The sequence below is a fragment of the Pristiophorus japonicus genome, chromosome 1 (assembly GCF_044704955.1).
Source record: "Pristiophorus japonicus isolate sPriJap1 chromosome 1, sPriJap1.hap1, whole genome shotgun sequence".
Lineage (NCBI taxonomy): Eukaryota > Metazoa > Chordata > Chondrichthyes > Pristiophoridae > Pristiophorus > Pristiophorus japonicus.
In genome coordinates this window covers 93,944,127-94,520,842 of record NC_091977.1, presented here as the reverse complement: position 1 = coordinate 94,520,842, position 576,716 = coordinate 93,944,127, and the positions used below count along the sequence as shown (strand labels likewise).

General features: G+C 45.0%; 2 protein-coding genes and 1 pseudogene across 5 annotated transcripts; all 3 read right to left on the bottom strand.

Annotated features, from left to right (window-relative positions):
- Positions 1–107,159: 107,159 nt before the first annotated feature.
- Positions 107,160–521,364, bottom strand: auh (AU RNA binding protein/enoyl-CoA hydratase). 4 transcript variants are annotated; one of them, XM_070881721.1, is made up of 10 exons: positions 521,052–521,351; positions 497,393–497,460; positions 495,868–495,955; positions 388,307–388,393; positions 261,879–261,971; positions 239,786–239,842; positions 140,335–140,522; positions 133,599–133,649; positions 112,381–112,428; positions 107,160–108,752 (listed from the first exon to the last, which is right to left on the bottom strand). In XM_070881721.1, exons 1-10 carry the CDS (start codon positions 521,293–521,295, stop codon positions 108,675–108,677), a joined length of 1,002 nt encoding a protein of 333 aa, XP_070737822.1. In that variant the 5' UTR covers positions 521,296–521,351; the 3' UTR covers positions 107,160–108,674. The 4 variants fall into 4 exon arrangements, with proteins under 4 accessions (XP_070737822.1, XP_070737841.1, XP_070737831.1 ...); XM_070881740.1 differs by lacking the exon at positions 388,307–388,393 and having other exon boundaries at positions 521,052–521,359; XM_070881730.1 differs by lacking the exon at positions 133,599–133,649 and having other exon boundaries at positions 521,052–521,354.
- Positions 297,331–297,569, bottom strand: LOC139279854 (U2 spliceosomal RNA; annotated as a pseudogene).
- Positions 521,365–549,660: 28,296 nt separating the features above from the next.
- Positions 549,661–559,295, bottom strand: nfil3 (nuclear factor, interleukin 3 regulated). The gene is given in 3 exon segments (XM_070881706.1): positions 549,661–551,522; positions 551,524–551,739; positions 559,133–559,295. Coding segments are annotated over 2 exon segments (1,593 nt in total). The 5' UTR covers positions 551,566–551,739; positions 559,133–559,295; the 3' UTR covers positions 549,661–549,971.
- Positions 559,296–576,716: the final 17,421 nt, after the last annotated feature.

Genomic DNA, 576,716 nt, shown 5'->3' with positions numbered 1-576,716 from the left:
TGGTTGCATGTACATAATTCAGATCATCAATTACACATTTTACATGATCACGTGACTTTTTCTTGCTTATTGCATGTACACAACTCTGATCATCAGTTACACATTTTGTCTCTAACTTACAGTTGCTATTACATTGCTTAAGTGTGTGGAACTGTCCCTTTAATTGTAGTGGGTTGCAGGCCTCCTTTCAGAGAGCCTTGCTATCTTTACCCCAATCCTCTTCTCCATTTGGTGCCACATGTTGCTCCATCAGCGCTGCACCTCGTGGTCTGGCCACGGCCATCTTTTTCTTCAGCGCCTCATCTTGTGGTTTGGGCGCCATCTTTCCTCCATCCACGATGTTGACTGCGGTGATCCTCTTCTCCCTGGGTTCTGCCACCGAAGCTGGGAAGTCGCCTTTGGATCCGATTTTCTTCCTCCGGAGTCCTGCCACTGGAGCCTGGAAGGTGCGTTCAGGTCATCTCAGCTGGATCATCTCCATGCAATCGTGCTGAGCAGTCTGTGCCTCGGGTACTGTGCTGGTCTGCTCTCTGGTGCTGGATCCACCCTCAAGTGAGGGCTTGCTGTGCCTCCGAATGCGGAGGACATCGATCGCTGGAGGGTTGAAGTCTTCTCACTTGCAATGGATCTTCTTCATCCACCTTCTGCCGAGCAGCGTTGGTCCATCACCTGCAACAATCCACAGAGGTAACTTGTGCACCGCGCCATCATGGAGTACCCTTATGTTCGCACTACCAACGACTGGGCTAATTTCATTGGTGTAGGTGCGCAGCTTTGCCTGAACCGGGACCAGCTTGGGTCGTTCAGCTTGATTGTCCGTTAGCCTCTCAAAGACTTCTTGATTCATTAGTGACTGGCTCGCTACCGTGTCCACTGCCATGAAGACTGGAACACCATCTATCTCGACTTCCATCTTCAGTGGGGAACACTCGGTGGTGCAGGTAAACATGCTATATACCTCATCGTGGGGCTGAGCTGCCTCTCTGCCTATCATTTCATAATCTGCGCTGGATTCCTGGCCATCTGCAGACTCTTCATCGACACAGTGAGTCATATTTCTCTTACACATTCGTTGGAGGTGGCCCTTTGTGCTGCAGCCTTTGCATACATAGTCTTTAAAGCGGCACTGGTGAGCCCTGTGATTCTCTCCACAACGTCAGCATGGAACTACTCGATTAGCCCCCCTTGGCAGATTCTGAGTTAAGGGACTCGGGGGGCCTGTTCTCTCTTCCCTGAGAGGGTTCGCGCTCTACAGTTCAGCCTCCAAACGGCACCACTCTTTGCACAGTACTTGCCGGGTTTGAGTCCTGAGGATGAGTCATCTGCCTAGAACCGCAGGTCGTGGTCATGAATGCCTGGCTCACGGAGATGGCCTCCTGCAGTGTGACTGTGGTATCCGCCAACAGTAGTTTATGAAGAAGGCCCTCATGGCCAATTCCAATGACAAAAATGTCCCGCAGCGCTTCGTTGAGGTGGTTGCCGAACTCGGATGGTGCCGCCAGTCTCCTGAAGTCTGCGCCGTATTTCGTGATTTCCTGGCCTTGGGTCGTCGGTGGGTGTAGAACCGGTGTATGGCTGTGAGGATGCTCTCCTTGGGCTTAAGTTGCTAATAGATCAGGATGACGATCTCCTCATACGTCTTGGTCGTTGTCTTCGCTGGTGCCAGCAAGTCCCTGACGAGGCCATAGACGGTGGGCCCACAACTGGTTAGCAGGATAGCTCTGCGCTTATCAGCCAGTGTGGCCGGGTCGTCTCCTGCCAGGTCGTTTGTTGTGAAGAAATGTTTGAGCCTCTCCACAAAGGCGTCCCAATCATCACCATCGGCGAACTGCTGCAACGTACCAAGAGTAGCTATTTTTGCATGAAAGGTCGTAATTTCGTTCCCAATTGTTGTGTCCTTGGATGCTCTGATAATGACTCCACGAGGCAATGTGTTGTACTTGAACTGTAGTGACCTTAGTCCTTTATTTGCTAACTCCAGAGTGAGGATCACACCTGGTGGCCTGCCTTTCATATTAGGCCAGTTACACCTGTACAGGTAACCTACAAGTCTCCCACTGCTGTGCCCTCTGGTGGCACATCTTGTGATAGTACCAACAGTAGCCATGTAGGATACATGACACTGTGGACCTGCACTCTAAGGTCCCTTTCTTGCTCTACACTTTTCAGTGTCATACCATTTAATGTGTATTCTCTTGCCTTGTTAGACGTCCCCAAATGTATTACCTCACACTTTTCCGGATTGAATTGCATTTGCCAGTGTTCCGCCCACCTGACCGGTACATTGATATTTTCCTGCAATCCGCAGCTTTCTTCTTCATTGTCAACCACACAGCCTATTTTAGTGTCATCTGCAAACTTCTTAATCATACTCCCAACATTCAAGTCCAAGTCATTGATATATACCACAAAAAGCAAGGGACCCAGCACTCAGCACTGAGTCACAAAAACACCCATCAACCATTACCCTTTGCTTACTGCCTCTGAGCCAAATTTGGATCCAACTTGCCAATTTGCCCTGGATCCCATGGGTTTTTACTTTCGTGACCAGTCTTCCATGTGGGACCTTATGAAAAGCTTTGCTAAAATCCTTATACACTACATCATATGCACTGCCCTCATCGACCTTCCAGGTTACCTCCTCAAAAAAATTCAATCAACTTAGTCAGACACGACCTTCCCTGAACAAAACCATGCTGATTGTTCTTGATTAATCCATGTCTTTTCAAATGAAGATTTATCCTGTCCCTCAGGATTTTTTGTAATAATTTTCCCACCACTGAGGTTAGGCTGGCTGGCCTGTAATTACTCGGTCTATCCCTTTCTCCCTTTTTAAACAAAGTTACAACATTAGCAGTCCTCCAATCCTCTGGCACCACACCTATAGCCAGAGAGGACTGGAAAATGATGGTTGGAGCCTCTGCTATTCCCTCTTTTGCTTCTCTTAATAGCCTGGGATACATTTCATCCGAGCATGAGGATTTATCCACTTTCATAGCTGCTAAGCCCCTTAATACTTCCTCTCTCACAATGTGTATCTCATCTAATATTTCACACTCCTCTCTCATTGCAACGTCTGCATCGCCCCTCTCTTTTGTGAAAACAGATGCAAAGTATTCATTAAGAATCATGCCCACATCTTCTGCCTCCACACATAGATTTCCTTTATGGTCTCTAATAGACCCCACTCTTTCTCTAGTTATCCTCTTGCTCTTAATGTATTTATAAAACGTCTTTGGAGTTTCCATGATTTTACTTGCCAACATTCTTTCATGCTCTCTCTTTGATTTCCTGATATCTTTTTAATTGCAATTTTTATACTCCTCTCGAGTCTCTGTAGTATTGAGTTTTCGGTATCGGTCATAAGCTTCTCTTTCTTTCTTTATCTTACCCTGTATGTCCCTTGACATCCAGGGGGCTCTAGATTTGTTAGCCCCACCCGTTTTTTTAAGGAATATACTTGCTCTGTACTCTCAGGATCTCCTCTTTGAATGGCTCCCACTGCTCTAACACTGATTGACCATCATGTAGCTGTTTCTAATTCACTTTGGCCAATTCCCAATCTCAGCTTAGCAAAATTGGTTTTACCCCAATTGAGAACTTTTTTCCTGGTCCACCTTTGTCCTTTTCCAAAGCTACCCTAAATCTTACTGAATTATGATCACTAGCACCAAATGTTCTCCCATAGGGCCCAGATTTGGCCAGGAGTTGCTCCGTTTTTTTTGGAGCAACTTGATTTGTTTGAAGTATCTTAAAAATCGCAATTCTGCAAATTTAATTTGCGCCAGTGTAAGTGAGTTAGTTAGGTTTTTTTTGTTTCTTTTTTTTCAAAAGGGGGCGTTACCAGCCACCTACGCTTGTTTTGGCCAGTTAAGCTAGTTTGGACAGCTAATAGTTATTCCAAACTAACTTAGGCCAGTGCATGTGACCACTTGTGGCCGCACAGAAAAATCTTGCGGAGAGTTAAGAAATCAGCGCAGGTAAGTACATTTCAAGCACCAAGCACTAAACAAAGCACAAAAATAAGCATTCAATAACAAATAAAAAATACAAGGAAGCTGAGAGGACCTGCATCCAGCACCATGACTTACAAAGCACTAAACAAAGCACAAAAAAGTAATAAGCAATTAATTAACAATAAAAAATAGAAGGAACCCTGCACCTAAAGCACCAAGACCAAAGTAATAAGCAATCAACCAATGACAAATAAAAAGGTCGACGAATCGGCAAGGCCCCAAGGTCAGCAAGTCGGCGGGGCCCTGATGTCGGTAAGCTACACGTGTGCAGCTTTCACTCGCTGCTCCGCCGGCTCCGAATAGCCTCTATCCCGGGGGATGCCACACCGCTCCCCGCCGGCCGACACACCGAGCCCTGTATTATTGGTGAGGAGTAATCACCTGGAGAAGTCCTTGTGGATTTAGCTGTCAACAGTTCTTTCTTACTGTGTAGATCTGCTCCCGGTGATATATCTTCAATCTCCTACCGACTGCAACTCAACTTGCATGCATGTGCAGTTGAAATTCAGACAAAGCTCAGAATCTCTTTAGTGAACTTAAACTGGGGTCTCAAGAGATCTCGTGCAACCCAGAATTCAAAATGAAAAATGGACCTCATAATCAATAAATAAATAAATAAATAAATAAATAAACAAATAAAAAATAGGAGTCCCACCTTCAGCAGGCCACCAATAAGGGAGCCCATTTGGCCAGGGATAGGGACGGCGTGCTTCGGGCCCCTCCCACATAGCCTGCAGAGCACATGCAGAGATTCTGGAGGCGAGTAGCTACTGCACATGCACGCAGACTCTAGTGCGCATGTGCAGAGGTCCCGGCATTGTTTTCAGCGCCGGGACTTGGTTCCGTCCCCGAATCCAGTGGCCATGCTACGCCACCATCGAGGAGAGGCTGGGGAGCGGCCAAACTTGGCCTGAAGATTTTTGGCGCCCTAATCGGTGTACAAAAGCGGCGCATCTCTGGTGAATGCACCAGGAATCTCTACTGGCCAAATTTGGGCCCATTGATACCCCTTCCACCTGCCCCTCTTCATTCCCCAAAACCAAGTCCACAACCACCACCTCCCTTTTTGGGCTTGTTACATACTGGCTAGAGAAGTTCTCCTGAATGCATTTTAAGAATTCCTTACCCTCTGAACCATTCATACTGCTTTTTTCCCAGTTAATATTAGCGTAGTTGAAATCCTCCACTTTTACTAATTAGTAATCAGGAAGGCAAATAGAATTTAGGCCTTTATTGCAAGGGGGATAGAGTATAAAAGCAGCGAAGTCCTGTTACAACTGTACAGAGTATTGGTGAGGCCACACCTAGAGTACTGCATACAGTTTTGGTCTCTGTATTTAAGGAAGGATATATTTGCATTGGAGACTGTTCAGAGAAGGTGCACTAGGTTGATTCCGGAGATGAGAGGGTTGATTTATGAAGGTTGAGTAGGTTGGGCCTATACACATAGGAGTTCAGAAGAATGAAAGGTGATCTTATCGAAACATATAAGATAATGAAGGAGCTCGACAAGGTGGATGCAGAGAGGATATTTCCACTCATAGGGGAAACTAAAACTAGGGAGCATAGTCTCAGAATAAGGGGCCCCGACCATTTAAAACTGAGATGAGGAGGAATTTCTTCTCTCAGAGGGTTGTAACTCTATAGAATTCTCTGCCCCAGAGAGCTGTGGAGGCTGGGTCATTGAATATATTTAAGGTAGAGATAAACCAATTTTTGAGTGATAGGGGAATAAAGGGTTATGGGGAGCAGACAGGGAAGTCGAGCTGAGTCCATGATCAGATCAGCCATGATCTTGCTAAATGGCAGAGCAGGCTCGAGGGGCTAGGTGGCCTACTCCTGCTCCTATTTCTTATGTTCTTATGCCCTTACTGCTCTATAGTTTTTGCACTTCGCTGCAATTTGCCCACATATCTGTTCTTCTATCTTCCTCTGATGGTATTGAGGGTATATGGTACACTCCCAGTAGTGTGATCGCCCCTTTTTTGTTCTTCAATTCAACCCATATGGCCTCATTTGATGACCCCTCTAACATATCAGCCCTTCTCACAGCTGTAATTGTTTCTTTAATTAATACTGCGACTCCCCTCCTTTTTTACCCCTTCCCCATCTATCCTGTCTGAAAACCCTGTAACCAGGAATGTTGAGCTGCCATACCTGTTTTTCTTTCAGTCGTGTCTCAGTAATGGCTAAAATGTCATACTCCCAAGTGTCTATCTGTGCTCTCAGCTCATCTGCCTGATTCCCTGTACTCCTTTCATTGAAATATATATCATATAGTGGTGCCAAACTCCCTTGTTGTCTATTTTCCTGCCCTTGTTTCTTCTGTCTTCCAAATTCACTTTCCACTTCTCTGCTGCCCAATTCCAGTTTTGCTTTTCTCCCCACTGAATCTATTCTCCAGTTCCCAACCCCCTGCCAAGCTAGTTTAAACCCTCCCCTACAGCACTAGCAAACCCTCCGGCGAGGATACTGGTCCCAGTTCTGTTGAGGTGCAACCCGTCCAGCTTGTACAGGTCTTACCTCCCCCAGAAACGGTCCCAATGTCTCAGGAATTTAAAGCCCCCCCGCCTGCACCATCTCTCCAGCCACATATTCATCTTCTCTATCCTCCTATTTCTGTACTCACTAGAACGTGGCACCGACAGTAACCCGGAGATTACTACCTTTGAGATCCTGCTTTTTAATCTCTCTCCCAGCTCCCTAAACTCTGCCTGTAGGACCTCGTTCCTCTTTCTACCTATGTCATTGGTCCCGATATGGACCACGACCTCTGGCTGTTCAGCCTCCCCCCACAGAAAGTCTTGCAGCCGCTCGGTGACATCCATGACCCTGGCACCAGGGAGGCAACATACCATCCTGGAGTAACATCTGCGGCCGCAGAAATGCCTGTCTGCTACCCTGACTATCGAATCCCCTACCACTATTGCTCTTCCATTCTTCTTCCTCTCTCCCTGCACAACTGAGCCACCCGTGGTGCCATGAACTTGTCTCTGGCTGCACTCCTCAGAGACACCATCACCCTCACCAACACTCAGAATAAAATACTGGTTGGAGAGTGAGATGCACTCTCTGCCCTACCTGCCTAGTCCTTCTCTTCAGTCTGGTGGTCGACCACTTCCTCTCTGCCTGCACACACTTTAGCTGCGGGATGACCACCTCTAGAAACGTGCTATCCACGTAGCTCTCAGTCTCGCGGATGCAACGCAGTGACTCCAGTCACCGCTCAAGCTCCAAAACGCGGAGCTGAAATTGCTGCACATGTAGATACCACCTGCACATGTAGTCATCCAGGCTATGCCACATGCCACAGGATGTGCATTCCATGGGACTGAGCTACCCTGCCATGCCTCTAATTAATAGACTATAAACTAAACTATGAAATAAACATAACACTCAAAAACAAACAAAAAAACACTCAGCGGCTACTCACCAATCAACTCCTTCCCTTATGCCGACGTCACTTTTGGTTTCTGACGTCACTCCTGTGTTGAGTTGCTATCGGCTCTCCGCCAACTCACTGCTGCTGCTGCTCCAGTCTGCACTATCTCTGGGCTTCCCGCTCAATTTATACTCTGTCCGCCCACCGCTGCCGCTGCTTCGGTCTTCCGCCACTGTCGACCACAATAACATTTACGAATGTACCTGCTGGTCCCGGAGCATATGCGCATCCTGGCATCATGTGGGCTGGACTAACCAATGAAAATGGCTTACCCCCATTCATAGTAATGGTGAGCTCAGTTTGTACGAAGATTACCATTTCTACGAATGGGGATACCCCCAACAACACATAAACATTTTAAATAAATAAGAAAAACACTTCACATATGTAAAATTCATTGAAATTGAATTTAATTAAATGTTTTAAATAAAAATGTCTTTTTTTTAATATGTTTTAATATGGGTAAAAATAAACTTACCTTAATGGACAGGGTTTTAATATAAAAATTTATGACAACATTTTATTTTCCAATTTTTAAAACTCTTATGCTGGTAAAAGCAGGCCTTATGCGCTATTAATTCATCTATTTTGTTGCGAATGCTTTGTGCATTCAGATATAGTGCCTTTAGCTTTGACTTTTTTCTACTTTTTCCTGATGTCACCTTAGTCAGTGGTGCCCTATTACCTTTGTTACTCTCTGTGTCCCTTCCTGACCTACTCTGCTTAATTTTACCCAAAACTCTGCTCTGCTCTGGAGCCTTGACATTTCTCTTGCTGCTTTTAAATTTGCTCTTTCCTGAATCCTCCCCCCCCCTCACCCTTCATTAGTTTAAAGCCCTGCCTACTGCCCTAGTTATTCGATTCGCCAGGACACTGGTTCCAGCCTGGTTCAAGTGGAGCCTGTCCCAACAGAACAGCTCGCTCTTTCCCCAGTACTGTTGCCAGTGCCCCATGAAGCAAAACAACTGCCTCCTACACCACTCTCCTCATAAGACAATCCCCTCATCCCAGGAATCAGTCTGGTGAAGCTTCATTGCACTCCCTCTATGGCAAGCATATCCATCCTTAGGTAAAGAGACCAAAACTGTACACAATACTCCAGGTGTGGTCTCACCAGGGCACTGGGTAAAGAATTATTCTGAACACCTGATTAATCAGCTTTCAATTAGATTTTACTCAGTTTTTTCTGAACATTGACTGACTGGTCAAGTTGTGCAATTTCCCAAAGATCTTGTGACTTGCAATTTTGTTCTGTGCCTTTTTTTCATCTACACATGGAGGGATTAAGTGGCATGGGCTGGAACATTTGCTTTCATGTTTTCTCTCGAACATCAGCAAAAATTAAGTCAGGCAAGTGAAAATTATATTGCTGTTTACATTTCTTTGCTCTCTGTGTGATGGTTAGCTTCAATGGTATCAAAACCCTGCTGTAACTCAGAATTTGTTTGCAATTTCATATCTCTCCTCAATTTCCGTTCCTCCTTTGTCTCTCAGTCTCTTCAGGACGAAGTTCTATTTGTTGGAAACTTTTCTGACAGTAGGTGCTAGAAACGGCCATGGTGCATGAGTCAACATTTTCATATGATGGGATCAAAGGTTACAAGTTGCAACATCAAAAACAAGTTGGCAAGGCTGTCACCAGTTACAGTGACTGAAATAAACTGGGGTTATTGATCTAAATTAGAGGGCTATGGTGCAGTTTCCCCATATTTATGAGGACTGTGGATCTGTTCCCCACAAGTCCGATGAACAGCTGATAGTAATGGGCTGAAGTCTTCATAAAAACTAGCAACAAAGTATATGTAGTCATCCAGGCAGTATGTTCATGTGGCAAAATCACTTGCTCCTCCTCACTTGGGCACTGTGACTCATCTAATGTTAGATCCTCAAAATCTTTATGATCTAAGGTGTGTGTGGCTGTTCTTGCAAACGTTGGTGAGAGGAACGCAGGGTGTTTCAAGATTATGGATTTTTCTGGGCTCCTGGAAGTGCTGGCAGGCTGCAATTCCAGGTCAATAATGACAGAAAAAGAACATCTGTTAGAATACTTGCTCCAAGAGATACCTTCAAGCAGAGCTTGCATTGCAAATTACTATATGTAATGGTTTTGTAGTTCTTGGGTATGACACATGAAATAAGATCAAGCCACAGATAGATAAGTCAAGACATAATAAATGTAAGATGGTACTAACCCTAAGTTTGAGTAGATCTATGACTTTACTTTTCCTAATCCTTCAATGCTCATAGGTAACGATATCCAGGGTGATCGGTTCCAATAGAATCAAGGGCTTCTAGCTTCTGTATCCACCTCCAGTTCAAGATGTACATATAGTGGTAGTTAATACCCCATTGTGTTGCACACAGGTGTGGAGGAAGGGACACAGATAAGAGTGCGAAGGTGGGAAGGGGTAGACAGTGAGGCAGGAGGGCAAGGGGTAAGGAGGAGAGGAGAAATATGCAAATTGTCAGCCTGTCTCAGCAATCAATAAATATTCATACCAACTGATTTAGGAAGTCTCTGATCCCTTATGGCTGTGATGAGAGTGAAATAAAAAAAACAAAGATACAGCATTTAAACAAAACAAGACAGTCAGGCCCAGCAAAGGCTGCAAGAAGGTTAGAAAGCAGAAGAATAGTTAGAAGTTACTTTGTTTAAGTCAAGCTAAATGACCCACTGATATGAGGAAGCATAGCATGTTCATTATTTTGAATTATTACACAAAGTTTAATTGAATTAAGTGAATCTAGCCATAACTTTTGCTCTGTATGTTCACTTGCTGTGAAATTAAGCACCTTAATGATTCATACCTGGGGTTAGACGTTCCCTAAAGGCCCTCAACGCCCAATTGCCCGCTAAGAAGAACCGCTAATATTCAGCGAGAAAAGCTGGAGAGAATTTCCATTTTTATGTTGAAAGTAAGTAAAACTAATCGCCCGGTGAGAAAATGGGTGTTGCGCACTCATTGTCGGTGGTTTTCTCGGCGGGTAAGTGGAAAGTTATCAAAATGGGCGGTCGTTACCGGAATGGATGGTAAGTACTAAAATTTAGTCCGAGGCTGTGGTTGGGCCTAGGGAGCGGGGGGAGAATCTTTAAAAAAAAATGTCATTAAAACAAATAAAAACGTACAAAGCATTCCCATTTCAGTTTTAAACCTAATCACCGTTTTAAATTTTTTTTAAAATAAATAAAGAACCTTTAACTTACCACCTTACCGCCCTATTTAAGCAGCTTTTACAGGGCGGTTCTCTCGGTGATCTGGCGGTTGAGGCCAAACTTACGCCCTGGCGGTTGTTCTCAGCGTTGCACATGGGCAGTTTGGTTCCGGTGGGCGTCTTCAGATGAAGCAACTTAAGTGAAAACTTTCGCCGGGAGGAAAACCAGCTGTACCGCCGAGAAAATCGGCGACAATGAAGCCGAAAGTCTAACCCATGGTCTGTCTCACCAAGTAGTAGCTTGGTTGATCTTTGAAGAGATTAAAGAAGCACACGTGCGAATGATACAGTTATCCAGTGCAGACACATTGGGGTTACATTATCATACAGTTAGATATTGGGCAGTACTGGCACATCCCTAAATACAAGACACTCACTACTTATGGGAATTACGAGCTCTGCTGTTTCTGAGAGAATATTTAAGCCAGAAATGCAACATTTAACAATTGGTGAGAGCTACTTGAGATGTTGATTTATACTGGGGATTAAGGCAATCAAAAACTTTAAAAAGTTAAAACTGACTGAGCACAAACAGAGAGAATTTTTTAAAAATTAAGAGCGGATGATATAGTAATTTTATTTGGGTATTTGAAGTGGGAGAAAAATCAATGGCCGTCGACTTGTTACGAAGCTGAAAAGAGTTTGCAGTGTTTCTCATGTCAGTTCTGCTGACACTATGAAATATGATATGATTAATGCCTTAAGCATAAAGGCAGAAACTTAAGAAACAAAGTAAGAATCTGGACAGTATTTATAGTGAAATGGTTATTTCCAGGTCTTGAGCAGTCTGACAAACATTCCTTAAAGGGACTACTCGAAGCCACTCACAAAAGTCAAAAAATTAAATAGATTTATTTCAAAAAATAATATTTTGAGATACAGCTTATGATGATATGAGACATGCCATATGGTTGATGCAGCATGCTTGGAAGGAACAAGTGACTTTGGATCTATGGTTCCCAAAGCATTCCATCACTGGGGTTTTCGTTGCTTGATGTCTGGGCCTGCTGTACACTAATTGATAAAGATTGATTGCCATGATTATTCAACAACTCTATTATTGTTGTATCATGCAACTACCAGGATGGTAGAAGGAGAATTTGATGGACTTTGGGTTTTTCTCAACTACCAATTCCTATGTTCCATGCCTGAATTGATACTAAACTTCGTATATTTTATTCCTTCCTTCCTTAGATGCCTGACTTCTGTAATGTAAGATGTTATATATGCAGACCATAGATATACGCTCTGTGTAGTCACTGTATAGTTGCATAAGATGGAGACTTGTTTACCTGATGTACTCTCAATAAGATTTACACTTTGTATATACTATGCTGGCACCACTAGAGGGAGCAACAGGTGGGACCAGGGCTTCCTGCCGTGGTGGCAGAGGCTGTATAAAAGGGTAGCCACCATACGACTGCCTCACTCTGGAGTTACGAATAAAGGACCAAAGTCACCACAGTTTGAATACAACACATTGCCTCGTGGAGTCATTCATAAGTACATTATAGGCATAACAACTGGCGACAAGTATACAGATTTTCAAGCGATTATGGCTACCTTTGGCATACTAAAAGACTTCGCAGAGGATGATGATTGGGATGCCTTCACGGAAAGGCTCAAGCAATATTTCGTGGCAAACGACCTGGCAGGAGAGACGGATGCATTGGAGGAGAAGCGCAAGGCTATACTGCTGACCAGTTGTGGGCCCGAGGTCTCATCAGGGGCTTGCTGGCACCCACAAAGGCCATGGATAAGACATACAATGAGCTGACTGAACTAATTCGCGACCAACTAAAAAAGAGCATCCTCACAGCCAGGCAGAGATTCTACACTCACCGCAGACCTGAGGACCAGGAGATTGCAAAATATGCTGCCGGCCTCAGGAGACCTGCGGCATCATGTGATTTTGACACGCACCTCAACGAAGCATTGCGAGACATCTTCGTTATGAGAATTGGCCACGAGGGCCTCCTTCACAAGCTATTATCTGCCGACACCACAGTCAACCTGCAAAAGGCCATCAGCATCAGTCAGGTGTTCATGACCTTGACCTGCAGTTCCAAGCAAATTAGTCATCCTGTGAACTCAAATCTGGCAAGTACTGTACACAGAATGGTGCCTTTCACAGGCAAGACTAGAACATGACTCTGCCCAGGGCAGAGAGCACAGACCTCAGGGTTCCAGAACTCAGAGTCCACTGAGGGGTGCTAATTGAGTAGCACCATGCTGGCGTTGCGGAGTAAACCATAGGGCTCATCAGTGTCGGTTTGCTGAGTACGTATGCAAAGCCTGTAACACGAAGGGCCACCTCCAGCATATGTGTAAAAGAAATACGACTCACCGTCTAGCAGAGGAGTAGGTAAATGACTTTAAATCCAGTGGGGAGTATGATGATTTGGCCAGAGAGGCAGTTCAGCCCCAAGAAGAAGTGTATGGAGTGTATACCTGCACCAACGATTGTCCTACAGTGAAGATGGAAGTCAAAATAAACGGCATTCCAGTCTTCATGGAAGTGGACACGGTAGTGAGCCAGTCAGTGATGAGCCAGGATGCCTTTGAGAGGCTATGGAACGAAAAACAACGCGAGCTGGTTTCAGTACAGGAAAAGTTGCACACCTACACCAAAGAGCTGATCCCAGTCCTTGGTAGTGCAGATGTAAGTGTAATCCATAATGGCGTGGTGCACAAGTTACCTCTGTGGATTGTTGCAGGTGATGGTCCAACGCTACTCTGAAGAAGGTGGATGGGGAAGATCCAGTGGAAATGGGAATACCTCTTCACTCCAGCAATCGATGTCCCCCGTGCTCAGAGGTAGAGCAAAACCTCACCTTCGCTTGTGCCAGGCACCAGAGAACAGACCAGCGCAGCACCTGAGGCACAGACCCTCCACCATGACTGCATGACAATGATCCCACTGGAACGACCTAAAAGTACATTCCAGGCTCCAGTGGCAGGACTCCTGGGGAGGAAGATCGAATTCACAGGTGCTCTTCCAGCTTTTGTGGCAGAATCGTGGGAGAGAAGGATCAAGACAGTTGACATCGAGGACAGAGGCAAGATGTCGTCCCTGCTGCAGCAAGGTGCAGCGTGGCTGAAAAAAATGATGGCCGTGGCAATATCACGAGGTGCAACGCTGAGGGACCAACACGTGGTGTCTAACAAAGGATTTGGTTGAGGTAAAGCCAGCAGGGTTCTCTTAAAGGAGACCTGCAACCAACTGAACTTAATGAGACATTGTATGCATGGCAATCAATGTAATGAAACGATTAAGATTGTGAACAAAATGTTGTTGCGAATTGTCGGTACTATTCCTCATGTTAAGAACAAAATGTTGTTGCGAGATGTCGGGAATAGAGTGTCTCCAAAAGTAGCAAGTGACCGAATTCGGGAGGGTAAAGGCGCTGATCTTGATGCCCTGCCCAAGGTGTCCCCACAAGTTATAGGCCAGCGACCTCAGGAGGGCGAAGGCACTGATCCTGATGCCCTGCCCCAGGTCTATCCCACGCTGCAGGCACCCGGTGGCACTATTTGCCACAGACGTGGAAACCAAAACGACGCCAATACACGCAGTCGGCCGCCGTTGCCCATCACCCGGGTGGAGACAGCGCAGCCCCCAGACCCAGTCGCTACCTCGGCCATGTCCGGGAGCGAAAGATCAGAACCAACGAGTTCCCCAAATGGGACCTGGAACAGCCAGGTTCCCAACACCATTAGAGAGCAGGCAGAAGATTCTGCAGCCCTCAAAGCAGGACAGGAAGGCCATACACATCTGTGGCTCTGCCCACCACTAGGCAACGGCAAAGGCCCAGAATCCTGGCAAGGTGAGCGAAGCAAGCCCACCCCGCTAGCAGGGGGTGCAGCGCCGCCATCAGACGACTAGGACCCCGTCCGGTTGCTCTAGAGTCAGTGTCCTCGCCTACCTGTACTGCTACCTCAGTACTGACCATGACTGAACCATGAATGCAATCTGCCCAATCCTGGCGCACGACCGTAAAACGTAACGAATGTAAGTCACTGAACCAAGGTGTCATGATACAAAATGTGTCTGATCCTGTATGTTAATGTAATGGGCCAGCTGCATGATCGCGCTGTGGGGGAGGGGAAATGGATGTATGTAGCCATGGAAACACACATGGATCACACCCAGAACTCTCTGGAACCTCCACTGCATCATCGAACCTTCCAAACTAGTAACCACTACCCAACGTTTTGGCAAAAGGACTTGGGGATTAACAGGGAGAGAGCCAAGCCAAAGCACAGCCAAGGTGCAAGGGCTATTGGCACTTAATATAAGAACATAAGAACATAAGAATTAGGAACAGGAGTAGGCCATCTAGCCCCTCGAGCCTGCTCCGCCATTCAACAAGATCATGGCTGATCTGGCCGTGGACTCAGTTCCACTTACCCGCCCGCTCCCCGTAACCCTTAATTCCCTTATTGATTAAAAATCTATCTATCTGTGACTTGAATACATTCAATGAGCTAGCCTCAACTGCTTCCTTGGGCAGAGAATTCCACAGATTCACAACCCTCTGGGAGAAGAAATTCCTTCTCAACTCGGTTTTAAATTGGCTCCCCCATATTTTGAGGTTGTGCCCCCTAGTTCTAGTCTCCCCGACCAGTAGAAACAACCTCTCTGCCTCTATCTTGTCTGTCCCTTTCATTATTTTAAATGTTTCTATAAGATCCCCCCTCATCCTTCTGAACTCCAACGAGTAAAGACCCAGTCTATTCAACCTATCATCATAAGGTAACCCCCTCATCTCCGGAATCAGCCTAGTGAATCATCTCTGTACCCCCTCCAAAGCTAGTATATCCTTCCTTAAGTAAGGTGACCAAAACTGCACGCAGTACTCCAGGTGCGGCCTCACCAATACCCTATACAGTTGCAGAAGGACCTCCCTGCTTTTGTACTCCATCCCTCTCGCAATGAAGGCCAACATTCCATTCGCCTTCCTGATTACCTGCTGCACCTGCAAACTAACTTTTTGGGATTCATGCACAAGGACCCCCAGGTCCCTCTGCACCACAGCATGTCGTAATTTCTCCCCATTCAAATAATATTCCCTTTCACTGTTTTTTTTCCCAAGGTGGATGACCTCACATTTTCCGACATTGTATTCCATCTGCCAAACATTAGCCCATTCGCTTAACCTGTCTAAATCTCTTTCCAGCCTTTCTGTGTCCTCTACACAACCCGCTTTCCCACTAATCTTTGTGTCATCTGCAAATTTTGTTACACTACACTCTGTCCCCTCTTCCAGGTCATCTATGTATATTGTAAACAGTTGTGGTCCCAGCACCGATCCCTGTGGCACACCACTAACCACCAATTTCCAACCCGAAAAGGACCCATTTATCCCGACTCTCTGCCTTCTGTTCGCCAGCCAATTCTCTATCCATGCTAATACATTTCCTCTGACTCCGCGTACCTTTATCTTCTGCAGTAACCTTTTGTGTGGCACCTTATCGAATGCCTTTTGGAAATCTAAATACACCACATCCATCGGTACACCCCCATCCACCATGTTCGTTATATCCTCAAAGAATTCCAGGAAATTAGTTAAACATGATTTCCCCTTCATGAATCCATGCTGCGTCTGCTTGATTGCACTATTCCTATCTAGATGTCCCGCTATTTCTTCCTTAATGATAGCTTCAAGCATTTTCCCCACTACAGATGTTAAACTAACCGGCCTATAGTTACCTGCCTTTTGTCTGCCCTCTTTTTTAAACAGAGGCGTTACATTAGCTGTTTTCCAATCCGTTGGTACCTTCCCAGAGTCCAGAGACTTTTGGTAGATTATAACGAATGCATGTGCTATAACTTCCGCCATCTCTTTTAATACCCTGGGATGCATTTCATCAGGACCAGGGGACTTGTCTACCTCAAGTCCCATTAGCACTACCCCCCTAGTGATAGTGATTGTCTCAAGGTCCTCCCTTCCCACATTCCTGTGACCAGCAATTTTTGACATGGTTTTTGTGTCTTCCACTGTGAAGACCGAAGCAAAATAATTGTTTAAGGTCTGAGCCATTTCCACATTTCCCATTATTAAATCCCCCTTCTCATCTTCTAAGGGACCAACATTTACTTCAGTCACTCTTTTCCGTTTTATATATCTGTAAAAGCTTTTACTATCCGTTAAGTCTGGGGAGAGCCAAGCCAGAGCATATAGTGCAAATGTAATTGGCACAAAGGACTTGGGGGAGAGTGCTATTATATATGCAGACCATCGATATACTCTCTGTGTAGTCACTGTATAGTTGCATAAGATGGAGAATTGTTTACCTGATGTACTATCAATAAGGTTTACACTGTGTATATACTATGCTGGCAGCACTAGAGGATGCAACTGGTGGAGACTGGGGTTTCTTGCCCTGGTGGCAGAGGCTGTATAAAAGGGTAGCCACCATGCGGCTGCCTCACTCTGGAGTTACAAATAAAGGACCAAGGTCACTACAGTTTGAGTACAACACATTGCCTCGTGGAGTCATTCATAAGTACATTACAGACATAACATAAATAACATCAAATTCACAATTTTAATTCATTGCTTTCCTCTTCCAAGTCAAATGGATGCAGGAATATCTTTTTATCTCTCTTGGTTATGACCTGTGGTGGGTCTTACCCAGTGCTGACTCCAATTCCATGCTATGCGTGGAATTAATCAGATCGCCAGCATAGTGGAGCCAGGAATATCTTTTTATCTCTCTTGGTTAAGATCTGTGGTGGGTCTTACCAGTGCTGACTCCAATTCCATGCTATGCTATTAGGGATATTAATTCTATTTAAGTGAGTGATATTCTCTCAGCCAAGTGGAATAATAATTCACATCAGTAAAAAATAAAAATAGTAACTCATAGTCATAACAACCACTTTTCAGTTGAAAAGCAGCACACAATAATTTCCAATCACAGCACAGACTGCTCTTAGAGTTGAGCAATCATTTAGTCCCATGCAATTAACAAATCAGTTTGTTGACAGCGAACTTCTTGCAAATCACTGATGAATGTGATCTCCTTATAACTTACAAGCACTCATAAATTGAAGTGAGCAGCTTGTCTTTCTTACAAGAATAGCTAGTTATCAATGAAATCTGATTGTTTTATTTGTTTTTGCATAGCGATAATTTTCTATCAGCAGTGGATCTCGCATCAAGTTGCTCGTCATAGGCTGCAGGATTAGCCTGGCCATTCCGACAACCTTGCTCTGCTGGCCTAAGTGTGGTGTAGCGGAACCCCGCTCACCTCCTCCAAGGCTAGAAACAAAGGGAGACCTATCAGACCACTCATTACTGCAATAAAAGTGAACTAAAGGCAGTCAAAAGCAGTCCAACATTAGCAAAAATATTTTTAGCAGGCCAGCATTCAGTTGCAAAAGGTAGAAAATAGGCAAAGAAATGCCCAGAAGTTAACCAGTAGCACAAAAGGACAAACCAGCAACTAAACCGTATGGAATGGATGAACACGTTCAATAGCATGACAGCAGGATCCTTTCTCCCCATTAGTGCTATGATTTGTAGAGTGATGATGCAGGGGCTGGGGCAGACCAATTTCACAAATGAGTCCTACGTAAGCGTAGAAATCTTATTTAAGTATAATAAAAATGTTTAAAACTTCTGCCACTTGATCTTGACACCTGGTTGTAATTTACCAGAATTCCCTGGATTCTGGGAAGGTCCCAGCAGATTTGAAAACTGCAAAGGTAATGCCCCTATTTAAAAAAGGATGCAGACAAAAAGCAGGAAACTATAGACCAGTTATCCTAACATCTGTGATTGGGAAAATGTTGCAGTCCATTATTAAAGAAGTAGTAGCAGGACATTTGGAAAAGCAAAATTCGGTCAGGCAGAGTCAACATGGATTTATGAAGGGGAAGTCATGTTTGACAAATTTGCTGGAATTCTTTGAGGATGTAACGAACAGGGTGGATAAAGGGGAACCAGTGGATGTGGTGTATTTGGACTTCCAGAAGTCATTTGACAAGGTGCCACATAAAAGGTTACTGCAAAAGATAAAAGTTCACGGGGTTGGGGGTAATATATTAGCATGGATAGAGGATTCGCTAACTAACAGAAAACAGAGAGTCAGGATAAATGGTTCATTCTCGGGTTGACAATCAGTAACTAGTGGGGTGCCGCAGGGATCAGTGCGGGGACCTCAACTATTTACAATCTATATTAACGACTTGGAAGAAGGGACCGAGTGTAACATAGCCAAGTTTGCTGACGATACAACGATGGGAGGAAAAGCAATGTGTGAGGAGGACACAAAAAATCTGCAAAAGGACATAAACAGGCTAAGTGAGTGGGCAAAACTTTGGCAGATGGAGTATAATGTTGGAAAGTATGAGGTCATGCACTTTGACAGAAAAAAAATCAAAGAGCAAGTTATTATTTAAATGGAGAAAGATTGCAAAGTGCTGCAGTACAGCGGGACCTGGAGGTACTTGTGCATGAAACACAAAAGATTAGTATGCAGGTAGAGCAAGTGATCAGGAAAGCCATTGGAATCTTGGCTGTTATTACAAAGCAGATGGAGTATAATAGCAGAGAAACCTTGCTACAGTTATACAGGGTATTGGTGAGGCCACACCTGGAATACTGCGTGCAGTTTTGGTTTCCATATTTATGAAAGGATATACTTGTTTTGGAGGTAGTTCAGAGGAGGTTCACTAGGTTGAATGGAGATGAGGGGGTTGACCTATGAGGAAAGGTTGAGTAGGTTGGGCCTCTACTCATTGAAATTCAGAAGATTGAGAGGTGATCTTATCGAAACGTATAAGATTATGAGGGGGCTTGACAAGGTGGATGCAGAGAGGATGTTTCCGCTGATAGGGGAGACTAGAACTAGGGGGCATAATCTTAGAATAAGGGGCCGCCTATTTAAAACTGAGATGAGGAGGAATTTCTTCTCTCAGAGGGTTGTAAATCTGTGGTATTCACTGCCTCAGAGAGCTGTGGAAGCTGGGACATTGAATAAATTTAAGACAGAGATAGACAGTTTCTTAACCGATAAGGGAATAAGGGGTTATGGAGAACAGGCAGGGAAGTGGACCTGAGTCCATGATCAGATCAGCCATGTTCGTATTGAATGGCGGAGTAGGTTCGGGGAGCCATATGGCCTGCTCCTGCTCCTTTTTCTTATGTTCTTATGTAAAAGAGCCTGATCCACTATGGTGGATGATGCACGTCCAGTGTAGAATGAGTGTGCGCATTGCAGCAGTCATATTTGAACATAGAATTAGGAACAGGAGTAGGCCATCTAGCCCCTCGAGCCTGCTCCGCCATTCAACAAGATCATGGCTGATCTGGCCGTGGACTCAGCTCCACTTATCCGCCCGCACCTTCAGGTGCCCATTTTGTGCCTGTAAAATGAATGCAGTACGATGGAATTTCTTGTATGTTCAAAATTCCCAATATGCTGTCCAATTGGGCAAACATACAAATTTATAAAATGACCCTTCATGACTAACTGTCTGCAGGACCAGATTGTCACACCTGGTACGAATAGAACAGCAATGGATAAATAGATTGCCACTCCTAAAGTGTTTAAAATAGCAGCAGATAACTTGAGGGTCTTGTCTGAGACCAGAGTTGCTCTGTCTATCACTAAGGAGGTCACAGCTGCCAAGAATTTTTTTGAACTTGATTCACTCTAATCACTTGCTATTGATTTAGCTGGCATCACATATAATACAAAGTAAGGCTGCATTCATTACACACTGTTTCACAGGAGTTACAGGCTCACTGAATTCCACAACGGTGAAGAGCAACAGTTGCAAAGACAGTAGGAATTCTATGCCATTTTTGCCTTCCTCAAAGTCCTAGCTGTTCTCAACTCCAGAGTTAAGGGTGTCCACAATCTCGGTCCACTTGGTCAATAAGCAATTGCTTTGCAATGTACAATGAAGGATCATGCATGTGAATGAATGATACCTGGGATCAATGTAAGACTTATTTTTCCCCAGACAGTCATCTCTGGTTATTGCATATGCACCAAAACATAGGACCAGAGGTCATAAATAGATATTAATAAATAGTAAATGTACCTTAGATATCAGGAAAATCACTTCCACAAAGAGCAATAGCGGTTTGGAATAATTTACCAACCGTGGTAATAGAGGCAAAAACATTGACATTGAAGTTATTATAATTGCAATAGGTTGTCATAGGTGACTAGTGGGGTACCGCAAGGTTCAGTGCTGGGACCCCAGCTATTTACATTATACATTAATGATTTAACAAAGGAATTGAATGTAATATCTCCAAGTTTGCAGATGACACTAAGCTGGGTGGCAGTGTGAGCTGTGAGGAGGATGCTAAGAGGCTGCAGGGGGACTTGGACAGGTTAGGTGTATGGGCAAGTACATGGCAGATGCGGTATTATGTAGATAAATGTGAGGTTATCCACTTTGGTGGTAAAAACAGTAAGGCAGATTATTATCTGATTGGTGACAGATTAGTAAAAGGGGAGGTGCAACGAGACCTGGGTGTCATGGTACATCAGTCATTGAAAGTTGGCATATAGGTACAGCAGGTGGTGAAGAAGGCAAATGGCATGTTGGCCTTCATAGCAAGAGGATTTGAGTATATGAGCAGGGAGGTCTTACTACAGTTGTACAGGGCCTTGGTGAGGCCACACCTTGAATATTGTGTACAGTTTTGGTCTCCTAATCTGAGGAAGGACATTCTTGCTTTTGAGGGAATGCAGCGAAGGTTCACCAGACTGATTCTCAGGATGACAGGACTGACATATGTAGAAAGATTGGATCGACTAGGCTTATATTCAATGGAATTTAGAAGAATGAGAGGGGATCTCATAGAAACATGTAAAATTCTGACGGGATTGGACAGGTTAGATGCAGGAAGAATGTCCCCGATGTTGGAGAAGTCCAGAACCAGGGGTCACAGTGTAAGGATAAGGGGTAAGCCATTTAGGACCGAGATGAGGAGAAACGTCTTCACTCAGAGAGTTGTGAGCATGTGGAATTCTCTACCACGGAAAGTTGTTGAGGCCAGTTCGTCAGATATATTCAAAAGGGAGTTAGATGTGGCCCTTACGGCTAAAGGGCTCAAGGGGTATGGAGAGAAAGCAGGAATGGGGGACTGAAGTGCATGATCAGCCATGATCATATTGAATGGTGGTGCAGGCTCGAAGGGCCGAATAGCCTACTCCTGCACCTATTTTCTATGTTTCTATGTCATGATGGGAGACTTAATCCACTAGAGTGATAGGCTTCAATGGGCAGAGTTACCTTTTCTCATACCCAACATTTCTTCTGTAGAGAACCTGAGATGGAAACAGCAAATTAAAGAGATTCCAAACATGAAAGAAAAAGTAACTGATAAATAAAAAGACCATTTGGCCCCACTGAGACCATTACTGACAAAGGATTATGTCGAATTTGTACTATCATGGAATCTTCCATGTTTATTTAACCTCATGAGCGGGGGAAATAAAGATGCAAAATTTCTTTCTGACCCACAAAGGTAATCAAGTGGAATTTGCAGAAAATCAATCTGACATTACAACCTAAATTATTCAATTCTGACATGCTGCTTTCCACAGATGGTATTTTTCATGAGGCTAAGAGGACAGGAACCATAGAGTTTTCATAAAGTATTTCTTTATTCACAGTATGCTTATTCTTGTAACCTTCAATCCCATTGTTAAAACATCCTAGTTCATAGAAACATAGAAACATAGAAAATAGGTGCAGGAGTAGGCCATTCGGCCCTTCTAGCCTGCACCACCATTCAATGAGTTCATGGCTGAACATGCAACTTCAGTACCCCATTCCTGCTTTCTCACCATACCCCTTGATTCCCCTAGTAGTAAGGACTCCATCTAACTCCTTTTTGAATATATTTAGTGAATTGGCCTCAACAACTTTCTGTGGTAGAGAATTCCACAGATTCACCACTCTCTGGGTGAAGAAATTCCTCCTCATCTCGGTCCTAAATGGCTTACACCTTATCCTTAGACTGTGTCCCCTGGTTCTGGACTTCCCCAACATTGGGAACATTCTTCCTGCATCTAACCTGTCTAACCCCGTCAGAATTTTAAACGTTTCTATGAGGTCCCCTCTCATTCTTCTGAACTCCAGTGAATACAAGCCCAGTTGATCCAGTCTTTCTTGATAGGTCAGTCCCGCCATCCCGGGAATCAGTCTGGTGAACCTTCGCTGCACTCCCTCAATAGCAAGAATGTCCTTCCTCAGATTAGGAGACCAAAACTGTACACAATACTCCAGTTTTGGTCTTTTTAAGATTTTTGTTTCTTTTTGCCAGTTTTTCTCTTGCCAATTTCCTCCCCTTCCCCACACACCTGAAGGAACTAACGGCCGGAATTTCCTGTACCTGGGCGGGTCGGGTGTGGGTGGTCACGCCGTGGTGGATCGCGACCCCGTTCTTCTTTCCATCCCACTCCTGAGATAGACTTTCCTTTAATTGTGCCTATTAAGGCCACCCTGCATGTTACCCGGCCCAATTAAATGGTGCGGGTCTGATGACCTCATTGATGACATGTTTTCAGCTGGGATAGTTAAAGGTGCCATAGCCACATTGCATTTGAAGGTTCATCTGGAATAGTGCAGGCAGCACACTGGACTATTGAAGTGTTGGAAAGACTAGCAAACATGAGTACACAGAGACAGAGGGCTGCACCCACGTTCTCAGATGACACCCTCCATATGCTCGTGGAGAGAGTGAGAACATGCAGGGAGGTCCTCTTCTCTTCGAATGGGTGGAAGAGACCTTACCAGCAGACCAAAGGAGCCTGACTCCAAACAGCAGAGCACGTCAACAGCAGGGATGTTGTGAGGAGAACCTGGGTGCAGTGCCAGAAATGTTTCAATGCTCTCATTAGATCTGGAAAGGTGAGTACAAAGCCACACTCAACTTCATCCTGCTGTGCCTCTCATCACATCCACATCACTCTGCCTTCCCAACCCTATTCTTGCACATCATTATTTACACCAACATACCTTGCATTTCCACCCAACCCTCTCTCTCTATCTACATTATCACTTCTCCATCTGACTAACCACCCTCATCCTAATGCAATCATACCAACTAACAACACACCAGGCCATTTGGCATTGGCACCCCACTCCATCGTAGTCACCCTCTAAAGATGTAACTCATCCATTGCTTACACTCATTCCATCACTCTCACTCAACCTTCTCTTCATCCCTCCTTGCAAGAGAAGGGACCCCATAATAAGAGGGAGAGGGAGAGAACTGGAGGTGGGCCTCCATCATTAGCCACCTTAGCAGCAGCAGAGGAGGTCACCCTGGAAGTGTCAGGAGCTGCAGAGCAGGTGGAGGTGGGCTATGGAGAGAGGGGGACATATCAGCAACCTGGTGGCAGAATTATATCTCATACAGCCACATGGCATACAGCAGTCACTCATATGGGGACTAATATCAGCAGCCAGTGAATGTTCATCATGTGCATAATGGTATCTGTACCCTATCTTTATATGACAAATCTATCTAATCTCTTTACTCTCTCACAAGTCCATCAAGAGTCTGTTCAAGAGGAAAAGGAAGATGACTCCTCAGAGGAGCCTCCAGCATCTGCGGGTGCATGGTCACCATACAAAAGCGCACCCAGCACCACACGAGATAGAGTAGTGTTGTTACCTGCTGTGTCACAAGTCACAAGTGAGCAAGAGCAGATGGTGGAGACAGGGACAGCAGAGGAGACTCCTTGCCAGAGGGCACAGGACACTCTTAGCTCTGCTCAAGTGCGTGCAGACGCTGAGCCTCAGGGGCCATCCGGAAATAGGACAATACTGGGACAAGAAGTGCAGGAGGCTTTGACAGGTTTTGCGATGCTGCTCAGTCATGAGGAAACCCATCTTCTGCCTGTAAGCCCTGTGCTGATGCCCTCTGTCCTGTGTAGCATCAGGTGGTTCAGGAGAAGATTAGTGGTATTGTTGTTGTTGCTGCTGGTGTGCCTGGTGCTTGCTGGTGTTGGGGCTCATCGTGGTCCGAATCTGAGGACCAAGTTGAGTCAGCATAAATGGCACCCATGCTGACATAATAGATGGCAGGTCAAGTTGACAGAAGCAGTCCATGTGATAGGTTCTACCAATGAGTTGATAGTGGATCCCGACTTTGCTGAAAAGACTTGCAACCTCTAGAAAGCTAAATCTGTGTTGACAATACACTCAGCAACAGCATCTGCCTGAGAAAAGTTACCAGGTACCAGATGACAGTTTTTATTGTACTTTTCATGCTATGCACTAATGAGTTATATCAATGGCCAGTTAAATTCCGCCTCAGATTCACAGACGTTGTTCCCGAGCTGCATGATTGTCGTGGTCATTCAGGGAAATTTGAGAGGTAGGGTTAAAAAGAGGTTTAAGGATCTGCCATTCCACCCCCCACACATCCGAGGAAAAGGCGCGTGGGGGTGGAATGGCAGCAGGTTACCAACCCGCTTCAAATTATTTCAAATTTCCCTCCAATCGTGCCCACACGGACGCCAGAAAATTATGGCAATTTATTTCACTTGGTTCCACAGGTACTAGTTGCCCTCAGGTACCTTGCCCATGTGGCCATGATTCTGATGTGTGCAGTCATTAGTAACTGTGTAAATATGGGAAACCACCGTTAATTAAAGGGGTGTATTCCTCTGAAAGGGAGGATAATAACCAAAGGATGTAGGAACAAAAATCATCCATTCAATTCAGTCAAAATACTTCATTAACCAGGTAATGTTTCAGGTACTGACTGGTGGTAGGGAGGGTAGAGCACAGGCTGGCAGCAGCTCACAGTATTTATTTGGAGCCAAGAGCAACACTCTTGCTCCTCCAGGACTCACAAAAATTCTCCCAAAGGAATTTTTGGGCCTTTTCTTGAGCCACCACCAGCAGTTCCTTTAAGTTGTACCTAAGTTTATAGATCAGCGTTGGACCTCATTTTCTACATCTAAGCTGCTTCCCGCCAGAAATGGGTGTGCTACTTGCCCATTTACAAGCCCATCTGTAAATTGAATCAAGTGGGCTTGGGTGTCAATGAGTCACCCAAAGTGCCAACCCAGATTTTCAACTGCCAACCATCCATTTTTCAGTTGCAAATCACCCCCGATGACTTTTAAGAATGAAGAAATTATCAAAGTTAAATTTAATTTTTGCATTCTTTAATTTATAATGATATCCTAAGGTTTTTGAATCACGGCTATGCACAAAAGTAGCTCTCAATGCCCACATTACTGATTACATTACTCTCCACTGCAAAAAAAAACTTGGATCACACTTACCCCCATCTTTGTTTTTTTTTTCCATTTAAGAATAGCTCTCACTCCTCAGGTTCTGTTCATAGCTACTCATTGAGGAGAGGCGGGAGTTCGAGGTGCGTGGAGTGGCCTATATAGGCCCAGCGGCAGCGGGAGGTGGCGGCAGAGGAGAGGCGGGAGGTTGAGGTGCGTGAAGCGGCCTATAAAACGTGTGCTTGTGCAACTGTAGCGGGGAGAGAAGGCAAAAAAGAAGTAGAAAGAAATCGAAAGGTGACGTCACAGCCAAGGGGGTAAGTAATTGGCTGGTGATTGGTAAGTAGTTTTTCTTTTTCTTTTCTATATCAGTAAGTAACATTTAGCATTGTTGTTGCCAAATTAAGTTTATCTAAGGTTAAGTCATGGCAGGACAGCTCGGACACGTGTTATGCTCCTCCTGTATGTAATGTCTGTAAGCTTGAAATGTTTGTAGCTCCACACTGTGGATGTGGACGTATTGTGTACTGCAATTGCAGAGTTAATCATTAAACAGAACCAAGCAGATTTCCGGAGGCTTCCGAGAGAGCTGCCTGCCATGTTAGGAGCTGTGTGTGCTGTGCTATGTGAATATATCACATTTGGTGATTGAGATGGGATTTTTCGGATGATTTAAAGCTTAAATTTTGTTGGTGAAGGATTCAGCCAGCTGACAGAGAGACTTTGGAAGTTTCTGTCTTTGGAAAAAAGCTACAAAATCCGAGGTAAAATACAATACACGGTGTGAATAGCTAAAGATTAAATTGGCAGGTGTAATCGGACATTTGGGGGAATATAGACACGACCGGGAATGTTTTAAAGTGTATGTGGATCGGCTAGAAATGTATTTCACTGCAAATAACATAATCGAAGTTCCAGACAATGCAGTCCAGAACTGGGCGATCTTCTTATCGGAGGCGGGTCCGACATTATACGAAACCCTTGTAAATCTGCTTGTGCCTGATGAGCCAAAGGACACAACGCTTAAAGAGATTTTAACGAAGCTGGAGCAGCACTATAACCCCAAACCGTTAGAAATTGCTGAAAGCTATCGTTTCGGGATTCGGAATCAAAAGGCTGGTGAAAGTATCAGTGATTACATCATAGCATTAAAAAAGATATCGATGCACTGTAATTTTGGTAACTTTCAAAACCGAGCATTAGGGGATCGTTTTGTTTGTGAGGTGAAAAATGATGCGATCAGAAGGAAGTTATTGACGACGGATGACTTGACATTTTGAGATTGCTTGTCAGACAGCGAGGTCGATGGACATGGCTGAACAATATTCCCGAGAATTAAATAATAATTACGGTCGTCAGTCAACTGAGGTAAATCACCTGCAGGTTCAAGGTAAAAGACGGTGGGGGCCCAAAGTCTCAGAAACTGGAAATTCTAACAGAGCATCGAAGTCGTGCTATAGGTGCCTGGGACAACACATTGCTCAAAGTTGTCCATACGTGAAGACAGAGTGTTTCTTCTGCAGGAAGACTAGGCATCTTGCGAAGGCATGCCGACTGAAGGGTAAACCAGCTTCCAAAGCTATGAGTCCAGCGTTCAAAGCTATGAGTAGAAATCCCAAGAGACTACATAGCATGGAAGAACAACAACAGGACGAGGAGATGTTAGAGTTACATGTCATCAAGAGCACGAGGTTAACGGACAGCGATTCGGAAAGCATCAAAGTTTTGTAACTTTATGTTCCAATCAGTTCTCTTCCTAAGGACAGTTCCCATTAAATACGTCAATGTTGTGGGATTGTCTATCATCTTTACTACACGACAGCATTCTCAAATCAGAATGTTTGCATTGTGACCCTGCGTGAAGTGCCAGGATGTGCCATAATAACAAAAATGAATGGTATAATATTAACATATTTACCGATGACATTTGGCACAGGGGAATTAGGAGGCAGATGATACCAATACAACTACCACTACTAAATTCTAGCCAGTCAGCTAGCAGTGATGAAGGGGCCGAATGAATTCACTATCATTGTCAGGTCAGGACTAGCCTCGCTGCTTCAGTCATCTCTACTCTTTACTGCGTCAAGCCTATCCAGTGCTTCCTTGGTCTTCCTCAACTCCTTGTTCCACGTACCTGTGTGTGCAGTGTCTCAAAAGGTATTCTAGCTGTTTCCTTTCTTGAAACACGTCCAAACCATCATGGGCGTCTTTCTTGAATCTTCTCTGCAAGCGTTGTTTCTTGTCTAAGCAGTGTTCTTGTATCATTCTTGATTCTTTCAATCTAGGATATGCTCTGTACTCCTCTCAACTAACTCACTTCTGCTGTTAGTATCTTTGCTTGTCAACTTTTCTCATGTTTCAACATTCAGGTCTACATAATATGGGAATACGATTGCTTCGTAAACTTATACCATAGTTTTTAGCAAAATTTCATAATTCATCTGGATTCATTTGCCAAGTAATCAACCATTACCCCTTGGCTATTCACACTCGGTTTAGCATGACAATCGAGGCAAGTTCCGAGAGTGTGGCACTTGGAGCCATTATAGAGAGATCGATGAGTCATCAGGACTGCTAAGAAAATGATTCTTCTGAATGTGGTTGTCTGTCATGCAGAGGTACCATTGGAACTCACCCCAAACACCCCTGAACACGATTCCAATATAATACCTTGAAAGTGTTTAGTATTCCTCTTGCTTTCCCAATGAGAGCATTCATTTTCTGACCAACTACCCCTCAAAAAAAAGAAGAAAACTCAGACTATTTAGCAGCTTTAAAAACTTAAGTAGTTATCAGTAATCTGAAGTCTCATTTTCACACAATGCAAAATTTTGGAATGGCTCAGATCCAGTATCAATGGTGTTCTCAGTGTGAAAAGTTTGAAATTTGATTGGCAAGAAGTACTCAAAACTAAAACTATTAAGGCAAAGCTACTGCAGCTTACAGTTATAAATAATGTTTCAGTTTTAGGGTTTCACTTGGAAATCCCAAATCTATGCACATAGGAACACAGAAAAAGAAAGCCGAGAAAAAGAAAAATCATGCCAATCCATGCTCACCCATGTTTCTATAGGTATATAAAAAGAAAAAGAGTGGCTAAAGTAAATGTTGGTCCCTTAGAGGACGAGACCGGGGAATTAGTAAATGGTGAACATGGAGATGGCAGAAACTCTAAACAAGTATTTTGTATCAGTTTTTACGGTAGAGGACACTAACAATATTCCAACAGTGGATAGTCAAGGGGCTATAGGCGGGGAGGAATTTAACACAATCACTAAGGAGGTGATACTCAGTAAGGTAATGGGATGAAATGCAGATGAATCCCCTGGACCTGATGGCTTGCATCCTAGGGTCTTAAGAGAAGTAGCGGCAGGGATTGTGGATGCATTGGTTGTAATTTACCAAAATTCCCTGGATTCTGGAGAGGTCCCAGTAGATTGGAAAACTGCAAATGTAACGTCCCTATTCAAAAAAGGAGGCAGACAAAAAGGAGGAAACTATAGACCAGTTAGCCTAACATCTGTGGTTGGGAAAATGTTGGAGTCCATTATTTAAGAATCAGTAACAGGACATTTGGAATAGAAAAATTTGGTCAGGCAGAGTCAGCATGGATTTATGAAGGAGAAGCCATGTTTGAAAAACTTGCTGGAATTCTTTGAGGTTGCAACAAACAGGGTGGATGTGGTGTAGCCCAATTACATCGATCTATCTTACAAATAATGTTCTCAGTCTCTAGTCTTTTGAGTTCTTGCTCAACTTTCTCCTTGAGTGCATATGGTACAGAACGTGGCTTGTAGTAAACCGATCTAGCATCCTTCTGTACCCTAACACTCGCCTTGAAGCCTTGGATCGGACTGCCCGTTTCGCAGAACACCTTCGGATACCGCTTGTTAACCTCATCCGTTGATGAAAATCTCGCTTCCACACAGAAAATCTTACTCCAATCCAGCTTCAGTGAGCTCAACCAATTTCTTCCTCGTAAGGCAGACTTGTCTCCTTTCACTACTATTAGAGGCAAGTTCTGAAATTGATCTTTATATTTCACCGGTACAGTGATACGACCTACCACAGGAATTTTCTCTCCCAAGTAGCCTCGCAGCTCTATCTTGGATTTCTCCAGTTGGAAATCAAGCAATTTGTCGAGGTACAGCGACTCCGGTACCGCACTCACGGATGCACCCGTGTCAATTTCCATTGGTATCTTGAATCCCGCAACATCTATGTGGATTATTGTTGTACCTAAGTCCGATGGTAAGGTAAGATTGTGTGGTGATTATAAAGTAACCGTAAATTAGGTTCCAGAGGGTAATGTCCCCAATACATTGCCGAATATAGAAGATTTGTTCACAACACTGACAGGTGGTCAGATCTTCGCAAAACTGGATCTTACGAATGCCTACTGACAGCTTGAACTAGATGAGGAGTCCAAGTCATGTTTGACTATAAATACTCATCTAGGCCTCTATCAATTTAATAGGCTACCGTTTGGAGTGTCTTCCGCTCCTGCCATATTCCAAGGGGTGATGAACCAGATTTTGCAAGGTATTGAAAGGGTAGTATGTTATTTGGATGATATACTAATTTCAGCACCAAATAGGCAAATTCATAATAACATATTGAATGAAGTCCTCAAACAGCTAGAGAAGCACGAGTGTCTGCTCGTAAGTGTGAGTTATTCAAAAACTCAGTGGAGTACTTAGGGTAGAGAGTAGACAAAGATGGTTTACATCCAACCATGGAAAAATTGGATGCAATTAGAAATGCACCCACTCCCAGGAATGTCACTGAACTTCATTCATTCTTGGGTCTTTTGAACTATTATGGGAAGTTCCTATCAAATTTGGCTACAGTATTACATCCACTGAATGAACTTTTGAAAAAACAGGTCCATTGGAAGTGGTCAAAAGAATGCGATACAGCATTCAAGGAGTGTAAAAGCAAATTGGTAAAGAGCATCATGTTAGTTCACTATGACATATCTAAGGAGATTAAGCTAGCATGTGATGCCTCTCCTTATGAAGTTGGGGCAGTAATCTCTCATGTATTAAGTAGTGGGGAGGAGAGACCAATTGCTTTTGCTTCACACACTCTCAGTGCCAGTGAGAGTAATTGTGCGCAAATTGAAAGGGAAGCTTTGGCATTAATTTTTGGGGTCAAGAACTTTCACAAATACTTGTATGGTCGTAAGTTTACCATCGTTACAGACCATAAGCCCCTAACAGCAATCCTCCATCCAAAGTCTCCAGTTCCAACATTAGCTGCAGCCCGAATGCAAAGCTGGGCTTTGATTTTGTCAGCATATACATATGATATTGAATACAGATGATCAGCTGATCACAGTAATGCTGATGCAATGTCTAGATTGCCTTCCCCATCACAAGTTACACCCGATAGGGAAGAAGTGTTTTATTTTTCATATATTGATGAACTGCCAGTCACAGCTGAAGAGATTGGTAGAGCAACCAAACGTGACCCAGTGATGTCAAAGGTGTATGAGTATATTGCAAATGGATGACCAAACCAGGTAACAGACAAAGATACACATCCATTCTTCATTCGTAGGAATGAATTATCAGTCGATAAAGATTGTATCATGTGGGGTACAAGAGTGGTTATACCAAATAAATTCAGGTCCAAGTTATTCGGAGACCTCCATGACCAGCACCTGGGAATGTGCTTGACCAAGAGTTTTGCATGCAGTTATTTATGGTGGCCAGGTCTTGATAAAGATATAGAGTACATCGTGAGTCAGCGTACGACATGTCAATCGGTAAGCAAGCAACCACCACTAGTACCATTACAGCCATGGAAATGGCCTTCCAGGGTGTGGCAAAGGCTACATATTGATTTTGCTGAGTTAGAAGGACAACAATTGTTCATTGTGATTGATAGCCATTCGAAGTGGGTTGAGGTGTTCCCAATGTGGAAAATAACAACAAGTAAAACATTGGACATTTTACCAAAATGATTTTCTTCATTTGGCCTCCCTGAAGAAATTGTTTCGGATAATGGACCACAATTTCGCGCAGAAGAATTTGCACAATTCACAAGCAAAAATGGTGTGAAACATACCAAGGTTCCACCATACCATCCTGCTTCGAATGGCGCAGCAGAGCGCACTGTACAAATTGTAAAACGTGCTCTCATAAAACAAATGTTCGATCTAAATCCAAGGAAACGACAGTTGTCATTGGATCACAAATTGGCTAATTTTTTGATTACATATCAAAATACTCCTCATACAACTACTGGTAGAACACCAGCAGAGTTGTTTCTCAAACGACAGCCACAAACCAGATTCTCGTTGTTAAAACCAAATTTGGTACAGTCCGTAGAAGAGACACAATTAAGACAGAAAAAGAATCATGATAGAAGTAGAGTAAAAGAGAGAAGTGTGAAATTAAGCCAGAAGGTGAGAGTGAAGAACCATCACCATAAATGGTTAAAGTAGTTATCAGGAAGAGTGGTGAAGATATGTGGTCCTCGCACATATTTGGTAAAGATATTTGATTATGGACAGATTGGTTTGTTCATATTGATCATATTTTACCAACAGACATGGAAGGGGTTGAAGGTGGGAATGATTCAATTGTTTCTGACTCATCAGATAGTTTTGATACACCAGTAGCAAATCCTAAATCCAATGTACTGGAAACAAATTCAGGAGAGAATCAGAATGAAAGTCTGAGTCTGAGTCAGGAAAACAAAGAGCCTGAAGTTAGAGTGAGTTCAAATGAAAATCAAGGAAATTCCGTGGAGGAAAACGTACCTCAGGATGAGCCTCGAATGAGTTTAGATTCGACGCCATGTTTGGAAGGTTCTGTTCGAGAGCGAACGCATCCTCTTCGAAACAGAAAACAAGTGGTAAACTAAAATTTGTAAATATGGAAAAAAAAAGCATGCACGATGCTGAGAATGACGTGAATAGCACGTTTCGCGAGTTGGTCTCACCGCAGGTAAAGGGTACACAGCCAGATAGTAAATGGGTGACCAACAGGAAGAGCAGTGCAAGGAAAGTAGTGCAGGGGTCCCCTGCAGTCATCCCCCTGCAAAACAGATACACTGCTTTGGGTACATTTGAGGGGGATGACTCATCAGGGGAGGGCAGCAGCAGCCAAGTTCATGGCACCGTGGGTGGCTCTGCTGCACAGGAGGGCAGGAAAAAGAGTGGGAGAGCTATAGTGATAGGGGATTCGATTGTAAGGGGAATAGATAGGCATTTCTGCGGCCGCAACCGAGACTCCAGGATGGTATGTTGCCTTCCTGGTGCAAGGGTCAAGGATGTCTCGGAGCGGGTGCAGGACATTCTGAAAATGGAGGGTGAACAGCCAGTTATCGTGGTGCACATAGGTACCAACGATATAGGTAAAAAACGGGATGAGGTCCTACAAGACAAATTTAGGGAGCTAGGAGCTAAATTAAAAAGTAGGACCTCAAAAGTAGTAATCTCAGGATTGCTACCAGTGCCACGTGCAAGTCAGAGTAGGAATCGCAGGATAGCCCAGATGAATACATGGCTTGAGGAGTGGTGCAAAAGGGAGGGATTCAAATTCCTGGAACATTGGAACCGGTTCTGGGGGAGATGGGACCAGTACAAACCGGACGGTCTGCACCTGGGCAGGACCGATGTTCTAGGGGGAATGTTTGCTAGTGCTGTTGGGGAGGAGTTAAACTAACATGGCAGGGGAATGGGAACCTATGCAGGGAGACAGAGAGAAATAAAATGGCAGCAGAAGCAAAAGATAGAAAAGAGAATAGTGAAAGTGGAGGACAGAGAAACCCAAGGCAAAAACCAAAAAGGGCCACATTACAGCAAAATTCTAAAGAGGCAAAGTGTGTTAAAAAGACAAGCCTGAAGGCTCTGTGCCTCAATGCGAGGAGTATTCGGAATAAGATGGACGAATTAACTACGCAGACAGCAGTTAACGGATATGATGTAATTGGTATCACGGAGACATGGCTCCAGGGTGACCAAGGCTGGGAACTCAACATCCAGGGGTATTCAACATTTAGGAAGGATAGGCAGAGAGGAAAAAGAGGCAGGGTAGCATTGCTGGTTAAAGAGGAAATTAATGCAATAGTAAGGAGGGACATTAGCCTGGATGATGTGGAATCAGTATGGATGTAGCTGCGGAATACCAAAGGGCAGAAAATGCTAGTGGGAGTTGTGTACAGACCACCAAACGGTAGTAGTGAGGTTGGGGACAGCATCAAACAAGAAATAAGAGATGTGTGCAATAAAGGTACAGCAGTTATCATGGGCAACTTTAATCTGCATATTGATTGGGCTAACCAAACTGGTAGCAATGCGGTGGAAGAGGATTTCCTGGAATGTATTAGGGATGGTTTTCTAGACCAATATGTCGAGGAACCAACTAGAGAGCTGGCCATCCAAGACTGGGTGATGTGTATTGAGAAGGGACTAATTAGCAATCTTTTTTGTGCGAGGCCCCTTGGGGAAGAGTGACCATAATATGGTAGAATTCTTTAATAAGGTGGAGAGTGACACAGTTAATTCGGAAACTAGGGTCCTGAACTTAAGGAAAGGTAACTTCAACGGTATGAGGCATGAATTGGTTAGAATAGACTGGCAAAAAGTACTTAAAGGGTTGACGGTGGATAAGCAATGGCAAACATTTAAAGATCACATGAATGAACTTCAGCAATTGTACATCCCCGTCTGGAGTAAAAATAAAACAGGGAAGATGGCTCAACCATGGCTAACAAAGGAAATTAAAACCAAGGAAGAGGCATATAAATTGGTTAGAAAAAGTAACAAACCTGAGGACTGGAAGAAATTGAGAATTCAACAGAGGAGGACTAAGGGTTTAATTAAGAGGGGGGAAATAGAGTACGAGAGGAAGCTTGCAGGGAACATAAAAACTGACTGCAAAAGCTTCTATAAATATGTGAAGACAAAAAGATTAGTAAAGACAAATGTAGGTCCCTTGCAGTCGGATTCAGATGAATTTATAATGGGGAACAAAGAAATGGCAGACCAATTGAACAAATACTTCGGTTCTGTCTTCACGAAGGAAGACACAAATAACCTTCCGAATATACTAGGGGACAGTAGGTCTAGTGAGAAGGAGGAACTGAAGGATATCCTTATTAGTCGGGAAATTGTGTTAGGGAAATTGATAGGATTGAAGGCCGATAAATCCCCAGGGCCTGATAGTCTGCATCCCAGAGTACTTCAGGAGGTGGCCCTAGAAATAGTGGATGCATTGGTGATCATTTTCCAACAGTCTATCGACTCTGGATCAGTTCCTATGGACTGGAGGGTAGCTAATCTAACACCACTTTTTAAAAAAGGAGGGAGAGAGAAAACGGGTAATTATAGATCGGTTAGCCTGACATCAGTAGTGGGGAAAATGTTGGAATCAATCATTAAGGATGAAATAGCAGTGCATTTGGAAAGCAGTGACAGGATCGGTCCAAGTCAGCATGGATTTATGAAAGGGAAATCATGCTTGACAAATCTTCTGGAATTTTTTGAGGATGTAACCAACAGAGTGGACAAGGGACAACCAGTGGATGTGGTGTATGTGGACTTTCAAAAGGCTTTTGACAAGGTCCCTTACAAGAGATTGGTGTGCAAAATCAAAGCGCATGGTATTGGGGTAATGTACTGACATGGATAGAGAACTGGTTGGCAGACAAGGAGCAGAGAGTCGGGATAAATGGGTCCTTTTCAGAAAGGCAGGCAGTGACGCAGGGCTCAGTGCTGGGACCCCAGCTCTTTACAATATACATTAACAATTTGGATGAAGAAATTGAGTGTAATATCTCCAAATTTGCAGATGACACTAAACTGGGTGGCGGTGTGAGCTGTGAGGGGGACGCTAAGATGCTGCAGGGTGACTTGGACAGGTTAGGTGAGTGGGTAAATGCATGGCTGAACTGTCATACGAGGAGAGACTGGATCAACTGGGCCTTTATTCACTGGAGTTTAGAAGGATGAGATGGGATCTCATAGAAACATATAAGATTCTGACGGGACTGGACAGGTTAGATGCAGGAAGAATGTTCCCTATGTTGGGGATGTCCAGAACCAGGGGACATAGTCTTAGGATAAGTGGTAGGCCATTTAGGACTGAGATGAGGAGAAGCTTCTTCACTCAGAGAGTTGTTAACCTGTGGGATTCCCTGCCGCAGAGAGTTGTTGATGCCAGTTAATTGGATATATTCAAGAGGGAGTTAGATATGGTCCTTACGGCTAAGGGGATCAAGGGGTATGGAGAGAAAGCAGGAATGATGAGCCATGATCTTACTGAATGGCGGTGCAGGCTCGAGGGCTGGCCCACTCGCTGAATTCCACTGGGGAGATGATGCCCTCGCGATGCAGCCTGTCCAGCTCGATTTCCACTCTCTCCCTATACATGTGAGGTACCACTCGCGCCTTGTGGTGAATGGGTCATGCCTCTGGGACCAAGTGGATCCGCACCTTCGCCCCAGAAAAGTTTCCAATGCCTGGCTCAAAAAGGGAAGGAAATTTGTTAAGAACCTTGGTACATGAGGCCTCATCGACATGTGATAGCGCTCGGATGTCATCCCAGTTCCAGCGGATTTTGCCCAGCCAGCTTCTTCCAAGCAGTGTGGGGCCATCGCCCGGGACAATCCAGAGTAGCAGTTCGTGCACTGTGCCCTTGTAGGTGACCTTGACCATGGTGCTGCCCAGGACAGTGATAAGCTCTTTGATGTATGTTCTCAGTTTCGTGTGGATGGGGCTCAGGGCTGGTCTGAATGCCTTGTTGCACCACAGTCTCTCAAACATCTTTTTACTCATGATGGATTGGCTAGCACCAGTGTCCAGTTCCATGGCTACGGGTAAGCCATTCAATTTTACATTTAGCATTATAGGTGGACATTTCATCGAAAGCGTGTGCACCCCGTGTACTTCAGCATCTGCCTCCTCTCTCCGAGGCTCGAAATTGCTTTGATCCACCATGGATCGATCTTCCTCTGCCACGTGGTGGTTAGCAGGTTTTGCAGAACTTGCAGCTCGTGTGCAAGCTCTTTGGAGGTGCCTCATTGTTCCACATCTCTTGCAAACATACCCTTTTAAGCGCATTGAATAGACTGAATGGAAGCCTCCACAATGCCAAAAAGGTGTGAATTGCCTTGCATTAATCCTTTGTTGGCGATTCTGAGTCATCTGGGTCACCTGAGGCCTGCTGGCAGTTGCAGACTCGTGGGTTCTGCCCTGTACATTTCTGCTTGCAAACACAGTTCCAGTTAATTTATGAACATTGCTAGCACTTTTGTGCTGAGAGATTTGTTTGGTTTTAGCACTGGTGGACATAACGCCTGTGCTATCGCAATGACCTTACTGAGGGTCGGTGTTTTCGTAGGATGGTCTCGTGGCCAATGCCCAGTATAAATAAGTCTCTGAGCATTTGCTCCAGGTAGTCATCAAACTCACATTGTCCTGCCAGTCGCCTTAGCTCGGCAACGTAGCTCACCACTTCCTGACCTTCAGATCGCTGCCACGTGTCGAACTGATACCTCGCCATCAGCACGCTCTCTCTCAGGTTAAGATGCTCCCGAACCAGTGTACACAGCTCCTCATATGACCGGAGCCAGAAGATTCTTCGTGAGGCTGTATTTCGGTGCCCCGCAGCCTGTGAGGAGGACCGCTCTACTTTTTGCAGCACTTCCTTCTCCGTCCAGCTCGTTAGCTACAATGTACTGGTCTAGCCGGTCGACCTAGGCTTCCCAGTCCTCACCCTCCGAGAACTTCTCCAGGATGCCCACAGTTTGCTGCATCTTTGCATTGGATTCGTGTACTCGTCGCCAGTTATTGTGTTCCTAACACAGAGGAGGCTGCACACAGGGAGGTTAAAGTAACAGTGAGCTCAGTCTTTATTAAGACACTCCAGAGTGAGGAACAGGCCTTAGGGGCCGGCTTATATACAGTGCTCCCAAGGGATGCTGAGATCCCTTGGGACTTCAGGGGATGAGCTCCCTGGTGGTGCATGCTTTACAGATACACAACAGGAAACACAGTAGCCAATTTGCATATAGCAAGCTCCCACAATTAGCAACATGATAATGACAAGATAAGCTGTTTTTGTTATATTGATTGAGGGATCAATATTGGCCAGGACACTGGGGATAATTCCCCTGCTCTTCAAAATAGTGCCATGGGATTTTTTACATCCACCTGAGAAAAACAGCATCTCTAACAGTGCAGCACGTCAATATAAGCATTCAAGTCCTTGGAGTAGGAATTGAACCCATAACCTTCTGACTCAGGAGGAGAGTGTGCTACCCACTGAGCCACAGCTGACAGACCAATTTGAATTTTTCAGTTTGAGCAGGTTTAGAAAGTGAGGTATAGTAGCAATTACGTGGGGGAGCAAGGCGGAGGAAATATGGAGTTCGAAGCATATTGGAGGGGTACGCAGATTGGGGGACGGGAGGGCAAGAAGAGCTGGGGGGGAAGTGAGAGGAAGAAGTGAGAATGGAGTGGAAAGGGGAGCAGAAGGGAAAGGGTAAATGGAGAGGTATGAGAGGAAGCAGACTTTGGATCAGCGGGGAATTGAGGCATGGAATCGCTACCCAGCGGGGGATAGAAATACAGACAGTGAATGGGGGGAAATGAATTGGGGTGGGAGTGGCGTGTGAGGGGCAGCTGTGAGGGGTTGAATAGAAAGGGATTGGCAGCCAGCGTGTGGGTTAGAATCGTAGAATCATAGGCTGAGAAATTACTTACTTTAGCACCGACTCTTAACGTTGTTTTTCTGGAAAAATCTGGATGCCAGCGCTCGCCTATCCAATGCAAATGCTCAGATCATGACTTCAATCGGCGTATAACGCCTGATTTGAAGCGCGATTGCGATCTTGGACATCGCAGCACACCATAATGCCCACACCTAACCGCCCACAGAAGAATGTGCATATAGCATTCCTGCAGAGACATTATCAGCGCTTATTAAAGGGACACACACAGTTTCAATTTCAACTTTTGAAGTGTATTTATATATTTTATTGAAGTAGTGGGTTGGTACAATAGATTTAAAAGCAGTGAGTGCTGCTGGATGCATGCAAGGCTTTGGATGTTAAAGGAAGGCAACTGAGAAGACCATTTGCTCACAATCCAGGGCAACACATAGAGATGAAGCAGAGGCAACAAAGAGGACAAGCTACTCACAGAGGGAGGAGAAAAAAAGTAGAAGAGAAAGAAGCAGAAGAGGAAGCCAGAGAAGTGAAGGAAGCAGAAGAGGAGGAAGTGAAAGGAAGGATGCAACACAGACTGCCCCTTTCTGGCCTGGATATTCAAGATTGAATCATCAGCCAGTGGTACCTCTGACCACAACCCCCTTTTCAACATTTGTCTCATACCTTACCTTCTCTCTGTTACTGATCATTGCGGCATCCTCTTGGCCACATTGCTGAAATAAAAGCCACCACAAAGCAAACTTTCTAATCCAACTTTATCCATATATGCATCCAATATTACATCAAAAAATCAACTAATCACCCTTGTGCATTCCCTTAGTGAGTATCTTACAGGTGCCTTTGGCTATCCTAGTGCTAGCCCAGTGGCTGCAGCATGGCTGGTGGAAGGCTGCTGACTTTCAATGAGGGACACTGAAGATGGCCTTGCAGGTTGACCTCGAGGAGCTGGTGGCTGGGAGTATGAAATCAATTGACGGTGTTTCTACTTCTTCTTCTTCTTCTTCTTCACTCTCCTCTCCATATTCTTGGCGAACCACTGGCTGGACAGGCAGATTTCTCGTCTGAAATGAGGAAGGCACAAGGGTAGAATTGTGGTGAAGGGAGGGGGGGTTAAGCAAGAGCTGCATGCTTACACCATGCACAGCTTGTACATCAGAAGATATTGTGGGATGAGGGGGAAGTGGGATGTGAGAAGGTGAATAATGTATGAGGATACCAGCACCTTGTAATCTTTAAGCCCCTCTGCTGGCCAAGGTCTCAGTCATGCTCCTGCCAAGACTGTCCAGCATCATATCCTCCAAGGGGATGAGGTGATGCTTGTAATCTGAGATGTGCCTCGTCTTTAGTAGAGATTGTTGGTAGTTGAGTGATGGGGGAGTGAGTGCCGCTCATGCATTGAGCATTATTTGAGGCTAGTGGTGAAGTTGATAGGAGACGAATTCACTGACATTGACTATTGGTCTGAGGTCATGAAATTTCTTTGGGCACTGGAGCCCGATCCTGATATGGGGGTGGTTGGGGTGGGGGGTAGTGGCGACACTGCTGGTAGTGACAGCCTTGGCAATCTGGTTCCACTTCCTTTTTACTGGATGTCCTCCTGGCCCCCTGTTAGTAGCAGACCTCTCTTCCATTTTTAACCACCTGCACAAAGCTGGAGTGCTGCATGCGAGAACCTGGGTACATTTTCCCTGGCCTGTTGAGCCATTTGTGTTAGTGCTGAATCACTTTTACCATTTTTTTCATGCAGAAGGCAGTTCAGCTTTAACAACACTGCCTAGGTTGGAATGATTTTATAATGTTTTTTTTTCGGAAGGCAGTTGAACTTTAAGGGCTAGAAACTGCCTATTTTTGAATGATTTTTAATCTTTTTTCAAATGGCAGTTCCTCTTTAAGGGCTTGAGACTGCTTTCTAATACGACAACCTTGTTTTAAGAAAAGACAGCCTCTCTCCAGAGATGCAAGAGGGACACAACATTGGGCCACCTGCAGACTGCACAGCCTGAAGCAGTGCATTTATTGTCAGCTGTGCGCTGAAATCATTCAATTCAGCAGGCAGCACCAAAATAATGTGTAACACAAATCTCACCCATTTTCAGGTTTTATCGAATTTCTAGGCCATAGAATGTTACAGCACAGAAGGAGGTCAAGCAGCCTGTTCTTTGAAAGAGCTGTCCAATTTAGTCCCACATCACAGCTTTTTCCCCATAGCCCTGCAAATTAGTCCTCCTCAAGTGCATGTCCAATTGCCTTTTGAAGGTTCCTTCGGAATCTGCTTCCACCACTCTTTCAGATAGTGTGTTCCAGATCTTAACAACTCTCTGTGTGAAAACAATTCTCCTCATTTTCCCTCTAGTTCTTGTGCTAATTATTTTCAATCTATGACCTCTGGTTACTGACCCACTTGTCAGAGTAAAGAAAAATAATAACTAATAGAAAGGAGAACTGTACTACTTTAAAATGCAAACTGAGTAACAGGAATATGGAAGAATAGTTTTAACAAGTATTACACAGACAAAAGGCAGTTGTAGCCAAGGACAAATCTGGAGTTGCCATGGGACCAGCAAAACCGACCAGCACTGTCTTGAGATAAGACCCTCATTAAACTGCAACACGTGACATGTAGGATGAAGTAATCCCACTGGACCAACCATGACCAACCATGCTTGAAGGAGCCAATTATTAAGATGTGCACACGAGAGCCACGAGAGGAGTCTGAACACAAAGAATATAAGAACTGACACAATATCTAATTATTTTTACTGCAGTCAGCCAGGACAAACCTGCTCTGGTCTAATGATGAGAAGACATCTAAAGATTTCAACAGACTTCAAATGATAGTTGGTTTGGCCACCGAGCACTTGGAGACTACAGGACAGGTTAAGTTAGGTTCTTATTTAATTTGTTTGTTGGTGGTTAAATAAGGGATCTCTGAGAGATAGTGTATCTGTGTGGTTTTCTGTTAAAGTGGACTCAGGTCTATGAACCCCATTCCGTAATGTGGGAGGTGTGAAAGTCATAAATAATTCTACGTGGTTTCTTCCTACTTGCTCTATCAAAACCCCTCATAATTTTGAAAACCTTTAGTAGGTCACCCCTTAACCAATGTTCCCTTTAATTATTTTTGGGTGCACAGCTCTTTGAATGGACTGCACGGCCCATTCAAAATATTGCACATGCAAGGTTTTTCCCATTTAAAAGCCAATGAGCGGTTGCACAGCTTATAGAAAACATTGCAGCTGAGGCTTAACCAGTGAGTTATAATGGTTTAGCATGATTTCCTTGTTTTAGTATTTAATGTCTCTATTTACAAAGCCAAGCTTTCTTAATTGCCTTATTAACATGTCCTGCCAAGTTCAAGGATTTGTGAATGTGCCCCACCAGGACTCTCTGCTGGCTCTGTCCTCCTGAAGTCTGTTACTATCCTGCTCACTATCCACTACATTGGAACAGGAAATGCAGCTGAGGTGGAGGATGGAGTAGGGAATAACAATAACTTGCTCATCAAGGGGAGGAGAGGATCATAACTTGTCATCGGTAGATAGATGGTTGAAATATTACACAATAGGCAGTGGCTGACAGGTCTGCTCAATGGCAGGGGTCCCCATGTTTTACCTTCTGTCTTTTTCCATTGGGCAACATGGACGTGAGATCTCAGCCCCAGAGTCATCCGCAGCAAGGATGAATTATTGTTCAAGAAGTTAGGGCTGAGGTGTGAAATTTTGTTCAGTTAATGGTGAGTTGCTAGTTTGGATAGATCATGATGGTCTGGTGCTGCCATTTTTACCTGAGAGACCAATGACTGAGATTCCTGTTCGGTAGGGGCTGTCACGTAACATTAGGTTCAACCCCATTGTAATCAGTTGGTCATTTAACAGGGCCGGCGTTTCTGCTAGGTTGCACAATTTGCCTGAAATCGACCAAACCGGCGCAAAATGTCGAGAAATTTCAACTGCAAATTACTTCCAGCGCAAATCGAGTTTCCGCAATCTTTTGTGCTAATTTAACATCGTGCTAGAATCTTGCCCTGCAACAAAATTGGCCCCGCTCCCAGATTGAATTAATCACCATTGTGAGTTTCCGTTAGTTGCACCTGTTTGTGGGCCTTCGACGAGGCTGTTAACAAAAAATCTTCATTTTATGTGCAAGGACACTAATAAGTACGTTTCAAAAGCTTTTAAATGTTTCTTTTATTTTCTAAAAAACTGACGACTGTACATCAATGTAACTAGTAAATGATTCTGTATAGTTTTTAAAGTCATTTTCAGTTATTTAAAATCAGGCTACTCTTGGGTGGTGGACCAGACACTGACTAAAAATGCTTATATTTTTGTGATAATCCTATTTTCAGCTGCATTAATAAAACTATTTAAGGTTACCACTCTTAAATAGATCAAGTAATATTTCTCAATGCAAATGTTTAAAAAAAAATAAGCTCAAAAATGCTACCCATTACGCTGGTTCATGGAAGATTTTACATTCAATGATATGTAAATAAGTTTGAGAAGAAACTTAAGCAAATTAGACACTTCTTAAAACCAGCACAATTTGCGCCCGGTTCACCGATTGCACTCAAAGCGGAAACTTTTGGCCATTATACTTACTGTTGCAATACCTTTAGAATCTTGAGCCAGATATTTTTAATAGAAAAATTGATCACAACTGGATGCAATAATACACTGTAATCTCACTAATGTGTTATAAAGCAAAAGTAACACTTTTTTCTGTAGATTTGCTGAAACACACCATCATTTTATCTGTCTTTGCAATTGCAGCCTTACCCTATGTTAATGATTTCTATATTTGATCAACTATAACACTAGGATATTTTTCTTATTTAACAATATCGTTCATTTTGTAATCACATTTGGTACCAATATGCATTACTTTTCATATTTCATCATTAAATTCCATTTCTAATTCATCTGCCAAGTTGCAGATTCTTTAAACCTATGAATTTTATTTCTTTCAACAACAACTACAAGTTGCATTTATATAGCGTCTTTAACGTAGCAAAACATCCCAAGGCGCTTCACAGGAGCGTTTCCAAACAAAATTTTACACTGAGCCACATAAGGTGATATTAGGGTAATTCCCAATAAAGGGTCAAGAAATCATAGAATCATAGAAATTTACAGCCATCATGTTGGTGCCATAAAGCAGCAGGAAGGACACTCCCAGCAGTGCTATTTAAAGGAATCATCAACTACTTATAGGTTAATTGCTGGTTGATTTCTTTCGGTGGTTGCTACAATTCTACAAACTTTTGGTGCTTTCCATAGTTATTTCAAGTTTTAAAAGTCTACAGGGAGTGATGTGCTAGGTGCTGAAGTACTTTTTGTTGACTTAAGGCTTCTGCACAAAGCAGTTGCTCTGACATTGGTGCACTAATAGGCCTTCCTCTTGAAAAAGAATATGACTGGGAGAATGAGCAGAGGCCATGCAGAGCAGAACAAGCTGCTAGAAGAGGGAGGGGGAGAAGGGCTCTCAGCAGGAGGCCAAATCCACTCAGGGTGTTCAGCGAGTAATTCTCCAACCTGAAATTCAGATGGACAGTGTGTAAGACAGTAAGCTATCGACAAACATCCACTATAAGCCCACTGACTCCCACAGCTACCTGGACTACATTTCCTCCCACCGCATTTCCTGTAAGGACTCTATTCCATTCTCCCACTTTCTCCGTCTCCGTCACATCTGTTCTGACGATGCCACCTTCCACTAGTGCTTCTGATATGTCTTCCCTTTTCCTCAACTGAGGATTCCCCTCTACCGTGATTGACATGGCCCTTCATTTCCCGCACTTCTGCTCTTAACTCTTCCCCCCCTCCCAGAACCACGATAGAGTTCCCCTTGTCCTCACCTTTCACCCCACCAGCTTCCATATTCAACGGAACATCCCCAGCTATTTACACCACTTCTAACATGATCCCATCACCAATCACATCTTCCCCTCCCCTTTCAGCATTCTGAAGCGACCACTCCCTCCATGACACCCTGGTCCATTCCTCAATCACCCCAACACCCCCTTCCCTTCCCATGGCACCTTTCCATGCAAGTGCTGGAGATGCAACACCTGCCGGTTTACCATATCCCTTCCCATTGTCCAAGGCCCCAAATACTCCTTCCAGGTGAAACAGTGATTTACTTGTACTTCTTGCAATTTAGTATACTGTATTCGCTGCTACAAGATGCAGTTAGGGTGACAGCTTTGCAGAACACCTCCGTTCAGTCCGTAAACGTGACCCTGAACTTCTCCTCACCTGTTATTTTAATTCTACGCTCCACTCCTACTCTGACTTTTTGTCTTCAGCCTCCTCCACTGTTCCAACAAAACTCAATGTAAGCTCGAGGAACCGCACCTCATCTTTCGATTAAGCACTTTACAGCCTTCTGGACTCTACGTCGTGTTCAACAATTTCCGACCATAACCTCTGCCTCTATTTTTTCAGATGGCAACTGTTGACGTTCCTGCCATTCCCATTTGCATCTCTTCTACACTCATCCTTTGTTTCTTTACCTGTCTCATTACCATCTCCTTTTGCTTTGTGCAATCATATCTTCTGCCATTTAATCACTCCTGCCTTCCACCCTGTCACAGACCTTCCCTTTTGTTCTTTCCTCACTTCTTCCTGTTCCTGCCCCTGCACTTGCCTAAAAACATGTTACATCTTAAAATTTTCTAGTTCTAACGAAAGGTCATTGACCTGAAGCATTAATTCTGTTTCTCTCTCCACAGATGCTTCCTGACCTGCTGAATATTTCAGCATTCTGAAGGGATCACTCTCTCCGCGGCACCCTAGTCCACTGTTCAATCACCCCAACAACCCTTCCCCTTCCCATGGCACCTTCCCACGCAAGCGCAGGAGATGCAACACCTGCCCGTTTTCTGTTTTAATTTCAGATTTCCAGCATCTGCAGTATTTTGCTTTTGTGTTGAGTGTGTGAGATGTCTCTGTTTCAATAAGGAAGTCCTCCCTGAAACCTGCTAACTTATGCAGCCACAACTCCAACCTTAGAGCATTGCCTGTGGCTATGAAGGTGAATTTTTATGCATTTGGCTCCTTCCAGGCTGGAGCTGGAGATATTTGCAACATCTCGCAGTTTGCTGTCCACTGTTGCATAAGGGAATTCACTGAGGCTCACTCTTCAAAGAAAGCTAATTACATTTCATTCTCCCTTGCCAGAGACAAGCAGGGGCAAGTATGAGTGTTTGCTAGGAGTACAGGCTTCCTCATGGTGAAGGGTGCCATTGACTGCATGTACATTGCGCTGCATGTCAACTCTGCCATGTGCCAGAACCAAAAGGGATTCCAGTTCCTCAACGTCCAGCTGGTGTGTGACCATAGGCAATGCATCATTCAGGTCAATGTCTGGTATCCTGGCAGCAGTCATGAAGCCTTCATTTTGCGGCAGTCCGCTGTGCCCACTGTATTTCAGCCACCACAGCATACCAAAGGATGGCTACTGGTCAACAAAAACTATCCGCTGATGACATGGCTCATGACTCCAGTTTGCAACCCATGCACATGTGCACAGCATGCATACAATGAGAGCCATGCTGCCACAAGAAATGTGATAGAGCAGACCATTGGCGTGCTGAAGCAACAATTCCCTGCCTGGACCGCTATAGAGGAGCCCTGTAGTACTCATAGGAACATAAGAAATAGGAGCAGGTGTAGGTCTTTTGGCCCCTCGAGCCTGCTCTGCCATTCAATAAGATCATGGCTGATCTGATCATGGATTCAGCTCCACTTCCCTGCCTGCTCCTCATAACCCTTTATTCCCTTATCGCTCAAATACCTGTCCATTACCGCCTTAAATATATTCAATGACTCAGCCTCCACAGCTCTTTGGGGCAGAAATTTCCATAAATTTACAATCCTCTGAGAAAATAAATTTCTCTTCATAGTCTTAAATGGGCGGTCCCTTATTTGAAGACTATGTCCCCTAGTTTTAGTTTTCCCTATGAGTGGAAATATCCTCTCTGCATCCACCTTGTCAAGTCTCCTCATTATCTTATAAGTTTCAATAAGACCACCTCTCATTCTTCTGAACTCCAATGTGTATAGGCCCAACCTACTCAACCTATCTTCATAAGTCAACCCCCTCATCGCCAGAATCAACCTAGTGAACCTTCTCTGAACAGCCTCCAATGCAAGTATATCCTCCCTTAAATACGGAGACCAAAACTGTATGCAGTACTCTAGGTGTGGCCTCACCAATACCCTGTACAGTTGTACCAGGACTACACTGCTTTTATACTCTATCCCCCTTGCAATAAAGGCCAATATTCCATTTGCCTTCCTGATTACTTGATCTACCTGAATACTAACTTTTTATGTTTCATGCACAAGGAGCCCCAGGTCTCTCTGTACTGCAGCACTTTGCAATTTTTCTCCATTTAAATTATAATTTGCTTTTCTATTATTTCTGCCAAAGTGGATAACCTCACACTTTCCCACATTATACTCCATCTGCCAAATTTTTGCCCACTCACTTAGCCTGTCTATATCCCTTTGCTGCTTTTTTGTGTCCTTACAATTTGCTTTCCCACCCATCTTTGTATCATCGGCAAACTTGGTTACATTACACTCGGTCCCTTCATCCAAGTCATTAATATAGATTGTAAATAGTTGAGGACCCAGCACCGATTCCTGCGATTCCCCACTAGTCACTGTTTGCCAACCGGAAAATGACCCATTTATCCCAACTCTCTGTTTTCTGTTAGTTAGCCAATCTTCTATTCAGCTGAGTGGGTCTCATGAATTGTGGTGGTATACTGCATGCTGCACAACCTCGCTATCATGAGGGGACAGCACTTGCCACCACTTATCAGGTGAGAACCTGAGGAGCAGGAGCACGAGGAGGAGGAGGAGAAGGAGAAGAAGGAGGAAGAGGAGGAGGTGGAAGAGGGGGAAGAGGAAGGGAGGCGGCAACCTAGACAGCCCCTTTCTGCCCGGATTGTATGTAAAGAGCACGTTCAAGTACGATACCAGTAATCGCAATTCCAAGTCCCCATTCACCAACAGTCCCACACTCCTCACCTTCCCTCTGTCACTGACTATCACATCGTCCTCTTGATCACTTTGCAAAGATAAGAGCCACCACAAATTAAACATTCCAAGCCAAATTTATAAATGAAACCATGCCATATTGCATACAGAGGTAAACTAATCACCCTTGTGTATTCTCTTAGTGTCTGTCATCTGTGTGCCTTTGCCTTTCCTAGTGCTCCTATACAGTGCTACCCCAGTGGCTGGTGGAAGGCTGCTGACTTTCAATTGAGGAGACCTTGGAGGACGACCCCAAGCAGCTCTGCGCCTAGAAGGCCCGGTTTCAGACTGCACCATCTCGGCATCGACGGCAACCTTCTGGGCTGGTTGGCTGACAGGCAACAGCAAGGAAACTGGCATACTGGCTGGGGTGGGATGATGAATTCTGAGAGAGGACAGCAGGCTTCTGCTCCATGGAGCCACTGCCGCTCCCCTGGGACAGCGCCTCAGCAATCCCAGTAATCTGTTGGAGGACAGATTGCTGGACTGCTGTGACATCCCGCAAGCCCCTTTGAATACTGGTAAGTGCAGCCCTGATGGTAGCAGTCTGAACATGCATGGCAGCAAGCAGGACAGAAGTCTGAGCTTCCACTGAAACACTTTTGGTTGAATGTAAGCTGAGACATCAGCCATCAAATGCTGCATCCAGGTTGGGTCCACAAGCGTGCTAATGGAGTTGGATATCACTTCTGTGCTGGAAAGGATGGACTCTAAGCTATGCACAGAGCCCAGTGGCATGTTGGTGCCACCTCCTCCATGCTCCTTGACAATGACTGTAAGCTTTCTAGTAGGCTTCCCAATGCACCAATCTTTTTGTTGTGCATATCCATCAGCCTTCTTCTGTAACCTGCCCATCAAAGTCCTCATCTGAGTTCCCTGCAGCATAACTCATGTGTGACCTCACCCTCTGGTGAACTGGCACCTGCGTCAGCCTTGCCCCCTGTCCTGGCTGCAGCGCACTTGTGCCTGGTGTCTTACCATGTGCAGATCCCGCCTCAACTCTAGCCTCTAAGATATATTCATTGTCAGTATCTGAGCTGATGGCTACGAGTATGAAATCAAGCGCTTGTGTGTCTTCGTCGTCACCACCTTCTAAGTGTTCGTTCACTGCCTGGCCAGATTGCACTTCTTGGGTATCTGAAAGGAAAAAGGCACAAGGGTAAGGTTGTTTTGCGAACAGAGACAGAAGTAAGAGGTTCATGCTTACACCATTTGCAATCTGTAAATCAGAAGAGATTGTGGGATGAGGAGAAAGTGGGACGTGAGACGGAGGATTCGGTATAAAGATACCTTCACCTTCATAGATTCAGCCCCGCCGCTGGCCATGACCTCAGCAATGGCCTTTCTGATAATGGCCAGCATCTTCTCCTCCATGAGATTAAAGCATGCAGGCATGCATCTCCCACTCTGGTTAGCTCCTGCTGTCTTCTGTTGTATGCCACATTCTCCTGCCAGAGAGAGGGAAGTGTGTCAGTGAGCGTCGTGCAATATGTTTGGGTGATGTGGCTGTCATGGATGCATAGTTAGCCATGGGTGCAAGATGTGAGATGTGTGTGTGAGGCTTGTAACAGTGCTAAGTATGTGAGGGTGAGGTGGAGCACATGCACGTTAGGTATGAGTCCTGATTGACAGAGATTGCTAGTAGGTGAGTGATGGGGGTAAGGGGATTTGAGCAGTGGCTGAGGCTTGTGGTGTAGTGTGTAGGATATGACATTTGAAGATGCATTCACTGACCTTGACCACTCGTGTGAGTCATTGAACTTCTTGTGTCACTGCATCCAGGTCCTCGGGGTGAGACTCCTGACATTCATCGCCACAAAGGCTCCTATTGCCTTTTCACAGTGTGTCTGGAGAATCTTCTGGTCCCTTGCAGTTTCAGGCTGTCTCTCCTTCTTTTCACTTCCTCCACCAAGACCTCCAGTGCAGCATCGGAAAATTCGGGTGCCCACTCTCTACCATGTTCAGCCAGCGTGGTGAGTCGGAGAGGCGGCAGTCGGCGAGAGGCGGGAGCAGAGTCGGGAGGCCTACAAGAGGCCAGCGTGGTGAGGCGGCAGTCGGCGAGAGTCGGGAGGCCTACAAGAGGCCAGCGTGGTGAGTCGGAGAGGCGGGAGCAGGGTCAGGAGGCCTACAAGAGGCCAGCGTGGTGAGTCGGAGAGGCGGGAGCAGGGTCAGGAGGCCTACAAGAGGCCAGCGTGGTGAGTCGGAGAGGCGGGAGCAGGGTCAGGAGGCCTACAAGAGGCCAGCGTGGTGAGTCGGAGAGGCGGGGCTTGTACAGCTCCAGCCGGGAGAAAAAGCAAAAAAGAAGTAGAAAGAAATCAAAAGGTGACATCACAGCCAAAGGGGTAAGTGATTGGCTGGTGATTGGTGAGTAGCTTTTCTTTATATTTTTTATATCAGTAAGAAACCTGTTAACAGTATTGTCGCCAAATTAAGTGTTTCTAAGGGTTAAGACATGGTAGGAGAGCTCGGTCACATGAAATGCTCCTCCTGTACCATGTGGGAACTCAGGGACCCTTCCGGTGTCCCTGACGACTACGTGTGCGGGAAGTGTATCCGCCTCCAGCTCCTGACGGACCACGTTACGGAATTGGAGCTGAGGGTGGATTTACTCTGGAGCATCCACGATACTGAGAATGACTTGAGTAGCACGTGTAGCGAGTTGGTCTTACCGCAGGTGAAGGTTCCACAGCCAGCTAGGGAATGGAAGACCAGCAGGAAGAGCAGTGCAAGGAAGGTAGTGCAGGGGCCCCCTGCGGTCAGCCCCCTGAAAAACAGATACACCGCTTTGAGTACTTTTGAGGGGGATGATTCATCAGGGGAGGGCAGCAGCAGCCACGTTTATGGCACCGTAGCTGGCTCTGTTGCACAGGAGGGCAGGAAAAAGAGTGGGAGAGCGATAGTGATAGGGGATTCAATTGTAAGGGGAATAGATAGGCGTTTCTGCGGCCGCAACTGAGACTCCAGGATGGTATATTGCCTCCCTGGTGCAAGGGTCAAGGATGTCTCGGAGCGGGTGCAGGACATTCTGAAAAGGGAGGGTGAACAGCCAGTTGTCATGGTGCACATTGGTACCAGCGATATAGGTAAAAAAAAAGGGATGAGATCCTCCGAGACGAATTTAAGGAGCTAGGAGCTAAATTAAAAAGTAGGACCTCAAAAGTAGTAATCTCGGGATTGCTACCAGTGCCACGAGCTAATCAGAGTAGGAATCGCAGGATAGCGCAGATGAATACGTGGCTTGAGCAGTGGTGCAGCAGGGAGGGATTCAAATTCCTGGGGCATTGGAACCGGTTCTGGGGGAGGTGGGACCAGTACAAACCGGACGGTCTGCACCTAGGCAGGACCGGAACCAATGTCATGGGGAAGTGTTTGCTAGTGCTGTTGGGGAGGAGTTAAACTAATATGGCAGGGGAATGGGAACTAATGCAGGGAGACAGAGGGAAACAAAATGGAGACAGAAGCAAAAGACAGAAAGGAGATGAGTAAAACTGGAGGGCAGAGAAACCCAAGGCAAAAAACAAAAAGGGCCACTGTACAGCAAAATTCTAAAGGGTCAAAGTGTAATAAAAAGGCAAGCCTGAAAGCTCGGTGCTTCAATCAGAGGAGTATTCGGAACCCAGAAGAGGGCTCTGAGCTAGTTAGAGTGGGTGAGAGCGCAGATGAACAGGACCCCAAGAAAGAATGCAAAAGGCAGGAGGCAACAGAGCAGAGTAGCACTGGGGTAAGTGTAAACCACAAGGTGATAGGAAGGGACAATATGTATGAGTATAAAGGGGCTGCAGGAGGGGTCAAAACTAAAAACCATGATTTAAAAACTAGTATTAAAACACTCTACCAAAACGCATGCAGCATTCGAAATAAATTAAATGAGTTGACAGCACAAATCATTACAAATGGGTATGATTTGGTGGTCATTACAGAAATGTGGTTGCAGGATGGCCAAGACTGGGAATTAAATATACAGGGGTATCTAACAATTTGGAAGGATAGACAAGAAGGGAAAGGAGGTGGGATAGCTCTGTTAATAAAGCATGATATCAGGGCAGTTGTGAAAGATGATATTTGCTCTAATGAACAAAATGTTGAATCATTGTGGGTGGAGATTAGAGATAGTAAGGGGAAAAAGTCACCGGTGGGTGTAGTTTATAGGCCCCCAAATAGTAACTTCACGGTGGGGCGGACAATAATCAAGGGAATAATGGAGGCATGTGAAAAAGGAACGGCAGTAATCATAGGGGATTTTAACCGACATATCGATTGGTCAAATCAAATCGCACGGGGTAGCCTGGAGGAGGAATTCATAGAATGCATACGGGATTGTTTCTTAGAACAGTATGTTACAGAACCTACAAGGGAGCAAGCTATCTTAGATCTGGTCCTGTGTAATGAGACAGGAATAATAAACGATCTCCTACTAAAAGATCCTCTCGGAATGAGTGATCACAGTATGATTGAATTTGTAATACAGATTGAGGGTGAGGAAGTAGTGTCTCAAATGCGCGTACTATGCTTAAACAAAGGAGACTACAGTGGGATGAGGGCAGAGTTGGCTAAAGTAGACTGGTAACACAGACTAAACAGTGGCACAATTGAGGAACAGTGGAGGACTTTTAAGGAGCTCTTTCATAGTGCTCAACAAAAATATATTCCAGTGAAAAAAAAGGGCGGTAAGAGAAGGGATAACCAGCCGTGGATAACCAAGGAAATAAAGGAGAGTATCAAATTAAAAACCAATGCGTATAAGATGGCCAAGGTTAGTGGGAAACTAGAAGATTGGGAAAATTTTAAACGACAGCAAAGAATGACTAAGAAAGCAATAAAGAAAGGAAAGATAGATTACAAAAGAAAACTTGCGCAAAACATAAAAACAGATCGTAAAAGCTTTTACCGATATATAAAATGGAAGAGAGTGGCTAAAGTAAATGTTGGTTCCTTAGAAGATGAGAAGGGGGATTTAATAATGGGAAATGTGGAAATGGCTGAGACCTTAAACAATTATTTTGCTTCGGTCTTCACAGTGGAAGACACAAAAACCATGCCAAAAATTGCTGGTCACGGGAATGTGGGAAGGGAGGACCTTGAGACAATCATTATCACTAGGGAGGTAGTGCTGGACAGGCTAATGGGACTCAAGGTAGACAAGTCTCCTGGTCCTGATGAAATGCATCCCAGGATATTAAAAGAGATGGCGGAAGTTATAGCACATGCATTCGTTATAATCTACCAAAATTCTCTGGACTGTGGGGAGGTACCAGCGGATTGGAAAGCAGCTAATGTAACGCCTCTGTTTAAAAAAGGGGGCAGACAAAAGGCAGGTAACTATAGGCCGGTTAGTTTAACATCTGTAGTGGGGAAAATGCTTGAAGCTATCATTAAGGAAGAAATAGCGGGACATCTAGATAAGAATAGTGCAATCAAGCAGACGCAACATGGATTCATGAAGGGGAAATCATGTTTAACTAATTTCCTGGAATTCTTTGAGGATATAACGAGCATGGTGGATAGAGGTGTACCGATGGATGTGGTGTATTTAGATTTCCAAAAGGCATTCGATAAGGTGCCACACAAAAGGTTACTGCAGAAGATAAAGGTACGCGGAGTCAGAGGAAATGTATTAGCATGGATCGAGAATTGGCTGGCTAACAGAAAGCAGAGAGTCGGGATAAATGGGTCCTTTTCGGGTTGGAAATCGGTGGTTAGTGGTGTGCCACAGGGATCGGTGCTGGGATCACAACTGTTTACAATATACATAGATGACGTGGAAGACGGGACAGAGTGTAGTGTAACAAAATTTGCAGATGACACAAAGATTAGTGGGAAAGCGGGTTGTGTAGAGGACACAGAGAGGCTGCAAAGAGATTTAGATAGGTTAAGCGAATGGGCTAATGTTTGGCAGATGGAATACAAGGTCGGAAAATGTGAGGTCATCCACCTTGGAAAAAAAACAGTAAAAGGGAATATTATTTGAATGGGGAGAAATTACAACCTGTTGCGGCGCAGAGGGACCTGGGGGTCCTTGTGCATGAAACTCTTTTTGGAGTTTATCTGCAAAACAAAAACATTAATCGGTGCCACCCGACCTGGATGACACACCAGACATTTACAAGGCCCTCTTTTTTTGTTTTTTTGGGGGGGGTTTTTGTGTTTTTCTTTTTTTTGGTTTTTTTTTTGGGCACTAAAATCACCTTTTTTCCCCAGTGCCCCCTATAAAAGGGAAGGGGACACTAAAAGCACCGGCAATTAAAACAAATTAAACTTTAAAACGTAAAATCAAATTAAAATTTGGTTGCCGGGCGTGATGATGCACTCCAGTCCCTCCGGTGCCCACCTCTCGCGGAAGGCCGCGAGCGTACCGGTCCTTGTGCATGAAACTCTTTTTGGAGTTTATCTGCAAAACAAAACACATTAAACCGTGCCACCCGACCTGGGTGACACACCAGACATTTACAAGGCCCTTTTTTTCCTTTTTTTGTTTTTTTGGGGGTTTTTTTTTTTTTTTTTGGCACTAAAATCACAATTTTTCCCCAGTGCCCCCTATAAAAGGGAAGGGGACACTAAAAGCACCGGCAATTAAAACAAATTAAACTTTAAAACGTAAAATCAAATTAAAATTTGGTTGCCAGGCGTGATGATGCACTCCAGTCCCTCCGGTGCCCACCTCTCGCGGAAGGCCGCGAGCGTACCGGTCCTTGTGCATGAAACTCTTTTGAGTTAACCTGCAGAAACATAAAACATTAAAACCATGCCACCCGACCTGGGTGACACAGCAGACATTTTCAAGGCCCCTTTTTTTTTTGGTTTTTGTTTTTTTTTGGGGCGCTAAAATCAAATTTTTCCAGTGCCCCCTATAAAAGGGGAGGGGGACACTAAAAGCACCGGCAATTAAAACAAATTAAACTTAAAAACGTAAAATCAAATTAAAATTTGGTTGCCGGGCGTGATGATGCACTCCAGTCCCTCCGGTGCCCACCTCTCGCGGAAGGCCGCGAGCGTACCGGTCCTTGTGCATGAATCCCAAAAAGTTAGTTTGCAGGTGCAGCAGTAATCATGAGGCAAATGGAATGTTGGCCTTCATTGCGAGAGGGATGGAGTACAAAAGCAGGAAGGTCCTGCTGCAGCTGTACAGGGTATTGGTGAGGCCGCACCTGGAGTACTGCGAGCAGTTTTGGTCACCTTACTTAAGGAAGGATATACTAGCTTTGGAGGGGGTACAGAGACGATTCACTAGGCTGATTCCAGAGATTGGGGGGTTACCTTATGATGATAGATTGAGTAGACTGGGTCTTTACTCGTTGGAGTTCAGAAGGATGAGGGGTGATCTTATAGAAACATTCAAAATAATGAAAGGGATAGACAGGATAGAGGCAGAGAGGTTGTTTCTACTGGTCGGGGAGACTAGAACAAGGGGGCACAGCCTCAAAATACGGGGGAGCCAATTTGAAACCGAGTTGAGAAGGAATTTCTTCTCCCAGAGGGTTGTGAATCTGTGGAATTCTCTGCCCAAGGAAGCAGTTGAGGCTAGCTCATTGAATGTATTCAAATCACAGATAGATAGATTTTTAACCAATAAGGGAATTTAGCGTTATGGGGAGCGGGCGGGTAAGTGGAGCTGAGTCTGTGGCCAGATCAGCCATGATCCTTTTGAATGGCGGGGCAGGCTCGAGGGGCTAGATGGCCTACTCCTGTTCCTAATTCTTATGTTCTTATGTTCTATTCTTCTGTCTTTCTCAGGTCAGATTCAGCTCCCATGTGACTCCCAGCTCCTGCTCCAGCCACAATGTACCTCTCTTTAAGAGTTGCAGGCAATCTTTAAGAGTTGCAGGCTAGCTTTAAGCAGTGCAGGCTAGCTTTAAGTAGCGCTTGCAGGTATCAATTTTGGTCCTTCTGCTGATATGTGCAGCCAATCAACAGTGTGTTTAGCGCTAGCTGCACACAGAAATCATGTAAATGAGCATTGCACCCAATAGACGCGGTTAATCACACATCGCAATTCCCATGCTTGTATCCAATTTGGTTGGTCTCCAGTCACGGCTTTTAGACTGGCACCAATAGGAGAGTCTTCTGACCCCTTGCGGATTCAGGCTATCTCTCCTTCTTTCCACTTCCTCCACCAAGACCTCCAGTAATATTAGTCTTTCTTGGAGGAGTACATTGGAAGTACATCCCTTTTCATAATAACATTTTTGCTCAATGATATTTGAATATGGTAACAAACAGAAGAATTTATAGTAGTGAGTAGAACTTGACTGTTCAGACTGTGGAATGATCGCATATTATAATAAGCGAGTAGGAAGCAACAGTCTCCAAAATCCAGCACTCGGGACTTTCTTAAAAAAAAGTCTATGAACAGACTAATCATAGGCATTGCACTTTTTGCTCATTTTAACTTCCAAATTTAGGTGTTAGCTTTGGCTCAATGGTTGTGCTATCACCTCTAAGTTAGAAGGTTTAAGTTCAAGCCCCACTCCAGAGGCTTGAGCACATAATCTAAGGTGATACTTCAGTGCAGCACTGAGGAAGTGCTGCATTGTCAGACATGTTGTCTTCTGAGACCCCATCTGGCCTCTAACTTGTGTAAAAAAAGTTCCACGGCACTATTCAAATAAGAGCAGGGACGTTCTCCCTGTGCCCTAGTCAACCAATATCACTAACACAGATTATCTGGTCATTTACCTCATTGCTATTTGTGGGGCCTTACTGTGTGAAAAATGGCTGCCAGGTTTCCTTACATTAAAACAAGGATTATATTTCAAAAGTACTTCATTGGCTGTGAAGCACTTTGGCACTATATTAAATGCAAATTCTTTCTTTCATTGCCGCAAAGCAAATTAAATCCTCAAGCAGATGGTGAGAGATTTTATTCGAAAACAAGTTTACAGCAGCAAACTTCCTGGTGATCACACTGTCACAGCTTGTTCAGTACAGCTGCTAATATGCTGCTATTCCACTGCATAACTGCATTAGTTGTTGCAATGCAAATAGGATACTAGAGTATGATTAGCAGCAGAAGACTGTTTATTAAAAGACTGAACTAAACAGACTGATTATAATTCTAAAGGAATAATTTTAAATCTAATTTTAGTTCAATAAGGTAGTTGGCAAAGAAACCAGAGGTGACATGAGGAAAAGAATGTACGCAGCGAGTTGTTGTGATCTGGAATGCACTGCCTGACAGTGTGATGGAAGCAAATTCAATAGTAACTTTCAAAGGGGAATTGGATAAATACTTGAAAAGGGCAATGGGGAACGAGCTGGGCAGTGGGATCACTTGGATAACTCTTTCAAAGAGCCGACACAGACATGATGGGCTGAATGGCCTCCTTATGCACTGTATCATTCTAAGAATCTATGATTCTATGTGGTGAAGGCACTTCCACCATGTTGTTAGGTCGGGTGTTCCAGGAATTTGATCCAGTGTCGATGAAGGAACGACAGTATATGTTCAAGTCAGAATGGTTTGTGATTTGGAGGTGATGGTGTTCCCATGCATCTGCTTCCCTTGTCCTTCTAGACGGTGGAGGTAACAGGCTTGGGAAGTGATGTTGAAGAAGCCTTAATGACTTGCTGCATTGTATTTTGTAGATAGTACACACTGTAGCAACGGTGCACCCGTGGTGGAGGGGGTGGATGTTTAGTCAAATGCATGAAGTGTGGAGTTTCTGGTTAATGGTGACCCCAGGATGTTGATGGTGGGGGACTTAGCGATGGTAATGCCATTGCATGTCAAGAAGGGGTAGTTAGGCTCTTTCTTGTTGGAGACGGTCATTGTCTGACATTTGTATGGCATGAATGTTACTTAACATTAATCAGCCCAAGCCTGGATGTTGTCCAGGTCTTGCTGCAAGAATGGACTGCTTCACTATCCAATGAAAAACAAATGGACCTGAACACTGTGCAATCATTAGCAAATGCCTCACTTCTGACCTTATGATGGAGGGAGGTCATTGATGAACCATTTGAATATAGTTGGACCTGGGATGCTGTCCTCAGGAACTCCTACATTGATATCCTAGGGCTGCGATGATTGGCCTTGATCAATCAGAACCATCTTCCTTTGTGCCAAGTATGATTCCAGTCTCTGGAGAGTTTTCCCCCTGATCTCCATGCACCAGTTTTACTAAGACTCCTTGGTGCTACACTTTCTTAGTTGAAACTCAGTAATATATCAAGAAGTCTGTCCCTGATAAGACTCAAAGTTATACTACATTATGATTGACAGATATATTTGTTCAATTCTTTTCTCCTAATGTATCAATTTTACTTTTGAGTCTTTATTCAGAAATTCTTTCATGGAATTACCAATAGTAACACTTTCAAGATCTATTAACTTAACTAAATCCATATTCCAAATTTGTAGTGAGGTTTTATAATATAAATTAATGTTAAGAAATAGTTTATCTATACATATTGGCTTTATTTGTAGAGTTTTGTAAAAACATATTGTAAATTTGATTTTTGTAAACATTTAATGAAACTTATTGTATTAATTGCAAATGTTGTTATATAATTGTGATAAATCACCTGTCTTTGTGTCAAGATTATACCACTTTTCACTAAATATATCAAACTTCCCAGGAAATTTCAAGTAAAGATACAATTTGAAACCCATTAGTCTTTCGATCTCAGTTTGCATGCACAATTGCTTTCTATGATATAAATATATCCGTCTACTGTCGGGCAAATTCCCAACTGTTAGGCAAATGTTGACTGGCTGTGAAAGATATTAGCATTGCTGTCAAGGAAATAGAAACCTGATCCTGTGAACTTTAATTCCAAGATCATCTGTTGCATTTAGACGTGGGGATAGAAGCAGGGATAGATTTTTAACTTGCCACCCAGCTATAGAATTAGCATTATGGATTGACCACAAATTATAGAATCCACCTAATTTTCATTCCTATTGAAATCAGTTTAAATTAAATTGGGCTGATTCTATAATGGGCGACTAATCCGTAACGGTAGTATTGTACCCAGGCAGCAAGAGAGAGAGAGAGCATGTTATGTTTTTATTTCAGATTTTCAGCATCTGCAGTATTTTGCTTCTGTAGTTGAAAATTTACTCTGTTGAATCGCCAGGGATCCCCAAGAATAAGAACATAAGAACATAAGAAATAGGAGCAGGAGTAAGCCATTTTGCACCTCGAGCCTGCTCCGCCATTTAATAAGATCATGGCTGATCTGATCTTGGGCTCAGCTCCACTTGCCTGCCCGCTCACATAACCCTTCACTCCCTTATCATTCAAAAATCTGTCTATCTCCACCTTAAATATATTCAATGACCCAGCCTGCACAGCTCTCTGGGGCAGAGAATTCCACAGATTTACAACCCTCTTATTCTTAAACTATGTCTTTAGTTCTAGATTCCCTGAAGAGTGGAAACATCGGCCTGGAAATCACGGCTTCCCCGGGTCCATTCTGAGTGTGTACGGACCCAGCAAGGCGTCACAAAAGCCGGTTTTCAGCGCACAATACGCATGCGCTGAAAACCGGCTTTTCCGATCTGTCAAGCTCCAGTTTGACAGATCTTCCGCATCTCCACAGCCAGGACATTTGCGTGGGCAAGATTGCAGTATTTACCCATATCTTGCCCAGCAAATGTCCTGAAAATTCTTGCAGCTGATAAAAGCAAGCGCTTGGCCTACTTTTACAGACATAAGAGTATTAAAACATACAAAAACGTAACAAAATAAAATTTAAAAAACACATTTTATTGTTAAAAACCCTGCCCACTATGGCAAGTTTATTTTAAACCATAATTTTAAAAACTTTTTCAAAAATTGGAAATTATTTTTCTTTTTAAATATTTATTGACTTTAATTTCAATTAATTTTAATTATGTGAGGTGTGTTTTTTATTTTTTATTGTGTTTAGTGTGGGGTTTTTTTTCTCATTAATAGCACTGAGATCTCATAGATATGGAGTTCTCATTACTATTAATGAGAATACTGTGGAATACTGTACCTGATTGGTTGTGCAGTCACACGTGACTGCACTTCTTCGTCCAAACTTGGAGGATGGGAGCATGCTTCGCAGCACGGGAAAAGAAGGTCTCTCTACTGGAATCGCAGGCACCTCCGGGACCACTCGGTAAATGCGTAAAAATTCTCCAGTCAGAGGCGTTTGTCCGAAAGAAGCCTCCGACCGGAATTTCAGGGCCAATCTCTCTGCATCTACCTTGTCGCACCCCCTCTGTATCTTATATGTTTCAATAAGATCACCTCGCAATAAGATACCTTCAATCAGTGATGATCTTTTAAATCCAGAGCCAAAAATATACAGAGCCGATTACTTACTGATAGTGCAAGTCCGTAAAGTGGAGGTGGAAATTCAGGCAGGACCCAGAAATGCTGGATCGTTGCTGAGAACTTTGAGAGCAGCCAGTTGTCGATGGGTCCTGAAATGGATGGACCTTCTGTCCACCACAAACATAGCCTATGATGTCAAAGGGCGAGGCTTTTCCAATGCTGGAATTCCCTTTGCTCACGCTTCCATTCCACTCAATAATCTTGATTTTGTACTCTGTGCACCTCATATTTGAAGAATTTCTATTGCCCACCTGTCAACCTATTTGCTAATTTTTCTGCCCAGTTAATTTGGGCAAGATTCCCTTTTATCCTTCTGAATTTTGCTTTTTTCCAGTACAGCTCAATTATCTTTGACTCTTCATAATCTCTTTCTGTTCTCATATTGAACCTAATTACATTGTGGTCCCTAATTTCCAATCGTGCTCCTGCAGCAGTTACTTGCCAAATTTATATCTCAAAACTGAATCAAGCAATATTTCTTTCCTTGTTGGACTAGAATCTTTCTGATCCAGGAAGGAGCCTTGGAAGCAGTCCCCACTTGGACATGCATTGGGCACAAAATTTGGATCTGTAGTGCCTGTTTTTTGGGTGATACACGTGCCCTTAGCAGTCCAAAATGGTGCCAGTGGCGCACACCTCTGGTGCAAATTGCGCTGGACGCCATATTGGTGAGGGTGTTAGCATGCACACAGTGAGTGTCCACTGGACGTTTGCAGAGTCGGCAGTTCATGACGTCAGTCAGCGTGTAAAGCTGATTTGATGCAAGCGCTGCCATTTTGGAGCTCAGCGCTCCAGCTAACGCCCTCTTTTAAGCTAGCACAGCTGAATATGCATTCAGCAGCAGGAAGAATCCCCAACATTGCTATTTAAAGGTATCATCCACTACTTTCAGGTTAGTTGCTGATTGATTTCTACTAGCTGCTGGTGCGATTGCACAAGTATTTGGTGCTTTCTAGAGTCCTTTAAAGTTGTTGAAGTCTACAGGTGCTGAAGGACTTTGTCCTGACTTCAGGGCTTCTACACAAACCAATTGCTCCCAAGCATGAGGCATTCCCCTGGTACTACAGCATGATTGCGAGAATGAACAGAGGTGAAACAGAGCAGAGCAAGTTGCTAGAAGAGGGAGGAGGCGAGGGAGAAAGGCTCTCAGCAGGAGGTCATATTCTCCCAGGGTGTTCAGGGAGCAATTCTCTTACCTGAATCTCAGCAAAGAACAGTGTGTGAGATGTCTGCATTACAGTGAGGACATCTTCACTGAAAACTGTGAGGGTGACTGTGGCCATAAATGTATTTGTGTTAGGCTCCTTCCAGGCTGGAACTAAAGATATTTGCAACATCACGCAGTTTGCCATCCACTGTTGCATAAGAGAGGTTACTGAGGATCCCTATTCCAAGAGAGCTAACTACATTTCATTCTTTCTTGCTAGAGAGTAGCAGGTGAAGCAAGCCTACAGTTTCATAAGGATTGCAGGCTTTCCCATGGTGTAGAGTGCATTGACTTTGCGGTGCTCCATGTCAACTCTGAGATGTACCACAATTGAAAGGGATTCCACTCCCTCAATGTCCAACTGATGTGCATGACCGTACGCAGTGAGTCATGCAGGTCAATGCCCGATATCTTGGCAGCAGACATGATGCCTTCATTCTGCGACAGTCCACTGTGCCATTTGCTTTGCAGCCACCAAGACATACCAAAGGGTGGCTACGGGGCAACAAGGGCTATCAGTTCACAACATGGATCATGAATCAGCGCATAACCCATGCACATGCATACAATGAAAGCCATGCTGCTGCAAAAAATGATGTAGAGAACACCATTGGTGTGCAGAAACAACGCTTCTGCTGCCTGGACCACTCATGATGAGACCTGCAGTACACGCCAGAGCACGTCTCAAGATTCATTGTGGTCTGCTGCATACTACACAACTGCGTCATCATGAGAGCACAGCCCTTGCCACCAGCTATATGGCGAAGAGCTGAAGAGCAAGAGGAGGAGGAGGAGGAAGAGGAAGAGGAAATGGAAGGGAGGGGGCAACCTATACAGCCCCTTTCTGGACGGGCTGTCCATGAACAAGTCATGCGACTGTGATACCAGTAAATGCAACCCAAATTCCCCATTCATCAACAGCCCACACCTTACCTTCCCTCTATTACTGACCATCACAGCATCTGCTTGGCCACAATGCAAAAATAAAAGCCAACATAATATAAACATTCCAAACTAAATTAATGAATCAAACCATGCCATATTGCATACAAGCATCAACTAATTACCCTTGTGCATTTCCTTAGTAGCTGTCTTCCATGTTCCTTTGCCTGCCCTAATGCTCCTATGCAGTGCTACCCCAGTGGCTGCAGCATGGCTGGTGCAAGGCTGCTGACTTTCCGTGGCGGAGACTGCAGGTGGCCTTGCAGGATGACCTCGAGCAGCTCTGAGCCTAGAAGGCCCAGCTTCAGACTGCACTATCTCAGCATGAACAGCAGCAGTCTGAGCTGGCTGGCTGACAAGCAACAGCAAGAGCACTGGAGGAGTGGCAGTGGTGTGAGGACGAATGCTGTAATTCTGAGAGAAAGCAGCAGGTTTGTGGTCCACTGAACCACTGCCACTACGCCCATGTCGGTACTTCAGCAATCCATTGCAGGACAGATTGCTGGGCTGCTGTGACACCCTGCAAGCCCATTTGAATACTGGTATCTGCAGCCATGATGGCAGCAGCCTGTGTTTGCATGGCAGCAAGCTGTTCTTGCATGATAGAACTCTGAGCTTCCACTGCAACACCCTGACATTGGATGGCTTCTGCTTCTGCTGCAGTGGAAGCTGAGGCATTGGCCATCAGACCATGCATCATGGTTGGGTCCACAAGTGTGCTATTAGAGTTGGCCAACACTTCCATGCTGGAAAGGATGGGCCCGAAGCTCTGCACAAAGCCCTGTGCTAAGTTAGCACCATCTCCTTCATGCTCCTTGACATTGCACATAGGCTTTCTAGGGGGCACAGTTTAAGAATAAGGGGTTGCCCATTTAGAACTGAGATGAAGATAAATTTCTTCTCCCAGAGGGTCGTAAATCTGTGGAGACTGGGTCATTGAATATATTTAAGGTGGAGATAGACAGATTTTTGAACGATGAGGATGTGAAGGGTTATGGGGAGAAGTGGAGCTTAGTTCATGATCAGATCAGCCATGATCTTATTAAATGGTGGAGCAGGCTCGAGGGGCTAATGGCCTACTCCTGCTCCTATTTCTTATGTTCTTATGTTCTAGGAGGCCTGCCAATGCACCAAGCATTACATTGTGCATACCCATCAGCCTTCTTCTGCAGCCCACTCCATCGAAGTCCTCATCTGAGTCCTTTGCAGCACAACTAATGTGCGACCTTGTACTCTGGTGAGCTGACACCTGCGCCATTCTTGACCCCACCCTGGCTGCACTTGTGCCCGATGTCTCACCGCGTATATATGCTGTTAGAAATATGGCGGGTTTAAGCTAATTTCTGGTCACTTTAGTAATCAGGATCGACTGTAAAACCAATCTGGTGGATATATTGTGTTTAATCAGAGTTTAAGACGGATTATAACACATTAGTTACATAGCAAAAACATACAATCATAACTGATAGTTAATACCCATCCTGATCGGACAAACTGTTGGCGCACGTGAGCAGTTCTTTGGCTTGCAGTCTCTCCTCCTTTCATCTAGAGCCTTCTTTGGTGGGCATGGGATCACTTTCAAAGAGTGTTTGACCAACCCAACTTCTGGTTCTTCATTCGACCGTCTGTACCATAAATCTTGATTAGGCTACTTTTATTCTCTTTTTAGAGGTGGGCTTGACCCTGGATATTGACAAGACCTTTTGATCTATAGAGGTTTCCCCAAAAACTTATTATCCAATAAGACTTCTAGTCTTTGTCTCGATTCTTGAAAGAAAGCCCACCCTAAAGATGTCTTACGATTTTGACCAAATGTCACTCTGTTTACACTAACCCAGGGCATCTTCCTGTGGAAATCTCTCTCTTCTCTCCCTTTGATCCCATGAAGCCAACCAGAAAACTGCCCACTTTAGAATCATTATCTCTTTTACGATGTAGCAACATGTTTACGTTAACTCTCTCAATTTCCTTTCATTACCTTCGCCAGCAGTTTTGTTAAGCTAACTTCAAATCCTACTCTCACATTATATATAAAATACATAAACAAGGTTCAAGTCTTAACTTAAAAACAACAGATAATCGCTTAGAAACAGGAAGATTATACATAGTACAAAGAACTATACCCTTTCGTAGAAAACCAAGGCATTAGCAGTTCTCTGATCCAAAGAGGCATTCCATCTGCAGTTCAAAACAATGATTTAAACACGGCATTCGTATCAGTTTTATGCATTTTTAGGCATCCCTGATTTCTAACAATGCCACCTCTAAGTGATCCTCTAAGTTATACGCAGTGTCAGTATCTTGCGGTGGTGGCTGCGAGTGTGAAATTGAGTGACTGTGTTTCTTCATTATCACTGTCTTCTTGCTCTTCCAACTGTTGTTCTTCCACCACTGCTGGCCAGATTGCAATTCTTTCGTATCTGAAAGAAGAAAGCGCAAGAGTAAGGCTGTGATGAGGGCAGCGGGGGGTAGTGGGGGGGGGGAAACTAAGAGGTACATGCTTACACCATATGAAGCTTGTGAGATGAGAGGGAAGTAGGATGTGAGAGGGAGGATTAGGTATGAGGTTACCATCATCTTCTATCATTTCAGCCCCACCGCTGGCCACAACCGCAGCAATGGCCGTTCCAGAAAGCAAATTGTGAGGAGGACACAAAAAATCTGCAAAGGGATGTAGACAGGCTAAGTGAGTGGGCAAAAATTTGGCAGATGGAGTATAATGTGGGAAAATGCAAGGTTATCTACTTTGGCAGAAATAATAGAAAAGCAAATTATAATTTAAATGGAGAAAAATTGCAAAGTGCTGCAGTACAGAGGGACCTGAGGGTCATTGTGCATGAAACACAAAAAGTTAGTATGCAGGTACAGCAAGTAATCAGGAAGGCAAATGGAATGTTGGCCTTTATTGCAAGGGGGACAGAGTACAGGGTATTAGTGAGGCCACACCTGGAGTACTGCGTAAAGTTTTGGTCTCCGTATTTAAGGAAGGATATACTTGCATTGGAGGTTGTTCAGAGAAGGCAAGCATTCCGTATGCCTTCTTAACCACCTTATCCACCTGACCTGCTACTATCAGAAATCTGTGGACAAGCACTCCAAGGTCCCTTTGTTCATCGACACTTTTAAGTGGCCTACCGCTTAATGTGTATACCCTTTCCCTTTTAGCCCTCCCAAAGTGCATTACCTCCAACTTAAATTCCATTTTTCACTGCTCTGCCCACCTGACTAGTGGATTGATATCATTCTGCAGTCCATGACTTTCCTCTTCATTATCAACCACACAGCCAATTTTAGTGTCATCTGTAAACTTCTTAATCATACTCCCTAAATTCAAATCTAGATCATTGATGTATACCACAAAAAACAAGGGACCCAATACTGAGCCCTGCGGAACCCGATTGGAAACATTCTTCCAGTCACAAAAACATCCATCAACCATTACTCTTTGTTTCCTACCTCTAAGCCAATCTTGGATCCAACTAGCTACTTTGCCCTGGATCCCATGGGTTTTAGCCTTCGTGACCAGTCTACCATGTGGGACCTTATCAAAAGCTTTGCTAAAGTCCATATACAATACAAAGTACATACTACCTTCATTGACCCTCCTGGTTACCTCAAGCGCAGGGCAATTCTGCTCACCGTATGTGGGTCATCGGTATATGGCCTCCTTAAAAATTTGCTGGTACCGATCAAACTAACGGACAAATCTTACGCAGACTGTGTACGCTGGCTAAGAAGCACCTCAAGACAAAGGAGAGCATCCCGATGGCCAGGTACTGCTTTTACATGCACCGTCGCTCCGAGGGCCAGTACGTGGCGAGTTTTGTTGCCGAGCTAAGACGCCTTGAGTGACAGTGTGACTTTGCAGGATCCTTGGGGGAAATGTTGCAGGACATTTTCATGCTTGGAATTGGTCACGAGGTCATCCTACGCAAACTGCTGTCTGCCGAATCCCTAGATCTGAGCAAGGCCATCACGATAGCCCAAGCCTTCATATCCACGAGCGATAGATAACATGAAACAAATATCTTCACAGAATCGAAGCTCACCGGCAAGCGCCGTGCACAAAATAATGTTTTCAGCAGGCACAAGGCCCACACGGTTGCAGAGGCCAGACCTAGGCCTAGAGTGACTCAGAGGCCACCGTGGGGCGTGAATGTGTATCCATTAGCACCATGTTGGCACTGCGGAGGCAGCCATAGAGCTCATCAATGTCGATTCAAGCCCTATGTGTGCAAGGGTTGTGGAACAATGGGGCACCTCCAGCGAATGTGCAAACGATCTCTGACTCACCACATGTCAGAGTCAGAAGAGGACGACCAATCCAGCAAGGATCACAATGAACGAGCAGGAGAGACAACTGAACCGGAGGATGAAGAAGAAGTATATGGGATACACACCTTCACCACCAAAAGCCCTCCGATAATGTTAAAAGTTGAACTTAACGGCATTCCAGTCTCCATGGAACTAGACACGGGGGCGAGTCAATCAGTTATGAGCCAGAAGGCAGTCGAAAGGCTGTGGGGCGACAAAGCACAGCGACCGAAGCTGATCCCGATTCAGGCAAAGCTGCGCACCTACACCAAGGAACTGATACCAATTATTGGTATTGCGGACATAAGAGTATCCCATGAGGGAGCGGTGCATGATTTACCACTGTGGTAATGGGCCAACGCTTCTTGGTAGAAGATGGATGGGGAAGATTCGATGGAATTGGGAAAACCTCTGCGCACCTTCTCCGGCGAATGACATCTCCCCTTCTCAAAGGCTGAGCAAACCCCCACTGAAGTCCAGATCTATTTGCAGATACTCGAGGCACAGGCCGCTCATCGCAACCATGAGGAGGTAAAGTTCAACCGATCAGCGGTACATGTGCGGTACCCACCACCCAAAGCCGACGACCTCTTCACAACGATGGAAGAGGCTCCAGGTCGACCATGCGGAGTGGGACTCCGGCCGAAACGATCCGAATGCGTCTTCCTGACGCCAGATACAAAATACCTGGGGAGGAAGATACCTGGTCGGCATCACAGACACGGACGAGAGGGCGTCCAGACCACGGGACGAAGGTGCGTCCAGACCACGGGACAAGAGAGCATCCAGACCACTGGAGGTCGCCGCAATGGAACAGAAGAATGTGTCGCCCAACAAGAAAGACGACTGAGTTTGGGGCAAAGGTAAAGGGGCAGCCGCTGTGAAGGCCAGGAACCCACTACGCTCCAATAAATTGTGTACACTATGTAACCCTTGTGAGCGGCCTTTCGCGGCAAATGATTTAGCATTATATGGGGTTGGGGGTACCTTACAACAAGCCAAAGTAGCGGGAGAACACCAACCGGTCGTATATGTATCTGACAAAGCACTTGTAACAAGTGAGATGTTACCGCACGGTGTTGGGAGTGTTGTGCAGCAAGGAAAAGTAGCGGGCGAACCCCAAACGATTGAACATGTATCCAATAAGTTAAACAAAACAGCAGCCTGTGTTCACAGGACTAAAGAGACTTACCTAAGAGTGTCCCAATATGTGCTCGAGTCAGACAAGCTGCTCATCCCACAAGCTTGGGAGAGCAGAGGCACCATTATCGATGCGTTGTTTCGAGAATGTCTACCACTGTTAGTGCTGCTCTCAGTGCCATGGGCCAGGCACTGAGAGCGACACTAATGCCCTCAGTTGGCTACCGTTGCTCACCACTGGGATGGAAACGGCGCAGCCTGCAGACCAATTCGTGGTCGTGGAAGTGCTAGAAAGCGAGGCGTCAACCATAATGGCCCCCCAGCTTAGGACCTGGATCAGCCAGGATCCCATGTTACCGCCTGCCAAAGGTGAACTGCAAGACGGGATGTGGCAACCTATCCGTTGCAGAGACGAAAGACCTATCCCAACATTGCAAAGTAAGAAACATAGAAACATAGAAAATAGGTGCAGGAGTAGGCCATTCAGCCCTTCGAACCTGCACCACCATTCAATAGGATCATGGCTGATCAGTCACCTCAGTACCCCTTTCCTGCTTTCTCTCCATACCCCTTGATCCCTTTAGCCATAAGGACCATATCTAACTTCCTCTTGAATATATCCAATGAACTGGCATCAACAACTCTCTGCTGTAGGAATTCCACAGATTAACAACTCTCTGAGTGAAGAAGTTTCTCCTCATCTCAGTCCTAAATGGCTTACCCCTTATCCTTAGACTGTGTCCCCTAGTTCTGGACTTCCCTAACATCGGGAACATTCTTCCTGCATCTAACCTGTCCAATCCCGTCAGAATTTTATATATTTCTATGAGATCCCCTCTCATCCTTCGAAACTCCAGTGAATACAGGCACAGTCGATCCAGTCTCTCCTCCTATGTCAGTCCTGCCATCCCGGGAATCAGTCTGGTGAACCTTCGCTGTACTCCCTCAATAGCAAGAGCACCCTTCCTCAGATTAGGAGACCAAAACTGAACACAATATTCCAGGTGAGGCCTCACCAAGGCCCTGCAGTAAGACCTCCCTGCTCCTATACTCAAATCCCCTAGCTATGAAGGCCAACATACTATTTGCCTTCTTCACCGCCTGCTGTATCTGCATGCCAACTTTCAATGACTAATGTACCATGACACCAAGGTCTTGTTGCACCTCCCCTTTTCCTAATCTGCCGCCGTTCAGATAATATTCTGCCTTTGTGTTTTTTCCCCCAAAGTGGATAACCTCACATTTATCCACATTATACTGCATCTGCCATGCATTTGCCCACTCACCTAACCTGTCCAAGTCACCCTGCAGCCTCTTAGCATCCTGCTCACAGCTCACACTGCCACCCAGCTTAGTGTCATCTGCAAACTTGGAGATATTACATTCAATTCATTCAAATCATTAATGTATATTGCAAATAGCTGGGGTCCCAGCACTGAGCCCTGCGGACCCCACTAGTCACTGCCTGCCATTCTGAAAAGGACCTGTTTATCCCGACTCTCTGCTTCTTGTCTGCCAACCAGTTCTCTATCGACATCAGTACATTACCCCCAATACCATGTGCTTTAATTTTGCACACCAATCTCTTGTTTGGGATCTTTTCAAAAGGCAGGGTGGTTACACACAGTCAGTAGTCCAGGGCCCCCATACCATGGCCCAAGTTCCACGCGGACCACTAGGTCCACTACCAAAAGTCTCAAGGCCATTGCAGCCATCCTGGGCTTGCCAGACCTCAGGGTCAGCAACAATAGCCCAGAGCAGGCAGCCCAAATCATTAAACCTAGCACCACGCGTGTCACGGTAGACTCCCTACTGACCCGGCTATCCTGGGTGCTACGCAGTCACCAGACAGAATCACTCAGAACCGAGCCTTCCGTAGGCCATCAGCAGAGAACGCACCATGATCGCACGGCCCCCCCGCCCCCCCCCCCCACGCGACATCAGAATAAGTGATGTAGACCATGTTCAGGGCCCCAGTTGGGCCGCTAGCACTGTAGTAGCCAAGGGGGGGAATGGAGTGTATGTGATGAAAATGGAGTGTTTGACTGTGAAACCATGTACCGGGCTAATGAGTAAAGCATTTGGACAAGACCAAACTGCAAACTGCAGATAACCAGGGACCACTGTGAAAGGATCTGGCCACCAGCGACCCACTAACACGATCAACTTCACCATCAACCACGAGGATGAATCCACAACGTCAGAACTTCAACCCAGGCAATCGATCCGGGGACACAGGGTGCCAGATCACCTCAATTTGCAAATAACTTGCACATAAGATTTTTGGGAGGAGTGATGTTATGTATGTATGTAAACTTTACCAAAATGTAAGACTTGCCACTAGAGGGCACACCTGTGGGAGAACTAAGGGTCACCTGTGCACCCTGGGGCAAGCAGGTATAAAAGGTGATTCACGATGCTGCTTCTCCACTCTGGAGTCTGAATAAAGAGACCAAGGTCACAACAGTTTGAGCTTGCGATATAGTCCTGTGGCTTTATTCTGAACAAAACATTATCGAAACATATAAGATAATGAGGGGGCTCGACAAGGTGGATGCAGAGAGGATATTTCCACTCACAGGAGAACTAAAACTAGGGCACATAGTCTCAGAATAAAGGGCCGCCCATTTAAAACTGAGATGAGGAGAAATTGCTTCTCTCAGAGGGTTGTAAATCTGTGGAATTCTCTGCCCCAGAGAGCTGTGGAGGCTGGGTCATTGAATATATTTAAGGCGGAGATAGACAGATTTTTGAGCGATAAGGGAATAAAGGGTTCTGGGGAGTGGGCAGGGAAGTGGAGCTGAGTCCTAGATCAGATCAGGCATGATCTTATTAAATGGCAGAGCAGGCTCGAGGGGCTAGGTGGCCGACTCCTGCTCCTATTTCTTATGTTTTTATATCTCCTCCATGGGGGTAAGGACATGCAGCTGCGCCTGTCTCCTCACCACTTAGCTCCTGTTGCCTCTAGTTGTATGCCACCTTGTCCTGCAAGGGAGAGGGCAGTGTGTCAGTGAGTTTGGTGCAATCTGTTTGGGTAATGTGGCTGTCATTGTTGAATAGCTGGCAATGTGTCCAAGCTGGGAGATGTGGGTGTGAGGCTTGCAGCAATGCTAAGTTTGTCAGGGTGAAGTGAAGCTATGAACATTAGGTACGAGTCCTATTGATAGAGATTGTTGGTTGGTGAGTGGTGGGGGGGTGTAGTGAATTGAGCAGTGGCTGAGGCTAGTGGTGCAGTTGGTGGGATATGGCATTTGAAGATACATTCATTGACTTTGACCACTCATGTGTGGTCATTGAACGTTTCGCGGCACTGTAGTCAGGTCCTTGGGGCTTGACTTCTGCCATTGACTGCCACAGCTATCTGGTCTCAGTGCCTTCTGAGAGTTTGTGTGGAGGGCCTCCTGGATCCATGTGGATAGAGCACATCTCTCCTGCTCTCCTCCTCTTCCACCAAGACCTCCTGTGGACATTAGGTATGAGTCCTATTGATAGAGATTGTTGGTTGGTGAGTGGTGGGGGGGTCTGCCATGTTGTGCCATTCTTTTCCATTTCACAATGAGTTGCACAATAACTGCCACCACCTGCTCCACTCACAACAGACCTCCCCTTTAAAGATATAGGCTGGCTTTAGGTAGTGCAGGCTAGCTTTAAGTGATGCTAGCCTCTGACAATTCTGGACCCTCTGCTGAGGCGTGTAACCACTCAACAGCACAGTTAGTGCTGGTTACACACTGCAATCATATAAATTAGCAGGCAATACACAGATGGTGTGCTGCTTGCATTGGAAGCAACGGGTGCTGGTTAATCCCACATTGCGATCGCCATGCCCATTTTCAGGCCCTGTCCAATTTAGCCACCATTATCTTTATTCCAGTCTATCTTGTAATAGTTCAAGTCATCCAATCGCATTGCCTTCACATCTCTCTGAACTATATGCAAATCTCCCCCATCATCTCATCCCTGCAGTTTGATGGCCTGCAATCTACCTTGCGTATCAATTGAAATGCTTGATATCATTATTCATCCACCTGTATCTAGCTAAGAAACATAACTGCATGCATTAAGCATTGAAGTGGCATTGCCATGACATTGGGAAGTTTCAGGCAGGCATAGTTCCTTAGAACAGCTTAGTATGAAATCACATACTCTAGTTGCAGAGTCTGCACTGTTACACTGGACTTAACTTGTTTCACTATAAAGTGTCAGAAGTTTGAGTAAGTTACATTGGCTCCACAGGGTTATATACAAATTTATGAAAGAATCATCACCTAATAAAATAAGGGTCACACAATTCAGAACCTCTGCTGGATTGTAGTTACATTGCAGCTGCAAGCTAGTCAAACTAGATAGAAACTAACATGCATTCGCTTTGTTTGTTCTGAGATTGGCGAAAAAGAAAGAGTTGGATTTATATAGCGCTCTTCACGACCACCGAACGTCTCAAAGTGCTTTACAGACAAAGAAGTACTTTTGAAGTGTCGTTATTGTTGTAATGCAGGAGACGCGGCAGTCAATTTGCGCACAAGCAAGCTCCCACAAACCAATGTGATAATGACCAGATAATATGTTTTGGTTATGTTGATTGAGGGATAAATATTGGCCAACTCTTCTTCGAAATAGTGCCATCGGACCTTTTACATCCACTTGAGAGAGCAAACGGGACCTCGGTTTAACATCTCATCTGAAAGATGGCATCTCCGACAGTGCAGCTCTCCCTCAGTACTGCACTGGAGTATCAGCCTAGATATTTTGTGCTCAAGTCCCTGGAATGGGACTTCAACCCACAACCGTCTGACTCGGAGGCGGGAGTGCTATCCACTGAGCCACAGTTGACTGTTCCAGTTCCCAAAATGTAAACTACTTTGGACATAATTTTAAATGCAACCATGTTGTGTGTGAGGGAATGTTTGAACTGTAACAACTGCTGTATCTGAAACAACTCTGACATGGGTTTCAGATGGCTGACTGTCATCGACCTGAAACGGTAACTCTGTTTCTCTCTTCACAGATGCTGCCTAACCTGCTGAGTAGTTCCAAGATTTTTTGTTTTATATTAAAAATAACATTTCCATGTTTTGCTAATTTAAGTGAAAAAGGTGATATGATAAAAATTATATTAAAGTTAATCTCAAATAAGTTACTGCATAATTTCCTCTAGGTATCACTGGTAAATAAAATAGAGATTTTCAACATCTGAGCCTGGGATTTTTCTCCATTCATTTTAACAAGTCAGGAGCACTAAAAGTAAAACAATCTCCCTTTAAGTCTAGTTTAGGGTCAGCAGTTTTATAGGATCTTATTTTACTCACGTTGCCTTTTTCATTAGAAGTTCTAGAAACAGGAATTGTAGCTTCAAACGACTTCCAATAAATTTGGCAGGCTGCTTTATTTGAACATTAGTGTTTGTTCTGCATATTTCTAGATGTCACTTAAAACTGCTGATTTACAATTGGACACATTTGTTTAACCACAGCTAGTGCTTATAGCAGGGCCCAAAGACATCACAGCTCACAATTCAAAATGATAATATTGCATTATGACTCACTTTGATGTCCATACCAACAGCTGTTACTTTTGTCTTTCAATAAGCAAAAGATATTTCAATTGTGCTCACTGCAGAACATGTCCCTGAATTTTACACAAGTTCTGTATTATATAAGAAAGTTAATTATTCACAGTGTGCACATATATAGGAAATGAAAGGATATTTGTGCAATCAGTAGAATACAATGTTGCATAACATCGTTTGGCATGTGTTCTGTGTAATCAGAGAGCTTGGCCATCTTTTGTTATTTTGTCTTACACATGCCGATTTCTGTAACAGGAAAAATCTCACATTATAAAAACAGAAAATGCTGGAAATAATCAGCAGGTCAGGCATGATCTGTGGAAAGAGAAACAGAGTTAACAATTCAGGTTGATGACCTTTCATCAGAACTGGAAGAAGTAGAAATTATTTTTTTTTAATCAAGTACAGAGACATGAAAAGGGGGAAGGGAGGAAAGAACAAAAGGGAAACTTAGAAACATAGAAACATAGAAAATAGGTGCAGGAGTCGGCCATTCGGCCCTTATAGAAACATAGAAACATAGAAAGTAGGTGCAGGAGTAGGCTATTCGGCCCTTCTAGCCTGCACCGCCATTCAATGAGTTCATGGCTGAACATGCAACTTCAGTACCCCATTCCTGCTTTCTCACCATACCCCTTGATTCCCCTAGTAGTAAGGACTTCATCTAACTCCTTTTTGAATATATTTAGTGAATTGGCCTCAACAACTTTCTGTGGTAGAGAATTCCACAGGCTCACCACTCTCTGGGTGAAGAAATTCCTCCTCATCTCGGTCCTAAATGGCTTCCCCTTTATCCTTAGACTGTGGCCCCTGGTTCTGGACTTCCCCAACATTGGGAACATTCTTCCTGCATCTAACCTGTCTAACCCCGTCAGAATTTTAAACGTTTCTATGAGGTTCCCTCTCATTCTTCTGAACTCCAGTGAATACAAGCCCAGTTGATCCAGTCTTTCTTGATAGGTCAGTCCCGCCATCCCGGGAATCAGTCTGGTGAACCTTCGCTGCACTCCCTCAATAGCAAGAATGTCCTTCCTCAGGTTAGGAGACCAAAACTGTACACAATACTCCAGGTGTGGCCTCACCAAGGCCCTGTACAACTGTAGCAACACCTCCCTGCCCCTGTACTCAAATCCCCTCGCTATGAAGGCCAACATGCCATTTGCTTTCTTAACCGCCTGCTGTACCTGCATGCCAACCTTCAATGACTGATGTACCATGACACCCAGGTCTCTTTGCACCTCCCCTTTTCCTAATCTGTCACCATTCAGATAATAGTCTGTCTCTCTGTTTTTACCACCAAAGTGGATAACCTCACATTTATCCACATTATACTTCATCTGCCATGCATTTGCCCACTCACCTAACCTATCCAAGTCGTTCTGCAGCCTCAAAGCATCCTCCTCGCAGCTCACACTGCCACCTAACTTAGTGTCATCCACAAATTTGGAGATACTACATTTAATCCCCTCGTCTAAATCATTAATGTACAGTGTAAACAGCTGGGGCCCCAGCACAGAACCTTGCGGTACCCCACTAGTCACCGCCTGCCATTCTGAAAAGTACCCATTTACTCCTACTCTCTGCTCCCTGTCTGACAACCAGTTCTCAATCCATGTCAGCACACTACCCCCAATCCCATGTGCTTTAACTTTGCACATTAATCTCTTGTGTGGGACCTTGTCGAAAGCCTTCTGAAAGTCCAAATATACCACATCAACTGGTTCTCCCTTGTCCACTCTACTGGAAACATCCTCAAAAAATTCCAGAAGATTTGTCAAGCATGATTTCCCTTTCACAAATCTATGCTGACTTGGACCTATCATGTCACCTCTTTCCAAATGCACTGCTATGATATCCTTAATAATTGATTCCATCATTTTACCCACTACCGATGTCAGGCTGACTGATCTATAATTCCCTGTTTTCTCTCTCCCTCCTTTTTTAAAAAGTGGGGTTACATTGGCTACCCTCCACTCGATAGGAAGCCCTGTGATAGGATAGAAGGCAGGAATGATTAAATAACAAAAGGGATGATGGTGTAAGAAAAAAATGGTGACAATGGGACAAGTAAAGAAACAAAAGATGGGTGTAGAGGAGCTGTACATGGCAACAGCAGAATTATTAATATCACCTGCTGCTACCAGCTCCTGACGGTCCGCGTTGCGGAATTGGAGCTGAGGGTGGATTTACTCTGGAGCATCCACGATAATGAGAATGACGTGAGTAGCACGTGTAGCAAGTTGGTCTTACCGCAGGTGAAGGGTCCACAGCCAGCTAGGGAATGGAAGACTAGCAGGAAGAGCAAGGAAGGTAGTGCAGGGGTGCCCTGCAGTCATCCCCCTGCAAAACAGATACATCGCTTTGAGTACTGTTGAGGGGGATGACTCATCAGGGGAGGGCAGCAGCAGCCAAGTTCATGGCACTGTGGCTGGCTCTGCTGCACAGGAGGGCAGGAAAAAGAGTGGGAGAACGACAGTGATAGGGGATTCAATGGTAAGGGGAATAGATAGGCGTTTCTGCGGCCTCAACTGAGACTCCAGGATGGTATGTTGCCTCCCTGGTGCAAGGGTCAAGGATGTCTCGGAGCGGGTGCAGGACATTCTGAAAAGGGAGGGTGAACAGCCAGTTGTCATGGTGCACATTGGTAACAACGATATAGGTAAAAAAAGGATGAGGTCCTACGAGACGAATTTAAGGAGCTAGGAGCTAAATTAAAAAGTAGGACCTCAAAAGTAGTAATCTCGGGATTGCTACCAGTGCCACGAGCTAGTCAGAGTCGGAATTGCAGGATAGCTCAGATGAATACGTGGCTTGAGCAGTGGTGCAGCAGGGAGGGATTTAAATTCCTGGGGCATTGGAACCGGTTCTGGGGGAGGCGGGACCAGTACAAACCGGACGGTCTGCACCTGGGCAGGACCGGAACTAATGTCCCAGGGGGAGTGTTTGCTAGTGCTGTTGGGGAGGAGTTAAACTAATATGGCAGGGGGATGGGAACCAATGCAGGGAGACAGAGGGAAACAAAATGGAGACAAAAGCAAAAGACAGAAAGGAGATGAGTAAAACTGGAGGGCAGAGAAACCCAAGGCAAAAAACAAAAAGGGCCACTGTACAGCAAAATTCTAAAGGGTCAAAGTGTAATAAAAAGGCAAGCATGAAAGCTCGGTGCCTCAATGCAAGGAGTATTCGGAACCCAGAAGAGGGCTCTGAGCTAGTTAGAGTGGGTGAGAGCGCAGATGAACAGGACCCCAAGAAAGAATGCAAAAGGTAGGAGGCAACAGAGCAGAGTAGCACTGGGATAAGTGTAAACCACAAGGTGATAGGAAGGGACAATATGTATGAATATAAAGGGGCTGCAGGAGGGGTCAAAACTAAAAATCATGGTTTAAAAACTAGTATTAAAACACTCTACCTAAACACACGCAGCATTCGAAATAAAGTAAATGAGTTGACGGCACAAATCATTACAAATGGGTGTGATTTGGTGGCCATTACAGAAACGTGGTTGCAGGGGAGCCAAGACTGGGAATTAAACATACAGGGGTATCTGACAATTCGGAAAGATAAACAAGAAGGGAAAGGAGGTGGAGTAGCTCTGTTAATAAAGGATGATATCAGGGCAGTTGTGAGAGATGATATTGGCTCTAATGAACAAAATGTTGAATCATTGTGGGTGGAGATTAGAGATAGTATGGGGAAAAAGTCACTGGTGGGCGTAGTTTATAGGCCCCCAAATAATAACTTCACGGTGGGGCGGGCAATAATCAAGGGAATAATGGAGGCATGTGAAAAAGGAACGGCAGTAATCATGCGGGATTTTAACCTACATATCGATTGGTCAAATCAAATCGCACGGGGTAGCCTTGAGGAGGAATTCATAGAATGCATACGGGATTGTTTCGTAGAACAGTATCTTACAGAACCTACAAGGGAGCAAGCTATCTTAGATCTGGTCCTGTGTAATAAGACAGGAATAATAAACAATCTCCTAGTAAAAGATCCTCTCGGAATGAGTGATCACAGTATGGTTGAATTTGTAATACAGATTGAGGGTGAGGAAGTAGTGTCTCAAACGAGCGTACTGTGCTTAAACAAAGGGGACTACAGTGGAATGAGGGCAGAGTTGGCTAAAGTAGACTGGAAACACAGACTAAATGGTGGCACAATTGAGGAACAGTGGAGGACTTTGAAGTAGCTCTTTCATAGTACTCAACAAAAATATATTCCAGTGAAAAATAAGGGCGGTAAGAGAAGGGATAACCAGCCATGGATAACCAAGGAAATAAAGGAGAGTATCAGATTAAAAACCAATGCGTATAAGGTGGCCAAGGTTAGTGGGAAACTAGAAGATTGGGAAAACTTTAAACGACAGCAAAGAATGACTAAGAAAGCAATAAAGAAAGGAAAGATCGATTACGAAAGAAAACTTGCGCAAAACATAAAAACAGATTGTAAAAGCTTTTACCGATATATAAAATGGAAAAGAGTGACTAAAGTAAATGTTGGTTCCTTAGAAGATGAGAAGGGGGATTTAATAATGGGAAATGTGGAAATGGCTGAGACCTTAAACAATTATTTTGCTTCGGTCTTCACAGTGGAAGACACAAAAACCATGCCAAAAATTGCTGGTCACGGGAATGTGGGAAGGGAGGACCTTGAGATAATCACTATCACTAGTGGGGTAGTGCTGGACAGGCTAATGAGACTCAAGGTAGACAAGTCCCCTGGTCCAGATGAAATGCATCCCAGGGTATTAAAAGAGATGGTGGCAGTTAGAGCAGATGCATTCGTTATAATCTACCAAAATTCTCTGGACTCTGGGGAGGTACCAGCGGATTGGAAAGCAGCTAATGTAACGCCTCTGTTTAAAAAAGGGGGCAGACAAAAGGCAGGTAACTATAGGCCGGTTAGTTTAACATCTGTAGTGGGGAAAATGCGTGAAGCTATCATTAAGGAAGAAATAGCGGGACATCTAGATAGGAATAGTGCAATCAAGCAGACGCAACATGGATTCATGAAGGGGAAATCATGTTTAACTAATTTCCTGGAATTCTTTGAGGATATAACGAGCATGGTGGATAGAGGTGTACCGATGGATGTGGTGTATTTAGATTTCCAAAAGGCATTCGATAAGGTGCCATACAAAAGGTTACTGCAGAAGATAAAGGTACGCGGAGTCAGAGGAAATGTATTAGCATGTATAGAGAATTGGCTGGCGAACAGAAAGCAGAGAGTCGGGATAAATGGGTCCTTTTCGGGTTGGAAATCGGTGGTTAGTGGTGTGCCACAGGAATCGGTGCTGGGACCACAACTGTTTACAATATACATAGATGACCTGGAAGAGGGGACAGAGTGTAGTGTAACAAAATTTGCAGATGACACAAAGATTAGTGGGAAAGCGGGTTGTGTAGAGGACACAGAGAGGCTGCAAAGAGATTTAGATAGGTTAAGCGAATGGGCTAAGGTTTGGCAAATGGAATACAATGTCAGAAAATGTGAGGTCATCCACCTTGGAAAAAAAAACAGTAAAAGGGAATATTATTTGAATGGGGAGAAATTACAACATGCTGCGGTGCAGAGGGACCTGGGGGTCCTTGTGCATGAATCCCAAAAAGTTAGTTTGCAGGTGCAGCAGGTAATCAGGAAGGCGAATGGAATGTTGGCCTTCATAGCGAGAAGGATGGAGTACAAAAGCAGGGAAGTCCTGCTGCAAGGGTATTGGTGAGGCCGCACCTGGAGTACTGCGTGCAGTTTTGATCACCTTACTTAAGGAAGGATATACTAGCTTTGGAGGGGGTACAGAGACGATTCACTAGGCTGATTCTGGAGATGAGAGGGTTACCTAATGATGATAGATTGAGTAGACTGGGTCTTTACTCGTTGGAGTTCAGAAGGATGAGGGGTGGAATAGAAACATTCAAAATAATGAAATGGATAGACAAGATAGAGGCAGAGAGGTTGTTTCCTCTGGTCGGGGAGACTAGAACTAGGGGGGGCACAGCCTCAAAATACGGGGGAGCCAATTTAAAACCGAGTTGAGAAGGAATTTCTTCTCCCAGAGGGTTGTGAATCTGTGGAATTCTCTGCCCGAGGAAGCAGTTGAGGCTAGCTCATTGAATGTATTCAAGTCACAGATAGATAGATTTTTAACCAATAATGGAATTAAGGGTTATGGGGAGCGGGCGGGTAAGTGGAGCTGAGTCCACGGCCAGATCAGCCATGATCTTGTTGAATGGCGGAGCAGGCTCGAGGGGCTAGATGGCCTACTCCTGTTCCAAATTCTTATGTTCTTATTATGTTCTTACAGGAGCAGCAGTTATGATCTGTAGTTATTGAAATCAATACTGAGTCCGGAAGGTTCTAAAGTGCCTAATTGAAAGATGAGGTGCTGTTCCTTGAGCTTCCATTGAGCTTAATTTGAACAGTGCAGGTTGCAGAGGACAGAGAGATAAGAGTGGGAGTGGAAATGAAAATGGCAAGAAACCAGAAGCTCAGGGTCATGCTTGTGGACTGAATGGAGGTGATCGCCCAATTTATGTTTGGTCTCCCCAATGTGGAGGAGACCGCATCGAGAGTAGCGAATATGCTATATTAAATTGAAAGTGTTATGTATGCATGCCAATGATCTACTGATATACTGTAACACTAGACCTGAATATACCTTACCTGTACACCAGAGGGTGCTGCTGCTGGAGACCCAAGGGTCACCTGTACACTGCAGGTAACCCAGTATAAAAGGGAGCTCACCTCTTGGTGTCCTCACTCTAGGAGCTGAAATAAAGGACTACAGTCTGTACAGTTCAAGTGCCACATCCCTGCCTCGTGGAGTCATTAACAGAGTGCCTACATACACAACAATTGGCGACGAGATTACAAATTCCACGCACAACATGTCTAATCTTAGCAACTTCCAACAATTCACCAATGGGGAAGATTCGGATGCCTTTATGGGAAGGTTAGAATACTTCTTTATCGTCAATGACCTGGATGGGGACTCACCGACCACACTGGCGAACAAGTGCAGGGCCATCCTGCTCAACAATTGTGGGTCCACTATCCATGGCCTCATCAGGGACCTGCTAGCCCCAGCGAAGACAACAACCAAGAGCTATGAGGAGCTCGTAACCTTAATACAAGAGCAACTGAAACCCAAAGAGAGCATCCTCATAGCTAGGCACTGGTTTTACACTCACCTGCAGCCCGAAGGCCAAGAAATTGCAAAATATGCTGCAGATTTAAGACGGTTGGCTGCATCGTGTGATTTTGGCGACCACCTCACAGAAGCACTAAGGGACATTTTTGTTATTGGAATCGGCCACCAGGGCCTCCTCCATAAACTGCACTCTGCGGACATCACATTTACCCTGCAGAAGGCAATCAAAGTGAGCCAGGCCTACATGATTTCGGTCTGCGACTCCAAACAACTGATGACCCATACCCAGGACTCTAAACCAACGAGTGCAGTGAACAGAATGGCAACTTTCAAAGGCAGAAATGCTGCCCCGAGTCCCACAGCCCTGAGTCTGCCACATGGGGCCAACCGTCTAGCCCATGCTGGCACTGTGGAGGACACCACAGGGCCCACCAGTACTGCTACAAAGACTATACCTGCAAAGGCTGCAACTTGAAAGGTCACCTTCAGAGAATGTGCAGAAAAAGCTTTACTCATCGCGTCGCTGAAGAATTGGCTGATCACCTGGGCTCCGACACTGATGAAGACTAAGCTGCTCAACCCCTAGAAGAAGAATTTGGAATTTATACCTGCTCCATCGAGAGTTCCCCATGGAAGATGGAAGTGGACATCAACAGGGTTCCAGTTTCAATGGAGATTGACACAGGGGCGAGCCAGTCTTTGATGAGCCAGATGACCTTCGAAAAACTTTGGAACAATCCCGCCAAACGGCCAAAACTGTCTCCAATCCAGGCAAAGCTGCTCACCTACACCAAAGACACCATCCCAGTCGTTGGCAGCGTGGACGTCCAGGTCTCCCATGGTGGCATGATGCCCAAGCTCCCCTTGTGGATCATTGCCGGCGATGGTCCAATGCTGCTGGGAAGAAGTTGGATGCAGCAAGTCCAAATCGGTCGGAGCGACGACGGCCTCCGGGCCCCAGCGATCGACATCCCACACAGCTCCAAACTTAGATCCATCTGGAAATCCTACCATCCAGCTCGACTGCGCGGCGACGACTGCACAACACCGTGGCAAGATCACTCAACCCGAACATCCAGATCTCACCTTCTGGGCCGTGGCAGGACTCCGACAGAAGAAGATCGGTAAAAAAGGTGGATTACCAACGTCCGTGGCCGAACCTGGGGAGGAAAAGATCACCACAGCCGACATCGAGGAGAGCGAGAAGATGGCGGCCACATCACGAGGCGAAGAATCTGGAATCAAAATGGCCACAACCAGACCACGAGGGGCAACGTTGGAGGAGCGACACGTGGCACTGAGCGGCAAACCGGATTGGAAGGCCCCCTTAAAGGAGATCGGCAACCCAAGGAAATTAAAGGGACAGTTTCACTCTAGGCACAGCAACGCCAAGGACATTAAAGTTAAAAGTGCAGTAAGCGAATGCAGGTATGCAAATGTTACGTTAAATTGTGATGCCGGATTAACTAATGAAAAAAATGTAATGAATGCTTGTGAAAGTGATGTTCGCAACAAGTTTGTACTATTAAATGATGATGCTAGAAATTTCAATGTGATAAATGAAACCCTGTATGGAGACACCGGTACACAAGAAAGTGTTTCAAATGCTAAATGTGCTAATGTGAAGATAGATAACAGTGTAGAATCAACTATTTGTGATCGGAGACAATGTGTCATGCATGTAAAAAGTAGACTGTTAAAAGACACCGGGTTCTACAGGTATAATGTAAATGCCAGAGGAATCCCCCCATGGGAGACCCCCAGGTCCAGCGGGCTACCTGACCATGTAGCCTGGGCTTTTGGGAATGTGATGCCCCAGAAAGGGCTCACACACACCCAGTGGGAGCAGACCCACTGCAGGGACAGTGGTCAATGGGCTGGGCAGCCACCACCACTGGCAATCTGCCCCAGATCAGCCCCACATCCCCTGGCCATCAGTGCCAGCACCGGGAACGAGAGGCCAGCACCCTCCAGCTTTCCTGGCGGACCATGGGATGACCAGACTTCCACCACCAATGGAGGACAAGGAGCCCACACAGCCCTGTGGCCCTGCCCACCAACAAATGCCACCACTTACCCATTCTACAGTGTATGTACCCTACCCATTGCACTGGTTCCACCACTGAGGAATCCTCCAACAGTGACACCCACATGGTCTGTGTTTGAGGGGGGGAAATGAATGAGGGCAGTCTCAAGCACAGGGATCAAACCTGGCACCCCCACAACTCTCACCACAACGTCCCCACAGCCCACTACTGATCACCTCCCCATGTCATGGCAATAAGGACTTGGGAAAGGCTTAGGGGGAAGTGTTGTTATGTATGCAGGCCAATGATGTACTGATGTATTGTTACACTAGACCTGAATGTACCTTAACTTGTATATACCTTACCTGTACACCAGTGAGTGCTGCTGCTGGAGATGTAAGAGTCACCTGTACACTGCAGGTAACCAAGTATAAAAGGGAGCTCACCTCTTGGTGTCCTCACTCTAGGAGCTGCAATAAAGGACTACAGTCTGTACAGTTCAAGTGCCATACCCCTGCCTCGTGGAGTCATTAACAGAGTGCTTACATACACAACAGAAAGTAGTACGAGTAATTCGCTGTTTCACCTGGAAGAATTGTTTGGGGCCCTGGACGTTGGGAAGGGAGGTGAAAGGGCAGCAGCTGTATCTCCTGCGCTTGCATGGGAAGGTGCCATGAGAAGGGGAGTGGGTGTTGGGGGTGATGGAAGAGTGGGCCAGGTTGTCCCAGAGAGAATGGTCCCTTTGGAACGCTGAAAGGGGAGGGGAAGATGTGTTTGGTGGTGACATCGTGTAAATGGCCGAGGATGATCAGTTACATGTGGAGGCTGTGGTTTAAGACAATGTTCCTCTTAATTTTTTGGGGGTGCATGGCCATAGTCCATTCAGCTTCGCGCATGTGTGAAATTTAACATTGAAAAAGCCGGTCCCGGGCTGCACCGTGACCAGTAGAGAGCTGCGCGGACCCACAGCTTAGAGGGATCGATGATGGATGGTAAGGGCAAGGGTGACCTTAACGTGGTTCTGGGAGGGAGGAGAAGAAGTAAGGGAAGAATTGTAGGTAATGGGACGGCCATGGCCGAGGGCCCTGTCAACCACGGTGGAGGGGAATCCTTGGTTGAGGAAAAAGGAAGACATAGCAAAGGCACTGGTGTGTAAGGTGGCATTGTCAGAACAGATGCAATAGAGGTGGAAAAACTTGATGAATGGACTAGAGTCTCACATCATTTTAACTTTGTCAAAAAAGTGACTGGGGGGTTAACTAATAGTTTGTTTTGAAAGTAAACTGATTTCAGGAACACTGCAATTCTATTTGGTAATAGGCATTGGCATTAGCTAAAGTCCAGAAACAAGTCATGGTTTAATCTTCACTGTCAATAGCTCCACGTATTTCATCACAAGTTGGAGTTATGCTATTGTTGCCATTTCAGTGCCAGCACCAACTGAGCAAATATGTAAGCAGCGAGTATACATACAATCTTGCACTTCTGTGGAAGAAGGGTTGGCCAGCTCAGCAGGTACTTTGCCAAATCCCACACATAACAGCCTGGTTAAACAGTTGATGAAGAATATGCTTAATATGCAGCTTTGGACTTCTAGAACATTGAAGTATCTGCCATATCACAAGTTATCTGTGTGGGTTCTTTCACCGCGATTCTTTCAACACCATGGACAGATTTTTGAACTATAGGGAAGTCAAGGGTTATGTGGAACAGACAGGAAAGTGGAGTTGAGGCAAAGATCAGATCAGCCATGATCTTATTGAATGACGGAGCAGGCTCTAGGGACCAAATGGCTTACTCCTGCTCCTATTTCTTATGTACTTGTGTTATTATTAAGGTTGATAGAAAGATGAAAGTACATTTATTTATATAGCATTTTATGTGACCTCAGGACCTCCCAAACCACTTTAGAGCCAATGAAGTACTTTTGAACTGTGGTCCTGTTGTAATGTAGGAAACACGGCAACCAATTTGCGCACAGCAAGCTTCCACAAATAGCAACAAAATTAATGACCAGATCTTCTATTTTAATGATGTTGGTTGAAAGATAAACGTTGGTCAGAACAATCGGAAAACTCCTCTGCTCTTCTTCAATAGTGCCATGGGATCATTTATGCCTGACACAACAGATGATATAAAGTCTCATTCAAAAGACGGCACGTCTGACAGAGCAATGACTGAAGTGTTAGTCTAAATTATGTGCTGAAGTCTCTGGAGTGGGGCTTGAACCCACAACTCAGAGACTGACACCTAATATCTGTTCTTAGACTTGTCAAAATAGCTGTTGAAAGCTGTTCCCTGGAGGCTGGGTACCTATGTATAAATCATCAGCATTTCACTCTTGCACTCACCTTATTAGGACCCAGTTCATGTGTCTTCTCACAAAAATCAACACAGATCAGGCCTCTCTCCTTTTGACCTGACTCCTACCTGTGTCCTGCTGCTAATGAAAGTAAAAAAGAATAAACCAGCAAAAAATATAAAAACAGATTGTAAGAGCTTCTACAAGTATGTAAAAAGGAAGAAATTAGCTAAAGTAAATGTGGGTCCCTTAGAGGCAGAGACAAGAGAAATTATAATGGGGAATAAGGACATGGCCTTGCCAACAACATCCACATCCCATGAACGATTAAAAAAAAGATGTTAAACAAATATTTTGTATCTGTTTTCACAGGAGAATACACAAAATCATAACAGAAACAGTGGGGAACCAAGGAATTTAAAGTTACTAATATTATTAAAGAAAAAATACTGGTGAAATTAATAGGACTAAAAGCCAATAAATTAGTTGGACCTAATGGCCTACGTCCTAGGGTTTTAAAAGAGGTGGCTGCAGTGATAGTGGATGTATTGTGGGTGCAGTGCGTGCAGTGTCAGCTGTGGCTCAGTGGGTAGCCCTCTAGCCTCTTTAATCAGAAGGTTGTGGTTTAAAGTCCCACTGCAGGGACTTGAGCACAAACAAATCTAGGCTGACACTCCAGTTAAATCGAGGGCCCATGTGCTTTCTCAAGTGGACATAAAAGATCTCATGGCACTATTTCGAAGAAGAGCAGGGGAGTTATCCCTGGTGTGCTGGCCAATATTTATCCCTCAATCAACATAACAATTATCTGGTCATTATCACATTGCTGTTTGTGGGAGCTTGCTTGTGCACAAATTGGCTGCTGCGTTTCCTACTTTACTGGGGAGTGGGCAGGGAAGGGAACTGAGTCCATGATCAGATCAGCTATGATCTTATTAAATGGCGGAGTAGGCTCGAGAGCCAGGTAGCCTACTCCTATCAGCTCCTATTTCTTATGTTCTTTACAATAGTGATTATACTCCTAAAGTACTTCATTGGCTGTTAAGCGCTTTGAAATATCCGGTGGTCGTGAAAGGTGCTATATAAATCCAAGTCTTTCTTTCTTTTTATTGTTATCAATCTTCCAGAAATCCATAGATTTTAGAATAGCAAATGTAACCCACTATCCAAGAAAAGAGGGAGATTGAAAGCAGGATTCTATAAGTTGGGTGGCTGTGCTGCATTTGAGGCTTGCCAGCTTTCAAATAGAAAAAATATTACAGGGAACATTGCAATAGATCAGTTAGCCTGACATCAGTAGGAGTGAAAATGCTAGAATCTATCCTTAGGGATGTGGTAACCAGGGTACTTTGTTAGGAAATCTTGGTAGCTATTAGAAGGTTGATGTTAGACAGAGTGAAGCCGATCATGATGTGTACAATACCTCATTAACTGTGAGATAGTCTTTGATGGAATTAACTTTATCAGCTGTTATCAATTTATCAATTTCATGCTTTGACAATTGATTAGTGGGAAGTCACAGCTTATTCCAAGCAAACAAGGACACATCGGCTGGAATCTTTACCGGACCGTCAGGGCGGGTGCGTAGCGGGCCACCATCCCAAACTTTTTAACGGCGCATTCTGCACTGCGCGTTTAACACAATTACATCAATTGAAACAGTCATGGAGGTTTCTCGGCCCAATTAAATTTAGGCTGGTCTGCTGACGTCACCGATGATTCACTTTCAGCTTAGATGTTTAAAGCATCCTTGCACACATCCCAGTTGAAGGTTGTTGGAGGAGAGATAAAGGTGGTTGGGAGAGGTGCAAATATTGAGGGATATCATTGAGATCTGTGTGGGTCATGGGCCTACAACCTCCACTTTTGAGCTTATCACTTAAAAAAGGGCGTTATTTCTGGTGTGGGCGGTAAAAAAGGGTTTTCAGATCGCCGGCTTCTCGGCCATTCTCAAAACACCTAGTTTACATTTTTGAAAATGGGCGTTACCGTGAGCGATATCAAATGGGCGGTAGCGTAACATTTTTTTGACTTTCTGCCGTAAAGTGTGGCTGTCCTTAGCAGCGGCATTGCAACGCTCGATTCCCAGGATTCAGGAGGTCAAGGGTCACCTTAACATGCGCAGAAGAGGAGACAGAGAGAGAGGGAGCTCAGAGGGATTGAAGGCGTGTCTGGGTGTGGTGTGGTTGCTTTGGGAGGAAGGAGCGAGACTTTAGAGCTTCACAGCAAGTAGGCAAACAAAAAGTAGCTGTTAACAGCCACACATTTGACCGAATTTGCCCTATAATGGAGGGAAAGGAGGAGGCATCACAGCACGCTGCATCAGAGAATGTTGCCCCCTCGGCAGCCCCCGCTCCCATACCCGTGCAACCAATGCATCTGCCTTCATCCCCCCCCAATGAGGCACCGCCTGAGGAGTTCCTCGGCCAGGCGCTGTGGAGGGAGGAGCAGAAGGGATAGAGGTGGGGAGAAGAAAGAGTGGGAGGAAGGAAAGTGAGGTGCATGTCCGCAGGTGATGGCTGTGTTATATCTCCATCTGGGTGTATGCAATTTGTTGCAATGTATGGGGGCTGGGGACCACACTCCTGCTTTGCCTTTGTATTCTGTGTTGCTGGACATGTTGACCCTGTGATTTATGACAATGGTGGAAAAAGTTGGGTGTGGGTGGGAGTTGGGTGTTATTGGCTGTGTTACTTATGATTTCAGACCAATGTTGGTATTAAACTTTTGTTATTGAACATAACCTTGTTGCACATTGTCTCAGATAGCTGGACTGTTACACACTGGTGATTCCTTATCTTGAAAAGGTTAAATACAACTTTACATCAATCAATGTAAACTTTAACTGGCACCAAGGTGATGGGCACCATTGATGTCTGAGTTGCACACACACAGCAGTGTGTAACATTGTCACTCACATCAGCGCTCTTTCAGGCAAATCTTTCCGCTATCAGCTCCTCACATAAGAGTGGGATTTAACAAATGCCAGCCACACCGCTGGTGTCTGTCCCGGTTAGTTCCACTTTTTATGGGCGTTTTTTTGAGCGGGCGATATTCTGGGTGATATGTGTGCGAGGTGGCGAAATTGACAGTGGCCGATCTCCATGGCTGCTAGTTTGGGTAAATATGCTCTTTACAGCAAAAAACAGTCGCCAGGCGTTATTATTGAATCTCGGCATTAAGTCCGTGAGGAAAGTAACGCTGGGCGATAATATCGGTGTTGAAATCACCCATTCTGCTGATTCCACCCAAAAAAAGTGGGCGGGCGGTAATATTTTTTCTCGCCGTTAAGCACATAGGGAAAATAACGCTCGGCGATAAGTCTCCTAAAAAAGCTCATCGGTTTCCATTTTGTGCCAAAATGGGTGATATCTGGGCGTTATACGTAATTTCAGCAGTTAAATGGGCGTTAGATGGGCGTTAAGCAGGCAAAAATAGTGAAGATTCTAGCCCTTAGAGTCACACCGACAGAAGGCTGCACCCAGATTCACTGATGTCTCCCTGGAAGTACTGGTCAAGGGAGTCAGAGCACACAGGGATGGGTGCAAAAGGGCAGCCGGGGACATTAAAAGGGCATGGCTGGAGATCGCGGAGGAGGTCAGTAGCAGGGATGTCGTAAGGCGGTCCTGGATCCAACGCCGGAAAAGATTAATGATCTCCTGTGGTCAGGAAAGGTGACTTCAATGCCATATTCAACTATATCCTGATGTGCGTGTCACCCCAACCCCATCACTCTGCCTTCCCAAGCCTACACCTGCATGTCAAACCTCACACCAACCTACATTACAACGTGCACCCATCCCTTATTGTCTATGCACCACTCACATCCCCATCTGACAGTCCACCACTGACACTCACCCTTATCCTAATCTTCACGTCTCTTAGGCAGTCCCTCAGAGTTGAGGATGACTTGCTTCCACACTCAAAATAAGTTCTCAGGTGACTGATGAGTCTAATACGGTGGGAATGTTGCACTTTTTCAAGGACGCTTTGAGGGTGTCCTTGAAGCATTCCCTCTGTCCACCTGGGGCTCGCTTGCTGTGTCGAAGCTCCAAGTAGAACGCTTGCTTTGGGAGTCTCGTATCGGGCATGCAGACGAAGTGGCCCATCCAATGGTGCTGGTTGAGTGCAGTCAATGCTTTGATGCTGGGAATGTTGAATGTTGGCCTGAGTGAAAAAATTGACGTTGGTGCACCTATCCTGCTAATGGATTTAAAGGATCTTGCAGAGGCAGCGTTGGTTGTATTTCTCCCGTGTTTTGAGGTGCTTGCTGTACATAGTCCATGTCTCTGATTTATATAGGATATTACTACTGCTCTGCAGACCATGAGCTTGGTGCCGGGTTTGAGGTCCTGGTCTTCAAACATTCTCTTCCTCAGGTGACCGAAGGCTGTGATGGCACACTGAAGATGGTATTGGGCCTCGTCGTCGACGTCTGCCCTTGTTGACAGTAGGATCCTTCGTTATGGAAAATGGTCCATGTTGTCCAAGACCACGTTGTGGATTTTGATAATCGGGGGGCAGTGCTGTGTGGTGGGAGCAAGTTGATAGAGGACCTTTGTCTTACGGATGTTGAGTGTAAGTGATAGGGGATTCTACTGTAAGGGGAATAGATAGACGTTTCTGCGGCTGCAACCAAGACTCCAGGATGGTATGTTGCCTCCCTGGTGCAAGGATCAAGGACGTCTCAGAGCGGGTGCAGGACATTTGGAAGAGGGAGGGTGAACAGTCAGTTGTCGTGGTGCATATAGGTACCAACGATATAGATAAAAAACGGGATGAGGTCCTACAAGACGAATTTAGGAAGTTAGGAGCTAAATTAAAAAGTAGGACCTCAAAAGTAGTAATCTCAGGATTGCTACCAGTGCCACGTGCTAGTCAGAGTAGAAATCGCAGGATAGCTCAGATGAACACATGGCTTGAGGAGTGGTGCAGAAGGGAGGGATTCAAATTCCTGGGACATTGGAACCGGTTCTGGGGGAGGTGGGACCAGTACAAACCGGACGGTCTGCACCTGGGCAGGACCAGAACCAATGTCCGAGGGGGAGTGTTTGCTAGTGCTGTTGGGGAGGAGTTAAACTAATATGGCAGGGGGATGGGAACCTATGCAGGGAGACGGAGGGAAGTAGAATGGGGACAGAAGAAAGAGATAGAAATAAGAAAAGTAAAAGTGGAGGGCAGAGAAACCCAAGGTAAAAAGCAAAAAGAGCCAAATTACAGCAAAATTCTAAAGGGGCAAAGTGTGTTAAAAAATGCCTGAAGGCTCTGCCTCAATGCGAGGAGTATTTGGAATAAGGTGGACGAATTCACTGCGCAGATAGCAGTTAACGGATATGATATAATTAGCATCACGGAGACATGGCTCCAGGGTGACCAAGGCTGGGAACTCAACATCCAAGGTTTTTATAACATTTAGGAAGGAAATGGAGGTGGGGTGGTGTTGCTGGTTAAAGAGGAAATTAATGCAATAATAAGGAAGGACATTAGCTTGGATGATGTGGAATCTGTATGGGTTCAGCTACGGAATACTAAAGGGAAGAAAACGCTAATGGAAGTTGTGTACAGACCACCAAACAGTAGCAGTGAAGTTGGGGACAGCATCAAACAAGAAATTAGGGATCCGTGCAATAAAGGTACAGCAGTTATCATGGGCGACTTTAATCTACATATTGATTGGGCTTACCAAACTGGTAGCAACGCGGTGGAAGAGGATTTCCTGGAGTGTATTAGGGATGGTTTACTAGAGCAATATGTCGAGGAACCAACTAGAGGGCTGGTCATCCTAGACTGGGTGATGTGTAATGAGAAAGGACTAATTAACAATCTTGTTGTGCAAGGCCCCTTGGGGAAGAGTGACCATAATATGGTCGAATTCTTTATTAAGATGGAGAGTGACATAGTTAAATTGGAGACTAGGGTCCTGAACTCAAGGAAAGGTAACTTTGATGGTATGAGACGTGAATTGGCTAAAATAGACTGGCGAGTGATACTTAAAAGGGTTGACGGTCGAAAGGCAATGGCAAACATTTAAAGATCACATGGATGAACTTCAACAATTGTACATCCCTGTCTGGAGTAAAAATAAAACGGGGAAGGTGGCTCATCCACGGCTAACAAGGGAAATTAAGGATAGTGTTAAATCCAAGAAAGAGGCATATAAATTGGCCAGAAAAAGCAGAAAACCTGAGGACTGGGAGAATTTTGTAATACAGCAGAGGACAAAGCGTTTAATTAGAAGGGGAGAATAGAGTATGAGAGGAAGCTTGCTGGGAACATAAAAACTGACTGCAAAAGCTTCTATAGATATGTGAAGAGGAAAAGATTAGTGAAAACAAACGTAGGTCCCTTGCAGTCAGATTCGGGTGAATTTATAATGGGGAACAAAGAAATGGTGGACCAGATAACAAGTACTTTGGTTCTGTCTTCACAAAGGAAGACACAAATAATCTTCCGGAAATACGAGGGGACCGAGGGTCTAGTGAGAAGGAGGAACTGAAGGAAATCCTTATAAGGCGGGAATGGTGTTCAGGAAATTGATGGGCTTGAAGGCCGATAAATCCCCAGGGCCTGAGAGTCTGCATCCCAGAGTACTTAAGGAAGTAGCCCTAGAAATAGTGAATGCATTGGTGATAATTTTCCAACAGTCTATCGACTCTGGATTGGTTCCGATGGACTGGAGGGTAGCTAATGTAACACCACTTTTTAAGAAAGGAGGGAAAGAGAAAGCGTGTAATTATAGACCAATTAGCCTGACATCAGGTAGGGAAAATGTTGGAATCAATTATTAAAGATGAAATAGCAGCACATTTGGAAAGAAGTGACGGGATCGGCCCAAGTCAGCATGGATTTATAAAAGGGAAATCATGTTTGACAAATCTTCTAGAATATTTTGAGGATGCAACTAGCAGAGTGGACAAGGGAGAACCAGTGGATGTGGTGTATTTGGACTTTCAAAAGGCTTTTGACAAGGTCCCACACAAGAGATTGGTGTGCAAAATTAAAGCACATGGTATTGGGGGTAATGTACTGACGTGGATAGAAAACTGGTTGGCAGACAGGAAGCGGAGAGTCGGGGTAAACGGGACCTTTTCAGAATGGCAGGCAGTGACTAGTGGGGTACCTCAGGGCTCAGTGCTGGGACCCCAGCTATTTACAATACACATTATGATTTGGATGAGGGAATTGAGTGTAATATCACCAAGTTTACAGATGGCACTAAGCTGGGTGGCAGTGTGAGCTGTGAGGAGGATGCTAAAGACTGCAGGGTGACTTGGATAGGTTAGGTGAGTGGGCAAATGCATGGCAGATGCAGTATAATGTGGATAAATGTGAGGTTATCCACTTTGGTGGCAAAAACACAAAGGCAGAATATTATCTGAATGGCGGCAGATTAGGAAAAGGGGAGGGGCAGTGAAACCTGGGTGTCATGGTACATCAGTCATTGAAAGTTGGCATACAGGTTCAGCAGGTGGTGAAGAAGGCAAATGGTATGTTGGCCTTCATAGCTAGGGGATTTGAGTATAGGAGCAGGGAGGTCTTACTGCAGTTGTACAGGGCCTTAGTGAGGCCTCACCTGGAATATTGTGTTCAGTTTTGGTTTCCTAATCTGAGGAAGGACGTTCTTGCTATTGGAGGAGTGCAGCGAAGGTTCATCAGACTGATTCCTGGGATGGCAGGACTGACATATGAGGAGACACTGGATTGACTGGGCCTGTATTCACTGGAGTTTAGAAGGATTAGAAGGGATTTCATAGAAACATATAAAATTCTGACTGGACTGGACAGGTTAGATGCAGGAAGAATGTTCCCGATGTTGGGGAAGTCCAGAACCAGGGGACACAGTCGAAGGTATGGGTATGCCATTTAGGACCGAGATGAGGAGAAACTTCTTCACTCAGAGAGTTGTTAACCTGTGGAATTCCCTACTGCAGAGAGTTGTTGATGCCAGTTCATTGGATATATTAAATGGGGAGTTAGATATGGCCCTTACGGTTAAAGGGATCAAGGGGTATGGAGAGAAAGCAGGAAAAGGATACTGAGGTGAATGATCAGCCATGATCTTATTGAATGGTGGTACAGGCTCGAAGGGCCGAATGGCCTACTCCTGCACCTATTTTCTATGTTTCTATTTTTCTATGTGAGGCCCATGCTCTCGTACACTTCGGTGAAGGTGTTGACATTGGCTTGGAGTTCGGCCTCCGATTGTGCGCAAGCGACGTCTGCGCACTATAATTCAATGACAGAGAATGGGACGATCTTGGATCTGGCCTAGAGGTGGCGGAGGTTGAACAGTTTCTCGTTTGTTTTGTAGATTAGCTCCACTCCAGCGGGGAGCTTACTGAAGGTGAGATGGGGCATTGCAGCCTCCCACTTTCCAACTCTTGGTCCATAGCCTTGTAGGTTACGGCACTTTAAGTGCATATCCAAGTACTTTTAAAATATGATGAGTGTATCTGCCTCTATCACCCTTTCAGGCAGTGAGCTCCAGATCCCTACAACCCTCCGGGTGAAAAAGGTTCTCTTCAACTCCCCTTTAATCGTTCCATCCATAACTTTAAATCTATGCCCTCTAGTTATTGATCTCTCTGCTAGGGGAAATAAGTCCTTCCTGTCCTCTCTACCTAGGCCCCTCATAATTTTCTACACCTCAATTAAGTCTCCCCTCAGACTCCTCTGTTCCAAACAAAACAACCCCAGCCTATCTAATCTTTCCTCATAACTAAAATTCTCTAGTCCTGGCGACATCCTCAAAAATCTCCTCTGTACCCTCTATAGTGCAATTAATTTTCCTGTAATGTGGTTGAGCTCTTCGAATCTCAATGCCGAGAGCATGAAGAGGTCAAGCGCAGACAGCGGAAGGAGCGTACGGTAAACACACCCATTCTCTCGGCGAGTATCTGTCCCACCTGTGACAGAGTCTGTGGCTCTCATATTGGATTGTTCAGCCACCAGAGAACTCACTTCAGGAGTGGAAGCAAGTCTTCCTCAATTTCGAGGGACTGCCTATGATGATGATGAATGTGGTGACCAGAACTGAATGCAGTACTCTAGCTGTGGCCTAACTAGTGGTTTCTACAGTTCAAGAATAATCTCCCTGCTCTTGTATTCCATGCCTCGGCTAATAAAGTCAAGCATTCCTTATTGCCTTCTTAACCACCTTATCTACCTGGCCTGTTATCTTTTCCGATAATGTTTGATAATGTGCTACATAATAGGCTTGCCAGAAAAGTTGAAGCCCATGGAATAAAAGGGACAGTGGCAGCATGGATATAAAATTGACTAAGTGACAGGAAACAGAGAGTGGTGGTGAACGGTTGGTTTTTCAGGCTGGAGGAAGGTCCGGGCTCAACGGGCCAAATTACCTCCTTTTGTGCTGTAACCCAGGGGTCATACTAGGACCACTGCTTTTTTTGATATATATTAATGACTTGGACTTGGGAGTACAGGGCACAATTTCAAAATTTGCAGACACAAAACTTGGAAGTATAGTGAACAGTGAGAATAATGATAGACTTCAAGAAGACATAGACAGGCTGGTGAAATAGGTGGACACATGGCAGATGAAATTTAACACAGAAAAGTGCAATGTGATACATTTTGGTGGGAAGAATGAGAAGAGGCAATATAAACTAAAGGGTACAATTCTAAAGGGGGTGCATGAACAGGGAAATCTGGGGGTATATGTGCACAAATCGTTGAAAGTGGCAGGGCAGGTTGAGAAAGCGGTTACAAAAGTGTACTCAATACTGGGCTTCATAAATAGAGGCAAAGAGTACAAAAGCAAGGAAGTTATGATGAACCTTTATAAGACACTGGTTCGGCCTCAACTGTGTCCAATTCTGGGCACCGCATTTTAGTAAGCATGTAAAGCCTCAGAGAGGGTGCAGAAAAGATTTATGGGAATGATCACAGGGATGAGGGACCTCAGTTATGTGGATAGACTGGAGAAGCTGGGGTTGTTCTCCTTGGAGCAGAGAAGATTGAGAGGAGATTTGATAGAGGTTATCAAAATCATGAGAGGTCTAGACAGAGTAGAGAAACTGATCCGATTGGCAGAAGGGTGGAGAACCAGAGGACACAGATTTAAGGTGATTGGCAAAAGAACCAAATGCAACATGAGGAAAAACGATTTTACACAGCGAGTAGTTAGGATCTGGAAGGGTGGTGGAGCCAGACTGAATCGTGGGTTTCAAAAGGGAATTGGTAAGTACCTGAAGGAAAAAAAATTATTGGGCCATGGGGAACTGAGGGTGGTGGGGGGGTGGGGGCGGTGGGACTAACTGAAGTGCTCTTGCAGAGAGCCAGCCTATGCCTCGGCTAATAAAGGAAATTATCCCATATGCCTTCTTAACCACCTTATCTACTTGTTCTGCTACCTTTAGGGATCAATGACATGCACTCTAAGGGTCCTCTGTTCCTTTACACTTCTCAGTATTCTACCATTTATTGTGTATTCCCTTGCCTTGTTAGCCCTCCCCAAATGCATTACCTCACACTTCTCCAGTATGAATTCCATTTGGCACTTTTCTGCCGCTTGATATCTTCCTACAGTCGACAACTTTCTTCCTCTATATATGGCTCATAACCTCACTTTGTAATAAAAAAGCAATTTGCCTGCATTTTCTTCAGGAGTCTAAGCCATGATTCCTGCCTGGACCTCTAGGTGGGACCTACTTCTGCCCTTTGGTGGCCTAGTAGGCCTGGTCAGAGCAATCTGTTCCCTTTTCCGAGAGCAAGCTCAGAAAAATCACAACCCTTCCAGTGCCGCAATTCTACTATATTCCAGAAGATCTGGAAATTAGGCCAGGTCCCATATACCCCAGGCACTAGCAAAATTTTGGAATACCCACAAGTCATAACTAACCCCATGCCACGATCCTCCGAGGACTGGAGGTGAAACTCCCAACAATGGGAGTTCTTTCTCCCTCAAATGTTACTGGCCTTGTAACAGGCAGACAGAGTACACCCTCACAAGACCTGTGGGTATTCCAAAATTTTGCTAGTGCCTGGGGTATATGGGACCTGGCCTAATTTCCAGATCTTCTGGAATACAGTAGAATTGTGGCACTGGAAGGGTTGTTGTTTTTCTGAGCTTGCTCTCGGAAAAGGGCACAGATTGGTTGGCCAAGATATATAAACATTCAGCAGTATTTACTGGTCATGCTTTGTCAGTAGATTGTGAATTAAGCTTGTTCAATCCAAATCCCAACTCCACGATACAAGCCTCTTGACCTACAATGTTACTGGTAGGATTCTGTATAGTGCATTGGGCAATAGAATTAATTTTTATCTGCGCAATAAGCAAAATAGCTGATTTTGCCAACTGCAGAGTCTTGCATGTGATGACTGCTTATCTGAGTGGCACTGTTCAATGTCAGCATGTTGCGACTAAAACAGAGCAGTTGAACTCTATGCTCCAATGTGACCTTGAACTTTGAGTCAGACCTCCTGTGAAAAGCAGTTAGTATTTACAGACCATTGTACTATTTGTGAGGAGGACTTGCCTCAGTGATTATGTTTTGCCAGTTCTTGACACTAATTTACACTTCCTGGTTTAGACTTTAGGTGCCTCAGTAAAGATTCTTTAATCTGATTGGTTGAAGAGACACCCTATTGCTTGCCCAGTTCACACAGGTCCTGTTCCCCTGTGGAGGGAATCTGTTTTATGTACATTAAATGAAATGCTTAATGGTGGTGTAAGCGCTCCATGAAAACTGATGTGGAGGGTTGCAGAATTAGCAAGATCAGTTTCAACCCATACAGGTGCATCTTCAGTTGTCCACGTGAGGCAGAATCAGTGGGAACAGTAAAGAAACCTGTGCCTGACTTCCTACATGCTCTAAAAATTGTTCTCCCATGGCATTGCTCACTAAGTTGGAGGATAAGTTGGCAGTCTTGGCCTGCAAGACCATCAGCAGGCCGAGGCCATTGGAGAGAGCAACGTGCGGCGGCTCAGCCAGGAAATTGGCGCGGTCCCGGCCTGCAAGGCCATCAGCAGGCCGGGGCCATTGGAGAGAGCAACGTGCGGCGGCTCAGCCAGGAAATTGGCGCGCTCCCGGCCTGCAAGACCATCAGCAGGCCGGGGCCATTGGAGAGAGCAACGTGCGGCGGCCCAGCCAGGAAATTGGCGCGGTCCCGGCCTGCAAGACCATCAGCAGGCCGGGGCCATTGGAGGGAGAAGCGTGCGGCGGCGTGTTGGCAGCAACGCGTGCTGCTGCAGAAGGGCGACGGCTGCGAAACCGGGTCACTGATTGCAGTGCGGGTAGGCACAGCAGGAGGGGCGAAGGAGCGGCAAGAGTTTGTAGATGGAAGTGACCGGTGCCCAGAAGAGGTATGAGCCTAGGGCCCAGAAGAGGCGAGGGCCCAACGACAGCACAGGCCAGCCCACACTGCGATATGTGTGCACGCTTGGTCCGTGCAGCAGAGCTGGTTTGCAGTTAGTCTTGGGTAATCCTTGCCACTGGACCAAGACCTAGCTCTGTCAAGCCCATGTGGTGGCTGGTGTGCAACGGCCACTACATGTTAAAAAATCCACGCACAGGCATCTTCCACCCTTGAGGATGTAGTTCGGGATCTGGAATATTAGGTCCTTCATTGAAACACCTGTGAACTCATCCCTTTTTGGTGTGGAAGCAAGTCATCCTTGCTTCGAGGGACTGCCTATGATATGATGATATGCTCTAAAAAGAAATCAAAATAAAAAATAAAAACAGCAGGTCAGGCAGTGTCTGTGGAGGGAGAAACAGATAAAAGTGAATAGGGTAAATGAGACAAACAGGAATCCCATCAGAAAGAACAGAACTTCAAGGTAGGTATTCCTGGAAAGAAATGACAATAAAACAAAACAAAATACTTTGGATGTTGGAAATCCAATATAAAAATGGCAGATTTCTGAAGAAATGTGAGTTCCAATGAAAGGTCACTGACCTGAAATGGTTATTTCTGTTTCTCTCTCCACAGATGCTGCCAGACCAGCTGAGTATTTCCAGCATTTTGTGTTTTTATTTCCTATATTCTCATTTGGTTCTAGATGGCAAGGAAACCTTGGGATTGAGAATATTATCTAAACTAGGCCCGGTTAATTATTCATAAGTTTTTGTGAATTTTCTTAAAAAAACAATAGCCTTCATTGATCTCATAGCTTGAACAAATGATTGTTATGCAGAACAATCTCTTCCCAACACAGAACAAAAACTATTACTGAGAAGATACAAAACAGTGGAATGAGAGTCAGTTTGTACACTAACCTTATAGATGGCTAAACTCATATCTCAAGTTGAAAATACTGGGAGCTTGGTTGTATCCTGGCTAAAACCTAGCTCACCCTGAGGATGATAAACTCTAGTCCAAACTTGTGTTCATTTGTTTGTATTGAAATGCCAGGATCAGCAATCAGGACTGGGAAAGACACCAATCCCTAGTCAACCATACCAAGAACCAGACCTGATGCAGCTGAATATAAGTATGCCATTTCCAGCTGCAAGACGCAACATGTCATTTTCCATGTAATTTACTGAATAGTAAGAATTCAAGCTTGACAGATTTACTATTGTGTCTGACACTGCACCTGACCTGGAGATGAGGCAACACAGGCAAATTCAATTGGATGACAATGTGCCAGCATAACGAACTATTTTAATATAAGTAAAAAATGGCTTTAAAATACTGTTGGAGGAATTATGGGTCACTGCAATTGCAATTAAAATATTTTGTTTTAAAAAATGGCATAATGTGCTTTAATATGGGGCAAAAGTTCACCAACATGAGTGAACTGAGTATTGAGAGGATGTGGTTAGATGTATGGCAGCATGCCCAGAACACTTCAAACAATTGGAAGCAAAGACTAAAATTGCTAATGGAGCAATATTCTGCAAATTAAAACAGTATCTATCTAATCATGTCTTCTAGTACCAATGCTGTCTGACAAATATCAACAGCACCTATTATCAACTCTAGCTGGTATAGAGATCAAACAACATACTTTATGTTGATAGATAAGTGACAAGATCGTGTCATGATTTGAAAAAATTTTGGGGAATTTTCCCCACATTTTGTTCCTCACCACAGCCATGATCTCCTGCTTGGTGGGAAGTCCTTGGGGTGACGATCCTTTGGACACCTTCAAAGACTCTGACAATTCACCACGATTGTCTCAGTAATTGTATGGTCAGCCAGATGTCTGACACACATATTTAAGTTTCCAAATCAAGCTGCTAAGAAATCCATACTGGCAGTTTCTGCTTTGCTAATATGGTGTGCACATTTAGGGCCTGAAATTGGTCGATACGCAAGGTCCGCCCATTTCTCGGCGGTATGCCGGCGGTATGTCGTTTCACACCGCCAACATACCGCCGAGATCGAAGGGGACAAAATTGGTCAACATTTTTCGGCGGTATGTCAGCGGTCTGCATCGGGTGGTATGTATTTTAGTAGATGATCCAGATCGATTTTCTGTTCGATGGGCGGTGTGAAATGGCAAGTTTTTTTTTCTATTTTTTTTTACACAAGCGTTTTATCCGCGATTTCGGGGGTCAGGGGTCACCCGCGCAGTGAGTTGAGGAGGAGAGAGTGAGAAAGAGCAGCAAGGTAGTCGACGGGCGGTGAGTTTAAAAATACATAGTACAGTGGAAAAATACTGCTAACAACTAATAATTATTCACTTTGAAAACAAGAAGAGATATTTAACAAACCAAAATTCATTCCAGTATTAAGATTATGGCAATGTTAAAAAAAGACATCAAAGTGCAGGAACATCGAGAAGGAGGGGAAATTGAGGGCGCCTACCTTCGATGAGACGGAGTTACCTGCCCTTCTGGAGCACATAACAGAGAGGTACTCTGACCTCACCAAGGGTGGTCGTGGAAAGCCGCACCCCCACCCCTCCCTCCGCCAAAGGAGTACAACCGAATATGGGATGAAATCGGGGAGGCTGTGTCCTCTAAAAGTACGATGGTACGCACTGGGGAAAGGTGCCGTACGAGGTGGAACGACTTGGTGAGGGTAGCAAAAGTAATGATTTTATTTATGCAACCCCCCCCCATGTGCTATGTACCATGTAAATGTAGGTTCAGTGTCACACAGAGGATCAATGCAGTGCTTTTTTTATGTGTGTGTGTCTGTGCGATGCTAAACGGATTGAAGATTTTTACTTTGATTAACTTTACTTTCTGCAGAAGAAGACATCTACAAAAGCAGCCGATTAGCGTTGCACTGGGGGAGGACCCACAACCCAGGAGCCTCTTACTGATATTGAAATCCGTGCCCTGTCCCAGGTTAGGGATAGCAACCGTGCCACCTACCGGCATTGGAGCTGACCCACTCACACAAGAAGATGGTAAGTTGAATAAAATGCAGTCTGCGTTGCGGTCCTCTCATGTCATGCAATGTAACTGTAATGTTGGCCTGATGTAATGTAATGTAAGTTTATTGTACTGTAATGTTGGCCTCATGTGATGTACTGGAATGTTGGGGGCATGTAACGCAATGCATATATGTATTCTGTCTGCGATATGTAATGCAGTACTGCAGCAGTGGTGTACATTTAAGTAAGACTGCGATAAGTCACTGTATTATGTACTGATGTAACCCTGACCCCTCCCCTGGTGCCAAGCTTTTTAAAATGTTGTTTTGTACTTCCAGACTCGGATGATTCAGACCACAGTGACACCAACGATAGACCCACTGCCTCCACCTCTGGCATCACGACCCAGCCCTCTCCTGACGAGGAAGATGAAGAGGAACAGCCGTTGATCCGGCAGCCAGTGGAGGTGGAGTTGGGGGTGAAGACGGAGGATACACCAGCTCCATGTGGGACAACTGGAACATCCTCCACCACGGAGTGTATATTCATGGGATTCCCACATGGCTCCTCTGATTCTGCCGGACCAAGCCGTGCAGAGCAAGGCACCCCCAGTGTTGCAATGCCTTTGCCGTAGCGACGGCGTTTGGTGGAGGAAAGGTCGGTTGCTGTAGGTCTGTAGATGAGAGCCCGGGGCAGCATGGACCAGCCCAAACTGCGATATGTGTGCGCACTAGGTTCATGCAGCAGAGCAGGTCTCCAGTCGTTCTGGTTAACCCTTGCCATAAGGCCTAGCTCTGTCAAGTCCGTGTGGTGGCTGGTGTGCAAAGGTCACCACATGTTAAAAAAATACATAAACAGGCATCTTCCACCCCCTTAATTGGAATTCAGGACTGGAACATCGGGTCCTTCATTTGAAACATCTGTGAACTCATGTGGAAGCAGGTCATCCTCGTTCGAGGGACCGCCTATGATGATGATGTACCAGGACATGGTGCGTCTGTCACAGGCCAGCATCGACGTAGGTCGAGAGCTGCTCAAGGCCGTGACTACAATAGCCACAAACATAGCGCCTCTATCAGAGCGACAGTCGGAGGAAAGGTTGCGTATGATCGCCGCAATGAAGCCATGCCGCAATTGATGGAATCGGAACATGGCACAGAACCCCCACGTGCCATTGTAGTCAGGTTGACAGCACCTGAGGGTGGGGAGCTGACATCATCTCCCAGCCCTGAAGCCTCGCCTTCCACGTCGCGAGGTTCTCCTGAGGTCCCAGTTATTTTGCCTGCAATGTCTGACTCCCCCCCCTCCCAAACGACACTTGGGGTGCAGTGCTACATGCTGGCTTGGTATCAACATGGGGAGGGTCCATGCCTACGGTCACTGGGAAAGGGAAGGGCGGGTGTAAGAAAGGGGGGGAATAGTCCCAAGGGTGGTGTAGCATGTGGGTGTGGAAGGTAAGCAGAGGGCATAGGCGGGGAAAGTAAAGGGTCTTTTGTTGTAATTGAAGTTTTATTTATAAAAGTTTATTAAAGTTGTTATTAAAGTTGTTACAGTTGTTTTATAGTTCTAAGTTTTAAAATGGTTGTATATTTTTTTACATTTTTACATAAACATTTGAATTGAATTGAAGCACTCTTGTGGAGTGTCAAACTTTTCCCTGAATATCCTTTGCGGGTAAGGCCTCCTCCTCTTCCTCATCATTCTGCAACCTCTTCCTTATAACTCTGCTCAATAAACTTCCTCACATCTGGTTCCTCCATTCGACAGGTTGTCAGCAATACAGGCTGAGATAATACAGGCCCTATTCATTTTAAATCTTCACAATATTTTTTGATGAAAAATACACAACTAAAATGCCTATCTATCTTAATCAGTTATTAGTAATAGTAAATAAACCTTTTCCAATCAAAATAACTGTTCACCTCAGAGATACAGAGGTGCTGCTTTAGCTGACAGTTCACGATTTCAAAATGGCGGATCCGTGCACTCTGCCCATTCCTGCCCACTTACCATCGCGTAAAACCACCTTTTCCAGGACGGTATGCAGCTCTGGTGGTATGTCGGTGGTATGCCATGAAAATCAAACATTTTGGGTGATATGCGGGCAGTCCTGCACGGTGGACGGTGTGCATACCGCTCGGCAACATGTCAATGATGAATATTCTGCCAAGCGGTATGTCAGCAGTAGGTGTTTTTTGACCAAAATCGCATTTTTGGGCAGTATGTCAGTGGTACACGGATGGTTGGGGGCAGTATGTCGACCAATTTCGCCCCTTAATGCCCTATGGGGACAAAGCTTTTTTACATGTCCACAGAGCTGACATGCAGGTTAACAGACTGCCAAGAGTGCACAGAGGTTTCTGCGAGTTTAACCAGTAAAAACCAAGCAGCCTCCCAGTACAGAGCACTGGTAAATGTCCCACTGCTTTTCCAGTAAGGGTCGTTCTATCCTTAGGTCATTTGGTTTGCAAGGTTATCTGAAGCCAACTGGAAAGAATCTCAGCCCCCAGTGACAGCTCTACCCTTTCAGGTTCTATTTCTCAGCAATGCTGTCAATAATCAACAATAAACATAGAAACAGAGAAAATAGGTGCAGGAGTAGGCCATTCGGCCCTTCGAGCCTGCACTGCCATTCATGAGTTCATGGCTGAACATGCAACCTCAGTACCCCATTCCTGCTTTCTCGCCATACCCCTTGATCCCCCGAGTAGTAAGGACTACATCTAACTCCTTTTTGAATATATTTAGTGAATTGGCCTCAACAACTTTCTGTGGTAGAGAATTCCACAGGTTCACCACTCTCTGGGTGAAGAAGTTTCTCCTCATCTCGGTCCTAAATGGCTTACCCCTTATCCTTACACTGTGACCCCTGGTTCTGGACTTCCCCAACATTGGGAACATTCTTCCTGCATCTACCCTGTCTAAACCCGTCAGAATTTTAAACGTTTCTGAGATCCCCTCTCATTCTTCTGAACTCCAGTGAATACAAGCCCAGTTGATCCAGTCTTTCTTGATATGTCAGTCCCGCCATCCCGGGAGTCAGTCTGGTGAACCTTCGCTGCACTCCCTCAATAGCAAGAATGTCCTTCCTCAAGTTAGGAGACCAAAACTGGACACAATACTCCAGGTGTGGCCTCACCAAGGTCCTATACAACTGTAGTAACACCTCCCCACCCCTGTACTCAAATCCCCTCGCTATGAAGGCCAACATGCCATTTGCTTTCTTAACCACCTGCTGTACCTGCATGCCAACCTTCAATGACTGATGTACCATGACACCCAGGTCTAGTTGCACCTTCCCTTTTCCTAATCTGTCACCATTCAGATAATAGTCTGTCTCTCTGTTTTTACCACCAAAGTGGATAACCTCACATTTATATTTATATAACTTGGTGGATTGTTGATCTGCATAGCTCAGAGATCGGGTTACTCTCAGTTGACTTGATTCTGAACTTCTATAGCCAGGCCTACTGCCAGAGAGGATGGCAACACTTTGGCCATTTTATTTATATTTTGGCAATTTACTGGTGGACACTATGTCCAATAAACTCCTCATAAGCAACATTCTGAGCAACGTAAAATACCATAAAATGTGAGTGCATTGCTACCATCCTCAACACAGTATGACCATGGTTACACACATTGGTGATGTAAAGCTTCAGCAGCATTTGTTTGCCTCTCTGCAATCCAATCGTGATAGGCACTGAATCCTGGATATAGAAGTATGTAGACCTAGTCTCCAGTTTCCTCATCAATGAACATCTGGCTACAGTGTGGTGAAAGTATCTACATAAGGTTTGCAATCTGCTAGCCATCTGGATATTCAAGATGTTCATTTCCAGTGTTGTGTACCAACTTGTTAATCCAGGTCCTCATTCTGTGTAGTTTTGACAAAAAGACATGCCTGCCACGAGGATACCTCAGGGTACTCAATGACAGGCTTGTATTGACTGCAGTCTTTCCTCCTACAATAATTTCCCCTTTTTCCTACAAATCTACATCTTAACTCAGATCTGGAACTCACACATGGACCAGAGAAAGCCCTTCATGCCAAAGTGTGTTGAACCATGCAAGAATAGGATTTAATTGCACAGAATGGGGTCATGAGAAAGTTACATACACACACAAAGTTACGAACTATGGCTTTCAATGTGTAATCTAATTTCAGGAGTTAGATAACAGATAGAAATCAATCTAACTTACTCTTGGTTTTTCATTTGAATTCCTTGCTTGTATTACTGCCTTCCAGATATCTATTATTTACTATCTAACTTTGAAGAATTTTCAAATTATATATATCTAGAAGGTATGTTACAATTCACTACTGCTCAATATTTAAAACAATTAACATCTGTATGAATATCAGAGTTCATAAAAATGTCAAAAATAGTCCTGGTTTTGATTTAGAATGTGACTCCAAACACCGTACTATGTGGAAAAAAACCTATTGTGAGCCAAGTTAAGAGTGTATGGGAAGGATTTTCCTTCACCTGGATTTGTTTCCATTAAAATGGAAGGTGCAGCAGTGAGGCCAAAAGTAAAAACTCTCAGTTCTGTGCAACATAGAAAATAGGTGCAGGAGTAGGCCATTCGGCCCTTTGAGCCTGCACCAACATTCAATAAGATCGTGGCTGATCATTCACCTCAGTACCCCTTTCCTGCTTTCTCTCCATACCTCTTGATCCCTTTAGCCGTAAGGGCCATATCTAACTCCCTCTTGAATATATCGAATGAACTGGCATCAACAAATCTCTGCAGTAGAGAATTCCACAGGTTAACAACTCTCTGAGTGAAGAAGTTTCTCCTCATCTCAGTCCTAAATGGCTTACCCCTTATCCTTAGACTATGTTCCCTGGTTCTGGACTTCCCCAACATCGGGAACATTCTTCCTGCATCTAACCTGTCCAGTCCCGTCAGAATTTTATAAGTTTGTTTCTCAGATCTATCGCGTTAAGTGTATCAGATAGTGTATAGTTTGCACATGCACGACTTGAATTTGTATGGTGTGAGCAAGTGCTACTTCATGCTCATCCATAAGAGGCAGGAATTCATTTGCTGCTCCAGGCCTTAAACCAGTTATTTTTAATTTTGGAGATGACATATTGTGTAACACAAGAAAATGTTGGTGAACAATTGTGGAAACAGCAGGGCAGGCACCATGAATTAGGAGTAGCTCGTAGAAATTTTGCTGGAATGAATGCAGCAGGACTGAGCTGATTATACAGAATCAAACATCTATGTGATGCCTCTTTGCTTTAATAATGCCAAATATGTTTCAGCAAACTGATTAACTAGACTTCTGATGTGTGCAACTGTTTTCAACATTCTACTAAATTTATAAATTTCAGCAGGTAACTGCCATTAAGACTGCTTTCCATTTCATAAAATCATCTCCAGCCCTTTAGATGATTATCCAGTACTTTAAAATGGAGAAGAATTTGCCTTTCACTGGGTTATCTTTAGGCCAAGTTAACAACTGTGTTATAAACCTTAATCTGCATTTATTTGCAGGGAAAACCTTGTTGTCATACATAATTTCACAGACCAAAACTTTTTGCATTCATTAGCTAGTAGCAATAGCACTTATATAAAGTGGAATTGCAGATTTCTGATGTAAAAATTTGCCTGTGGAAATCAGAAGGTAATCAAACAGTTGGAACATTTTGAAGTGACAAGTATTTTGTTACATGTGTTTAATAATATAAAGTGCAGCAACACCACAACCAAAACACTTGCTAATAAACTTTACAAGTCTTGGATGAAAAAAAAAATCACAAATATACAGCTTTGTAATCACATGTACTTATGGCAAAGTTTTCACCTGTCGGGAATTATTGATTTAGGTGTCGGAGGCTCAAACTGCATTCTTAATATATCTAAATTAATAGCTTATCACACAAATTCTACCATCCACAGATTACCACTGATACTGTTTTAACAGATTTTAATTTCTTATTGGAATTAGCAATGCTCTTGAGGAATATGCCATTTTGTTTGCTGACACAAAACAACCTCACAGCATTAACCACTCTTTCAAAGGTACTAATATTTCAATATTAATTACACTTAGGACTCACTAGTTGAATAAATTGCTCGTCGATATTAAGCTGAAGTGATACCTATCTGAACAAATCTCGATAAAGACACAAAGAAATGCTACAGATTCCCCAAAGCATTGATTTATTAAGACATTGATAGGCTTCAAAGTACAGATATTGACATAAATTTTTGACTTTAATGAAAATTACTGAATTCCACAAACATAACTAATAAATATCATTACTTAGAAAATTGCTCTGGAAGCAGACTGCAAAAAAGCAGTTTTCAACAATTGTGTGAATTGAACTTGGTCTGTTAGATATATCGCTCAGTCACTGCTGTTCATATTAGAATTGCAGTGGGATCAAGAATGATACGGAATAGTTTTCAACGCTTTCCCTGCCACTTCATTGCAGTTCCACAGAATGTTCCATCCATGTTCTCTTCACTTAAAAGCTGGCAACAGAGATTGCTTAATTCTTTACTATTTTATAAACTATTGTGGTTGCATTCCATAATCAAATCATCACCAACTCTCCATTTCTACCTGTTTTCAAGCATAATATTCTGGGCAGAATTTTAATTTGAATAGGTCGTTCAACAGGATTAGATATATAGGGAAGAATTTTAACCCCAAAAAACAGGTGGGTATGTTGGGGCCGGGTGGGAGGTTAAAGTGTTGTTAAAAAACTGAATCCGGACCCCAACCCATCCACTTCCGGTTTTAATGGAGGTGGGATAGGTGGGTGGGGGTGGGCAGCCACCCCAGGAGGCAGGTCAACCATTTAAATATTATAATGAGGCTGGCGTGTCTCATGGTGACCCACCATTACAAATTTAACTCTGGCTGGTCAGGTTTCCTGGGCCTTGGGGAACCCGCCAGCTAAAGTAAGATGAGCACGCTGGATTCAGGAGGTAAGTGTCTTTTCATCTACCTGCTGGGACCAGTGTCCCTGCCTAACCCACCCCCAGCGACCAGACACCCCCTCCAGGCCTCCCATGCCCTCCACCTGGCCTCGGATCCATCCCACTGGCCTCGGATCCTCCCCCACCCGATCCGCCTCCGATACCCCAATCACCCTCCTGGCTTCCCCTCTTCAGCCCCGATGCTCGTCCAGCTCCTGACCACATCCACCCCCCCCCCCGCCCCCCCCAATGCTCCTCTGGCCCCCGATGCTTCTCCGGCTCCCGAATACCCACCACCCACGACCTCCCCTCCCCTGATGCTACTCCAGCCTCCGATGTTCCTCCGGCTTCCTTTAGGCCCCGCTTAATTCCTCCTTCCCTCCTCTCTGGGGCATAGTGCCGCAGGCCTGCCTGCCTGCAGCCAGCCTCTCCATCTGGCTGGCTGCAGGTGGCAAATATTACTTTGAAATGTTAATCAGCCCCTGCCATTAAATTTGGAAAGGGCTGTAGGAAACCCATTCTCCTGGATTTCCCAACCACTTTCTAGGCCCTCTGCTCCCAACCTGCCTCCAGATTAAAATTCTGGCCATAATGTGTGGCATATCAGCTGTCTCCCACCACTAAGAGAAACAAGTAATCTTTATCTCCTTTCAATTTTTATGTTCAATCATTTCTGAAGAGCATGAGACATATAGGGTGAGGAAATATTTATTCATGGCATTAAGTATAAAAGCACCATTTTGTTCACGTTTTAGTACAGCATAGGTTTCAACTGCCAGAATTATTAAGATCACTGATAGCAGGCTGCCAAATGCCCTTTGTGCATTTCTAAATCATGCATTAAGAAAATGTCCAATTTTGTGGGAGGGGTGTTGCCATTAACTTTCGTGGCATTTAGCCTTTATACTGACCCTTCAATGGTGGCAGTGACACAACAATACTCAGATGAATATGCAAATGATAATACATTATCAAATAAATTACTGTTTTTATACAATGCTACACAAAGTCACTATTAGCATTCTTTTTTCATGGCAATGCTGACAAGTTTTTTGAATTTAAAAATAATTTTGTGCTACACATTCAGAATTTCAAGTTTATGCACAACATTCAAGTTTAAGGAGAGATGCCCCAGCTTAAATCTATAGGGTCAAAGTTTACTCAATATAAGGAAGAAGACTTTTTTTATATAGTGCCTTTCACGACCACTGGACATCTCAAAGCGCTTTACAGCCAATGAAGTACTTTAGGAGTTTAGTTACTGTTGTAATGTTGTAATATAACATGATTAACATTTTTATAAAGCTACATCAAAGGCACTATTGTGTTGAGGTAGGGTGCAATTTACTGAAATTAATCCTTTAAGCATCATCACTCAAACAATGAATAAATATGTCACATGACACTTTAGTATAAACAATTGTTTAAAATTTATTCTGTGCCAGGAAAGGAGGGATTAATACAAAATGAGAAAGTAATATATGCATCCTTATGAAAATATTGAATGTCCATTCTTGAATAATTGTAGGGAACATTTAATTCAAGGGATATAGCATAGGCTGCAAGATTTACATTATTCATTCATTGATATGCTTTAAAAATAAAAATATGAATCAAAAAGAATTATGTAGCAGTAAATACTCAATGTACTGAAAAACACACAGTAGTGCTGCACATTTTTCCTAAAAATACTGTACTCAAAATCACATACATTATGGCTCAATCGATATTTTTTGAAGTAATTTCTGAACACAGGGCAGATAGAAAATACCATAAGTCAGATGATATGATATTTTTTGTTCTGTTCCTCAGACTTCTTTTATCTGTGTCTTATTATTCCCCAGTGTATCTGGGCAGTCGTTTTTCTTTGAAAGCATTGAGTCCTTCAATCCTGTCTTTTGTTGGAATCACCTATAATTTAAAAGAAAACGTTGTGATTCTGAATTCAGTCACCCTGGATTATGAGGCAAGGTGAAGTAGTATACTGAGAATGGAGAGAGTTGAAATACTGCTCAGTCCTAACCTCTGTACTGCTTATTTTCTGATTTTCAAACACAACCACAAAAGATGTTTTTCTTACAGCCTAACATAACATTACTGTCAAGTGCAATATGTACAATAATTAACTTGTGAAAAAAATGAAATTCATTTCTATAAACAGCTGCTGGAAATTGTGTTTAATCTTTTTCCTGCATTTTCGAGATTACTGAGTCAGTGTTTGGCTTTCTGAACACCTCTTAGTACTTTCCATTAAATAATGGCCAAGAACAATTCCATTATGATGTGATCACTCTAGATGTAATTTCCTGTTGTAGGTGACTTTCCAGGAAAGAATGTGTCGGAAACACTATTAGCTACTGAACCCAGTTCGCTTGCTTCTAAAGCAATCTAAATATGCCCAAACTGCTTCCTGCCACCAAGAAATATTCTGAATATATGCTGCCACTCATACGTCATACTCGGTGCCTTGTTTGCTGTCTGCTTTGTCAATCTGTCAGCTCCATGTAGATGCAGAAGGATAATGGAATTGTTCTTGGCCATCTGCTTCAAAAGCTCTGGACAAACCACTACATTGACTTGTTGAGAAAGTTTACATCAAATTTCCAACATCCACAGTATTGTGCTTGACTGATCATGCTATTATGCACATCTCCAATTAAAAACTTGATAAAGTGGTTTCAATAAACACTGCAGGCTAAAAACTCTGGTCCACAGGGGCTTCAAATACAGCACAATTAAGTGTGAAACCCAGATCTGACAGATTTACACCCCGTATGAGAATGTAAGATCACCACAAATTGTGCACCGGGGAAGGATGGGGGTTGGGTGCTTCTTATGACTCTCCTGTTATGTGCTGAACTGACTTTGGGGATGTCTCCAGGGGCTTTCCCAGGCTACCCTGGGAATTCTGCCTAACTTACTCCTAATAGTGCTTGTTCTGAACCTTAAGAAGGCCCCAAGATTAAAAATAAAACAGTTTGCAGTGGAGAAGATAAACCAGAGCTTATATTTGCATTCCAGGACGACCCTGAAGTAGAGCATTTTTGGTAGAGGAGAGCAGGAACCAAGAGTGCTTTATGTGGACCTGTCATATCTGGTGATGAATGGATAAACCAGATGTCTGCCATAATTGTTCAAGTCAGAGGGTTGTGAATCTTTGGAATTCTCTACCCCAGAGGGCCGTGGATGCTCAGTCATTGTGTATATTCAAAGCTGAAATCGATAGGTGTTTGGACTGGGGATTGGGTGGGAAAGTGGAGTTGAGGTCAAAGATCAGCCATGATCCTACTGAATGATAGAGCAGACTCGAAGGGCCATATGGCCTACTCCTGTTCCTATTTTTTATGTTTTTTATGTTCTTAAGTCTGCATCCCTTGGACTTAAGGGAGTGGAAATGGGGGCATAACAGGGGAATGACCAGAACAGGAGAGAGTAACGGTTTTATTAGGATTGGAAGGGGTAGGGGGATATGTGTGGTTAGAGATACAAGGAAGTGGTCGGAGTTAGCCTTGTTTGTGATTAAGACCATGTGAGTAGAGAGGCCACTCAAGATGGCAAGGTCAGTGGGGTGGCTGTGAATGAGTAGGAGAGTTTATATGGTTTAGAGAGGATAGGAGGGCAATTAAATCAGAGGAGAGAGGGCAGGGTAAGATGGAGATTGAAATCACCAAAGATGAGGAGTTGCTCAGAACAGAGGCTGAGGGAGGAAAGGTACATCAGTGAATGTCTGGATGGGGCTTGTGAGGGCTGTACAGGGTGAGGATTTTAAAGAAGAGACAGGAGGGATGGAACAAGATTAGGTGCTAGAAACATCAGATAATTCCAGAGGAGTTGGGGAAGAGACTGAGATGTGATTTGGTGAGGCAGGTGGTGGAATGTATAGGCAGCTGATGGAATGTATAGGCAGGTTGTGGAATGTCTAGGCAGCTGGTGGAATGTATAGGCAGCCGGTGGAATGTATAGGCAGGTGGTGGAATGTATAGGCAGGTGGTGGAATGTATAGGCAGGTGGTGGAATGCATAGGCAGCTGGTGGAATGCATAGGCAGCTGGTGGAATGTCTAGGCAGGTGGTGGAATGTATAGGCAGCTGGTGGAATGCATAGGCAGCTGGTGGAATGCATAGGCAGCTGGTGGAATGTCTAGGCAGGTGGTGGAATGCATAGGCAGCTGGTGGAATGTCTAGGCAGCTGGTGGAATGTCTAGGCAGCTGGTGGAATGTATAAGCAGCTGGTGGAATGTATAGGCAGCTGGTGGAATGCATAGGCAGCTGGTGGAATGTATAGGCAGGTGGAGAAGTTTCAGTAAGGATGTCAATGCAAACATTCACAACCTTTTTCTTTGTCCCCTCAGTTAGCTCCTGGTCAAAGATAAGTGACCCGCTGTCAGTATTCTGCCAATGCTGCTCCACAATTAGTCACTTGTAAGTGCTCCCCCACTTCAGGGTGTCCTGCCCTATGGTACTTCCAGTCCCTCAAAACAGCTGTGGAATTATTAGCTTTATCTCTTACAAAATACTTTGAGAATTTGCCAACCACTGCATCTCAAGATGTTTAACAGCACATTATTTTGCCAGTCTAATACAGTGTATGAATGCCATTGACATTAACACAGCTCAAATGATATATATGGCAGATTTAGCTTCAGAAACTACATACAGTAGATTACAGCAATTTCTAATCTGAAATCACTACTGTTGTGACTACAGCTTGTGATGCTTCACTTTTATTGTTCATCCTTCTCAGACAAAACTTTTAATGGGATACTACACTGCTAGGTTCCTGCTGTGATAATGAAATGAGAAGGATTAAATCTAATTTGAATGGTCCATCAAATAAGGATTTAAAGCGCAGCAAAATAGTACTCGAGAGTCATTTTGAGTTGGTGGTGCAGCACACTGGCACTCCCACAATGGGTGACACAATTCACGCCCACAATGTCCATAGTGGTAAGTATCGATCTCAACTGTACCTATTCTGACAAGGTGCTGAGCAGAAGCCAGGTGATTCCAAAATGAAGAGAGGCACTTCCAAGCAACTAGTTATAAAGCAGCAATGGCAACGACAGCAGGTCACTTACCTGCTCTTTTGGCACGAATGGTACATGACAAAAGACTAACTAAGGGGAAGAAAAAAAAAATTGCAAAAAATAATACTGTGAAACATAACATTTCTGCATCTACAATTGGTTTCTGCAGTTTAAGGATAAGTTGATTGTGGAAAAAAAGTTTGTGAAGCTCCCAACTCAATGGTCTTTTGAGTTCCTGTTGTTTTTTGACAATCCAAAAATAGCTACTTTGTATTTGAGGACTAGAACTAGAGCTGCAAATTGCATCAACCACTCAAATGTCATTATGGGTGATGTTGGTATTGGAAACACAATGAACTGATTGTACAGGTTGTAATAATATATGATGGGAAAAATTCCATTGCTCCTATATTTCTTAAGTTTTGTTTTCGTTTAGTGCTGCATACAGCTAAAATATGGTAAAAACAAACTAAATATACATACACAAACTCAGATACACTCTTTAAACTTATACCTGAGCATAACAGGCCTCTTCTATTGCTAAACCAGTTTTCAAATCGACCTGGAAAAGAAATGAGCAGTTGACAATAGTTTTTGAAAACAACACCAATTATCACATTTGACTATCTTTATTAATATGTTAGGGGCAGATTTTCGCTCATCGCACCGTTTTGTGCCCGGAGTGGCAGCAATGGCGGCGGTGAGGTGTTCTGGCCAGGCAGTCAGCCTCCAGCGCCCCACAGCGATCCTCGGGTCCGGTTTTGTGGCAGCGTGGAGCAGCACCAGTGTGCAATGCCCCTGGTTGCGACACCGATGTGAGTTTTAACTCTTGCCCGACCAGTACGCCCCAAAGTGTGCCCCGCAATGAACGCCTGGGAAATCAGATGGTCCAACAATACTGACAGCGGAGAGGTAAGTAATGGACGGTAATTGTGATTGTTTTTTCAATTAATTTTTTTTACCAATTGTGTTGTGGTGGCGTGGGCAATGTTTTGGGAATGTTTTTGTGGCTATTTTTAAACAAGGTTTTTTTCCCTCCAGGCATCTCATGGAGCGCTCCCGGCCCGGCTCTTTAGCTCGGGAGTTTCCCATGCTAGCGCCCAAGAGAGATGGACAATGCCTCCATTAGGGTTGCGCCCCCTGACTCAGGGCCCAGCTTCCCAATGTTACATACTGAGGTGCAAACTGTTCCCGGGCGCAAACTTTACCACCCCACCGCCATTACCGCCCCAAAGACATCAAAGCCGAAAATCTAGCCCTTAGTATCACCTCTTTTGTATATTTGAAGATAGATTCCATGTTCAGGGTACCAACCAAAATTATAAACCTGCAAGTTACCTAAGTTACTAAAAACTTTTTGGTCTGTTAGATGTCTTAATATACCTCACCTAGGAGTGCCACATTTTAGTCAGTGCAAATTATAAAATATTTTGTGACTGAAAAAAACCTTCAATAAAATACTATACCTCATGTCATCTATCAGCAGTTGAGGGTCTGGTCAGCATGTCAACATTTGCTGACTAAAGACAGTGCATACTGGATGTCCACATGCATGTGACACTCAAAAGAAACCTATCAACCAGGGAAAGCTCTGCATCCTGTCCACTTGATGCCTGATCTCCACAGGGAGAATAAAGAAAATGTTGGCCCTTTCAGGCACAATGTCTGTCACTTGTTTGATACAGGTGTGAAGTACCTTGGGACATTTTTCTATGGTAAAGGCACCATACAAATTAAGTTGTTATTGATGTAGCACATGTCCCTTGGGTGACTTGGAAGGATCTAATAGCATAAAAACTTCATGCTGGACCTACCTTAGGTATTCCCTCAGATTCAGAGATGCTGTTAACTTCCATAAGTGGTCTCCAAAACTTGCTTTCAGGAGTGCACCTGTACTGCTTAATTTCTAATTATACAATAGCACAATGTAGGATTGTAACAATAGTTCCCCCTTGTGATCGGAACTAGAGACCGTGCCTTTCTCATGTATCCTCACATGCACTTTTCCAATCTTTTAGTCGACGGACTGAAAACACTTTAGTGAAATGAGGCCAGAAATGAATCATTAGCTGCTTTATTTTACAAACAGCAAGTGAAGGCAAATAGTTAATAGTTATAATCAAAACTCATTAACCTTTACTTAACTTCAACCCCTCCCCCCATGTGGCCAACACTAGCCTTACAATATACTGCATAGGCCTTTCTCTCAGTATACTATCCTGAATAAGCACAAATATGGTATTTTTCTCTTCTTAAGTTCCTTTGAAACATAGAAAATAGGTGCAGGAGTAGGCCATTCTGCCCTTCGAGCCTGCATCACCATTCAATATGATCATGGCTGATCATGCAACCTCAGTACCCCACCTCTGCCTTCTCTCCATACCCCCTGATCCCTTTAGCCGTAAACTCCCTTTTGAATCTGTCCAACGAACTGGACTCAACAACTTTCTGTGGCAGAGAATTCCACAGATTCACAACTCTCTGGGTGAAAAAGTTTCTCCTCATCTCGGTCCTATATGGCTTACCCCTTATCTTTCGACTGTGACCCCTGGTTCTGGACTTCCCCAATATTGGGAACATTCTACCTGCATCTAACCTGTCCAGTCCCGTCAGAATTTTATACGTTTCTATGAGATCCCCTCTCATTCTTCTAAATTCCAGTGAGTATAAGCCTAGCCGATCCAGTCTTTCCTCATATGTCAGTCCTGCCATCCCAGGAATCAGTCTGGTGAACCTTTGCTGCACTCCCTCAATAGCAAGCACATCCTTCCTCAGATTAGGAGACCAAAACTGCACACAATACTCAAGGTGTGGTCTCACCAAGGCCCTGTACAACTGCAGTAAGACCGCTCCTATACTCAAATCCCCTCGCTATGAAGGCCAGCATGCCATTTGCTTTTGTTACTGCCTGCTGGACCTGCATGCATACCTTCAATGACTGATGTACCATGACACCCAGGTCTCTTTGCACCTCCCCTTTTACAAATCTGTCACCATTCAGATAATAATCTGCCTTCCTGTTTTTGCCATCAAAGTGGATAACTTCACATTTATCCACATTATACTGCATTTGCCCATTCACCTAACCTGTCCAAGTCCCCCTGCAGTCTCTTAGCATCCGACTCGCAGCTCGCACTGCCACCCAGCTTAGTGTCATCTGCAAACTTGGAGATATTACCTTCAATTCGTTCGTTTTAAATCATTAGTGTATATTGTAAATAGCTGGTGTCCCAGCACTGCGGCACCCCACTAATCACTGCCTGTCATTCTAAAAAGGACCTGTTTATTCCCACTTTTTGCTTCCTGTCTGCCAACTATCCACGTCAATACATTACCCCCAATACCATGTGCCTTAATTTTGCTGACTAATCTCTTGTGTGGGACCTTGTCAAAAGCCGTTTGAAAGTCCAAATACACCACATCCACTGGTTCTCCCTTATCTACTCTACTAGTTATGTCCTCAAAAAACTCTAGAAGATTTGTCAAGCATGATTTCCCTTTCATAAATCCATGTTGACTTGGACCGATCCTGTCACTGCTTTCCAGATGTGCTGCTATTACATCTTTAATAATTGATTCCAGCATTTTCCCCACCACCGATGTCAGGCTAACCAGTCTATAATTCCCTGTTTTCTCTCTCCCACCTTTTTTAAAAAGTGGGGTTACATTAGCTACCCTCCAATCCATAGGAACTGATCCAGAGTCCATGGAATGTTGGAAAGTGACCACCAATGCATCTACTATTTCTAGGGCCACTTCCTTAAATACTCTGGGATGCAGACGATCAGGCCCTGGGGATTTATCGGCCTTCAGTCCCTTCAATTTCCCTAACACCATTTCCTGACTGATAAGGATTTCCCTCAGTTCCCCCTTTTTGTTCGACTCTCGGTCCCCTAGTATTTTCGGGAGGTTATTTGTGTCTTCCTTCGTGAAGACAGAACCAAAGTATTTGTTCAATTTGTCTGCCATTTCCTTTTTCACCATTATTAATTCCCCTGATTCTGACTGCAAGGGACCTACATTAGTCTTCACTACTCTTTTTCTCTTCACATATCTATAGAAGCTTTTGCAGTCAGTTTTTATGTTCCCTGCAAGCTTACTCCCATACTCTATTTTCGCCCTCCTAATTAAACCCTTAGTCCTCCTCTGCTGAATTCTAAATTTCTCCCAGTCCTCAGGTTTGCTGCTTTTTCTGGCCAATTTATATGCCTCTTCCTTGAATTTAACACTTTCCCTAATTTCCCTTGTTAGCCACGGTTGAGCCACCTTCCCTTTTTTATTCTTACGTCACACAGGGATGTACAATTGTTGTAGTTAATCCATGTGATATTTAAATGTCTGCCATTGCCTATCCACCATCAACCCTTTAAGTATCATTCTCTAGTCTATCCCAGCCAATTCACGTCTCATACCGTCAACGTTTCCTTTCTTTAAGTTCAGGACCCTAGTCTCTCAAATAATTGTGTCACTCTCCATCTTAATGAAGAATTCTATCATATTATGGTCACTCTTCCCCAAGGGGCCCCGCATGACCAGATTGCTAATTAATCCCCTCTCGTTACACAAGACCCAGTCTAGGATGGCCTGCTCTCTAGTTGGTTCCTCAACGTATTGGTCTAGAAAACCATCCCTTATACACTTCAGGAAATCCTCCTCCACAGTATTGCCACCAGTTTGGTTAGCCCAATCAATATGTAGATTGAAGTCACCCATGCTAACTGCCGTACCCTTATTGCACGCGCCCCTAATTTCCTGTTTGATGCCATCCCCAACCTCCCTACTACTGTTTGGTGATCTGTACACAACTCCCACTAACGTTTTCTGCCCTTTGGTGTTTCTCAGCTCTACCCATATAGATTCCACATTATCCAGGCTAATATCCTTCCTTGCTATTGCGTTAATCTCCTCTTTAACCAGTAACCCTACCCCACTTCCTTTTCCTTCCTGTCTGTCCTTCCTGAATATTGAATACCCCTGAATGTTGAGTTCCGAACCTTGGTTACTCTGGAGCCATGTCTCCGTAATCCCAATTACATCATATCCGTTAACAGCTATCTGCGCAGTCAATTCATCCACCTTATTACGAATGCTCCTCGCATTGAGACTCAAGAGTCTTCAGGCTTGTTTTTTTAACACTCTTTGTCCTTTTTGAATTATGTTGTAATGTGGCCCTTTTTGATTTTTGCCTTTGATTTCTCTGCCCTCCACTCTTGCTTTTCTCCTTCCTACGTTTTGCTTCTGCCCCCTTTTTACTTGCCTATGTCTCCCTGCATAGATTCCCATCCCCCTGCCATTTTAGTTCCAAGCCTCTCCAACAGCACTAGCAAACACTCCGCCTAGGACACCGGTTTCGGCCCTGCCCAGGTGCAGACCGTCCGGGTTGTACTGGTCCCACCTCCCCCAGAACCGGTTCCAATCTCCCAGGAATTTGAATCCCTCCCCCTTGCACCATTCTTCAAGCCACGTATTCATCTGAGCTATCCTGCAATTCCTATTCTGACTAGCACGTGGCACTGGTAGCAATCCTGAGATTATTACCTTTGAGGTCCTACTTTTTAATTTAATTGCTCGCTCCCTAAATTCACCTCATCCCGTTTTTTACCTATATCGTTGGTACCTTTCTGTACCATGGCAGCGGCTGTTCACCCTTCCCCTCCAGAATATGCTGCAGCTGCTCCGAGACATCCTTGACCCTTGCACCAGGGAGACAACATACCATCCTGGAGTCTCGTTTGCGGCTGCAAAAACGCCTATCTATTCCCCTTACAATCGAATCCCCTATCGCTATAGCTCTCCCACTCTTTTTCCTGCCCTCCTGTGCAGCATAGCTACCCATGGTGCCATGAACTTGGCTGCTGCTGCCTTCCCCTGATGAGTCATCTCCCCCACAGTACCCAAAACGGTGTATCTGTTTTGGAGGGAGGTGACCGCAGGAGACTCCTGCACTAACTGCCTTCCTTTGCTCTTCCTGATGGTCACCCATTCCCTATCTGGCTGTGCAACCTTTCCCTGCGGTGTGATCAACTCACTAAGTATGCTATTCACAACATTCTCAGCATCGCGGATGCTCCACAGTGAATCCATCCGCAGCTCCAGTGCCGTCATGCGGTCTAACAGGAGCTGCAGCTGGATACACTTCCTGCACATGTAGTTGTCAGGGACACTGGTAGTGTCCCACATCGCACAGGAGGAGCATGACACGGGTCTGGGCTCTCCTGCCATGACTTAACCCTTAGATTAACTTAATTGGTAACAACGCCAAAGGTTTCGTACTGATAAGAAAAAAAAAAAGATAAAGAAAAAAAAACTATTCACCAGTCAACCAGCCAATCACTTACCCTCTTGGGACCGCCGCTGGGCCTCTATAGGCCGCTGCTCGCTCCTCTTCCCCGAACTGCCGCCGACCTGGGACCGCCGCTGGGCCTTTATAGGATGTGGATGGGCTGTCCTTCCAACCCATTCTCTGTTTATTGATTCACCAACAGGCCTGCCAATAACACCAGCTACCTTACCGCCTCCCCCACCCACCACCCCCCCCTCACCCACCCCCCCCCCCCCCTCACCCACCACCCCCCCCCCTCACCCACCCACAAGAGTGGATTTTCAGCAGACACCCCATGCTGAAATCAAATGAATCGGTCATTCCAACAGTAATAATTGTACATGCTTGTGGGATGCCCGAGATAACAAATAAACTATTGTTCCCACTCAGTGTCTGACTCATTAACATATAAACTCCTCTTTGTTTCAGTGGTTGTATCATTTGACTGTGAAGAGATTTTTAACCTATGTGATCCCACTTTAATTTAAAACACACTACTTAAATCTAATGCATTACCAAATCCTTTATGTGGGAAAATATTTTTTTAAATTCTGAAACATGACACTGTAGTGAACTTCCATTCCATAGAAAGAGCCATCCTCCTTGTTCCTGGCAGTTCTGTAGCAGATAGTAGAACACTGTCTTGTGAAGCAGAGGAAGTGAAGACTGGTCCCCTCCGACATGTCTCGGTACAGGGGAGGAGTTTATAATTGCAGTTCCTGGCGTAGTGACAAGTCCAGATAGACCGCCTCAAGTATCATTGCAGCTGCATTGGTGCCCCCTGATGAATTAACTCATCATCCTCATCTGAAGCAAGCACTACATTTGGGACTTGACAAATAATCCCCAGGCTCAGCACTTTGCACAGTGTCATTTAGACACCCAACTACAAATACTAAAGGAAAGCACTGGCAACAAAAGACCACAAAAATTCAAATATGGCGGTTCCCAGTAAAAAAACAAAAACTGACGCATGTGGCAAAATGCTGCAATGCTGAACATAAAGCACAAGACAAAACATTTTCTATGTACCTATGTTTAAAAGGCCTGCTTAAGCAGGTTAGACACCAGAATGAGATTGCATCACACATTGGGTGGTCCCTTGCTCACAACTGGGAATTCTGCTTACTGATCCAATTTAAATGAAAATGTAATCCAAAATGAGGCCCACACATGCTGGTAGCACAGCCTCATTTTCCCACAGAATATCAACTTTCGGGAAATCGGGTGCAGCCAAAGCTCTTGCATGTGGTCGTAGGCCTATCAGTTTGTCACCAAAGGTTCCACAGCTCCGGCATCGCCTCGGAAATCAAGGCTCTGGTGTTTACTTCCTTTTACATTATAGCCCACAAGCTGTTTAGCAAAAACCTGCATTTTATTTACTTGTTAAATAAATATTTAAATTGGTTCTAATGAAGGGTCATCAACCTGAAACGTTAACCCTATGTTATTCTCTCCACAGATACTACCTGACCTGCTGAGTGTTTCCAGCATTTTTTGTTTTTACTTAAAATGGTGATTTTGTTTCAAACTTAATGCTATCAGGAATATTAATTGGTTCTTATATAATGAAAATGCATTCTTCAGACTGTAATAGGTCCATTCAGTATGACAGGATTCAGCCATCAAAGCAATTCTCCAGCTTCTAAGGTAATCAGTCACTACTGTTAAGTACTGCTCTGCTTCTGTTAGAAATTAGGAATGCCTAAAAATGTATATGGTTATGCGATTGACACTGCGATGTGAAAAAATTTTGTTTAAACTCTGATGTTCAAATTGTAGATGGAAAGTCTCTTTGGATCAGAGAAATGCTTAGAAATGCTAATGCCTTGGTTTCCTACGGAGGGTGTAGCTCTTTATACCATATACAATCTCCCAGTTGCTAAATGATTATCTGTTGTTTTCAAGTTAAGACTTGAACCTTGTTTATGTATCTTTAAGACAGTTTGTTATAGGAAGACTTGGAATGGATGGAAGTTGAGAGAGTTAACTTAAACAAGTTGCTACATTGTAAAGGAGGTAGCGACACTAAAGCGAGCAGTTTTCGGGTTTAGCCTCATGGGATCCGAGGAGAGAATAGGGACGAGAGAGATGAAACGATTTCGACAGGAAGAAACCCTGGGTTGTGTAAACAGAGAATGACGTGGCCAAAATCGTAACACATCTTTAGGGTGGGCTTTGTTTTGAGAAACGAAGTGATTATTAAAGTGACCAGAGATAGCCTTAAACTTGGCTATTTCTAACACTTCTATGCAAGTCAGCACAAACACAATAAAAAAAAAATAAAGGCAAAAGTGGTTAAAGTATTCACGGACAGTTTCATGGCATTTTCGCACCACTGGATCCAGAAAATATTCCTATTCCTGACCCGACTGTCACCTCCACCTGGGAATTTATCGCTCTGGATTAAGTGCTGGAAAATTCCATTCATCAAAGAATTAATTTCAGCTTTGGCTGAGCTGAAAAACAAATTAACTGAAGCTTGCAAGTACCATTAGAGTTTTTTGCCCTAATATTAGCACAAAAGTGAGTTCTGAGCTTAGAGTGGGGGGAACAGTTGGGGACAAATTGCAAGCACGAAACCTGGAAGAAAATTTATCAGGTCAAAATGTCAGATTTCAACTTGATTTCCGAATTAAATATTTCTCTCCAAGTTTTGCGTCTCCAAACTGCGACAGTGGGCGTGATGTGCACCCGCATAAAGCAATCTCAATTTCCACACCTTCAACGTTCACTCCCTCAGCCACCAGCGCACCGTGGCTGCAGTGTGTACCATCTATAAGATGCAGTGCAGCAACTCGCCACAGCTTCTTTGACAGCATCACCCAGACCCGCAACCTCGACCATCTCATCATCATAGGCAGTCCCTTGAAACGAGAATGACTTGCTTCCACACCAAAAAGGGATGAGTTCACAGGTGTTTCAATGAAGGACCTAATATCCCAGATCTCGAACTACATCTTGAAGGGTAGAACATGCCTGTGCGTGGATTTTTTTAACGAGTGGTGGCCACCCACCACATGGGCTTGACAGAGCTGGGCCTTGGTCCAGTGGCAAGGATTACCCAAGACGACTGGAGACCTGCTCTGCTGTACGGATCTAGTGAGCACACATATCGCAGTGTGGGCTGGGCCGTGCTGCCCCTGCGCCCTCGCCTCTTCTGGGCCCCAAACTCATGCCTCTCCTAGGACCCTAGTCACTTTCCTCTCTGAACTCTTGCCGCTCCTTCGCCCCTCCTGCTGTGCCTGTCCTCACTGCAATCAGCGACCTGACTTCGCAGCCATCGCCCTCCTGAAGTGGCATGCCGCCGCATGTTGCTCTCTCCAATGGCCCCGGCCTGCTGATGGTCTTGCAGGCCGGGACTGTGGCGATTTCCGATTCCAAAATCAGCGCAGTCCCGGCCTGCAACACCATCAGCAGGCCGGGGCCATTGGAGGGAGCAGCGTGTGGTGGCCCGGCCCGGAAATCTACCACCTAGAAGGATGAGGGCAACAGGCGCATGGGAGCACCATCACCTGAAAGTTCCCCTCCAAGTTACACACCATCCTGACTTGGAAATATATAAGGATCAAACCTGAGGAAGGGCAATTTTTTAAATGGCGGCCCCTCGCGGAGACTTAGCGGCCATTCCACACTGACCCGTGGCCGCTGGGCCTTATAGAAAGGGACAATTTAGGCCCCAAGATGTTTCCATTTGTGGGGAGACCAAAACTATGGCTATAATTATGATAGTCCCTAATAAATCCAGGAGAAACTTCTTTACCCAGAGAGTAGTTTGAATTAGGAACTCACTACCACTAGTTGTAGTTGAGGCGAATAGCATAGATACATTTAAAGGGAAGCTAGATAAACACACAAAGGAGAAAGGAGTAGAAGGATATGTTGATACGGTTAGATGAAGTAGGGTGGGAGGAAGCGCGTGTGGAGCATAAACACCGCCATAAACCACAGTTGGGCTGAATGGCTATTTCAGTGTTTACACCTATAGGCTAGACTTTCCACTCAGTGGCCATCGCCCCCAAAAATGGGCCTAGTTTCAGCGATGTAGGATGTCCCAGCCTTACTGATCGCTGGAACATGGCCCATATTTTTCTTGGCGATTTTCCACTCGGCCATAGACCGGCAATGTGGAATGGGTGATCTGATTTTTCGCTGCTGTCACGTTCACCCACCGAACGAGGAAGTCAAAAGCTTCCCTAGCAACGGGCTTCTGGGCATGTGTGGGAGGTTAGGGGTCATTCACACATGCGCAGAAGGCACAGGGAGTGGCAGAGAGAGAGAGAGAGGATAGAGAGAGTGGAGGAAGGCAGAGACAGAGATGAGAGAGGAGAGATCAGTGTTCATTGTATGTTAGATTGTTTAAAATATTCGTTCATAGTTGGGGGAGGTGGGTGGGTGGGGAGGAGGGTGTTTGAAAAGAATTCTGTTTGCAATAAATTTTGTTAACGCTTTTAACAATTATTGTGCATTCTCTGGTAGGGTTAGTTAACTTAGGCATTTTGAATAATTTAATATCTTTATTGCTCTTGTAATAACATTACTTAAGTTAAGCATTAATGCAAATGCAGCACTACAAAGGGCATGCCAGTGCAGGCAAGGCTGAAACATAACTCAATGCAAATGCAACTTTTGTATAAATGGAATTGTTAATCTAAATGTAAATGTGACGATCCCCAATGTAAGTTGATGCAAAGCGCTCCTTTATCAGCTGCTGACACAACAGCTTTGTGGCCGCATAACTCCCATGGGGTACTGTTCTTCTGGGGGGGGGGTGGGCTGGGGGATTGGTAGGACCATGTCTACATCGCCAGGCTGGTCCTCCCCGAGGTCCTCACCAACCTCCTCTTCCTCCTGCTCCTCGCTGGCTGGCTCTTCCGTCTCCCCTCCTTCTGGAGGTGGACCTGCAGCCCCAACTGGCATTAGTTGTCCTCTCCTTATAGCTAGGTTATGCATCATGCAACACATCATAATAAACTCAGTGACCTGGTCAGGGTGGTACTGTAGGCTGCCATCAGAATGGTTCAGGCATCTGAAGCATTGCTTTAGGACTCCAATTGTCTTTTCGACGATGTTGCATGTCACTATGTGGCTTTTGTTGTAACGTTTCTCTGCTTCAGTGGCGGGATTACACAGTGGGGTCATCAGCCAACTGGCAAAGCCATATCCCTTATCCCCCAGCATCCAACCGTGACCTTCTGGCTGATTGACAAACAGGTCATGATTATTTGCTTGTGGTCGACAACAAGCTGCACATTCAGGGAGTGGAATCCCTTTCTGTTATGAAACACCTCCACGTTCTTTAACGGGGCTTTCAGGACAATGTGCGTGCAGTCTATTGCTCGTTGCCGGTCTGTGTCTCCCTGGTCATAGGGAAGCTTATAAAGTCCATCCTGCGAGTGGAAAGGGCTTCAGTCACCTGTCGAATAGAGCAGTGTGTGGCATGCTGAGAGATATGACAGATGTTGCTAGCTGAAGCCTGAAAAGATCCCAATGCGTAGAAGGCTAGGGCTGCAGTAATCTTCATCTCAACAGACAGTGCGGTCTGATGGTGCTGGAAGGCTGCAGATCCCCCATGATGAGCTGGCAAATCTCATCGATGACCTCCTGCCGGAAGCGCAGCCGCCTAAGACACACGTTTTCAGACAAGTTGAGGTAAGATTGCTTTTCCAAGTACTTTCGTTGGCTGTACACTCGCCTCCTTTGTGTCCTCTGTCTCCGCGTTACTCTGCCACTTCTTCGATTGATGCTTTCAGAAACCAGCTTGTAAGCAGTTATGAGTAATTGCGCAGAAAGCATAGGCCCCATCACTATCAAAAATTATTTTCAATTGGTATAAAGGCACTTTTCACTAAAAAAATGCCTAATCCACTAGGCTACTACTATTAAAATTAAATATAATTAGTAATCTGGGTAGATCTATCTATACAGAACCCTTAAATAAGTTACAACTATCTAAGCATGATTTTTTAGCTGCCTCCACCCTTCCGCCAATCTTCAAAATGGCGCCTGTTGTGTATTTAACCCCTTGTAACCTGAATTACACTACCACCTGTTGGAGTCGCAAGGGATCGCAGCATCCCTTGGGAGCACGGTATATTAGCAGGCCACCCACAAGGTACTTGCACTCTGGAGTCTTATTAAAGGAGCTAAGGTCACACTTGCTCATTGTACACACTACTCAGTTTCATCCTTTATTATGAACGTGCCAATTGATGATGAGGTAAAGAACAGTTGGTATCCTGGAGAAGTTCTCAGAAGGGGACGATTGGGAGGCCTTTGTGGAGAGACTCGACCAATACTTGGTGACCAATGAGCTGGAAGGGGACGAGAACGCTACCAAACGAAGGGCGTTCCTCCTAACTGTCTGTGGGGCAACAACCTATGGCCTCATGAAGAATCTCCTAGCTCCGGCAAAACCAACAGAGAAATCCTATGAAGAATTGTGTACGCTGGTCCGGGAGCACCTAAATCCTAAGGAAAGCGTTTTGATGGCGAGATATCGGTTCTACACATGTCAATGATCGGAGGGCCAGGAAGTGGCGAGCTATGTCGCCGAACTAAGGCGCCTCACAGGACATTGTGAGTTTGAGGGATTCCTAGAACAAATGCTTAGAGACTTTTTTGTACTGGGTATTGGCCATGAGACAGTCCTTCACAAACTGTTGACTGTAGAAACTCCGAATCTAAGCAAAGCCATAACAATAGCCCAGGCATTTCTGTCCACCAGCGACAATGGCAAACAGATTTTGCAGAGTAAAGAAGTTTTGGGCAGTACTGTGCATAAAGTAACGTCGGTTTCGAGCAGAAATATACATGGCAGAACGTACACACTGGCTACTGCTGCCCGACCTCAGATGACCCAGAGTCCGCCATCAATCGTTAATGCGAGGCAGTTAACACCTTGTTGGCGCTGTGGAGGTGATCATCGGCCCCATCAATGCCACTTTAAGCACTATGCGTGCAACGGTTGCAGAACAATGGGACACCTCCAGCGAATGTGCAGGTGAGCTGCAAACCCTGCAAACCACCACGTTGCAGAGGAAGATCGATCCCCCGTGGATCAGCCTAAATTGGAGACTCATACCGAGGAGGCAGAAGTGTACGGGGTACACACATCCACTACGAAATGTCCACCTTAAACGTTGAAAGTTGAACTGAACGGTATTCCAGTATCTATGAAACTGGACACTGGTGCAAGTCAGTCCATAATGAGTAAAAAGGCCTTCGCCAGGCTGTGGGGCAAAAAGGTATATAGGCCCAAGCTCAGCCCCATTCACACCAAACTAAGGACATACACCAAGGAGCTAATCCCTGTAATTGGCAGTGCAGAAGTCAAAGTCTCCTATGATGGAGCAGTACACGAACTCCCGCTGTGGATTGTGCCAGGGGATGGCCCCACGTTGTTTGGCAGAAGCTGGCTGGGAAAAATCCGCTGGAACTGGGACAACATCTGAGCGCTTTTGACCGTCGACGACGCCTCATGTGCCCAGGTTCTGAGCAAGTTCCCTGCTCAGAACTTGCTCAGAGTTGTTCGAACCAGACATGGGAAGCTTTCCAGGGGCGAAAGTGCAGATCCATTTGGTTCCTGGTACACGACCCATCCACCACAAGGCTCGGACAGTACCATACATGATGCGTGAGAAAGTGGAAATTGAGCTGGAGAGGCTGCAGCGAGTAGGCATCATCGCGCCGGTGGAATTCAACGAGTGGGCTAGTCCGGTACTTAAAGAGGATGGCACGGTTAGAATTTGTGGGGACTATAAAGTAACGATTAACTGTTTTTCGCTCGCTACATGACCAGTACCCGCTACCCAAGGCAGACGTCCTATTCGCGACCCTGGCTGGAGGGAAGACATTCATCAAGCTGGACCTGACCTCGGCCTACATGACACAGGAGCTGGCGAGTCTTCGAAAGGCCTCACCTGCATCAACACGCACAAAGGTCTGTTCATCTATAATCGGTGCCCGTTTGGGATTCGTTCGGCCATGGCAATCTTTCAACAGAACATGGAGAGCCTGCTAAAGTCGGTTCCTCACACTGTGGTTTTCCAGGACGACATACTGGTTACAGGTTGGGATACCATTGAGCACTTGAAGAACCTGAAGAGGTTGTTAGTCAGTTGGATCGCGTGGGGCTCAGGTTGAAACGTTCGAAGTGTGTTTTCCTGACCCAGGAGGTTGAGTTCTTGGGAAGAAGAATTGCGGCAGACGGCATCAGACCCATCGACACCAAGACGGAGGCCATCAAGAATGCGCCAAGACCACAGAACAGGATGGAGCTGTGGTCGTTCCTGGGACTCCTTAACTATTTCGGTAATTTCCTTCCTGGGTTATACACCCTGCTAGAACCCCTACATGCACTACTGCGCAAGGGAGATGATTGGGTATGGGGGAATTCACAAGAGGCTGCCTTTAAGAAAGCCAGAAATCTGTTGTGTTCAAACAAATTGCTTGTCCTGTATAACCCTTGTAAAAGATTAGTGCTAGCTTGCGATGCGTCGTCATACGGGGTTGGGTTTGTGTTACGACAGGCTAACAAATCGGGGATGTTGCAACTGGTCGCTTATGTGTCCAGGAATTTGTCCAAGGACGAAAGGGCCTACAGCATGATTGAAAAAGAGGCTCTGGCATGCATTTATGGGGTATAAAAATGTACCAGCACTTATTTGGCCTCAAGTTTGAGCTTGAAACTGACCAAAAGCCACTCATATTGCTGTTCTCTGAGAGCAAAGGGATTAGCTCCAATGCCTCTGCCCGCATCCAAAGATGGCCGCTCACGGTGTCGGTATACAACTATGTAATCCGCCACAGAGAACTGCGCAGATGCTCTCAGTCGGCTGCCATTGCCCACCACCGGGGTGGAAATGGCACAGCTAGTGGATTTGCTCATGGTCATGGAGGCATTCGAGAACGAAAAGTCCCTTGTTACGGCCCATCAGATCAGGACCTGGACCAGTCAGGATCCTTTACTATCCTTAGTAAAAAACTATGTCCTCCATGGGAGCGGGTCCAGTGTCCCAGCGGAGTTGCAGGAGACGATTAAGCCGTTCCACAGGCACAAAGACAAAATGTCCCTGCAGGCACACTGTCTGTTGTGGGGCAATCGCGTGGTCTTACCCAAGAAAGGCAGAGATACTTTTATATGTGAGCTGCACAGCACCCACCCAGGCATTGTAATGATGAAAGCCATAGCCAGATCTCATGTGTGGTGGCCTGGCATCGACTCAGATTTGGAGTCATGCGTGCGCCAGTGCAACACTTGCTCTCAGCTGAGCAATGCACCCAGAGAGGCACCGCTAAGTTTGTGGTTATGGCCCTCCAAACCGTGGTTGAGGATCCACATGGACTATGCGGGCCCATTTCTAGGCAAAATGTTTTTGGTTATCGTGGACTCCTACTCAAAATGGATTGAATGTGCGATAATGTCTGTAAGCACGTCCACGGCCACTATTGAAAGCCTATGAGCCATGTTTTCCATGCACGGCTTGCCTGATATCCTAGTCAGCGACAATGGGCCGTGCTTCACTAATGCTGAATTCAAGGAATTCATGACCGAAATGGGATCAAGCACGTCACATCTGCCCCGTTCAAGCCCGCATCCAACGGCCAGGCAGAATGGGCAGTTCAGACCATCAAGCAAAGCTTGAAACGTGTGTCGGAAGGCTCCCTGCAGATCCGGCTGTCCCGAGTGCTGCTCAGCTACCGCACCAGACCCCACTCACTCACCGGGGCTCCCCCAGCCGAGCTGCTCATGAAAAGGGTGCTAAAAACAAGGCTCTCTCTTGTCCACCCTGATCTCCATGATCACGTGGAGGGCAAGCGGCATCAACAAAGTGTGTACCATGACCGCGCAAATTTGTCACTCGATATTGAGATCAATGATCCTGTGTTTGTGGTTCCAAATGGCTCGCTGGCACAGTCACAGCCAAAGAGGGGAATCGGGTGTTTCAGGTCAAATTGGCCAATGGACAAACGCACAGAAAACATTTGGACCAAATCAAATTGCGGTTTTCCAACAGCTACGAGCAACCCGAAGAAGACACCACCAACTTTGACCCTCCAACACACACACACACAAGTGGTTGACCACGAAGCCAAACTCACCGCCCCCAGCAGGCCGGCTGCCCAACAGCCCAGTGAAGAACTGACCAATTCACCCACACCCGCATTTGTACTGAGACGATCGACAAGGGAGAAAAAAGCCCCAGATCATCTCACCTTGTAAATAAGTGTACCGTTGACTTCACGGGGTAGTGATGTTATGTATTTAACCCCTTGTAACCTGAATTACACTACCACCAGAGAATCTACCTGTTGGGGTCCCAAGGGATCCCAACACCCCTTGGGAGCACGGTATATAAGCAGGCCACCCACGAGGTACCTGCACTCTGGAGTCTTATTAAAGGAGCTAAGGTCACACTTGCTCATTGTACACAGTACTCAGTTTCATCCTTTATTATGAGCGTACCAGCGTCCGTAGTGCCTATTTCCTTCAGTAAAGCCCGGGAAAAACAACTGTTACCCAGCCTTGTTCTCGGCGAGCGCTCAGCCCGGCATTGTGATGGCGATGTGCATGGGCCATGTTGGGATGGACCATGTGTGGGCGATCAGCTCGGTGATCAGTTCGGTGAAGTGAGCCGAAACTTGGGGGCTTGTTTTTCAGGCGATCTTTCTGACCTAGTTTCCACTTTTTCCTCAAAATGGACGATAGAGATCCAATTTGGGCGATATATGGGCCATAGATGGGCGATGTGAAGTGAAAAGTCTAGCCCTTAGTAATTCTATATAAAAGTGGTATTATATTTTATTTCTTTTTATAAATGGCAAGCCCAGTTATCCTGTTTAGTATTGGGATCTACAACAGTGCTTTTTTTGGAAATGTGTGTGTTTATTGAGGAAAGGAATGTTTGTTCCACTTTTCGCACCAAATGCTGCCATGTCAAGCACAGCACAGGTCAATGAAGAATAAAGCTCCCTCTAATCCACCCCAACATGTACCTTAAAAGAAACTCCTCAATGTGATTTTTTTTTTTGTCCTTTCGCACACCTCCTCGTGGCCGATATAAGAATGGTAAATTAGGTACAGGGTACGGTAGCATGGTGGTTATGTTATTGGACTCATAATCCAGAGGCCTGAGCAAATGTTTTGGTGACATGAGTTATAATCCCATCATGGCAGCTGGGGAATTTAATTTCAATTTATTAAATAATATCTGGAATAAAAAGCTAGTATTAGTAATGCCAAATTGTCATAAGAATCCATCTGATTCACTAATGTCCTTTAGGGAAGGAAATCTTCCATCCTTATCCAGTCTGGCCTATATGTGACTCTAGACTCAATGTGGTTGACTCTTAACTGTCCTCTGAAATGGCTTAGCAAGCCACTCTGTTGTATTCAAGAAGGCGGCTCACTACCATCTTCTCAGGGGCAATTAGAGATGGGCAATAAATGCGACCCTTGCTGGCGACTTCCGCATCCCGTGAATGAATTTTTAAAAAACTTTGCCGCCATGCTGACCACAAGCTGTAGGCAAAAGATCACCAACTGCGTGTTGCCCAAACTCATTCAAGTAAAACTTTTGCTAGAGCCAGAAGGAAATTATTACACCAACGAAGTACTTTTAGAGTGTAGTCACTGTTGTAATGTGGGAAACACGGCAGCCAATTTGTGCTCAGCAAGCTCCCACAAACAGCAATGTGATAATGACCAGATAATCTGTTTTTTTGTTATGTTGATTGAGGGATAAATATTGGTGTCCTGCATTACAACAGTGACGACACTCTAAAAGTGCTTCATTTGCTGTAAAGCGCTTTGAGACATCCAGTGATCCTGAAAGGCGCTATATAAATGCAAGTCTTTCTTTTACCATCAGACCAAGCTAGATTAAATTCCAGTACCCAGAGGTAAAAGCACAGCTAACCCATTTTGTGTCACCCAACCTGCTAGTTCCAAGGTTAACAAGATTAATGCTCATGAAGGCAGCATAGTAGATAGCACTATAATCAAACATCGACCTTTTAGGCAATACCACTGCTCTCTGGAATATAATTGTAGGGTATCAATTCTGAAGAAATGCACAGAAAGATTATGGTTAGTTAATTAGATATAAGCTTTGAATTCAGGTTATCTTTTTGTCAAAGTTATTCTTCTGTAAGTTGTCACAAATAGATTGTTCTAATGAAGCTAATGAAGGGAAGTCAAGGGTAATGGGGAGCGGGCAGGAAAATGAAGTTGAGGCCAAGATCAGATCAGCCATGATCTTATTGAATGGTGGAACAGGTGCGAGGGGCCAAATGTCCTACTCCTGCTCCTATTTCTTATGTTCTGAGATATCTTGTTTTAATGAGATAAATGTGACGGTACATTAAAAGGACAAGACACTAGAAAGCAGGAAGTATGAACAAGCAAGTGGCATCATTTCATAACAACCAATCAAGCTCTGAGGTCATATTTTCCGCTGGGGAAAATATATTCATTATTGTTTAGCCACTCAACTGACTTTTACAGATTTGCAATTTAATTTTGGCAATGGTTTAGTGGTCTTCCAAATTCTGATTTAAATGTTCAGCCTGAGTATCCCCCCTCCCACTCTCCTCGATTCAGAGGGACATGTTCTATGTAATGGTAAGGCTGGCACATCTTGTAGATTTATTTTGTTTCAGTGAAGTTCAAGTGACTTTTGGGAGATGTAAAGTTGCTTTGAGTGAGCTGTTAAAAGTCCTACTTGATAAGTCCTACTTGACCACCCTGATAAAGTGCGACATCCCTACTGACACCTGGGAGTCCCTGGCCAAAGACCGCCCTAAGTAGAGGAAGTGCATCCGGGAGAGCTCCTCGAGTCTCGTCGCCGAGAGCATGCAGAAATCAAGCGCAGGCAGCGGAAGGCGTATGCGGCAACCCAGACTCCCCACCCACCCTTTCCTTCAACCACTGTCTGTCCCACCTGTGACAGAGACTGTGGTTCTTGTATTGGACTGTACATCCACCTAAGAACTCATGCTAAGAGTGGAAGCAGGTCGTCCACGATTCCTATGAGGATGACTTGATAAGCAGTTATTAATTCTGAAACAATTTTTACAGCACTATTTATTCAATCAGCCTAAAGAGCTATTTTTCCTACTCAATGTTTTTTTTGATGCAGATCCTTGACAAATATTTAATTGTTTCGGTAACTACTTTCACTGCATGAATTCAGAAACAGCAAGTACTAAATTAATAAAAATATGGTTAGTTATTAAGTATGAATAAAATGGTTGTAATGGTAATTATTGATCCCTGCACCTGGTATATATTAAACACAAGCATCACTGTAAAATAAATCCACTATATAATTAAAAATCTTAACCATTCCCAAAGAAATATCTTAAGTATGATGATGCAATATACATTACCCAGTCATTTGGATCTATGGATTTTGCATGTTAGCATAAGATGCGTGTCCGATTATGGTGAATAAAATGTAATATGAAAATTTGATGTTGTAAGGTATGAATTCTCCATGGACCATGTTTTGGCAGCAGGAAAGGGGACAGTGCCCAATTTTCACTGTTTGTAACTGTCCAATTTGCACCTCACCATTCTTGTGCTACTTCCGGGATCCTGCCCCATTACTCAGTTAACAACAATTTGCATTTATATAACGTTTTTAATTTAGAACAATGTCCCAAAGCAGCAAACATTGATGCTGACCCAAAGGAGGAGATAATTAAAAGCAAGATCAAACGGTATGGTAGTTTTAAGTAGGATCTTAAAGGAGGAAAGATAGACATAGAAGTTTAGGAAGGAATTTCGAGAGCTTAGGGCCTAGATGGCTGAAGGTATGGCCACCAATGGTGGGGCAAAGGGAGTGGGGAATACACAGAGGTGTCAAAGTTAGAGGAATTCAGAGGTTTCAGAGGGGTACAGGACTGGAGAAGGTTATAGAGATAAAGAAGGAATTTGAAGACGGGGATGAGAATTTTAAATCGGAGGCATTGGGAGACTGGGAGCCAATGTAGGTCAATGAACACCGACTGCTGCTCCAAGCAAAGCACTCAGACTATCGTATAGCTCTTTGAATATAGCAGAACACAAATTTTGGTTGTAACTCAGTATTACAATTGTTGCCATATTGTCATCATAAAAGGACTTTACTCAAAAATATTTCGGATAAAACTTTGATGTTATGCATGTTCATGCTCTCACACACAATAGGCTACAGCATGCCCACCTGCTTGTCATTGCATGTGCTACTCACACAAACAAACATTTCAACGGTACTTTCTTACTTTCAGCAGAAGACAAAATATAAAAGCAGGAAATTGACCAGAACTGTAGGTGCAGGTGGGCTCTGTGATTATAAATCCTCGAATGCCTTCAAGGAGACTACATTTGAAATCCTTGGGATTGAGAAACTAGAAGAATAAAACTAAGGTCTCTCACAGGCTGAGGGCTATTGCCATCTCATCTTTTTTCCTTGGAAAACTCATTTACGGACTTAAGCACCCAGATTTATAGAGCCACAATTTTATGACATTTATGATCCACAAGAGTCTACTCCAGTCACACTGTGTAACTGAGTATGTCTTTGGTTACCCAGTGGTCTGCATTGGAACAGACGTATTGGATAGCAACAAGGACTCTCTCCCACGTATTTGTTCTTGTCCATTGAGTTCAGCAACTTCACATCATAACTTCTGCCCCCATTTTTCCAGGCGGGAGTTGTTTGTTGATGATAATTCTGATATACCCATTTACATCTCTTCTAGTCCCATCTTATTTCTTTACTTTTCCCATTATCATCGTCTTTTGCCTTGCACAATCATACCTTTTGTCATTTAATCTCTCCTGCCTTCCACCTTATCACAGACTATCCCTTTTGTTCTTTCCTCCCCTCCCTGCCTTACCCTGCCTCTGCACTTGCTTAAAACCTGTTGTATCTCTAACGTTTTCCAGTTCTGACGAACATCTGTTTCTCTCTCCACAGATGCTGCCTGACCTGCTGAGTATTTCCAGCATTTTCTGTTTTATTTGCTCTTCTATTCTCTTCTGCTTTAAGAAACTACTTCCTGAATGTGACTGGCCTTTAATATCCATATTATATGGGTAAGATAATGGCACTTTGCGAATCAGATGTTTGCATTGCAACATTACACAAGTTCATTTGCATCATATTGAATTTGTAAACAAAACTCTCGTACTCTTTGTGCAATACAAAAGTGAAGTAACAAGTTAGCAAAATTGGTCCTTGCACCAATTCCTGGCCCCCGCAGCCCCAAAAGCCAGTTGGAAGTTATCGCGGCGGTTGGAAAATTTAGCTCTCGGATAGCACTTGTACAGTGACTGAGAATAATTGAGTTTAAATAACACCTGCTGTTGAATAATACTAAAATAAACACAGTTTAGAGTACAAGTAATAGACAAGATTTACCTCTATCCCTTGGTTGATGGCTAGTTTTGCTAATCTCACTGCAATAGGCCCCTTAAAAATACAATGGTAAGAAATCATTAGCATAGGCTTACTTAACTCAAGAAACTTAGAACACACATGGTAGAATAGCATATTGTTAGACATGACCTAATAAAGAAATGTATTATATATTATATATAAAAAACTGTAGCCTTTATCACTCCATACATGTAACTAATGCAATCCATGTAATAGAAAGAGATCAGCTGTTTCTAGTTGGATCATATGTGTCAAGCCACATTTGATCAGTAAGGGGCAAATATATTGCACTTTTATAAATGAATATTAAGTTCCTCCTTTTTAACTTTTCCTAACAAGTTCATTAAATTGCTTTCCCAAACACCACATGCAATTCCCCAGCACTATGCAATGCCAGAGAGTGATAGGATGGAATTTATCCCAGTGAATTTCCCACACAGTGAGCCATTGCTCTTCGTCCTGCTATTAAATGATGAAACCAGAGAATCTCCAAAAGCATTAGGGAAATTCAGAGAGCCAGTTGCTTATAGAAACATAGAAAATAGGTGCAGGAGTAGGCCATTCGGCCCTTCGAGCCTGCACCACCATTCAATAAGATCATGGCTGATCATTCCCTCAGTACCCTTTTCCTGCTTTCTCTCCATACCCCTTGATCCCAATGTCAATAATAACAACCTGCATTTATATAGGACTTTTAATGTAGGAAAACATCCCAAGGTGCTTCACAGAAGTGTAATCAGACAAAAATTGGCACAAGGTAAAGAAAGAGATATTAGGACAGATGACAAAAAGTTTGGGCAAACAGGTCAGTTTTAAGGAGGGTCTTAAATCTCATCATTTGGACACGTGGTACCTGTGTCCTATAGAGAGGAAGAGCTTGGCCCGATATTTACAGGGAGATGGGAGGGTGCAAGTGAGGCCAAAAATGGCCAAAGAACCTGGTATGGCCGGAGATGTGGAGGACCCTGCCAATCTGAATGGCAGGACCTCATTTGCATTTTGTAGCTCTATTTCCTGCCAAATGGATAGCCTGGCCGGTAGGCATGAGGGACCATCAGCTGTTGGAGGCTGAAGCTGGGGACCCTTGGCAACGGTCCCTGGCAATCAGGTGGTTAGAGAGGCTCGCGATTGCGGCTGGGCGGAGGGACCCGCAATTGCGGGTGGGGGAGGGGTAGTGGGTGAGGAGAGGCCAGCAATCAGAAGGGGTGATGGCGAGGCCGAAGGCTTCCTTGAGGGGCTGAGGAGTACTCCTGCTCCTTCTGGCCCACCAGAAGTGCTGAAAAAGGCACTTATCTTGTGGAACTGGTAGGTCCCACTTCCCTTTTATTGCCGAGTTTCACGACCCCTGGGAAAACCATGCAGCAACAGTAAATTTAATTTGGGCTCCCAAATGCACTGTGGAAGCCTGATTTAAATGTTAATTAATTAAGACTCATGACTAAAGTCAGAACATATGGAGTCAGGGGATATGTAGTAGAATGGATAGCAAGCTGGCTACAAAGCAGAAAACAGGGTTAAAGGTGGGAAGTGGCATTCCACAAGGATCGACGCTGGGACACCGGTACTGTTGTTCATCAGTTACATAAACGATTTGGACTCGGAAGTACAATTTCAAAATTTGCAGATGACACCAAATTGGGGGTGTAGTTAATACAGACGAGGACTGCGACAAAATACAAGGAAGACATTATTAAACTTGCAGAATTACGTGAAATTGACAAATAAACTTCAATATAGATAAGCAAGAGATGATACATTTTGGTAGGAAGAATAAGGAGGCTACATACTCCTTAGAAAATAAGAGTCTAAACGGGGTTGAAGAACGGAGGGATCTGGGGGTACAGATACACAAATCACTAAAAATAGCGACGCAGGTTAATAACGCCATAAGAAAAATAAACAAGTACTAGGGAGGGATAGAATTGAATAGCAGAGAAGATATGTTAAACTTGTATCGAAACTTAGATTTTTAGGGCTAGAACCTCCACTTTTGCTGCCTGTTTAATGCCCATTTTACTGCTGAAATGACGTATAACGCCCATATATCGCCCATTTTGGCACAAAATGGAAACTGACGGGCATTTTTAGAAAACTTATCACCGAGCGTTACTTTCCCCATGTGCTTAATGCCGGGAAAAAATATTACCGCCCGCCCATTTTTTTTGGGCTGAATCATCAGAATGGGCAAAATCAACGCCCATAATATCACCCAGCATTACTTTCCATGCAGAATTAACGCTGCGATTCAATAATACCGCCCGCCCACTTTTTTTTGTCGTAAAGAGCACCTCTGGTGAAACTAACGCCCAGGGGATCACCCACCGTCACTTTCACCACCTCGCACATCTATTGCCCACAATATCGTTCGCCCAAAAAAACGCCCAGAAAAAGTGGAACTGTTCTGAACAAACGGCAGCGGTGTGGCTGGCATTTTTAAAATGGCACTCTTACGTGAGGAGCTGATATCTGAATGATTTGCTTGAAAGAGCATTGATGTGAGTGACAACGCTGACACACTGCTGTGTGTGTGCAGCTCAGACATCAATGATGCCCATCACCTTGGTGCCAGTTAAAGTTTATGTTGATTGATGTTAAGTTGTATTTAACCTTTTCATGTTAAGGAATCACCAACGTGTAATGGTCCAGCTATCTGAGACAATGCGCAACAAGTTATGTTCACTAACAAAAATGTTATACCAACATTGGTCTGAAATCATAAATATCACAGCCAATAACACCCAACCCCCGCCCACACCCCACTTTTTCCACCATTGACATCAATCAAATGTTCAACATGTCCAGCAACACAGAATACAAAGGCAAAGCAGGAGCATGGTCCCCTCCCCATACATTGCAACAAATTGCATACAGCCAGATGGAGGTACAACACAGCCATCACCTGCGGACATGCACCTCACTTTCCTTCCCCCCTCTCCTTCTTCTCCCCACCTCTACCCCTACCCCTCCTCATTCCACGGTGCCTGGCCGAGGAGCTCCCCAGACGGTGCCTCATTGGAGGGGGATGAAGGCAGATGCGGTCGTTGCACGGGTACAGGAGTGGGGGGCTGCCGAGGTGGGAACATTCCCTGATGCAGAAGCAGGATCTTGGTCCTTGTTCTCATCTGTCATTCGCAGTGGTGGTGTGGAACCTAGGGGTGGATTGTCGTGCTCGGGGACTACTGGGAGGCCTGTGCCAGCAGTGTTCCTGGCTATGGTGTCCAAGGCCTCCGCCATCCATGAAATGTACTCGGTCATGGTGGCCAGCTGTCGGGATATATCCCCAAATGCCTCAATGAGCTGGTCACCAATGTCTACAGTCCTCCTGGACAACTGTACCATCTCTCCGCTGTCATGTGGCGCTCATGGAACAGACCTGCTGCGTCCATGAGACCTCCGCGGGATCGGCACGGTCCTGGGGACAAATGGGGTGCCCTGTGGCGAGGTGCTTGGAGCTGGTACCTCCAGAGTGGAGCCTGGAATGACCGGAGGACCACTCGATAGCCTTGGGGTGGAATGGCTTCTGGAGCGTGGTGATGCAGGTTCCTCGAAGTCCGCGCTCTCATCCGTGGAGAACAGACCCAGCGGATTGACGGGCGAGAATCGGAGCTCCTCAGCACCAGATGTTGGATCGTCCGGAGAGTCGGGCTCCGCGCCCCCACCTTCTGGCTTTGTGGTCTTGTCTTGGGACGCGATACTGGCTGAGCTGCAAAACACAAATGAGGTTATTATAGGAGAAGGGGGTGCTAGGGTCAGAAGGTCACACAGCGCTACACACAGCACATGCACGACAAAAGCACCACCGCTCTCAAAATCATCACAAACATCACATTTCATGACCATCAACACATTTGCATTCCAATGATTAGCCCATCATTATTTCTATGACAATTTTAGAAATCATCTATCATATATGATTGTTCGGATATGATTGGGTGTGACATCTATTGACTTTACATCACCCAATGGTGTAAGCTTTACTCATGTGGCATCACTTCAGCCACCTGCAGATGCATCCGTGGCTGTCCAGGGGTGCTTCCTCACGAGTGTGAGCATCCGCTCCTCCATCTCGTTCGCCTCTGCATGGACCTCATCGTCGATAGCTTCTTCTGTAAAAGTGACAGGACTACATAGCATGAGATCATTGCATGATATCATTGCTAGGTACTGTCACAGAGACTGATACAATACATAATAATCATGATTACATCTGTCGGTTATGAAAATTATAATTCTTTACATAAAGACATACACCGTGACCGCAGGCTTTGAGTAAAAAATTCCCGGTAAAAGTGGAAGACCTCACATCTGATGATAGTCACTCATGACTGTTACAAATCAAATTATATAAATACATAAGTACATGTAAATCAATGTAATACTTACTCTTGCGAATCCCACAAGGTCGTTCCATCGTTTGCGGCATTGGTTGCCCTCACAAACCTCGTCGGTTGCCGATGAGACCACCTCTGCTATCTCGGTCCATATCCTCTGGTATGCCTTTGGGGTGGGCTTCCCATGCCCTCCCTGTATCAAATCACCCCAGCGTGACTCGACCTCCTGCAGGAGGGAGACATTTGCCTTGTCCGAGAACCTCCTGGCTCTTTTGTGCCCTCCAATGTTCTCCTCCCCCACCTCACTGCTCTCTCCAGCGTCAGTCTCCACAGCGTGCTGCGATGCCTCCTCCTCTCTCTCCATGATAGGCCAAATTTGGGCAAATATGTGGCTGGTAACAGCTAATTTTTGTTTTCCTACTTGCTGTAATGCTCTAAAGTCTCCCTCCTTCCTCCCAAAGCAGCCACACAAAACCCAGACATGCCTTCAGTCTTTCTCTCTCTGTCTCCTCTTCTGAGCATGTCATAATGACCCTTGACCTCCTGAATCGTGGGAATCAAGTGTTGCCATGCTGTTACTAAGGACGGCCACACTTTACGGCAAGTCAAAAAAATTTAACGCTACTGCCCATTTTATATCGCTCGCGGTAATGCCTATTTTCAAAAATGGGGACTAGGTGCTTTGAGAATGGATGAGAAGCCGGCGATCTGAAAACCCTTTTTTAACGCCTACGCCGGAAATATCGCCTATTCGATAACCACAAAAGTGGAGGTTCTAGCCCATAGATTCATAGAAACTTACAGCACACAAGGAGGCCATTGTGATGGTTCTTTGAAAGTGCAGCCATGCTTACTCCCACATTCCAGCTTTTTGTCCGTGGAATCAGCTTCCACCACCTTTTCAGGTAGAGAGTTCCAGATCCCGACAACTGAGTGAAAAGAATTCGTATCATCTCCCCTCTCGATCTTTTTCCAATGATTTTGAATCTATGACTTCTCGTTATTGACCCACTCACCAGAGGGAATGTTTTTTCCCTATTTACTTTATCAAAACCTCTCATCATCTTGAAACTTCTATTAGATCACCTCTTAACCTTCTCTGTTCCAAGGAGAACCGTCCTAACTTTTCCAACATCTTCTCTAACATTGGTTAGACAATGCTTAGAGTATGTGAACAGTTCTAGTCTCCATATTATAAAAAGGATATAGAGGCACTGGAGAAAGTGCTAAAAAGATTTAGTAGAATGATACCAGAACTCAGAAATTATACCCATCAGGAAAGATTGAAGAGACTGGTGGTCTTTTATCTAGAACAGAGAAGACTGAGGGGTGACCTTATAGAGATCTTCAAGATTATGAAAGGGTTTGATAGGGTAGAGGTAAGACCAGAGCTAGGGGTCATTAATATAAGAGAGTCACTAATAAATCCAATAGGGAATTCAGGAGAAACTTCTTTACCCAGAGAGTGGTTAGAATATGGAACTTGCTACCACAGGGAGTAGTTGTGGCGAATAGCATAGATGCATTAAAGGGGAAGCTAGATAAGTACATGAGGGAGAAAGGAATAGAAGGATATGTTGATAGGGTTGGATGAAGAGGGGTGGGAGAAGACTCGCATGGAGCATAAACACTGGCATGGACCTGTTGAGCTGAACAACCCGTTTCTGTGCTATAAATACTATACAACACTATTCAAGTGTCACACTTCTACACAGCGGGGCACCCAGCTATCCCAATATCCGCTGCCTTAAAAAAGGTGCCGGGCGTATTCATATTGGGGTCGCGTTCCCCATATTCAACTCTAACGCTTTCTCGCCCATCATGTGGTGGTAGGGGAGGGGGGGGGGGTTAATATCGAGGCCCTTGTATTTGTTTAGCACACTTCACATACGTGTTCCAAAGCACATTACAACCAATTATTTTTGAAGTGTTTGTTTTGAAGTTACTGTTATTTTGTAAATAAACTGGCAACCATTTTGCATACAGCAAGTCCCACAACCAGTAATTAGATAAATGACCAGTTAATGTTGTGGTTGAGAGGTACAATGGAACATCATGAATCCACTTGAACAGGCATACAGGTGCTCGTGTAACATCTCATCTGATGGACAGCACCTTCAACAATACAGCACTCCCTCAGTATTAGAATGAAATGTAAGCGTAGATTATGTGCACATATTATGAAGTGGGGCTTGAACCCATGATCTTCTGACTTAGTGATGTGAGTATTTACCACCGTGAGCCACACACAAACATGTTGCTGGTATCACAATTTTGATAGGAATTATAAATTCTTCAAGAGGCGCTGATAAGTGTATAAAATGTACAAAACTGAAACATTTTCGAAAAATGAATTCCTAAAACCAAATATTAAAAGAATGATGTACCTGAGGTATGAATTCTTTTGCGAGGGATAATGCCCTGTGATAAGCTGCATCTCCTGCTTCATTCTGCTCCACAACATGACTAACCAGACGGACTACTTTTGCTTCAGTGCCATCAAGCAATCGTCCAGAAAAAATAAGTTCCTTTGCTAGGGATACTCCTACAATTCGAGGGAGACGCTGTGTGCCACCTGTTTTGAAAATAGGACAAAACTGATTCAATAAACAGTTGTTATAAAGCAATTTTCTACCTGTCATCAATCCTCAATGATTTGGGAAGAGACTGTCAGTCAAACTCTCTCAGAAGGAGAATAACACATCCATGTTACAACCTAAAAATAAGGTTGCAAAGAAAATACATTAAATGAATGTGGGCAAAAAATGTAATAACTAAATATTTTATTTCCAACTGCAAAGAGCTATGTGCTAACATGTGCAATATCATATGTAATTGTCATTTTCTTTTAAGGGGAAGAAAAGTGTCTTGGCAAGTACTTTTGTCTTTCCTTAGAAGAAAATAATATACATACAGGTTCAGCGTCGAAAATACGGAGTTCCAGAATCCGTACTGTTCCGCAATCCAGACTCCTGGATGATCCGTGGCGAGGTCGTCCGGATCCGGAAAATGTTCCGGAATCCGAACCCACCGCCACCGCCCGCCACCCCCCCCACCACTGGACTCTCCTGCCTTGGGCCACTGCCGACCTCTCCCCCGCCTCGGGCCGCCACCGCCTCTCCAGGCCCCGCCACCCACTGGACCCCCCGTTCCTTACCTCGGCCCGCGACCCGCTGGAATCTCCAGGTCCAGCCACCCGCCGGACATCCCGCTCCTTACCTCGGCCTGCCGCTGCTTCCCTCGCACCCCACCCCCCCACTGCACATCCATCGCTCTTAACCTTGCCCCCCCCCCCCCCGCCCCAGCATTTCCGGACTCAGGACGTCGGAAAGACATTCTGAAGTCCGGAAATACACGAACCTGGGCTCGGCCGTTTCCGGATTCGGGATGTCAGAAAGACGTTCCGAAGTCCGGAAATACCCAGAATCCAAAGCGGCCTCGGTCCCGAGGCTTCTGGATTTTCAACGCTGTACCTGTACCAGAAATCATGCATGCTTTCCTGGGTGAGGTGGCACTGGAGTGTCTCTCAAGCCCATTTTAAGTCAAACCCACAGTTTACTATGGAGCGTCTCCAGAAACCACTGGGTTGATCATCTTCATGGATATTACCAAAGTGGCCTTGCAGGGAATGACCCTATTAAAATTCACAGTGACATTTTTAATGACCTCTAACCTATATTGCTTTTCCCTACCAAGCAATTGGCTGAAAAAGCAAACTCAAATTGCTCCTTCCTTGACGTAGGGCTAGAAATTCGGTTCTCAGTGAAAATTGTATTTTTTCGCCCAAATTATTATTATGGCAATGCTATCGCTCAGAGGCTGTAAATTCAAGCTTTAATTTGCGCAGCAGTAAAACTCGGCGTTGCATGAGAATTCGTGCCACAAACCACAAATTTTCTGCAACTTTACTCCGAGGGCGATACCGCTGCGAATTGGGCCTAGGGAGGGGGGAAAACACCAAAAAATAAATTGTAAAAAACAAAAAATAAAAAAAATCACAAAACATTCACAAGACACTTAACTCACGAATTGCTGCAAAAGAATTAAAAAAATAAAAGCTTTAACTTACCTTTTTTGCAGATTGTCATACTTACTGTTGATCCCAGGACTGCAACACAGCTGTTTCCTTGGTGGATTTTCGTCTTAAATATGGGTGCGCTCAGCGCCAAATTTTTGGCAAAAGCGATATTTCGAGTCTTGCACACCGGTGCTCCTCTCTCCAGCAGTATTTGAAAAGCACCGCCGCAAGACTTCTCCGAATTTCCCAACGCACCGTTTTTCAACAAAAACGGCGAAGTATCGGCAAAAAAACGGGCGCAAGGTTGGCAAATTTTTAGCCCATAACATTTTCATTGGTGAATTATGATTGGTTAGAATAGCTTGGCAATGACAGCACCATTATATTTATTGGCTTTTTGCCCTCACTGTGAACGATGGATTTCCACAGTCAGGCATTCTGCTTCTGTGCTGGGCTGCTGCTATGGCACCCCTCTCCCTAGTGGTGTAGTGGTAGCCCCTTTTCCCCAATGCAGAGTCCGCAGCGTGCCATCCCCTTTAATGGAGGTGGAGGGCCCTGTGATCCTACCAGCGCTACTCGCTTCCGCATAACGCTGTAAAATTCCCGAGATTTGCCCCCTAGTCCTGCCCGGAGAGGAAATGGAGCACGAGAATTTGCACTTCACTTCCTCTCGGCCCAATTTAGCTGCCGGGGCAAGACTTCTGCGCCTGGCACAGGAAGTCCTGCCTCGCAGCTGTTACTGCTCCCAACCGGCGTGTACAAAATTTACCCCCTAAGAGCAAAGGATACAGTGAGAGTAGTGCTGCACCTAAAGATCAAGCTGAAATTGGCAACACCTTCAACCACAGAAACCCCAAGCAAAAGGCTGGGATATGAATTCATATCTCCTAGCACATGACACTGTCCATTAGTGCCCTGGTTGTACAGGTACTAGAAGACAGAGGTAAGATTGGCTTTGAAATATGCTACAATCAATCTCTGCCATCCAGTAAAACTGAATCATAGCCACTGGTGTGAAACAGTCACAACTCTGGGGTTGGCTTCATGCCAGTTCTAATCTGCTAGTTGTTTCAACACTTAGTCAGACTGGTATTGAGCATTGTGTCCCCTGATCATGCATCACAGCATTCTGTCTGTTGTGCTTCTGCTGCAATTTATAACTTTTTTAATATGAAACAATACAACGAGAGCACCTGCCCTAATTCATATACAGAGCCCATGCTACATTAGGTTTCAATATAAGTGAGGTATCATAGAAATTTAGAGCACGGAAGGAGGCCATTTCGTCCCATCATATCGGCGCCGGCCGACAAAGAGCTATCCACTCTAATCACACTTTCCAGCTCTTGGTCCGTAGCTTTGTACATTCCGGCACATCAAGTGCACATCCAAGTACTTTTTAAATGTGGTGAGGATTTCTGCCTCTACCACCCTTTCAGGCAATAAGTTCCAGACCCCCGCCACCCTCTGGGTGAAGACATTTCCCCTCAAATCCCCTCTAAACCTTCTACCAATTACTTTTAAATTGTTGTTGACCCCTCTGCTAAGGGAAATAGGTCAGTCCGATCCACGATATCTAGGCCCCTTATAATTTTATACACCTCAATAAGGTCTCCCCTCAGCCTCCTCTGTTCCAAAGAAAACAACCCCAGCATATTCAATCTTCCCTCATAGCTAAAATTCTCCAGTCCAGGCAACATCCTTGTAAATCTCCTCTGTACCCTTTCTAGTGCAATCACATCTTTCCTGTAATATGGTGACCAGAACTGCACACTAGCTGTGTTTTACACAGTTCAAGCATAACCTCCCTGCTCTTTTATTCTATGCCTTGGCTAATAAAGGCAAGTATTCCGTTTGCCTTCTTAACCACCTTATCGACCTGGGCTGCTACCTTCAGCGATCTGTGGACATGCACTCCAAGGTCCCTTTGCTCCTCTGCACTTCTCAGTGTCCTACCATTAAATGTTTATTCCCTTGCCTTGTTAGCCCTCCCAAATGCATTACCTCACACTTCACTGGATTGAATTCAATTTGCCACTGTTCTGCCCACCTGGCCAGTTCATTCATATCTTTCTGCAGTCTACAGCTTTCTTCTTCATTATCAACCACACAGCCGATTTTAGTCTCATCTGCAAACTTCTTAATCCTAGCCCCTACATTCAAGTGTAAATTATTGATATATACCACAAAAAGTAAGGGATCTAGTACGGAGCCCTATGGAACCCCACTGGAAATGGCCTTCCAGTCACAAAAACACCCAGCAACCATTACTCCTTGCTTCCTGCCTCTGAGGCAATTTTGGATCCAACTTGCCACTTTGCCCTGGATCCCATGGGCTTTTACTTTCATGACCAGTCTGCATGTGGGACCTTATAAAAAGCCTTGCTAAAATCCATATACACTACATCAAACACACTATCCTCATCAAACCTCCTTGTTACCTCCTCTAAAAATTCAATCAAGTGAGTCAGAAATCACCTTCCCTTAATAAATCCACGCTGACTATCCGTGAATAATTCATGTCTTTCTAAATAAAGATTTATCCTGCCCCTCAGAATTTTCTCCAATAATTTTTCCACCACCGAGGTTAGGCTGACTGGCCTGTAATTACTCGTTCTATCCCTTTCTCCCTTTTTAAACAAAGTTAGCACATTAGCAGTCCTCTGGCACCACACCTGTAGCCAGAGAGGATTGGAAAATGATGGTCAGAGCTCTGCTATTTCCTCTCTTGCTTCTCTAAACAGCCTGGGATTCATCCATTTTCAAAGCTGCTAAACCCTTTAATACTTCCTCTCTCACTATGTTTATTTCATCTAATATTTCACACTCCTCCTCCCTGATTGCAATGTCTGCATTGCCCCTCTTGTTTGTGAAAACAAATGCAAAGTATTCGTTGAGAACCATACCCACGTCTTCTGCCTCCACATACAAGTTCCCTTTATGGACTCTGATAGGCCTCACTCTTGCTTTAGTTAATCTCTTGTTCTTAATGTATTTATAAAACATCTTTGATATTACTTGCCAAGAATTTTTCATGCTCTCTTATTGCTTTCCTAATTTTCTTTTTAATTTCACCCCTGCACTTTCTATACTCTTCTAGAGTTTCTGCAGTATTGAGCCCTTGGCATCTGTCATAAGCCTCTCTTTTATTGTTTATCCTTCCCTGTATGTTCCTTGACATCCAGGGGCTCTAGATTTGTTAGTCACTGCTCTGACATTGATTTACCTTTAAGTAGCTGTTTCCAGTCTACTACGGTTAAATCACCTTTCAGCTTAGTAAAATTGGCTTTTCCCCAATTGAGAACTTATATTCCTGGTCTATCTTTGTCCTTTTCCATAACTACTCTAAATCTAACTGAATTATGATTACCAGCACCAAAATTTCTCCCACTGATACTCCTTCCACCTGCCCAGCTTCATTCCCGAAAACTAAGGCCAGAACTGCCCCCCTCCCTTGTTGGGCTTGCTATACTGGCTAAAAAAGTTCTCCTGAATGTATTTTAGGAATTCCACACCCTCTATACCTCTCACACTAATTTTATCCCAGTAGTTGAAATCCCCTACTATTACTGTCCTATAGTTTTTGCACATCTCAGAAATGTGCTAATATATTTGCTCTTCTATCTCCCTCTGACTGTTTGGGGGTGTGATCGTCCTTTTGTTGTTCTTCAATTCGATCCATATGGCCTCATTTGATGATCCTTCCAATACATCATCCCTCCTCACAGCTGTAATTGTTTCTTTAATCAATACTGTGACACGCCTCCTTTTTTACCCCCCTCTCTATCCCATCTGAAAACCCTGTAAGCAGGAATGTTGAGCTGCCATAACTGCGCTTCTTCCAGCCATGTCAGGTATAACATTCTTTTTCCCAAACTGCCAGCCAACCTTATTTCAACAACTGTGTAATGGATATACCAGATTGGAATGACCTAGTTGTTTTAGTATTGGTCTCTGCTCATAACCTTAAAGTAGCAGATAATATACTACAGTATTACAGAAAATAGAGCTGCAAGTTTCAAAAGTCAAAGATTTTTCTTTTGCTCTTTTCAAAATTTACTGGTTAAATATCTATGTTTTGAAGGAAATAGTGAATAAAAATTAAGTTGGCTATATTGTACCATTTTCCAACTAATTCATGCAATGTGAATCTGTCAGCATCGTAGGTTGAAAGTTGCCCATTCATTTCTCAACCAAATGCAAAGTATTCAGAAAATGAAGCGAATGCGGGGTAGATTTTTGTCATTACTGCCTGGGAGTTAAGCATGATTTGGGTGGAGCAGAGAGGAAAATTAATGGGGGGGCCATATACCGGCCAGATTTTACTACAACAGCCTTGATTGCCAATGTTATCCAAAAAATAATAATTTTTTAGTATGGGAATGTCAGTCTAAGAAAATGTTCTAGATTTAGAAAGCAAGGCAATGGTCACCAAATGGGTTATTTGATTTTTGTGATTTGACAAGAGCAGCAAAGTAAATAATAAACATGACCCTGCTTTACGAAGATTGTCAAGGACATAAATAGAATGCATGAAAGAAAGTAAATGCTCATAAAGTCACATTGGTGAATATATTGCCAGGTGGCTCATCAGGATGTCCTAATTAAATCACACTACTCATGTTTAAAGGCCAACATACAATGAACAGGGGCAGAAGTGGAACAGATGGTGGGCCCTTCCAGTAAAATGCATTGACAGTGTATGAGCAGCCCATCCATCAATTTATCCAGAGGAAAATTCTGGAACGCGCTGATCCGGGAGACTGAAAGACTGCATTACATCTGCTATGTAGTATATTTATTAATGGGTCGAAAATTGTGGTCGGAGGCTTCCTTCGTACGAATGCCTCCAACCCGAAAAAAATCTACAAAATTACCTGAGACCTTCATTCACTATGCAGCGCATGGGAAGATGTCTTTCACATACGAATGCATCTGCTGGAACCACGAGGGCCTGGACCATCAATCACTAACTAGTATTCTCATTGATAAAAATGGGAACTCCGTTTGTATGGGCTTCCATTACTATCAATGAGAATAACCCCCTAAAACTTGACAAGGTGGATGCAGAGAGGATGAACTCGACAAGGTGGATATGCCGGTCAGATTTGGCAGATGAGAGCAGGACCCGATAATGCTTTACGTGGTCCTGCTAGATCTGGCGGTGAATGGCTAAACCAGTTGTCCGCCATGTCCATTCAAATCTGCGTCCCTTGGACTTAAAGGAGCAAAGATCAGAGCTGTACCAGGGAAAATGGCCGGGGTGAGAGAGAGTAATTGTTTTAACAGGGACTAGGGCATCAAAGGTGGTGGTGAGGGGGTAATTGAGCAGATCGGTAACTGCAGAAATGTCATGGTGAATGGAGGGCCAAAGGCTGGACAGTTGGCAGTTCAAAAGTGCAGTTGTAAGAGAGTTGGAAGAGTTTTTCAAGGAGTGGACATAGAAGGAGGTAGGGCTGGGGGGTGTTAGGGGGATGTGAAGACGGGAATTTGTCTCCACAAGGATTCTGCAGTGGCCACTCCTACCAATACTGTCATGGACAGATGCATCTGTGACAGGTAGATTGGTGAGAATGAGGTCAAGGAGGTTTGTCCCTCATGTTGGTTCTCTCACCAACTGCCACAGGTCCAGTCTGGCAGCTTTGTCCTTCAGGACTCGGCCAGCTCAGTCAGTAGTGGTGCTACCAAGCCACTGTTGGTGATGGACATTGAAGTGCCCCATCCAGGGTATGTTCTGTGCCCTTGGCACCCTAGGTGCTGCTTCCAAAAGGTGTTCAATATGGAGGAGTACTGATTCATCAGCTGAGGGGGGTGGTAGGTGATAATCAGCATGAGGTTTCCTTGTTCGTTTGACTTGATGCCATGAGACTTCATGGGGTCTGAAGTCAATGTTGAGAACTCCCAGGGCCTGTCCCTCCTGACTTTATGCCACTGTGCTTGCACCTCTAGTGGGTCTGTATAGCCAGTGGGATGGGACATACCCAGGAATGGTGATGGAGGAGTTTGGGATGTTGGCTGAAAGGTATGATTCTGTGAGTATAACTATGTCAAGCTGTTGCTTGACTAGGCTGTGGGACAGCTCTCTCAATTTTGGCACGTCTCCAGATATTAGTGACGAGGACTTTGCTGAAACAGTTGGTAGATTTCAGTGAGGACCTCCTTAGTGAAACGGAGCTGTCGCACATACTGCTCCTCTCTGAGGTTCAGGTAGGAGAATTTGTCCCTCAACATCCTGCTGAGAGCCCTTCTCCCCCTTCTAGCAGCTTGTCCTGCTCTGCGCGGCCTCTGCTGATTCTCCCTTTCATGTTCTTTTCCAAGAGGAAGGCCTCCTAGTGTGTCCATGTCTGGGAGCAACTGGTTTGTGCAAAAGCCTTGAAGTCAACAGAAAGTACTTCAGCATCTAGCGCACCAGTCCCTGTAGACTTTTGAAACAACCTTGGAAAGCACCAAAAATGTACAAAATTGTAGCAACGACAAGAAGAAATCATCCACAAATAACCTGTAAGTAGTTGATGATTCCTTTAAATAGCATTGGTGGCAAGTCCGTTCTGCTGCTTAACACGTGTTCAGCTGTGCGAGCTTAGGGGATGGCATCGGCTGGACCGTTGAGCTCCAAAATGGCAGTGCTGGTAATAAATCAGTATTGCACACTGATCAAAGTCATAATCTGCCTGCTCTACATAGTTCCGACAGACGTTAACTGTATGCGTGCCAATGCCCTCACCAAGAGTGCGTCCGGCGCGCTTCGCATCAGAAATGTATGTACTGCGAACGCCATTTTGAATCCATAACGGCAGCCGTAGCGCCTAAAAAAACGGGTGCTTCCGAGCCCAATTTCTCATCGTATCGATTCCAGTAAATTCTAGGCCATTATGTTACCCGAAATATATCTTTTATTACTTAGGAAAGGAAGTATTTCTTTCAGTAAGATAAAGAACACAATCAATTCTAAGCTGCAACGAAATAGGTAAAGCAACTCGTCATTGCAAAGCTTCCTCAAAGTATAGGTAATATGCCTCTATGGCAGCAGCAGCTTGACTTCTTCTGATTGGTCCTGAACATCATTGGCCTCTTTGTTCTTCATGCCTTCCTGCTGTTCCTCATCCAAATACATGGTAACATAGTGCAGAACTCAACATACTTTATAATTTTGATCCCTTCCTCTGACCAATCCAAAAATCTGAATTGTTGCTTTACCAATCCAAATATTTGCTTTTCTTAATTCATGTGTACATGCTATTGTATCAGATCTCTTCTACTTAGGGATATTAGGCAGAGGTCTCACTAACCATGGTTGCATTGTATAGCCTAAATCTCTGAGGAGGCAGCCCTCTATCGTTTTTTTCCAATTTTGCAGAGCTTTGTGGCATTTCACTGACTCAGAATGAAAATATCATGCATAATTCATAGGACGCATGCACTGATGTGCATAAATTTATGTTGCTGGCTATATGCAAATTTGCATATTGAGGGAGACGTAACCCTTTCTATTTATTTGTGTTAATTGGTTATTGGTAAATGCATAAATAATTACATATTTAGCATTGCCAATGCCCTTGATTTTGGAGAAAGTTTTTAAGTTGGAAAATCTGTAGCTGACTCTGACTACTGCTGGATATTCAACTGAAATATATATAATTGGTTGTGTTTTAATTATTTCCTTATTGCAGCAGTGGTCAGCACAATGACTGACTCCTGTGACGCGGGTGTCTGGGAGAACGTTGCAGCATAAAAATTGAGGGTAGTGATGCAGTTGATGTCACAAGTAGTGCAGTGTAGATGTTTGTCTGTTCTGCATGTTATTGTGGACCAGACAGCACAGTAAAGTAACAGCTTCCTTGCTAGCCTTCAGTCTCCTCATGCCCTGGTCACCCAAAAGCTGAGTCTCTTTTGATAGATCCATTGCCTGGGGTAGTGTATTCCATGAGCCATGTGCCTTTTCTGCTGTTTGTGTTTCTGAGCAACCCTTTCTGAGTTTTTGCTGCACTCTGCAATAATTGACAATATTTGCACCCATGCTGTGGAGATGGAAACAATGCAGCACTGCCTACCACCGTCACTGCTGTGGTGAGCCTTTGAAATTGTTCTCTTTCATTTGCAAAACTAACTCACAGGTATTACTGTGAGTTATGAACCCTACATACTTATCTCACTAAGAGGAAAATGCTAGAATTTGTCTTGATCACCCTTTAATGATCATTAAACAATCCTAAAAGAGTATTTTCTTTCTGTGGGCTAACTCTCAGAAATATATTTTGGCATGGCAGCAATATTCGAGTGGAAAAATAAAGGAAGAAAACATTGTTCGTCCCAACTATCAACATTGGTCTCCTGTCTAACTTACATCTACTTTACTGTTAAACTTGACACACAAAGAAATTTTGCCAGAATTTTAAACATTCCAAACAAGTCAGTTTCTCAATCTAACCTCCAAATGTTCTCTACACACCAATTAGCTGCATCATATGCAAAAAGCATAATATTTACAGGCAACTATAATTATGAAACTATAATTTCCCATCACACATATGTATTGAACTCTGTTCAACAAAACACAGTTCTTCTTTCACTCTCATAGGCAGAATTGAACACTGAAAATATACCAGTCAGCTGAACTAATTATAGGTCAGATGCGAGCCGTCACACTGGCACCAAGATAAGTCAAAGCTGAATTATTTTTTTTTTTCTTTTGTAGACTTTTAAAAACAGAAATGGGAATCACTGTCATGGCAACACACAATCCTAATATAGGGTGACCTACTTTCATCCTTGAGTACTAACTCTTTGGCAGGACATTCAATTGAAATCAATACCTATGAAATTCCCAGCTTTGTTGCAACTTTTAATTTTGAAATAAGCACAACAAGAAATGTTAATGTGCAAATTGAATCAGCTGATGATGTTGCAATGAGTCATGAGGCAACATTATTAAGCAACTTCTGAGAAGCAGCATAATTCTCATTCCAGAAAATTTTGAAACTCCTTCGTTGCAAAATAGTGCCTAACTTTTGATTACATTTGTTAAACATTTATTTTTTTCTCAATCCTCTTTCCTGAATGTAACCATTTATACTGACAAACGATCCCACAGGCAGCATCCCGATCCTGTCCTCAACTGGGCATGCCCTTTTTGATGGGGGTTATTACTGCTGCATTGGCTTAGCTCAGTTAATTCAAATCAGACCAAAGTTTGAACTTGAAAATGTATGGTTTGTATGGCTCAACACTTCATAACATGGTTAATTTGCCCACTGAACTGTTAGTGGAGTCTGTTAAACATCTTTTACAAGAAATTAAAAAATGAACATAATTTAAGGGAATTAAAAATGTGTGGTGGGTGAGTGGGTGGTATTACTCTGAGAGTCAGAGGCACCTGGTGCATCCAATATCATCAGGGACACACAAGCAGTGGCTACCAAACAGCCATATTGCTCAAATAGAATTGAAGAGATGGGCTTGCAGCTAAGTAACAGCACTGATGTATACATGATGCTCAAAGGTTCAGAAGCCTTGGCCGGAATTTAAGTTTTTGACCCGCCCAGAGTGGGGGTGCCTGGTAGAAGTCCGGGTTTCCCTGCATGCTGCGGAGTTTTAATTCCACAGCGTGCGTGTGATGTCACGGCCGGGTTCCCCGTCCAGAAATCAGCTAGATTGACAGACTGACTTCCAGTCAGGTGGGGTACGCTGGACAGGAGGCTGCAACCATAGGTAGGTGCGAGGCAGGGGGAGGCTCTGATCCTGCAAGGGTTTCCAACCCCATCCCGGAGGTCCAATTCCCGATCCTGGGGACGGGGGAGCTGGAGGGCAGCCCTCCTGCTCCTCCCAGCCCACAAGGACAGCAGGTTAAATCAGAGGCTCCCAGCCTCATTAGAGTATTTAAAGTGCCAATCCGCCTCCTGGGAACGGTTTGGCTATCCGGCCCCCATACCGCCCCCGTTAAATTTGGAAGTGGGCGAGTTGGAGGCGGGTTGAAGTCGAAATTCACATTTTTAATACTTTAACCTTGCACCCGACCCCAACCCACCGTTACTTGGGGTTAAAATCCACCGCCCCCACCCCCTCCACTCAATGAGTTACACCCAGACAGCTTTTGTGTTACTCTGAAGTTGGCTTAGGAACATAGGAATAGGGCCAGGGCATTCAGCCCCTTGATCTGTACCTCAACTCTATTTACCTATCTTTGTTCCATTTCCCTTGAACCCTCACCTAACAAAAATCTAGCAATCTCAGTCTTGAACATTTCAATTGATCCAGCATCAACAGCCTTTTGGGGTAGTGAGTCCCAGATTTCTTCTAGCCTTTGTGTGGAAAACGAGCTTCCTGATTTCACTGCTAAATGGCCTAGCTCTAATCTTATTATGCCCCAACAGGGGATATAATTTCTCTGTATCTACGCTATCAAATCCCTTTATTTTTTAAACACTTCAATTAGATCACTCTTCAAACTGTTAAATTCAAAGGAATATAAATCAAGTTTATGCAACATGTCCTCATAACTCAACCCGTAAAACACTATTTTAAATCATATGTGCCCCTAGCAAAGACATTAGCGAAAGATATGCATGTAAAAAGATTTTAACAACTTCAGAAGCGATTCAACATTTTTTGTAAAAAGAACAAATAATTAGTGACAAAACTAAATTTGAGCACCCAAAATTTATCTACTAGCTACTACTAATATTTTTGAAGCTGGTGGCCATTGACTACTCTACAAAATGTAAAAGAGATTATGGGGCCGAAATTGCCCTTTCACTTTTCCACCGGAAATCAGCGGCCACGCTGCGGAGTGCAATGCCTGCCAATTTTTCGTGTAATGGCCGCCATTTTGAAAATTCCGTTCCTACGGTATCCCGGCGGTGACCCGCTCCCCTGCTGCCAATCTGTCCTAAGTGCGTCATCAGAGTGCGCACCGCCGATGTTCCCCCCCGCCCCGATGGCGAAATTCCGCTGAAAAAATCTTGCTCCCACTGCTCGGCTGCCATTAAAGGGGAGGACCTACTGCCGCTGCCACCGTGTTTTTTTTTGTCAGCCGACAATTATTTCCCCGGGTTCGGCCGGGAAACCCTCCCTGGTGTCCCAGTGGCCCAAACTTAAAGAATCACGCAGGCTCTCCCCTTGAAGTGAAGGGGAGAGCCGTGGTGGCGCAATATCGTAATGATGTCATCAGCGCTACGCTGATGACTGACAGTGGTAGACACTACACCCACCCCCAACTTCCGTACCTATAGACTGCGAACTTCCACTTACCGCCGCACATCCACCCCCCCATTATGACCGACTTCCGGTCCGCTGAAAAAAAAGCCAAAGAGCGGTATTTCGCTCAAGAGACCACCGCATCCACTGCGTCGGTAAAAACAACAGAAACACGGTAGGTGCGCCCCGTTTCCAGCAATTTCAGCTCCTATAAGTTCCACTGATCCTTTGGAGCAGTTGCAGTCCCTCCTCTCATCACACCAATTTGTGTTAGATACAGGGACTACTTCAGGCTGGCACTGATTTTTTAGGTCACTGATTTTTTAGGTTAATGAATGTAAGAAGACAAGAAAGGACAGAAGGAGAAAAAGCTAGGTATAAAATGCGCTGCCACTGCCATTAATGCTCACACAATCACCATAAAGAGATGAACAACCACAAGTAAATGCACTCTTGTGGAATTGCTACTTTACTGTTGAAGCAATTCATCAAAATGTCACCTTGGTCAGTTTAATGTTACAATATAGCGTTCAACCTTCATTGGTGTCATTCCATATTTGGCCCTTGTATAAAACCACCTCTACAGTAGAATATCTGCAATACTATTTTGACTAATGCTTATTGCATGAACTTATTGAATCACATTAATAATTTATGAATAAACTCAAGAATAACAGTTGCATATTTTGGTAAAGAAATGTTGCCATACAGTCCAAGAATATTTGTATGGTCACTGTAAAAATGGATATTATCTGGTGAAATTTATTTTTGCACTATTTATGTTATGATGCTTCATTCCACGAAATGTAATTGCGCACAGCACAGTATGCATCATCAGACCAGCTTAAAAATTATGAGAGGTATCTTCCCTTTACCTCCTACACACAACAGGCTTTAGAAAAGTAGGACTAGAAATTCGGGTCGTTTGTGCCTCCCATTAGCATCTCCTGGTGTGACGCCGTTAACAACTCCCGCTAAATTCCGTGGGAGTTTAGCGGCGGTGGTAACTTGTAGCTCCCCTGTAATCACCGTGCACATTGTCCCGTATTCGCCATGGAACAAAAATTGGGGAGGGCCCCCTGAAGGTACGCCGGGCAATGCCAGCTTCAGGGCGCTGCATCCCACTCCTGACCGCTGCATACTGCCCCAAAAAGGAAGTGGAATGCGTTATTTTGTGTGACCTGAATTTTTCGAACTGGGCGGGACTTCCGTGCCTGGCACAGAATGTCCCGCCTCTCAGATGTTACCACCCCCAAACAGGGTGCAACGGGACTTCACCCCCATAGAATTTTACAACACAGCCCATTGTGTGTGGGATGGCGCTTCTTAATGAAATTAATGAACCATTGCTATTGTGAGATGAATTGGATCTTACGTTACATATGCAATGCCACTTTGTAGTCAACATAATATTATATTGTTTTGTTTTGAAGTGTTTAATAGCAGGAAGTTCCTGTGATTAACAGCACTGAATGTTATTATGTGGTAACACAAATGCAATTTTTTTTTACTTTAAATGTGCTCAGCAATTTGGCACAGATCTGCTATAGTTGTAATTTGAGGGGGTCCAGATCATTAAAATGTCATGAACAGGCACAGAAAAAGTCTGATGGAATGCCTTTATATCTAGGGGACGAGAATACAAGTGGATAGAAGTTATGCTGTAGCTATACAAAACCCTGGTTAGTCCACACCTGGAGTACTGTGAGCAACTCTGGGCACCACACCTTAGGAAGGATATATTGGTCTTGTACAGAGTGCAGCGTAGGTTTACCAGAATGATACCTGGACTTCAAAGGTTAAATTACGAGGACAGAGTACACAAAAAACATTCCTTCGAATTTAGAAAATTAAGGGGTGATCTGATCAAAGTTTTCAAGATATTAAGGGGAACAGATAGGGTACACTGAGAGAAAGTATTTCCGCTGCTTAGGGATTCTAGGACTAGGGGGCATAGTCCAAAAGTTAGAGCCAGACTTTTCAGGAGTGAAATTAGGAAACACTTCTACACACAAAGGGCCCAAGTTTCCACACGATAAAAAGTGGGTGCCCCTCCGAGCTGGGCGCCCGTTTTTCGCGCCTAAAACGGCGCCGGAAAAAAAACGCGCGATTCTGGAGCGCCCTGCAGCTCCTTGTCTGTTTGGCGCGGCGCCCAGGGGGGCAGAGCCTACACTCGCGCCGATTTTGTAAGTGGGAGGGGGCGGGTACCATTTAAACTTGTTTTTTTCCTGCCGGCAACGCTGCGCATGCGCATTGAAGCGTTCGCGCACGCGCAGTGTGAAGGAAACATTGGCACTCGGCCATTTTTGTAGTTCTTTGTAGCTGTTTAATTTTTGAACATTTTTTAATAAAAGCACATTGCCATCAGCACATCAGCACTGAGAAGGCTGCAGGAAGCCTCAGAAAGTTGAGGCAGCCGTTTCCCTCCCCCTCCCCACCCGCCGTCGGGAACAAATGGCTGCCTCCTCCCCCCCCGCGGGAACGAACGGCTTTCTCCTCCCCCCCCCCGCGGGAACGAACGGCTTTCTCCTCCCCCTCCCCCCGCGGGAACGAACGGCTTTCTCCTCCCCCCCCCGTGGGAACGAACGGCTTTCTCCTCCCCCCCCCGCGAGAACGAACGGCTTTCTCCTCCCCCCCCCACGAGAACGAACGGCTTTCTCCTCCCCCTCCGCGGGAACGAACGGCTTTCTCCTCCCCCCCCCCCCCCGCGGGAACGAACGGCTTTCTCCTCCCCCCCCCGTGGGAACGAACGGCTTTCTCCTCCCCCCCCCCGCGGGAACGAACGGCTTTCTCCTCCCCCCCCCCGCGGGAACGAACGGCTTTCTCCTCCCCCCCCCCGCGGGAACGAACGGCTTTCTCCTCCCCTCCCCGCGGGAACGAACGGCTTTCTCCTCCCCTCCCCGCGGGAACGAACGCCTGCAGCATTCTCCCTGGCTGAAGCACTTTCACACAGGTAGGAAGATGGTTTATCTTTTCTTTGCTTATAAATTTTTATTCAGGTTGATTTATTTGTATAATATTTGTAGAAGTATAAATAAGGATTGATTGTAGAATTTAATGAGTTCCCTCCCCCCCACCTCGTTCCGGACGCCTAATTTGTAACCTGCACCTGATTTTTTAATGTGTAGACAAGGTTTTTTCAGTTCTACAAAAATCTTCACTTGCTCCATTCTAAGTTAGTTTGGAGTCCGTTTTCACTGTGGAAACTTTGAAATCGGTCGTCAGTGGCCGGACACGTCCCCTTTTGAAGAAAAAATTCTGTTCCAAAGTGGAACTGTTCTAACTGACTAGAACTGCAGAAAAAAAAATGTGGAGAATTGCAATTTCTAAGATAGTCCGTTCTCCACCAGTTGCTCCTAAAAATCAGGAGCAAATCATGTGGAAACTTGGGCCCAAAAGGTGGTAGAAGTTTGGAATTCTCTTCTGCAAATGGCAATTGATATTAGATCAATTGTTGATTTTAAATCTGAGATTGATAGATTTTTGTATTTAATAGATATGAGGCAAAGGCGTTAGTTATGGAGTTAGTTCACAGATCAGCCATGATCTCATTGAATGGCAGAACAGGCTCGAGGGACTCAATTGCCTCGTCTATGTTCCTGATTGTTGGACGCAATAGAAACATATTTGTTTTTAGATTTGATGATCAACAATTATTGTTTTCTACTGGACAAAGAGCTAGTTTAGCTCAACAGTTACTGCAAAAATGTATGTCATGTTACCCCTGCTATTCACTTATTCTTTTACTATTTAATAAGTTTGTTCAGCAGCTAAAGCCTAAATTATTCTGCCACCTTCCGAAGTCCAGGTGAATCAGATGAGGACATAATGGGGCTGAAATTGTGGTCGGAAGCTTCTCGCGGACAATTGCCTCCAACCTGATACATTTCTACGAATTTAATTGGTGGTCCGGGAGAAGCGTGAGATTCCGTTGGGGAGGCCTTCTCTTCCCGAGCTGCAAAGCGCGCTCTCGTCCTCCAGGTTCCCATGCAGAAGGTGCAGTCACGTGTGACTGCTCAGCCAATCAGGTACAGTATTCCACAGCTTTCTTATTAATAGCAATGAGAACTCCATATCTACGAGTTCTCATTGCTATTAATGAGAGAAAAAAAACACACTAAACACATATAATAAAAAATAAAAAACACACCTCACATAATTAAAATTAATTGAAATTAAAGTTAATAAATATCTGAGAGAAATTTTTTTTTTCCGAGTTTTAAAAAAGTTTTTTTAATTATGGTTAAAAATAAATGTAATGTAGTGGGCAGGGTTTTTAAAAATGTGTTTTTTAAATTTAATTTTATTATATTTTTGTATGCTTTTAAACTCTTATGCCTATAAAAGTAGGCTATATGCCTGCTTTTATCAGGCGCAAGCATTTTGAGGACACTTGCTGGGCAAGATATGGATAAATACCGCAATCTTGCCCATACAAATGACCTCGCTCCCGATATACAGATGATCTGTCAAGCTCCAGCATGCGCATTGTGCGTTGAAAACCGGCTTTTGCGATGCCTTCCTGGGTCCATAGGCACTCAGTACGGATCCGGGAGGCCGGAATTTCCAGCCCATAGTAAAACCACTAGCTGAATTTAGCTGAAGAGAGTTATTTGTTCATTCTCTGGCACACAACAAATCTATCTAGACAAGTGAAAACATGCTATCTGGGACATAGCAAGGTAGGCATAACCTACACGAATAGTATGAAATATGGAAGCTAGAAAAACCGGGAGTAAGAAAAATAAAACAGAAAGCATACTACATTACATCGGTTGGTTTACAGCAAAATTCACGTTGGATTCAAACAAGTGCAAATTTTGTGCTATTTGTAATGATCTAGGGATTAACCCTTGCAGACTTGAATCCAGCCCTGGGTAAGATATATTACTTCTCTCAATAGCAGTTGTTAAGTGCTCAAATAAATATGAATATTAGTTTTCGCCATGCTAAATACATAACGCCAGAGGAATTCATTGTTACCATTTCCATAATTGTCAAACTGGGATTCATGGACCCTCAATGCGAGGGGATCCCAGAATATCTGCAAGGTCACTGAATTTCTGGCCATCTAGTGCATGGATACAGTGTCTCAAGTATTCTAGATTTATTTCTATATTCAATTTATGTAAACTTATTAGATAGTTCTGTTGCCAATACCTGCACTAATAAAGGATATTTTCTGCAAAGGTTTTTGAAAGTCAGTTCAGGGATCTCCAGGTATGTGTCAGTATTTGTAAAGAGTCCCTTATACAATAAACAATGGCTATTTCAACTATCTCTACTCTGTGAGGTCAAATACAGTCAGCAATGTTCATATGAGTGACGTGTTATTGGGAAAAAAATAGAGGAACATTGCTTATATATAAAAATAATGGCATGAATAAATGCATTTTTTTTAAAAGCTCCATAGGCTAATTCTTACAAAAACCTGGGCAATAAAGTATGTTGGTTTAGGTATGTATGACTGCAGCAGAGGTTTTTCAATATGTAAACCACCTTTCCCACACCAAAGACTTGTAACACAAGGGGAAGCCAACAGCTTCTGAACAGAAAAACAGTGTATATTCAATAAAATTGATTTTTAACAAAATTATTGAAATTAGTGTAAGAAATGGTATAGGATTAATTGCTGAGATTATCAGCTGGACCACAAAAAAGGAGAAAAGAAAAGCATACTCATTTAAGCAATTTGTCATATACTCTCCTCTGTGATACCAAAGCAAAGTGCTAGGAATGAAGGAAAATGTATCCTGGAAATTCTTGCATATGTCTCGTCAGCCGCCTCAAGAGTAGCAACGACACGGCTAGAGAGCGAGCTTCCAGATCCTTTTGTCATTCAGGAAATGCATGTGACACAGGACACCTCAGGAGGAGGCAAGGAAAATACATTTAAATGAGTCAAAATAAATCTATAAATACAAAGAACAAACACATTGATTTCACTATGATTTAAACTAAGATGATATTGTTCAATTTTTTTGTTCAATTTTTATGTTTCTGACATTCTTCTTAAATGTAATGAGATTCAGCATGTTAACAGTAGGTCAAAATACCTACACAATTTTCTTGTAATCCATTTAATCAGATTAGTCAAGTTTTTTTCATTTGAAAAAAGACCAAGTTATTATTTAAATTTTGTTCAGGAATTCCTGCTACTTAAATTCAATTCCTCACTTCGGTCAGTTCTGAACCAGGTTATTTAATGCAGCACTAAGCAACAGTAAAGTGTTGCACCTGAGAAGGGATGGGGAGGGCAAGGAGAAAATATTCTTGAATTGTATTTATAAGAACATAAGAACATAAGAATTAGGAACAGGAGTAGGCCATCTAGCCCCTCGAGCCTGCTCCGCCATTCAATAAGATCATGGCTGATCTGGCCGTGGACTCAGCTCCACTTACCCGCCCTCTCCCCGTAACCCTTAATTCCCTTATTGGTTAAAAATCTATCTATCTGTGACTTGAATACATTCAATGAGCTAGCCTCAACTGCTTCCTTGGGCAGAGAATTCCACAGATTCACAACCCTCTGGGAGAAGAAATTCCTTCTCAACTCGGTTTTAAATTGGCTCCCCCGTATTTTGAGGCTGTGTCCCCTAGTTCTAGTATTCCCTACCAGTGGAAACAACCTCTCTGCCTCTATCTTGTCTATCCCTTTCATGATTTTAAATGTTTCTATAAGCTCATCCTTCTGAACTCCAACGAGTAAAGACCCAGTCTACTCAATCTATCATCATAAGGTAACCCCCTCATCTCCGGAATCAGCCTAGTGAATCGTCTCTGTACCCCCTCCAAAGCCAGTATATCCTTCCTTAAGTAAGGTGACCAAAACTGCACGCAGTACTCCAGGTGCGGCCTTACCAATACCCTATATAGTTGCAGCAGGACCTCCCTGCTTTTGTACTCCATCCCTCTCGCAATGAAGGCCAACATTCCATTCGCCTTCCTGATTACCTGCTGCACCTGCAAACTAACTTTTTGGGATTCTTGCACAAGGACCCCCAGGTCTCTCTGCACCTCAGCATGTTGTAATTTCTCCCCATTCAAATAATATTCCCTTTTACTGTTTTTTTTCCCAAGGTGGATGACCTCACACTTTCTGACATTGTATTCCATCTGTCAAACCTTAGCCCATTCGCTTAACCTATCCAAATCTCTTTGCAGCCTCTCTGTGTCCTCTACACAACCCGCTTTCCCACTAATCTTAGTGTCATCTGCAAATTTTGTTACACTACACTCTGTCCCCTCTTCCAGGTCATCTATGTATATTGTAAACAGTTGTGGTCCCAGCACCGATCCCTGTGGCACACCACTAACCACCGATTTCCAACCCGAAAAGGACCCATTTATCCCGACTCTCTGCTTTCTGTTCGCCAGCCAATTCTCTATCCATGCTAATACATTTCCTCTGACTCCGCGTACCTCTATCTTCTGCAGTAACCTTTTGTGTGGCACCTTATCGAATGCCTTTTGGAAATCTAAATACACCACATCCATTGGTACACCTCTATCCACCATGCTCGTTATATCCTCAAAGAATTCCAGTAAATTAGTTAAACATGATTTCCCCTTCATGAATCCAATTTAAGACTTAACAGCATTGATGGTATCCATGAAAACATTTGCAGGCACATTATTCTGCCCTCCTATTGAAGGATGTGTGGTAGGAAATGGCCTGCAGCAGAATAACAAAAAGGCAAACAACAGGAAAATAAAGCATTTCAGAAACTAAGTAGGCCACAAGCCCCCTAACAACTTTCATCATTTAATTAAGTATATCTTAATGCCAAATATAAAAAATTATGTCACAAATTTATTGTTTTGGCAATTAATACTGTCATAAAGTAGACTGAAATCTAATAATATTCAGAACTTTTTATATTTGTATCTATTAAATTTGCTGATTTTAAATATGAGAGTAATAATTCCAGATTTAACAAGCAAAAAGCTGTCTTAAGATCTTTACCAATATTTCTAAATGAACTTGGGAAATACAAGATTTACAGATTGTGTTGACTTTTGCTTTTATACACAGTCATTGTTCGTGCACTCCTCACTTGAAAAGAGTGTAGTTCAATATTCCGACCAGTACTCTGAGCACAGCATAGCAACAACTCTTCTCCCACATGGAATATAAGGGTGAATTTACCCATAGGAACAGGTATAGGCCATTCAGACCCTTGCGCCTGTTCCACCATTCAATTAGATCATGACTGATCTGCACCCCATCTCCATTTACCCACTTATCTGATTCATATTCCTTGATACCCTTACATAACAAAAATCTATTGCTCTCAGTCTCAAAAATTATAACTGACCCAGCACCTCAGTCTTTTGGGGGAATGAGTTGCAGATTTCCACTACCTCCTGCTTATAAAAATTGCTTTTTGATTTCACTGCTAAATGGCCTAGCTCTAATTTTAAGATGAGCCCTCTGGTTCTAGATTCCCCCAGCAGAGGAAATATTTCTCTGTATCGACCCTATCCTTTTTAAACTTCAATTAGATCACTCCTCAACTTTCTAAACTGAAGTGAATACCAGCCAACTTTATGCAATCCATCCACATAATTGAACTCTTTAAACATAAGAACATAAGAAATAGGAGGAGTAGGCCATACGGCCCTTCGAGCCTGCTCCGCCATTCAATACGATCATGGCTGATCTGATCATGGACTCAGATCCACTTCCCTCCCTGCTCCACATAACTCCTTATCGTTTAAGAAACTGTCTATTTCTGTCTTAAATTTATTCAATGTCCCAGCTTTCACAGCTCTCTGAGGCAGCGAATTCCACAGATTTACAACCCTCTGAGAGAAGAAATTTCTCCTCATCTCACTTTAAATGGACGGCCCCTTATTCTAAGATTATGCCCTCTAGTTCTAGTCTCTCCTATCAGCTGAAACATCCTCTCTGCATCCACCTTGTCAAGCCCCCTCAGAATTTTATATGATAAGATCACCTCTCATTCTTCTGAATTCCAATGAGTATAGGCCCAATCTACTCAACCTTTCCTCATAAGTCAACCCCCTCATCTCCGGAATCAACCAAGTGAACCTTCTCTGAACTGCCTCCAAAGTATATCCTTTTGTAACTATGGAAACCAAAACTGCACACAGTATTCCAGGTGTGGCCTCATCAATACCCTGTATAACTGTAGCAAGACTTCCCTGCTTTTATACTCCACCCCCTTTGCAATAAAGACCAAGATTCCATTGGCCTTCCTGATCATTTGTTGTACCTGCATACTATCCTTTTGTGTTTCATGCACAAGTACCTCCAGGTCCTGCTGTACTGCAGCACTTTGCAATCTTTCTCCATTTAAATAATAACTTGCTTTTTGATTTTTTTTCTGCCAAAATGCATGACCTCACACTTTCCAACATTATACTCCATCTGCCAAATTTTTGCCCACTCACTTAGCCTGTCTATGTCCTTTTGCAGATTTTGTATCATTGCTGAGGTTCGGTGCCCAAAAATAGATATTATACTTTTACTATATAACATAACATATATAATAAAGCTTTTGAAAAAAATCTATAGAAATGCTTCCAAGAAGTTAGCCGTGGATCCGTGGTTGCACTCTTGCTCCTGAGTCAGAAGGTTGTTGATTCACCTCCCACTCCAGAGACTTGAGCACATAATCTAGGCTAATACTCCTGTGCAGTGCTGAGGGAGTGCTGCAGTGTCAGAGGGGTCATCTTTCGGATGAGGTGTTAACCAAAGGTCTGTCAGGTGATGTAAAAGATCCCATCACACTATTTTGCAGAGGAGCAGGGGAGCTGCAGTCAACAAGCAACTCGTCGGTGAAATAGCATTGAAGATCAGGCCGCTGCAGCCCTCAGGTAAGTGATGAAGGGTGGGGGGTGGTGATCGAGAAGGGAGGTGATCAGCTTTGGATCTGAATATTAACCTGCTCTTTTTAGCAGGCGAGCAGGACAACTGTCCCAAGTTAGCGGTCCTTTTTAAATATGCATATTGCGGCCCGCTGATGTCATCAAGTACCGATCTGCTATTTTAGTCCGTGGCCTGAGTGGGCTAGACCTGCTGGGAGGTCTAGCCCACTCAGGCCACAGACTAAAATAGAGGCCCAGGCAGGTAAGTTTAAAAACATTTTTTTTTAAGGTTTCCTCATAAGCCAAGAGGAATAGGAGTGTTCCCTCAGGCCTCACAAGGAAGGCAAATGGCCTCCCTTACCACAGGCTTCCTCACACCCTCGCTCGATTGTCTTCTCCCCGCCCCCCCCCCGCCCCCCAACCACACCCTCCCACCATTTACCTGACTGCGGGTCGCTGGCTGTGACCTCCTGGCTGTGATCTTAGGCTCCCATCTGCCAGCCAGATAATGGCCTCCATGTCCCCGGAGATCTTTGCCCTCGTACGCAATGTACCCAACCCCCTTCTTTAAAAGCAGGGCCAAAGTGTCAGACTTTGTTCAGTCAGTCACACACCCATCCCTAAGGCAGAAGGTTGTAGGTTCGAGCCCCACCCCAGGGATTTCAGCATATAATCAGTGCAATGTTGCAGTCAGGTAGCTGTTCTTTGAATGAAATGAAAGCATCTGTAATCCTGTTTCAGATGAATGTTAATATCCTCACGGCACTACCTGAAGCAGAGTAGGAAGTTCTTCCTATATTCTAGCCAACATTTTAGCTCAACCAACACATTTCAATTGTTTGTCAGACATTGCTGTGTGCAAAACGGCTTCTGTGTCTGTCTATGTAACAATAATCTCACCTATAGGTAATTCAAGGCGTATGAAACACTATGGAACATTTATGAGAAATGTGAAAGATATTATATAAATGCAAATTCTTTCCTTCAAAAGTTGGAATCATAAAAACCAGCAAAGAATGTCCAAAAAAATGGTTAAGAAAGGGAAGATAGACGTTGGGCTCAATTTTCCCCGGTGATTTGCGCTGTTTTTTTTGAGCAGGCTGCTTTTTTTTAGCCTAAGTTAAAAAAAACACTATTTCCCCAATCAATTTGCACCAGCGTAACTCAGTTAGTTACGAGCTTTTAGGTACTTTTTTTTTCAGCAAAAGTGGGCGTAACCTGCCACCTGCGCCAATTCTGGACATTTAGGCAAGTTTGGCCAGCTGAGAGTTACTCCAGTTCTGCTTAGGCGAGCGTATTTGGCCTCGGCAGAAAAATGTTCTGGAGAGTTAAAGAAATCGACAGCAACCGCAGGAAAGGTAAGAGAGAGGGGGAGAGAGAGGTGGGTGGGAGGGGGGGTGGAAGAAAGAGGTGGGGAGAGGGAGGAGGGTGGGAGGGAGGGAGAGGGGGTGGGATGAAGCCTTTCGGGTGTAGTTACATGCGGGGACTGGGAGGAAGGAGGCCATTCGATCTGGGATAAGGGCGGGTGAGCGCACCGGCAAGCCCTTCGGCCTGGGCTAGGGGTGGCTGAGTGCACTGGCAAGCCCTTCGGCCTCGGCTAGGGGCGGGAGAGCGTACCGGCAAGGCACTCGGGGCTGGGGGTTGCGGTAGGGGGGAGCTAGACTGGCACTGGCGGTTAGGCAAGCAGACCGGCAAGCCCTTCGGCCAGGGCTAGGGTCGGGGATAGCGGGACTGGCTTTAATAATTGGAGGTAAGTTGCTGCAATATATTTTAATATGTTTTTAAGTTGATGCAATGAGTTTTAATGTGTTGGGAGCTGGCTGTATGTTTCACTTTGCAGCCTCAGCTCGCATTGTGTCCCTGGTTACCCTGGCAAACCTATCTTTTTGGCGCAGGTTAGGCCACGCCAAAATGAAGAAATCCAACGGGGAAACTCAGAACATTTTTTTTTGGCATACTTGTGCCCCCCAAAAATGGGCGTAACTCTTCAAGTACACCAAAAAAAAGCTTTGGGGAAAATTGAGCCCTATGAAAGTAAACTAGCACGAAATATAAAAACAGATAGCAAGAGTTTCTACAGGTATATAAAAAGGAAAAGATTGGCTAAAGTAAATGATGGTCCCTTAGAGGACGAGACCGGGGAATTAGTGATGGAGAACATGGAGATAGCAGAAACTCTGAACAAATATTTTGTATCAGTCTTTACGGTAGAGGACAGTAAAAATATCCCAACAGTGAATAGTCATGGGGCTATGGGGGGGGGGGGATGAACTTAACACAATCACAATCACTAAGGAGGTGGTACTCAGTAAGATAATGGGACTAAAGGCAGATAAATTCCCTGGAACTGATGGCTTGCATCCTAGGGTCTTAAGAGAAATAGCGGCAGGGATTGTGGATGCATTGGTTGTAATTCACCAAAATTCCCTGGATTCTGGGGATGTCCCAGCAAATTGGAAAACTGCAAATGTAACGTCTTTATGTAAAAAAGGAAGCAGACAAAAAGCAGGAAACTACAGACCAGTTAGCCTGGCATCTGTGGTTGGGAAAATGTTGGAGTCCATTATTAAAGAAGCAGTAGCAGGACATTTGGAAAAGCAGAATTCGGTCAGGCAGAGTCAGCATGGATTAATGAAGGGGAAGTCATGTTTGATAAATTTGCTGGAAGTCTTTGAGGATGTAATGAACAAGGTGGATAAAGGGGAACCAGTGGATGTGGTGTATTTGGACTTCCAGAAGGCATTTGACAAGGTGCCACATAAAAGTTTACTGCACAAGATAAAAGTTCACGGAATTGGGGGTAATATATTAGCATGAATAGAGGATTGGCTAACTAACAGAAAACAGAGAGTCGGGATAAATGGTTCATTCTCGGGTTGGCAATCAGGAACTAGTGGGGTGCCGCAGGAATCAGTGCTGGGACCCCAACTATTTACAATCTATATTAACAACTTGGATGAAGGGACCGAGTGTAACATAGCCAAGTTTGCTGACGATACAAAGATAGGAGGAAAAGCAATGTGTGAGGATGACACAAAAAACCTGCAAAAGGACATAGGCAGGCTAAGTGAGTGGGCAAAGATTTGTCAGATGGAAAGTTTGAGGTTATGCACTTTTGCAGAAAAAAATCAAAGAGCAAATTATTATTTAAATGGAGAAAAATTGCAAAGTGCTGCAGTTCAGCGGGACCTGGTGCATGAAACACAAAAGGTTAGTATGCAGGTACAGCAAGTGATCAGGAAAGCCAATGGAATCTTGGCCTTTATTGCAAAGAGGATGGAGCATAAAAGCAGGGAAGTCTTGCTACAGCTGTACAAGATATTGGTGAGGCCACACCTAGAATACTGTTTTGGTTTCCATATTTACGAAAAGATATACTTGCTTTGGAGGCAGTTCAGAGAAGGTTCACCAGGTTGATTCCGGGGATGAGGGGGTTGACTTGTGAGAAAAGGTTGAGTAGGTTGGAATTCAGAAGAATGAGAGGTGATCTTATCTAAACGTATAAGATAGATGCAGCGAGAATGTTTCCACTGATAGGGGAGACTCGAACTAGGGGGCATAATCTTAGTTTGAAATGGGCGGCCCCTTATTCAAAGATGAGGAGGAATTTCTTCTCTCAGAGGGTTGTAAATTTGTGGAATTTGCTGCCTCAGAAAGCTGTGGAAGCTGGGTCATTGAATAAACTTAAGACAGAGATAGACAATTTCTTAACCGATAAGGGAATAAGGGGTTATGGGGAGCGGGCAAGGAAGTGGACCTGAGTCTGTAGTAATACCCCCCCTCCTGTATGGCTCAGAGACATGGACCATGTACAGCAGACACCTCAAGTTGCTGGAGAAATATCACCAACGATGTCTCCGCAAGATCCTACAAATCCCCTGGGAGGACAGGCGCACCAACATCAGCATCCTCATCCAGGCTAGCATCCCCAGCATTGAAGCACTGATCACATTTGATCAGCTCCGCTGGGCAGGCCACATAGTTCGCATGCCAGACACTAGACTCCCAAAGCAAGTGCTCTACTCGGAGCTCCTACACGACAAACGAGCCAAAGGTGGGCAGCGGAAACGCTACAAGGACACCCTCAAAGCCTCCCTGATAAAGTGCGACATTCCCACTGACACCTAGACACTGGCCCAAGACCGCCCTAAGTGGAGGAAGTGCTTCCGAGTGGGCACTGAACACCTCAAGTCTCAGCGCCGAGAGCATGCAGAAATCAAGCGCAGGCAGCGGAAAGAACGTGCGGCAAACCAGTCCCACCCACCCCTTCCCTCAACGACTATCTGTCCCACCTGTGACAGAGTCTGTGGCTCTCGTATTGGACTGTTCAGCCACCAAAAAACTCACTTCAGGAGTGGAAGCAAGTCTTCCTCGATTCCAAGGGACTGCCTATGATGATGGGTCCTGAATCCACGATCGGATCAGCCATGATCATATTAAATGGCGGAGCAGGCTCGAGGGACCATGTAGCCTACTTCTGCTCCTATTTCTTATGTTCTTATGAGAACATTCGTAAAACTAAAAATGTTTGCAGGATATAATCAACAAGAAAGTTCTGTAAAGAAACAACATGAATAATATTTAGTTTAAAATAGAAAACTTTTAACTCATTTAGCACTAGATACCATTTTCACTGACCCTCATTAAAGGAAGCAGCAAACTGGCAACATTATTGTTGTGAAGACTACATATGGGTTGCAGCTCATGAGATCATAATGGGTTGGGAATGAGCTCAATCCTAAAGCTCCACAATAGTCTAACATCTGTTGTTTATTTTTTTCCCCGACTAGTTTATGCATGCTACAAGTTTTGCTAAAAATCTTGAATTGAATTTTTTCCACTTACTTTTGCATGACAATTGACTTGAACTTCAATTTGTTGATGCCTCAACAATTGCAACAGCACATTAACATGTGTTTTGTTTCCTTGCAGGCGTGGCTGTTGAGTCATTTTGAAATCACTCATTTAAAATTATTTTCTTTTAAAAATCCTGTGCATTTTCGCGTGATCATTCTTTCAACTGAATCTATTCAATTTACAATCTAGTTGGATAGATGAATTAACTAATTTTGTCAACTGTTTGATATTGATACAGTTAAATATGTTAAAAATAATAAATATCAAAAAGCAGAAGGATAGCACAAAAATTCTTATTTGTCTTTCCCCATCTGGTCAGTGTTTGATTTTCAGCTGGGCAGTCGGAAAGTACAGACAACAATCAGAGGGGGCATCACTTTAAATTGGTAAAGGAAAATTAATGGGACCTAAGATAGACAAATCTCGAGGACCACATGGTTTCCATCCCAGAGTATTAAAATAAACAAGGTAAGAAATTGCAAATGTGTTAGTTATAATTATCCAAACCTCTGTAGATTCAGGAATTTGCCTATGGATTGGAAAATTGCAAATGTTACTCCATTTATTTAAAAAGGGAGCCATGGAGAAACCTGATAACTGCAGACCTGTCCATTTATCATCAGTTGAAGTTACTGGAATCTATTATCAGGGACAGAATGACTGAGCACATGGACAAGTACAAGCTGATCCAAGAGAGTCAGCATGAATTTGTGATGTATGGATCATGTCTGACTAATCTAGTTGAACTTCTTGGAGGTCATTGACATGATCTCTATATGGACTTTCAGCAGGCATTTGATAAGGTTCCTTACAAGAGATTATTAGCAAAAATGAAGTTGTACAAATTGGAGGTAACCTTGTGACATGAGCTGGCAATTGGTTGGGAAGTAGGAGACAGAGAAGAGGAATAAAGCAAACATTCTTTGGAAGGATGTGATAAATGCTGTTCCCAGGGATCTATATTGGAGCCGCAGCTTTATACTATATGTATTAATGATTTGCGTTAAGGAATAGAAAGTTATATATCTAAGTTTGCAGAAGACACCAAGTTAGAATCATAGAAATTTGTGGCATAGAATGAGGCCATTCGACCCATCATTTCTGCACCAGTTGAAGTAGAGCTATCTAGCCTGATCTCACTTTCCAGGTCTTGGTCCATAGCCTTGCAGATTATGGCACTTCAAGTGCATACCCAAGTACTTTTTAAATGTGATGAGGGTTTCTGCCTCTACCATCCTTTCAGGCAGTGCATTCTAGACTCCCACCACTCTCTGGTTGAAAAAGGTTCTCCTCAACTCCCTTGTAATCTTTCTACAAATTATTTTAAATCTATGCCCTCTGGTTATTTACCTCTCTGCTAAGGGAATATATGCTTCCTATACACTCTATCTAGGCCCCTCATAATTTTATACACCTCAATTCAGTCTCCCCTCAGCCTCCTCCATTCCAAAGAAAACAACTCCAGCCTATCTAATCTTTCCTCAAAGCTAAAATTCTCCAGTCCCGGCAACATCCTCGTAAATCGCCTCTGAACCCTCTCTAGTGCAATCACATTTTTCCCTTAATATGGTGACCAGAACTGTACGCGGTACTCTAGCTGTGGCCTAACTAGTGTTTTATACAGTTCTAGCATAACTTCTCAGTTTTTATATTCTATGCCTCAGCTAATAAAGGAAAGTATCCCATATGCTTTCTTAACCACCTTATCTATCTGTCCGGCTACCTTCAGGAATTGGTGGATATGCATCAAAGGTGGTTACAAGGTCCCTTTGTTTCTCTACATTTCTCAGTATCCTACCATTTATTCTATTCCCTTGCCTTGTTAGCCCTCCCCAAGTGCATTACTTCACACTTCTCCGTATTGAATTCCATTTGCCACTTTTCTGCCCACCTGACCAGTCCAGCATTTATTGCCCATCCCTAATTGCCCTCAAGAAGGTGGTGGTGAAGCACCTTCTTAAATCGCTGCAGTCCATGTGGTGAAGGTACTCCTGAAGTGCTGTTAGGCAGGCAGTTACAGGATTTTGACCCAGCGACAGTGAAGGAAGGGAGATAGGTTTACAAGGCAGGATGGTGTGTGACTTGGAGGGGAACTTGGGAGGTGGTGGTGTTCCCATGCACCTGCAGCCTTTCTCCTTCGAGGTGGTAGAGGTCATGGGTTTGGGAGGTGCTGTCGAAGAAGCCTTGACAAGTTGCTGCAGTGCATCTTGTAAACATTACACACTGCAGACACGGTGCACCAGTGGTGCAGGGAGTGAATGGGGTGCCAATCAAGCAGGCTGCTTTGTCCTGGATAGTGTTGAACTTCATGAGTGTTGTTGGAGCAGCACTCACCCAGGCAAGTGGAGAGTATTCCATCACAATCCTGAAGTGCCTTTTAGATGGTGGAAAGGCTTTGGGGAGTCAGGAGGTGAGTCACTTGCTGTAGAACACCCAGCCTCTGACCTGCTCTTATAGCCATAGTATTTATGTGGCTGGTCCAGTTAAGTTTCTGTTCAATGGTGATCACCAGGATGTTGATGGTGGGGGATTTTAAGATGGTAATGTCATTGAATGTCAAGGAAAGGCGATTAAACTTACTCTCATTGGAGATGGTCATTGCCTGGCAATTGTGTGGCGCGAATGTTACTTGCCACTTATCAGTCCAAGACCGAATGTTGTCCAAGTCTTGCTGCATGCAGACACGGACTGCTTCATTATCTGAAGAGTTGCGAATAAAACTGAACACTGAGCAATCATCAGCGAATCTCCCCATTTCTGACCTTATGATGGAAGGAAGGTCATTGATAAAGTAGCTGCAGATGGCCAAGTACACTGCCCTGAGGAACTCCTGCAGCGATGTCCTGGGTGGAGATGATTGGCCTCCAACAACCACCTTCCTTTGTGCTAGGCATGACTCCAGCTGGTAGAGTTTTCTCTCAATTCCCATTGACTAAGGCTCCTTGATGCCACACCTGGTCAAATGCTGCTGTGATGTCAAGGGCAGTCATTCTCACCTCACCTCTGGAATTCAGCTCTTTTGTCCATGTAAGTTGTGTAGAGAAGGAAGTTAGAGAGAGTATAGATAGACTAACCGAGTGGGCAAAACTGTGGCAAATGGAGCTCAATGCGGCAACATGAGGTCATCCACTTTAGATCTCAGAAAGACAAAATGAAATACATTCTAATTGGGAAGAGACTTGGAACTGCAAAGGAGCAAATCACTAAAGGCTAGTGCACAGGTGCAAAAAGGAATCAAAATGGCTTTGCTGGCCTTTAACTCAAGGAGTTAGAATACAAGAAGGAATAAGGAAGTTATGGTTCAGTTGCACAGAGCCTTGGCAAGATTCCATCTGGATTGCATTGTTCTGCTTTGGGCACCGCACTTCAAGATAATATATTAGCCTTAGGGGTGGGGGTGGGGGGCTTGCAGTGCAGATTCACCAGCATGATACCGGGCTTAAACGGTTAAATTATGAGGAGCGGTTGCATAAACTAGTTTGTATTACCTTCCATTTAGAACACTGTGGGGTGATCTAGGTTACATTATAAAGGGATACGAGGGTGCATAATCTTAAAATTCGAGCTAGGCCAGTTAAGCATGAAATCAGAAAGCACTTTTTCACACAAAGAGTAGCAGGCCAAATGAAATTTTCAATACTGACATCGACCAGATTTTCTTTTTAGGTAAGTGTATCAAGGGATATGGAGAAAAGATGAGTAAATGGAGTTAAGATACAGATCAATAGAATAATAGAATGACAGAACAGGTTTGAAGGGCTGAATGGCTGACTCCTGTTCCTATATTCTAACTTAAGGGTCAAGATCAGCACTGGGGAATGAAAGAAAAATAACTCACAGCTTACAAATATAGTCACTTTTGTTTTTAATTAAAAAATGTTTTTTGATGCAAACAGTTGATAACACTCAGAAGTCTCACATATGAAGAGGTGATCTACGCCCCATCTGTGATACTGTATGCCACTTTAAAAGAAAATATTCTCAGGGTGTGAGTGTTTCCCACCCTAGTGGCCCTGAGACTGTGGTGGTGGTGCAATAGCAGTTTGATAAAACTGAATGGCTTGCTAGGCCACCTCCTAAGAGCAGTTGTAAGGCAACTCCGTTGATACTGGAGTCACATATAGGCCAGACTAGGTAAGGATGGCAGGTTGCCTTCCCTAAAGGATACTGGCGAACTTGTTTGGTTTTTATGACAAACCAAAAGCTTCAGTGGACTCCCAGGCAAGTTACAGAGGGAGTACACTGAAAGGGCAATGGATTTTCAAAATCCTAGTTCCTACAAGTGATCACAATAACAAGAAAACACACTGGCACAGAAATCCCGGTCGGCTGCTTCCCGGTTTTTTACCCGATCGATCAGCCGCACTTACCTGAAGCTGCTGTGCTCACACGAGTTCCCGGTCCTGAAGCCCCCACTGACTGCGTGTCGCAGCGCGTGCACGTCAGGATGTGCGCACGGCTGGAGCTGCAGTCACATAGCTCTGGGCAGCCAATCAGGTAAAGTATGTTTTCATTCATTATAATGGGAACTCCGTAAGTTAGGGGCCGATTTTCAGCAAGGCATCTGCCTGCCCAAATTGCCGCCGATGACTGCCGAGGTACCGGACGGTGCTTTGGGTGAGATATTCATGAATAAGGTCCCTCGAAGGTCGGCGGGCGACAAATGGAAGACGTATGCCGCCAATCTGGGCGGCAGCGGATTGGAGTCGCATTCTTGGCGGCAGCGGCGCTTGCCCAAGTGCCGCCAAGGATGGAGACGGGCCCATGGAGACTCGAAGTCCGAAAAAAAAAAATCACAAATAAAAAATACAAACATTATCCGAAGACCTTCCGGGAACCCCATGCAGGTAAGTCGCTGTTGAAAATGTTTTTTTAAATATTCACTTACCTTTTTTTTCAGGTTCTTCAGACTTACCATTGCCTGCAGTCCACCCCTGCTCTGCCGCTGATTCCCGCCGACTCCCGCCCGCAGGAATCTGGGAACGTGGCAGGCGGGAGCTCAGTTATGCCACTCAGCCGTCCGCTGATGTCAGCCGGCGGCTCTCCCCTCCCGCCCGCACCAGGCCACCTCGAAAGTAGCACTGGGTGGATCTTCGTGAGGAATGTTGGCGGGAGTGGGTGGCAGTTGGCAGTGGATTGATGAAAATCGGCCCCTTGGAGTTCCCATTATTATGAATGAGAACCCCCCCCCCCCCCCAAAACACACAAAATACATTAAAAAATTAGAAAAAATACACTACATTTTAACATTAATTTAAATGAAAGTTTATGTATTAAAAATATATATTTTTCTGATTTTTAAAAAAGTTTTTTCATTATGCTTTAAAATAAATTTAACGTTGTGGGCAGGGTTTTTAAAAATAAAATGTGTTTTTAAAATTTTATTTTTTATGTTTTGTGTGTTTTAAAACTCTTACGTCTGTAAAAGTAGGCTATGCGGCTGCTTTTATCAGGCGCAAGAGTTTTCAGGACATTTGCTGGGAAAGATATGGGTAAATACCGCAATCTTGCCCTTGCAAATGTCCTGGCTGCCAAAATATAGAAGATCTGTCAAGCTCCAGCTTGACAGATCGGAAAAGCCAGTTTTCAGCGCATGCGCATTGTGCGCTGAAAACCGGCTTTTGCAATGCCTTCCTAGGTCCGTACACACTCAGTACGGACCCGGGAGGCCGGAATTTCTGCTCCACTATCTACCTATAACTAAAAAGGTAGCAAAACCTGAACAGCAGCAACAGGTAAAATAATGGAATCTTTTCTAAGAGGTAGGCTTGAGGAGTCCCTGTACAGAAATAATTTAAGAAGAAACAGCCAGCATAGATTTTGAGGTAGAACATTCTGATCAAAAAAGCTACCCGACTTCTTTGAGAACATTAGAACTAAAAGTAAATAGTGGCATTCTATCATATAGCTGGACTTTCAGAATCTTTTTCAAATAGTTTCATAACTAAAAGCTATAGGAATTCATGGGAGAACTTTGGACCAGATAAGAAACCTGTCAAAAAATAGAAAACAGAAGGCACTTGTGAAGAGGTAATGCGACACCAAGGGGAGCTGTTAAGTGGAATCTCACAGGAACCAATGCTTGAATTTCTGTCATTTCTAGTATACATAAATGACCTGGATACCAAACTAACTGTAAACTTGTCAAATTTGCCAATGGAATTAAAATAAGGAGAGTAGTAGAGACAGATGATGTATTTCAAGATTTTTGTAAGTATTTGGATTCAGTGCTGGGGCCTCAACTATTTACAATTTACATTAATGACTTGGATGAAGGGACCGAGTGTAATGTAGCCAAATTTGCTGATGATACAAAGATAGTTGGGAAAGCAAGTTGTGTGGAAGATGTAAAGAATCTACAAAGGGATATAGATAGGTTCAGTGAGTGGGCAAAAATTTGTCAGGTGGAGTATAATGTGGGAAAATGTGAGGTTTGGTAGGAAAAATAAAAAAGCAAATTATTATTTAAATGGGAAGAGATTACAAAATGCTGCAGCACAGGGTGATCTGGGGGTCCTTGTACATGAAACAGAAAAAGTTAGCATGCAGATACAGCAAGTAATTAGGAAGGCAAATGGAATGTTGGTCTTTATTGCAAAGGGGACGGAGGATTAAAGTAGAGAAGTCCTGCTACAACTGTACAGGGCGTTGGTAAGACCACACCCGGAGTACTGCGTCCAGTTTTGGTCTCCTTATTTAAGGAAGGATACACTTGCATTGGAGGCAGCTCAGAGAAGGTTCATGAGGTTGATTCCTGAGATGAAGGGCTTGTCATATGAAGAGAGGTTGAGCAAGTTGGGCCTATACTCAATGGAGTTTAGAAGACTGAGAGGTGATCTTATTGAAACGTATAAGATTCTGAGGGGGCTTGACAAGGTAGATACAGAGAGGATGTTTCCTCTCGTGAGGGAATCTAGAACTAGGGGGCATAGTTTCAGAATAAGGCGTCGCCCATTTAAAATGAAAATGAGGAATTTCTTCTCTCACAGGGTCGTGAATCTTTGGAATTCTCTACCTCAGAGAGCTGTGGAGGCTGGGTCGTTGAACATATTTAAGGTGGAAATAGACAGATTTTTGAATGATAAGAGAGACAAGGGTTATAGGGAGCGGGCGGGGAAGTAGAGTTGTGGCTAAAATCAGATCAGCCATGATCTTATTGAATGGCGGAGCAGGCTCGAGGGGCCAAAGGGGCATACTCCTGCTCCTATTTCTTATGTTATGATTGAACTGTTAAATAATAAATTAAACATTAACACTGAAATATTGCACATAGGTCAAAGAAAAAGTGATGCATAAGTGTACAATCAAACGTGGGTTCCTAAGAGGCTAAAACAGGATAAATTATAATGGGGAAGAAGAAAATGGCAGCGACGTTAAACAAATATTTTGTATCTGTCTTTACAGTAGAAGACACAAAAAACATACCAGAAATAGTGGGGAACCAAGGGTCTAATGAGAGTGAGGAACTTAAAGTAATTAATATTAATAATGAAAGAGTACTGGAAAAATTAATGGGACTAAAAGCCGACAAATCCCCTGGACTTGATGGCCTACATCTTAGGGTTCTAAAAGAGGTGGCTGCAGAAATAGTGGATGCATTGGTTGTGATCTTCCAAAATTCCCTAGATTCTGGAATGGTCATAGTAGATTGGATGATAGCAAAAGTAAATGAAGAAAGGCTTGGATTTATATAGCTTCTTTCATGACCACTGGACATCTCTAGGTGCTTTACAGCCAAAATGAAGTACATTTGGTGTGTAGTCACTGTTGTAATGTAGGAAACGCGGCAGCCAATTTGTGCACAGCAAGCTCCCCCACATGTGATAATGGGAGGAGAAATAGAGTAGAATGGGCCTATATTCTCTGGAGTTTAGAATAATGAGAGGTGATTTCATTGAAACACACAAGATTCTGAGAGGACTTGACAAGGTAGATGCTAAGAGGCTGTTTCCCCTGGCTGGAGGGTCCAGAACTCGGAGGCATAGTCTCAGTATAACGATCAGCCATTTAGGACTGAGATGACCAGCCATTTTTTTCACTCAAAGGGTTGTGAATCTTTGGAATTCGCTACTCCACGGGATTGTTGCGTATATTCAAGGCTGAGATCGATAGATTTTTGGAATCAAGGGATATGAGAATCGGTCTGAGGTCGAAGATCAGCCATGATCTTAGAAACATAGAAAATAGAAACATAGAAAATAGGTGCAGGAATAGGCCATTCAGCCCTTCTAGCCTGCACCACCATTCAATGAGTTCATGGCTGAACATGAAACTTCAGTACCCCATTCCTGCTTTCTCGCCATACCCCTTGATCCCCCGAGTAGTAAGGACTTCATCTAACTCCCTTTTGAATATATTTAGTGAATTGGCCTCAACAACTTTCTGTGGTAGAGAATTCCACAGGTTCACCACTCTCTGGGTGAAGAAGTTTCTCCTCATCTCGGTCCTAAATGGCTTACCCCTTATCGTTAGACTGTGACTCCTGGTTCTGGACTTCCCCAACATTGGGAACATTCTTCCTGCATCTAACCTGTCTAAACCCGTCAGAATTTTAAACGTTTCTATGAGGTCCCCTCTCATTCTTCTGAACTCCAGTGAATACAAGCCCAGTTGATCCAGTCTTTCTTGATAGGTCAGTCCCACCATCCCGGGAATCAGTCTGGTGAATCTTCGCTGCACTCCGTCAATAGCAAGAATGTCCTTCCTCAAGTTAGGAGACCAAAACTGTACACAATACTCCAGGTGTGGCCTCACCAAGGCCCTGTACAACTGTAGCAACACCTCCCTGCCCCTGTACTCAAATCCCCTCGCTATGAAGGCCAACATGCCATTTGTTTTCTTAACCGCCTGCTGTACCTGCATGCCAACCTTCAATGACTGATGTACCATGACACCCAGGTCTCGTTGCACCTTCCCTTTTCCTAATCTGTCACCATTCAGATAATAGTCTGTCTCTCTGTTTTTACCACCAAAGTGGATAACCTCACATTTATCCACATTATACTTCATCTGCCAGTCATTTGCCCACTCACCTAACCTATCCAAGTCACTCTGCAGCCTCATAGCATCCTCCTCGCAGCTCACACTGCCACCAAACTTAGTGTCATCCGCAAATTTAGTTAACAGCGGAGCAGACTCGAGAGAGAGATCACATGGCCTACTCCTGCACATATTTCTTGTGTTTTTAAATGAAAACAGCAGCAGCTGGCAAAGTAGAATATAATCCAGCACTCTGAGAGGAAAAAGTAGGCCAACACAAAGAGTTCAGAGTGGACTACCTGATCTCTACCCCAAGTGCTGATTCTCCTCTCCTTCCCAGAAATGCTGACATACCCATCCTACAATGCCAGCATGTCCTCGCATAAAGAAATTGGCATTATCGTTAAATTCTGAAATTATTCAAGTTATTACTATGCCCAGAGCACTGCAAAATGTCTAACAGAAAGATAAGATGCTTTTCCTTCAGCTTGTGCTGAGCTTCAATGGAACAGTACAAATGATCAAAGGTGAAGAGACCAGAGTACGAGTGGTACAGGAAATTGAAGTGGTCAGTGACGGAGCTCCTCTCTCATATATGTATGCTTTTTTGTTTACTCCCCTTCCATTTGTTTGGTTCTTTTTTAAGTGCTGTTTGGCTTTAAATGTTTTTCCAACTCAGATGAAGTGTTACATCTGAAATGTTAACTTATCTATTCTCTCTGCAGATGCTGATTTCCAGCATATTGTTGCTCAGATTTGCAGTATGTTTTAATATCTATTTAGATTGCATGTTTTATATCCTCAGGACATCCCAAGTATTTCACAGCGAAATAATTACTTTGGAAGTGTAGTCACTGTTATTAAGTAGGCAAATGAAGCAATTTGTGCACATCAAGGTCTCGCATATAGCAAATGGGACAAATGGACAGTTGATCAGCTTTGGTGGTTTTGGACAAATGTTGGTCAGGAATTAAGTTTTAGCTCTGCAATCTGGAACAAAGAGCATTAAGGAAAGCATTAAAAAATTAATTAGCATAATAAAGAAAACCCAGATTATTTGAAAATAAACCAGGATAGTAGGACCAAAGAATGAATGGTATGCTAGGCAGGGTTGGAGGTTATTCAAGATATAGTTGGATGCTATTGTGGGGGTATTGTGGTATTAAATGAGCTCTGATGAGAAAAACAGTACTTTCTTGTCTCTGACTTTTCTGATACTTTTATAATTCTGGCAAATGTCTGCTTATAGCAATTTAAATGGTGCAGCTGGAATCTTGCTGATAATGATTTCATTTTTATGACAACCAGCAGCAGTTTGACAACTAATATGACAACTGAAGTTGCTTCACCGACTTGCAATTAAATTTATGCCCATTAACTGTTCACAAAATCATTCACAAAGCGCTCAGTGTTATATATTGCATTGAAAGGTTCTGGTGGACATGTAGACATCTATTTCTTTTTTTAATCATTTCAGAATTAATTCATCAAAGTCAGAATGATTTGATCTGGTTTTTTCTGTGTACGTCATTGAGGATAACAATGATATAGTGACTTGTCACATGGATGGGATGATACTATGGTCTCATCAAGGGCAGGTGAGTTGAAGATATATCCTCTATAATGTTCTACTATCCTCTATTCACTACAGAATAAGTAGATAAAATGAATGAAGAATCTAATGTGATGACCTCTAAAATAATCTCAAATATTGCATGCTGATTAAAGGATAGATGAAAACATTAGGAGGTACAAATTCAGAACGACACTCTGCTTAAACCTTCATCATAACTCTATACTATGGCTTGCTTCTCATGTCACTACAATTTAAATGTAAAACTTTAATATGGTACATTCAACAGATTAGACAGTGTGTCTTGTGAAACTAATTTTCTTCTGTGCTATCCATTACATATCCTATTTGCATATCCTATGCTCAAAATACAGAAATAGTATATCTCAACATTACTTACTTGCATATGCCTGTAATGATACGATGCACGTTTGTTTTGTCTCTGACTGGAGTCCTGACGAAAGGTCACATCAAACCAGAAAAATGAACGTGATGTGATTTTCGGATTTCATGTAAGCAGAAAGCTTCAAGAAGTATTAAATTATAATGGAAACAATTATTTGTGGAACAAATAAATGTAACTATTAAGAGATCACTATTCTAAATGAGCTCATTTCAAAACCTAATACTCACCTAATACTGCAACTACATGCTGCATTCAAGTCTGTGTCATATTATTTTTCATTCATTCTATTTTATTAGATGATAAATAATATTGAGAGTCCATCACCCAATACACCATTACTCTAGAAAGGCTAAATACAGTAACAGACCGGCATTGAAGAATGGGTGAGTCACCATGCATTAGAAGTGGCCTAAGAAACCTAATAAAAGCCATAAACATTGGAATAACTTACTTGTTATGTGGATAAATAGTTTACCTTTTTACAGGGTTAGTGCATAACTGAAAGATCTTATAAATAGGAATTTTGCCAAATAAAGGGAAATTAAATAGGATGGTAACTTAAAGAGACACATCGGGCCCAAGTTTCCACATGATTTGCACCTGGTTTTTAGGAGCAACTGGTGGAGAACGGACTATCTTAGAAATCGCAATTCTCCACATTTTTTTTTCTGCAGTTCTAGTCAATTAGAACAGTTTCACTTTGGAACAGAATTTTTTCTTCAAAAGGGGACGTGTCCGGCCACTGACGACTGATTTCAAAGTTTCCACAGTGAAAACGTACTCCAAACTAACTTGGAATGGAGCAAGTGAAGATTTTTGCAGAACTGAAAAAACCTTGTCTACACATTAAAAAATCAGGCGCAGGTTACAAATTAGGCGTCCAGAATGAGGTGGGGGGGGGGGGAAGGGAAGTCATTAAATTCTACAATAAATCCTTATTTATACTTCTACAAATATTATACAAATAAATCCAACCTGAATAAACATTTATAAGCAAAGAAAAGATTAAATAAACCATCTTCCTATCTGTGTGAAAGTGCTTCAGCCAGGGAGAATTCTGCAGGAAGCCTCACAAGTTGAGGCAGCCGTTCGTTCCCGCGGGGGGGGGGGGGGGGGGGGAGGGGGAGGAGGCAGCCGTTCGTTCCCGCGGGGGGGGGGGGGGGAGGAGGAAGCCGTTCGTTCCCGCGGGGGGGGGGGGGAGGAGGCAGCCGTTCGTTCCCGCGGGGGGGGGGGGGGGGGGGAGGGGGAGGAGGAAGCCGTTCGTTCCCGCGGGGGGGGGGAGGAGGGGGAGGAGGAAGCCGTTCGTTCCCGCGGGGGGGGGGGGGGGGGGGGGGGGGAGGAGGAAGCCGTTCGTTCCCGCAAGGGGGGGGGGGGGGGGGAGGAGGCAGCCGTTCGTTCCCGTGGGGGGGGGGGGGGGGGGGGGGAAGGAGGCAGCCGTTCGTTCCCGTGGGGGGGGGGGGGGGGGGGGGAGGAGGCAGCCGTTCGTTCCCGTGGGGGGGGGGGGGGGGGGGGGGGAAGGAGGCAGCCGTTCGTTCCCGTGGGGGGGGGGGGGGGGGGGGGGGGGGGAAGGAGGCAGCCGTTCGTTCCCGTGGGGGGGGGGGGGGGGGGGGAAGGAGGCAGCCGTTCGTTCCCGTGGGGGGGGGGGGGAAGGAGGCAGCCGTTCGTTCCCGTGGGGGGGGGGGGGGGGGGAAGGAGGCAGCCGTTTGTTCCCACGGGGGGGGGGGAGGAGGAAGCCGTTCGTTCCCACGGGGGGGGGGGGGAAGGAGGCAGCCGTTCGTTCCCGCGGGGGGGGGGGGGGGGGGGGAAGGAGGCAGCCGTTCGTTCCCGCGGGGGGGGGGGAAGGAGGCAGCCGTTCGTTCCCGCGGGGGGGGGGGGGGGGGAAGGAGGCAGCCGTTCGTTCCCGCGGGGGGGGGGGGGAAGGAGGCAGCCGTTCGTTCCCGCGGGGGGGGGGGGGGGGGAAGGAGGCAGCCGTTCGTTCCCACGGGGGGAGGAGGCAGCCGTTCGTTCCCACGGGGGGGGGGGGGGGGGGGGGGGGGAAGGAGACAGTGAGAAGGCTGCAAGAAGCCTCAGTGCTGATGGCAATGTGCTTTTATTAAAAAATTTTCAAAAATTAAACAGCTACAAAGAACTACAAAAATGGCCGAGTGCCAATGTTTCCTTCACACTGCGCGAACGCTCCAACGCGCACGCGCAGCGTTGCCGGCAGGAAAAAAACTAATTTAAATGGTACCCGCCCCCTCCCACTTACAAAATCGGCGCGAGTGTAGGCTCCGCCCCCCTGGGCGCCGCGCAGACATGGAGCTGCAAAGCGCTCCAGAATCGCGCGGTTTTTTTCTGGCGCCGTTTTCGGCGCGTAAAACGGGCGCCCAGCTCGGAGGGGCGCCCGTTTTTTATCGTGTGGAAACTTGGGCCCATTAAGCCTAACAGTAGTTGAATACAACGGAACAATCTACAGTAAATAATTGTAGGGGGATATTGTGAAAAATAAAACAAGAAATAAAAGATTTTCTAAAAAATACAGTAATGACAGCTTGATAATTGTTTTTTCTGATATTAAATTATTCTTATGACGCTACTAATAAATTGCATTTCTTTATTTAAAACACAAGCGGAACAGCAGCCTACTGGCATGTTGTACTATCAATGCTTTAGTCAAAAATTGGGGAAACTTGGAGATGACTGTTTTAAATCCACCCATGCCTGGTTAGCTTTAGCCAATACTTATCTTTCTTTTCCATTTTTGTGAGGGTTTGCACATTTTTCTTTCAAGAAAAAAAATCTTACGGTCTTTTGCTATTGCCTCATGCCCATACTACCTCCCTGCCCATCAAGGATGGGTTACAATTAAGAACATAAGAAATAGGAGCAGGAGTAGACCATTTGGCCCCTCAAGCCTGCTCCACCATTCAATAAGATCATGGTTGATCTGACCATGGACTCAGCTCTACTTCCCTGCCCACTCCCCATAACCCTTTACTCCCTTATCGCTCAAAAATCTGTCTATCTCCGCCTTAAATATATTCAAATGACCCAGCCTCCACAGCTCTCTGGGCAGAGAATTCCACAGATTTACAACCCTCAGAGAAGAAATTTCTCCTCATCTCAGTTTTAAATGGGTGGCCCCTTATTCTAAGACTATCTTCTCTAGTTTTAGTTTCACCTGTGAGTGGAAATATTCTCCCTGCATCCGCCTTGTCGAGCCCCCTCATTACCCCCATTATAATCTTATCAGATTATTTTGACTCATAACAAAGAACTTGCATTGATATAGTGCCGTATTGTGTCTGTCAGAATGTCCTAAGAAGCTTCATATATAATGAATTACTTTAAAGTGCAGTCACTGTTGCTATGTGGGGAGCTTATAGGGCATCCACTTTGGATCGACGAATTGGAGTATTTTCTTAATGGTGAGTAACGAGGAGCAAAGGCTTTCAGGTGTCCATGTATACAAATCACCAGATATAAATGCACAAGTACAAAAAGTAATCAAAAAGGCTAATGAAATAGAATCATACAATGATACAGCATAGGAGACCATTCGGCCGTTTATGCCTGTACCAGCTCCTCCTGGCGAAATGCAAATTTGGCCCTCCGTTTAAAACCATGCACCTCCGAGCCCCCCGCCGACTTTGTACCTTAAAAGCTGCGCCGAAAAAACTTGCTGCGATCATGGCCGCAAGTCAGGCCACCTGTGGAGTTGGCGCGGCGTGTACTGAAGAGGGAGCGGAGCTAGGTCCGTGCTGGCCACGCAGAGCCAGCAGGGGGGCGGGACCTAATCTGAGTGACTGTGTGAGTGCCGGCAGCACACGCATGCGCGTTGCAGCGTTCGCGCATGCTCAGTGAGGTATGAACATTGGCAATCGGCTATTTTTAAAGGGAGAACCTCTCACTGAGTTTTGGATGCCTGCTTGATGTTTTGAAAGCTATAGGAGTGCTGTTTGGAGTACTCTGCAAGAAATCAGCTGCTAAACCTCCACAAGGAATGCTGCATAGGTGAGAATCATTCATTGTTGCAAGCAAAATAAGGACTTAGTGATTTTTAAAAATCACAGAGTGTCAATGCAATAGAGCAATGCAACACCGTGCCCCAAGAATGAAGAATTTCACGCATCAAGTGGAGGTACTAGTGAATATAATTGAGGAAAGATGGCAGGAGCTGGATACGAGCAACAGAAGTCGCGCAAAAGTGCCACCCAAAGAAATTAATAAATGCTGGAACAAACTTGCAGAAGATTACTACACAGTGGTGAATACCACGAGAAGTGGAAGGCAGTGTAAAAAGAAATGGCAGGACCTTGGTCAAGCAGTTAGTGTAAGTAAGATTTTCATTTGTCAATGGAATTGCATCTGTAAATGTGACCATCTGTAAATATGTCCCACCCAGCAGAAAGACACCCTTCTCCAGCAAGTTATGTTTTCATCTTTGCAGAAGAAATTGGCCCACAACAAAAGGGAAAGAACTCGAACAGGAGGAGGCCCGGCAAATCTGCACCCACTGACACCCTTGGTACAGAGGGTTGCTGCTTTGATGGGTCGTGCCTGGAAAAAAGCAATCAGTACTGCACAAGTTGGGCCCACATGCGAGAGAGAGAGTAAATACTGAAAATTACTCGTGGCCCTTCAAATCAACCTGCTGCCTGGCCTGCTACGTGTGAGCCTACTCATGCCACCCATCCTGCCCCCTCCTCTGCTGCTAACCATTTGACTGTTCTATTATATTTTGCAGAACCTGATGCCAATCCTGAAGTTACAGAAGAATATTCAGATGCGGGCGAGCCAGACCAACTTTGTAGGGGGGAGGGGGTGGCCATGGAGAGGTATGAAGGGGAGAATCTTGAACTGACGTTGCCAAGCACTTCCATGATTTCTGATTCGTCATTCCATGGTTTGAGCGCGGCCCAGTCCCTGCATAGTGGTTTAGGGTCTGGTTCGACATTGGATGCTTTCGAAAATCCAGAGGTTGCGGGTTCCAGTGCTGGATCATTCAGTGCCCCAATATCCCAGCCTGCACCTCCCAGTGTTGCTGGAATGCAATATGGAACACTCAATGCCCCACCATCTGAGGTTCTGGGTCCCACTCCTGTTGGAATGCAGTATGGAACACCCAGGGGCCCACTGTCTGAGGTTCTGGGTCCCACTCCTGCTGGAATGCAGGATGGAACACTCAATGCCCTACCGTCCGAGGTTCTGGGTCCCACTCCTGTTGGAATGCAGTATGGAACACCCAGGGCCCCACTGTCCGAGGTTCTGGGTCCCACTCCTGCTGGAATGCAGTGTGGAACACCCAGGGGCCCACTGGCCGAGGTTCTGGGTCCCACTCCTGCTGGAATGCAGTATGGAACACCCAGGGGCCCACTGTCCGAGGTTCTGGGTCCCACTTCTGCTGGAATGCAGTATGGAACACTCAATGCCCTAGCGTCTGAGGTTCTGGGTCCCACTCCTGCTGGAATGCAGTATGGAACACCCAGGGGCCCACTGTCCGAGGTTCTGGGTCCCGCTTCTGCTGGAATGCAGTGTGGAACACCCAGGGGCCCACTGTCCGAGGTTCTGGGTCCCACTCTTGCTTGAATGCAGTGTGGAACACCCAGGGGCCCACTGTCCGAGGTTCTGGGTCCCACTCCTGCTGGAATGCAGCATGAAACACCCAGGGTCCCACTGTCCCAGCCTGCGACTCCTGGTGCTGGTGGAATGCAGCCTGTAACACCCATGGCCACACCTTCCCAACCTGCGCCTCACACTGGAGGGGTTCCGCTAGACAGACCCAGGGCGAGGCCAAGGAGAAATATACCACGCTGTCCTGAGCCGGAGGGTACAACAGATGCATTCCAACAGAAGCATTGGATATGGAGACCAATGAGCTTACCCGATCACTCGTGAACACTGTCAGTGGGGTGGGTGATGACACCGACAGCAGAAATAGCAATAATGCCACGGAACATGAGGGAGGACATTTCAGTGGCAGCAGGAACGACAGCACAGGCCATCAGGGAGGGAATTTCAAAGGCAGCGGGAACGATGGCACAGGCCATCAGGGAGGTAGCTGTTGCAATAAGGGAACACAGCCAGGCCAATCCACTGCCACTCCCACGGCAATCCCCGCACTAGTCTCTGTAGAGACCCAAGCCGTAACCCCCCCACCTCTATCACCACCCATGAAGCAGTGCACATTCACTGAGATGTGGGTCTGAGATGGGTGCAGCCTTTCTTTGTTGCTGTTGTTTTTATTGTTGTTGTTGATTTTGCTCTTGTAACTGTTTTCTAATGTAAATTGTTTTGTAAGTGATGTAACTTTGCAAGTCTAAAGTGACCTTAGAGTTAAGTGATCTTCTAGTGTGTGTTTTTTCTAATGGAAATTGTTTTGTAAGTTTTGTAACTTTACAAGTTTATGTGATCTTAAAGTTTTTAAGTGATCTTAAAAAGTCATATTAAAGTACAGTTTGATTAAAAAAAATTTATTTTATTCCACCAAAGTGTACTTCTAAAATTTTCAATAAAATATTTTTTACATTGAAACTGAATCATGTTCCATTAACACAACACACAGCCCAGCGCTTCTCACTCCCAAAACAAGGTAAGAAACCCAGAGGTCTTTGGTTCTCTCCCACTCCCCCTTCAGTCATGTGACTTCTCTATCCCTCCTCGTCAGCACCCCCACCCCCCCAGAGTTCTGCCTTCTCCCTCCCTCCCCCGCCCCCCCCCCCCAAGCCTGCAGAGTTCTGCTTTCTCCCCCCCGTCCCCCCCACCCCAAACCGGCAGAGTCCTGTCTTCTCCCTCCCTCCCCCGCCCCCAAACCGGCAGAGTCCTGTCTTCTCCCTCCCTCCCCCGCCCCCCCCAAGCCGGTAGAGTTCTGTCTTCTCCCTCCCTCCCTCCCCCCCAAGCCTGCAGAGTTCTGCTTTCTCCCCCCCACCCCAAACCGGCAGAGTTCTGTCTTCTCCCTCCCTCCCCCGCGCCCCCCCCCCAAGCCTGCAGAGTTCTGTCTTCTCCCTCCTTCTCCCAAGCCTGCAGAGTTCTGCCTCCCTCCCCCTACCTCCCAAAGCCTGCCGCGTTCTTTCTCACTCTCCCCACCCCTCCACAGCCTGCCGCGTTTTCTCCGTTTTTCCCCCCCTCCACAGCCTGCCGCGTTCTTTCTCACTCTCCCCCACCTCCCGCACGCCCCCCCCTGCCCGCCACAGCTTGTCATGTTTTCTCGGTTTTCCCCCACCCTCCACCCCCACCACAGCCTGCCGCGTTCTCCTGATTCTTGCCCTGGCCAAAGGGTTTAGAAACATAGAAAATAGGTGCAGGCCATTCGGCCCTTCTAGCCTGCACCGCCATTCAATGAGTTCATGGCTGAACATGCAACTTCAGTACCCCATTCCTGCTTTCTCGCCATACCCCTTGATCCCCCTAGTAGTAAGGACTACATCTAACTCCTTTTTGAATATATTTAGTGAATTGGCCTCAACAACTTTCTGTGGTAGAGAATTCCACAGGTTCACCACTCTCTGGGTGAAGAAGTTTCTCCTCATCTCGGTCCTAAATGGCTTACCCCTTATCCTTAGACTGTGACCCTGGTTCTGGACTTCCCCAACATTGGGAACATTCTATCTGCATCTAACCTCTCTGAACCAGTCAGAATTTTAAACATTTCTATGAGCTTGCCAGTGTCCCGTACCTTGCCCTGGCCGAACGGACTCCAGCACGACCAGCCTTCAGTTTAAGGTAGGAGCTGATGCAGTACTTTTATTTGTTACTTTAATTATTTACTTCAGTTCTTTACTTTTTATTGAATTGTTATTATTGCTTGTGCTCTCTTTGGTGCTTGGTGGTGCTTGAAATGTTGTTTAGGTGCAGGGTTCCTTCTATTTTTTTAGTTTTTATTTATTGATTGCTTATTACTTTGGTCCTGGTGCTTTAGGTGCAGGATTGCTTCTATTTTATTTGTTAATGAATTGCTTATTACCTTTTGTACTTTGTTTGGTGCTTGGTGGTGCTTGAAATGTAGCTACTTGCGCCGATTCCTTAACTGTAAGTAAGGTCTTTCTGTGCGGACAAAAGTGGACACATACGCTGCCCTAAGTTAGTTTAGTACAACTTTTTTCTGGCCAAATAGGCATAAAGGGTGTAAGTGGCTTGGAAAAAAAACTGACCGAACAAAAAACCTAACTCACTCAGTTACACTGGTGCAAATTAAATGGCCATATTTGCAACTTTTAAGATACACCAGAAAAATCAAGTTACACCAAAAAAACCAGTGCAATTCTTGGGGAAATTTGGGCCCATGGTCTTGTTTCGTCAGAAAGACAAGTACAAGTACAAGGCCTCCTGGCAACACCCTCGCTCCGGGTACTGGCATCTGCTAGACTACGTCATCGTCCGAGCGAGAGACCGCATCACACGCGCCATGACAGGAGCTGACGACTGCTGGACTGATCACCACCTGTGGTGCACTCCGTTTGGGGCGGAGTTCAATTTTGGCCCCATGATCTTCACCATGCGACAAATCCAAGAAAAATGTAGGGAAAAGCTTTCTTTGACCTCACAAAGGACTTCGACTCTGTGAACCGTGAGGGATTATGGAGTGTCCTTCTCAAACTCGGCTGTCCTCAAAAATTTGTCACCATCCTCCTGCTTCACGATGACATGCAAGCCGTGATTCTTACTAACAGATCCACCACAGATCCAATATAAGTGAAGACCGGGGTCAAGCAAAGCTGTGTCATCGCACCAAAGCTCTTCTCAAATTTCCTCGCTACAATGCCCCATCTCACCTTTAACACTCCGCTGGAGTGGAATTAATCCACAGGACAAGCGGGAAATTGTTTAACCTCCTACACCTCCAGTCTAGATTGAAGGTTGTTCCAATCTCTGTCACTGAATTACAATATGAAGATGATGCTTGCGTTTGTGCACACTTGAAGGCAGGACTCCAAACCATCGTTGACACCTTCACTGAAGCGTATGAGAGTCTGGGCCTTACATTAAACATCAGTAAGACAAAGGTTCTCTATCAACCTGCCCCCACCACACAATACTGCTCCCTGATTATCAAGATCCATGATGAGACCTTGGACAATGTGGACCACTTCCCATACCTTGGGAGCCTACTATCAGCAAGGACAGACATCAATGACAAAGTCCAACACCTCCTTCAGTGTGCCAGTGTAGCCTTCGGCCGCTTGAGCAAAAGAGTGTTCAAAACCAGGATCTCAAACTGGCACCAAGCTCATGGTCTACAAAGCAGTAGTGATACCTGCCCTCCTATATGCTCCAGAGACATATTATGTACTGTAGGCACCTCAAAGCACTGGAGAAGTACCACCAACACTACCTCCACCAAATCATGCAAATTCATTGGCAGGATATACGCATTGACATCAGCATTCTCTCTCAGGCCAACATCCCTAGCATCGAGGCATTGACCACACTCAATCTGCCACATTGTCCGCATGCCCGATACTAGACTCCTGAAACAAGCACTCTATTCCGAGCTACGTCACGGCAAACGAGTCTCAGGAGGGCAGAGAAAACGCTTCAAGGACACCCTCAAAGCCTCCTTGAAAAAATGTAACAACCCCACCGACTCTTGTGAATCCCTGGCTCAAGGCCGCTCAAAGTGGAGGAGAAGCATCCGAGAAGGCACCGAACACTTCGAGTCACTTTGCTGGGAGCACGCGGAAGCCAAGTAGAAACAGCGGAAGGAGTGTGCGACAAATCAAGCACCCCATCCACACATCCTCCAACCACCATTTGCCCCACCTGTGACAGCGACTGTAGATCCAGCATTGGTCTCATTAATCATCTTAGAACTCATTTTAGTGTGGAAGTAAGTTATCCTCGACTCCGGGGGACTGCCTAAGAAGATGTCTCTCACGATGTCCTAAGAAGCTTCATATATAATGAATTACTTTGAAGTGCAGTCACTGTTGTTATGTGGGGAACTCAGAAGGCATCCACTTTGGATCGCAGAAAGATGAATTGGAATATTTTCTTAATGGTGAGTAACAAGGAGCAAAGGGATTTAGGTGTCCGTGTATACAAATCATCGGAAGCAAATACAAAAAGTAATCAAAAAGGCTAATGAAATAGAATCATTCAATGATACAGCATAGGAGACCATTTGGCCGTTCATGCTGGTGCCAGCTCTTTGGTAGAGCTATCTAATTTGCATTTAAATGAACCAATACTAGCTCCTTCCATCATCTCCCTATGGAGCCACTAAAAATTTTTTGAAAGGGGTCTATTTTTAAATTAAATTGAAACACTGATCAGGTGAAACTAATCCTAACTGCACTTGGAATGTTAATGCCGCTCTTAGAAATTATTCATTCCTAAATTCCTAAATTCAGTATTGTAAATCTAATAGACTCAAGATAGTCATCACTCTTGCTGCTTCTTAAGAAATTTGACATGATTAAGATAACTATTTATCTTTTATTGGGGAGATTTAAACTCTATCCCACGGAAACAGAAGTTGTGGAGTTACTATCGTTCCCACTCCACTACCATTTTTCTCAGGCCTTCTGTTGGGCAGCCGGGTCATCCACCTGAATCAGGCTTATTAATCTATGCAAATCAGGGTCCTATGTCACAGGACCACAATGCCATTTTAAGTGCCTACTATGCGCAGCTCAGTAAAACCTGTCGGTATAGCAGAAGAGGCCCTTTGTGGTAACAGCAATTTGCATTTATATAGTGCCTTTAACGAAGCAAAACATCCCAAGGCGCTTAATTTAACAAGAATGTTATCAATAAAACATTTTTTGACTCTGAGTCACATAAAGAGATATCAGGACAGATGACCAAAAGCTTGGTCAAAGAGGTAGGCTTTCGTTCAGGAGGCTCCGCATAGGCTGCTCACCAGCTGTTGCTCCGGGAAAAGATACAGCTAATTTAAAGGGACCATGCATGAAAAATAAATTAGGGGGAACATTCCTTGTAGGGTTGGAGTGTTCGTGCCAAACAAAAATATTTTAGTGTTTACAAGAATAATGTGAGCTGCTGTGACCCTGGGCTCCCAGCATCTGCGATCACAATGCTCCTGATCTACCTTTTTCATAGCTGGGACGGCCTCTGGGCTACCTAATGCTGTGACGGGCCAGAGCTGGTGAGCTACATCAGGACGCCTGATTGTGCCGTGTTGCTCACTACTTTTATGTTATTCGCGCCCGGCCCTCGAAAAGGACAGAAATCTTCCACCAGCACCATCCGGCTGCTGTGCCCCTCCAGTCCAATAGTTAAAATCGACCCCATAATGTCCAAAAGGAATACTTTCAAGTGATGACTATAAGGTTAAAGTAACAAAACCTGAACCAGAGCCTTTGCCATTATTTATATTAGATGCTGCAGGTTGTTGGATAATTTGTGTTAACAAATGTAATTAAGAAGGAAAGTAGAATGAGCGAGTTAGTTGCACTACTTCTTATATCCCTTGGGACATACAAAGTTAGACAAATTCTGCAGCTCCAAACTTCATCTCATAGCAACATATAAAATTCTGACGGGTTTAGACAGGTTAGATGCAGGAAGAATGTTCCCGATGTTGGGGGAATCCAGAACCAGGGGTCACAGTCTCAAGATAAAGGGTAAGCCATTTAGGACTGAGATGAGGAGAAACTTCTTCACTCAGAGAGTTGTTAACCTGTGGAATTCTCTTCTGCAGAGAGTTGTTGATGCCAGTTCGTTAGATATATTCAAGAGGGAGTTGGATATGGCCCTTACGGCTAAAGGGATCAAGGGGTATGGAGGGAAAGTAGGAAAGGGGTACTGAGGCGAATGATCAGCCATGATATTATTGAATGGTGGTTCCATGCTTGAAGGGCTGAATGGCCTACTCCTACACCTATTTTCTATGTTTCAGCAAAAACTGAACATTGGATTCATCTCAATTTCTCAGTAGCCACATAATTACCCTTCATGGAATAAGCATAATTCATTGAAAGCCACTTGAATTAGAATAATTACACAAGCCTTTCTAAAGTTACAGGAACTTCTAATAATCTGGAGATAGTTTGGCCACTATAATCGTGCCTTTGGAGATCCATAAATCTAATCTAGTTTATACAACAAACTGGAATCTTTACAAAAAAATAATTAAAGCTTTAGGGACCGAAATTGCAGCGCATAATTGAATTAGTGGGTCGAGTTGTGCTGCTGCTGAAAACGCAGGAGCTGTAGCGGATTTGCCCTCTTTCGCAGAAAAAAATGGTGGGGGCGGTATCCATACCTTCAATTGGTGCTCCTAGAGCGCTCGCGTATCACTGACGCGTTTTGTTATGGCGCCGCATCGCAACGTCACTCTCCTTTTCTTAAAGGGGAGGGCTGCAGCGATCTGAGCAGCACCTTCAGTGCCACCTACTGGGCCACCAGGGAGGGTGTTGGCCGGGCTAGTGGCCCAGTACCAAAGTGGGGGTGCCAGCCTGCCTGTTGGCGGCTTGGCCAACCAACGGCCATGGCGTCGCTGTCGCTAACTGGCCTCTTAATTTCTCCTAATAAATCAAACAAAACAAGCCACTTTTGCATATTAACATAACATCAATCACACTGGTACCATGAGACATGATACGTTGCAGCTGCTGAAAAATACTTTGGGGCTGGAACAATTTGTATCGCTCTTCTCTCCTTTTCAAAAGTGATAGGATCTTGAATTGGAATTCATGTACTTCAAACCAGTAACATAGCCCTGCAAATTCGTCCTCTTCAAGTACATGTCCAATTGTCTTTTGAAAGTTCCGATGGAATTGGATTCCACCATCCTTTCTGGTAGTGCAGTCCAGATCTTAATAACCCTCTGTATGAAGACAATTTTCCTTATTTCCCCTCTAGTTCTTTTGCCAATTATTTTAGATCTATGACCTCTGGTTAGCGACCCATTTGCCAGAGAAAACAGTTTCTCCTTATTTGTTCTCCCCTTAACCTTCTCTGCTCTAAGGAGAACAATCCCAGCTTCTCCAATCTCTCCATTTCTGAGGTCTCTCATTTCTGGTGTCCGAGTAAACCTCCTTTGTACCCTCTCCAGGGCCTTGACATCCTTCCTAAAGTCTGCTGCCCAGAATTGTACACAATACGTCAACTGAGGCCTAATGTCAACCGTGGCTCAGTGGGTAGCACACTCGCCTCTGAGTCAGAAGGTTGCCAGAGACTTGAGCACAAAAAATCTAGGCCGACACTCAAGTGCAGTGCTGAGCGAAGGCAGCAGTTTTGGATGAGGCGTTAAATCGAGGCCCCGTCTGCTCTCTTGGGCAGACATATAAGATCCCATGGCACTATTCCAAAGAAGAGCAGGGGACTCATCCCTGGTGTCCTAGCCAATATTTATCCTTCAATCAACATAACAAAACAGATTATTTGGTCATTATCAAATTGCTATTTGTGGGAGCTTGCTGTGTGCAATTGGCTGCCACGTTTCCTACATTACAACAGTGACTACACTCCAAAAAGTACTCCATTAGCTGTAAAGCACTTTGGGACATCCTGAGGTCATGAAACATGCTATATAAATGCAAGTCTCTTTCTTTATAATTAATGGACATCCTTTTTATTTTATTTGTTCACCGGATGTGGGCATCAGTGGTAAGGCCAGTATTTATTGCCCATCCCTAATTGTCGTCGAGAAGATGGAGGGAATTCTAGGATTTAGACCCAGCGACTATGAAGGAATGGCAATATATTTCCAAGTCAGGATGGTGTGTGATTGGAGGGGAACTTGGAGTGGTGATGTTCCCTTGCAGTTCGTCTCACTCCTCTGCTCTTTCCCCATATCCCTGCAATTTTTCTCCTTCAAGTATTTATCCAATTCCCTTTTGAAAGCTACTATTGAATCTGTATCCATCACCCTATCAAGCAGTGCATTTCAAATTCTAAACACTCGTTGCATAAAAAAGTTTTCCCTCATAATCACCTCTGATTCTTTTGACAATTACCTTAAATCTGTGCTCTGTCAGTATCGACCCTTCAGCCATTGGGAACAGTTTCTCTTTATTTACTCGATCTAAATCCTGTGCCAGTGCCCTCTAATGCTCCCCCACCAGTGTATGTCTCTTCTCACTTGAAGTAGTGGCCTCCAAAGCTATGTCAGATCCATGAACTAACACAGAAAATGAACTAGATTCACTGCAGAATTGGCGCACATATGGTCACCCCGATCCCATATGCCTCTTGATGTTTGATGTCCCAACATTATTACCCACAGTTAAATCTAAGGTTTGAATCATATGCAAGTTCTCAAGCCCTTCCAAATGGTGAAAAGTACAGATCGAGACAGTTGGGGCCAGTCATGTATTCAACTTTCATTGTAACCCATGTATAAGCTGACCTAAGTTGTACACCTTGAGAACATTAAGCACAAGGGGTGAACTTGTGGGAGACACTCATAACCTGGACTTTCAGGTATAAAAGGGGAAGCTCCACCCACCCTCATCACTTCAGGTCTTGGTAATAAAGGTAACTGGTCACAGAGTGACCTTCTCTCAACTATGGGCCTCGTGTGCATTTATACTGTATAGTAAGGACATATCATTGGTGACGAGAAACTGGGATTTAAACCATGCGAGCATGGCCACTAGCAGCACAGAAGAGAGGTACTGTGTTGGTGATGATTGGGACGACTTTATTGAGAGACGACAGCAAAGTTTTGTCACTAAGGAATGGTTGGGACAGGATTCGGCCGACAAACGCAGGGCTCATCTCCTGACGGTTTGTGGATCCAGAACGTACTCCCTGATGAAGTCTGGAATGCTTTGCTCTTCTCGCCGCCGGTGCGTATAAAACCGGTGTCTCGCCATGTGCATGCTGCTCGCCGGTTTAAGGTGTTCCCCAATCAACTTACTGAGCTCTTTGAACGTCTTGTCTGCCGGCTTCTCTAGCACCAGAGAAGCCGACAGACAAGACGTTCAAAGAGCTCAGTAAGTTGATTGGGGAACACCTTAAACCGGCGAGCAGCATGCACATGGCGAGACACCGGTTTTATACACACCGGCGGCGAGAAGAGCAAAGCATTCCAGACATCATGGCAGACCTCCGGTGACTGGCGAGCCGATGTAAGTTCCCAGATGCATGCAGAGCGAAGATGCTGCGAGACTTTTTTATTGAGGGCATCGGGCACGCTGGGGTTTTCAGGAAACTGATGAGATCAAAGACTTGACCTTGGAAGCGGCGGTTCTGATAGCCCAGACATTTATCTCAGGGGAGGAAGAGACCAGAATGATGTATGACAAAAATCTTGGGTCAAATGCGGCAAACAACCAGGGAGTCAACATTGTTAACGCGGCACACAGTTCTATAGGCAAACAAGGGCAATCGGACATGCCCCAGCATGTAGTCGAACTTAAAGGGGGAATTCAACAGAGACAATGGCTAGCTGAACCGCGATTCATGCCATCGCAATGGACAATGCGGCCAGTAATGGGGCCATCAATACCTGTTAATGGTGTGCTTAAGGACAGTTACAGAGACAGTCAGAGACGATCAACTGGTAATGGACCTTTTGTTTCCAACAACGGGGCCTCCAGCTCATGCTGGAGGTGTGGAGGCAAACACCCAGCCAGAGCTTGCAGTATCAGCAATATACCTGCAGAAACTGCAACGTCAGCGGTCAGTTGGCATGTATGTGCAGGAAGCCTGCAGCCAGGTTGATATACGAGGAGGACGGGTCCGATGTAAGCCCCACGAGGCCAAATGAATACTGGGGGAAATCGCTGGAAGCTGAAGTTCAGCGAGTTCATGTGGAGCACATATACAGTTCATATACCAGGACGCCACCAATAATGATGAAAATGCTCCTCAATGGCATCCCAGTATTAATGGAGCTAGACATGGGGGCCAGCCAGTCCCTGATGAGTATAAAACAATTCGAAAGGTTGTGGGTGTCCAAGGCCAGGAGGCCAAAATTATTGCCGATTGACGCACAGCTACGGACAAAAACAAAGGAGATCATTCCGGTGCTCGGCAGCGCCATGGTAATCATGACTCACAAAGATTCGGAGAACAGGTTGCCACTCTGGATTGTCCCGGGGAACGGTCCCACACTACTGGAGAGAAGTTGGCTTGCTGTCATGAACTGGAAATGGGGCAATGTCAATTTCTTCTGTGGAGCGAGTATCATGCTCACAGGTCCTGGACAAATTTGACTCATTATTTCAACCCGGCATCGACACTTTCATGGGGGCCAAGGTAGTGATTCACGTAAACCCGGACACCAGGCCAGTACAGCACAAGGCCAGAGCGGTGCCGTACGTGATGTGGGAAAAGATAGAATGCGAATTGGACCGCCTGCTGAGGAAAGGCATCATCTCGCCAGTCGAATTCAGTGACTGGGCGAGCTCGATCGAGCCGATGCTCAAGGCGGATGGGTCAGTCAGGATATGTGGCGATTACAAGGCCACCATCAATCGGGTGTCACTCCAAGACCAGTACCCGCTACCGAGAGCGGAGGACCTCTTTGCGACGCTATCCGGTGGCAAACTTTTTTCAAAATTGGACCTGACCTCAGCTTACATGACCCAGGAGCTGGCGAGTGAGTCGAAGAAGCTGACCATCATCACGAAACACAAGGGGTTGTTTGAGTATAATTGATGTCCGTTCGGGATTCGATCGGCCGCCGCGATCTTTCAGCGAAATATGGAAAGAATGCTCAAGTCGATTCCAAGGACGGTGGTTTTTCAAGACGACATCCTCATCACGGGTTACGATACTGAAGAACACCTCCACAACCTGGAGGAGGTGCTACGCAGACTGGACCGGGTAGGGCTGCGACTGAAAATGGTGAAGTGCGTCTTCTTAGCTCCAGAGATAGAATTCCTGGGGATGAGGGTAGCAGCAGACGGGATCAGACCTACTACGTCCAAAAGGGAAGCGATCCAGAGAGCACCCAGGCCCTGTAACACGACGGAGCTGGGGCTCCTGAACTATTTTGGTAACTTTCATCCCAAATTGAGCACGCTGTTAGAGCCGCTACATGTGCTCCTACGCAAAGGTCGCGATTGGGTCTGGGGGGACAGCCAGGAAAGGGCTTTTGATAGAGCACGCAATTTGTTATGCTCCAACAAACTGTTAACGTTATATGACCCGTGTAAGAAACTTGTTTTAACGTGCAATGCGTCGTCCTATGGGGTCGGGTGTGTGTTGTAGCATGTGAATGCCAATGGTCAGTTACAGCCGGTAGCTTATGCCTCCAGAAGTCTGTCCCAGGCAGAAATGGGCTACGGGATGTAGAAAAGGAAGCGCTAGCATGTGTTTATGCAGTAAAAAAAAATGCACCAGTACCTGTTTGGCAGGAAATTTGAGCTGGAGACAGATCACAAACCCCTAACGTCCCTTTTGGCCGACAACAAGGCCATAAATGCGAATGCATCAGCCGCATACAGAGGTGGGCACTTACGTTAGCCACCTATGACTACACAATTCGGCACAGACCGGGCACTGAAAACTGCGCCGATGCACTCAGCAGGCTCCCACTAGCCACCACTGAGGGGGCAAATGAGCTTGATGCTGAGATGGTCATGGCTGTTGAAGCTTTCGAAAGCGAAGGCTCACCTGTGACAGCCCGTCAGATTAAAGTCTGGACAAATAAAGACCCGCTACTGTCTTTAGTTGAGAAATGTGTCCTGAATGGGGACTGGGCAGCCACGTACGGGGCATGCCCTGAGGAATTTAAACGGTTTCATTGGCGCAAGGATGAACTCTCAATTCAGGCCGATTCCCTACTATGGGGAAACCGAGTAGTCATGCCCCAGATGGGCAGAGAGGTGTTTATCAGAGAACTTCACAATGAGCACTCGGGCATTGTCATGATGAAGGCAATTGCCAGGCCACACGTTTGGTGGCCAGGGATAGATGCAGACCTGGAACTTTGTGTTCGCAGGTGCAACCCGTGTGCTCAGCTGGGCAACGCACTCAGGGAAGCCCCCCCTTAGCCCCTGGTCCTGGCCCACCAAGCCATGGTCACGCATCCATGTGGACTATGCAGGTCCTTTCATGGGAAAAATGTTTTTGGTTGTAGTAGACGCCTACTCCAAATGAATTGAGTGTGCCATTTTAAATTCAAGCACATCCTCTGCCACGGTAGAAAGCCTACGGGCAATGTTCGCCGCCCATGGTCTACCGGATGTCTTGGTCAGCGACAATGGCCCGTGCTTCACAAGTACTGAATTCCAGGATTTCATGGCAGTCAATGGAATCAACCATGTCAAAAAGGCACCGTTCAAGCCGGCCTCAAACGGCCAGGCGGAACGAGCAGTGCAGATAATCAAACAGGGGATGCTCAGAATCCAAGGGGGTTCCCTACAAAGCCGCTTATCACGCCTCCTGTTGGCCAATAGATCCCGGCCACATTCGCTCACAGGGGTTCCACCTGCAGAGCTGTTAATGAAAAGGACGCTCAAAACCAGGTTATCCCTTATACACCCTACTATGAAAGAAATTGTTGAGAGCAGGCGTCAGTCACAATGTAACTACCATGACAGGAATGCGAGGGCGCGATGTATTGATGTCAATGACCCTGTTTTTGTCCTTAATTACGCTGCAGGGCCCAAATGGCTTGCAAGCACTGTGATTGCCAAAGAGGGGAATAGGGTTTTGGTAGTTAAACTTACCAATGGACAAATCTGCCGCCAACACATGGATCAAACTAAAAGGAGGTTCAGAAACCCCATAGAAGAAGCAGAGGAAGAACACGACGTAGAGTTTACTCCACCACAGGTGACCGAACACCGGAACCAAGTGGAGGAGACCCAGTCACTGTGGGCAGTCCGGACAGGCCTGAGGCACCGCAAACAGCAGACACTCAGGCCAGCGCCCAACAACCGGAGCCCCAACTCAGGCGCTCTACAAGGGAGCGTAAATCACCGGAGAGACTTAACCTGTGATCCCAATAAGACTTTGGGTGGTGTCATGTATTCAACTATCATTGTAACCCATGTCTTAGCTGACCTAAGTTGTACACCTTGAGAACATTGAGCACAAGGGGTGAACTTGTGGGAGACATGCCTAACCTGGACTTTCAGGTATAAAAGGGGAAGCTCCACCCGCCTTCATCACTTGAGGTCTTGGTAATAAAGGTAACTGGTCACAGAGTGACCTTCTCTCAAGTATGGGCCTCGTGTGCATTTATACTGTATATTAAGGACACATCAGAGCCTATGACCTTAACCACAATAGTCAGCAGCTGAAATGACTAACAAACAGGGAAATAAACTCATTTCATGAGCATTGGTCTCTGTATTTTTTTGGCTCTGCGTGGCCCCTTTAAGGGGTTGCGGGGTCATTGAAAGTACCGCGCATGCACGGCTTTTACATTGTAAAGCCGGTTGCCTGAAGCGTTGCTTTACATGGAACATTGCTCATAAATGTTAAGCCACCATTTTGAAGAACTGGTTTCAAATTTCTTTAATGCATTTAGTAATGGCCAGGTCATTTATCAAGTTAACCTCCAACTTGAGCAAGGGCTGTTGTTTCTTGTACAGTAATTTTATTTTCAGTGCTCTGTTTCTATATCTGTTTCATTACAATTTCCTTTTATTTTGTTTCCTTGTAGTAACATGGGCCCTGGAAGCACTGAACACTATGTACTGGTGACAAGAATACAAAGAAAATAGGAGAATGACCCCGATATTTACTTGGAGCCGGGAAGAGAGTATGGGGCGGGATGGAGGGGTGGGTAGAGATTTTTGGACAGGGAACCAGAAGTAAAGGTTTACCACATTTACTGTTAATTTAATGGCAAGATGTCTTTTGAATCGGTTTCCCACCTGACAGTCAGCCAGATTGACAGGCAGGCTATCTATTGATCTGGAAAGAGATTCTGACATCGCAGGGGCCTCCTACGCCTGTTTTGGCCATTTAAGCAAGTTTAGCCAGCTAAAGCTTATTCCAAACTAAGTTAGGCCAGAGTAAGTGGCCATTTTTGTACGTTCTGAAAAACCCTGCGGTGAATTAAGAGATCAGCGCAGGTAGCCTCCATATGACAGTGTTATGATAGGAATGCTATTTTTTTAATCCCAAGCAGTGAGACCGGACAGGGTGTAGGTGCTATCAGCCTGATTAAACTGAGTATATTTTTATTAAAGATAGCTAGATACTGGAAAATCTTTGAAGATTATTTTCTCCCCCGCCCCCCCGCCGGATCAAAACTCTTCCCCTCCCCCAACCTGTCTCTTGTAGCCCTCAGCGCGGGAAAGCAGCGGCCGGCCTGTGCAGCAGGCCACTCGGCCCGGGATAGGGGCGGCAAGCGTCGGCCCCTCCCACAGCCTGCATCACACACTCTCAGATTCTGGGGGCTAGGAGCTACTGCGCATGTGCACACACTCTAGCGCGCATGTGCAGAGGTCCCGGCCCTGTTTTCAGCACCGGGACCTGGCTCCACCCCCAAATCCAGTTGCCACGCTACACCACTGTGGAGGAGAGGCTGGGGAGCGGCCAAACTCGGCCCGAAGATTTTTGGTGTCCTTGGAGTTCTACAAAAGTGGTGTACCTCTGGTGAGTGTGCCAGAAATCTGTTCTGGCCAAATTTGGGCCTTATATGTTTAACAAATCTTCACTGCTTTTCAATTCTATTCCTCTAGAAATAAATCCCAGTGCTGTATTTTCATTTTTTAAGGCCATAATAACCTGCGTTGCTACCATTAATCAAGATAATCTGAGATGAAGCACAGATGGCAGAGTGACATGAAAACATAGAAAAAAGGAAGCAGGTGGTATATAAAGGAGGTACTAAGAGCAGTGTGCCTGTGGTTGAAAAGAGATGAGAAAGAAATCAGAGAGTTTAATACTTTATTAGTGGCAAATGAAACCTAAACTCTCACAAAATGTTATGATTCAGCACTAAAAAATTAAATCTTTGTTATAGTGTTCCTCTAACCATAAAAGGACAGAGTGACCCTGAACCCGATAGTAGAAGTATTAGATAACAAGATAAACTGTCCGAAATTTTATCCCTGATTTCTAGCTTTCCTTTGTACAATCTCCTGATCTCCTGGGCACATTTGCTGGAGTGCATTCTCCAGCATGAGCCTTTAATCCCACACTAAACTGGCAATTCCATTCAGAAACATTGGCACTGATTTTTGAAGTTGGTTCCTGCTGGACACAAATGCTCGAGGATCATCAGGGCCCAAGTGTTGGCAAATTCAAAAGGAAATTAGGTAGTTCATAGAATGGTTACAGCACGGAAGGAAGCCATTCGGCCCGTTGAGCCCATGCCGGCTCTCTGCAAGAGTACTTCAGCTAGTCCCCCACTCCCGCGTCCTTTCCCTGTAGCCCTGCAATTTTTTTCTTCAGGTACTTATCCAATTCCCTTTTGAAAGCCATGATCGAATCTGTCTCCACCACCCTCTCAGGCAGTGAATTCCAGATCCTAACCACTCTCTGCGTAAAAAAGATTTTCCTCATGTCGCCGTTGGTTCTTCTGCCAATCACGTTAAATCTGTGCCCTCTGGTTCTCGACCCTTCCGCCAATGGGAACAGTTTCTCTCTATCTACTCTGTCAAGACCCTTCATGATTTTGAACACCTCTATCAAATCTCCTTTCAACTCTCTTTGCTCTAAGGAAAACAACCCCAGTTTCTCCAGACTATCCACATAACTGAAGTCCCTCATCCCTGGAACCATAATTGCAAATCTTTTCTGCAACCTCTCCAAGGCTTTCACATCCTTCAGAATTGGACACAATACTTCAACTAAGGCCAGATCAGAGTTTTATAAAGGTTCATCATAACTTCCTTGCTTTTGTACTCTATATCTTTATTTATGAAGCCATGGACCCCGAATACCTTCTTAACTACTTTCTCAACCTGCCCTGCCACCTTTAGCGACTTGTGCACATATACCCCCAGGTCTCTCTGCACATGCACCCCCTTTTATAATTGTACCCTTTGGTTTATATTGCCTCCCCTTGTTCTTCCTACCAAAATGTATTACTTTGCACTTTTCTGCGTTAAATTTCATCTGCCACATATCCACCCATTTCACCTCTTGAAGTCTATCACTATCCTCCTCACTGTTCACTATACTTCCAAGTTTTGTGTCATCTGCAAATTTTGAAATTGTGCCCTGTATACCCAAGTCCAAGTCATTGATATATACCAAGAAAAGCATTGGTCATAGTACCGACCCCTGGGGAACACCACTGCATACCTTCCTCCAGCCCAAAAAACAACCGTTCACCACTACTCTCTATTTCCTGTCACTTAGCTAATTTCATATCCATGCTGCCACTGTCCCTTTTATTCCAAGGGCTTCAATTTTGCTGGCAAGCCTATTATGTGGCACTTTATCAAATGCCTTTTCGGAGTCCATGTACACCACATCACACACACTGGCATAATCAACCCTCTCTGCTACCTCATCAAAAAATTCAATCATGTTAGTTAAACACAATTTTCCTTTAACAAATCCATGCTGGCTTTCCTCAATTAATCCACATTTGTCCAAGTGACTGTTAATTTTGTCCCAGATTATTGTTTCTAAAAGCTTCCCCACTATGAAGGTTAAACTCACTGGCCTGTAGTTGCTGGGTTTATCCTTACACCCTTTTTTGAACAAGGGTGTAACATTTGCAATTCTCCAGTCCTCTGGCACCAGCCAAAGATCTAAGGAGGATTGGAAGATTATTGCAAGTACCTCCACAAGGTACTTAGTTATCTGACTAAGAAAGCAAATAAGTGGTATGGGAAATATGAGAATATTTTTCAATCTTTCAAAGTGCCCAAATGCACTGAATGGCCTCTTCTGGCCCTGTATATACTTACGCTTCTATGATGTTTCAGAACACAGGATGGCAACAAACCATTATAGAGACCTTCTTTATTAATTACTTGGTGATACTTATGTGCTAAAACAACAGTTTTTGCTGTACTTAAAAAAGGTAGTATAATAAAGGGAAAATGAAATAAGAGAAAATAACTAGAAAATCGTCGCATTAAAAGTAATCACTGAAAAGAAGCTCAAGAAATGAATAAAAAGTTAACTCAAAACATAAACAAGAAAAACTAACATAAAAAAAATCAAAAGGAAAAACATGGGGTCAAAGCAAAAAGAGATTAAGAAAACAAACAAGGAAACAAAAATATATAAAGTAAAGAAAAATAAGGTAGACAATGGATAAAGTAGACAATGGAAAACTAAACAGTCAATGTGACACAACAAAGCAGGAAGTAAATATTTTATCCAAAAGAAGACGGAGGGCAAAAAAAAGCAAAGAGAGAGAAATGGAACAGAATATTTTTAAATCCTACCATCTGATATCTGACCTCTTTACCAATATGCAGGCACAGACATCACAAGATGTGCATCACAAGATTTTAGTTTTGTCAGCCACTTCTCATGTGCATTCTGCTTTCCAGTTTCCAATGCATTTATTTTTATTTTCCTTTTTTGTTTGGTGCCTTGAGGGGTCCATTTGAACAAAGTGACCAAGTGGATCCATCTTTCTTTGAATGACACAAGAATTGTTAACATACCATATCTGTACAACAATAAAGTAGCAAACTATACAGCATATAGTTATTATCATAAAAAGTTGCTTCTATACAGAATTTTATATTGCAGCACAGAAACAGGCTATTTAGTCCAACTGGTCCATGCTGGTGTTTAAGCTCCTGCCATCCCATTTCTTTCTCCCTCGTGTTTATCTAGCATCCCCTTAAATGTATCAATGCTATTCGCCTCAGCTACTCCTTGCAAGTTCACATTCTAACCAATATCTGAGTAATAGTTATATATAAAATATACAATAAATGACTACAAGTCAGGAGCATAGAAAAGAGTGGGAAATTAGTAGTGCAGCAAATTTGTACAGCTCAGTTCATTGACATACCATTTTCAAATTTTAAAAGACCAATTTATAAATCTACAAATTTTTAGATTGAAAATACCACAGGTAAAACCGCTGTTTAAAGCAGCTCAGATAAATTGTATAACCAGTTGATTAAACCATCTTCCTCAGACACTTGCTTCTAGCACACATATCTTTTTGCACTCATGTTGCTAAATTGATTGCAACTGTCCTAATATGAGACAGAATATTAGAATATATCCAACAATGCTACAAGTACAAATGCGAATTTCCAATGAGCACAATTCCTTTCAAAAGCAAGTGTTTGTTGGAAAGTCTTTCTTGCTCATAAATGAAATTAACTGTAATTGTAGAGCACATTGATTCATTTTAATAATAATATAAAATCTTGTGTTTTAACATACAAATCCATATACAGCATGCTTGTTGTATTTATATTTACAAATTAGTAAATGTGAAGCTGAAAGTCCTTTTTATGAAATTAGTGTATTTCTACCACGCTAATATCATCGTGGGTAATGTTTATTGCTCTTAGAAACCAAATGAAGAACCTCACCATTGTTGTTTACTTTAACGACAGAAAATAGAAATGCTAATAAATTCAGTTTTACATTGGATGAGTTTGTTCTATAAGGTTTTGTTAGTCTTACCAGCAGAAACCTACCTATCTGCAATAATGCACATTTCATGCCTTTTAGACATTTGAAGGGACCCGTTAAATGTGGAGGCTGGAAGGCTGGGAAGTGTGGACAAGTGGAAGCCTATCGTGACTCTGAGAAAGAGGGGAGGGGGTGAGAGCAGAAGTGCAGGAAGTGGGACGGACTACGGTCAAGGGTCCTATCAACTACGGTGGAGGGGAATCCTCAGTTGAGGAAAAAGGAAGACATATCGGAAGCAGTGGCATGAAAGGTTGCGCCGTCAGAACAGATGCGATGGGGACGGAGAAACTGGGAGAATGGAATAGAGTCCTTACTGTAAGCGGTCGCTTGTTATTTTAATTCTCCATCCCACTCCCACTCTGACCTCGGCCTCCTTCACTGTTCCAATGAAGCTAAACAGAAGCTCGAGGAGCAACACCTCATCTTTCGATTAGTCACTTTACAGCCTTCAACACTGAGTTCAACAATTTCAGATTATATCCACTATTCCCATTTTTTCCAGACACCAGCTGCCGGTAATGATTCTGTTGTTGCTATTTGCAGCTTCTCTAGACCATTCTTTTGTTTCTTTACTTGTCGCATTACCACCCCTTTTGCCTCGCCACATCATTCATTTTGTCAGTTAATCACTCCCTCCTTCCACAGACCTTCCACCTTTTGTCCTTCCCTCCTCTGCTTTTCCCTGTCTGCGTAGTTGCTTAAAATCTGTTACATCTCTAACTTTTGTAGTGCTGATGTAAGGTCAATGACCTGAAATATTAACTCTGTTTCTCTCTCCATAGATGTTGCCTGGCCTGTTGAGTATTTCCAGCAATTTCTATTTAAATTTAGTCTCGGCTTTCTTTGTACTTTCAATGATTAACTTAAATAAGCAAATCTTTAGATTCTCAATTTCCCATGAGGGAGACAGAAACATACAGCTGAGCAGTGCATCAGCATTGATTAACTACATTGTTTAACAATATTATCATTAAACCTGCTAACAAGGGTGGCGCTGTTGTTGTTTGGCGAACTGACCTCTACCATGCGGATGCTGAACGCCAACTCTCTAACACCTCCTCCTACCTGCCCTGGACCATAATCCCACTACCGAACATCAAGCTATCATTTCCAAGACTGAACATCAAGCTATCATTTCCAAAACTGTCACTGACCTCATCTCCTCTGAAGATCTTCCCTCCACAGCCACCAACCTCAGTTCCCCAATCCTGCACTGCCCACTTCTACGTCCGTCCCAAGATTCACAAACAAGATGGGTCTGTTCTTGCCCCACAGAACTTATCTCTTCCTATCTCAACTCTATTTTTTTCGACTATTGCGGTGCCCTCCACTATTTTAACAGTTTCCAGTCTCCCGGCCACAACCGTCTCCTTTTCACATCAAATCCCTCTACACCTCCATCCCCCACCAGGACGGCCAGAGGGCGCTCCGCTTCTTCCTTGAACAGAGGCCCAACCAATCCCCATCCACCATCACCACTCTCCTCCACCTGGCTGAACTTGTTCTCACATTGAACAACTTCTACTTTGACTCTACTCACTTCCTCCAAATTAAAGGTGTTGCTATGGGAACCCACATAGGTCCTAGTTATGACTGCCTTTTCGTGGGATATGTGGAACATTCTTTGTTCCAGTCCTATTCAGGTCCCCTCCCTCATCTCTTTTTCTGTTATGTTGATGACTGTATCAGTGCCGTTTCCTGCTCTCGCCCAGAACTAGAACATTTCATTCACTTTGCTTCCAATATCCACCCTTCCCTCACCTTCACATGGTCCATCTCCAATTCTTCCCTTCTCTTGCTTGACTTCTCTGTCTCCATTTCTGGAGATATGCTACTGACAAACATTCACTATAAGCCCACTGACTCCCACAGCTACCTGGACTACACTTCCTCCCACCCCGAGGAACAGCACCTCATCTTTCATTCAGGCACCTTACAGCCTTCTGGACTCAACATCGAGTTCAATAATTTCAGACCATGTGTCCCTACTTTTTTAAATCCCCCCACGCCACCCATGGCAGCTATTGATGATTCTGCCATTTCCATTTACACCTGATCTAGACTCATTTTTTATTTCTTAACTTGTACCATCATGCCTTTTGTCTCTTAATTTCGCCTGCCTTCCGTCCTATCAGAGACCTTCCCTTTTGTTCTTTCCTCCCCTCCCCCTTTCCCTTCCCCTACAGTTGCTTAATAATCTGTTACATCTCTAACTTTTTCCAGTTCTGATGAAGGGTCATCGACCTGAATTGTTAACTTTTTCTCTCTCCCCAGATGCTGCCTGACCTGCTGAGTATTTCCAGCATTCTCTGTTTTTATTTCAGATTTCCAGCCTCTGCAGTATTTTGCTTTTAAATATTTGTTGTAGTTGTGGCATTATTTAACTGTTTGTTTCTCCTCTGTTTAAAGTGCTCTTGAGCTAACTACTATTTAGCTGGTTAAAGTGCTCGAGACCTGTGCTTTTGAACAGCTTGATGACAGTTGGTGCTTGATGTTGGAGATGGGTGCTTAATTTCCAGTGAAGCCTGCACGACTGAACAACCTTCTCCCATCAATAGTAACACTGAACCAGTTACGACAACAATTACAGCAAGATCCATGCTCTAAAAATACTATGTCATCAAGTTTAACTAATCAATTACTGAATTAATTCCAGCTCTACACAGTTCAACGAACTGCTATCCGGTCATTTTAATTTCTCCTGGCAGAAAACTACTGCATCTTTTTCTGAAAGCTATACAAGAAAATAACTGGTCTTAAAAATAACTGGAGTTTTTTTCTGGTCAGAAGATGACACAGAAAAGTAATAAATTGCCAGAGGTCAAAATTGCCCCCCTCCATAAGCTCCATTACCGCCTCTAAGAGGTGGGAATGAAGTGGAGTGGCCTTACCGACCAGGGGCGGACAGATGGGCTGCCCCATCCGAAATTACCCCCGGGCCGGAAGTGACAGGAATGGGTTTCCACTCCGCCCGTTTTCCTTCGGCGTCGTGCATGCACCAACCCCTTACCGACCGACCCCTTTTCTGCCCCCCTGCGGGAGCGGCGTTGCCGCCGGTTGGTACCACTGACAGCTTTTCCCGGCGGGGAGCTGTCTGTGGCTGGGCGGGGCTTCCGCCCTTAAAGGGGAAGTCGTGATGCCAGCAACTCCATTACATATATTTTTGTCGGTTGACTGCCAGGTCGGCCTGATAATTATGCCCCCGGGTGCGGCCGGGCTGCCGATAGGCAGCGTGGCACCCCCTCTTGGGTGCCAGGCCACTGGCCCGGCCGAAATCCTCCCTGGTGGCCCGGTGGGCCTAACTGAACTTTAACTGAAGGGGAGGGACATTGTGACACGGCACATCCACGTCACGCTGACATAATCAGCGCGGCGCTAATGACTGGTCGGGGCGGCCGACCCGCTGCAAGGGCACTTTCCCGCGACCAAAAAAAAATTCAATCAGCTGAATTTCTCTGATATCTCTGCCCCATGGGCAGAAAACATCCCCCTTGTGAGTAAAAATACATTTTTATGGGTTGCCTAGTTAATACAGAAAACTAAAAAATAATTTTAGACATAATAATATGCTTCCGCCTCAGCTTACCTGCTGCTGTTTCGATTTAAAATGGAAATGTGGAGGAATTTCTTCTTTCAGAGGGTCGTGAATCTTTGGAATTTTCTTCTCTAGAGAGCTGTGGAGGCTGGGTCGTCAAATATATTTAAGGTGGACATAAACAGATTTTTGAATGATAAGGGAGTCAAGGGTTATGGAGTGCGGGTGGGGAAGTGAAGTTGAGGCCAGGATCAGATCAGCCACGGTCATATTGAATGGCGGAGCAAGCCCGAGGGGCCAAATGGCCTATTCCTGCTCCTATTTCTTATGCTCTTATGCTATAACCTTCATTCATGCATTTGTTACATCCAAACTTGATTATTCCAATACTCTCCTGGCCAGACTCCATCTTCCATAAAGTTGAACTCATCCAAAACTCTGCTACTCATATCCCAGCCCACACCAAGTCCCACACACCTATCACCCCTGTGCTCACTGACCTACACTGGCTTCCAGTCCACCAAGGCTTTGATTTTAAAATTCTCATCCTCGTGCTCAAATCAATCTGTATATTTGTAATCTCCTCTAGCCTGACAATCCTCCAGCTCCAGACTCTTGTACAGCCATGCTTTCAGTCGCATAGGCCCTAAGCTCTGGAATTCCCTCCACAAACCTCTCCACCTCCGTCACCCATTCTAATATTACCTTTTTTGGTTCAGTGTCAATTTTTGTCTGATTATGCTCCTGTGAAGCACCTTTGAATATTTCTCGGTGTTATAAATTCAAGTTGTCGTTGTTAAACTACGTATAGTCTTGGGTCCTCTAAAGATGCAAAATAATATTTTCTATAAATTGCAGCGAGTGAAAAGTGAAAGGGAATGATAGCATGTATGTTATGTTACTGGACTAGTAATCTAGAGATGCGAATTCAAATCCCACCACGGCAGCTGGGGAATTTAAATTCAGTTAATTACATAAATAAATCTGGACTAAAAAGCTAGTACCAGTAATGGTGACCATGAAACTATCAGAGTGGGTTGGTAGCACCACTACTGACCGAGCTGGCCGAGTCCTGAAGGACATAGTTGCTAGACTGGACCTGCGGCAAGTGAGAGAACACGAGGGAAAAATTGATTTAAAAAATCGTCCTCACCAATCTACCTGTCGTAGATGCATCTATCCATGACAGCATTGGTAGCTATGACCACCGCACAGTTCTTGTGGAGATGTAGTCCCATCTTCACACTGAGGACACCCTCCATCATGTTGTATGGCACTACCGTGTGCTAAATGGGATAGATTCAGAACAGATCTAACAGCTCAAAACTGGGCATCCATGAGGCACTGTGTGATATCAACAGCAGCAGAATTGTATTCCACCATAATCTGTAACCTTATGGGCCAGCATATCCCTCACTCTCCCATTACCATCAAACCAGGGGATATCAAGTGTGGCATCAAGGAGCCCCAGTAAAACTGAAGTCAATGGGAATCAGGAGAAAGCTCTCTACTGGCTAGAGTCATACCTTGCACAATGGAAGATGGTTGTGGTTGTCATCGGTCAATTACAGCTCCAGGACATCGCTGCAGGAGTTCCTCAGGGTAGTGTCCTAGACCCAATCATTTTCAGCTGCTTCATCAATGATCTTCCCTCCATCATTAGGTCAGAAGTGGGAATGTTCAATGATTGCAAAATGTTCAGTTCCATTCGCAACTCCTCAGATAATGAAGCAATCTATACCCGCATGCAGCAAGATCTGCATGACATTCAGGCTTGGGCTGAAAAGTGACAAGTAACATTCACGCCACGCAAGTGCCAGACAATGACTAACGCTAACAAGCGAGTGTCTAAACATCGGCCCTTGATATTCAACAGCATTACCATCGCCGAATCCCCCACCATCAACATCCTGGGGGAGGTCGGGGTCACCATTGACCAGAAACTCATAAATACTGTGGCAACAAGAGTGGGACGGAAGCTGGGTATTCTGTGGCTTGTGTCTCACCTCCCAACTCCCCAAAGCCTTTCCACCATCTACAAGGCACAATTTAGGAATATGATGGAATACTCTCCACTTACCTGGATGAGTGCAGCTCCAACAGCATCCAGGACTAATCAGCCCGCTTGATTGGCACCCCATCCACCACCTTAAACATTCAGAGGTCAAAATTCGGTAGTGCCGTTTCGGAGGCACAACACTGTTTTTCCACCAGGTGGTAGTTCCCGCCACCAACCGTGAATTTCAGTTTTATTGCCTAAAGAGGGGATTGCAGTGCTAAAACAGGCATTGCCCGGTACTCTGAAGGTGGTAAACGGTGGTCCAGCGGCAAGATCCAGGCGGCAATCAGCATTTGTAACTGCGCCAGAGACAAACTGACGCTATCTGGCTTCAATTCAGGTGGTTATTGGACATGGCACCACCTCGTGCTTATATTCGCTTCCTACACACTCACTCAGAGAGTGAAGATGGCAGATGCAGTAGCAACTCGTCAGCGCACTCACCACTTCTTGGATGCCGCCGTTGATGCACTCCTTGATGCTCTGGAGAGGTGACGGGAGTTGTTGTGGACCGAGGCTGGCATGAGGCCACAGCCACAGACATTTCGACGTCTATGGCGGGAAGTCGCTGAAAGAGTCTCAGCGAGTGACACGGTCCCCAGGACAGCGACCAATATCCCAAAAAGTGGAACGACATGATGTGGCTGCTGAGGGTGAGTATCTTTAACATTAACCTGAGCATGCCATGCTCTGAGCTCAATGTGCAGTCCCTCCTCAATGTGAATGTGTCAGACCCCATGCTCTACGTGGGTGAGGCCAGATGCAATGTTCGCATATGTAGCCTCACCCACTGCATAGGCTGTTAACCTTCATACTCCATTGTTGAGACCCATCCCTCATCTTGTTACCTCCTCCCACTTCATATGCATGTGGAAGATGGTATCCTTACCGTTATTGTTAGGTCCTCACCCCCTCATTCAAGCATTGCCACACCAAGTACTCGCAGCTAATCAAAGTTACATCGACCTGTGAAGACTCTAATACAGTAACACATTCTGAACTATGTAAGGCACTTTAGAAAGGTGGATAGAAGGGCACTAATACTGACATTCTGTTTAATCTTGCAGGCCAAGCTCGCCCATAATTGAAGGGAACAGATGCGGAACGGAGGAGGGGACCCTGATCTGCAACCAGTAACTGCATTGGAGGAAAGCGTCTTGGCCCTGATAGGTGACACAAGTGAGTGCACTGGCGGTGGGTCAGGCCGAGCCCCCTCGGGACAGTGACGGTATGTTGAGTTCCTTTGCAGCGTCCAGCAGGCCATTCAACCCTGACACCACAATCCTTCACCACTTTCCATGAGAGCGGCATTTCCAAACGCCTTTCCCAATCCTGGCCCCTCCCTCCAGGTAACCACTCTTCTCTGGCTTTGTGCTTTCAGATGATGACCCCGACGGACAGGAGCCTGCACGTCAGACTTCGACTGCGGGCGATGATAGAGAGGAGGAGGTGGTGGAAGATACCTCTCTGGACGTTGCAGAGGATCCAGCGGCCTCAGAGAGCGGGCCAGCAGCTTTTTGGTGGAAGGCGTGGTCGGAGAGATGGAGGTGGGTGATGCTCCGGGACCCAGTGGCCTGAAGCAATGCCACGGGTGAGGGGAAGCCCAGTGAACATGGGGGAGGGGAAGCCTGGGGGCCAGCTCCCCGGAGGGTGAGTGGGTGTCTGAATGATGCTCAGCAGCACTCTGATGAGGAGTCGGAATTGGAGGTTGTCGCAAGATAATCATTGCAGATGCATAGCGATCTCCCGGGTGCATTGCCAAGGGTGCCCGAGAGTCTCGATGCACTAACTGTGAGAATGGAGGAGTCTGCCTCAACTCATCATCATCATAGGCAGTCCTTCTGAATCGAAGACGACTTGCTTCAACTCTTAACATGAGTTCTTAGGTGGCTGAACAGTCCAATACGAGAACCACAGATTCTGTCACAGGTGGGGCAGATAGTCCTTGAGGGAAGGGGTGGGTGGGAATGGGTTGCCGCACACTCTTTCCGCTGCCTGTGCTTGTTTTCTGCATTCTCTCGGCGATGGGACTCAACTATTGCACATGTCTCTCAGCAGCCCATGGAGCCCATCCTTGGTAGATACCAATGGATGTTGGATGCCACAAGTGACCATGGGGTCACAGACATGGTGGCACGGACTATGGCTGACATGACAGTATCTATTGAGCATCAGGCCGACGCCATGGTAGGCCTGCATACGGTCATGTCGTCAATGCGTGGTGGCATCAATCAGCTCTGCGGTGTGCTGCAGTCGCAGTCTGTGCTCATGCAGAGCCAACTTGATGCCACTGACCGCTGCCATCATGTCTGGGGCCCCATCAGTTCAACAGGGACCTAACTTTTCTGAAGCACAGCAGCAATCTCTGCTCACCCAGATTGCTGCAGATGCTGAGGCTCTGCCCCTGGGGAGTCGCTGTGTGTCGGGCCTCTTGGAATGTGATATCCTCTTTCAGGCCTTGCACCTGCTGCTCTCTGCAACCCATCCACCACAGAGTGCTGCCGCTCATGCTGAGGTGATGCAATTCACAACCAGGACCTTCCAGGGCCCGAGCTGGTCGGGGAAGTAGTGCTAGGCCATCAGGTGTGGCAGCAGTACAACCAGAGCAACCTTCTACCAGCCTTGCTGCAGGCACTGAGACCGCAGTGAGGAGGAGCAGTAGGCGTGGGAGGGGTAAGAAGGGAAGGAGTGGGAAATCACTGAGCAAGGCCCACTGAAGAACTGTGTGATAGTGGCCAGAGATGTTGGCCTTGTTCGGATATGAACTCAGGTAAATAGTTGCACCTGGATGTGGGTGAGAATCTTTGAAGGGGTTTTGTTTACATTATTATTTTGTGTGAATAATGGCATCCTTTTGTGCTTCTTTACAGCACACTATGGTTTTTAATGTGAATAAAAATTATTTTGATTTGTCACATTGTGTTGCGATTTATATGCATAGAGGCTTGGAGAGTGATGTTTTCAGCAGATTGGCAGATGAATAGGTTGGCCATTCGGCACGTCTTGTGTCATTGACTGGAATTGATGCAGGATAAGTCTCTGACGAGCAGCCCTTGCAGCCTCAACAGTGTCAGGCTGCAACCTCCTTGGCTGAAGCTCCTCGACTTCCTCCTCATTGTCGCCGTCTTCCTGAGGTGGATTATCCAAACCGGGTGGTAATGTCTGGCCCCTCATGATGGCCATATTGTGCAGCATGCAGCACACAATGGTGAAGATGGAGACTCTATCAGGTGATACTGAAATGCCACTGCAGAGCGGTCAAGGCAGCAGAAACGCTGCTTCAGAACCCCAATACTTCGCTCCATAACGGTCCTGGTTGCGCTATGGCTGGTGTTGTAGTGCTGCTTGGCAGGGGTGGTGGGATTGCGGAGGTGTGTCACCAGCCAGGTAGCGAGTCCATATCCGTTGTCGCCGATGAGCCAGCCACGCCCTTCTTGCGGTGACTGGAACAGTCGTGGCAAACTGCTCTCTCTCAGGATGAAGAAACCATGGTAGTTGCCAGGATAGTGTGCATTGACAGCGAGAATCATCTGCCTGTTATTGCAGACCAGCTCAATGTTGAGGGAGTGGTAGTCCTTGTGGTTCCAAAACACCCCTACATCGTGGGGCAGGCCCTGCATACAATTAATGGCCCCCCAAACCATGGGGTAGCCCGCTATCCCAGTGAAGCCATGGAAGCGCTAATCCTGGTTCTCCCTGAACATACTGAACTTTATGTGGTCCATTCATCGGCTGTAGAGAGTGTCGGTCAACAGATGAATGCAGCAATGTACTGCAAACTGCGAGATGTTGCATATATCGCCTACAGGAGACTGGAAAGAGCCGGTAGCATTGCTACAGGAGACTGGAAAGAGGCGGTAGCAAAGAAGTTGAGAGCTACTGTCATTTTCATTGGCACTACAACGAGGTCCTGGTGCTGTTGTAAGCTTTGAGGTATGTCTGCAGGAGTTGGCAGAGCTCCGTGACCACTTCCTTGCGCAACCGCAGCCTTCTTATGCACTGCTCCTCGGACATATCAAGGAGAAAACGCAGCACTGATAGTGAACTCTCTGCCTCGGCTGCAACTCCCTTCAAATACCACCCCGGAATAGTTACATCGACTTGTGAATGCCAACTTTTTGTGGCATGTTCCCCGCCAGCCGGTAAGTGAGGCACTAAAAGGGAATTTGGTGAGACCGGCGGCAACGAGGCATTGCATGCGTACGGACGAGGCGGTAGTCGGTAATTCTTTGCGCCCTTGAAAACCGAATTTCCCAGCAGGCGGCATCACCACCTAACGCCAGCGCTCAGACGTTTCCGCCCAGTTGCCGCCTCTCGCAGGTGGTATCAGCTGGTGGTAACAACTGAATTTTGACCCCTCACTCCCTCCACCACTGGCGCACTGTGGCTGCAGTGTGCATCGTCTTCAAGATGCACTGCAATAACTTGCCAAGGCTTCTTTGTCAGCACCTCCCAAACCCGCTACCTCTACCAGCTAGAAGGGCAAGGGCAGTAGGTGCATGGGAACACCATCACCTGCAAGTTCCCCTCCAAAAGTACCATCCATCCTGACTTGGAAATATATTATCATTCCTCATCGTTACTGGGTCAAAATCTCCCTAACCGCACTGAGGGAATACCTTCACTACAAGGACTGCAGCGGTTCAAGAAGGTGGCTCACCAGCACCTTCTCAAGGGCAATTAGAGACGAGCAATAAATACTGGCCTTGCCAGTGATCCCCACATCCCAGGAACGAATAGAAAAAAACCCAGAAGTATTTCCCTTTGCTGAAAATTGTTTTTTTTTACTAATGCCATTAACAATAACTAATTTGCTTGAAGAATTTGTTTATTTCGAAGGGATAACAAATATTCGCAGATTTAGATTCCCCCTCCCTCTCTCTGTGCCAAGCAGTGATCGCAGTTTTTATCAGGTCAGTGAATTAATTGATTCCAGGACGTGGAATTAAGTATGGCCCTGTTGACATCACAGCACTCTATTTTTGAGCACTGTTTGCTCACTAAATCTCCACAAACTGGTAACAGCGCAAAAGCCAATGACCCAATTTCAGCCATTACTTTAGTATTGGTTATTAACAAAACTAGAGTTTAGTTGCAATACAGTCTCCAGATAATATAGAGCCTAACAGTCCTGAAAATACTATAATATGAGAGTTGGCAGCGTGGTAGAGTGAAGCTACTAGTTATTCTGGTCAAAAAGATTGACTCGTAAATTATATGTTTTGAGCAACAAAACTAACTATACTCAAATCCCCTAGCTATGAGCGACAAAACTAACTATACTCAAATCCCCTAGCTATGAAGGCCAACATATCATTTGCCTTCTTCACCGCCTGCTGTACCTGCATGCCAACTTTCAATGACTGATGTACCATGACACTCAGGTTGCACCTCTCCTTTTCCTAATCTGCCGCCATTCAGATAATATTCTGCCTTCATGTTTTTGCCTCACATTTATCCACATTATACTGCATCTGCCATGCATTTGCCCACTGACCTAACCTGTCCAAGTCACCCTGCAGCCTCTTAGCATTCTCCTCACAGCTCACACCGCTACCCAGCTTAGTGTTATCTGCAAACTTGGAGATATTACACTCAATTCCTTCATCTAAATCATTGCTGTATATTGTAAATAGCTGGAGTCCCAGCACTGAGCCCTGCGGCATCCCACTAGTCACTGCCTGCTATTCTGAAAAGGACCCGTTTATCCCGACTCTCTGCTTCCTGTCTGCCAACCAGTTCTCTATCCACATCAATACGTTACCCCCAATACCATGTGCTTTAATTTTGCACACCAATCTCTTGTGGGGGACCTTGTCAAAAGCCTTTTGAAAGTCCAAATACACCACATCCACTGGTTCTCCCTTGTCCACTCTACTGGTTACATCCTCAAAAAATTCTAGAAGATTTGTCAAGCATGATTTCCCTTTCATAAATCCATGCTGACTTGGACCGATCCTGTCACTGCTTTCCAAATGCGCTGCTATTTCATCTTTAATAACTGATTCCAACATATTCCCCACTACCGATGTCAGGCTAACCGGTCTATAATTCCCTGTTTTCTCTCTCCCTCCTTTTTTAAAAAGTGATGTTACATTAGTTACCCTCCAGTCCATAGGAACTGATCCAGAGTCGATAGACTGTTGGAAAATGATCACCAATGCATCCACTATTTCTAGGGCCACTTCCTTAAGTACTCTGGGATGCAGACTATCAGGCCCTGGGGATTTATCGGCCTTCAATCCCATCAATTTCCCAAATACAATTTCCTGACTAATAAAGATTTCCTTCAGTTCCTCCTTCTCGCGAGATCCTCGGTCCCCTTGTATTTCCGGAAGGCTATTTTTGTCATCCTTCGTGAAGACAGAACCAAAGTACTTGTTCAATTGGTCTGCCATTTCTTTGTTCCCCATTATAAATTCACCTGATTCTGACTGCAAGGGACCTCAGAATCAGGTGCATTTATAACGGTTCTGGAATAGTGAGCAAGTTTGGCAGACGAGAGCAGGACCCGATAATGCTTTATGTGGTCCAGCCAGATCTGGTGGTGAATGACTAAACCAGTTGTCCGCCATATCAGTTCAAGTCTGCGTCCGTTGGACTTAAGGGACCAAAGATGAGGGTTGTACCAGGGGGAATGGCCAGGGTGAGAGAGAATAATTTTTAAGTAACGCTGGGCCTGCAACAATACAAGCACAGCCCCAAGAGTAAACCTTGGTGGTGCCCCTGGAATTCTTGGAGCAGCACTGTGGGTCTCTGACCCTTTTTCTGTGCCTGAAAAACACTGATTTCCGGGCGCGGTGAAGAGAAAACGTCACCTTATGTTGCTTGCAGAGATGGAAATCGATTGGACATACCATCCTCCTAACCATGCAAAACAACAAAAAGTCCTGAAAACTAATATTTTGCCTCTCTCTTCCAAATATGTTGTTAATATTTCATCCCTAATAAAGGGAATGTAATCTGTCTCACAAGTTTCTACTAGTGCTACTCGGAAGCCAGCTGGAAGGTACATAATCGTAGCCCACAATGCTGTTAGGCATCTCCTCCTTCCCCCCTACGCTCCCCTACTTGGCATGTCTCATTGACAACCAAGTTGATATTAGAATGTCGCTATGTGAAGGACTGGGTTAGAATCCCATCCTTTTGTTTTGGTGATGTGTGTTCCAACGCAGGCCAGGTGGACGAAATAAAAGACTCTCATCATCCATGTGTATATAAAATGAGTTTGAGCACTCTCAATCATGTTTCTATTGCGTAGTGGTCATGAGTACAAACCTGCACATCATTTGGCATAAACAGGCAGTGTCACACAAGGCCATAAAAGCAGCTGGAGTAGGGAAATGTAATATAAAGCAATCTTCTGAGGTTGGAGTTAAAGCATGTCATTAGGACAAAATAGGGGCTTTACTTTGCATCTGGATCAAGTATAACTAACCTAGAAATGCATAAAATAAAAACACAAAATGCTGGAAATACTCAGCAGACCAGGCAACAGTTGTAAAGAGAGAAACAGAGTTTTCGGGCTGGATTTTAGCACCCAAAAACAGGTGGGTTGGGGTCAGTTCAGAAGTTAAGATTTAAAAAATCTCAACCCTGACCCCAACCTGCACACCTCCGGGTATAATGGAGGCAGGGCAGGGGATGGGCAGCCAACTGCTCCCACAAGGCGGGGTTGCAATGTCACTATTTCAATGAGGCTGGCACCCTCTGATTTAACCTGTTTTTACAGGTTTAACTGTGGCCTGCCGGGTTTCCCTGTTCTCGGGAAATCCAGCAGCTAAAGGGAGGCAAGGACAGCCTTGCAGAGAATGTAAGTGCCTTCACAGCACTGCTTGTGGGTTAGGAGCAACAGGGTGCTTCCCTCCGATCCCTCAAGCGTACCTCCCATCAGAACAGCGCCGTACAAAATCCCCAGGATTAGGGATCAGACACCCCACCCAGGGTCGTGGATCGGACCTACCGGGTCCTGCGGCATGCTCCGGAGTCCTCCCCGCCCGACTGGAAGCCAAGTGTGTCAATCAAACTGACTTCCAGGTGAGGAACCAGTCAAGAACAAAAGATGCACGCTGTGGAGTTAAATTCCCCAGCATGTGGGGAAACCCTGCCGATGTAAACCGCCCTTGTTAATATCTAGGCCAACTTTTCAGGCTGATGACGTTTTGGCAGAACTAGAAGAAGTTAGAGATGTAACAGTTTTTAAACAAGTGCAGAGGTAGGGTGGGGGGCAGGGATAGGGGAAAGAAAAAAGGGGAAAGGTCTGTAATAGGGTCAAAGGCAGTGCTGAATAAATGACAAAAGGGATGATGGTGGAAGGCAAATGGAGGTGGTAATGGTATGAGTAAAGAAACAAAAGATGGGTCTAGAGGAGCTGTAAATGGCAACTGCTCACCTGCTACGAGTGTGGGAAGGGATTAATTCGGTCATCCAGCCTGCTGACACACCAGCGAGTTCACAAGTGACTGCAGGGGTTGGATTCTGCTGTTATTCACATCCCTACTGAATTGTGTTCATTCTGTTAGCTGGTGTTTGTTTCTGTTGATGTTAATAACCCTTCAACTAGGCTGCAGTTTAATATTTTGATATTTCAAATAACAGTGTGTCGATATTTGATGTGTTCAAGATAAGAGGAGACTAATTGATGTCCTGTTACTGGCTGCTCCATTTTTGATCGGGGCCCAGGAGAGAAGAGGGTTCGGGGCCCAGAAGAGGCGAGGACCCAGGGGCAGCATGGGCCAGTCCACACTGCGATCTATGGACAGTAGGAGCATGTGTGCACACTAGGTCCGTGCAGCAGAGCTTGGTCTCCAGTGTTAACCCTTGCCACTGGATCAAGACCTAGCTCTGTCAAGCCCGTGTGGTGGCTGGTGTGCAACGGCCACCCCACGTTAAAAGAATCCATGCACAGGCATCTTCCACCCTTCAATATGTAGTTCGGGACCTGGAATGTCAGGTCCCTCATTGAAATACCTGTGAACTCATCCTTTTTGGTGTGGAAGCGGGTCATTCTCGATGCGAAGGACTGCCTAATACTAATACTATTCTAAATGGCAACAGGAGAATCATTACCAGCACCTATTGTCCTAACAAGTGATTGTGATATGTTCCTCAGGGCAGTGTCCGAGGCACAACCATCTTCAGCTGCTTCATCAATGACCTTCCCTCCATCATAAGGTCAGAAGTGGGGATGTTCGCTGATGATTGCACAGTGTACAGTTCCAGTCACAATCCTCAGATAATGAAGCAGTCCATGTCCGCATGCAGCAAGACCTGGACAACATCCAGCTTGGGCTGATAAGTGGCAAGTAACATTTGTGCCACACAAGTGCCAGGCAGTGACTATCTCCAACAAGAGTCTAACCACCTCCCCATGACATTCAATGGCATTACCATCATTGAATCCCCCCCATCAACATCCTGGGGGTCACCATTGACCAGAAATTTAACTCGACCAGCCACATAAATACTGTCAGAGTCTAGGTATTCTGTGGCGAGCAACACACCTCCTGACTCCCCAAAGCCTTTCCACCATCGACAAGGCACAAATCAGGAGTGTGATGGAATACTCTCCACTTACCTGGATGAGTGCAGCTCCAACAACACTCAAGAAGCTCAACACCATTCAGGACAAAGCAGCCTGTTTAATCGGCACCCCATCCACCACCTTAAACATTCACGCCCTCCATCACAGGCACAACGTTGTTGTAATGTGTACCATTTATAAGATGCACTGCAGCAACTCGCCAAAGCTTCTTCATCACCTCCAAAACCTCTGCTAACTTGAAGGACAGGGCAGCAGGTGCATGGGAACACCACCACCTCCAAGTTCATCTCCAAGTCACACACCATCCTGACTTGGAGATAAAGTGTTGTTCCTTCATCGTCACTGGGTCAAAATCCTGAAACTCCTTCCTTAACATCACTGTGGGAGTACCTTCACCACACGGACTGTAGTAGTTCAAGAAGGCGTCTCCCCAATGTAGACGAGACTACATTGTGAACAGCAAATACAGTATACTGAAATGAAAGAAGCACAAGTAAATCGCTGTTTCTCCTGAAAGAAATGTTTGGGGCCCTGGACGATGGGAAAGGGGATGGTGTTGCATCTCCTGTGCTTGCACAGGAAGGTGTCTTGAGAAGGAGAGTGGATGTTGGGGGTCATTGAAGAGTGGATTAGGGTGTTGCGAAGGGACAACCATTTTAATTCTCCGCTCACTCCCACTCTGACCTTTCTGTCTTCAGCCTCCTATTCTATTCCAATGAAGCTCAACGGAAGCTCAAGGCACAGCTTTTGATTGATACTTCCAACCTTCCGGACTCAACATTGAATTCAACAATTTCAGATCATAACCACTGCTCCCACTTTTTTGGATTGCTGCCTGACCTGCTGAATATTTCCAGCATTTCCTACTTTTATTTCAGATTTCCAGCAGCCACAGTATTTTTCTTTTGTTTTACTGGAAATGCATGATGTTGACATTAAGCACCCAAAGTGGAAAACGTTTCCATTCTCCAACACTAGCACACATTGGTTCAATGCACACAAAAGTTAATCAAAAATACAAATGAAAGGAAAACAGGTTTAACACTCCACAAAGTTTTGCACATTGCTTTATCTGTAATCCACTTAAAATATGTAGTTTTGAAACACTTTTACTGACCTATTATAAACAAAAGTATATACAGTGTTTCAAAAAATTCTGCAAGCAACTAAATTGCTGTGGAATTGGATTCATCACGGGGCTTGCAAAAACTAAAAATAAACAGAATTACACTTTGTGAAAAGCTTCTCCACTTCAGTCAACTATCATTTTACCAGGTGCTCAAACAAAAAGAACATCTGTTGACCTACTTTTTTTGCTTGCCGAAATGAAACAGGATTTCTTGGGAAAGCGGGGAGCAGGAGGGGGAGGGAGAGGCTTGTAAGAGGACATAATGTACTTGAATAGCCACAATTTAGTTAGATGAAATCTGAGTTTTATTTACTGGCGTATTTTATTTGCTTGATATTTTCTCATCTAGTGGAAGAAACTCCAAAGGGTATCACTGCTCTAAAAATCTGTTCTTAATTTTGGATAAATGTTAGGAAGTTACTATTAAGGGCTTGTATTCTCAGTATTGTTTTAATTTGACTAAGTAAATATGGTGAAAATCGATAGTTACATAAACCTAAACAGATGTAACATTGTAAATGCAAATGCTCTATGAGGAGTCAGTTTACAATTTCTGGACCTCTGTAGAGTTCTGTACGTGAAAATTAACAGGCTAGTCAATAGGCTCGATGCCTTCAGAATTATCCCTAATCATTTGACAGTGCCCTAGGCCAGAATTTTCTGTACCTGGGCAGGTCAGTTGCGGGCGTTCACTGTGGCGGGTTGCAACCCTTTGTTCTTAATTCCATCCTGCTCCCGAGATCGACTTTACGTTAAAGGCGCCGCACGCTACCGGCCTTATTAAATGGTGCGGGTCTGATGACATCATCGTTGACGCGTATTCAGCCGGGATATTTAAAGGAGCCATGGCCATATCTAGGATAGTGCAAACACTGCACTGCACCATTTGAGTGTTAGAAAGAGTGGCAAACAAGACTTCACTGAGACAGAGGGCTGCACTGAGGTTCTCCGATGACGCCCTTCATATGCTTGTGAAGGGAGTGAGAGCACGCAGGAAGATCCTCTTTTCTTCCAATGATCGGAAGAGACCTCTACAGTAGACCAAAGGATCCTGGCTCCAAATAGCAGAAGAGGTCAACAGCAGGGATGTTGTCAGGAGGATCTGGGTGCAGTACTGTAAATGTTTCAATGATCTCGTTAGATCAGGAAAGGTGAGTGCAAAGCCACATTCAACTTCATCCTGTTGTGCCTCTCATCACATCCTTAATCACACCAACATACCTTGCATGTCCACCCATCCCTCGCTCTCTATCTACATTATCACATCCCCATCTGATTAACTACCCCTCACACTCACCCTCATCCTAATCCTAATGCAATCATACCAACTAAGTGTGAGGTAATGCATTTGGGGAGGTCTAACAAGACATTAAATGGTACAACACTGAAACGTGTAGAGGAACAAAGGGGCCTTGGAGTGCAGGTCCACAGATCCCTAAAGGTAGCAGGCCAGGTAGATAAGGTGGTAATAAAGGCAAGTATTCCATGTGCCTTTTATACTTGCCTTTATTAGTCGAGGCATGGAATACAAGAGCAAGGAGGTTATGCTTGAACTGTATAAAACACTGGTTAGGCCACAGCTGGAGTACTGTGTGCAGTTCTGGTTACCACATTACAGGAAAGGGTGCAGAGGAAATTTACAAGAATGTTGTCTGGACTGGAGAATTTTGGCTATGAGGAAAAGATTGGAAATGCTGGGTCTGTTTTCTTTGAAACAGGAGGCTGAGGGGAGATTTGATTGAAGTGTATAAAATTGAAGTGGATAGAATGGATAGGAAGGAACTGTTTCCCTTGGCAAAGGGGTCAACAACCAGGGCACATAGATTTAAAGTAATTGGGGGGAGATTTAGAGCAGATATGAGGGGAATTGTCTTCACCCAGAAGGTAGTGGGGATCTGGAACTCACTGCCTGAAAGGATTGTCGAGGCAGAAACCCTCAACACATTTAAAAGATACTTGGAGGTGCACTTAAAGTGCCATAACCTACAGGGCTACGGATTAAGAGCTGTAAAGTGGGATTAGGCTGGATAGCTCTTAGTCAGCCAGCGCGGACTCAACGGGCCGAAATGGCCTCCTTCCCTTCTGTAAATTTCTATGTTTCTAACAACACACAAGAAGGCCACTTGTATTGCCACCCCAATCCATCATTGTCACCCTTTAAAGATGTAACCAATCCATTCCTTACTCATTCCATCACTCTCACGCAAGCTTCTCTTTTTTCCCTCCTTGCAGGAAAAGTGAGCCCACAATGAGAGAGGGAGAGAACTAGAGGTGGTACTCCATCACTGGCCACCTTAACAGCAGAAGAGGTTGTTGCCTTGGAAGTGTCAGGAATTGCAAAGCAGCTGGACGTGGGAGACGGAGAAAGCGGGACATCTCAGCAATCTGGTGACAGAATTGCATCTCAAACAGCCACATGGCATACAGCAGTCACTCATATGGGAACTGATGTCAGCAGCCAGTGAACGTTCATCACGTGCATAATGGTATATGTAACCCATTCTTGATATGACAGATCTAACACATCTCTTTACACTCCACAGGTCGCTCAAGAGCCCACCCCACTGTCCAGGAGAAAGAGGAAGACTACTGCATGCAATTTTGGTTTCCATATTTACGAAAGGATATGCTTGCTTTGGAGGCAGTTCAGAGAAGGTTCACTAGGTTGATTCCGGGGATGATGGGGTTGACTTATGAGGAAAGATTGAGTAGGTTGGGCCTCTACTCATTGGAATTCAGAAGAATGAGAGGTGATCTTATCGAAACGTATAAGATTATGAGGGGGCTTGACAAGGTGGATGCAGAGAGGATGTTTCCGCTGATGGGGGAGACTAGAACTAGAGGGCATGATCTTAAAATAAGGGGCCGCCCATTTAAAACAGAGGAGAAATTTCTTCTCTCAGAGGGTTGTGAATCTGTGGAATTCGCTGCCTCAGAGAGCTGTGGAAGCTGGGTCATTAAAGAAATAGACAGTTTCTGAAACGATAAGGGGATAAGGGGTTATGGGGAGCGAGCAGGGAAGAGGAGCTGAGTCCATGATCAGATCAGCCATGATCTTATTGAATGGCAGAGCAGGCTCGAGGGACCGTATGGCCTATTCCTGCTCCTATTTCTTATATTCTTATGACTCCTCAGAGGAGTTTCTAGTGAGCAAGTAAGTAAGAGCAGATGGTGGATACAAAGACAGCAGTGGAGACTCCTCACCGGAGGGCACAGGACGCTCCTAGCTCTGCTCAGCTGCATGCAGATGCTGAGCCTTGGGGGCCATCCAAAAAGAGGATAATCCTGGAGGTGCAACAAGAAGTGCAGGAGGCTTTGACAGGTTTTGTGACCGCAATGTCTGTAAATGTGCAGAGAATGGAGGAGTCCATCTCCAACATAAGCACCACCGTGTTGCAGGCAATGGCAACTGTAGGCTCTTCCATGGATAGGATGGCCTCCTGCATGCAGCAGCTAATGCATCACTCACAGGAGCACATGGTCTCTATGGAAAATAGGTGGCTATCTATGGAGAATATATGGCAGACGCTCATAGATGTCCTCTCTAGCAGGTGCTCTCCAGCTCATTGCTAGCAGAGAAGTGCAGGTGGTCCATGAGAGGGATGATGGTGTGAGGAGACATGGAAGTGGGGTCTCCTCTCAAAGCGCTCACAATTCTCCACCATTACCCCCCCCTCCCCACCCCCACCTCCTCAGTCAGAGCCCCAGATGTCTCCTGGGATCGCGATGGCCGAGGAGGAGCAGACTTTGGCGGGATCGTCACAGGCTCCAAATCCCAGAGGACATGCTCCAAAAGTGTCTATATGCAGTTGCAGCAGGGAAGTGAGCATGCTGCCTCTACCTCTGCTGAAGCCACCGGGATAGCGCCTTGTAGAAGCATGCGTAAGAGAAAGATGAAACACAAGTAGATGCACAAGAGTAGCCATTTGAGTGTTTTAATAAATGTTTCTGTATAGCTTTTGTTACTGTGATGTCACAGATAAAAATATTTATTTTCACCACTTTCTGGTCATGGACAAATGTGTGTGCAACTTTGGAAATGGCTGAGTGAGTTGGGGTGAATGATGAAACATAACTTTACCTCCAGCAATGTTGGTCAGTGTGAAAGGAATGGCTTGGTCATTGTAGGGATGGTTTATGGTGTTGCTGTGGAGTGGTGCGAACCTGGTGCAGCATGTGGCAGCCATAAGGGTGCAATGCCTGAAGTTAAGTAAATCTGGCCATGATGAGGCCAGCCCTGGCAGCAATGTGCTCGAGTGCTGGTGGGATCTGGACCGCAGGTTTCTCCTGCTCCTCCTTCTTGTCTTCCAGTTGATGCTCCTCCTCATGCTCCTCTGAAGAGGCTGTGCAGGGTGCAGCAGACCATGACGATTTTGGAGACCCCGGCTAGTACATGCTGAAGGGCTCCTCCAGATCTGTCAAGGCATTTTCAGCATGCTTGTCGTCTGCTCTCTGACACATCTGTTGGAAATGTGGCTTTCATTATATCTCTCCTCAGCCTCAGTACTTGGCCTCCTCAAGGGTGTCATGAGCCATGGCTTCAGCCTTTGTCTCCAAGCAGCCAGCTGGAAAGAGCTGAGTGAGGGTGGACTGGTGCAGGATGAAAAAAATCATGGTAGCTGCCAGGGAATTTTGTGCACACATGCATGATGATCTTACTATGGTTGCAGACGAGCTGCACATTGAGGGAGTGGAAGCCCTTGTGATTGACAAAGACTCCTGGGTGATGATGGGGTGTCCTGATGGCCACATGTGTGCAGTCGATGACGCCCTGCACCCTGGGAAACCAGCCAGAGCAGCAAAGGCCAGCGTCCGCTCAGTAACACTGGCTTCATCAGTGAAAAAGCTGATATAATTGGCTGACTTGTCAAAGAGGGTATCTGTGACCTATGTGATGCATCTGTGGGCGGCCGACTGCAAGATGCTACAACTGTCTGCTGCAGATCACTGGAAGGTATTGGAGGCAAAAAGTTGAAGGCGCTGGTGATTTTGACAGCTCTGAGCACACAGCCTCTTCAGAGGAGGAGGAGCAGTGTGTCTACCCACTCCTCTGGGCTGCAGGTCTTGCTCCAGCAATCTGCAAATGTCTGTGACAACCTGGCGCGATAGCCTGTGCCTCCTTTGGTACTGCTGCTCAGTCATGTTGAGGAAGCTCCAGCTCTGCTTGTATACCCTGTGTTGAGTGTAGCGCCTCTGGCGCAGTACATCCCTGTGCTGATGCCCTCTATCCTGTGCAGCATCAGGTAGTTTGAGAAGGTTGTTGCTGGTGCTACTGGTGCTGCTTGTGTGCCTGGTGCTGCTGGTGTTGGGGCTCATTGTGGTCCGATTCTGAGGACCAAGGTGAAACAGTATAAACTTTTGGCACCCATGCTGATGTAATAGATGGCAGGTCAAGTAGAGATGACAGAAGCAATCTGTCAATGGTGTGATAAGTACTACCAATTAAGTGACAGTGGATCCCAACTGTTGGAAACACTTGAAACCTCTAGAAAGCTAAATCTGTGCTGACAATGCACTCAGCAACAGCATCTGCCTTAGGAAAGTGACCACCTGTCTGGTGGGAGGTGGAAGTTAGTATTGTACTTTTCATGCTGTGCACTAATGAGGTAGATCAATGGCCATTCAACTTCCACCTCAGGTTCACAGATGTGGTTCCCAAGCTGCGTGATTCCCAACCTCATTCAGGGAAATTTGAAAGATAGAATTAAAAAGATACTTAAGAGTCTGACAAGTATCTCAACGATGTAAATTACCTCGACTGACTCTGCCGTTTGGGTCGCTGGTAAATGCGCGAGGAAGAGACGCGTTGGGGGTGGGATTATTGCGGGTTCCGGACCCGCTCCAAGATTTTTCAAATTTCCCTCCTGACCCGCCTCCAATCGCGCCCGCATGTATGCCAGAAAATACCGGTCCTTGTTTGCCTATGGAAAAAAGTAAGGTTTACCTCCAGAGTTCCAATAACAATGCAGACCCAGATTTTCCTGGGTCTTCCAATCAGCTTGCGCATTAAGCACTGCTTGATACTATGCTGCTAAACACTTTAAGCTAGTTCCTGCATCTGTGTGCTTGCCTCATGACGCTGCTGCCTATATAGTGTGAAAGCAATAATATACAAAAGAGTTAAGATAAAAGTTACTGTACATGCTTAACCATACAAACTAACTAGGGCATCTCATTCTATTCTTACATGTCACAATTGTATAGATTAAAGGGACCAATATACCTAATAGACAGAGATGTGTGCGCAGAGCACAAAGGTAGACTGCAATATTCTGTAACAGTTGATCCACATCAGTCCATCCTCTTTGATCCAGTCTTCTCGTATTCCCATGAACTTTGCTTATTTATCATGCAGTTAGGATGTCTAGCCTTCATACTCACACCAGCCTCACCTCCCTCACAAATAATTTACCTTATTAAGCCATTATTTACAGAAAGAAAATATATCCTCAGAAACATTAAGATAACTAATTTTAAACTGTGTGGAGTGCAAACTTATGTTTACCATAACCTTTGTGAGGTTTACTGAAAGAACAAACTCCCTAGAAAACCAAGTGAATAAGCATGCAGTTGCATTCCCATTTCTCCATTGCTGCAAAGTGATTTCTATTTCATAGGTCTGTGGTCAAGACTCCATCTGACTCAGAAATACAACAGTATGAGATCCCCTTAGGGAGCCACCTCACATTGCTTTGGTTGACACCAGATGATGCATAACTCTGGTGCAGTGTCAAGCTCAGTTTATAATGTATTTAGGAGGTTTGTTGAATCTCTTGCATGTTTTGTAAACTCAAGCAGTTACTTTTTTAATATTTTAAGAAAGCAGATATTTTCTCAAAACATTCAGAATTTGCTATCCTGGAGCATAGATCTGTGCATGTCTGTAAACATACATGTGACAAAGCTCTCTCTTAGCTGATAGCGTATGATTCCAGTCAAGAGGTATACATCAGATGTTGCCAGCAGACTGGTAGTCCAAATTCTTAAAATTCTCAAGTGGAGCTTCTACTCCCCAGTTTAGTTAAGTCTAGATGTAAAAAGCACTTATGTGAAAAGCGTAGGTCCACATTAGCTTCCAACAGCCTTTGATTTAGTGCAGAGGTGGACAGAGGAGACTGGCACATGGAGGCTGTGAGTCTCCATTTCACTATCACTCTCCTCAGACCACAACTTACAAATAAAGAAGTGCCTTTTATCTTTATTATTTAACTGTCTTACATCCTAACAATGGTTGAATGCATGTTTCAACAACCCAACCTTTTAAGCACTAGCCTAAAAAACACAGGAAGCTGGTTCTTAGACATTATAAAACTTCTCTTAACTATCTAATAGATAACTAATCAGATCAGACACAAGGAAAAGCCTCTTGCTGTTTGGAAAAAAAATCCTTCTAGTCTGACAAGGGGCTACTTCATAATATGGAAAATACATTTGTTTGAGTTAAATAGTACTGAAAGGCTAATGGATGTATGCTTAATCCTACTTAAGGACCCAAACTGAAACACACACTAACATCTCTATTGTGGTACATTTACTCTACATAAATTATAACCACAAATATACACATCCATTTACTGCAATGAGCTGAAACATAACTTGCATTTCTCTCTCTCCCTGTATGCTTTTAATTTGGCCCTTTTCAAATATTTTAAAATAATTTTATTGTCTATTTCTCAACAGCCTCTTGTGGTAAAGCATTCCATATTCCAAAAGCTCTGTATGTGTTAAAAAAAATGCATTTTAGCTTCTCCTTTATTCTAGTTATGATCCTGAGTCTATATGGCTTGATCTGAAATTGTCAACCAGTGAAAATCATCTTTCACTATTTACTCTTAAAATCTTTCATTATTTATTAAAACTTCTATAAGACACCCTTTAACCTTTCTATTCCACTGGAAAAATCCCCAACTTTTCAAGTCTTCCTTCAGAACTTAGAGCTAGATATTTGCCGACTTCTTGGCGATATTTCACCATATTTGGCAAAAAAAGAGTCGGCGGGAAATTCGGTGACGTTTTGCAGCGGCACTTTCCTCTGGAGAGAGGAGCACCGGCATGCAAGTCCCGAAATAGCGTTTTCGCCAAAAATATGGCTCTCTCGGGACCCAGATTCTGCGTTCAGAATACCGACAGGGTAAAACCTGTCGTGCAGCCCTGCCAGCAGTGGTAAGTATGAACACTTGCAAAAAAGGTAAGTCAAAATTTTTATTTTTAAATTCTTTTTCAATGATTCAATGGATAAGTGTCTTGTGAAGGTTTTGTGAATTTTTTCCCCCCAATTTTTTTGGGGGTGTTTTTCTGTCCTCCAAAGGCCTCTCTCACAGCGCTATCGGCCTCAGACTAAAGTTGGCGAGGATCGCAGTTTGCGCCACGAATCCTCGTACAATGCCGATTTTTACCGCTGTGCAAATTAAAGGTTGAATTTCTGGCCTACTAGCGGTAGCGAAGCGAAAACGTTAATTTCACTGAAAAACAAATTTCTCGCCCGTAACCTCTTATTTCTGGTAACATTTTGTTGAAATCCTGCTGCATCCTTTCCATTCCTTCCTTGCCTTTATATTAAATGGGGGCAAAATTGCCTCTTTTTATAGCCCCATTAGCACTTCCTTCAGTGCCCCAGTAGCGCCCTGGTTACTGCCCCCAAAGGAAATGGAGCGGGTAGGATTGCGTCCGCTTCCTTTGAGGGATGGTAAGGACAATTCAGCGGTGGAGACGGGACATCTGCGTGGGATGCTAAAAGTCCTGGCCCGAGAAGGTTATCACTCCCAATCGGGACGCAGGGCAATTTCTCCCCCAATGTCTCTAAGGATCTTACTTGCCTTTACATGATCTTTTCTACTTTCATTCCAATGTTTAAATATGCATGTCTTTCTACCTCTAGATGTCTTTATTCCTCCACTCTGTTAAGAACCTTGCCATTTAGAATATATTTCTTCTCGCTGTTCTTTTTCCCAAAATTTATATTCACATTATTTTGCACTAAATTGAATGTTACCCATCTGCCCACTCTGCTAACTTGTCTATACAATCTTCCTTACAATTTGCCACGACCCTTAATTTGGTATCATCAACAAACTTCAATATAATTCCCCCTGTGACAATATCCAATCATTTATACAAATGAAAACAAAAGAAGTCACATCAAAAATTCTTTAGCACATCATAATCTATAGCCCAACCCAAAGAAAACATGCATTTTCCCCTACATTTTGCATTCTATCCCCAGCCATCTTTATATGCATTCAGCAACACTCCCTTTAATACTACTTGGGAGAAATTGTCTAACCCCTGAAAACGGGCGTGGGAATCGTGATACACGATTAACCCATGCCTGTTCATTGTGTTGCAGACAGCATGTTAAATTGGTGTTGCCTGCTCTTTTAAATGATTGTTGTGTGCAGCCAGAGCTCTCCGTGCTGTTCATTGGCTGCTTGCAACAGCAAGGGGCCCAATCTTGTGAGTGGCTAATGCTACTTAAAGACAGGCTGTAGCTCTTAAAAGAGCTACATTTTGGCTGAAAGAAGTGGTGTGAGTTTTTTCAAAAGTTAATCTGGGCTGTGATATTTTAAGCAATGGCTGAACATGCGAGAGAGCGAGCACCGAGGTTTTCAGACAATGGAGGTCCTCCAGACATATGCTCAGGAGTTAGTGGCAAAAAATAGCAGTGGAGGTGAATGCCAGGAGAGTTGCTCCAAGAACATGGATGCACTGCAGGAAGAAGTTTAACAATCTGACACGAGTTGTCAAGGTGAGTGAGTTCATCTTCAAATGGCATATGCTACCAACTGCATCACTAGCCTCATCCACTGCTCAATTCACTACACCCTCAGAACCCACCCACCAACATTCTCTATCAATCAGTACTTAATTCTTTGCTTTACCTCACATACTTAGCACTGTTGCAAACCTCTCACCCACAACCAACGGCTCTCACACACAGACAGCTATTCAATCATAACAGCCACACCACCCAAACATATTGCATACACTGACACACTTCTCTCTTTCTTGCAGGAGAAGGTGGCGCCCAACAGCAGGCAGCAGGAAAGAACTGGAGGCAGACAAGCATTGTTCTAGCCACTGTAGAGAAGACAGTGCTGTCCATCATGGGAAGAGGCATCACTGACGCAGTGGCGACTGGCAGGGCTGAAAGGATCGAAGATGTGAGTATCTGCATACCTAATCCTCCTTCTCTCATCCTACTTCTCCGTCATCCTGTAATCTCTTCTGACTCACAAGGTGCAAGTGGTGTAAGCACGCATTTCTTGTTTTCTCCTCTCCCTTCACCACAACCCAACCTTTATTTCAGATATCTAAGAACTGGGACATTCCCAGTCATTGGAGGAAGAGGAAGAAGACAGTGAAGCTGATGAGACACCAAACATCCATACTGACTATTCCCGATCAGTCCACGCTTTTCTAAGTGTTCACTAATTTCAACCCATATTACAGAAGGGAAATATTATGAATCCATGCTGCCAGTATATTGGCAATTCAGGCATGCGCAGTCCATCATTTCCTGACCATTAATTTAAGACTAACTACCTCTAAATTTATGGCTTATCCCTTTGTTGAACAGCCCCAGCTGTTTACACTGTATATTAATGATTTAGACGAGGGGATTAAATGTAGTATCTCCAAATTTGCGGATGACACTAAGTTGGGTGACAGTGTGAGCTGCGAGGGGGATGCTATGAGGCTGCAGAGCGACTTGGATAGGTTAGGTGAGTGGGCAAATGCATGGCAGATGAAGTATAATGTGGATAAATGTGAGGTTATCCACTTTGGTGGTAAAAACAGAGAGACAGACTATTATCTGAATGGTGACAGATTAGGAAAAGGGGAGATGCAACGAGACCTGGGTGTCATGGTACATCAGTCATTGAAGGTTGGCATGCAGGTACAGCAGGCGGTTAAGAAAGCAAATGGCATGTTGGCCTTCATAGCGAGGGGATTTGAGTACAGGGGCAGGGAGGTGTTGCTATAGTTGTACAGGGCCTTGGTGAGGCCACACCTGGAGTATTGTGTACAGTTTTGGTCTCCTAACCTGAGGAAGGACATTCTTGCTATTGAGGGAGTGCAGCGGAGGTTCACCAGACTGATTCCCGGGATGGCGGGACTGACCTATCAAGAAAGACTGGATCAACTGGGCTTGTATTCACTGGAGTTCAGAAGAATGAGAGGGGACCTCATAGAAACGTTTAAAATTCTGACGGGGTTAGACAGGTTAGATGCAGGAAGAATGTTCCCAATGTTGGGGAAGTCCAGAACCAGGGGACACAGTCTAAGGATAAGGGGTAAGCCATTTAGGACCGAGATGAGGAGGAATTTCTTCACCCAGAGAGTAGTGAACCTGTGGAATTCTCTACCACAGAAAGTTGTTGAGGCCAATTCACTAAATATATTCAAAAAGGAGTTAGATGAAGTCCTTCCCACTAGGGGAATCAAGGGGTATGGTGAGAAAGCAGGAATGGGGTACTGAAGTTGCATGTTCAGCCATGAACTCATTGAATGGCGGTGCAGGCTAGAAGGGCCGAATGGCCTACTCCTGCACCTATTTTCTATGTTTCTATGTTTCTATATGCCAGCCCCACTCCTTTGGCTCAATTCCCGTTTCCAAAGATTTTGCAAATTATGATTTATGTCTCCTCTCCAAACTCCTTCAATATGCTATGATGCATACCACATGTGTCTGATAACTTTTATACTTTTAGTCCCATCCACTTTTTATACAGTTTCCTTTTCAATATTTATCTCCAATAGTAGATAAATATTTGAAGCACATGAAGATACAATACTATCGGGAGAGAAGGGCAGTGCAATTGGTTTTAGATTGCACTGAGAAAAGAGCCAGCACAGACATGATGGGCTGAATGGCCTCTTTCTGTACTTTAAATTTTATAGATCTATAGAGGCTCTTCCATATCCTTCTCAGATACTCCTACAGTCCCACTTTCACTGCCATCCATGCCAAAATAAGCTTTTCAAGGACAAGAAAGAAATAGCAACAAGGAGATGTTTAGGCAGAGAATTGAGAATGGCCAAGAGAGTACAAGGAGATTGTACCGGAAACCAGAATGGAGGACAAAAAGACACTGACTGGGATGTAGGAATGGAGATGGCTGCAACAGAAGGACACATTGAGACCGTGGAGGGATTTGTAATCAAGGATGAGGATTTTAAGTTTAATGCATTTGGGTTAGCAAATACATGGGGTTATGGTTGAGCAGGACTTAGTGCAGGATTGGTTGTGTGGTGGAGTTTTGGACAAGTTGGAGTTTGTGTAAGGTGGAGCTCAGGAAGCTGATGTGGAGGGCGCTGAAGAAGTCAAATCTGAAGGTAACAAATGTATGCTTAAGGGTTTCAGCGGCTGTGCAGTTACATAGAATGTCACTGGTGGCTTTGATCATGATGATATTGATGCTATAGACGGGGCACAAGGTGGACTGAAGAGATGCGAATAGGGAATTTTAGGATGGTTGGGCATTGAGCTGAGTAGCAATGAATCTTAGAAAGGAGGTTAGTTACCGGGTGGTGGATGGAAGGATCAATAGTGGACTTTTAGAGGAGGGGATCATGGATTTAAAGCAGATGGGAGTGGTATCTGTTCCAATTAATGATATTGTCAAACATTACATAGAATTTACAGCACAGAAACAGGCCACTTGGCACAACTGGTCTATGCCGGTATTTATGCTCCACATGAGGCTCCTCCCACCCGACTTAATCTCATCCTATCAATATATCCTTCCAGTCCTTTCTCCTTTATATACTTATCAAGCTTCCTCTTAAATGCACCAGTTTAATTTTTAATGATACTATAAAAGAAAATGAAAATGCTATCCCTGCAAAAAGAAAGCCTGATTTTGAAATTTGCAGTATCTTTTTACTTGATGCCCGATTTAAGAATATAAGAAATGGGAGCAGGAGTAGGCCACCTGGCCCCTCGAGCCAGCTTCGCCATTTAATAAGATCATGGCTGATCTGATCATGGACTCAGTTCCACTTCCCTGCCCGCTCCCCATAACCCTTTATATTCCCTTATCGCTCAAAAATCTGTCTATCACCGCCTTAAATATATTCAATGACCCAGCCTCCACAGCTCCCTGGGACAGATAATTCCATAGATTTACAACTCTCTGAGAGAAGAAATTCCTCCTCATCTCAGTTCTAAATGGACGGCCCCTTATGCTGAGCCCATGATCAGATCAGCCATGATCTTATTGAATGGCGGAGCAGACTCAAGGGGCCAAATGGCTCCTATTTCTTATGTTCTTATGTCTCCTAGTTTTAGTTTTCCCTATGAGTGGAAATATCCTCTCTGCATCCACCTTGTCAAGCCTCCTCATTATCTTATATGTTTCGATAAAAACACCTCTCATTCTTCTGAACCCCAATGTGTATAGGCCTAACCTACTCAACCTATCTTCACAAGTCAACCCCCTCATCTCCAGAATCTTCTTGAACAGCCTCCAATGCAAGTATATCCTTGCTTAAATACAGAGGCCAAAACTGTACGCAGTCCTGCTACTGCTTCCTTAATAATAGACTCCAGCATTTTCCCAACGACAGATGTTAATCTAACTGGTCTATAGTTTCCTACTTTTTATCTGCCTCCTTTTTTAAATAGGGGCGTTACATTTGCGGTTTTCCAATCTGCTGGGACCACCCCAGAATCCAGGGAATTTTGGTAGATTACAACCAATGCATCCACTATCTCTGCAGCCACTTCTTTTAAGACCCAGGATGTAAACCATCAGGTCCAGGAGACTTGTCCGCCTTTAGTCCCATTATTTTACCGAGTACTACTTCTTTAGTGATAGTGATTGTATTAAGTTCCTCCCTCCCTATAGCCCCTTGATTATCCACTATTGGGATGTTTTTAGTGTCTTCTACCGTGAAGACCGATATAAAATATTTGTTCAACGTCTCTGCCATTTCTGTGTTCTCCATCATTAAATCCCCAGTCTCATCCTCTAGGGGACCAACATTTACCTTAGCCACTCTTTTCCTTTTTATGTACCTGTAGAAACTCTTACTATCTGTTTTTAATTTCATGCTAGTTTACTTTCATAATCTATCTTCCCTCTCTTTATCATTTTTTTAGTCGTTCTTTGCTGGCTTTTAGAAGTTTCTCAATCTTCTTGCCTCCCACTAGTCTTGGCCACATTGTGTGCCCTTGTGTTCAGTTTGGTACCATCCCTTATTTCCTTAATTAGCCACGGATGGTTATCCCTTTTCTTAGTCTTTCCTACTCATTGGAATATATTTTTGTTGCGAGTTATGAAATATCTCCTTAAATGTCTGCCACTGCTCATCAACCGTCCTACACTTTAATCTATTTTACCAGTCCACTTTAGCCAACTCTCCCCTCATACCTTGGTAGTCTCCTTTATTTAAGCTTAGGACACTGGTTTGAGAACCAACTTTATCACCCTCCATCTGAATTTTAAATTCAACCATGTTATGGTCACTCATTCCTAGAGGATCCTTTACTACGAAATCATTTATTAATCTTGTCTCATTACACAATACCAGATCTAAGATAGCCTGCTCCCTGGTTGGTTCTGCAACATACTGTTCAAGGAAACTATCCTGGATACACTCTCTTCCTCACGGCTACCCTGGCCAATTTGCTTTATCCAATCAATATGAAGGTTAAAATCACCCATGATTATTGCCGTTCCTTTATTACAAGCCTCCATTATTTCTTGATTTATACTCTGTCCAACAGTATAGCTATTGTTAGGGGGCTTATAGACTACGCCCACCAGCGACTTTTTCCCCCTTATTATTCCTTATCTCCACCCAAACTGATTCAACATCTTGATCTTCTGAGCCAATATCATTTCTCACTAATGCACTGATCTCATCCTTTATAAACAATGCTACCCCACCTCCTTTTCCTTTCTGTCTGTCCTTCCGAATTGTCAAATATCCCTGAATATTTAGTACCCAATCCTGGTCACCTTGCAACCTTGTCTCTGCAATGGATATCAGATCATACACATTTGTATCTATTTGTGCCGCCAACTCATCTATTTTATTATGAATGCTACGTGCATTCAGATAAAGAGCTTTTAAATTTGTTTTTTTTACCTTTTATTCCTGCTTTGCCCCCACTTTCTGATTCACCTTTTATGTTTATACATTCTGTCCCTTCCTGGCATGCTCTGGTTTTCATTTCTCCCAGTGCTACCCTGCTCTATTGCCTTCTCCTTATTCTTTGACTTTTTATATTTTAGCTCACCTGAATCCTCCCCCCAGCAGCCCCCCCACTAATTAGGTTAACGTTCTCTCCACAGCCCTAGTTATTTGATTTGCCAGGACCCTAATCCTAGCACGGTCTAAGTGGAGCCCGTCCAAACGGAACAGCTCCCTCTTACCCGAGTACCGGTGCCAGTGTCCCACAAACCAAAACCCATTTCTCCCACACCACATGTTCAACTCTCCGATCTTATTTACCTTATGCAAATTTGCTTGTAGCTCAGGTAGTAATCCAGAGATTATTACCTTTTTGGTTCTGTTTTTTAATTTGGCGCCTAGCTGCTCATCATCCCTCAACAGAATCTCTTTCTTTGTCTTATCTATGTCATTGGTACCGGCGTGGAGCGCGACAACTGGATCTTCCCCCTCTCACTTCAAGTTCCTCTCCAGCCCAGAGGCGATGTCCTTAACCCTGGCACTGGGCAGGCAACACAGCCTTCGAGACTCATGCTCTCGGCTGCAGAGAACCTTATCTATTCCCCCTCATGATACTATCCCCTACCACTACAACGTTTCTTTTTACTCCTCCCATTTGAATGACCCCTTATACCACAGTGCTGTGGTCAGTTTGCTCATCCTCTCTGCAATCCCTGCTCTCGCCCACACAGGGAATAACAGCCTTGAACCTGTTGGACAAGAGCAAGGGCTGAGGCTCCTCCATCACTCTATCCTGAGTCCCCATACCTTCCTCACTTGTAGTCACACCCTCCTGTCCTGACCACGGATCGAATTTGAATTAATTACTTTAATTGGTGTGAATAGCTCCTGGATCACAGATTCCAGGTAACTCTCCCCCTCCCTGATGTGTCGTAGTATCTGCAGATTTACAATTAACGGCAAATATCCTTCCTGGCAGAGCCTTGCCTAGGGCATAGTAAGATAAATTGAGTATAGGTAGAGTTCATATAAGAAAAAGGAAGCTGTCTTCTTGTCAGATCTAGCTTATAGTTACGCAAAATTATTACAGAAAGTAAACAAACTTCTGGCCCCATCTCCCCAAATAAAATTAAATATGTTACTCTTGAAAATTGCTTGGTAATTTTTGCAAATGTTTATTGAGATAGTCTCTAAATCATGATTGTTGATTTGTTTTAAATCATTACCTTCATTGGTATTCATCAGGGGGTAATGTGCTGTGTCTAATAGGATTAAGAAGCTTTACTAATTTAATTATGTCTCAATGTTAATATTTATTAAAATGTATGTAAATAGTAGCTCAGCAGTTTGCTGTTATGTGAGTGAGAGCGCAATGAAAAAGATGGATCAACTTTTAGTCAATCGAGCTGAAAATAGTGGCTCAATAGTTGCTGAACTTTCTATTCACAGAATGTTTTATCTGCCTCATAATTCCTGTTTTCGCAGAAACCAATGTGTACGTGAGTAATTAATTTCACTTGTTGCAAGTTTCCCTGCAGGATTGACAGGACAGCAGTGTAGTGATTCAGAAGGGAATGCATGCAACTTTAATCTTTTGAATGTGTGAAACCATGGGCCCGAAACCGGTGAAACCCAAGGCCCGCCCACGTACCGCTGATGGCCGCTGAGAGACGGAGCGGACTTTGCCAGGAAGATTCCACTAAAAGTGGTGGCAGTACTGCCCAGCAAAATAACGGCTTACGCCATCAATCTGGGAGGCAGCGGGCGGGAGCTCTCAATCTTGGCGGCAGTGGACGGTAAGGCCACCAATATAGGGGCTCATGGGTTTTACAGATGGGTAACACATATCGTCTCTCATTTTTCTAATTTTAATTTACCTCCCTTTTCTATGTCCTTGCAGAAGATGCTGCACATAATAGACACCAGCAACTGTAACAGAAGGGGTCACAGTAAGCATAAGACTCTTAACCCCCATAATGAAAGAGCCCTGCACATTCAAGGAAGTAGGTTATATGGGCCTCCTCTCAACTCACAGCTAGTACCATTCTTTGATTTTTTTTCTTCTCCTACTTACTCACTTACTTATTGAAACACAGGTGGCCCACAGCAGTATAACACACATCTTGTCACATGAGCTATGCTTGAAGTTGTGTCCTATTGGTAGCATTGTAAGATATGTTCTTATGATCCTATAGGTTTGCCATGACAAATAGACCTCAAATGGCAATGTGCACCCTTTCTCAGCACATCACAACACCCTGCATCAGTTACTGTGGCAAGCACATCCACTCCAGTAATTCAATTAGTGATTGCAGCGAGCACTTAGTGAAGCACAGCACATGAAGTGCAGCTTGGTACTTGGAAAGCCAGCTCAAAGCCTCCCTTAGCTGCTAAGCACAGGAATCTGGAACTCACAGTGCCTATAAAAGAGTTTGGTATCTTACGATAAGTATTACATGCAGTCATTTGAGAGTGTTTCCAAAAAGCTTGAGAGTAACTATAGAGGAGTCCATAACCCACATTTGGGTACTGCTGCATGACCATCTGACCAAGTGCAAATCACCTTGAAGAGCATGACAATTGCACGGCCCTCTACAATGGAGATCTTTTTGGCTAAGTTTCCAAGTTCAACTATAGTTTCCTTAAAAAACACTACAACTGGGGCTCCTGAAACCACGAACTCTAATCTACAGCAGTGCATCTTCTCTGTATTCAACATGTTGGGGAACCAGATAATGCAAGTCTTCAACAACCTCATTGCTGGCAAGCAATCTCCTCCCACACATATCTTTGATCATATTAAGGGGGTTCCCAGCACCAAAGGAATAGTATTAGTTGCCATGAATGACAGAGATGTCTCTTAGGGCAAAATCACATCCATATCACCCAATCGGCCCATGTATATAACTACAAATATATTCTTGAGCAAACAGGCCCAAGAAGACCCCACATCAATACCAATGGCACTTATAGTTGTAGGGCCATCTAAAAGGATGTACTGGGACACCTTCATCTGTAAAAGGCATACACTGGAGGCCAACAACCACCAACCTCATTTCCTTCTCTAATTGGAGAAACACTTAGAAGGAACGCACAGTTAGGAAGTAGAATACATGTACCAAGTATTGTTAATAATAGGAAGCACCAGGGAAAAACACACTGAACATACCTGTGCCAAAGTTAGAGTGACTGATACCAGAATGTATTCTGAGACTTCCTTTGTTATGGGACAGATTAAGTTCCCGAGCAGAAACAAAGTTGAATTCTGGGACTTTGATGTATGGCTGGGCCCAGTGGAGGCAATTCTTTACTTGGCAAGGGTACTGAACACATGTGTAGATGACCTCTGTGCATTGGATGTTGCAGACACTTAACTTAATGTTCTTTATTAGACCTTTTCTTATGACTCTTGCTGAGCAACCATTTCCTTGTGCAGGCACGTCTTCTGTCTCCTGGTTGGGTTGTCTTCTGTTTCTGGTTACTGCTGCCTATCTTCTCCTACCTACACCATGGCAAGGCCCTTTTAAGGGGCAAAATTATGTAACAAGCAACAATAAATTGACAACTTGGTCAGGATGTACTGCAAGATTCCCGTCAGTCAAGGCATTTAAACTTTTAATTCAAAATGTCAACTGTCTGATACACCAAAATGACTCCAGTGATCAGCCTTGGTTTCCCCAACCAGGTGAATCATGGGAACTGCTTGGTAGTGAGTATTTACATGCATTATTCAATGCCAAGGTCACAAACTAGCTACACATGGGCACGGAACCTCTTTCTGTTCATGAAGGGGGTGGTAATGGGGCTGGGGAGGAGGCAGGGGGGCAGAGTCCAGTTGGTCTGCATTTTAAGGAATCCAGCCAGGCTGGAAGAGTGCAGGGCTCTCGTGTGCTGTATGTTTTGCATGATAAAATATATGAATTGAGTGGCTAATGCAAACAAAACATGTTTGACCTCCATGATGCAACTATGCATTGTAGGCTGGGAGATTTGGCAGGTATCTCCTGCTGCTGCTTGGAAAGATCCAGTCGCATAAAACTTCAAGACAGCAGTTATCTTTACAGCTATCAACAGAGCCAGTATAACCTTGTAATACCTTAAACTGTCTGAATGCTTAAAATGTGATTATTTGTATGTTGCAAAATTGTTGTAAAAATTGCTGGTAGGGTCCCTCATTTCTTGTCGAGTAATTGTAGGCTACTGAAGTTAGGTATTGATACTCTCTGTTGCTAAATACGAACATACGAAATTCACGGCCATAGAAAAACCCAGAGTCAATAAGGGAAAAAAATACCTCTCCAATCCCTCAGGCGATCAAAACTAGTCTAGATCACATGGACCATGTGTTATCCATAAAGCCGCTTACCAAATTAGTTTGAAATTGTTTATTAGGTTGTCATAGTGACATGGCAGCACACTTCTCCTTCCTCACTGCACAGGCCAAGCTGGCACTCATGGCTTGACCCTCACAATTTCTTACTGGCACTCTTCCTTCTTCCTTCCTCCCCCCTCTCTACTCAGTTCATTCTTCTCCTGTTTACACCAGTTTAAACTGGTGCTCTCTCCCTATCCCCTTGCTCCAGTTCAAGCTGGCATTCTTCTTGCAGACCCCCTTTTTAATGTTGGCACTAATCGTTCCGCCTCAGATCATGGTGGCACACTTCTCTGACTTCACCATTTTAATCCACCCTCCCTATTCAGTTAATAGAGTTAGTCCCTCCCCTCAGGTCATGCTGACGTGATCTTGCTCTCTAAGTGCTGGTTCCTGCTCCTACTTGTTGCTTCTGCTCCAGTGACTTAAACACCACTGCATGCTGTGGTGGAAATTGCTGATCTCACAAACACGTGAAACATTACATTTAATCTGCTGGAGCAATAGCAGCAGGAATGACCTGTTATCAGCAATTGGGGGCAGAATTGCAGGTAGTTCGCATTTTCATTCAAGAAAGCAGATAAGTAGATATTGAACCTGAATGCACTGATTTTCTGCATGAAATTTGGACAGTTGGCAACCATGGAGTTAAATTCCACCTGGCAGAACAGGCATTACAACAACTAAAGAATCAAACATATTTACTTTATTGGTCAAATGTATTTATTTAGAATATAATCCTGTAAATAAGATCTACAGTATGAGTCCATACCTGCACCTGGAATGATTGCCAACTTGGTTTCAACAAGTCCCATTTTTGCCGAGGTAGCTGTAGATAAATAAAGCAGAAATACACATTGCTTCAGATACATGTTTTCACTAAATATGGTACATACTAAGTTTTCCTTACTGTTTAAAAATTAACCACTTAATAGGGCCTTCATTCTTCAAATTGTTGGATTCTCCAACAATCATAATAGTATAGCCTAAATTAATAGGTTCTGAGAAACCATGTGATAAGTATTAACAAGAAATATGGCCATGATTTATGGATAGGCAGTGCTGTGCATAGTCTACTCCTGCATTGCATAAAACTTGCATCACTGAACCACTTTGATTTGACATGAGGCTAAACTGGCACTAACTGGCACCACGCAACCAAAATTATATCGTTGCAGGGATGGAGGGATGGGATGATAGTTTGTGGAGAATTGGAGAATCCGTATCATTTTAAGAATGAGGAAGACCTTGTTACACTTCAATCCAGATAACATGTAATAGATACGAAGATTTAAAATAGATTTTTAAAAGTGTGAAGAGTTTTGATGGGGATGAATAACAAAAGACTAAATAGGGGACATTAATTTAAGATTATCACTAAGAGAGTGAGGAGCGAGGTTAGGAGAAATTTCTTTACAGATGGTTGTTGGAGCCTGGAATTGCCACAATGAGTGGTTGAAGCAGAAACTATTACATCTTTTAACAGAAAATAGAAGCAATATTTGAAGTAGTGGAAAATACAAGGCTCCAAGGAGAAAGCGGAGCAGTAGGATTAGTTTTAGGTTGCTCTAGCAAAGAGCCAGCATAAACACAATGGCATCTTTCTGCGCTGCAAACTACCATGGTCCTACAATGAAAACAAAAAGATAGAAGCAAGTAGGATACTTTGCAATTCTGATAAACAGAAAGGTGGAGTTACTAGGACAAGATCCCAAAAAATAAACTTATAACTGTAGTTCTGAGGGAGTGAACATTTATGGAAATACAATCGTAAACCTGAAACCAAAGTGAAAACTTGCTGCAAGTTCATGTCCAAGTATATACTCAGAAGTCAACACACTGTGGCTGGCCTATAGTTCAGAATCCCTCCTAAATGTGTGCCACTTTGTTATGTTTCTATGGTATTTTCTACAAGATTGAAGACTTTAGTAATAGTGATAATATATTCAGCTGGATTGAAAACTAGCTGGAAGGCCGGAGACAGAAAGTAATTATGGATGGATTTGTATTGGTTTGGAGATCGATCACCAGCGGTGTCCTGCAGGGATTGGTGTTGGGACTGTTGATCTTTACTATTTTATTAATGATTTAGATGTAGGTGTTATGGGCATGATCCGCAAATTTGCAGATGATACTAAGATCTGTGCAAGTATTCGGACTGTAGCTGATGCTGGAGTGTTTCATACAGATCTTGATGTGTGGGGGATTGGGCTTATGACTGGCAAATTATGTTAAAATTTGGAAAAATGCAGTGTTATGTATGTGGGCAGAGTGATCCACGGCACGGCCCTGACCAACATGGACCATTTCCCATACCTCGGGAGCCTCTTATCAACAAGAGCAGGCAGCGACGATGAGATTCAACACCACCTCCAGTGCGCCAGTGCAGCCTTCGGCTGCCTGAGGAAAAGAGTGTTTGAAGACCAGGCCCTCAAATCTGCCACCAAGCTCATGGTCTACAGGGCTGTAGTACTACCCGCCCTCCTGTATGGCTCAGAGACATGGACCATGTACAGTGGACACCTCAAGTCGCTGGAAAAATACCACCAACGATGTCTCCGCAAGAATCTACAAATCCCCTGGGAGGACAGACGCACCAACATTAGCATCCTCGACCAGGCCAACATTCCCAGCATTGAAGCACTGACCACACTTGATCAACCTTGCTGGGCAGGCCACATTGTTCGCATGCCAGACACAAGACTCCCAAAGCGAGCTCTCTACTCGGAACTCCTTCACGGCAAACGAGCCAAAGGTGGACAGAGGAAACATTACAAGGACACCCTCAAAGCCTCCCTGATAAAGTGCAACATCCTCACTGACACCTGGGAGTCCCTGGCCAAAGACTGCCCTAAGTGGAGGAAGTGTATCTGGGAGGGCGCTGAGCACCTCAAGCCTCATCGCCGAGAGCATGCAGAAATCAAGCGCAGGCAGCGGAAAGGACATGCGGTAAACCTGTCCCACCCACCCCTTCCTTCAACGACTATCTGTCCCACTGTGACAGGGACTGTGGTTCTCGTATTGGACTGTACAGCCACCTAAGGACTCATTCTGAGAGTGGAAGCAAGTCTTCCTCGATTCCGAGGGATTGCCTATGATGATGATGATGATGAACATACATGCACCTTTCAGGGAAAAGATTTAAAACAGATGGAGAAAGAAAGAAACCTTGGCATTCTAGTGCGTAAATCTCTAAAGGTTTATGAACAGTGCCGTGAAGTGACAGCAGCGAGGAATTTCCCAGATTTTTGTTCCCAAAGTGGCCTGGGTTTTTAATCTGGTTTTTTCACCTCTCTCAGGCAGTCATATGGTTTTGGGTGGGATGGAGAGTGCATATATTGTGTTAAACAAGGTATCACAATTGTGTGGGACACGGCTGGATGGCCCAGAGGGTCTTTGTTCGTATGATGTACTTAAGCAGATGACCAGTCAATAGAGTTTCATTTATCCAGTGTTTTATTAACAATTTAATCATAACAGTACAACAATGTGTTTTTATCTAATAACACCTACGATGTATGCTTTTACAATTGTTTTCAAGTATGATGCATTGATATTTTGATATTTCAAAGAAAAATAATAAAGAACTGGCTTAATTAGCACATATTTCCATTAGGATGTCACTTGCTACAACCCATCAACACTATTCATCACTGCAATAATGGAACCTACTGGTTTATTCCAGAACTTACATGAGTCCGTCATTAAAATTACCTTTTAATGCTGAACAACAAAAAAAGTTCTAAAACAGATCAGGACCAAGGGCTTAATTTTACCCAGTATTTGCTCTGTTTTTTTTGGAGTAGGCTGCTTTTTCTGGCCTAACTTAAAAATCCCCAGTTTCCCCAATCAATTTGCACCAGCGTAACTGACTTAGTTCCGTTTTTTTTTACGATAGTTTTTTTTCCCTCAACCACCTATGCCAATTCTGGCCATTTAGGCAACTTTGGCCAGCTAATAGTTACTCCAGTTGTACTTAGGCCAGCGTATGTGGTCACTCGAGAAAACCCTTTCGGACAGTTAAAGATAAGGAAATCGGCGCAGGTTAGTGCAGCAGATGTCCGGACAGCAGCAGCAGGAAAGGTAAGAGAGGGGGAGAGAGAGGTGGCAGAGAAAGAGAGAGGTGGGGAGAGGGAGAGGGTGAAGCTTTTGACTGGGAGGGAGGAGACCACTCGGCCAGGGCTAGGGGCGGGAGAACGCACCGGCAAGCCCCTCGGCCAGGGCTAGGGACAAAGGAGCAGATCGGGAGGCTAAAGACAGGGCAGGTAGGTAGGGGGGGGTGGGTTATTTTGGCCCTGGATAAGTGCGGGTCGGCCCGCTGCCATCCCGGTCCGAAAGGACCCCGCATGCACCTAAAGCAGCGGGCCGGTGTGGGGTCATTCCCGCCGGGAAGGCAGCAGCTTCAATTTCCAGCCCAGCCCTTTTACAGTTTCTAACCTCAGCCCTTCTGAGCGTCCCTCGTTACCCTAGCAACATCAGTTTTTGGCGCAGGCATTAAGCTCCACCCACAAAGCTTAAGGCCAATCTGCGTTGCTCCAAATTCAAAGTTAATTCCGGCGAAACTTGGATTTTTTTTGGCACATTTGGGCCACGAAAAAATCGTACGTACCTCTTCAACTGCACCAAAAATCACCCATGTGGAAAATTGAGCCCCAAGTAACTGTTTAGTTCCAGTGAGGAAATAGAAATCAATCGTGTGGCAAGAGGTCCTATTCAGTGAGTACCAGGAGCTAGGAACTAAGTTAAAAAAACAGGACCTCAAGGGTTATAATCTCTGGATTATTACTAGAGCCACGTGCAAATTGGCATAGGGATAAGGAGATTACAGAGATGAACACATGGCAGAAGGAGTGATGTGGGAAAGAGGGGTTACATTTAATGGAATACTGGTACCAGTACTGGGACAGGATGGAATTGTAGCACTGGGGCAGGCCCCAACTGAACCAGGTCGGGACCAGGGTCCTAACAGAAAGGATGAATAAGGCAGACACAAGGACTTTAAACTCGTAAATGGGGAAGGGTGGGGGAAGGGCTCAGGTGGAAAAGGCAGCATAAATAATTCTAAAATAAACAAAAGGGAAGAGAGAAGGGTAATAATCAGAAATGTTGCTTTCGGCACAACAGGTAATGAAAAAAGTAAAATATGTAAATTAATTAAATTAGGAGAGAGAAATAAGAAATGCTGGAAAAAAATATTAGAGCAGAAGGACAGGCTTGGGTGCATGGCCCAAATAAGTATAAGGAACATATTGAATTGCAGGTGCAAATTCAATTTAGAGGGTGTGACATGGTAGTCAAACACAAAAATCACAAAAAAAAAGGCACGTGAAAAGTGTTTGGAGTGTCCCCCAGATTGGGGGGCACTTGATTTAATTTATTATGTTTTCCTCAAAAGAGTTGTGACATGGTAGTCATTACAGTCAGGACTGGGAACTGAATAAACCAGGTTATAAGGTCTACAGGAAGGATAAGAAAACTGGTAGAGAGGGAGGAGTAGCCTTAGTGATTAAGGAGGAAACTACTTCAATTATAAGAGGGGATGTACTGAGAGGTAAGCAGGTAGTAGAGACTCTATGGATAGCATTAATAGGAAAGGATTTAAGACTTTAGTGGGAGTTGTGTATAGGACCCCTGGTAGCAGCTGTGAAGTGGCAGAATACATAAATGCAGAGATTAGATAAGCGTGTAGCGAAGGCAGAGTGGATTAATGGGGGACTTTAACTTTCAAATAGATTGGGATAAGCAAACTAGCTCGTGTTACAAAGGTAGCAAATTTCTTGGGTGTGTTCAGGTTAGTTTTCAGCAACAATATGTTCCAGAATCAACAAGGAGGAAGGCCTATTAGATTTAATACTGAGTAATGAGACAGATTTCGTTAATAGCCTAACGGTGTATAAATGTTTATTTAATAGCGATTCAGAATATGATCAAGTTCAATGTTGTGTTTGAAGGCGAGAAACACAAAACAGCTACTAAGATTCTAGATTTAGGAACGGCTGACTTCAACAGGATGAGACAGAGACTGTCACAATAAACTGGGCAAACTTGTTCATGGGTAAATCAACAGATTACTGGGAGGTGTTCAAAAAAGAATACAGAACCAGTTTATACCCCTAAGGGTCAAGAGCTCTAATTGCCCCAAAAAACAGCCATGGATGACAAAAGAGGTAAGGGATAACATGAAACTAAAAGAAAAAGCATTGAAAGATGAAAAAAAAATAGCACAGACCCGAAAGACTTGGAGAGATACTGTAAAGTCCTTACTCTACAGCATGAAACCACACGAGGCACATTCCAGGGACAAGACCACTCTGTGACCTTAACTCTTTATTACAGGACTCCAGAAGTGATGACCCTGCATGGGACCTCCCTTTATATACCTGTGTGATCAGGTAAGGAGTGTCTCCCACAAGTTCACCCCCTGTGGTCAAGGTGTGCATCTAAGTTGAGTGTATACAGTAATACAGTGATGTTACATTGTAGTTACAAACATGACCCTCCACCCCCCCCCCCCCACAAAGTCTTACTGGGATCATAGGTTTAGTCTTTCAGGTGGTCTACGCTCCCTCGTGGAGCGCCGCAGTTGGGGCTCTGGTTGTTGGACACTGACGTGAGTGTCTGTCACCTGTGATGATTCTGGCCTGTCTGGGCTGACCTCAGGGACTGTGCAATCTTCTGATTGCTCTTGTTGCATTTTCGCTGGCGGTAGTGTGAGCTCCATCTCATGGTCTTCTTCAGGTTCCTCCGTGTCGATGCTGAACCTTTTTTTTTATTTGGTCCAGATGCTTACGGCATATCTGGCCATTGTTGAGTTTTACCACGATGACCCTATTCCCCTCTTTGTCAATTACAGTACCCTCAAGCCATTTGGGCCCCATGGCGTGATTGAGGACGAATACAGGATCATTTATTTCTATACATCTCCCCCTTGAATTACGGTCATGGTACTCGTTTTGTGACTTGCGCTTGCCCTCAACTATGTCAGTCAGGACTGGGTGGATTAGGGACAACCGAGTTTTGAGTGTCCGTTTCATAAGTAGCTCTGCGGGCGGGACCCCCGTGAGCGAGTGCGGGCGGGATCTATAGGCCAGCAGGAGGCGCGATAGGTGGCATTATAGGGAGGGTCCTTGAATCCTGAGCATACCTTGCTTAATGATTTGGACTGCCCATTCCGCCTGGCCATTGGAGGCCGGCTTGAACGGCGCAGTCCTGACGTGGTTGATGCCATTGCCCGACATAAACTTCCAGAATTCATAGCTCATGAAACACGGGCCATTATCACTAACCAGGATGTCTGGCAAGCCATGGGTTGCAAAGATCGCACGTAGGCTTTCGACGGTGGTGGATGACGTGCATGAATTCAGGATGATGCACTCGATCCATTTCGAGTACGCAGCTACTACAATGAGGAACATCTTCCCCATGAACAGGCCCGCGTAGTCAATGTAAATGTGTCACCATGGCTTGGTGGGCCAGGGCCACGGGTTGAGCGGGGACTCCCTGGGGGCATTACCCAGCTGGGCACACATCGTGCACCTGCGAACACAGTGTTCCAGGTCTGAATCAATTCCAAGCCATCAAACGTGTGACCGGGCAATGGCCTTCATCATCACAATGCCTGGGTGCTCGCTGTGGAATTCCCTGATGAATTCCTCCCTGCCCTTCTGGGGCATGACTACCCGGCTGCCCCATAGTAGGCAGTCGGCTTGGATGGAGAGCTCATCCATCCACCTGTGGAACGGTCTGACCTCCTCAGGGCATGTTCTGTGTGCGGGCGCCCAATCCCCAGTCAGGACACATTTCTTAATCAAGGATAGGAGGGGATCTCTGTTTGTCCAGATTTTGATCTGGTGGGCTGTGATGGGGGTGCCTGCACTGTCAAAGGCATCTACAGCCATGACCATCTCAGCGCTTTGCTCAGCTGCCCCCTCAGTGGTGGCCAGTGGAAGCCTGCTGAGTGCGTCAGCAGTTTTCAGTGCCAGGCCGGTGCCGGATGGAGTAGTCAAAAGTAGCTAGCGTGAGATCCCACCGCTGTATGCGAGCTGATGTGTTGGCATTGACAGCCTTGCTGTCTGACAACAGGGATGTGAGTGGCTTGTGGTCCGTCTCTAATTCAAACTTCCTACCGAAGAGGTACTGATGCATTTTTTTTACACCATAGACACATGCAAGCGCTTCCTTCTCGACCATCCCATAGCCCTGTTCTGCTTGAGCGCACGACCTGCAGGCATAAGCCACAGGTTGTAGCTGACCCTCAGCATTACCCTGCTGCAACACGCACCCAACCCCATAGGACGATGCATCACATGTCAGAACTAAATGTTTACAAGGGTCGTACAGGGTCAACAACTTGTTTGAACAAAGTAGGCTTCGCGCCCGATCAAAGGCCTGTTCCTGACAATCCCCCCAAAACCAATCGCAACCCTTACGCAGGAGCACGTGTGGCGTCTCCAACAACGTGCTCAAGTTCGACAGAGAGTTCCCGAAATAGTTCAACAGTCCCAGGAATGAACGCAGCTCTGATGTGTTGCAGGGCCCGGGTGCTCGTCGAATCGCCTCTGTTTTGGATTCAGTGGGCCGAATCCCATCCGCAGCAACCCTCCTGCCCAGAAACTCAACCTCAGGAGCTAAGAACATGCATTTAGACTTCTTGAGTCGCAGGCCTACCCGGTCCAGTCGGCGTAGCACCTCCTCCAGGTTGTGGAGGTGCTCCTCGGTATCTCGACCCGTGATGAGGATGTCGTCCTGGAATACGATCGCTCCCGGAATGGATTTAAGCAGGCTTTCCATGTTACGTTGAAAAATCGCGGCCGTTGATCGAATGCCAAATGGGCACCTGTTATACGCAAACAGTCCCTTGTGCGTGGTGATGGTGGTCAGTAGTTTGGATTCGTCGGCCAGTTCCTGGGTCATATCGGCTGAAGTGAGGTCCAACTTGGTGAACAGCTTGCCGCCTGCCTGCGTGGCGAAGAGGTCCTCCGCTCTTGGGAGCAGGTAATGGTCTTGTAGGGACACCCGATTGATGGTGGCCTTGTAGTCGCCACAGATCCTGACAGAGCCATCCGCTTTAAGAACGGGAACGATGGGGCTCGTCCAGTCGCTGAATTCAACAGGCGAGATGATGCCCTCTTGCAACAGCCGGTCCAATTCGCTTTTTTTCCGCATCACGTACAGCACAGCTCTGGCTTTGTGGTGCACTGGCCTGGCGTCCAGGGTGATGTGTATCACTACTTTAGTGCCTTTGAAAGTCCCGACGCCCGGTTGGAATAGTGTCTCGAATTGTTGTAGGACTTGTGAGCACGAACTTCGCTCCACCGAGGACATTGCGTGAACACCCCCCCATTTCCAGTTCATCTCGGCTAAGCAGCTCCTCCCCAACAGTGCGGGACCATTGCACAGGATAATCCAGAGTGGCAGCTGGTTCACTAACCCATTGTGTGTGACAGCCATCATTGCACTGCCCAGCACCGGAATTATTTCTTTGGTGTAAGTCCGTAATTGTGTCTCAATACGTTCTAATTTGGGTCTACTGGCTTTGAGTGGCCATAGCTTCTCAAATTGCTGAACGCCCATGAGTGACTGGCTGGCCCCAGTGTCCGGCTCCATGCGTACCTAGGATACCGTTCAACAAAACCCTCATCATCATTGGTGGCGTTTTGGTGTATGAACTGTGAATATTTGCCACATGGACCCGCTGAACTTCGGCGTCCATCGATTTGCCCCAAAAGTCATCCTGCCTCACAGAACCCTCTTCTGGTCCATCTGCCTCATATATCAGTCTGGTTGCAGGTTTTCTGCACATTCGAGCTAAATGACCACTGAGATTGCAGTTTCTGCAGACAAACTGTTGGAATCTGCAAGATCTGGCTGAGTGTTTTCCCCCACACCTCCAGCATGAGTTCAAGTTTCCATTGTTGGGGACAAAGGGACTGTGGCCAGGAATTCCGTGCTGACTATCCCTTTGACTGCTCTTAAGTACGCTATTAGTGGGTGTCAATGGCCCCATCCCGGGCCGCATTGTCCACTGTGATGGCGTCAATGTCCGTTCAGCCTGCCATTGTCTCTGTTGAAGTCCTGCTCTGGAGTCTATTGCTGCCTGGTAAATGTCGGACCGCCCCTGCCTGCCTGCGGGGCTCTGAGTAGCATTGATGATGTTGACTCCCTGATCCATCGCCGCGTTAGAGGCAGAATTGCACGTGTAAATCATTTCCGTCTCTTCCTCCCCCGCCATGAAAGTTTGAGCTAACAACGCTGCCGCTTCCAAGGTCATGTCGTTGGTCTCAATTAACTTGTGAAAAATTCCCGCATGACCGATACCCTCGATAAAGAAGTCCCTTAGCATCTCCCCCCTGCAGACATCTGTGAACTTACAGAGGCTGGCCAAACGCCGGAGGTCCGCTACAAAGTCAGGTATCCTCTGTCCTTCATGATGTCGGTGGGTGTAGAACCTGTGTCGAGCCATGTGTATGCTGCTCGCCGGTTTGAGGTGCTCCCCGATGAATTTACTAAGCTCTTCAAAGGTTTTGTCCGACGGCTTTTCGGGTGCCAGTAAGTCCTTCATAAGCGCATAAGTCTTTGGCCCGCAGCTGGTCAGGAGATGAGCCCGTCGCTTGTCGGCCGCTGCATCCCCCAGCTAGTCTTTTGTAACGTAGCTTTGCTGAAGCCTCTTGACAAAATCGTCCATCTTCCCCAACACAGTACCGTTCCTCTGTGCTACCAGTGGCCATTCTCGTGGGTCGTGAATTCCCGTTTCTCATTGCCAATGTAAAGCCCTTACTCGACAGCATGAAACCACATGAGGCACATTCCAGGGACAAGGCCACTCTGTGACCTTAACTCTTTATTATAGGACTCCAGAAGTGATGACCCTGCGTGGGTCCTCCCTTTATATATGTGTGTGATCAGGTACGGAATGTCTCCCACAAGTTCACCCCCTGTGGTCAAGGTGTGCATCTAAGTTGAGTGTCTACAATAACACAGTGGTGTTACATTGTAGTTTCAAACATGACAGATACAAAGAAGAAAGAATACAACACATTGATTTGAATTGCTACTGCTGTTTCCTCGTACCTCTATAAATGTAATGCATAGCGATGGATGAAATCCGACTGTCTTGAGGCTGTCTTGAGGCTGATATCACATAATTACTCTAAAAATGCTATTTTAATATTTTGGATTTGACTTGATTTAAAATGATATAAGTTGACGCAATAGATTCCACGTTCCCAGCAGGGAATGGTGTGTGCAGGGAGCACGTCACATGCATTAAACCTATGATTTCCATCCATTCATTCTAATGGGCAGAAATTCACAGGCTGTAAACCTGCAATATGCTCTCTGAAAGTGCCGGTCCCTGCTGGGTGCATAGGAATATGCAATGAGCTCCAATGTCACCTCAAATATTGTCAAAAATAACATTTAACCCTTAAAGGATTTAGCTTGACATTTATTCTGGTCATCTATGAATTTTGAGGAATGGATTAGTCCCCAGAGTTTAAGAGAAAGTTGTACAACTACCTCTATATATATATATATATATATATATATATATATGTATATATATATATTTTTTTTAAAATTTATTTCAACAAGCAGGTTTTCAATAATTTTAGACAAAATGTACATTAATTCTTAAAGATATCTAGGTTGAATTTTATGTTCTTTCTTTTTACTGTTATTCAATCCAGTTCTAGATTTTCCCAACAAATACTAAAAGCTAAAAGCAACCTGGCATTACATTCACTCTTCTATTTCTGATTATTCTCTTGTCATTTCTGATTTTATTTTTGTGTCCTTGATTATTATTTATAAATGTGTCTGCCCCAAGTAGCTTATTAGTGCAATCTCATGTTATGGTCAACCTCAGCATACTGCAGAACATCATTTGTGGGCAGAAAGTGGCTGTTAAATGATGGGATTAGATCTGTATTAGTAACTGCATCTATCACTTCAGCACTGAATTTTTGGCCTGTTTTTTTTAATTAAAGAAAACATAAGAAGCACAGAAAGAGAAAGGACATTCAGCTCATTAAATCTTTCTTTCCATATATCATATACAATTCAATTGTCTCTAATCAATCCATTTCATTTGCTGACAAAAGGTATTGCAACTTTTTGCCCTTAAGTCTGTTTCACATATCCACTACTCACCACACAGTGGGCTAGATTTTGGACTTTTGCGATTTTGTGGCGTTATTCACAGCGGGGCAGTAAAGATACTGTCTGAAAATAATTTGCACCTTCCATTGCAAGATTCGGCAAAAATTTAAGATGGAGGAGCATTAGTGTTAACTCAGGTGTTGCATCCGAGCCGAAGCTCGCAGCGGTAATGGAGGCGGCCATTTTGCACATATGCAGTCTTTTTTTTGTGGGCGCAAACACTAATTCAGGGCGCAGCAGCTTCCTGCGTGCATGTGCATATGAACCACCCCACTTCAGCAAATATGGAGGAGCAGGAGGGAAGGCAGCATGCCAGGTGCTTCTCAAATGAGGCCACTGAAGTATTAGTGCACTCTGTCGAGAGGAGGTGGTCCTCACTCCATCTTGCCAGGGAAAGCCAGACCGCTGCCACCAATCTTTAAAAGGGTGTGGAAGGAGATTGCCCAGGAGGTCTCTGCAACAGACACTGTGCAGAACTGGGACACAATGTAGAAAAAAGTTCAATGAACATACCAGCTCGTTAGGGTGAGTATCATTCACATTTATGTATGCTTTCTATCCTTCCATCATGAATCTCAGACACTTTGTAAAGTCTTTCATGCATATGTTATCTCAAAAGTCTTGCAATCTGTGGGGTGGGTTTCACAATGCATAAGAAAGATGAAGGATGACTTCTCTACCTATTGCCTCCTAATGATCGGTGCACATAAACTTGGTTCTTAATCATTAAGAATCTTCCTCGCAATACACTTACATTGCTGCTATGGGGTTTCATAAAGATCACCTGCAGCCCTAGTTACATCCTGCTCACAAAGCTCATGCAATATCTACACAGACTGAAGTGAAATCATTAGAACATCCACACAGTCTCAACTAATGAAGTATGTTAGGCATATGTGACACAACTGGAGAGGAACCCTTTCTAAACACGTATATTTTTTTCTTTGCAGTCGAAGCACTCGCACAACAGGAGGGAGCAGGTGCGCATGGGGGGGAACTGCCTCAAATTCTGCCACTCACTGATATTGAGGAACGGCACCAGCTCAGACAGTTGCCGGGGTGATGCTGAGCCCCCTTCGGGTAGTGAGGGTATGTAAATGGATTGCGCGACTGAAGAGACTGCATTGAGATGTATAATGAAGTGGCGGCGGGGCTTCAAATGAATATATGCAATGCCATCTTCCTCATGTCACTCTGCCCCCTCCCCTGCTGCTAACCACACGTATGCTCTTTTGTGCTTGCCGAAGAACAGCCACTATCGCACCAGCCTTCCTGTGACGCATCGACATCTGGTCATGGCGGTGATGACGAGGCTGCTGAGACAACTCAGCTGACTGAACCGGAGAGCCCACCAGTTGCCTCGACTCAAGACACGACATCTGGGGACGATGCCAATTTCCCGGGGTTTGAGGAGTCGGAGGCTCCTGGCCACAGTTGCCGACAGGAGAGCCTTCTGGACTCAACATAGAGTTCAACAATTTCAGACCTTAACCTCTGCCCATATTTTGCTCTGATGTATTTTTTCTCTCTCTTTGTTTCCCGTAGCAACTGATTATCCTGCTATTCACACCCTATCTTAACTAATCTTTTTCTAGCTTTTGCTATTGGTCAGTAACCAGTGGGGTGTCGCAGGGATCAGTGCTGGGACCCCAACTATTTACAATCTATATTAACGACTTGGAGGAAGGGACCGAGTGTAACGTAGCCAAGTTTGCTGACGATACAAAGGTGGGAGGAAAAGCAGTGTGTGAGGAGGACACAAAAAATCTGCAAAAGGGCATAGACAGGCTAAGTGACTGGGTAAAAATTTGACAGATGAAATATAATGTTGGAAAGTGTGAGGTCATGCACTTTGGCAGAAAAAAAATCAAAGAGCAAGTTATTATTTAAATGGCGAAAGATTGCAAAGTGCTGCAGTATAGTGGGACCTGGGGGTACTTGTGCATGAAACACAAAAGGTTAGTTTGCAGGTACAGCAAGTGATCAGGAAGGCCAATGGAATCTTAGCCTTTATTGCAAAGGGGATGGAGTATAAAAGCAGGGAAGTCTTGCTACAGTTGTACAGAGTATTGGTGAGGCCACACCTGGAATACTGCGTGCAGTTCTGGCTTCCATATTTACGAAAGGATATACTTGCTTTGGAGGCAGTTCAGAGAAAGTTCACAAGACTGATTCCGGAGATGAGGGAGTTGACTTATGAGGAAAGGTTGAGAAGGTTGGAATTCAGAAGAATGAGAGGTGATCTTATCCAAACGTATAAGATTATGAGGGGGCTTGACAAGATGGATGCAGAGAGGATGTTTCCACTGATGGGGGGAGACTCGACCTAGAGGGCATGATCTTAGAATAAGGGGCCGCTCATTTAAAACTGAGATGAGGAGAAATTTCTTCTCTGAGGGTTGTGGATCTGTGGAATTCACTGCCTCAGAGAACTATGGAAGCTGGGACATTAAATAAGTTTAAAACAGAAATAGACAGTTTCTTAAATGATAAGGGCATAAGGGGTTATGGAGAGTGGGCAGGGAAGTGGACCTGAGTCCATGATCGGATCGGCCATAATCGTATTAAATGGTGGAGCAGGCTTGAGAGGCCGTATGCTCCTATTTTCTATGTTTTTATGTTTCTATGTATCAACATTGTCGACAGGTCCGTTTAATCTTGGGATCGAGACCGTGCCGGTTTTCGGATTTTGGACCTCGTTGGCGCTCCTCACTGCTTGGCGATTCTCCACTCCTCGCTGCCCACTGATCCACCAATCCTCGCCACCGGCCGATCCTCCACTCCTCACCTCCAGTCATCCCCCGCTCCTCGCCGCCTGCCAATTGCCCGCTCCTCACCGCCCACCGATCCACGCGAACCCCTGGCGCTGCATTCTTTACCGGTTTCCTCGTCCCTCGCTGTCGAATGTCACCGGATTGGAGATGCCCAGTGGTTGGGTCGCCGCCATCTTGGCCACTTCCCTCACTTCAGGTACGAATCTCAAATCCGAAAACATAGTGACGAAGCAGATAACTAGTCCGGCCCGCCGGTTTTTGGACAATAATTCCGGATTTTATGTTACTGAATATCAAATGGTATTTTCTCAAAAATGTCCGGTTTTCGGACAATTCCAATTTTCGGACAGCTGGATTTGAGACGTTGTACCTGTATTTATTTCAGCATTTTAAAAACTTGCATCATACCTCACCTCAGTCTCTTTTCTTTAATGGAAACAAGTTCAGTTCTGTAAGCCTTTAGTCATAACTAAAATGTCTTGATTTTCAGATCACTCTTTTATCCTCTTCTCTATGTCAAGCTGGCATTATACAAGGACAACCTTGCATGCATTTTGCCTTCCCTGCAAGATTATCCCCAAACTAGAATCCCTCACCTGGAGCACTAAAGAAAAATACATTTGTTTGAAATAATAAAAAGGTGTCACAGGCCCAAAAATAGAAGTTTTAAAAAAAAGAAATCTATGAATCTCTCCATAAATGTTCTTAAAATGTCAGATAGTTGCTTGAAGAGGACTGCTTCAGGATATGGGGAGTGAACAAGGATTGGATTAGATGGCTGATGAGGTGAAAAACACTGCCACATGTTTGATTTACTGAATGGCCTCTCTGTGCTGTTACACTCCATGGTTCTATGACTAATTCTCCCTTTTTGATAATTGAATAGTAGAACTAGCCATCAAACCTCACCTCTACCATGGAAAGATTTGAGCAAATACTGTGTGTGTTGTGTGTGTGTGTGCATTTGTTTTTGTGTGTGTGTATGTACGTCTGTCTGGGTCTGTGTTTATCTGTATGTGTGTGTGTGTGTGTATGCACGTTTATATCTCTTTTCCTTTTATCTTTTCCTCCCCACCTAGCCCACCTTCCCTCCTTCCCTCCCACTCGGCTGCCCGCTGGTTGTAGAGATGCCTGCAGGTCAGAGCGTTCCCAGGCTTCGAGATTCAGGGTTGTGTGCATGTGTGTGTGTGTGTGTGTGCTAGGCCCATCCAGCAGGGCCTGGTATCCAATCGCCTTGGCTCCCCTTGCCATTGGACCAAGACCTTGCTCTGTCAAGTTCGTGTGGTAGCTGGTGTGCAACAGCCACCCCACGTTAAAAGAATTCACGCACAGGCATCTTCCAACCTCCTAAAATGAAGTTCGGGGCCTGCAACGTCGGGACCCTCATGGATAACCCCATTTAGAATTCTTATTAGTGTGGATGTAAGTCATCCTCGATTCCGGGGGACAGCCTAAGAGTAGAGCGACTGAAAAGTATTTTCACTTTTCCACAGAGACCTGCTGAGTATTTGCAACATTTTCTGTTTTTATATTATATACAGCATTCTTTGCAGGACCGGAACCAATGTCCTCGGGGAGTGTTTGCTAGTGCTGTTGGGGAGGAGTTAAACTAATACGGCAGGGAGATGGGAACCTATGCAGGGAGACAGAGAGAAATAAAATGGAGTCAGAAGCAAAAGATAGAAAGGAGAATAGTAAAAGTGGAGGGCAGAGAAACCCAAGGCAAAAAACAAAAAGGGCCACATTATAGCAAAATTTTAAAACACAAGCCTGAAGGCTCTGTGCCTCAATGCAAGGAGTATTCAGAATAAGGTGGACGAATTAACTGCGCAGATAGCAGTTAAAGGATATGATGTAATTGGCATCACGGAGACATGGCTCCAGGGTGACCAAGGCTGGGAACACAACATCCAGGGGTATTCAACATTTAGGAAGGATAGACAGAAAGGAAAAGGAAGTGGGGTGGTGTTGCTGGTTAAAGAGGAAATTAATGCAATAGTAAGGAGGGACATTAGCCTGGATGATGTGGAATCGGTATGGGTGGGGCTGCGGAATTCCAAAGGGCAGAAAATGCTAGTGGGAGTTGTGTACAGACCACCAAACAGCAGTAGTGAAGTTGGGGACAGCATCAAACAAGAAATAAGGGATGTGTGCAATAAAGGTACAACAGTTATCATGGGCGACTTTAATCTACATATTGATTGGGCTAACCAAACTGGTAGCAATGCGGTGGAGGAGGATTTCCTGGAGTGTATTAGGGATGGTTTTCTAGACCAATATGTCGAGGAACCAACGAGAGAGCTGGCCATCCTAGACTGGGTGATATGTAATGAGAAGGGACTAATTAGCAATCTTGTTGTGCAAGGCCCCTTGAGGAAGAGTGATCATAATATGGTAGAATTCTTTATTAAGATGGAGAGTGACACAGTTAATTCGGAAACTAGGGTCCTGAACTTAAGGAAAGGTAATTTCGACGGTATGAGGCGTGAATTGGCTAGAATAGACTGGCAAAGGATACTTAAAGGGGTGACGGTGGATAAGCAATGGCAAACATTTAAAGATCACATGGATGAACTTCAGCAATTGTACATCCCTGTCTGGAGTTAAAATAAAACAGGGAAGGTGGCTCAACCATAGCTCACAAGGGAAATTAAGGATAGTGTTAAAGCCAAGGGAGAGGCATATAATTTGGATGGAAAAAGCAACAAACCTGAGGACTGGGAGAAATTTAGAATTCAACTGAGGAAGACTAAGCTTTTAATTAAGAGGGCGAAAATAGAGTACGAGAGAAAGCTTGCAGGGAACATAAACACTGACTGCAAAAGCTTCTATAAATGTGTGAAGAGAAAAAGATTAGTGAAGACAAACGTAGGTCCCTTGCAGTCGGATTCAGGTGAATTTATAATGGGGAAGAAAGAAATGGCAGACCAATTGAACAAATACTTCGGTTCTGTCTTCACGAAGGAAGACACAAATAATCTTCCGATTATACTAGGGGACAGTAGGTCTAGTGAGAAGGAGGAACTGAAGGATATCCTTATTAGGCGATAAATTGTGTTAGGGAAATTGATGGGATTGAAGGCTGATAAATCCCCAGGGCCTGATAGTCTGCATCCCAGAGTACTAAAGGAAGTGGCCCTAGAAATAGTGGATGCATTGGTGATCATTTTCCAACAGTCTATCAACTTCGGATCAGTTCCTATGGACTGGAGGGTAGCTAATGTAACACCACTTTTTTTTAAAAAAGGGAGCGAAAACAGGTAATTATAGACCGGTTAGCCTAACATCAATAGTAGGGAAAATGTTGGAATCAATTATTAAGGATGAAATAGCAGCGCATTTGGAAAGCAGTGACAGGATCGGACCAAGTCAACATGGATTTATGAAAGGGAAATCATGCTTGATAAGTCTTCTGGAATTTTTTGAGGATGTAACTAGCAGAGTGGACAGGGGAGAACCAGTGGATGTGGTGTATTTGGATTTTCAAAAGGCTTTTGACAAGGTCCCACACAAGAGATTGTTGTGCAAAATCAAAGCGCATTGTATTGGGGGTAATGTGCTGACGTGGATAGAGAACTGGTTGGCAGACAGGAAGCAGAGAGTCGGGATAAACGGGTCCTTTTGAGAATGGCAGGCAGCGACTAGTGGAGTGACGGAGGGCTCAGTGCTGGGACCCCAGCTCTTTACAATATACATTAACAATTTAGATGAAGGAATTGAGTGTAATATCTCCAAGTTTGCGGATGACACTAAACTGGGTGGTGGTGTGAGCTGTGAGGAGGACGCTAAGAGGCTGCAGGGTGATTTGTACAGGTTAGGTGAGTGGGCAAATGCATGGCAGATGCAGTATAATGTGGATAAATGTGAGGTTATCCATTTTGGGGGCAAAAACACGAAGGCAGAATATTATCTGGATGGAAAAGGGGATTAGGAAAAGGGGAGGTGCAACGAGATCTGGGTGTCATGGTTCATCAGTCACTGAAAGTGGGCATGCAGGTAAAGCAGGCGGTGAAGAAGGCAAATGGCATGTTGGCCTTCACAGCTAGGGGATTTGAGTATAGGAGCAGGGAGGTCTTACTTCAGTTGTACAGGGCCTTAGTGAGGCCTCACCTGGAATATTGTGTTCAGTTTTGGTCTCCTAATCTGAGGAAGGACGTTCTTGCTATTGAGGGAGTGCAGCGAAGGTTCATCTGACTGATACCAGGGATGGCTGGACTGTCATATGAGGAGAGACTGGATCAACAGGGCCTTTATTCACTGGAGTTTAGAAGGATGAGAGGGGATCTCATAGAAACGTATAAGATTCTGACGGGACTGGACAGGTTAGATGCGGGAAAAATGTTCCCGATGTTGGGGAAGTCCAGAACCAGGGGACATAGTCTTAGGATAAGGGGTAGGCCATTTAGGACTGAGATGAGGAGAAACTTCTTCACTCAGAGAGTTTTTAACCTATGGAATTCCCTACCGCAGAGAGTTGTTGATGCCAGTTCATTGAATATATTCAAGAGGGAGTTAGATATGGCCCTTACGGCTAAGGGGATCAAGGGGTATGGAGAGAAAGCAGGAAAGGGATACTGAGGGAAGCATAGAATGATCAGCGATGATCTTATTGAATGGCGGTGCAGGCTCGAAGGGCCGAATGGCTTACTCCTGCACCTATTTTCTATGTTTCTATAAATGTCAGCCTAGATCATGTCACGAAACTATCCGGGGTCAAAATTGAGGACCGCGATTTTGGATGATGACACCGACTGAAAGGTGATTTTACCATCAGGCGGTATTCACCGCCTCAAATTGCCAAATTCCGATTTCTGCCCAAAGATGAGAGAGCAGCGCTAAAAGTGGCGTTGCATACTCATCCTCGGGCGCCAAAGGACCAGTAGCTCAGTGGGCCCACTGAATTTCCCGACGGTAGGCTGCCGGCATGCGAGTTGAAAAAACTGAAAAAAAAGTTTCCAAAAATTTCTCTGACCCACACCCACACTTCCCCACTAGTGCCATTATTACAGCTTTTCCAGTCAGTACAACTACCACTGTTTGGCCACCGAACCTACCTAATTACACGCGCCAAGAGGGCGTTGCACGTTCAATGACGTCACCATGTGGGTGGTGGTAGAGCGCGTAGTGGTACCTCTTGGCGCCACTCCCACTGCCCAACTAAGTTTCTCTGGAGGTGAGGAACCCACTCTGCAGCGACGGTGAGTCCTTTGTAGCCTGTTAGCCGCCCCTCTCCAGCACTAACGAGTGGCGTTCTCAACTGAATTTCGACCCGTCTAACTTTGCAGGACATCACAACTGAGCTAATCTTTCCCTCACCTGATGTTCACTCCAACAATACTGAGGGACTGGGTAATAGGAACGTAGAGTTGGGACTCATCCTAACACTGGTGAATGGCAAAACTGATTAGGTTCTGCGGCGAAAGAGTCACCCACGTGCACACAGAAGGCAAAGTATTGACTTGTATCATTTTAACATTTCCATATGCATAACTGCTTCTGGAGCTTTGTCTGGAAGAAGGTTAAGACTCTTTAACTAGTGTTTACATGGGTCTTCACATAAGAACATAAAAACATAAGAAATAGGAGTTGGGGTAGGCCATTTGGCCCTTCGAGCCTGCTCTGCCATTCAACAAGATCATGGCTGATTTTCTACCTCAACTCCAACTTCCCACACTATCCCTTAATTCCCTTAGTTACCAAAAGATTAATGACCTCTGTCTTAATTAATGACCAAAGATTCACAACCCTTTCAGCGATCAGATCAGCCATGATCTTATTAAAGCAGCCTACTCCTGCTCCTATTTCCTATGTTCTTATGAAGAAATTTCTCCTCATCTCAGTCCTAAATGGCCGACCCCTTTTTCTGAGACTGTGACCTCGTGTTCTAAATTCCCCAGCCGGGGAAACATCTTCTCAGTAATAACCCTGTCAAGCCCCTTAGGAATTATATATGTTTCATTTAGATCACCCCTTATTCGTCTAAACTCTAGGGAATATAGGCCTAGTCTATTCAATCTCCCATACTCTTAGGGCTGGATTTTCGTTTTTAGTGATTTCGGGGTGGTAATGGCGGCAAGGCGGTCCTGATACCGCCCAAAAATAGTTTGCACCTTCTCCTGCAAAATTCGGCAAGAAATGAGGTTCCATGATCAGGTGTTACACAAGGAAGTTTTTGCGCCCCATCCGAAAAAGAACGGTGTAAAAGAGGTTTCATTGATTTAAGGAACTTCATTGTTATTCAATGCCCTGCAACATTCCATTATGTATTTTATGGCTTTATTTTGATGGTGGAAGATTTTGTCACTTTGTTGCAGTAAAATTTATGATTCATCCTTTGCCATTGGTGGCTTGTGTATCATTCCAACTTTCACTGGGGATGTGCCTTTCTGGGATCACATAGCGTGTCCAGTATTAGGTCCATTTCGGAGAACTGGCCCATTATGAGCTGGCGACGTGTGACTCTTGGTCCGACAGCATCTCCACGCTGCCTCCCCGTGGATGGTGTGGCTATCCAATGGGGGCCTCTGCAGGCTCCTCTTTGTCATCCTTCTCCTCATGCAATCCCCACTGGCAATGCCTGGCCCCTCATGATGGCCAAGTTGTGCAACATGCAGCACACTACAATGAATTCGAATACCTGTTAAGGGGAGTATTGAAGGCTGCCTCCAGAGCGGTCCAGGCAGTGGAATATTTCTGTCATCACTTCCTTTAGGAAGCGCATTCTTCTTACACACTGCTCATCAGAGAGCTGGAGGTATGAGCGTTGATGCCTGTAAACCAGTTTGGGGTAAGCCCTCCTCCCCAGACATCTTCAGCCTCTCCTCATCATGGGCCGAAGCCAGCAGCTCTTCTTCTAACTTGATGCCGCCTGGCAATAGCAACCACCATGATACGCTGGCGAACTAGTAATGTCCCCATTAAATTCTCTCATGGACCAAAGGCACATAAAAGTGCCGTTTGCAAGTCGGAGCTTCACGCAGCGTGCTGTGCCCAACCGCTGCGGTCAATGGGACCTGTGATGTAGGATTCTCATCCCTCCATTTAAATACGCCGCCAATACCGCCTGCTGCACCCTAGTTTTTCTGACGTTTCCTGGAGTTTAATGAGACATTAGGGCTGAATTTTGCGACTGAGGCACTAGCGGAGAGTTGCATGACAATTGACGTCATGATCTCAGTGAAACTAGAGGGCGGGAGGTAAGTTTTTGCGCCGCCGCAAACCATGAGCCGAATTTACCGGCAGGGCGCTAATAGCCGGTGTTATGCCTAGAAACACCATTTACTGCCCCTCTGGAATGCAAACAAAGGTGCAAATGAGCCAAAAATCCAGCCTTTATACTCGAAACCCTTTATAACAAAAGCTAACATACCATTTGCTTTCCTAAATGCTTGCCGTACCTGCATGTTAACTTTTTGTGATTCATGTACAATGAAAGCCATGTCCCTCTGAATTCAAACATTTCCAGTCTCTCACCATTCAAAACATATTCTGCTTTTTTGTTTTCCCTACCAAAGTTAATAATGGGCAGTAATGGTATAAAAACCCAATAATGGGCAGTAAATGGGCGGAATGTTGCCTAACGTGGTGTTATAAAGGACTGTATGAGTATAATGATCTCGAAATGGTTCGAAAGACCAAATACAACTCATTGTTATCCAGGAAATGTTTCATTATTTTCTGCAATGAGGAAGTGGAACAACTCATGATCGATGGATAAACATTTTAAAATTATTGGTACATTTCACTATGTCAGAGATTAAATGTTAACATTTGAATTGATATCCTTTCATGAACAAATTTCTTAATTTCTGCGAGTCTATAACTACTCTCGAGGGTTTCAAATATATATGGAAAGCTTTACTAGCAAACTGCCGTAAAATTTCATTTTTTAACCACTTGCTTATCATATTTTTTTTAGGAATCATCTCTTACCAGCCACACGAATGTCACAGGCTAGAGCCATTTCTAGGCCTCCTCCTAAGGCAGTTCCATCAAGTGCAGCAATTGTGGGCATTGGAAGGTTACCTGTTGTATATACAAAAATAAATTTTGTAATATGAAAATTGTAAAGGTGAAAATAACATTCCCTTCCGAAGCTGATCACCTTTATTTCAATTTTACATCGCTGCGAAGTAGAAACTACTAAAGTTACAGTATAGACGAACCACAACATGAATGTATACTTTTGTTATAAGGAAATCAAAGGCACCCTAAGCTAAAACATTTTACCCAATAGCTTCAATTCAGATACACTAAAGCAATTATATATTCTTGATTATTAAATAAACATTTTTGGATGTTGTTACATGATAAGTCCATCTACATGCAAAAGGATTGGCTTTATCTTTTCTGGAAGAAAAGCTGATCACTCGCTTTATTGATTGACTTGCACATAATCATCTCGAAGAGACTGTCATGGTTCAGGATTATTTTTGAACATTTTTCCACAGAAAGGATTTGGACACTTATATTTAAGGGTTCTGTTTTAAATGTTTAAAAAAGACATGGAGATTAAGTGCTTAAAATGTTAATGAGTTAGGCTTTAAAACTGTTTCCCCAATAAGACTTTAAATAATAAACAATTTGTTAGCCTGATCAGTAATTGATAAACACATCAAATCCATTTTGTTGGGAAGTCTCTGGTCCCAGGCTTCAGCAGGGATTTTCTGGCATCGGCTTTTCTCTCCACTTGTGAATGCAGGGACATAAAGGTTAAGAACAGAGACACAGGAAGTCAGTCAAGTTTAAAAACAGCTGGCTGCGAGGGCAAGGTGTGGCCAAGTTCTGACATTTAACATGCAGAAGAGTAGTTAGAAGTTACCGTATTTTGTTTAAGTCGAGCAACAAATCCCAGAGGGTGGGAGGCATAGAATGTAAATTATTTTCTATTATTATATATTGAGGTCAATCTTTTTGATTTATTCTTGGGATATGGGCATCGCTAGCAAGGCAGTATTTATTGCCATCGCTGGTTGCCCTTGAGAAATTTATATTGAACTTTCTTCTTGAACCACTGTGATCCATATGGTAGGGAGTTCCAGGATTTTGACCTAGCAACAATGATAGCAAATAAAAGGTATGGGGGTACTGTAGTGATTATAGTGCTAGACTCGCAACCCACTGGATAGGGGTATAGTAGTGTCGTGGTTGTGTTACTGGATTAGTGATCCAGAGGTCTGGACTAATGATCTGGAGACATGAATTCAAATCCCACCACGGCAGCTGGGGGAATTTAAATTCAGTTAATAAATCTGGAATTAAAAAACTAGCATAGTAATGGTGCCCATGAAACTACCTATCTGTTTCACTAATGTCCTTTAGAAAAGGAAATCTTCTATCCTTACCCAGTCTGGCCTATATGTGACTCCAGACCAACAGCAATGTAGTTGACTCTTAACTGCCCTCTGAAATGGCCTAGCAAACCACTGAATTGTACTAAACCGTTATGACAAAGTCACTGTGAGAACACCTTCACAACAAGGACTGCAGTGATTCAAGAAGGCGGCTCAAGGGCAATTAGGAATGGGTAATCAATGCCAACCTTGCCCACATCTCACAAATGAATATATATTTTTTTTTAAGTGGTTATGAGTTCAAATCCCACTATGACAAGTTGCAGAAATAAATGCAATAAATCTGGTAATTTGTGTGCTGACACCAGGAAAGTAGCCAGTTATAAAGAAGCACAAATCAGACATCATACTTCAAGGATTGGCAAAGGAATAGCAGAAGCTATTGAGACACTCTTAAAAGATAAGCTTCTGATTCAGACAACTTGCACTCATGAGTATTAAGCGAGGTTGAATATACACCCTATCACACCACATCTCGGGCTAGCATTAAATGAACAGAATTCAGTACAAACACCTTATTTATACTAGTCGCAACCTTTACTATTTTCAAAATGTCAACATAATGAGGACACTTTTTTTGCACTGCCTCTTAACATAACATTGCTCTTTGAAATAAAAACAGAAAATGCTGGAAATATTCAGCGGGTCAGGCAGCAGCTGTGGCAAGAGAAATAGAGTTAATGTTTCAGATTGATAACCTTTTGTCAGAACTGGAAAAAGCTGGAGATGTAATGGATTTTAAGCAAATGCGGGGGCAGGGGAAGGGGAGGAAAGACCAGAAGGGAAGGTCTGTGATAGGTTGGAAGGCAGGATTAAATGACAAAAGGTAGACAGTACAAAGCAAAGTCTTTTGGTCATCAACCTGTATTTCCAGCATTTTCTGTTTTTAGTTCAGATTTCCAGCATCTGCAGTATTTTGCTTTTGTATTGATCTTTGAAACAAGGTTATTCATTTCTCATAGGATAAAATGTTACCACAGAGCCAGATAGAGCTCAGTCACTCTGCTGGCTACAAAGTCACTACAATTCAAAAGGGCATTGTTCGGCTGTGAAGCACTTTCGGATGTCCTGAGGTCATGAAAGGAACTACAGGTTGTACCTCTCTAGTCCGGGACTCTTTCATCCGGAAACATCCGTGATTGGGCATTTAGTTGGGACTGCAGGAGAGGAAGGAGCGTTTATTTTTTTTAAGTTTTGATCGGCTGCAATGGCTGATCAATCAATGTGTTCGGCGATCGGCTGGGAGCATCTGTCAGTCAGTGAGTGCATGCACAGGTGCTGAGGGAGCCATCCACAGGCTGCCATGGCACACATTCACACTGAACAGTATTTATGTGGCTGGTCCAGATACATTTTCTGGTCAATGGTGATCACCCTTATGGTGATCATCCTGGCACAAGTCTTCAGCACAACAGCCGGGATGTTGTCAGGGCCCATAGCCTTTGCTGCATCCAATGCGCTCAGCCGTTTCTTGATATCAGATTGGAGTGAGTCGTATTGGCTGAAGACTGGTTTCTGTGATGGTGGGAACCTCAGAAGAAGGCCGAGATGGATCATCCACTCGGCACTTCTGGCTGAAGATGGTTGCAAATGCCTTGTCATTTGCACTCACGTGCTGGGCTCTGCCATCATTGAGGATGGGGATCTTCATAGAGCCTCCTCCTCTTGTTTGTTGTTTAATTGTCCACAACCATTCACCACTGGATGTGGCAGAACTGCAGAACTTTGATTTGATCCATTAATAGCTCTGTCTATAGCATGCTGCTTCTGCTGTTTAGCATGCATGCAGTCTTGTGTTGTAGCTTCACCAGGTTGACATCTCATTTTTTGGTACACCTTGTGCTGCTCCTGGCATGCTCTTCTGCACTCTTTATTGAACCAGGGTCGGTCCCCTGGCTTGATGGTAATGGTAGAGTAACGTAGATATGCCAGGAAATTAGGTTATAGATTGTTGTGGCATACAATTCTGCTGCTGTTGATGGCCCACAGCACTACATGGATGCCCAGTTTTAAGCTGCTAGATCTGTTCTGAATCTATCCCATTTAGTCCGGTGGTAGTGCCACACAAAACGATGGAGGATGTCCTCAGTGTGAAGACAGGACTTCGACTGTGTTGTGGTCACTCCTACCAAGACTGTTACATCAATACTAACAATCTGGTAGTTTCATGATTTGTTTAACTAACTGAATTTAAATTCCTCAGCTGCCTTAGTAGGATTTGGACTCTTGTCTCCAGAGCATTAGTCCAGACCTAGTATAGTAACTAGGGCTCAAGTTTCGGCCTGACTTGCTCCTATTTTTTTGGAGCACCTAGTTTAGAATGGAGCATCCTAGAAATTGCAATTCTCGGCATTTAGTTTGCTCCAGTTCTAGTGTGTTAGAATAGTTCCATTTTAGAACAGATTTTGTTTTCAAAAGGGGGCGTGTCCAGCCACTTATGCCTGTTTTGAAAGTTTAGGCAGCTAAAACTTACTCCAAACTAACTTAGAATGGAGTAAGTGTAGATTTTTATGCGCTCAGAAAAACCTTGCCTACACTTAGAAATCAGGTGTCGGGAACGAGAGATGGGGGGAGGGGGTTTACAAACATTAAACAAATCACTTTTACAAATAAAGAGCCATCATCAATAATAAATGATAAATAAATCAATAGATCAATCAAAAAAAAAATCACTCAATAAATAAAAAATTATTCCTACTCACCTACTGCAGCACCGGGGAGAAGGGAGGGGTGGGGGGGGGGGGGGGGGAGAAGAGAGGGAGAGAAGAAAGGGGGGGGGAGAAGATGAACGGGGGGGGGGGAGAAGAACAACGGGGGGGGGAAGAAGATGAACGGGGGGGGAGAAGATGAACGGGGGGGGGAGAAGAAGAACGAGGGGGGAGAGAGAAGAACAACGGCGGGGGGGAGGAAGAACAACGGTGGGGGGGGGGAAGGAAGAACAACGGGGGGGGGGGGGGGGGAGAAAAAGACGACAAAGCCGGGCCCTGCCAAGGACTTTGGGCGGGGACGGCACGCAGCCGATGCCGGGCTGCCGCCGACAGTCGACTCTTCGGGCGGGGCCCACCTCCAGCGAGATGCGGGGCGGACGGGCCCCGCCGCCGCCGATGATGAAGCCAGGCCCTGCCAAGAACTTCGGGCGGGCCCCGCACGCAGCAAGTGTCAAGCCGCCGCCACTGCTGACTCTTCGGGCGGGCCCCGCCGCCGCTGGCTCCAACGAGGACTTCGGGGGACTTCAGGCAGGGCTGCCCCCAGCGAGAGACCGGGCGGGCGGGCCCCGCTGCCGCCGATACCTACGCTGGGCTCCCAGGAGGACTTCGGGCGGGACTGCCCCCAGCGAGAGGCCGGGCGGGTGGGCCCCGCCACCGAGGTAAGAGGCATCAGGCCACTCGGCCTGGGATAGGGGCGATGTCCCTTCGGCCTGGGATAGGGTCGTCGCCCTGGAGACAGGACGCACTGGGAGGGCCAGGACCTATTGCGCGTAGCTGCTGGCACTGTTTTTGGCGCAGAGCTGTAGCTCCGCCCCCAGCAGCTCCTGCTGCGCCGCGCTGAGGTGGAAATGGGCCTCCAACTATTGGAGAATCGCGAGGTAAGTATTCGGCGCAATTTTTGTTCGATAAATTAGGTGGGCCTCTCCAATGTGCGCCATTCTAGCGGGCGTCCGAAACCTGAGCCCAATACCACTCTGCTATGGCACCCGGTAGCATAGCCTGCCTATAGAACTGTTAATCACAGGGACTACTAAGAATTATTGGGCCTGCCCTCTTACAGGCTTGATCCAGGTTTTCACAACAATCAAAATCTCTACACCAGGCTGTCAATCACCTAGAATGATTGAAATTGAGTTGGAAGATTTGATTCATTATCTGTGACCTGGCAAATATTGGATAGACTATAATGTAACTTCCCAACAGTTTGCAGAAAACAGCTAGCAATAACTGATCTTAAGCCTGTGTGTACTGTGGCCAGCATTAAATCATTCAATAGATAATCTAACAAAGACAAAAATGCTTAATTAATTAAGTCTAATTGACAATTTTCAACAAAATTGATAGGATAGTTCCTTAGGATGGGAAAATGACTATCATTAGAAAAGAGACATAATATTATTAAAAAAGCATATGGAATCCTTGGCTTTATTCATAGCGGCATAGAGTACAATAGCAAGGAAGTTATGCTGAACCTTTATAAAACACTGGTTAGGTCTCAGCTGGAGCATTGTGTTCAATTCTGTCCACCGCACTTTAGGAAGGATATCAAGGCCTTAGAGAGGGTATGGAAGAGATTTACTGGAATGAGGGACTTAGTTATGTGGAGAGACTGGAGAAGCTGGGGTTGCTCTCCTTAGAGCAGAGAAGGTTGAGGAGATTTGATAGAGGTGTTCAAAATCATGAAAGGTTTTAATAGAGTAAATAAGGAGAAACTGTTTCCAGTGTCAGAAGGGTCAGCAACCAGAGGACACAGATTTAAGGTGATTGTCAAAAGAACCAGAGGTGCCATGAAGACAAATAAATTTGTGATCTGGAATGGTAATAGAATTCAATAGTAAGTTTCAAAATGAAATTGGATAAATACTTGAAGGGGAAAAAATTACAGGGCTATGAGGAAAGAGCAGGGGAGTGGGACAAATTTGATAGGTCTACCAAAGAGTCGCCACAGGCTTGAATGGCCTCCTTCTGTGCTGTATCATTCTATGATTCTATGAATACATTCCTGGGAAAAATTTAACAGTAATTTTGAAATTAATTGTCGGGAAAATAAAAACTCAACTACCCATATTCACAGCCACTCCTTAGACCGCTCCATTATCCATGGCCTCTCTACCCCCATGATCTTAATCACTGATAAGGACATCTCTGACGACATTCTTGTATCCCTCACCACCAACATCTCCTTACCCCTTTCTAATCCCACTTCCTCTATCCCTGTCACTGGAAAGAACTCTCCCCAAGTCATTTACATCTGCTCTTTCAAAATCCCAACTGTCTAGCCTTTGGCGTTTCACTTGCCATGATACCTCTAAAGCTGTTGATAAGTTCAACCACTCTCTCACCTCAATCTTTGATATCTTTGCCCCCAGTATAATCTTCACTGTCTCCATTCCGATTGTTATCTCTGATATGGCCCCCATCTTTACTCCCTCAAGTCGAAAGGCACAGATATGAGCATATCTGGGGCACGTGTCTCAGCCATCAATCACCTGATCTGCCTAGACTACATCAAGCCACAACTCACCTCTGCCAAAAACACCCATATTCTATGATCATACTGGACAGCAAAGATAACCCCACTTCTTCTCCTCTATCAACCGTCTCCCTAAAGTTATGACCATCCGACTTCCCTTCCTGGTTACCATGCTAGCTGACATATTGCCTATTAACAATCTCCTTCCCTTTCAAAACTGCCATCGTCACCACTATCTCCAAATCTCAAGTCCTTGAATGTGTTGGTGCCTCTCAAATCCATACTCATCTCTTCCCCATCTCTCCATTTGAATCGTTCCAATGAAGTGCCTGGGCCTTGCAAAGCATCAAAATGGCTCTAACCAAGGTCATAAACAACATTTTCTGTAATTGTGAATGTAGTGCATTATCCCACCTCAACTTCTCTGCAGCCTCTGACCTGGTGGACCACAATATCCTCCTCCAAAGCTCTACTCTGCTGTCCATGTTGGTGGGACTGCCCTTGTTTGGTTCCAATCTTACATATCTGATTGGAGCCAGAGCATCTACAGCAGACTTGGGGTGGGCCCCAAATCCAAAGGTGTCATAATGCATTAAGTATGGTTGTGGATAAACATGTCTTTAGAAATAGAAGATAGAGGGTAACCACAAAATGGAACTTTCAAACGGAAAATAAATTTTGTGTAGAGAACTACACTGTGATTTTTGGGACCCTTCCTATTTTAAAATATATATTAATGATCTGAATAAGAGAAATTTAAGTTTTATCACCAAGCTTGCAAAGGAGACAGAGCACATAATGAAGAACTATGCAACCAGATTCAGAAGAACTTAGATTTTGTACTAACTGGGTTAACAGATGATAGATGTATTTCAATGCAGATAAATGGAAAGATAATCAATATGGAAACTAGGAAATAAAAGCAGACGGTTACATTAAATGGAATATTCATACAGTCTGTTCATCAAGGAAGAGACGTAGGGCACAAAATTGATGATCTCCCGCTGCCGCCCGATTCTCGGTAGTATTTGAGCGTTCCGTGGTTTTTCACCGCCCGCTGCTGCTGCGATCCTCTAGCGGGACATTCATGAAAATGTAACGGGTGGCAGCGGGAGCGGCGTGTAGCCGACGGTGCAGGTCATTAGACTCGGCAAAGATTGGAAGCTGAGTTGTGCACATGCGCAATTTTTTTTTAATGTGCATGCACGATTTAAATTTTTTTTTCTGACGTCGATGTCGTTTTTGGCACGATTGGGGGTTGACTGCTCATGCGTGGAACAGCTTGACTTCGACTGCGACTTCGAAAGACAGAAAAGACGGTGAGAAGATTAGAGAGAAAGAGAGAGAAAACAGAAAGTACCGAAGACAACGGACAAAGTCAGAACAAAAATTACTAATTGTGCAAGATTTATTAACGATTTTAAAGAAAAATCATGAGTGAGAAGACCCTGACTAAAGTCAAAGATGGGCAGAGGGTGAGGGCACCATGGTTTACGGAGGAGGAGCTGGACGCACTTGTCTCTGCGGTGGAGGCAAGGTGGCAGGACCTTTCCAGGGATGGTCGTGGGAAGCCAGCCCTGGTCCAGTACCAGTGCATCTGGAAAGAAATTGGGGAGGCCATGTCTGCAGTGGGGACAATTGTGAGGGATGGAGACCAATGTCGCAAAAAGTGGAATGACATCATAGCCGCAGCCAGAGTGAGTAATGATTTTATTGATGCACTCCCTTACTATTTACAATGTAAATCTAAATGGGATTAATGGGACATAAAATTAAGGACTAATGTTTTGATGGCTATTTGCGTGTATCTGTGTGTGTGTGTGTGTGTTGCATGTCCAAATCAGCTAAAGATTGCTACTTTAATTTCTGTATAAGAAATTGTCAAGCAACGCCTCCGAGCAACAGCACACGGGGAGGAGGCTCACCAAAGGTGCTGGGCATAAGTGATTTGGAGCAGCGTACCTTAGCGGGTGGGCACAACCGTACAACCACCAACAATGATGCTGATCCCTTGCTACAGCATGATAAGTTGCGATCATGTAATGTCATCTCAAAATAATATAATGTATTGTGATGTTGCGGTCATGTAATGTAATGTAATGTAATATCATGCATTTTAATGTATTGTCTGTCGGCCATATATAATGTAGTAATGCAGCAGTGGTGGTCCTTGAAATAAGACTGAGCTACGTTATGGTACTCATGTCACCCTGACCCCTCCCCCGTTGCTAACCACTGAGATGTTGTGTTGTACTTGCAGATGCTGATTCAGACGACACCGAGGTAGCCACCGCCTCGACCGCCAGTATCCATCGAGCCTCCACCTTGACCCCTGCCTGAGCATCCACCTCCTTCATGGTGATCTGGGTGAATGAGCAACACGAAGAGGAAGAAAAGAAGGGGAACTGGTTGAGCCAGTTGAGGTGATGAGGGTGGGGAGGGGGGGAGGAGGAGGAGCAACAGGCTATTCAAATAACCTCTGGATCAGCACCTGCGGGCACTTGCTCGTCGGCATTGGTATTTCTGGGATTCCCCGACTCTTCCGAACTATCGGGACCAAACGATCTCCAGCAATGCACCCTTAGTGTTCAAGCCACTAGGCCGCATCCACGGAGGTTGCTGCAGCAAAGAGGGAATGCTACAAGACAGGCAGGCGCACACCAGGACGTGGTCAGACATAGGTTGAAAGCTCCTCCAGGCCATGGCTGTGATAGCTGGGAACATTGCAGCATTTTCAGCCCGACATGATGAGAACATGTCGAGGCTGATTGCCGCGGTGGAGTGAACCACCCAGTCCATTGATGCACAACGTCTTGGTGCTAACGTGGGGAGGGCCAGGCCCAGGAGTAGGGGAAATGGGAAGAATAGAGGGCGGGTGAGGACAAAGGGAGCGAAGACAGGCGGTGGGAGTGATCAGGCCTAGAATATTGGGTGCTGGTTGTTTTGTTAATGTTGTTGATGTTGTTCTTGTTTTATATGTTGTTTGATTAAAATGTGTATTACTGTTGATTGTAAATTGTTCAAAATACTTTAAGTTTTTAATTTTTCACATTTTTGAAAGTTATCAAAGTTTTCCAAGTTTCAATGATCTAAAATTTTGTTTAAATGTTAGTATTGAATTTAACCACTCTTGTACAGTGTCTAACTTTTAGAAAATGAAGGGTAACAGTCTTGAAGGTTCCATGCAGTGGGCAGACAAAGCTGATGTTTGAGGGGGCGGCCATGGCACTCTACTACCGTCTGCTTAAGATCGGCTAAGATCAGGTATGACGTTATTTTTCAGGACGGTATTTAGGGCGGGCAGTAAATGGATCTTAGTGATCAAATTTGCTTTTTTGGGCCCGTGGGCAGTAACAGTTTTTTCGACTAAACTTGTATTTCTGGGTGTTAAGTGGGCAGTAGTGGACGGTAATATGATGAATTTCGGGCCCCTAGTAGTCAGTCTGGATAAATATATTTAACAAACAATAGAGCTCTTGGCTGAAGTGCGTAGGGATAAAATATAAATCAGACAGGTTAAGCATTTACTGCATAAGGCATTGATCAGATCCCATTTGGCAACAGGAAATAAAATATGATGAAAGATCAGGTTGGGTTTGTTTTCTTTGGAAACAATATTTCAAGATTGTGAGGGAATTGACAAATTTGATCGAGAAAAATGATTTACTATAGTGAAGGATTCAAATACTAAGAAGCACAAGTTCAAACTTTTAAAAATTGGATGCTGGAAGAATGTTTTTACAAAAAAGATGGATGTTTGAAATAAATTACATGGGAAGAGCATTGAAGTAGACAATATAAATGGGTTCAGAAGGCAATTAGATGAGTTTCTGTAAAGAGTATGATTGAGCTATATGATGAAAAAGTAGGTACATGAAATTGAGATCAAAATGAAACAGCTTATTGGGTGTAATGGCCCCTATCCATCTCTAGAAATTCTTATATCCTTATTTTTGACAGGTTTTCTGCTAACTGTCTAAACTAGGGATAATGCTTAGCATGTGTAACAACTAAAAATTTTGAAAATATATAAAATATAAAATTCAGAGCCTAGCTAACACAAATTTGACTTGATATTGGAGACTTGTACCCGATAAAGTCTGTAACCTAGCATTAGCTGCTTTAAAATCAAGTCTATTGATTGGGTAGTTTCGATTTGTATTTGTAACCAAATAGTCACAGTCAAAAAAATTGTTTGATTGCATACTTAAAACTAAAAAGGACAGATCTTCAGTACCAAGTTAAGCTTTCGAATGGAAACATAATCTATAACCTTACGAGGAATCCTTTCCAATTTTTCTGAGAATCAACAAGATTGAAATTCCATTAACTAGAGATAATCCAGACCATGTCAGCAAGCAAGCCCTGCTTCTGATAAGAGTCAAAGATGTATGTGTATCAAGACAATTACATTGAAATACAATTATTGCAACATGTTCTATGAAACATGTGTGTTTAATATCCACCAAGTCTAAGAGTGGTTGGTAACGAAGCACAAGAATGCATTTAATGAAGTGAGCAGATATTTCAAGTGGAATCATTGGTAATTCTCAGGGTTTGCACAGTTGCTAAAGGCAGATTATCAAAAAATAAATTAAAAAGGGAAACATTGCAAATGTTAGAAATCTAAAATAAAAACAGAAAATACTAAAGGTACACAGCAGGTCAGTCAGCATCTAAAAGATAAAACAAGTTATGACGTATGGCTGCATACCTATCATATTTTTAGGTTATTATATATCATGTTGAGTTCAGCATGACTAGTCACTCCTTTAAGCAGACATTGGACTTCTACAATTTGAAGTGCATCATTTCTGCTCGATATCTAGGTTACTGATCAAAGGATCGTAATACAGAATTCTTACTCTGTACATTGACCCATTGAATGTATCACATGTCACCTTTGAATTCATAGAATCATAGAATGGTACAGCACAGAAGGAGACCATTTGACCCATCGAGTCTGTGCCAGTTCTTTCGAAGAACAATCCAGTTAGTCCCATTCCCCCGTTCTTTCCCCATATCCCTGTAATTTTCTCTCCTTCCCAATTCCCTTTTGAAGGCTACTATTGAATTTGTATCCATCATCTTATAAGGCAGTGCATTCCAAATCCTAGCCCTCGTGTAAAAAAGGTTATTCCTCATGTTGTCTCTGGTTCTTTTGCTAATCACTTTAAATCTGTGGCCTCTCATTATTGATACTTCAGCTATTGGAAACAGTTTCTCTTTATTAACTCTATCCAAACCCTTCATGATTTTAAACACCTCTATCAAATCTGTTGTTAGCCTTCTCTGCTCTAAGGAGAGAATTCTCCTCTCTCCACAGACTTTGAAGCAATGTGTTTTTATTCACATAAAAAATATTTACTAAAAGTTCAGTTTAACACATAGAGGTATATATATTTCCATCCTCAATATATAAAATATGTAAGGTATGAATGGTAGTGGTTAATTTATTGCACTAGTATTCCAGAGAATGAAAGTTCAAATCCCACCATGGCATGATGAGAATTTGAATTAAATTTTTTTTTTTAAATCAGTAAATTTTAAAAAGCTGGTATCAGTAAAGAGTGACGATGGATTGTTGTAAAAACCCAACTGATTCACTAATGTGCTTCAGGAAAGAAACCTGCTATCCTTACCCAGTCTGGCCTATATGTGACTCCGCAACTGGGGATGGGCAATACATGCCAGCCTTGTCTGAGAAGTCAAAATTCAGAGAATGAATAAGGACAAGAAAACAATAAAGACTACCACAGGGGGCCTGCCCAAATAAAGACTCAAACAGCTGCAAAGATCAGTACTCCAGATTGTAGCCTGGGGGGTTTTCATTGTCTGACTAGCTGTGTGCCATACTGGGGAATCGGAAAAGATCACTTTAAACAGCAAGTGTCCCAAAAATATATCTGTGGAACGACGTGGGCCATTTTTGTCAATAACATAAGATGTTTGCGACTGCATATCATTCCTTCACTCCGGTTAATTAATCAATTAATATTTCAGATCATTATTGTGTAGACCAAACCAAACTTATACCTTGAGGAAACATAGAAACATAGAAAGTAGGTGCAGGAGTAGGCCATTCGGCCCTTCGAGCCTGCACCACCATTCAATTTGATCATGCAACTTCAGTACCCCATTTCTACTTTCTCTCCATACCCTTTGATCCCTTTAGCCGTAAGGACCACATCCAACTCCCTTTTGAATATATCTAACGAACTGGCCTCAACAACTTTCTGTGGTAGAGAATTCCACAGGTTTACAATTCTCTGAGTGAAGAAGTTTCTCCTCATCTCGGTCCCAAATGGCTTACCCCTTATCCTTAGACTGTGACCCCTGGTTCTGGACTTCCCCAACATTGGGAACATTCTTCCTGCATCTAACCTGTCAAATCCCGTCAGAATTTTATGTGTTTCTGTGAGATCACCTCTCATTCTTCTAAATTCCAGTGAATGCAAGCCTAGTCGATCCAGTTTTTCTTCATATGTTAGTCCTGCCATCCCAGGAATCAGTCTGGTGAACCTTGGCTGCACTCCTTTTATAGCAAGAATGTCCTTCCTCAGATTAGGAGATCAAAACTGCACACAATACTCAAGGTGTAGTCTCACCAAGGCCCTGTACAACTGTAATAAGACCTCCCTGCTCCTATACTCAAATCATCTCGCTATGAAGGCCAGCATGCCATTTGCCTTCTTTACTGCCTGCTGTACGTGCATGCCTACCTTCAATGACTGATGTACCATGACACCCAGGTCTCGCTGCACCTCCCCTTTTTCTAATCTGTCACCCTTCAGATAATAATCTGCCTTCCTGTTTTTGCACTTATCCACATTATACTGCATCTGCCATGCACCTGCCCATTCACATAACCTGTCCCCCTGCAGCCTCCTAGCAGCTCACACTGCCACCCAGCTTAGTGTCATCTGCAAACTTGGAGATATTACACTCAATTCCTTTGTCTAAATCATTAATGTATATTGTAAATAGCTGGGGTCCCAGCACTGAACCCTGCGGTACCCCACTAGTCACTGCCTGCCATTCTGAAAAGGACCCGTTTATTCCCACTCTTTGCTTCCTGTCTGACAACCAGTTCTCTATCCACATCAATACATTACCCCCAATACCATGTGCCTTAATTGTGCACACTAATCTCTTATGTGGGACCTTGTCAAAAGCCTTTTCAAAGTCCAAATACACCACATCCACTGGTTCTCCCTTATCCACTCGACTAGTTACATCCTCAAAAAATTCTAGAAGATTTGTCAAGCATGATTTCCCTTTCATAAATCCATGCTGACTTGCACCGATCCTGTAATTGCTTTCCAAATGCGCTGCTATTACATCTTTAATAATTGATTCTAACATTTTCCCCACTACCGATGTCAGGCTAACCGGTCTATAATTCCCTGTTTTCTTTCTCCCTCCTTTTTTAAAAAGTGGGGTTACATTAGCTACCCTCCAATCCATAGGAATTGAACCAGAATCTGTAGAATGTTGGAAAATGACTACCAATGCATCCATTATTTCTAGGGCCACTTCCTTAAGTACTCTGGGATGCAGACTATCAGGCCCTGGGGATTTATCGGTCTTCAGTCCCTTCAATTTCCCTAACACCATTTCCTGACTAATAAGGATTTCCCTCAGTTCCCCCTTCTCGCTAGACCCTCGGTCCCCTAGTATTTTCGGGAGATTATTCGTGTCTTCCTTAGTGAAGACAGAACCTAAGTATTTGTTCAATTGGTCTGCCATTTCCTTGTTCCCCATTATGAATTTCCCTGATTCTGACTGCAAGGGACCTACATTCGTCTTCACTAATCTTTTTCTCTTCACATATCTATAGAAGTTTTTGCTGTCAGTTTTTATGTTCCCTGCAAGCTTACTCTCATACTCTATTTTCGCCCTCCTAATTAAACCCTTAGTCCTCCTCTGCTAAATTCCAAATTTCTCCCAGTCCTCAGGTTTGCTGCTTCTTCTGGCCTCTTTCTTAGATTTAACACTTTCCCGAATTTCCCTTGTTAGCCACAGTTGAGCCACCTTCCCTTTTTTACACCACACAGGGATGTACAATTGTTGTAGTTCATGCATGTGATATTTAAATGTCTGCCATTGCCTATCCACCGTCAACCCTTTAAGTATCATTCTCCAGTCTATCCTCGTCAATTCACGTCTCATACCGTCAACGTTTCCTTTCTTTAAGTTCAGGACCCTAGTCTCTGAATCTGTGTCACTCTCCATCTTAATGAAGAATTCTACCATATTATGGTCACTCATCCCCAAGGGGCCCCGCACGACCAGATTGCTAATTAATCTCCTCTCGTTACACAAGACCCAGTCTAGGATGGCCTGCTCTCTAGTTGGTTCCTCGACATATTGGTCTAGAAAACCATCCCTTATACACTTCAGGGAATCCTCCTCCATAGTATTGTTACCAGTTTGGTTAGCCCAATCAATATGCAGATTAAAGTCACCCATGATAAATGCTGTACCCTTATTGCACACGTCCCTAATTTCCTGTTTGATGCCATCCCCAGCCTCCCGGCTACTGTTTGGTGGTCTGTACACAACTCCCACTAATGTTTTCTGCCCTTTGGTGTTTCGCAGCTCTATCCATATAGATTCCACATCATCCATGCTAATGTCCTTCCTTACTATTGCATGAATTTCCTCTTTAACCAGTAGCACTACCCCACTTCCTTTTCCTTCCTGTCGGTCCTTCCTGAATAGTGAATACCCCTGGATGTTGAGTTCCCAGCCTTGGATATCTTGGAGCCATGTCTCCGTAATCCCAATTACATCATATCCGTTAACAGCTATCTGAGCAGTCAATTCATTCACCTTATTATGAATGCTCCTCGTACTGAGACTCAGAGCCTTCAGGCTTGTTTTTTTAACTCTTTGTCCTTTTAGAATTATGTTGTAATGTGGCCCTTTTTGATTTTTGCCCTTGATTTCTCTGCCCTCCACTCTTGCTTTTCTCCTTCCTACCTTTTGCTTCTGCCCCCTTTTTACTTCCCTCTGCCTCCCTGCATAGATTCCCATCCCCCTGCCTTGTTAGTTTAAACCCTCCCCAACAGCACTAGAAAACACTCCGCCTAGGACATCCCAGGTGCAGACCATCCGGGTTGTATTGGTCCCACCTCCCCCAGAACCGGTTCCAATGTCCCAGGAATTTGAATCCCTCCCCCTTGCACCATTCCTCAAGCCACGTATTTAGCTGAGCTATCCTGCAATTCTTACTCTGACTAGCACTTGGCACTGGTAGCAATCCTGAGATTACTACCTTTAATGTCCTACTTTTTAATTTAATTCCTAGCTCCCTAAATTCAGCTTGTAGGATCTCATCCAGATTTTTACCTATATCGTTGGTACCTATATGTACCACGACAGCTGGCTGTTCCCCCTCTCATTCCAGAATGCGCTTCAGCCGCTCCGAGACATCCTTGACCCTTGCACCAGGGAGGCAACATTGGTCTCGTCTGCGGCCACAGAAACGCCTATCTATTCCCCTTACAATAGAATCCCTTATCACTAAAGCTCTCCCACTCTTTTTCCTGCCCTCCTGCGCAGCAGAGCCACCCCTGGTGCCATGGACTTGGTTGCTGCTGCCTTCCCCTGATGAGTCATCTCCCCCAACAGTACCCAAGGTGGTGTATCTGGTTTGGAGGGAGATGCCCGCAGAGGACCCCTGCACTACCTTCCTTCCACTGCTCTTTCTGATAGTCACCTATTCCCTATCTGCCTGCGTAACCTTTACCTGCGGTGTGACCAACTCATTAAACGTGCTATTCACGACAACCTCAGCATCGCGGATGCTCCAGAGTGCATCCATGCGCAGCTCCAGTGTCTGTCAGGAGCTGCAGCTGGATACACTTCCTGCACATGTAGTCGTCAGGGGCACTGGAAGCATCCCTAACTTCCCACATGGCACAGGAGGAGCATGACATTGGTCTGAGCTCTCCTGCCATGACTTAACCCTTAAATTACTTAATTTGGCAACCATGCGAAAAGTTTCTTCCTGCTAAGAACAAGAAAAAAAGATAAAGAAAAAGAAAACTATTCACCACTCAACCAGCCAATCACTCTTGGCTGTGACGTCACCCTTCGATTACTTTTTACTTCTTTCTTACTTTTGACCCTGGTGCAACTAACTGCTCCTTCTCCTCCAGCCACTGCTCCTCCGACTGCTGCCGACCCCCAGACTCCCGCTGGGCCCTTATAGGCCGCTGCTCCTCCTCCTCCGGTCACTGCTCCTCCGACTGCCGCCGACCCCCGGACTCCCACTGGGCCCTTATAGGCCGCTGCTCCTCCTCCTCCCGCCGCTGCTCCACTGACTGCCGCCGATCCCCGGACTCTCGCTGGGCCTTTATAGGCCGCCACTGCTCCACCGACTGTTGAAAAGCAGCTTTCAAGACTGAAATCAGTAATGTTTTTGTTTGGTAAGTGTATCAAAGGATATTGAGCAAAAGCAGGTCGAGTTGAGGTATAAATCAGCCATTATCAAAACAGAGCAGACTTGAGTTGCTGAAACTGTACCAGCCTTAGATTCAGTTTTATCAGGGCTTGTTCCAAGCGAGGTATGGTCAGTATCATCAGATTTGAAGCTATTTGTGCTTCACTCCCTGGCTTTGTTCTCTACTTCTGTTCCTAATGTTCCTAGGATACTTCATGTGACCTTGGGTGTTGAACTCACATAAACTGTTTCCAGCAGAACAAAATACAATTAAAAAAAAAATGAATAAAAATACATTTTTCTTAGCATCCTTCATCAGAACAAGATATAATTGACCAACTGAGTATTTCCAGCATTTTCTGTTCAGATTAATAAAAAGGTACAGTTCCTCGATTGTAGTGGACAATGCCTGCTTACAGCAACTGCCATTAAACTATTGAGACTTAAAATAGTTCAACAAAAAAAATCAAAATTGGAGCATTAACATATTACACAAGTTAAATGACACAAAAAAAATCTAGTTTAAAAAAAAATCGAAGGATGTTTAGCACAGCATTTCAAATGCAGCATATCTGCTGTTATGAATGCATGTATTTATTTACAAATTAGCAGACAGGGGATTTCCTCTGATGTAAACCATCAATAGAATTTCAATTTTAAATAAAGCCAGATTAAATCATATCAAGAGAAATTCTGAAAGAATTCCAAAGTACTGGTTATAGATGTGTGAATTCAAAAGTCAACTGGCATTCTGGCTGTTTGTTCCACAGTTTTTGGAGATCATCATTTACCAAAATATCCTAACCCACACATATCAGCGTTAGTCATCCATTCGGAAGAGGGCGGAAGCAAGCCGGGCACTATTTTTTCTTCAATGTGCTTTAATGGCCTGCACTAAAGGTTCCAATTTCAAGGCCGTAGTGCTCTGGTCAGGCCACTCCTTGAAAACTGCATTCAGTTTTGGCCACTAAGGTAAAAGTGAAACATCTGAGCACTGGATGCAATAGGGAAGGGTAGCATAGTGGTTATGTTGCTGGACTAGTAATCCAGAGGCCTAGACTAATGATCCAGAGACGCGAGTTTAAATGCCTCCATGGCAGCTGGGAATAAAAAGCTCGTATCAGTAATGCAGACCATGAAATTACCGGATTGTTGTAAAACCCATCTGGTTCACTAATGTCCTTTAGGGAAGGAAATCTGCCGCTCTTACCCAGTCTTGCCTATAAGTGACTCACAGCAATGTGGTTGACTTTTAGCTGCACTTTGAAATGGCCTAACAAGCCATTGCTGCATCAAACTGCTCGGGGGAAAAAATTTTTACCTGAACTGCAGCAGTTCAAGAAGGTGGCTCACCACCACCTTCTCAAGAGCAATTAGGGATGGGCAATAAATGCTGTCGCCCACATCCCCTGAACGAATAATTAAAAAAAAGAGAGAAGGCCCAAAAGTCTTATCCCTTGTGTCAGAGAACTGGGTTATGATGACAAATTTGAACCAATTGAGAGTGGGAATTATAGAAATTTTGAAAATACTAAGTGGAGTATCAAACAGTCATCCTGAGCATTATTTGAAGTTAAACTATTGCTGAGGGACAAAGGGACATAGGTACAAACGGGTAAAATGCAAGTTCAGTACTTATGCCAGAAAGTCCTTCTTGACACCAAAGTGCTCAACACCTGTAATTGTCTTCCCGGTAATGGTAATAGAGGCAAAAACTCCTGGATTATTCTGTAGTGTATGTAGACACCTTTAGTAATGACTCCACGAGGCAAGGTATGATACTTAAACTGTGTAGACCTGTAGTCCTTTATTTGCAGCTCCTGAGTGAGGACAATAAGCTGTGAGTTCCTTTTAGATCTCCAGCAGCAGCACCCTCTGGTGTACAGGTAAGGTGTGTACAGTTAAGGTGTGTACAGTATAAGGATACATTCAGTGTGGCATAACAGTGTTACAGACATCACACAGTAAACAGGCATGCATACACAACATATTCAAAAGCAGGTAGACACTGTGATGAGGAGACCATTGCTTTCTATTGAAGGATGAGCTCGATGGGCCAAATGGCATCCCACATGTGTACTTATCATTGCGATCTTTGTAATACAGTATACAAATAGCTCAGGTTGGAATGTTTTATAAGAGTGAAATACATCTCTAGGTTGAAATGACATTGTTAATCAGTGAACGTTTCACTGTTCTGATTTAGGCTATCATCACAAATGCATTATAACACACAACACACTGCAGTCTCTTAGCCTTCATGTATTTTGCTCTTTGTATACTGTATATGTAACTTGCTTTAGTATAATATAAATTATGCAAGTACAAATCTTTCTCATCATTAGCTTAACTTTTGATGTGAAGTCTATTTAATTATCAGTAAATTAGTATTTTAATCAAAATAGCCTGCGGGCAATTATTTTTTACCCAGTCTTTAATTCAGCTACAAATAATTGCACATTCAAGAATGTGGCAAGAAAAAAGTCAAAGTATTCCTTAGAGCAGAGAAGGTTGAGAGGAGATTTGATAGAGGTGTTCAAAATCATGAAGAGTCGAGACAGAATAGATAGATAGAGAGAAACTGTTCCCATTGGCCGAAAGGTCGAGAACCAGAGGATACAAATTTAAGGTGATTGGCAGAACCAAAGGCGACATGAGGAAAACCTTTTTTATGCAGCGACTGATTAAGATCTGGAATGCACTGCCTGAAAGGGTGGTGAAGGTTCAATCGTTGTTTTCAAAAGGGAATTGGATAAGTACCTGAAGGAAAAACTTTGCAGGGCTATGGGGAAAGGGCAGCGGAGTAGGACTAGCTGAAGTGCTCTTGCAGGGAGCCGGCACAGGCTCAAAGGGCCTCCTTTTGTGCTATAACCATTCTATGATTATAAGAACATAAGAATTAGGAACAGGAGTAGGCCATCTAGCCCCTCGAGCCTGCTCCGCCATTCAATAAGATCATGGCAGATCTGGTCGTGGACTCAGCTCCACTTACCCGCCCTCTCCCCATAATCCTTAATTCCCTTATTGCTTAAAAATCTATCTATCTTTGACTTGAAAACATTCAATGAGCTAGCCTCAACTGCTTTCTTGGGCAGAGAATTCCACAGATTCACAACCCTCTGGGAGAAGAAATTCTTTCTCAACTCGGTTTTAAATTGGCTCCTCCGTATTTTGAGGCTGTGCCCCCTAGTTCTAGTCTCCCCCATCAATGGAAACAACCTCTCTGCCTCTATCTTGTCTATCCCTTTCATGATTTTAAATGTTTCTATAAGATCACCCCTCATCCTTCTGAACTCCAAGAAGTAAAGACCCAGTCTACTCAATCTATCATCATAAGGTAACCCCCTCATTTCTCGAATCAGCCTAGTGAATCGTCTCTGTACCCCTTCCAAAGCTAGTATATCCTTCCTTAAGTAAGGTGACCAAAACTGCACGCAGTACTCCAGGTGCGGCCTTACCAATACCTTATACAGTTGCAGCAACACCTCCCTGCTTTTGTACTCCATCCCTTTCGCAATGAAAGCCAACATTCCATTTGCCTTCCTGATTACCTGCTGCACCTGCAAACTAACCTTTTGGGATTCATGCACAAGGACCCCCAGGTCCCTCTGCACCACAGCATGTTGTAATTTCTCCCCATTCAAATAATATTCCCTTTTACTGTTTTTTTTCCCAAGGTGGATGACCTCACACTTTCCGACATTGTATTCCATCTGCCAAACCTTAGCCCATTCGCTTAACCTATCCAAACCTCCTTGTAGCCTCTCTGAGTCCTCTACATAACCCGCTTTCCCACTAATCTTAGTGTCATCTGCAAATTCTGTTGCATTACACTCTGTCCCCTCCTCTAGGTCATCTATGTATATTGTAAACAGTTGTGGTCCCAGCACTGATCCCTGTGGCACACCACTAACCACTGATTTCCAACCGGAAAAGGACTCATTTATCCCGACTCTCTGCTTTCTGTTCGCCAGCCACTTCTCTATCCATGCTAATACATTTCCTCTGACTCCGCGTACCTTTATCTTCTGCAGTAACCTTTTGTGTGGCACCTTATCGAATGTCTTTTGGAAATCTAAATACACCACATCCATCGGTACACCTCTATCCACCATGCTCGTTATATCCTCAAAAAATTCCAGTAAGTTAGTTAAACATGATTTCCCTTTCATGAATTCATGCTGCGTCTGCTTGATTGCACTATTCCTATCCAGATGTCCCGCTATTTCTTCCTTAATGATAGTTTCAAGCATTTTCCTCACTACAGATGTTAAACTAACCGGCCTATAGTTACCTGCCTTTTGCCTGCCACCTTTTTTAAACAGAGGCGTTACATTAGCTGCTTTCCAATCCGCTGGTACCTCCCGAGTCCAGAGAATTTTGGTAGATTATAACAAATGCATCTGCTATAACTTCCGCCATCTCTTTTAATACCCTGGGATGCATTTCATCAGGACCAGGGGATTTGTCTACCTTCAATCCCATTAGTCTGTCCAGCACTACCTCCCTATTGATAGTGATCATCTCAAGGTCCTCCCTTCCCACATTCCTATGACCAGCAATTTTTGGCATGGTTTTTGAGTCTTCCACTGTGAAGACGGAAGCAAAATAATTGTTTAAGGTCTCAGCCATTTCCACATTTCCCATTATTAAATCCCCCTTTTCATCTTCTAAGGGACCAACATTTACTTTAGTCACTCTTTTCCGTTTATATATCTGTAAAAGCTTTTACTATCTGTTTTTATGTTTTGCGCAAGTTTACCTTCGTAATCTATCTTCCCTTTCTTTATTGCTTTTTTAGTCATTCTTTGCTATTGCTTAAAATCTTCCCAATCCTCTAGTTTCCCACTAACCTTGGCCACCTTATACGCATTGATTCTTTGATTCTATTCTATGATAATACACAAATGCCAGCACACAGCCCATAGTCGGTGTGGTGACATGTACCTGCAACATAAAGCTACATTAAATGGGAGAATTGTTCCAAGCTGGGACATAAGCTCTTACATGAGAATATTGCAGTGCCAGGATCAGGAAGCCATGAAAATTATAGCAAGGCCAGAGTAAAACCTACGTGAGCAAGGCTGGGACAAAAGGCCAGAGGTGGGGAAGGGAATATATCAGAACAATTCATACAGATAGTAAATGCAGAAATAGTACACTCTTAAGTTTTAATTTACAGAGAATTTGCAATGCAGAGGAGAGACAGAAACTACAGAAGGATCAAAGAATTTACAGCTATGGCCAATAAAAGGGAAATCAGTTGGGAGACTAAAACAAGCGGCACTAGATCGTAACCTACTGGACGGAGGCCTGGAATGGCTATTGTTTACAAAATTGTAATTTTAAATATTTACAGGCCATTTAACATTCTAAATGTTAACATAAAAACATTACATCAAAATTGTGATAATAATATACAAAGTATCAGGGACAAGAAGTACAGAATGTAAGCAAGACTTTTAATATAAAGATACAAAAGTACACCCTTGACACCAGTACCAGACTAGAACGACTTGGAACATACCATCATTGAAGCAAAACAACAAAAAATTATTAGGCGGAATTTTGCTCTCAGTGGTGAAAGAACAGCGACAGCCATTCATTACATATGCACTTGCATAGACTTTCTATGGGATTTTGCATTGTAACTTACTTTAAATTAGAAAGCCAAAACGGCGCAGTGCCCTCTACAAGGCATCTGGGACCTATATGAACAGGGCTCGTAATTGTGTATCATCTTAACCAATCAAACTGGAGAATCGTTAAATGAGCAGTGCACAGTCTGAACGATGCAGTATCAGTTGGAATATTTAATTCAATTGTCAAATCAGGTACAGAAAGCAAAATAAAGAGAGGAGAGAAAGAAATATTGGATTATGGGAGGGGGAAATAAAAGAAAGAAAATTAAAAGAAAAGAAAATGTAGAAACATCGAAAATAGGTGCAGGAGTGGGCCATTCGAGCCTGCACCGCTATTCAATAAGATCATGGCTGATCATTCCCTCAGTACCCCTTTCCTGCTTTCTCTCCATTTCCCTTGATCCCCTTAGCCATAAGGGCCATATCTAACTCCCTCTTGAATATATCCAATGAACTGGCATCAAGAACTCTCTGCGGCAGGGAATTCCACAGGTTAACAACTCTCTGAGTGAAGAAGTTTCTCCTCATCTCAGTCCTAAATGACCTATCCCTTATCCTAAGACTATGTCCCCTGGTTCTGGACCTGCCCAGCATCGGGAACATTCTTCCCACATCTAACCTGTCCAGTCCCGTCAGAATCTTATACGTTTCTATGAGATCCTCTCTCATCCTTCTAAACTCCAGTGAATAAAGGCCCAGTTGATCCAGTCTCTCCTCATATGACAGTCCAGCCATCCCTGGAATCACTCTGGTGAACCTTCGCTGCACTCCCTCAATAACAAGAACGTCCTTCCTCACTTCAATTCTGAGTCTCTCTCTATATTGAAGCGTCTGGGATCTGTGTACCATCTTAACCAATCAAACTGAAGAATCGTTCAATGAGCAGCAGAGAGTCTGAACCTGTATAACACAATGTCTGGAGGAGCAGGGCAACTCGGATAGCAACTTCCTGATTTCCACGTTTAACTGCGCCTTGGCTACCGCTGGAAGTTGCTGTCCCATTTACACTTTAATAACAGTAAGCGTGTTAGCTTCACCATTCTTTCTACAGCAAAATACGCCTGCAGGATCATGGTTGACATCGAACCATGGTGACAAACCATGATGAGCAATGGCAGACATAGAAACATAAAAAATAGGTGCAGGAGTAGGCCATTCGGCCCTTCGAGCCTGCACCGCCATTCAATGAGTTCATGGCTGAACATGCAACTTCAGTACCCCATTCCTGCTTTCTCGCCATACCCCTTGATCCCCCTAGTAGTAAGGACTACATCTAACTCCTTTTTGAATATATTTAGTGAATTGGCCTCAACAGCTTTCTGTGGTAGAGAATTCCACAGGTTCACCACTCTCTGGGTGAAGAAGTTTCTCCTCATCTCGGTCCTAAATGGCTTACCCCTTATCTTTAGACTGTGACCCCTGGTTCTGGACTTCCCAACATTGGGAACATTCTTCCTGCATCTAACCTGTCCAAACCAGTCAGAATTTTAAACGTTTCTATGAGATCCCCTCTCATTCTTCTGAACTCCAGTGAATACAAGCCCAGTTGATCCAGTCTTTCTTGATAGGTCAGTCCCGCCATCCCGGGAATCAGTCTGGTGAACCTTCGCTGCACTCCCTCAATAGCAAGAATGTCCTTCCTCAGGTTAGGAGACCAAAACTGTACACAATATACCAGGTGTGGCCTCACCAAGGCCCTGTACAACTGTATTAACACCTCCCTGCCCCTGTACACAAATCCCCTCGCTATGAAGGCCAACATGCCATTTGCTTTCTTAACCGCTTGCTGTACCTGCATGCCAACCTTCAATGACTGATGTACCGTGACACCCAGGTCTCGTTGCACCTCCCCTTTTCCTAATCTGTCACCATTCAGATAATAGTCTGTCCCTCTGTTTTTACCACCAACGTGGATAACCTCACATTTATCTACATTATACTTCATCTGCCATGCATTTTCCCACTCACCTAACCTATCCAAGTCACTCTGCAGCCTCATAGCATCCTCCTCGCAGCTCACACTGCCACCCAACTTAGTGTCATCCGCAAATTTGGAGATATTACATTTAATCCCCTCGTCTAAATCATTAATGTACAATGTAAACAGCTGGGGCCTAGGCACAGAACCTAGTGGTACCCCACTAGTCACTGCCTGCCATTCTGAAAAGTACCCATTTACTCCTACTCTTTACTTCCTGTCTGCCAACCAGTTCTCAATCCACATCAGCACACTACCCCCAATCCCATGTGCTTTAACTTTGCACATTAATCTTTTGTGTGGGACCTTGTCGAAAGTCTTCTGAAAGTCCAAATACACCACATCAACTGGTTCTCCCTTGTCAATTTTCCACTCTACTGGAAACATCCTCAAAAAATTCCAGAAGTTTTGTCAAGCATGATTTCCCTTTCACAAATCCATGCTGACTTGGACCTATCTTGTCACCTCTTTCCAAATGCGCTGCTATGACACCCTTAATAATTGATTCCATCATTTTGCCCACTACCGATATCAGGCTGACCGGTCTATAATTCCGTTTTCTCTCTCCCTCCTTTTTTAAAAAGTGGGTTATATTGGCTACCCTCCACTCCACATTTAAGGAGATATTTCATAACTCACAACAAAAATATATCCCAATGAGAAGGAAAGACCAAAAGAGAAGGGATAACCATCTGTGGCTAACTAAGGAAATAAGTGAGGGTATCAAATTGAAAACTAATGTCGCCAAGACTAATAGGAGGCCAGAGACCTGGGAAACTTCTTCACCCAGAGAGTGGTGAACCTGTGGAATTCTCTACCACAGAAAGTTGTTGAGGCCAATTCACTAAATATATTCAAAAAGGAGTTAGATGAAGTCCTTACTACTAGTGGGATCAAGGGGTATGGCGAGAAAGCAGGAATGGACTACTGAAGTTGCATGTTCAGCCATGAACTCATTGAATGGTGGTGCAGGCTTGAAGGGCTGAATGGCCTACTCCTGCACCTATTTTCTATGTTTCTAAAAGCCAGCAAAGAACGACTAAAAAAAGAATAAAGAGAGAGAAAATAGATTATGAAAGTAAACTAGCATGAAATATAAAAACAGATAGTAAGAGTTTCTACAGGTACATAAAAAGAAAAAGAGTGGCTAAAGTAAATGTTGGTCCCCTAGGGGAATTGATAATGGGGAACAGGCAGAGACTTTGAACAAATATTTGTATCGGTCTTCACGGTAGAAGACACTAAAAGATCCCAATAGTGGATAATCAAGGGGCTATAGGGAGGGAGGAACTTAATACAATCACTATCACTAAAGAAGTAGTACTCGGTAAAATAAACGTATAAGATTATGAGGGGGCTTGACAAGGTGGATGCAGAGAGGATGTTTCCACTGATGGTGGAGACTAGAACTAGAGGCCATGATCTTAGAATAAGGGGCCGCCCATTTAAAACAGAGATGAGGAGAAATTTCTTCTCTCAGAGGGTTGTATATCTGTGGAATTTGCTGCCTCAGAGAACTGTGGAAGCTGGGACATTGAATAAATTTAAGACAGAAATGGATAGTTTCTTAAACAATAAGGGGTTATGAGGAGCTGTCGGGGAAGTGGAGTTGAGTCAATGATCAGATCAGGCCTGATCTTATTGAATCGCAGAGCAGGCTCGAGGGGTCGTATGGCCTACTCCTGTTCCTATTTCTTATGTTCTTATGTCTTATCTGGTGGATTGGAGCAGCGAGGGAAGGGAAGAAGAGTGTGAGGCAGAGACCAATGACAGAATATTAAGAGAGCCAGATCACCTTTACAGACAGACATTATTTCAATCACACAGGTGTTATTGTGCCACAGTCACCAAAATTTAGACCAGTACTAACCAAACATACATTTGTTGCACTGTGTAGACTTCATATGTAAGAGTTAACACAAACAACTGTAGATTAAATAGTGGAAACTCCCACATTATTGAAAGCTCTAGAGATGACATTTCTCATGGGTTTGATATGTTTGATAATTCAAAAATATATATGGGGAACTTCTGACTGAAAATTTGTTTTTTTTTTTGAAGTGCAACTTTTTTGGTATTGTGTAGGTGTTAGGACAGCGTAATGACATTGTTGATGCATGAAAAATGACCTCATTTGTCTTGTAACTGCCTCTCTGCTGTTTTCCATTCTCTGTTATTCTGTTTGGCCCAGATTTTGCAGCAAAAATAACAACTTCTGAATTAATAACGTCGTTATTAATTTGCAACTTGTGGCAAGGAGGAGATAACCCGTGAATTGCCCATTAAACTTGCCACAGAATGTAAAGTTTAGTAATGAACAGCAGAAGTATGCTTTTAACAACGTGATAATTGTTAAGGACATCAACAACAACTTGTATTTATATAGCGCCTTTAACGAAGTGAAATGTCCCAAGGCGCTTCACAGGAGTATGTGAGATAAAAAATATTTGACACTGAGCCACATAAGCAGAAATTAGCGCAGGTGACCAAAAGCTTAGTCAAAGAGGTATATTTTAAGGAGCGCCTTGAAAGCGGAAAGATAGGTAGCGGGCGGAGCGGTTTCGGCAGGGAATTTTCGAGCTTGTAACCTATGCAACAGAAGGCACGGCCACCAATGGTTGAGCGATTATAATCAGGGATGCTCAAGAGGCCAGAATTAGAGGAGCGCAGATATCTCGGGGAGTTGTGGGGCTGGAGGAGATTACAGAGACAGGGAGAGGCAAGGCTATGGAGGGATTTGGAAAATAAGGATGAGAATTTTGAAATCGAAGCATTACTTAACCAAAAGCCAATGTAGGTCAGCGAGCACAGAGGTGATGGGTGAGCGGGACTCGATGCAAGTTAGGACACGGGCAGCCAATCAACCTCTCTTGCCCAGAAAATGAACAATTATAAATGTGGTGTCTCATTCCTTCAGGTTATGAATTGCGTCGAGATTTTAAAAATGTCAAATTTTAAATTTCATTTGTTTTTGAACTTTTCCTTTCTGTCTCTTTTTTCTCACTCTTTATCCAATCTTTCTTTCCCTCTCTTTATTTATCTTTCTATAAGTGATTTGACATTGAATTCACCCACTCTAATTCTCCCTCCTTCCTCTAGTTTATTCTTTAAATGCTTTAATCTCATTGTTTAAGGAGATACAGTTTATCCTATTATTTAGCAAGGTCCCAGGTGCCCTGTTGCCTTCGCTGCGCCATTACCAGCTTGCACTTGCAGCAACTTCGTGCGCAAAATATTTTAAAAATCTAAACGTGCACAAAAAATCTGGCTAATAGTCGGGATGTCCCGCTCCAGAAAAATCTGGACCAATATCTTTCACTTTGTGTCTCTTTATTTTTCACTCTCACTATGGTTCTCACACTTTCTTTTGTTGTCATCTCTGTTCGACTCCCACTTTTCCTCACTATTCCTTTAAGTCTCTATTAACAACAAGCCATAGGAGACATTAGGACAGGTGACCAAACACTTGGTCATAAGAGGTAGCTTTTAAGCAGCAGCTTAAAGGAGACAGAGGTGGAGAGGCAAAGAGGTTTGGGGAGCGAATTCCAGAGCTTAGGGCCTAAACAGAAGGAAGTGAGGGATGCACAAGACGTCTATGAAGAAGGAACGCAGAATTTGCTGTTAGAAATTAGGGTTACCTGAAAATAATACTGTGTTTATTAATTGTATGTTTCTGCTCAAGGCAAGTAAAGGGTTAATGTATAGGCTATGTTTTACCCAAGAATTAAGTTTCACTTTCGTAGAAGACTTGTCTCACACAGTGTTTTTAATGAGTTAGATTAAAGAATGCGTAACATTTTGACAATCTTTAATTTGGCCAATGAGGGCCCAACCGAATTGGGTCAAAATTCAGCCTTCTAATAAAGCGTGTTACTGCTGGAAAGCGGTGGCCACGTGGCGGTGTCGAATGGCCGCTGATTTGTAGTCGAATAGCCGCCACCAGCGAAATTCTTCCCGGTGGTTTTTCCAGCGGTCCCCACTTTCGCCCCACTGCTGCCGAACCCTCGTAACTGCATCGTCAAAGCGCGCAGCGCCGATGTCCCCACCCCCACAAGCAAAATTTACCTTAGAAAATCATCCGGCCGCCGTGCGGTGCCTCCGACAGTTTTTTCTGTCGATGCACTGTGTTCGCACTGTGTGTAAAATGGCGGTGTGGCCTCCATTAAAAGGGAGGGTGCACTGCCAGGCCGCCATCTTATTTTTCTTGTCAACCCGACAATTATGACCCCGGGTTTGGCCGAACCCTCCTTGGTAGCCCATGGACCTAACTTAAAAAGCTTCAGAGCTCGCTGCGGCTCTCCCCTTTAACTGAAGAGGAGAGACGTGTCAACAAGCCAGCGCGATGAAGTCACCAGCTGATGACTGACAGCGGCAGACATTCCACCCGCTCCCACTTCCGCCCCCATGACCGCCCAGGCAATGCATGACAGAGCTGTGGGCTTCTCCAGGATTGCTGGCTTCCCAAAGGTACAGGGCTGCACTGATTGCACCCACATCGTCTTGCGAGCAACTTTGGAGGATTCCGAGATATACAGGACCAGAAAAGGCTTCCACTCCATTGATGTGCAGCTCATGTGTGACGACATTCATCGCATCTTGTCAATTGATGCAAGATACCCTGGGAGCACCCATGATGCGTTCATCCTACGCGAGAGCGTTACATCGACCATGCTTCAGCAGCAGCCAGTTAAAGGGGAGAGCCGCAGCAAGCAATGCAGCTTTTTAAGTTAGGTCCATTGGGCCACCAGGGAGGGTTTGGCCAAACCTGCGATCATAATTGTCGGGCTGACAAGAAAAATAAGATGGCGTTCTGGCAGTGCACCCTCCCTTTTAATGGAGGCCACAACACCATTTTACACACACTGCAAACACAGTGCATCGATAGAAAAAACTGTCGGGGGCACCGCACGGCGGCCAGATGTTTTTCTACGGTAAATTTTGCTTGCGGGGGGGACATCGGCTACTGGGAGACAAAGGATACGGCCTCGCCATCTGACCCATGATGCACTTACGCATAACCCAGACGGAAGCTGACCAGGAATACAATATGTCGCACATTGCAATGCACAGCATAATAGAGAGGACCATTGGCATCTTGAAACAGCGTTTCCGATGCCTTGACCATTCCGGAGGATACTTGCAAAACTCCCCTGAGATTGTCGGTCAGTTCACTGTTGTGTGCTGCATGCTGCATAACTTAGCCATCATTAGGCAGCAGCAGCTGGTAGTAGAAGACCCACCTGAGATGAGAGTGGCTAATAATGATGAGAAAGATGCAGATGAGGAGGACGAGGAAGCCATGTGAGTACCTGAACCCGGAGCACGACGGTGGAGGAGGGCGGGCCGTTGTGGCCCTTTAACGATTGCTCGAACCTTGTGCCAGCAGCTCATCCGTGAACTCTTTACTGCTGCCTGAAAGTTCAGTGGCAACTATTCCACATGGACCATGTTTACTGTTCCGTAATGTTGTGTTGTGTTAATGGAACAAATGATGGAAATTATTCTTGTTTACTTCAAAAAGCTGTGTTAATAATCGAACAAATAATGGAAATGATTCTTCTTGAGTTCCAAAAGTTGCGTTAATAAGGGAACAAATAATGTAAATGATTCAGTTATAATTTAAAATATATTTTATTCACTAGTTTAACATTTGTTTGTACTTAACTTAACTTTAATAAACATATTCGTGAATCAAACTTTAAAGTTTTCACTTAAAAACTTTAAGATCACTTACTATCATTTATTAACTTGTAAATTTACATAACTTACAAAAAACTTTCAATTTAAGAACAGTTACAACAGTAACAACAATAACAACAACAGCAGCAAAGAAAGGCTGCACCCGTCTCTCCTCCACCTTATTCTAAGACCACCCGCTGCGCTTGGTCTTGGTGACTCCACCACCCTTGCCCACAGGCGGTGGCGCAGCGTTTCTCTGGTTGGTAGCAAGCTTACTCTTTCGAACACCTCGGGTAATGCACACTTCTTTATTGGTCGGCCTCTTCAGAGGCTGGTCTGGGGACTAGAAATAGAGAAACATAGAAAATAGATGCAGGAGTAGGCCTTTCGGCCCTTCGTGCCTGCACCACCATTCAATAAGATCATGGCTGATCATTCCCTCAGTACCCCTTTCCTGATTTCTCTCCATACCCCTTGATCCCTTTAGCCGTAAGGGCCATATCTAACTCCCTCTTGAATATATCCAATGAACTGGCATCAACAACTCTCTGCGGCAGGGAATTCCACAGGTTAACAACTCTGAGTGAAGAGGTTTCTCCTCATCTCAGTCCTAAATGGCATGCCCCTTATCCTAAGACTGTGTCCCCTGGTTCTGGACTTTCCCAACATCGGGAACATTCTACCCGCATCTAACCTGACCCGTCCTGAAAGTCCAAATACACCACATCCACTGGTTCTCCCTTGTCCACTCGACTAGTTACATCCTTAAAAAATTCCAGAAGATTTGTCAATCATGATTTCCCCTTCATAAATCCATGCTGACTTGGACCGATCCTGTCACTGCTTTCCAAATGCGCTGCTATTTCATCCTTAGTAATTGATTCCAACATCTTCCCCACTACTGATGTCAGGCTAACCGGTCTATAATTACCCGCTTTCTCTCTCACTCCCTTTTCGAAAGATGTAGTCCTTACTACTAGGGGGATCAAAGGGTATGGCGAGAAAGCAGGAATGGGGTACTGAAGTTGCATGTTCAGCCATGAACTCATTGAATGGCGGTGCAGGCTCGACGGGCCGAATGGCCTACTCCTGCACCTATTTTCTATGTTTCTATGTCCAGTCAGAATCTTATATGTTTCTATGAGATCCCCTCTCATCCTTCTAAACTCCAATGTATAAAGGCCCAGTTGATCCAGTCTCTCCTCATATGACAGTCCTGCCATCCCAGGAATCAGTCTGGTGAACCTTCGCTTCACTCCCTCAATAGCAAGAACGTACTTCCTCAGATTAGGAGACCAAAACTGAACACAATATTCCAGGTGAGGCCTCACCAAGGCCCTGTACAACTGCAGTAAGACCTCCCTGCTCCTATACTCAAATCCCCTAGCTATGAAGGCCAACATACTATTTGCCTTCATCACCGCCAGCTGTACCTGCATGCGAACTTTCAATGACTGATGAACCATGACACCCACGTCTCGTTGCACCTCCCCTTTTCCTAATCTGCCGCCATTCAGATAATATTCTGTCTTTGCGTTTTTGCCCCCAAAGTGGATAACCTCACATTTATCCACATTATACTGCATCTGCCATGCATTTGCCCACTCACCTAACCTGTCCAAGTCACCCTGCAGCCTCCTAGTGTCCCGCTCACAGCTCACACCGCCACCCAGTTTAGTGTCATCTGCAAACTTGGAGATATTACACTCAATTCCTTCATCCAAATTATTGATGTATATTGTAAAGAGCTGGGGTCCCAGCACTGAGCACTGCGGCACTCCACTAGTCACTGCCTGCCATTCTGAAAAGGACCGTTTATCTCGACTCTCTGCTTCCTGTCTGCCAACCAGTTCTCTATCCACGTCAGTATATTACCCACTATACCATGTGCTTTGATTTTGCACAACAATCTCTTGTGTGGGACCTTGTCAAAAGCCTTTTGAAAGTCCAAATACACCACATCCACTGGTTCTGCCTTGTCCACACTACTAGTTACATCCTCAAAAAATTCCAGAAGATGTGTCAATCATGATTTCCCCTTCATAAATCCATGTTGACTTGGACTGATCCTGTCACTGCTTTCCAAATGTGCTGCTATTTCATCCTTAATAATTGATTCCAACATTTTCCCCACTACTGATGTCAGGCTAACCGGTCTATAATTACCCGCTTTCTCTCTCCGTCCCTTTTTTAAAAGTGGTGTTACATTAGCTACCCTCCAGTCCATAGGAACTGATCCAGACTCGACAGACTGTTGGAAAATGATCACCAATGCATCCACTATTTCTAGGGCCACTTCCTTAAGTATTCTGGGATGCAGACTATCTATCAGGCCCCGGGGATTTACCTCGGCCTTCAATCCCATCAATTTCCCTCATACAATTTCCTGCCTAATAAGGATATCCTTCAGTTCCTCCTTCTCACAAGACCCTCGGTCCCCTCGTACTTCCGGAAGGTTATTTGTGTCTTCCTTCGTGAAGACAGAACCAAAGTATTTGTTCAATTGGTGTGCCATTTCCTTGTTCCCCATTATAAATTCACCTGAATCCGACTGCAAGGGACCTACGTTTGTCTTCACTAATCTTTTTCTCTTCACATATCTATAGAAGCTTTTGCAGTCAGTTTTTATATTCCCGGCAAGCTTCTTCTCGTACTCTATTTTGCCCCTCTTAATTAAACCCTTTGTCCTCCTCTGTTGAATTCTAAATTTCTCCCAGTCCTCAGGTTTGTTGCTTTTTCTGGCCAATTTATATGCCTCTTCCTTGGATTTAACACTATCCTTAATTTCCTTTGTTAGCCACGGTTGAGCCACCTTCCCCGTTTTATTTTTACTCCAGACAGGGATGTACAATTGCTAAAGTTCATCCATGTGATCTTTAAATGTTTGCCATTGCCTATCCACCGTCAACCCTTTAAGTATCATTTGCCAGTCTATTCTAGCCAATTCACGCCTCAAACCATCGAAGTTACCTTTCCTTAAGTTCAGGCCCTTAGTTTCTGAATTAACTGTATCACTCGCCATCTTAATAAAGAATTCTACCATGTTATGGTCACTCTTCCCCAAGGGGCCTCGCACAATAAGATTGCTAATTAGTCCCTTCTCATTATACATCACCCAGTCTTGGATGGCCAGCTCCCTAGTTGGTTCCTCGCCATATCATATTGGTCTCGAAAACTATCCCTAATACACTCCAGGAAATCCTCCTCCACCGCATTGCTACCAGTTTGGTTAGCCCAATCAATATGTAGATTAAAGTCACCCATGATAACTGCTGTACCTTTATTGCATGCATCCCTTATTTCTTGTTTGATGCTGTCCCCAACCTTACTACTACTGGTTGGTGGTCTGTACACAACTCCCACTAGCATTTTCTGCCCCTTGGTATTCCATAGCTCCACCCATACAGATTCCACATCATCCAAGGTAATGTCCTTTCTTACTATTGCATTAATTTCCTCTTTAACCAGCAATGCCATCCCGCCTCCTTTTCCTTTCTGTCTATCCTTCCTAAATACCCCTGGAGCCATGTCTCCGTGATGCCAATTACATCATATCCGTTAACTGCTATCTGCGCAGTTAATTCGTCCACCTTATTCCGAATACTCCTCGCATTGAGGCACAGAGCCTTCAGGCTTGTCTTTTGAACACACTTTGTCCCTTTAGAATTTTGCTGTAATGTGGCCCTTTTTGCTTTTTGCCTTGGGTTTCTCTGCCCTCCACTTTTTCTTCTTTCTATCTTTTGTTTCTGCCCCCATTCTACTTCCCTCTGCCTCCCTGCATAGGTTCCCACCCCCACATTAGTTTAACTCCTCCCCAACAGCACTAGCAAACACTCCCCCTAGGACATTGGCTCCGGTCCTGCCCAGGTGCAGACTGTCCGGTTTGTACTGGTCCCACTGCCCCCAGAACCGGTTCCAATGTCCCAGGAATTTGAATCCCTCCCTTCTGCACCACTCCTCAAGCCACAAATTCAGCTGAGCTATTGTGCGATTCCTACTCTGACTAGCACGTGGCACTGGTAGCAATCCTGAGATTACTACTTTTGAGGTCCTACTTTTTAATTTAGCTCCTAGCTCCCTAAATTCGTCTCGTAGGACCTCATCCCGTTTTTTACTGATATCGTTGGTACCTATATGCACCACGACAAATGGCTATTCACCCTCCCTTTTGAGAATGCCCTGCACCCGCTCCAAGACATCCTTGACCCTTGCACCACGGAGGCAACATACCATCCTGGAGTCTCGCTTGCGGCCGCAGAAACGTCGATCTATTCCCCTTACAATTGAATCCCCTATCACTATAGCTCTCCCACTCTTTTTCCTGCCCTCCTGTGCAGCAGAGCCACCCACGGTGCCATGAACTTGGCTGCTGCTGCCCTCCCCTGATGAGTCATCCCCCTCAACAGTACCCAAAGCGGTGTATCTGTTTTGCAGGGGGATGACCGCAGGGGACCCCTGCACTACCTTCCTTGCACTGCTCTTCCTGTTGGTCATCCATTCCCTTTCTGGCTGTGTACCCTTTACCTGCAGTAAGACCAACTCACTAAACATGCTATTCACGTCATTCTCAGCATCATGGATGCTACAGAGTGAATCCACCCGCAGCTCCAGTGACGCAATGCGGTCCGTCAGGAGTGGGAGTAGCAGTTGCAGTTGATTCTGTCAATGGGCACGGGGTCTGGGCGTGTTCCCTTATTGCAGCAGCTAACTCCAACATTCCCTCCCTCATGTGTCCTGGCAGTGTCTCAACTACCTCCAACATTCCCTCACTCATGTTCACCGACAGTGACGCACCTACCTGTGACATTCCCTCCCCCATGTGCAACGACATTGTTTCTGCTGACTGAGATATTCCTGCATTCATGTTCCCGGACAGCATTCCCATTTCTTGTGAGAATGTTGTTACTTCTCCCGACAGTCCCAATACCGCATCACCCACCTCACTGAAGGTGTGCAGGAGTGATCGAGTAAGGTCAATTTTTATTTTTTTTTTAAATTCGTAGCCAATCGTTCCAATTCTTTGTCAAATCACAAACGCCAGAGGTCACCTTGCACACATCAAGGATCACTCTGCGCCAATGCTCTTAGCCAAAAGGCCTAGAGCCACTGCACCGTTCCTGGAAGTACTGCAATACCAGGTTCGTGCCATGGAGGTGGATGGGTCAGGCCCCCCACACACCTCCGTGGAGGTGGATGGGTCAAGCCACCCCACCCACCTCCTATTTCCAAAAAAGCAAGCATATACCTTCCTGATCCAGGGAGAACCACCTTGGGGTAATGGTGGTTACTCCCCTGTCAGGTCAGCTACGCATGATCTTAGCCAAAAGGCCGAGCTGCTATGCACTCATTGCCATCATGTGAACCACATCTGTGAAATCCTGCACCTCAGGAGAGTGCGGTCGAGCTCTCCTTCCCCTCCTCACCCTGGATGTGGCTCACAGCATCCTAGTGAGACCGGCAGCCTCGGATGGTGGGGCCCTGGGTGTGCCTTACTGCATCCCATTGGGACCCGCAGCCTGGGACGGTGGGGCCCTGGGTGTGCCTCACTGCAGCACCCCTGGGACCCACAGCCTCGGACAGTGGTGCCCTGGGTGTGCCTCGCTACACCCCACTGGAATCCCCAGCCTCAGATGATGGGAAACCATGGAAAGTCCTACCAACACTCAAACCACTTCTCAGGGAAGGGGCTAGCACCTCAATGGGTGGCACCTGCACTTCCTCCAAAGTGAGTACAACAGTGGGGACTTCATCCATCCCCTCCCCCTCCCTCCAATGCTCTTGGTCTGGAAGGTGGGATTGGAAGATGTTCTCCTCTTCAGGCTCGTCCTCGTCTGAATCTTTTTCTGCATCGTCAGGGTTGGCCTCAAGTTCTGCAAAATATAACAGAACAGACAAATGGTTAGCAGCAGAGGAGGGGGCAGAGTGGGTGGCATGAGTAGGCTCATATAGAGCAGGCAGCAGGTTGATTGGAAGGACCATGATGAATGATAGCACATTGCATCAACCAAAGCGTAGCTGAGGGACACATCCCCATGAACCGAAGTATGGCTAGCCCATGCAGTACTTAACATTTAGGAAAGCCAGACTGTGGAATTTGCAGGACTTACCCTCTCCTTCAAGTGTGGGCCCAGCTTGTGCAGTGGTGGTTGCTTTTCTCCAGGCAGGACACATCAAAGCAGCGACCCTCTCTTCCAAGAATGTCAGTGCGTGCAGATTTGCCGGGCCTCCTCCTGTTCGAGTTCTTTCCCTTTTGTTGTGTGCCACATTCCTCTGTAAAGGTGAAAATACAACTTTTTAGGGAGGGTGTCTTTCTGCTGGCTGTGACATATACAGATGGTCACATTCACAATTGCAATTCTATTGAAAAATGAAAATATTACTTACACTAACTACTTGACCAAGGTTCTGCCACTTCTTTTTGCACTGGCCTCCAGACCTCAGGATGGTTACCATTGCACAGTAATCTTCTGCATGTTGGTTCCAGCGTTTCTTCATTTCTTTGGGTGGAACTTTTATGTGACTTCTGCTGATGTCCAGCTCCTGCCATCTGCCAGTGTCCAGCTCCTGCCATCTGCCCTCAATCACAGTAACTAGTGCCTCCACTTCATCCTGTAAGAAATTCTTGGTCCTTGAGCCGTGTTGCAGCTTGTATTGGAGCTCCGATTTTTCCAATGAGAATTAAAGTTCTCACACACAACTAGCTCTTCAATAATGGTCGATTGAAGACCAGGAGCTGTACTGGGCATGCGCATCCATAGGAATCACGTCAAAAACGTCCTTTTTTTTGTGCATGCACATAAGGGGTGGCGTCGTTTTTTCGGCGCAGACATTTGGCTCCACCCCCCGAGGCTACAGGACAGGTTGCATGCTGCCAATTTTTAAAAATAGAGCGGGAAAACTTGGCACATTTATTTTTGGAGCAGTTGTGGCCTAGAAAAACGGGCGTAACTCAGGCAATACGCCAAAATACAGCTTTGAGCAAAATTGAGCCCATTGTGTTGGAGATGGGAGTTCAGAGTTTCCATGGCAACTGGCTGGAGTAAGACAGTTCTAACAAAGGGCCTCTCTTTTAATGGCCCAAAGTTGTGCTTGAGAATGCAACGGGAGGACAAAGCAGGATGAGATCAGAGATTATAGCTATGAGGGAACAGGGCCTGTCAAGATAAGGGGAGTACAGATGGATGGATTGGCCTTCAAAACCATAAACAAGAAAGATGTGTAATGGTTGTGAAGACCCCTCCTTCAGGGTGGGTCTTCATCAGCAAGTGTAGACAAAGAACTCGAGGCCCCATTGGGTATAGAGTTTTTAGGAGAACCTCAATAGGCCAAAAAGTATTTAATTCCAGGCCCACCTCTAAAACGAGAATAAAAGTAACACCCTGAAGGCCAATCCCCGCAAAATGGTGGAGGGTAATTACTGGGAGCTGTGTTGGTCGATTGCTTCTGGAAAGCAATCCCATACTTTACTGAAAAAGAGAGAGAGGCTGCAAGCCAGAGAACTGCTCATGCGCACCAGCCGTTTGCCCGATCAGGATTGGGTATCAACTACTCGTCATGGTCGTATATTTTTGCTGTATAACTAATGTGTTCTATTCCGTCTTAAACTCTGATGAAACATGATATACCCACCAGATTGGTTTACAGTTGAACCTGATTATTAAATTGACTAGAGATAACCTTAACTGACAATTTCTAACAGAGGGTTGTAGAACTGTGGGAGGTTACAGAGATAGGGTGGGGCCATGGAGGGATTTGAACATAAGAATGAGAATTTTTAAATTGAGGCATTGTGGATCGGGAGCCAATGCAGCACTCGTATGTGACTGATACCTGGTAACTACTTGATCAATAAACATTAAATCAGAGTGCAACAAACAGGCAGAGAGCAGACAGATGCAATTTTTATAAAAAGAAAAGATCATATTCGTAGGGGTTCCAGTTATTTATTTTCTATTACTACATCCATGAATATGTGTATTTTTTACTTTTATGTACAAGCTCCTGGTAATCAAGTTTACAATAGTTCTTCACAATACACTTTCCTTAGTCACTTAGTAGTCTCTTAGTAAGGAGGTCACAATTTATTTTTTACATTGTGTATAATCAATAACATTGTTTAAGGACAGAAAGTACATAGATAGTTGTTGAAAGTTGGCGGCTCGTAGCCCCAATTAGCAGATTTAATTGGCAGCTCAAGTGGGCAATCCTTTTGTACAGAAAGTTAGATGAAGGTCAAAGGTCAAGCTTTTGGCTCCCTGTCCAGCTAAGAAAGGACACATAGAAAATCTGCAGAGATCTGATAAATAAATCAGACACAGAGCAAGAGTTCCCTGCTTAAGCTTGGTGCCGACAGGTTTCAGAGAAATTATTAGTCAAAAAAGTGTATTTAGCCCGCTAACAGGGGTGTGTGGCATACTTTGTTAATTTTTTACGTTTTGAGGAGTGTTATGAAATAGATTAAAATTCACTATAAATGTTAATCCAAATGTCCACCTATTATATGAAAGATAAATCAGTTCGTTGATTTATAACGGGCCTTGACTCACTAGGTGAAGGTAAACTCCTGATTGTAAGGGTTATGGGATCCGCGTACAGGAGAGGGCAGTGACATGGCACCCAAGACACTGTCTAGACCAGACCTGAAATTTTTAACAATGACCAATAACTTTAAAAAAACTGACACAGCACCGAAAAAGTTAACAATTTAAGAAGGGTCCTGTCATGCAAAAACATGTAGTTGCACAAGCTTTGCAGCTTAAGTATACAACACAATAGACCAAAAATTACGATTGACGGCAGACCTCCAGAGTATGCTGCCTAGCTGGGAAAAGAATACACACATACCTGATTGCGGCCCTCCTACGTAAACTTGTATGATGCTGCGAGTAGGAGGGCAGCGTAATGGTGCACGGGTTCCAGGGAAGCATTCCTGGGATCACATGGGCCTGGTCCTCCAAACAGAATGTCTTTCATTCATTTAAATGACTACAATATTCATTACTACAGACTTTAAAATATTATCAGATTTAGCTTTTATCATGGGAATCCAATTCAATACTCATAATTCCCACTTCTAAACAAATACCGTGCACTGTGCAGAAAGTTATTAAATGTAAATTTATTAAATTATTACATTTATTAAATTAAAGTTATTAAATTTCCCATTTTCTCTCTCCATCCGCTCTCATTTTGGCCACTGGGTCGTTGCTAATGGTTGCGCATATTCTGGCCTCGGGGCCCGCGTCATGACAGGAGTTGACGACTGCTGAACTGAACACCGCCTAATCCGCTCTGTTATCTCCATCAATGTTGCCTCGAAATGCCGGCGGCGGCAACAGTAACTCTGCCATAAAAACATCAACACTGAAGCACTCAAAGACCCTGCAAAAAAAGTCCTATTCAGCCTCACAGCCAGCCTGACGACTCCAAATGAACTGGAGCCGCAGAGTGCCCATAGTGCCTGGTCTGCCCTCAAATCCACAATAATCAGCACCTATGAGGAAACTCTTGGGTACTCTACCAGAAAACATCAAGACTGGTTTGATGAGAACGACCAGGAGATCCAGGAGCTAATAAACCATACACACAAGGCATTCTTGAATTAGAAATAGCATAACAACTCGAGAGAAAGAAAACGGATCTACAGGCAACTGAAGTCTGAGGTCCAACAAAAAAACTCTTGACATAAAGAACAGATGGTGGGTGGAAAGAGCGCAGGAGATCGAGCAACTAGCTGACAACCATGACGTGCGCGACTTTTTTTTAGCACAGTCAAGACCATCTACGGCCCAAGCACTCAAGGTCCTACCCCACTGAGAGCTAAGAACGCTGGAAGGAGCACTTAGAAGATTTCCTTAACCAAGACTCTGTCTTTGACGTGAGCGTCCTCGACTCCATCCCACAGCATGTTATCTGCCACCATGTCGGCACATCAGCCCGGCATGAGGTTGAAAAGGCCATCCCACAGCTGAAAAACAACAAGGCCTCAGGAGCAGATGGAATCCCTGCCGAAGTACTAAAGCATGGCAGAGAAGTACTGTTGGAGCGAATCCATGACCTCATCACTCTCATCTAGAAGGAGGAGAGCATGCCGGTGTTCTCTGAGCGTGACCATTTTCAAGAAAGGTGACAAGACCGATTGTGGTAATTACAGAGGAGTCTCCCTACTGTCAGCCACAGGGAAAATTATCGCCAAGAATCCTCCTCAATCATCTCCTCCCAGTGGCTGAAGAGTTCCTCCCAAAGTCGCAATACGGGATTCTGCCTACTTAGAGGCACAACGGATATGATTTTCACCACGCGACAAATTCAAGGAAAATGTAGGGAGCAGCACCAACCTCAGTACATGGCCTTCTTTGACCTCACAAAGGCTTTCGACTCTGTCAAACAAGAGGTATTATGGAGTATCCTCCTCAAATTCGTCTGTCCTCAAAAAATTGTCACCATCCTGCGCCTGCTTCACGATGACATGCAAGCCTTGATCCTTACCAACTGATCAACCACAGACCCAATACAAGTGCAGACCAGGGTCAAGCAAGGCTGTGTCATTGCACCAACGCTCTTCTCAATCTTTCTTGCTGCAATGCTTCATCTAATCTCCAACAAGCTCCCCGCTGGAATGGAGCTAATCTGCAGGATGAACGGGAAATAGTTCAACCTCTATCACCTCCAGTCAAGTACCAAGGTTGTCTCAACCTCTGTCATTAAATTACAGTATGCAGACGACACTTGCATTTGCACATACTCAGAGGGCAATCTCCAAACCATCGTTAACACCTTCACTGAAGCGTACAAGAGTCTGGGCTTTACATTAAACCTCCGTAAGACAAAGGTTCTCCACCAACCTGCCCCCGACTCACAATACTGTCCCCGATCATCAAGGTCCATGACTAGACCTTGGACAGCGTGGATCACTTTCCATACTTTGGGAGCCTCCTGTCAGCGAGGGCAGACTTTGATGACGAAACTCAACACTGCCTTCAGTGTGTCAGTGCAGCCTTCGGTCGCCTGAAGAAAAGAGTGTTTGAAGACCAAGATCTCAAACCTGGCACCAAGCTCATGGTCGACAGAGAAGTAGTAATTCCCGCCGTCCTTTATGCTTCAGAGATATGGACAATGTACAGTAGGCACCTCAAAGTACTGGAGAAGTACTACCAACGTTGCCTCTGCAAAATTCTGCAAATCCATTGGCAGGATAGGTGTACCAACGTCAGTGTTCTCTCTCAGGCCAACATCGAAGCATTGACCATGCTCAGTCAGCTCCGATGAGCGGGCCATGTAGTCTGCATGCCTGATACAAGACTCTTGAAACGAGCTCCTTCATGGCAAGCCAGCCCCAGAAGAGCAGAGAAAACGCTTCAAAGCCTCCCTGAAAAAATGGAACATCCCTACTGGGAATCACTGGCCCATGTCCATTCAAAGTGGAGAAGAAGCATTTGGGAAGGCGTCGAAAACTTTGAGTCTCTTCATCGGGAGCACGCGGTAGTCAAGTACAAACAGCCGAAGGAGCGTACGACAAACCAAGCACCCCACCCAACCATCCCTTCAACCACCACCTGCTCCACCTGTGACAGAGTTTGTCGATCCCGCACTGGACTCATCAGTCACCTTCGAACTCATGTTAGTGTGGAAGCAAGGCATCCTCAACTCTGAGGGACTGCCTAAGAAGAAGATTAAATGTAAATATTTTTTTTTTTTTAAACTGCAGCTTTAACAGGCCTGTTTCCACCAGCTTTAAAATTTCCACACATAATTGCTGAGCAGTTGGTGGGCAAATAGCCCAACTCTGCGCCAGCTGTTTGGGACCGCAAGTTTGGGATTTAGCACATGCGCTTAAATCCTGAACTTGCGGTGGATTTCAAAGGCAGTATGATACTCAGAGTACGCCATCATACTCACCGCAAAATCTGGGCCATTATTTCACTTATATTGAAGGAAAACATATGTATAAAACCCTAAAGGGGAAATCCAAACGTTGAAGGCATTCTTAAAGGAATCTGGGAGAAAAGGTTTATATTTTGGTTAATTCTACTTCACAATTAATAGATTTTGAATCTTAAAAAAAAGAACAAAGTGACATTTTGATTTTCAACAGAACAGCCAGATCATTACTATTCAAAAGTTACTTCAACAGTATTCTCTCACACCCACCATAGCCCAATACTCATCCCCTCAGTTTATTCACAAAGTCAAACTGACCCATCCAACTTACCACCCTCTTCTATAGACATTCTCTTCACCAATCCTCCCAGGTCATACTGGCATCCTTTTCCCTAAACTAACCTGGCACTCTTCTCACCTTCTAATCCAATTAAACTGGTATTTTTCTTTCACTCCCCAGTTCAATTTGGCATTCATTGATTTCAATAGATAGAAACTCGAGGGTATCATGCCCACAATATTCCCATGCACACTTGCTCTGTGCAAGGCCCGGCTGGCGACACGGGCATCAGAAACGATCCCCTTTCTGAAATAGCCAGCACTAATTAAGGTTTCCCCTTAACTAAACTATGTTAAACATTTCCATAATGCATTCACATTATAGCATTTTCTGGTATATTGCAACCTCTGATAGAAATGTATTATTGATGGTTCCCTCACTTATCAAGTGAAGCTTCCAAAACAATTTCTCAGATGGTTATGATGCGTCATTGGAAATAAAGACAGCAGTCTGACTCTCATGCTTGACTGGCATCTGCATTTTATCTTTCACTTAGGGATAAATATGCTAACTTAGGTTATTTATCTGGGTTGGAAAGAACCACCAAATATTGGAAGAAATGGCAGGAATTCTTTCCTGCATTGTTTAAATGTGTCTCCAGCATGCTAATCAAGGGATAGCACTAACAAAATCTATGAAAACCTCTCTTTAGTACAGGTTTTGCTTGGGGAATGAGATGCTAAAGTGTAGATAAAAAATTGATTCATATCTCAGAGCATCACCAACAATCACTGATGGGTAAGGTTGGAACGAAACTGTTGTCATGCTCTACCCATTTTTAATCACTTGTTTCTCTCCGATATCCTTAGGGCAACAAACAAAACAACTTCTTGCCCAAATAATAAACCTCCTATCTGTCTGCTGCCAAAAGCTGTCCTGCCAACACAGGATGCAACCTCCTGATCCACACAACTGCATTGAATCAAGCAATACAATTCCAGCAAAAGGCAGTAAAATGCTAATTTCAGAGACCTGCCACTGACAGGGCTGAAAAAACATTAACTATCAGCATGAAACGCTGATGGCTGGCATGTGTGTATATATTGTATATAATACTGAACAACAGATTTCAGGGATTGATTAAAAGGCTACATGCCATCTCCAGATTTCAGATGCCCATTATAAATCACTTGAGTTTTACTCAGGCAGATTATGGTGATGCCTCAACCTTGCAATTAATGGATTAATGATTCCCTAACCTTGTTAGACCTCCTCAAATGCATTGAGCATATAGGGGCCCAGTTTCCACCGACCCTTAGAATGGCACACTTCCGCGAGGTCCGCCAACTTTTTGGAACAAAAAGCATGCCTAATCCTTACCATGGTATTCTCCATGCTCATCAGGCCTCCTTCGGACTCGGCGGAGTGCAGCAGAACCAGCGGGGGGGAAGAGCCAGGTCCCGGTGCTGAAAACGGTGCTGGGACCTCTGCACACGTCATGTATCTCACACTACTGTATATAACTGTACCTTACCATGCTATACATGACTGTAACTAGATATGACCTGTAACCACAAGCATACTTTACCACCAGGGGTGCACTTGCAAGAGACACTGCATACCTGTCCCACACAGGTATATAAAGGCAGGTCTCAGGCAAGTGTGGCACTCGAGAGCTGTGAAATAAAGGTGCAGGTCCAGAGTGACCTTGACTTCAGCATATGCCTCGTGTAAGTCTGTACTGCAGGGTCAGGACTTTACAGCACATGCACACTAGAGTGTGCACGCATGTGCAGTAGCTCCTTGCCCCCAGATTCTGTGTGCATGTGCTGCAGGCTGTGTGGGAGGGGCCCAAAGCACGCCGCTCCTAGCCCTGGCTGAAAGGGCTCCCTGCCGTGACCTGCGAGGGAACTTGGCCCCTCTGTGTTGTGTTTATTACCATTTTCAATGAATCGAGCACGATAAATCATCAAACAGGAAAAATGGGTAAAGACTTGGATATTCTTGCAGTTCATGTCTTAATAGTGTTGGGGAAAATGGCCCTTTCAATAAGGAAGTGATGGTTAGCATATATCCTTCTTATTTTCTCCTCTTGCTACTCTTCTGAAAGCGGTGAGTTATAATTGATACTGTTCCATAGTGCCAGGCACCTTCCACTAACTTGCCAAAGGTCAAGACATGAGTAGAATGGGACCTGGGCAGGCTCATCTGTTTAACGTTGCACCCCCCAACCCTCCTGTCCTCCCCATTCCTCTCTACCCCCCTCTCTCTCCCCTCCCAAGCTCTCTCCTCCACCCCCCGCCCTCCTCCTCCTCCTCCCCCCCCTCCTCCCCTCTCCCTGAAGGTATGACTTCTATTTTTTACTTGTTATTGATTGATTAATTGCTTATTACTTTGGTCTTGGTGCTTTAGGTGCAGGGTTCCTTCTGTTTTTAACTTGTTAATTCATTGCTTATTACTTTTTGTGCTTTGTTTAGTGCCTTGTAAGTCTTGGTGCTTTAAATTAACTGCTTTGTTGAGTGCTTAGTGCTTTAAATGTACTTAGGATTATTTGACGTTATTATAAAGGTGTTCAGTGCTTTGGAAAATCCTCTAACTTCCCTCCACGCCCTCCCTCCCCCGCCCCACCGCCCTCCATCTCTGGGTACCTGTGCTCATTTCTTAAGTCTCTGCAAGGTTTTTCCGAGCGTACAAAAGTGGACACATATGCTAGCCTAACTTAGTTTGAAGTAACTTTTCGCTGTCTAAACTTGCTTAAATGGCCAAAACAGGTGTAAGTGGCTGGTAACGCACCCTTTTGAAAAAAAAAATGAACTAAAAAGAAACTGAACTAACTCACTGAAACTGGAGCAAACTAAATGTGGAGAATTGTGATTTTTAAGATACTCCAAAAAAAAACTAGTTGCTCCAAAAAAATAGGAACAACTCTTGTGGAAACTTGGTCCCATACTCTCTGGAGTTTAGAAGAATGAAAGGGGATCTCATAAGAACATAAGAAATAGGAACAGTAGGCGGCCATACGGCCCCTCGAGCCTACTCCGCCATTCAATAAGATCATGGCTGATCTGATCATGGACTCAGCTCCACTTCCTCGTCCACTCCCCATAACCCCTTATCGCTCAAGAAGCTGTTTATTTCTGTCTTAAATGTATTCCATGTCCCAGTTTTCACAGCTCTCCGAGGCAGCAAATTCCACAGATTTACAACCCTCTGAGAGAAAAAAATTCCTCCTTATCTCTGTTTTAAATGGGTGGCCCCTTACTCAAAGATCATGCCCTCTAGTTCTAGTCTCCCCCATCAGTGAAAACATCCTCTCTGCATCCACCTTGTCAAGCCCCCTCATAATCTTATACGTTTCGATAAGATCACCTCTCATTCTTCTGAACTCCAATGAGGCCCAACCTACTCAACCTTTCCTCATAAGTCAACCCCCTCATCCCCAGAATCAACCTAGTGAACCTTCTCTGAACTGCCTCCAAAGCAAGTATATCCTTCTGTAAATATGGAAACCAAAACTGCACGCAGTATTCCAGGTGTGGCCTCATCAATACCTTGTATAGCTGTAGCAAGACTTCCCTGTTTTTATACTCCATCCTCTTTGCAATAAAGGCCAAGATACCATTGGTTTTCCTGATCACTTGCTGTACCTGCATACTATCGTTTTGTGTTTTATGCACAAGTACCTCCAGGTCCCGCTGTACTGTGGCACTTTGCAATCTTTCTCCATTTAAATAATAACTTGCTCTTTGATTTTTTTTGCCAAAGTGCATGACCTCACACTTTCCAACATTATACTTCATCTGCCAAATTTTTGCCCACTCACTTAGCCTGTCTATGTCCTTTTGCAGATTTTTTGTGTCATCCTCACACTGCTTTTCTTCCCATCTTTGTATCGTCAGCAAACTTGGCTACGTTACACCCAGTCCCATCTTCCAAGTTCTTAATATAGATTGTAAATAGTTGGGGTCCCAGCACTGATCCCTGTGGCACTCCACTAATTACTGGTTGTCAACTAGAGAATGAACCATTTATCCCAACTCTCTGTTTTCTGTTAGTTAGCCAATCCTCTATCCATGCTAATATATTATCCCCAACCCCGTGAACTTTTATCTTGTGCAGTAACCTTTTATGTGGCACCTTGTCAATTGCATTTTGGAAGTCAAAATACACCACATCCACTGGTTCCCCCTTATCCATCCTGTTCGTTACACCCTCAAAGAACTCCAGAAAATTTGTCAAACATGACTTCCCCTTCATAAATCCATGCTGACTCTGCCTGACCGAATTCTGCTTTTCCAAATGTCCTGCTACTGCTTCTTTAATAATGGACTCTAACATCTTCCCAAACGACAGATGTTAGGCTAACTGGTCTATAGTTTCCTGCTTTTTGTTTGTCTCCTTTTTTAAATAGGGGCATTACATTTGCAGTTTTCCAATCTGCTGGGACCTCTCCAGAATCCAGGGAATTTTGGTAAATTACAACCAATGCATCCACAATCCTTGCTGCTACTTCTCTTAAGACCCTAGGATGCAAGCCATCAGGTCCAGGGGATTTATCTGCCTTTAGTCCCATTATCTTACTGAGTACCACCTCCTTAGTGATTGTGATTGTGTTAAATTCCTCTCCCCCTTAGCCCCTTGACTATTCACTGTTGATATATTGTTGGTGTCCTCTACCGTAAAGACTGATACAAAATATTTGTTCAGAATTTCTGCCATTTCCATGTTCCCCATTACTAGTTCCCCGGTCTCGTGCTCTAAGGGACCAACATTTACTTTAGCCACTCTTTTCCTTTTTATATACCTATAGAAACTCTTGCTATCTGTTTTTATATTTTGTGCTAGTTTACTTTCATAGTCTATCTTCCCTTTCTTAATCATTTTTTTAGTCGTTCTTTGCTGGCTTTTAAAAGCTTCCCAATCTTCTGTCCTCCCACTAGTTTTGGCCACTTTGTATGCCCTTGTTTTGAATTGGATACTGTCCTTGATTTCTTTAAATTAGCCACGGATGGCTATCTTTTCTCTTGCACCCTTTCCTCCTCACTGGAATATACTTTTCTTGAGAATTGTGAAATATCTCCTTAAATGTACACCACTGTTCATCAACTGTCCTACACTTTAATCTATTTTCCCAGTCCACTTTACCCAACTCTGCCTCATACCTTCATAGTCTCCTTCATTTAAGCTTAGTACGCTGGTTAGAGATCCAACTTTCTCACCCTCCATCTGAATTTGAAATTCAATCATGCTATGATCACTTATTCCGAGGGGATCCTTTACTAGGAGATTGTTTATTATTCCTGTCTCATTACACAGGACCAGATCTCATTGAAACATATAAGATTCTGAGGGGGAGTGACATGGTAGATGTTGAGAGGTTGATTCTCCTGACTGGAGAGTCCCGACTAGAACGAGAGGGCATAGACTCAGGATAAAGGGTCGGCCATTTAAGACTGAGATGAAGAGGAATTTCTTCATTTAGAAGGTTGTGAATCTTTGACATTCGCTACCAAAAAGGGGGCAGGATGCTGAGTCGTTGAGTATATTCAAGGCTGAGATAGATACATTTTTGGATTCTAGGGGACTCAAGGTATAACATAAGAACATAAAAACATAAAAAATAGGAGCAGGAGTAGGCCATTTGGCCCCTCGAGCCTGCTCCGCCATTCAATAAGATCAGGGCTGATCTAATCCTGGCCTCAACTCCACTTCCCCGCCCACTCCCTATAACTCTTGACTCCCTTATCATACAAAAATCTGTCTCACTCCACCTTAAATATATTCAATGACCCAGCCTCCACAGCTCTCTGGGATAGAGAATTCCAAAGATTCACGACCCTCTGAGAGAAGGAATTCCTCCTCATTTCTGTTTTAAATGGGCGACCCCTTATTCTGAAACTATGCCCCCTCATCTGAGTCACAAGCAGTTTAAAAACAAATGGCTGTGTGGTGTTAGCACGGGGTGCAGCAGCACAGAGTGGGAAAGTTGAGCGTTTGAGCGGCGGCGTACCTGAGCGGGAGCAGACCGAGGCCTGAGAGTGGGGAAAAAAGCCGCAGCAAACCTGCAACTTCAAGGAATTTAATACAGCCAGGATGATCTCCTGGACTAGTTTCGATCGCCTGGTTGGGTCGGAGAAGAATTTTCCCAGATTTTTTTCTGTGAGCTAAGTTTTTCTTTTAAGTTAACATATAGCATATAACTAAATTCTAAAACCGAACCTTTATTTATTTAACTAATTTAGTAAACTATATAAGATAAATACTTTGATTAACACTAAACTAACCAATAAAATAAAATAATGGGAGAACAGGAGATGTGTTGCTGCTGCAATATGTGGGAGCTTCTGGACATTTTGGTCCAGGGCGACTACACCTGCGGTAAGTGTCTGCGGCTCGACAAACAGTTACCTGGACCTTTTGCTCCAGGAGGCAGCCACACCCTCTAGATTAAATACTTTAGAATTGACACGTGGTCAGGGACAGGAGGGTGTGACTGCGAGTGAGGCAGGTATGCCGATCGAGGAGGTAGTGTTGCAGGAGCCTCAGTCCCTGCACTTGTCTAATAGATTTGAGGTTCTTGCAACCCTTGTGGACAAGTGTGCAGACTGCGGGGTGGAAGAGCAGACTGACCAAGGCACCGTGGTGCAGAAAGCCATTCAAGTGGTGGGAGTAAAGAGGAAGGTGGTTGTAGTACAGAACAGTATAGTTAGGGGGATAGATAAAGTTCTCTGCAGCTGAGAGCGTGGGTCCAGAAGGCTGTGTTGCACCCGGTGCCAGGGTAAAGGTCATTCCTCCGGCTGGAGAAGAACTTGGAGTGGGAGGGGGAGGATCATGTTGTCGTGGTACACGTAGGTACCAATGACATAGGTAGGACTAAGAAAGAGGTTCTGCTGAGGGAGTTTGAGCAGCTGAGGCCTAAATTGAAAAGCAGAACCACAAAGGTAATAATCTCCAGGATTATTACCTGAGTCACGAGCAAATTGGCATAGGGTCAATAGAATCAGGGAGATGAAGCGTGGCTCAGAGGTTGGTGTGGGAGAAGTGGGTTTCGATTCATGTGGCACTGGCACCAATACTTGGGAAAGAGAGAGCTGTTCCGTGAGGACGGACCCCTGAACTATGCTGGGACCAGAGTTCTAGCGAATCGAATAACTTGGGAGGTAGCTAGAGCTTTAAACTAAATTCCGGGGGGGGGGGGGGGAGGGCGAGGGGAGGGGCGGTGAGGGTCCCAGTGGAGAGAAATCTAGAATGCTAAAGAGAAAAGAAAAGGAAGCAATGCAGGAAAGTGATTGTGGTACGGATAACCAGATTATGTCAGGAAAGGACAGCGCATACAAAGAAGCGAGTGCACTAACAAATAGGGTCCAGGTAAGAAAAAATAGCAATAAGACAAATAGGGCTATAGTACAAAATAATGTTAAGATGTCCAATAAAACAAATCTAAAAGCACTGTATCTGAATGCACGAAGCATTCGTAATAAGGTAGACGAATTAACAGCGCAAATAGATGCAAACGGATACGATAGTTGCAATTACGGGGACATGGTTGCAGGGTGACCAGGGTTGGAAACTGAATATCCAAGGATATTCGATATTTAGGAAGGACAGACAAAAAGGAAAAGTGAGTGGTGTGGCGTTGTTAGCAAATGATGAAATCAGAGCAATAATGAGGAAGGATATTGGCTCACAAAATCAAGATGTAGAATCAGTCTGGGTGGGGCTAAGGAGCACTAAGGGGCAGAAAACATTGGTGGGAGTTGTCTATAGACCTCTAAACAGTAGTGGTAATGTAGGGGACGGCATCAAACAGGAAATTAGAGATGCATGTAACAAGGGTACTACAGTAATCGTAGGTGATTTTAATCTACACATAGACTGGCCAAACCAAATTAGTAATAATACTGTGGAGGATGAATTCCTGGAGTGTGTACAAGATGGTTTCTTTAAAGACCAGTATGTTCAGGTGCCGACTAGGGAATAGGTTATCCTAGATTGGATATTGCGCAATAAGAAGGGGTGAATTAACAGTCTTGTTGTGCGTGGTCCTTTTGGGAAGAGTGACCATAACATGATTGAATTCTTTATTGAGATGGAAAGTGAAGTAGTCCAAGCCGAAACTAGGGTCCTAAGTCTAAACAAAGGAAACTATGAAGGTATGAGGAATTAATTGGTTATGATAGATTGGGAAGATTCATTAAAAGGCATGATGGTGGAGAGGCAATGGCTAACATTTAAGGAACGAATGCATGAATTCCAACGGTTATACATTCCTTTCTGGCGCCAAAACACAAAAGGAAAAGTGGCTAACAAAATAAATTAAGGATAGTATTGGATCCAAAGAAGAGTTATACAAAGTTGACAGAAAAAGTAGCAAGCCTGAGGATTGGGAACAGTTTAGAATTCAGCAAAAAAGGACCAAGAGATTGATTAAGAGGGGAAAAAGAGAGTATGAGTAAACTTTCAAGGAACATAAAAACCGACTGCAAAAGTTTCTACAAGTATGTAAAAAGAAAAAGATTAGTGAAGATAAATGTAGCTCCTTTACAGACAGAAACGGGAGAATTTATAATGGGGAACGAGGAAATGGCAGAACAATTAAATAAATACTTTGATTCTGTCTTTACGGAAGAGGACACAAATAACGTTCCAGAAATGCTAGGGAACCAAGGGTCGAGTGAGCAAGAGGAGTTAAAGGAAATGATTATCAGTAAGAAAATAGTGCTGGAGAAACTAATGGTACTGAAAGCCGATAAATCCCCTGGGCCTGATAATCTGCATCCCAGAGTACTAAAAGAGGTAGCCATGAAAATAGTGAATGTATTGGTTGTCATCTTCCAAAATTCGATAGATTATGGAACAGTTCCTGCAGATTGGAAGGTGGCAAATGTAACCCCACTATTTAAAAAAGGAGGGAGAGAAAACGGGGAACTACAGATCGGTTAGCCGAACATCAGTAGTAGGGAAATTGCTAGAGTCTGTTATAAATGATGTGATAACGGCTCACTTAGAAAATATCAACGGGATTAAACAAAGTCAACATGGATTTATGAAGGGAAAATCACGTTTGAGGAGTTTTTTGAGGATGTAACTGATAGAATACATAAGGGAGAACCAGTGGATGTAGTGTATTTGGATTTTCAGAAGGCCTTTGATAAAGTCCCACATAAGAGGTTAGTGTGCAAAATTAAAGCACATAGGATTGGGGGTAATGCACTGGCATGGATTAAAAATTGGTTAACTGACAGAAACAAAGAGTAGGAATAAATGGGTCTTTTGGGGGGCAGTGACTAGTGGGGTACCACAGGGATCAATGCTTGGGCCCCAGCTATTCACAATATATATATATAAATGATTTGCTTGAGGGAACCAAATGTAATATTTCCAAGTTTGCTGATGACAACAAAACTAGGTGGGATGCAAAGAAGCTGCAAGGCGATTTAGATAGGTTGAGTGAGTGGGCAAACATATGGCAGATGCAGTATAACATGGATAAATGTGAAGTTATCCACTTTGGTAGGAAAAACATCAAGACAAAGTATTATTTAAATGGTGATAGCTTGGGAAGTGTCAATGTACAAAAGGACCTGGATGTCCTTGTACACCAGTCATTGAAAGTGCACGTGCAGGTGCAACAAGCAGTTAGGAAGGCATATGGTATGTTGGCCTTCATTGCAAGAGAATTTGAGTACAGGAGCAAGGATATCTTACTAGAGTTATACAGGGCCTTGGTGAGACCACACCTGGAGTATTGTGTGCAGTTTTAGTCTCCTTACCTAAGAAAGGATCTACTTGCCATAGAGGGAGTGCAACGAAGGTTCACCTGACTGATTCCTGGGATGGCAGGACTGTCATATGAGGAGAGATTGGGTCGACTCGGCATGTATTCACTCGAGTTTAGAAGAATGAGAGGGAATCTCATTGAAACGTATAAAATTCTGATGGGGCTGGACAAACTGGATGTGGGGTGGATGTTTCCCCTGGTTGGGAAGTCTAGAACAAGGGGTTACAGTCTCAGGATACGGGGTAGGAAATTTAGGACTACATATTGACTGGGCTAACCAAACTGGTAGCAATGCGGTGGAGGAGGATTTCCTGGAGTATATTAGGAATGGTTTTCTAGACCAATATGTCAAGGAACCAACTAGAGGGCTGGCCATCCTAGACTGGATGATGTGTAATGAGAAAGGACTAATTAACAATCTTGTTGTGCGAGGCCCCTTGGGGAAGAGTGACCATAATATGGTAGAATTCTTTATTAAGATGGAGAGTGACACAGTTAATTCAGAGACTAGGGTCCTGAACTTGGGGAAAGGTAACTTCGATGGTATGAGGCGTGAATTGGCTAGAATAGACTGGCGAGTGATACTTAAAGGGTTGATGGTGGATAGGCAATGGCAAACATTTAAAGATCACATGGATGAACTTCAACAATTGTACATGCCTGTCTGGAGTAAAAATGAAACGGAGAAGGTGGCTCAACCGTGGTTATCTAGGGAAATCAGGGATAGTATTAAAGCCAAGGAAGTGGCATACAAATTGGCCAGAAATAGCAGCGAACCTGGGGACTGGGAGAAATTTAGAACTCAGCAGAGGAGGACAAAGGGTTTGATTAGGGCAGGGAAAATGGAGTACGAGAAGAAACTTGCAGGGAACATTAAGGCGGATTGCAAAAGTTGTAATTACCAATTTAAGGGTATCTAAGGTTAAGGCATGGCAGGAGAGCTCGGTCACGTGATATGCTCCTCCTGTACCATGTGGGAACTCGGGGACACTTCCAGTGTCCCTGGGGGCTACATGTGTGGGAAGTGTATCCGCCTCGAGCTCTTGACGGTCCGCGTTGCGGAATTGGAGCTGAGGGTGGATTCACTCTGGAGCATCCACGATGCTGAGAATGACGTGAGTATCACGTGTAGTGAGTTGGTCCGACCGCAGGAGAAGGGTCCACAGCCAGATAGGAAGAGCAGTGCAAGAAAGATAGTGCAGGGATCCCCTGTGGTCATCCCCCTGCAAAACAGATACACCGCTTTGAGTACTGTTGGGAGGGATGACTCATCAGGGGAGGGCAGCAGCAGCCAAGTTCATGGCACCGTGGCTGGCTCTGCTGCACAGGAGGGCAGGAAAAAGATTGGGAGCGCGATAGTGATAGGGGATCCGATGGTGAGGGGAATAGATAGGCGTTTCTGCGGCCGCAACCGAGACTCCAGGATGGTATGTTGCCTCCCTGGTGCAAGGGTCAAGGATGTCTCGGAGCGGGTGCAGGACATTCTGAAATGGGAGGGAGAACAGCCAGTTGTCGTGGTGCACATTGGTACCAACGACATAGGTAAAAAAAAGGGATGAGGTCCTACGAAAAGAATTTAAGGAGCTAGGAGCTAAATTAAAAAGTAGGACCTCAAAAGTAGTAATCTCAGGATTGCTACCAGTGCCACGTGCTAGTCAGAGTAGGAATCACAGGATAGCGCAGATGAATACGTGGCTTGAGCAGTGGTGCAGCAGGGAGGGATTCAAATTCCTGGGGCATTGGAACCGGTTCTGGGGGAGGTGGGACCAGTACAAACCGGACGGTCTGCACCTGGGCAGGACCGGAACCAATGTCCTAGGGGGAGTGTTTGCTAGTGCTGTTGGGGAGGAGTTAAACTAATATGGCAGGGGGATGGGAACCTATGCAGGGAGACAGAGGAAGACAAAAAGGAGGCAAAAGCAAAAGACAGAAAGGAGATGAAGAAAAGTGGAGGGCAGAGAAACCCAAGGCAAAGAACAAAAAGGACCACTGTACAGCAAAATTCTAAAAGGACAAAGGGTGTTAAAAAAACAAGCCTGAAGGCTTTGTGTCAATGCAAGGAGTATCCGCAATAAGGTGGATGAATTAACTGTGCAAATAGATGTTAACAAATATGATGTGATTGGGATTACGGAGACGTGGCTCCAGGATGATCAGGGCTGGGAACTCAACATCCAGGGGTATTCAACATTCAGGAAGGATAGAATAAAAGGAAAAGGAGGTGGGGTAGCATTGCTGGTTAAAGAGGAGATTAATGCAATAGTTAGGAAAGACATTAGCTTGGATGATGTGGAATCTATATGGGTAGAGCTGCAGAACACTAAAGGGCAAAAAACGCTAGTGGGAGTTGTGTACAGACCTCCAAACAGTAGTAGTGATGTTGGGGAGGGCATCAAACATGAAATTAGGAGTGCATGCAATAAAGGTGCAGCAGTTATAATGGGTGACTTTAATATGCACATAGATTGGGCTAGCCAAATTGGAAGCAATACGGTGGAGGAGGATTTCCTGGAGTGCATAAGGGATGGTTTTCTAGACCAATATGTCGAGGAACCAACTAGGGGGGAGGTCATCTTAGACTGGGTGTTGTGTAATGAGAGAGGATTAATTAGCAATCTCATTGTGCGATGCCCCTTGGGGAAGAGTGACCATAATATGGTGGAATTCTGCATTAGGATGGAGAATGAAACAGTTAATTCAGAGACTATGGTCCAGAACTTAAAGAAGGGTAACTTTGAAGGTATGAGGCGTGAATTGGCTAAGATAGATTGGCGAATGATACTTCAGGGGTTGACTGTGGATGGGCAATGGCAGACATTTAGAGACCGCATGGATGAATTACAACAATTGTACATTCCTGTCTGGCGTAAAAATAAAAAAGGGAAGGTGGCTCAACCGTGGCTATCTAGGGAAATCAGGGATAGTATTAAAGCCAAGGAAGTGGCATACAAATTGGCCAGAAATAGCAGCGAACCTGGGGACTGGGAGAAATTTAGAACTCAGCAGAGGACGACAAAGGGTTTGATTAGGGCAGGGAAAATGGAGTACGAGAAGAAGCTTGCAGGGAACATTAAGGCGGATTGCAAAAGTTTCTATAGGTATGTAAAGAGAAAAAGGTTAGTAAAGACAAACGTAGGTCCCCTGCAGTCAGAATCAGGGGAAGTCATAACGGGGAACAAAGAAATGGCAGACCAATTGAACAAGTACTTTGGTTCAGTATTCACTAAGGAGGACACAAACAACCTTCCGGATATAAAAGGGGTCAGAGGGTCTTGTAAGGAGGAGCAACTGAGGGAAATCTTTATTAGTCGGGAAATTGTGTTGGAGAAATTGATGGGATTGAAGGCCGATAAATCCCCAGGGCCTGGTGGACTGCATCCCAGAGTACTTAAGGAGGTGGCCTTGGAAATAGCGGATGCATTGACAGTCATTTTCCAACATTCCATTGACTCTGGATCAGTTCCTATCGAGTGGAGGGTAGCCAATGTAACCTCACTTTTTAAAAAAGGAGGGAGAGAGAAAGCAGGGAATTATAGACCGGTCAGCCTGACCTCAGTAGTGGGTAAAATGATGGAATCAATTATTAAGGATGTCATAGCAGCGCATTTGGAAAATGGTGACATGATAGGTCCAAGTCAGCATGGATTTGTGAAAGGGAGATCATGCTTGACAAATCTTCTGGAATTTTTTGAGGATGTTTCCAGTAGAGTGGACAAAGGAGAACCAGTTGATGTGGTATATTTGGACTTTCAGAAGGCTTTCGACAAGGTCCCACACAGGAGATTAATGTGCAAAGTTAGAGCACATGGGATTGGGGGTAGTGTGCTGACGTGGATTGAGAACTGGTTGTCAAACAGGAAGCAAAGAGTAGGAGTAAATGGGTACTTTTCAGAATAGCAGGCAGTGACTAGTGGGGTACCGCAGGGTTCTGTGCTGGGGCCCCAGCTGCTCACATTGTACATTAATGATTTAGACGAGGGGATTAAATGTAGTATCTCCAAATTTGCGGATGACACAAAGTTGGGTGGCAGTGTGAGCTGCGAGGAGGATGCTATGAGGTTGCAGAATGACTTGGATAGGTTAGGTGAGTGGGCAAATGCATGGCAGATGAAGTATATTGTGGATAAATGTGAGGTTATCCACTTTGGTGGTAAAAACAGAGAGACAGACTATTATCTGAATGGTGACAGATTAGGAAAAGGGGAGGTGCAAAGAGACCTGGGTGTCGTGGTACATCAGTCACTGAAGGATGGCATGCAGGTACAGCAGGCGGTTAAGAAAGCAAATGGCATGTTGGCCTTCATAGCGAGGGGATTTGAGTACAGGGGCAGGGAGGTGTTGCTACAGTTGTACAGGGCCTTGGTGAGGCCACACCTGGAGTATTGTGTACAGTTTTGGTCTCCTAACTTGAGGAAGGACATTCTTGCTTTTGAGGGAGTGCAGCAAAGATTCACCAGACTGATTCCCGGGATGGTGGGACTGACCTATCAAGAAAGACTGGATCAACTGGGCTTGTATTCACTGGAGTTCAGAAGAGTGAGAGGGGACCTCATAGAAACGTTTAAAATTCTGACTGGTTTGGACAGGTTGGATGCAGGAAGAATGTTCCCAATGTTGGGGAAGTCCAGAACCAGGGGTCACAGTCTAAGGATAAGGGGTAAGCCATTTAGGACCGAGATGAGGAGAAACTTCTTCACCCAGAGAGTGGTGAACCTGTGGAATTCTCTACCACAGAAAGTAGTTGAGGCCAATTCACTAAATATGTTCAAAAGGGAGTTAGATGAAGTCCTTACTACTCGGGGGATCAAGGGGTATGGCGAGAAAGCAGGAAGGGGGTACTGAAGTTTCATGTTCAGCCATGAGCTCATTGAATGGCGGTGCAGGCTGGAAGGGCTGAATGGCCTACTCCTGCACCTAATTTCTATGTTTTCTATGTTTCTAAACTTCTTCACTCAGAGAATTGTTAACCTGTGGAATTCCCTACCGCAGAGAGTTGTTGATGCCAGTTCATTGGATATATTCAAGAGGGAGTTAAATGTGGCCCTTACGGCTAATGGGATCAAGGGGTATGGAGAGAAAGCAGGAAAGGGGTACTGAGGGAATGATCAGCCATGATCTTATTGAATGATGGTGCCGGCTCAAAAAGCCAAATGGCCTACTCCTGCACCTATTTTCTATGTTTCTATGTAAATATCTTCACTCAGAGGGTGGTGAACCTGTGGAATTCTCTACCACAGAAGGCGGTGGAGGCCAAGTCACTGAATATATTTAAGAAGGATATCGATAGATTTAGAGACACAAAAGGCATCAATGGGTATGGGGAGAAAGCAGGAATATGGGGCCCAAGTTTCCACAAGAAAAAAAATGGGCGCCCTTCCGAGCTGGGCGCCCGTTTTTCGCGCCTAAAAAAATCCTCGGTATTCTGCACCTACTTACAGGTCCTCTGGCCCTCGGTGCAGCCAGCACGAGCTGTGGGGGGGCGGAGCCAGGTCCCGGCGCTGAAAACAGTGCCGGGACCTCTGCACATGCGCGCTACAGTCGGCACGCAAGTGCAGTTGCTCCAGGCACCGAACTGTGTGGGATGGGCCCGAAGCATGCAGCCCCTAGCCCTGGCCCAATGGCCTCACTGGGGCTCTTTCCACGGCCAGCTCCTGCTCCCCGCCTGACCAGACCCGACACCCGCTCCGACCCGACACCCGCTCCCCCCCCCCCCAGACCCGACACCCGCTCTCGGCCCCCCCCCCCGCACCGACCCGAGACCCGACACCCGCTCCCCCCCCCCCACCAGACACCCGCTCCCCCCGCCCCGACCCGACACCCGCTCCCCCCCCCGACACCCACGCCCCCGCCCCCCCGCCCCGACCCGAGACCCAACCCCCGCTCCCCCCCCGCTCCGACTGACCCAACCCGCGCTCCTGTTCCCCGACCCGACGCCCCCCCATCTCTCTCTCTCCCTTCCCCTCTCTCTCCCTCCCTCCCTCCCCCTCTCTCTCCCTCCCTCCCCCCTCTCTCCCTCCCTCCCTCCCCCCTTTCTCTCCCTCCCTCCCCCCCCCCCTCTCTCTCCCTCCCTCCCCCCCCATCTCTCTCCCTCCCTCCCCCCCCCTCTCTCTCCCTCCCTCCCTCTCTCTCTCCCTCCCTCCCTCCCCCCTTCTCTCTCCCTCCCTCCCTCCCTCTCTCTCTCTCCCTCCCTCCCTCCCTCCCCCCCTCTCTCTCCCTCCCTCCCTCCCTCCCTCTCTCTCTCTCCACCTCCCGCTCAGCGGCACGAACGGCTGCAGCATTCTCCCTGGTGAAGCACTTTCACACAGGTAGGAAGATGGTTGATTTAATCTTTTCTTGGCTTATAAATGTTTATTCAGGTTGGATTTATTTGTATAATATTTGTAGAAGTATAAATAAGGATTTATTGTCGAATTTAATGAGTTCCCTTCCCCCCCCCGCCCCTCCCCCCCACCTAGTTCTGGACGCCTAATTTGTAACCTGCGCCTGATTTTTTAATTTGTAGAACAGGTTTTTTCAGTTCTACAAAAATCTTCACTGGCTCCATTCTACTTTAGTTTGGAGTACATTTTCACTGTGGAAACTTTTAAATCGGGCGTCAGTGGCCGGACACGCCCCCTTTTGAAGAAAAAATTCTGTTCTAAACTAGAACTGTTCTACCTGACTAGAGCTGCAGAAAAAAAAATGTGGAGAATTGCGATTTCTAAAATAGTCCGTTCTCCACCAGTTGCTCCTAAAAATCAGGCGCGAATCATGTGGAAACTTGGGCCCATGGTGTTGAGATAGAGCATCAGCCATGATCATATTGAATGTCGGTGCACGCTTGAAGGGTCAAATGGCCTGCACCTGCTCCTATTTTCTATGTTTCTATGTAGTTCTAGATTCCCCATGAGGGGAAACATCCTCTCTACATCTACACTATCAAGCCCCCTCAGAATCTTATATGTTTCAATAAGATCACCTCTCATTCTTCTAAATTCTAAGGAGTATAGGCCCAACCTGCTCAACCTTTCTTCATACGACAACCCCTTCGTCTCAGAAATCAATCTTGTGAACCTTCTCTGAATTGCCTCTAATATATCCTTCCTTAAATAAAGAGACCAAAACTGTACTCAGTACCTAGGTGTGGTCTTACCAATGCCCTGTACAGATGGAGCAGGACTTCCCTACATTATACTCCTTTGCCTTGCAATAAAGGCCAGCATTCCATTTGTCTTCCTGATTACTTGCTGTACCTGAACACTAACTTTTAGCGTTTCATGTACAAGAACCCCCAGATCCCTCTGTACGACAGCATTTTGTAATCACTCCCCATTTAAATAATAATTTGCTTTGTTATTTCTCCTACCAAAGTGGATAACCCCACATTTTATCACATTATAGTCTATCTGCCAAATTTTTGCCCACTCACTGAGCCTATCTATATCCCTTTATAGATTCTTTGTGTCCTCCTCACAACTTGCTTTCCCACCTATCTTTGTATCATCAGCAAATTTGGCTACATTACACTCGGTCCCTTCATCCAAGTCATTAATATAAATTGTAAATAGTTGAGGCCCTAACACTGATCCCTATGACACCCCGCTAGCTACAGTTTTCCAACCTGAAAATGACCCATTTATCACGACTCTCTGTTTTCTGTTCGTTAGCCAATCCTCTATCCACATTAATATATTACCCCCAACACCGTGAGCTCTTATCTTGTGCAGTAGCCTTTTATGTGACACCTTATCGAATGCTTTTTGGAAATTGAAATATACGACATCAATTGGTTCTCCTTTATCCACTCTGCTCGTTACATAAGAACATAAGAACATAAGAATTAGGAACAGGAGTAGGCCATCTAGCCCCTCGAGCCTGCTCCACCATTCAATAAGATCATGGCTGATCTGGTCGTGGACTCAGCTCCACTTACCCGCCCTCTCCCCATAACCCTTAATTCCCTTATTGGTTAAAAATCTATCTATCTGTGACTTGAAAACATTTAATGAGCTAGCCTCAACTGCTTCCTTGGGCAGAGAATTCCACAGATTCACAACCCTCTGGGAGAAGAAATTCTTTCTCAACTCGGTTTTAAATTGGCTCCTCCGTGTTTTGAGGCTGTGCCCCCTAGTTCTAGTCTCCCCCATCAATGGAAACAACCTCTCCGCCTCTATCTTGTCTATCCCTTTCATTATTTTAAATGTTTCTATAAGATCACCCCTCATCCTTCTGAACTCCAAAGAGTAAAGACCCAGTCTACTCAATCTATCATCATAAGGTAACCCCCTCATTTCTGGAATCAGCCTAGTGAATCGTCTCTGTACCCCTTCCAAAGCTAGTATATCCTTCCTTAAGTAAGGTGACCAAAACTGCACGCAGTACTCCAGGTGCGGCCTTACCAATACCTTATACAGTTGCAGCAGGACCTCCCTGCTTTTGTACTCCATCCCTCTCGCAATGAAGGCCAACATTCCATTCGCCTTCCTGATTACCTGCTGCACCTGCAAACTAACCTTTTGGGATTCATGCACAAGGACCCCCAGGTCCCTCTGCACCACAGCATGTTGTAATTTCTCCCCATTCAAATAATATTCCCTTTTACTGTTTTTTTTCCCAAGGTGGATGACCTCACACTTTCCGACATTGTATTCTATCTGCCAAACCTTAGCCCATTCGCTTAACCTATCCAAATCTCCTTGCAGTCTCTCTGAGTCCTCTACACAACCCGCTTTCCCACTAATCTTAGTGTCATCTGCAAATTTTGTTGCAGTACACTCTGTCCCCTCTTCTAGGTCATCTATGTATATTGTAAACAGTTGTGGTCCCAGCACTGATCCCTGTGGCACACCACTAACCACTGATTTCCAACCGGAAAAGGACCCATTTATCCCAACTCTCTGCTTTCTGTTCGGCAGCCAATTCTCTATCCATGCTAATACATTTCCTCTGACTCCGCGTACCTTTATCTTCTGCAGTAACCTTTTGTGTGGCATCGAATGCCTTTTGGAAATCTAAATACACCACATCCATCGGTACACCTCTATCTACCATGCTCGTTATATCCTCAAAGAATTCCAATAAGTTAGTTAAACATGATTTCCCTTTCATGAATCCATGCTGCGTCTGCTTGATTACACTATTCCTATCTAGATGTCCCGCTATTTCTTCCTTAATGATAGTTTCAAGCATTTTCCCCACTACAGATGTTAAACTAACCAGCCTATAGTTACCTGCCTTTTGCCTGCCCCCTTTTTTAAACAGAGGCGTTACATTAGCTGCTTTCCAATCCGCTGGTATCTCCCCAGAGTCCAGAGAATTTTGGTAGATTATAACGAATGCATCTGCTATAACTTCCGCCTTCTCTTTTAATACCCTGGGATGCATCCTCAAGGAACTCCAACAAATTTGTCAAACATGATTTCCCTTTCATAAAATCATGCTGAGTCTGCTCGATTATATTATGCTTTTCTAAATGTCCTGCTACTACTTCCTTAATAATGGACTCCAGCATTTTCCCAATGACAGATGTTAGGCTAACTGGTCTAGTTTTCTGCTTTCTGTCTCCCTTCTTTCTTAAATAGGGGTGTTACATTTGCGGTTTTCCAGTCCGCTGGGACATCTCCAGAATTCAGGGAATTTTGGTAGAATACAACCAATGTATCCACTATCTCTGCAGCCACTTCTTTTAATACTCTAGGCTGCATGCTATCAGGTCATGGGGACTTGTCCACCTTTAGTCCCATTAGTTTGCCTAGTACTTTATCACGAGTGATAGTGATTGTTTTAAGATCCCCCCGCAATAGCTCCTTGATTATCAATTATTGGGATGTTTTTAGTGTCCTCCACCGTGAAGACCGATACAAAATATTTGTTCAGAAACTCTGCCATTTCCCTGTTTCTCATTGTTAATTCTCAAGTATATGGGGATCAGGTGAGAAAATGGAGGGTTTTTTTTGTTCATGGGATGTGGGCGTCACTGGCATGGCCAGCATTTATTGCCCATCCATAATTCCCCTTGAGAAGTTCTTAAACTGTTGCAGTCCATGTAGTGAAGCTACTCCCAGTGTTGTTACGGAGGGAGTTCCAGGATTTTGACACCGCAACAATGGAAGAACGGTGATATACTTCCAAGTCAGGAAGTTGTGTAACTTGGAGGTGAACTTGCAGGTGATGGTGCTCCCATGCGTCTGCTGCCCTTGTCCTTCTAGGTGGTAGAGGTCGTGGATTTGGAAGGAAGTCTTGGCGAGTTGCTGCAATGCACCTTGTAGATGGTACACACCTCAATCACAGTCTGCCTACCTGTGACAGAGATTGGAGATCCCGCATTGGACTTTTCAGTCACCTGAGAACTCACTTTTAGAGTGGAAGCAAGTCATCCTCGACTCCGAGGGACTGCCTTTGATGATGATGAGACCGGTGCATCTGCCACAGGCAAATTGGTGAGGACGAGGTCAAGTAGGTTTTTCCTTCGTGTTGGTTCTCTCACCACCTGCCACAGGCCCAGCCTGGCAGCTATATCCTTCAGGACTCGGCCAGACTGGTCAGTAGTGGTGCTACAGAGCCACTCTTGGAGATGGACATTGAAGTCCCCCACCCAAAGTAAATTCTGTCCCTTGCTATCCTCAGTGCTTCTTCTAAGTGGTGTTCAACATGGAGGAGTACTGATTCATCAGCTGAGGGAGGGTGGTAGGTTTCCTTGCCCATCCTTGACCTGAAGCCTTGAGACTTCACGAGGTCCGAAATCAATGTTAAGGACTCCTTCCCGACTGTATATTACTGTACCAGTGCTGGAGGAGTTTGGGACATTGGCTGAAAGGCATGATTCTGTGAGTGAGACGATGTCAGGCTGTTGCTTGAATAGTCTGTGGGACAGCTCTCTCCCAATTTTGGCACAAGTCCCAGATGTTAGTGAGGAAGACTTTGGGCTGGGTGTACCATTGTCGTGATCATAGCCGGTGCTGAGGTCGATGCCGGGTGTTCCTTCCGGTTTTATTATTATTTTTTTCGGAGTGGTTTGTTACAACTCAGTGGCTTGCTAGGACATTTCAGAGGGCAGTTAAGAGTTAGCTATATTGCTGTGGGTCTGGACTCACATATAGGCCAGACCAGGTAAGTATGACAGATTTCATCCCTAAAGGACATTAGTGAACCAGATGGGTTTTACGACAATCCAATAGTTTCATGGTCACCATTACTGATACTAGCTTTTTATTCCAGATTGTTTAGTTTCCTGAATCTAAATTCCCCAGCTGCCGTGGTGGGATTTGAACTCAGGTCTTTTGATCATTAGTCCAGGTCTCTGGATTACTAATCTAGTAACATAACGACAATGTTCCCATTGAGATCGAAGATCAGCCATGATCTTATTAAATGGCAAAGCAGGCAGCAGGCTCAAAGGGCCGTATGGCCTACTCCTGCTCCTGATTCTTATGTCCTTATGAGATTGCTCAAGCCATCACTGCAACAGATGTTGTCCCCTGTATCTCACACGAGTGGTCACGGTGAGTGAATGCATCATGAAGGGCTCAATTTTGCCCAAGCCCATTTTCTGGCGTATTGCCAGAGTTACGCTCATTTTTCTAGGCCAGAAATGCGTTGGAAATAATTTGCCAAAGTTTCCCCGATATATAATTCGAATTTGGCGCTGCGCAGCATGTCCAATCGCCTCAGGGGGTGGAGCTTGCTTTCTGCGCCGAAAAATTATGCTGCACCTTCTGTGCATGCGCGGGAAAAAAAGTTACGTTTCTGACGTTGTTGCAATGGACGCGCATGCTCAGTACAGCTCAGAGTTGGCAATCGGCCGTTTTTAAAAAGCCAATTATGTGTGTGAGAAGGAATGCTGTGTGAGAGCATTGGAAAAATCACAGCTGCAGCAATACAAGATGCAATGCGGTGCAAGGACCAAGAATTTCTTACAGGAAGAAGTGGAGGCACGAATTACTGTGATTGAGAACAGGTGGCAGGAGCTGGACACCAGCAGAGGTCACATAAAAGTTCCACCCAAAGAAATTGAGAAACACTGGAACCAAGTTGCAGAAGGTTACTGTGCAATGATGGCCACCACAAGATCTGGAGGCCAGTGTAAAAAGTGGCAAGACCTTGGTCGAGTAGTTAGTGTAAGTAATATTTTCATTTATTCAATGCAATTGCAATTGTAAATGTGAACATCTGTATGTCCCACCCAGCAGAAAGACATCCTCTTTAAAAAGTTAGGTTTTCATCTTTGCAGAGTAAGGTGGCACATAAGAAAAGAGAAAGAACTCAAACAGGAGGAGGCCCAGCAAATCTGCACCCACTGGCACCTTTGGAAGAGAGGGTCGCTGCTTTGATGGGTCCTGCCTGGAGAAAAGCAATCACCACTGAACAAGCTGGATCCACACTCAAGGGAGAGGGTAAGTCCTGCAAGTTCATTGTGGTCCTTCAAATCAGCCTGCTGCCTGGCATGCGATGTGTGAGCCTACTCATGACACCCACCCTGTCCCCTCCTCTGCTGCTAACCATTTGACTGTTCTGTTATATTTTGCAGAGCTCGAGGCCAACCCTGACGATGCAGAAGATTCAGACGCGGGCGAGCCTGAAGAGGAGAACATCTTCCAATCCAACCCTCCAGACCAAGAACATGGGGGTGAGGGGGAGGATGGAGTTGGATAAAGCTCACACTGTTGTACTCACTTTGGAGGAGGTGCCGCTCATTGCTGTGACAGCCCCTTCTGTGACTAGTGGTTTGAATGTTGGTGGGACATTCCATGGTTTCACACCTTCCAGCGTTGCGGGTCCCAGTAGTGGGGTGCAGCGACGCACACCCTGGGCCCCACCTTCTGAGGTTGCAGGTCCCAGTGCAGCGAGGCACACCCGTGGGGAAGGAGAGCTCGACCGCCATCTCCTGAGGTGCAGGATCTAACAGATATGGTTCAGATGATGTCACTCCTGGATGCCATCAGGGGGCGAGTGATGAGGTAGCCGGACTGTCGGGAGAAGTAACAGCAATGACACGAGAAATGGGAACGATGTGTGGGACCATCAGGGACAGAATAGTGGCCATGAGGGAGGGAATTTCAGAGGTAGTGCAAACCGCATCACTGTCCATGAAGGAGGAAATTTTGCATGTTGTTGAGACACTGTCAGGGCGCATGAGGGACGGCATGTTGGAGTCAGCTGCTGCATTAAGGGAACACGCACAGACCCCGCGCCTGTTCACAGAATCAACTGTCACTCCCACTCCAATCCCCACACCAGCCTCTGAAGAGCCCAAAGCCTGGCCTTGCAACTTGCCATCTGGGACCTCGACATTGCCGCCCTGGGCCATCCAACTTGCCGCCTAGGCCCTCCAACTTGCCACCTGTTGCCGACAGCGCCCCCCCTCCCCCTCCTGCCCCTCAACAGGTGTGCAGTACCCGACATCTTAGAAAGAATAAGCTTGGTACCAATCCCGGAAACACTGTGCCACCGCCTGTGGGCAGGGGTGGTGGAGAATCGAAGACCAAGCGCAGCAGGCGGTCTTAGAATAAGGTGGAGGAGAGATGGGTGGGTGCAGGTTTTCTTTGCTGCTGTTGTTGTCGTTGTTAATGTTGTAACTGTTCTCAAATTAAAAGATTTTTGCAAGTTATGTAAATTTACAAGTTTAAAAATTTGTAAGTGATCTTAAAAGTTTTTAAGTGATTTTAAAGAATGATCTTAAAGTAAAGTTTGATACAAGAATAATTTTACTAAAGTTAAGTTAAATACATTGTTAAACTTTTGAATACAATATATTTTACATTAAAACGGAATCATGTGCCAGTAACACAACATAACATTACGGAACAGCTCCAAACAGTAGACATGGTCCATGTGGACAACTGTCGCTGAGCCCTCAGGCATCAGTAAAGCGTTCACGGATGAGCTGCTAGCGCAAGGCTCGAGCAATTGTTAAAGGGGAACAATGGCCCGCCTCCTCCGCTATTGTGCTCTGGCCTCAGGCACTTGCATGGCTTCCTCATCCTCGTCATCCTCCTCCTGCTCATCAGCTGCATCTTCCACATCATTATCATCAGCCACTCTCACTGCAGATGGGTTTTCCTCATGATGGCTAGTTATGCAGCATGCAGCACACAACAATGAACTGATCGCCAATCTCAGGGGTGTACAGCAAGTAGCCTCCGGAATGCTCCAGGCATCGGAAACGCTGATCAAGATGCCAATGGTCCTCTCTATGATGCTGCGCATCACAATGTGCAACATGTATTTACGGTCAGCTTCCGTCCAGGTTACATGTAAGGGCGTCATGAGCCAGGTGGCGAGGCCATATCCTTTGTCTCCCAGTAGGCAGCTCTGCCCTTCTGGCTGCTGCTGCTGAAACATGGCAGATATAAAGCTGTCGCATAGGATGAACGCATCATGGGTGCTCCCAGGGTATCTTGCATCGACTGACATGATATGATGCATGTCATCACACACGAGTTGTACATTAATGGAGTGGAAGCCTTTTCTGTTCTTGTACATCTCGGAATCCTCTAAAGGTGCTCGCAAGGCAATCTGGGTACAATCAATGCCGCCCTGTACCTTTGGGAAGCCAGCAATCCTGGAGAAGCCCACAGCCCTCTCATAGAAACATAGAAAATACGTGCAGGAGGCGGCCATTCGAGCCTGCACCGCCATTCAATAAGATCATGGCTGATCACTCCCTCAGTACTCCTTTCCTGCTTTCTCTCCATACCCCTTGATCGCTTTAGCCGTAAGGGCCATATCTAACTCCCTCTTGAATATATCCAATGAACTGGCATCAACAACTCTCTGCGGCAGGGAATTCCACAGGTTAACAACTCTCTGAGTGAAGAAGTTTCTCCTCATCTCAGTCCTAAATGGCCTACCCCTTATCCTAAGACTATGTCCCCTGGTTCTGGACTTCCCCAACATCGGGAACATTCTTCCCGCATCTAACCTGTCCAGTCCTGTCAGAATCTTATACGTTTCTATGAGATCCCATCTCATCCTTCTAAACTCCAGTGAATAAAGGCCCAGTTGATCTAGTCATGGATTGCTTGGCCAGTCATGGGGAACTTTATGAAATAATTCCTCCGCGCATACAGTGCAGCTGTCACCTGCCGAATGCAGACATGTGTTGCACACATGCCCAGTTGTAGCTTGAAAAGAGCCGGAGGCATAGAATGAAAGTGCTGCTGTAACCTTCACTTCAACTGACAATGCAGTCCCCCCCTGCTGCTTCTAGCTTGCAGGTCTGCTTTGACCAACTCACAGATCTCAGTTAGAACTTCTTTGCGGAAACGCAGCCTTCTGACACAGTCTGCATCACTCAGGTGGAGGTACGAGCACCTGTCTCGATATACCCGAGCTCTGATGTTCCTCATGCGATGACATTGAGTCAATTGTCTCCTACATAAGAATTAGGAACAGGAGTCGGCCATCTAGCCCCTCGAGCCTGCTCCGCCACTCAACAAGACCATGGCTGATCTGGCCGTGGAATCAGCTCCACTTACCCACCCGCTCCCCATAACCCTTAATTCCCTTATTGGTTAAAAATCTATCTATCTGTGATTTGAATACATTCAATGAGCTAGACTCAACTGCTTCCCTGGGCAGAGAATTCCACAGATTCACAACCCTCTGGGAGAAGAAATTCCTTCTCAACTCGGTTTTAAATTGGCTCTCCCGTATTTTGAGGCTGTGCCCCCAAGTTCTAGTCTTCCCGACCAGTGGAAACAACCTCTCTGCCTCTATCTTCTCTATCCCTTTCATTATTTTAAATGTTTCTATAAGATCACCCCTCATTCTTCTGAACTCCAACGAGTAAAGATCCAGTCTACTCAATCTATCATCATAAGGTAACCCCCTCATCTCCAGAATCAGCCTAGTGAATCGTCTCTGTACCCCCTCCAAAGCTAGTATATCCTTCCTTAAGTAAGGTGACCAAAACTGCATGCAGTACTCCAGGTGCGGCCTCACCAATACCCTGTACAGTTGCAGCAGGACCTCCCTGCTTTTGTACTCCATCCCTCTCGCAATGAAGGCCAACATTCCATTCGCCTTCCTGATTACCTGCTGCACCTGCAAACTAACTTTTTGGGATTCATGCACAAGGAAATCCACGATAACATCCATCTGGTCCGGGACCTCATCCATTGTTCCCAGGAGGCTGGTCTGTCGGTCGCCTTCCTATCCCTCGACCAAGAGAAGGCGTTCGACAGGGTGGATCACGACTATCTGCTCGGAACTCTGCGTGCTTTCGGGTTCGGGACGCATTTCGTCGCCCGGATCCGACTTTTGTACGCCGCCGCGGAGTGTCTGATTAAGGTTAACGGGTCCTTGACGGCGCCCCTTCGCTTTAGGAGAGGGGTGCGCCAGGGATGCCCCATGTCCGGCCAGTTATACGCCGTTTACGTGGAGCCTTTCCTGCGCCTCTTGCGGACGAGGTTGACGGGACTGGCTCTGCAAGGGCCGGGCGTGGAGGTCGTCCTCTCGGCTTACGCCGATGACGTGCTCCTCGCGGTAGAGGATCCCGCTGACCTGCGGAGGATGCGTGAGTGCCAGGAGATTTACTCGGCCGCGTCCTCCGCCAGGATCAACTGGGAGAAATGTTCCGGACTCCTGGTGGGTCAGTGGCGGGTGGACTCCCTGCCGGAGGAGCTCAGGCCTTTTGCCTGGAGCACGACCCATCTCCTCTATCTGGGAGTCTACCTTAGCCCCGACGAGGGAGCCTGGCCGGTGAACTGGCAGGAGCTGGAGGCCAAGGTCGCCGCTCGCCTAGGGCGCTGGACAGGACTGCTCCGAGTGCTGTCCTACAGGGGTCGAGCGCTAGTCATAAACCAGCTGGTGGCCGCAATGCTGTGGTACCGGCTGGTCACTTTGACCCCTCCCCCTGCGTTTGTCGCCAAGATACAGAAGAAGCTGGTGGACTTCTTCTGGAACAACAGGAAGCACTGGGTCTCTGCCGCGGTCTTGAGTCTCCCGCTTGAGGAGGGCGGTCAGTCGTTGGTGTGCGTCAGCGCCCAGCTCGCGACTTTCCGTCTTCAGACCCTGCAGAGATACCTTTACGTCGAGCCCCCTCCTAGGTGGTGTGCTCTGGCGAGGTATTTCTTCCGCCAGCAGCGCGACCTCAATTATGACACGCAGCTCCTGTTTGTGAACTTGGGGGGTGCCAGGACCGCCCTCCGGGAGCTGCCTGTCTTTTACAGGGAACTCATCAGGGTCTGGAACAAAGTCTCCACCAAGCGCAGCTCTCCGCCGGCTGGAGTGGCGGCCGTCCTGCAGGAACCGCTGCTCGGGAATCCGTACCTCCACGGCCGAGGTTTTATGTGGCGGTCGGAAGAGAGGGCTGTGGCTGGTGAGGTGACCAGGGTCAGGGACCTGCTCGATGGCGGAGGAGCGGGCTGGATGGCGCCAGACACGCTGGCGCGGCGCCTAAATTCTGCCAACGTCTGCCACGCGGCCGATGCCATCGAGTCGCTAAAAACAGCTCTGGGCCCTGACTCCGTTAGGTGCATCGAGGAGGCTCAAGCACGTGGGGAGATCCCGTCCGAACTGACCCCCGTCCGGACGGAATTCCTCATCGGCGCCAAACCCCGGAACCTCCCTCGGGGGCCGGCGCCTCACAACTTGAGCCGCCTTGGGGAAATCCCCTCCGTGCCTTTCAGTTCCGCGCGGAGGGGTTTCCTGTACGGGCTGCTCCTGCACACCCTCAACTTTGCCATCCTCGCCGGCCGTCCGGACACGCCATGGCGTACCATCTTGCCGTCCGGAGGAGGCGGGGGTCCCCGATGGAGGGCACTCTACGCAGGGGTCCTCCCACTATTCATCGGGGACTTGGCCTGGAGGGTGGTGCACGGAGCAGTGCCGTGCAACAAATTTTTAAGCCGGTTCACGGACTCCCAGGCCGCCTGCAATTTCTGCGGTCTGGAAGAGTCCGTGTTCCATGTTTTTATGGAATGCACAAGGTTGCAGCCCCTGTTTTATTATTTGAAGGGGCTGCTCCTGAAATTCTGGCTGCACTTCAGTCCCACTCTCCTGATCTTTGGGCACCCTGTGCGGAGGGGAGCGGGTAGGTCCGAAGGCCTCCTCGTAGGACTGCTCCTGGGCACGGCCAAGGGTGCCATCAGCCGGTCCAGGCAGCGGGCGGTCGAGGGGGTCGTTCAACCTGACTGCCTGCCTCTCTTCCGCTCTTACATCCGGTCCAGGGTGTCCTTGGAGATGGAGCACGCGGTGTCCACCGGTACGCTCGCGGCCTTCCGCGAGAGGTGGGCACCGGAGGGACTGGAGTGCATCATCACGCCCGGCAACCAAATTTTAATTTGATTTTACGTTTTAAAGTTTAATTTGTTTTAATTGCCGGTGCTTTTAGTGTCCCCCTCCCCTTTTATAGGGGGCACTGGGGAAAATTTGATTTTAGCGCCCAAAAAAAAAATAAATAAATAAAAGGAAAAAAAAAAAGGGGCCTTGAAAATGTCTGCCGTGTCACCCAGGCGGGTGACACGGTTTAATGTTTATGTTTATTTTCAGGTAAACTCAAAAGAGTTTCATGCACAAGGACCTCCAGGCCCCTCTGCACCGCAGCATGTTGTAATTTCTCCCCATTCAAATAATATTCCCTTTTACTGTTTTTTTTTCCAAGGTGGATGACCTCACATTTTCCGACATTGTATTCCATCTGCCAAACCTTAGCTCATTCGCTTAACCTATCTAAATCTCTTTGCAGCCTCTGTGTGTCCTCTACACAACCCGCTTTACCACTAATCTTTGTGTCATCTGCAAATTTTGTTACACTACACTCTGTCCCCTCTTCCAGGTCATCTATGTATATTGTAAACAGTTGTGGTCCCAGCACCGATCCCTGTGGCACACCACTAACCACCGATTTCCAACCCGAAAACGACTCATTTATCCCGACTCTGTGCTTTCTGTTAGCCAGCCAATTCTCTATCCATGCTAATACATTTCCTCTGACTCCACGTACCTTTATCTTCTGCAGTAACCTTTTGTGTGGCACCTTATCAAATGCCTTTTGGAAATCTAAATACACCACATCCATCGGTACACCTCTATCCACCATGCTCGTTATATCCTCAAAGAATTCCAGTAAATTAGTTAAACATGATTTCCCCTTCATGAATCCATGTTGCGCCTGCTTGATTGCACTATTCCTATCTAGATGTCCCGCTATTTCTTCCTTAATGATAGCTTCAAGCATTTTCCCCACTACAGATGTTAAACTAACCGGCCTATAGTTACCTGCCTTTTGTCTGCCCCCTTTTTAAAACAGAGGCATTACATTAGCTGCTTTCCAATCCGCTGGTACCTCCCCAGAGTCCAGAGAATTTTGGTAGATTATAACGAATGCATCTGCTATAACTTCTGCCATCTCTTTTAATACCCTGGGATGCATTTCATCAGGACCAGGGGACTTGTCTACCTTGAGTCCCATTAGCCTGTCCAGCACTACCCTCCTAGTGATAGTGATTGTTTCCAAGGTCCTCCCTTCCCACATTCCCGTGACCAGCAATTTTTGGCATGGTTTTTGTGTCTTCCACTGTGAAGACCGAAGCAAGATAATTGTTTAAGGTCTCAGCCATTTCCACATTTTCCATTATTAAATCCCCCTTCTCATCTTCTAAGGGACCAACCTTTACTTTAATCACTCTTTTCCATTTTATATATCTGTAAAAGCTTTTACTATCAGTAGCACCATGATACAGAAGGCTCACACAAGGTATGGCATTGTCAGTATTGCCCCCATACTTAAAGTTAACCTTTGAAAGAAGCTCAAAACGGCAGTAAAGCAGGCAGGACAGGTTCACAGTTCTCTCTCTCCCCAAGGTCAGTATGGATGGATCACACCCAAGGTCTTGTGACAACTCCTCCCCCCCTTAATTAATTGCAGTCTTGTGACTTCTCCCCTTCTCTCTTTTTCCCCCCGCCCCCACTCATTGCAGTCTTCAGAAGCCTTCCGAAGGGCACTTCGCTCCCCGGCCTCAGAGTAGAAGCCTTCCGATCGGCACCTCGCTCTCACTCTCTTTCCTCCCCCTGCCCCACGGCTTGTTTTCTAGCCATGCCCCAAGCCCGTGTCCAGACGCGGGGCCGATTCTGCCTGCCAAAGCTACGACCCTCCAGCCCTGCTTGAAGACATTCGGAGGTGGCGTGTGAGTGAGTAAAAAAAGAGAAAACTTCTGAAATCCAACAAATTTACATTTATTACGTTGACAGATAAAAAAAGTTGAACTTTATTGTTGATTTTAACTGTGTTCTTGACTTCCTCCAAAATCTTCGATTTAAAAACAATGGCGTCTTTCAGCGCCGATTTCTTAATGTTCACTGGTTTTCTTAAGTGCCCAGAAGGTTTTTCGGGAGTGGCCAGATACGCCGACCCAGGAGGAAAAAATGTTGGTCAAACTGCGAAAAATTATAAAAACCGGCGCAGACATGAGGGACGTAACGGCATGACGTAAAAAAAAAACTGGCCTGGAAAAATCGTAATTAAGTCCATTACGCTGGCGCAGATTGCAGGGAGAAGCTTAGAAAAAAATAAACAATTCGAAAAAAACGGCGCATGCCAAAAAAACACGCAAATGACCCGGGGAAAATTGAGCCCTAAATGCCATATCCCACCATCTACACCACAAGCGTCACCCACTGCTCAATGCATCACACCTCCATCACTCACCTGTGGTGGCAAGGGCTGCATGCACATTCATGATGGCCAAGTTGTGGAGCATGCAGCAGACCACCAGGTGTGTACCGGAGGGTGCCTCACGAGCGGTCAAGGCAGCAAGGCTGTCATTATACGAGTGCGAATCACGAGTGGTGGGTTGCAGAGGGGAGTCATCAACCAGGTGCAGAGCGATTAGCCCGTGTCTCTGAGCAGCCACCCTTGGGTTTGACGTGGTGGCAGGAAAATTGCTGGGACACCAGACTGGCACAGGATGAAGGTATCATATCTGCTACCAAGATAGCAGGCATTGACCATCATGATGCTCGAGGCCACATCGCACAACTGCACATTTAATCACTGTTCAGAGAGAAGACAATGAAGTCCATTTTCCTGGAGTAGAGAGCTTCTGTGAACTCCTGAGTGCAGAGATGGACAGCGAACTGGGAGATGTTAGCTATGTCTCCTGCTCCAGGCTGGTCGGATCTGGTGGCGAAAAAATTGACAGCCACCGTGACCTTGAGGGCCACTGGGAGAGCCATTGTCACCCTGCTCTAAGGCTGCAGGTCTGGTTGCAGGAAATGGCAGAGTTCTGTGATTACCTCCTTGGTGAGGCAGAGCCTCCTAATATACTTCTCCCGGCTCAAGTGTAGATAAGAGAAGTGATCTCGTGAGACCCCGGGGGGGTAAGGCCCCCTTCTGAGAGTCCGCCTGCCCCTTTTGCGAGCATCTTGTCCTCTCCTTCGCTGCCTCTGCTTTATCTTTCTGTCACAATCGAGCGCGAGATGGCTGCAAGTAGAGCCCCCATGACTGGGAGCAACTGGTGTGAGTAGAACACTTTAAATGAGAAGCATGGCATTCTCTACTTGCAGCAACACTCCCAGTCACCTCAGCAACTTTAAATAACTTTAGAAAGCTAAAAACAGTTGCACAAAATTGGACAGTGCCAGTACAAATCAAAAAGCAAGTCATCTGTAAGTTGTTGATGATCTCTTTAAATAGCAGGGGGGTCCTTCCTACTGCTGAACACATGGTCAGCTGGTCATGATTAGAAGAGGGCATTATATGGAGCGGCGATGTCGAAAATGGCAGAGCGTGCGTCAAACAGCGTTGTATACGCAATGATGTCACAATCTGCCTCATCTAAATATCTGGAGCGAGCGCATGCAACAGCAGCGGTACTGACCTCTCCAAAATGACGGTCGACATGGGACCTGCCAGAAGCGGGCAGAAGCAAGGTGGCCGCCATTTTTTCAGCTAAACTGGCCTTAACCGGACCTCCGAATTTCACGGTGTAAGGGATTTTTTGCGTCATGCTCATAAGTTGTGACATACTTGAGGAACTTAAATCATAACTGCTGCTAGTCACATGAAACCACCATTGCCACTGTATTTGGAAGTAACATGGGATCGTTGTCTGCCTACTCTCTTACTTGAGAATGTTGTATGGCTTGTGGAGATCTGGGAGAAATGAGTTATAAATGAGTAACAAGGAACAGAGTATTCTGAATAATCTAATTGCTGTGTAAAATAACAGCTGAGCTGGAGTACATTACAAGCTGCACACTTTCTACCGTGCCAAAGACTTACACAAAGTGCTCAGTCAGGGTTTATGAGGTTATCTTAAACTTTAAATATGTTACAGCCCTCCTGTTATTTTATGTATTCTGTAGCTGAATTACTTGAGCTACAGGTGCTGTAGAAGCAACAGGCATCAATTACTCAACATTTCCAAAACTACTAGGCTTTCCTAGTCAAGCTGCACTTCTTAAATCAATAAAATAGAGACACCAGCATCTAAAATTCATGTAATATGATACAGCATCACATTTACATAGCACTGATTAACAGCTTCAATTTTGCTCATAAAATTATAAAGCAAAAAAGGAATTCACAAGAAATCTTTAAGATTGCAGAAGTATTACTATGTAAAATTCCTGACTTGTCAAGTCAGGCAACCTATTGAGCCTGCAAAAGGGTATGCTTTGTTGGTATTTTCTAGTTGCCAGCTGTCAAAACAAAATCATATTGATTCAGCATAGGGACCCAGAACAACCTGCCGAACACTGACAGCAGAAGTTATTGATGCTTTTGCATTCTTTGAATAATACAAAAACAGCTATTTGGGGAAAATCCCATGGACTGCCTAAAATCAAGGTGTGGGCAGTTATGCAACACAATCAGATAAATGAACGTAAACAACCTTTCAAAGTAGAACTGTACATAGTACCAGTTACTATAAAATTGTGCTAAAACAACTAACACATAAGGACATAAGAAATAGGAGCAGGAGTAGGCCACCTGGCCCCTCGAGTCTGCGCCATGTAATAAAATCATGGACTCAGCTTCACTTCCCTGCCCGCTCCCCATAACCCTTTATTCCCTTATCGCTCAAAAATCTGTCTATCTCCACCTTAAATATAGTCAATGACTCAGTCTCCACAGCTCTCTGGGACAGAGAATTCCACAGATTTACAACCCTCAGAAGAAATTCCTCCTCATCTCAGTTTTAAATGGGTGGACCTTTATTCTGAGACTATGTCCCCTCGTTTTAGTTTCCCCTATGAGTGGAAATATCCTCTCTTCATCCACCTTATTGAGCCCCCTCATAATCTTATATGTTGAGATAAGATCACCTCTCATTCTTCTGAACTCCAATGAGTAGAGGCCCAACCTACTCAATCTATCTTCATAAGTCAACCCTCTCATCTCCGGAATCAACCGAGTGAACCTTCTCTGAACAGCCTCCAATGCAAGTATATCCTTCCTTAAATATGGAGGCCAAAACTGAACGCAGTACTCTAGGTGTGGCCTCACCAATACACTGTACAGTTGTAGCAGGACCTTTCTGCTTTTATACTCTATCCACCTTGTAATAAAGGCCAACATTCCATTTGCCTTCCTAATTACTTGGCGTACCTGCAGAAGTTGAGCGTCTGAAATCTGAAAACCTCGAGGCCGTTCCGGATTGCGGGTATTTCCGGATTTTTGAGCGTCTTTGCCTGGGTCGAGGTAGGTGGGGTCTGGCAGCGAAGGTAAGGGGGAGAGGAAGGAGATGGGGGGAGCCGGGGTCGGGGGGGAGAAGGGGGAGCCAGGGCTGGGGGGAGAAGGGGGGAGCCGGGGCTTGGGGGTAGCCGGAGCCGGGGTGAGGTTGGGCCACCGAGGGCCGGGGCGAGGTCAGGCTGGGGCGAGGTCGGGCCGGGGCGAGGTCGGGCCGCCGAGGGCCGGGGCGAGGTCGGGCCGTGGCAAGGTCGGACCGCCGAGGGCCGGGGCGAGGTCGGGCCGTGGCAAGGTCGGACCGCCGAGGGCCGGCGCGAGGTCGGGCCGCCGAGGGCTGGGGCGAGGTCGGGCCGCCGAGGGCTGGGGCGAGGTCGGGGCGGGCGAAGTTGGGCCGCCAAGGCGGGGGGAAGTCCAGATTAACAGTATCCGAAAATACTGAGGGCCAGCCTGGTTCAAATGTCAGAAACAAAGTCTGCAACAGAGGATCAACTCGGTTTCAATCACCACCACCATGTGTGTAACCTTGGAGCCCATGGAGACCCAGTTACCTGCCCCCTTTCTCTCTCTCTCCCCCCACCACCTCCCACTCACCCCATGGAGAATAGTCAGCAGTTGATCACTAGTCAACAAGCAGCCATTTGGGCCCTCTCTAGGTGGACAAGTAGTCCCAAGAACCCCTCACAAGAAAGCAGCACAACTCACCATATAATATAGAGAGTGTAGCGCTACTCCTGACAACAGCATGAACAGACCATACTATATAATGGCAGTTCTACTTGTTCGGAGTTGTGGAGCTGCAGCAGTCGCTGCTTGTCTCTCTGCATTCTATCAAACCCTGAATGTAGGAATGCATGTTTGCATACCCAGCATGGAAGTAGTGCCTTCCATCAGCTGTTGTCCAAAGCTCAGAGTTTGCTCATCAGCTTTATGACAAACATCTTCCCTCAGCACTGGATAGTCTGTGTTTCTGGTAGCCACCTTGATGTTCTATGTCAATGCTATAGGTAAAAAACGACAGAGGTAAAAAAAGGGATGAGGTCCTACGAAACGAATTTAAGGAGCTAGGAGCTAAATTAAAAAGTAGGACCTCAAAAGTAGTAATCTCGGGATTGCTACCAGTGCCACGTGCTAGTCAGAGTAGGAATCGCAGGATAGCGCAGATGAATACGTGGCTTGAGCAGTGGTGCAGCAGAGAGGGATTCAAATTCCTGGGGCATTGGAACCGGTTCTGGGGGAGGTGGGACCAGTACAAACCGGACGGTCTGCACCTTGGCAGGACCGGAACCAATGTCCTAGGGGGAGTGTTTGCTAGTGCTGTTGGGGAGGATTTAAACTAATATGGCAGGGGGATGGGAACCAATGCAGGGAGACAGAGGGAAACAAAAAGGAGACAAAAGCAAAAGACAGAAAGGAGATGAGGAAAAGTGGAGGGCAGAGAAACCCAAGGCAAAGAACAAAAAGGGCCACATTACAGCAAAATTCTAAAAGGACAAAGGGTGTTAAAAAAACAAGCCTGAAGGCTTTGTGTCTTAATGCAAGGAATATCCGCAATAAGGTGGATGAATTAACTGTGCAAATAGATGTTAACAAATATGATGTGATTGGGATTACGGAGACGTGGCTCCAGGATGATCAGGGCTGGGAACTCAACATCCAGGGGTATTCAACATTCAGGAAAGATAGAATAAAAGGAAAAGGAGGTGGGGTAGCATTGCTGGTTAAGGAGGAAATTAAGGCAACAGTTCGGAAGGACATTAGCTTGGATGATGTGGAATTTATATGGGTAGAGCTGCAGAACACCAAAGGGCAAAAAACGTTAGTGGGAGTTGTGTACAGACCTCCAAACAGTAGTAGTGATGTTGGGGAGGGCATCAAACATGAAATTAGGAGTGCATGCAATAAAGGTGCAGCAGTTATAATGGGTGACTTTAATATGCACATAGATTGGGTTAACCAAGCTGGAAGCAATACGGTGGAGGAGGATTTCCTGGAGTGCATAAGGGATGGTTTTTTAGACCAATGTGTCGAGGAACCAACTAGCGGGGAGGCCATCTTAGACTGGGTGTTGTGTAATGAGAGAGGATTAATTAGCAATCTCGTTGTGCGAGGCCCCTTGGGGAAGAGTGACCATAATATGGTGGAATTCTGAATTAGGATGGAGAATGAAACAGTTAATTCAGAGACCATGATCCAGAACTTAAAGAAGGGTAACTTTGAAGGTATGAGGCGTGAATTGGCTAGGATAGATTGGCGAATGATACTTAAGGGGTTGACTGTGGATGGGCAATGGCAGACATTTAGAGACCACATGGATGAACTACAACAATTGTACATTCCTGTCTGGCGTAAAAATAAAAAAGGGAAGGTGGCTCAACCGTGGCTATCAAGGGAAATCAGGGATAGTATTAAAGCCAAGGAAGTGGCATACAAATTGGCCAGAAATAGCAGCGAAGCCGGGGACTGGGAGAAATTTAGAACTCAGCAGAGGAGGACAAAGGGTTTGATTAGGGCAGGGAAAATGGAGTACGAGAAGAAGCTTGCAGGGAACATTAAGACGGATTGCAAAAGTTTCTATGGATATGTAAAGAGAAAAAGGTTAGTAAAGACAAACGTAGGTCCCCTGCAGTCAGAATCAGGGGAAGTCATAATGGGGAACAAAGAAATGGCGGACCAATTGAACAAGTACTTTGGTTCGGTATTCACTGAGGAGGACACAAACAACCTTCCGGATATAAAAGGGGTCGGAGGGTCTAGTAAGGAGGAGGAACTGAGGGAAATCCTTATTAATCGGGAAATTGTGTTGGGGAAATTGATGGGATTGAAGGCCGATAAATCCCCAGGGCCTGATGGACTGCATCCCAGAGTACTTAAGGAGGTGGCCTTGGAAATAGTGGATGCATTGACAGTCATTTTCCAACATTCCATTGACTCTGGATCAGTTCCTATGGAATGGAGGGTAGCCAATGTAACCCCACTTTTTAAAAAAGGAGGGAGAGATAACAGGGAATTATAGACCGGTCAGCCTGACATCGGTAGTGGGTAAAATGATGGAATCAATTATTAAGGATGTCATAGCAGTGCATTTGGAAAGAGGTGACATGATAGGTCCAAGTCAGCATGGATTTGTGAAAGAGAAATCATGCTTGACAAATCTTCTGGAATTTTTTGAGGATGTTTCCAGTAGAGTGGACAAGGGAGAACCAGTTGATGTGGTATATTTTGACTTTCAGAAGGCTTTCGACAAGGTCCCACACAAGAGATTAATGTGCAAAGTTAAAGCACATGGGATTGGGGGTAGTGTGCTGACATGGATTGAGAACTGGTTGTCAGACAGGAAGCAAAGAGTAGGAGTAAATGGGGACTTTTCAGAATGGCAGGCAGTGACTAGTGGGGTACCACAAGGTTCTGTGCTGGGGCCCCAGCTGTTTACACTGTACATTAATGATTTAGACGAGGGGATTAAATGTAGTATCTGCAAATTTGCAGATGACACTAAGTTGGGTGGCAGTGTGAGCTGCGAGGAGAATGCTATGAGGCTGCAGAGCGACTTGGATAGGTTAGGTGAGTGGGCAAATGCATGGCAGATGAAGTATAATATGGATAAATGTGAGGTTGTCCACTTTGGTGGTAAAAACAAAGAGACAGACTATTATCTGAATGGTGACAGATTAGGAAAAGGGGAGGTGCAAAGAGACCTGGGTGTCATGGTACATCAGTCATTGAAGGTTGGCATGCAGGTACAGCAGGCGGTTAAGAAAGCAAATGGCATGTTGGCCTTCATAACGAGGGGATTTGAGTACAGGGGCAAGGAGGTGTTGCTACAGTTGTACAGGGCCTTGGTGAGGCCACACCTGGAGTATTGTGTACAGTTTTGGTCTCCTAACCTGAGGAAGGACATTCTTGCTATTGAGGGAGTGCAGCGAAGGTTCACCAGACTGATTCCCGGGATGGCGGGACTGACCTATCAAGAAAGACTGGATCAACTGGGCTTGTATTCACTGGAGTTCAGAAGAATGAGAGGAGACATCATAGAAACGTTTAAAATTCTGACGGGGTTAGACAGGTTAGATGCAGGAAGAATGTTCCCAATGTTGGGGAAGTCCAGAACCAGGGTACACAGTCTAAGGATAAGGAGTAAGCCATTTAGGACCGAGATGAGGAGGAATTTCTTCACCCAGAGAGTGGTGAACCTGTGGAATTCTCTACCACAGAAAGTTGTTGAGGCCAATTCACTAAATATATTCAAAAAGGAGTTAGATGAAGTCCTTACTACTCGGGGGATCAAGGGGTATGGCGAGAGAGCAGGAATGGAGTACTGAAGTTGCATGTTCAGCCATGAACTCATTGAATGGCGGTGCAGGCTAGAAGGGCTGAATGGCCTACTCCTGCACCTATTTTCTATGTTTCTATGTTTATACATCAGCATTATTCATCACCACCTGCTGAATCCTGAGACTTATGGACTTTGGCAAAGAGACACGCCTCTTCTGAGGCTGATTTGCTCTTCAGGGTACCAACATGTCATGTAACCAACCACAGTCTTCACTTCCTAAAACAGTTTACTGTTTTTGGCAAAATCCACTTTACAACTTGGTTCTGGAATATGGGCCAGAAGAAACATGCCTAGGAGCTTTGAACCCTAAAGGAGAACTGTTTGACAAACATCTTTTTATACTTGTCCTGCATCGGAAGCTTGCTGCCTTCGGAGCGCCCTTTGCCCTTCTCAGCATAGTTGCGCAGGACTGTGTCAAAGCTATATGCATTAGAAGGTAAAACCACAAGAATCGATAGTCCTGTGATTGTGAATGGAAATGCAACTGAAGGCAGCCATAGTGATTCTTATATGATGTTAGAAATGTGCCGTACTAGCCAGTAAAAATAAATTCCTGTTTATTCAGATTCAGTAATGGACAAGGCCACTGGGAAGTAACTTCACTAACAATTAGATTATAACAATTAGTTGTTTTAGGATGCAATGGAGGTCCACCACTCCTTTAAAAGAAACAAGGTAATATATACACATAAAGATGCCACATTCACTCTAGGATTTCAGCTTCATTGTGTAACATTTTATTTGCATAGGGTGGTACAAAAGTAATATAAAAGTAGCAAACATCTGTTCATAATCTGGAACAAGATCACTGAAAAAATATTCAAACTTTTGTGCATTCCTAAATAGATGTAATTATAACTAGGATTTAATAAGCGGATTGCCCAAACCTCATAATTAAATGTACTAGTTTTTCTTTGAGCTATCGAAAGATTTCCATAAAGGGAATTTTGTTGCTATGGTTTTGATATTGCTCTTAACATTCCTAATCCTACAAAATTTTACCATTAACATACACATATTTCAAAACAGCTAATCAAGCTGCATTATGCTTGCCATTAGTTTTTTTTCTTTTCTTTTTCCTGTAACTGAAAGCACAGATCAGTCGATTGCATTCTTTCTGTGGTTACAGTGGTTGAAGGAAAATGAAAAGCATCCATAATGCATGCCTGTGTTACTGAAGTAACTTCATTGAACAGACATTTACAATGACTAAATGAAATGCTAGAGACTAATTTTTCTATAACTGAGTTACACATGCTGCAGAAAAGCTTTTCTTCATGGTCCATGCTTTTATCAAATTGGGTCATGCATTGCAGCATGAGATAAAGTCATTCTTGAGAAATGCCCTCAGCTTCTCAATTTAGATAAATTGAAAAAATTCTAATTCAGAAACAACTAGTGCATTCTTACTGAACAGTCATCAAAAGAAAGCCACATAATTAATCAACGCTTACTCAACAATTCTTGCAACATACATTATTAACTTTTACTTTGCAGGAGTACAACTGTAAGCTTCATCACTCATGAGTTGGTTGTATTCTAAAAGCCTTTTATAATAAATATATGAACACAGTATTAAATTCTTCAAAGCTATAGCAATTCATGCCATACTTTTTAATTGTGACATAAATGTGTTTTAAGAGTGAGGAACAATTGAACTCACCATGGCCCCAAGTTTCCACATGATTTGCTCCTGATTTTTAGTTTGCTCCAGTTCTAGTCAGTTAGAACAGTTTCACTTTGGAACAGAATTTTTTTTTCAAAAGGGGGCGTGTCCGGCCACTTACGCCTGATTTCAAAGTTTCGTGAGTGAAAACTTACTCCAAACTAACTTAGAATGGAGTAAGTGAAGATTTTTGTACGCTCGAAAAAACCTTGTCTACACTTTAGAAAATCAGGCGTAGGTTACAAATTAGGCGTAGGGAACGAGGTGGGGGGGGGGGGGAGAGGGGGGGGAAGGGAAGTCATTAAATTCTACAATCAATCCTTAGTTATACAAATATTACACAAATAAATCCAACCTGAATAAAAATTTATAAGCAAAGAGATTAAATAAACCATGTTCCTACCTGTGTGAAATAGCATCAGCCTTCGAGCTGCTGTGCTTCAGGCAGGCCTTTCATGTTGGAGACAGGCAGGGGTGTGGCGTCAGTGTCTCGATGGCAGTGGCAGCAAGCTTCAAGCTGAGCTGCAGTGCTTGAGGCAGGCCTTCATTCTCTTCGTGGCTGGCCGCGAAGAAGCAGCACCAGACGGACCGGAGGCCATGAGATATCAGCGGCGTCAGTGGCTGGCCGGCAGCCGAAAAATCAACACCTGACACACGCAGCTCTTTATGGTGCTTGAGGCCATTCGGCCACGCTTTAGGGGCGGCGTCAGTGGCTCGACGGCAGCTGAAGATACAGCAGCAGCCTTCGAGCTGTGAGGGGGACTGAGGCCATTTGGACAGGGAGAGGCAGCCACATCGACAGTTTTATATTTAAATTTGCAGAATGGGTGCTGCATTGTCAACACCACATATTATGCAATGGTTTGCCATCAATTCACTGCATAGGAGAGAATTGATTAGAGCTCACCGCACCAGGAATGTCATAGCCTGTAGGTTGATGGGCAGGAGACCTTACCCACGTCGACAATATCGAACCAGGCGCTCGTACCTGGACATGAGCGAGGCTGATTGTGTGAAAAGGCTGCGTTTTCGCAGAGAAGTTGTCACTGAGATCTGTGATAAGGTGAGAGCAGATTTGAAGCAGAAGGACAACTGCCTTGTCTGTTGAAGTGAAGGTAACAGCTGCACTTTCTTTCTATGCCTCGGGATCGTTTCAGGCTACAACTGGAGATGTGTGTGCCATCTCTCAACGTGCAATACATGCCTGCGTTTATCAGGTCACGGCTGCACTTTATGCGCGAAGGAATGACTTCATCAATTTCCCAATGACTGCACAAGCAATCCATGAGAGGGCTGTGGGCTTCTTCAGGATTGCCGGCTTCCCAAAGGTACAGGGCTGCATTGATTGTACCCACATAGCCTTGCGAGCACCTGTGGAGGAAAGGTTTCCACTCTATCAATGTGCAGCTCGCGTGTGACGACAAGCAGCGCATCATGTCAGTCGATGCGAGATACCCTGGCAGCACCCACGATGCGTTCATCCTACGCGACAGCGTTCTATCTGACATGTTTGAGCAGCAGCCAGAAGGGCAGAGCTGGCTACTGGGAGACAAAGGGTACGGCCTGACGACCTGGCTCATGATGCCCATACGCGTGACACGGACAGAAGCTGACCGTCAATACAACATGGCGCACATTGCGACGCGCAGCATCATTGAGAGGACCATTGGCATATTGAAACAGCGATTCCGATGCCTGGACCATTCCGGAGGACAGTTGCAATACTCTCTCAGATTGTCGGTCACTTCACTGTTGTGTGCTGCATGCTTCATAACTTAGCCATCATGAGGCAGCAGGAGCTGGTAGTGGAACCAGAAGACCGACGTGAGGGTCCAGTGCATGATGATAGTATTACGGAAGACCAGGATGTGGATGATAACGACAGTCAGGAAAGCATGCAAGTGCCTGGTGCCGAAGCACGAGGTCGGAGGAGGGCCGTCCATTGTGCCCCTTTAACGATTGCTCGAGACTTGCGCCAGCAGCTCATCCGTGAACGCTTCAACTACTGATGCCTGAGGGCTCTGCGACCACTTTTGCATATGGACATGTTTATTCTTTGTAGTTGTTCCTACGTTGTGTTGTGTTAATGGAACATGAAACAGTTTTAATGAAAAAATATTTTATTGAAAAGTTAACGCCACTCTAATAAAATATTTGTTGTATCAAAGTATACTTTTTAATATGACTCTTGAAGATCATTTAAAAACTTTAAGATCACTTATAAACTTGTAAAGTTACAAAAGTTACAAAACACTTTCTATGTGAAAAATTTTACACTCTAAGATCACTTACACTTCAAGATCACTTTTTAGATGCAAAATTAAATAATTTACAGAATGTGAGAGCATTTACACTATAAGATCATTTGAAAACCCTGAGATCACTTATATGTTGTAAAGTTACAAAACTTACAAAACAGTTTCATTGTGAAAAATCTTACACTCTGAAGAACACTTAAACTTCAGGATCACTTTTTAGGTGCAAAATTAAATAAGATACAAAAAAATGTGAGAGCATTTACACTATAAGATCACTTAAAAACCATAAGATCCCTTATAAGTTGTAAAGTTACAAAACTTACAAAACAATTTCAATTTGCAAAACGCTACTACAGCTACATCAAGAACAAGAACAAAAGCAGCAAAGAAAGGCTGCAACCATGTCTCATCCATATCTCAGTGAATGTTCACTTCCTCATGGGGGTGTCATTTGATTGGCTGGGCTGTGTGCCCTTATTGCAGCAGCTACCTCAACCAGGCTCTCCCTGATGGCCTGTGCCGTCATTTGCATGCCCTCCCTGACGGCCTGTGCCGTCGATTGCTTCTCCCTCGGACATTCCCTCCCGAAGTTCCCGTGTCATTACTGCTATTTCTCCCGTCAGGACCGTCAACTCTTCACCTACTGCACTGACGCCACCGATGAGTGATCGAGTAAGCTCATTGGTCTCCATACCCAATGCCACAACCTGAGTCGCATCTGTTGCACGCTGCATCTCAGGAGAGCGTGTCTCCAATCTCCTTCTCCTCTGCCTGGGTCTGCCTTGTGGCACCACTACAATGGGAGGCGCGGGCACAGACGGTGGGATGCTCGGTGTTGCAAGCGGCACCACTACACAGGGAGGCGCAGGCTGGGACTGTGGGACGCTCTGTGTTCCAGATGGCTGAACTGGAGGGAGAGGCTCGGGCTGGAATGGTGGGATGCTCTGTGTTGCAGACGGCAGAACTAGAGGGAGAGGCTCGGGCTGGAACGGTAGGACGCTCGGTGTTCCAGACGACAGCACTCGAGTGCGAGCCATGGGCTGGGATGTTGGACGAATGGGTGTAAACTGCTCCATGATATCAGCAGCAACACTGGGACCCGAAGCACGGAATCAAAACAATCGTAGGTGGAACCAGAATCTATGTGAGAGGGAGGCGCAGGCTGGGACGGTAGTGCACTGACTGTAGAATGCTGCATTGTACCAGCAGCACCACTGGGACCCACAACATCGGAAGCGAAACCATGGAAGGTGGAACCAAGACCTATGCTAGGGGTTGAAACTCTGATGCCCCTTGATGGGGGCTCATAAACATTAAATTGGAAGCTCTCCCCTGCAGACATTTCAGTCATCGCTGCCATCATCCAGTCTGGATCGTCCGCAGCTGGTTGTACTGGTTCTTGTTCTGTACCCTCAGGATCCTCAGGGTTGGCAGCAGCATCATCATCGTCATCTTCATCATGTTCTGCAAAATACATCACAACAGTCAAATGCTTAACAGCAAGGGAGGGGGCCGGGTGGGTGGCATGAGTACTCTCACACATAGCAGGCCAGGCAGCAGGTTGATTTAAAGGGCCACGATGCATTTTCAGGACTTACCCTCTTCCTCACGTGCAGGCCCAGCTTGTGCTGTACCGATTGCTTTTTTCCATGTACGACTCATCATAGCAGCTACCCTTTGTTCCAAGGGTGTCAGTGGATGCAGATTGGGCACGCCTCCTCCTGTCCGAGTTGCCTCCCTTTTGTTGTGGGCCAATTTCTTCTGCAAAAAGTAAAATATAACTTTTTACAGAGTGTGTCAGTCTGCAAGGTGGGACATACAGATAGCCAGGTTACAATTACATTAAAAATGGGAAATGTTACTTACACTAACTACTTGACCAAGGTCGTGCCATTTCTTTTTACACTGACTTCCAGATCTCCTGGTATGCACCACTGCGCAGTAATCTTCTGCAACTTGGTTCCAGTGTTTCTTCATTTCTTTTGGTGGCACTTTTATGCGACCTCTGTTGCTGGTATCTAGCTCCTGCCATCTCTGCTCAATTACGTTGACTAATATCTCCACTTCCTCATGCAAGAAATTCTTTGTTCTTGGTGGACGTTTATCCATTGCAAAGTTGAATTGGCACTCTTATTTCTCCAAACACTCAGTCCTTAATTTGCATGCACCAATGCAGCACCGGTTCTGCAAGTTTAGCAGTGAAAAGCTGAACTCACTGATTTCAGGTGATTTATTCAGCAGTGCTGCTAAAAGCACTCCCTCACACACAGAAATATCAAAAAAAATTAAATTACAAGCTTTTGCAGGGGTCCAAGAAACAAATCTTCATTTTTTCTGCAGTATTTTAAAAAATGGCCGAGTGCCAATGTTTGTGTGAGACTGCGCGTGCACGCACGCTCCAACGCGCACGCGCAGGGTTGCCGGCACCACGAGGGCTAATTTAAATTGTACCCGCCCCTTGCTACTTAGAAAATCGGCGCAAGTGTTCGGCTCCGCCCCCTGCTGTGAAGAGCGCGTCGCGCCAAGCAGACATCGAGCTCCAAGGAGCTCGAGAATATCCGACGTTTTTTTAGGCGCAGTTTTCGGCGCGAAAAACAGGCACCCAGCTCGGAGGTGCGCCGTTTTCGCCGCGGGACGAAACTATCTGAGTGCACAGTAACTCCTGCAATAATGAAATTGCTGCTGGCTATGGGGAACCCATTGTTTAGAACCTTAGGAGGCAGGAACTGCATCTTATTAATATAAACTTGTGATCTAGCTACACAGGGTGAGGGAAGGGAAGGGCCAAGAATTCCATGGACGATGGAAAGGGGTGGTGCCAGGAATGGAGGGGAGAAAGGGGAGAGAGATGAGGGGAGAGGGGATGGGGATAAATAGGTCAATAAAAAACATCCAACATGGCTTGTCTGACTCATCACTATAATCTAAACGTTTCAATAAGTCCTGCTCATAGCTTCAGTTTTATTGGATAATTTAAATGGGCTCAAGTTTCTCCAAAGTTTCTGCGCCAGCGTAATTCGCTTAGGTCCGATTTTTTTTTTAAGGCTACGATTTTTTTTACCTCATTGGGGTGTAATCTGCCACCCGCGCCAATTCTGGCCATTTAAGCAAGTTTGGCCAACTACGAATTTTCTTACAGCAGCATATGTGACCGCTCTGAAAAACCTTCTCGGCAGTTAACAAAATCAGCGCAGATAAGAGAATCACTGCAGAAAATTCAGTTCCACGACCGGGACAGCAGCGGCAGAAAGGGAGGGGGGAGGTGGTGAGGCATTCAGTCAGGGCTAGGAGCGGCACCAGCTCCGGGGGAGGGAGTCCTTTCGGCCTGGGCTAGAAGCGGCACCAGCTCCGGGGGGGAGGGGAGGCCTTTTGGCCTGGGCTAGGAGCGGCACCAGCTCCGGGGGAGGGAGTCCTTTCGGCCTGGGCTAGAAGCGGCACCAGGCACCGGCTCCGGGGAAGGGAGGCCTTTCAGCCTGGGCTAGGGGCAGCACCGGCTCCGGGGGGGAGGGGAGGCCTTTTGGCCTGGGCTAGAAGCAGCACTGGCGAGGGGGGGGGGGTTGCGAAAGGGGTGATAGATTTTGGCACAAAGACTCTTTGATATTTTCAGTTTGGTAAGCTGCTGCCTCAAAGAGCTGCAATGTGCAAGGTGTTTGTGCAGGTTGCTGTGATCTGGCCAGAATGTCTTGTATGTTTCACTTTCCAGCCTCAGCCCGCAATGTGTTCCTCATTACCCTGGCAACCCGATCTTTTTGGCGCACACCTTAGGCTCCATCCACAGAGCTCAAGAACAATGTGTGCCGGGCCACATTTACAAGTTAAAACGGGGAAATTTTCAATTTTTTTTGCCGTAGTCGGGCCCCAAAAAAACGGGCGTAACTCTTCAAATACGGCAAAAAACCGCCATTGGGGAAAATTGAGCCCAATATTGACTGGTCAGCAACAACACGCCAAAATCTTTATCCTTTTCTAATGAACATCACTGTATAGGTAGAACCTCTGAAATCCGGAACCATTGGGATCGAGGCTATTCCGATTTTCAGGTTTTTCCGGATTTTGCAGACGAAATCCGATGTCCCGAATCCGGAAACCCCTGGCCAAGTTTCAGGTATTTCCGGATTTCAGAGACAGTGAGTGATTCAAATCTCGATACCGTCATGGACAGCAGCAGTAGGTGATTCAAAATCGGATAATGGCAGGGACAGCGGCTGCAGGGGCGATTTAAAAAAAAATGTTTTATTGTACTTAACCTTATTTTGGATTACTATTGCTCTGTATTAACCGCAAGGACACCTGGTGTGATCTGGCAGGACTGCATTCAGGGCTGACACCAGATCAGACATGCAGGGCTAAAGGGATCAAAATTGGCCCACCTCTTTTTTCGGCGCAATCACCGGAGATGCGCCGCTTTTCTGCTTTGAAAAGTGCTCTGAAAAAATAGCTCCCCACTTTGGCCGCTGTCCGGCCTCTCCCGGGTTTTCGCACAGCGTGGCCAGTCAGGTCGGGGGCGGAGCCAGCGTTCCGCGCTGAAAACAGTGCAGGGACATGCGCATTGGAGTGTGCACACATGCGCAGTAGCTCCTCACCCCCAGCCTCTGTGTTGCTAATGCGTGGAACCCGATCATCATCATCATCATCATCATACCGGCTGCTGGTGCGTCCCGCCCCTATTCCAGGCCGAGTGGCCTACCGCACAGGCCGGGACACTGCCTTCCCGGACTGAAGATGAAGGTAGGGTAGGACTGACTTACTTCTATTTTTTATTTGGATATTTTGGAAAAATTATGTAAATATGTTTTGTCTCTTGTAAATAGTGGTGATCATTTGTCAAGCCTAGTTACCTGGTGCTATTGTGAAAGAAGAACATAAGTGACGGAGGAACACTGAGAGAATATCTTATTTATTGAAGTAGACTTTATTTCGATAATATGGGCTCAATTTTGAGCATAATCATTGCAAACAAATGTAACCCCACTATTTACAAAAGGAGTAAGAAAACGGGGAGCTACGAATCATTTAGCCTGACATCAGGGAAAATGCTGGAGTCTATTATAAAGGATGTGATAACGGCACACTTAGAAAATATCAACGGGATTAGACAAAGTCAACATGGATTTATGAAAGGAAAATCACGTTTGACAAACCGACTGGAGTTTTTTGAGCATTTAACTGATAGAACAGATAAGGAAGTCATGAACTGGCACATCTCTCACTCCTTGATCACTATCAAGTTAGGGTACCAACCCTGCTTTCATGTGGAATGTAGAAGGGCATGCCAGGAGCAGCACCAGGCCTACCTTTGAATAAGATATGAACCGAGTTTAGCTACTACACAGGGAGAAGGCTCTATAGCTATCTCAATCCTCAATCATTGAGCCAAGCACCAGTTTTTTTCTATTCATTCAGAGAATGTGGGCATCATTGGCAAGGCCAGCATATATTGCCCATCCCCAATTGCCCTTGAGAAGGTGGTAGCTGCCTTCTTGAACCACTGCGTCCATGTGGTGAAGGTATTCCCATAGTGCTGTTAGGGAGGGAGTTCCAGGACTTTGACCCAGCGACGATGAAGGAACAGCGATATATTTCCAAGTCAGGTTGGTGTGTGACTTGGGAGGTGGTGGTGTTCCCATGCGCCTGCTGCCCTTGTCCTTCCAGGTGGTAGACGTCGCAGGTTTGGGAGATGCCGTTGAAGAAGCCTTGGCGAGTTGCTGCAGTGCATCTTGTAAATGGTACACACTACAGCTACGGTGCACCGATTGCGGAGGGAATAAATGTTTAAGGTGGTAGATAGGGAGACTATCAAGAGGGCTGCTTTATCCTGGATGGAGTTGAGCTTCTTAAGTATTGTTGGAGCTGCACTCATCCAGGCAAGTGTAGATTATTCCATCACACTCCTGACTTGTGCCTTGTAGATGGTGGAAAGGCTTTGGTGAGTCAGGAGGTGAGTCACTCACCATAGAATACCCAGCTTCTCACCTGCACTTGTGGCCACCGTAGTTATGTGGCTGGTCCTGTCAAGTTTCTGGTCAATGGTGACCTCCAGGGTGTTAATGGTGGAGGATTTGACAATGGTAAAGCCATTGAATATCAAGGGGAGGTGGTTAGACACTCTTGTTGGAGATAGTCATTGCCTGGCACTTGTACGTTGTAAAGAGATGCAACACAAAAAGTTAATGTAATAAACATGATTAGGATTTGTGCACCTGCTAATATGATGATAATGAAAGATAAGGCAAGTTACTTGTTTTTTTATTTTATCCACCCTCTTCAAGATATGCCTTGTATAGTCTTATGTATATGCAAACAGTTTTATTGGTCATCTCACTTCTTTTTGACAAAAGCGCAGTCAAAACAATAGTTTCTTTTAGTCTTTTGAAAGAATTTAAGACATAATGGGAAGGCAGTAGGGTTTGTTTGGAAAGTTCTAGAGGGCAGGGAGGTAGCAAAATTTTAACAGTGGAGACCTGTGGCAGAGCAGAGAGAGAAAGATAAGCACTAACTCAGAGTCAAAGGAGCATAGGAGGATATACAGTTGGAGAGGACTGTATAGATCGGAAAGATTGAGGTTGTGTAGGGATTTAAAATTGATGACAAGGGCCTTTGAAATTGCTATGCTGGGAACCTGTGGAGCTTGACCAGGAGAGAAGTAATGGGAGTTTGCAACCTAGTATGTGAGAGGGCAGTACAGCTTTGGATTAATTGAAGTTTGGCCTCACCTTCTCCACTGTTCACTATTAGGTGGAAGTGTCATCACCACAAGGACTGCATGAATTCAAGAAGGTAGCCCACCACCAATTCATCAGGACAATTTGGGATAGGCAATAAATGTGATCTTGCAGTAATTAGCCGGGTTTGATTTATCCTTTTTTTGTGGAAAGGACGTAAAGAGCAATCTTCTACATTGCCGGATAGATGCTAGTGTCATAACTGTACTGAAGCAGCTTGTCTATGGGAGCAGCTAGCTCAGGTCCACAGGTCCTCAGCACTACAACGATGATGTTGTCAGCACCCATAGCCTTTCCTGTGTCCAGTGCCTATAGTCAATTCTTAATGTCACGTCGAGTGCAATGAACCGGATTGGTTGGACACTTTATGTTGGTGGAGGTGACCAAGTAGGATCATCCACTCAACACTTGTGGCTGAAGACACTAACAAACAATTCAATTTTGTTTTTTACACTCATCTCAGCCCCAGGACATCACTGTAGGAGTTCAAGAAGGCAGTGTCCTAGGCCTAACCATCTTCAGCTGCTTCATCAATGACCTTTCCTGCATCATAAGGTGAGAAGTAGGGATGTTCGCTGATTATTAGTGTTTCGTTCCATTTGCAACTCCTCGGATAATGAAGTAGTCCATGCCCGCATGCAGCAACACTTGGACAACATTCAGGCTGATGTGGCAAGTAACATTCACGCCTGAATTAGTGCTTATCCTCCCTCTGCTCTGCCAAAGGTCACCACATTTGCAGTTTTGCTACATCCATGCCCTCTAGAACTCTTCCCCCCAAACCACACTGCCTTCCCATTTTATCTAGCTTCTTTCAAAATATTTTTTTTAAACCTATTGTTTTGACTGTCATTACTACTCTCTGGTCATCATCATAGGCAGTCCCTTGGAATCGAGGAAGACTTGCTTCCAGTCTTAACATGAGTTCTATGGTGGCTGTACAGTCCAATACGAGAACCACAGTCTCTGTCACAGGTGGGGCAGATAGTCGTTGAGGGAAGGGGTGGGTGGGACTGGTTTGCCGCATGCTCTTTCCGCTGCCTGCGCTTGATTTCTGCATGCTCTCGGCGACGAGACTCGAGGAGCTCAGCGCCCTCCCGGATGCATTTCCTCCATTTAGGGCAGTCTTTGGCCAGGGACTCCTAGGTGTCAGTGGGGATGTTGCACTTTATCAGGGAGGCTTTGAGGGTGTCCTTATAACGTTTCCGCTGCCCACCTTTGGCTCGTTTGCCGTGAAGGAGTTCCGAGTAGAGCGCTTGCTTTGGGAGTCTCGTGTCTGGCATGCGAACGATGTGGTCTGCCCAGCGGAGCTGATCAAGTGTGGTCAGTGCTTTAATGATGGGGATGTTGGCCTGGTCAAGGACACAAACGTTGGTGCGCATGTCCTCCCAGGGGATCTGTAGGATCTTGCGGAGACATCGTTGGTGATATTTCTCCAGCGACTTAAGATGTTTACTGTACATGGTCCATGTTTCTGAGCCATACAGCAGGGCGGGTATTACTACAGCCCTGTAGACCATGAGCTTGGTGACAGTTTTGAGGCCTCTGGTAAAGCTCCACTGGCTTCCCATCCCCGAGCATAGCAATTTCAAGGGCCAATAAAAATTATTTGCGTATGCATAGGACTTAACCAACTATACAAGACACATCTTGAAGAGGGTGGGTAAAATTAAAAAACAAGGAACTTGTCTTATCTTTCACTATCACGACATTAGCAGGTGCATAAATCCTAATCATGTTCATTGCATCAACTTTTTTGTTGCATCTGTTTACAACACACGAGATGCTTAGAGAAAAGATAAATAAAAATTGCATGAACCATACCTCAGTGCACATATATGTAAATGACTTCCAATTCAACAGTTGCAGGAAATAAATATTACTTTTTTTAAAATTCTTTAACATTTCAAATCAGTAACATCTTTCCCTCCCAAGGTTTGCAGAAATATCTCAGGTTTACAATATGCAGCCTACATAGTCTCCAAAGTTCTGTCTCGTTTTGATTCAAATTAGTTTTGCTTGTTGTCCAATTTTCTAAGAAATACAACCAGGAGAAAAAATATTTTAAAAAATACTAACTTCAGAGCACTTCCTAGTACAGTAATGTTGAAACTATTTTGGCAATTATCATCAAATTTATAAATGTTCTAACTTGGGCTACCGAAAGTGAACATGATTAAATAAGATCCAAAATGACTGCAATAATTTTGAAACCAATTTGGTTTGAATTTGGCACTATTGCTGAATAGAGTAGATATTGGTGGCATTTTCCGATCAAGCTAATAAGTCTTTGGGCTCAATTTTGGCCCACCCCTTTTTTCGGCGCAATTACCGGAGATACGCCGCTTTTCTCAGTTCAGAAGTGAGCCGAAGAAATTCCTCCCCACTTTCGCCGCTGTCCGGCCTCTCCTCGGTCGTCGCGCAGCGTGGCCAGTTGAGTCGTGGGCGGAGCCATCGTCCTGCACTGAAAACAGTGCCGGGACATCTGCACATGCGCATTGGAATGCGCGATGTCCACGCATGCGCAGTAGCGCAGAAATTTGGCAATCGGCCATTTTTAAAAGGAATTGTAGCTGCTTGTGTTTTGCTGTCCAGTGAGTTTGCTTCCTGCAGCCTGTGTTGCTCCAATGTCGGCAGTTCCCACCCCTATCCCTGGCCGAGTGGTCTCCTGGTCAGCCCGCCCCTATCCATGGCCGAGTGGCCTCCCGGTCATCCCGCACCTATCCCAGACCCAGTGGCCTCCCACACCAGCCGGCCTGCTGTTGAAGTAACTGCTTGTGTTTTGCCCTTGCTGCAGCCTGTTGCAACCTGTCCGGTGAGTGTTCTTCCTGTAGCCTGTGTTGCTCCGATGTCGGCAGTTCCCGCCCCTATCCCTGGCCGAGTGGTCTCCCGGTCATCCCGCCCCATCCCTGGCCGAGTGGTCGCCCGGTCGTCCCGCACTTACCCCAGGCCTAGTGGCCTCCCGGTCGTCCCGCACCTATCCCAGGCCGAGAGGCCTCCCGCACCGGCTGGCCTGCTGTTGAAGTAGCTGCTTGTGTTTTGCCCTTGCTGCAGCCTGTTGCAGCCTGTCCAGTGAGTTTGCTTCCTGCAGCCTATGTGTGCTCCAATGTCGGCACTTCAATCGCTCCCGCCCCTATCCCTGGCCAAGTGGTCTACCGGTGCATTGTCGTCCCACATCTATCCCAGGCCGGGTGGCCTCCCGCACCGGCCGGCCCGCTGCTTTCCCGGGCTGAGTTTTCAAACGAAGGTAGGTCTTAATTCTATTTTTTATTTGTTATTGAATGATTACTTTTTGTGCTTTGTTTAGTGCTTTGTAAGTCTCGGTGCTTTCGGTGCAGGTCCGCTCTGCTTCCCTTCCTGCCCCATCCCAGGCCGAATGGCCTCCAATGTACCTACCTGTGCTGATTACTTAACTCTTCGCAAGGGTTTTATGAAGTGGCCACATACGCTGGCCTAAGTAGATTTGGAGTAACTATTAGCTGGCCAAAGTGGCCTAAATGGCCAAAACTGATGTAGATGGCTGGTAACGCCCCCTTTTGAGAAAAACTAAACTAAACTAAAAAAATCGTAACTAACTCACTTACACTGGCGCAAATTGAATGTGTAAAATGGGGATTTTTAAGATAACTAGAAAAATCAAGTTACTCCAAAAAAAAAGAGCAACTCCTGGCCAAAATTGAGCCCTTTAGGTGGTTAAGGCAAACTTTCTGGTCCTGGAACTAAAGCAGCATGGCCTCCAAATGGCATGCAAAATACTTACCAAAACCAGGCTCATTATATATCCGTGGCAAGCTCCAGATCAGGATTGTGCCTGCCTATACAAGTTTGCTGTTAGAAATAAATAATGCACAGCTACAGCCCTTGAAAATTGCAGCTGCTATTTAAAGAGACAGATAAATCATTACTGGGCAGAGAAAGAGAAATTGATCTAGAAAGAAGCGAATCAGCTTCTTTGCATATTTTAAGAGTCCTTTGAAATGAAGTGCAGCAAAGGAAGTTTCTTCTTTGGCATCCCAGTACAACTCTTCTCAGAGGAAATGTGGTGGCGACTTGACAGGAAATGGCTGTCAGGGTAATTGCAGTCTTCAAATTCAGAGTATATGGAGGAAGATGAGGAAAAAGATTAATAACCTCTGTAAAACTGCCAAGATAAGGCTAGCCAACATTGCAATATATTGAGTAAAGTATGCAGGAAACTAAAGATTCCCTCTCACTGTTACACCCTGACTGATGCTACATGCTAAGGCCCAACAAAAATACTCCACCCAAGCTTCATTTGCATGCTTATACTGAAGCAGCTGACACTTTATTGCTGCCACTTCATATTGCAGCTGCTGTTACTTGACCGTTTAGTAAAGTATCCCTACAAAGCAAGCCTACCGCGCCAACTAATCTGTATGGTGAATGATCATTTATTCACACACAAGCTGCTGTGCAGGTTGACAACTTGGTTTGATCCAACATTGCACTTTTCAAGCATTCAACAATTCAGCACCACTTCTGCTTGTAGGACAAAGCAAGGTGTAACAGGAGGGAACCAAAACAGAGAGGTCTCCCTCAGTTTAGACTCTTCAGTTACTATGAGCAGACCATGCTGGATATAGTAGCACCTGAGAAAATAGAGGGAGACAGCCATGGTGAAGTCAGAGAATTCTGAGAAAATCAGGGCTTGTAACCCCCTCTTGTTAGTAATCTCCCATACTCATTCCCACATTTATCCATAGAACTATAGAAGTTTATGTCCATTATGTCTGGGATTGCTCTTGGCTAGACCAATTTAAAACTAATATCACTGCTTTACTTTCTTCCCATACCTTTGTATCTTCCTCTGCTTAAAATATGTATCCAATTTTCCCTTGAGATGCAATGGTCTCTGCCTCAACTAGTCCATGTTGGCAAAGCACTCCATGCTCTAACAACTTTCTGCATAAAGACGATTTTTCTAAAATCTCTCCTCATTCTATTAGCAGTAGCAATTTCTTCAACAGCTATGATACATATTATTAAAGCCTCATGGCACCTCATGTTCATATTTTTCAGACTAATTCCCTTTCTACAGTTATCTCTAACATTTGTTCCACATCTTCCTCCAGCAAATCTATCTCTAACACTCCCATCATTTGTTAAAATTTAAAAGAATCCACATTAGAAGCCTATTTTAAACATTATGGGGTCAAGTTTCGGGCCGCGCCTAGAACGGCGCAGCCCCGACATGGACGCCCGTTTTCGCGCCTAAAAGCATGACAAAAATGTACCTTGCAATTCTTGAGCTCCCTGGAGGTCCCTCAGAGAGCTTCCAAATTAATGTTTATGAGCCCCCATTAAGGGGCATCAGAGTTTCAACTCCTTGTATAGGTTCTGGTTCCACCTTCCATGGTTTTGATTCCGACGTTGCGGGTCCCAGTGGTACTGGTGATCTAATGGAGCAGTTTACACCCATTCACCAACCATCCCAGCCCACGGCTCGCACTCGAGTGCTGCCGTCTGGAACACCGAGCGACCCACCGTCCCAGCCCGTGCGCGCCGCTCTCTCTAATACTGCCGTCTGGAACACTGAGCGTCCCACCATCCCAGCCCGCGCCTCTCTCTCTAGTACTGCCGTCTGGAACACAGAGCATCCCACCATCCCAGCCCGAGCCTCTCTCTCTAGTACTGCCGACTGCAACACCAAGCGTCCCACCGTCCCAGCCTGCGCCTCCCTGTGTAGTTGTGCCGCGAGGCAGACCCAGGCAAGGAGAAGGAGATTGGGGACACGCTCTCAGTAGCATCAGTGCAGTGGGTGAAGAGGTGACGGTCCTGACGGGATAAATAGCAGTAATGACACGGGAACTTAGGGAGGGAATATCCGAGGGAGTGTAATCGACGGCCGTCAGGGAGGGCATGCAAGTGACGGCACAGGCCGTCATGGAGGTAGCTGCTGCAATAAGGGCACACAGCCCCGCCAATCAAATGACACCCCCATGAAGAAGTGAACATTCACTGAGATGTGGATGAGAGATGGTTGCAGCCTTTCTTTGCTGCTTTTGTTCTTGTTCTTGATGTAGCTGTAGTAGCATTTTTCACATTGAAATTGTTTTGTAAGTTTTGTAACTTTACAACTTATAAGTGATCTTTGGGTTTTTAAGTGACCTTATAGTGTAAATGCTCTTACTTTTTGTAACTTATTTAATTTTGCACCTAAAAAGTGATCTTGAAGTTTAAGTGATCTTAACAGTGTAAGATTTTTCACATTGAAATTGTTTTGTAACTTTACAAGTTTATAAGTGATCTTAAAGTTTTTAAGTGATCTTCAAGAGTCATATTAAAAAGTAAAGTTTGATACAACAAATATTTTATTATAGTTACGTTAACTTTTCAATAAAATATTTTTTCATTAAAACTGAATCATGTTCCATTAACACAACAGAACGTAGGAACAACTCCAAAGAATAAACATGTCCATGCGCAACAGTGGTCGCAGATCCCTCAGGCATCAGTAATTGAAGCGTTCACGGATGAGCTGCTGGCGCAGGACTCGAGCAATCGTTAAAGGAGCACGATGGACGGCCCTCCTCCGGCCTCGTGCGCCAGCATCAGGCACTTGCATGCTTTCCTGAGCGTCGTCATCATCCTCATCCTGCTCTTCTAAAATACTATCACCAGGCACTGGACTCTCACGTGGGTCTTCTGGTTCCACTATCAGCTCCTGCTGCCTCATAATGGCTAAGTTATGGAGCATGCAGCACACAACAGGGAAGTGACCGACAATCTGAGGAGAGTGTTGCAAGTGGCCTCTGAATATGCCAATGGTCCTCTCAATGATGCTGCGCATCGCAATGCGCGCCATGTTGTATTGACGGTCAGCTTCCGTCCATGTCACGCGTAGGGGCATCATGAGCCAGGTGGTCAGACCGTACCCTTTGTCTCCCAGTAGCCAGCTCTGCCCTTCTGGCTGCTGCTCAAACATGTCAGATATAACGCTGTCGCGTAGGATGAACACATCGTGGGTGCTGCCAGGGTATCTCACATCGACTGACATGATGCTCTGCTTGTCGTCACACACGAGCTGCAAATTGATGGAGTGGAAACCTTTTCTATTCCTGTACTGCTCGGAATCCTCCACAGGTGCTCACAAGGCGATGTGGGTACAATCAATGCAGCCCTGTACCTTTGGGAAGCCAGCAATCCGAAAGAAGCCCACAGCCCTCTCATGGATTGCTTGTGCGGTCATTGGGAAATTGATGAAGTCATTCCTCCGCGCATACAGTGCAGCCGTGACCTGATAAACGCAGGCATGCATTGTACGTTGAGAGATAGCGCACGCATCTCCAGTTGTAGCCTGAAACGATCCCGAGGCATAGAAGGCAAGTGCAGCTGTTACCTTCACTTCAACAGACAAGGCAGTCGGCGTTCTGCTTGTGAGCTGCAAATCTTCTATCAGCACATCACAGATCTCAACGACAACTTCTCTGCGGAAACGCAGCCTTTTGACACAATCAGCCTCGCTCATGTCCAGGTACGAGCGCCTGGCTCGATATTGCCAATGTGGGTAAGGTCTCCTGCCCATCAGCCTACGTGCTATGACGTTCCTGGTACGGTGAGCTCTAATCAATGCTCTCCTATGCAGTGAATTGCTGGCGAACCATTGCATAATCCGTGGTGTTGACAATGCAGCACCCATTCTGCAATGACAAATTTAAGTTTCAAACTGGCTATCTGGCTGCCTCTCCCTGTCCCTGGCCGAATGGCCTCAGCCTCCCTCGCAGCTCAAAAGCTGCTTGCTGTGTCTTTGGCCGCCGTCAGCCACTACCGCCGCCCCCATCCCGTGGCCGAATAGCCTCAGCTTCCCTCGCAGCTCGAAGGCTGCTTGCTGTGTCTTCGGCCGCCGTCAGCCACTACCGCCGCCCCCATCCCATGGCCGAATGGCCTCAGTTACCCTCGCAGCTCGAAGGCTGCTTGCTGTGTCTTCGGCTGCCCTCGAGCCACTGATGCCACCTCTATCTCCTACATGGAAGGAAGGCTTGCCTGAAGCACTGCAGCTCGAAGGCTGCTTGCTGCCGTTGTTTTTGGGCTGCCATCGAGGCACTTACACCGCCCCTGTCTCCTACATGGATAGCCTGCCTGAAGCACTGCAGCTCGAAGGCTGCTGCTGCTTCACACAGGTAGGAATATTCAATATTTTGTATTTGCTTTGTTTTTAATTTTTTATTCAGGATGGCTCTCTATTTGTATAAGTAAGTGTTGAATGCTTGTAGAATTTAATTTCTTCCCTCCCCCCACCCCCGTCCCCTCATCCCCTCGTTCCCTAAGCCTGATTTGTAACCTACGCCTGATTTCTAAAGTGTAGGCAAGGTTTTTATGAGCATACAAAAATCTACACTTACTCCATTCTAAGTTAGTTTGGAGTAAGTTTTCACTGCCTAAACTTTCAAAACAGGCGTAAGTTGCCGGTCACGCCCCCTTTTGAAAAAAAATCTGTTCCAAAATGAAACTGTTCTAACTGACTAGAACTGGAGCAAACTAAATGTTGAGAATTGCAATTTCTAAGATACTCCATTCTAAACCAGTTGCCCCAAAAAGATAGGAGCAACTCAGGCAGAAACTGGAACAACTAAAAATCTGGCAGCAAAAATTCTTGGTCAATAACCTCTAAAAATAATCTGACAAAAAATGGTTCTAGAATCAACACCATAAACTAATGTAAAGATAAATTACTTTCCAACATTGTTCTTCAAAACCAGTGGGTCTCTCTCAGTGGCCCAGATCTTCCATGGCCTATCTCCGCATACACGGCCGTAAGTGCCTCGCACGTTCTGGGTTATCGCATGGGCTGCGCATGCGCAGAAACCCGGAACTTGTGATTTGTCATCCTCCGCGTCCGCGGGAAATGGACATCCACTGGCTATTTGCCCAACAAATGCCCATGAAACTCTTGTGCCTGGTAAAAGCAAGATTAAGGCCTTCGTTTACCAGCATAAGGCTGAAAATAAATATTAAAATAAAACATTTTAAATCACTAACGTTCAAAAACGTGTAAACTAAGCTTGTTATTTTTAGCCCCTTACAAAATGTTTACATTTATTTTTCAAAAAATTACATTTTGTTTTAAACGTTTAACAAAAATGTATTTTAGTTCATTTTAAACATGTAATTGTTTGGACCGGCCCAAGTGATCCCACGGGCGCTTGCGAACCGCATGTGCTCCTGGGATACATGGGCCTCTACGCAGGCCTACACGTAGAGGCCGAGGAACACGAGTCTCTGTGGATCAGAAAGGTGGGTAGATTTATTGCAGTTCGGAGGCATTTGGCCGCGGGAAGCTTCCAACCGTAAATTCAGGTCCACTGACTTTCATTCAGCCTCCATTTTACACAACAAAACTCAAGCCACAGCACATTCTACATGAGAATCATGGGAAATTGCACAGAAGCTAATTATCCATATCATTATAGTATAATATAATGGGCCTAAAATTGAGGTCGGAGGCTTCCTTCGTACAAACGCCTCCGACCCAAAAGAAACCTACGAATCTACCTGTTGGTCCCGGAGAAATGCAAGATCCTGGTCGGAGGCCTAGATTTGCTGCACAGCGCATGGTGACCTGTCTTCGAGGTACAGGTCCCCATGCGCTGGAGTCACGTGTGCATGGACAACCAATTACGATGCAGTATTCTCATTGATAAAATTGGGAACTCCGTTTGTACAAGTTCCCGTTACTATCAATGAGAAAAAACCCTAAAACACCCAAGCACAGCATAATAAATAAAAAAACTCACTTATTTAAAATTAATTGAAATTAAATGTAATTAAATGTGTTAGAAAAAATATATATTTTTTGGAATTTTTTAAAATGTGTTTTAATAGTGTTAAAAATAAACTTACCTTAATGGATAGGGTTTTTACTATGAAAATGTGTATTTAAATTACATTTTTCTATGTTTTAAAACTTTTACGCTGGCCTACTTTCATCAGGCATAAAAGTTTGAAGGGCATTCACTGGACATGAGTTAGGCAAATAGCCCAATCTCTGCCGCGCGGATGTTCTTCTCCCAGGGATGCGGAGGATCTGTCAAGAGAAATCTTTGACAGATTGTAAAAGCTGTTATTTGGTGCATGCGCATCGCGCCCGAAAATCGTTTTTTGCGAGGCCTTGCCTGGAACACATGCACTTCGCACTTCAAGGCCGGAATTTTAGGCCCAATGTTAGAACAAATGTTTTCAACAAGTATCAATGCAACCCAAGTTTGCAAGCAGTGCAGAATGGGAGGAGATATACCTAAATGAATCTAATTTTTCAGTGCTCATTCTGCTCTGGTACTGCCAATAATGATGACCAGAAAATTTTCCCTTTAATGACAACTTTTGTCTAGTGAAGGTATGTTACAAAAATGATTCCGAGACTATATGATCCAGATTCTTAAAATGCTGAAGCATAGAAGCAAAACAGGTATTTAACTTTCGCTGCAGGTGCAGAATTAGAGGATAGGAGTATAAAATTAACAAACTTCAAATAAAACTGGAGAAAGATTTTTCAACCATGAATCCACAACTCTGAAGCCAGATTTCCAAACAAAACAGTTAGTGCTTTGTCAGTCAACAATTTTGATGTATTCAATTTCAATTGTAGAGCATTTTCATTTACATAATTCTGCAACTACTGATTGGGATCCAATTATTCCTTGGATCTTACAATGGTTAACCAGTAACAGTACTGTTGCATTCAGTGCTATATGTGTTGAGGTAATGCTGCAGCATCTTACTGTACATCAATGTAATATCCAAAACCTGATTTTTAATTCTCACTAGTGCACTTCGTACAAATACAATGAAGTATAAGTTGAAAAAGAATAATTTAGTTCACATGTCCTGCAGCATAAACTGCAATTTCACAAAGACTGCCATGTTATATCACTAAGGCTTGAGAAGCTTTCTTGTCCTTAAGGCCTTCATATTTTAAAAAGTGTTGTGGATTGGCTGTACATTACAGAAACTGCATGATTTTCATTTCCATTGAAATCAAAGGGAGAGAGAAAAGAAGGAAGAGGGGAGAAGGAAGAAGGGGGAGGGAGGAGGAAGAGCAAGAGAGAGGAAAGGGTAGAGAGAAAGGAAAGGGGCAGAGAAAAGGGAAGGATGTATAGAGGGGGAGAGAGAGAGAGGGGGAGAGAGAGAGAGATGGAGAGGGGATAAAAGAGGGAGGGGGAGAAAGGGGAGAGAGAGAGAGCGAGAGAGAAAGGCAACGATAGAAGTGAGGAGATGGCAGGAACAAGAGGAGCTAGTGAAGTGGTGAAGGGGCAGAGAAGCACAAGTGATTGGGACAGGGAGGGGAGGAAATGGAAGCCACTGAAGGTCACATTATCCCCGCAACCCCATCCGAAGTGCAGTCTATAGACTCTGGTGGCTCTGGTCCTCACCGCACCACTTCACATCAAAAAGAAAAAGATATAAAAAGAGGACAGAGAGAGAGCAAAAATAATTAAGGGAGATAATCAAAAGAGAAGAATAAAAGATAGACAGAAGCAGAAGGAAAATAATCAGCAATACAAAGGCATTGATATTAACACCTCCCCATGATGGGCAGGGGAGGGTTGGGTGGGGTGGGGGTTAAATCATTAAATTTAAATCAACCAAGAGCATTTGTCAACCGCAAGATATTTCATTACTTTATTGTTCATCTGGTGTGTGACCAGGTTCATGCAGATCTGAACCCGATTCCCTGGGAGCTGCCACAATGCTTTAATACTACAGCCGTACAACAACCCCAACCTGTTCATATCTGGAACTCGCTTTAAGGGGTGGTTGCTAGGTGACAAACTATACCCCCTTCAAACCTGACTGATGGCACCTCTGAGGAACTCCACCAATTAACACAAAGAGCGCTACTACATAACCCATATGACAAGCAGATGTGCCATCGAGCAAGACATCGGCATGCTCAAGATGCACTTCAGGTGCCTGGATGGGTCTTGGAAACACCCTTCTGCACTTGTCAGAAAAGGTCTCAAGGATAATCGTGGTGTGCTGCGTTTTGCACAACATAGCACAGCAGCGAGGACTAGCGGTGCAGAAGGAACAAGCCACTCAGTACTCTTCATCTAATGTGGATTTCAATGGAGAGGAGAAGGAAAACGAAAGTGAAATCAGGGCCCCCCAACGCCAAATCAACCAATCACATTGCCCCTCGAGATGCCAGGGTGGCTTTAATAGCCCAAATGTTGTTAGACACTCACACTGGACAATATGTAATGGCCAAATCCCCCGCCTCCAGTTACACAAAGCCGTCCTGTAACCAACCATCCACCCATTGTACATGCACCAATTGGTCTCAGTCAATTCATGGCTTCACATTCATCATCAAGCAACTGAAAACCCAAATTAGCACTTGCCATGCAAGAATGATGAACATGGGAAAGTGGTGCAAATTAATACATTTTAGGTGAATTAAGAAATTAAAGTTCCAAACAAAACATTTTCATGTACATACTCTTGGTGACAAAGCTTTTTTAAAACATTTCCCTAGCACTCCTACATGGTGGGCTTCAGCAGAGGTAGTGGCAGGCTGCTCTGATTTTTGAGATGCTTGCGGCCACAACCGTGAGGGCCCCGCCAAAGACTGCTCCTCTTGCACAGGGGCTGACTTGGTCATCGAGAGAGGAGGCAACATGTTGGTACTGGTTGGGGGGGGCGGGGGGGGAGGGGGGGCAACAGGTGAGAGGAGGAAATGCTTTATGTGGAGTTCCCACTTCCATGTCCCCTTTCGCTATCATCCCTCTCCTGGGTCAGCGGCACATCATTCCTGCCTCTCTGCAGGGGAGCAGCAGGAGCGGATCAGTGATGCCTTGTCAGGCCATGGCTACTGTATTTGTAATCCTGTTTAAGGAGGCAGAAGTGTTGGCATAGATAGATTGCACTGTTGTCGTCAGGGCCTGCAGGGGCTCATTAGTGCCGTGATTCATGTTCCACAGAGGAAGCCACTCTCTCAATGGAAGACATCCTGGCAATGGCCTGCAACATCAATCCACAAATGTTTGAACTGGGCTCCTCCATCCTCTGATATTGTGGAAAGTGTGCCCGGCACCACTGCCAGTGCCTCACACATTTGCTGATGACACTCACATTCTCCTTTTCATTGATGGGCCCTTGGGTTCAGCATTTCTGTCCAGTTGAGCAAAGTTTGGAGAGGGCTGCATCCTCCGACAAACTTTCTCAAGTCACTTGTGAACTGTGATTCACAGGGTGAGATCCCACCTAGCTGTCTAAGAGGACCCAGTGCTCATATCTGCGCTGGTGCTGGTAAGCATGTGCACCCTCAGAAGGAATCAGCTCCTCTGAGGAAACATGATGGCCCTGGAGGAAAGAAGAGATAATTCTGATTTAGTCAGGGGAATGTAAAACTGATTAAATTTACATGATTATGGTTGTAATATTTCATTCGGAGCTGAAATCAAGTCAACAGGACTTAACTTTGTATAATATTTGGGTCGCAGATATTTAAATATATCACCATGCAGCTGTGAAGTCAGAGTCTCGACATCTTCGATGCTTAGGGACGTTGACACCCCTCAGTAGAGCCTTCTGCTCAGCAACTCCACAATCTATGGTGGTCCACCTCCAGCCCACTTCCCCTCACTTGTACTTTGTGCTCTTTTCTCCTGAAAAGGGGCACAACAGACCGAGGAGTGTCTGTAAGATATGAATGCATTCAATGGATGCAGTGCATTCGATGAGGGTGACTATCAGGCAGATGCATCACAAGTGGCACTGGCATGCATTTGAGGATGTGTTGACAGTGCCATTTGAAGAGGTATGCTGAGAATCATCTGACTGAAGTGGCATCACAATACTTAAGTCTTGGGGAAATTGGCAGTGGTGGATGGAGAAAGGAGTTGGTGAGGAAGTGCACTGAAAGGGAACGATGGGAGCTGCTGAAATTTAAGTGGGTGTGAGCAGTCAGTATGCTTGACAAGACAGAACGAGGGGTGCACTACAGGATATAGGTGAATCTGCAACTCTCACCTTTCCTGACCTTGTTAGGTGATTACACTGCTTCAGCTCTGAATTCACATCATGAACATGCTAGAAATTCGCGGATTTTACGACCAGGTTTTTGGTGATATTTCACCATATTTGGGAAATTTGGTGACATTTTGCGGCGGCGCTTTCCATGTACCGCTGGGGAGAGGAGCGATACCGTGCAAGACCTGAAATAGCGTTTTCAACCGAAATTTGGCTCTTTCCGCACCCGTATTCTGCGCCCCGAATAGCGACAAGGGAAAAACTTACATTGAGCCCTGTCAGCAGCAGTAAGTATGAAGACCTGCAAAAAAGGCAAGTTAAAGTTTTAATTTTTTAATTCTTTTTCAGCGATTTAGTAGGTAAGGCTTTTGTGAATGGTTTGTAAATTTTTTTTGTTATTTTTCCCCCCTCCCAAGGCCCCAACTCGCAGCGCTATCGGCCTCGGACCAAAACTGCCGAAATTCTCAGTTTGCATCACGAATCCTCGTGCAACACCTATTTTTACCGCTGCGCAAATTGAGGCCTGAATATCGGGATGATAGCGATAGCGAAGCGAAAATGGTAATTTTGGTGAAAAAAAATACAATTTTTGCTGAAAAACGAATTTCTAGCCCTTACTATTCACCTCTTCAGCCACTTCCAGTCATGCATTCTTCGTTAGCGGAGCAGATTTTTTTTTTCTCCAATAAATGGGGAATAGGACCTCCTTCCTTGCCCTTACCTCACCCAGCAGTATGTCAAGGGATACCTCATTAAAGCAAGGCACAGCATTTGTCCTTCCTGACACCATTTCAAATTCTATTTCTCTCATGCAATTCACCCAACTCCTCCAAATTCCATCTGTGCTTTGGCCCTTTAAATAGTCGAGGTGAAATTGCGTCATGCGAGTGCGCCTCACGCCCACCCACATGCATTGAAGATGCAAAAGCCGGAAGTAAAATTATAACGAGGCATTGGACATTCACACACGTCCCCACGATCTTCCACGTTCACGCCCACTATCGCCCCATCACTCCGATCTCACCTCTGCGTTAATATCAATCCCAAAGATAGATAAAAGAGTGACCATAGTCTCCGACTTAATGTGTGCAATGCCATAGGAGATTGACTAGTATAAATAAGAAAGTCACTGTGTACAGTTAATTTAGAAGTTACCACAGCTATTAAATTGAATGTGATGTAGGATGGGTTAAATTTAAAAAGTGCAATGCTGACAATTTCTTCCATTTCGTCAGACATTCAAAGTCAACTAATGGAACTGTTTATATTTTGGAGTCATTTCTATGAAGAATATTGAAATAACAATTCCTTTCTCTCCACAGTAAGGCTGAAAATTAGATTCACCCAAATGAGTTTGCTTATATCTATAAGCCTCTTTTTTCAGTCAGGAAATCAGGACTGCAGTAGTTGTGGTGTGGGTGATCCTGCTAACAGTGACAAAAACTGGCTTTGCTGCACTTTTTTCCCTATCCTCATCCACTGCTACTGAGGCAGCATGGGACTCCTCTTTATCCTGTTGTATGCGTTACATATTTTTGTGATTATTTTGGTCACCTCTATTGGGTTATAACGCAGCATCCCCTTACCAAAACCCAACCATTTTTCATTTCAGTACCCAAGAACTGGAACCTTCCCAGTCAGAGGAGGGAGAGGAAGACGTGATGATGAAGAGACACCGTCACTCAATCTTACACTCGCAGCCACCAGCTCAGAGACTTATACATCGCATGCTTTAGCGAATAGGGTAGAGGAGGGATCTGCACAAGTGCTCTGAGCCAAGGCGGAGAGAAAGTATACCGCACCTGCCAACTTAACGAAGGATGAAGTCTGACACTACTTCTGCTGCAGAAGAGTCAGATGAGGAATTTGAAGGCTCAGGCTACAGAAGAAGACTGATGGGCATACACAACCAAATGCTTGGTGCACTGGAAAGCCTGCCAGAAAGCCTGCGTACATTGTCATGGAACTTGAGAATTCAACCTCTAACTTGACACAGGGCTTTACGCAGAGCTTAGAGCCCATCCTTTTCACCATGGTGGTCATCTTCATCAGCACACCTGTGGAACCCACGATGGTACAATGTCTGATGACTGATTTCACAGCTTCCATTGCAGCAGAAGCTCAGACTGCTCTGGATACCATTGTTCAAAAGGGCTTCCAGGGCGGCCCAGCTGTCCATTCTCCAACAGATCACCAGGATTGCTGAGGCGCCTCCCAGAAGAGTGACAGTGGCTCCATGGAACCGGAACCGGCTGTCCTCTCTCAAGATAACAGCGTTCCTGCTCCCACCACTGCCCCTCCGCCAGCGCCCTTGTTGTTGCCCGTCAGCCAGCCAGCCCAGACTGCTGAAGCCCAGCCCGAGACGGTGCAGTCTGAAGCTGAGCCCACTAGACCCAGAGCTGCTCGCGGTTGCCCACCAAGGCCACCTGCATTTTCCTCAATTTAAGGTCAACAGCCTTCCACCTCCCATTCTGCAGCCACTGTGGAATCACTTCACAGGAGCACTTGGATAGGCAAAGGCACATGGAAAACATGCACTAAGAGAATGCACACGGATGATTAGTTTCAATTAAAGATGTGATGATAAGTGAGATGATCAGGAAAGGTAAGGAATGTGGGACTGTTGATGAATGGGGAGGTGTTTTTGAGGTTACTGGCATCGCTCATGAATAATCTGATTACTAATAGCCCTGGCAGAAAAAGGCTGTCCACATTGTAGCCTGCCTTCCTCTTTCTCTACTTCTCCTCTTGCACTTCTTCCACCTCCTCCTCACCTGATCGGTGGCGGCAAGGCTTGTTCCCTCAAAAAGGCCAGATTATGCAGCAGGCAGCATGCAACCACAAATCTCAAAACCCTCTCAGTTGAGTACTGCAGGGCTCCTCCAAAGGGGTCCAGACAGTGGAAGTGTTGCTGGAGGATGCCAATGGTCTGCCCTATAACGTTGCCAGTGGTAGTATGACTCTCATTGTAGGACTGCTATGTATGCATGCATGGGTTCCTGACCAGAGTCATGAGTCATGTCATAGAAATATAGAAACATAGAAAATAGATGCAGGAGGCGGCCATTCAGCCCTTCGACCCTGCACCACCATTCAATAAGATCATGGCTGAACATTCACCTCAGTACCCCTTTCCTGCTTTCTCGCCATACCCCTTGTCATGACGGGATAACCCACGTTTTTTGATGAGGTAACAGAGAGGGTTGATGAGGGCAATGGGTTTGATGTAGTGTACATGGACATCCACAAGGAGTTTGATAAGGTGCCACATAATAGTCTTGCCAGCAAATTTAAAGCCCATGGAATAAAAGGGACAGTAGTACCATGGATACGAAATTGGCTAAGTGACAGGAAACAGAGAATATTGATGAACGGTTGTTTATTGGACTGGAGAAAGGTACACAGTGGTGTTCCCCAGGAGTCAGTATTAGGACCACTGCTTTTCTTGATGTATATTAATGAATTGGACTTGGATGTACAGAGCACAATTTCAAAATTTGAAGATGACACTAGCTTGAAAGTATAGTGAACAGTGAGGAAGATAGTAATAGACTTCAAGAGGACATAGACAGGCTGGTTGAAAGGGTGGGCACATGGCAGATGAAAGTTAATGCAGGAAAGTACAAAGTGATACAGTTTGGTACAAATGACAACTAGAGGCAATATAAACTAAATGGTACAATTCTAAAGGGGATGCATGAAAAGAGAGACCTACGAGTATATGTGCACAAATCGTTGAAGGTGGCAGGGCAGGTTGAGAAAGCGGTTTAAAAAAGTATATGGGATCTTACGCTTATAGAGGAAGAGGGCTGGATTTTCTGGACCTTAGCACTCCGGATTTCACCCCGGAGCGACGTGAAAGGCGGCGGTGAGATCTCCTGCGAACCATCGCGATCCTCCAGTCGGGTTTTGCGGCGGCACAGAGCAGCATCGCCAGGAAGAGCTGTGCCAGGTGTGCAATGCTCCTTGTTATGATACCGGCGCGGGTTTGAGCTCCTGCCCGACCCGTCCGCCTGGAAGTGCGCCCACAATGACTGCCTGGGAAATCAGCACAGTCCAGCCATCCCGCGGCGGAGAAGGTGGTAAATTATGGCAAAAGTGCGAGTGTTTTTTGTTTTAATTTTTTGTGCAATTTGTGTTGCAGTGGCGTGGGCAATGTTTTAGGAATGTTTTTAGGTTCACCCCACCCAGGCCTCTCGGAGCGCTCACGGCCTAGCTCTTTAGCTTGGGAGTTTCCCATCCTTGCACCACGAGAGTTTACAATGCCTCCCTTAGTGTTGCGCCCTGTGACGCAAGGCCCAGATGCACAAACTTACATACTAAAGCGCAACCTATTCCCGGCCACTAACTTTCCCGCCCCGCCGCCATTATTGCCTCGAAAACGGAAAAGCCGAAAATCCAGCCTATAGAGTACAAAAGCAAGGAAGTCATAATGAACCTTCATAAATGTCCAATTCTGGGCATCGCTCTTTAGGAAGGATGTGAAGGCCTTAGAGATGGTGCATAGTTTACAAGAATGGTTCCAGGGATGATAGACTGGAGAAGCTGGAGTTGCTCTCCTTAGAGCAGAGAAGTTTGCGAGGAGATTTGATGAAGGTGTTCAAAATCATGAGGAGTCCAGACAGAGTAGGTAGAGAGAAACTGTTCCCATTCCCATTTTCTGAGAAGTGCAAAAACAATAGGGCAGTAATAGTAGGGGATTTCAACTATCCTAATATTAACTGGGATAGAATTAGTGTGAAAGATATAGAGGGAGCAGAATTCTTAAAATGTATTCAGGAGAACTTATTTAGCCAGTACGTAGCAAGCCCAACAAGAGAGGGGGCAGTTCTGGATTTAGTATTAGGGAATGAAGCTGGTGGAAAGGGTATCAGTATATTTTGGTGGTAATGATCAAAATTCAGTTAGGTTTAGGGTAGTTATGGAAAAGGACAAAGATGGACCGGGAATAAAAGTTCACAATTCGGGAAAAGCTAATTTTACTAAGAACATAAGAAATAGGAGCAGGAGTAGGCCATTCGGCCCTTCAAGCCTGTTCCGTCATTCAATGAGATCATGGCTGATCTTCTACCTCAACTCCACTTTTCTGCATTATCCCAGATCCCTTGATTTTCTTAAAATCCAAAAATTTAGCGATCTCTATCTTGAATATACTCAAAGACTGAGCCTCCACAAGCGGAGAGGTGATTATGCCAAAGTGGACTGGAAACAGCTATTTGAAGGTAAATCAGTGTCAGAGCAGTGGAGGGCATTCAAGGAGGAGATAGTGAGGGTTCAGAGCAAGCATGTTCCCTTAAAGAAAAAGGGTGGGGCTAATAAATCTAGAGCCTCCTGGATGTCAAAGGTTATATATAGGGTAGGATAAAGAAAAAATGGGAAGCTTATGACAGATACAGAGGGCTCAAAATTGCAAAGTGCTGCAGTACAGAGAGGTCCTTGTGCATGAAACACAAAACGTTAGTATACAGGTACAGCAAGTAATCAGGAAGACAAATGGAATGTTGGCCTTTATTGCAAGGGGGATATAGTATAAAAGCAGAGAAGTCCTGCTACAACTGTACAGAGTATTGGTGAAGCCACACCTGGAGTTTTGGTCTCCATATTTAAGGAAGGATATATTTGCATTGGAGGCTGTTCAAAGAAGGTTCACTAGGTTGATTCCGGAGATGAGGGGGTTGACTTATGAAGATAAGTTGCGTAGGTTGGGCCTATACACATTATAGTTCAAAAGAATGAGAGGTGATCTTATTGAAACGTATAAGATAATGAGGGGGTTCGACAAGGTGGATGCAGAGAGGATATTTCCTCTTATAGCGGAAACTAAAACTAGGGGACATAGTCTTAGTATAAGGGGCCGCCCAGTTAAAACTGAGATGAGGAGAAATTGCTTCTCTCAGAGGGTTGTAAATCTGTGGAATTCCCTGCCCCAGAGAGCTGTGGAGGCTGGGTCATTTAATATATTTAAGGCGGAGATAGACAGATTTTTGAGCGATAAGTGAGTAAAGGGTTATGGGGAGTGGGCAGGGAAGTGGAGCTGAGTCCATGATCAGATCAGTCATGATCTTATTGAATGGCGGAGCAGGCTCGAGGGGCCAAAAGGCCTACTACTGCTCATATTTCTTATGTTGTCATGTTCTTACTGAAAAAACTCTAGGGGAGTATAGAGAGTGCAAGGGTGAAATTAAAAAGAAAATTAGGAAAGCAAAGAGAGGGCATGAAAAAATATTGGCAAGTAAAATCAAGGAAACCCAAAGATGTTTTATAAATACATAGATTACTAAAGAAAGAATCAACATCATCACAGGCAGCTCTCAGAGTCAAGGAAGATTTGCTTCCACTCTAAAAGTGAGTTCTCAGGTGGCTGTACAGTCCAATGCGGGAATTACAGTCTCTGTCACAGGTGGGACAGACAGTGGTTGAAGGAAAGGGTGGGTGGGGAGCCTAGTTTGCCGCACACTCCTTCTGCTGTCTGCGCTTGGTCTCTGCATGCTCTCTGCCTGACACTCGAGGTGTTCGGTGCCCTCCCGGATTCTCTTGCTCCACTTTGGGGGGTCGTGGGCCAGGGATTCCCAGGTAAGGGTGGGGATGTTGCACTTTATCAAAAAGGCTTTGAAGGTATCCTTGAAACGTTTCCTGTGCCTACTTGTGGCTATCCTCCCATGTCTAAGCTCCGCATAAAGCTCTTGCTTTGGGAGTCTTGTGTTGGGCATGCGGATGATGTGGTCCGCCCAGCGGAGCTGATCGAGCATGGTCAATGTGTCGATGCTGGGGATGTTGGCCTGAGTGAGAACACTGACGTTGGTGCGTCTATCCTGCCAATGGATTTTCAGGATCTTAGGAGGCAGCACTGGTGATCCTTCTCCAGCGTTTTGAGGTGTCTGCTGTATATAGTCCATGTCTCAGCCATATAGGAGGGCGGATATCACTACTGCCCTGTAGACCATAAGTTTGGTGCCGGATTTGAGGTCCTGGTCTTCAAACACTCTCTTCCTCAGGTGACCGAAGGCTGCGCTGGAGCACTGAAGGCAGTGTTGGACCTCGTTGTCAATGTCTGCTTTTGCTGACAGTTGGCACCCGAGGTATGGAAAATGGTCCACGTTGTCCAAGCCCTCGTCATGGATTTTGATAATCGGGGTGCAGTGCTGTGTGGTGCGGTCAGGTTGGTAGAGGACCTTTGTCTTACGGATGTTTAGCACAAGGTCCATGCATTTGTACGCCTCGGTGAAGATGTTGATGATGGCTTGGAGTTCAGCCTCCTAGTTTGCGCAGACGCAAGTGTCATCTGTGTACTGTAGTTCAACGACAGAGGATGGGACGACCTTGGATCTGGCCTGGAGGCGACGGAGGTTGAACAGCAGGGAGCTTGCTAAGGGCGAGATGAAGCATTGCAGCAAGGAAGATCGAAAAGAGCGTTGGTGCGATGACGTAGCCTTGTTTGACCCTGGTCCGGATATAGATTGGGTCTGTGGTGGATCCATTGTTTTTTGTTGGACCTCGGTCTTCAGCGTCGGTAGAGCTGCTTTCTTGCTCTCCTGTTGGATTGCTGTTTTAAATTCAGAAATGCCTTGTGCTTGCAGCTAATTTGTTGCTGGATCTCCTGATCATTCTCGTCAAACCAGTCTTGGTGTTTCCTGGTCGAGTGACCGAGCGTTTCTTCGCAGGTGGGCATTCTGCATCTCTGGGTCATCGAGGGTCACCAGGTTGGCAGTGAGGCACTGGCTGAATAGGGCTTTCTTATCAGGGACTTTGAGTGCTTCTGCGTTGATTTTTCTGTGGCAATATTTCTGTTGCCATCGCTGTTTTGGGGCTATATTGATGTTAATGACAGAGTGGATTAGGCGGTGGTCCGGCCAGCAATCGTCGGCTCCTGTCATGGCACAGGTGATGTGCACATGCTTGCAGTCCCTCGCTCGGACGATGACATAGTCGAGCAGATGCCAGAGCTCGGAGTGAGGGTATTGCCATGATGCCTTGCACTTGTCTCTCTGATGGAACAAGGTGTTGGTAATGACAAGACCATGTTCTAGGCATTTTGTCTGGAGGAGGATACCTCTGGAGCTGGTTTTCCCAATTCCTCTCTCCGATCACACCTCCCCAGAGATCTGTGTCCTTTCCGACTCTGGCGTTGAAATCGCCAAGGAGGATCAGCTTGTCGTCCATTGGGACTCGGGACAGGGATTGTTCGAGACTGGAGTAGAATTCCTCTTTGGTCTCATCTGCAGTGTTGGGACGTATGTGTTGATGACAGTAGCGTACTGATTCCAGGCTAATGAACCGAAGAGTCACGAGATGTTCGCTTATCCCGCAAGGTGAGTCTCTGAGACGGCCCACCAGCTCATTCTTGATAGCGAAGCCAACTCCATGGAGGCGTGTACTTCTTCTGGTTTGCCTTTCCAGAAGGAGATGTAACCACCACCTTGCTCTTTGAGCTGGCTTTCCTCTGCCCACCGGGTCTCACTTAGGGTGGCGATGTCAACATCGAAGCGTCTGAGTTCCTGGGCAACGATAGCAGTGTGACGTTCCGGTCTGTCGCTGTTGGGATTGTCCATGAGGGTCCTGACGTTCCAGGTCCTGAACTTCATTTTGAAAGGTGGAAGATGCCTGTGCATGAGTTCTTTTAACGTGGGGTGGCTGTTGCACACCAGCTACCACACGGGCTTAGCCCAGTGGTAAGGAAAGCCAAGACAACTGGAGACCAGACTCTACTGTATGGGCCTAGATGTCTATGGTGGGATGTGAGCCATAAGCTCGGCACTGAGCAGCACCTTTAGGAGAGATGGAGAGAAATCCGAGGTGCGGAGAGTGAGAGTAAAAGACTTGAGGCAGTGCTTCATTCTCCCAGGTAATAGTTCCCAGCTGAGGACAGACACTGGGGGCACGCTCGCACTTTTTAGTGACATCCTGCTCCATCTTTGCTTCTCGGTGGGTCGCAGGAGAAAATAGAATGGCCGCCGCCATTACACGCAACACGTGTCCACCGCAATTCCTCCAGCTGCTTTCGTCTCCGCAGTCGAGCGGGACCTGCGGCCGAAGGGAGGCCGAGGCACCAACGGGATCGGGTCAGCTCAATGAAAAGCTGGTCACGGGACAGGCACACCTCACTGCTTAGAGGAAACCAATGGTAGGCATGTACTTGGTAGGGTCCAAACCTGTGAGTTGGTCGGGAGCTCCAAGGAGACCGACGGTGTCTACGAGTGGCTGAGCCGGCTGCAGGAAAATCCGGTAGGTTGAAGATCAATTTAAGTGGAGATCCGGCGCTCACTGATGGAGGGGAAGAGCAGGCATGGTTGGGGGATGGGCAGTGGATTCAGGTAGCTACCCTTGCAGCATGGATTTGTACTTTAGGGGTAAGAAATACACCCACTATTAGGGCCAGGGGAAACTTAAACAGTGGAGGGGAAAAAAGGGTGTAGGATGGCAACGGATGGCCAGGGATAAAGTTGTTCAGCAGAGGAGCTCCCTAGAGAATAAGACCTATTAGGGACCATAAAGGTAACCTGTGTGTGGAGGCGGAAGACGTGGGTATGGTTCTTAATGAATACTTTGCGTCTGTTTTCACAAAGAGAGGGACGGTGCAGACATTGTAATCAGGGAGGAGGAGTGTGGAATATTAGATGGAATACACATAGTGAGAGAGGAAGTCTTAAGGGGGTTAGCAGCTTTGAAAGTGGATAAATCCCCAGCCCAGATGAAATGCATCCCTGGCTGTTAAGAGAAGCAGAGGCTCTGACCATCATTTTCCAATCCTCTCTGGCCACAGGTGTGGTGCCGGAGGACTGCTCAAGTTGAACCATTGTTTAAAAGGGGAGAAAGGGATAGACCGAGTAATTACAGGCCAGTCACCCTAACCGCGGTGGTGGGAAAATTATTGGAAAAACTCTGAGGGACAGGATAAATCTTCATTTAGAAAGACACGGATTAATCAAGGACAGTCAGCATGGATATGTTAAGGGAAGGTCGTGTCACACTAACTTGATTGAATATTTTGAGGCGGTAACATGGAAGGTTGATGACAGTGGCTTCCTGCTGAGTGCCCAGCTACCCCTTCCTATTTTAGAAGCTCGTCCTGCTCTGCGTGACCTTTCTTGATTCTCCCAGTCATGTTGAATTCCCAGAGGAAACCCTACCAGGCCACCCATGCCTGGAAGCAACATCTTTTAGCACAATATTTTAGGTGACACAAAAAGGTCTGCAAGATCAGCTGGACCACTCCCTGTAGAGTACTGAAACTTTAGCCAAGTATAGGAAACTTAATAGATAATCCAGTAACTAACTTGTAAGTAATTCATGATCCTTCAAGTAGAGTTGATGGGTGTTCCTTCATGCCCTTTAACGTCATGTTCAACTGTACGAGGTTAAGACTAGGCGTTTGCTAGAGTGTGGCAATGGTGGCTTCAAATCAGCATTGCATACTGATTTGCATCATGATCTGCCTGTTCTGCATGCCGCTGGCGGTCATTAGGTTACACATGCAAATCCCTTGACCAAGATGATGTCCTGTTTACTACCCATTGGAAGTGTGTACGCACATCTTGGACCCCATTTTGAAACCTTAGATGACCACGTAAAAAACAGGCGCTAAGTGGCCCAATTTAACCCCACATGAAATTATGCTCAAGTAGCTTATAGTGTCATCTGAACTTTGACTGCGTAAATGCTACCAAATACATTTAACTTCTCAGAGCATAACTTGGAGTTTCACCAGAGTTTCTATCAGCTCCATTTTCAATGTGCCAAATATTTGAACCAAATTATCCCACAGTGTAATTTCAGGGCCAAAATATTCTTCTCACAAGCTTTAATATCACCAGAGATTGCTGGTGGATGAGCTTGGGAGGCCGGGAGGAAGCACTCCTGCTCTTCCTAGCCCATACGGATTCTGGAAGTGGTCCTCGCCTCGCTGCAGCTGCTAGGAATCCCGAGGCCCAGGAACTCTGCTGGCCAGAGTTACACCTGCAAAGCCTCATTATCATAGTTAATGTGCCAACCCTCCTCCTGGGAGCAGGATGGTTGCCCGCCTCCATTAAAACCTGAAGTAGGCGGGTGGAAAGAAAGGATGAAGAAAGACTTGATGGATCCAATACATATCAGGAGCGAGGACATTTGCACAGGCAGGATTGCAGTATTCACTCATATCTTGCCCAGCAAATGTCCTCAAAACTCTTGCGCCTGTTAAAAGCAGACATATAGCCTACAAGCATAAGAGTTTTAAAACACACTTAAAAGATAAAAGATTAGATTAAAAAAAACACATTTTATTTTTAAAAACCCTGCCCACTACATTAAATTTATTTTAAAGCATAACTGAATGTTTTTTTTTTAAATCAGAATTTTTTTTTAATAATACATAAATAACTTTAATTTAAATTAATGTTTGCGGGGGATTCTCATTCATAATAATGGGAACTCCGTAAGTTGGAGTTCCCATTATTATGAATGAGACCATACTTTACCTTGATTTGCTCCTCAGAGCCATGTGACTGCAGCTCCAGCCCTGTGCACGTTCTGATGTGCATGAGCTGTGATGCGCAGTTAGTGGAGGCCTCAGGACCGGGAACTCGTGTGGGCGCAGCAGCTTCAGGTAAGTGCGCTTCTTTTTTGTAGAATCCAGTCGAATGTCCACGGGAAGGAGAAACCGGGATTTCTGGACCATTGTATCCAAGAATTCTCCACATAAAATATGAGCCCTGGTTTCTCCTTCAGAGTCATTCTAACACACTCTTGACTATGAGGTGTTATGCAGCTGTCTAACTATAATAGTGGTACATTAATAGGGGTTTATTTCAACAATAATATACCTATCTTGCTTTGATAGTTCGCTGTTGAAACAAGGATGTAATATAGACCACAGTTCACCTGGATAAATATATATTTCACCTGACAATAAACAAACAAAAGCAATTTTGAGATGTAGTACCACAAGTGCACGTTTTGAATTTATGTTGTTTCCGACAAATTTCTTCTTTCCATTGCTGCTACAACTGGCATTATTAGTTCTGACACTGATTTTTATTACAATATATAGATAAAGTATTTCTTTTAAATATGTTTTGGTGAATTTTTGTGGTCAAAGCCAGGTGTCATGTTTTAGGATTTTGGTATACGGTGTTATGTTTATGGGTTGTGTTTTAAAACAGTGAATTTGTAAAGGTTTTTTTAAAAAACATAAGCTGTGGCACTGACACAGAGGTTGGTCTGGCGTGTTAATGAGCCAACTATTCTCACTTATCTGCAATGACTGGGGACATTAAGCAATTCACTATCTCAGCTACAATGCCCTAACAAAACAGTCACATTTATTATGGTGGGTATAATTCTATTCATGTGAACCCTGAGAGGTGTCACCTGAGAATATACTCAAGAATAGAGATAGCCAGTTCGGTTGAGAGGCCAAATAGAGAATCTCTGAATATGTCTACAACAACAACAATAACAACTTGTATTTATATAGCGTCTTTAATGTAGTGAAATGTCCCAAAGCGCTTCATAGGAGTATTGAGGCAAAAAATGACTCTGAGCCACATAAGGAGAAATTAGGGCAGGTGACCAAAAGCTCAAAAAAAGGGAGAGAGACAGAGAGGTTTAGGCAGGGATTTCCAGAGCTTAGGGCCTACGCAACAGAAGGCACGGCCACCAATGGTTGAACGATTAAAATCAGGGATGCTCAAGAAGGCAAAATTAGAGGGGCGCAGACATCTCAGGGAGTTGTGGCGCTGAAGGAGATTACAGAGATAAGGAGGGGCGAGGCCATGGAGGGATTTGAAAACAAGGATGAGAATTTTGAAATCAAGGCATTGCTTAACCAGGAGTCAATGTAGGTCAGCGAGCACATGGGTGATGGGTGAGCGGAGCTTGGTGCGAGTTAGGACACGGGCGGCCAAGTTTTGGATCACCTCTAGTTTATGTAGGGTAGAATGTAGGAGGTCAGCCAGGAGTGCGTTGGAATAGTCAAGTTCAGAGGTAACAAAGGCATGGATGAAGGTTTCAGCAGCGGATGAGCTGAGGCAAAGGCGGAGACAGGCGATGTTACGGAGGTGGAAATAGACGGTCTTAGTTATGCTGCGGATATGTGGTCGAAAACTCATTTCAGGGTCAAATATGAGACCAAGGCTGCGAACAGTCTGGTTCAGCCTCAGACAGAAGTTGGGGAGAGGGATGGAGTCAGTGGCTAGGGAATGGAGTTTGTGGCGGGGACTGAAAACAATGGCTTCGGTCTTCCCAATATTCAATTGGAGAAAATGTCTGCTCATCCAGAACTGTCGGATAAACAGTCCGACAATTTATTGACCATGGAGCGGTTGAGAGAAGTGGTAGTGAGGTAGAGCTGGGCATCATCAGCGTACACGTGGAAACTGACGCTGTGTTTTCGGATGATGTTGCCAAGGGGCAACATGTCGATGATAAATAGGAGGGGGCTAAGGATAGATCCTTGGGTGACACCAGAGGCAACGATGCCGGGGCGGGAAGAGAAGCCGTTGGCTACAATTAGATAGATAAGAATGGAACCAGGTGAGTGCAGTCCCACCCAGTTGGACGATGCTAAAGAGGCATTGGAGAAGGCGAGTGGTCAACCATGTCAAAGGCTGCAGACTAATCTAGTCGAAATGACACAATGGGGCAGTCAGGTTTTAAACAAGAGACTACAAGGTGAAGGCCTGAAATTGAAGGTGGTTTATTTTTTTCCCTCATTTTTCAAAAAGAGAAGTAAGATTGAGTGTAAAAAGTGGGATTTGCTTTAACTGTTATGTTCACTTGCTGTTTGTAAACTAAAGCAGCTTAACAATTCAGATCAAGCCACATGTCACTAAACTATTTTTCAAATGCCTATTGATAAGATTAAAGAAGCGCATGCGAGGGCAAGTGCAAAAGACTCAATAATTAATTCTGTTCACAAGGGGATCCTATTGTTGTACCCCTGGATTACACTATTGTACAATTAGATATTCAGTAGTACGGACACACTTCTGAACATAAAATGCTTGGAACACTTAAAGTAACCAGCATTGCTGTACCATGAGGTTAGCAAGAGATTAACTAAGGCAGACCCAAAACTTATAATACTAAGCATAACATGGTCAATTACAGACAAGATATTCCTCTATCCTATGACATGTGCCTCAACTCCAACCATAGTTTCTACTGAATCAGTGTTAAAATCATAGATCCTAGCTCATACATGTTCCTCTATTGAATTGAGAATAATAGACCGATTCAAGAACTTTATCTGCATTCTCATTCTACAAGCTGACCTGCTATTCTCAATTCGCTGGTACAATCTATTAACACTAAATCAAAATTATGGATCCTTGATATGTTAAACCAGCACCAAAAATAGTACAACAATCTGGTTAATTTTCAGATCAGGATTGAGTATTGTCATACATTTGTTGAACCCACAGCTCAACCAGATACTTTGAATTGCATAGTCAATACAATAAAGTCCTCAAATACTACTTGTTTTGCTGTGTCACCATTTTGCAGAACAGAAACAAAACAAACTAAAAGAATGAAAAAACAGTTCCATACTGCGCAGCACTGGTATAGCTGTGCATCAGGCACTGGCCATACTGCAATGTGAACTGCTGACCACACAATAAAACACAAAATCAGCTATTTTAAATTAATTATATGCACTCCCATTGCATAACAATCGACGCACTGAAAGTGCATTATTGAGGAAGCCAGATTATGGCATGCAATTTGGTAGCCCTTCAAAGAAAAATTAAAGATTGCAGCCATTTAAAGATATACGGGGGAATTTTAACTTTGCACCCGCCAAGTGCGGGAGGGGAGGGGGGGTGCCTGTTAGTGAGCAGGAAACCTGAAACTCCACAGTGCGCGTATGATGTCACTGACAGGTTCCCTGCCCGGAAGTCAGCCTGATTGACAAGCTGGAGAAGAGGCCACAGCCAGGTAGGTCTGAGCCCCGACACCGGTGGGGGGTGGAGGAGGGGGGTCCGATCACTGACCCCAGGGTGAGAATTCCCCCCAAAGTGACCATACTGGGAGGAAAATCTTCTAACTTTAATTTTTCTTCCTCTTCTAATTTTGATATGTTGGCCAGCCTTTCCAAATACTGTATGAGGTACCCAGAAAAGTGACAGGAGGGGGCTAAATGGTGTGAATGGTAACTGCAGGAGCTCGGAACAGATGCAGGAGAATACTGCATACATAAGGAACCGAGAAAGGCAAGATTGTCCAACTCTAATATGTGCCAGGTCGTTGATAAAATATACGCACCAAAATGTTGTATTTCAACCTGTCCCACATATAGAAAGAATTGTACCACATGTACCACTCACCCATGCCAAGCCATCACAAACTTTAATAGCTCGTTCACTGCATATCATACATACCCATACTTCAGCTGGGCACATATTCAAGCAACTTCCAAAGGAAATCCAAGCCATGCACTCATTTTCCAAGAGCTTGCATTTCAAGGGCACTCTCACTTCAATTCTAGAATTCAGTTCTTTTGACCATTTTTACATCAAGGTTGTACTAAGGTGGTCCTGGTGGAACCCAAACTGAGTATCGGTAAGCAAGTTATTAATAATAATTTTTATATATATATATATAGCGCCTTTAATGTAGTAAAACTTCCCAAGGCTCGTCACAAAAGTGTTGCAAGAAAAACAGATAAATTTGACACCGCGCCACAAAAGAAGAAATCAAGGCACATGACCAAAAGCTTGTTTAAAGAGGTAGGTTTGAAGGAGTGTCTTAAAGGAGGAAAGAGGGGTGGAGAGGTGGAGAGGTTTAGGGAGGTGGTTCCAGAGCTTAGGGCCCAAACAGCTGAAGGCACGGCCATTAATGGTTGAGCAGTTATAATGAAGGATGTTCAAGAGGAATTGGTGAGTAAGTGCCAATTGATAGCACTGTCGACTATACCTTCCATCACTTTGCTGATGATTGAGAGTAGGCTGATGTGATGGATTTGACCTGGTTGGATTTGTCCTGTTTTTTTGTGAACAGAACATACTTGAGAAATTTTCCACTTTATCGGGTAGACACCAGTGTTGTAGCTTAGCTGGAGGCACGGCTGATTCTGGAGCTAAGCTTGTTAAGTTTAGAATAACTCCACGAAACTGTGTTGTAAACTTAAACCATTGTGACCTTGGTCTGTTCATAGAAACATAGAAAATAGGTGCAGGAGCAGGCCATTCAGCCTTTCTAGCCTGCACCGCCATTCAATGAGTTCATGGCTGAACATGAAACTTCAGTACCCCCTTCCTGCTTTCTCGCCATACCCCTTGATCCCCCGAGTAGTAAGGACTTCATCTAACTCCCTTTTGAATACATTTAGTGAATTGGCCCCAACCACTTTCTGTGGCAGAGAATTCCACAGGTTCACCACTCTCTGGGTGAAGAAATTCCTCCTCATCTCGGTCCTAAATGGCTTCCCCCTTATCCTTAGACTGTGTCCCCTGGTTCTGGACTTCCCCAACATTGGGAATATTCTTCCTGCATCTAACCTGTCTACACCCGTCAGGATTTTAAACGTTTCTATGAGGTCCCCTCTCATTCTTCTGAACTCCAGTGAATACAAGCCCAGTTGATCCAGTCTTTCTTGATAGGTCAGTCCCACCATCCCGAGAATCAGTCTGGTGAATCTTTGCTGCACTCCCTCAATAGCAAGAATGTCCTTCCTCAAGTTAGAGACCAAAATTGTACACAATACTCCAGGTGTGGCCTCACCAAGGCCCTGTACAACTGTAGCAACACCTCCCTGCCCCTGTACTCAAATCCCCTCGCTATGAAGGCCAACATGCCATTTGCTTTCTTAACCGCCTGCTGTACCTGCATGCCAACCTTCAATGACTGATGTACCATGACACCCAGGTCTCGTTGCACCTTCCCTTTTCCTAATCTGTCACCATTCAGATAATAGTCTGTCTCTCTGTTTTTACCACCAAAGTGGATAACCTCACATTTATCCACATTATACTTCATCTGCCATGCATTTGCCCACTCACCTAACCTATCCAAGTCACTCTGCAGCCTCATAGCATCCTCCTCGCAGCTCACACTGCCACCCAATTTAGTGTCATCCGCAAATTTGGAGATGCTACATTTAATCCCCTCGTCTAAATCATTAATGTACAATGTAAACAGCTGGGGCCCCAGCACAGAACCTTGCGGTACCCCACTAGTCACTGCCTGCCATTCTGAAAAGTACCCATTTACTCCTACTCTTTGCTTCCTGTCTGACAACCAGTTCTCAATCCACGTCAGCACACTACCCCCAATCCCATGTGCTTTAACTTTGCACATTAATCTCTTGTGTGGGACCTTGTCGAAAGCCTTCTGAAAGTCCAAATATACCACATCAACTGGTTCTCCTTTGTCCACTTTACTGGAAACATCCTCAAAAAATTCCAGAAGATTTGTCAAACATGATTTCCCCTTCAAATCCATGCTGACTTGGACCTATCATGTCATCATTTTCCAAATGCGCTGCTATGACATCCTTAATAATTGATTCCATCATTTTACCCACTACTGAGGTCAGGCTGACCGGTCTATAATTCCCTGTTTTCTCTCTCCCTCCTTTTTTAAAAAGTGGGGTTACATTGGCTACCCTCCACTCGATAGGAACTGATTCAGAGTCAATGGAATGTTGGAAAATGACTGTCAATGCATCCGCTATTTCCAAGGCCACCTCCTTAAGTACTCTGGGATGCAGTCCATCAGGCCCTGGGGATTTATCGGCCTTCAATCCCATCAATTTCCCCAACACAATTTCCCGACTAATAAAGATTTCCCTCAGTTCCTCCTCCCTACTAGACCCTCTGACCCCTTTTATATCCGGAAGGTTGTTTGTGTCCTCCTTAGTGAATACTGAACCAAAGTACTTGTTCAATTGGTCTGCCATTTCTTTGTTCCCCGTTATGACTTCCCCTGATTCTGACTGCAGGGGACCGACGTTTGTCTTTACTAACCTTTTTCTCTTTACATACCTATAGAAACTTTTGCAATCCGCCTTAATGTTCCCTGCAAGCTTCTTTTCGTACTCCATTTTCCCTGCCCTAATCAAACCCTTTGTCCTCCTCTGCTGAATTCTAAATTTCTCCCAGTCCCCAGGTTCGCTGCTATTTCTGGCCAATTTGTATGCCACTTCCTTGGCTTTAATACTATCCCTGATTTCCCTAGATAGCCACGGTTGAGCCACCTTCCCTTTTTTATTTTTACGCCAGACAGGAATGTATAATTGTTGTAATTCATCCATGCGGTCTCTAAATGTTTAATATAACTCCAAAGTGAGGCAGCAACGTGGTGGCCTGCCTTTTATACCTGCTTGCACCAGGGTACACATAGGTGTCCCATAGGTCTCCCACAGGTGTGCCCTCTGGTGGCAAGTCTTACACACAGGTGAGGTTCACATACATAAAAAAGCTCTTCAGCACTACAGCCAGGATGTTGTCGGGGCCCATAGCCTTTGCAGTATTCAATGCAGTCAGCCGTTTCTTGATATCACGTGGAGAGAAATTAATTGGCTGAAGACTGGCATCTATCATGGTGGGAACCTCGGGAGGAGGCCGAAATGGATCATCCACTCCGCATTCCTGGCTAAAAATGATTGCAAATACTTCAACTTTGAATGCTGGGCTCCGCCATCATTGAGGATGGGGATGCTCATGGATCCTACTCCTCCCGCCAGTTGTTTAATTGTTCATCACCCATTCACGACTGGATATGGCAGGACTGCAGAGCTTTGATCTAATCCATTAGTTGTGAGATTACTTAGCTCAGTCTATAGCATGCTGCTTCCTCTATTTAGCATGCATTTAGTCCTGCGTTGTAGCTTCACCAGGTTGGCACCTCATTTTCAGGTATGATTGGTGCTGTTCTTGGCATGCTCTTCTATATTCCTCAATGAACCATAGTTGGTCACCTGGCTTGATGGTAATGGTAGAGTGAAGGATGTGCTGGGCCATGCGGTTACAGATTGTGGTGCTGCTGATAGCATAGCAGCTCATGGATGCCCAGTTTTGAGCTGCTACATCTGGTGTGAATCAATCCCATTTAGCACAATGGTAGTGTCTCATAACACGATGGATGGTTGCCTCAGTATGAAGATGGGACTTAATCTCCACAAGGACTGTGTGAGGCTGACTCTTACCAATACGATCATGGACAGATACATCTGTGATAGGTAGCTTGGTGAGGACACGGTCAAGTAGGTTTTTCCCTCGTGTTGATTCTCTCACCACCTGCCGCAACCCAGTCTGACAGCTATGTCTTTCAGGACTCGGCCAGCTTGGTCTGCAGTGGTGCTACCAAGCCACACTTTGTGATGGACAATGAAGTTCCTTCACCCAGAGTACATTCTGTGCCCTTGCTACCCGCAATGCTTCTTCTGGAGGGCAGTAGGGGTTCATCAGCAGATTTCCTTGCCCATGCTTCACCTGATTCCATGAAACCTCATGGGGTCCAGAGTCAATGTTGAGGACTCGAAGGGTCATTCCCTCCCGACTGTATACCACTGCGCTGCTACATCTGGTGGGTATGTCACACCAGTGGAACAGGACATATACAGAAATGATGATGAGGAATCTGAGACTTTGGCTGATAGTCATTCTCGCAGAATTGTACCTATGTCAGGCTGCTGCTTGACTAGTCTGCGGGACAGCTCTCCCAACTTTGGCACCAGTCCTTAGATGTTAGTGAGGAGGATTTCACATGGTTGACTGAGCTGGATGCGCCTTTGTCATGTCCGAATCCAATGCCTAGGTCAACGTGGAGTGGTCCATTCGGTTTTATTCTCATTACATTTAGAACATAACATTAGAAATAGGAGTAGGCCATTTGGCCCTTCGAGCCTGCTCCGCCATTGAATAAGATCATAGCTGATCTTCTACCTCAACTCCACTTTATCGCCCTATCCCCATATCCCTTGATTCCCTTAGTATCCAAAAATCTATCGATCTCTGTCTTGAATATACTCAATGATTGAACATCCACAACCCTCTGGGATAGAGAATTTCAAAGATCCACAACCCTTTGAGTGAAGAAATTTCTCCTCATCTCAGTCCTAAATGGCCAGCCCCTTATTCTGAGACGGTGACCCTTAGTTCTAGACTCCCTAGCCAGGGGAAACGTCCTCACAGCGTCTACCCTGTCAAGCCCGTTAAGAATTTTTATATGATTCAATGGCATCACCTAAACTCTAGAGAATATAGGTCTAGTCTACTCTCGGGAAACAGTCCAGTGAACTTTTATTGCACACCCTCTAAAGGCAAGAATATCCTTCCTTAGATAAGGAGATCAAAACTAAACACAGTACTTCAGGTGTAATCTCACCAAGGCCCTACTTCTTTGCAGCGGTTTCATACAACTGAGTGGCTTGCTAGGCCATTTCAGAGGGCAGTTAAGAATCAACCTTATAGTGGGTCTGGAGTCACATATAGGCTAGACCAGGTAACGACGGCAGGTTTCCTACCCTAAAAGATCAGTGAACCAGATCGGTTTTTACAACAATTCGATAGTTTCATGATCAGCATTACTCATACTAGTTTTTTTTATTCCAGATTTCTTTAATTGTTTTTGTTTTCTTCTTTTATCAACAGAATTCAAATTCACAAACTGCCATGGTGGTATTTGAACTCATGTCTCCGAATTATTAGTCCAGGCCTCTGTACTTTTTTATTTATTCATTCACGGAATATGGTTGTCATTGGTCGTTATTGCCCATCCTAGTTGCCCTTGACAAGCCGCCACCTTGAACCACTGCAGTCTGTGTAGTGAAGGTACTCCCACAATGCTGTTAGGTAGGGAGTTCCAGGATTTTGACCCAGCAACGATGAAGGAACGACAATATATTTCCAAGTCAGGATAGTGTGGTGGTGTTCCCATGTGCCTGCTGCCCTTGTCCTTCTAGGTGGTAGAGTCGTAGGTTTGGGAGATGCTGTTGAAGAAGCCTTGGCGAGTTGCTGCAGTGCATCTTGTAGATGGTACACATTGTAACCACATTGCGCCAGTGGTGGAGATAGTGAATATTTAAGGTGGGGGATGGAGTGCCAATCAACTGCCCTGGATGGTGTCAAAGTTCTTGAGTTTTGTTGGAGATGCAGTCTTCTAGGCAAGTGGAAGTTACTAATCCAATAACATAACCACTACACTGCCGTACCCATATTTTACCCAATTCTACACACAATTTTGTAATGCCTTCCTCTCTAAACACTTCTTTATAACCAGTTTTTGCTTTCCTCATATGTACAATTTTTAAACCAAAAAAAGTTGGAACTCATTCCAAACTCATTATTCTCAATACAAAATAAAGCAACTTCTTTCTTATCCTTAATTCAACTTGAGAGTTATTTCAGGTTGACTGCATTTGTTTTAGCAACTGAATACAATGTACTAAATGTCGAAGTAAACAAAAGCAACAGCAATATACAGTGTATAAACATTTTGAAAAAAGCTGGCCACTGCTTTTAGCCAGCTACCTTAAATTATCAGTAAAAGTTCAACCATAAGCAAAGCATACTTCCAAATATTTGATGTTCACTGCAGCATAGTTAAATTATTCATCTTAGATCACTACTTACCTAGCTCATTAATTAACCTTCTTGCTTTTGAAACAAAAGGACCAACTTCACTCGGCTGCATTTTTGCTCTTTCCTTCAGGTCAGCACCTGCAAAAAATGAATCTCATCAATACAGACTGTATTCTTAATTTGAACAGCAGGGCTTAAGTTTCACAAAATGACCACAAAAAAATGATTGCAAAACTAAGATATCACAACGGGCTCACTGTAAATCTGGGATTTGAATCACCCACAGCCGCTGTCCCGGTCTCCGAAATCCGGAAATACCCGAAACTCAGCCCAGGGATTTCTGGATTCGAGACATCGGAGTTCGTCTCCAAAATCCGGAAAAACCCGAAACTCGGCCCAGGGATTTCCAGATTCTGGACGTCGGATTTCTATTCCAAAATCCGGATAAACCCAAAAACCGCAATGACCTCGATCCCGAGGTTTCCGGATTTCGCAGGTTGTACCTGTAAAACATAACAATGCATACATCAGTAACAACCAATATGTTATACTTCTAAGTTCCCCAGCCTGCAAATTGCCATCCATTAAATTGAATGGTGGAAAACTGTGGGGTGGGAAGCAAAGGAGGAGAAAATCCCACCCAGAGTCTACAACTAAAAACATAACATTTTATGGACCCACTGGAAGAATGGAGCAAGGAAATGGTAAATAGCATAACTACTTTAAACTGTCCCACAAGAGAGCTACTGCCACGAAAAGTAAAACAAGGTGTTGATTTCCAAATGTATTTAAGATATTCTAATTAACAGCAAAAGCTGAAATATTTACTTGCAGTTCACCTATTTTCCCATAGTGTATGTCCTCCAGTGCGTCAGTGCAGCCTTTGGCCGCCTGAGGAAGAGAGTGTTTGAAGACCAGGCCCTCAAACCTACCACCAAGTTCATGGTTTACAGGGCTGTAGTAATACCCGCCCTCCTGTATGGCTCAGAGACATGGATCATGTACAGTAGATACCTCAAGTCGCTGGAGAAATACTACCAAAGATGTCTCCGCAAGATCCTACAAATCCCCTGGGAGGACAGACACACCAACATTAGTGTCCTTGACCAGGCCAACATCTCCAGGATTGAAACACTGACCACACTTGATCTGCTCCACTGGGTAGGGCACATTGTTCGCATGCCAGACACAAGACTCCCAAAGCAAGGGCTCTACTCAAAACTCCTTCACGGCAAACAAGCCAAAGGTGGGCAGAAGAAACGTTACAAGGACACCCTCAAAGCCTACCTGATAAAGTGCAACATCCCCACTGACACCTGGGAGTACCTGGCCAAAGATCGCCCTAAGTGGAGGAAGTACATCCGGGAGGGCGCTGAGCACCTTGAGACTCTTTGCCGAGAGCATGCAGAAATCAAGCGCGGGCTGTGGAAAGAGTGTGTGGCAAACCTGTCCCACCCACCCTTTCCCTCAACGACTATCTGTCCCACCTGTGATAGGGACTGTGGCTCTCGTATTGGACTGTTCATCCACCTTAGGACTCATTTTAAGAGTGGAAGCAAGTCTTCGTCGATGTCATCTAAATATTTTATGGCATTTATGGATTAGTAGAACACAGCACATTTGACTCCAAAAGTCACTTTTTGTTGCATTGTTCAACAAAGTGCTCCTTCAAAGACTAAAAGCACTCATTTTTTCTCATACAAAGGTAGTGTCTTCAGTCCCCATCATAAACTCTGCTCCCTTGTTAATGAATCAATCCCTCACCCTGGCCACTGTCTCAATTTGAACCAAAGTATCTGAACCTCAGCATCATGTTCAATCCCGAGATGAGTTGTAGATTCCATAAATAAAATAAGAAATAGGAGCAGTAGTAGACCCTCTGGCCCCTCGAGCCTGCTTCGCCATTCAATAAGATCCGAGCTGATCTGATCTCGACCTCCACTCCACTTCCCTGCCCTCTCCCCATAACCCTTCACTCCCTTCTCTCTCAAATATCCCTCTATCTCCACCTGAGATATATTCAATGACCCAGCCTCAACAGCTCTCTAGGGTAGAGAATTCCAAAGACTCACTACCCTCAGAGAAGTAATTCCTCCTCATTTCCATTTTAAATGGGTGACCCCTATTCTGAGACTATGCTACCTAGTTCTAGATTCCCCCACGAGAGGAAACATCCTCTTTGCACCTACCCTGTCAAGCCCCCTCAGAATCTTATACGCTTCAATAAGATCACCTCTCATTCTTCTAAACTCCAATAATGTGGGGGTGTCCATAACTAGGGGTCATAAATATAAGATAGTAACTAATAAATCCAATAAGGAATTCAGGAGAAACTTCTTTGCTCAGAGAGTGGTGAGAATGTGGAATTCGCTATCAGATGGAGTGGCTGAGGCGAAGAGCATAGATGTATTTAAGGGGTATATAATATAGCCCCAAAACGATGACAGCAACAGAAGCAATGCCACAGAATAATCAACGCCGGGGCACTCAAAGACCCAACTAAAAGAGCCCTATACAGCCAGCGCCTCACTGCCAACCTGGAGACCCTCAATGACCAGACGCAGAGTGCCCACAGCGTTTGGTTTGCCCTCCAGGCCTCCATAACCACTGCCTGCGAAGAGACGCTCGGTCACTCAACCAGGAAACACCAGGACTGGTTTGACGAGAATGACTAGGAGATCCAGGAGATAATAAGCAGCAAGCGCAGTACATTTCTGAACCTAAAGCAACAACCCAACTCGGGAGCAGCAAAGCAGCACTACAGATGGCTGAAGGCCGAGGTCCAACAAAAAACACGAGACCTAAAGAATAAATGGTGGGTGGAGAAAGCACAGGAGATTCAGCAGCTGGCTAAGAACGGGGAGACACTCATCAAGGACACCAAGGCAATCAGGGTCCGTTGGAAGGAGTATTTCGAAGATTTCCTTAATCGAGACTCTGCCTTTGACACGTGTATATTCGACTCCATCCCACAGCATGCTACTCGCTACCATCTCAGCAAAACCCCAGCCCTGCACGAGGTAGAAAATGTTATCTGTCAGCTCAAGAACAACAAGGCATCAAGAGCAGATGGAATCCCCACTGAGCACTAAAGTATGGCGGAGAGGCACTATTAGCATGAATGCATGACCTCATCTCTCTCAGTAGAAGACACTAAAAACATCCCAATAGTGGATAATCAAGGGGCTATAGAGAGGGAAGCACTTAATACAATCACTATCACTAATGAAGTAGTACTTGGTAAAATAATGGGACTAAAGGCGGACAAGTCCACTGGACCTGATGGCTTACATCCTAGGGTTTTAAAGGAAGTGGCTGCAGAGATAGTGGATGCATTAGTTGTAATCTACCAATATTCCCTGGATTCTGGGGAAGTCCCAGCAGATTGGAAAACCACAAATGTAACGCCCCTATTTAAAAAATGAGGCAGACAAAAGGCAGGAAACTATAGACCAGTTAGTCTAACATCTGTCATTGGGAAAATGCTGGAGTTCATTATTAAAGAAGCAGTAGCGGGACATTTGGAAACGCACTAAGGATTTTCGGCTAATTTGTGCCCTGTTTAGCGCCTGGGTGCAGCGCAAAAACGTATTTTTTGGCACGAAACGAGGCACACAACATTTTGCACCTAGGCCGAACTTTCGTCAGTGGTTTTGTGACGACGCTTAAACTTAGTGCCCACCCGATGTTTTCATCATTTGGATGACGTCAATTCGCGTACAAAACTGCGCTAGCACCCCAGGCAGAACTTTCGGTCATATCACCCGATATAGCGTCTACTCGAGAACCCGCCAGCAAAAAGCTGTCGCATCCAGGTTGGGCCCAGGGCGCACCCGACGCTAACGCCGTCATTTTGAAAATGGAGCATAAGTTGAGTACATAAAAGGATTGGGAGAAGGCGGCTACGGTTTTCATACTGAAGTTTCATGTGAGTTTATAGTTTGTTTTAAAAGGACATTGTAAGAGATGGCGGCTATACTATGTCAGCCAGTATGTATTTATACAGTATCGAGCTGGAAGAAGGCGTATTGATGATCATTTTGAGTGTAATCGAAGAGGTCACAGACATATGGGGAGGAGGTCTTACCCCCAATGACTTTACAGGGAACAGCGCTCATACCTGCAGCTCTCTACGAGGCACATTGCATTAGGAAGGCTGTGCTTCAGAAAGGAAGTGCTGACAGATATATGTCAGCTCATAAAGGCAGACCTACAGCCTACCAGCGGCATTAGGACTGCACTGCCCATCGAGGTGAAGGTGACTGCGGCATTTGCCTTCTATGCCTCTAGCTCCTTTCAGGCATCAGCGGGGGACATATGCTCTATCTCGCAGCACATTACACATTGCAGCATTCGCCAGGTGACTACTGCAATGTAAGCATGCAGGATGGACTTCATAACCTTCCCAATGACCAAGGAGGTCCAAAATGAGAGGGCTGTAGATTTTGGACGATTTGCTAGCTTCCCCAAGGTTCAGGATGCCACTGACTGTATGCACGTCGTCCTGCGAGCACCTTTATACAATCCAGAGGTTTACCAAAACCGAAGGGGATTCCACTCCATGAATGTACAGATCGTCTGCAACCATACTCAGTGCATCATGGCAGTCAATGCCCAATATTCAGGGAGCATTCATGATGCTTTCATTTTGCATGAGAGCACTGTCTCAGGCCTGTTCCAGCTTTGACCACAAGGCCAGAGCTGGATGCTCGGGGACAAAGGTTACGGCCTCACCACCTGGCTCGTGACATCCCTCCGGAACCCGCAGACAGAAGCCCAGCAACACTATAATGAGAGCCATGCAGCCACTTGCAACACTGTCGAACAGACAATTGGAGTGCTCAAGCAGCACTTCCGATGCCTGGACCACTCTGGAGGCTGCCTACAATACTCCGCTCAGCAGTCTCGGAGTTCATTGTGGTGTGCTGCATGCTACACAACTTAGCCATCATGAAGGGACAGGATTTGCCAATGGGGATTGCAGGAAAACCTCGGGGGAGAGGGGAAGAGGGGGAAGAGGAGGAGGACGAGGACGAGGATGACGAGGTCGAGTACGAGGAAGAGGAGCCTGGCGAGGAACTCATGGCACCACCACCACCATCACCACAATCACAGGGGAGAAATTGTGGAAATTTCGCCGCTGTAAAAGCCTTACGTCAGCAGCTCATAATTGAACGCTTTGCTTGAAAAGTGAATGGCACGCTTCACTGTTGCCTGGCCACTCTATCCCACCACGTTGACTATTCCCCCTCTTGTTCTGCAAATGAGACACAGGAATGGTTAAGGTGGACAAAAGAATTTATCAAACACTGTAAAATTTTATAATTTTGTGAACATAATTTGAAAACGTTGAAACTTTGATAAAATAACATAAATTGTGATCCAACTGTAATTATACGGCAACAAAACAACATGATAATAACAAACACCCCTGCCTCACGGTCTTTTAACACCGGCTTCTCCCCCCCTTACCGTTGTCCCCGTCCCTCGCTCCAAAGTGGTGCCACAATAGCATGCAGCAACATTGTCAGAGGGCTGCTGTGTTGGGAGGAGAAACATTGTAGACGCCTCGTGGGGATACACTGGACCAGCTGGTAACATGGATGGCCTGGCATTATCGGTGTTGCCAGTCACAAATGGTGTGGGGGTGTGTCTGGGTGTCCCACTGGGGAACTCGGAAAGGCTGCTCTCAACACTTTCCGGGACTCCAGTGTGGCTGGTGGCGGGAATCCTACCCAGGACTTCAAGGAGCTGATGGGTGAGCCTGATGCTCTTCCTGAACAGTGCCATCATGTCCAGTTGTGCGTCTACCTGTCTGTCAGCAGACCGCTTTGCCGACTCACCCTCCGGAGATACGGCATACGGGATACTAGAACTGCGTTGCTGCATACTACTAGTCCCAGGAGCCTCAGAGATCTCAAAGCCCGGGAATGTTTGATCATTCTCAGACGACGCATTTACCAGTGTTAAAAGAGGTGTAAACTGCATCTGCAGACCCCCCCGGAGTTAGCTGATCGGTCTCCGACAACTCCTCTTAGTCAAATTCCTCCTCCTCCACATGTTGGGCTGACGTGAGGGTTGATCCCAAGGATTCAGCGCCTCTGACTGGTCATCTGGAAGTAGGAAGCAACAGATGAGTGGTTAGCAGCAGGGGAGGGGGCAGGGTGACATGAGCAAGGTCACATAGCACATGCTCATTTGAAGGATTGCCGCGAATCCATTATATCCAGTCCAGAGACACTACATCACATTGCCCCAACCCTATTCCACAGACACTACATCACATTGCCCTTATCCAGCCCAGGGAGTGTGCAGAACTTACCCTCAGGACGCAAGCTGGGGTCAGAGCCACCAGTGGCAGTTGCCCGACCCGCGATCCCGATGAGACCTGCCACTTGCTCTTCCAGGTCTGTAAGTGGTAGGGCCTAAGGTGGACCACGGCCTGTCCGCAGCTGTTCCCGGTGGTTGTGAGACTGGTTTCCCTGCAAAGATGAAAATGGGAATGGTTACCAGAAGGTCCATCTGCTCTTGTGGCACAGATAGCAACCAATGCACTTATACCAAACTGTCTGAATGCAAAAGAATTCTCTGTTTAATGGCCTTGGAAGTTGCACGGGTTTCATCAGGAGGACATCGAAGTTTGGAAACATCTTATCAGATCTTACAAAGCAATCTTAATAACGTGTAAAGACCATTCATGTCAAATAGGGTGCCACACTAAATTTACCTATGTGTCATACATCTTAGGAGGAAATCCAGAGAGTGCTCAAGGGCAGCAACAGTATCAGAGCAAATAGTGTGTGAGATTCATAATTTAAGTAATCAAAGAATGCATGAATAAAAATTGTACTCACTCTAATGACCCTCGAAAGATCATTAAACTTTTTCCGGCACTGTGTTGCAGTCCTTATTACTGCATCTGAGGCAGAGACCTCCTCAGCGATCTCCCTTTAGATCTTGTTAAAAATTGCTGGCAGGGATCTGGATCCATCCCTCCTGTGGAGTTTCTGCCATCTCCTTTCCATAGCCCCCACAAGAGCTTTGTTATCTTCCTGTGTGAATCTTCGTGCACGCTGCCTGGTATCCTCCTCCTCCATCATCATGAAAATTGAATAATAAAATGGCTGATTCAGCCCCGAGTATACAGTGCATGTGCCCTGCATTAGCGTCTGCAATCGGTCAGCAGACTAGAAGCGCGGCAAAAAAAAATTTGCGCCTGCGCAGAACGGCCAATTTTTTTTTCCATCGGAACTTTCGGCTCCGCCGCACAAATTCTGTCGTGCAACGCCAGAGTTAGCGCTAATGACCGCCGTGAACTTTCATTTGGAGAAAGTTGCGCACGCTAGCCCTAACCCGGCGCTGAAAGTTTGATTTCACCGCGATTGGCTTCAGAGTTTATTATGCTGAGTGGTCTGCACTGATTGTTATAATGAAAAGTTTGTAATAGCAAAAGTTGCCACTTCGTTTTAAAAGGAGATTTGTAATAAACATTTGTTGTTATAAGAGAACAAAATAATTGTTTTCGGAGTCTCGTATATCTGTATAAAGGAGAGACAAAGAAATGTCCCCGCTATTCCATTGAATTTACCCAGAATTTCACTACGCTAATATTGGATTGGCAATTGGCTAAGAGTCAGGAAGTAAAAGTAACAGGTTCACATATGCACAACAGTGCGCTCCTGGGCTCCGTGGCGGAGTATGTTGCACGGAACTCTACAACGTATGAAAGGAAGTTCATGAGGGAAGATCGCACGAGGTACGATTTCCTTGTGATGTTGGCCATGCACTCCTTAGCTATGCCGCCGACCACAAATTCAGGCCCAAGGTGATTGAAATCACAGGCTAGAATCATCCTGACTTGGAAATACATCACCGTTCCTTCATCGTCGCTGGATCAAAATCCTGGAACACCCTCTCTAACAACACTGTGGAGGTACCTTCACCACAAGGACTGCAGCGATTCAAGAAGGCGGCTCACCACTGACTTCTCAAGGGCAATTAGGGATGGACAATAAATGCTGATCTTGCCAGTGACACCCACATCCTCGAACGAATTTAAAAAAACTCGGGTCCTACTATCCTAGAAATGCATAAATTTAAAGCACAGAAGGAAACCATTAGAGCTCGTGTTGGCTCTCTGCAAGAGCACTTCAGCTGGTCCCACTCCCAGCCCTTATCCCGTTGCCAGCAAAAATTTTTTCCTTCAGATACTTCTGCCAATCACCTTAAATCTGTGTCCTCTGGTTCTCGACCCTTCCAACAATGGGAACAGTTTCTCTTTATCTACTCTGTCTAGGCCCCTTATGATTTTGAATACCTCTATCAAATCTCTAATCAACCTTCTCTGCTTTAAGGAGAACCAAATCTTCTGTAGTCCATCCACGTAACTGAAGTCCCTCATCCTTGGAATCATTCTTGCAAATATTTTCTGCAACCTCTCTGAGGCCTTCACATCCTTCCTAAGGTACGGCACGCAGAATTGGACACAATAGTGCAGTTGAGGCTGAACCACGGTTTTATAAAGGTTTTATAAAGGTTCATCATAACTTCCTTACTTCTCCAAGCCTCTATTTATACAGCCCAGGATCCCGTATATTTTTTTAACAGCTTTCTCAACCTGCCCTGCACCTTCATATTTGTGCACATATACCCCCAAGTTTCCCTGTTCATGCACCCCCTTTAGGATTGTACCATTAAGTTTATATTGACTCTCCTCGTTCTTCCTACCAAAATGTAACACTTTTCTGCATTAAATTTCATCTGCCACGTGTCCGCCCATTCCACCAGCCTGTCTATGTCCTCTTGAAGTCGATCACTATCCTCCTCACTGTTCATTATACTTCTAAATTTTGTGTCATCTGCAAATTTTGAAATGGTGCCCTGTACTCCCAAGTCCAAGTCATTAAGATATATTAAGAAAAGCAGTGATCCTACTACCGATTCCTGGGGAACACCACTGTATACCTTCCTCCAGTTCAAAAAACAACTGTTCATCACTACCCTCTGTTTCCTGTCACTTAGCCAATTTGGTATCCATCTGCCACTGTCCCTTTTATACCATGGGCTTCAACTTTGCTGGCAAGACTATTATGTGGCACTTTGTCAAACGCCTTTTGGAAATCCATATACACCACATCAACCTCATTGCCCACATCAACCCTCTCTGTTACCTCATCAAAAAACTCGATCAAGTTAGTTAAACACATTTGCCTTTAATAAATCCATGCTGGCTTTCCTTAATTAATCCACTCTTGTCCAAGTAACTGTTAACTTTGTCCCTGATTATCATTTCTAAAAGTTTCCCCACTACCGAGGTTAAACTGAAATTTAGTCCCATTTCCCTGCCCATACTCCTAATTTTTTCCTTTTTCAAATATTTAACCACTTCCCTTATAAAAGCTAGTGTGGATTCTGCTTCGACTGCTATTTCTCATAGGGTATTCCATGTCCTAACAATCCTCTGCATTCAAAAATCCCTCTTCATGAAAGCAGTTCTGCTAAACTCTCTTCTTCATTCTTTCAGAGATGACCTTAAAGTTATGCTCTGTAGTTACCAACTCACGGTTAGTGGAAATTGCTTTTTCCTCAATTTACCTTCTCAAAGCCCCTCATAATTTTGAACAACTCGATCAGATCTCTGAATCTTTTCGCTCCAATGAAAAGTCTTTCCTCCTAATAACATCTGTTGTGCAACAATCTTGAGCTAGTTGTGAAAATGTAACATTTAATATTTTTAGCACACTGAAATTCCATTGAACATGTAAAGCAAAGAGGTCACTGAACAATTTTTTGGGTACTTATGTTATTAACATGTGATAAGACAATAATTAATTTTGTTAACTGCATATTATAAATTCATATCAGCTTAACAATGCTAGCTACTTCATCCTAATTATGTAAGATAATAGATGGTTTGCAGTGAATTTTGAGCAACTCTGATGAAATCATAAACCACAAGAATGAAACTTCAGGAGGTTATGAGCATCAGTAAAACTTCAAAGCTGAATTACAGCCTTGAAAACACAGCCAACTATGTGCTTTTTTTGTTTTTGTCTGAGTTATAATAAATAAACGATTTAACTTATATTAGTGTGATGTTTAGTCTCAAATTCAGAATACAAGACATCTCATGCAAATCACTACTGAACAACACATATGCTCAAAGCAATTGTGTGCACTTCTCTACTGTTTCCAATGTACAATGTTAAGGATGAAATCAATATTAAAAGCATATATTAAATAAAATTATAAAGAGTTAAAACCATTCAATCCGAGATTAAAGATAATCCAATCACAAGGTTTAAATGTTCATAAAACAATTTCAGCTCCGCTGTCATTATTTGTGAACTTATTTGCACACCTCAATCAAACTGCAGTCTTTGAACCCACTCCCTAATGTCTCGTACAGTATGTTAAATGTATTAAATGTCACTGACCCCATTATTCTCTGCAAGAGGTCAAGTGCAGCTAGCGGAGTAAATAACTGGAGAAGATTGTGACAGACCAAAAATGTGCCAGCCTTGCCTGTCGTGGTATCGGTGATACCGGTTAGCCTAACATCAGTCGTTGGGAAAATGCTGGAGTCCATTATTAAGGATGCAGTAGCAGGACATTTGGAAAAGCATAATTCAATCAAGTAGAGTCAGCATGGTTTTATGAAAGAGAAATCATATTTGACAAATTTGCTGGAGTTCTTTGAGGATGTAACGAACAGGGTGGATAAGGGGGAACCAGTGGATGTGGTTTATTTGGATTTCCAGAAGGCATTTGATAAGGTGCCACATAAAAGGTTACTGCACAAGATAAAAGTTCACGGGGTTGGGGGTAATATATTAGCATGGATTGAGGATTGGCTAACTAACAGAAAACAGAGAGTCGGGATAAATGAGTCATTTTCCGGTTGGCAAACAGTAATTGGTGGGTTGCCACAGGTGCTGGGGCCTTAACTATTTACAATCTATATTAATGACTTGGATTAATGTAGCCAAGTTTGCTGATGATACAAAGATGGATGGGAAAGTAAATTGTGAGGAGGACACAAACAATCTGCAAAGGGATATAGGCAGGCTAAGTGAGTGGGCAAAGATTTGGTAGATGGAGTATAATGTAAGAAAATGTGAGGTTATCCACTTTGGCAGAAAAAATAGAGAAGCAAATTATAATTTAAATGGAGAAAATTGCAAAGTGCTTCAGTACAGAGCGACTTGGGGGTCCTTGTGCATGAAACACAAAAAGTTACTATGCAGGTACAACAAGTAATCAGGAAGGCAAATAGAATGTTGGCCTTTATTGCAAGGGGGAATAGAGTATAAAAGCAGATAAGTCCTGCTACAACTGTACAAGGTATTGGTGAGGCCACACCTGGAATACTGCGTACAGTTTTGGTCTCCGTATTTAAAGAAAGATATACTGGCATTGGAGGCTGTTTAGAGAGGTTGATTCCAGAGATGAGGGGGTTAACTTATAAAGATCGGTTCAGTAGGTTGGGACTATACTCACTGGAGTTCAGAAGAATGAAAGGTGATCTTATCGAAATATACAAGATAATGAGAGTGCTTGACAAGTTGGATGCAGAGATTATGGGCCCAAGTTTCCACACGCGCCTAGAACGGCGCAGTCCCGACCTGGACACCCGTTTTTCGCGCCACAAAGTGCGCCTAAAAAAATCCTCGGTATTCTCCACCTACTTGCAGGTCCTCTGGCCCTCGCCGCGGCACAGCACGAGCTGTGGGGGGGGGGCGGAGCCAGGTCCCTGCGCTGAAAACAGTGCCGGGACCTCTGCACATGCGCGCTACAGTGGGCACGCAAGTGCAGTAGCTCCAGGCGCCGAACTGTGTGGGAGGGGCCCGAAGCACGTAGCCCCTAGCCCTGGCTCAATGGCCTCACTGGGGCTGCGTGAATAAGGCTCCTCCCACGGTCAGCTCCTGCTCCCCCCCCCCACCCCCCCCGACCAGACCCGACACCCGCTCCCCCCTGCCTCCGGACCAGACCCGACACCCGCGCCCCCCCCCGACTGACCCGACTCGACCCGTGCTCCTGTTCCCGCTCCCCGCCCCCCCGACTGGACCCGACCCGACCTTACCCGCGCTCCTGTTCCCGCTCCCCGCCTCCCTGACTGGACCCGCGCTCCCGCCCCCTGACCCGACCCGACCCGACACCCCCCCCACTGGACCCGACCCGACTCCCGCTCCCGGACTGGATCCGACCTGACCTCCCTCTCTCTCTCTCCCCCTCCGCCCCCTCCCTCTCTCTCTCTCCCTCCGCCCCCTCCCTCTCTCTCTCTCTCCACCCCCCTCTCTCTTCCCCCCCTCTCTCTCCCTCTCTCTGCCCCCCTCTCTCTCCCTCTCTCTCCCCCCCTCCCCCCCTCCCCCCCTCTCTCTCCCTCTCTCTCTCTCCACCCCGACCCGAACCGAACCTCCCCTCCCCGACCCGACCCAACCCAACCTAACGCCACCTACCTGTAAATCTGGTGCTGGGGACTGGCCCTGCCCGAAGTCTCGGGCCGGCTCATTCAGCCTTCGGTCCCGAAAGGCCTGCCTGAAGCACTTTCACACAGGTAGGAAGATGGTTTATTTAATCTTTTCTTTGCTTATAAATGTTTATTCAGGTTAGATTTATTTGTATAATATTTGTATAAGTATAAATAAAGATTTATTATAGAATTTAATGACTTCCCTTCCCCCCCCCCCACCTCGTTCTGGACACCTAATTTGTAACCTGCGCCTGATTTTTTAATGTGTAGAACAGGTTTTTTCAGTTCTACAAAAATCTTCACTTGCTCCATTCTACTTTAGTTTGGAGTACATTTTCACTGTGGAAACTTTCAAATCAGGTGTCAGTGGCCGGACACGCCCCCTTTTGAAGAAAAAATTTTGTTCCAAAGTAGAACTGTTCTACCTGACTAGAACTGCAGAAAAAAAAATGTGGAGAATTGCGATTTCTAAGATAGTCCGTTCTCCACCAGTTGCTCCTAAAAATCAGGCGCGAATCATGTGGAAACTTGGGCCCTATATTTCCACACAGGGGAAACTAAAACGAGGAGGCATAGTCTCAAAATAAGGGGCCACCCATTTAAAACTGAGATGAGGAGGAATTTCTTCTCTCAGGAGTATTGTAAATCTGTGGAATTCTCTGCCCAGCGAGCTGTCGAGGCTGGGTCACTGAATATATTTAAGGCTGAAATAGACGTATTTTTGAGCGATAAGGATACAAAGGGTTATGGGGAGCGGGCAGGGAGTGGAATTGAGTCCATAGAAACAGAAAATAGGTGCAGGAGTAGGCCATTCGGCCCTTCGAGCCTGCACCATCATTCAATAAGATCATGGCTGAGCATTCACATCAGTACCCCTTTCCTGCTTTCTCTCCATACCCCTTGATCCCTTTAGCCGTAAGGGCCATATCTAACTCCCTCTTGAATATATCCAACGAACTGGCATCAACAACTCTCTGCGGCAGGGAATTCCACAGGTTAACAACTCTCTGAGTGAAGGAGTTTCTCCTCGTCTCAGTCCTAAATGGCTGACCCCTTATCCTTAGTCTGTGTCCCCTGGTTCCGGACTTCCCCAACATCGGAAACATCCTTCCTGCATCTAACCTGTCCAGTCCTGTCAGAATTTTATATGTTTCTATGAGATCCCCTCTCATCCTTCTAAACTCCAGTGAATACAAGCCCAGTCGATCCAGTCTCTCCGCATATGTCAGTCCTGCCTTCCCTCAATAGCAAGAACATCCGTCCTCAGATTAGGAGACTAAAACTGAACATAATATTCCAGGTGAGGACTCACCAATGCCCTGTACAACTGCAGTAAGACCTCCCTGCTCTTATACTCAAATCCCCTAGCTATGAAGGCCAACATACCATTTGCTGTCTTCACCGCCTGCTGTACCTGCATGCCAACTTTCAATGACTGATGTACCATGACACCTAGGTCTCGTTGCACCTCTTCTTTTCCTAATCTACCGCCATTCAGATAATATTCTGCCTTTGTGTTTTTGCCACCAAAGTGGATAACCTCACATTTATCCACATTATACTGCATCTGCCATGCATTTGCCCACTCACCTAACCTGTCCAAGTCACTCTGCAGCCTCTTAGCATCCTCCTCACAGCTCACACCGCCATCTAGTTTAGTGTCATCTGCAAACTTGGAGATATTACACTCAATTCCTTCATCTAAATCACTAATGTATATTGTAAATAGCTGGAGTCCCAGCACTGAGGCCTGCGGCACCCCACCAGTCACTGCCTGCCATTCTGAAAAGGATCATGATCAGATCGGCCATGATCTTATTAAATGGTGTAGCAGGCTCGAGAGGTCAAACAGCCTACTTCTGCTCCTATTTCTTGTGTTCTTGTTGGTACATTTTTATATTTGCATTTACCGCCATTGTAATACAGATCTAGGATCATTAATACTCAATCAACAAAATTGGAAAGTAAGGTGCGATAAATGACAGTTATCATAAAACATAGATTTATATATTTAAAATGTATAGAAAGTTCAAGATTGGTGCTGTAGAAACTTTAAAGCTGCAATAACCAAAAATCACAATCAAAATGCTCTCTTGCCTCTCTCTCATTATCATCGTCATTGGCAGTCCCTCGGAATCGCTGAGGCGTGAGTCCGGGGAGCGTCCGAGACCTATAAAGGCTGCGAGAGGCAGCGGGAGTTTGTGATCGCTGAGGCGTGAGTCCAGGGAGCGTTCGAGGCCTATAAAGGCCGTGAGAGGCAGCGGGAGCTCGTGGTCGCTTAGGCGTGAGTCCGGGGAGCGTCCGAGGCCTATGAAGGCCGCGAGAGGCAGCGGGAGTTCGCGGTCGCTGAGGCGTGAGTCCGGGGAGCATCCGAGGCCTATAAAAGCTGCAGCAGGGAGCGAAGGCAAAAAAGAAGTTGAAAGAAAACGAAAGGTGATGTCACAGCCAAGGGGGTAAGTGATTGGCTGGTGATTGGTAAGTAGTTTTTCGTTCTCGTTTGTTTATCAGTAAGCAACCTTTAGCATTGTTGTTTGCAAATTAAGTTATTCTAAGGGTAAGTTATGGCAGGAGAGCTCGGACACGTGTTATGCTCCTCCTGTACTATGTGGGAACTCAGGGACGCTTCCGGTGTCCCTGACGACGTGTGCGGGAAGTGTATCCACCTGCAGATCCTGACAGACCGCATTGCGGCACTGAAGCTGCGGGTGGATTCACTCTGGAGCATCCACGATGCTGAGAATGATGTGAATAGCACGTTTAGCTAGTTGGTCTCACCGCAGGTAAAGGGTACTCAGCCAGATAGAAAATGGGTGACCAACAGCACGAGCAGTGCAAGGAAGGTTGTGCAAGGGTCTCCTGCGGTCATCCCCCTGCAAAACAGATACACCGCTTTGAGTACTGTTGAGGGGGATGACTCATCAGGGGAGGGCAGCAGCAGCCAAGTTCATGGCACCGTGGGTGGCTCTACTGCACAGGAGGGCAGGAAAAAGAGTGGGAGAGCAATAGTGATAGGGGATTCAATTGTAAGGGGAATAGATAGACGTTTCTGCGGCCGCGACCGAGACTCCAGGATGGTACGTTGCCTCCCTGATGCAAGGGTCAAGGATGTCTCGGAGCGGGTGCATGACATTCTGAAAAGGGAGGGTGAACAGCCAGTTGTCGTGGTGCACATAGGTACCAATGATATTGGTAAAAAAAAAACGGGATGAGGTCCTACAAGACGAATTTAGGGAGCTAGGAGCTAAATTAAAAAGTAGGACCTCAAAAGTAGTAATCTCAGGATTGCTACCAGTGCCACGTGCTAGTCAGAGTAGGAATCGAAGGATAGCTCAGATGAATACGTCGTTTGAGGAGTGGTGCAGAAGGGAGGGATTCAAATTCCTGGGGCATTGGAACCGGTCCTGGGGGAGGTGGGACCAGCACAAACCGGACGGTCTGCACCAAGGCAGGAACGTAACCAATATCCGAGGGGGAGTTTTTGCTAGTGCAGTTGGGGAGGAGTTAAACTAATATGGCAGGGGGACGGGAACCTATGCAGGGAGGCAGATGGAAATAAAAGGGAGACAGAGGGAAAAGATAGAAAGGAGAATAGTAAAAGTGGAGGGCAGGGAATCCCAAGGCAAAAAAAAAGGGCCACATTACAACAAAATTCTAAAGGGGCAAGGTGTGTTAAAAAGACAAGCCTGAAGGCTCTGTGCCTCAATGCGCGGAGTATTCGGAATAAGGTGGACGAATTAACTGCGCAGATAGCAGTTAATGGATATGATGTAATTGGCATCACAGAGAATGGCTCCAGGGTGATCAAGGCTGGGAACTCAACATCCAAGAGTATTCAACATTTAGGAAGGATAGACAGAGAGGAAAAGGAGGCAGGGTGGCGTTGCTGGTTAAAGAGGAAATTAATGCAATAGTAAGGAAGGACATTGGCTTGGATGATGTGGAATCGGTATGGGTGGAGCTGCGGAATACCAAAGGTGGGAGTTGTGTACAGGCCAACAAACAGTCGTAGTGAGGTTGGGGACAGCATCAAACAAGAAATAAGGGATGTGTGCAATAAAGGTACAGCATTTATCATGGGAGACTTTAATTTACATATAGATTGGGCTAACCAAACGGGTAGCAATGCGTTAGAGGAGGATTTCCTGGAGTGTATTAGGGATGGTTTTCTTGACCAATATGTCGAGGAACCAACTAGAAAGCTGGCCATCCTAGACTGGGTGATGTGTAATGAGAAGGGACTAATTAGCAATCTTGTTGTGCGAGGCCCCTTGGTGAAGAGTGACCATAATAGAATTCTTTATTAAGATGGAGAGTGACACAGTTAATTCAGAAACTAGGGTCCTAAACTTAAGGAATGCTAACTTCGACGGCATGTGGCGTGAATTGGCTAGAATAGACTGGCACATGTTACTTAAAGGGTTGACGGTGGATAGGCAATGGCAAACATTTATAGATCACATGGATGAACTTCAACAGTTGTACATCCCTGTCTGGAGTAAAAATAAAACAGGGAAGGTGGCTCAACCATGGTTAACAAGGGAAATTAAGGATAGTGTTAAAACCAAGAAAGAGGCATATAAATTGGCGAGAAAAAGCAACAAACCTGAGGACTGGGAGAAATTTAGAATTCAACAGAGGAGGACTAGGTTTAATTAAGAAGGGGAAAATAGAGTACGAGAGGAAGCTTGCCGGGAACATAAAAACTGACTGCAAAAGCTTCTACAGCTATGTGAAGAGAAAAAGATCAGTGAAGACAAACATAGGTCCCTTGCAATCGGACTCCGGTGAATTAATAATGGGGAACAAAGAAATGGCAGACTAATTGAACAAATACTTTGGTTCTGTCTTCACGAAGGAATGACCTTCCAGATGTACTAGGGAACCGAGGGTCTCGTGAGAAGGAGGAACTGAAGGAAATCCTTATTAGGCGGGAAATTGTGATGGGGAAATTGATGGGATTGAAGGCCGGCAAATCCCCAGGGCCCGATTGTCTGCATCCCAGAGTACTTAAGGAGGTGGCCCTAGAAATAGTGGATGCATTGGTGATCATTTTCCAACAGTCTATCGACTCTGGATCAGTTCCTATGGACTGGAGGGTAGCTAATGTAACACCACTTTTTAAGAAAGGAGGGAGAGAGAAAACGGGTAATTATAGACCGGTTAGCCTGACATCAGTAGTGGGGAAAATGTTGGAATCAATTATTAAGGATGAAATAGCAGCACATTTGGAAAACAGTGACAGAATCAGTCCAAGTCAGCATGGATTTGTGAAAGGGAAATCGTGCTTGGTAGTAGAGTGGACAAGGAAGAACCAGTGGATGTGGTGTATTTGGACGTTCAAAAGGCCTTTGACAAGGTCCCACATAAGAGATTGGTGTGCAAAATCAAAGCACATGGTATTGGGAGTAATGCTCTGGCGTGGATTGAGAATTGGTTGGCAGACAGGAAGCAGAGTGTCGGGATAAACGGTTCCTTATCGGAATGGGAGGCAGTGACTCGTGGAGTGCCGCAGGGCTCAGTGCTGGGACCACAGCTATTTACAATATACATTAATGATTTGGATGCAGGAATTGAGTGTAATATCTCCAAGTTTGCAGATGACACTAAATTGGGTAGCGGTGTGAGCTGTGAGGAGAATGCTAAGAGGCTGCAGGGTGATTTGGACAGGTTAGGTGAATGGGCAAATGCATGGCAGATGCAATATAATGTGGATAAATGTGAGGTTATCCACTTTGGTGGCAAAAACACGAAGGCAGAATATTATCTGAATGGTGGCAGATTAGGAAAAGGGGAGGTGCAACGAGACCTGGGTGTCATGCTTCATCAGTCATTGAAAGTTGGCATGCAGGTACAGCAGGCGGTGAAGAAGGCAAATGGCATGTTGGCCTTCAAAGCGAGGGGATTTGAGAATAGGAGCAGGGAAGTCTTACTGCAATTGGACAGGGCCTTGGTGAGGCCTCACCTGGAATATTGTGTTCAGTTTTGGTCTCCTAATCTGAGGAAGGACGTTCTTGCTATTGAGGGAGTGCAACGAAGGTTCACCAGGCTGATTCCAGGGATGGCTGGACTGACATATGAGGAGAGACTGGATCAACTGGGCCTTTATACACCGGAGTTTAGAAGGATGAGAGGGGATCTCATAGAAACGTATAAGATTCTGACTGGACGAGACAGTTTAGATGCGGGAAGAATGTTCCCGATGTTGGGGAAGTCCAGAACCAGGGGACACAGTCTTAAGATAAGGGGTAGGCCATTTAGGACTGAGATGAGGAGAAACTGCTTCACTCAGAGAGTTGTTAACCTGTGGAATTCCCTGCCTCAGAGAGTTGTTGATGCCAGTTCATTGGATATATTCAAGAGGGAATTAGATATGGCCCTTACGGCTAAAGGGATCAAGGAGTATGGAGAGAAAGCGGGTAAGGGGTACTGAGGTGAATGCTCAGCCATGATCATATTGAATGGTGGTGCAGGCTCGAAGGGCCGAATGGCCTACTCCTGTACCTATTTTCTATGTTTCTATGACTTGCTTCCACTCTTAACACAAGTTCTTAGGTAGCTGTACAGTCCAATTTGAAAACCATAGTCTCTGTCACAGGTGGGACAGATAGTCGTTGAGGGAAGGGGTGGGTGGGACTGGTTTGCCACATGCTCTTTCCGCAGCTTGCGCTAGATTTCTGCATGCTCTCGACGACGAGACTCAAGGTGCTCAGCACCCTCCCAGATGCACTTCTTCCACTTCGGACGGTCTTTGGCCAGGGACTCCCAGGTGTCAGTGGAGCTGTTGCACTTTATCAGGGATGCTTTGAGGGTGTCCTTGTAACGTTTTCTCTGCCCACCTTTGGCTCGTTTGCTGTGATGGAGTTCCGAGTAGAGCGCTTGCTTTGGGAGTCTCGTGTCTGGCATGTGAACTATATGGCCTGCTTAACGGATCTGATCAAGTGTGGTCAGTGCTTCAATGCTGGGAATGTTGGCCTGGTCGAGGACGCTAACGTTGGTGTGTCTGTCCTCCCAGGGGATTTGTAGGATCTTGCGGAGACAGTGTTGGTGGTATCTCTCCAGCGACTTCAGATGTCTACTGTACATGGTCTATGTTTCTGAGCCATACAGGAGGACGGGTATTACTACAGCCCTGTAGGCCATGAGCTTGGTGTCACGGTTTTGAGGCCTGGTCTTCAAACACTCTATTCCTCAGGCGGCCGAAGGCTGCCCTGGCACACTGGAGGCGGTGTTGGATCTCGTCGCCAATGCCTGCTCTTGTTGATAGGAGGCTCCCAAGATAAGGGAAGTGGTCCACGTTGTCCAGGGCTGCGCCGTGGATCTTGATGACTGGGGGGCAGTGCTGTGCGGCGAGGGCAGGCTGGTGAAGGACCTTTGTCATTGATGTTTAGCGTAAGGCCTATGCTTTCGTATTTCTCAGTAAATACGTCGACTACGTCCTGGAGTACAGCCTCTGTCTGTGCGCAGACGCAGGCGTCGTCCGCGTACTATAGCTCGACAACAGAGGGTGGGGTGGTCTTGGACCTGGTCTGGAGACAGCGAAGGTTGAACAGGTTCCCACTGGTTCTGTAGTTTAGTTCCACTCCAGCGGGGAGCTTGTCAACTGTGAGGTGGAACATGGCAGCGAGGAAGATTGAGAAGAGAGTTGGGGGCAATGACGCAGCCCTGCTTGACCCCAGTCCAGTTTGGATCTGTGATGGATCCGTTGGTAAGAATCACGGTCTGCATGTCGTCGTGGAGCAGGCAGAGGATGATTGCGTATTTTTGGGGGCATCTGAAATGGAGGAGGATGCTCCATAGACCCTCGCGGTTGAAAGTGTCAAAGGCCTTTGTAAGATCGAAGATGGCCATGGCGCTGTTTCCTGCATTTTTCCTGCAGCTGTCGCGCTGCAAAAGTCATGTCCGTTGTGCCCCGTAGGGGACGAAATCCGCAATGCGACTCTGGGAGCAGCTCCTCGGCCACAGGGAGAAGACGGTTGAGGAGGACTCTAGCGACGACTTTCCCAGTGGCTGATAAGCAGGGAGATTCCTTTGTAGGTGCCGCAGTCAGACTTGTCCCCTTTTTTAAAGATGGTCATGATCACTGCATCTCTAAGATCTCCCGGCATGCTCTCCTCCCTCCAGATGAGAGATGAGGTCGTGTATTTGTGCCAACAGCGCGTCTCCGCCATACTTCAGTGCCTCAGCAGGGATTTCATCCGCTCCCATAGCCTTGTTGTTTTTTAGCTGTCTTATGGCTTTTCCTACCTCGTGCAGTGTTGGGGTCTTACTGAGGTGGTGGCAGGTAGCATGCTCTGGAATGGAGTCGAGGACACTTGAGTCAAAGGCAGTGTCTCAATTGAGGAGATTTTCAAAGTGCTCCTTCCAGCGGGACCTTAGTGCCTCATTGTCCTTGATGAGTGTTTCCCCGTTCTTGGCCAGGATGGGGCCTTGGGTGTTTGGACCGTAGGTAGTCCTGACTGCGATGAAGAATCTTCGCACATCATGGCTGACAGCCAGCTGCTGTATCTCCTGTGCTTCCTCCATCCACCACCTGTTCTTTAGGTCCCGGGTTTTTTGTTGGACCTCAGCCTTGAGCCGTCTGTAATGCTGCTTTCTGCTCCTGAGTTGGGTTGTTGTTTTAGGCTCAGAAATGCCCTGCGATTGCAATATATTAGATAGTGAATCTCCTGATCATTCTCATCAAACCAATTCTGGTGTTTCCTGGTTGAGTGACCGAGCATAGAAACATAGAAAATAGGTGCAGGAGTAGGCCATTCGGCCCTTCGAGCCTGCATCGCCATTCAATAAGATCATGGCTGATCATTCCCTCAGTACCCCTCAGCATCTCTTTGCAGGCACTGGTTATGGACACCTGAAGGGCAGACCAAGCGCTGTGGGCATTCTGCGTCTCAGGGTCATCAAGGCACGCCAGGTTAGCTGTGAGGCGCTGACTGTATAAGGCTCTCTTAGCTGGGTCCTTAATGCCCCGGCATGGACTTTTTTGCAGCACTGTTTCTGCTGCCCCCTCCGCTTTGGGGCTATGTTGATGTCAATGATGGATCGGATTAGTCGATGGTCCGTCCAGCAGTCGTCAGCTCCTGTCATGGCACAGGTGATGCGCACATCCTTGCGATCCCTGGCTCGAACGATGACATAGTTGAGCAGGTGCCAGTGTTTTGAGCGAGAGTGTTGCCACGATGCCTTGTATTTGTCCCTCTGGCGGAACAAGGTGTTGGTGATGACAAGTTCATGTCCTCGACATTTTGTCAGGAGTAGGGTACCGCTGGAGTTGGCTTTTCCTACCCCCTCTCTGCCAATCACGCCTCCCCAGAGGTCTGTGTCCTTGCCGACCCTGGCGTTGAAGTCACCAAAGAGGATCAGTTTGTCATCCGCAGGGACGCAGGACAGGGATTTTGCGAGGTTGGAGTAAAAACCTTCTTTGGCCTCTTCTGTTGCATCGAGTGTTGGGGCATACGCTCTGATGACTGCGGCGCACTGGTTCGGGGATAGGGTGAGTCGAAGAGTCATGAGGCATTCATTAGCCCTGCAGGGGGAGTCTTTGAGGCGGTCGACCATCACGTTTTTGATGATGAAGCTGACTCAGTGGAGGCGGTGTTCTTCCTCTGGTTTTCCTTTCCAGAAGAAGGTGTAACCTCCACCTTGTTCCTTGAGCTGGCCTTCTCCTGACCCCGGGTCTCGCTTAGGGCAGCGATGTTGATATCAAAGCGTCTAAGTTCCCTGGCAACCATAGCGGTGCGGCGTCCCGGCCTGTTGCTGTTGGAGTTGTCGAGGAGAGTCCTGACGATCCAGGTCCCGAATTTCATGTTAGAGGAGTGGAAGATGCCTGTGCATGAGTTCTTTTAACGTGGGGTGGTCGTAGCACACCGGCAAGCACACGGGCTTAGTTGAGCAAGGTCTTGGTCCAGTGGCAAGGGGGTCCAAGACGACTGGAGACCAGGCACTGCTATATAGGCCTCGTTGCCTACGGCTGGATGTTGGCCGCAGGCTCGGCGCTGGGTAGCGCTCTTGATGGTAGGTGGTCCGAGGCCTGGTTGGAGGCAGGATTTGGGTCAGTGGCCCACTGGGGTTCAGAGTGGGAGGACAGGGGGGTCACAGCCATGGTACTCACCACGTGTTGGAGGAGGAGAGGAGGCCAGATTATCAGTGGGGAAGGAGAGCTCCAGTCATCGCTGAAGTGGAGGGGGGGGGAGGGGGGCGGGTGGAGACCCGATAGCCAGGCCCAGCGGGGAGGTCCAGTCGCATCGAGTCGCTGCAGGAGGTCCAGCCGGGAGGTCCAGTTGCGTCGAGTCGCCCAGTAGGCATAGGAGGCCCAGCCGCCTCTATCTAGGATTGCGAACTAAAACATACATAGTGATCCAAATGATCTTGGCTCGGTAACTCTAGATCTTAGCTATGATTGAACTAGAACGAGTATCACATAAGCAATTTTAGTATTTTTCACTGGCAGTGGACCCAAGTGCCAGTCAGTGACTAATGCACTGCACCACCGAGCTTGGACTGATTCATTCTTTTCACTACTACAGCCAACTTTACTTTGAAAAGTTTGTAGATGAACCATGATGTATTCAAAATGTTATTTTTGTCATCCCAAATGCTGTCTCAAACCTTTGCATTCAAACCAAGATTATATGAGAACAATTTGTTTTTCCCGGAAACGACATCATCAGTTCCACAATACTTGAGCAGAAAGCACACCATAAAGAATAAAAACAGGATTAGTGTGGCAGAGACTGGAATGATTGCAACAATAGATGTTGAACAATTCAGCCCGTTAGCAGCACTGTTCTTTTGATCTGACATCATTTCCTTTTCAGAGAGAGAATTGGACACAATATGATTAGGACTAGTAGTTATTTTCAACCTCATCAAGTGTGCTTCCTTCCCCTACGGCTATTTCTTAAGTAACAATATATATTTTTACAACCTACTGCCTAATATGTTGGAGTATACTGCTGAGTTCCACAGAATTCTGTTACATGTTGCTTTATCCAATCCATTAAGTGACTCCACGTCTAGTAACGCACCACTCCGCTCATAGTTAGATCCTTGCAGATTTAAATGATAAGAAGAATTTTGGGTTCTCCAACATGGAACTAGTAACCTTTTGTACAGTTTTACCATGATCATTTGTTACTATTTTAACAGCACAGGAAACAAAATAACTCATTCTTATGGCATAATTAGGGTACAACACTATTAAATCATTTACAATCATTTGTAACAGGTAATTGGAGAATACTTTAATGATGGACTTTAACCATGTACAGAAAAAGATTTTCAATATTAAAATTATCAGTAGATGTCAGAAGAAAATCAGTATTGTACTATACCTATTGTACAAAGAGCAGATGTATATATTTTGAATGCAAAAAAAGTTATATAATATACTTATCAATACCTACTTAATACCTACGCTTCATCACTAAATAAATTGAAGAATTACCCATATTTACAAATATTTACACAAATGTTTAAACTTATTGGTATAGTATGCTAGGTCTCTAAAAATATCTACACAAAATATGGTAGATTTAAAGAGAACTTGAAGCTCATTGACTCAACAAGTTGACACTAGAATCATAGGGCCCAAGTTTCCACATGATTCGCGCCTGATTTTTAGGAGCAACTGGTGGAGAACGGACTATTTTAGAAATCGCAATTCTCCACATTTTTTTTTCTGCAGTTCTAGTCAGGTAGAACAGTTCTAGTTTAGAACAGAATTTTTTCTTCAAAAGGGGGCGTGTCCGGCCACTGACGCCTGATTTGAAAGTTTCCACAGTGAAAATGTACTCCAAACTAAAGTAGAATGGAGCCAGTGAAGATTTTTGTAGAACTGAAAAAACCTGTTCTACACATTAAAAAATCAGGCGCAGGTTACAAATTAGGCGTCCAGAACGAGGTGGGGGGGAGGGAACTCATTAAATTCGACAATAAATCCTTATTTATACTTCTACAAATATTATACAAATAAATCCAACCTGAATAAACATTTATAAGCCAAGAAAAGATTAAATAAACCATCTTCCTACCTGTGTGAAAGTGCTTCAGCCAGGGAGAATTCTGCAGCCGTTCGCGTCGCTGAGCGGAAGGGGGAGAGAGAGAGAGGGAGGGAGAGAGAGAGACGGGGGGGGGAGGAAGGGAGGGAGAGGGGGGGAGGGAGGGAGGGAGAGAGAGAGAGGGGAGGGAGGGAGAGAGGGGGGGGGAGGGAGAGGGAGGGAGAGAGAGGGGGGAGGGATGGGAAGAGAGAGAGAGACAGAGAGAGGGAGGGAGGGAGAGAGAGGGAGAGAGAGCGAGAGAGAGCGAGAGAGAGAGAGAGAGAGAGGGGAGGGAGGGAGAGAGAGGGGAGGGAGGGAGGGGGGAGAGAGAGGGAGAGAGGAGAGAGAGAGAGAGAGAGAGAGAGAGGAGGGAGGGAGGGAGGGAGGGGGAGGGAGAGAGGGGGGGAGGGAGGGGAGAGGGAGAGGGAGGGAGGGAGAGAGGGGGGGAGGGAGGGGAGAGGGAGAGGGAGGGAGGGAGGGAGAGGGGGGGAGGGAGGGAGGGAGAGGGAGGGAGGGTGGGAGGGAGGGAGAGAGATAGAAGGAGAAAGAGAGAGGGGAGGGAGGGAGAGAGAGCGAGCGGGGGTGGGGGAGAGCGGGGGGGGGGGGGCCGGAAAGAGCGGGTCTCGGGTCGGGGCGGGGGGGGGGGGGGGAGCGGGTGTCGGGCCGGGGCGGGGGGAGCGGGTGCCGGGTCGGGGCGGGGGGAGGGGGGAGCGGGTGTCAGGTCGGGTCTGGTCGGCGGGGGGGGGGAGGGGGGAGAGCGGGTGTCTGGTCGGCAGGGGGGGGGGGGGGCGGGTGTCGGGTCGGGTCTGGGGGGCGGGGGGGGAGCGGGTGTCGGGTCGGGTCGGGTCTTGTCGGCGGAGGGGGCGGGGGTCGGGTCTTGTCGGGGGCGGGGAGCAGAAGCTGGCCGTGGGAGGAGCCTTATTCACGCAGCCCCAGTGAGGCCATTCAGCCAGGGCTAGGGGCTGCGTGCTTCGGGCCCCTCCCACACAGTTTAGAGCCTGGAGCTACTGCACTTGCGTGCCGACTGTAGCGCGCATGTGCAGAGGTCCCGGCACTGTTTTCAGCGCAGGGACCTGGCTCCGCCCCCCCCACAGCTCGTGCTGGCTGCGCTGAGGGCCAGAGGACCTGCAAGTAGGTGGAGAATACCGAGGATTTTTTTAGGCGCCGTTTTAGATGCGAAAAACGGGCGCCCAGCTCGGAGGGGCGCCCGTTTTTTTTCTTGCGGAAACTTGGGCCCATAGAATGGTTACAGCACAGGAGGCCCGTCGAGCCCGGGCCGGCTCGCCGCAAGAGCACTTCAGCTAGGCCCACTCCCCCGCCCTTTCCCCGTAGCACTGCAAATTTTTTTCCTTCAGGTACTTATCCAATTCCCTTTTGAAATCCACGATTCAATCTGCTTCCACCACCCTTTCAGGCAGTGCATTCCAGATCCTAACCACTCACTGCGTAAAAAACGTATTCCTCATGTCGCCTTTGGTTCTTCTGCCAATCACCTTAAATATGTTTCCTCTGGTTCTGGACCCTTCCACCAATGGGAACAATTTCTCTCTATCTACTCTGTCTAGACACCTCATGATTTTGAATACCTCTATCAAATCTTCATTCAACCGTCTCTGCTTTAAGGAGAACAACCCCAGCTTCTTCAATCTATTCACAAAACTGAAGTGCCTCGCCCCTCAAAGCATTCTTGTAAATCTTTTCAGCACCCTAAGGCCTTCACATTCTTCCTAAATGGTGGTGCATTACTCCAGAGGAGGCTGAACCAGTGTTTTATAAAGGTTCATCATAACTTCCTTGCTTTTGTATTCTGTGCCTCTATTTATGGATGATGAACTATTTTTACCGCACTTTTTTGACTGACTGGCGACAAGCTCCACCCACCTCTCAGCCCAAGAGCGGCGGTCCTGGGACAGAGAGCGGGAGAGATGCTTGGGGGGGGTAGGGGGGAGGAGAGAGGGGAGAGAGAGAGAGAGAGAGAAGCTGGGCGGGGGAGAGACATGTGGCGGGGGGGTGGGGGGGAGATGGATCACATTCTTCCAACCCCCTACAAGGGACATCGTTGGAGTGGATGATATCCAGAAGTCACGACAAGGTCACTGTCATTATTCACTTCATACCCAATAAACCTGTTAACAATTCGTACACAATGCCTGCCCCATCATCTATGGTGGGGGTGGGTGGTGGAGGGTGGGAGGATGCTCTTGCGCTGAGGTAAGGCACTTCGGCTGGGGGAGGTATGCACTTGGACTGGGGTAAGGCACTTTGGCTGGGAGAGGCATGCGCTTGGACTGGGGTAAGGCACTTCGGCTGGCCCTTGCTGTCTTCTGGGGAGCTCTGTCCTCTGTCGCTTTAGGAAGTCAAAGTGGATCGAGTTACAATTTGCAAAGTCAGTGAGAACTTGGGAAGGGCGATTCCAGTTACACATTCCTGTGAAACTTCAGAGTGTGGCTTATCCTCCAAAGGGACCAATCAGAAACAAAGGGTGGAGCATGTTGGCCATTTTTGCAGTACGAATAAGCATGTCCATTTATGAAAGCAAAGAAATAAAGATGCATTTATATAGTGCCTTTCATGACCACTGGACGTCCCAAAGCGCTTTACAGCCAATGAAGTGCTTTTTGAAGTGCAGTCACTGTTGTAATGTAGGAAACGTGGCAGCCAATTTGCGCAAAGCAAACTCCCACAAACAGCAATGTGACAATGACCAGATAATCATTTTTTTGTTGATTGAGGGATAAATATTGACCAGGACACCAGGAATAACTCCCCTGCTCTTCTTCGAAATACTGTCGTGGATCTTTTACATCAGCTGAGGGAGCAGACAGGGCCTCGGTTTAATGTCTCATCCGAAGGACGGCACCTCCAACAGTGCAGCATTCCCTCAGAACTGCACTGGAGTGTCAGCCTAGATTTTTGTGCTTAAATCTCTTGACTGGAGTGGGTGTTACCAACTGAGCCACTGACTGACACCCAGGATCACGTATGCTTTTTAACAGCTTTCTCAACCTGCCCTGCCACCTTCAATGATTTGTGCACATACACCTCCAGGTCTCTCTGTTCATGCACTCCCTTTAGAATTGTACCCTTTAGTTGATATTGCCTCTCCTCATTCTTCCTACCAAAATGTATCGCTTCGCACTTTTCTGCATTAAATTTCATCTGCCACGTGTCTGCCCATTCCACCAGCCTGCCTATGTCCTCTTGAAATCTATCAGTATGGACCTAGTACCGAACCCTGGGCAAGCCTACTATGTGGCACATTGTCAAATGCCTTTTGGAAGTCCATGTACACCACATTAATGGCATTGTACTTCATTGGCTGTAAAGTGCTTTGAGACTTCCGGTAGTCGTGAAAGGCGATATATATATCCAAATCTTTCTTTTTCTTTCATTGTCATCATCAACCCTTTCTGTTACCGCATCAAAAAAGTCAATCAAGTTAGTTAAACACAAATTGCCTTTAACAAATTCGTGCTGGCTTGCCTTAATTAATCCACACTTATCCAATTGACTTAATTTTGTCCCGGATTAACATTTCTAAAAACTTCCCCACTGACTGGCCTGTAGTTGCTGGGTTTATTCTTGCACCCTGTTTTGAACAAGGGTGTAACATTTGCAATTCTCCAGTCCTCTAGCACCATCCCCGTATGGAAGATTGGAAGATTAAGGCCAGTACCTCCGCAATTTCCACCTTTATTTTCATCAGCATCCTAGGATGTATCTCACTTTATCATGGATATATCCTCACTGCTTTCCTCCCTCAGCCTTTGCATCGAGTGACTTCTCATCCTCGGTGATTTCAACCTCCATCTCAACTCATCTTGTTCTCTCTCTGAATTGACTACCCTCCTGTCCTCCCTTAACCTCTCCCTCCATGTAAATTCCTCAACCCATATTCACAGCCACGCCCTTGATCTTGCAATCTCTCGTGGCCTTGCTATTCCAAGCATATCAATTAAAGATAAAGCCACCTCTGATCATTTCCTTGTATCACTCTCGACCCACATCCTCCTTCCCCAATCCAAACCTACTTCCTTCTGCATCCGCCCCTGGAAAAAAAACTCTCCAAATTCTATTACAACTGCACTTATCAACTTGAAACTGTCTAACCGTTGGCCCTCTTTTAACAATGACATTTCTTCAGCCACCGATCTGCTCAATCACACCCTCACTACCACCTTTGATGCCCTAGTCCTGATTAAAATAATTACTCTCTCTCACCCTTACCGTTTCCCCCGGTACAGCCCTCATCTTCGCTCCCTCAAGTCAAAAGGGCGTAGACTTGAATGGATGTGGCGGACATCTGGTTTAGCCATTCACCGCCAGATGTGGCTCAAACACATAAAACACTATCGGTTCTTACTCTTATCTACAAACATGCCTCACTATTCCAGGATCATTCTGGATTGCAAAATAACCCCAGGCTACTATTCTCTACTGCTAACCGTCTCCTTAAACCCCTCTCCCCTATCTCCACCACCCTCACCTCCAACAACAAGTGTGAGGAGCTCATGGACTTCTTTGTATCAAAGATTGAGACCATCCAATCAGCTGCCTCTGCAAGTTCCCTTCCTTCACCTAACCCACAGGGCCAAACTTCATCTGATGCTCCCACCTGCCCTAGCTCTAAACTCACATCTTTTTCTAGTTTCTCTTTGATCTCCCCTCTTAATCTCTCCAAACTCATCTTATCCATGAGACTAACTTCCTGCTCTCTTGTCACTATTCCATCTAAACTGCTGACCACCCAACTTCCTTTTCTGGCTCCCATGTTAGCCACATTGTTAACGGTGCTCTGTCCTCAGGTACTGTTCCCCTCTTCTTCAAATCTGCTGTCATCACCCCTCTCCTCAAAATAACAAATAGTAAACCTGAGGACTGGGAGAATTTTATAATACAGCAGAGGAGGACAAAGGGTTTAATTAGGAGAGGGAAAATAGAGTATGAGAGGAAGCTTGCTGGGAACATAAAAACTGACTGCAAAAGCTTCTATAGACATGTGAAGAGAAAAAGATTAGTGAAGACAAACGTAGGTCCTTTGCAGTCAGATTCAGATGAATTTATAATGGGGAACAAAGAAATAGCGGACCAGTTAAACAAATACTTTGGTTCTATCTTGACGAAGGAAGACACAAATAACCTTTCAGAAATACTAGGGGACCGAGGGTCTAGTGAGAAGGAGGAACTTAAGGATATCCTTATTAGGCGGGAAATTGTGTTAGGGAAATTGATGGGATTGAAGGCCGACAAATCCCCGTGGCCTGATAGTCTGCATCCCAGAGTACTTAAGGAAGTGGCCTTAGAAATAGTGGATGCATTGATGATCATTTTCCAACAGTCTCTGGATCAGTTCCTATGGACTGGAGGGTAGCTAATGTAACAACACTTTTTAAGAAAGGAGGGAGAGAGAAAACGGGTAATTATAGACCGGTTAGCCTGACATCAATAGTGGGGAAAATGTTGGAATCAATTATTAAAGATGAAATAGCAGCACATTTGGAAAGCAGCGATGGGATCGGTCCAAGTCAGCATGGATTTATGAAAGGGAAATCATGCTTGACAAAGCTTCTAGAATTTTTTTGAGGATGTAACTGGTAGAGTGGACAAGGGAGAACAAGTGGATGTGGTATATTTGGACTTTCAAAAGGCTTTTGACAAGATCCCGCACAAGAGATTGATGTGCAAAATTAAAGCACATGGTATTGGGGGTAATGTACTGACGTGGATAGAGAACTGGTTGGCAGACAGGAAGCAGAGAGTCGGGATAAACGGGTCCTTTTCAGAATGGCAGGCAGTGACGGTGGGGTGCCGCAGGGCTCAGTGCTTGGACCACAGCTATTTACAATATACATTAATGATTTAGATGAAGGAATTGAGTGTTAAATCTTCAAGTTTGCAGATGACACTAAATTGGGTGGCGGTGTGAGCTGTGAGGAGGATGCTAAGAGGCTGCAGGGTGACTTGGACAGGTTAGGTGAGTGGGCAAACGCGTGGCAGATGCAGTACAATGTGGATAAATGTGAGGTTATCCACTTTGGTGGCAAAAACACGAAGGCAGAATATTATCTGAATGGCAGCAGATTAGGAAAAGGGGAGGTGCAACAAGACCTCGGTGTTATGGTACATCAGTCATTGAAAGTTGGCATGCAGGTACAGCAGGCGGTGAAGAAAGCAAATGATATGTTGGCCTTCATAGCTAGGGGATTTGAGTATAGGAGCAGGGAGGTCTTACTGCAGTTGTACAGGGCCTTAGTGAGGCCTCACCTGGAATATTGTGTTCACTTTTGGTCTCCTAATCTGAGGAAGGACGTTCTTGTTATTGAGGGAGTGCAGCGAAGGTTCACCAGACTGATTCCTGGGATGGCAAAACTGACATATGAGGAGATACTGGATCGACTGGGCCTGTATTCACTGGAGTTTAGACGGATGAGAGGGAATCTCATAGAAACATATAAAATTCTGACGGGACTGGACAGGCTAAATGCAGGAAGAATGTTCCCGATGTTGGGGAAGTCCAGAACCAGGGGACATAGTCTAAGGATAAGGGGTAAGCCATTTAGGACTGAGATGAGGAGAAACTTCTTCACTCAGAGAGTTGTTAACCTGTGGAATTCTCTACCGCAGAGTATTATTGATGCCAGTTCATTGGATATATTCAAGAGAGAGTTAGATATGGCCCTTACGGCTAAAGGGATCAAGGAGTATGAAGAGAAAGCAGTCAAGGGGTACTGAGGTGAATGATCAGCCAAGATCTTATTGAATGGCGATGTAGGCTCGAAGGGCCGAATGGCCTACTCCTGCACCTATTTTCTATGTTTCTATGTTAATCCTAGACTCAACTATTCCAACTCACTCCTGACCAGCCTTCTACATTCCACACGAGGTAAAGTTGAAGTCATCCAAAGCTCAGCAACCCATGTACTAACCCAACAAAGTCAAGATCACCCATCACCCCTGTGCTTTCTGACCTACATTGGCTCCCAGTTAAACAAAGCCTTGATGTCAAAATTCTCATCCTTGTTTACAAATCACTCCATGGACTTGCCCCTCCCTATCTCTAATTTTTTTCAGCCTCACAATCCCATAAGTCGTCTGCGCTCCTCAAATTCTGGGCTCTTGAACATTTCTCATTAGAACTGCTCAACCATCGGTGGCCGTGCCTTCAGCTGCCTAGGCCCTAAGCTCTGGAGCTTCCTCCCTAAAACCCTATGCCTCTCTACCTCTCTTTCCTCCTTTAAGACGCTCGTTAAAACCTACCTCTTTAAATCAGCTTTTGATCATCTGCCTTAATTTCTTCTGTGGCTCGATGTCAAATTTATCTGTTTGTCTGTAACACTGTTATGAAGCGCCTTCAGACGTTTTATTACATTAAAGGCGCTATATAAATAAAAGTTATTATCTCATTCATTCCTGGTGACCTATCTACTTTAAGTACAACCAGCCTTTCTAGTACCTCCTCAATCAATTTTTGTCCCATCCAGTATCCCAACCACCTCCTTTTTCACCGTGATTATGGCAGCATCTTTTTCCTTGGTAACGACAGATGCAAGGTACTCATTTAGTATTTTAATACTAAGGCCAATAGCATGATGGTTTTAAAAATGAAAAACACAGCGTCACAAAATAAGACAGGTTCAAATGAAGTATTCATCAGTTTGTGAAGCACAATAGTAAGATTCCACAATGGGTGCGATAAAAAAGCATTTCCATCCCCAACGTTTTTCATAAACCAATACGAGGGTCTCCACTGAAGATTTCCCCATCCACAGGATGACTTGAGTGGAATTTGATTTGAGGCTCCAATCAAGAAAATATTGAAATAAAGCATAATTGTCAATAAACTATGACTGTAAAGTAATTATCCTGAAACCAATAAAGGAAACTCCTCTATTTGGCATTATTGGCCTTCAGATGGAATGTTTTCTAGATGTCAAAGGTGTATTCAGCAATGGTTATAGAAAATAGGTATATTCACTGATGAGAGTAGACACACTACTGGGTCATGGTGGCAAACAACAAACTTTAGGGAATAAGACCATTAACTTTGCAGACCTAATAAAACTTGCACTCAACTTCCCCAGTGGCTCTATAGTACTTCACAATGGTGTGCCGAGCAATACAGAACAAGATGTTTCTAGATTCAATCACTGATATTTATTGTATATAATGCTGAGTTAGTCAACTAAACTGAATAACAGGAGTTACAATTAGTTTCAGCATCCAACCCAGGAAGGACGTAGTTATCCAAGAATGGAAATGCACATGTGCAGATGAGGATCGGGTCAGTTCAAATAGTGCACGAGCACTAACTATCCATGTCGACATGAGATGCTGGAAGGGTACAGCCACTAGTAGAATCATGGCCCAGTATGAATTACCATCTTTGTCAGAGTAGAGATAAGGAGAGTAAATCAGGGGGGAAATAATGCTATTTTGCTTTGTAGAATAGTAAACTGACCATCTTCAAAACCAGAAGCTAGAAAAGATATTCAAACATAGCACTGTGTTCTTTACTTACAAGTTTGACAAAAAGACTTGGGGCTAGATTTTACACTTCTGTGCAGATCTCCCAAAAATGAATGGTATTTCTGGCATGGGCGGTAAAAATGGGTTTTCAGATCGCCAGCTTGTCACCCATTCTCAAAGCCCCCAGTCTCCATTTTTGAAATTGGGCGTTACCACGAGCGATATGAAATGGACGGTAGCGTTAAATCGCTCTAACCTTTTGCCGTAAAGTATCATCGTCCTTAGCAATGGCATGGCAAGGCTCGATTCCCACGATTCAGGAGGTCAAGGGTCATCATGACATGCGAAGAAGAAGAGACAGAGAGAGAAGGAGCTGAGAGGGACTGAAGGCGTGTGTGGTGTGGTGTGGCTGCTTTGGGAGCAAGGATGGAGAGTTTAGAGCTTTAGAACAAATAAGGAAACAAAAATTAGCTCGCCAGATATTTACCCTATAATGGAAGGAGAGGAGGAGGCGTCACAGCATGCTGTGGAGACTGACGCTGGCGACAGCAGTGAGTTGGGAGAGGAGCACATTGGAGGGCACAAAAGAGCGAGGAGATTCTCGGACGAAGCAAATACCTCCCTCCTACAGGAGGTTGAGTAACGCTGGGATGATTTGACCCAGGGAAGGCGTGGGAAGCCCACCCCAAAGGCCTACCAGAAGATATGGCCAAGGTGGTCTCGTCGGCGACCAACAAGGTGCCTGAGGGCAACCAATGCTGCAAACGATGGAACAACCTTGTGGGATCCGCAAGAGTAAGTATTACATTTATTTACATGTACTTATGTATTTATATAATTTGATTTGTAAGAGTCATGAGTGACTATCAGCAGATGTGAGGTCTTGCACTTTTACTGGGAATGTTGTAGTCAAAGCCTGCGGTCACGGTGCACGTCTTTAGATAAAGAATGATAATTATCATAATAATCATGATTACATCTGTCGGTTAAATGTTGTATCAGTCTCTATCACAGTACCTAACAATGATATCACGCAATGATCTCATGCCATGTCGTCCTGACACCTTTTACAGCAGAAGCTATCGACGATGAGGTCCGTGCAGAGGCGAATGATTGGGGTCCACCAGTCCCCAGCGACATCACTGACATGGAGGAGCTGGTGTTCACACTCGTGGGGAAGCACCCCCGGACAGCCAAGCAAGCATCTGCAGACCCTGAAGTGATGCGATGTGAGTAAAGTTTACACCATTGCATGATATAAAGTCAATAGATGCCACACCCACTCATATCCGAACAATCATATATGATAGATGATTTCTAAAATTGACCTATAAATAATGCTGCCCTAATGAAAATCATTGCAATGTACAATGTGTTGATGGTCATGAAATGTGATGTCTGTGATGATCTTGATAGCGGTGGTGTTTTTGTCGTGCGTATGCTGTGTGTAGCGCTGGAATCACCTTGTGACCCTAGCACCCCCTTCTCCTCTAATAACCTCATTTGTGTTTTGCAGCTCAGCCAGCAGCGCAGCCCCAGGCAAGACCACAGAGGCCAGGATAATCCTATATTTGGTGTTGAGGAGCTCCGATTCTTGCCCGTCAATCCGCTAGGTATGTTCTCTACGGATGAGAGTGCGGAATTCGAGGAACCTGCATCGCCACGCTCCAGCAGCCATTCCATCCCAAGGCCATCTAGTGGTCCTCCAGGCACTCCCGCCATCACTCTGGAGGTGCTGGCCCCAAGCACCTCGCCACAGGGCACCCCATTTGTCCCCAGGACGGCGCCAACCCCGTGGAAGTTTCGTGGACGCGGCAGGTCTGGTCCATGAGTGTGACATGAGAGCGGAGAGATGGTACAGTTGTCCAGGAGGACTGTAGACATTGGTAACCAGATCCTCGATGCATTGGGGGGCATATCCTGACAGCTGGCCACCATGACTGAGTATGTTCTGCGGATAACAGAGGCCCTGGAGGTGATAGCCAGGAACACTGCTGGCACAGGCCTCCTAGTGGTCCTGGAGCACGGCACTCCACCCCTAGGTTCCGCACCACCACTGCGAACGACAGATGAGAGGCAGGACCAAGATCCTACTTCTGGATCGGAGAATGTTTCCCCCTCGGCACCCCCCTGCTCCCGTACCGGTCTAACCACCACCTCTGCCTTCATCCCCCCCCCAATGGCACCGCTTGAGGAGCTCTTCGGTCAGGTGGCATGGAACGAGGAAGGGGAAGGGGTAGAGGTAGGGAGAAGAAGGGGAGGGGGGGTCTGCAGGTGATGGCTATGTTATATCCCCATTTGGGTGTGTGCAATTTGTTGTAATGTATGGGGGAGGGGGCCACCCTCCTGCTTTGCATTTGTATTCTGTGTTGCTGGACATGTTGACCATTTGATTGATGTCAATGATTGAAAAAGTGGGGTGTGGGCAGGGATGGGGTGTTTTTGGCTGTGATACTTATGATTTCAGACCAATGTTGGTATAAAAAACGTTTTATTGAACATAACCTTGTTGCGCATTGTCTCAGATAACTGGACCATTACACACTGGTGATTCCTGAACATGAAACGGTTAAATAAAACTTAACTTCAATCAACATAAACTTTAACTGGCACCAAGGTGATGGCTACCATTGATGTCTGAGCTGCACACACAGCAGTGTGTCAGCATTGTCACTTACAGCAACGTTCTTTCAGGCAAATCTTTCAGATATCAGCTCCTCACATAAGAGTCTTGCAGCTATGTAGCCACCACGGACTCTTTCCTGCGATCTGGAGGGGGACGTGGGCATGGTTGCATAGCCAGCCTGATTGTCTGGCCCTAGGTCAGCGTCCAGCCCCTTGTCCTCCTCTTCCTCTTTCTCCTGAGGCGGGGCATCAGTCCCTTCTGACAATTCTTGGCCTCTCCTGATAGCCAGGTTGTGCAGCATGGAGCACATGACCACGAATTTAGCTACTTGCTCAGGGTTGTATTGTAGCGCCCCTCCTGAGTGGTCCAGGCATCTGAAGCGCTACTTAAGTACAGTTATTGTTTTCTGGACCACATTGCGTGTGTCTCTGTAGCTCTGGTTGTATCGCTTCTCGGCCTCTGTGTGAGTGTCATGCAAGGGAGTCATCAGCCAGGTGGCGAGGCCATATTGGTTGTCACCAAGCATCCAGCATTGTCCTTGTGGCTGACTCTTAAACATGTCAGAGACAGTGCTCTCACGCAGGATGTGAGCCTCATCGAAGCTGCCCGGACATTTGACATTTGGCATTCACTGCCATTATGATCTAATTGTGGTCGACAACTAGTTGGACCTTCAGGGAGTGAAATCCTTTTCTGTTACGAAAAAGCTCTGGGTGCCCACATGGCGATGTGAGTGCACCCTGGGGAACTTAGCAATGCAGTAGAATGCTCCAGCCCTGTCAGTCTGAGCCTCCGTGGTCATGGGGAAGCTGATAAAGTCCATCCTTCGCGCGTACAGGGCCTCCGTCACCTGTCTAATGCAGCGATGGGTGGCATGGTGAGAGAGGGGAAATCTCGACCACGGAGGCCCAAAAGGAACCAGCCGCGTAGAAAGACAGTGCCGCGGTGACCTTGAACTCGACCGACAGATGTCAGGCTGCATATGTGGCCTGAGGAGCTCACATATTTCATTGATCACCATCTTGTGGAAGCGCAGTCTCCGAAGGCAGGTGGGTTCGCACACGTCGCGGCAAGACCTCTTCTGCCTGTAAGTGCGGGGTGTGTATGGGCTGGACCTCCTCCTCATTCTGGCATGTCTTAAATTGGGCACATGATGTGCATCAGACATTGAACCATTTGCACTTAGCAGCATCTGCGTATTAATCGATGCAGGCTGAGAAATGGCTGGCCCCATTGCAATGAAAGTATAATAGAGATTGATCAGAAGCAATAATTTCCTCACTAAAATACATCCATAGTAAACCCCCAATAGTCCAGAGTCTGAAAATATATCTGTTGAGATGGTCACTTCACCTGAGAAGAACTCCAGAGTCAATCCAAACTCCCCCGAAGTTAAAACAGCCTTTTGAATGAAACGACCTGCGATTTAAAAAATGGCGCCCACACCGTTGTGATTAGTTCAGAACAGTTCCACTTTTTCAGAGCGGTGTTTTGGGCGAGCGATATTGTGGGCGAGATGTGTGCAAGGTGGTGAAAGTGACACTGGGCGATCTCCTGGGTGTTAGTTTTGGCAAATGTGATCTTTACGACAAAAAAAAGAGGGCGGTCGGTATTATTGAATCTCGGCTTTAATTACATGCGGAAACAACGCTGGGCGATATTATGGCCGTTGTGTGAGGAGGACACAAAAAATCTGCAAAAGGACATAGGCAGGCTAAGTGAGTGGGCAAAAATTTGGCAGGTGGAGTATAATGTTGGAAAGTGTGAGGTCATGCACTTTGGCAAAAAAAAAATCAAAGAGCAAGTTATTATTTAAATGGAGAAAGATTGCAAAGTGTTGCAGTACAGTGGGATCTGGGGGTACTTGTGCATGAAACACAAAAGGATAGTATGCAGGTACAGCGTGATCAGGAAGGCCAATGGTATCTTGGCCTTTATTGCAAAGGGAATGAAGTATAAAAGCAGGGAATTCTTGCTACAGCTATATAAGGTATTGATGAGGCCACACCTGGAATACTGCGTGCACTTTTGGTTTCCATATTTATGTAAGGATATACTTGCTTTGGAGGCAGTTCAGAGAAGATTCACTAGGTTGATTCTGGGGATGAGGGGGTTGACTTATGAGGAAAGATTGAGTAGGTTGGGCCTCTACTCATTGGAATTCAGAAGAATGAGAAGTGATCTCACTTATACATGTTATAAGATTATGAGGGGGCTCGACAAGGTGGATGCAGAGAGGATATTTCCACTGATGGGGGAGACTAGAACTAGAGGGCATGATCTTAGAATAAGGGGCCGCCCATTTAAAACAGAGATGAGGAGAAATTTCTTCTCTCAGAGGATTGTAAATCTGCGGAATTCGCTGCGTCAGAGAGCTGTGGAAGCTGGGACATTGAATAAATTTAAGACAGAAATAGACAGTTTCTTAAACGATAAGGGAATAAGGGGTTATGGGGAGCGGGTGGGGAAGTGCAGCTGAGTCCATGGTAAGATCAGCCATGATCTTATTGAATGGTGGAGCAGGCTCGAGGGGCCGTATGGTCTACTCCTGTTCCTATTTCTTATGTTCTTATGATTTTGTCCATTCTGATGATTCCGCCTAAAAAAAGTGGGCGGGTAGTATTATTTTTCCCGGTGTTACGCACATGAGGAAAGTAACGCTCGGCAGTAAGTGTCTGAAAAATGGGCGTCAGTTTCCATTTTGTGGCTAAATGGGCGATCATCATAGGCAGTCCCTCAGAATCGAGGAAGACTTGCTTCCACTCCTCTTTGGTGGCTGAATAGTCCAATACAAGAGCCACAGACCCTGTTACAGGTGGAACAAACATTCGTCGAGGGAAGGGGTGGATGGGTGGTTTACCGCGTGCTCCTTCCGCTGCCTGCGGCTGAACCTTTTCATGCTCTCGGCGTTGAGACTCGAAGAGCTCAACGCCCTCCCGGATGCACTTTCTCCACCTAGGGCAGTCTTCGGCCAGGGTCTCCCAGGTGTCAGTGGTGATGTCGCACTTTACCAAAGAGGCTTTGAGGGTGTCCTTGTAATGTTTCCGCTGCCCACTTTTGGCTCGTCTGCCATGAAGGAGCTCCGCATGGAGCATTTGCTTAGGGAGTCTCGTGTCTGGCATGCGAACTATATAGCCTGCCCAACGAAGCTGATCGAGTGTGGTCAGTGCTTCAATTCTGGGGATGTTAGCCTGGACAAGGACACTGATGTTGGTGCGCCTGTTCTCCCAGGCATCTGTGCGTATGTATGTCTGCGCGTTATACATCATTTCAGCGGTAAAATGGACGTTAAGTGGGCGTTATGCATGCAAAAAAAGTGTAAAATCTAGCCCTTGCATTTCTATAGCGCCTTTCACGACCTCAGGACATCCCAGTGCGCTTTACAGTCAATGAAGTACTTTTTGAATGTAGTCACTGTTGTAATGTTTCTACGTCAAAGGGTATCTGATTTTTTTCCCTTACTAGAAGCTGGACTACATCGAGGAAAGAAATAACTGATGATTTGTTATGGAAGGAAGCAAGTAACAAGAGGCTTTTTTCTACTAGCTTGCTGGTTTCCTATTTGCGGTTCCTCAGGCCCTGGTTTGAAGAGCTTCTTTGGTCCAAAATGAATTCTGCTTTGTTTTCTGAAAAGCAAATTAATTAACTGCTTTGGGTACTGGCCATCATTGGGGATTATTCCTTAAATGACTTTTTCAGTTTTACCTGTGTTACAGCAGTACACAATTTCACAACATATATAACTCAGTCCCAACTAAGATTAGAAGGATTTTCCATCTTCCACAAAAGTTGTGGGCATGTGGAGCAGACTCTCAGATAAACAGCTAATGTCATGTCAATTAATATCTCTAATGAAGAAATCAATGAAAATCTAATTGGAAGCATGATTGAGGAGTTTGATAGTTATGGGTACAAGTGCAACAAAAAAAATAATTGAATGCTATGTACAGCTTGATAGTTCCTGAGCTGATAGTAAAGTGTAAATGTTTCCCTACCCACAAAAGTCAAATCAAACTTTGTTTAAAAAGGACATAAAATGTCCTTTTAAAGGTAGATTACATACAACGGCACACAATGAGAAAAAGTTTCAACTTCAGTGGGGGTGTAAAACTTGCGGTATTGGATCAGTTGCCCTGCACAATTTTCCTTTTCATTGACAATGGGGGTGCAACCAATCCAATATCACCAGCTTTATGCACCCGCCAAAGTTGAAAGACCACCCAATATTTCAACTGTGGCTTTACCAATACAAAATTATAATAATTTGGCTTAATTTATTGTCAAGTGCCCTCAATGTGCATGCCTGTAGTTTGTTAGCTTTGTAGATAAGTTTCACATTGACTAAAAAAGTTTGAGTGAACAGTCAATAAAACTCAAATCCTTGTCTGGCTCATGGCAGTGGCCATTGCTTCATTGGTGCATATTCCCTGTATAAATGTGCATAACGTTGCATTCATCCACATTAATTGAACTACAATCCTCTTTATTGGTTCAGATCCCCTGAATCTTTAATGGCCTCTTATACTCATCTTCTGACTACATACCATAGTGTTAGCCTACCCACTTCCATAACAGAGAGACAGACTATTATCTGAATGGTGACAGATTAGGAAAAGGGGAGGTGCAAAGAGACCTGGGTGTCATGGTACATCAGTCATTGAAGGTTGGCATGCAGGTGCAGCAGGCGGTTAAGAAAGCAAATGGCATGTTGGCCTTCATAGCAAGGGGATTTGAGTACAGGGGCAGAGAGGTGTTGCTACAGTTGTACAGGGCATTGGTGAGGCCACACCTGGAGTATTGTGTACAGTTTTGGTCTCCTAACCTGAGGAAGGACATTCTTGCTATTGAGGGAGTGCAGCGAAGGTTCACCAGACTGATTCCCGGGATGGCGGGACTGACCTATCAAGAAAGACTGGATCAACTGGGCTTGTATTCACTGGAGTTCAGAAGAATGAGAGGGGACCTCATAGAAACATATAAAATTCTGACGGGGTTAGACAGGTTAGATGCAGGAAGAATGTTCCCAATGTTGGGGAAGTCCAGAACCAGGGGTCACAGTCTAAGGATAAGGGGTAAGCCATTTAGGACCGAGATGCGGAGGAACTTCTTCACCCAGAGAGTGGTGAACCTGTGGAATTCTCTACCACAGAAAGTTGTTGAGGCCAATTCACTAAATATATTCAAAAAGGAGTTAGATGAGGTCCTTACTGCTAGGGGGATCAAGGGGTATGGCGAGAAAGCAGGAATGGGGTACTGAAGTTGAATGTTCAGCCATGAACTCATTGAATGGCGGTGCAGGCTAGAAGGGCCGAATGGCCTACTCCTGCACCTATTTTCTATGTTTCTATGTTTCTATGTTGAGCAGTGCAAACAAAATATGCAACAGCTCAGCCTAATTATAGGTCCATGAACCTCAGAAGGATATCCAATTATGGTTACATGCAAAAAATTAATAACTGTAAACACAACATAAATTGTTCCGACTTACTCTATTCATCAACTTTATAACTTAATTCAAATCGCTTCCCAGAAAATTAATATACATGAAACAGTACATTTGAAAAAAAGGAATTGCTTAAAATACAAAATAGGAACAGAAAGTGTAATAGTAATAAATATAGCAGCCCAATAATAATACTCTTGCTCTTTTCTCTGTACTTATGTACATACAGCAATGCACATATACATTTCAGAAATCAGATCTTCACTTTTGGCGTCACCTCAATTACTGGAATGTTAGAATTATAAAATGGCATCTGATAAGCACATTTATGATTGAAGCTTTGTAAGTCAGTCTTTTATATATGGTTGTACAGATTAAACAAGTAGTGATGTAATGCAGCTTCGAGACTGAATAGTTCAAATCAGAATTTTTCATTGTCAAATTACTTTCCTGATTCGATGGAAAATTACTATTATTTCAATAAGTAATAAAAAATAGCATGTATAGTTTTACAATGTGGTATCGTTGGCACAACAGGCATTTATTGACAACTATAGTTGCCCTTGAGAAACTACTTCTTCAACCTCTGCAATTTATGCGGTGAAGGTATTAGCTAGGGAGTTCCATGATGAAGGAACAGCAATGTATGCCCACCAGGTTGGTGTGCGACTTGGAAGGGAACTTGAAGGTGATGGTGCTCCCATGTGCTTGCTGCCCTTGTCCTCCTAGGTGGAGTCCGCCATAGGTTTAGGAGGTGCTGCTGAAGAAGCCTTGGCGACTTGCTGCAGTGCATCCTGTAGATAGCACACATTGCACCCATGGTACATCAGTGATGGAGGGAGTGAATGTTTAAGGCAGTGGATGAAGTGCTGATCAAGCAGATTGCTTTGTCCTGGTTGATGTCAACCTTTGACTTCTGCTGCAGCTGCATCCATCCAGGAAATTGGGAAACTAAAATCTTTCAAAATTAAATCATTCATTTGTAGAATAAAGTTACAGTCAATTCAAGAACACAAAAATCAGAAACTACTGATCTTTACAGTTCATGAATATAATCCAATGTGAGTGAAGCAATTTGTGTTTTTTAAATTTGCGTACACATCATGGAGTTTGATGTTTAAACAGATTTTATCTTTAAGGAAAACAAACATATTGTATGATTCACTATACTCAGCCTCCCTTTTTCAAAAAGATATTTGAAGTTTTAAATAAATGTAAATGTCTAAGTAAAACATTGTACATAGTTCTATATTATAACTACTATAGCTTCCAAAATTACTTAACAGTCCTAGAATTACTCTCTGGTTGCCTCATTCTCTGATTCAATTATGCACAACTGTTAGCAAGATTGTGGTTTATAGTGGGATAAAAAATAAGACTGTGCATGTGCAAAATATATAATTATGGTTGTGTATAAATTAGTGTTTTATAATGTCTTCTAAAATAGTGGACTAGAGATCAGTTACTACATACCAAAGAAAAGATTAACTTAGACAACCTTGGTTTTTGCTGTACTGTATTAACTAAAGGGAAAAAAACTTTGTTTAAAATCAATTTTCCACAATTGCTGCGGAGTGACTTAGATATGCATCATCCAGAGTTTTTTCCCCAAAGTGAGATAAAAGATACCTACGGTAGCAGCACTTACATACAACCCAAATTTCAAAATCAAGTTCCAGAAGGTAAGTGCCTATCAGGTTTTTATCAGGCGCAAGAGTTTTGTGGACATTTGCTGGGCAAGAGATGGGTAAATATCGCAATCTTACCCATGCAGATGTCCTCGCTCCCGATATGTGGATGATCTGTGAAGCTGGAGCTTGGCAGATCGGAAAAGCCGGTTTTCAGCACATGCGCATTAGGCGCTGAAAACCGGCTTTTGCGATACCTTCCCAGGTCCGTACACACTCCGTACGGACCCGGAGTGGCCAGAATTTCTGGGCCAATATCGAAGTCAGATATCCAGGCCAAGGTGTCAGCTATAGCTCAGTGGGTAGCACTCTCGCCTTGTGGGTTAAAGTTCCATTCCAGGGACTTGAGCACAAAAAGCAGTGCTGAGGGAGTGCTGCACTGTCGGAGGCGCTGCCTTTCGGATGAGACATTAAACCAAGGCCCCGTCTGCTCTCTCAGGTGGAGATAAAAGATCCCATGGCACAAAGAAGAGCAAGGAAGTTATCCCCGATGTCCTGGCCAATACTTATCCCTTAATCAACATAACAAAAACAGATTATTTGGTCATTATCACATTGCTGTTTGAGGGAGCTTGCTGTGTGCAAATTGGCTTCCGCATTTCCTACATTACAACAGTGACTAAACTCCAAAACGTACTTCATTGGCTGTAAAGCGCTTTGATACATCCAGTGGTCACTTCATAAATGCAAGTCTTTAATTTCTTTTCAAAGCTTCTGGCGTAACAGCGTCGATATATTGGGCCCAAATTTGGCTCTTCGGTTTTTTCGGCACACTTACCTGAGGTGCGGCAACTTTCTACTCTCAAAACGGCGCCAAAAATATATCGCCGTATTCTCCCCGCACTGTGGACCGTCCTAGTCCTTGGCGTGGTGTGGCAATCACAGTGGGGGGGGGCGGAGCTAGGGCCCTGCGCCGAAAAGAATGCCGGCAGCTGTCTGCATGCGCAGCAGAGCGTTCGCGCATGCGTTGTAGCTCCTCCCATGATGAAGATGCGTGTCTGCAGCGTGGGACCCAACGCGTCCCGCCCCTATCCCGCGCCAAGTGGCCTGCCGCACAGGCCAGCCGCTGCCTTCCCATCTCCGGGAGAGTGAGTGATGATTCACCTCTCTGTCAGTTATGAAGAAAGTCAAGTGAAAGACTGACAGATAGTTTCAGTCCTATTCTCAGTGGAGATGAGCTTACAGCATAAAATGAGCTCATCTATCCTAAATAGAGCTAACTGCCAGACTCATTTAGAAACCATCAGGACTGCGAACGTGGGACCTGGAAACCTGCATTGCGATGAAACCTGCTTGAAGATGTAGTTGAGGTGCATTGTTGGGACAATTATGTAGGTTGATCAAGTGATACTTAGCCTGGAAGTGCTCAATGTTGTCACTAGACGTAAAGGTAAAATGTGGACTAGCTAATGTAAAAGGAGAGCAAACCTCAGTGAAGGGAATGGTGGGAATTGCCTTTAGATCGTCCCAGCCCTCCTGCCAGGCCCCCTTTAAGTTACATCCTGCAGCCTCCTTCTGGGAGCCCAGCCTGCTGCTTCTTGCATGTGTGGCCAGTTCACTGCTCTCCCGCCTGTGATTCCCACCCACCGCACCTATCCCCAGCCAAGTGGCCTTTCGCACCGGCCGGCTGGCGCGGCCCGCCGGCTGGCTCCTGCAGCCTATGTGTTCCCAGCCCCCCTTTAAGTTCCCTTCTGCCAGTCCTCCTTTAAGTTCCCTCCTGCAGCCTCCTTCTGCGAGCCCAGCCTGCTGCTTCTTGCATGCACCCGCTCCGAGACATCCTTGACGCTTGCACCAGGGAGGTAACATACCATCCTGGAGTCTCGGTTGCGGCCGCAGAAACGCCTATCTATTCCCCTTACAATTGAATCCCCTATCACTATCACTCTCCCACTCTTTTTCCTGTTCTCCTGTGCAACAGAGCCAGCCACGGTGCCATGAACTTGCATGCGCTGTTGGGGAGGAGTTAAACTAATATGGCAGGGGGATGGGAACCAATGCAGGGAGACAGAGGGAAACAAAAAGCAGACAAAAGCAAAAGACAGAAAGGAGATGAGGAAAAGTGGAGGGCAGAGAAACCCAAGGCAAAGAACAAAAAGGGCCATTGTACAGCAAAATTCTAAAAGGACAAAGGGTGTTAAAAAAACAAGCCTGAAGGCTTTGTGTCTTAATGCAAGGAGTATCCGTAATAAGGTGGATGAATTAACTGTGCAAATAGATGTTAACAAATATGATATGATTGGGATTACAGAAACATGGCTCCAGGATGATCAGGGCTGGGAACTCAACATCCAGGGGTATTCAACATTCAGGAAGGATAGAATAAAAGGAAAAGGAGGTTGGGTAGCATTGCTGGTTAAAGAGAAGATTAATGCAATAGTTAGGAAGGACATTAGCTTGGATGATGTGGAATCTATATGGGTAGAGCTGCAGAACACCAAAGGGCAAAATACGTTAGTGGGAGTTGTGTACAGACCTCCAAACAGTAGTAGTGATGTTGGGGAGGGCATCAAACAGGAAATTAGGGGTGCATGCTATAAGGGTGCAGCAGTTATAATGGGTGACTTTAATATGCACATAGATTGGGCTAACCAAACTGGAAGCAATACGGTGGAGGAGGATTTCCTGGAGTGCATAAGGGATGGTTTTCTAGACCAATATGTCGAGGAACCAACTATGGGGGAGGCCATCTTAGACTGGGTGTTGTGTAATGAGAGAGGATTAATGAGCAATCTCGTTGTGCGAGGCCCCTTGGGGAAGAGTGACCATAATATGGTGGAATTCTGCATTAGGATGGAGAATGATACAGTTAATTCAGAGACCATGGTCCAGAACTTAAAGAAGGGTAACTTTGAAGGTATGAGGCGTGAATTGGCTAGGATAGATTGGCGAATGATACTTAAGGGGTTGACTGTGGATGGGCAATGGCAGACATTTAGAGACCGCATGGATGAATTACAACAATTGTATATTCCTGTCTGGCGTAAAAATAAAAAAGGGAAGGTGGCTCAACCGTGGCTATCAAGAGAAATCAGGGATAGTATTAAAGCCAAGGAAGTGGCATACAAATTGGCCAGAAATAGCAGCAAACCGACTGGGAGTAATTTAGAACTCAGCAGAGGAGGACAAAGGGCTTGATTAGGGCAGGGAAAATGGAGTACGAGAAGAAGCTTGCAGGGAACATTAAGACGGATTGCAAAAGTTTCTATAGATATGTAAAGAGAAAAAGGTTAGTAAAGACAAACGTAGGTCCCCTGCAGTCAGAATCAGGGGAAGTCATAACGAGGAACATAGAAATGGCAGACCAATTGAACAAGTACTTTGGTTCGGTATTCACTAAGGAGGACACAAACATCCTTCCGGATATAAAAGGAGTCAGAGGGTCTAGTAAGGAGGAGGAACTGAGGGAAATCCTTATTAGTCGGGAAGTTGTGTTGGGGAAATTGATGGGATTGAAGGCCGATAAATCCCCAGGGCCTGATGGACTGCGTCCCAGAGTACTTAAGGAGGTGGCCTTGGAAATAGCGGATGCATTGACAGTCATTTTCCAACATTCCATTGACTCTGGATCAGTTCCTATCAAGTGGAGGGTAGCCAATGTAACCCCACTTTTTAAAAAAGGAGGGAGAGAGAAAACAGGGAATTATAGCCTGACATCGGTAGTGGGTAAAATGATGGAATCAATTATTAAGGATGTCATAGCAGCGCATTTGGAAAGAGGTGACATGATAGGTCCAAGTCAGCATGGATTTGTGAAAGGGAAATCATGCTTGACAAATCTTCTGGAATTTTTTGAGGATGTTTCCAGTAGAGTGGACAAGGGAGAACCAGTTGATGTGGTATATTTGGATTTTCAGAAGGCTTTCGACAAGGTCCCACACAAGAGATTAATGTGTAAAGTTAAAGCACATGGGATTGGGGGTAGTGTGCTGACATGGATTGAGAACTGGCTGTCAGACAGGAAGCAAAGAGTAGGAGTAAATGGGTACTTTTCAGAATGGCAGGCAGTGACTAGTGGGGTACCGCAAGGTTCCGTGCTGGGGCCCCAGCTGTTTACACTGTACATTAATGATTTAGACGAGGGGATTAAATGTAGTATCTCCAAATTTGCGGATGACACTAAGTTGGGTGGCAGTGTGAGCTGCGAGGAGGATGCTATGAGGCTGCAGAGCGACTCGGATAGGTTAGGTGAGTGGGCAAATGCATGGCAGATGAAGTATAATGTGGATAAATGTGAGGTTATCCACTTTGGTGGTAAAAAGAGAGACAGACTATTATCTGAATGGTGACAGATTAGGAAAAGGGGAGGTGCAACGAGACCTGGGTGTCATGGTACATCAGTCATTGAAGGTTGGCATGCAGGTACAGCAGGCGGTTAAGAAAGCAAATGGCATGTTGGCCTTCATAGCGAGGGGATTTGAGTACAAGGGCAGGGAGGTGTTGCTACAGTTGTACAGGGCCTTGGTGAGGCCACACCTGGAATATTGTGTACAGTTTTGGTCTCCTAACCTGAGGAAGGACATTCTTGCTATTGAGGGAGTGCAGCGAAGGTTCACCAGACTGATTCCCGAGATGACGGGACTGACCTATCAAGAAAGACTGGATCAACTGGGCTTGTATTCACTGGAGTTCAGAAGAATGAGAGGGGAGTTCAGAAGAATGAGAGGGGACTTCATAGAAACGTTTAAAATTCTGATGGGTTTCGACAGGTTAGATGCAGGAAGAATGTTCCCAATGTTGGGGAAGTCCAGAACCAGGGGTCACAGTCTAAGGATAAGGGGTAAGCCATTTAGGACCGAGATAAGGAGAAACTTCTTCACCCAGAGAGTGGTGAACCTGTGGAATTCTCTACCACAGAAAGTTGTTGAGGCCAATTCACTAAATATATTCAAAAAATGAGTTAGATGAAGTCCTTACTACTAGGGGGAATCAAGGGGTATAGCGAGAAAGCAGGAATGGGGTACTGAAGTTGCATGTTTAGCCATGAACTCATTGAATGGCAGTGCAGGCTAGAAGGGCCGAATGGCCTACTCCTGCACCTATTTTCTATGTTTCTATGTTTCTATGTGTGGCCAGTTCACTGCTCTCCCGCCTGGGCTTCCCACCAACCGCACATATCCCCGGCTTAGTGGCCTTTCGCACTGGCCAGCCCGCTGACTTACTGGGCCAAGTATGAAGGTAGGACTTAAGTTTTATTTTTTATTTATTTATTTATTATTATTGATGGTTTTTATGCTTCATGAATGTTGTTGTGAAGGTGTTTAGTGCTTTGCAAGGTCCTCTGTGCTTCCCTTCCCCCCACCCCCCCACCCCCACCCCCGCTCCCTCCCCCCCCACCCGCCATCTCTGGCTACCTGCGCTGATTTCTTAACTCTCCGCAAGGGTTTTCTGTGCGGCCACAAGTGGCCACGTACGCTGGCCTAAGTTAGTTTGGAGCAATTATTAGCTGTCCAAACTAGCTTCAATGGCCAAAACAGGCGTAGGTGATTGTTAATGCTCCCTTTTGAACAAAACGAAACGGAACTAAAAAAAATCCTAACTAACTCACTTACACTGGCGCAAATTAAATATGAAGAATGGGGATTTTTAAGATACTCCAAAAAAATCAAGTTGCTCCAAAAAAAGACAGAGCAAATCCTCGGCAAATTTGGGCCCATTGTAGGCTGCCTGCGAATTTCCTCTGAAGTCAGTACTCAATGATATGCTCCAGGGCCTGATTAGGAGCTCCACAGTTGCATGATGCTTTAATCTTCCATCTATGGAAAAGGTAGCAGTATCTACCATGATCAATTCTGAGGTGGTTGATGTTTGTCTACTGCTTGCAAGGAAGGTTTGATTTTTCAGGGTGTTTTGTGGGGTTCTCAAGGAAGAATCCATTCCGTATGTCACAATGCTTCCAAGCATTTTGCCATCAGTCATCAACATTGAGGGGAGATCCCTGAAGGGCTTCGGCGACAGTCCAAAATGGCCTTCCAGATTTGAGATGGGTTGGTGTTAGGTTGTTCAAGTCGGCCTGAATCGGCATGTCTTTGCTGGTGCAGAGTATTCTCTGGAGACTGCATATTCGTGGCATAGGTGTTTACAAGCATGGGCAGCCAAGGTGTTGGTGCCGATAAAAGCGTACCGGTGATAATTGAAAAATAAAAAAGGGCCGATCACACTGCTGGGAAGAAGATAGAGGAGCAAATATGTAGGCAAATTGCTGTGAAGTCCAAGAACCATAGGGTAGTAATAGTAGGGGATTTTAACTATCCAAATATTGATTGGGACAAATTTAGTGTGAAGGATATAGAGGTGTGAAATTCTTGAAATGCATTCAAGGGGCCCAAGTTTCGAGCCGCGCCTAGAATGGCGCAGTCCCGACCTGGACGCCTGTTTTTCGCGCCATAAAGTGCGCCTAAAAAAACCCTCCGTATTCTCCACCTCCCTGCAGGTCCTCTGGCCCTTGGCGCAGCGCAGCACGAGCTGTAGGGGGCGGAGCCAGGTCCCTGCGCTGAAAACAGTGCCGGGACCTCTGCACATGCGCGCTACAGTGGGCACGCAAGTGCAGTAGCTCCAGGCGCCCGAAACGGTGTGGGAGGGGCCCGAAGCACGCAGCCCCTAGCCCTGGCCGAATGGCCTCACTGGGGCTGTGTGAATAAGGCTCCTCCCACGGACAGCTCCTGCTTCCTCCCGACCCGACTCCCGCTTCCCGCCCCCGGACCGGACCCGACACCCGTTCCCGGACAGGACACGGCACCCGCCCCGCCCACCCCCCCGCCACCCGCTTCCCCCCCCACCCCCGGCCCGGACCCAACATCCGCCCCCGGACTGGACCCGACACCCGCTCCTCCTCCCCCCCCCGGACCGGACACGACACCCGCTCCCCCCCGACACCCGCTTCCCCCCCCCCCCCCCCCCACCCCGGACCAGACCCGACACCCGCTCCTCCACCCCCCCCGCCCCCGGACCGGACCCGACACCTGCTCCCCCCCACCCCCCCCTCCGGACTGGATCCGACCTGACCTCCCACTCCCCGACCTGACCTTCCTCTCCAACCCTCCCTCCCTCCCCCTGACCCGAACCGAACCGACCTCCCTCCTACCACCCCCCCGACCCGACCCAACGCCACCTACCTGTAAATCTGGTGCTGGTGCTGGTGACGGGCCCTGCCCGAAGTCTCGGGCCCGGCCCGTTCAGCCTCCCTCCCCCTTCTCCTTCCCCCTCACCCCCCCACAATCTCCTTTCCCCCCCCCAATCTCCTCCCTTCCCCCCAATCTTCTTTCTCCCCTTCTCCCCCCCTCTTCCCCCTCTATCCCATCCCTCCCCCATCTCCCCCATCCCGCCCCCTTCTCCCCCATCCCTCCCTCTGCTTCCCCGCTCTCTCCCTCTACCCCCTTCCTCCCCCTCCCCTCGCTGTCAGAAACACAGACACTGACAGACAGAGAATGAGAGACACACAGACAGACAGAGAGATAGAGACACTGACAGAGACACACTGAGGGGGCATCCCAGCACGCTGTTGGAGGGCTCCCGGTGCTGCAGTCGGTAAGTAGAAAATATTTTATTTCTTGATTTTTTTAAAAATTATTTCTTATTAATTTTTTTAATTGATTTATTGGTTGATTTATTGATGTATTTATCATTTATTATTGATGATGGCTCTTTATTTGTAAAACTGAAGTGTTTATAATGTTTGTAAACTTCCCTTTAAACACCCCTCCCACCATTCCCTACGCCTGATTTGTAACCTACGCCTGATTTTCTAAAGTGTAGACAAGGTTTTTTCGAGCGTACAAAAATCTTCACTTACTCCATTCTAAGTTAGTTTGGAGTAAGTTTTCACTCACGAAACTTTGAAATCAGGCGTAAGTGGCCAGACACGCCCCCTTTTGAAAAAAAAATTCTGTTCCAAAGTGAAACTGTTCTAATTGACTAGAACTGGAGCAAACTAAATGACGAGAATTCCAATTTCTAAGATACTCCGTTCTACACCAGTTGCTCCTAAAAATCAGGAGCAAATCATGTGGAAACTTGGGGCCAAGAGAACTTTTTTAGTCAGTATGTAGCTAGCCAAACACGAGAGGGGGCGGCCTTGGATTTAGTTTTGGGGAATGAAGCTGGGCAGGTTGAAGGGGTATTAGGTGGGAGAGCACTTGGGTGCCAGCGACCATAATTCAGTCAGATTCAAGTTGGTTATGGATAAGGACAAGGACAGACCTGGAATAAAAATCTGAATTGGGGAAAAGCTAATTTTGCTAAGTTAAGGAGTGATTTGGCCATAGTGGACTGAAAACAGATACTTGTGGTTAAATCAGTGTCGGAACAGTGGGAGGCATTCAAGGAGGAGATCCAGACGGCTCAGGCCAAGTATGTGCCCTTAAAGAAAAAGGTTGAGAATAATAATTCTGGAGCCCCCTGGATGTCGAGGGACTTACAAGGGAGGATAAAGAAAAAAAGGGAAGCTTATGTCATATACCAACGGCTAAATACAATAGAATCGTTAGAGGAATATAGAAAGTTAAGAGGCAAAATTAAAAGGGATATTAGGAATGCTAAGAGAGAGCACAAGAAATTCTTGGCTAGTAAAATTAAGGAAAACCCTAAGATGTTCTATAAATATATTAAGAGTAAGAGGGTAACTAAAGAAAAGGTAGGGCCTATTAGAGACTACGAGGGTAATCTTTGTGTGGACACGGAAGATGTTGGTAAGGTTCTTAACGAATACTATGCATCTGTTTTCACAAAGGAAAGGGGCAATGCAGATACTGCTCTCGAGGAGCAGTGTGATATTCTGGATGAAATAAATATAATGAGAGAGGAAGTATTAAGAGGGTTTAGCAGCTTTGAAAGTAGATAAGTCCTCAGGCCTGGATGAAATGCACCCCAGGCTATTGAGAGAAGTTAAAACAGGAAATAGCAAAGGCCTTGACCATCATTTTCCGGTCCTCTTTGGATCTGGGCATGGTGCCGGAGGATTGGAGGACTGCTAATGTAGTACCCTTGGTTAAGAAGGGAGAAAGGGATAGGCCGAATAATTACAGGCCTGTCAGCCTAACCTCAGTGGTGGGAAAATTATTGGAAAAAATCCTGAAAGACAAGATAAATCTACATTTGGAAAGGCAAGGATTAATTAGGGACAGTCAGCACGGATTTGTTAAGGGAAGATCGTGTTTGACTAACCTGATTTAATTTTTTGAGGAGGTAACCAAGAGGGTCGATGAGGGTAGTGCGGACGATGTAGTATATATGGACTTTAGCAAAGCTTTTGATAAGGTCCCACATGGTAGATTGGTCATGAAGGTTAAAGCCCATGGGATACAGGGCAAAGTGGCAAGTTGGATCCAAAATTGGCTTGGAGGTAGGAAACAAAGGGTAATGATTGATGGATGTTTTTGTGACTGGAAGGATGTTTCCAGTGGGGTTCCGCAGGGCTCTGTATTGGGTCCCTGGTTTTTTGTGGTATATATCAATGATTTAGATTTGAATATAGGGAGTATGATTAAGAAGTTTGCAGATGACACTAAAATTGGCTGTGTGGTTGATAATGAAGAGGAAAGTCATGGACTGCAGGAGGATATCAATCTACTGGTCAGGTGGGCAGAGCAGTGGTAAATGGAATTTAATTCAGAGAAGTGTGAGGTAATGCACTTTGGGAGGGCTAATAAGGAAATGGTATATACATTAAGCGGTAGGTCACTTAATAGTGTAGATGAACAAAGGGACCTTGGAGTGCTTGTCCACAGACCCCTGAAAGTAGCAGGCCAGGTGAATAAGGTGGGTAAGAAGGCATACGGAATGTTTGCCTTTATTAGCTGAAGCATAGAATACAAGAGCAGGGAGGTTATGCTTAAATTGTATAATACTTTGGTTAGACCACAGCTGGAGTACTGCGTGCAGTTCTGGTCGCTGTATTATAGGAAGGACATGATTGCACTAGAGAGGGTGCAGAGGAGATTTACTAGGATGCTGCCTGGAATGGAGAATCTTAGTTATGAGGACAGATTAGATAGGCTGGGTTTGTTCTCATTAGAACAGAGGAGGTTCACAGGAGACCTCAATGAGGTATACAAAGTATTGAGGGGCCTGGATATAGTGAATAGTAAGGGCCTATTTCCATTGGTGGAGGGGTCTATTACAAGGGGGCATAGTTTTAACGTGGTTGCTGGAAGGTTTAGGGGGGATTTGAGGGGGGGGCTTCTTTATGTAGAGGGTTGTGGGGATCTGGAACTCGTTGCCTGGAAGAGTGGTGGATGCAGAAACCCGCACCACTTTTAAGAGATGGTTGGATGGGCACTTAAAGTGCCGTAACCTGCAGGGTTACGGACCTAGAGCTGGTAATTGGGATTAGACTGGGCGACCTTTTTGTTGGACGGCACAGATATAACGGTAAGTACTGTAGGGAATTGAATAAGGCCAGGGTGATCTCCTGGACTAGTTTCGATCGCCTGGATGGGTTGGAGAGGAATTTTCCCAGATTTTTTTCTCCCTAAATTGGTCTGGGTTTTTAATCTGGTTTTTGCCTCTCCCAGGAGATCACATGGCTTCAGTTTGGGTGGAGTGTAGAAGGTTTCAGTATAAGGGGTGTCGCAGTTGTGTGAGGCGGACTGGTTGGGCTGGGTGCTCTTTGCCTTTCCTTCATTATTCATAGGTTTATATGTAACCTTTAGGGCTGCTGCCCAAGGGCCGTGCTGCCCTTTGTCAGCCGGCGTGGACACGAAAGGCCAAAATGGCCTCCTTCTGCGCTATAAATTTCTATGTTTCTATGTTTCTAAAATTCTCACAGTAGAATTCAGCTGGACATCAACGGATTTGACATACGGACTTGATTGCCATGTCGGAGAGCAGTACTCCGCTGTAGAATGCACCAGGGCGAGTGCTGCCGAACGGAGGGTTTGAGCGTCCGCTCCTCATGTGGATCCAGCGAGTTTCTGAATTAAGTTGACCCTACTCTTTAGTTTCTTCCCAAGGTTCTAGAGCTGTTGTCTATATGACAGGGTGCAATCAAGTGCGACTCCTAAACGGAGGGAGTTTTGGCATGATTACCTCTGCGCCGCAAAATGAGACTTTCAAAGCTTGATGGGCGTTGAGGTGGAATGTTGAGGTGACAAGTCTTTTGCGGGTTTGGCCGAAGTCACCATCAGCGGAAGTAGGCCTCCATCCTCTGTAAATCACTGGTCAGGGTCTCCTCGGTGATGGACAGATTCATGTTTTGTGCAGCCAAGGCAATGTAATCAGCATATACAAACTTGCGAGACTCTATTTCGGGCAGGTCACTGGTGTAAATCTTGAAAAACATAGGTGCCAGGACAGAATCCTGTAGGAGTCCGTTGTTCAATGTCCATATCTGCTCTTCTGGATGCCAGTATACACACGGAAGCGCAGTTGCTAACCAATGTTATCGATAATGACATAATTAGCACATTTAAACAAAACTATTCAGCGAAAAGAGAGAAACAAGATATTATAATCAGATTTTTTCCAGTGACTTTTTTTTACAATGGGCTTTGATGAGTACAATTATTCTTTGATTAAACACAAATCACAGTACCCTGTACTATATTAGAACACTTCAACAACAGACTGGGCTAGCTATGAAGTAAACAATGCATGGAGACCAGCAGTACCAAAAACAAGTAAGAGTGGTTATAAATATATATTTAAAAAGTTAAGATTTTTTTTAAAACATACTCAGAAAATAACGAAGTGAAACAAATTTCAAAGAAACAAAATGAGTTCAAATTATTTCAACCATAAAACGCCCACACAAAGTATTTCTTGAAGTGCGCAATTTGATCTCTCCTGTACAAACTCTGGGTAATCAACTTACAAGAAACCCCACCAAGAAACAAATACAATTATACATATGGAACATTTAATTAAGTATAGTATACATTCTCAATTTTATATATAGTGAATAGTCAGGGAACAGGCATCTATTTGGGATTTACCCAGTATGTATGTGAGCATCACAACCAGAGATACATACATCCCCAAGCCCAACAAGAGGCTAAAGACTTGTCTAATTCATTCCCTCACTAACCATGATTTCCGATGACACAAGTTACTCTTTTGCAAGGTACTTATGTCCACTTTTGAAAGGAAGTCAATTGACGTATTCACATAAGTTGACTGCAAAGGTGAAAATATTGTCAGTAATGAAGAACGGGTGGACAACATTAAAATTGTATATTCACAACAGACAAATGTCAGAAGTGCCAAAATTATACAAAAAAAGTTAATAAATATATCATTTTCCCCCAATGCAAGGGATAGAGAAATAAAGTACTTAATGGCCTGGAATTTGCAGTGGCGAATAACAGCAAACAAACAGCATTCGTTGTTATTATCCCTTTGAAACTGCAACTTCAGGATGTAGCGCAGGCGCATCCCAACATGGAAATCCTGAAGGTGTGGTCAATCATTCACTGCTCCGACACTGGCTGCGCTGCGGCCTTTCCCCTGCCACCCACCCCCCCCCCCCCCCCCCACTGCCACCCACCCCCCCCACCCCGCCCCCCACCCCCGCCCCTCCCTCCACCCTCCCCAAGCCGGCAATCAGGGAAATCAGGGAAACTGACAAAAATGTCGGCTCTTCCACAGTAATATATATCACTGTTAAATAACCCTTTCGTATTAGGTGTAACTGGTGTTTTACAGCGTATTACTGACTGCTAAACAAACGTTATGGCCCTGAAAAACTAATTTTAATTCTGTGGAGTGTCAAATTTATCTATTTAAATAAAAATGTTAATTTAAGAAACTTAATTTTTTTTACAGTTTGTTCATCTTTTTTTCAAGTTTACCTTTTCCCCATGTGAGAGCCCCAATCTTTGTTCTCTGTAACATTTTTCAAAAGTTAGAATCAACTTACTCTCTTCTTGGTCCTCGGTCTGTGAGAATTCTGCATTGTGATTGGCTCCTTAGACAGCTTGTTGACATCACAGCAGCTCACACATCGGAAAAGCTGAACTTCTCACCAGAGATTGCAAGATCTTTGTGGGAAAATTACTTTGGGGCCAGCGGCAAACACCCTTGCTTTGTCGCTGACCACAAATTATGGACCAATGTAGATCTAACTTAATTTGTTAAATTTTGCAAGCTAATAACTCAATGTGTGAGTAGATTGCACTGAAAATTGTGAGAAAGTCAACAGTTCCACAGTTGCTTACAGCCACACTGCATTACCAAATTATAAACTCTATATCTGAACTGTCAGCATTATAATCAGTTATTTGCAACCTGCCACCTAATCAATAATAAGAATTTTACTCCAGTGCTTTTTAATTTGCCACTGACAATAAGTTAAATCATCCCATGGGAAGTTATTTTTTTAAACTTACACCACTAAATAGAGGAAACTAGACATGTAACCTATTCAAATGGGCATGTTTTGCTCTCATGTTAAAAGGTAGAAAATGGTGACTAAACAAAAAGCCTAACACAAACCACGTGTAACTAACGCTCCAGTCATAAAACATGTTGACACTGATGTAACGCAATGTTTGAAACAAAAACAGTACTAAATTAGCAGTTTGACATCAGTAGCTAAAACCACCAACTGACGTTGCTTTGCCAATCACATCCACTAAAGCACAACTGCAGCAGACTTTTCAATCTAAAATTTACAGTCTAAAAACTGGCACGGACACGATGGTCGTAATTTTTCAATGATTCTATGAAAAGTGCTCAGATAGGCTGCTGCATTAATTTTAAATTTTTACTGCTAGAAAACAGCTGACAATCCTAATTGTTGTTCCAATATGAGCTTTTCTAGATACTTTTTCATGCATCCAACAAAAAAGTCAGTTCCTATAATTGAATGAAGTGATGCGGAACTTTGTGCGACAACAGACCCATTTGTTGTCTCTATATTACATGTACAATTTCCCCCACGCAGCCATGTCACTTCAGAAGACAATTATTGTTAGTCAATTCAGACATTTTTCTAACAGACCATCGAGCAGATTTATTCAGAGATAGAGGAGCCATTTATCAGCATGAAGGAGGCAGTAGATCGGAAAAAAAACATTGCAATCTGCGAGCAGGCCTCAATTTAGGAAGCCTAATAAATGTATTTAAATGAGGGTCCTATGACATGAGTAGGATCCAGATGGCTGTTTTACTGGCAGGAGACATGGGGGTCGAAATTCAGGTGCATCAGAAAGCTGGCGCACCTATGATTTTTAGGTTGATACTTACCGCTGGAATTCCTGATATAGTAAGTAGATCCATTTTCAGAACGTCGAAATTTTTTCAAAGTCCTACAGGAAATGGATAATAATGGGGGCGTCAATAGACTCAAAGCCAGACTGATTGGCTAAAAATGAGGTTGGTTGGGGCCTCTGCCGCTGTCAATCAGCGGTGGAGCCGTGGTGACATCACAGCCTGTGTACGTCACCATGTTCTCTCCCCTCCGTTAAAGGGGAGAGATGCGATCATTTTTTTTATCTTTGGCCACTGGGCCACCAGGGAGGGTTTCGGCTGGGCCAGTGGCCTGGCACTCAAGAGGGGGAGCCAGGCTGCCCTTTGGCGGCCAGGCCAAACCCGGGGGCAGTATTTTGCCAGCCGATCGGCAAGTCAGCCAGCAAAAATGTTTCCATTGCAGCCGCGGCAGTAGGCCCTCCCCTTTAAGGGCCGCCGCACTGCCGGGCCGCACAGTGCGGAGATGGTGCACCGGCAGAAAAACCTGTCGGGGCACCGCGCCGCAGGGGATCGATGAGTTCAGCTGAATATCAATAGACAAGTATTTTTATTGTTTTAAATTGGCGGTGCAACCACTCGGGCGGGATGGGGTTCAGGCCGAAAAATCCCCGACCTGAATTTAGGTCGGGTTGGACAGTTGACCCCAAAGCGACGGCCATTCGACTTTTTGGAATGGCCGCCACAAATGGGAATTAAAGAGTCTCTTTGAGAGCCTGCATTTCATCCCCATGATCTTTTGCCAATCCTCGATCTCTACTTTTCTTTGCACCGACACAGCAAGCAAGAGGTTACTGCTCGAGAACAAGGGCTACCCCCTGTACATGTGGCCTGTGGCTCATGGCTCCTATCAGAAACACACACTTACTTGCCAATCTGTGCTCCAACCAGATTCACAGGTGGACCCAAGTCCACATCAAGCAGATCAATGGAATGCCTAAGCAACATTCCACTGCTTGCACACATCTGGTGGCTTCATCTAATACAACTCAGAGCATGTGTTCTGTATCATTACGATTTTCTGCATGCCTTTGTTCTGCAACGGAGACAACACATAGAGCCACCATCAAATGACGACCTTCAACCAGATGACGAAGGTGATACAAACAACAAAGATGGCAAAGTAGTGGGAGGGAACTAACACCAGCCTGCAGCCAGTGCTCTTCAGCAGCAGCTCACTGAACAACCATAAGCTTGTTGCCAGATTTGTGTCCTGGTCTTCAAACACTCTCTACCTCAGGCGACTGAAGGCTGCGCTGGCACACTGGAGGCAGTGTTGGATCTAGTCATCCATGTCTGCCCTTGCTGATAGTAGGCTCCTGAGGTATGGAAAATGGTCCACGTTGTCCAAGGCCACGCCGTGGATTTTGATGACCGGAGAGCAGTGCTGTGTGACCGGGTCAGGTTGGTGGAGGACCTTTGCCTTACGGATGTTTAGCGTAAGGCCCATGCTTTTGTACGCCTCGGTGAAGGTGTTGACGATGGCTTGGAGTTCGGCCTCGCATACTGCAGTTCGATGGGACGACCTTGGATCTAGCCTGGAAGCAGCAAAGGTTGAACAGGTTCTCATTGTTTCTATAGTTTAGTTCCACTCCAGCGGGGAGCTTGTTGAGTGTAAGACGGAGCACTGCAGCAAAGCCTCTTTGATAAATCCAACATCCCCACCGGCACCTGGGAATCCCTGGTCCAAGACCGCCCAAAAGGGGGAAGAGCATCCGGGAGGGCACTGAGCACCTCGGGTCTTGTTGCCGAGAGCATGCAGAAATCAAGTGCAGACAGCGGAAGGAGCGTGCGGCAAACCAGGCTCCCCACCCACCCTTTCCTTCAACCACTGTCTGCCCCACCTGTGACAGAGACTGTAATTCCTGCATTGGACTGTACAGCCACCTGAGTGTCATGTATGTAACCTTTATGTAACAACATTGCAATACTGTATATACGTAAGAAATGCACACCTTGACCACAGGGGGTGAACTTGTGGGAGACACTCCTCACCTGGTCATCCAGGTATCTAAAGGGAGGTCCCCAAGCAGGGTCCTCACTTCTTGGTCCTGTGAATAAAGGTTCAGGTCATGGAGTGACCTTGTCCATAGAATGTGCCTCGTGTGGATTTGTGGTATTGTGTAAAGACTTTACATTGGCGACGAGAAACGGGAATCAATGACCCACGAGAATGGCCACCGGCAGCATAGAGGAATGGTACTGTGTTGGTGAGGACTGGGACGATTTCATTGAGAGGCTCCAGCAGAGTTTTGTCACGAAGGGCTGGCTGGGAGACGCAGCGGCCGACAAGCGCAGGGCTCATCTGCTGACCAGCTGTGGACCTAAGACTTACGCGCTCATGAAAGACCTGCTAGCGCCCGAGAAGCTGGCGGACAAAACCTTTGAAGAGCTCAGCAAACTAATCGGTGAGCACCTCAAACCAGCGAGCAGCGTACACATGGCAGGACAGAGTTTCTATACCCATCGACGTCGGGAAGGACAGAGCATACCGGATTTCGTTGCGGACCTCCGGGGCTTGGCCAGTCTCTGTAAGTTCACAGACGCCTGCAGGGGGAGATGCTAAGGGATTTCTTTATTGAGGGCATCCTTCATGCTGGGATTTTCAGAAAGCTAATTGAGACCAAGGACTTGACCTTGGAAGCGGCGGCGTTGATGGCTCAGACTTTTATGGCAGGGGAGGAGGAAACCAAGATAATATACACGCGCAATTCTGCCTCCAACGTGGCGATGGATCAGGGAGTCAATATCATAAACGCGACTCAGAGCCCCGCAGGCAGGCAAGGGCAGTTCGACACACCCCAGGCAACAATAGACCCAAGAATAAGTCTCCAACAGAGACAATGGCAATCCAGTGGACAATGTGGCCCGGGATGGGGCCACTGACACCCACTAACAGGGTACTCAAGAGCAGTCAAAGAGACAATCAGCGAGAAATGCCTTGTAACAGCTCTTTTGTTCACAACAATGGGAATCTCAGTTCATGCTGGAGGTGTGGGGGCAGACATGCTGCCAGGACGAGCAGGTTTCAACAGTCCATCTGCAGAAATTGTAACCTCAGTGGCCATTTAGCCAGAATGTGCAGAAAGCCTGTAACCAGGCTAATATACGAGGCGGATGAAACAGATGAGGGGAATGCGAGGCAGGATGACGTTTGGGGTAAATCAATGGACGCTGAAGTTCAGCGGGTTCATGTGGCAAACATACACAGCTCATATACCAAAACGCCACCTATGATGATGAAAGTCCTATTAAACGGCATTCCTGTACGCATGGAGCTGGACACGGGGGCCAGCCAGTCACTCATGAGCGTTCAACAATTCGAAAAGCTGTGGCCACTCAAAGCCAGCAGACTCAAACTAGAATGCATTGAGACACAATTACGGACGTACACCAAAGAAATCATTCCAGTGCTAGGCAGTGTAATGTTGGCGGTCACACACAACGGATCGGTGAACCGGCTGCCGCTCTGGATTGTACCGGGCAATGGTCCCACACTGTTGGGGAAGAGTTGTTTAGCTGAGATGAACTGGAAATGGGGGGATGTGCACGTCATGTAATCTGTGGAGCGAAGTTCATGCTCACAGGTCCTTCAGCAATTTGAGTCACTATTTCAACCTGGCGTCGGGACGTTCAAAGGTACCAAAGTAGTGATACGCATCATCCCGGACGCCAGACTAGTGCACCACAAAGCCAGAGCTGTGCCGTATGTGATGCGGGAAAAAACTGAGAGCGAGTTGGACCGGTTGCTGAGAGAGGGCATCATCTCGCCCGTTGAATTCAGCGACTGGGCGAGCCCCATCGTTCCCGTCCTAAAAGCGGATAGCTCGGTCAGGATCTGTGGCGACTACAAGGCCACTATCAACCGGGTGTCCCTACAAGACCAATACCCGCTCCCGAGAGCGGAGGACCTTTTTGCCACGCTGACAAGCGGCGAGCTGTTCACCAAGTTGGACCTCACTTCAGCCTACATGACCCAAGAACTGGCCGACGAATCTAAACTACTGACCACCATCACCACGCACAAGGGACTGTTTGTTTACAACAGGTGTCCGTTTGGCATTCGATCATCGGCCGCGATTTTTCAAAGAAACATGGAAAGCCTGCTCAAATCCATTCCTGGAACAATTGTATTTCAGGACGACATCCTCATCACCAGTCGTGACACTGAGGAACACCTCCACAACCTGGAGGAGGTGCTACGCCGAATGGATCGGGTAGGCCTGCGACTCAAGAAGCCTAAGTGTGTGTTTTTGGCTCCCGAGGTCGAGTTTCTGGGCAGGAGGGTTGCTGCAGATGGGATTCGGCCTACTGAATCCAAAACGGAGGCGATTCGACGAGCGCCCAGGCCCTGCAACACATCGGAGCTGCGTTCATTTCTGGGCTCTTGAACAAATCCGGGAACTTTCTGCCGAACTTAATCACATTGTTGGAGCCGCTACACGCGCTCCTGCATAAGGGTTGCGATTGGTTTTGGGGGGACTGTCAGGAACGGGCTTTCAATCGGGCACGGAACCTACTTTGTTGACCCTGTACAACCCATGTAAGAAATTGGATCTGACATGTGATGCATCGTCCTATGGGGTTGGGTACGTGTTGCAGCAGTGTAATGCTGAGGGCCAACTCCAACCTGTGGCTTATGCCTCCAGGTCGCTCTCTCAAGCTGAACGGGGATATGGGATGGTTGAGAAGGAAGCACTCGCATGTGTCTATGGGGTGAAAAAGATGCATCAGTAGCTTCTTGGCAGGAGGTTCGAATTAGAAACGGACCACAAGCCGTTAACATCCCTGCTGTCAGACAGCAAGGCTGTCAATGCCAATGCGTCAGCTCGCATACAGTGATGGGCTCTCACGCTCGCTGCGTATGACTACACCATCCGGCACCAGCCCGGCACTGAAAATTGCACTGACGCGCTCAGCAGGCTTCCACTGGCCACCACTGAGGGGGCAGTGGAGCAAAGCGCTGAGATGGTCATGGCTGTCGATGCCTTTGACAGCGCAGGCTCCCCCATCATAGCCCGCCAGATCAAAATCTGGACCAATAGAGATCCCCTCCTATTCTTGATTAAGAAATGTGTTCTGACTGGGGATTGGGCGCCCACACACGGAGCATGCCCTGAGGAGGTCAGACCGTTTCAGACGGATGGATGAGCTCTCCGTCCAAGCCGACTGCCGACTATGGGGCAGGGAAGCATTCATCAGGGAACTCCACAGCGAGCACCCAGGCATCGTGCTGATAAAGGCCATTGCCCGGTCACATGTATGGTGGCCGGGAATTGATTCAGACCTGGAACACTGTGTTCGCAGGTGCACGACGTGTGCCCAGCTAGGTAATGCCCCCAGGGAAGCCCCGCTCAGCCCGTGGCCCTGGCCCACCAGGCCATGGGTCACGTATTCACGTAGACTACGCAAGCCTGTTCATAGGAAAAATGTTTCTCATTGTGGTTGATGCGTACTCGAAATGGATCGAGTGCATCATTTTGAATTCGTGCACGACATCCACCACCGTGGAGAGTCTGCGCGCGGTCTTTGCGACCCACGGCTTGCCGGACATCCTTGTTAGCACTAATGGCCCATGTTTCACAAGCTACGAATTCCGGGAGTTCATGTCGGGTAATGGCATTAACCGTTCAAGCCGGCCTCCAATGGCCAGGCACGTGCGGTCCAAATCATAAAACAAGGCATGCTCCGGATTCAAGGACCCTCCCTTCAATGCCATCTATCTCGTCTCCTGCTGGCCTATAGGTCCCGACCGTACTCGCTCATGGGGGTCCCGCCCGCGGAGCTACTCATGAAACGAACACTCAAAGCTCGGCTGTCCCTCATTCATCCAGTCCGACATTGTTGAAGGCAAGCGCCAGTCCCAAAACGAGTATCATGACCGAAATTCAAGGGGGAGATGTATAGAAATTGATGACCTCATATTTGTTCTCAATCACGCTTTGGGGCCCAATGGCTTGAGGGTGCTGTAATAGACAAAGAGGGGAATAGGGTCATAGTGGTTCAACTTAACAGCCGGCAGATATGCCGCAAGAATCTGGACCAAGTAAAAAAAAAAGGTTCAGCATGGACACTGAGGAACCTGAGGAAGATCAGGAGATGGTATTCACACCACTGCCAGTGAACGAGCAACAAGAACATTCAGCAACATGCACAATCCCTGCGGTCAGCCCGGACAGGCCGGAATCACCACAGGTGACAGACACGCACACCAAGGCTCAACAACCAGAGCCCCAACTGCGGCGCTCCATGAGAGAGCGCAGAACACCCAAGAGACTTAACCTATGATCCCAATAAGATGTTGAGGGGGAGGTGATGTCATGTATGTAAGCCTTTATGTAACAACACTGCAATACTGTATATACGTAAGAAATGCACACCTTGACCACAGGGGGTAAACTTGTGGGAGACACTCCTCACCTGGTCATCCAGGTATATAAAGGGAGGTCCCACGCAGAGTCATCACTTCTTGGTCCTGTGAATAAAGGTTCAGGTCATGGAGTGACCTTGTCCATAGAATGTGCCTCGTGTAGATTGTGGTATTGTGTAAGGACTTTACACTGAGAACTCATTCCTCGATTCCATGGGACTGCCTATGATGATGATGATGATGATGACTGAACAACGCTTTCTACCACTCCGCATTTACACTCATGTCCAACATTTGTCCCGTCCTTCCACCCTCCAATAAGCTACTTCTGCCCAAAGCCCAATATTGATATACATGTCACCTGACATTGCAGATCACCAGCTACTACAGGAACATGCTGCACAAAGAATTCAAACGGTTTATAATTTTACTGGCTTACACAAATGCCTAGAAACTAATTATCACCCAGGAGTAAGCCATTAATACCTTTAAGGTCATCTCTTACCTACTCTACGACTCCTATGAGGTGGTCCCTTGTGGCTTCAGCATGGGAGATGGAAGGCTGCTGTGGCTCAGATGAGGGCTCAAAATGCTCATGATCAGCAAGCTCTAGAAGCTTGGCCCAAAGGCCTAGCTGCAGGCTGCACCTTCTCAGGGTGCAGTTTAGCAGATTGACTCAGGCAGCTTTCTGGCAACAGGGCAGGCATTAATTGAGGGGATGGCAAGGTTGCAGATATCATGAGATCGCGCAATATGTTCCACACCTATTGCACGACTGCCCCTGCTGTGGAGCTTCGACTCACCACTAACTGTAGCCCCTATGCATTTGGTTTTCACAACCTGTCCAAAGCACAGTAGATGGTGGAGCCCAGAGCCAGCACAGCATTAGTATAAGCATCCAAGAAATGTCACTACTGATGCCAGACTGCTTTGAGGTGCAGATAAAAATAATAAAGCATGCAACAAACTGTTATGTCTCAAATAAAGCAATGTGACTGAGTACTGTAGACTTGAGTAAGTGTGACCTTAGTCTCTTTATTCTGACTCCAGAGTGCTGGCACAGCATGGGAGGCCTGCTCATATGCAGTGCTCCCAAGGGATGCAGGGATCCCTTGGGACTCCAACAGGCACGCCCTCTGGTGGCGGTATGATACTGGTTACAAGGTGTTGCATACATAACATCACTCCCACCCAAAGTCAATAGTACACTTATTTACAGGGTGAGACGATCTGGGGCTTTCCACTCCCTAGTCGATCATCTCAGTACAAACACAGGTGCAGGTGAGTTGGTTGGGCCTTCGCTGGGCTACTGTGCAGCTGGCCTTACTGGGCTGCTTGAGATGATCAGTTCAACATCGTGCTCAACCGTGATGTCGGTTGGCACTTGTGTGTGTATCGGAGGGTCGAAGTTGGTGGTGTCCTCTTCAGGTTGCTCGTGGCTGTCTATGAATCGCAGTTTGTTTTGGTCCAAATGCTTTCTGCAAGTTAGTCCATTTGCATGTTTGACCTCAAACACCCTACTCCCTTCTTTGGCTGCGACAGTGCCAGCAAGCCATTTGGGACCATGTCCATAGTTGAATACAAATACGGGGTCATTGACTTCAATATCGCATGACAAATTTGCGCGATCATGGTACATGCTTTGTTGATGCCGCCTGCCCTCGACATGATCATGGAGATCAGGGTGGACTAGAGAGACTGTTGTTGAATGCCCTTTTCATGAGCAGTTCGGCAGGGGGAACCCTGGTGAGTGAGTGGGGTCTTGTGCGGTAGCTGAGCAGGACTCAGGACAGGCGGGTCTGCAGGGAGCCTTCCGACACGCGTTTCAAACTTTGCTTGATGGTTTGGACTGCCTGTTCCACCTGGCCATTGGATGCGGGCTTGAACGGGGCAGATATGACGTGCTTGATCCCATTGCAGGTCATGAATTCCTTGAATTCAGCGCTGGTGAAGCATGGCCCATTGTCGCTGACAAGGACATCAGGCAGGCCGTGCGTGGCAAACATGGCTCGTAGGCTTTCGATGGTGGCAGTGGACGTGCTTACAGACATTATTACACACTCAATCCATTTTGAATAAGCATCCACAACAACGAAAAACATTTTGCCTAGAAACGGGCCCGCAAAGTCAACGTGGATCCTAGACCACAGTTTGGAGGGCCATGACGACAAACTTAGCAGTGCCTCCCTGGGTGCATTGCTCAGTTGAGAGCAAGTGTTGCATTGTCGCATGCATGTCGATGCCAGGCCACCACACATGGGATCTGGCTGTAGCTTTCATCATTACTATGCCTGGGTGGATACTGTGTAGGTCGCGTATGAACGTTTCCCTGCCTTTCTTAGGCAAAACCATGCGATTACCCCACAAAAGACAATCCGCCTACATGGACATTTCGTCTTTGTGCCGCTGGATCGGCTTGGTCTCTTCATGCATCTCTGCTGGACTAGCTCCCATGGAGAACACAGTTTTTTCCAAGGGACAGTAAAGTATCCTAGCTGGTCCAGGTCCTGATCTGGCAAGCCGTAACGGATGACTTTTCATTTTCAAATGCATCCATCACCAAGAGCAAGTCTGCAGGCTGTGCCATTTCCACCCCGGTGGTGGGCAATGGTAGCCAACTGAGAGCATCAGCGCAGTTTTCTGTGCCTGGCCTGTGGCGAATTACATAGTTATATGCAGACAACGTGGATGCCCATCTTTGGATGCGAGCAGAGGCATTGGTATTAATACCTTTGCTCTCTGAGAATAGTGATATGAGTGGCTTATGGTCAGTTTCTAACTCGAACTTAAGCCCAAACAGATACTGGTGCATTTTTTTCACCGCGTAAACGCATGCCAGAGCACCTTTTTCAATCATGCTGTCGGCCCTTTCGGCCTTGGACAAACTCCTGGACGCATAAGCGACCGGTTACAATGTTCCCGATTCGTTTGCTTGTTGTAACACACACCCAACCCCATATGAAGACGCATCGCAAGCTAGCACTAAACGTTTACATGGGTCATACAGAACAAGCAGTTTGTTGGAACGTAACAGATTTCTGGCTTTCTCAAAAGCAGTCTCTTGTGATTTCCCCCATATCCAGTCATCTCCCTTGCGTAGCAACACATGTCGAGGTTCTAGCAAAGTGCTTAACCCGGGTAGGAAATTACCAAAATAATTGAGGAGTCCCAGGAACGACCGCAGCTCCATCACGTTCTGTGGTCTCGGTGCATTCTTGATGGCCTCCTTATTGACGTCGGTGTGTCTGATGCCGTCTGCCGCGATTCTTCTCCCGAAGAACTCGACCTCTGGCGCCAGGAAAACACACTTCGAGCGTTTCAACCTGAGTCCCACACGATCTAGCCGACTTCGAACCTCTTCCAGGTTCTGCAAGTGTTCGATAGTGTCCCGACCTGTGATCAATATGTCGTCCTGGAAAACCCCGGTGCGCGGAACTGACTTTAGCAGACTCTCCATATTCCTTGATGCGGCCGATCGAATCCCAAACGGGCATCTATTGTAGATGAACAGTCCTTTGTGCATGTTGATGCAGGTGAGGCCTTTCAAAGATTCCGCCAGCTCCTGCATCATATAGGCCGAGGTCAGGTCCAACTTAGTGAACGTCTTCCCTCCTGCCAGCGTCGCAAATAGGTCGTCTACCTTGGGTAGCGGGTACTGGTCTTGCAGCGAAAAACGGTTAATCGTTACTTTATAGTTCCCATAAATTCTGACCGTGCCATCGCCCTTGAGAACCGGAACAATCGGACTGGCTCACTCGTTGAACTCAACCGGCGCGATGATGCTCTCTCGTTGCAGCCTGTCCAGCTCGATCTCCACTTTCTCTCGCATCATGTATGGCACTACACGTGCATTGTGGTGGATGGGTCGTGTACCAGGAACCAAGTGGATCTGCACCTTCGCCCCAAAGAAATTTCCGATGCCTGGCCCAAACAACAACGGGAACGTGCTCAAAATCTGGGCACGAGGCGTCGTCGATGGATGAAAGCACTCGGATGTCGCCCCAGTTCCAGCGACTTTTTCCCAGCCATTTTCTGCTGAACAGTGTGGGGCCATCTTCTGGTACAATCCATAGTGGCACTGCTCCATCATAGGAGACTTTTACTGCTGCACTGACAATTACAGGGATCAGCTCTTTGGTGTAGTTCTCAGATTGGTATGAATAGGGCTCAGCTTAGGCCTGTGTGCCTTGTTGCACCACAGCCTCTCGAAGGCCTTTTTGCTCATGATGGACTGACTCGCACCCATGTCCAATTCCATGGATACTGAAATTCCCTTCAGTTCAACTTTTAACATGATCGGTGGACATTTTGTGGTGAAGGTGTGTACCCCGTACACTTCTGCCTCCTCAGTTCGAGTCTCTAGTTCAGTTTGATCCGCCATGGCTCGGTCTTCCTCTGCAACGTGGTGATTTGCAGGGTTTGCAGCTCATCTGCACATTTGCGGGAGATGTCCCATTGTTCCACAGCCTTTGCAGGCATAGTGTTTGAAGCGCCATTGATGGGCTCGATGATCACCTCCGCAGCGCCAACAAGGTATTAATTGCCTCGCATTCATTTGATGGCGGACTCTGAGTTGTCTGAGGTCGTGCAGCTGCAGGCGTGTACATTCTGCCATATGCATTCTTGCCTGAAAACGACGTTACTTTGTGTACAGTACTTGCCGATGCATCTTTATGCTGCGAAATTTGTTTGGTGTGATCGCTGGTGGACATAAATGCCTGGCCTATCGTTATGGCTTTGCTCAGGTTCGGTGTTTCAATAGTTAGCGAAGGATAACCTCATGGCCAATGCCAAGCACAAAAAAGTTTCTTAGCATTTGCTCCAGGAATCCACCGAATTCACAACTTCCCTGCAAGGCGCCTTAGTTCGGCGACGTAGCTCCCCACTTCCTGGCCTTGAGACCGTTGACATGTATAAAATCGATACCTTGCCATTAGAACACTCTCCTTCGGATTTAGGTGCTCCCGGACCAGCGTACATAGTTCTTCATACGATTTGGTTGTTGACTTCACCGGAGCAAGAAGATTCTTCATGAGACCATAGGTTGTTGCCCCGCAGTCGGTGAGGAGGATTGCCCTTTGTTTGGCAACGTTCTCATTCCCTTCCAGCTCGTTGGCCATGAAGTATTGGTCGAGTCGCTCCACGAAGGCTTCCCAATCGTCACCTTCTGAGAATTTCTCCAGGATATCAACAGTTCTCTGCATTTTCGCGCGATGGTTCGTTATCTATTACTCGTCGCCAGTTGTTCTGTCTCAAATAAAGCAATGTGACTGAGTACTGTAGACTTGAGTAAGTGTGACCTTAGTCTCTTTATTCTGACTCGAGTGCTGGCACAGCATGGGAGGCCTGCTTATATGCAGTGATCCCAAGCGATGCTGGGATCCCCTGGGACTCCAACAAATGCACCCTCTGGTGGCGGTAGAATGCAGGTTAAAAGGTGTTGCATACACAACACAAACCATTATGATACTGGATACTCCCTCAGAGTTGTATTTAAGGAAACCACCAGACCTGTACAAGCAGTGGAATGTTGCTTAAGATTAATCTGCTGATAAGGGTCTAATTAGAAGGGGGAAAATAAAGTATGAGAGGAAGCTTGCAGGGAACATAAAAACTGACTGCAAAAGCTTCTATAGATATGTGAAGAGAAAAAGATTAGTGAAGACCAACATAGGTCCTTTGCAGACAGAATCAGGTGAATTTGTAATGGGGAACAAAGAAATGGCAGACCAATTGAACAAATACTTTGGATCTGTCTTCACTAAGGAAGACACAAATAACCTTCCGGAAATACTAGGGGTTCGAGAGTGTAGCGAGAAGGAGGAACTGAAGGAAATCCTTATTAGTCAGGAAATTATGTTAGTGAAATTGATGGGGTTGAAGGCCGATAAATGCCCAGGGCCTGATAGGCTGCATCCCAGAGTACTTAAGAAAGTGGCCCTAGAAATAGTGGATGCATTGGTGATCATTTTCCAACATTCTATTGACTCTGGATCAGTTCCTATGGACTGGAGGATAGGTAATGTAACACCACTTTTTAAAAAAGAAGAGAGAGAGAAAACCAGGAATTATAGCCTGAATCGATGGTGGGGAAAATGTTGGAATCAATTATTAAAGATGAAATAGCAGCACATTTGGAAAGCAGGGACAGGATCGGTCCAAGTCAGCATGGTTTTATGAAAGGGAAATCATGCTTGACAAATCTTCTAGAATCTTTTGAGGATGTAACTAGTGAGTGGACAAGGGAGAACCAGTAGATGTGGCGTATTTGGACTTTCAAAAGGCTTTTTGGCAAGGTCCCACACAAGAGATTAGTGTGCAAAATTAAAGCACATGGTATTGAGGGTAATGTATTGACATGGATAGAGAACTAGTTGGCAGACAGGAAGCGGAGAGTCGGAATAAACGGGTCCTTTTCAGAATGGCAGGCAGTGACCAGTGGGGTGCCGCAGGGTTCAGTGCTGGGGCCCCAGCTATTTACAATATACATCAATGATTTAGATGAAGGAATTGAATGTAATATCTCCAAGTTTACAGATGACACTAGGCTGGGTGGCGGTGTGAGCTGTGAGGAGGATACTAACAGACTGCAGGGTGACTTGGAAAGGTTAGGTGAGTGGGCAAATGCATGGCAGATGCATTATAACGTGGATAAATGTGAGGTTATCCACTTTGGGGGCAAAAACAAGAAGACAGAATATTATCTGCATGGTGACAGATTAAGAAAAGGGGAGGTGCAACGAGACCCGGATGTCATGGTACATCAGTCATTGAAGTTTGGCATGCAGGTACAGCAGGCGGTGAAGGCGGCAAATGGCATGTTGGCCTTCATAGCTAGAGGATGTGACTATAGGAGCAGGGAGGTCTTACTGCAGTTGTACAGAGCCTTGGTGAGGCCACACCTGGAATATTGTGTTCAGTTTTGGTCCCCTAATCTGAGGAAGGACGTTCTTACTATTGAGGGAGTACAGCGAAGGTTCACCAGATTGATTCCCGGGATGGCAGGACTGACATACGATGAGAGACCGGATCAACTAAGCTTATATTCACTGGAGTTTAGAAGAATGAGAGGGGATCTCATAGAAACATATAAAATTCTGACGGGATTGGACAGGTTAGAGGCAGGAAGAATGTTCCCGTTGCTGGGGAGTTCCAGAACCAGGGGTCACAGTCGAAGAATAAGAGGTAAGCCATTTAGGACCGAGATGAGGAGAAACTTCTTCACTCAGAGAGTGGTTAACCTGTGGAATCCTCTACCGCAGAAAGATTTTGAGGCCAGTTTGTTAGATATATTCAAAAGGGAGTTAGATATGGCCAAAGGGATCAAGGGGTTTGGAGAGAAAGCAGGAAAGGGGTACTGAGGTTGAATGATCAGCCATGATCTTATTGAATGGTGGTGCAGGCTCGAAGAGCCGAATGGCCTGCTCCTGCACCTAATTTCTATGTTTCTATGTTTCTAGTCAACCCGTGGATCTGGTTGTAATGCAGTTTGGCAGGTGAACATGGGTTTCTGAGGAGCATGCTCCATGGTTGACTGTAGAGTGTTGATACCATGTGCCAGAACCTCACACAAGTTATTAGTGGTCACCTTTGCCATCTCCAACATTTGCCAGTAACTCCCTGGCAGGCTATCCAATACATTGAACTGGCGCACAGAAAACATTTTTTCTTGAAGGAAAATCTGCATCAGTGTCCTCTTCCATGGAGTTAGGAGCTGAGGTTAACCTCTGGCAAACCGTTTCCTGGGCTATCCTTTCTACTTTTACCTTTTCCTACGCATTTGTGCTGAGCGAATTACCTTGTGCAGAACCCTCTAATTCACTATCTATATCGCAGCAGGTGCGGATCTCTGTGCTGGTGCTTGAGAAGGTATGAGCAAGTGACAGTGAATCTTCGGAGGTGTGGACCCCCCCCCCTCTCCATATGTGCAGTTGCAGAGCCCGAGAAGTTGGAAGGACCGAAAAAAATCAAAGGGACAAAAGTTGGGATGTGGTGGCTGGTGTGCAACGGCCACCGCACGTTAAAAGCATCCATGCACAGACATCTTCCACCCTTCAAGATGTAGTTCAGGATCTGTAATATTAATTCTGGATCTGAAACATTGAAACACCTGTGAACTCATCCGTGTTTGGCATGGAAGCAAGTCATCCTCGCTTCGAGGGACTGCCTACGATGATGATGAATGGCAAGAGTAAGCACGAGCTATGAAATGCAGTCCCAGTGCGTGCATGAGACAGGTGGAAAAAGTAAAAGGAAAAATGGCCAACACTTGGCTGTGCATGGCTTCCAGCCTTACCATCTCCAAAGCTGCGTGTCCTCCCTCTACCAATTATGTCAATGATGGCATTCTCTATTGGAGTGAGAGTTTACAACATGGCTGCCCTTTCCCCAGTTCTTCCAGTCAGCTCAGCCACCTCTATGCAATCATGCGGACTTATTTGCCATGGCACCCTTCTACCATTTGAGGGAAACAGTACCTCTTTCCTGGCCCTGGCTTGTTTAAGAAGCATTTCTATGGCAATATCTGGAACTCGGGATGCTCTGGCCATCGACATTGTGCCAGCTGCTCCAGAAATGCATCACACATCAGCAATGAAAATTCCACTTTCCTTTTGAGAGGTGTCGGCTGACTTTAAGAAGTGGCATACCCACAAAATTACATATCCTGCCTTTAAGCAGGACGATTAGCACTGGCAGCTCACCATTTAAATTTAAATTTAAATTTAAATAAGGCCCAATCACAAAAAATGATCAGGTATCGTAGTCATGTCATTGGACAGGCAAAGCCGACAGCCCACCCAATGTACACCACACATGAAAATCAATCCAAGAGAGTCATTTCCTGAAGCAAATAGCAGCAGACAGAAACTCATGTCCAACTTTTCATTACTAGGATCCTGTCTATATAACAGCTGTCAGCCAAATCAGTTGCCTGGATGAAATAAATATAGTGAGAGAGGAGGTATTAAGCGGTTTAGCAGTTTCGAAAGTAGATAATTGCCCAGGCCCGGATGAAATGCATCCAGGCTGTTGAGCAAAGTAAAAGAGGAAATAGCAGAGGCCTTGAACATCATTTTCCAGTCCTCTTTAGATTTGGGCATGATGCCGAAGGACTGCTAATGTGGTGCCCTTGTTTAAGAAGGGAGAAAGGGATAGACTGAGTAATTACAGGCCTGTCAGCCTAACCACAGTGGTGGGAAAATTATTGGAAAAAATCCTGAAAGACAGGATAAATCTACATTTAGAAAGGCAAGGATTAATTAGGGACAGTCAGCATGGATTTGTTAAGGGAAGATCGTGTTTGACTAACCCCTGATTTTTGAGGAGGTAACAAGGAGGATCGATGAGGGTAGTGCGTATAATGTAGTGTATATGGACTTTAGCAAAGCTTTTGTTAAGGTCCCACATGGTAGACTGGTCATGAAGGTTAAAGCCCATGGGATCCAGGGCAAAGTGGCAAGTTGGATCCAAAATTGGCTTAGAGGTAGGAAACAAAGGGTAAGGGTTGATGGATATTTTTTTGACTGGAAGAATGTTTCCGGTGGGATTCCACAGGGTTCAGTGCTGGGTCCCTTGCTTTTTGTGGTATACATCAATGATCTAGATTTGAATATAGGGAGTATAAAGAAGTTTGCAGATGATACTAAAATTGGCTGTGTGGTTGATAATGAAGAGGAAAGTCATAGACTGCAGGAGGATATCAATCTACTGGACAAGTGGGTAGAACAGTGGCAAATGGAATTGAATTCAGAGAAGTGCAAGGTAATGCACTTGGGGAGGGTTAATAAGGAAAGGGTATACACATTAAACGGTAGGCCACTTAGAAGTGTAGATGAATAAAGGAACCTTGGCATGCTTGTCCACAGATCCCTGAAGTAGCAGGCCAGATGGATAAAGTGGTTAAGAAGGCATACGAAATGCTTGCCTTTATTGGCCGAGACATAGAATACAAGAGTAGGGAGGTTATGCTTAAATTGAACAATGCTCTGGATAGGCCACAGCTGGAATACTGCATGCAGATCTGGTCGCTGTATTATAGGGAGGTCGTGATTGCACTAGAGAAGATACAGAGGAGATTTACTAGAATGCTGCCTGGAATGGAGAATCTTAGCTATGAGGACAGATTGGATAGGCTGGGTTTGTTCTCATTGGAACAGAGGAGGCTGAGATGAGACCTCATTGACTGGAAGGATGGTAGAGGCAGAAACCCTCACCACATTTAAAAGGTGCTTGGATGGGCACTTGAAGTGCAGTAACCTGTAGGGTTTCGGACCTAGAGCTGGTAAGAGGGATTAGACTGGATAACCTCTTGTTGGCTGGCGCAGATACAATGGTAAGTACTGCAGGGAATCGAATACGGCCAGGGTGATCTCCTGGACTAGTTTCGATCGCCTGGATGAGTCGGAGAGGAATTTTCCCAGATTTTTTCCCCCCAATTGGCCTGGGTTTTCAATCTAGTTATTTTGCCTCTCCCAGGAGATCGCATGGCTCTGATTGGAATGGAGTGTAGAATGTTGCGGTGCAAGGGGTGTCGCAGTTGTATGGGGCAGACTGGTTGGTCCGGATGTTTTTTACTTTTGCGCCATTGTTCATTGGTTTATATGTAACCTTCATGGCTGCTGACCAAAGGGCGTGTGGCTCTTTGTCGGTCGGCGCAGACAGATGGGTCGAAATGGTCTCCTTTTGCACTGTAGATTTCTATATTTCTATGTTTCTAGGTGCAGTAAATCCAAACAGTAGAACAACTTGGAGCTCGCTTATTAAACAAACAAACCAGTCAGTTGAGTTCATTTCATTGGCTATTCTTTACTGACCTATATAATAAAAATTAAACTTACGCTTCTCAGAAGTGGAACCAATTCCCTACCGGTTAAAATCTCTCAGAATTATGTAGGTATACCTACGTATAGAGTTGCACATTGTCCAATTCTACTGTGGCGAGGTCAAAACCATAGCTAACTGGTACATCAAAAGACATATTCTTATATCCAAAAAACCTTTTGAAATACAGTCTTGCCTTTGTGAAATCAGTCTCCAAGACAGAGATGGACAGGGAACTCCATAGCACATGTAAAAAAAAATGTCATTGGCCACCTGTGGTGTTTATTAGGCTTATTCCAGTTAAATTATATTGTTAATGTATAGCCCAGTAATATGCACAACATATTGGTGTGTTTGCTGATCATTTACTCAGACACATACATGAATTAATAATCAACTGTACTGACTTGACTGACTTTTTCTTTTCTTGTATATACTTCATGCGCTGCCGAAAGCATTGGAGCAATTCACTTAGCAGGAAATAACAAACCCCATTTTGAAGGTATTACTTCTCTTACAAGAACCTGTGTTCTAAATTGCAAAATGTAGCAGAGAGAGAAAACCCTGAAATATTAAATTCTTTCATTTCGGTGAATCAGGAATCCGGATCTCTGCTGACCTGCACTCTTGACCCTGCTGGAGTATCTGGGGTCAGGAAGGGTTACATAATCTAAATAAATCAGACAGATACCCAGGGCAAAAATTGACAGGACCAGAAAAAAATGTGATTAAAACTTTGAAATGCCAACCCCTTCATCAAACGGCTGATTTATAATGCATTGCTTCTTCAGTGGTGTTCTGAGCCAATATCCAGGCCTAGAAATTCCCGAGGGCCCCTTGCAAATATGGATGCCACTATCTTGCTGGCATCCAGGTTGCTTAGAGTAAAGGATATGGGATCAAGAAATCCAGCACGCGATACCACCCCACAGGTCTCGCCTTCTCCATGACATCAGGCCATATACAGCATTTGAGTCCTGCCTGATTTTCCACTCCAGTCAGTCCTCTCCCAATTCGAACCCTGTCCCAGGCCCCATGGAAATTCGGGATCACAGTCATAGGACTTGAAATCAGTTTCCAGTCACAGAGTCTACTAACAGTCAGACCAGTGGCTAGACCTGTGTGCATGTGGTTTAAATATGTGCTTACAGAATTCTGCTTTCTGTGCTTTGAGATGGTCTCAATCGCTCTATCTGACTGCTTGCAATATTCTCAGAAAGGCTCTAGATACTTGGAATAGGAGACTGAATTGTTTGTGTCAGTGAAACACTATTAGTTAGAATGATTAAATTCTTGGAAGCAAAGTAATAACTGTAACAGAGGTAGCTAAAGTACATGGGTAATTAAAATGATGAAAGTCAAAGTTTCCAATGTTTTTTTTCCAAATAGCAGAGATACAAATCAAAATATGATTGATTTAAAATAGGGGGCTAGGTTCCAATTAGTGCACAATAATAAACAGTCAGAAAAATGTAAAAGTATTTCATATCATCCCACTCCCTTTCAAATTTGCTGCCATCAATCCCCTTCTCAAAAAATCTACCCTTGACTTCTCTGTCCTGGCAAACTACCGCCTCATCGCCAACCTCTCTCTCTACTCTGAAGTCCTTGAACATGTTGATTCCCAAGTTTGTGCCCAACTTTCCTGCAACTCTCTATTTGAATCTCTCCAATCAGTTTCAAGTCCGCAATAGCACTGGAATGGCCCTAATCAGTCACAAATGACATCCTGTGACTGTCGTGCATTTTTCTTCCTCGTCCTCTCTGCAGCCTATGACATGGTCAACCACTCCTCCGTTGTCCAGATCAGCAGGACCGCCCTTGATTGGTTTCACTCTTAACTATAAAATCATAGCCAGAGCACCTTGAACAATCAGTTCTCTTCCTGCCTCAGCACTATTGCCTTCTGGAATCTCCCACAGTTCCATGCTTGGCCCCCCTCCTCCTCCTCATCTGCATGCTACACCAATGACATCATCTGATGACATGCGGTCAGCCTCCACATGTATGCTGATGACACCCAGCTCTGCCTCTCCATCTCTTTTCTCGACCCCTGCACCTCCTCTGTATTGTTGTACTCCTTGTCCAACATCCAGTCTTGGATGAGCTGCAATTTCCTCAAGCTAAACAGTGGGAAAACTGATGCCATCATCTTTTCTTTCCCCCCCCAACAAACTCTGTACCCTTGCCACCAACTCCAGCCCCCTCCCCAGCCACTAATTCAGGTTGATCAAGACTGTTGGCAATGTCTGCATCCTATTCAACCATAAACTGAACATTCAACCTCATATTTCCTCCATCACAAACACTACCTACTTCTACCTCCGTAAGATCGCCCAACGCTGCCCCTACCTCAGTCCAGCTGCCACTGAAAACTTCATCTTTGTTTTTGTCACTTCCAAGCTCAACTATTCCAATGCTTTCATAGACAACCTCGCATCCTCCTCCTTCATTTTCAGCTCATCCAAAACTCTGCTGCCCATATCCTACCCTGCACCAAGTCTCACTCACACATTACCGCATGTCCTTGCTGACCTGGTTCCTGATCCCCTTCACTTTAAAATTCTCATCCGTTTGTTTAAATACCTTCATGGCCTTGCCCCAGCCCTTCTCTATAACCTCCTCCTGGCCTACAACATCCCCTCCCCACCCGAGAAATCTGGTTCCACCAACTCGGGCCCCTTGTGCATCCACATTCCTCTTCACCCTACAGTTGCTCTCGACGCTATGCTCTGGCCTTCGCTCCTTAAACCTCAGCACCTTCTTCAAGATCCACTGCTTTGATCAAGCTTTTCATCACCTCTCCTAATAACTCCTTTATTTGACGTGATTTCCATTTTTGTCCCAAGTATCCCACTGAAGTGCCTGGGGACATTTTTCTACGTTAATAGCACTATATAAATGCAAATTGTTTTAAGTGAGGAAGTCAACATGTCTTTTGACTTTTCAGATTGTAGTCAATGACAAATATACTATTTAAGTAAATTTATATAAGGTTTAGGATGGCCTGAATGTAAATTAACAAAAAGCTTTTATCCCCACTTAGGTTCTACCGACTCTCAAATCATCTATCTAAATTGCATAATACTTTTTTTAGCACCATACCCTGTACAGAGTAACCCTACAAAATAAGCCTTAGTTGCAACTTTTAATAATTTATCAAATGCAATTATTTTTGACGTTACCAGTAATAGTGCTCAACCTAAATTAAGTTTGTTTTTTCAACCATGACCCTTTTCATGTGATGTTTTTCTTATGATAGCATCTAATATCTGATGCAAACAAAACCAGACTGCAGTGCTCAAAATGACAAATATAACTTCCGGCAGTTTGCTGCAGCTTTCTGATAACACAATCTTTGCCCACTTTTATGACATTTCACATCTGCTTTCAGCAATTTTTTCCACAAATAATCTTAATTTTAATTGAAGTATTCTATGGGCCTAACTTGTTAAACTCTCTCCGTCAGACTCAAACGTACTTTCTTGGTCACTGGTTCCAACATAGACTACAAACTTTGGCTGCTGTTACATGGCACAATGGCAGCGGGGGAAGCAAATGCAATCCTCCATGATGTTAAGTTACTGATCTTAGCTACATGGATGTGGGGAGGCCAGGAGCCTCCTCACAGGGAGGAGGAAGCTTTGATGCAGTCATCCTAAGCTGTCTCTTGGCAATTGGCTACATTAATGGAAGCTTAGAATCAGGTGACCTGCCTGTGAATGGTCCAGCAGATCAGGGCTTTGTGGCAAAAAAGAGAGACATACATACTTACAAAAATATTTGAAACACTGATTTTGCTCATGGTAAATCAGATGAAAATCCATTTTATAATAACAGAGCATTATAACAGGTTGCTAAGGTGGACTGTAGTAGATTCTTCATTGTTTGAATGAGTGTTTTTTTTACATAACACATTGTTGCTTGTTCACTTGCTTCTCGGGTGTCACTTGCTCTACACTGCACAGGTAATGTCCTAAACTTGCTTGTTGAGATGCAATTGACTGTTCCCCTCCAGAAATGGGAACAGCATACTAGATTCTCAGTTCATTTTGATCTACAGTTACTGACCCTAACTAGGTGATGCACATTTCCTCTTCATTCAGCATTCTTCACATTTACCTAAGCATGATAATACAGTATTAGCTAGGAGGAAAGAGGCTCACAAGGTGGGTTCAACACAGCTGAAAGGAGAAATAAACCAGAGGTAGGATTCTTGAGAAATTAAATCTAGGGAATAATGCTTTGTATTTCTCAGGAGTAACTCACCTGTGTCAACTACTATTCACATAGAATCCTTCATCACTACCGCCTATATCTGCACCTACAATAGCTCCTTGTGCCTCCATGCTCACCGCAATGGCCGCCCTATTTGTTAGAGGCTAGCCCCCCCTCCCCCACCACCACTAACGGCTCTCCACTACCAGTGACAGCTGGGTATAAGCCTATTACTCCAGCACACAAAATATTTACAAGGCTAGTTGATTTGACCGCTGAGTTATAACACTATTTCACGGTCCTGAGCAATAATGTCGCAATGAAAAGCAATGAGAGTCATGGGTGATTCTATAGCCAGGTGTATAAGCAGCCTTTTTTGCAATTGTGCCAGGGAGTCCCAAATGGCTGGGGTGAAAGATATCAAGGAACAGGTGGCAAAGCTTCTCAGTAGTGTGGTTCCACAAGCACCAACAGCCATCTAGTACCTCACTTAGAGAGTGGCGTATAGCCACACGAGATTGAGCACTTGGGTATTCTTCATATAGACAAGGTATGTCGGCAGGTTACTAGTCAATGGGTAGAAGGTGGCATTACACTTGCTGTTCCCCAACATTCACACAAGTGCATTTGTCAGCCGGGTTCAATGTATAGCAATCAGGAGCAGGAACTATGGTCAATTTTTCCCTCCCATAATAAGACTGAGATCAGTTGTTCTGTTCTGCTGCTTCCTCAGCTCAGATCAACTAAATTAAGCGCAGGGATCAAACCTGGGACCTTCCTGGCCTACATGACTCAGTACCACACAATACATTTATTCACTGAGCCATTAGAAGCCTCAATGTTAATTTTTCTTAAAAACTGTTTTACCAATCAGAATAAAACCTCTTTTTTTCTATTTCAAGTTGATCAAACTGCACAGAACAAAACAAGATGTATGTCATCATTGCTGTAATGCTGTTTTCAGGAAAATGCTACTTAACGGCTGTTGTCACATTGTTACAAATATCAACTCATTGAATCAGGAAACAGCTTGGCTGTCACATCGTGGCAGATTTCCTAGGAAAGTTTTGATTACAATGAGTGCACTATAAAAACAATTAACCAACACAAAGGCCACAAGTTTCAGCCCGCGCCGAAAACGGCGCACCTCCGAGCTGGACGCCTGTTCTTCGCGCCTAAAAGTGCGCTAGAAAAAAAACTTCGATATTCTCCGGCTCCTCGGAGCTCGATCTCAGCTTGGCGCGGCACGCTCTTCACAGTGGGGGGCGGAGCCAAACACTCGCGCCGATTCTGTAAGTAGTGGGGGGCGGGTCCAATTTAAATGAGCCAACGTGGTGCCAGCAACCCTGCGCGTGCGCGTTGGAGCGTGCGCGCACGCGCAGTGTCAAACATTGGCACTCAGCCATTTTTAAAAGGACTAGAGAAAAAGTGAAGATTTGTCTCTTGGACCCCTGCAAAGGCTTGTAATTTAATTTTTGTGATATTTCTGTGTATGAGGGAGTGCTTTTAGCAGCACTGTTGAATAAATCACCTGCTGAAATCAGTGAGTTCAGCTTTTCACTGCTAAACTTGCAGAACCGGTGTTGCATTGGTGCATGCAAATTAAGGACTGTGTGTTCTGAGAAATAAGAGTGCCAATTCAACTTTGCAATGGACCAAGTCCACCAAGAACAAAGAATTTCTTGCATGAGGAAGTAGAGATATTGGCCAACGTAATTGAGCAGAGATGGCAGAAGCTAGATACCAGCAACAGAGGTCGCATAAAAGTGCCACCGAAAGAAATGAAGAAACACTGGAACCAAGTTGCAGAAGATTACTGCGCAGTGGTGTATACCATGAGATATGGAAGCCAGTGTAAAAAGAAATGACACGACCTTGGTCAAGTAGTTAGTGTTAGTAATATTTCCCATTTTTAATTTAATCGTAATTGTAACCTGGCTATCTATATGTCCCACCTTGCAGACTGACACACTGTAAAAAGTTATATTTTACTTTTTGCAGAAGAAATTGGCCCACAACAAAAGGGAGGCAACTCGGACAGGAAGAGGCGTGTCCAATCTGCATCCACTCACACCCTTGGAACAAAGGGTAGCTGCTATGATGAGTCGTACATGGAAAAAAGCAATCGGTACAGCACAAGCTGGGCCCGCACGCGAGGTAGAGGGTAAGTCCTGAAAATGCATCGTGGCCCTTTAAATCAACCTGCTGCCTAACTTTCTATGTGTGAGAGTACTCATGCCACCCATCCGGCCCCCTCCCTTGCTGTTAAGCATTTGACTGTTCTGATGTATTTTTCAGAACATGACGACGACGACGACGACGACGACGACGACGACGACGACGCTGCTGCCAACCGAGGATCCTGAGGGTACAGAACAAGAACCAGTACAACCAGCTGCGGACGAACCAGACTGGATGATGGCAGCGATGACTGAAATGTCTGCAGGGGAGAGCTTCCAATTTAATGTTTATGAGCCCCCATCAAGGGGCATCAGAGTTTCAACCCCTAGCATAGGTCTTGGTTCCACCTTCCATGGTTTCGCTTCCGATGTTGCGGGTCCCAGTGGTGCGGCTGGTACAATGCAGCATTCTACAGTCAGTGAACCACCGTCCGAGCCTGCGCCTCCCTCTCGCAAAGGTTCTGGTTCCACCTACTATGTTTTTGATTCCGACGCTTCGGGTCCCAGTGTTGCTGCTGATATCATGGAGCAGTTTACACCCATTCGTCCAATATCCCAGCCCACGGCTCGTACTCGAGTGCTGTCGTCTGGAACACCGAGCGTCCTACCGTTCCAGCTCGAGCCTCTCCCTCTAGTTCTGCCGTCTGCAACACAGAGAATCCCACCATTCCAGCCCGAGCCTCTCCCTCCAGTTCAGCCGTCTGGAACACAGAGCGTCCCACAGTTCCAGCCCGCGCCTCCCTGTGTAGTGGTGCCGCTTGCAACACCGAGCGTCCTACCGTCCATGCCCATGCCTCCCAGTGTAGTGGTGCCACAAGGTAGACCCAGGCAGAGGAGAAGGAGATTGGAGACACGCTCTCCTGAGATGCAGCGTGCAACAGATGCGACTCAGGTTGTGGCATTGGGTATGGAGACCAATGAGCTTACCCGATCACTCATCGATGGCGTCAGTGCAGTAGGTGAAGAGTTGACGGCCCTGACGGGAGAAATAGCAGTAATGACATGGGAACTTAGGGAGGGAATGTCCGAGAGAGTGCAATCGACGGCACAGGCCGTCAGGAAGGGCATGCAAATGACGGCACAGGCCGTCAGGGAGGGCATGCAAGTGTCGGCACAGGCCGTCAGGGAGGGCCTGGTTGAGGTAGTTGCTGCAATAAGGGCACACAGCCCAGCCAATCAAATGACACCCCCATGAGGAAGTGAACATTCACTGAGAAATGGATGAGAGATGGTTGCAGCCTTTCTTTGCTGCTTTTGTTCTTGTTCTTGATGTAGCTGTAATAGCATTTTTCAAATTGAAATTGTTTTGTAAGTTTTGTAACTTTACAACTTAAGGGATCTTATGGTTTTTAAGTGATCTTATAGTGTAAATGCACTCATTTTTTGTATCTTATATAATTTTGCACCTAAAAAGTGATCCTGAAGTTTAAGTGTTCTTCACAGTGTAAGAGTTTTCACAATGAAACTGTTTTGTAAGTTTTGTAACTTAACAAGTTTATAAGTGATCTTTAAGAGTCATATTAAAAAGTATAGTTTGATACAACAAATATTTTATTAGAGTGATGTTAACTTTTCAATAAAATATTTTTTCATTAAAACTGTTTCATGTTCCATTAACACAACACAACGTAGGAACAACTGCAAAGAATAAACATGTCCATGTGCAAAATTGGTCGCAGAGCCCTCAGGCATCAGTAGTTGAAGCGTTCACGGATGAGCTGCTGGCGCAAGGCTCGAGCAATCATTAAAGGGGCATGATGGACGGCCCTCCTCCGACCTCGTGCTTCGGTATTAGGCACTTGCATGCTTTTCTGATCGTCGTTATCATCCACATCCTGCTGTTCCGTAATACTATCATCATGCACTGGAACCTCACGTAGGTCTTCTGGTTCCACTACCAGCTCCTGCTGCCTCATGATGGCTAAGTTATGAAGCATGCAGCACACAACAGTGAAGTGACCGACAATGTGAAGAGAGTAGAGCAATTGTCGTCCGGAATGGTCCAGGCATCGGAATCGCTGTTTCAATATGCCAATGGTCCTCTCAATGATATAAGAACATAAGAATTAGGAACAGGAGTAGGCCATCTAGCCCCTCGAGCCTGCTCCGCCATTCAACAAGATCATGGCTGATCTGGCCGTGGACTCAGCTCCACTTACCCGCCCGCTCCCCGTAACCCTTAATTCCCTTATTGGTTAAAAATCTATCTATCTGTGACTTGAATACATTCAATGAGCTAGCCTCAACTGCATCCTTGGGCAGAGAATTCCAGAGATTCACAACCCTCAGGGAGAAGAAATTCCTTCTCAACTTGGTTTTAAATTGGCTCCCCCGTATTTTGAGGCTGTGCCCCCTAGTTCTAGTCTCCCCGACCAGTGGAAACAACCTCTCTGCCTCTATCTTGTCTATCCCTTTCATTATTTTAAATGTTTCTATAAGATCACCCCTCATTCTTCTGAACTCCAACGAGTAAAGATCCAGTCTACTCAATCTATCATCATAAGGGAACCCCCTCATCTCCAGAATCAGCCTGGTGAATCGTCTCTGTACCCCCTCCAAAGCTAGTATATCCTTCCTTAAGTAAGGTGACCAAAACTGCACGCAGTACTCCAGGTGCAGCCTCACCAATACCCTGCACAGTTGCAGAAGGACCTCCCTGCTTTTGTACTCCATCCCTCTCGCAATGAAGGCCAACATTCCATTCGCCTTCCTGATTACCTGCTGCACCTGCAAACTAACTTTTTAGGATTCATGCACAAGAACGGTGGGCACAGTTTAATGTTTTTTGTTTGCTCCCAAAAGAGTTCATGCACAAGGACCCCCAGGTCCCTCTGCACCGCAGCATGTTGTAATTTCTCCCCATGCAAATAATATTCCCTTTTACTGTTTTTTTTCCCCCAAGATGGATGGCCTCACACTTTCCGACATTGTATTCCATCTGCCAAACATTAGCCCATTCGCTTAACCTATCTAAATCTCTTTGCAGCCTCTCTGCGTCCTCTACACAACCCGCTTTCCCACTAATCTTTGTGTCATCTGCAAATTTTGTTACACTACACTCTGTCCCCTCTTCCAGGTCATCTATGTATACTGTAAATAGTTATGGTCCCAGCACCGATCCCTGTGGCACACCACTAACCACCGATTTCCAACCCGAAAAGGACCCATTTATCCCGACTCTCTGCTTTCTGTTCGCCAGCCAATTCTCTATCCATGCTAATACATTTCCTCTGACTCCGCATACCTTTATCTTCTGCAGTAACCTTTTGTGTGGCACCTTATCGAATGCCTTTTGGAAATCTAAATACACCACATCCATCGGTACACCTCTATCCACCATGCTCGTTATATCCTCAAAGAATTCCAGTAAATTAGTTAAACATGATTTTCCCTTCATGAATCCATGCTGCGTCTGCTTGATTGCACTATTCCTATCTAGATGTCCCGCTATTTCTTCCTTAATGATAGTTTCAAGCATTTTCCCCACTACAGATGTTAAACTAACCGGCCTATAGTTACCTGCCTTTTGTCTGCCCCCTTTTTTTTTTTTTAAACAGAGGCGTTGCATTAGCTGCTTTGCAATCCGCTGGTACCTCCCCAGAGTCCAGAGAATTTTGGTAGATTATAACGAATGCATCTGCTATAACTTCCGCCATCTCTTTTAATACCCTGGGATGCATTTCATCAGGACCAGGGGACTTGTCTACCTCGAGTCCCATTAGCCTGTCCAGCACTACCCCTCTAGTGATACTGATTGTCTCAAGGTCCTCCCTTCCCACATTCCTGTGACCAACAATTTCTGGCATGATTTCTGTGTCTTACACTGTGAAGACCGAAGCAAAATAATTGTTTAAGGTTTCAGCCATTTCCACATTTCCTATTATTAAATCCCCCTTCTCATCTTCTAAGGGACCAACATTTACTTTAGTCACTCTTTTCCGTTTTATATATCTGTAAAAGCTTTTACTATCCATTTTTATGTTTTGCGCAAGTTTACCTTCGTAATCTATCTTTCCTTTCTTTATTGCTTTCTTAGTCATTCTTCACTGTCGTTTAAAATTTTCCCAATCTTCTAGTTTCCCACTAATCTTGGCCACCTTATACGCATTGGTTTTTAATTTGATACTCTCCTTTATTTCCTTGGGTATCCACGGCTGGTTTCCCTTATCTTACCGCCCTTCTTTTTCACTGGAATATATTTTTGTTGAGCACTATGAAAGAGCTCCTTAAAAGTCCTCCACTGTTCCTCAATTGTGCCACTGTTTAGTCTGTGTTTCCAGTCTACTTTAGCCAACTCTGCCCTCATCCCACTGTAGTCCCCTTTGTTTAAGCATAGTATGCTCGTTTCTGACACAACTTCCTCACCCTCAATCTGTATTACAAATTCAACCATACTGTGATCACTCATTCCGAGAGGATCTTTTACTAGGAGATCGTTTATTATTCCTGTCTCATTACACAGGGCCAGATCTAAGATAGCTTGCTCCCTTGTAGGTTCTATAACATACTGTTCTAAGAAACAATCCCATATGCATTCTATGAATTCCTCCTCAAGGCTACCCCATGCGATTTGATTTGACCAATCGATATGTTGGTTAAAATCCCCCATGATTACTGCCGTCCCTTTTTCACATGCCTCCATTATTTCCTTGATTATTGCCCGCCCCACCGTGAAGTTATTATTTGGGGGCCTATAAACTACAGCCACCAGTGACTTTTTCCCCTTACTATCTCTAATCTCCACCCACAATAATGAACAAAATGTTGAATCAGAGCCAATATCGTCTCTCACAACTGCCCTGATATCATCCTTATTAACAGAGCTACCCCACCTCCTTTCCCTTCTTGTCTATCTTTCCGAATTGTCAGATACCCCTGTATGTTTAATTCCCAGTCTTGGCCCCCCTGCAACCACGTTTCTGTAATGGCCACCAAATCATACCCATTTGTAATGATTTGTGCCATCAATTTATTTACTTTATTTCAAAAGCTGCGTGCGTTTAGGTAGTGTTTTAACAGTTTTTAAACCATGATTTTTAGTTTTGACCCCTCCTGCAGCCCCTTTACATTCAGTGGTCCTTTTTGTTTTTTGCCTTGGGTTTCTCTGCCCTCCACTTTTACTCATCTCCTTTCTGTCTTTTGCTTTCGTCTCCTTTTTGTTTCCCTCTGTCTCCCTGCATTGGTTCCCATCCCCCTGCCATATTAGTTTAACTCCTCCCCAACAGCACGAGCAAACACTACCCCTAGGACATTGGTTCCGGTCCTGCCCAGGTGCAGACCGTCCGGTTTGTACTGGTCCCACCTCCCCCAGAACCGGTTCCAATGCCCCAGGAATTTGAATCCCTCCCTGCTGCACCACTGCTCAAGCCACCTATTCATCTGGGCTATCCTGCGATTCCTACTCTGACTAGCACGTGGCACTGGTAGCAATCCTGAGATTACTACTTTTGAGGTCCTATGTTTTAATTTAGCTCCTAGCTCCTTAAATTCATCTTGAAGGACCTCATCCCTTTTTTTTATAAACCTATATCGTTGGTACCAATGTGCACCACGACAACTGGCTGTTCACCCTCCCTTTTCAGAATGTCCTGCACCCGCTCCGAGACATCCTTGACCCTTGCACCAGGGAGGCAACATGCCATCCTGGAGTCTCGGTTGCGGCTGCAGAAAGGCCTATCTAGTCCCCTTACAATCAAATCCCCTATCACTATCGCACTCCCACTCTTTTTCCTGCCCTCCTGTGCAACAGTGCCAGCCACGGTGCCATGAACTTGGCTGCTGCTGCCCTCCCCTGATGAGTCATCTCCCTCAACAGTACTCAAAACGGTGCAGCCGTTTTGCAGGGGGATGACCGCAGGAGACCTCTGCACTACCTTCCTTGCACTGCTCTTCCTGCTGGTCTTCTATTCCCTAACTGGCTGTGGACCCTTAAACCTGTGGTAAGACCATCTCACTAAACTTGCTATTCACGTCATTCTCAGATTCGTGGATGCTCCAGAGTGAATCCACCCTCAGCTCCAATTCCGCAACGCGGTCTGTCAGGAACTGGAGGCGGATACACTTCCCGCACACGTAGTTGTCAGGGACACCGGAAGTGTCCCTGAGTTCCCACATGGTACAGGAGGAGCATAACACGTGACCGAGCTCTCCTGCCATGACTTAACCCTTAGATACACTTAAATTGGCAACAACAATGCTAAAGTTTACTCACTGTTATAGAAGAGAAAAAAGAAAAACTAGTCACCAATCACCAGCCAATCACTTACCCCCTTGGCTGTGACTTCATCTTTCTGTTTCTTTCTACTTCGTTTTTGCCTTCTCCCTGTAGCTACACAAGCCACGCCTCTCGCCGACCCCGGACTCGCGCTGCTCCGAGCTCCCGCCTCCTCGAACTGCCTGACTCCCGCTGGCCTTTATAGGCCTCTCGCCGACCCCGGACTCACACTGCTCCGAGCACCCGCCTCCTCGACTGACTGCTCGAACTGCCCGACTCCCGCTGGCCTTTATAGGCCTCTCGTCGACCCCGGACTGGCGCTGCGTGTCGCAATGTGCGCCATGTTGTATTGACGGTCAGCTTCTGTCCGTGTCACGCATAGGGGCGTCATGAGCCAGGTGGTCAGGCCGTACCCTTTGTCTCCCAGTTGCCAGCTCTGCCCTTCTGGCTGCTGCTCAAACATGTCAGATAGAACGCTGTCGCGTAGGATGAACGCATCGTGGGTATCTCGCATCGACTGACATGATGCGCTGCTTGCCGTCACACACGAGCTGCACATTGATAGAGTGGAAATCTTTCCTATTTCGGTACTGCTCAGATTCCTCCACAGGTGTTCGCAAGGCTATGTGGGTACAATCAATGCAGCCCTGTACCTTTGGGAAGCCGGCAATCCTGAAGAAGCCCACAGCCCTCTCATGGATCGCTTGTGCAGTCATTGAGAAATTGATGAAGTAATTCCTTCGCGCATACAGTGCAGCCATGACCTGGTAAACGCAGGCATGTATTGCACGTTGAGAGATGGCACACACATCTCCAGTTGTAGCCTGAAACGATCCCGAGGCATAGAAAGAAAGTGCAGCTGTTACCTTCACTGCAACAGACAGGGCAGTTGGCGTTCTGCTTCTGGGCTGCAAATCTACTCTCAGCATATCACAGATCTCTGACAACTTCTCTGCGAAAACGCAGCCTTTTCACACAATCAGCCTCGCTCATGTCCAGGTACGAGCGACTGGTTCGATATTGTCGACGTGGGTAAGGTCTCCTGCCCATCAACCTACGGGCTACGACGTTCCTGGTGCGGTGAGCTCTAATCAATTCTCTCCTATGCAGTGAATTGATGGCAAACCATTGCATAATATGTGGTGTTGACAATGCAGCACCCATTCTGCAAATTTAAGTATAAAATTGTCTATGTGGCTGCCTCTCCCTGTCCAAATGGCCTCAGTCCCCCTCACAGCTCGAAGGCTGCTGCTGTATCTTCAGCTGCTGTCGAGCCACTGACGCAGCCCCTAAAGCGTGGCCGAATGGCCTCAAGCACCTTAAAGAGCTGCGTGTGTCCTGTGTTGATTCTTCGGCTGCCGGCCAGCCACTGACGCCGCTGCTATCCCATGGCCGAATGGCCTCACGGCCTCACGTCGGTCCGGTGCTGTATCTTCGGCTGCCGGCCAGCCACTGACGCCGTTCCTATCCCATGGCCGAATGGCCTCAGCCCCCTTGAAAAGCTACGTGCTTCCGGTGTTGATTCTTCGGCTGCCGGCCAGCCACTAAGAGAATGAAGGCCTGCCTGCAGCACCGCAGCTCAGCTCGAAGGCTGCTTGCTGCCGCTGTTGGGGCTGCCGTCGAGACACTGACGCCACACCCCTGCCTGTCTCCAACATGAAAGGCCTACCTGAAGCACAACAGCTCGAAGGCTGCTGCTGTTTCACACAGGTTGGAACATGGTTTATTTAATCTTTTCTTTGCTTATAAATTTTTATTCAGGTTGGATTTATTTGTATAATTATTGTATAAGTATAAGTAAGGATTGATTGTAGAATTTAATGACTTCCCTTCCCCCCCCCCCCCCATTCCCTACGCCTAATTTGTAATCTACGCTTGATTTTCTAAAGTGTAGACAAGGTTTTTTCGAGCGTACAAAAATCTTCACTTACTCCATTCTAAGTTAGTTTGGAGTAAGTTTTCACTGCCGAAACTTTGAAAACAGGCGTAAGTGGCCGGACACGCCCCCTTTTGAAAAAAAAATTCTGTTCCAAAGTGAAACTGTTCTAACTGACTAGAACTGGAGCAAACTAAATGCCAAAATTTTAATTTCTAAGATATTCCGTTCTACACCAGTTGCTCCAAAAAATCAGAAGCAACTGAGGCCGAAACTTGGGCCCAAACAGTGGGATCGCACATGAAAGAAACATGATAAAGTTATCCAAAAGATGAAAGTGTGTGCATCAGCAATGAACTGATGAGTGTTAATTATCCTTAGCTACTTTCAAAGTATATACATTTTCAATTGTATAAATTTTTCCAGAAAAATTCTGCAATCTTTCATCGATTACAAATTTAAGAATACAGTACTAAAGGGCCCTTAAAATTGCTTTTGTTAAGACTCTTCCAAACAGTCTTACAATAAGAAATGATGGCACAGTGGCAAAACGTGTTTCAAACTCAACAGTTTGAATTGAAAAACCAAATGATTATGAACCTAATTATTGATTATAAATTTTAAAACAACATTTCATCATTAATAAAGTTCTGTACACGCTCTAGCTTGTCAAGTGAGCCCAAGATATCACCTATAAAAAGGCTCACTCATGTTCTTCTGAGAATTGCACTTTGATCATGCTTCCAAGCCCATGTCAGCCAATAAATGAAGTTACTACACTCCTGTTGCAGAGCGAAACTACGACACAATTAGAAAAAATTAAGCACCAGTAGATTCTGAGGTTAGTATACTTGTCAAAGTATACTACATCACTCCTAGTGCAGATTTTATTAACAAATATAAAGCCCAGGGGAGTACTTTTTGTTCAAAGTACTCCCTCCATTTATAAAAGAAAACTGGGCTGTCCATGGCATTGTTCATTGTACATCAGAGGATATGCTGTCTTATAATAAGTGATACCAACAGAGTATGACAGGGAAAGTGTGATACAGAAACTTCACATTAACGCAAGACTTTTAATATAACACTAGTGAATCTCCAGAGGTGCAGGTGACAGCAAGTCAGAGGATGTGCTGCTTTAGAATGACAGCAGAGAGATACAATTCAAAACTACACATAAAGCAGAGATAATAATCTAATGTAGGTTAATCAAATGCTAAATATTTTCTTTGAAAACCAACCACAATGTGTGAGATTGGGTTGTTTGCCCAATATATAGTAACTACAGAGTTAAAAGGCAAGTTGACAGTACACCGAGTAAGACAGAGGACCTGAACTTGGTCAAAGTTCCGCCTAAAGCCGCCAAGGTTCCACCCGAAAAAAAAAATGTTTCCACAGATTCCTCAGGTACCCCCATCTGCCACCCAGGTCTAGCCCGGCAGGAAACTCTTCAGTGAAGTACCGCCAGCGCAAACTTCCGCCCGCCCGCCCATGCCGGTGGCTCAAAAGCAGGGATTTTCCTCATGCACGGTCCTCTAAGATCGTGCTCCCACCCGCCAGAAGGACCACCGGCAAAAAGCTGGTCTGAGCTGGCTATGAATCGGGCGGCAGGAAGAATCGCTCAGAGTGCTGCAGTGCTGCACATCCCGGGTATCGTCCATATGCTGCACCATTATCAGAGGCTCAGAATTAGTTATTAGTTAAGATCGACTTTAACCTACATAGAATGAGCTCAGACATGTAAATGAAAAGTACTCCGTTGAGGTAAGGTGTGGTAGAGGAAGCGGCAATAAGTTCTGAAAGAGGGTAAAGGCTCAATGGAGATGCCCTACAAGAGTTTTTTGACCATTGCAGGCAGAACAGAGTTATTGACAGAATGTGAGCCCACAGATGCTATGAGCTTCTGTCAGAGTAAATAGCCAAAAATGAGAACATGTAATGCTCTGGCAGGTCACAGCATGTGATAGTGAGAACAGCATGACCTCAAGTATAGAAGATGGAAAAAGATATATGATCGACTGCATGGTCACTGAGGAATGTCATATCAGGGGTGGGACTCCACGATGGTGGACCTAAGAAAAAGTGGACTAAAGTGCAAGCCTTAATGTGTGCCTGCAAGTACTGCGACTGTCTATCATTGAATGGCAGACATCCTGTATTGGTGACCCTTACTTGTCGTATCGCAATCGCCTGGTGACAGGACCCATTAAGCATCATATGTGGAGGGCAAGATATTCCTCATACAGCAGTACACCTGAAGGAGATTTGTCTTTTTCTCAGAACGCACCCCAGATAATGTAAAAATGAGATACTGACCAAGAGTGAGTGAACAAAGTGACTGTATTGAATAGTGCAGCATGCAAAAGTGACAGAACATGCAAACATTTAAATCCAACATATGTACAGTTGTTCCGAGACCAGTCAAGTGACATTGACAATGACCCATGTGAAACAACAGCCACAACTTAATGAGGAGTAAAGAACATATCCACCACCAACACCCAACCCTCTCCCCACCACCACCACCTCTTTCCCCCCCCCCCCCCCCATGAGGCCCATCGTCCTCTTCATGGGTCCGCCTTCACCACGGCGAGCCGCACCCCTGCCCCTCATCGCCTCTGCTCCATTACGTTGTGCAGGAGGGCAGCCGGAGCACTGCTGATGTGTTCATCTTGGAGAGAAGGTAGGGGACGTGATTGAACGCGCTGGCATCGCCGGCCTCGATGGTGTGAGCTCAGAGGTTGCATGACATGGCCAGAAGCCATCGCTTGCCTCATCTCCTCAACAGAGTCGGTGTTGTGCCGCTCCGTACTAGCAGTATGCTGCTCAGCAAAGGTGGCAATGCTGGCAGCTATCCCATCCATGATCAGCAGAATATCTCAATCTAGTTCCACTTTCGTCCTTGACAGCTGGACCATTTCTTGAATCGTTGCGAGCCGTCCTCCATCCTAATCCTGGGTGCTTGAGACTTGGTGGATTTTCCTCATGGCCTCTGCACCTCCCAGCACTTGTTCCTGCTTCATCCGACTTGAATCTTAAGAAGTCGGACCCCGACACCGAAGTTGGCCGGACAGGTGGCACACATGTCAGGAGGCTAGAGTCCTCCTCATCCACCTCCTCATTCACCTCCTCGACATCAAGTAGTTTGAAGACTAGCACTTCTCCCTCCTCTCGGTCTTCATGACTCTGGGTGGGAGCGGGAGGAGGAAGGAGCTGGTGTGTTGGGCTGGTGACAACATCAGGGTGGGAGATGTTGGTGTTACACTCGGCCTTCGTGTGCCAGAGGTGGATGGGGTGCATTGCTCTGTGCTGTCCGAATTAACATCTGCAAGTAAAAGACAACATTTTGGTGTATAGCTGGGGGGGGTGGGGATGGTCAAGCTGACATGTGAGCTGTAACATTTCACATTCTTACTTCAAGGAGTTCCATTGCTACATGAGCACACCATTAATGGCCAACACACTGTGTTAAAAGGCATTTGACTTAACATTGCATGACCTTTCATGACATGAGCGTGATGCAGACCGGAGTTTAGTAGAAGCTTACCATGCTCTAGCACGGGATCTGCATCACCCTTTGAGGTAGCACAGCAGTGGTTACCCGCCAATGCCAAAACATGCTCCTCTATGCTGCTCAACTCGATGACATCTGCTGGATCCACTCCTGTGGCACTCAGACTTGATGCAGAAAGAAACGTTGCAGCCTTTGCCCCTTTTGTTCATACAGCACATACACACACCCACACAGACACAACTGGCACAGAACCTTCTGGAGTTGCATGGGAGTGGTCCAATAAATGTTTAATCACTCTTACTGACGCCACCACATCGTTCCATCATTCCAAACTCTGGTCTCCATCCTGCACAATGTTACCCACTGAGGACACGGCCTCACCAATCTCCTTCCAAATGCGTCTATATTGGGGTGATGGAAGCTTGCCACGACCATCCCGGGTGAGGTCTTTATACCGGCACTCCACCTCAGATATAAGCTCCTCCAGCTCGTCATCATTAAACCAGGGAGCTCTGGGCTTGGCTCCATCAGACTTCTTGGAAGCTTTTTTTGTACTCATTATTACTTTCCTTGATGGATGGATGATGATGAGTGTGTATCTCTCTCCAAAACTGACCCCTTTCCAACTGGCAGGTGCAAATGAGTGCACAGCTTTTATGAGCATGCGCATCTGTGCCATCAGCCCCAATCGCAGTAAAGGTGATGTCATCACCCAGAAGAAACGACAAAAACAAAAACAAGTCTCGCGCATGTGCGGAGTTTGCCGAGTCGAGAGGCCTGTACCTAGCGCCCACTGCTGCCACTGCCTGCTCCCGCCTGCCCACTCCCGCTGCCAAAACCACGGCGAAACTCACTCCCAACTGGCCCTAGCAGCAGCCGAGAAATGGTTGGGCCTTAGCTTTGACGCTTTAGAGGGGGAAAGAGGGGAGTGGAGGGGGTGGGGGGGGGAGGAAGAGAGGAGGGTAGGAGGGGAGGGTAGGAGAAAAGGAAAGGGGGATCGAGATAGGGCTAAGAGGAGAGCGAGAGAAGTGAGGGAGTGTTGAGGGGGAGGGAGACAATTTAGATTATGCCCCCACTACTGTTTCTGGTAGAGCTTTTCACATCCTAACAATCTTCCGTATTAAAAAAAATCTCCCAACCTCTTTCTTCATCCTTGCGATCATCTTAAAATTATATGCATTAGGTACAAACTCACAGGCATTCCAAATGCTTTCCCTATTTACCTTACCAAAATCCATTATAATTATGAACAACTCTATTAAATCTCCTCCTAACGTTCTCCATTCTAAGGAAACCAGCCCCTTTTTCTCAAGTTTGTTATCATAACTAAAGCCTTTCAACATTAATATTTGAGTACAAATGTAGTGGTTTCTGTCATCAAAAAGTTAAACGTAGCAGACAAAAGAAAAAAAGAGTAAGATAAATTTTCTATTTACTGTCATCAAGGCAGTTTTTTTTGAAGAGAAATTAATTGGTGAGATCATAACTTAAAACCAATACTGTATTTTAAATTAATGGTGACATAACACAATGCAACATATCTTTATAAAAAGAGACTGAACCAACTCACTTGATTTGCAAAGTTGATGAAGCTACATGATATCCAACCTGTGATGCTATTAAAATCATGTTTCTGCTTTTAGAATGCTTTAGTCCGTTGAGGGACAATCTAATGCAAATTTTTTGAGAACAAAAAAATAGCTAGTACAGACCACTGCACAAAAAGACATGCTTTCAAAGAAAGCATCAAGGAAGGCAGAGTTTTAATCCTCTGGGGGGAAATAAGCTAGAAAAAATAAGAATCTGCCATAATTTCTTTTATGGGAGGTGTATGTTAGAGTTGCTTGCCAATTAGTTTTGAATTTATTTTACCTAACTCTACAGTTACAGGAATAAAATTAAACACTGAATCGGAAGGTAGAGAAAGAATGAGAAAAGGAGAGCAAAAAAAGTCTTCAGGAGAGGGGAAGGATGGAGGCAAAAGGAGAAATAGGATGTGTGGAAAAAGAGATAGGATGAATGGGCTTATGAAACAGCATGATCTTGGTTATTTTGTGCAATATGGATCGTGTTTTTTGTACATTTTTTAAATGATGTGAGAGTGTTTTTATTAAATTGAAGGCTCGTGTTATTGTCCAACAACATGCTGCCCATGCACTAGTTCTGACATGCTGACAGCCTCAGCTCCACGTGTTTAGATAGCACTGTTTTAAGGTGTGGGTTTATGATTCAATCCTAAAAGGTTATTATATTTGTAGCTACACACACAGAACAAAATTACAGTCTATTTCCAAATGAATCTGTTTTCTTTCATGTGCCTCTCCATTGAAATAAATAAACAGATGAAGTCTCAAGACACATCAAATTAAAACTTCTGAAAAAATAAAACAAGGCTAAAAGTACAAGATTAGAACTTTGTTTGACTGCATGCACCACATTCATGGTCAGTTTTTTTAATATTCAATTTCTCATGTTCTGCAATATTCACAGGTATATTTTAGAACTAACTATTTAGAACTAAGCATGTTCTTGTTTGGTATACATTATTATACATTACAACAGTTCATTTCAAAATCCACTAAAAACTTCTATTTTAGTAAGAAAAATAAATAGATCACATATTACTTGGAAAAGAAGAATCAAAATGGACTAGAAGAGCAAAAGGATCTTAGAGTATAAATATACAAATCACTAAAAGGAGTGACGCAAGTTATCAGGCAATAAAAAGCAAACCAGGCACTGGGGTTTATTTCTAGAGGGACAGAATTGAAAAGTAGAGAAGTTATGCTAAACTTGTATAGAACCTTGGTTAGACCACACTTGGAGTACTGTGCACAATTCTAGTCGCCATATTATAAAAAAGGATATAGAGGCACTGGAGAGGGTATATAAAAGATTTACAAGGATGATACCAGAAATGCTAGGTTATTTCTTTTATTAAATCTGTTATTTTCTTGACAATAATTTTTGAGTCATCTCAATACATTATCAATGAGCACACCAACAGCTGCGAGGTAAATTTTGTTAGTAGTGGTTTTTTTCTAGATACAGAGGCTACAAACTAGTTATCTGGAGAGATGCAACTCTCTCTCTCTTAGGCAGTCCCTCGGAGTCGAGGATGACTTGCTTCCACACCAATATGAGTTCTTAGGTGACTGATGAGTCCAATGCAGGATCTACAGTCTCTGTCACAGGTGGGGCAGACGGTGGTTGGAGGGACGGATGGGTGGGGTGTTTGGGTTGTCGTGCGCACCTTCTGCTGTTTGCGCTCAGCTTCCATTTGCTCCTGGCAAAGATACTCGAGGTGTTCGGCGCCTTCCCGGATGCTTTTCCTCCATTTTGAGCGGTCTTGGGCCAGGGATTCCCAGATGTCGGTGGGGATGTTGCACTTTTTCAAGGAGGCTTTGAGGGTGTCCTTGAAGCTTTTCCTCGGCCCACCTGGGACTCGCTTGCCGTGTCGGAGCTCTGAGTAGAGCGCTTGTTTTGGGAGTCTAGTATTGGGCATGCGGACGATGTGACCCGTCCATCAGAGCTGATCGAGCGTGGTCAATGCTTCGATGATGGGGATGTTGGCATGAGCGAGAAAACTGACGTTGGTGCGCCTATCCTGCCAATGGATTTGCAGGATTTTGCGGAGGCAGCGCTGGTGGTACTTCTCCAGTGCTTTGAAGTGCCTGCTGTACATAATCCTTGGGGCCGATTTTCATCAAGGCCTTCGCCCCCACCAAGTGCCGCCCAAAGTGCTGCCAAGGTACCGGATAGTATTTTGGACGGTATATTCATCGCCGAGGTCCCTCAAAGGTCACCGGGCAGCAAATGGATGACAGACATCACCAATTTGGGTGGCAGCGGGCGGGAGGTCTCATTCTCAGTGGCAGAGGCGCTTGCCGTCGAGTATGGAATCGGGTCCACGGAGGGTCGTAGATCTGGAAAAAAAATTATCAGCACAAAATTTTAAAAACTATCGGAAGACGTTCAGGGGACTCCATCCAGGTAAGTCATTGTGAAAATGTTTTTTTTTTAAATGTTCACTAACCTTTTTTTCAGGTTCTTCATACTTACCGTCGGGAACAGACCAGCCTCCAGCCAGCAGTCCAACCGCATCAATATGGGAGCTCAGCGGGCGGGAGGTCAGTTGCGTCACTCGGCCGTCCGCTGACATCAGCGGGCAGCTCCTGGCGGCTCTCCCCTCCCGTCCGCTCCAGGCCACCTCGAAAGTGGCACTGGGCAGATCTGCAAGAGCAATGTCGGTGGCAGTGGGCAGCAGTCGACGGCGGCGGGCAATGAATTGATGAATTTCAGCCCCCATGTCTCTGAAGCATAAAGGAGGGCGGGTATCACTACTGCTCTGTAGACCATGGGCTTGGTGCCGGGTTTGAGGTCCTGGTCTTCAAACACTCCCTTCCTCAGATGCAACACCTTCACAAAGACAATGTCTACTGACATCAGGTAGCATAGAAACTCAATTAAGCAATGGTGCATGGAAATATTAGACAGATATATAAGTAGTAATAGGGGAGTTACAAGATGCAATATAATTTTCAACTGCGTTCAAGGAAGCATAAAACATCAAGTCAAAGGGCGAGTCCCAACATCCTGAATTTAATTACTTTACACTGTGCCCACTACTCTTTGCAATACAATGCTCCCTTCAGACTGAAAGTCTACCAGTTACTGGAAGATAAGGAAGTACAAAAATAAATTGCTCGTAATATTTCAACTAGAAACACAGCTCAATTCTCAAACACTTAGAGAAATCATAGTGCCAAAGTTCCAATGCTTTTCAGATCCCTACTGCTTTCAGCTTTCTTGTTTCCAGCAAAAAGATCAATAGGAAACACTGAGAATGTTGAAGCCTAACTACTTAACAACAATATAGTTAAGAAATTACAAATGTAATAGTTACGAAATTAATAGGTATCTTTCAGTAGAAGATCCAGTCCACTACAATCATGAGAAGCATTTCTTTACGCACTCACTACAGCATACATAGAATCATAGAAAATAGGTGCAGGAGCAGACCATTCGGCCCTTCGAGCCTGCACCACCATTCAATATGATCATGGCTGATCATGCAACTTCAGTACCCAACTCCTGCCTTCTCTCCATACCCGCTAATTCCTTTCGCTGTAAGGGCCACATCTAACTCCCTTTTGAATATATCCAATGAACTGGACTCAATAACTTTCTGTGGTAGAGAATTCCATAAGTTCACAATTCTCTGGGTGAAGATGTTTCTCCTCGTCTCGGTCCTATATGGCTTACCCCTTATCCTTAAGACTGTGACCCCTGGTTCTGGACTTCCCCAACATTGGGAACATTCTTCCTGCATCTAACCTGTCCAATCCTGTCAGAATTTTATATGCTTCTATGAGATCCCCTCTCATTCTTCTAAATTCCAGTGAATATAAGCCTCGTCGATCCAATCTTTTTTCATATGTCAGTCCTGCCATCCCGGGAATCAATCTGGTGAATCTTCGCTGCACTCCCTTAATAGCAAGAATGTCCTTCCTCAGATTAGGAGAACAAAACTGCACACAATACTCAAGGTGTGGTCTCACCAAGACCTTGTACAACTACAGCAAGACCTCCCTGCTCCTATACTCTCATCCTCTCGCTATGAAGGCCAACATGCTATTTGCTTTCTTAATTGCCTGCTGCACCTGCATGCCTACTTTCAATGACTGATGTACCATGACACCCAGGTCTCATTGCACCTCCCCTTTTACTAATCTGTCAGCATTCAGATAATAATCTGCCTTCCTGTTTTTGTCATCAAAGTGGATAACCTCACACTTATCCACATTATACTGCATCTGCCATGCATTTACCCATTCACCGAACCTGTCCAAGTCACTCAGCAGTCTCTAAGCATCCTCCTCACAGCTCACACTGCCAGCCAGCTTAGTGTCATCTGCAAACTTGGAGATATTACATTCAATTCCTTCGTCTAAACCATTAATATATATTGTAAATAGCTGGGGTCCCAGCACTGAACCTTGCGGTACTCAGCAGAGGAGGACAAAGGGTTTGATTAGGGCAGGGAAAATGGAGTACGAGAAGAAGCTTGCAGGGAACATTAAGACGGATTGCAAAAGTTTCTATAGATATGTAAAGAGAAAAAGGTTAGTAAAGACAAACGAAAGTCCACTGCAGTCAGAATCAGGGGAAGTCATGACGGGGAACAAAGAAATGGCGGACCAATTGAACAAGTACTTTGGTTCAGTATTCACTAAGGAGGACACAAACAACCTTCCGGATATAAAAGGGGTCGGAGGGTCTCGTAAGGAGGAGGAACTGAGGGAAATCCTTATTAATCGGGAAATTGTGTTGGGGAAATTGATGGGATTGAAGGCCGATAAATCCCCAGGGCCTGATGGACTGCATCCCAGAGTACTTAAGGAGGTGGCCTTGGAAATAGTGGATGCATTGACAGTCATTTTCCAACATTCCATTGACTCTGGATCAGTTCCTATGGAGTGGAGGGTAGCCAATGTAACCCCACTTTTTAAAAAAGGAGGGAGAGAGATAACAGGGAATTATGGACCGGTCAGCCTGACATCGGTAGTGGGTAAAATGATGGAATCAATTATTAAGGATGTCATAGCACTGCATTTGGAAAGAGGTGACATGATAGGTCCAAGTCAGCATGGATTTGTGAAAGGGAAATCATGCTTGACAAATCTTCTGGAATTTTTTGAGGATGTTTCCAGTAGAGTGGACAAGGGAGAACCAGTTGATGTGGTATATTTGGACTTTCAGAAGGCTTTCGACAAGGTCCCACACAAGAGATTAATGTGCAAAGTTAAAGCACATGGGATTGGGGGTAGTGTGCTGACATGGATTGAGAACTGGTTGTCAGACAGGAAGCAAAGAGTAGGAGTAAATGGGGACTTTTCAGAATGGCAGGCAGTGACTAGTGGGGTACCGCAAGGTTCTGTGCTGGGGCCCCAGCTGTTTACACTGTACATTAATGATTTAGACGAGGGGATTAAATGTAGTATCTCCAAATTTGCGGATGACACCAAGTTGGGTGGCAATGTGAGCTGCGAGGAAGATGCTATGAGGCTGCAGAGCGACTTGGATAGGTTAGGTGAGTGGGCAAATGCGTGGCAGATGAAGTATAATGTGGATAAATGTGAGGTTATCCACTTTGGTGGTAAAAACAGAGAGACAGAGTATTATCTGAATGGTGACAGATTAGGAAAAGGGGAGGTGCAAAGAGACCTGGGTGTCATGGTACATCAGTCATTGAAGGTTGGCATGCAGGTACAGCAGGCGGTTAAGAAAGCAAATGGCATGTTGGCCTTCATAGCAAGGGGATTCGAGTACAGGGGCAGGGAGGTGTTACTACAGTTGTACAGGGCCTTGGTGAGGCCACACCTGGAGTATTGTGTACAGTTTTGGTCTCCTAACCTGAGGAAGGACATTCTTGCTATTGAGGGTGTGTAGCGAAGATTCACCAGACTGATTCCCGGGATGGCAGGACTGACCTATCAAGAAAGACTGGATCAACTGGGCTTGTATTCACTGGAGTTCAGAAGAATGAGAGGGGACCTCATAGAAACGTTTAAAATTCTGACGGGGTTAGACAGGTTAGATGCAGGAAGAATGTTCCCAATGTTGGGGAAGTCCAGAACCAGGGGACACAGTCTAAGGATAAGGGGTAAGCCATTTAGGACCGAGATGCGGAGGAATTTCTTCACCCAGAGAGTGGTGAACCTGTGGAATTCTCTACCACAGAAAGTTGTTGAGGCCAATTCACTAAATATATTCAAAAAGGAGTTAGATGAAGTCCTTACTACTAGGGGGATCAAGGGGTTTGGCGAGAAAGCAGGAATGGGGTACTGAAGTTGCATGTTCAGCCATGAACTCATTGAATGGCGGTGCAGGCTAGAAGGGCCGAATGGCCTACTCCTGCACCTATTTTCTATGTTTCTATGGGCCCAAGTTTCCACAAGAAAAAAAACGGGCACCCCTCCGAGCTGGGCGCCCGTTTTTCGCGCCTAAAAAAATCGTCGGTATTCTCCATCTACTTACAGGTCCTCTGGCCCTCGGCGCAGCCAGCACGAGCTGTGGGGGGGCGGAGCCAGGTCCCGGCGCTGAAAACAGTGCCGGGACCTCTGCACATGCGCGCTACAGTCGGCACGCAAGTGCAGTAGCTCCAGGCGCCGAACTGTGTGGGAGGGGCCGGAAGCACGCAGCCCCTAGCCCTGGCTGAATGGCCTCACTGGGGCTCCTCCCACGGCCAGCCCCTGCTCCCAGCCCCCGACAACCGTCCCCCCCCCCGCCGACCTGACCCGACACCCGCTCCCCCTCCCCCCCCGCCGACCCGACACCCGCTCCCCCCCTCGCCGACTCGACCCGACACCCGCTCCCCGCTGCCCCCCTCCGCCGACCCGACCCCCGCCGACCAGACCCGACACCCGCTCCCCCCCTCGCCGACCCGACCCGACACCCGCTCCCCGCTGCCCCCCTCCGCCGACCCGACCCCCGCTCCCCACCCCCACCGACCAGACCCGACACCCGCACTGGTTCGGTTCGGTTCGGCTCCCTCCCTCCCTCCCTCCCTCCCGCTCAGCGACACGGACGGCTGCAGAATTCTCCCTGGCTGAAGCACTGTCACACAGGTAGGAAGATGGTTTATTTAATCTTTTCTTGGCTTATAAATGTTTATTCAGGTTGGATTTATTTGTATAATATTTGTAGAAGTATAAATAAGGATTTATTGTCGAATTTAATGAGTTCCCTTCCCCCCCACCTCGTTCTGGACGCCTAATTTGTAACCTGCGCCTGATTTTTTAATGTGTAGAACAGGTTTTTTCAGTTCTACAAAAATCTTCACTGGCTCCATTCTACTTTAGTTTGGAGTACATTTTCACTGTGGAAACTTTCAAATCAGGCGTCAGTGGCCCGACACGCCCCCTTTTGAAGAAAAAATTCTGTTCTAAACTAGAACTGTTCTACCTGAGTAGAACTGCAGAAAAAAAAATGTGGAGGATTGTGATTTCTAAAATAGTCCGCTCTCCACCAGTTGCTCCTAAAAATCAGGCACGAATCATGTGGAAACTTGGGCCCCTTGTTTCTATGTTTCTACCCCACAAGTCACTGCCTGCCATTCTGAAAGGGACCTGTTTATTTCCATTCTTTGCTTCCTGTCTGACAACCAGTTCTCTATCCACGTCAATACATTACCCCCAATGCGCTTACCACAAATATGATTTCACCTCTCTACATTGTATTGTTTGCCTTTTTAAAACTTACTTTTCTTACTTCCAGGACAGTAACAATTATTAAACAAGCTGCTGTACACACAGCCAGGATCTGAAATCCACAATGTTTACTACTGTCAGTGTTATGAATAGAACATAAAAAAACACGTATTATTGTTACTTATCCATTTATACAGGACATCTGCAAAACAACCTTTATGTATGCAGATTCTTAAAGCTACATAGAAACAAAGAAATTAGGTGCAGGAGTAGGCCATTTGGCACTTCGAGCCTGCACCGCCATTCAATGAGTTCATGGCTGAACATTCAATGAGTTCATGGCTGAACGTGCAACTTCAGTACCCCATTCCTGCTTTCTCGCCATACCCCTTGATCCCCCTAGTAGTGAGGACTACATCTAACTCCTTTTTGAATATATTTAGTGAATTGGCCTCAACAACAGGTTCACCACTCTCTGGGTGAAGAAGTGTCTCCTCATCTTGATCTTAAATGGCTTACCCCTTATCCTTAGACTGTGACCCCTGGTTCTGGACTTCCCCAACATTGGGAACATTCTTCCTGCATCTAACTGTCGAAACCCGTCAGAATTTTAAACGTTTCTATGAGATCCCCTCTCATTCTTCTGAACTCCAGTGAATACAAGCCCAGTTGATCCAGTCTTTCTTGATAGGTCAGTCCCGCCATCCCGGGAATCAGTCTGGTGAACCTTCGCTGCACTCCCTCAATAGCAAGAATGTCCTTCATCAAGTTAGGAGACCAAAACTGTACACAATACTCCAGGTGTGGCCTCACCAAGGCCCTGTACAACTGTAGTAACACCTCCCTGCCCCTGTACTCAAATCCCCTCGCTATGAAGGCCAACATGCCATTTGCTTTCTTAACCGCCTGCTGTACCTGCATGCCAACCTTCAATGACTGATGTACCATGACACCCAGGTCTCGTTGCACCTCCCCTTTTCCTAATCTGTCACCATTCAGATAATAGTCTGTCTCTCTGTTTTTACCACCAAAGTGGATAACCTCACATTTATCCACATTATACTTCATCTGCCATGCATTTGCCCACTCACCTAACCTATCCAAGTCACTCTGCAGCCTCATAGCATCCTCCTCGCAGCTCACACTGCCATCCAACTTAGTGTCATCCGCAAATTTGGAGATATCACGAGCTTAACACAAATTTTATCTGCAAATTTGGAGATATAAGTTATCACGAGCTAAACAGGGAATAATAGGTATCCCTCAGTGATCAGCAATCTAAGCAATAAGTTCTCAAGATACTATCCACATGGCTCACTGAACAGCAATCAATAATCAAAGCTCAAGATGTTTTTTTTTCTCCCTCCATAGCTGAGGAGCACAGAGGTCAATTCCTCCATCAGAGTCCTATCTAAGATCTGTAATTCAACTTAGACTAGAGGATCAAATCCAAGACCTTTCTCATTTATATAGCTCACTAGTGTATTTACATACTAGCCGATCAAGGTTGGTGTTGCAGTTTACTTTGACTGAAAGTACTCTATTTCTTTTCAGTGTTTTGCAATTTTTAATTAATCAAATTAAATTACTAAATAAATGACTAAATGGCTATTTTTATTTACAATGCACAGAAATCCCAATTCATGTAAAAATATCTTGGCAAGCTCTCAGTGGAAGTTCCACTACTTAAGAACACTTTTTCCCTAATAAACTGTGGCCTAGAAACTGTGGTTGGAGGCATCTCTCCAGAGTACACCTTTGACCCACAAAACATTTTCAAAATTACCTGCTGGTGCCCAGGCTGCAAAGAATTGCGGTCTCAGGCCTCGAGGCGGAGGGCAGTGTAATGGCCCATGGATCCGAGGGAAGCAAGCAGTTCGGAAGCATACCTGGGATCTCTTGGGTCTGGTCCTCCATTGACAAAGGAGAATTCCATTGCAATCATTTACAAAGGGAATTCCCTAATGATATGCAATGGAATTCAGAAATGTAAAAATTATACAATTAATAAAATTTTAATCATAATTACCTTCATTCCATCCACCAAACTCAACCAAAAAAATGTTTTTGATAATTTCACACATCATTAAAACTGTAATCCATGCCAATTATTTGCATAAACTCATTTAATAAAGTGTATGCACATAATGTTGAATATGTAAATGTTTTAATTTAAGGCTTAGATATCCCCTTACGCTGATGCAAGCAGGCCCTATGCTTGCTTGCATCAACCATAAAACTTATGTGGGCAATCGCTGCCCTGTCCCTGGGCAAATAGCCCAACTCTGTGCCAAAGATTGCTTTTTTGAACCCCTCGCAGATGGCCTGTCAACACATACGTTGACAGGCCACAAATTCAGAGTTTGCGGGGCATTTCAACGGGATTATGACGGCAAACTCTGAAAGTATGCTGTCACAGACACTAATTTCAGAGCCTCTAAATCATTTCAGAAATAAATTCAAGAGGCATAATAGAATCATAGAAATTTACAGCACGGAAGGAGGCCATTCCGGCACATTGCGTCCACGCCGGCCCACCAAGAGCTATCCAGCCTAATCCCACTTTCCAGTTCTTGGTCCATAGCCCTGTAGGTTATGGCACTTCAGTGCACATCCAAGTACTTTTTAAATGTGGTGAGGGTTTCTGCCTCTACCGCACTTTCAGGCAGTGGGTTGTACCCTCACACATGCATATTCTATTCAATACCATTCTCTTCAATTTCTTAGTCATGCATTTGGAGGGGCGATAAGAGGGTCGCCCCAAACATACCACTGTTCTTCACATTTTGCATAAATCTGTTGAAATGAATTCATTTCTAAGCCTTATATAGACAAGCCAAAATAAATTACATTTTTATTCAGCAACTGCAGTTACTCTCATACCATTACTAGAATAGACTGAAAAATTAAACTTAAAGGCTTGACGGTGGATAGGCAATGGAAAACCTTTAAAGATCATATGGACAAACTTCAACAATTGTACATCCCTGTCTGGAGTAAAAATAAAACGGGGAAGGTGGCTCAACCATGGTTAACAAGGGAAATTAAGGATAGTGTTAAATCCAAGGAAGAGGCATACAAATTAGCCAGAAAAAGCAGCAAACTGGAGGACTGGGAGAAATTTAGAATTCAGCAGAGGAGGACAAAGGGTTTAATTAAGAGGGGGAAAATAGAGTACGAGAGGAAGCTTGCCGGAAACATAAAAACTGACTGCAAAAGCTTCTATAGATATGTGAAGAGAAAAAGATTAGTGAAGACAAACGTAGGTCCCTTACAGTCAGATTCGGGTGAATTTATAATGGGGAACAAAGAAATGGCAGACCAATTGAATAAGTACTTCAGTTCTGTCTTCGCAAAGGAAGACACAAATAACCTTCCGGATGTACTAGGGGACCGAAGTTCTAGTGAGAAGGAGGAACTGAAGGATATCCTTATTAGACGGGAAATTGTGTTAGGGAAATTGACGGGATTGAAGGCCGATAAATCCCCAGAGCCTGATAGTCTGCATCCCAGAGTACTTAAGAAAGTAGCCATAGAAATAGTGGATGCATTAGTGGTCATTTTCCAACAGTCTATCAACTCTGGATCAGTTCCTATGGACTGGAGGGTTGCTAATGTAACACCACTTTTTAAAAAAGGAGGGAGAGAGAAAACAGGTAATTATAGACCGGTTAGCCTGACATCAGTAGTGGAGAAAATGTTGGAATCAATCATTAAGGATGAAATAGCAGCACATTTGGAACGCAGTGATTGGATTGGTCCAAGTCAGCATGGTTTTATGAAAGGGAAATCATGCTTGACAAATCTTCTGGAATTTTTTGAGGATGTAACTAGTAGAGTGGACAAGGGAGAACCAGTGGATGTGGTGTATTTGGACTTTCAAAAGGCTTTTGACAAGGTCCCTTACAAGAGATTGGTGTGCAAAATCAAAGCACATGGTATTGGGGGTAATGTACTGACGTGGATAGAGAACTGGTTGGCAGACAGGAAGCAGAGAGTCGGGATTAACGGGTCCTTTTCAGAATGGCAGGCAGTGACTAGAAGAGTGCCACAGGGCTCAGTGCTGAGACCCCAGCTCTTTACAATATATATTAATGATTTAGATGATGGAATTGAGTGTAATATCTCCAAGTTTGCGGATGACACTAAACTGGGTGGCGGTGTGAGCTGTGAGGAGGATGCTAAGAGGCTGCAGGGTGACTTGGACAGGTTAGGCGAGTGGGCAAATACATGGCAGATGCAGTATAATGTGGATAAATGTGAGGTTTTCCACTTTGGGGGCAAAAACACGAAGACAGAATATTATCTGAATGGCGGCAGATTAGGAAATGGGGAGGTGCAGCGAGACCTGGGTGTCATGGTTCATCAGTCATTGAAAGTTGGCATGCAGATGAAGAAGGCAAATGGTATGTTGGCCTTCATAGCAAGGGGATTTGAGTATAGGAGCAGGGAAGTCTTACTGCAGTGGTGCAGGGCCTTGGTGAGGCCCCACCTGCAATACTGTGTTCAGTTTTGGTCTCCTAATCTGAGGAAGGACGTTCTTGCGATTGAGGGAGTGCAGCAAAGGTTCACCAGACTGATTCCAGGGATGGCTGGACTGACATCTGAGGAGAGACTGGATCAACTGGGCCTTTATACACTGGAGTTTAGAAGGACAAGAGGGGATCTCATAGAAACATAAGATTCTGACGGGACTGGACAGATTAGATGTGGGAAGAATGTTCCCGATGTTGGGGAAGTCCAGAACCAGGGGACACAGTCTTAGGCTAAGGGGTAGGCCAATTAGGACTGAGATGAGGAGAAACTTCTTCACTCAGAGAGTTGTTAACCTGTGGAATTCCCTGCCGCAGAGAGTTGTTGATGCCAGTTCATTGGATATATTCAAGAGGGAGTTAGATATGGCCCTTACGGCTAAAGGGATCAAGGGGTATGGAGAGAAAGCAGGAAAGGGGTACTGAAGGAATGATCATCCATGATCTTATTGAATGGTGGTGCAGGCTCGAAGGGCCGAATGGCCTACTCCTGCACCTATTTTCTATGTTTCTATTACAATTTCACTTTTATTCAGCCTTGCTGATATTTAACAAGGCACCACAATGCTAAGTGAAAGAACTATGAACATTCTCTACCATGTACATGTTGTGATACACAATAAGAACCAACTCTCTGTTAACCAATGGTCCCTGTAAGCTGCATGCAGCTGGCTTGCTGACATTTCAATAGAAAAACTGTGCATGCGCGGTATTTTGAACGGACCACATGGCCGGAAAAAACATTGCTGCTTACTATTCTATCCCTTACCAATATATTTGTTCATCTAAGGTTACATGCTTCCTTCCTTATGCCATACAGGTTTAGTCTTATTACATCTATTTTTCTCATTCTGTTACTTTTCCTTTCCTCTCTTACTTGCTCAATTTGGCATGTTCCTGCTGGTTCCATCATCCATTCATACCAAATTATATTATTGCTTATGCACTGCTTCCCACATGAATTTTCATATGATTTAATGCATGCATTTTTCTTTTTACTGGAAATAATTTTCTTTCCAACTAGCTGTTCCAGATTATCTTTTACAGCATTGGGGGATTATCAATTTGGCTAACAGGAGATAATGAAGATATTTTAAAATGTTATTTTGCTTCTAGGTCGTCAATACTCAGCAAATTCAACTTGATGTCCCAGAAAAAAAAACAATCACTGCCAACACCTTGCCAAGTTACTACTATCTGTGTATATGTGTGACATTTTGTTTAGGATTTTTGAACATTTACTAGCAAGTTAGGCTTTTAATTTTGCTCTCCTTCTCAACAGCCAGTTTACTTGTGGCTGATGTAATTTCCAAGAAACAAAAAGAACCAGGCTTTGTTTTCAGTTGTTTAAGAATTGGTAATAGTTCATTGATAAAAAGCCACCTAATAATCAGAGTTCTGCTGCGTACCTTTCAGTAAATCTGAGTGACTCTCCACACCTTAACATCACAAGAACAAAGAGCCACCAATAACAGAACTGATTCTGAAAGCATCATCACGAATATTTGCATTTTTTTTAAAATCACACTTTAAAATTAAATTAAATATTACAATATAGAAATTATGTTTATGGTCTCTTACTTATGGAGCAAGTGGCACATTCTAGTATTGCTGAATAAAACTACATGGCTATTTCAGCTAGACAAGCATTTTTTTTTTTATTTCAAAAAGACTAAATTTGAATTACTTATTGATCAGAACAAAGATTAGTTCTACCCTGGAGGTATTTTGTTCTAACTTATTTGAAAATTAATGCTGATCACAAACCTGCACAAAATATTCCTGGTACCTCACTGCGCAGTATAACTGCTCGAACATTTTTATCACATTTTACTTCTTCTATAGCTGCCGTCATCTAAACAAAATAAAATATTAAAATACAAGTTAAAAGATTCCTACTGATAATGTCAAAAGAATAGAATTTATCGCATCGTAATAAGGCACTCTGCCTAACTTGTCTGTGCCAGCGTTTATGCTCCACATGAGCATCCTCCCACCCTATCTGCATAACCTTCTATTCCTTTCTTCCTCATGAACTTATCTAGCTTCCCCTTAAAGGCATCTATGCTATTCACCTCAACTACTCCATGTGGTAGTAAATTCCACATTCCAATCACTCCCTGGGTAAAGAAATTTCTCCTGAATTCCTTATTGGATTTAATAGCGATTGTCTTGTATTTGGACACTCCAAACAAGTGGAAACATCTTCTCTAAGTCTACCCTATCAAACCCCTTCACAATTTTAAAGACCTCTATTACGTCACCCTCAGTCTTACCTTTTGTAGAAAAAAAAAAGTCTCAGCCTGTTCAGTCTTTCCTGATAATATCAACTCTCAGTTCCGTAATCAACCTTGTAAATCTTTTTTGCACCTTCTCCAGTGCCTCTATATCCTTTTGTAATATGGGGATCAGAACTGTGCACTGTACTTGAAGTGTGGTTTAAGCAAGATTCTATACAACTTTAATAGAACTTCACTGTTTTTCAATTCTATTCCTCTAGAAATGAGCCCCAGTGCTTTGTTTGCATTTTTAATGGCCTTGCAACTTGCATTGCTACTTTTAATAATTTTGAATGTGTACCCCTATATCTCTTTGCTCCTCTACTCCATTTAGATTCTTATTTTCCAAGGAGTATCTGGTCTCCTTATTCCTCCTACCAAAATGCACCACCTAACACTTATCTATACTGAAATTAATTTACCATTTACACACCCATTTAGCAAGTTTATTAACGTTGTCTTGTATTTTGTCGCAGTCTTCCTCAGTATTAACTATACCCTCCAATTTGGAGTCATTTGCAAATTTTGAAATTGTACTACCAATTCCCAAATCCAAATCGTTTAAGAAAATGGTGAACAGCAGTAGTCCCAGCACCGATCTCTGTGGAACAATATTTTCCACCTTCTACCAGTCTCTGTAACTGCCTTTCACCCCTACTCTCTGTGTTCTGTTTTGTCGCTAGCGGAATATCCACTCTGCTACTTGTCCCGACTCCATATGCTCTAACCTTAGTCATGCGTCTACTGTGCAGTACCTTATCGAAGACCTTTGAGTAAAAATGTCATCATCCTTCCGACCACTAACGTTAAGCTAACTGGTCTATAGTTCACTGGACTTGTTCTATCTCCCTTTTCAAATATAGGAATAACATTAGCTGTCTTCTAGTCCTCTGGCATTAAACTGTTTTCAAATGAATTTTTATAAATCGTGCCTCTATTTGCATACTGTGTCTCTACTTGTACAATCGTGCATCTACTATAAACTATAGATTTATAAAAATGATTGTGCTTACCATTTCCACAAGGTTTTTGCTGATTGCATTTTTGGACTGTGGTCTATTTATTCCAAATACAACAATTCCTGTTAAAATAAAGAGTGGAAATTATCTGTCAACAGATTTCTAATTAAATTTGTAGAACTTCTAAACAAAAATAATAAATTAGAATAAATCCTAAGGAATAGTGAAGCCAATTAGGGTCAAAAAAGAAAATCATCTTGTGGCAGGAGAGGGTATGACTGAGGTACTGAGTGAGTACTTTGAATCTGTCCTCACAAAAGAAGAGGATGAGGTTAATGCTGCAATAGAGGAAGGGGGAAGTAGAGACATTGGATTGGATAGGATGAAAATGGATGGAAAGGAGGCGCTAAATCACTCAAAGTTAACAAGTCATCCAGTCCAGATGAGCTGCATCCTAGGTTGCTGAGGAAAGCTGGGGTGGAGATAACAGGAGCTCGGACATGAGAGTGGTGCCAGAGGATTGGAGGATTACAAATGTTACATCCCTGTTCAAAAAAGGGGAGGGATAAACCTGGTAACTACAGGCCATTCCGTCTAACGTCAGTGGTGAGAAAACTGTAAGAGACTATTGTGAAGGGAAGGACAAATTAACTCACTTGGAGAAGCATGGGTTAACAAGGGACAGCCAACATAGATTTGTTAAAGGCAAATTGTGTCTGACTAACCTGGTTGAGTTCTTTGATGAAGTAACAGAGGGTTGATGATCATAGAGCAGTAGATGTTGTACATTTAGAATTTCAAAAGGATTTGATGAACATAAGAAATAGGAGCAGGAGTAGGCCATACGACCCCTCAAGCCTGCTCCACCGTTTAATACGATCATGGCTAATCCGATCATGGACTCAAGTCCACTTCCCTGCCCGCTCTCCATAACCCCTTATTCCCATTTAAGAAACTGTCTATTTCTGTCTTAAATTTATTCAAAGTCCCAGCTTCCACAGCTCTCTGAGGCAGCGAATTCCACAGATCGACAACCCTCAGAGAAGAAATTTCTCCTCATCTCAGTTTTAAATGGGCAGCCCCTTATTCTAAGATTATGCCCTCTAGTTCTAGTCTCCCCCATCAGTGGAAACATTCTCTCTGCATCCACCTTGTCAAGCCCCCTCATAATCTTATATGTTTCGATAAGATCACCTCTCATTCTTCTGAACTGCAATGAGTAGAGGCCCAACCTACTCAACCTTTCCTCATAAGTCAACCCCCTCATCTCTGGAATCAACCAAGTGAACCTTCTCTGAACTGCCTCCAAAACAAGTATATCCTTTCGTAAATATGGAAATCAAAACTGCACGCAGTATTCCAGGTGTGGTCTCACCAATACCCTGTACAACTGTAGCAAGACTTCCCTGCTTTTATACTCCATCCCCTTTGCAATAAAGGCCAAGATTCAATTGGCCTTCCTGATCACTTGCTGTACCTGCATACTAACCTTTTGTATTTCGTGCACAAGTACCCCCAGGTCCCGCTGTATTGCAGCACTTTGCTATCTTTCTCCATTTAAATAATAACTTGCTCTTTGATGTTTTCTGCAAAAGTACATGACCTCACACTTTCCAACATTATACTCCATCTGCCAAATGTTTGCCCACTCTCTTAGCCTATCTATGTCCTTTTGCAGATTTTTTTGTGTCTTCCTCACACATTGCTTTTCCTCCCATCTTTGTATCGTCAGCAAACTTGGCTGAAGCACCACATAACAAACTTGTTTGTAAAGTGGAAGCATTTGGTTTTAAAAGGACTGAGGTAATTTGGGTACGTAATTGTCAAGGTGATAGAGGCAGAGAGTAGTGATCAATGGATGTTTTTCTGACTGGAGAGAAGTATGCAGTACCCTTCCAGAAGTCGGTATTAGGATCATTGATTTTCCTGTTAGATATAAATGACCTGGACTTGGGTATAGGGAGTATAATTTCAAAGCTTGCGGAGGATACAAAATTTGGCAATATAGTAAATAGTGAGGAGGATAGCAGCAAACTTCAGGAGGACGTAGACAGACTAATGAAATGGCCAGACACAATTTAATGCGGACAAGTGTGAAATTATGCACTTTGGGAGGAACAACTTGGAGAAGCAGTTTAATCGAAATGTTACTATTTTGAGGGGGCTGCAAAAGTAGAAAGACCTGTAAATATTCACAAGTCCTTGCAGGTGGCAAGGCAAGTTGATAAGATGGCTAAGAAAGTGTATGGGATACTTAGTTTGTAAATAGGAGCATTGAATATAAAACAAGTCATGGTAAACCTTTATAAATCACTAGCTAGGCAGCTGCAGTATTGGGGGAAAGATTGCGGCCAGAGGCTTCCTTCAGGCGGATGCCTCCAACCGGAATTTTTTAAACGAAAATACCTGGTGATCCCAAAGGAACGCAGGATTGCGGTCGGAGGCCTAGTTTCGCAGTTCAGCGTATGGGAACATGACTTCCAGGTACGTATGTGTATCGTGGGATCACGTGTGTGTGGACCACCAATGAACATCTAGTATTCTCATTGATAATAATGGGAACTCCCATTACTATCAATGAGAATAACCCCCAAAATAAGAAACACAGCACAATAAATGTAAAAAAAACACCTCACGTATTTAAAATGAATTGAAATTGAAAGTAATTAAATGTTTTAGAAAAAAATTATTTTTTTGAAAAAAGTTAGTGTGTTGTAATAGGGTTAAAAATAAACTTACCTTAAATGGACAGGGTTTTTAAATGTAAAAATTAGTGATTAAATTTAATGTTTCTATGTTTTAAAATTCTTACGCTGGCAAAAGTAGGCTATACGCCTGCTTTTACCCGGCATAAGAGTTTGAAGGACATTCGCTGGGCAAGAGTTGGGTAAATAGCCCAATCTCTGCCCTGCGGATGTCCTTCTCGCAGGGATGCGTGCGATCTGTCATTTTGACAGATTGCAAAAGCTGGTTCTCGGCGCATGTACATCATGCGGCGAGAACCAGCATTTGCGAGGCCTCTGCGGGTGCGTGCGCACATTGTACGCACCCGGAGAGGCCGCAATTTTCGGCCCATTGTGTACAATTCTGGGCACCACACTTTAGGAAGGATGTCAAGGCCTTGGAGAGGGTACAGAGTGTTGGTTTACCATGGATGAGGGACTTCAGATATATGGAGAGATTGGAGAAACTAGGATTGTTCTCCTCAGAGCAGAGAAGGTTAAGGGGAATCCAAAAGAGGTATTTTTTCACAAAGAACAATATTAAGATTTGGAACACACTACCTGAAAGGGTGGCAAAATCAGATTCCAAAGTAACTTTCAAAAGGGAATTGGACATGTACCTGAAGAGGACTAATTTGCAGGGTTATGGGGAACAAGCTGGGGTGCGGGACTAAATTGGACTGCTTTTTCAAAGAACTAGCACAGGCATGATGGGCCAAATGGCCTCATTCTATGATGTAAGATTCTATGATTATATATTACTATTGCACCTGCAGCCACAGAAGTGTGAACTTTGCACTCACAATCCTTGCCGGTTTGCACTCTGAGCGTTAAACACAACATGGATCTATTACACTTCACAACGTTAATTATTCAGATCACAAGAAAAAAATATGAACTGTCAACAGTACAATCGACTCCGAAAGACTGTGGGTACTGAAGAATTTGTAATATTAATCATGCTTTAAAGATGTTTCAATTAAATTAAAAACTTTGTTTTGATCATCTTAACATGGTAATTATAATTTAATGCTGTACTGAGCATCTTATACATACAATGTGGTCTATTTTCCCGAGAAACCACAGCTGAAATATCTCAACGACACTAGTATTTTTGTATAAAACAAATGAATGAATCGTGACCAGTGGTTTACTAGGAATTCGTCAGCTCATGACATCAGCACGACTCAAACTATTTACCCCAAGGTTGATAGGTTAGACAGTCCTGATGTCACTCTATTGTTTACTTCTCAGTAAGTCACGTGCTCATCATTTTTATCTGGTCTACTAATTATTAAATTGATCATAACATGGTTAAATAATATTACTGTTGACAAAATTAAACTGAAATGATAGTTATTACATTTTGAAAGGTGACAGATGTAATTTTATACAACGGTTCTCAAGATATGAATTTTAAGTGGACAAAATGTACACATTATTTTGCAAAACATTACTTTGAGAAAAGGTCTTAAATGTGAAAGTTAATGAGGTGAAACAATGGTTGTGATGTTATCTTTTTTGATTTTTATGTTTTAAACAGCAGGGGTCACAATTTGGACCCGAGGAAGCTGCCAATAGTTTACAAATTTATGTTGATATTGGCAGTATCATAACAAAGGAAAAACAGACTAGATGATACTAGAATCCCTAGCAATATCGATTGATTCACAAGAAAAAGTAGCCACGCATTTTGGTTGGTTTACTTCTAGCCGAAATGTACATAATCTCTGCTGAAAATAGCATACTGGGATGAAAATGATTGGCCTCTTGTAGCAACTAGGATACAAACATCAAATCAATCCAACAGGTATTGATAAATAATACTTTGTAATGCATTATTTCCATTGTTCGAGTAGAAGCAGACACACACATTATTGTTTCTAATTAGCACCTCTGATATGTGAATTACTTTCTTAAGGAAGTTGGAAAAAAAATAATCAAACGTATTTTAATACTCTCCCATGTTTTAATTAGAATACACAAAAGGTCTGGTCAAACATCTTGACATTTATACACCACAAATGCTGGGCTAGATTTTTTTAAATCTATTTAAACACAGTACAGGGTAATAACATTTTCAAATACACTATTCCAGTATCCTCAATAACCAATTTCTGATCAGCACCATTGTTGCACAAGATCCAGCAACTAGCAGGATCCTTGCACCCTAAATCAGCATCAAGTGCACAGAAAGTCCTCACCGAGGAAAAATCCAACCCAGCTTCAAGGCACAATCCTTAGATTTTCCGACCGAGGGGGCTGTTGTACTTGGGTGGCTCTGCTGCACAGGAGGGCAGGAAAAAGAGTGGGAGAACAATAGTGGTAGTGGATTCTATTGTAAGGGGAACAGATAGACGTTTCTGCGGCCGCAACTGAGACTCCAGGATGGTATGTTGCCTCTCTGGTGTAAGGGTCAAGGATGTCTCGGAGCGGGTGCAGGACATTTTGAAGAGGGAGGGTGAACAGCCAGTTGTCGTGGTGCCAACGATATCGGTAAAAAAAACAGGGTGAGGTCCTATGAGACGAATTAGGGCGCTAGGAGCTAAATTAAAAAGTAGGACCTCAAAAGTAGTAATCTCAGGGTTGCTATCAGTGCCACGTGCTAGTCAGAATAGGAATCGCAGGATAGCTCAGATGAATACGTGGCTTGAGGAGTGGTGCAGAAGGGAGGGATTCAAATTCCTGGGACATTGGAACTGGTTCTGGGGGAGGTGGGACCAGTACAAACTGGACGGTCTGCACCTGGGCAGGACTGGAACCAATGTCCTAGGGGGAGTGTTTGCTAGTACCGTTGGGGAGGGGTTAAACAAATATGGCGGGGAATGGGAACCTATGCAGGGAGACAAAGGGAAGTAGAATGGGGGCACAAGCAAAAGATAGAAAGAAGAAAAGTAAAAGTGGAGGGCAGAGCAACTAAAGGCAAAAAGCAAAAAGGGCCACATTACAGCAAAATCCTAAAGGGGCAAGGGGTGTTAAAAAGACAAGCCTGAAGGCTCTGTGCCTCAATGTGAGGAGTATGCAGAATAAGGTGGACGAATTAACTGCGCAGATAGCAGTTAACGGAAATGATGTAATTGGCATCACGGAGACATGGCTCCAGGGTGACCAAGGCTGGGAACTCAACATCCAGGGGTATTCAACATTTAGGAAGGATAGACAGAAAGGAAAAGGAGGTGGGGTGGCGTTGCTGGTTTAAGAGGAAATTAATGCAATAGTAAGGAAGGACATTAGCTTGGATGACGTGGAATCTGTATGGGTGGAGCTACGGAATACCAAAGGGCAGAAAACGCTAGTGGGACTCGTGTATAGACCACCAAACAGTAGTAATGAGAATGGGGACAGCATCAAACAAGAAATTAGGGATGCGTGCAATAAAGGTACAGCAGTTATCATGGGCGACTTTAATCTACATATTGACTGGGCTAACCAAACTGGTAGCAATGCGGTGGAGGAGGATTTCATGGAGTGCATTAGGGATGAATTTCTAGACCAAAATGTCGAGGAACCAACTAGAGAGCTGACCATCCAAGACTGGGTGACATGTAATGAGAAAGGACTAATTAACAATCTTGTTGTGCGAGGCCCCTTGGGGAAGAGTGACCATAATATGGTAGAATTCTTTATTGAGCTGGAGAATGACACAGTTAATTCAGAGATAGGGTCCTGAACTTGGGGAAAGGTAATTTCGATGGTATGAGACGTGAATTGGCTAGAATAGACTGGCGAGTGACACTTAAAGGGTTGACGGTGGATAGGCAATGGCAAACATTTAAAGATCACATGGATGAACTTCAACAAATGTACATCGCTGTCTGGAGTAAAAATAAAACTGGGAAGTTGGCTCAACCGTGGTTAACAAGGGAAATTAAGGATAGTGTTAAATCCAAGGAAGAGGCATATAAATTGGCCAGAAAAAGCAGCAAACCTGAGGACTGGGAGAATTTTGTAATACAGCAGAGGAGGACAAAGGGTTTAATTAGGAGGGGAAAATAGAGCATGAGAGGAAGCTTGCTGGGAACATAAAAACTGACTGCAAAAGCTTCTAGAGATATGTGAAAAGAAAAAGATTAGTGAAAATAAACGTAGGTCCTTTGCAGTCAGATTCGGGTGAATTTATAATGGGGAACAAAGAAATGGCGGACCAGTTAAACAAATACTTTGGTTCTGTTTTCACGAAGGAAGATACAAATAACCTTCCAGAAATACCAGGGGACCGGGGGTCGAGTGAGAAGGAGGAACTGGAGGATATCCTTATAAAGCTGGAAATTGTGTTAAGGAAATTGATGGGATTGAAGGCCGATAAATCCCTGGGGCCTGATAGTCTGCATCCCAGAGTACTTAAGCAAGTGACCCTAGAAATAGTGCATGCATTGGTGATCATTTTACAACAGTCTATCGACTCTGGATCAGTTCCTATGGACTGGAGGGTAGCTAATGTAACACCACTGTTTAAAAAAGGAGGGAGAGAGAACAGGTAATTATAGACCGGTTAGCCTGACATCAGTAGTGGAGAAAATGTTGGAATCAATTATTAAAGATGAAATAGCAGCGCATTTGGAAAGCAATGACAGGATCGGTCCAAGTCAGCATGGATTTATGAAAGGGAAATCATGCTTGACAAATCTTCTGGAATTTTTTTGAGGATGTAACTAGTAGAGTGGACAAGGGAGAACCAGTGGATGTGGTGTATTTGGACTTTCAAAAGGCTTCTGACAAGGTCTCACGCAAAAAATTGGTGTGCAAAATCAAAGCACATGGTATTGGGGGTAATGTATTGACGTGGATAAAGAACTGGTTGGCAGACAGGAAGCAAAGAGTCGGGATAAACAGGTCCTTTTCAGAATGGCAGGCAGTGACGAGTGGAGTGCCGCAGGGCTCAGTGCTTGGACCCCAGCTATTTACAATATACATTAATGATTTAGATGAAGGAATTGAGTGTAATATCTCCAAGTTTGCAGATGACACTAAACTGGGTGGCGGTGTGAGCTGTGAGGAGGACGCTAAAAGGTTGCAGGGTGACTTGGACAGGTTAGATGAGTGGGCAAATGCATGGCAGATGCAGTATAATGTGGATAAATGTTATCCACTTTGAGGGCAAAAACACAAAGGCTGAATATTTATCTGAATGGCAGCAGATTAGAAAAGAGGGTGGTGCAACGAGACCTGGGTGTCATGGTTCATCAGTCATTGAAAGTTGGCATGCAGGTACAGCAGGCGGTGAAGGCGGAAAATGGTATGTTGGCCGTCATAGATCGGGGATTTGAGTATAGGAGCAGGAAGGTCTTACTGCAGTTGTAGAGTACCTTGGTGAGGCCTCACCTGGAATATTGTGTTCAGTTTTGGTCTCCTAATCTGAGGAAGGACATTCTTGCTATTGAGGGAGTGCAGCGAAGGTTCACCAGACTGATTCCCGGGATGGCGGGACTGACATATGAGGAGAGACTTGATCAACTGGGCCTTTATACACTGGAGTTTAAGAAGGATGAGAGGGGATCTCATAGAAACTTACAAGATTCTGACAGGACTGGACAGGTTAGATCCGGGAAGAATGTTCCCGATGATGGGGAGATCCGGAACCAGGGGGCTCAGTCTTAGGATAAGGGGTAGGCCATTTAGGACTGAGATGAGGAGAAACTTCTTCACTCAGAGCGTTGTTAACCTGTGGAATTCCCTACCAGAGAGAGTTGTTGATGCCAGTTCATTGGATATATTCAAGAGGGAGTTAGATATGACTCTTACAGTTAAAGGGATCAAGAGGTATGGAGAGAAAGTAGGAAAGGGGTACTGAGGGAATGATCAGCCATGATCCTATTGAATGGTGGTGCAGGCTCGAAGGGCCGAATGGCCTACTCCTGCACCTATTTTCTATGTTTCTATGAAAGGGCAGAAAAACAATAAATAGCAAACCAGTATGCAATTATTCAACATTCTGCTCCCGCACAATAACTCCGGTTTTCTCAAAGGGCTCAGAACTAGGGTGCATCCATTCTATGGCTCCTCCAAGCCCTTTCACCACTTTGAGGTTCTTCATAGAATCATAGAAATTTATGGCACAGAAGGAGGCCATTCGGCCCATCGTGTCTGTGCCAGTCGAAAAAGAGCTCAGCCGAATCCCACTTTCCAGCTCTTGGTCCGTAGCAATGTATTTTACGGCACTTCAAGTGCACATCCAAATACTTTTTAAATGCAAAAGGGGTTTCTGTTTTGACCACCCTTTAAGGCAGTGCATTTTAGAATCCCATCGCCCTCTGGGTGAAGAAATTTCTCCTAAACGCCCCTCTAATCCTTCTACCAATTACTTTCATCTGGGTGCCATATTGACTGACACTCTCAAGCTTCTTTAGGGATTACTCAACTACTGAACTACAAAAGATACCCCCTCAAAGACCTGGCCTCTCTTTTTCCGTCTAGCATACCAACTCTTGGATGACATAGTGCTGTTAGGGAGGGAGTTACAGGATTTTGACCCAGCAACGATGAAGCAATGGCAATATATTTCCAGGTCAGGATGATATGTGACTTGGAGGAGAACTTGGAGGCGATGGTGTTCCCATGTGCCTGTTGCCCTTGTCCCTCTAGGTGGTAGAGGTCGCAGGTTTGAAATGTCGAAGAAGCTTTGGCGAGTTGCTGCAGAGCATCTTGTAGATGAATCATTGCAGCCACGGTGCGCCGGTGGTGGAGGGAGTGAATGTTAAAGGTGGTGGATGGAGTGGCAATCAAGCGGGCTGCTTTGTCCTAGATGGTGTTGATCTTCTTGAGTGTTGTTGAAGCTGCACTCATCCAGGCAAGTGGAAAGTATTCCATTATACTCCTGACTTGTGCCTTCTAGATGGTGGAAAGGCTTTGGGGATTCAGGAGATGAGACACCCACCACAGAATACTCAGCCTCAGACCTGCTCTTGTAGCCAGTATGTGTGTGGCTGGTCCAGTTAAGTTTCTGGTCTATGGTGACCCCCCCCCCCCAGGATGTTGATGGTGTGGATTCGCCGATTCTAAACCCGTTGAACATCAAAGGACGGTGGTTAGACTTTATCGTTTTGGAGATAGTCATTGCCTGCCATTTGTGTGGTGTGAATGTTAGTTACCACTTATCAGTCCAAGCCTGAATGTCGTCAAGGTCTTGCTGCATGGGGCACAGACAGCTTCATTATCTGAGTTGCGAATGGACCTGAACATTGTGCAGTCATCAGCAACCATCCCTGAGGTACTCCTGCAGCAATGTCCTCTGCCTGAGATGATTGGCCTCCAACAACCATAACCATATTCCTTTATGCTCGGTCTGACTTCACCCAATGGAGAGTTTTTTCAGATTCCCATAGATTTCAATTTTACGAAGGCTCCTTGTTGCCACACTCGGTCAAATGCTGCCTTTTGTTAAGAGCAGTCACTCTCACCTCACCTCACCTCTGGAATTCAACTCTTGTCTATATTTGGACCAAGGGTGAAATGAGATCTGGAGCCAAGTGGTCCTGGCAGAACCCAAACTGAGCATCGGTGATCAGGTTATTGGTGAGCAAGTGCCGCTTGATAGCACTGTCGATGACACCTTGCAGCATTTGCTGATGATTTACTGATTTGGGTGGGGGGGGGGGGGGGGGGGGAAGTTGGTAATTGGCCGGATTGGATTTGTCCTGCTTTTTGTGAACAGGACATATCTGGGCAGTTTTCCATATTGTTGTGTAGATGCCAGTGTCATAGCTGTACTGTAACACGCAACTTCCCTTCCTGGTCTCCATGTTAGCTGATATTGTTAATGGCTCTTTCCTCAGGTACTGTCCCTCTCTCCTTCAAATATGTCGTCATCGCCCCTCTTCAAAAAATTAACCCTTGTCCTTGTAAACTCCTGCCTCATTGCCAACCTCCCTTTCCTCTCCAAAACCCTTGAATGTGTTGTCACTTCCCAAATCCGTGCCCATCTTTCCCTGAACTCCATGTTAGAATCCCTACTATCAAGTTCCCATCCCTGCCACAGTGCCAAAACAGCTCTTATCAAAGTCACAAATGACATCTGGTATGTATGTGACCATGGTGAACTATCCCTCCTTGTCCTTCTCGACCCGCCTGCAGCCTTTGATATGGTTGATCATACCATCCTCTTTCAGTGCCTCTCCTCGGTCATCCAGCTGGGTAGGACTGCACTTGACTGCTTCCATTCTTATTTATCCAGTCGTAGCCATAAGTTACTTCACTGGAAGTGGACTGTGCCACCCAGCTAACGATAGGGTGGTTGGTGTGGTCAGTATTTGAGCTAAATGTCTTAAAACTGCTCTCTGCGGGGGAATGACAATGGACTTGGAGAACCCTGTGAAGTTAGTAAATAGGATTGTGTCTGAAATGACTCACCCTCAGTGCCCCAGAACACAGTATCCAAAAAAAATCATCCTAGTGAGCTTGTTATAGCATGCATATCAGATGCTCTGGAGGATCCTGCAGCGATCAGAATGGAACAGCTAGGATTTCATTTTCAGGAGGAATGTGTAGGACAGGATGTGGCTTTAGACAAATATGCAGAATACTATAAGAGAACCCCACATATTCTGCTTTTATCCATTTTTGTAAGGTTCTCATCCTAGTGCCTCATAAAATCTTGATGAAGCTATTGGGACCGAAAGGCCAAATCTTTTTCTGGGAGGTGTACTCCAATTCCAAAATCTACGGGCAGATGAGAAACTCAAAAAGTGAGGCAAGGTTGTCCACTGTTACTCATCCTATTTGATATCTTTATCAATGATGTAGTGGGTGATATTGAATGGAATACCCTCGGAGTATCTGTTCCAGTCATTGCTCAAAATAGTGCAGCAATCCTTTTTTCAGATCATATTGTGATGGTTCAGAGTAACCAATGGATCAAGAGCACTCTATGCACCATCTTGAACAATGGGCTAACCAGTGGGATACAGTGGCAGGAGCCCCCAGTGTGGTATTATGGGCTTGCGGTGTTCAAGAGAGTACTTCGAGGGTCATGCTGAAAAATACAACCGGCATCACTTCCAGTTGTTGATTCATATTGGTACCTGGAGAAACTGGAAAATGCCAACTTCAGTTTTGACACAGTTTTTCAGGATAACACTAAGAAGGGGCAAAAGGTAGTTTGGCCCTTCTCAGCTTTCTTTAACAACAAAACCTCAATACATGTTAAGCATGTAGCATACAAGATGTGTCTAAACTGTTTCCTTTATAGGTCAGAATCCCAAGGGCTGCAATGAAATGGTTTCCTCCAACCCATGTGTAAGATCCAGGACTAAGCTGCGAGGTGAATCGGTGGTAAAAAAGGAAAACAGCTTGCAGGGAGGGAGGGCTCCTGAGTGCACCCGTCAACTGACTACCCTGGGAAAGGAAATAATCTTCAGAGTCCGCATAATGCTTTGCTAAGACTGTTCACATAGGGATCTGGAAAAACAGGTGGTCATGAGGAGGCCTGGATTTGGGTGACCAGAACATCAAGACTTAGCAATCCAATACCTGAACCAGACAGGATCACAGAACTCCATGACACTGCTAATAATTGGCCAGCCAGCCTGGCTGGGTATTTAAAGGAAAACATTGCTAGGGTTCCACTCCTGATCCCGATCCAGTGACCCATGTAGGAACTATGCCTGCATGGAGTTTAGCTGAGAGAACTGAGCTCAGCTCTGACATCCCAGCCAAGATGTTTGCCGAGCCTCATGGACAAGCCTCGCACATGAAAAATGGCCACATGGGCGAGGTACCAGCGAATGACAAGTCTCCATAGAACTTACCCAGATGGAGTCAACACGTTCAGGGGAGAGGGAGGGAAGAAAGATTCAGGGGAAATTTGCAGGAGAAAAAGAGACTATAATAAATAGAAATCTGTCTATATAGCATCAAGTGGTAAATAGTCTGAAACTACAAAGTCTCCAGTCCAGTGTTTTTCCCCTGCGGCAGACAGTAGCTCAGATAAGTATCACTCAATTGGAGTGACTGTTGTTGGGTTTGAAAATATAACCTGACCAGAATCTTAAAAAATTTATATCTTTCACTTTCAAAAATAAATAGTGCAACATAATTTTAAATAGTTTTGTAATTTGTGTCCCCGTTTCATCATAAATCTCACTCCCCAGAGTTCAATGTTGGCAGATATTATTGCTACCAATAGTGAAACTAAACTCATTACAATTATTGCATTTTAATAGGAGAGCTGCAAGCAAGGTTTGCAATCCCAACAGGGCATACCACGAGGGGCAACGATAGCCAGCAAGAATATTATGCTCCATTTAACACAAACCCGTTTGATTACTGTGATCCTAGTATTGGGACTAGGATAAGGGCAAGCTGTTTAGTTACCTGCATAGGCAAGGAACTGTGCCTAGGACCAACTAAAAGTAGAGGTAAAATGTAGCCCCAATAAGGAGCAGTGTTTTATATTCAACTTGTACTTATATACTCACCAAAATAACACACTGCTTTAAAAAAACACTTGTTCATGCTAAATCAGGTTAATACACCATTTAATAAAGACAGGACTGTTAGATAATGTAACACAAAATGTATAATTCTGCTGGTAAATTGGAGCTGTGTCCCTTTAAAGCCACGAAGTCGCTTTGTTGTTAAGCAAACACAAGCTCGTATCAATCAAACCTTATTTGTTGTTTGGTCAAAAAATTATGCAGATTTTAAAGTGCTTATGTCTCAGGCGCCAGGTGACTGGCTTTCTCTTCTTGAACATAAAATGCTTTTCATCTGTAAAAAATGTAATGTCTGGTTTCTGAGGTCTGGGCTATGACAGACATGCACTAGATGCATTTTTTACTATATATACTAGCAGATTTCCTGTGCCATTGCCTTTTCATACAATCAGGAACATTATACCATGTAAAGTGTAGATTTGTGTCCTTAAGACTACAAAGTCTAATTGCTGTTAATTAAAATTGAGTTCCAAAAAATGCAAATTAAGAGACTGCAGAAATCTTGGCTCCAGTATTTTGCATTCCTGGAGAGATGCTTTATGCTTTTCTTTGAAATGTGATACATAAATTTGGATGATGCAAAGTGTAACATAATTGTGATGGGCAGAAAAGTGCACCAGATGTACTGTTTTTAAAACATTACTATTTCATCTTCAGTAGCATTTCTCAAGTGTTTTAGAAAGAAGTTAATCTATTATGGCATTACTCACAATAAATGAGCTAATATGTTATTTGGGAGGAAGATACGAGTTTCTAAAAAGTTAGGAAGAAGCGGGGAGCAATAAAGGCAGCTGGGAAATTTAGTATTTGTTGTGGGTGGCTGCGAGGATAACTGGAAAAGAGTAGCAGCAAAGGTTTGAGGGTTAGTAGGTACGTAGGAATACAGCATGTCACAAAGTTCTGGGAGAAAAAAGTTGCCATGGGGATAAAGAGTATTTGGGACTACTGGAAGAGTGAGCACTTCAAATAGGAGTATGGGGTAGTAAGAATTCAGATTGGTGGCTAGGAGCAATGAATATTTGGGGTTGGAGTAATTGGTATTGGAAGAAGGTAGTGAGCATAGGAGTACTGAGGGGAATCAGTGCTGGAAAATTGAGTGAAGCATGTGGAAGATTGACAGTGAGCAATTGGGAAAGTGAATCGTTAGAAGCTAAACAATGGGCATTGGAACAGTAAGCACTGGCAGGATAGTGAGTGCGGGAAATCGTATTTCAACAGAACCTATCGATAGATTATTTGTGGCATTTATTCAGAATATCCTTCCAAACCTGAATTTTTGTACACTCCTTCTAGTAATCGCTACCTGTTTATATGAGCATTCATTGCTTTTAACTTCTCAGTATAAACAAGTAAAAGACTACTGCTGTAACCGTTTATAACACATCAAAAGCACAATAAAAATACAAGTTGTTACCTATATAACAAAATATGAGAACTCCACTTTGATGTGCCAATATTTAATATTTATTTGGTCAAACATATAACATATTATAACCAATTCTTTCACTATAACAAGTAGATTATCTCCAGAAGATGTGCTTCTTTTAAATCTTCCTGGATCGTAAAAAAAAATCACAATCCCTATAGTGTCCTCTAATAAAATCACTGACAGATGGGACGAGGGGATAACGAAAACAAGATTTATCTTCAAAGTCCCTCTAATACAAGATGGACATTTTTGAACATCTGCTGTAAACAAAAAAGTTGGAGAATTCATGATTAAACTAATTTTTAAATGGCGTTTACATTAAAAAAAAATTCCAATTACTTCCATGGTCCTATTTCCAAAAGCTTACTTTAAGGGCATATAAGGAACGGTCAGGGCGGCTGTATCTTTGCTCCAATGAGATTAGGCATCATTTTGGGGGGTGGAATGCAAGTGGAAAGAAAATGTAAATTTGGGAGGAAAGTTTTCTTCAATTGAGATTGGCAAATAATAAAAGTAGAAAATAGCCAATTAGAAAGGAGAAAAATTATAGACTGAACCAACAAAGAATCATCATAGAAATTTACAGCACAGAAGGAGGCCATTCGCCCATCGTGTCCGTGCCGGCCAACAAAGAGCTATCCAGCCTAATCCCACTTTCGGTCCGTAGGCTTGTAGGTTACGACACTTCAAGTGCATATCCACGTACTTTTTAAATACTATGAGGGTTTCATTTAAAAGGTATTTGGATATGCACTTGAAGAAACAATGACAAACCTTTCCTGCAGACATTAAGGATTATGCTTGAACTGTATAAAACACAAGTTAGGCCAGTTCTGGTCACCACATTACAGGAAAGATGTGATTGCACTTGGTACAGAGGAGATGTTGCCTGCACTGGAGAATTTTAGCTATGAGCAAAGATTGGATAGGCTGGGTTTGTTTCCTTTAGAACAGAGGCGGCTGAGGGGAGACCTTATCATAGAATCAAAGAAATTTACAGCACGGAAGGAGGCCATTTCGGCACATTGTGTGTCCACGCTGGCCGACAAAGAGCTACCCAACCTAATCCCACTTTCCAGCTCTTGGTCCATAGCCCTGTAGGTTCCAGCATTTCAAGTACGTTTTAAATGTGCTGAGCGTTTCTGCCTCTACCAACCTTTCAGGCAATGAGTTCCAGACCCCTCGACCCTCTGCGTGAAGATATTTCTCTTCAACTCCCCTCTAAACCTTCTACAAATGACTTTAAATCTATGCCCACTGGTTGTTGACCCCTCTGCTAAGGGAAATAGGCCCGTCCTATCCAATCTATCTATGCCCCTCATCATTTTATACACCTCAATGTCTCTTTACCCTCTCTAATGCAATCACAGCTTTCCTGTAATGTGGTGACCAGAACTGCATGCAGTACTTTAACTGTGGCCTAACTACTGTTTTATACAGTTCAAGCATTACCTCCCTGCTCTTATATTCTATGCCTCGGCTAATAAAAGCAAGTATTCCGTATGCCTTCTTAACGATCTTATCTACCTAGCCTGCTACTTTCAGGGATCTGTGGGCATGCACTCCAAGGTCCCTTTGTTCCTCTACACTTCTCATTGTCCTACCATTTAATGTGTATTCCCTTGCCTTGTTAGCCCTCCCCAAATACATTACCTCACACTTCTCCGGATTTAATTCCATTTGCCACTGTTCTGCCCACCTGACCAGTTCATTGACACTGGGGTGCACTCTACAGCTTTCTTCTTCTTTGCCAACCCACAGCCGATTTTAGTATCATCTGCAAATTTCTTAATCATACCCCCTACATTCAAGTCTAAATCATTGATATATACCACAAAAAGCAAGGGACCAAGTACGGAGTCCTGCAGAACCACACTGGAAACAGCCTTCCAGTCACAAAAACACCCATCAACCATTACCCTTTGCTTCCTGTCTCTGAGCCAATTTTGGATCCCATGGGTTTTTACTTTCGTGACCAGTCTGCCATTTTGCTGAGCTGAGATGGAATTTGGCCAAAGTGGACTGGAAACGGCTATATTGATGGTAAATCAGTGTCAGAGCAGTGGGAGGTATTCAACGAGGAAATCCTGAGGGCAGAGAGCAAGTATGTTCCCTTAAAAAAAAAGGTGGGGCTAACAAATCAAAACCCCCTGGATGTCAAGGGACATACAGGGTAATATAAAGAATAAAAGGGAAGCGTATGACGGAAACCGAGAACTCGATACTGCAGAAACTCGAGGAGTATAAGTGCAGGGGTGCAATTAAAAAAGATATCAGGAAAGCAAAGAGAGAGCATGAAAGAATGTTGGCAAGTAAAATCAGGGAAAACCCAAAGATGTTTATAAACACATCAAGAGCAAGAGGATAACTAGAGAAAGAGTGGAGCCTATTAGAGACCATAAAGGAAATCTGTGTGTGGAGGCAGAAGACGTGGGCATGATTCTTAATATTTTGCTTCCGTTTTCACAAATGAGAGGGGCATTGCAGACTTTGCAATGAGGGAGGAGTGTGAAATATTAGATGAGATAAACAGTGAGAGGGGAAGTATTAAGGGGCTTAGCAGCTTTGAAAGTGGATAAAATGTATCCCAGGCTGTTAAGAAAACCAAAAGAGGAAATAACAGAGGCTCTGACCATCATTTTCCAGTCCTCTCTGGCTACAGGTTTGGTACTGGAGGACTGCTAATGTTGTACCTTTGTTTAAAAAAGGAGAAAGGAATAGACCGAGTAATTATAGGCCAGTCAGCCTAACCTCAGTGGTGGGAAAAGTACTGGAAAAAAATCCTGAAAGACAGGATAAATCTTCATTTGGAAAGAAGGACAGTCAGCATAGATTTGTCAAAGGAAGGTCATGTCTGACTGACTTGATTGAATTTTTCAAAGAGGTAACCAGGAGGGTCGATGAGGGCAGTGCGTATGATGTAGTGAATATGGATTTCAGCAAAGCTTTTGATAAGGTCCCACATGTCAGACTGGTCATGAAACTAAAAGCCCATGGGATCCAGGGCAAAGTGGCAAGTTGGATCCAAAGTTGGCTTAGAGGGAGGAAGCAAAGGGTAATGGTTGCTGAGTGCTTTTGTGACTTGAAGACTGTATATAGTGAGGTTCCGCAGGGCTCAGTGCTGGGTCCCTTGCTTTTTGTAGTATATATCAATGACTTGGACTTGAATGTTGGGGGTATGATCAAGAAGTTTGCAGATGACACTAAAATAGGCTGTGTGGTTGATGATAAAGAAGAAAGCTGCAGACTGCAGGAAGTATCAATGAACTGGTCAGGTGGGCAGAACAGTGACAAATGGAATTCAATCCGGATAAGTGTGAGGTAATGCATTTGGGGAGGTCTAATAAGGCTAGGGAATATTCATTAAATAATACGACACGAAACAGTGTAGAGGAACAAAAGGAGCTTGGAGTACAGGACCACAGATCCCTGAAGGTAGCAGACCAGGTGGTTAAGGCGGCATATGGAATACTTGCCTTTATTAGTCGAGCCATGGAATACCAGAGCAAGGAGGTTATGCTTGAACTGTATAAAACACTGGTTAGGCTGCAGCTAGAGTATTGTGTGCAGTTCTGGTCACCACATTACAGGAAAGATGTACACTGGAAAGGGTGCAGAGGGGATTTACAAGAATGTTGCCTGGACTGGAGAAATTTGGCAATGAGAATAGATTGGAGATGCTGGGGCTGTTTTCTTTGGAACAGAGGAGACTGAGAGGAGACCTGATTGAGGTGTATAAAATTATGAGGGGCCTGGATAGAGTGGATAGGAAGGACCAGTTTCCCTTAGCAGAGGGGTCAATAACCAGGGGACATTGATTTAAAGTAATTGGGGGGAGGTTTAGAGGCGATATGAGGGGAAATGTCCACCCAGAGGGTGGTGGGGGTCTGGAACTCACTGCCTTAAAGGGTGGTAGAGGCAGAAACCCTCACATTTAAAAAAATACTTGGATATGCACTTTAAGTGTCATAACTGTTATGTATGTATGTAAACCTCACCAATATGTAAGACATGCCACTAGGGGGCACACCTGTGGGAGACCTAAGGGTCACCTGTGCACCCTGGGACAAGCAGGTATAAAAGGTGATCCACCATGCTGCTTTCCCATTCTGGAGTCTGAATAAAGAAACCAAGGTCACAACAATTTAAGCGTACAATACAGTCTTGTGGATTTACTCTGAACATAACAAATTGGCGACGAGTAACGGATCACGAACTTTCACGCGGTAATGGCTGCCGTTGGTATTCTTGAGAGATTTGTTGAGGGTGATGATTGGAAAGCCTTCGTTGAGCGCCTCAACCAGTACTTCGTGGCCAATGAACTGAACAAGGCTGAGACGGCGATCAAGCGCAGGGCGATTCTCCTCACCATATGTGGGTCTTCGATACATGGCCTCCTCAAAAATCTGCTGGCACCGGTCAAACCAACAGACAAGACTTACACAGAGCTGTGTACGCTTGTTTGGAAACACCACAAGCCAAAGGAGAGCATTTTAATGGCCAGGTATCGCTTTTACATGCACCATCACTCTGAGGGCCAGAACGTGGCGAGTTTTGTCACCGACCTAAGACGCCTTGCGGGACAGTACGAATTTACAGGATCTTTGGGAGAAATGTTGTGGGACTTTTTCGTGCTTAGAATCAGCTACGAGGTCATTCTTCGCAAACTGCTGTCTGCCGAATCCCTAGATCTGAGCAAAGGCATCACGATAGCCCAAACCTTCATATCCACGAGCGATAACACGAAACAGATACCTTCACAGAATCGAAGCTCACCGGCAAGTACTGTGCAGAAAATAATGTTCAGCAGGCAGAACTGTACAGGGTAGAGGCCAGACCTAGGCCTAGAGTGACTCAGAGACCGCCGTGGCAGCCATTACCGCGTGAAAGTTCATGATCCATTAATGCATAATCCATTAACACCATATTGGTGATGCAGGGGCAGTCATAGAGCTCATCATGTCGATTCAAGCCCTATGTGTGCAAGGGCTGTGGAACAATGGGGCACCTCCAGTAAATGTGCAAACGACCTGTGACTCACCACATGGCAGAGTCAGGAGAGGACGACCGATCTAGCGAGGGTCACGCTGAACGAGCAGGAGAGACAGCTCAACCTGAGGATGAAGAGGAAGTATATGGGATACACACTTTCACCACCAAAAGCCCTCCGATAATGTTAAAAGTTGAACTCAACGGCACTCCAGTCTCCATGAAATTGGACACTGGGTCGAGTCAATCAGTAATGAGCCAGAAGGCATTCGAGAGACTGTGGGGCGACAGAGCACAACGACCCAAGCTGATCCCGATTCAGGCAAAACTGCGCACCTACACCAAGGAACTGATACCAGTTGTTGGTAGTGCGGACATAAGAGTATCCCATGAGGGAGCGGTGCACGATTTACCTCTGTGGATTGTTTCAGGTGATGGGCCAACGCTGCTGGGTAGAAGTTGGATGGGAGATGGGGAAGACTCGATGGAACTGGGAAGGCACCTGCGTACCTTCTCCAGCGAATGACATCTCCCTTGCTCAAAGGCTGAGGAAAGCCCCACCTTCAGCTGAACCAGGCATCGAAGTTCAGAGCCATTTGCAGATCCCCGAGGCACAGGCCGCTCATAACGACCACAAGGAGGTGACGGTCAATCGAGCAGTGGTACAGGCATTGCTCAAAGCCGACGATCTCTTCGCGACGATGGAAGAGGCTCCAGGTCGACTAAACAGAATGGGTCTCCGGCCGAAACGATCCGAATGTGTCTTCCCAACGCCAGAGACGAAATCCCTGGGAGGAAGATCGCGGCAGTCGGCATCACGGACACAGATGAGAGTGTGTCCAGACCACGGAACGAAAGAACATCCAGACCACGGGACGAGAGTGGGTCCAGACCACGGGACGAGAGTGCGTCCAGATCATGAGGCAAGAGAGCGTCCAGACCACGGGATGTCACCGCAACGAAATAGAGGCATGTGTTGCCCGGCAAGGAAGACGACTGTGTTTGGGGCAAAGATAAAGGGGCGGCCGCTGAGAAGGCCAGGAACCCACTACGTTCCAATAAGTTGTTTGCACTATGTAACACATGTGAGCGTACTTTCGCGGCCAATGATGTACTATCATATGGGGTCGGGGATACATTATTAGCTTGCTATACAACAAGCCGAAGTAGCAGGCGAACACCAACCGGTCGGATATGAATCTGACAAAGTACTTGCAGCAAGTGATGTGTTACCACATGGGATCGGGCGTGTTGTGCAGCAAGCCAAACCAGCAGGCGAGCCCCACCCAGTTGTACATGAATCCAATAAGTTACCCGAGGCAGTAGCCTGAGTTCAGGGACAAAAGAGACATACCAAAGAGTGTCCCAATATTTAGAAACATAGAAAATAGGTGCAGAAGTAGGCCATTCGGCCCTTCAAGCCTGCACCACCATTCAATGAGTTCATGGCTGAACGTGCAACTTCAGTACCCCATTCCTGCTTTCTCACCATACTCCTTGATCCCCCTAGTAGTAAGGACTACATCTATCTCCTTTTTGAATATATTTAGTGAATTGGCCTCAACAACTTTCTGTGGTAGAGAATTCCACAGGTTCACCACTCTCTGGGTGAAGAAGTTTCTCCTTATCTCGGTCCTAAATGGCTTACCCCTTATCCTTAGATTGTGACCCCTGGTTCTGGACTTCCCCAACATTGGGAACATTCTTCCTGCATCTAACCTGTCTAAACCAGTCAGAATTTTAAACGTTTCTATGAGATCTCCTCTCATTCTTCTGAACTCCAGTGAATACAAGCCCAGTTGATCCAGTCTTTCTTGATATGTCAGTCCCGCCATCCCGGGAATCAGTCTGGTGAACCTTCGCTGCACTCCGTCAATAGCAAGAATGTCCTTCCTCAAGTTAGGAGACCAAAACTGTAGCAATATTCCAGGTGTGGCCTCATCAAGGCCCTGTACAACTGTAGTAACACCTCCCTGCCCCTGTACTCAAATCCTCTCGCTATGAAGGCCAACATGCCATTTGCTTTCTTAACCGCCTGCTGTACCTGCATGCCAACCTTCAATAACTGATGTACCATGACACCCAGGTCTCGTTGCACCTCCCCTTTTCCTAATCTGTCACCATTCATATAATAGTCTGTCTCTCTGCCTATCCTACAGTTTTGGGAGAGCAGAGGCACCATTGTCGATGCTTTGTTTGGAGAATGTCTAACACTGTCTGTGCACTGTAACATGATCCACCACGGGCCAGGCCCCGAGAACGGCGCTAATGCCCTCAGTTGGCAACCGTTGCCCACCACCGGGGTGGAAACGGCGTAGCCTGCAGACCTACTCGTTGTCATGGAAGTGCTAGAAAGCGAGGGGTCAACCGTAACAGCCCCCCAGTTTAGGACCTGGACCAGCCAAGGATCCCACGTTACCGCCTGCCAATGGCAAACCGCTAGACGGGATGTTGTAGCTTATCCGTCGCAAAGACGAAAGGCTCATCCCATCAGATTGCTCCCTGCAACGTTGCAAAGAAAGGCAGGGAGGCTACACACAGTCGGTGGTCCGGGGCCTCCATACCATGGCCCAGGATCCACGGGGACCACGCGGCCTCCCGCCACTACTGAAAGTCTCAAGGCTATATTGGCCATCCTGGGCTTGCCAGACCTTAGGGTCAGCGACAATAGTCTGGAGCGGGCAGCCCAAATCATAAAGCCAAGCACCACACGTGTCACGGTAGACTCCCTACAGACCCAGCTATCCCGGGTGCTAAGCAGTCACCAGACAGAATCACTCGGAACCGAACCTTCTGTACAATATCAGCAGAGAATGTATAATGATCACACAGCTCCTCCACGCAACATCAGAATAAATGATGTCGCCCATGTTCAGGGCCCCCAGATGGGATGCTAGCACTGCATTAGTCAAAGAGGGGAATGGAGTGTTTGTGATGAAAATGGAACATTTGTTGTGAAACCATGTACTGGGCAAAAGCAGAAAACATTTGGACCAGACCTAACTGCGAACTACAGATAACCAGGAACCACTGCAAAAGGACCTGGCCCCCAGTGACCCACTAATGCAATCGACCTCGCTGTCAACCACGAGGATGAACCCACCATGCCCATCAGTCCGATCAGACTAGCTGCGTGGCTGTGCAGCAACGATCCGACCAACTCACCCATGCCAGGACTTCAACTCAGGCGATCGACCTGGGGACACAGAACGCCAGATTGCCTCAACTTGCAAATAACTTGTCCATAAAACTTTGGCTGGGGCGGGGGGGGGGTAGGGGTGGGAGTGTGATATTATGTATGTATGTAAACCTCACCAATATGTAAGACTTGCCACCAGGGGACACACCTGTGGGAGACCCAAGGGTCACCTATACACCCTGGGGCAAGTAAGTATAAAAGATGATCCACCATGCTGCTTCCCCACTCTGGAGTCTGAATAAAGAGACCAAGGTCACAACAGTTTGAGCTTACAATACAGTCTCATGGATGTACTCTGAACATAACAGTAACCTACAAGGCTACGGATCAAGAGCTGGAAAGTGGGATTAGGCTGGATAGCTCTTTGTGGGCCGGTGCGGACGCAATGGGCCAAACAGCCTCCTTTTTGGATTAGACAGGCTGGATGCGGGAAGAATGTTCCCGATGTTGGGGGAGGCCAGAACCAGGGGACACACTCTTAGGATAAGGGGCAGGCCGTTTAGGACTGAGATGAGGAGAAACTTCTTCACTCAGAGAGTTGTTAACCTGTGGAAATCCCTGCCACAGAGAGTTGTTGATGCCAGTTCATTGGATATATATATTCAAGAGGGAGTTAGATATGGCCCTTACGGCTAAAGGGATCAAGGGGTATGGAGAGAAAGCAGGAAAAGGGTACTGAAGGAATGATCAGCCATGATCTTATCGAATGGCGGTGCAGGCTCGAAGGGCCTGCATCTACTTTCTATGTTTCTATGTTTTCCTTGCTGTAAATTTCTATGATAAACATTTGTGTGAAACCTACACACACTTGCAACCTTGGATTTTGATCTATCTGACTGAAAATTATGACAAGCCCCTCTGATCATAAATGACACTTCTGGCGTGTAGCATGTTGAGAGCTCCTCCCCCCACCCACCCCGGGCAATGTGACCCCATGTGTTACCTGCCGACTCCGACGCCTCCAGGTAATGCACCAGCAGCTCCAGCCCAGGCCCAGTTGCAGACCCCGAGGCGCTTTCACTGTAGCATTTCGCTGCAGGCGGCACCCCGACCTTCACAGCCCGGCTCTTAAATGCAGCGGACCCTCGCCTGGCTCCCGAGTAGCGGAGCGCCGAACAACGAGTAAAGAGACCTGCGACTGACCGACACAGGACCCGCGGTCTGGGAGCAACTATCAGCGCCGCCATAGTAACCGCCCATTAACTGTGACCTCGGTGCGTCATCAGCAGCATCCGAGTCCCTGCCGCACATTCGCCAGCGTCCCGCGCACAGCGAAGGGCAGGCGGCCTGGTACCAGTGCAGCAAATAGTCCCTGTTCTAATCTAGGAATTGTATATTATTTGTTACATCATTGGTAATATGCATTTAAAATTGTTTTATAAATGTACCGGTGCATTGTTACAAAGCCTGTGGCTCAGTTCGGAGCACTCTCGCCTCTGAGTCAGCGGGTTGTGGGTTCAAGGCTCATTCCAGAGACTTGAACTCACATAAATCTAGGCCAACACCCCAGTGCCGCACTGTCGGAGATGCAGTCTTTCGGAATGAGACATTAAACTGAGGCCCCGCCTGCTCTCTCAGGTGGACGTAAAAGATCCTGTGATATTATTTTGAAGACAAGCAGGGTAGTTCATGCACCCCACAGTACGTGTAAAAATGGCAAAACAATTTTTTTTTAATGCCAGGTGTTTTAACTCATTAGTAGCAGCACTCATGATATACAGTGGACACAGCTTCATGGTACTTTTCAGTAGATCCCCGTGAGTTCCTTTATTAGCAACTTCGAGGCATTTAGGTCTATATAGTCAGCTATTTGGTACATGCTCAATTTTGAGATGTTACTTTTAGAACATCACTAAGAGGAAATGTCATTTTGAGGAGATCAAATTTATATATAATTTGCAGCACAAAAACAGCCATTCAGGGTAACTGGTTTGTGGTCTGAACTGATGTTTATCCTCCACACTAGCCTCCTCCCACTTTATTAACTGTGGTTAACAAGAGAAGTTAAAGATAGTATTAGATCAGAGGAAGATGTTTATAATGTTGCCAAAAGAGCAGTAAGCCTGAGGATTGGGAGGATTTTAGAATTCAGCAAAGAAGGACAAAGAAAGGGAAAATAGAATGAGAGTAAACTAGCGAGAGACATAAAAACATACTGTAAAAGCTTCTATAGGTATGTAAAAAGGAAAAGATTAGCAAAAGTAAATGTGGTTCCCCTGCAGGCTGAGACAGGAGAAATTATAATGGGGAATAAGGAAATGGCAGAGAAATTAAACAAATACTTTGTGTCTATCTTCACGGAAGACACAAAAAACCTCCCAGAAATAGTGGCGAATGAAGAACCAAAATAAATTAGTATTAGTAAAAAAATAGTACTGGAGAAATTAACGGGACTGAAAGCTGATCCCCTGGACCTGATGGCCTACATCCTAGGGTTTTGAAAGAGGTGGCTAAAGAGATAGTGGATGCATTAATTGTCATCTTCCAAAATTCCATAGATTCTAGAAAGATTCCCAAAGACTGGAAGGCAGCTAATGTAACCCTGCTATTTAAGAAAGGAGAGAGAGAGAAAACGGGGAACTACAGAGCAGTTAGCATGACATCATTAGTAGGGAAAATGCTAGAATCTATTATTAAGGACGTGGTAACAGGGCACTCAGAAAATAATAATAGGATTGGGCAAAGTCAACACGGATTTATGAAAGAGAAATCATGTTTAATCATGTTGAGGTTTTTAAGGTTGTAACTAGCAGAATAGATAAGGGGGACCAGTGGATGTGGTGTATTTAGATTTTCAGAAGACATTCAATAAGGTGCTACACAAGAGTTTATTAAACAAAATTAGGGCTCATGTGATTGGGTGTAATGGATGGCATGGATTGACGATTGTTTACCGAACAGAAAACAGAGTAGAAAAAAAGGGTCATTTTCAGGTTGACAGGCTATAACTAATGGGGTGCCGCAAGGATCGGTGCTTGGGCCCCAGCTATTCACAATCTATATCAATGATTTGGATGAGGGGACCAAATATAGTATATCCAAGTTTGCTGATGATATAAAGCTAGATGGGAATGTAAGTTGTGAGGGGGATTCAAAGAGGCTTCAAGGGGTATAGACAGGCTAAGTGAGTGGGCAAGAACATCACAAATGAAATATAATGTGAAAAAATGTGAAGTTACCCACTTTGGTAGGAAAACAAAAAGTGCAGAGTATTTTTTAAATCATGAGAGATTGGGAAATGTTGGTGTTCAGAGGGACCTGGGTGTCCTTGTACATGAATCACTGAAAGTTAATATGCAGGTACAGCAAGAATTAAGAAAGCAAATGGTATATTGGTCTTTATTACAAGAGGATTTTAGTATAACAGTGAAGACGTCTTACTGCAATTATATAGGGCCCTGGTGAGACCGCACCTGGAGTATTATGTACAGTTTTGGTCTCCTTACCGAAGAAAGGGTATACTTGCCATAGAGGGAGTGCAATGAAGGTTCACCAGACTGATTCCTGGGATGGTGGGATTGTCCAATGAGGAGAGATTGAGCAGACTAGGCCTATATTCTCCAGAGTTCAGAAGAATGAGAGGTGATCTCATTGAAACATACAAAATTCTTACAGGGCATAGCAGGGTAGATTCAGGGAGGATGTTTCCTCTGGCTGGGGAGTCTAGAACCAGGGGTCACAGTCTCAGAATAAGGGGTCGGCCATTTAGGACTGAGATGAGGAGAAACTTCTTCACTCAGAGTGATATGTCCTTTCTATACAGTATAAATGCACACGAGGCCCATGCTTGAGAGAAGGCCACTCTGTGACTCTAACCTTTATTAGCCAGCACTCAAGTGGTGAAGGTGGGTGGAGCGTCCCCTTTTATACCTGAAAGTCCAGGTTAGGAGTGTCTCCTACAAGTTCACCACCTAGTGGTCATTGTTCTCACAATGTACAACTTAGGTCAGTTTATACATGGGTTACAATGATGGTTGAATATATGACATCACCTCCCCCCCCAAAGTCTTATTGGGATCACAGGTTGAGTCTCTGGTGGTTTACGCTCCCTTGTAGAGCGCCTGAGTTGGGGCTCCGGTTGTTGGGCGCTGGCCTGAGTGTCTGTTGTTTGCGGTGCCTAAGGCCTGTCCGGACTGCCCATACAGTGACTGGCTCTCCTCCACTCGGTTCCGGTGTTCAGTCACCTGTGGTGGAGTGAACTCTACATCGTGTTCTTCCTCTGCTTCTTCTATGGGGTTGCTGAACCTCCTTTTTGTTTGCAGCAGATTTGTCCATTGGTAAGTTTAACTACCAGAATCCTATTCCCCTCTTTGTCAATCACAGTGCCTGCGAGCCATTTGGGCCCTGCAGCGTAGTTGAGCACAAAGACAGGGTCATTGACATCGATACCTCGCGCCCTCGCATTCCTGTCATGGTAGTCACATTGTCACTGATGCTTGTTCTCGACAATTTCTTTCATGGTGGGGTGTATAAGGGATAACCTGGTTTTGAGCATCCTTTTCATTAGCAGCTCTGCGGGTGGAACCCAAGTGAGCGAGTGTGGTCGGGATCTGTAGGCCAACAGGAGGCGTGATAAGCGGCTTTGTAGGTAAACCCCCATGTATTCTGAGCATCCGGTGTTTGATTATCTGCACTGCTCGTTCCACCTGGCCGTTTGAGGCCGGCTTGAACGGTGCCATACTAACATGGTTAATTCCATTGCCTGCCATGAAGTCCTGGAATTCAGTGCTTGTGAAGCACGGGCCATTGTCGCTGACCAAGACATCCGGTAGACCATGGGCGGCGAACATTGCCCGTAGACTTTCTACCGTGGCAGAGGATGTGCTTGAATTTAAAATGTCACACTCAATCCATTTGGAGTAGGCGTCTACTACAACCAAAAACATTTTTCCCATAAAAAGGACCTGCGTAGTCCACATGGATGTGTGACCATGGCTTGGCGGGCCAGGACCAAGAGCTAAGGGGGGCTTCCCTGGGCGCATTCGCGAACACAAAGTTCCGGGTCTGTGTCTATCCCTGGCTACCAAATGTGTGGCCTGGCAATTAATTGCCTTCATCATGACAATGCCCGGGTGCTCATTGTGGAGTTCTCTGATGAACACCTCTCTGCCCATCTGGGCATGCCTACACAGTTTCCCCATAGTAGGCAATCGGCCTGAATCGAGAGTTCATCCCTGCGCCTGTAAAATGATTTAAATTCCTCAGGGCATGCCCCATACGTGGCTGCCCAGTCCCCATTCAGGACACATTTCTTGACTAAAGCCAGTAGCGGGTCTCTATTTGTCCAGACTTTAATCTGACGGGCTGTCACGGGTGAGCCTTCACTTTCGAAAGCTTCAACAGCCATGACCATCTCAGCAGCAGATTCGGTAGCCACCTCAGTGGTGGCTAGTGCGAGCCTGCTGAGTGCATCGGCACAGTTTTCGGTGCCCGGTCTGTGCCGAATTGTATGGTCATAGGCGGCTAACGTGAGTGCCCACCTCTGTATGCAGGCCAATGCGTTTGCATTTATGGCCTTGTTGTCGGCCAAAAGGGACATTAGGGGTTTGTGATCTGTCTCCAGCTCAAATTTCCTGCCAAACAGGTACTGGTGCATTTTCTTAACTGCATATACACATGCAAGCGCCTCCTTTTCTACCATCCCGTAGCCCTTTTCTGCCTGGGACAGACTTCTGGAGGCATACGGTACCGGCTGTAACTGACTCTTGGCATTAACATGCTGCAACACACACCCGACCCCAGAGGACGACGCATCGCACATTAAAACAAGTTTCTTACATGGGTCATAAAGCGTAAACAGATTATTGGAGCATAACAAATTGCGTGCTCTATCAAAAGCCCTTTCCTGGCTGTCCCCCCAGACCCATTCGCGACCTTTGCGTAGGAGCATGTGTAGCGGCTCTAACAGCGAGCTCAATTTGGGAAGAAAGTTCCCAAAATAGTTCAGGAGCCCCAGGAACGAACGCAGCTCCATCGTGTTACGGGGTCTGGATGCTCTCTGGATCGCTTCCGTCTTGGACGCAGTAGGTCTGATCCCGTCTGCTGTTACCCTCATCCCCAGGAATTCTACCTCTGGAGCGAGGAAGATGCACTTCGCTTTTTTCAATCGCAGCCCTACCCGGGTCCAGTCTGCGTAGCACCTCCAGGTTGTGGAGGTGTTCTTCAGTATCGCGACCCGTGATGAGGATGTCGTCTTGAAAACCACCATCCCTGGAATCGACTTGAGGAGGCTTTCCATATTTCGTTGAAAGATCGCGGCGGCCGAACAAATCCCGAACGGGCATCTGTTGTACTCAAACAACCCCTTGTGTGTCGTGATGGTGGTCAGCTTCTTCGACTCACACGCCAGCTCCTGGGTCATGTAAGCTGAGGTCAGGTACAATTTTGAAAAAAGTTTGCCACCGGATAGCGTCGCAAAGAGGTCCTCCGCTCTCGGTAGCGAGTACTGGTTTTAGAGTGACACCCGATTAATGGTGGCCTTGTGATCGCCACATATCCTGACCGACCCATCCGCCTTGAGCACCGGCACGATCGGGCTCGCCCAGTCACTGAATTCGACTGGCAAGATGATGCCTTCCCTCAGCAGGCGGTCCAATTTGCCTTCTATCTTTTCCCGCATCACGTACGGCACCGCTTTGGCCTTGTGGTGTACTGGCCTGGCGTCCGGGTTTATGTGAATCACTACCTTGGCCCCCATGAAAGTGCCAATGCCGGGTTGAAATAATGAGTCAAATTTGTCCAGGACCTGTGAGCATGATACTCGCTCCACAGAAGAAATTGCATTGACATCGCCCCATTTCCAGTTCATGACAGCAAGCCAACTCCTCCCCAGTAGTATGGGACCGTCCCCCGGGACAATCCAGAGTGGCAACCTGTTCTCCGAATCTTTGTGACGCTGCCTAGCACCGGAATGATCTCCTTTGTGTATGTCCGTAGCTGTGCGTCAATCGGCGATAATTTTGGCCTCCTGGCCTTGGACGGCCACAACTTTTTGAACTGTTTGATACTCATCAGGGACTGGCTGGCCACCATGTCTAGCTCCATTGATACTGGGATGCCATTGAGTAGCACTTTCATCATTATCGGTGGCGTCCTGGTATATGAACTATATATGTGCTCCACATGAACTCGCTGAACTTCAGCTTCCAGCGATTTCCCCCAGTGTTCATTTGGCCTCGTAGGGCTTACATCGGGCCCATCCTCCTCGTGCATCAGCCTGGCTGCAGGATTCCTGCACATACGCGCCAAGTGATGCTGACATTGCAATTTCTGCAGGTATATTGCTGATACCTGCAAGCTCTGGTTGTGTGTTTGCCTCCACACCTCCAACATGAGCCGTTGTTGGAAACAAAAGGTCCATTACCAGTCGATTGTCTCTGACTGTCTCTATGACTGTCCTTAAGTGCACCATTAACAGGTGTTGATGGCCCCATTACTGGCCTCATTTTCCCTTGCGAAGATGTGAATCGCCGTTCAGCTAACCATTGTCTCTGTTGAATTCCCCCTCTGGGTTCAACTACATGTTGGGGCATGTCCGATTGCCCTTGTCTGCCTGGAGAACTGTGCGCCTCGTTAACAATGTTGACTCCCTGTCCATTTGCTGCATTTGAGCCCAGATTTTTGTCAAACATCATTCTGGTCTCTTCCTCCCCTGAGATAAAAGTCTGGGCCATCAAATCCGCCGTTTCCAGGGTCAAGTCTTTGGTCGCAATCAGTTTCCTGAAAACCCCAGCGTGCCCGATGACCTCAATAAAAAAGTTTCGCAGCATCTCCACTCTGCATGCGTCTGGGAACTTACATAGGTTCGCCAGTCGCCGGAGATCTGCCACAAAGTCTGGAACGCTTTGCCCTTCTCGCCGCTGGTGCGTGTAAAACCGGTGTCTCACCATGTACATGCTCGCCGGTTTAAGGTGTTCTCCGATTAACTTACTGAGCTCTTCAAATGTCTTGTCTGCCGGCTTCTCTGGCGCTAGAAGGTCCTTCATCAGGGAGTACGTCCTGGATCCACAAACCGTCAGGAGATGAGCCCTGTGTTTGTCGGCCGACTCCTGTCCCAACCATTCCTTAGTGACGAAACTTTGCTGTAGTCTCTCAATAAAATCGTCCCAAGCATCACCAACACAGTATCTCTCATCTGTGCTGCTAGTGGCCATGCTCGCGTGGTTTAAATCCCAGTCTCTCGTCGCCAATGATATGTCCTTATTATACAGTATAAATGCACACGAGGCCCATGCTTGAGAGAAGGTCGCTCTGTGACTCTTAACATTTATTAGCCAGCACTCAAGTGATGAAGGTGGGTGGAGCTTCCCCATTTATACCTGAAAGTCCAGGTTAGGCGTGTCTCCCACAAGTTCACCACCTTGTGGTCATTGTTCTCAGTGTACAACTTAGGTCAGTTTATACATGGGTTACAATGGTGGTTGAATACATGACACAGAGGGTGGCGAATCTTTGGAATTCTCTACCCCAAAGGTCTGTGGAGGCTCAGTCTTTGAGTATATTCAAGACAGATCGATACATTTTTGGATACTATGGGAATCAAGGGATATGGGTATAGTGCAGGAAAGTGGAGTTGAGGTAGTCAATCAGCCATGATCTTATTGAATGGTGGAGCAGGCTCGAGGGGCTGAATGGCTCCTCTCCAGCTCCTAATTCTTATGTTCTAATTCTTATGTTCTTATTACATTGCTTCTCTTTATTTAGAAGCAAGTTATTTATTGTTGTAGTTATTTATACAATATTTCAAAAGATTACTTAACAATATTAGAATTATAATTTTACAAATTCGACTGCTGGGCCCGAGTATTTTGTTGTGAGCTTTTAGCTTCCACCCCCTCAGACCTCCATTTCTTTGCAATTGGCTGGCCATGCCAGTCTTCTATATTCTCCTTTGGCTCAGGAGCAATTTCTGTTTTCAGGGCATGTGGCCCAGGATTCCTGACCTCTATCTTCCTGTGTCCTCTTAAGTTTCCTTGAAACCCTTACATTAGTCCTAGTGTTAGCTTTATTCCTAAGTTTTTGATATTCCCAGTTATTAATGTCCCGTTTAATTGGTTTGCGTTTTCTCATTGATCTTCCCATCAGAAGATACGTAGTCTCTGTGAGCTTGTCCCATACCCGCAGAATCAGCTTCAGGTCGGCTGCATCTGAGTCAGTGGGGATATGGACGTTGTGTCCGTTGGAATACTTGAACCTGCCAGCGCACTCTGATCATTGCCCAAGTAAGACTCAGAATCACATATTCATGGTACCGACGGTGCATCACTCGCCAGAAACATTTGTACCACATGAACCTTCCTGATGTAGTCACCAATTTTAACTAAGTACTGCTTGATGCCACATATCTAAATAATTGTACCAATGTCCCATTTGCGTGGACCTGCCCTTTTTGACAGACTGAGAACTCGGACCTGATCACCCTCCTGAAAGCACCGCTCTTGGATACTGGAAGGATAATGACGTTTCTGCACCGATTGTGTCTTCTCTACTTATTAGACAAGTTTATTGCAATAAACTGAAACGCGTCTTCAGCCTATGCTTCATCAATAATTCAGCAGGTGTGTGCCCTGTTGTAGAATGGAGCGTAGTTCTGTATTTGAAAAGAACATTTGCTTACTTATGCTTCATGCTCACCGATGATCCAGCCTGTAGAACGTGTTTCCTCAAAGCCTCCTTGATAATCTTGACTGACCTTTCAGCTGCACCATTCGAAGCAGGATGATATGGTGCTACCAACGTGTGTTTGATATCATTGTGTCTGGGAAAATTCGCAAATTGCGTACACAGAAATTGCGGCCCATTATCTGACACCATTTCTTAGGGCAGGCCATGGTATGCAAAAAATATCCCACAATTTATCCAATGTACGCTCTGTAGTCGTCGGTGACCCCATATGCCGTACTTCCAGCCATTTCGAATGGCTATCAATTAGAACCATAAAATTATCATTGCCCCTCTCACAAAAATCAATGGGCCGTAAATTGCGGCCTCTCCAGGTGCATATGATGTGCGCACGTGCCCGAAGAGGCCCCGCAAGTTCCGGGTTTAGGCGCGTGAAGCGCATGTGGGTGGAGATTTAGGCTATTTGCAAATATCCTTAAAACTCTTACGCCTGGTAAGAGTTTTAAAAGGTAGAACAATTAAATTTTATCACTAATTTTTATATTAAAAACCCTGTCCATTAAGGTAAGTTTATTTTTAACCCTATTAAAACATTTTTTTAATTCAAACAAATATTTTTTTTTCTAAAACATTTAATTGAATTCAATTTCAATTAATGTTAAATATGTGAGTTGTTAAAAAAATTATGTATTGTGTTTTTTGGGGGGTATTCCCATTCTTCCTAGGCAGTCCCTTGGAGTCAAGGATGACTTGCTTCCACACTAATATGGGTTCTCAGGTGACTGATGAGTCCAATGCGGTCTCTGTCACAGTTGGGCAGACGGTAATTGAAGGGACGGGTGGGTGGGGTGCTTGGGTTGTCTTGCACTCCTTCCGCTGTTTGCACTTGGCTTCCACGTGTTCCACAGTCGAGCAGGTGCCAGTGCTTAGAGCGAGGATGTTGCCACGATGCCTTGAATTTGTCTCTCTGGCAGAACATGGTGTTCGTGATGACAAGTTAATGCTCTAGACATTTGACAGGAGTAGGGACCGCTGTAGTTGGCTTTCCTCACCCCCTTTCTGTCAATCACGCCTCCTCAGAGGTCTGTATCCCTGCCGACCCTGGCGTTGAAGTCGCCGAGGAGGATCAGTTTGTCGCCCGCAGGGACACAGGCCAGGGATTTTTCGAGGTTGGAGTAAAAACCCTCTTTGGCCTCATCTGTTGCATCGAGTGTTGGGGCGTAAGCACTGATGACTGTGGCGCACTGGTTCCGGGATAGGGTGAGTTGAAGCGACATGAGGCGTTCATTAGTCCCGCAGGGGGAGTCTTTGAGGCGGTCGACCAGCTCGTTTTTGATGGCGAAGCTGACTCCATGCAGGCGGCGTTCTGCCTCTGGTTTCCCTTTCCAGAAGAAGGTGTAACCTCCACCTTGTTCCTTGAGCTGGCCTTCCCTTGCCCGCCAGGTCTCGCTTAGGGCTGCGATGTCGATATCAAAGCGTCTAAGTTCCAGGGCAATTATGACAGTGCAGCGTTCCGGTCTGTCACTGTTGGGGTTGTCCATGAGGGTCCTGACGTTCCAGGTCCCGAACTTCATGTTAGAGGAGTGGAAGATGCCTGTGCGTGATATCTTTTAGCGTGGGGTGATCGTTGCACGCCGGCAAGCACACGGGCTTAGCTGAGCGAGGTCTTGGTCCAGTGGCAAGGGGGTCCAGGACAACTGGAGACCAGGCACTGCTATATGGGCCTAATTGCCTACGGCGAGGTGTTGGCCACAAGCTCGGGGCTGGGTAGCGCCCTTTGTGGTAGGTGGTCCAAGGCTTGATTGGGGGCAGACATTGGGGGGGCCAGCGCTGCACTGGGGTTCAGAATGGGGGGACAGGGGGTCACAGCCATTGTACTCACCACGTGCTGGAGGAGGAGAGGAGACCAGGCCATTAGTTGGGAAGGAGAGGTCCAGGGGGAGGAGGTGGAGGCCTGATAACCAGGTCCAGCTGGGAGGTTCAGGTTGCATCCAGTTGCCGCAGGAGGTCCAGCCGGGAGGCCCAGGTCGTGTTGAGTCAGCAGGAGGTCCAGCTGGGAGGTCCAGCTCGCGTCGAGTCGGCCAGTCGCCACAGGAGGTCCAGCCGGGAGGCCCAGGTCGCGTCGAGTCAGCAGGAGGTCCAGCCGGGAAATGCCGATGTGCGGTGTGGCAGAAGGCCTGAGGTAGGCCTGAACTTTTGTGAATCTTGGGGTTAGGGGTTAGGGTGGGGATTTAAGTCTTTAAGACCCCCCTGTTGGGGTCTATTAGGGCTGGGGCTTGGGGGAGTTTAGGCAGTGGGAGGGGGGAGGTTGAGAGCCGAGGAGCTGTTTAGCAGGGGAGCTCCCTAGGGAGCTGCTACCCCGACAGTTGGGGTGTATCCATAGGACAATTGAGTATAAGACGAGGCGTACTGTTTTGTCCTTGTACAAGGCTTTAGTCAGGCTGCACTTGGAATACTATGTACAGTTTTGGTCTCCTCACAAGCTGGGTGATATTGAGGCTCTGGAAAGGGTACAGAAGAGGTCCACTGGACTAATTCCAAGCCTAAAGCATCTTAGTTATCAAGAGAGGTTAAAAGAGTTGGGACTCTTTACCTTAAAGCAGCGTAGACTTGGGGGCGATATGATTGAGGTTTATAAGATAACGAAGGGACTAGACAGTGTTCCAGCTGACCATTTATTTCAACTAAATAGTTTAGGCAGGACCAGGGGACACAAATTTAATTTGTATAAGGCCAAATCTAGATTAGATGTAAGGAGTTGGTTCTTTTCACAGAGAATAGTAGACCTCTGGAACAAGCTGTCCTCTCATGTGGTGGATGCAGATTCACTGAAATTCTTCAAGCAAAAGCTGGATTTGTTTCTGGCTGCGGCGTAGATTATCTCTTACAGAAGGTAGGTACTGCAGGGAATTTAATGGCCAGAGTGATCTGGATCAGCTTCGATCACCTAAATGGGTCAGAGAGGAATTTCAGGTTTTTTAAATCTGTTTTTTTGTTTCTCCCAGGAGATCACATGGTTTTGGGTGGGGTGGAGTGTATAAGTTGTGATACACAAGGTATCACAATTGTGTGGGACAGGCTCGATGGACCAGATGGTCTTTACCTGTTCATCATTGTTCGTATGTCAGCCTGAGCGAGAACACTGACGGTGCGCCTATCCTGCCAATGGATTTGCAGGATCTTGCGGAGGCAGCATTGTTGGAACTTCTACAGTGCTTTGAGGTGCCTGCTGTACATGGTCCATGTCTCTGAAGTATATAGGAGGGCAGGTATCACTACTGCTCTGTAGACCATGAGTTTGGCGCTGGGTTTGAGGTCCTGGTCTTCAAATATCCTCTTCCTCAAGCGACCGCAGGCTGCACTGGCACACTGAAGACGGTGTTGGACCTAGTCGTCGACGCCTGCTCTTGTCAACAGTAGGCTCCCGAGTTATGGAAAATAGTTCACGTTGTCCAAGGCCTCGTCATGGAACTTGATAATTGGGGGGAGGGGCAGTGCTGTGTGGCAGGAGTAGATTTGTAGAGGACCTTTGTCTTACAGATGTTTATTGTAAGACCCATGCTCTCGTATGCTTCAGTGAAGGTGTTGGCGATGGTTTGGAGTTCGACCTCCGAGTGTGCGCAAACACAAGTGTCATCTGCATACTGTAATTCAGTGACCGGGTGGGACAACCTTGGATCTGGACTGGAGGCGATGGAGGTTGAACAATTTCCCATTTGTTCTGCAGACTAACTCCACTCCAGCAGAGAACTTACTGAGGGTGAGATGGAACATTGCAGCAAGGAAGATCGAGAAGAGCGTTGGTGCGATGACACAGCCTTGCTTGACCCCAATCTGTATGTGAATTGGGTCTGTTGTAGATCCGTTGGTCAGGATCATGGCTTGCATGTGGGAGCTCCGTACAAACAGAACTCACCATTACTATCAATGAGAATACTCCATATTCATTGGTGATCCAGGCCCACGTGATCCCAGGATGCGCATACACTCCTGGGATGTATGGGCCACTGCATGGGCTGCACGTCGAGGCCTCAGAGCTGAAGGGTTCATTCCTCCGTGACTACTTTCGTTAAAAAAATTTCAGTTGGAGGCATCCGCCCCGGGAAGCCTCCAACCACAATTTCTGGGCCATTCATATATTCTTTGGAATGGTCTCGTCGGCCAACTCCGTGTTTGCAGCGGCACTTTAGCTGGCATAACCCTGCAGTCTTGACAGATAGAATTATTAGTAAGCAGTGTACTAAGTCATTATCCAATCCAGGCTAATAAACAAAACTTCAGGCCACTGTTTTCATGCCCACAATGCCAGTATACTCACCATGAAGTTCCGTCATGAGTTTGGCCTGTAGTGCACTGGGAATGACTACACTCAGGCCCCATTTTAGACATCCCTGCTCACATGATAATTCATGTCAACGAAGATAAAACTACTTCATCTCCTCGTCTAAATGCTTCTGATCTTCAGGCCACCCTCGCAGGGTGTACACATAGGCCGGGTGTAATGTGGCATCTTTCTGTGTGTGCTTTGCAATAACAGAAGCAGTAACTGGAAAGTCCTCAGCAATGACATCTAGAGTAAAGATTGACTATTCGCGGCCAATTTCAGAATCTTCGTGAGGCAACCTTGAAAGGGCTTCAGCCACTGCATTCTGCTTTGACGTACAATACTCGATTTTGTAATCGTACTGAAACAATAAAATAGCCCATCTTTGCATCCTGGAAACCGCCATAGATGGAATTGCCGCCTTTGGGCCTAAGATAGCTAGTAATGGTTTGTGATTGGTTATCCCAAAAGAAACTGGTGAAATTATTTAACACCAACTATCATTGCCAAAGCCTCTTTCAAAATCTGGGCATAATTTTGCTTGCTTTTGTTGAGTGTACGTGATGCAAAGGCAACTGTTTTTTCCTGCCCATCATTCATAATAAGGCTGATCACAGCTCCCACACCATACCCAGAGGCATCACATGCTAGTCTTAGTTCACGAGTCAGATTATAATGGACGAGAAGAGCACTACTGCTCAAAAGTTGCTTGCATGTACGGTAAGCATTCTGTTGCTCTTTGCTCCATAGCCAACACATCTTTTGTTAATAGATAATGGAGTGGTGCGAGCACTGTCGCTAACCCATGAAGGAAATTAGCATAATATTGGACCATGCCTAAAAAAGATCATAATTCAGTAACATTTTTCGGTTCCAGAGCCATCATGATGGCTTGTGCTTTCTACTTAACTGGTTGGAGACCATTTTCATCCACTCGCAGTCACCTCATGCTGTATAAATATACATTTACTCCTCTTCAGCTTCAGGTTACGGTCATTGAACTCTCTGAATACTTCTAAGATTTCCAGGTTTTCCTTCTCTGTGCCAATGGCTTTCAACACATCATCTTGATTGCACAAACTGATTTGTTCCCTGTAAGATCTTATCCATGGTAGCCTGAAATATCTTTGGTGAGGACTTGATACCATACTTAGTGTATGAATATAAACCTTTGTGTGTATTGACTGTCAGATACTGCTGGCTATCCTCATCAACATTGAGTTGAGCTTAGCCGTGGGAGGGATTCAGTTTTGTGAAGACTTTGGCTCCAGCCAGTTCTGCATACAGGTCCTGTGATGCCGGTAAAGAGTACTGTTCATCATCAACTACTCAATTTATGGTAATTTTATAGTCCCTACAGAGACGTAACGTTTTGTCTGCTTTCAGAACTACAACTAACGGGATGGTCCAGTTATTCCTATCTCTTCACTAAAACTCTGTTTTTCTCCAACTTTTCAAGCTCTTGCTCAACCTGTGATTTTAATGAATATGGTACCAGCCTTGAACTACAAAAAATAGGTTTGAATTCCAACCTAATCCAAATATCTGCCTTATATCCCTTGATACCCTCATATGAGTCCTGAAACATGTCAGCATATTTCCCCAGTAGAGTATCTAGCCGAGACTTAACTATTTCTGTACTGCAGATGCTGTACCAATCCAAACGAAGCATTCAGCCAATCTTTGCCCATGAGTGTCGGCCAATTTACATATTAGAATATTATTAGAATAATATTAGAAGACTGAGAGGTGATCATATTGAAGCATATAAGATTCTGAGGGGGCTTGACAGGGTAGATGCAGAGAGGATGTTTCCGCTCGTGGGGCAGTCTAGAACTAGGGGGCATAGTTTCAGACGGAACTGAGGAGGAATTTCTTCTCTCAGAGGGTCGTGAATCTTTGGACTTCTCTACCCCAAAGAGCTATGGAGTCTGGGTCATTGAATATCTTTAAGTTGGCGATAGACAGATTTTTGAAAGATAAGGGAGTCAAGGATTATGAGGAGTGGGCAGGGAAATGGAGTTGAGGACAAGATCAGATTAGCTATGATCTTATTGAATGGGGGAGCAGACTCGAGGGGCCAGATGACCTACTTCTGCTCCTATTTATTATGTTCTTATATTCTTAATAGGTAATCTTGCTTGTTGCCCTAGTATTGTACGACACACTCCATCTATCCAAGCGTCTGCAGTTTTTCCCCTGAACATGTTTTTAGTTCCACTGTGCTTGGTTTTAGTGGTATGCTCCTAAAATTTTGTCATACACATTCTGACCCATTATTGAGCAATCAGCCATTGTATCTATTGCCATATTCATCCATCGATTATTAATCAGTGCTATCGTTCTGAAATCCTGACAATGAATGAACTACTTTGCCTTCACTACATAGACACTGTATACACCAAAACCTATACTGTTCTGATCAGTTTCCACCCAGTGAAGTCTTTGATTATCATTGGGCCTGTCCTTGGATTTACATGCGGCTGCAATGTGTCCCCTTACTTGACACCGGTAGCATCTTGCCCACTTGAACCGACACTTTTGTGTAGTATGGTTGCCAGTGCACCTATGAGATTTATTCTTCTTGGTTTCATAACTCTCCCTCCAACAAGGACTCACACTGCATCTGTGAACGGCTACTACTGCCGGTATTGGGTGAAATTCCTTTATATTTTTTTCTGCCATCTCCATGGAAGTGGCTATCTTGCAAGCTTTCTCAAAAGAGAAATCATCCATACCTCACAATTTTGAATGGATGCTTTCATTATTAGTCCATATAAAAATTTATCTCGAAGAGCCCTTTCTAGGAATCCTCCAAAATTGCAGTGTAAAGATCATTTTCTTATGGCAACAATGTATTCACTGATAATTTCATCAGGCCTTTGGTTTCTCATTGCAAACTTATAGCTCTCTACTATTCCTAAAGGCTGTGGATCAAAATGATTCTCCAATAGAATGTCTGAGAATGAAGCATCTTTAACCTTTCTTGGGGTTAACAGATTCACTAAGATATTATAATTTTCTGCTCCAATCATAACTGACAAAATAGCTTTCATCTTCTCCTTGATTCCTTAATTGCAAACCTGCCATGCTTGCTGGGAATTCATTGACGTCATTAGCTTTAAAAAAAATTTGCAATCTTTCACTGTATGATCTAAACGATCCCTTATTCTTGTCAAACACTCCCAAATTACTGACATATCTCGTTGTCACATCCATGTGGCCTTCTTAGCTTAATAGCCCTTAATCACTCTCAGTAATTTTGAATTGCTTTCCAATGACTCTAAATGGTTTTCCACAACCTCTTATCAGCTCAACACTATCAATATTCACAAAAAAATGGCACTACCAGACTCTCATTCGGGAACCACACTGCCGGTATACCTTCTCACCGTGCTCCACTTGCACTCCACTTCTCATGAAAGTAAATTCCAACAAAATGTTTTCATGAAGAAAATCCCATCCTTGTCGTCATTTTTGTGGTGTATTTGCTTCATGGGTTCTTTGCTTAAGAATTCAGAGCTACACATTTGCTGTAAAAAGCGAGCTGGTTTATTAGCAAAGATTTAACAATGAAACTGAACACTACCACTTCATCAACCAGGATACCAACTGCGCACCTCATCGTGGAGAACCTGAACTCAGTTAACTGGGGTTTTATTGCATCTTGTGAACGTCTCATAACTGGGTAAGTTACTCACAGTGCAATAGCTCCACAAACCTGGGAGCATGCTCACAGGTGCATACATTACACTATCCAACTGTTAACAAATATTTGATGTACATAGTGCTTATTAGCATCAAACATAAAGAAAATGATTTTCAACTATAGACGCCAGAAGGAAGATAAATAAGACTACCTGAAGGAAGTCAACTTACTCTGCTTCACTTCAGAGTCACTTAAGGCCTTGGGACCCAGAGATATTTCCCACTTCAAGCCTTGGGACCCAAACTGGGCGTCCATGAGGTTGCCCTAGGCCATCAGCAGCAGCAGATCTGGATATTACCAAAATCTGTAACCTCATGGCTCGGCACTTCACAATTACCATCAAGCTAGGAGACCAACCCTGGTTCAATGAGGAGTGCCGAAAGGTGCATCAGGAGCAGCACCAGATATACCTTTGAATGAGGCATCAAACTTAGTGAAAGTACAACACAGGGATACCTAGATCCTAAAATAGCAAACTATATACTGAGCGAAGCAGAGCTACAACCAACAGATCACAGATGAGTTTTGTAACCCTACCACAGCCAAATGACAACAATGGTAGATTCGACCAGAAACGTTAAGTCTGTTTTTCTCTCCACAGATGGTGCCTGACCCGCTGAGATTTCCAGCATTTTCTGTTTTTATTTCAGAGTCCAGCTACTGCAGTATTTTGCTTTTGTTTCAATGATCTCAGTGGATCACGAAACGTTACTGCAAAGCCACACTCAACCTCAACCTGCTGTGCCACTCATCACATCCCCATCACTCTGCCTTCCCTACCCTACTCCTACACATCCTTACTCAAACCAACTTACCTTGCACCTCCATCCATCCCTCTCTCTCTATCTACATTATCACTTCCCTATCTCAAGAGCCACCCCTCACACTCACCCTCATTCTTGTCCAATCATACCAACTAACAATACACAAGGGTAGGCACTTGGGTGTTTTAGCCAATGTTCATGTAAAATTTCTGTTAATGTGCTATCAAACATTGAAATCTTGATTTTCAACATTTCTTTTTCAACATCTGCATTCTTGGCAGATTTGTGTGCACCTTTGGAAGTAGCTTAGTGAGTTGCAATGAATGGTGAGACATAAGGGTACCCCCGCAATGGTGATGAGTATGAAAGGAATGGCTTGGGCATTGTAGGAATGCTTTAAGATGTTGGTGTGGGGTGGTGCCGACCTGGCGTATCATGTGGCAGCCAGGGTGTACAGATCCAAGTGAAGTAAATCTGGCCATGGTGAGGCCATCCCTGGCCTCCTGGGCAGCAATGTGGTTGGGTGCTGATGTCCTCTGTCCTGTGCAGCATCAGCTGATTGCGGTGAAGGTTGGTGTTGTTGGTGCTGCTGGTGTGCCTGATGCTGCTGGCGTTGGGGCTGATCATGCTGGGATTCTGAGAACCATGATGAGATAGTTTCAAGGGCACCGATGCTAATGTAATAGATGGCAGGTGAACGTGATTACAGAAGTGATCTGGAAATGATGAGAGAGGTTGTTCCAATGAGGTGACACTGGATAGAGAATTTGCTCCAAACACTTGCAACCTGCATAAACCTCAGTCTGCCTTCCAAATGTAGTGAGCAACAGCTTTTGATCTTGGAAAGTGAACAGCTGAGAGATGTGAGCTTTAATGGCACATTGCAGCTGTCAAGTAAAGAAATTAATTCAAGGTAATGACCTCCATTACTGACGTAATCCCTGAGCAGCGTAGACCTCGTGGATGATCTGGTGAAATGGTAAGGTGAGCTCAAAATACTGTTTAAAGAGCTGTTAACAAGGTCATAATTACCTAAATTGCCTCCCTCACCACTGTGTGTCGGGTCTGTTCAGCCCTGACAGATCCGACATCTGGGAAAGTAACATGGCGGTGGATTGGCAGCGGGGTCCCGACCCATCAGCAATCGCACCTGCTTACCACCCCTGAAAAATTCCCCCCTACAGGAATTGAAGATTAAACTCCAGGACACTGTTGCTAGCAAACGGGGAAAAAACATAGGGGGCATTAAAAAAAAGTTTTTTTCCCCCCCGTTTTCTTTTGAACATTTTCATTTATTAGTTGTAAAAATATTGGAGATGGTGGAAAAGGCTATTTCACTAACAGTCAAGATGAATCCAATTGGCTAACAGTGGGCTAGAAATTCCGTATTGCCTGGGTTGGGGCGTTAACGTTTGAAAAGTTGTAAGTTTAGCGCCTGGCGCAAATCAATCTCTACACCCGCGAAATTGAGTCTCTATGCTGAAAGAATTCAGGGGAGTGCTAAATCAGGCACTAATGGGGTAGGTGAGTGGCGTTAGGCTCCAAGCGATATTGAAGATAAGGTGTGTAATCGGGAGTGAGCATTGGTAAAGGCGCCATTAAAGGGAGGGTCACTGAATTCTGCACAACAGCCCCCAGTGATTCGGGGAGTGTAGAACAGTGATATGCTGTGGGTTGAAATACAAAGGCCATTTATGGCCCGCAACATTCCGGGGACTAAACAGCATTCATCTGGCTGCAGATATATCATGTGCTCTCTGGCACGCATAAATGATCTTTGGAACGGAAGTACTGGGGCGGATCCCTTTAAGCAGTGCCCCACCAGCCAGCTTGATTACGCCTCCGCTCCATGGCGCTGTCAGTGCGAGGCGATAAAGCAGGGGGACACTACTGAAGTTTGCAGATTGGGCGCCCAGCGAGCGTTGTTCCTTGATGTCACGTTCTGCATGACGAAAGGTGCCAAGGCGCTAACTGTTATCGCTGGTGCTACAGGGCCACCGAATGTGACATGCAGCATTGGATTCGTTCTGCCGTGACGCTACTGTCTGAGCACCCCGTTAGCGCCAAGCTACCGAATTTCTCCCTCAAAAAGTCTGTCCCTTTCCAATCAGTGTGGGAAGGCAGTGCATCTGGAGGATGGACCAATGCTGGGTGTGTGGAGGGAAGGGCCACGGTTTAAGGTAGGAGGTCATGTGATCAAGCCTCCATAAATACACCCAACCAGAGTCGGCAACCCAAATGAACTCCCATCTATCATAAGGTCAAGAGTGGGGCTATTGGCTGACCATTTTACAGTGTTCAGCTTGATTCACAAATCCTCTAATAATGAAGCAGCTCATGCCATCCTTCAGCTTGACCTCAACAATATTCAGGCTTGGACTGACAAGTATCAGATAAAATTCGTACCACGTAATTTTCAGATTTTCACCATTTCCAACAAGAACAAATCTAATCATCTCCCCATTGCCTTCAATGGCACCACTATCAAAGGGTTCCCCCACCATCAATGTCTGAAGAGGTAATTATTCATCAGAGGTTTAACTAGATCAGCCATATTAACAAGAACAGGACAGAGTATGGGTACTCTGCAATGAATAGCTCAACCTTTGTCTCTTCAAAGCCTCTCCATATCTACAAGGCTCAAATCAGGAGTGTGATGGAATACCGATATTGAAATGTATCCTGGAATGTAATGTAAACCTGTTCTCATCTGCTTCATGTAATACCCTTATTTGCACAGTACTACATGTAACGTGATTTACGGATTGTACTAAACTGTACCTTGAAGTGAAATGCACGCTAGTGCATTGTATGGAACTGCTGTCAGCATCCAAATGAATTGTATGGAATTGCTGACTGCAAGGTACTGAACTATTTTCCAATGTATTGTGAAAATTTTATATGAATAAAGTATATTTTTGGGAAAAAAAAGGGAGTGTGATGGAATACTGACCAGTCATCTGGAAAGGTGTAGCCACAACAACACTAAAGAAGCTTGAAACCATCCAGGGCATGGCATTCCACTTGATTGGTGCCCCTGCCACTTAACTGAACGTTTATCCCTGGAGCACTGTAGGTGCAGTATGTACTTTTTACAGGATGGAGTACAGTAATTCAAGATCATTTCCCACCCCTGCAAGCTCTTACAACCAAGCAGTACAGCAAGATTTTGTAAGCACCATTACCTGCAAGTCACATACGATCTTAATGTGGGCATATTGCTGTTCCTTCATTGTCACTGGGTCAATATCCTGGAATTCCCTACCCAAAACCATTGTGGGAGCACCATCAGCACAAGAACTGCAACAGTTCAAGGAAAAGACCTAACACCACCTTCTCAACTAGGGATGGGTAATAAGTGTGGCTTGTTCAGCTACACCCACATCCTGAAAACAAATTTGAACAGAATGCAGCCTTATCAGAAAATCTAAGCTTGCCTGTCTGTCAATCTCTCACTAGCACAGTTGTAATTAATTGCAGTACTTATATTTTCTAAACACCAACAATATCAAGATGATGGTCATCAGATCCCTATGGTAATATTTCAGTTTGATTCTTGGCAATGCAGTGGTGGAGGTGCATGCACACGCTCGCTTTTTTATTTTCACTAATGATGACGGGGTTATGTATCAGATTGGTCCGTAGTTCTTTCAAGGTCGTCAAACAAAAACATAGTGGAGGTTTTGCCCATCTGCACAGTAGTCATTTCATGTTCATAAATGATCCAAATTGTAAATCCTCTAAACATATAATCCAAATTCACTCAAATACTTAAACCTACTAGTCAACTATCCTCCAATGAAAGAGCATTATTTTGTAAATAACACTGAGCCCCATGTCAAGTGGAGGTCTTTTTTTAATAAGAAAAATAAATTCAGTTAACAGCATGTATTTTGGCAGACTCACACTAACAAGCAAAAATGCCTGCTGATCTGCATTTATAACTTTTTTAAATCTATGGCTGTTCCACTCATTATCCATTGTGTTTTGTGTGCAGTCACATGGATAGTACTGTGCCAGCAACCACAATAAAGTCTTATATGGAATATTTTAGAGTGGTCATTTTATAGTTTTCACCTAATGACTTTTATTCTTTTTCTTTTATAATGAATTGATGTACAAACAACAGTAAGAAACAAAAGGTCGTAAATATTATTGTTGATCCAAAAAAACCAAACAATTGTCTAACCGGGAAAGGTGGGAGCCCCGACAATCAGCCAGTCATAAAAATACAGTGAAATTATCTGAAATGTTAAGATCGAGTATATTAATTTCTTTAGAAGAGAGTTATCCATACTGGAAATTCAAATGATCACAAGTTGTTTTAGCTGAAGTGGTGCCCAGCCATTTGTAATTAATATAGCAATTTTTGATCATAATTCAGCAGTGTCACTAACTGTAGAAAATACAGCTAGCTTTGATTTTTAAATCAGTGTTGCTCACCTTACATCAATACTTCAAGTATAGCAGAGAGCAAAGCTCATGTGATATCACAGCCAAGACAGTGGTATGCAAAGCAGCCTCTAATTATAAGATTCATTTCTATCCTCTATTATATCTATAGCAAACAGAGACTGATAAGTGTGAAATACTGGTAATTTTTAGCAAATCCAGGAAAGGATAATTTTAGATATAAGTACCTATTGGCCATGAAGATCAGGGATCAATAATTGTCTTCAACGTGCAGATTGACCAAATTTGAAGATTTAAGTTATCTTCTAGGTTTGAGATTTATTTTTATTACAATCTAAACATATAACACTCAAATGAACTCTATAATATGGAATTATTCATACCATCACTAGCCTATTCCTACAGTACACTTTGGGCTGAGATTCTCAAATATAATACTTGTATCCCTATTTAATGGAATTTCAAGAAGGCTGCCAGTGAGCTCTGGAGAGAAATACAAGTTCACTCACATCCATTGGGATTATGAGTACCTCTCAAGGTACTACATCTAATTAAAATGAATTATAAATTAAATTAATTTAAAACCAGTGTTTACAGTAGATGTGCATTCTGTTGAATTATTCCACAACCCTTAAATGTTACTACAAAGTGATAAATAACTTGATGTGAACACTTACTGAGTCTCTCAGTCATACTTGGCCCTTGGTACCTGCTTTTATTCTGCTCAGTAAGTGCAGCCTGGAAAAGGCAATTCATAATTAATTTTCAGCAGGTCTTTTGTTTGTTGGAATGAGTCTGCCAAAAACTGAAAGCAGTTGATTGTATTTATGTTTGTTATTAAAAACAGACCTCTACCACTTAATATGGTTCACAGTGTAGAATAATGTTTACAAAATTGTATTTTTTTTTGGAGGATAGCCCATATTATTGAATAACTACCCTGTTGAAGCATATCCTATTATGTAGCATAACTGACCTGTTAATATATCATTAGGTTTTGTTCTCGTTATATCATGAAAGAGTAAGTTGGCTGCAGGGAGAATGCCCATTCAGTGCGGTCAACTGTAAGTGCTCTCCATATCCTTGATTCATGATTATAGTCTTGATCATAAAAGGATTAACAATTACAAAGTGATTACTGCAGTTGATTACAGATAAATTCCATTTTTTTATTTTATGTTGTAGCTTGTTTCACCTGCAGACCTAATGCACAGCATTTCTTTTCTAAATCTATCGACTGTACCAGGAGAGTGAATTTTTTTTACAAACAGTATGGAACTTCTCATTGATATCTCAATTACATTTTTATGAGTAAAATGTTGGCATTTGCAGCACAAGATGAGAAATAATTCTAAACAAAATTACTACATAAAAAACTCTTAAGATGTTCATGCATTTTGTTCTAACCTGTTTACAATTCACTTTTTGCACAGTGATCTATTCCTGGTCAAATTGCTTCTTTCCTTCAATGCTGTGTAACTTCTAATTTTATAAAACTGTATTTTTCTGATAATTAATATTAATTCAAATAAAGCATTTGGTTGATCTGAATGGATATTAAAAATAAATTACTTATTTTCAAAGTATATAACAATTACATTTAGATTCTTTTTTTTAACATAAGTCAATGTTAATACATTAAAGTTTGAAATGAGCAAAGTAATATATATGAAGATTGTAATACACAAAAATGACAAATTCTGCATCAAAATATAGTATTGTAAATTCACCAAAAGCCACAAAGGCTTATTGCTTACAAATTATTATTTGGAATCATGGTACTTTATAGATTCAGCACTGGTGCATTCTGAACAATTCCATCATTGTTGCAGAAATGTTTCAGTGTTGATTTAAAACTCTGCCATTTATATAAATATTTGTTAGCAGAATGCCAATTTTTTAGGTACTAATTTTAGGATTATGGTTATATGTTCATATAAAAATGTTTGAATGAAATGTTGCATCAGTCTTCATATCTTCAGGGCCAAAATATGAATTTTTGCATTATGTTATGCATTTTATATTGAGAGAATGCATACAGAAATGAAGCTCATATTAAAAACGTATCCAGTAAACTACGAATATTTTATTATCAAGTGAGACGGGAAGAACCAAATTTTGTAATAAATCTTCACTGTACTGCTTGATGGGATGGACTAATTGGATGTATTGACATGTTTTAAAGTAAACGGTGTTATACCTTTGTGGCCTTTGTTACACTTGTCCAAACAGTCCTTGAAAGACATTGATTTTAGTACTCGATTAATTCCAGAGAACTTACAAAGATCCTATTGCATGTCTAAGGCAACATTTTACTGTTGTGATTAAACAGGAAAAAAAAGAGATATTATGATAACAGAACTCAACACGCACGGCAATATATTTACATTATACTAATCAATCACCAGTGCCATTGTGCATGGAGAGTCAAGACCAAGTGTAGTTTTGTGGTGAAACAGGGTTAAAAGGTGGGGATAATTGGACTGGGACACACCTACATAATTAACTTCCAATTTTAAAGTCATATTGTCCTTTTTTATATTCTACATTGTGATTTTATATTATTTATAGTTAAATAATAAAACTTATAGTAATTTGGAAAATATAGAAGTAGAGTTGATTGGCGTATAGGAATTTCTCTGCAATACAGGCTGAGGAGCTGTGAGGTGCAAAACTGGAATGTTACAGTGCCAGCACCGGTGGGAGGATGTAATAATGTTACAATTACAGTATGACAAGTTTACATTCGCAGTTTCCATTATTAATATGGACAGGAATTTATTTTGTTTTTCAAAACAGGAAGTAAGGTTTTGTAGATAGGAAGTGCAGGCAGATGTATGTTTGCATCTGACCTACTAGACTCGTCTGTGATATCAACTTCTTACAAATACAAATGTAGGGGTGAATCCAAATATTTTCAGCTAATCATACTAACATTCAAACACATCAAATATGATACCTAAATACTCTGTAAAAGTATTAGGATATTTTATTTGTCTTTGCTTTTTACTCACATCTAGTTTCAGACAGAAGTTTTGGCACCTATGTTGTGGTCATTATACCTTCTAAAGTGTTAATGTAATAACAAACAGGAAGTTTCCAATGCAAGTCATGCTTCTGCTAGAAACATTCACAACTACTTTTTTCTAATTAACACATAGTTGCATGTAGTCCGCATAACCTCAAGAAGGCCATGGAGTTTATTCTAACAGCGGAAATGTATGAAAAATATTTGTCTTTATGATGTGACCCTTTAATCCTTCACAACTTATAACAACTTTTTTTTCCAATTTTCAAAATGGTGCTGACTCGGGTATAATTCCATGGGAACCGGCAGGCTTCAAGTACTTCACCCAAAGGGCCAATCATGTATAAGTTTAAAAATCGAATGCCAGAAGGTGGAATGCAAGCTGGAAGAGGAATGGAAATTGGTCTTTCCATTCCCTGGCCTATGAAACTAATGGGCCCAATTTTGCTGTAGCTTTGGTTTCGGTTTTTAAAAATTTTGCACGGCAAGTTGCTGAAAGTGCGAGAGAGAGAGAAACTAGAAATCTGGGGTGTAAGTGAACAGGGCAACCAACTGTGTATCTCCTTAACAAATCAGTCTGTCAAATCAGGTACAGAAAGAGAAATAAAGAGGAAAAGAAAGATTGAAATAAGAGACAGAAAGGAAAAGTTTTTTTTAATTCTGATTTTTAAATTTTAAATTTTTTAAATTTCCAACAGTATGGGGTGTGTTGTGGAATATTTCAAAATACTCTACACAAGTCTGACATCGAGAGTTCAAACAGTTTTAATCACACGCATGGCGTGACAACTTGCTTTCTGTCCTTAGCCAAGTCTCTCCAAATTGATAACAGAAATTTACAGATATTTGTACAATGTCCCGGCCTACTTTCTAGATTACATCATTAGTCTTAATTCTTGTTTACTACTGTTTTGATAACAGTTAGACAGTAGCTGGTTGCATTATATAACACTTAAACAGTCACTTTATAAACAGTTGTGGTCTGCAGTTAGTCTGACCTATGACACACATTGTTGCAACTAATTTACTACTGGCAGTTGGGGTCAGCAGATTTAGCTTAATCACATTTCACTTTATCTTGTTTAGCCTTGTCTATTGTTTTACCACTCAAGGTGTTGTCCAAGATATCCTTGGTTTTCCTGCAGAGTTATTCCCAGATTCCCCTCACAGGGTGGAAATTCGGTTTAAGGCTAATTAGGGCGCTAATGGCGATGGGACAGTAAATTTTGCACCGGGAAATGGTTTGCGTCTGCAGCCACAAAATTCAGCAGCTAGCTGCCAGTGTGGAGTGGAGCACTAGGGAAGGCGTTACACACCTCTCAAAGGGCGCAAGGCCGGCTGAACAACTGCAAATCCCAAGCTAAAGAGTTGGCCTCGGAGCGCACTAAGAGAGGCTCCCTGGAAAAAAAAAATCAAACAAAACACAAAAAATATTCTAAATACTTTCCTTACACCACATAAACATAAATCGCAAAAATTAAAACATTTAAAACCAGCACACTTACCTGATGTATTCAGTCCTTCCCTCACAGCAGACAGCTCTGACCACCTGTTTTTTTAGGCGGTCCCACTAGGGTCAGCGGCAAACAAAAATCCTTGCAATGTCAAAACCGGGAGCATTGCACACCAGCTCGACGCCCACGGGCGGTACTGGTCAGCGCCGCCAGCACCAACACACTGAACGTGCCGAGTGGCGCGAATGGTGGCGCTCATGGCTCCGGACCACTTTAGTGCCCCTGTTCCAACCCTTTTCGGGGTGCTAGGCTAATGAATTTCTACCTCTTAGGTCCTGAAGAAATGAGACTTCCCACATAATAGTTAATTTTCAGTGCCAGAGGTTGATTGTCAGCAATTAACAATTATCACATTGTTAAAAGGGTACTTAGACTGGAATGGACAAGACTTAACTTTCTGTGGTGAATTTAGTTTGAATCTACCACGCAAATACAACAACTTCACACCATTCAATAGATTTCAATGGTGAAGCAAACTGCAAGATGCTGTTCCGGGTAGCTAACGGTGGAGTGGCGCAATTTGGACAGCAGCTTTTGGATATGAATTTAACTGTGCAACTGCCCCTTACCTGAAGTTGCTGTACCATGTGCACATAAATAACAGCAAGCACCATTAGCCTTGCCATTATTTTGACAGCAAAATATGTGAATTGTAGAACCCGCTGCTCCATTCTGAATCACAAATCAGAATGTGCTGAATATAAAATATGCTTTATTTCACTATCATCTCATCAGCCTGGGATCTGAGTTTGAATGTAGACCAAACTGATGGGATGGGTCAAATGTTTCTCTCTGCTACTTGCAAGTAAAATATAAGATATGCAGCCTCAATCAAGTTCCTGGTGAAGTGGTACATTAGCAAGACTGCCTATAATCCAGTAAAATTGTCAAATATACTCAGATGCCCGCTGTAGGAAATAGAAAATATAATTTTGGCGCAATATGGCTGTTCTTCACAGGTTAGGACTAAGGCACATTCTTTGAGACAGAGTCAAGGTGGCTTTACTATGCATCCAACCTGTACTATACATATAATTGACCCGAGAGTATTTGATGCTGACACTGGATGATAAAAGCTTTTAAAGTATTCTGTTCCCGAGCACTGAAGTAAAAACAAACCCAGTATAAAATGTAAAATTATAAACAACAATTCCAAAAATGTTGTCCTTTCACATTCAATTATTTTTTTTTAAATCAGTGCATTTAAGTGAATAGCACTGTGTAAAACATTTTGTAGCGAGTTGAATTTGCCTCTCTTCAACTTTAACTTCATTAATATGCTGGCTAAAAAATATTTTATACCAATGGGAATTTGTTTTTAAATTTAGGGGGCTAGCAATTGCCCTCCCACCCAAAACAGGGCGCCGCACCCAGTTTCAATGGTTTTTACCGCAGCTGTGGTTGAGGTCACCTTGAGCGAAATTCCGCTCTGTTGTTTTTTTTTTAAAATTCGGATCCAGAAGTCGCTCTTAATGGGGACGGTGACTACACGAAAGGGGCGGATACGTGGCAGTGGCAACACCTGAGGGGCGTAGGTTGTAGGCGGTGCAGAGTGACCGCCACGATGACATCATCATGTCGCCGCATCACCACGACTCCCCCTTCACTGTTGGTGGCCCGGCCGAACCTGGGGCATAATTGTCGGGCCGACAGAGCAGTCGGCCAACAAATTAAAAAACACGGCGGCAGCAGCAGTGCATCCTCTCCTTTAAGGAAAGCCGCACTGCCATTGCAGAAGGTCACAGCCTCACTGGACCACCAGGAAAAAACAAGATTTTCAGAGGGGAATGTCGCAGTCGGTGGGGGGGGTGTTGGTGGTGGTGGGCTGGTAGATCGGCAGTGCACACGGTGATGACGCACTTAACACGGAGCGGCGGAGCGGTAACGGGGGGGGGAAAATCGGGGCACCGCCGGGAATCTTCGGAAGGGCAATTGGGCTATCAGCGGCCATACCACGAAAAGTTGGCAGCCACGCCATTCCGCAGCATGGCCGCCGATTTGCGGTGGTAATAAGTTTTAAGGAGAGGGGTAATTTCAGCCCCAGGGTGTTTCCAGCCAAGGCATAGTTATTTAAGCCACTGGATACAAGTGAACATTTATGCATTTTAACCTAAAATACCAGAAATAATATAAGTTCTTGACAATTTCCCTCAGACATTCAACAAAAATCAGGCAAGCCTCATTATACATCAACTGTTTAATTTTTTGTAACTGATATTTCACTTTTTGATGTCCAATAAAACAAAAAGGATGAAAGATTCATCCATAGCATTGTATCAGGTGTTTAAATGTACATAAGTGAATGTTCTCATCATAAGTACAACCTATGTGTATCACAAAGCCCACAAAAGACAAGGTTCATGATGTACAATTCAGACAATACAGGAGCATTTGCAAGAAATTACAATTTAACTACAGTGAAATGACAAAACAGATCCAGTGAAAACTTAGCATAATATAAAATATACTACTCTACTTCAGTTGGCAATCTTAGTTGGCAAATCTTTTCTCAGTAGTGCTTTTACCAGAGTCTGAAGCAGCAGCCTGCTGCTTTTCTATGAGTTTTTTCAGTGAAGCAACTTCTGCACTTAAGTTTGCAATACCTTGTTTCAAGTACAAGTTCTCAGATTCCAAATGTACTCCTTGATAAATGTTTTTGCAAGCAAAGTCTTTTCCAGCAGCAAGCGATTGGTTTGCTAGTGCAACAGGGGAACATGACCGCCGAATATTTTTATAAGCCCCTTCCAATTTCTCTTCACTCTCCTTTTGACGCCAAAGTTCTGGTTTGTGTGACCAATCATTGATGCTTGCTACTTGAATAGACAAAGGAGCTAGCGACGGATGTACTGGATTTGAAGCATTGCATTTAAACATTGCTGCACTGTCCAATGGGCAAGATCTTTTAGTAGAAATATTACTGGCAGATGATGGTTGTTTCTCTGGTGTTTCATAATATGCCTCCACATTCTCTACTTTAATTTGGATTGCTCTAGCCTTGATACGGAGCTTGTGAGGCAGTGCAGAAGAGGTTGATTCAGGAACCTTAACTGTGGCATTGTTCACAATTTTGGGTTCCACAGGAGAAGAGATTGGGCCTTTAGGTACTCGTTGTTCATCTTCTCTATCCTCTTCATATGCATGTTTTCCTAATGTGCCTTCATCAGCTTCTGATGTTCTTGGTGAGTTACTTGATGACCTAGTAATCTGTAGAGAAGGTGGTGAATGGGAATAGTTTCCACTGAAGTTTCTATACACAGTTGCGACATATGAACCATTATCCCCTCTGGGTGCTCTCAAACAGGTCTCAGAATCTACTTTAAACTCTAGAGGCTCTTGTTTTATAGCCTTGAAGGTACTGATTGGGCTTTTACATGCAACTTGGAGAAGAGGACTTTCCCTGGCATTTGAAGATATTTCTGAAACATCTGACAATGAACTTGGTGGTGAGTGTTTAATGACAGAAATACATCCATTTCCAAGAAAACTACGCTCATGATCAGGTGGGAAAGAAGGTAAATTTATGTTGGAGGGTTTATAGTCTTGAAAACATGGCCCTGGAGCATTTCCAAGATTCTGTATCTCCTGGGCATAAAATGCCGCAGTGATCAATCCAAATTTTAGTTTCAAAGCAAGAAGTTCTGATTTCAGTCGTGCATTCTCTTCACCTAATTCCATCAGTTTGTTCTCCAAAACCATATCATTCAAACGCCGTTTTTCACGAGACCTTTTGGCTGCTTCGTTATTTTTTCTTCTCTTTTCCCAGTATAACGCATCTTTTTTCTCATCGGGTATGAATTCCCGTTTTCTGCGGCAGCTTGAAGATTTCTGTTTGAGAGAGCCAGTGCTCAAGTCATCACTCAGCAAACTATCATCTGCAGAAAACGATTCTGCCATATTTTCTACAGCAGGAGCCAACACCAGCATTTGTTCCCCAGAAAGACAAGATCCAACCAATGTTGGTTCATTCTGGAGTGCTGGCCTTTGGGCTTCCATTATATCTGTTTTGTTCTTGTATGTGTGTAGTGGGGTAGAAAGGTTCTTAACTATTTTCTATTATATATCTCAATGAAAGTTTTGCTTCCATTAGTAGGTTTCTATTTCTACACTCACTGCTTGTGATACAATGAAATCGGAGATCCTAATCTTACACAGATCTTCATTACTAGTCTTGTTTCAAACAAAGCTGCAAATACTACTTTTGCACTGGGTAGATGGAGATGACTGGCATTTTTGTCAATCAGACTGTAATCTTGATAACCTGAAAAAAATGAAGCAGAAATTAATTATTTGGAAACAAAAACATTAAATTATGTTTTCTGGACCATCTATCTTAATGCTCATGTTTATTAGGGAAAATGCTTATTCAATTGAATAATAACGGCAATTTTACCACAGTTACAGAGATTTTTTAACAACAGGTAATATGTTCCAAGCTAATTTATTTAGTTCATACAATATATGGCTGATCTCTAAACAGCAGACTGAATGATTAAAAAGGGTATTCAAGCAAAATGTAGATTTGTAACCAGTCAAGTTTTATTCAGGTAACATACTATTTTTTTCAATCCAAAAGAAAATACTGCACAAATAAATGCAATTTCATAAGCATAGTCTCAAAATAAACACATTTTTAACAAGTGTGCATTCCATCTTAGTACTGGTACAACAACTCCTCTATTATATACAAGTCCAGTTAGAACTGACATTTTTGACTGTCATAACTAAATATGGACACTGTTCCCTCTGCAGAGCAATTATCCTTCAAAGACCTTGAAATCTAAAGACACCAAGGAACTGGGGAAACACTATTGTATTACTAATAGTTACTGATAAGCTACAATTGAAGCTGCAACCTTTCCCTTTGTAATCTCTCCAATTCAATACACAGAGGCCTGGAGTCTATAGCAACAAAAACTTGGAACAAATGAGATAAGAATAAAAAGATACACAGCAAAAGAAAGGAGTAAATGACTGATGATTAAAAACAGATTAAAAAATAGTTGTTACATTAGATCAAGTAATATATTCAAGTCAATTTGTCTGAAGGACTAATCTATATTTTTTTTAAGGTTTTGCTTCTTAAAAGCTTTAAATGCTGAAAATAACTATATCCTTGAAAAATATTATTTCTGTTAGTCACAACTTGGAAAATTACTCAGAGGACCTGTATCCCACCCACCAAGTTAACTCCCAAGAGTGATTACTAGTGGAAATGATGAATAGCAAGTCTTAAAAGGACCAACCTTCACATTGACCAATGGTCAAGTACAGTATTAGATGGAGATTTTTCAAATATAACTTGTTTGAATGTTTCATTAATGACATTACAATAAAGTACTGTACAGCTTCACTGGCTCAAGTATAAAGTACTGACGGCTTCATCAGTTTTTCAAAGAAATAACCTAGAGTGCATTGCACATTTTTTTTTTAATTAATGTATTCTGACTAATCATCCTTTCTTAATGCTTGGGAAAATAAACATCCATCCATCACTGATGAATCAAAAAAAAACAAGATAAATTGTATTTACTAAAGATAGCATTGTGTAGCTAAAGAGGCATTCTACAAGCAATGTGATTGAAACAAAGCATCCTCTCAGACATTTGCAAATGCATTTTTATTATTTTAAAAACGCTGAATACATTTTAGAAAAATTAGTCTTTGCATTTACTTCAGTGAAGGCTAACTTAAAAAGCAACATTTTTAAAGTAGAATATAATTAACAGATTCACTGTTATCCTGAATCAGGTTGCTTCATCATGGCAGTGAGCTATTGCCACTGCTGCTGACAAAAAAATGTTAATGAAACTGGGCCAAGAAAAGATACAAAGCAACAGAAAATCTCCCTCCATCCCCAACCAAACTGTAGATTAAAACATGGCTATCCCATCAATGGAAAAAGATTGCTCCTTTTAACCCCCACTTTGCTTTTATGAATTGAAACATATTTCACAAAATAGATAATCAATTTTATGAATTGAAGTTATGAATAGTTATGTAACCAATTTCAACTACTGAATACATTTAAAGCAGAATTGAACATTTATAAATTCTTAGTCATTAATATTTTTTCCCTTTAGCAGACCATCATGGATAGATATTAATTGGTAAATATTTCAATGGCTATGTTATCTTGCACAAAATACTTGGGAACTTCTCAGAAACTTAAAACAAATACATCATATCATTGAAGTCAAGAGTACCAAAAAGACTCAGATTTTATTCAATTTTCAAAATCTAATTTTAAAGCTTTGCTGATGGTTAATTGGTTGCTGAGTGAGCCTCCATTCACTTTTCTAATAATGTAACTGCACTCCTGCTATGCAGATTTATATAAAAATTGCTGTCTTGACTGGCTCAAAGAACATCTATAATGGATATCTCTGAATTGCTTTTGAAGTGAGTGTACTGTATCCCATTCAACAATATTATCAGTGGCCCATATCAGCTATCATTAACGCTTTCGACTCAGGAAGAATAGTTCACTAAACTGCTATTGTTTTTCTTTTTAAAATGTATTTATTTTAATGCAGATTTTCATTCTTAGTACAGCATTACTTTTTTTTTTAAAGTAAATCATTTCCACAGAAGCTAGATCCCAGAAACTGTGTTGATTATTTGAAACCATCATAGGTGAAATTGTTTTCCCAATAAAATAACCCAGTTTTAGCTATTCAGGCATCTGACAAAAATTTCAATCCAGTTACTCATAAATCATGAACAGAAAATGCTGAAACTACTGAGCAGATCAGGCAGCATCTCTGGAGGTCAGGCATCGATGTTGCCTGACCTGCTGAGTATTTCCAGCATTTTCTGTTTTTATTTCAGATTTCCAGCATCCGCAGTATTTTGCTTTTGTACTTATAAAACATGTTGCTTAAACTGTTTTTTATTTCATTACATTACTTAAAGTCTATGAATGAATAGTGAGGAATGCAACTGAACTGGGGACTGGAGTTCAAATGAACAAATACAACTGAAATGATTTTAACAATAACTTCCTGATAAATAGAAAGATCGTCTGTCATCCATGTTTTGCTATTTGCATTTCCTAACATCTATGTAAATAGTTTGATGAATTTTCTTAAGATTTTGCAGAAATGTTTTTAAATGTTGGAAATATCTAAAGTTCTGGTAAATATTGAACACTAATACAATTCAAATTTAACTCTATTTATTCTAACCTATGTTGTCACCTCATCTACTAGCTGTAAATTATGGTATCTTGAAAGCTGCTGAGATCTGGTCATTTTATTTCAATTTTTAACCGCACATCAAATTAATGGACTTCACAGAGAGGGGCTAAACATATCATTTGTTTCAAGAATGCATTAAAATATAATGTTTATTTACTAAACTGTTTATTTCTTGGCATTGATCATACAAATTAAATTTATCAACCTAATACTCAACTGATTAAAAACCTGCATATAACCAATTAACCCCAATACATTAATTTTTAAGTCATGACAACTGCCTAACCATGTAAAAAGAATACATATTTCAGTAGTTACGTCACGATAGTATGACCAGTCGCAACAACTAAAGTGTACCATACTAGTGAGGTGGATGACAAGTTAACTCTTTGATTTTAGAGGTCTATTCAAAAATATAAGCAATTTAAGCAGCATAATCCTTGTGGTTACTATAAAACCATAAGTGTGTAAAGCAAAAGCATTGTATTCCACAGTATTCAAAATGAAATCTACTAAGTTTGTTGTACAGGGTATAACTCAACTATAGCCATGACTTTGCTTTTTTTCTATTAAAATAGGTAAAATGTGATTATTGGGTTAGAAATATTTGCATTTCAGTTGATTTTAAAAAAAAATCATAATAGTTAAGGTCACATTATAACATATACTGTTATAAAATAGATTTTGACCCCATCTTATGTACATACAGGAACTGATATTGAACCATCAATTTTCTTAAAGTTTGCCTAATATCTAATACTTACAAATATTGACTTTCATAACAAATTCTTGTTGCTGAAGAAAGATAAACTGCATTGTAAATTCATTCACAGTACTTAATACAATGTGCAATAAAAGTACATCATAAGATTCTAATAGCTCAATAGATCAATATGTGTAGTTTGGCAGTGTACCATAATATCAGCCAGGATTATCAAAGGCCAATGCTGTTAGCAAATCTTAGTCAGGGTACCAGTGAGAAGTCCTGCAACTGGTTTAAAACTAACACTGAATTTTGAACAATACTGTTGGCAGTTCATGTGTGTAGGAAAAGGGCAAGGACTGGATCAAGCTGGCCAATAGCATGTTGACACTAACTTTCCAGGCTCGCATGTGAAGATAAAAACACTTAGGCAAGGTGTTGGAATACTGATTCAGGACAGGAGGGGTTAATGAGAAAATAGCAGAATTGGACCAGAAAAAAAGACACAGTATTTTCTTTTCTTTTTATTCATTTACAGGATGTGGGCAGTGCTGGCAAGGCTAGCATTTATTGCCCATCCCTAATTGCCCTCAAGAATGTGGTGGTGAGCCACCTTCTTGAACCGCTGCAGTCCTTGCCGAATGGAATGTTGGCCTTCATTGCGAGAGGGATGGAGTACAAAAGCAGAGAGGTCCTGCTGCAACTGTATAGGGTATTGGTGAGGCCGCACCTGAAGTACTGCGTGCAGTTTTGGTCACCTTAATTAAGGAAGGATATACTAGCTTTGGAGGGGGTACAGAGATGATTCACTAGGCTGATTCCGGAGATGAGGGGGTTACCTTATGATGATAGATTGAGTAAACTGGGTCTTTACTCGTTGGAGTTCAGAAGGATGAGGGGTGATCTTATAGAAACATTTAAAATAATGAAAGGGATAGACAAGATAGAGGCAGTGAGGTTGTTTCCACTGGTCGGGGAGACTAGAACCAGGGGGCACAGCCTCAAAATACGGGGGAGCCAATTTAAAACCGAGTTGAGAAGGAATTTCTTCTCCCAGAGGGTTGTGAATCTGTGGAATTCTCTGCCCAAGGAAGCAGTTGAGGTTAGCTCATTGAATGTATTCAAATCACAGATAGATAGATTTTTAACCAATAAGGGAATTAAGGGTTGTGGGGAGCGGGCGGGTAAGTGGAGCCGAGTCCACGGCCAGATCAGCCATGATCTTGTTGAATGGCGGAGCAGGCTCGAGGGGCTAGATGGCCTACTCCTGTTCCTAATTCTTATGTTCTTATGTTCTTATGAGAAGGTACTACCACAGTGCTGTTAGGCAGGGAGTTCCACGATTTTGACCCAGCAACATTGATGGAACAGTGATATATTTCCAAGTCAGGATGGTGTGTGACTTGGATGGGAACTTGGAAGTGGTGGTGTTCCCATGCACCTGCTGCCCTTGTCCTTCTGAGTGATAAAGGTCGAGGGTTTGGGAGGTACTTCCGAAGAAGCCTTGGCGAGTTGTGGCAGTGCATCTTGTAGATGGTACACACTGCAGCCACGGTGCACCAGTGGTGGAGGGAGTGAATGTTTAAGATGCTGGATCAGATGTCAATCAAGTGCTTTGTCCTGAATGGTGTTGAGCTTTGAGTCTTATTGGAGCTGCACTCATCCAGGCAAGTGGAAAGAATTTCATCAGAGTATTCAATTGTGGATTAGAGTGACTATCCCTGACCCATACTGCTAGGTAAAGCTCGTTTGAATTTCAAGCAAAATTTGAATTCATTTGGCCTCAGAACACATGGCAATAATGTATGCAGCATCAATGTCAGTATTTTTCCCTAGTCCATAATGAATCTGTGATTCATTATAACTTGATTCGCTTTTTCCCCTGATTTCGTCACAATGTCAAATGCATAATGATGGGTGTTAGGGCAGAGCAAAACGTTTCTGTTTTGACCCTGAATAACAACAAACATTGTACATAAACCAAGATGATCGTGGCGCCATCTTTAGAACTGTCCCCGCATTGCAACTCAACGATCGAGTCCAGCGTTGTTGATGACAACATTACGAAGCACCAGGGAAATAAAGGCATTATGACCTATTTAGCCAGCCACACACAATTCAGGTCTGCTGTCAGGTCAACAATAGTGACACATTTTAAACACTATAATGTACTTAATGCAACAAAGCAGAACAAGTGTAACCAAGCCAGCTTGGCCATAAAAACTAACTTTGCAATGGAGAAAAAAATCTGTTTGTATCTTTCATGCAGCGATAGTAAAAGACTGAATTGGCCAGATCCAATTGTTAAGGAAATTATTTTTTTTAAATAATGAGTGCGTTAATGAATGTATAATGTACGAAATGAACTGGATCTTTTTAAAAACTGGAGCTTTCTCTGAAGTCATTAACAGTCTATCACGTCGCCAGATTTATAAAAATCACAATCCACATACTTACCATTAGGAAAAAAATCTAGTCTTACTGAGGATTGGGACACATTAGACGATCACCTATGACAACAAGAGGAATGGGGGGGGGGGGGGGCACTTTAGCTAAATAGGCCCACCAGGAAAGAACGTCTTGAGAAAGCTGTTCTCGTTTTATTTCTGGTGAGCGGCAGCCAGCCCCCCGCCTCTCCATTTTATTGAACGCGTGGATAACGTTAAGGGTGTTTATGGCTGTACTGATGAAATGTTCTGGAAAGATGTGTCAATCCTGAAGCGATTGCTTCATAATATGAAGTACCTCTATGTGTGTATTTGTTTTCTCTGCCTCTCATCGGATTGCGACAGTGAGAGTCGAGATACGTGACTAAAGCAGCATCCGTGCTGATTCTGCGGCTGATTCATCCTCATTCAGCTCTTCGTCTTACTCTTCATTGCGATCCGCCCCGAACAAAGGAATGCAGCCGCTGCCCTTCACGTGTTCCCGACACCAACGCCTACAACATACTCCTTTGTACTGGGAAAAAAAACCAGAAGCCGCGCCATATGGCTAAAAACTTTTTTTTAAAGCGAGGCTTTTCTCACTGCTTTTTGAGGAAAGAGCCAGAGGAGACATTTAGGTCCGCTTAAATTCCAACAATCATTCTTTTAATGCTTACTCCCTTAAGCATTATTTCATGGATTCCTAGACATCTACACCAAAAAAAAACTCTGATTCTTTTCTAAAACATATCTGCTTTGTAATATTTTTGTGGCAAGATTATACAATCCCTATAATTGTGCCTTTCGAGTTCCACCTTTTTCCCCTCCCGATTACGTTATGCAACATTTTCAAACAGGGACAGGACAATCCGTCGCCACAATGAATGATACATTTGAGCGGATTAATTAATCGATGTCAGTAACGCAAGGTTGTGGGAATACATTCGGATTTTCATTTTAAAATAAAAACAAAGATTGCATTATACGGCAGCGATGACCGCTTCCCAACCAATATTACATATGTCTGCTTAGCTATTTCAAAATATATATTTTTATATAAAAGGGGGACAAGACAGTAATGCCCCGTGTCCTAATTTCCTAATACCATGATTACAAAAGCGCCCATTCAGCCTTTTTATCCTGCCAGCGTTTTAGAATGGCTATATTATGCAATGTTTTCAAGAACAAGCCCGACAGTACAAGGCACAGGATGTGCTCTGCAGGCGAACAACCTATTAATAATAACGCAATAATGCCATAAAAATACACCAGAAAGAGGAATTCGTCACATAATGAGATAATTAGTCGGCTACACACAGCACCAACCTGTTCAGCATTACATACACATACGTGAAATTTGTGGCACGGACATCCTAACTCCTGGTTATTAAAAAAAGTCCACTGCGATCTTTTGTTTGTTTTGGTATTTTTTCCCCCTTTAGTTTTGAGCCTAGACGTAGAACATCTAGGATCTTCGTTACAATGACTAGCTGTGGTTACATAATAGGATGGTGTGGTCAGTGTCTCCTCCGTGGATAGATATAAATATAGAATTTATATATAGCTGTTCGTCACAGTAAGACGTGCAACGCTGCCGCTGTGGAGCTCTGCGCCTTTAGGCGGAGATTAAACCCGTTTTATTACACCAGAAAGCAACACACAAAACTATCCCTTACCTCGCGAAACAGCATCAAGTGCAGCCGCTAAATGCCGAAGCAAAGCTCGTTGGGAGCATTAAAAGTCCACTTGCGTTTACTTTTTAATCTCTCTCTTTTTGCTTCTTTCCTACTTCCCATTGAAACCTCGCCTTGCCTCTCCTCACAGAGCCGCCTGTCTGATGCTGATGGTGCCCGAGATCTGTGTTAGTAGGTCAGCCGCCGAGCAACCTAGCCTGGGTAAAAAAAAAAGGAAGCGCCTGATTGACAGCGCGCTCGACCGCACAGCGAAAGGGAGAAGCCGGCGAGGCGCAAGGGAGCGGCCAATACGGCCGGATTAAGGCAAAAAGGGGGCGGGTGCTGAGATTGTAATGGTTAGGTTGGAAAGCAGCACAGTACAACACGCTGTTGCATAACTGGAGAGAAATAGAGCTACGAACACAGACAGAGGGGGGGGGGGGGGGGGCGGGGGCTGATCTCACTAAACTGCTATTTAGGCAACATCCAGTAGGGATACTGCCAGATCGCGCTTAAGGTGGCCCGGAACAATTAAGGAAGCTACAAAATTTAAGTTTTGTGGTTAGGTTGTGAACTTTTTTTTTAAAAGAGGAAAGTATGAATTAAAATATTTTAAATTAACCAGTAATTTTTTTTTGTGAAAATCACTTTAAAATTTAGGACCTGTCAGAAAATGTTCCAGGCAGAACTAATAAGCAAAAAAAATAAATGGCAAGTCGTTTAAGATATACTGACCCAGTATTTGCTCCCAAAGATATACTCAATTGCGGCATTAAGCCAATTTCCCCGCGTAAAAGATCGAGGAAGTTCGGTGTAAACGTGTTACAGACGTACTTATCCGAATGTCTTCGACACCTGCAGCCGGCAGCAACGAGACTCAATCCCTGGGCTCCGTCCCATGGCAGAAAATCAGTGCACATAAATTACCTGTGATTACACTGGTTCAAAACGTGTATGAATTTACGCCCAAAATGTTCGGCATAACAGTGCCTTAAGACAGATTACTGTTTTATGGTGATTTCTTTTATATATATATTTCTCCTCACCGAGACCTGCACTGTACTTTTTCATTGAATGCATTTTTGTGACATCAAAATGAGTTGCATTAAAAATTGAAGAGCTTCCATAATTACATTTTCTTAAACATGCTGTGCCTAATGTAGGAGCAGGAGTAGGCCATTTGACCCCTCGAGTCTGCTCTTTCAAAAATCTGTCTATCTCCGCCTTAAATAGATTCAATGACACAGCCTCCACAGATCTCTGGGGCAGAGAATTCCATAGAATTACAACCCTCTGAGAGAAGAAATTCCTCCTCATCTCCGTTTTAAATGCAAAAATGCTGATTATATGGCGTCAAACTTTAATTTTCATACCTAAAGAAGATGCATATAGTGTAGTGCTTTCATCGAGCCTTGATTATTTACACTGATTTCCATTTATTTGCACTCGTTTTATCGTTTTGGTATCTCCTAAATAGAGTGGCAGGAAATTTCAGCGTCAATTGCCGTCGGCAAAATGGGCATGCATGTTGCTTAAAATTTTGCCGCACAATTCTAGGTCACTTTTTTTTTAATGGTACAGTTAAATATACAGTTAATCTCAATAAGTGCACAAAAGTAATTTAGATCTGTCACAGTTCAGTTTTTGGTGATAGTTATTGACATCAATGCTATTTACAAGCAAAAGCACTCTTCTATCATCACACTTCCTGCACATATGTTACAAATATTTGGTATAAAAAGCAATAGTCTTTTTTGCTGTTGTTAACAAAATGACACACAATATCCACAATGATTACTGAGAAAGACAACTGTCTCACCAGAAATGAGAAAGACACAACCATCGGGGAACGAAAACGATTCTGAGTTAAGGTGAAGGGTCAAGATGCATAGTGCGGGGCACAATAATAAAATAGATGAGTTAAGTTAACGAGGAATGATTAGGTAATGTTAAATTCTGATTTTAAACCTGAAGACTGTTAGTGGAAGGAATAACTATAGTAAGTAGGGAGTTACAGAGTTTTGAGATTCTGTGAGAAAATGGGTTACAGTGTGTTGAGTCTTGATTTCATCACAGTAGTATGTAGGGAGGAGGCTGAGAGTGGAACAGCATGTTTGGAGTTTGACTGCACAGATATCCTTCTTTCTCTTCTTCTTCTTCGGCAGTCCCTTGGAGTCGAGGATGACTTGCTTCAACACTAAAAATTAGTTCTCAGATGACTGATGAGTCTAATGCGGGACCTACAGTCTCTGTCACAGGTGGGGCAGACGGTGGTTGAAGGAACGGGTGGGTGGGGTGCTTGAGTTGCTGTGCACTGAATCCGCTGTATTTGCTTGGCTTCCGCTTGCTCCTGGCGAAGAGACTTGAGATGTTCAGCGCCTTTCCTGGATGCTTTTCATCCACTTTGAGTGGTCTTGGGCCAGTAATTCCCAGGTGTTGGTGGGGATGTTGCACTTTTTCAAGGAGGCTTACCTGGGGCTCGCTTGCCATGTTGGAGATCCGAGTAGAGTGCGTGTTTGGGAGTCTCGTATCGGGTATGCGGACGACATGGCCCGCCCAGTGGAACTGATAGAGCATGGTCAATGCTTCGATGCTGGGGATGTTGGCCTGAGCGACAACACTGACGTTGGTGCAACTATCCTGCCAATGGATTTGCAGGATCTTGCGGAGGCAGCATTGGTGGTACTTCTCCAATGCTTTGAGATGCCTGCTGTATTTAGTCCATGTCTCTGAAGCATATAGGAGGGCGGGTATCACTACTGCTCTATAGACCATGAGCGTGGTGCCGAGTTTGAGGTCCTGGTCTTCAAACACACTCTTCCTCAGGCGACCGAAGGCTGCACTGGCACACTGAAGACGGTGTTAGACTTCGTCATCGACATCTGCCCTTGTTGATAGTAGGCTCCCGAGGTATGGGAAATGGTCCACATTTCCAAGGCTCGTCGGGGATTTTGATAATCGGGGAGCAGTGCTGTGTGGCGGGGGCAGGTTGGTAGAGGACCTTTGTCTTGCGGATGTTTAGTATAAGGCCCATGCTCTCGTATGCTTCGGTGAAGGTGTTGACGATGGCTTGGAGTTCGGCCTCCAAGTATGCGCAGACGCAGGTGTCATCTGCATACTGTAATTCAATGACAGAGGATGAGGCGATCTTGGATCTGACCTGGAAGCGGCGGAGGTTGAACAGTATCCCGTTTGTTCTGTAGATTAGCTCCACTCCAGCGGGGTGCTTACTAAGGGTGAGATGGAGCATTGCAGCAAGGAAGATCAAGAAGAGAGTTGGTGCAATGACACAGCCTTGCTTGACCCCATTCCGAATGTGGAGTGGGTCTGTGATGGATCCGTTGGTCAGGATCATGGCTTGCATGTCATCATGAAGCAGGCAAAGGATGGTGACAAACTTTTGAGGGCAACCGAATTTGAGGAGGGCGCTCCATAATCCCTTACGGTTGACAGTGTCGAAGGCATTTGTGAAGTCAAAGAAGGCCATGTACATAGGTTGGTGCTGTTCCCTGCATTTCTCTTGGATTTGCCACGCGGTGAAGATCATGTCCGTTGTGCCCTTTAGTGGGCGTAATCTGCATTGCAACTCTGGGAGGTGCTCTTCAGCCACTGGGAGAAGGCGATTGAGCAGGATTCTTGTGATGACTTTCCCTGTGGCAGACAGCAGGGAAACACCTCTGTAATTACCGCAATCAGCCTTGTCGTCTTTCTTGAAGATGATCACGATTACCGCATCCCTGTGATCCCCTGGCATGCTCTCTTCCTTCCAAATGAGAGAGATGAGATCATGTATTCACGCCAATAGTGCTTCTCCGCCATGTTTTAGTGTTTCGGTAGGGATTCCATCTGTTCCTGAGGCCTTGTTGTTCAGTTGTCAGATGACCTTGTCTACCTCGTGCCGGGCTGGGGTTGTGCTGAGATGATGGCGGGTAGCATGCTACGGGATGGAGTCGAGGACACGCTCATCAAAGTCAGAGTCTCGGATAAGGACATCTTCAAAGTGCTCCTTCCAGCGGGCACTGACTACCTCTCGGTCCTTGATGAGTACCTCTCCATTTCGAGCCTTGGGTGCTTGGGACGTAGGTAGTCTTGACTGCGCTGAAGAATCCATGCACGTTGTGGTTGTCGGCTAGCTGCTGGATCTCCTGCACTTTCTCCACCCACCATCTGTTCTTTAGGTCGCGAGTTTTTTGTTGCACCTATGGGGTCAAGTTTCGGCCTGAGTTGCTCCTATTTTTTTGGAGCAACTAGTTTAGAATGGAGTATCTTAGAAATTGCAATTCTCGGCATTTAGTTTGCTCCGGTTCTAGTCAGTTAGAACAGTTTCATTTTAGAACAGATTTTTTTTTTCAAAAGGGGGCGTGTCTGGCCACTTACGCTGGCTTTGCAAGTTCGGGCAGTAAAAACTTACTCCAAACTAACTTAGAATGGAGTAAGTGTAGATTTTTGTACGCTCAGAAAAACCTTGCCTACACTTTAGAAATCAGGCGTAGGTTACAAATCAGGCGAAGAGAACGAGCGGCGAGGGTGGGGGGGGAAGGGAAGTAATTTTACAAGCATTCAACAGTCTCACTTATACAAATAAAGAGCCATCCTGAATAAAAAATTATAAATAAAGCAAATAAAAAATACTGAATATTCCTATCTGTGTGAAGCAGCAGCAGCCTTTGAGCTGCGGAGCTTCAGGCCTTTAATGCAGGAGACAGGGGCGACGTCAGTCCACCGATGGCAGCCCAACAACGGTAGCAAGCAGCCTTCGAGCTGTGGTGCTTCAGGCAGGCCTTTCATGCAGGAGACAGGAGCGGTGTCAGTGGCACGACGGCAGGTGAAGAGACAGCAAGCAGCCTTCGAGCTGCAGAGGAGCTTGAAGCCATTTGGCCAGGAGACAAATCTTCTGGAATTTTTTGAGGGTGTTTCCAGTAGAGTGGACAAGGGAGAACCAGTTGATGTGGTATATTTGGACTTTCAGAAAGCTTTCGACAAGGTCCCACACAAGAGATTAATGTGCAAAGTTAAAGCACATGGGATTGGTGGTAGTGTGCTGATGTGGACTGAGAACTGGTTGGCAGACAGGAAGCAAAGAGTCGGAGGAAATGGGTACTTTTCAGAATGGCAGGCAGTGACTAGTGGGGTACCGCAAGGTTCTGTGCTGGGGCCCCAGCTGTTTACATTGTACATTAATGATTTAGACGAGGGGATTAAATGTAGTATCTCCAAATTTGCGGATGACACTAAGTTGGGTGGCAGTGTGAGCTGCGAGGAGGATGCTATGAGGCTGCAGAGTGACTTAGATAGGTTAGGTGAGTGGGCAAATGCATGGCAGATGAAGTATATTGTGGATAAATGTGAGGTTATCCACTTTGGTGGTAAAAACAGAGAGACAGACTATTATCTGAATGGTGACAGATTAGGAAAAGGGGAGGTGCAACGAGACCTGGGTGTCATGGTACATCAGTCATTGAAGGTTGGCATGCAGGTACAGCAGGCGGTTAAGAAAGCAAATGGCATGTTGGCCTTCATAGCGAGGGGATTTGAGTACAGGGGCAGGGAGGTGTTACTATAGTTGTACAGGGCCTTGGTGAGGCCACACCTGGAGTATTGTGTACAGTTTTGGTCTCCTAACTTGAGGAAGGACATTCGTGCTATTGAGGAAGTGCAGCGAAGGTTCACCAGACTGATTCCCGGGATGGCGGGACTGACATATCAAGAAAGACTGGATAAACTGGGCTTCTTTTTACTGGAGTTCAGAAGAATGAGAGGGGATCTCATAGAAACGTTTAAAATTCTGATGGGTTTCGACAGGTTAGATGCAGGAAGAATGTTCCCAATGTTGGGGAAGTCCAGAACCAGGGGTCACAGTCTAAGGATAAGGGGTAAGCCATTTAGGACCGAGATGAGGAGAAACTTCTTCACCCAGAGAGTGGTGAACCTGTGGAATTCTCTACCACAGAAAGTTGTTGAGGCCAATTCATTAAATATATTCAAAAAGGAGTTAGATGTAGTCCTTACTACTCGGGGGATCAAGGGGTATGGCGAGAAAGCAGGAATGGGGTACTGAAGTTGCATGTTCAGCCATGAACTCATTGATTGGCAGTGCAGGCTCGAAGAGCCGAATGGCCTACTCCTGCACCTATTTTCTATGTTTCTATGTTTCTAAGTTACAAAATTTGAGAGCATTTACACTATAAGATCACTTAAAAACCCTAAGATCACTTATAAGTTTTAAAGTTACAAAACTTACAAAACAATTTCAACTTGAAAAATGCTATTACAGTTACATGAAGAACAAGAACAAAAGCAGCAAAGAAAGGCTACAACCATCTCTCATCCACATCTCAGTGAATGTTCACTTCCTCATGGGGGTGTCATTTGATTGGCGGGGCTGTGTGCCCTTATTGCAGCAGCTATCTTCATGAGGGCCTGTGCCGTCACTTGCATGCCCTCCCTGATGGCCTGTGCCGTCACTTGCATGGCCTCCTTGACGGCCTGTGTCGTCGATTGCATTCCCTCGGACATTCCCTCCCTAATTTCCCGTGTCATTACTGCTATTTCTCCCGTCAGTACCGTCAACTTTTCACCCACTGCACTGACGCTGGCGATGAGTGATCAGGTAAGCTCATCGGTCTCCATAACCAATGCCACAACCTGAGCTGCATCTGTTGGACGCTGCATCTCAGGAGAGCGTGTCTCCAATCTCCTTCTCCTTTGCCTGGGTCTGCCTCGAGGCACCACTACACTGGGAGGCTTGGGCTGGGATGATGGGACGATCGGTGTTCCAAACGGCACCACTACACTGGGAGGCACAGGCTGGGACGGTGGGACTCTCGGTGTTCCAGACGGCAGCACTAGAGTGGGAGGCGCGGGCTGAGATGGTGCGGCCCTGGGTCTTGTATCCGGGACGACTCGAGTGCGAGCCGTGGACTGGAATGGTGGGTCAATGGGTGTAAACTGCTCCATTATATCAGCAGCAACACTGGGACCCGCATCGTCGGAATCAAAACCATGGAAGGTGGAACCAGAACCTATGCGAGTGGGAAGCGCAGGCTCGGATGGTGGTGCACTGGCTGTAAACTGCTGGATTACACCAGCAGCACCACTGGGACCTGCAACATCGGAATCAAAACCATGGAAGGTGGAACCAGAACCCATGCAAGGGGTTGAAACTCTGATGCCCCTTAATGTAGGCTCATAAACATTAATTTGGAAGGTCTCCCCTGTAGACATTTCAGTCATCGCTGTCTGCAGCCAGTCTGGATCATCCGCATCTGGTTCTACTGGTTCTTGTTCTGGATCTTCAGGACCCTCAGGGTTGGCATCATCATCATGTTCTGCAAAATATATCAGAACAGTCAAATGTTTAACAGCAAAGGAGGGGGCAGGATGGGTGGCATGAGTACTCTCACACATAGCAGGCCAGGCAGCAGGTTGATTTGAAGGGCCACGATGCATTTTCAGGACTTACTCTCTTCCTCGCGTGCGGGCCCAGCTTGTGCTGTACTGATTGCTTTTCTCCATGTACGACTCATCATGGCAGTTACCCTCTGTTCCTAGGGTGTCAGTGGATGCAGATTGGGCGTGCCTCCTCCTGTTTGACTTGCTTCCCTTTTGTTGTGGGCCAATTTCTTCTGCAAAGAGTAAAAGATAACTTTTTACAGAGTGCGTCTTTCTGCAGGGTGGGACATACAGATAGTCACATTACAATTACATAAAAAAATGAAAATATTACTTACATTAACTACTTGACCAAGGTCGTGTCATTTCTTTTTACACTGGCTTCCAGATCTCATGGTATGCATCACTGCGCAGTAATCTTCTGCAACTTGGTTCCAATGTTTCTTCATTTCTTTAGGTGGCACTTTTATGCAACCTCTGTTGCTGGTATCCAGCTCCTGCCATCTCTGCTCAATGACGTTAACTAATATCTCCACCTCCTCAAGCAAGAAATTCTTTGTTCTTGGTGGACGTTATTCCATTGCTGTATTAAATTGACACTCTTATTTTTCAAAACACACAGTCCTTATTTTGCATGCACCTCTGCAGCACTTGTTCTAGAAGTTTAGCAGCAAAAAGCAGCATTCACTGATTTCAGCAGGTGATTTCTTCAACAGGCTGCTAAAAGCACTCCTTCAGACACAAAAAATCACCAAGATTCAATCCCAAGTCTTTCCACAGCTCCACAAAACAATTCAGCACTTTTCTTCAAGTTCCTTTAAAAATGGCCGAGTGCCAATGTTTGTAACCTACTGCGCGTGCGCGCACGCTCCAATGCGCACGTGCAGGGCTGCCGGCATGACGTCCTCGGATCAGAGTTAGCCCCCCCCCCTACCGGCACTTTCAAAATCGGCACGACGCTGTGGCTCCGCCCCCCAGCTGATCTCTGCGCGCCGTGCCGAGCTCCGAGGAACCTGCTGGAAGGCTGAGAATTCCTCCGTAAGTTTTTGATGTGTTCTTGGGCGCGAAAAACGGGCGTCGATGTCGGGGCTGCGCCATTCTAGGCGTGGCCTGAAACTTGACCCCTATATTTCTATACTCGAATCAACCGTCAGAGTTGGTATGCTGTCAGACTATTGGGATTACTGGCCATACCATGACTGATCCAACTAGGGATCTCTCCCTGGTGCAGCTGGTCCAGATTGGCCCGGACTTGACCAGTTACCCATGCCCCAAATGTGTGACATGGCGTTTCATTTTAAATTTTTTGCCGACTCGCTGTGTCGGCATCTATTAGTCGGTTGGTAGTCTTTGCAGGTGCCTCTAGGATGTGAGTTATTCCCAACAAGGTTTTTACTGTGTTCGTCCCCACTGGCCTCCCTTTTGAACCTTGATGTTTGCTTGTGTTAGCACCTGCTTTAGTTTGTCGTTTAACTTTCCTAGTTCTTGGTCCACTGCCTCGATATCTAGGGTATTGATTAGTGAAGTTCCTGTCTTAAACAGGGTCCCCACATCCCCCAGTGTGCCCTTTTTCCTTCTAGCCCATTTTCTTTCTCCTTTCCTACATGTCCCTGACCTTTGGGCAGCTTGGTCGATTACATTTTTTATCAGTGTTTTATATAGCTATTGCGTTTGTGGACTACACCATGTGGGGAGATAGGTTCATGCCAAAATAAATACCACAGGCACGAGCTCGTGGCGTACATTATCATACAATATTCTTTGATTGTCTACTAATATTAGTCCACCTTTGGGACCTGGGGTTGTCTCCGGACATCCCCAGGGTTTTTGGTGTCGTCCTAGTGGTTGGTGTGGGTTCTGCAGTGATTCTGTTTGCAGGACACACCGGCCACCACTGGCTATTGTCAGCCATAGCGAATGGTGAGTACTCCCTTTCCTGCTGGTCGGCATTATTTGTGACTGTTTCCTTCGAGACCCAACAAGTCACCATGGAACAATTGGGCTCAGGAATAATGCAACATTCCCCTTTCTCGTTCTCCTGGCTATTGGGTAGGATTGTTGTCCATCCGCCTTCACACTTTACGCATACGGGTGCCCCTGTGCTCGCATGGAGTGTCCTGCTGGCACGTGTCACTCTTCTGTATTGTATCGGATCGCACCCCCACCAGTGGTTATTGACAGGCCTCTGATGACCCAAATTAGCAGCACCGTGTCAGTACTTTACCTGTGGGAAGATAAAAACATAAGAACATAAGAAATAGGAACGGAGTAGGCCATACGATCCCTCGAGCTTGCTCCGCCATTCAATAAGGTCATGGCTGATCTGATCATGGACTCAGCTCCACTTCCCCACCCGCTCCCCATAACCCCTTATCCCCTTATCATTTAAGAAACTGTCTATTTCTACCTTAAATTTATTCCCAGCTTCCACAGCTCTCTGAGGCAACAAATTCCACAGATTTACAACCCTCTGAGAGAAGAAATTCCTATCATCTCTATTTTAAATGGGCGGCCCCTTATTCTAAGATCATGCCCTCTAGTTCTAGTCTCCCCCATCAGTGGAAACATCCTCTCTGCATCCACCTTGTCAAGCCCCCTCATAATATTATACGTTTCGATAAGGTCACCTCTCATTCTTCTGAATTCCAATGAGTAGAGGCCCAACCTACTTTTAAATAGGGGCATTACATTTGCAGTTTTCCAATCTGCTGGGAACTCCCCAGAATCCAGAGAATTTTGGTAAATTACAACCAATGCATCCACAATCCCTGCCGCTACTTCCCTTAAGACCCTAGGATGCAAGCCATCAGGTCCAGGGGATTTATCTGCCTTTAGTCCCATTATCTTACCGAGACCACCTCCTTTGTGATTGTTTTAAGTTCCTCCCCCCCATAGTCCCGAGACTCTCCACTTGGTGACGATCAAGATAGTACGGTCTTGGTCGTCACCAAGGGTTAGTAGCCATTACTACTACATCTTTTAAGCTGGGTCCAGTGTTTCTACCATCCCTTTCCATTCATATCTACACATGCACACGTATCGCCTGTCAGTATGATTTTGTGCGGTCCAGTCCACCGCGGGGCAAACCCTGGTCGCCCTGGCAATGCTTGAACCATCACGGAATCCCCTACCTTTGGTAGGAGTTCTATTGGTTCCGCCGTTTTTTTTTCCTGATCTCTAATAGCCTGTTGGTCCATTACCTCTGTCGCAGAGCTTTAAGCCATGAGTGTTATTATGTATTTAACCCTTTGTAACTTGCATTACACCTGACCTCCAACCTGTTGGAATTCCAAAGGATCCCAGCATCCCTTGGGAGAACAGTATATAAGCAGGCCACCCACGAGGTACCTGCACTCTGGAACCTTAATAAAGGAGCAAAGGTCACACTTGCTCATTACACACAATACTCAGTCTCACCATTTATTATGAGTGTAACAATTGGCGACGAGGTAACGAACAACCGCGCGAAAATGCAAAGAACAGTCGGCATTCTGGAGAAGTTCCCAGAAGGGGACGATTGGGAGGCCTTCATGGAGAGGCTCGACCAATACTTTGTGGCCAATGAGCTGGAAGGGGACAAGAATGCTACCAAATGAAGGGCGATCCTCCTAACTCTCTGTGAGGCAACATCCTATGGCCTCATGAAGAATCTCCTGGCCTCAGCAAAACCAACAGAGAAATCCTACGAAGAATTGTGTACGCTGGTCTGGGAGCACCTAAATCCTAAGGAAAGTGTTTTGATGGCGAGATATCGGTTCTACACATGTCAACGATCGGAGGGCCAGGAAGCGACGAGCTACATCGCCGAACTAAGGCGCCTCACAGGACATTGTGAGTTTGAGGGATTCATAGAACAAATGCTCAGAGACTTTTTTGTACTGGACATCGGACATGAGACAATCCTTCGCAAACTGTTGACTGTAGAAACTCCGAATCTGAGTAAAGCCATAACGATAGCCCAGGCATTTGTGTTCACCAGCGACAACACCAAACAGAATTCGCAAAACAAAGACATTTCAGTCAGTACTGTACATAAAGTAACGTCGGTTTTGAGCAGAAATATACATGGTTGAACGTACACGCCGGCTGCTGTGACCTGACCTCAATTGACCCAGAGTCCACCATCATCTGATAATACGAGACAGTTAACACCCTGTTGGCGCTGCGGAGGTGATCATCGGCCCCATCAATGCCACTTTAAGCACTATGCGTGCAATGGTTGCAGAACAATGGGACACCTCCAACAAATGTGCAGGTGAGCTGCAAACTCTGCAAACCCTGCAAACCACCTGCAGAGGAAGATCGATCCACAGTGGATTAGACTGAGTTGGAACCTCGTACAGAAGATGCAGAAGTGTACGGGGTACACACGTTCACGACGAAATGCCCACCAATAATTTTGAAAGTTGAACTGAACGGCATTCCAGAATCTATGGAGCTGGACACGGGGGCAAGTCAGTCCATAATGAGTAAAAAGGCCTTCGACGGGCTATAGGGAAAGTAGGCACACAGGCCCAAGCTCAGCCCCATTCACACTAAAGTTAGGATTTACACCAAGGAACTAATCCCTGTAATTGGTAGTGCAGAAGTCAAAGTCTCCTATGGTGGAGCAGTACATGAACTCCCGCTGTAATTGTGCCAGGGGATGGCCCCATGTTGCCTGGCAGAAGCTGGCTGGGGAAAATCCGCTGGAACTGGGATGACATCCGAGCGCTTTCGTCCGTCGACGACGCCTCATGTACCCAGATTCTAAGCGGGTTCCCATCGCTATTCGAGCCAGGCATTGGAAGCTTCTCGGGGGCGAAAGTGCAGATCCATTTGATTCCCGGTACGCGACCCATCCACCACAAGGCTCGGGCGGTACCGTACATGATGCGTGAAAAAGTGGAAATTGAGCTGGACAGGTTGCAACGTGAAGGCATCATTGCACCGGTGAAATTCAACGACTGGGCCAGTCCGATTGTCCCGGTACTCAAGGAGGACGGGACGATTAGAATTTGCGGGGACTATAAAGTAACGATTAACCTTTTTTCGCTGCAGGACCAGTACCCACTACCCAAGGCAGACGACCTATTTGTGACCCTGGCTGGAGGGAAGACGTTCACCAAGCTGGACCTGACCTCGGCCTACATGATGCAGGAGCTGGAGGAGTCTTCGAAAGGCCTCACCTGCATCAACACGCACAAAGGTCTGTTTATTTACAACTGGTGCCCGTTCGGGATTCGGTCGGCCGCGGCGATCTTCGAGTGGAACATGGAGAGCTTGCTAAAGTCGGTTCCTTGCACAGTGGTCTTCCAGGACGACATATTGGTTGCAGGTCGGGACACCATGGAGCACTTGAAGAATCTGGAGGAAGTTCTTAATAGGTTGGATCACATGGGGCTCAGATTGAAACGCTCGAAGTGTGTTTTCCTGGCACAGGACGTCGAGTTCTTAGGAAGGAGAATCGTAGCAGACGGCATCAGACCCACAGACGCCAAGACGGAGGCCATCAAAAAAGCGGCACGACCACAGAACATGACGGAGCTGCGGTCGTTCCTGGGACTCCTTAACTATTTCAGTAATTTCCTACCTGGGTTAAGCACCCTGCTAGAACCCCTACATCAGGAAGACGACTGGGTATAGAGGAATTCACAAGAGGCTGCCTTTAAGAAAGCCAGAAATTTATTGTGTTCTAACAAACTGCTTGTCCTGTATAATCCATGTAAATGATTAGTGTTAGCTTGCGATGCGTCGTCATACGGGGTCGGGTGTGTGTTACAACAGGCTAATGATTTGGGGATTTTGCAACCGGTTGCATATGCATCCAAGAGTTTGTCCAAGGCCGAAAGGGTCGACAGCATGGTTGAAAAAGAGGCTCTGGCGTGCATTTACGGGGTAAAAAAAAATGCACCAGTACTTATTTGGCCTCAAGTTCGAGCTTGAAACTGACCACAAGCCGCTCATATCGCTGTTCTCTGAGAGTAAAGAGATTAATACCAATGCCTCTGCCCGCATCTAAAGATGGGCGCACACACTATCAGCATACAACTAAGTAATCTGCCACAGACTGGGCACAGAGAACTGCACAGATGGTCTCAGTCGGCTACCATTGCCCACCACCGGGGTGGAAATGGCACAGCCAGCGGACTTGCTCATGGTCATGGAGGCATTTGAGAACGAGAAGGCCCCCGTTATGGCCCACCAGATCAGGACCTGGAACAGCCAGGATCCTTTACTGTCCTTGGTAAAAAACTATGTCCTCCATGGGAGCTGGTCCAGTGTCCCAGTGGAAATGCAGGAAGCAATTAAGCCGTTCCACAGATGCAAAGACGAGTTGTCTCTGCAGGCGGACTGTCTTTTGTGGGATAATTGCATGGTCTTGTCCAAGAAAGGCAGAGACACATTTATCTGTGAACTGCACAACACCCACCCAGGCATCGTAATGATGAAAGCCATAGCCAGATCTCATGTGTGGTGGCCTGGCATCGACTCAGATTTAGAGTCATGCGTGCACCAGTGCAACACTTGCTCTCAGTTGAGCAATGCACCCAGAGAGGCACTGCTAAGTTTGTGGTCATGGCCATCCAAATCGTGGTCGAGGATCCATGTAGACTATGCGGGCCCATTCCTAGGCAAAATGTTTTTGGTTGTCGTGGAAGTTTACTCAAAATGGATTGAATGTACAATCATATCTGTAAGCACATCCACGGCCACCATTGAAAGCCTACGAGCCATGTTTGCCACGCATAGCTTGCCTGATGTCCTAGTCAGCGACAATGGGCCGTGCTTCACCAGTGCTAAATTCAAGGAATTCATGACCCGCAATGGGATCAAACATGTCACATCTGCCCCGTTCAAGCACGCATCCAACGGCCAGGCAGAACGGGCAGTTTAGACCATCAAGCAAAGCTTGAAACGTGTGTCGGAAGGCTCCCTGCAGACCCAGTTGTCTCGAGTGCTGCTCAACTACCGCATCAGACCAGACTCACTCACCTGGATTCCCCCAGCTGAGCTGCTCATGAAAAGGGCGCTTAAAACAAGGCTCTCTCTTGTCCACCCTGATCTCCATGATCACGTGGAGGACAAGCGGCATCAACAAAGTGTGTACCATGACTGCACAAATTTGTCACGCAATATTGAGATCAATGATCCTGTGTTTGTGCTCAATTATGGACATGGTCCCAAATGGCTCGCTGGCACGGTCACAGCCAAAGAGGGGAGTAGGGTGTTTCAGGTCAAACTGACCAATAGACAAACGCACAGAAAACATTTGGACCAAATCAAATTGCGGTTCACCAACAGCTATGTACAACCCGAAGAGGACACCACCAACTTTGACCTTCCAACACACACACAAGTGGCAACTGACATCACAGTTGACCATGAAACCGAACTCATCATCCCCAGCAGCCCGGCTAGGCCGGCTGCCAAACAGTCCAGTGAAGAACTGACCAACCCACCCACACCAGCATTTGTACCGAGACGATCGACAAGGGAGCGCAAAGCCTCAGATCGTCTCACCTTGTAAATAAGTGTACTGTTGACTTCACGGGGTGAGTGATGTTATGTATTTAACCCTTTGTAACTTGCATTACGCCTGACTACCAGAGGGCCCACCTGTTGGAGTCCCAACGGATCCCAGCATCCCTTGGGAGAACAGTATATAAGCAGGCCACCCACGAGGTACCTGCACTCTGGAACTTTAATAAAGGAGCTAAGGTCACACTTGCTCATTACACACAGTACTCAGTCTCATCAGTTATTATGAGTGTAACAGGTGTTACATCTGTGCTCCAGGTTCCGTCCCAGAACCGTTGGCCCAATTGTTCCCACATACTTTCCTGCATTTTTGACCATACCAGCCCCTCCACATCTCGGTTATGTAGCGAGTGGCAGATACGCATTTCTGTCATTTTTTGCCAAAATGCGGTCTTACTCTGTCTAGCTTTTATTTCTGGGAGTAATTGCAGCAACTTCAACTTGTTGCGGGGGAGAATGGTACATACGTAGTTCGGATTACATCCGGTCCTGCTGCCACTGGCGGGACAGCATTTGGCTGGGCAGGTCCTCCTGGGATGAATTCCGATTTAATCAGAGCTAGTGAGAATGGTTTTCCATAGGAGGATGGTGCATCCCACACATGATCCCTGTTATATTCTGCTGCCTCTTTTCCTAAATCTCCCCAGTCTATTGATCTGTCATTGCCATTGTCATTGTGTGTCATGTCTGGTGCTATCAGCACTGTTGGTGACTGTGATACAGTCGCACTTGCGCATGGTTTCTGAATGTTTGCTTGTGTTCTTTTTGCGACCGCCTTGAAAATATTTTTGCTTAATTGATAATATGCTCAATTTACTTTTATGCATGCCTTTTCTTCCTTATGTTTCTTCTCGTCTTCCCATCACTTCTTTTGCTCAGTGGGAATTGCACTGGGATCCCATTTATTTTTCATCATCTTTACTATAATCTGTTTATTCCTTTCGGCTAAATACTTGGTCAGGGATCCCTTGGGTCCCCACTCCACGTCCTCATCTCCCATGGTTATTTTTTGTCAGCGGTATCTCTCCTTTCAAACTTCTCCCGAGCGAGATGGATACTTGCAACTTATACTGACTTTATACGTTCAATCGCTCGGACAATGACGTAGTCTAGCAGATGCCAGTGCTTGGAGGAAGGGTGCTGCCATGAAGTCTTAGACTTGTCTTTTTGATGGAACAGGGTGTTGGTTATAACAAGGCCTTTTCTAAGCATTTTGTCAGGAGCAAGGTACCGCTGGAGTTGGTTTTCCCTACCCCCTCTCTGCCGATCACACCTCCCCAGAGGACTATGTTCTTTCCAACTCTGGCATTAAAGTCACCCAGGAGTATCAGCTTGTTGCCCGTTCATACTTGGGACAGGGATTGTTCGAGGCTGGAATAGAATTCCTCTTTGGTCTCATCTGTAGAATTCAGGGTTGGGGCGAACACGCTGAAGACCGTCGCACACTGGTTCGGGGTTAGGGTCTCGGGTCCTGGTTCCGGGTTACCCTTCTTTGATCCACAGTTAACTGACGTTGTCAATAACTTGGTTTGCTGTTCCTCCACCACTATTGCCACCCCTTCCTCAAAAAGCCCATTTCAACCATTCTGTCTTAACTATGTCCCATTTGTAACCTCCCTTTCCTCTCTAAGGTCCTTCAGTATGTTGATGCCACCCAGGTCCGTGTTTACCTCAGTCTTCATTCACTGTGCAAATTCCTTCAGTTCAGATTTTCCCCTACCAACAGCAACAAAGCTTGATCTGAGTCCCAGCAACATCCTCTGTTTGCTAATTTAACAAAGGCTCATTAAAGAGGTGAAAACACGATCTGGTGTTCATTTTAAATGGGGCAATGCCTTTGTTCAAATATATTTGTGCAATTTCATCCCATGAGAGTTATTGCTGAGCCAGTGGACTCCACCAAAGTACAACATGCTTTCCTGGAATTTTGGGTGCCTATAATTGCTCGCAGTAAAAGTATTAAGCAGATCAAGGCGTTGGCAATGCTTGTTGGGACTGTCATCAGAATTTAACTTGAGATGCTCATTAGATGGATACAATTACACATTAAAAGTATTTTCTTAATATAGTGAATTCATGGTAGGTGTGGTTTGATAAACTGTTTCAGTGGTAGAATCACAAAATAGTAGCTCTTAACATTGTCTGGAACACATTTGAAAGGAAAGCTTTCAAATATTAGCAAAATTTGAATTTGTTTCTGTTCATGTGTGAGAAGACTAATGTTAATTAAATCAGCAAAACAGTTATTGTAATAAAGTATTAAATGAATGTAATGTACAAGAATGTCACATGATAGCTCATTGTGTTTAAAGCACAGCAGGCTT

Coding starts and splice junctions, on each gene's coding strand:
- auh (XM_070881721.1), bottom strand. CDS start 521,295: ATGGCGGCGCTGATAGTTGCTCCCAGACCGCGGGTCCTGTGTCGGTCA. Junction 239,843..261,878: donor CTGTGACATTCGTGTGGCTG/GTAAGAGATGAT, acceptor ATTTATCTACAG/CTACCTCGGCAAAAATGGGA. Junction 140,523..239,785: donor GGCAATCATTCCAGGTGCAG/GTATGGACTCAT, acceptor TTTTCAAAACAG/GTGGCACACAGCGTCTCCCT.